The following is a 529,383-nucleotide window of genomic DNA, read 5'->3' as shown; positions in this document are numbered from 1 at the left end:
GAGTTAACCAAGAGAGATTACAGCTATAGAGGAGCTTAGCAAAAAACAGATAGAAAAGCTGGAGGAGGTGAAGCGTATCTGCAGCAATGTACAGCTCAAAAAAACCTCTACAGCAAACTTGCAAGCTTACAGGGATGTGTGGGAGACCTCCTAAAGTTTTCTAATTTAAGAGCACCCAGCTGTACTTCCAGATTTAAATATTGGTTGCTTTTTCTACCCCCCCCCCCCCCCCCCCCAAAAAAAATTGTGTTTTCTCTTTGCATTTCCTAATGGACCTCCTACCAACACTTTGATGTCAACATTTGTTTGGTGACAACATCCCTGGGAGGCTACAGCCGGGATAGTTTGTGCATCCAGTTTAGAAACCAAATACAATAGCACAGGATTTTCTCTTGCTTGATAGATGTGACCCATAAGAGAGGAAAATGGTGTATGTTTTGGTATTTTTTATTTTCTTATGGCATAATGATGGATGATGATCTTTTTTTAAAGGAAAATTTCATTATTTTCTTTTTGGTTTTATTTCCCCCCCCCCATAATCTCTTGCTTTGTTCTTGCTTTTTTTGCCATGTAGGCAATGGAACTGAAGGGATTTCATGCCTCAAAACAGAAAGGAATCCTGAGCTACTGAGGGGAATTAAAATGGAGTGAGGGGGTGGAGATTTAAAAAAGGAGTCAAAAAGATTTTTTATTTAGACTGTATAAAAACTCTTCTGAGATTGTTTGAATCAAAACTCCTGAGAAACACATGGGAGAAAAGCTCAGTTTGTTAAAGATCTGCATTCTCCTGTATCGTCTAAGTGCAACCTGCAAAACTAATTTGATTTTGTTGATCCTCCAAGAAGTCCTCTAGCAAAAGAAGGGTGGGGGTGGGGGGAACCTCTCTTGTTTGATATTTGTGGGATAAAAAGAAAACCAAGCTCTAAGGCCACTTGCATAAGCTTTGTAAAGCATTATGAATTTAAAAAAAAAAAAAAGCCATTTCTTTTGTACTTACCAAGAAATGCTGGTTCCATGTAGTGCACAAGCATTTTTAATTTACACAGGTTTGCTGGCTGGATACTTTTGATCAATAGCGCAACAGTGCTAATGAGAAAATGACAGGTACTTTCCATGTGGACTTTTCCTGGGTAAAACCTTTTGAACTTTTCTAATTTCTTAACAAAAAATGAGAAAAAAATATTGTTCCTGTCTTTTCTCCAGATACTGTTTTTCCTTGCCTTTTCAGAGATAAAATAGGAGAAAGAGTAAAAGGAAAGATAGGACAAAGAAAACAAACATAAAATGGGAAAATAGAGAAGTGAAACTCCTCCTCCCTCCAAGTAACTGTTGGGTTTTTTTCATTAAATATGCCATTACAGTCAAGATTTCCATTTCCAAATGGAAAAAATGTGAGTGGCTTCAAATATAAGAACAATGCTTGAGGGCAGGCCTAAAGAAAGCAATAAATCAGAGCAGAAAATATTTTGCTTGGGGAACACATCCTGATTAGAACATAAATAATGCTCTTTTCTTCTATATGCAACATAAAATAAACACAGCTGTGTGCACAGGCGCACGCACATACACATGCTCGTATGTATACACGTCTTGGCCCCATCTCCCCAGGGCAGTTCTCTGACCGCATGAGAGGTGAAGGGTTATGACAGAGGGTTGGTGACTTGGTGTCTGCTGAAAATCTCAATAGAACAGAGTAGTGAAGCCAAGCATGCAGAGAGCACTCAGGGGTGTCACCAGGAGAAAGCAACCCCTTGGCTGCTGGCCAACAGGAAACTGTGCACCAGCCCCTGCAATACAGTATTACTAATTAGTAATCATGGCAGTCCCAAAATACTTCCTTCTCTGTGGCAAGATCACATAACAGAGGGTGGCCTTAAATTGGGGCTGTGCTGAGGCAGGCTTGCCAGTGTATGGATCTACTCCTAGCTCTACTCCAGAGCTCGTGGTCGCTGCCCAAATCGTGCATAGTTGCCTGTGTAGGTTAGATGCTCATGTGGGGCTGATTTCAAGCACAATACCTGGGGCTCCAGAGCCTTCTACCTGACCTAGGCTTTCAGGATCCTGTTGCTAGTACACAGCAAATTTGAGGCTCCTGCTGCTGAGCCTGGCCTCGCTGCACAGGCTACACACAGACCCATCTCATGGCCGATGGGAGAGAGAGGTTCTCTCTCAGCTAGGCAAATCCAAAGCACTGCAGGCACTGCAGATGTGCTCATGCACATGCACAGCACCTGTGCCTTTCTGGTTCTCAACCGAGTCTCAAGTAGAAGATTTGCTTTCTCCATTTTGGGCCCTGTCGCTGGCCTTCCAGACTTTGCTCTCCTGACAGGCATGGTATTATTCTTCCTTTTTTTTATTATTATTATTATTATTATTCTGCCTGAACATTTCCATAGTTATTTTTAGCACCAGAAATGAAAAGAGAGTTTTTCTTCATTAAAGACCCCTGAAGAAAGGTAGCCTCAGTGTCTTCAGGGACACTTCCAAAATCCAGCACAGGTAGACCTGGGGTGAGCCACGCAAGTAGGAACAATGCTGGGGCAACTGCTCTCCTTAACAGTCCTGAGGAATTTCCAAGATGAAAACAATTAAATTCAAAGTGAGTCTGAGGCATTTAGAGGGATCCTGGGTAGACCAAAGCTCTTTTGCAGGGAGAACCCCAAATTTGTATACCTTGCAGCAGAACTTGCTGGGATCTGTGTGGCAATTTCCTCCCTCTTAGACCTTCCAGTGAATTTTTCCATGACAGGGATAATCCAACCTAATCACTTCCATTTGACCCAGTTTAATCACCACCTTCCTGAAATGGAATTAATAGGTGCTTAACGCTAACCAGCAAGCAAGGAAGATGTTTCATAAAAGATCTTGGAAAATCACTCTACAGTTCCTATCACACTTCTTTTTTTTTTTTTTTTTTTAAATTCATTACCCAGAGTTGGTAACTTCTGAGGCATAAAACACAATACATCTTGAGCTCACTAAGCTAAAAATACTGTCTTACTGATGACAGAATACTAATGAATCCTCTGCAGGAAAACTAATCCATCATTTCCCTTCCCACAGGAACACACAGATTTGGTTAAACATCTAAATATTTTGTACAGCCCCTCTGCCTGTGGCATTGTACACTGAGATCTTGATTCAGGTACTGTAGGCATATATTTTCCGTCTTTCAAGATTTGTTTTTGCCTTATTATTCCACATCTGTTATCCTGCAATAGCACTGATTTTAATTTTGTTTTGCAAGTATGACAGCATTCATAAACAGATTCTCTGCTTTTGAGATGGTCTGGGTTTTATTCTTTTAGATATATGCCAGGAAGGAGCAGGACTGGCATGCTCCACACAGCAGGACGGGCTGGGAGTCCCGGGTAGCCCTGAGGCAGGCAGTGCCCTCAGCGCCATGGCACAGATCCAGGCATAGCGCTACCAGGGCAGCAGGTGCTGGGATGGCGGTCCCAGGTTGGGCTCCTCAGCGTGGTTCAGGACTATTAGTGCACTCAGGGCCCGGATGACCCCACATCAGGACAGCAGTACTGTCCTAATTAGAGCTGAAGACTGCTCCTCGGTTGAGGCTATTCTACATTCTCTTAAATTCACATCTCTCATGTTGTCTTGAAATCTCCTGCAAGCCAGGGAATACAGAGTAATGTTGATAGTCCAAATAGCTCATTTGAGCTGAGGTTGTCAAGTTACAACTACCTCCTCCTCCCTCCAAAAAGGTCATTTTACCAGTATTGCCTTGTTTTCCTTTAAGTGACAACATTTGTAACCATTGGACTGTGTTGATGCGTGCACTCCAGGTGTGTGAGCATGGCTAACGGTATGTATATGGTACCCCACACTTGGTGCTAAGAGCGTGAGCGGGAATGTGCACTAAGCTCATTGCAGTTCACCTCCACTACTTGGCTTGAGATGGAATTTCTTGCTGCAGCATAACAGCTGCTTCTTAGCAACTTTATGCATTTGTCACCTAATTAGACCAAAAGTTGTTTTTCTCCCTTCCCTACCACCTTTTGGCACCCCTTATTTGGCTCATAGATTTTCTTTTCCATTTCATTATGCCTTGTTTTTTATTTAATTGTTTGTTTCTTTGTTTAGGCTTTAAACATGAATCTTTAGTAAAGACCCTTAATGCCTTCACTGCCTGGAAAAATTTCACATCCCAGTGTTGGGGCCCTAGTGCACTTAAGCTGCAACAATCTCAGTTGCCTGTTGTCTTCTCATCTCTCACTGATGATACCATCACCCTCTCTGCCTTCAACACCAAGGTGACCTGCTGTTCTTCTACGGAGAAAAGGACCTTGGCATCATCTGTGGATAAAGTGCATTTACTCTGTTCAACCTTGTCATCAGTATCAGCAGTGGGTGGGATTCAGTGTTCACACAGCTATCTTATCAGTGGGACTTCTCTCATGCCCCAGACAGAGGTGGGTATCACAGAAGAGCTGGCAGTCTTCCTACAGAGTAATTCCTGGCTTCTTGCTACTGGAAACTTAATAATTCGTGGCAATGTGGTAGTTTAAGGCAGAAGCTCAAACAGCAGATGCTTATCTTACTACCCTCAGACCTCTTGTGTAATATTCCTGTCTTCCCCAAAAACAGTGAAATTGAAGATGAGGAAGGATTCAGGGACAGCTTGAGGACTTGTGCCAGCTGTACATTGTCACCGGGGGAACTGTTGCCAAGGAATGGGAGGCCGTGGAGTTGCACAGCCGGGCTCTGATAGATGTTGATCCTGAAAAATGACTATTTAATAAACAAACAAACAAACCAGACATTACATCCCCATAAGCATTGTTAGTAGGGAAGTGGGTTGCTTGCCATCCAGCATGTGAAGGTGGTCTATACGTAATCCTTTGAAACTTTCCAAATAAGAATTCTTTTAACATGAAATGAGACCTCTGACCACCATAAAATACATGGTAAGGTTACATGTCCCTGCTTCCTCCTTCTTGCTGCCATATGGCCTTCATACTTCTGTGTTTGAATCATCAGGTTTCCAATGCTAACACCGAGTCTCCAGCAGTGTTACTACACAGGAGGGAAACAGAACACGTGTCGGACAAAAACTGACAAAGCAACACTTGGATCTAGGTCAGGCGTAGCAAACAGGAGTTACTTGTATGCTATACCTGGCTCCCGTTCAAACATGGAACCTGATGAATTCACACTAGCCCAGACATGCAGAACGGTATCTCCCTCTTTCTTTTCCACAGAGATTTCTTTCCAGACAGTACCTTCAGCCCCTTGTTTCTGTGCCTCTATAACTACCATTCACATAGACTGCCTGCCTGCTGGCCACCTCCATGGCAAGCAGACACACTTGTGTTGCTCCTATTATTAACACAAACTGCAGAATTCACTGCTGACACGGGGTGTGTTTGAACAAACCATCAGGATACACATGTACCTCTCTTCCTACTGCAACTGCGGCTCTGCCAGCATGCTGCTACTCACTCATCTATTTACCATTCAATACTACTACAACTACTGTCATAAAGCAAGCAGGAGACAGTGCTGAAACTCCAACTTGCACATCCTAAACCATCCAGGTTGCCTAGCTTGGCCTCCTGCATAACTCTGACCAAGAAACCCACTGCTGGACCTAATATCTTGTCATGGACTATCAAGACTCACAGGGCATGCATACAGCCTTCATTTGATGACATGATAGCAAATTCATCTTTCATCCTGATGGTCTTTTAGTTTATGTCTCTCACCCCACCGTTTCTTGATCCCTTCCCGTTTTTCCCTGGCTGCTATTGCTTCCCTGTGGTAGAAGCAGACTTTAGTTTTTATTCCAGAGTTGGCAGAGGCTTTTAACTCTGCATTTTAGTCTGGTTTTGCAGAGGCTTCGGTTTGTAATACCTTAATTCCTCATTTGCTGGTTGTTGGAGTTGAATTTTGTCCTTTCTTGTCTTCTGGACTAGCTCAAGGCTCCTTAGTGCAGCTTACTCTGCAGTAGTGAAGCTATGGAAAAATGTTATAAATGTTTTGCTTAATGTAAGTATTATTATTCTGTAATAAATGCATGATGACTTTATGCATTTATAGGGATTATCTTTAGTTATATTTTATATTCAAAATAGAAAAGTTCAAACATCTCAAACACATAAAATAGACTGAATTTAGCCATAAAGTATTTCTCAGCTTTGCCAGTTCCTGGTGGAAAAGAGGTTAAATCAGACTGAGAATATAGAAACCTCACCTGCAAATTTAAGACTGATTTGGTGATAGGAGATTACATAAATACCAGTGGGTTTTATGGGATCACTTTCGATTAGGTAGCATCCTGAGTATTTTGTCAGGTTGTACCAGAAACCAATTTAGCATAGCTCTATTTGTTCTTCAGCTTATACTGGAAGTTTAACATGTATACGCCTCAATCTTGAAATGATTTTCAATGTTTCTATTGAAAACATATGTGAGCTAGGCACAGTCAACCACAGTATGACTTCTCAGAGATGTATCTTAAGTGCTGGGATTCCTGAGAAGCTGTTCTGAAGGAAAACCGACAGCTCCTCTCTACAGCACCTGCATGTGGGTCTGGAAGGCCAAGTTCATGGAATGCAATAACTCGTCTTCCCAATTTCTCTCTGCTCAGTGCTTTAAAACAGTTAACTAGCATGGGGTTTCTTCATATCGCTAATTCTATGCCGGCTCTCATATGCTTGGGCATCCCCTCTGCAGCAGCCAGAGTAACTTCCCAGCCCTGGTATTTTCAGCACATAGCTAGAAGTCTGGAATGGGGCAGTGAATTTGGACCCTAATGTATCATAGAATCATTTAGGCTGGAAAAGACCTTTGAGATCACCAAGTCCAGCCTTAATGGTTCCTACATGCTGTAATTGATTTGGACACACTTGCTTCTTTCCTTTTCTACCTTAATTGTGTATTTGTATAAAAATCAAGAATCCTGGCAGGTATTTTTAGTGCAGGTTCCAGGGACTTTGGCTTTTTCTGAAGGTTTAGCTGAGGGACTCCGAGTTCTTTGTTAGCCGGTGCGTTGTCTGTACTTAAAGGACTGCCATACGTTAAAAGGAGCTTGAATAAAATTGGCACAATATCTAGTTTCACCCAAATGAGGTTGTCAAGCAGGATCCAGAAGATCTGTATCCACAGAGGGCAAACACAGTATTTAAACAAAAACAAAGCCTGTGATTTATTTCATTATTTACTAACTGCTGTCATGGTGCTCAGTACTACATAAACATTCTCTGCCTCAGGTTATTAATACTACCAGGTTCAAGACTCAAAACACCTTACATGAAATATTCCCAGAACAAAAGGCTTAAGGACAAGTTAAAAGGACAAGTTATCCATAGAGAAATTATGTTAATGAAACTTCAGAATCCAAAAATAGCTACGTGTTCCAATAAGAAGAAATCCGCATTTGAGGAACTAACTCTCTACCTAACCCCATGTAACTGCCCCTCACTGACTATTGCTGTAATAGGGTCCTGCCCTGTTGAGTGTGTGAGTGATGCCAGTCTAGTCTTTTTGTTGTATGGTAAGGAACATCCACCCCTCCAAAAATATGGAGAACTAGTAGGAGATCAGATTTGGGGGGTTACATTACATAATGATCTCATATTTCAGAAGATCAAGAAGGTTCAGCTCTGTAGAATTTAGACTCCCTAGATAGATGTCCCTATATAGAACTTCCTAGAATGCAAGGGAGGCACTGCAGGGTCCCCAGCCTATGTCTTGAGTGGATGGATTGGAAGATGGAAAATGTCATGCTGAAGGAAAGACAGTACGAAAGGACTGTTAAAGGGCATGTCTTTAACTCTCACAGAAGGACTAAAAGAAACAAGCTCTTTGGAGGCATACTAACAGCAGAAAAAGGAGTGTTTTGTTTAAAGATCACTTAAACACTTAAACTTAAAATCTTGAGAAAGGCTGGGAAAACTGTACTTTTACCTAAGCATATCAGGTTGAAGTAACTCCAAAGGTATACAATACCTTGATGAAAACATCAGTGAGCGTAAAAAAACGTGTCTGCATGCTTAGGTCAGTGAAGATTATATCTTATGTAAAGCCATTTAAAAGACAGCTCTCATAAGAATCATAACTTATTCTGGGCACATGAAAATCATCCTGGTTTTAATTACAGCATTAAATACAAATCCACAAAGTTCTAAGTTCTGCTAGTATGGCAAGCAATCATTTTAAATCTTGACAAGAGATCACACAGAAATTGTAAATAATGACTGTGAGAGATTTCAGTACTAGCTATTTTTGTCCTTAGAAATGTTTTTCACTTCAAAATGGTCATTAGCACTTCTGCTCAGCCAAAACTTGCTCATAAGACTAACCAAGATTTCTTAACATAAACTGTTCTTAAAAGGATACTCTCCACTCCCAACTAGTCAGTTTTTCAGAAGAATTTTAAAGATGTTTCAGTACATGAATCTCTGGGACAACGCCTGTCCTTTTGTCACAGCACTTTACCTTTTTTTTCAGTGCTTTACCTTGCTCTGTTGCAGCATCAAAGGCTCCAGGCTTAGGGAACCAGAAAATAGGGAGGAAGCAGTGAAACTGAAAGCCTGGGAAGCACTGTCAGAAGCTGAAAATCAGCCAGGGGAGCTAAACAAAGAACTGAAAGCGTATATCTTCTTTTCTTATCCAGGAATTGGTGGGAAAAGAAATAAAAAGTTAAGGTAATGATGTCCCTGTAAGTTAACATTTAATTACAGCAAATATATACTGCAATAAGAAAGAGGAAAGATGGACAAAATTAAAATTCCCTTCTGATATTAAGATGATTTTTAAAAGAGAAAAATACTTTTGAAATGACAAAAATTCAGCCAAAGCAAGAGTGCAGCATTCCTCTGTCTTGGCATTTTAAAACAAGAGTTTGTTGTGAATATTGTGATCCAATACCAGAATGAATTGCTGTTGATATTTTGCATCACTGATATGAGATGATAGTTACACTGACTTCAGTGAGCCAAACTGGGAGAGCAGTCCCTCAGATCATCAGATAAGAGTTATACAAGTCTGTAATGCATTTTATTATATTACATTTGTTTCAGCAACCCTATCCTGCCAGTGGGATTTGTGTAGCTGGGCCTTTCTTCTTGCAGGGACCCTAAATGACAGCAACAAAAGTCTTTCAGTAAGGATGACGTTACAAGGTTGTGGCCTGAGATGGTGGAACAAGGTAGCAGTTGAAGGGGATGGAAAGTCCTTTAAAGCTAAAGCTGCTAGAGTTTAAACTACACTGCTTCTGCCAGGTTTATCTCAGTACTAGTCATCTAATTAGTAGCACACCAGAAAAAAACCTCTGGCTTTCTGATTCCAGCTATATTGTCACTTTGCCTGGAGCGTGACAAGGATAACTGTGTGTTTATCCAACTTCTGGTGATGACTTCCGGGAAAGTTATTTGTGAAGATGGAAAAACCCTAACTCTTCCTGTTTATTGGAACAGAGTCTAGATGCCTGAAAAAATTGTGACTGACTAGACAGAAATTGTACAGCTAGGCCTGTGTAAATAAGGAGCATTAAATATTACCATGTCCTGATAAGTGGGAATTCACACCATTAAAATACTACCCAAGAATCAGTTCCTATGTGAGTGGAAGGCAGAGGTGGGTGAAGAGGTAGAACTGCTGACAGTGGGGTGGATACACCTGCTGTGTAATCTGTTCCCTCCTCCTAGCCCCTTCTTAGCAACTTCCTTGTCAGAATTCAAACACTGCTGCCCCACTTCTGGTGCTAGATTTGCATGAACATGAACCTTTGTCTGGCCTTTTTTTACTTTCTGCATTTACTTGAGAAGGGCTGCAAGGAGAGACCTAAAAAACAGCCACTGCAAACCCCTGCCCAGTCCAACACCAGCTTTACTCCACATGAAGAGGTTTGGATCTGGTAATCTACATCATCCATGCAAGATGAATTTCATGCATAAATGAGCATGCATATGAGCCTATCATTATAGGCTCATACCACATAACTTTAGCTGTCTAACATTAGACAACAAGTAGGCAGAAGTACCCTTTGGAGGTGCTTGTGTCTCCTGTTGACTCAGTAGGATGACTAACCTCCTTACTGGCGCCTACAGTCAGGCTGGGCATGTTCCCCCTCCTACCGTGCCAGACCCTCGCTAGGCAGTTTTTCATATACAGCAGGCAACTCACACGTTACACATACATCGCTCATGGTGTCTGCTGATATCTTAAGCAGATTTATAAAATTATATTTTTATATAATTTTACAATTATAAAATAGTTAATTGGAAATGGCAGAGTTTTGTAAAAAGACAGACTAAGTTAAAGCTTGGGATACAGCTCTTCTCCTCCGCTTTCTTCTTTCCATTTGTCTTCCCAGCTGGTCTCATTGTTGTCTAGCATTTGGCACTGCTCTAAGAGTCGTTGTGCCAAAGTGTTTCAAAAAATAAGATGACCTTCTGCTGTGTTTTATACTGTGTCCATTCACAAAGACCAGAATTTTCTATCCTGCAATGGCAAAGGGTTAATATCCCTGAAATACTCCACAATTCTACAGCTGTAAAAAAGAAGCCAAATCAAACCTAAAAGAATTTAGTATGGAAAACATATTCCAGCTTTAACGACACACTTGGATTTTGTTTAGGTTTCTTTATTACGATGAGTCATAGTATGTAAACTTCACATGCAGTTACTGAAGTCGTGCCTGCCTTATTTTAGCTTTGGAAACAGCAGCAAAGCAAACACCCTTTGCTGCCTTTGAGGGAGGACTTTAGAAGTCCTGAAAGACAACACTGAATTGGTACCCTAATAAGCAATGTGTTGCTTTTCCCCCCTCTGGCTAGAAAATAAAGGGGTAGATTCTCTACATGAGCCCTCTCCACATTAGAGTCTTCCTATAAACACCTAGGCATTGCTAATGCTAACTCAACTCTGCTGGTGTCAGCAACAGTGGGATTCCTGTTTGGGACGGTCTGGCAAAAGGATGTCTCGTTCTGTATTTGTCTGGACTGGAACAGAGCCACGCACAGGTGAAATCAGCAGAGCTCTGTTAGCACTGGTAGCTCCACTGCTACTTTTATTACTGGAACTGTACTGATCAGAAACCCCTTCAGAAGGCTTAGGGTGAACGGAGTCCAAAACCAGCTCCCCACACCCTTCTCCTTACCTTTCAGCTTGGGGGGGTGGGGGGGGAAGGGAGTGGGATTTAAACTAAGCAGAGACATTTCCAGAGTTCTCATTCATCAGGTGGTCTTCCTGCAGTACACCTCTGCAGCCCGACAAACTCACAGAGGGAGAGAGGAGGAAAGGCAGACAGATGACTTCCTTGCTTCAGTAAGTGCAGTGCCCATTCTTGCAGGTATAAAAAGGCAACATGCAGTCATCTATATAAAGAATGTTCTTCAGATGGGTTATGTATAACTCCCTGATGTCAAGGGTATCAAATGAAGGTCGAACATCAGAGACCTTTAGGCTATTACGAAATATGACTCATGGATTAGTTAACTGCCTGTCAGATTTTCCATTATGAAACTTTAACCACAGCCCATATCTGCACAACACCAACACCTGTAGAAGTACAAACAAACAAGTGGTTATGCATGCATTTGCACTGAAGTGGGTCAGGAGATGTGCTATGGTATCAAGAGAACCTTTTACCTTAATTACAAACAATTAACTAAGGGACAAAAAGGGGGGGGTGGGAACGACACAAAATTCTATGGTAGTAAGAAAGATTGTTTTGAAGTACATATTTTCCAAAGACTCTGCAAGATAAATCTTTACAGCTCAACTGTATCAGATGAATCAACCTAAGAATCCACTGTGCAGAATATCATTATTTTAGCCATGAAGAACATCAGTGCTTCCTAATCCAAATATTTTTTTCCAGCTCCGCATGGTGGCGCGAGCAGAAGTGAAAGAGCAACTATTCCTGTTCTGAAAAATGATCATTTAAATACTAAAGCAAAAAAGAAGGAACTATTTTTTTATTATTATTTTGAAAATCAGGGAAAAGATTCAGCCATTTGGTGGAAGACCCTCATACGTCTCTCATCAGACATTACATCTGGCTGTTTTGAGGTGGCTGTAAATTCAAAGGGAGAAGGTGTCCTCTGAAAATTCACCACAGGAAGTGGGGATTTTGACCTGTGCGTCACTAAGTTTGATGGACTCCACAGGTGAGATTCAGCTACCTAATTTTAGGTGTCTACAGTGTCTATCTCTACATCTGAGCCAGTTGCCCCATAGGCACTTTAAAGGTATATCTTATCTGATCTATTTTAAATATCTACCTTAGGATGAGATGATTCATGACCTCAGAGTGTCTTTTTTTCTCCTCTGTGGTTGTAATAGGGGCCTGACGTGGCTAGCTTGGCTGGAGAGCCTTCCACGTAGCCATCTACAGCTGATTAGATGAACCCTACCTGAATGCTCTGCCTCCACAAGGCTGGTAATTTATGTGAAATGAGTTGGTTAACACTGAACGTTGCTATTGCAATGTTTTGTCTGTATCACAAAAACACTACCACATCTGGCACAAATGAATCCCAGCAGGCTGAAACAGCCTAGAGGCTACTGATTAAAGAGGAAATCTGAACCACTTAGATAAATTTCATCACTATATTATCTTCTTGCCTCCAGAGATATTCCAGATCTCAAGTTAGGTATGTAGTTCTCACTCCTCCTACCACTGTGGCATATAATCTGTGAAGACAGAAGTCTCCATTTCCATGCCTGTTAGTCCAGCTCATTTCATAAACACTGTATTCATTTAAATGTTAAACTGCTGCTCTACTGGAAGTTAAAAAGATACAAACTGTAAGGCACACTGAAAAACAACTTAGTCTCAAGAAGCGAAGTCTGAGGAGAGGCAAAATAGCAGTACACAAATATATAAAAAGTAAGCCCAAAGAGGAAGGAAGTAAACTACTCTTCCTGTTTACTATGAATGGGCTAGAAAGTGATGTGCTGATAGTACAAGGAGACTCAAGTTATTCCAAAGTGAGGTGGCATGCAACAACATGCTGTGCAGCCACTTGGAGCTGAACAGCATCATCATGCCATCTTCAGACAAAGGGGAAGTCAACAGGAGCTGCTGTCTCTCCCTGGGAGACAGCAGCAGCTTCCTCTTCCCTGCAGGCACTGAGCCGGCTGCGCTGAAGGAGGTGGGAGGCTTACAGCTGCACCATGCCCGTGGGTGTCTGAAAGGAGGCAGGAGCCCCTGGCTCGCTAAGCAGCTTTTCGGTCTCAGCACAAAGTAGAGGTTCCTGCCTTGCAGCTGAGAAGTGATGGCTGTGGTGACATGATGGCAGCCTGGTGCCCTGCCTCTTAGGAGAAGCCAGTTAGTACCAGGGTTGGGAGCCCTCCCCCAGTGTGGGGATGCAGTTGGTGTTCTGGAGATCCAGTCTGATGAGCATCCATCCAGAGTGGATGGATATATCTAGTCTCAAGGCAGTGTGATGGACTAGATGTCTCAAAACCCTTTTACCTTATATGATCTGTTAAGTGGAAAGGTTGCTATGTGCAAACTGAGGCCTGAGCTAATCCTCTTACAATGGAGTGGGCTGGAGCTCCAGCTGTGTGACCTGCGCTGCTGACCAAAGCCAGCATAAGGGACAGGGTGGTCTTTGAAGAACCCAGCTAGAAAAAAGATTATTTTCTCCTGACATTAAATGTTTTATGGTTCTTTCTCTGCTGACATCACAAGACATATGACTGAAAGATTATGCAGCTGCGCGCCCCTATTTACTACTCCTTGTTCCTCTGTAGGAAATACTGTTCCGATGTTATAACATCAATGTAGAAAACATTGGGGCAGAGGGGAGAAAGTGATTTAATTTAAAATAAAAGCTGAAACAAAGCAGGCTTCACTCAGCCACATTCACAGTCTCACACTCACAAGTGCAGCCAACCAGGCACCAGGTCAGCATGTTCAAGCCCTCCATCCAAAATCCAGGCAACATGAATATTGTGTCCAGCTAATACATCCAGTATCTGCTGTAATTCCATGGACAAAAAGGGATGCCAGCAATCAAGTTGTCATCGTCTCCTCGGTTATTCTTGGGTTGGTGACAATGCACAGGGTTTGGTTATCTTTTTGTATCTTTTTGGAACTATCAGTGTCTCCATCCTGTCCCAACTCTGGCAGTCATCAGGACTAATCACTTTGTCTCCACATTTGAGTGTCTTTTGAAACAGCATGTAGATGCCCTGAGGTCTTGATGACCTGCTAATCTGGGTGTCATTAACAGAGGCCATTCAGAAAGCCTTTATCCTGCTGATGCCTCCAGGTCCAGGCCTTCCCCCTCCTGGCTGACTTCACATCTATGTGAACTTTTATATGACAAGTCTCTATATGCTTTTCATTCCCTTGCAGTTGCTGGAGATCTTTCACTGACCAAGGGGCAGACCTAATCAATAGTCAACAGCAACAGTGAGGGAACTAGGAAGGTGGGCCTTCTTCCCCCTTTCTCTTGAAGACCAGTATTGGGTTTGGTTCATTTGTCCCTCAAGCTTCATGATTTAGGTCTTTTAGTTCCTGGTAGGGCATAGCAAGGGCAGACGCTCTCTTGGGGCTGGAGCTGTGGGGGCTCCCCAGGGCATCAGAGCAGGGCTTGGCAGCCCAGGCATGTCCCACTCCCCAGCCAGGGGCACCTGGGGGTACCAAGGCAGCCTCAGCCTCAGGCACTGGGCACCTCCCCAGCTGGGGGACAGCCAAGGCCAGGCCAGGTCATGGGTCTGTGGGTGGGCCTGGCTCAGTGGGGCCCATGGCCGGGCACGGAGGGCTGTGGGGAGCTGCAGACCGGCCCAGCTGTGGCATCTCTGGGGCAGGGGGTGACAGCCCCAGGGGGTTCATATGGGGTCTTGGGCTGAGAGCTGGTGGGGGGCTGCCAAGGGGCATTCAGGGCTGGTGGTGCCTGCAGGACCATGACAATCCCATATCCATTTTTGAGCTGTCATCACCCCAGTACTTGGCCAGTGACCCTCAAAAGGTTTTTCAAAGAAGACTCTAACTTGACACAGAAGTTACGTTTACATACATTACATCATAGAAATGGTAATTAGAAGAGAAAAGCTTTACAGAAACCAAAGTGAAAAGCATTAGTGCCTTCTTCAAAGTATAATATTAATGCTGCTTAATATGGGAGCCATCTTGATTAGGTGCCTATTTGGATTTAGGCAATTACTAGCTTACCAGTTCAAACCAGTTTGCAATGAGAATGCACAGCATCCAAGATTTACTGAATGGGCTTCTTAAATTTCTTCTTGCTGCTGTAAATCTCTCTTCTTTTGTTTTCACCTTTTGTTACTTTGAGCTTGCCTACAAGAGAAAGGCACACTCATAAAATTACAATCCGCTCATAAAATTACGATCTGATATCTGTAAATCAATACAGTTAACTCCAGGCATTCATGCAGTGTTCAAAGAGGGGCAGTAGATGGATACACACAGCTTTTTCCTATTGAGCAAGATCATACTATAATTTTTTGGCAAAGGACTACATTTTTAATACCTGTAGGAATGTAGTGGAAGCCAATACTTGCACAGAGGCTGCAGTCCCTACTCCTGCTTTCTAAATGTGGCGGACCAGGCTGCCTTGGGTAGGAAAAAGGCAGCTGCTGCAGTGTGAAACAGCCTTCTCCACAGTATGTGCCAGAACTTAATGGCAGCAGAGGATGCTGCTTTGGTGGGACTAGCTGACTGGTGGCTCCTGCTGAGGTCAAGACCATGTCCCCAACCTTTCTTCTCGTTTGGAGGACACAATCTGCACAAGAAGCTGCTGGACTCTCTTTGTTCTGGTATAGGAAACTTTATTGCTTTGCAAGTTCTTCCTGTTCCTAATTGACCCGATCTAACCTGAAATAAGCCATTTGTATTCCTGCAAAGAAATACCAGGGTATCCACATGGCCTTTTGCCCAGGTTTACCATAATTTCTTTAAAGCAAACTGCAAATTAATAGTAGTGCAACTTTCCTGTGCAGGCAAGCCCTCAATCTAATTGTATCATGGAAAACAGCATTCGAGAAGACAAAGCAGCGTGCAAACTTGGGGAATGAGAGAGGGAGGTAATGTAATTTTGAGTCCAGTGGGAATGATGGAGAGATCTGAACGCAGAGAGATAAAAGTGATTAAGGTTTTAAAAATACAAGCTAGCAAGGAATCTAGGGATATGAAAAAATACAGCCCAACTCAGAACTCAGTGTTTATAGAACTGCCATCTTCTTTCAGTTTCTTCTTCCACTCAGGACAACAACCCTTGCCGGTTTAGTCAAAAACCACTCTTCTTTCCATCCCATACAGTTCTGAGCCACAGGAAAAGCCCAACATGGTTCTGACAGTGCACAAGCTGGATCATTCACTTACTGCTGCCTCTCGGTAACAATATTGAATACTTCAGAATATCTCTCTCACTTAATAAGGAGTACTAGCAACCCTGGGAATTCCTCAGATAGCTGAGGCCACTGCTGCTTAACCCAAACACACCTGGCAGCTGCACCATGTTGCACAACCACCATCTGCAAAGGTCAAAGCTTTCCAGGTGTTCACACCTGGCAGGAGAAGTCAAACCCATTCACACAAGAGGGGAGTGCCCTGGCAAGACCCTTCCTTGAAAATGCAGGACATATCTGCCCATTCCTTACATGCAACGTGGCCAGGGAAAGTCCTCCACAGCCAAGAGTGCTGCACAGCAGAGTGAGGGGCTCACTAGCATAGCAGGGATATTTATCTGGGACATGGGCTGGAGGCTGGGAGCGAGGGGCTGGTTATTTCATCAGGTTCTGGTCTGAGCATTAGGAATAGCTGCAATCCCTGCTAGGCTGGGCTGAGCGCAGCTCTGTTCAGGCCACGGGGCAGTGAATTCAGCAGCCTGTCAGCTGTGCAGCCAGGGGCTTGTGGGGAGAGAGGGCGAGTGAGGCAAGCCTCTCCTGCTGCATTACTACACTCACTCTGGACCCAGGCAAGCAAGGCAGCCCTGTAAGACAGCAGGCCTCCTGCCTCGGGTCAGTCATGGAACTTTGTAGGCTCACAGCTAGTCTGTTTACTCTTGCCTTGAAAGGAGATTTACTCCAAGACCCAAGCAAGAGGCACACAGGAAGGGAGTGCTGCTAGGAACTATTCACCTACAGCAGAGAGCTAAATGCCTGCTATCCTTTTGCCCATGTTCTTGTTCCCCACTGCTGCCGTTTCAGTGGCAGGCAGCCTTGGGCAGCGTTCAGGTGGCCAGCGCCTGGGCCCTGACTCCAACTCAGTACCTCCTGTGTGGAATTCATGGACTCATTCTTCACTCTGTCTGATCCTAGTGTTACAGAAGAAATAAGGACAAAACTATGCTTGTACTTCCACAGTTCCTGCAGAAGCCTGTGACTACATGATCTTGTAACCAAACCATTACAAAAAAAAAGAGGACTTAAAGAAAAAAAAAGAAGCCTTGAGTGCTGCCTCAGATAAGGACTAGCATATGTTTGAAATGGCCAAATCCCTCTCCGTGGATGCCTATTCTAGAGTCATAGCTTACAAAACTTTCTGATTCTGCCTCTCCTTTCTGTAAAGAGCCTCTGCTTTCTGTTAACAGTCTTTTGTGGCTTTTCAGGACAAGATGTGAATGTCTTTGAAGTTTTCAAACACGCTCCAGGCACCTTTTCAGAGAATCATCATGAATCTGCTCTTCATCAAGGCCTTCCCAATCAATTATGTGTGTTCTATCAGCCTCTACCAGCATGGAGAGACAAGAGAAGGGGAGCCAGGCTGGAGTGGTAACACACTAGCCAAAGAAAGGAGGAACTCTTAATCAGATTGCTTTTTAATTCTTCATGTAAGTTAAAGACATAATGTGCTCTGTAAGACTTAGAATAGAGGTGTACTCAGCATAGGCAATGACAGAACAAAGTGTTGCAGCATAGTGGAAAATTCTGTAAATATTCCGTCGAATGCTCTCCAGGCACAGTTTAATAATAATATTTTTATTATTACCAACTTCCTTTATTCCTTAGCGTAAGATTTTATATCAAAAGACAGACAAAAGGTCCCAAACCAGGAAACCCAACTCTGCACATTTTGGCTAAAGTACATAATGCAGTTCTACAGGCAACAGAAAACTCTGCCCAGATTTTCCTGAGATTCCCTGCAGAGTCCCATGGTTTGTGTAATGAGCACCCCACTGCATTCCTTCCCTGAGAAAATGTGGGCGCGCATCCTGTGCTCTCCTGTTCTGCCCATGCCTACCCAGAGAAGGAGGCACTGGCTCCATGCAGGCTTCTTCAGCAGCAGTGCTGGCTGCAGGAGCTCCAGGCCTCTGTCTTCTCCACCTGGGGCTAGTTACCCTGCTCTTGTTGGACTGGCATAGATGTTTGTTGACCACCAAACTCAAGGACTGATATGGGTGAAAAGTAACACCCTCTTCCCACTGGTTTATTTGAGAGGCTGAAATGAGCTGGGGGTGAGGAGTGAGGCAGGGACTACATAAGCTGGCAATGCCAGTGAAAGAAATGCTTGGCTGAAGTGTAGCAGCTTTGCCCTGCACACTGAGTTAAGGCACGTATGGCAGGAAATATTCACTACATTGAAGAAACCCACTGACTACAAACCAATCTCCCACAGGCAATTCTCTGGGCAGAGAGTTGACTTAGGCAGGGTTGTTTTTTTTTTCTACCTCTACAAAACAGAGCTATTTTAAACCCAGATCAGCTCCTTCTTTCACTGCACGGACTGGCATCACTAACAGCTATACTGGGACAGCCGAGGGGACACCTTGAGGACAGGAACAAATGGCAAGTGCTGGGAACTGCCTACACCAGTACTGCTGCCGAGAGAAATGTCTGAAGAACGGCAGCCTGCCGAATGTGAGGAACCTGGGACGGCCATTCAGTGCAACAGGCCTGGTTTTGTTTTGAAGTCAGAGGAAGGTGCCATAGCTTTAAAAAGGTTTTGTCTTTTTATTCTGCCACACAAATTGCTTTTACGCACAATTTATCCATTGGTCCAAAGAGTTTTGTAGCCACTGCTGTAGCGAAATGCAGACTTTGTAGTGAAGCCTTCACAAACAGTGTATCAATGGCTGCATGTGGTTCTTCTTTTCATGTTATTCCTCCAAATCAGTAAGACTCTCCCTTTTGATGCCTAAAATGCCTCCAGAAATTTGAGAACTGATCAGATGCAGCATTTAAAAATTATGATGTTAAAGACAGATCTCTGATGTTACTGAGATATATACACCATTGACTAAAGACTCTTTCTCAGTCCCTTTGCTGATTTGCGGCTGAACAATGTAAACTTTTTATTTTTTATTGCCCTGCCAGCTTGCAATATGAAAGACAAAAATATGGCATGTGGTCTTAGTCTCATACCTAGCTCTGTAAAACAAGTTTTCAGAACTGCAGCCTGAGAATTACATCCACTGTAGGATTTATATTTTATCACACTCTGGATTTCAAGGCCTAAGTCTGAGTTGCCTTATCATTACTAAAATACCTCCTTCCCTTAGAAGTAAGCTCATAGTTCAGTAAGATGGGAAATCTTGTTAAGACGGCTAATACCATATGACCTGTTGATAGCTTGAAAATGGATAAGGAAACCCGCGTACACAAGGCCAGTGTCTATCCGCTTTGGGTAAAAATATTCCAAAAGGCTGCTCCAACTTCATAAACAGTGTTGACTTTACAACCCATGCTGCTTGGTGGCAACTGGGGATACTGCTTTCCTAATGCACAGCAACGATCTCCTCAATACTTAGAAAGCTGTCTCTCTAGCCCAGGGGCCCTCAAACTTTTTAAACAGGGGGCTGGCGTGCGGATGCAGTGGCAGGCAGTCATCTGCAGCTGCTTGGCTCCCTGCCCCAACCCCCGGCAGGGGTGTGTGTGGGGGTTCTGTAAATACCAGGGGCCGGACTGAGGACCCTGGGGGGCCGTATCCTGCCCGTGGGCCGTGGTTTGAGGACCCCTGCTCTAGCTACTCTGAGGCCAAGTGTAGCCTTTCAGAACACCTACCAGATAAGGCTCTGCAGGTGAGGGAATAGCAAATCTGGGAATCCTGCTACGATTTAAGAACCGAGTGCCCAAGCACCCAGCAGCATCAGGTTTTAAGCAGTTTTGTTTGAATCCATCAGGAAAAACTTACTGAGTTTAACAGACAGCAAGCAGGATTTGTGAGGACTCTAGTATTCACTTACTGCTTGACACAAGTAAGTACTCATTAGCTGCTCAAGTTCCTCCAGCAAATTGTCTGTGAGTCAGCTGCAGAAGAATAAAAAGTGAAACTGAGAATATATAGTCCTACCTAATGCAGATGGTAACTTAATAACAAAGGGAAAACTGACTTCCCTAAGCAATGGGAGCACTTGAGTGCCTGCAGCTAAGACTCCAACTTTGCAATTTGCTCGGCCTTGGATAGACTACCTTGAAGTAGCTGGTAGTGTGACACAGTATGACACACATGGGTCCCTGTCATGGAGGCAAGTGGGCCCACCTGCTTTCCTGACTGTAGGAACAGGAATTAAATTGCTGTGATAGTTCTAAAACCTGTACAGTGAAGAAGGCTTAATTAATGTTGATTTCAAGTGCATATGAATTACATCAAACAATACTCTTGTTTACAAAAGCATTGCAGACATTGCAGGGATGTAAATATTGCAGAATTGTTTACAATTTAGAATTGTTTGCAAAGTTGTAAGAAGAAAGAGAATTAAAAGATTTATTTGAAATTTGCTTTCAAAAACCAAGATTTGGGCCTAAGTCTAGTAGCAGGTTTGGTTTTTTTTAATATAGAATCTTTTTGGTTTTTTTCTTTTAACTGTCAGACAGCCTTGGTGAGCACACCTGCAAGCTTTTAAATGAAGTAGGTGCACCTGGGGAAGAAATCAAAGTATAAACCTTTACCTCTGGAGCTGTAGCTGGCTAAAGAAGCATTGGGGAAGACCAAAGCAGAAGAATGGTGTTGGTTTTTTTTTTAAGGGCTAGATCCTGTCCAGAATTGGCTGGTTTGTCTGTGAGAAGGAGTATATGTTGATCATTTAAAGATTTGTTTGTGTTTAAATCTTGTAGGGCTTAATTTGTAGAATGGAAGGACATTGGCTTTAGAGAGCCAGCTTTAAGGGCAGCTTTGTGAAAGAACACTGTGCTCAGGAAAAACACTAGGTAAAGAGCTAGGTGTTTTATGTGTGAGTACTGGGGAAAAGTTTTGTCTTGTTTTTAAACCCCACAGTGAATCTAGCCATCCTTCTGGAATATGAATCTTCCCTACACCTTCTTGTTGGAAGAGGCAGGAGCCCAAGGAGTAGGGAAAATGGAGGAGTAATTGCTATGTAGGACTCAAGGACAACCAGACCCCATGTCCTTTTTCTTGTGACTTAATAGCCCCAGAGGTATCCTGATCCTGTAAGCATGTTTGCCAGTACTTTTACTGACCCAAATTTAAGGAAATGGCTCTAGTACTTTCTGTGTCAGTGGGCTGTGATGTAATGGAAGGGTATGTAACAGTTTTCCTTTTTTGAAAAGTGACAGGTAGCTTAATGCTGGTTATGTGACTGGCATTTTACAGGCTAACGCGAAACATGAGCCCTAGTGAGCCCAAGTGGGCATTTTGTGGATATAATGGGATAGGTGGGTAAAACTGCTACAGGGAAGATAGGGGTGACCCTTGACACCTCTGTAAATTTAACGGTTAAAGAGGTTTTGGGAAAAAGTTGAATGTCTGTAATAACCACTACTGACCACCGACATGAATCTGTTGGGGTGAGTGGCTCACAGCGATGTGCAACTGGACAGTGGGTACAGTAGATCATTTTGTAGCCCGGTGGGCAGAACTACAGCCACAAGGTGATGCGTCTGCATCCATGTTGAAAGCAGCCGAGCTGTGATGCTCAGTGGGTGACATGGGCTGCCTGGAAAAGGGTGGGGTGACAGCACCTCTGAAAAAGCATTCAGAAACTAATACCAGGATGCAGAGGGGCCTGTAAAGGGCAGCAGCCCGAGTTCCTGTCCTGCAAAGCCAATGTCCTGGGACCTGGGGGGGATGGGGAGCAGGAGGCTGGTGTATTTGTGGGTGAAGCAGCCCCTACCCCGCTGACCATAGTCCCAGCTCCCGCTCTCGTGGGGCTCGTCAGGCTTGGCTGTCACCAACTAGCGCCCTCCTCCTTCCCTCGCCGCTGGCCCGCTGCGCCTCCATTATTACCTGCGCCACTGTGCAGGGGTAAGCGCACAAGATGGCGGCGGGCGCCGGCCGGGCCGCCCACGTGACCTAAACCCCCACTCCTTCTAGAGACATCTCAGCGGCGCGCGCGGCGACGGCCAGCGCAGCGCTCTCGCGAGCGCGTCGAACAAAAGAAGTGTGTGACGGGGTGTGTGTCGCGATCTCGCGAGACCTCGTGGCCATGTCCCTCACCCCCCCGCCCCCCCTCGCGGGGATCCGGGCCGTGGAGGAGAGCCGGCCGCCGCGGGGAAACCTCGCGGTATCGTCAGCAAAGCCCGGGAGGCCCAGCGGGTGCCCGCGCGGGCCCGGCGCCCCAAGTCTCGCGACACCACCGGAGCGGCCCTCAGCGAGGGCTGAGCGGCAGGGGCTGGCTCAGGTCTCGCGATATCTCGCCCACGCTCCCCCGCCGGCGCAGAGCGGACGGCTTCTCGCGCGATAGCTCTGGGCGGGAGCGGGGGGAAGGGAGCGCCCGGGCAGGGGCGGTAACGTGCGGGCTGAAGTCAGCGCGTGCCGCCGGGCAGGCGGGGGGCGGGGACTATATAAAGGCCGGGGCCGAGGTGGGGGGGGCCTCAGTCAGGAAAGCGATTCGCAGTGGACGAGCAGCAGCAGCGGCGAGTTCCCAGCCCGGCGAATCTGAATTTCTCGAGGCGGAGCGGGACACCCCGAGACGATCTCTCGTTATGAGTCATGTGGCGGTGGAAAATGCCCTCAGTCTAGACCAGCAGGTGAGGGATGGGCCCCGGAATGCGGGCGAGGGGGGGAGGAGTGGGGAGCGGCAGGCCGCTCCGTTAACTCGAGTGCGGTGGCGGACGGGGCAGGAGGAGAGGCTCGGAGGAGGCTCTGAGTGCGGGGGGAAGGGGTGGCGGGAGGGACGGGTGAGATTGCTGGCGTGGGACTTTAATTGCTTCTCGATCCCCGATGGTTGCGTCGTGATTTCTTCTCGCCCCTCCTCCCCCCTCCGGCTCTTTTTGAGCGGTAATCCCCCCCCCCCCCCCCCCATAACGCGGCCTGTTTGTGGCGTATTTGGTTGTTGCGCAGTTTCCGTTGTGTGGCGGCTCCGCTCCGGGTTTCCTCCCGCGGGGGCGGACAGGGGGCTGGGGTTGGGGAGAGGGAGGGAGGCGGGCAACGGGAAAGACGGGACCACCGCTGCGGCCGAGCAGCCGAGCCGGAATCTGCGCCTGCCCCCGCGGCCTTCTCGCCACGCTCCAGGCCCGGCTTTTGTGTGGCGGCGAGCGACGATGGTAACGTTGGCGGCCGGGACCCCTGGCGGCGGCGGCGGGGAACGGCCGCGCGCTTGGGGGGGGGGGTGGCGGGGAGGGGGCAGCCCGGGGAGAGGGGGGCAGGGAGAAAGACACGATAAATGGCGGCCATTGTGCCTCTGACGGGGCGAGGCGGGGGGTAGGGGAGGACGACGCTTTGTGTTGGCGCCCCCATCCCCGGGGAGGGGGCTGGGGGAGGCGGCGCCGGCGGCAGCCTTTGTTCGAGCTGCGTCAGCAGGGCCCGGCAGCAGCCTTTCCCGCTCTTTCCTCCGGTGCCGGTGGGGCCCGGTGACGCAGTTGGGCCTAGACCAGGAGCGCCTCAGCCGGCGTGTGTTCGGGCGGCTCTTGGGCCCGCGATGTTCTTCCTTCCCTCTTCTCTTGGTGGTGGTGTGTGTGGTTGGTTTTTTTTTGTTGTTTTTTTTTTCCCCTCCTTTCCTCCTGATCCCTACGTCTTCCACTGCTCCCCCCCTCGCCTCGCTGGGCGGAGTCAGGCACAGGCCCGTGCCCAGTGTGGAGGGGATAGGTGGTTATCTAATCTCTGGAGAAGGCGGGGGCGGGAAGGGGCCCCTATGGCTGTAGCGGGACCCAGGGCGGGCAGCTGGCCTGGCAGGGCAGTGCTCGACCTCGGCGGCTTGTAGGCTTCGGGCGGCCTCTGCTCTAGAGTCTTAGGCGAAGTAGGTCAGGGAGCCGGTTCTTCCCCCCCCCTTCCCCCCCCCCTCCCCCCCGCGGTGGCACGTGACGGGTGCCGGCTGCCGGATTAGCTGGGCGGCTGCGGCTGCTCCCTGCTGCGCCGAAAATCCCAACCCGCAGTGCCGGCTGCACCGCCGCACTGAGATGGCGGCCGCGCCGGCCTTCGTCGTTGCGCCATCTCCGAGATCAGCTTTTGGCAAGTGTTGCCCCCACGGTGGAGACTGTGGAGGTCCAACGTGAGAAGATATGTGTATCGCTTCTGTTCACAGTCCCCTGAGAGCCACTTTTACCTAGTAGAGAATCTTTGGGTTTGCTTACTGTTCAAATCGGAATTACTCTTCAGCCTGATGTTGATGCTTGGATTAACTAAAGAGATCGGGTTTTAAGTAGTAGCTTTAAAAGAAGATGATATGAGGCCTGGCATTGGAGGATTTTTTGAGAATCTGAATGTCCTAAATGGCAACACACACAGCTGAACATCTACAAGGACAGTGTATGGGGATTGGGATCTTTGCTTTAGCTTGATTCAGGTCATAGTGGAAGACGCTTTCGTGCAATTGGTCTCACATAAAATTTAATTGTATTTAAACATGTCTGTCTTTTCCCAAATAAGTTTCTAATCTTACCATGCAGGCAAACAACTAATGAGCTGTCGCTTAAGCTTTGCAAGTTGCTCAATGTCTTCTGCCAAAATAAGTCCATATTGTGTTTAACTTAAAATATTTATGCTAGTAGTGCTTGAACTGAAAAACCTTTTGGTAGACTTTGGTGTGAGACCAAAGGCTGCAGATGAAGTTTTAGAAAAGCAAACCAAAAATTCTACTTGCTGAAGAAGTCACCTGATGTTATAATCTGCATGTTTGAGGCAGCTACTGTTCACAAAACATCTCAGTAGTGTTAATGCAGTTTAAAGAGGTAACTTGAGTCTCTCTGCAAGTGAAGTGTCCAACTGAATTGGTATTTGGCCTGTAGTCTCTGTAGACCTTAATAATAAAAATTGCTATTGATCTCAAATCAAAATGCATTAGAGTGGACTGAAAGGCTATTTTAATGGTCGTTTAGTCTGCATGTAGTGTGTATCAGAAGTCTGTGGTATGCAGTTTAGTGGGTGCAGGGTACTCTTCTGGCTTTGCTGCCTGTGTGGTTCATGTTTATTGGAATATGAAGATGCTTGAAGGTGGTATGGCCTTGAGTACTAACTATGGTTTTCGGTTCCTCTCTACAGGAGGTGTAACTGACACTATAGACAAATTTCTTTGCAGCAGTAACTTGTCGGAACACTCCTTGCTCTTGATAAGTAAAAGTTTTTTATATCTTTAGCATAAAGTCATGATCCTTGTTTTATTTCTTCCAGTTTTCTGGTCTAGACTTGAACTCCTCAGACTCTCAGAGTGAAGGAAGCTCTTCAAGCAGTAAGTACATGAAAGTTTTCAAGCTTACAAACGGTTTTAGAAATGGGGGTTTTGTAGCTGTGAAAAGTAATTTCTGAAGACAAGGTTTAGAGGCAGATGGGGAAATTGAGGTTGCTAGTTATGCCTGCTTTGAAAATGCTGTATGCTTTAGATGGGAGCACGCACTTTAGCAGTGGTGCAGCATGTAAATTTCCCAAGTGTGTAACTAACGTGAGGGAACTTGCTGTTCCAATTTTGTACCAGACCTTCTGTTGCCTCTAGTCAAACAATGGAGGCTGCTGGTTGTAGCAGTAATATGATGACCAGTTTTCTCAAAACATCCAGCTAGATTTGGAGTGTTTGAAGGTTAGACTTTTAATATTTGACTGGGCTAATTTTAATTCATTAAGTAGAAACTGCATTCTATGATATGCAGGGCTTATGTATGTTAAGAAGGGGGGGGGGAATCTTCCAGGAATTCATATTGAGCTTGTGCCTGGTACTTTCTGATTCAGGTTGCATAGCACACAGACGCTTCTGGATTGTAAATGAAGAGTGCTATTCAGAGGCAGTTACATGTGGCTTCTGGTTTGAGCTGAGCTGATGGTTGAATTTAAGGGGAAGGAAAAATACTGGTAGTAATAATAGTGTGAGTGCCACTACTTGAATGACACAGTGAAAGTCTTAAGCTGCTCAGATATTAAGGCTTAACCTGGTGCCAGATGAGTTCTAGGAAGACAGGCTTTCATCATAAATACTGTAACATCTACGAAGGGCCTGTATGACTTGGTCAAAGAAATAGCAAGACATCTATACCTTAAACAAAGAAATTACCTAAATGAGTATGCAAGAGCTTAATCTTCAGTGTGTTGGCCCTCAGAGAGGGATATTATTGAGTGCTGTAATAAAGGACTCTTGTTTAAAGATACTGTAAGAGGCCTTGAAGCTTCTGAGGCAGACAGTGTTTTTGGTAAGCAAAAGTTGTTGGGAAGACTAGTATCTCAAAAGGTGCTAATGCCGTAGTTTTGTAATGCTACCTTTTTTTTTGTCCTTTAGAAGGCAGATACATTCCTCCTCACCTGCGGAACAGGGAAGCTTCAAAACAGGGTATGTATCAGAAATATAGTGGCAACACTTTTTCCTTGTTCTTGGCCTCTTTCTGAATCTTTAGTCAAAGGCCTTAGCAGACTGTTACAGTACTTAAAGGTGATTATGCAGACTGCTTGACTATTCTGTGCAAAACACTGCAACTTAATCTGCTTTTAGTGTGCTATTCTTCATTCTTTCACCAGTTTATATTCTAAGCTCTGGCAGCACGGTTTTGCTTCATAACTGATTTCATAGTATGGGAGGACTTGGATCTCATCTGTTTCTAAAAGCACAGTGGACTTGCGCAGATTCTGTTAAGTACTGCAAGAGGACCCCTTCTGTTAGAAGTGAGTGGGAGGAGAATATTGAAATAAAAGGTGATACATCTTATAGTTCTGGAGCTGTGTAATTTTATGAAAAGGCCCATTCCAGTTTTTCATGCATTTGAAGAAACGGATCAGTCCTTGTCTTGCCTCTGCCTGTGTCCAAGCCTAGTGGGTTTTTTGTTGTTTGGATTTTGTTGTGTTGCTGCTTTTTTTTTTTTTTTTTACTTAAAAGAAGCATGGTCTAAATTGCCAAATGATGATCAGCATGTTACCAGAGCTAAAACTTCTGGGGAAAGTAGAGAGACTGGTTGGCAGCTCAATGCTCTTGAAGCTTCTGATCGCATTAGCTTAATGTATGCAGTTTTTCAAGAAATTAGCTAGCTAAACCTGAGCAGAACACACAGGTTTCTCAAAAGCAGGAAACAAAGTTGGCTTGCAGACATTTGCTGTTTGTAGAATTCGTTTCCTTACATAGTAATTTGTACCAAACTCTAGCATAATTTTGGGGGATACCTGATAATGGAGGGTTATTTTAATCTTAACCTTGAGTACATATCTGTGACCAACCACAGGACTGTCATCTTTTCAGTGCAAGGTGGAAGTTCAGATATTGAAATGTACATGTGATCACATGTGGCCTTTCTTGGGGCTTCAAGCTTCGCCTGGAAAAAAAGTAAAAAAGTCATGAAACTTAACATAGGCTGCCAACTGCCTGTGAAACTTCACGTTTAAACCTGGTTGAGTATTATATCACTAGACTCCTCATGGCTCCTGTGACCTGTGGTGGCTAAATAGAAAAGCTGCAATTCTAGTTCAGACCCTCTACTGGGAAGCAAAACCTATGTGATCAGTTCAGTGATGTGAAGCTGAGCTATTTCATAGGATGATTTGAAGTCTGTTTCAGTTACAACTTCATAGAAGCAAATGTTACTTTTGTTACAAGTAAATTAATGATTGCTGCTTTGGCTGTGTTGAAGCTATTCTGTGTATTGGCTGCTCCTTGGAATCTTTAGCAACAGATTTAGTTTTTCAAGGTGTAAACATTAGGAAGCAACAGGCAAAAGAGGCCTTGGATAGTAGTGGTATTTGAGCATGTAACAGAACTCCTGATGTAGCCTCACAAGTGTAGTAGCCTGATAAAATTTTTATTGATGCAAAAATAAGTTGAACTAAGTGATATTCTACTGGATTGCTGGAATACAGTTCTGTCTTGCTCATGTACTGTGGACTTCAGTGAAAGTGTTAATTAACTATTACGGCATTGAAAAACTTGAAACTTGTTTCCTCTATGTGGTGTTCCCTTAGACATGCTCTAGAAACAAGTAATGTACAGTTCCTAGCTTGGGGTTCTCACTTTCCTCTAACGGATGATGGTATGTTAGTTCATAGACACTTAAAAGTTGCACAATAGGCTTACGTGCAGCTAAGTAAGAAATTGCTTAAGGCAGTGGACTTCATACTTTAAAAATAGCTGTTCTTTGTCTTCATGAAGGGCTGATCATCTTCATGATTTCAGGTAGGTGTTGATGGGAAGGCATGCTAAGGGATCTAGAGTATTTCTGTTTAAAACTCCTACAGTGCTTTCTTCAGCTTACTCTTACCATGCACCTGTGCCTATTGTAATACTAATCCATTAGCTTTGTATATGGGAACAAGACAGTACAGAACTGCAGGAAATAAGAACATGAATAAAAATAGGTCTTTAGGTTATTTAATGGCAGTTGTTTTTCAGCTGCTGAAGCTACAGTATATGGAGCTCAGTATATAGGGCTACCTGGTCTAGTGTCTTGTTTATTGAGCTTGACTTGATAACACTAAAGCTTGTTGTAATGTAATTTTCTTAAATTTTCTGGAAGCTGCTTTTGGCTATTAAAAGTCTAATTTGATCTATGTAACTCTTTTCCCATCCTCAAAAAACCTCTGAGGATTGCTGCTGCATGTGGCAGCTTTTCAAATAAGCTGACTATGATTGGTGTTAAGGTATTGGAAAATGAATTAAAAATGTTGATTGGGGAGAAACATGTACAATTCCAGCACTCTTCAAAGGTGCAAGAGCTACAAAATTGCTCTGGAAATGCATTAACATGCTGAACTCCAAACAGCCCTCTGAGAACTATGTGCTGGGTAGAACACAGATTTTTACTTTAAAATATAAAGTGCCTTGATATGTTAAGGAATTTCCTGATAATTCTTGCAGTCCCGTGATCATAGGTTTTGCTTTAGGGAAGTCAGTCTATGGTCTGTTCCAGGTTGTCTCAGTGCATTTGCTTTTTATTTGCGATGTGTTCTAAATCACAATGGTGTCTTTTGTTAGGTGGTTACATAGAATGGTTGTATGGCTTGGATCTCTGTTGTTCTGTGCTGATCCACAAGTAAAATCAAACCAGGAATACCAAAATGAAAGTGAAATAAATGGCCCTAATTTTCAAACAGGGGGTGTGTGCGTGCGTATATATATGCATTTGTTCAGACTTGGCCTAGAAGTTTGCTGTGCTATATTATGGAAAAAGTATGGCAAGGTACCAGTTTCAGAAACCAGTGCAATAACAGGCTAGAAGAGTAAGGTATTTGGAGTATAAAACTTTGACTCTTACCAAGTGTGAGAGGTTCCAAAAAGAAGATCTTAATGTGGTGTACAGTCAGCTCGTTTTTTTCACTAATGAGAAACTATATCTATCTTTTTGAAGATTGCTTTGTCAGCACCACTGCTACTTAGTCTCTTGGTAGGATGGCATACCCCAGTATTTTTGGTGTAGTTTCAAAGTTACTCAGAAGAAAACTTGGGTTTAGATGTCTTCTGAACAAGTTACAAATAACTTTCTCATGTGTTAAGGGGTTTATGATATTCCTAATCTTGTGACAGCAGTGTCTCTGTGTGAACTTAATTTATTCTTAAGGAATAAAGTTAGTTCTTAAAGCACTTTGGAGGTCTTGAAGCATTTCATGATCTTGTGTGCTAATAAAATTAATGCATGAGTTATTTTTGGTCTGGCTAACCAAAGCAGAATGCAAATGACTTACAATTACCTTACTAGTTTTTTAAAGTTCTCTTGTGACTAGTGCATGCTTGGATTCTGAGGAGTAGGATTCCTTTCTTGAAATAGAAGTGAGGGGGAAAGGGAGTGACACTCTCCAGAGGACATCTAACAAAGTAGGGTCAGGGTCATTGTTGTAGCAAAACTTCCTCAGAGAGAGGGCCTAGAACACAACTACTTCCTTCAGAATTAATTTGTGGTTGGTTTTTTGTTGTGGATTAACCCCATCTGGCAAATAAGTACCATGCTGCCAATCACTCACTCACTACTCCTCAGGATGGGGAGGAGAGTCGGAGAAAGGTAAGATGGGTTCAGATAAGAACAGTTTAATAACTGAAATAAAATACAATACTTGTAATGAAAAGGAAAGAGGAAAGAACCCAAGTGGTGCACAGGGCAGTTGCTCACTGCCAAATGACTGATGCCCAGCCAGTCCCTGAGCAGCGGTGGGCAGGCCATGGCCAACCCCCCTACTTTATATATTGAGCATGGTGTTTTGTGGCATGGAATATTCCTTTGTGGGTCAGCTGTCCTGGCTCTGTTCCCTCCCAGCTTTTTGTGTACCTGCTCACTGGCAGAGAGCATGGGAAGCTTGAAAAGTCCTTGACTTGGGGTAAGCACTGCTTAGTGACAACTGAAACATCAATGTGTTGCCGACATTACTCTCATACTAAATCCAAAGCAGCATAGTACCAGCTACTGAGAACAAAATTAACTCTTATCTCAGCTGAAACCCGGACACTAATTGTCTGGTGCATAGGTCTTGACTGGTTTTGTGCTGTGGAGCTGGCAAAAGCATGCCTACTAATAAGAGTGACATTATTTGTCTCATTACTTTACCTACTCTCTACCAGAATCCAATGGCTGAGGCTCCGATTGGGTCATTTTCAAACCAAGTGTAGCACAATTTAATGCTCTACATTTTTGCCTATGTTCCAGTCCCTGGTAGCTCAATAGAAACAAAGCCTTTTTTTACTTCATGGTGTTGGCAAGTTGATGTACTTTATATTCTGCTTGGTCCAGTTTCTTTGAGTTAATGTACTGTAGGTGTAAAAGTTCTGTGGAAAAACTCAATACGGTAATTCATTGTGAATAACTCCATATTCCTTATTTCTGCATGGTGCTGTTAATTTGTCTTAGTCCATAGGTCAGATTGCTCTGTGTACTTGCAGCATGACAAAACATTCTAACTTCTGTATGGATTTGTAATGCAAGGGCTAACACTGTTAATTGATCTTTACCAGAGACCTTGTTCACATTACAAAAATTAAATGCATCATCGAAGATTTGTGTTGGAGAGATAATGTAGATGAGTCTTGGGAAGAATTAATGTCTTACTGTTTCTTCTGATACCTAACCATGTTTCCAGACTAGACAACCAAGTATTAGCTTTAAGGCAAGTGCAGTGTTACAAAAAATAACATGCTTGTACATGAGTTGAGTGGTTTTAGCAAATTCTGATAGGTAATGAAAAATGCTTAGTCCCTATTGTAGTAAGGCTCCATTACTTGTACATCATCTGTTCTTGAAGGACTACCTGCCTTTCAGTCCTGTAGCATTTCTAGTAAGGCTTCCTGGACAGAACTTGGCTTTATCTTGTAAAAGCCTAGATCATGTAATGCATGGCAACACTTCTTTCTGTTCTAGGTTTTGATAGTGGTGGCTGGAGTTCTAGCAGAGACAAGGATGCATACAGCAGCTTTGGTGCACGGTCTGACCGTGGAGCAAAATCAAGCTTCTTTGACCGTGGAAATGGATCAAGAGGAGGGAGGCAAGTACTTGCTGTCTGGGTGGTGCTTATGAAGTCTCTGTCAGTTCTAGTAGTGCACCTGTAACATTGACATTAAAATTTTAAGAGTTCTAGGTATGAACAGCAGGATAAAGTAGGAGGAGCCTGGAAGGGGAGGAGAGAGTCAGAGATCTTGCTTTTACAGCTACATGAGCTCAAGGATGAGAAACATGCCTGAAAAACGTGCCCTGTAGTCCACCATCAGCCACTCACTGCAGCTGTAACGACTTGCAGACTTAAGCATTTCACCAAAAATGTTCTAGATGGGTTGCTACTGCTAGAAAAATCATGAAGAGCTGTTGGGAGCAGATAAAATACATAAATGGATTTAATTTTTTTATTTCCTTTTTTTTCTTGTTTAAAAAGTGTAGTTAATAAAACTGGGTGAGACTCTTGCAGGTTCTCTACCTTACTTGATCAGTCTTACACACATCATGCGTTGTATGCACAAGTGTGGTGAGAGTGACCTTTATCAACTAGTAAAGCTGACGCTAGTCCTGTATCCAGACTTTTATCAAACATGATTTACCAGACCAAAAACTTAAGCAGTTGAGGTAAGGACTTCTTCCACCTTCTTTCTGAGTCACTAATACAGGTGAGCTCCCTTTTTATAAAAATAATAATGTGACATGTAATTGAGGTATTTAGTTTGGTCACGTGTGGTGGGGGAATAAAGGAACAAACTACAACACTAAAGGGCTTTGTCTGGATGTGGGAGACATGTAAGAAAGGGAGGAGTACCAAATGTCCCAAGTGTTCTAAGCAGAGTCCCTGACAAAAAATGTCAAAGATTCAGCAACTTGAATTGCAGGTCTACTGGAAGATGACCTATTCTTTTACACTTCTTACGCTTAACCAACTAAAAAACCTTGATTTGAGGTTCAGTGCTAAAGTGAGCTTTGAAATCATGCCAGACTCTTCTGTCTGACAAGAGAATAATGTGATTGATGGCTGAGACTAACTCACTTCAGTTCATAGCTCAAGAAGCAAGTACAGATGTTCTGATGATTTTGATGGTTCTGTAGTTTCATATGTAATACAGAGCATGCATTATGAGATTACTATAGCTTTAATTTTGCATGTAAAAAAAAAAAATCCTGTTGCCCAGGAGCGGTGGTCTGATACTCTTCCTGTATTTAGATATGAAGAGCGTGGAAGAGGCAGTGACTATGATAGGAGTGGCTTTGGTAGATTTGACCGTGGTGGGAATAGCCGCTGGTCTGACAAATCAGATGAAGATGACTGGTCAAAGCCTCTTCCCCCAAGTGAACGCCTGGAACAGTAAGTAACGGAATAATGTAAATTAACCTGACAGGGTCAGTTGATATGGTTAGCAAGTAAAATACCTTCTCTTCTGTTTTTAGAGAGCTTTTTTCAGGAAGCAATACTGGCATTAACTTTGAGAAATATGATGACATTCCTGTGGAAGCAACAGGCAGCAACTGTCCTCCACATATTGAAAGTGTAAGTGTTCTTAAAATCTAGTTTACTGATATATCTTAACAGTGGCTGTTTTGCATGTGAAGCTTTATGTCATGCTGTCATAAGTTTAGGGGAGGAAAAGGAAACGCTTGCTTTCCTGCAGCTAAGCTGTTTTGCAGAGGAGGGTTGCATGAACTAAGACATGAGGGAAGTTGTGTAAGCTTGTTCAGTTACACTTGTAGCTTGCTTTAAACTATGTGACTTGTCTTTAAACAGTAAACATGTAGAGAAGTTGGAGTTGCTGATTTGGAGTAACTGCTTAAGCATAGTATGCTAGCGTAGTCTGGACTTAGGCTTGGCTGGCTTTCTAAGAATTGCTTATGTGACTGGACTAAGTAGCTACCAGGCTCTCGGTAACTAGCTCCTGAGTATCTGTAAATGTTCTATAAGAAAAGCTGAAACAAAATACACTTGATAAATGTGTGTGTTTTGGGTTTTTTTTTTAAGTAAATGACGTGTTCCATGGTGGCTGGAGAGAAGGATCCTTATTTTAATTGTTTTAAATATCTTACAGTTCAGTGATGTTGACATGGGAGAAATTATTATGGGAAACATTGAGCTCACACGCTACACCCGTCCTACTCCAGTCCAAAAACATGCAATACCTATTATTAAAGAAAAGAGAGACTTGATGGCCTGTGCTCAGACAGGTAAGTTAGTAACTCTGTACTACTTAGTTTCTCTGTAGGAGTAGGGTCTTGTATTCCTCAAGCTGCAGATCAGAGGTCTGTAAGGTAGTAGAACTTCCTGTTCAGAGTATACTGAAATACCTGCAGTGTTACAAGTTGCAACTGCTTTAAATGTGGCTTGACTGGATTTACTGTTTGTCCTGAGAGACGCGTTTATGGCTTATATCTCATTCAGTTTGGGGGTTTGAGGTGCTGAGTGATAGGTCTTTTTTTAAATAACCTCTACTGGCAAAGGAGTGCACTCCAGTAGCATAGGTAGTATCAACATAATAGTGCAGATGTTACTAGGAAACGCTAGTGGTACAGGATTAGTATGGTAGTTGACAATGCAGTAGCTTTCAGAAGAACTAATAACACTGAATTGTGTCCTAATAGGATCTGGGAAAACAGCTGCATTTCTTCTACCAATATTGAGCCAGATCTATGCAGATGGTCCTGGTGATGCCTTGAGAGCTATGAAGGCAAGTATTTAAATACCCTGTTCTGGAAAAGCTGTGACCAATGTGTATTTTTGCCCTGTATGCTGATGTCTGCTACTGAACATAATAGATGGGCTTTTAATTTCATCATTATTTTGGGTATGATAGGAAAGGTTCTCAACTTCTAGAATACTTCAGCTGTTGCCCTTAAAATACAGGCTGTGGAACATGCTTGCCCCGCCCGCGCCCCCCCCCAAGAGTAAATAATGTATAACTCTCTAGAGAAAAGATTGTTTACAAGTGGTGGTGGTTGTGTGAGCTTTAAAGACTCTTCCTGTGTCTCAAAAAAGGTACTTGGTCACACGTGGTTATGTTGACTTCAGGATAGGAAGTAACAGGCTTTATGGCAATCATTTCTGTGCTGCTGAAGTTACTGGTCACAGTGTATGTTGTAGAAACCAAGACTGTGTAGCTCTGTCGCTGTTAATATATTAACAGACAGCTGAATCTTGGGTCCTGTAATAAGGATATCTTCAGATGGGCTGCTTAAAACAAGTTTGCTCTTAGCTGTGCTTTTTCTTTCTTTCTTTGGACAAATTTGGTGACCAGTCTTCAGTATAGCCTCTAGTAGCTGTTTTAATTCCCCTCATATTTGGGGTACTCATTCAAAGGTTTTTTGTTCGTTTTTTTTTTTTTTTCTTCAGGAGAACGGAAGATATGGGCGCCGTAAGCAATATCCAATCTCACTGGTCTTGGCTCCCACTAGGGAACTGGCTGTGCAGATCTATGAGGAAGCCAGAAAGGTATATCTAAGAGTATTTAATTATAAAATAGCTTTAGCTTAATTAGTTTTCCTTAGAGCTAATTTACTTTGTTTTGTAGTTTGCATACCGTTCCAGAGTTCGTCCTTGTGTTGTATATGGTGGTGCAGACATTGGTCAGCAGATACGTGACTTGGAACGTGGATGTCACTTGCTTGTAGCAACTCCAGGACGACTGGTTGATATGATGGAGAGGGGAAAGATTGGACTAGATTTCTGCAAGTAAGTGTTCTGTCTGTATGCGAATGACTTGACAACTAGGAACCACATTTTAAAGTGAGATCTAGATTTAATGACACTGAAGTTCTAGCTTTTGGACTGTGTAAACATCCATTTGAGAAGTTGTGGTCCACTGTCTTGTGTTGGGTTACAGCTTAAAGAAAAACTGCTCTGAAGAGTAACCTCTTTAATTACTGTTTAGATATCTAGTGCTTGATGAAGCTGACAGAATGCTTGATATGGGGTTTGAACCTCAAATACGTCGAATTGTTGAGCAAGATACTATGCCACCAAAGGGCGTTCGTCATACCATGATGTTCAGTGCTACTTTCCCCAAGGAAATCCAGGTACTTCACAAATAGCTCATTCATAAGAACAATTTCATCAGTGTAAGGGGGGGGAAAAAAGATACTGGTTTTTATATATATATATATATATTTTTTTTTTACACCTCCCCCCTTTTTTGTATTTTAGATGCTTGCTCGTGACTTCCTTGATGAATACATCTTTCTGGCAGTTGGCAGAGTAGGTTCTACATCTGAGAATATCACACAGAAAGTAGTGTGGGTGGAAGAGTCAGACAAACGATCATTTCTGCTTGACCTGCTAAATGCCACAGGTAAAGATCAGATTCAGATAAGCATACAGGCAAAATTCAGGTGAGGTGAGTCTAATGACTCCGTAGTAGGAACTGCTATTGAGCGGGTGAATGAAAGGGTATTTCCTCAACATGCAATGAATGCCTTGCACTGGCTAAATGTCAGTTTTTAGTTGATGTAGGCTTTTCTGGTAATATAAATGGGGCGGGGGGTGGGGGGTCATTATCTTCATTTTAGAATAGACAGGGTGGTGGAGCCAAGTAATTGTGCAGCTTTTCTTCTGCTAACCTGTGCTTTAATTATTTTTAGGCAAGGATTCTTTGACTCTAGTGTTTGTGGAAACTAAAAAGGGTGCAGATGCTCTTGAAGACTTCTTATACCATGAAGGATATGCCTGTACAAGCATACATGGAGATCGCTCTCAAAGGGACAGAGAGGAAGCACTGCACCAGTTCCGTTCGGGCAAGAGCCCAATTCTTGTTGCCACAGCAGTAAGTAAAATCTGTGAAGTTTGAGCCAGTAAGCCTGTTCCATGGCCTGCAGAACTTTGCTAAGTTTTGATTTAATCCTTTAACCACTAGGTAGCAGCAAGAGGACTGGATATCTCAAATGTAAAGCACGTCATAAACTTTGACTTGCCAAGTGACATTGAAGAGTATGTGCATCGTATTGGTCGTACGGGCCGTGTAGGAAACCTTGGTAAGTATGATGTAGAACTTTAATAGACCGCACATCATACCCAGGTTTATAGGTGTAATAGTATTGGCTAAGTAGCAAATTCCAGCTAAGTACACAGAGAAGCCCATGTGCTACTTTCTGTGACCAGAAGCTGGTCACTGCTGTCTAGCCAGTTTGAAAGTAACCAGTTCCTTTAGCTAGTGCTTTTGTTGCTATTTAAGAGCTCTGATAGCATGTGTAAGCTTGGTATCTTCTGTGTCTGTCAGTAAATAGCCAGGTTTTTTTGTGACTAGCTGTGGTGGAATAACGGTCTTAAACAGCTTTCTCTTCAGGTAATTCTAGTGTTCTCAGGCTTGGCTATAAGGAGTCTGATACTTGCCACAGCTGCACATGGGAGCATGGAATGGGTTTAAAGTGCTGTAGTGTACTTGCATTGTGTGGGGCTAAAACTGATTGTTTACTTTAGGTCTTGCCACCTCATTTTTCAATGAGAGGAACATAAATATCACCAAGGACTTGCTTGATCTTCTTGTTGAGGCTAAGCAAGAAGTACCATCTTGGCTGGAGAACATGGCTTATGAACAGCATCACAAAGGAGGTGGCAGCCGCGGGAGATCTAAGAGGTAATAGCCACAACTTTGGTTAAAGGTATACATAATCTGTTGTGAGAGGCAGTTCTGGGACTTCTTTTCAGTTTAAAAACTAAGTTAGAGGAAGACAAACCAGTGCAGTACAAATTGTGCATTAGGTGCATCAGGAGGTGACAGCTTGATGTCTGGTTTTGTTCTGCCTTATGGTAAGGCAATTATTAAGCAATTAGACTTCCTCTTGCTTAAGCAGACAGCTAGATATGGCTGAGGTAGTGACATATAGCAAAAATTATGTTAGAACTCCATGAAAGCACTTAAAAAACACACTTAACTAGAAATGCATACCTGCATGTACCAGGGAAGTAAACTTAAGCAGCTCTTTTGATGTTTAGGGGAAGGTAATGTCTGCCTCCTGCCAGGAAGGAGGTGTGAGAGTTAAGACTGTGGGCGCGAGGCCACTTGTAAAATAGTTTTGCTGGGGAAACTTAAAATGTTTTATAAGCTGGTAATACAAAGCTATGTTTAATGGCTTAAAAGGAGAAGCAACCCCATTCCTCTGATTGTAGTTGAGATGACCACATGAATTCTAGTTGTTTGGGGTTTGTTTTTTCTTCAGAAGTACACTTGTAAAATGGCTGTCCCTTTCTACAGTACGAAAGGTGGTTATAAGTGCACCACTGAAACAGTAAGATTTGGAAATTCTGTGGAGCAGAGGTTGTGTTGGGTCAACTCTCACGAGGACCTGAGAAAGTAATCCTTAGTGTAACATTGCAAGTTTATGACCCTGTTTGAATAGTAAAAACCTCCTTTGTTACCTTGAAGTATCTTTGCAGATGATGCTTGGATGCTTATAAAGCATGCTGAACACACTTGTACTCGTTCTTGCCCAGCTGTAGTTGGTAACCAGAGCTGAAGAAATTCAGTACTTGAACGTCAACATCCTGCAGTGCTTAAAATACCGTTCCCTTATGTGTTTGTTTTCTTCCTTTATACAGCAGTAGGTTCAGTGGAGGCTTTGGTGCCAGAGACTATCGAACAAGTAGCGGTTCTGGCAGCAGTAGCTTTAGTAGCAGTCGATCAACCAGCAGCCGCAGTGGAGGAAGTGGCAGCAGAGGATTTGGAGGTAAGAAAAACTGGGCAAGCAGTGCTAGCAAATAGAAAACAAGATGTAAATGCTTGCTGTAAGAAAAGTTGTGTAGGTAAGGCTTAAATGTGTCAGGTGGTGCTTGTTACGTAGAGTCTGGCCATCCTTCTGGGATCTAGGCTGGATTGCTGTTGCCTGTCTGATTAGTTTGCTACCTGTCTTACTACCGTTTTGGTTTGTGTGTGTTTTGACAGTACTTCTGGGTGGGTTTCCATTCATAGGCAACAGACATCTTGTCTGTGCCCTTGGTTGTTTTCTTGTTGTGAAGTCTTCGGTGGGTTAATTAAGCATCGCTTTTTCTTGCCTTTCATAGGTGGTGGTTATGGAGGCTTCTACAACAGTGATGGATATGGAGGAAACTATAACTCCCAGGGGGTTGACTGGTGGGGCAACTGAATCTGCTTGCAGCAGATATCCTACCAAACAAGCTAATATGGAAACCACATGTAACTTAGCCAGACTATACCTTGTGTAGCTTCAAGAACTCGCAGTACATTACCAGCTGTGATTCTCCACTGAAATTTTTTTTAAGGGAGCTCAAGGTCACAAGATGGAAATAAAGGAACAAGTAGCCCTATCTTGAAGGTGGTTTTGAAGACTCTATTGCTGTAGTCAGGATTAACTCCCCTCCCACCCATCCCCACCCAGAAACTGCATTTTTGATTTTGTGACTGAGGATCATTTGTTTGTTAATGTACTGTGCCTTTAACTTTAGACAACTTTTATTTTGATGTCCTGTTGGCTCAGTAATGCTCAAGATACAATTGTTTTGACAAAATAAAAATTACTGAACTTGGGCTAAAATCAAACCTTGGCACACAGGTGTGATACAACTTAAACAGGAATCACTGATTCATCCATAATAATACAAAGAAAAACTTATGCGGTAGCCTGCATTAGGGCTTTTGGTATCTGCAGATTTGAAAAATAAAACATCTTGAAGCATATCAATGCAATTAGTTTCTAATGTGGCAAAACTGTACTAAGTTAAAGTTCTGATTTGCTCACTCTATCCTGGATAGGTACTTAGAACCTGATAGCCTTTAATAAGCCATTCCAGTCATGATGAGATGATGTATGGATACATGCATACATTAAAAGCACTGTTTTTGAAGTTAATGCAAGTAAATACAGCAATTCCTTTTTCAATATTTAGGCAGATCATTAATGTGAGCTAGCCAAATGTGGGCAGAACATTACAGGGAATGTTTAAAGGTCTGATAACTTGAAATAGTTTTTAGGAGAATTCATCTATTTAGACTTTTTAAAAATGCCTGCCATATGAAATTGAAATGGTAGAATGGCTGACCACGGCAGTGATAGGTCCTCCTTAAGGGCCTGACTGAATTTTTGGTCTAATAACGCATGCTAGTGTTGATGTTTTTTGGTCAAGAGGGTATGAACAGGAAGAATTATGCAGCAGGCTTTATTTTAATGCAGATTCACATTACTCTGTTCAAGCTGCGTGGAGATGTTAAACTGGCTTACTGTAGACTTTGTAAAATGGCTCCAGAAGAGTAACAAACAAACCTGAGATCACAGAGGTTGGAAATGTACATAAACTGCACAAGGTTTCAATTCTGCTATTAAAGTGCAGTTTTAGTCAGTTTTAGTTGCATAGGTTTCCATTGTATTTATAGTCTGTTTATGCTAAATCTGGCCAAAGATAAGTATTGTCCACCAGAAAAATGCCTTTGCCACCTGGAATTTCTGTGCTAACTTTGTGGCCAGAGCAGTTAACAACTAATCTACAGTGGCAAAGGAAAATGGCAAAAATCTCCTAAAGTGCAATAGATTTTTTCAAGTGTATTGTGCCTTGTTCTAAAACTTTTATTAAGTAGGTGCACTTGACAGTATTGAGGTCATTTGTTATGGTGCTATTTCAAGTCTAGGTTTAGGCCCTTGTACATTTTGCCCATAACTTTTTACAAAATACTTCTTTTATTGCACATTCAGAGAATTTTATATATGTCTTGTGTGCGTGTCCTTAACTTCCAATCTTATTTTGTCTCTTGGAGATTGAACGCAGCTTGTTTAAGGAGAAGGAAATAGATTCTAAAACTTATTTGGGACCATGGGAATGATAGCTGGGAAGAAAACTATTTGCACACGACAGATTTCTAGATACTTTTTGCTGCTAGTTTTGTGTAATATTTATTGAACATTTTTGACAAATATTTATTTTTGTAAGCCTAAAAGTGATTCTTTGAAAGTTTAAAGAAACTTGACCAAAAGACAGTACAAAAACACTGGCACTTGAATGTTGAATGTCACCGTATGCGTGAAATTATATATTTCGGGGTAGTGTGAGCTTTTAATGTTTAAGTCATATTAAACTCTTAAGTCAAATTAAGCAGACCCGGCATTGGCAGTGTAGCCATAACTTTCTGATAGTAAAACAAAAATTGGCAACTTAAAATTAAACATGCCAAGGTTTTGATACACTTGTCTTAAGATATTAATGCAACACTTCTAAACACTGATGTGAAGTGTCCGGATTCTCAGATGTTTGTTGCGTGAGTTTTGTTTAGTTGTGTGTTTTTTTTTTCAGTGAATGTCTGGCACATTGCAATCCTCAAACATGTGGTTATCTTTGTTGTATTGGCATAATCAGTGACTTGTGCATTTTAGCAAGTTTTATCAGCCAGCAATATTTTCAGTTCAGATACAAGGATTTTCAAAACAATATGCAAGAATGGATTTAAACTTGCTGAATGTGAAAATTGAACTTCAAGTCACTGTAGGTTTAGAATTGCTTATTGTATTAGTTTAGATGCTAGCACTGCATGTGCTGTGCATATTCTTGATTTTATTGAAATAAAAAAGTTGAACTGCACAGTCTACTTATTTGTGAAGCGTCACTCTTCTGGTTTACAAGATCTGTAGCCCAAGTGATCTCATTCACGTGCAACTCAAAGCAGGTGAATCTAGTGTGGTACACATCAGTGTGATGGTAAGTGGCAGCCAGGCTTAGGGTTATAGCTGTAGCAACCTTCAAATTACCTGTGCCTGTGCGGTGTTGGGTACTAGTACAGGTTTTCTAGAGAAGCTGACAAGGCAGATGTGGAACAGGTGAGGAGGTAACATTCAGTTTTTTTCCTTTAGTGGGTACAAGGTTTGGCTGTAACAATGTAACTAAAACTTGAACTTCACACTCAGATGTGATTACTCGGCAATTTTGCGTTAAGGACTTCATCTCTTTTGTGCCTTAGAGCTTAGCAAAGCTTTAATTTTGATGCCTGTTAATTGTTGCTGTGCAGCCTCATTGAAAACAAGCAGGTGCAGTTCTGTGGGGGAAAAAGTTCAGTATGTTCCCTCTTCAAAGAAGTGTGCCCCCTCTCCCCCCCCAGTTAGCAAGTGCATACCTGCACTCCAGTTTTTGCGTTAGTTTTCTGAAACTAAGCAATGAGCTTGAGCTTTAATTGGGCTGGAATGAGGTTAAGTACTGGACTATCCAGGGGGATGCAGTGGAAGGAATAGGTTCAGATGTTTCTAGTCTTTGAAGCTAGACAAAATAATCTGGGTTTAAATTAAGTTCTGTGCTAAATAATGGTAGAAACTGGTGAACAAGGGCGGGGACAAAGTAATGCCTGGGGACTTTGCTGCACAAGTGTGGTGCAGGTGCATGGTACGGGTTGAAGACTGGTAGAGGTGTTACGTGGGCTTGCAGTCCTGGATCTATCTAGTACACATCTGTAAAGGGAATCTTCCCTACTTGATACGCCATTGATCAGTAATCTATACGGGCTTTTGAAGAACCATGGAAAGGGAGGAGATGAGCACACTTGCCAGGATAGCTTGCTGGAGGGTCTGGGTTGAGCATGCTGACTGTGGACCACACTAAATTTACCTGCTTTAGACTTGCACTAATGATCAACCTCATCATGCAGGGCTTTGTGTTGTCATGCTATGTCCCTGGTTGTGCAACACACACTTTCGAGTATCTTCCAGAAGCTACAACCTGGCAGTTGTCCTGTTCTGCCCCCTCCCAGCCCCTGTGTATTGTGGAAATACAGAGTCATAGTTAGGAGATACATTTTGCACTGTGGAGGTGGCCTGTGGGACCTGGAAGTCAGGCTTTGAGTGTAAAGGTTTGCACTTGATGCTTGGGTGTGAGGTTTGTTCCTGTGATGGCTCTTGCAGAATGCACAGGTGTGGTGGGTGTCGTTAGGCAGCTGGAACAGGAGCACAGTGCAGCAGTTCTAGGCTAGACCTGTGCGCAGTGCTGTCTGGACCAGGGATCATAAAGACAGCAGAATGGTTAATGTAGAGCAAGGGGAGCTCAGAGTGCAGGGTGAAAACTGCAGGAGTAAGTCTGGTCCCAATGTGTGGCAGAAATTCTGAGGAAGACTTTCTTAGATGGATACTGGAGGAAGCAGTTTGTCTCTGGTGGTATGAGGTTGAAACTGGGCTACTGGGGCAGGTACGAGGAGCGTTGGGATGCTTGAGGTAGTGTGTTAAGTAAGAGAAGCACCGGGCGTGTTCCCGCAGAGGTGAGATTTGTACTTCAGTACCTCTTGGCATACTGGGCAGCATAGTTTCTCCCACAATAAATGGGGAAAGACTTGGGAGTGGGCAGAGAAAACTGATGCTAAATTGTCCTAAATTGTAAGGTAAAGGGCTGTGAAATTAAATGGTGAAAACAACTGCGGATTTGTCTTGGACTGTGAAGCTGTCTTGTATCAGGCCTTCAGAGCCTGCAGTAAAGTCAGCCCTTACTCAATAAACAGCTGCATCTGCCAATAGTAGCAGACGTTACAGCAAAAGGCTGTAGTAAAACCCACCCTTGTTTCTGCCAGTGAGGTTACTGTGAGCTGTGCAGATAAGCAGTGGTTTTGAAACAACATCTGTTTGTCTCCCTTGACAAGGGGTGGGAGATGCTTAGATCTATGTCCTTTTGGGGATTTTCACAAAAGTTGAGGGCAGTGGGGTTACTGGAGGGATTTGGTTACTGTTTTTGTTAGGTGCACGCATGAGATCTAGGCAGTGCTTGAGTACAGGAAAGATTGTGCAATCAGGATACCGCTGAGGTTTTCACCATGGCAGTCAAACAAAAGTTGCACTGTATACCTCGTTAAAACTGTCTGTGTAGCTGCCTGAGTTTGTGAATCCTCATCAAGTGCAGTGTTCACTGTTGCTCATACTGATCAATGTGTTTGTGAAAACAACCTGCAGTTAGGTGCTACAGTCTTCACTGAACTACAGATCTTTCTACTGTTAGCTCTCATTCGTCGGGAGGAGGGGAGCAAAGGAGAGGGGTGTAGTTTTGCTGCTACTTTGAGTCCTTCCACTTCAGTGAAGCTGGCACGTGAGCTAACCTCACAGGACAGTTGTAACTAGATTATTTTTGAGGGGAAGAAGCCAAGGCTATAGAGATGACGTAAAATACTACATGAAACTGCCTTGGTTACACTGTGTTCAGAAAACATGCTGGTAGAGATTCTGTCTGTGGTTCTGCCAGCCTTCTAGCTGGTTGGTTGCTTCATGGAACGATTTGCCTTGTCTATAGCATTGCTCGTATGTCGTGCTTGCTTAGGTAGTTCCTGGAAAGTGATGGTTATCCCCTGTTCATGGAAATAACTACTTTCCAAGTGGAAGTAACTTGCTGATAGTTGACAGAGCGGACCTGGACCAGAGCCAATACCAGGAAAAGCGTAAGTGGTGGTAGGGCCTTTCTCCGCTCATTGATCTACCATGATGTGATCCTCTACTGCTACCCTTAGTTCTTTCTTGGCATTATTTTAGGGAAGGTCTGGAAAGGCTGTCAATGCCATGGATCTCCTTAGGTCTTGGTCGTTGATATAGGATCAGGGTGGAAGGAAATTCTGTTGTATGTTTAGTCATTATGGGCACTGCATGTCTGCAGAGTGTTTTTGGAAGCAACTGAAATCCTGCTTTGAACTGTTTGTATTTTATCAAGGATAGGTTCACTCTTCGTCCTGCCCCTTCAGGGGAAATTTACCATACATATAATGATTTGTTAGCAAAAGGTATGACTGCTAAAGGAATTACATTGTTCAAATAGATGTTTACACAGTGCTAAGTGATTAAGGATCTGTATAGGTTTCAGTAAGGTGGCAATGCCAAATTACTCACATGGTGTGATAAAAACTTTGTTCGCACTGATGTTTTATAAAAAACCTAGATTTCTCAGGTGAAGTGTTTATCATCAAGGGGCATGTTCTGATAGGCTAGGACTGTAGGCTTTGCAGGGAACACTGAAGTGCAATCCTGAGTAAATTAATAGAAATCTTCTGGCATTACGTGCTTAGATACTCAGTTCAGAAAAAGCAGTAGTGGAGGTTCAAGGAGGGACCTGAGCACCAGAGTTTTTTCAGTGGCTGAGGGGTTTATCCTTCAGTTGATGACTCAGTGGGAAAGAAGTAATAGTGATAAATTTGAAGAGAAACAGAATAAAGGGTTGGGCAAAGATACAACGTGTGTTTTCCCAGCTGTGCTGCTGATCTGGGTTACCTGGGGCCAGTCACATCATCATGCTGTTCTTGTCTCTTGGTCATCCTGTCAGTGTAAGATGTCAACTTTTTCAAGCAAGGACTACAGTGCTCTGTCCTCTCTTATCTGTCATCTTATCTGGGACTTCTAGTTTCTACTTAAAAACAATAATGTACAGGTAGCTTCAGCTTAAAAAAAAATCACTGCTGAATAAGAGCATGGGACACCTTATTATTCTACTATAACAAGACAGATAAATGAGATTTCTGATAACATTTCTCAAGTAATTATTGCTGCTGTTGTTTCTAATCCAACTTCCCTTGTTTACTTTGTTTTCTGTCTTTTTTTTGGTAAATACTTTTTTCTTCTTGCAGTTGAAACAAACGTTGCTTCTGATGGTGGCTGAAATCTGAGAGGTTCACGCGATGAACGCATTTCTTGGGAAGCAAGGGAAACAGACGCTTGGGGATATTTACAAAAAAGGAACAGCCAGAAATTAAGTGGACCAGGAGTCATAATTGAAGCTGTTTGTTAAATACCACTTGTGTGCTGAGCTTAGTCAGAGATTAGATTCAGGTTGTGGGAAGTGTTCTCTGGAGGAATGTAAAAACACTTGAAAGCTGAGGATTGACTTATGGAAATGGAGTACGTCATTGTTGGTCTTTTCCAGCTCTCTCCTCTTCATCTGTGTATGGAGAAGATAGGCTAGGGACTCTGGGTGAGAAGACTTTCTACGTGCTTAATTATGCTATTTTAGTTGTGTGGGTCTAAGAATATAATGGGATCGTGTAGTTGAAAGCTTGCCTGAGCTTTCTGACTATATTAGGTGGTCCAGAGAAGGATACATCCTGTTATCACTGCTCCTTGAACAGCTGAGGAATCTGATAATTAGACTGCTGTCAAATCACAATGTATTTTATGCTTAAAATGGATTAATTCCCACAGGGACTAAAAGACTTGCCTATTTTATGTGGATAAATTAAAACGATAGGCCCACTACAACTGCTAGTGCTTTTTTTGTACTTCTCCTGGGTAAGTCTCAGCATGCTTTAAGGAGGTCAGCCTTGCCAGGAAACTGAGACACACAACAGTCAAGCAAGAGGCCAGTGACCAAATTAGAATCCAGCAGCCCAGCTCTCCTCTAAGGGAGTGACCCTGTGTTGCTCTCGCAGTGCAAACACCAGCTTCCTTTCACGATATCCTGGGGAGCCGGGAGCAGTGTGAGGCACTCCGTCTTAGCATGGGAACTAACACTCAGACTGCAGCCATTGCACTTGCCTTGGAAGTCATTACTTTTTTAATAGTAGCTCCCTGGGAATCAAAGTTCCCCATGCAAGGTAAGTCTTCTGGTGGTCATCGGGAGTTTTAGGAGGTGTTTTCTGCTACTGCCGGTCTGGTCTTTAGCACCAGAGGTGATGCACCCTTGCTTCCCTTACAGTAAAACTGAGGTATTCTTAAAAGGAGTTAATCATGACTTTGAAATACAGTTGACAGGAGACACTCACAAAGTGGAGGCAGGTTTCAGTGTATACTGCACAGTACAAGAGAGCATCCCCATAACTAGTAGCAAGTAAGAAGTTGAACCCTGCAGCGTGCTGCTGACTTTTCTGGCATGGGCTGCGCTCTAGGGTGATGAATGTCTTAATGAGATGGAAGCACCAGGGCATCTCTGGCTCCTTAATGACTGCTTGAGCAAGTGTGCTCAAAGAATGTCTACTTGATACCTGTACGAATGGTCACTTTTCTAGGGCTTTTGCTAACTCAGTGGAGACTTCCCCTACGATGCAGTAGAGGTCAAATAGCTTCATGCTTTTTAGTTCCAATACCAGAATCTCACTCCCATGTAAGCAAAGGATGCAAAGGATCGTACTGCTTTGACCAGTTCTTTTAATACTAAGGGTGCAGCTTTGGCTTAGAAATCTGATCATTTTTTTTTATTTCAGTCCCCAGGCTGTAGACGCCACATACGGGTTCACCCCTACCTCAGTTTCAGTTCCTCAACTGAAGGCATCAGATTGGAGCTGGAACTTGCAGCAATGGAAACCTTTAAGAGCAGGTTAGATGAATATCATAGCTCATGCTTAGTGACAAGGAATGAGCTGCCACATGGGTAGTTCAATTGGAAATGCAAATTTTTTTTTGTGGTGCATAGTTTCCTAGTTACTCTGGCTCTTCAGTAGTTTTCCTTCCACAATCGCCAGATGCATTATGATGAGAGATTACTTCTGTGCTAGATTTTGCGTCTGTCAGTGTTTAGGTGGTGTGTTAGATGGCCAGCCAGGAAGCTGGGGACCAGCAGCCATTTATTGCCATGTGATTGTGCCGTTTGTCCCACTGGCTTAAAACCATTTTGTTTTCCTTCTGTCCTCCCTGACTCTTTATTAAGCTCAGAAACCTATACCTTCTTATGAGTCCCAAAGATCTGCCCTCACCTTTCTGAACTGGGTAACCCTTCCTTCTTCCCCAAGCTCTTCATCCACCATCCACAACCTCTACCTTGGTTTGGATGCTTTTCAGAGATCCACCTGCTTTCTCAGAAGTCGGAAACTTCCTGCTGTTGTTTCCCTTGATGTTCCTGCTCCCAGAGGCCTATTTCTGCTGTATCACGTTTTGCCTCAAGTAGACCCTCCACAGTGTGAAGGTCTCCTGTTAGGGGCGGGTGTGACTGCAGCTGTAGTGCTGTTCAGGATGGCGAATCCATGCCTCCAGATGAAGAGTTTGCAGGGCTGCTCAGGCGGGACCTCGTAAGTAAAGTAATAGGTTGTCTGAGTCGCAGGAAGATTTTTCTCGGCAGCATTATTACTGTAGGTTATGTAAGCATAGCTCCTCCAGGTCACTGAATTCTTTTAATCCAGAGCAGTAGCTGGCAGAACTGTAAATGGATATAGCTGTGAAATTTGCATGTCGTCCTCAAAAGCTGATTTTGAACTATTTGGTATCTAAATTCTCATCACTTCAGGCAAGGATACCAGCTGTAGGTTGAGAAGGTTGGTGTTTTTTACTATTATTTTGTCAGTAGTATAAAAATACCAGAATGCAGTGATGATTAACCTCCAAAATGAGGAAGAATCTAGTTTATATTTGCATGCTTTGTTTAATTTTGTTTACTAGAACATGCTGCATTATTAAGATCAGACCTCGATGAGGTGATTTTTCCTTTTCAATGGAATCTTTCAACTTGAAAATTAATTTTTTTTCCTCCCTACCAGTACAAAGCATAGGATTAAAATAGCAGAATCTTTGATGTAACTGCTCACTTTATTAAAAATTACATTAAAATGGCTTTAGTTTCTAAATACAGTTTTTAAAATATACTTTTCTTAAAGAATGGCCAAGATTGACATTTTGACGATTCTGAATGACTTTTCATAATGGCCCCACCTTACAAATATTTTTTTAAGTATCAGCATTTTCTAACAGACACAAAACAGGTTTGTTGAAGGGTTCCTGTCTGACTCTATTGTCCTTTCATATCAGTGTGTGACACCATTTTCTCTGTTGCAGCATGACTCAAAATGTGTACCACGTGTCACCAGTTCAGCCTTGGGTGCTGTAGGGTTGGGGCTCGTGTGTGGGTGCCATCTGACAATAAAAACCTGGGGTGAGCTGCTTCACTCCTGCGAGGGGCAGGGGCACCTGGGCTGCCAGCAGTTTTGCTTCATTATTCACTGTATTATTTTGTATGTTCATTTTACAAAGTTAACACCAATTTACAAAAGTATAGCCTCAGCAGCCTACATGTTCAGTATATGGATTGTGGAGTCTATCTGATTTACAGCCCCATGCTGCTTTCAGGAATGTTGTAGAGAAAATGTCTATTGGATTTGTGAGAACAAAAGTGGATCTTTAAACTCCAGGTTCATTTGTCTTCTTTTTGTGTACTCTACAGGGCTGATTCTGCTGAGGCCTCATTAATGGTCTTGCAAAGCACTTTTCCAAGCTCGGAGGAGACAGCTGAGGCAGTATTTCCAAAGCATCCTGGCTCTTGGTGTACCTTCACTGCAGTTTGCTTGAAAGGAAAGTTTCCTGCTGATGCTAAGTGGGAAGAAAGTTAGTTCAGGAGTTCTCACCTCTTCTGATTCGGTGTTCACTTTGGGCGGTTGAGGATAGTGCTTTGTCTGCTGCTTTGTGGGGCTTAGGTGAAGGATGGGTCTTTTAAGTCTTGAAGGCTCGGTGGCTAGTAGTAGTTCTGTTACTTGCTGCTGTAAATGAGGCTTTTAGTGGGTCTAACACCAGTCAGAGGGAACTATTTTTTATTGAATGAAAAACAGAACAACTCAGCCTTGCTGCGGTAAGCTGTGGCGTAAGCTTTGCGCTGTGATGTCAATAGCAAAGTGGGAATGGGGTTAAAGCTTTGGATCTTCCTGCTTTAAAGATGTGGGAAGAGCGTAACAGATCACAGTCTGCATCCTGATCTGCGAGGCTGTGTGCTGTGGGGGTTAGGAACGGCGGAGACGCTAGCTTGTGGGGGAGGTAGGAGAGAGCAGCTGTGCATGTTGGCACTGGTGCAAGCTGGCCGCTGACGCGCGCAGGCTGGCAGGGAGATATGCTGGATCAGCTTTGTGGGTAGAGAAAATGTCCTGGATTAGTTAGTGCTGGCAAGAGCCGAAGTGAGAAAAACACTGTGAGACTGAAGCGGTGGATGTGAGTCTTTCCTGGGCTTTCCATGCAGTGCTTCCCAGAGTCCCCCCTGCTTACAAGCTACTTACCATGTTTTTACTTTGAAATTCTTTATATATCACTGAATTGATCCTCTCTTGCTACAGAAATATCTTACTTTCCTTCCCAATATGGAGGTTATTTAGCCATTTAACTTGTGGGTGGCTGGTGTTACCCTTCATTCCTGTTGTCCTTCCTGAAAGTCAGATTCACGTTCCCTCGTGCTGGGAGGTGAGGGAAGGCTTGTGGCTGTCGGGTGACACCTTCCCCTCAGCTTGATTTAACTTGTGGTGCTGCCCTCAGAAGTAGGTCTGGAGCAGGTTGTGCTTTTCCCTTTCTCCCAGCGGAAAATTCCCACTATGTCACTGTTCCACTGAGGGGTCCTTGGAGTGCTGACCTCAAATAGTGCTGGGCATGGGAGAGCAAGCAAAGCAGCAGCTAAAATGAAGGTGTTGATGGGTTTGATTTCTGTTCTTGTATTTTGTGTCACCAGTGACTTTCAGAGCACATTTTCAAGCATGTTGGGCAGCTTGCCTGTAGGATAATATTACAGTATTAATAAAGGAGCAGGCAGGAATCAAAAATGTCCAGGTTTTTCCAGCTCAAACTGGAAAAGAAGCAGATAGAGAGTAAGGAAATAGTGATTTCAGTGCAGTAGAGAAGGCTGTCGGGCTTAAAGGGTGATTGATGGTTGGCAAGAGCCATTATGAGCGGATACAGTGTCAGAACATTTCCATCCCTTGAAGTTGCTTCAAGTCTCCACAGCCCAGCTGGTACCAGATGCATGTTTGCGTTGTGAAGTGCCAGTAAACCAGGCTAGAGAAGAGCGAGGCTTGTCCTAGCTGACTTAAATAATGTAAAATTACTATCCTTTAGTGGGAAGCACTAAAAATCCCAGAGATAGTACTCAAGCCCCTTTCATGTGATGAGAAATTCAATTTCTAACCCAGTATAACCAATAGTGAGATTAATTTATGCTTTGAGTTCTAACATTAATCTTTAATTTAGCTCAGTGCCTCTTCATCTAGCTGAGAGATCTCGGTATCTCCTGACTGTGCTGTTTTGATCAAGGATGTTGTTCTTCAAGAGCTGTAAACCCCCTCACCGCCTCACAATACAAGGTCTGTCGTCCTAGACAGAGACCTGTATTTACTTGCATGAACAGGCCTGCTAGTAAAGATACTTGCTGTAAGTAGATCTTCCTTTTAAAGGCAGGGCATGTGTGTGGTAGGATTGGGAAGCATTTTCCTACCCTCCCTTTTAGGCAGTTGTCTCCCACGTGCACTCTGGTGCCTTGGGCAGCAGCTGCTGCTGGTCACATGAAAGCTCCTCTGCAGAGCCCCACGCCATGGCCAGGGCCGCAGACAACCCTCTGGTGTTTCTATTTAGCCCACTGCTCGGAGAACTGAGCCTGTTTGATCGTGATGACTTGCAGATGGCAGAGTGCATGTGCCATTAGTTTTGGAACTGGTAGAAGTCTTTCCTTTTTAACTGGTGATAATTCAGTTTGCCTGGGACAAGGATTTTGGAGCTTCAAATACAACCTTTCTTCTGTTCCGTTCCAGCTTTCGTGTTTTGGTGTATAGTCATGTGTCACGTGCATTACGGCTGCTCATGTGTTCCTGTGTATTTTGATGACTGAGGCAAGCTCAGAGGAAATCCGAGGCCCCTGAGCACACAGGGGTGCAAGGCAGAGGACTGCACAGGCCCTTACCTTGTTCCCAGGTACTTTGATTTTAACACTGCAGGACTCTTGCCTAAACTCTTTCTGGATCGTCTTCTTATACCTTATTGCACCTTGTCAGCTGTGGGATATGTCTCTATTACTTCCTTTACCCAAATGGGATCGTCCCTCTGGAGGGTTTCATGGTGTGGCAGTGCACATGCCAGTCACCTCTAGCAATGGACTCGTGGGATAACGCAAAACCTGTGTGGGAGCACAGATCCCACCTGTGATATCCTGTAGCCTTTTGCCCCATGTTTGTATAACATCTAGCAGAGTAGCCTCTTAGCTGAATTGCTGTGCAAATACTTAAGATTACTCATGAGAGTAGGGAAGACTAACTCCATACAGACTGATGTTAACGAGAACTTCTTGGGGAAGATGCTTCCTAGCGGTCTGCTAGGTCTGCTTTTCTTCTGATCTCTTCAAAGGATCACCTGTGGGCTTTGAGAGTGTGGTTGGGAAACTGTAGTCAGATGTTACAGACCTCATTTGATCAAATTCCTGTCGGGGGGAATAAACAAGCAGTGTTGTATGTTTTGCTTTAGGAAGTTCAGAGATTAGCTAAGTCTGTGTTTTAAACCTCCTTCATAAACAGACTCCAGCTGTGACAGTCCTGGGATCTGTAACCTCTTGCTCCAAGCTGCAGTGCCAAAATAGAAACAGGCTTTTTCCTGGACATGCTTTGTCCTGAGATGATCCCTCAGTTTGTGAATGTGTTCTGACTTGGCAAAAACCAGTCATTTAAAATATTCAGCGTGACAGCTGTGAAACTGTACACACCATGGTCTGGTGACTGACCGGAGGAGTAATAAATGCCCTCTGCAGAATGACACAGAATGACACAGTCAACACTGGCGTCAGTTCTGGCAGCTCCAGCCTTGCTGGTTTGTGAACACATCACCCCTCGTCTTTTCTAGCTGAGCGATGGAGATGCAGCTTTTCCCATGAATTAGAGAAGCAGGAGATGCAAGACAAAAAGCAAAGGCCGTGTAAAATCTATCAGCAGCCTGGGAAGGCGTTGGTGTTTGCATTGCAGCGTTCTATGTGCAAAGTTAAAATAGGATACGTCTACTATGTGTAGCTTTACAGGGGCAGAGTGCTCCAGTGACCTTCCTAAGCTGTAAACTTCAGATTTGATTATGGTGTCCGTTTACAGGTAAAGAGCCAAATATTTGGGCTGCAAGGGCGCTTTTTTTTTTTTTTTTTTTTTTTTTTTCTGTTCATTCCATTTGCATAAATCTCTATATGCGGCATTCCTCTTGATGGAAAAGAAAGGCCAGCACTTACAACAAACCCTGTGATAGTGCGTTTATGACACTACTAGTTAGACAGGTGAATAACAGTATTTGGAGGAAATTTCTGTAAGCTTCTTGTTAGTTACCGTAGATAGTTCTGTGCTGTAGAATTACATGTGTCATTTGTCAAAGTGGAAATCGCTGCTGTGCCCCCAGTTTAAGCTCATATACAGCACTGCAGATATTATGCCAGGCAGGATGGCTGGGTTCTAATGATGCCCCTTTGCTCCTTCTCTTCATTAGAGATGCTTACCTGCAACTTTCACTTATCCTTTCATGTGGAGTAAGTCCCAGGTGGAAACATTGAGTTTTCCAGGCTTATCAGTGGATTAAAGTGGGCAAGAAAGTAAAAAACCCAGTCCTTTCTTTTTAGTTAACTTATTTTATATGAAGGAACTCTGAAGTGTTTCTTTTCCTCCCCAAATGGGGAATGTCAGATAGACTGTTTCGTGCCTTTCCTCTCTTTAAGAATACAGCATGGGAGGTCTCCGAAGTATAAAATTGCTTTTCCTTAATCAAAAAGACAGGTCTTGAAGCTTTAATAGAGATGTGTTTTCTTCTCAATAGTTCTCAAACATTTGCGCTACATTGGATTTAATGATGCAGGAGTTTTAAAGGGGCTGAATAAATGACTGCTTTTGCTTTTCATCAGCTGACATGTTGGTGATATAGCCTCTGTTAGAGACCTTTCAGGAAAAAACAGCATTAAAACCAGACTGAATTTACTGTGTTTAAAAAACAGCAGTGGAAAAACATGCCTCAAATACATAAATGTTACTGTTACAACACAAAAATGTCAAATGTGCATGAGGTCTCTTGTGTTCTTGGAGACCTTGGTTATATTCGGTAAATATATTCAGTTACTAGTGGTAACTTGGAAGACACTTAAGTGTGGGGAAGAGAAGGAGGGATAGCTAAACAGAAGGCTGACAAGGGGTGCAGCTGTGCAAGCATGCGTTGCGTTAGCTGGCTGAAGCTGCGGCGCAGCAGCTGAGGGATGAACTAGAGCTCTGGTATGTCACTGCACAGTTTGTTCTTTCTGATTTATGAATCCCACGCTTTGAGTACCTTTGCTTTGCAGTGTTAATGGCTTCAGTACCCAGGGAGTGTGTGCGGATCTTAATCAGGCACTGGTATATCATCTCTGTCAATCATCAGGCAGCAACAATATGCAAATGTTATCCCAAATCTGGGTTCTTCACCTGGTGTGCGAGAGGTGGCCCATGCACAAGAGTTGAGATACTTGTTTATTGCATGTCTGTGCAGAGGTGGGTGCTAAATCCGTAAAGCTAGCAGCCCTCTTAACACATAGTAAAACTTTTTATACGGTTGGAACAATTATTTATAAATACATTTTGCCGCACGTGATTCTCGTTGGTTCTTAGGAGCCTTGTCTTCATTTAGAGGTAGAGTGTTCTTTCTTTTTGCCTCACCTGTCCTCTGTGGAGGGGGCTTTGTCAGTACGGGGCTTTCTTTGCTCGAGGATGGGTCTTTTAGTGTGCTGATGAGGATAGTTCATACATAGTTCAAGTAATTTTTTGTTTGGTCTCATTAACCACTTGGTTCTCCTTGAGCTTATCTTGTTAATTCTTAGCCTGACCTATTTATGATGTCTGTTCCTTCTCCCAAGGCCATGTCTTGTTAAATATTTGTAAGGGTTGATTAACATCCTCTGTTTTCCAAACTCTTTCTTGTTTTTCGTTACAGATATTTACATATTTCTTTTTTAAAGTGAATAATTCTTATATCACAAACACACTGCCACACTCTCACTCGCTTGCAGAGATTTTTGCTTTGCAAAATGTAAAGCCAGTGCCTTGTCACTTCGTCTTCCAAACTGGACCCTAAGGAGAGTTGTTAATAACTAGTAAGGACACAGATAGCTCATACTTGCTTTACAGTTAGATCAAGCTTATGGTGCATTACCATGCGAATGTTACAACCTGTATTTCCAGCACAGTCACTCAGCTCTCATGCACAGGTGCTGGAGAAGGAAAATCATGCCGAAAATAAATAAAACAATATGCTTACATTAACTGCAAATACATCACATCTTGTTTATTACATACAACTCTTCTTAGGCAGCTCTTCCCACCCCATTAATAAAATGTCCATGAGGTTTCAAAGTATAAAGCTCAGCAGTTGCTGATGCAAAATGACAACAGCAGAAAGATGATGGTTTACACCACTCACAGATCAAGTCTGAAGGCTTTATTTACATGCTGCAAGACTGCACAAGGCTTTCTCTAGTTTGGTACATGGGAAATCTGGCAGTGAAATCAGTTGTCATGAAATTAAAAAGCATTCTAAAGACTTAAGGCATTAAGTGCTCTTCGCGTGCTGCTGTATTACATTCATAAAATACCCAAGCCTCGCCCTAATGGGCTGTAACGAACTCTTGCTGAAAAATATATCAAAATAAAACTACTGATGGTCTGGGAGAATGCCTTTCAGGTTCCTCGTAAAGACTTCATACCAATTAGCAAAGCTAGTCCCAGAGAGCACCTAACAGGCTTTATGCTAGACCTTACAGATGCTGGAACAGGACTTTGTTTTTTACAATACCAGTATTTACACTGACTTATGGGCTCGAGTGATAGGGAACGCGAGATTTGCAGTGAAAGCAAGGCAAATGATATCGTTTAGAAGGGCAGTAACAAAATTATTACTACCAAGAAAGTGGGAAGTCAGAGCTGTGTGGGCTGAGTTCTGTCCTTATTTGGCTTTGGGGAATTATGTGATTTTATTCTATGACTCAGAGTTGTTTTTACAGCATTTGCGTCACCCTGAGAAGTTGAATCTGCCTAAGACCCAGCATGTTCCAGGAGAGAATATTTTGTTCTGTAATGTGAACTCACTAACAGATACTGACAGCCTTCATGTTTTGCTTTTTTTATTATTATTGTCATTCAGGCATAAACTGCAAAATGTCGCAGAGCTATCAGGTTGTGTTACCACAACAACTACATGCAGTATCAGGAAAATCTTAACACTTGGAAAATGATTGTACAAATTGGCAACAGTGAATTCCATTTCTTGTTTGTCTCCTTCGGCCTCTGTTCACATGTGGAAAAAACACAGCCTGTGCATGAAGTAGATAATGTAGCCCCCCTCGGCTGCACCTGGATCTGACCATATTATTTCACTTGCAGAACCTCACTCATTATAGGTACCGCAAATTAGTCACCGCCCTGAAGTGTAAATGCTTGTGTTTTTCCATCCAGGAGGGTTGTTGGAGGATTTGGCACATAATGCTGTAAGGAGATGGCAGAACTGAAAGTAGGTAAGCTCAGTCAGTGTTTGAAGATGCAGCAAATCCAAGCAAATCCAAATTTAAGTCTTTGAAGGCTGGATCACAAATGCTGCAGCCCTGTGATGCAAAGTGCTGATCCAAGATTGGCTCACTCTGCTTGTTCAGATGTGTTCAAGTATTTCTGAGAAGTTATTTTTGTGCTGGCAGGCTTTATGAGAGATCAGGTGGTGTCTGCCCATGTGGCTCTGCATTTCTACAAGGCTGGAGATCATTTCTCTTCCTGCAGCTGGCACAGAGCTGTTCTAAAAGCATGATGCTGACATAAACACTGCTCTGGCTAATTGGATAGAAAAGAGGTTGCATGCCCGCACCCAGTATGGACCATGTTGATGGCACTGTGCAGACTGGCTTTTATTAACGGCCGTGGAAGAGCCTCAACCTCCCATCCATTGTTCAGGATCGAGTAACAGCTCGGACATAACAGAGATCCCAAGAAAAATGAGTCTTTTCTTGTTCCAAGTGCCTTGCATATGTGCGAGGTAGGGACGCTCACCTTTTAGTTCCCGTCTTTGCTGGAGAGCGCTGGCACTGGACTTTGACTGTGGTTCACTGCGTTGCTTGTTTGGCACGGAGCTCAGGCAGGAGGGTGCGTCATGAACCTGTGAGCCATTCTGTAAAGGAAACTTCCTTCTCTCTCACCTACTAATATTTTTTAATTTTTTTTTTTTTTACAATTGCATTTTTCCAGTGGTCTGCTTTTGGCTTTTGCTTTACATTTGCTTAGGTTTTGTCAAGAAAAAATGCTGAAGCTGAGTAAGGTGCAGTCATCTCAGACTGCAGCCTGGGAATGAGAGGCACTGTACTAATCTGCTCTCTGTCTCTCCTCTTATGTCCAGAGGAGAAGAAAATGAAGCCAACACGATTATCAGATAGCTTATTAACTGAATCCCATCAGAACTGGTCACTCTGCAAATTCTTGGTGATTTAATTCTCCCATTTAATTAATTTCTCCCCTAGAAATGATTAGTTCACATTAGAGGTGAATTACCTGTTGATTTTCCATTTGATAATTAGTGCTCTTCTAGGCCCTGGTTAAGCTTTCTTGCCCTATGTCAGATTTGTTCAAAAGCAGACACTTAAAGTCTTTTGATTTGGGCTTCTGTTAATCTTGCCATTTCCCATTATACGTATGGGAAGACATGCTGCCTTGTAGTCAAGGCAGGGGTCTAATAATGCCAAAGGGGCCTCCTGGAGAGGTGCTTCCCTCCCCGTCTCTGCTGTGGACTTCCCATGTACCTGGGAGAGACGAAAGACAAGAAAACCCACCCCAAAATTAATTACAGTGCAAACCTTCGACCTTTGCAGCTTCTGCTCTGCTGGTGCCCAAAGTCTCTGAGCCTTGACTTTTTATCTGCATGTTTGTCAGGCGTGGGGCCAGGGTTTGCAGCAGCAAGGGCTGCCTGCAAGGGCTTTCATGGTAGATGGGGGAATTTTGGGGGGGTCTGGTCTCTCCTCCTGAGGCAGCTTCTGTGTTTTATCTACAAATCGGTTCAATGCAAAATGCAGAAGCTGTCCAGGAAACAGAAGGCAATGCTTCCCCCTACACTGCTCCCCTTCCCCCCTCCCCCAGATATATTTGCAATTCTCAGTCTCCTCTTTCAGTATGTCTCTGCCAGACAGAAGCCTGCTGGCATTATTTATTAATTTTGCTGTACAGTGTCATGGTTTCAACAGGAGGGGGGGATAGTCCCCTTTTGATCCGTGCTGGCCCATAGCTTCTGTTGGCAGAGCACTTCTTTAGGAAAGAGGGTAGTGTGGGTTTGGCTCTCCCCATGTGATGGAAAGCAGAGAACCTGCGGCTGCTATTTGTCAGGCAAATGCTCAAAAATTTGCTGGTTGTACAAATCTGGGTGATGTTGCTCGTGTTAACGATTGCTGCGTGCCGCAGAGCACAGATTGTCCCTGCACACTCCCAGGGGAGTGGTGACAAATGCTCTCTTCAGCCTCTCCAGGGACAGAGGTGGCAGTGCTTGCCGGAAAGGCTGCCCTGCCTCCAGTGGCTGCAGGGCTGGGCTCTGTACGTGAAATAAGGTGGAGTGCAAGGTCAGTGAGCAATGCCCCGGTGACACCCGATAGGGTGTGTTTGGCTGGCTGGTCATGCACAGGCATGATGGAGGAAAGGCTAATGCCTGGCAGAATTTTTTATAGAAATAGGCATGTTTAATGCTTGAATAAATACAATGTTTAGATCTCCCTCAGCTGCTGCCTAAGCCTCAAGTCTCCCAAAACACTTCTGTTCCTTGGTGGATTAGAGACAGAGGCTCAGAGCCTCAAGGGTATTTCAGCATCTGTGCTGCTGACATCCCCTGGCTAACCCTTAATCCTTTTTAGGTCTCTCAAGTGTGAAAGGAGTCACCTAAACACAGGTGCTATTGCCTGGCACAGCCCCAGAGCTGCAGGGGGGTGCCTTGGACAAGTTGTGTTCCAATCTCGACTTTGCTGGCACAAGCCAACCTCACCGTACCGTGTTACTGCCCTGGATGCCCATCCTGTTCCCCTGTGAACGTCACTACCGTTTGAGTCGGGAGGGACCTGTGTGTGCTGCTGTTTTCCACAACCTGTGACGGGGCTCAGTCCTGTAGCCCATCAGTTGGAGACCTTCAGGCAACATGCAGCCAACTGGTGGCACTGGTAGGGTCTCTCAGACCCGATGGAATGCTCTGTCAAAGGCACCTACTGAGCATCTACCCAAAATAGTAGGCTGAGGGTGTTGCACCTTAGTGCTTTCATTCATCGGTTCCACGGTCTGCTCTTTGCAATTTTGAAGTTGCACCACTAAATATCATAGTGGCAGCCCCAAGCAGCGGTTTTCCCTATCCCATTTACGGGGAAGGCAAGCTTTTCTGTTACACTGGTGAGCCCACTGCTCTGGTAGGAGAGAGAGATTGTGGATGGGCTGTCACTTGAGTGCACCAGAGTGGCTGCTGCAAATGCTCAGTGAGTGCCAAGGAGAGAGAGGATGTGTCCTGAATGCCCTGGAGGTGCTGCTGGGCGCTGGCGTAACGGGAGGCACAGCCCCGCACGGCCAGGCACGCTGCCTCTTCCCTGTCCCATGCCCTCATGTGCCAGATGTGTAGCCCCAGCACAACCCGGTAAGTCTTAGAGGAAAATTGTGAAAGTGCTGTCTAAATCAAAGGGAAGTAATAACCATAGTGAGAAATTCTTGGCAGAAGACAGTTTTGTTGAGGGCTGCGGTGTCTTGCAGCGCCCTGGTGTGATTTATTTTTAATGCTGAACGTCTAGCCCTTCGTTGCATTTCCCACAGCTCAGCCTGATCAATGTACTGCAGCCTCTCCTTCCCTCTGCCTTGTACACATGGTGTTTACCACCTCGTTTATTTTCTGTTTACCATATACAAGGAAAGCAGATACTCTCTACTCTCTGTTATAACTCGCATCAGGCATGGTAGCTCAAACAACTTGTAACACACTTGTTGCTAAAGCACAGCTGTTGTAGCACAGCTTTTCTGACAAGTGCAAAGAGGGTTTTCCCCGCCTGTTTGCAGCCTCCCGCAAACCCGATGCAACCTGCACAGCATCCCTCGATGCAACCTAGAAATCGTTACGGGATTTGCAGGCAGCTATCAAGCTAGCAGTAGAGCTTTCTCTTCATGTTGCCAGTTGCTAGGCTTGGGATTCAGCACCGATCCTGTCTGAGAGGGTAGTGTCCACCCTGCTGCAGAGGAGCTATTTCCTCTGTCGCTGTCGATTTGGTGTCTCAGAAAATGCTGTCGCATCCTGTCTCCCTCAGGTACCCGTGTAGCTGGTAGGAAACAAAGCCTTTCGCATGAGCAGAAGTGCTGTACTTCTGCAATGCATAAATACACCGTCAGTGTGGGGGATTTGCTGTGTTTGCCCGTGACGTGGCCACAGGGGCTTTTTTGGTGATGCCCAGGATTGACATGCAGGAAGAGGTGTCAGCAGCCCCTAAAATCACAGGCAGGGAATGAGTGAGAAGCAGAATATGCAGGCTTAAATGTGTGCTTATCTACAGCAGTGGCTGTTCCCCTCCCACCCCCAAGCTCTGCTAGCTTCAATCATCTTAGACCTGTGCAAAAACTATACATACATCAGGTGGTGGATGTTTGAGTAGCTGCATTACTGGAGCTGGAGAATCTGAACACCTTGCAAATGGACTTGGCGGAGGCCTGGAGAAAGCAGTGTGGCAGATGGCTGCTGTGGGCTGCACTGGCTGCTCACAGCGACTGCTCTGTCTCCCCTCTGGTGCGCCCCAGAGTGATGCTGGGTTTCTCACCAGAGTTTCTCATGCTCCAGGTTTGGGCTCCCTGAGTTTCTTTGTCCTTTACCCGTGACACATCCTTTCTTAGTAGTCCAACACATGCTGTTCAAGTGTGCTGTACGATGTGGGGAAGCTTTTACTCACACAGCTGTGGGGAGGAGCCCTGGCGACTTTCTTGTACCCCTTTCCTTTGCTAGGAGGGGGGCATGGGAAGGAGGTCTTGACCATAATGAACAGTTTTTAGTAAGTTCTGTCACTGTGTTTTCAGTCCAGTCCTCGAACTGATCTGGGACTGATTATTTGCTGAATGCACTGCCATTATGTGCTCAGGAGGGCATGATAAGTTCATTTAACACATCTTCCAGATCATCTGTAAGTGTATGCTGCTTTAACCTCCTGTTTAGTGTGCTGGTTTTTATGTTGTTGAAGTTTATTCCTGATCTGCTGATTGGCTGCTTTCCTATCTGTCAGCATCTTTGACAGAAAACAGAATTATCCTTTTAGATCTATTACCAGGTAATTATAGTGGCTTGGCGTGAGGGAGTGCTCCTTGTTACTTGGCATTCAGAAGTGTTAGGCAGGCAGGGGAAAGTACCATGGCAAATAGAGCAAAAATCACATTTCAGCCCAGTTATACCTCCCCCCAGATTCTCCCCGAGTATCTGACCTGGCTAGAGAGAAGGCTCCTGACAGAAATGCCCGAGTTAAGTGGAAACAGGTAAGTGATGAACTGCCCCGAATGTTGACGCTATACAGTGGGGAGAAGGTGGCACTGATCCTGTCGTGGAGGTGGGAGAGATAAATCACCAGGAGGTAAACAAACTGTCTGGTGAGGCCTGGGAGGGCTGTTGGCTTGGATAATGTGTTGCTTGTTGTGTGTTTAGTGCAGAAAGGCTGCTTCAAAAGGTGTTTACGGTGCCGCGTTTAAGTTTATTGTGCATTGCCCATACATGGTTGTGGAGGCAGCTTTAAGATTAATTGGCTCACTAGCCACCGAGGGGGAATTAAGCGGAGCTCACTGCAATGTATCCTTGCCTTCGTGTGTGTACTGTGCAGCCTTCCCATTAGATTACAAAGAACTGCAGGTAGTCACTGCCTTGGGCAGCAGTCTGCAGAGAGCACGGCATGAGGACTTTAAGGAGGAGACAAGCTGCTGTCTTTTTATTACACAGGATAGAAAAGATCCTGCAGATGCCGAAGGGCTGGGGCAGAGCAGCTCCCCAGCTGCTAGCAGCCCGAACCCTCGCGGGGCTCCCCTGCTCTGCATGCCCACACCACTGGTACCCATGCACCGGCTTCAGCAGGGAGGGCAGGCTGGCTGGCGTGGGTGCTGCCAGCCTTGACTTTCCCGGTCTGCCAGTGTGACATGCAAGCAGCAGCTGCCCGCTCGGCCACACACTGGGCACGAGCCGTGATGCAGTGCGGCACACAGCCAAGCACTGCTTGAAGGCAGAAGTGAGGGCAGAGCTTTCCGTACCCTGCAAAGACAGAGGCTTCACCAGCAGCGGTTTGTCCCTGGAATGAGACGCTCGTACATGGCCAGCCAGTTTTTCATTGAGGCCAAGAGTCACAGTGCAGATGGGGGGGATGTAGATTCAAGTTCCACTTCAGCTTTAGTTAATACAGATCTGAGCCCAGCTTCCCTCTCCCTCCCCAAGGCTCCTCTGGGCATTGTGGGGAGTCACCCAGTAACCCCAGTGATGTTGTTTTTCAGCATTGCACCCATACGCATGTGTTGCAATGGGAAGCAGGAGCTCGATGCCATGGCAGGTGCCTGGCCCTTCGCTGCAGAGCAGCCCATGCTGCTCCTTTCTCACTGAAGTGTCACTGTGTGATTAGCATGTGTGAGACATGAAACCACATCCACAGAGTGGGTCAGGAGAGATCTCATGTAAAAGCCAGTGGCCTGGACAGTCTTGGAGAGGCTCTCTGACCTGCCCTTGTCAGGCAGGGGGAGGATTTGACCTTGACAGAGCTACATTCCGTTCCCTGGGCTTCTTGTTCCTTTGCATGGGGTCTACGTGATATCTAACTGGGCCATTGTCAGAGGTTTGGGCTGACAGACAAAAACACTGGCCTGTGGTTTGCTGTGCACGGCATCTGCTTCAGTCTCCCTACCCTAGAGTGTGCTGTTCCCTTTCAGAAGATGCTCCTGCTTGCAGCTGCAGGTTCCTGGGCCTCCGCCCCTGCTGCACAGCTTGGCCATCGTGCAGCAGCTGGGCTGGGGCTTCACATCTGGTGCCCAGCTTGACCCTCTTCTCTTTCTGCCGCTTCACTGGCTTCACTTCCTTACCCTCCCCGTGGGTAAGCGGCGTTTTGGTGGCTATTTCTTGCCGCGTGCTGCCGCTGGCTGCCTTGTCTCATCTCTGCTTCCTCCTGCCATGGACCAGGTGGTGAAGGGTCCCCCAGAGTGACTCCTGCAGGTAGCCTGCAGCCAGCCCAGCCCTGCCGTGAGGAAGCCTTTGGGCTGGGTTTGGCCATCGTGACGTGTCCAGCACTGTCTGTGCTCTCAGTCCGTAGGCAGGTGTTTGTCAGGAAACTGTCCCCACTCGGACCCACTGTATGATGGCAGCCTGCTGCTGGGCAGCGTGTGCCCGCGCCGCCGTGGGGACACAGCTTGTGGGGGGGGGAGCGGGGCAGCTGCCGGTGTGAAGCAGCTGCAGGGCTGCAGTGTTCCACACACAAACCCAGGCCGGCAGGGTGAACATAAAACCAGGCGATGGGCTGTTCTTTGGTCACGTCTTGCCAGGGAAGCTGGTCAAGGCTTGGACAGTTTTACGGACACTGAGCAAACCTGGACCCTTGGCAGAGGCTGCTGATGGGATTGAGGGGACAAAATTGGTCTCTGGGGTGAGGTGGGTTTATTTCTGAAGGGCAGGAGGCATTTTGACAGCCTGAAGGCACTGTCGCTGGCGTCAGTCCTCCTTGCTGAGGGTACACTGGGAGCAGGACACCATGGGGAGCACCACAGCGACTCTGCCTTCCAAGGGGGTTCTCGAGGTGGCGTGGATCTTCTCCAGCTGGAATGGGACCAGCAGAATGCAGCCTGATGAGGGCACAGCACACCAGCCTGAGGGGGCTGGGCAGGCTGAGATGGGGCTACAACACGGGGCAGAGGGCCATCAACAACAGGCAAGCTGCATTGCCCAGGCTGGGCAGAGACCCACAGCCCTGGGCTGGGCTAAAATGGAACCTCCGGGCCCTAGGGCTGGGGTGGGGGAAGGCCCCAGCGGAGACCCCTCATGTAACACCTACAGGTACCCCCAGGACCCTGGAGCTTAATGCCTGAGCAAAGTCCAGGGGTCTCAGCCCAGACAAAAATGAAACCCTTGCCTGCAGAAGAAAGGCTGTCCTCTCTTCTGATCAATGGAAAGGTGCTTAGGTCCTTGCTCTTGAAGTCCTGACGGGCTCCACAGCTGCTTCTAAGTCTCCTGAAAGCAGCAACATCATGCATGTACCAAGCACTGTTTCTGGCGATTACTCAGGCTGTGCCAAGTTGCAAATCCCAGCACAGCCATGCTGGTCCACCCAGTCTGCTCGCAGCACAGCAGTCTCCACCGCAGAGGACACCTCCTCCCTGCCCCAAACCCACGCCATCCGGAGCTGTGCACGCATGGCATGGCTGGCTGGGTGACCACCCTACATGCAACCCCGGTCCCATGGAGCAGAGCCGACAGCAGGAGCCCCATCAAGAAATGCTGAGGCAGCTACTTCAAAGGTCACCCCAGTGGTGATGTGCACAGGAAAGGGTCAGAAGTGCGGCACAGCTGCTGCTGTGAGAAGAGGGGAAGTATGCACTGAGCTGCGGCTGCTATTACAGAAGTTCAGGAAACCAAAGCCTGGGGTGGGCGGAGGGGCTTGGGTGCTCTGCGGCTCAGGGCCCTCCCCCCCCTGCACTAGTCCCATGAATGCAAGCAGCAGTTGGAGATAAATAACAGGAATGAAGCTGCTCAGCCACTGGAATCAGGCAAGCAGCTCTGCCTCCACTGCTCTGGGGAGGGCAGTGTTTGGATGGACACATCTGGATGTGCAATGCCTGGGATCCAGCTAACCCAGCACTGGTTCTAACGGTGTGGGGGTGTCCCCAGAGCTGCATGCCCTCAGCTCTCTTGTCATCCTCTGTCAATGACAATGGGCCCTGCTGAGGCCCATGATGGCACCCACAGGTAGGTGGCCAAAGTGGGTATGATGAGACCTCTCTCACCTTCAGTTAGGTGAGATGGGTCCCACCATCTGTTTTTAGCCAACCTTTGAAAATAAAGGGAATATTTTAAGCTGTAGCTGAACCACTGCAAGAAGTGAGCCCCAGTGGTCAATTTAAATCACATCAATATGTATCAGAGAGAGGAGCTACTTTCAGATCCTTAACCCACCATCACAGGAAATGCCCCTGGCCATGAAGAAGTGGGTTTTTAGAAGCAATCTTAAACTAAATCTGCACAGGCTTGCCCTGTGAGGTGGGCTTGCCCTCGCTGCCAGCTTGTGAAGCTGTGCCAAGGCTTACGTCCCCAGCACATACCCCTGGAGCAGATCAGGCTCCTCCAGTCAGGGCTGAATTCTCCAAATTCTTTTGGTGAAAGATGAGATATAAGTTTTTTTTTTTCCAGTGGTAGTGTAGCTCTGCTGCTTTCTGGGTTTGGCTCCACTGCTAGGTTGACCTCAGGCTTCTCTGAGTTCCCAGAGATTAAAAAGAGCAGGACAGGTCATGAGGAAGAGCCCTTAGTGGCAAAAACATTAACAGCGTAGAACTTCAGTAGCAAGGTCTGTAGCTTCCGAGTCTACTTTCAGCCCAGCAGCCACGAAGCTTCCCAGCACTCAGCCTTAACCAGCTGTGAGTCATGCTCTGAAAAATGTTGAGGTGTGGTTTAAAGCCCAAGTTTGTTTCTTTTAAAGATAAATGCTGGTCTCCTTTATATACCCTCTGGTGTTTTAGTTTTTTCTACCCGAGATGACTAGAAACTTCTCCTTACCAGGCCTCTTTCTCACCTTGGCACGGCCGTTCAAAATCAAAGGTTATCAGGAAATGAATGAGGCTTCGCAAGAGCTGGCAAATGTTCATGGGTGGCACTGTGTGGCCAGCTCGGTGCTCCTGCAGTGCTCTGCTGAAGCTGCTTGCAGGGCGATGCTCCCCGACCACCCGGCTGCCTGCAGAGGGAGACTTTCCTAGAAATTGTGACCTCAGCGTGTCTCCCACCCCCGGTCCCCACAGCCTCCCCCCTTGCAGGGGCTGAGATGCTCATATGTTCTCTGTGCTGTGGTCTGGAGGTGCACGAGGCTCCTGCCCATAAATGATGCACAGAAATAGACCGCCTTGGAGCTCCTGCTGCTGCTGCTGGCCAGGCAGCTGCTCCAGCTGTGCCAGCACAGGTTGGCTGGTAAGGCTGTAGGTGGGAGGGCTTGTGATGGGGCAGGACAAGGGCTATTATCAGGGGTCCTCAAACCACGGCCCACGGGCCAGATACAGCCCCCCAGGGTCCTCAGTCCGGCCCCCGGTATTTACAGAACCCCCACACACACCCCTGCCGGGGGTTGGGGGGGAAACCAAGCAGCCGCAGATGACTGCCTGCCACTGCATCCGCGCGCCGGCCCCCTGGTTAAAAAGTTTGAGGACCCCTGAGCTATTTCAACCTTTCCTACCTCCAGCCACAGTAAGAAAGGCCAGACTGGGGCTGAGCTTCATCACCAGGCCAGCTGTGGCCAGCAAGCTGTACACGTAGGACACGGATGGCAGAGATGCTCTCAGAAGCTCCTGCAGGAGCTAACAATACCTGCATTTCTCCACGGCGAGGTGGCACATTGCAGTAGCTCTCCAAGAGGTGTTCCCTGCCAGCCTTCCTCCAGCTTCTGCCAGAGCCTGCTTTGCAACATTGCTAACGATGTCATGGCTGCTGATTTTGCAATAGGCACCAGCTGCCACTGTCCCCCCACCCCTGAAAACAACTGCTGAGGTGCATACAGCTCTCAGTTTAATAAGCCCCCCCCCATCCCACCCACCTGTTTTACATAGCAGAGGTTCCTTGTGCCATTCTCAGGGGATGTGTTTTGCCAGATCCCACAGTCTGCCCCTCTGGAGGAGGTGGCTCTGCAGATCGTCCCACCCCCACCAGTCCCTTACTGTGCACATGGAAGAAGAGCAACGAGGCACAGGAGAGCCCCAGAGGCTCAGCAGCAGTCTGGTTGGTGCCTTGGTGCGGATCAGCCCCTCCTCATTTCCAATGAGCAGATTTAATATTGCTGTGCAAACCAAGCAGCAGGTCTAGTCCCTGGGGAGCTGCTGACTGATCACACACCAAATTGTCCCTGAGTCCCATGCACCCACCTTGCTCACTGCCTCTGCCCCTTGTCTACAGCATGTGTACACCTGGGGAGAGACAAGATTTCTGCTACCACTGTTAGGGCTCTGGTAAATGTTGGGGAAAAAGGAGCTGGCAATAGCGCTTTCCCATCCTCCCCCCTATTCTTCTTCATGGCCAAAAGGCCAGTGTTCTGGTTTCTGTGATCAGACAGGTTGTGGCTTCCTGGTATTCCCATGGGAACCAGGACCTTCAGGGGAAAAGTCAGCTACCCCGGTGCTGGTGCACACCTGGCCAGTGCCACTTCTGTCCCCACAAGATCTCTATCAGCTTTAGCTCTGGTGGAGGCTGCAACATGCCTGTGTGTGCCTTTGCCAATCTCTTTCCTCCTCTGTGCAAAGCAGTGTGGTGCAAAGCACAGATGTGCAAAGCTGGGGGGTCGGTACCACAAGGTGGTGGGGAAAGGTATTCTTCAGGTAAAATCAGTGCTATGTGGGTCACCCCCTTCCTTCCAGCCTGCCTCCCAGCACCAGGCTGCTTACACGCTGTTTAGACAAATACAAATTCCCTGCGGTGCCAGCCAGATGCCTTAAAACTGGGGGAAAGCCAAAACAAAATAAACCTGATGTAGCTGGGTACTTTAATTTGCACGAAGAGCTGAGCATCAGCAGGCTGTTTCCCAGCTGAATCTTTCCTGCTGTAACAAGCATAAATTCATCAGGTATTCCATTTCCTGAAAAAAATAAACAGCAGAATAATTCACTTAGAAATAAAAAGTAGAGCTATTTTTCCCTCTGACATGGTGAATGCAATTACCTAAGGCATGGGAGGCTGAGATAACTCACTTATTCAGCCCCCACTCTCCAAAGAAACCATCATCATTCTGTCAGAAAAGGCTTTAAAACCCGATTCACATCCTGAATGCTAAAACATCACCACATACAGAACCTGTCCTTATGATTTCCACACAACAGCTGCAGCACCACAGGCAAACCGCTCTCCTAGACAGGGCAGAGTTCAATATAACCAGGGCAATACAGACCATGCAAGCTCCCTCTGCCTGTGGACCCTTCTTCTGGTGCTGTTGGCATCTCCTTGTCTTTCAGGAGCAATCCTCAGCAAAGCAAAGCAAACCACACCGGCGTCCTGTTAGCAGCGTGTGAACCACACTGGGGCTGGGAAAGCATGCATGAAAGAAAAGAGGCCCAAGCTGCGTCTGTTCAGAGAGCTCAGCGAAGGGAAACTGTAAGCCCGTGCTTGCCCCACACTATAATCCTATTTAGGTTGCACCCTGCACTCCCACCTCCTCTGCCATTATATAATGGGGAGTGGAATAATGACTTTCAGCAATGCTGTTCAAGTGGCAGCGGTCCAACTCTGGACTGTATTTTTTTTAATGGAGTGGGGGGAGAGTAGGTTGGCAGAGGGGAGAAAGCATCAGTTTGGTTTGTCTGCAATCCCTGTTTTGCTCTGGGAGCTTTAGAGGACAGACACATTCTTCCATCTCCGCTAATCCTCCTCTGATACAGAGGATTTTCCTGCCATTAAATGATAGCTTGTGAGAAAAAAATGCCAACTTTTCAGAGACTGACTCGTATGGCTAATGGCAGCCCCATGAGCAGGAGGGAAGACACAGCCACTGCCTGGCTAGGTAAGCAATATGTTTAGATGATTTCTGATGGGAATTTTAGTTTTGACTGTTTGATGCTAGGCTGGTTATGCTCCCCTTACCAGTACCTATTTCCTGGGGAGATAGGCAGTCTCTTACTACTGGTGATCTGCTTCCACCTCAGGTGATAGGAGCCTGCTCTTGGCACAGCTGGTGGGAAGGATGCGGGTGAGCTCCTGAAAAGAGTAACACAGAGCTGCAGGATTCCCTGAGAAGGTCAGTGGTAGAAGAAAGATGCTCACCAGGAAGGTGCTGGGGACTTTTTCAGTTTGAAAGTGTGTGGGAGAGGAGCTTTTTCGCTCATCTTCATTTCTAAACATAGAACTTACTGTGGGAAAATGATTCAGGGAAATGACAGAGGATGAAACCTGTCTCTGTTCTTCCTGTGTGCTCTTAGATCTCTCAAATTTGCTTGCCAGACCTGAAATGCCACTAGCGAATAATCAAGGTAATGTTTGCCATCATTTTAAATGGTGAGTATACTCTTATTCTGCATTACCCAGTAATGGATTAGACAGTTTGGAGAGGTGTAGGTTAAATACTCAATTATTGCAGTCATTGTCTCTCTACCCTCCTAAAAACTCAGCAAATATTTTTTCCAGTCTCTCACTTTTCCTTTTAAATACTGAATTACTGTAGTACTTAAAAGAACAAAAGAGATCCTCCCTGGGTGGAATTTTGTTTATTCCTTATTCTCACAAATATTGTTGACTTTACTGGTATATTTCACCCTTTTTCTTGAACACATACCTCATTTGAGCACCCTCTGTGTGAATGAGTTGGAAGCATCTTCCAGCTGCTGCCCTGTCTGCTGCTACAGTGTTAAAAGCAAAGAACATCCTTCTGGGGGAAGGGGAAGGAGTAAGTAGTGAGGAAGGGGAGGTGGGGATGTTTCAGACTATGTTGGTCAGAGGAGATATGGCCAACCGAGGAGATCTGAACAGCAGCTCTCCCGAGGGTTTGGTGGGGTTCACATGGAGGATTTTTTTCTGACTTCCTTTGCAAGAGAAGGAGGGAGAATTGCCACAAAGACTTCGGTGCTGAGGGGCTCCTCTGGGCTCCTGTTGCCAGGGGAATGTTTTCTCATTGGATGGTCCTCAAGTCCTTGCTTTCCATGTACTGCATGATGCGAAGAGATACACTTATAAACAAAGATCTCAGAGGTATGCTGTGAAATGCCACTAGCAGAAGACCCAGATTTGGTAACTGAAAAACCCTTGTGTATAAGGAAAACAGTCTGGATATGGCTTGGGTACAGACGTTTCCTTTATCCAGTGATAAGAGAACAGGCAGGGAGGGGGAGGAGGCGATTTGGTTATCAGTGTTCTCATTCCTCCACTGCACACAGTGTCTGCAGCTGCTGGGGGCAGTCTGCTCTGAAGGCCAGAGATGTGACTGACCTTTGAGTAGCTGTAGCTAAACACTGAACTTGCTTGGGACAGTCTTACATACAGGACAGCCTATGCACATATGCCCCCCTGGATGCCACCCTGAGCCCATGCAAAGCTCTCATTCCAGAAGGAACACTTGCATCCATCATTTTCCAGCCAGCCACCTGTGGTCAGACATTTGGGAACAGGCAAATCCTTAATCTGTCTGGCCCTCAGTTTATGTAACTGCCTAACAAAAACAACATATGCCCCCGTATGCAAGCAACAGTGTGGAGTGGTGCAAATGGTAGCAAATGAGGCAGCTCCCAGGCAGCCTACGCGAAGAAAGAGCAACCTGAGGCAGGCGTGTTGTCCCCCTGTCTTGTCCTTAGGCTCCTCACCTGTTGTCTACCCAGGGCCCTGGCTGAAGGGGAGTTTTCTTTAGCTGTGGCTGTTAGATGAAGGCTCAGGAAAAAAAAAGAACATACAATCAAACAAACAAAATGACAACCTGTCTGAAATACTTTCCACCAGAGTCCTTCACTGTCATTTTTCCTTGAAGGGATGCTGTTTTGCTAATTCTCTGGTCACGATAGTGTGGCCATGCTTGATGGGACCTGCATTTCGATATTGAGGCTACAGCTGAAGTCCTTCTGGGATGCTCTCTGCACATATCTAAATCCCTCTTCTACAAGTGATGATGGGGTTGGTTCAGACAGAACCAGGCTAGGCAGCTCTGGGTTGATGTTCTGTTAATCGGGACCTGTCCAGCAAACCTGAAAGTTTTGCAAGTCTTCTGCTTGAACAAGCCGCAGGCAGCTTAAATTCATAAATACAGTACTGTGCATATTGAGTTTAAAAAGGATGGAGAAAGGGCAGAGCAATTGCAGTGCAAACTGTAGTTTGGTCTGTACACTGAAGCCTTAGGGGCTGAAAAAAATCAAAGCTTGACACTGGCTGAAGATGATGCTTCCTGGCATATCACCTCACAAATCTGTCTTAATAAAAATGTCCATTGGGAATATAGCTGTAGTTAGCAGTTGCTGTACTGCTAACCAGCAGGGAGAGGCAGCCCAGTTGCTGGGATCTCCGCTCTCCAGTCAGTCTGCAGGAGTGTGGGGGAAAGTCTGTTCCTTGGCCTTTGGGGCCAGACATACACACGCAGCAGCAATGTGATCCCAGCAATTCTGTAATAAAGGTGGCTGTTCGTGTGTCTGTTGGTATCTCACATCTTTTTGAAAAAAAATTAGAAGGATTATGCCTGTGTGGGAGCCAATAAACTGCAGCAGAAAACCCAGTCAGTAACAATACCACATTTTCCTGCTAGTGACTGTATGGAGAGTTTGCTGGTGCAGCTGCTCATTTTGTTGAGTGGCAGGTAGGATGTGCCTTTGAGAGCAATTACAAAATGAGCTCTGCCTTCAGTTCTTCCTCTCTAATGAGTTTATTTTGCAGATGTCTGGCTGACTGAATGTTTTTTCCCTGCAAAAATGCCTGTCCATGGAGGCTGATGTCTCCCGTTCCTTTTGTTCTTCTCTGATTTCTCCCCAAGAGCTTTCTCCTTGTCTTCCTTGTTGTACATCCACCTGCATGGGACTACATTGAAAAGAAACCACAATAGCCACATACCTTCCATGTCAGGCTGATAAAAGGACAAAGTGGCTGCTCCCATCAAGCATAAGGCACTATGATGACTGTCTTGAGAACTGGCAAAACAGTAAAAAGTCATGAAGAAAGTAGTTGAACAATATCCCTTAATTTGTTTTTTCCTCATGCATAGTGGGAATATGTTTTTAAACACTGTACTGTACCCTTAGGAGCTGATAATTCCCCTTGTAGTGTTGCACCAGCTCATGGCTCTGGTGGACAAATATTAGGTTGAATGAACAACAAAAAGGAAGAAGCAAAAAGCATGACTTTGACGTGCTCCAGGCAACTAACTAATCTCCCCTGCTGGCTGTTGGACTAGAACATACTGCCCTCCCCTCTTCCCCACCCAGAAATACTGCAATCCACCCAAGCTGGCCTTCAAAACATCTCTGCCTACTCCCTGGTCAAACCGTGTCCCCATCAGCTTGCAGAGAGACCAGTCACAGAGACACTGAGAAATACGTAAGTCTAGGTGAGTTCCCCTCTTGGGGAAAGAAATTAATCAGAGATGACGTTCTAGATGACATTATATATCTATATATCTGTATCTATATCTACACACACGCCTTCTCAGAGGGTTTAAAAACTCCAGCAGATTTTTAGGAATCTTGCATGAGAGCTCCTTGGTCAAAACTGGCAAACAAATAGCAGGTAGTAATTAGCTTGGCTAGAAGCGAGGCAAAGGCAGCGTAATTTCTTTTTCCTGTTGTGGCTAATATATTTGCTAACGATGCATCCCAATTCTCTCCTTGCGTGCCTCCATGGGGATGGCACGTTCCTCTCTGACAGTGATCCTTTGGGTCCCCCACGTCCAGGCGGTGTGGGCCTGCGTGCGGTCCTGCCCTGCCAACTGCGTGTGCACCCAGGAACGGAGCTGCTCCGTCCTCTGCGATCGTGTCGGCCTGGGGCAGATCCCTAGCGAGTTCCCTTGTGAAGCCTCCTCTATCAACCTGGACAAGAACAGCATCAAGTTCCTCTCTGAGAGGGCCTTTGGGACTTTGCCTTCCCTCAAATCCCTGTCGCTCAACCACAACAATATCTCCTTCATCACCCCGGGGGCTTTCAAGGGGCTGCCCAGCTTGACCGAGCTGAAGATGGCCCACAACGAGTACATTCGCTATCTCCACACGCGGACTTTCACTGCCCTGAGACGGCTGGTGAAGCTGGACCTGGCAGACTGCAACCTTTTCAACATCCCAGACAGGATCTTCATCGAGCTGCCTGCTCTGCAGGAGCTCTTCTGCTTCCAGAACAACTTCCGGAGGATCCCAGGGGCCATCAGGGGCATGGAGAACCTGACCCACGTTTACCTGGAGAGAAACAGGATTGAAGCCGTAGCCTACAACTCCCTGCAGGGACTGACAAAGCTGAAATACCTGAATCTGCAGGACAACAGGATAAATGTCGTTCATGAGCGAGCTTTTCAGGGCTGCCAGAAGATGGAGTACCTGTACCTGAATGACAACTTGATTAGTGAGCTTCCAGAAAACTCCTTCGATGGCTTGAGGTGCCTGAAGATGCTCAACCTGGGGGGGAATTTTCTCAGGAACGTTTCCAACACGTGGTTCGGGGACCTGGGGGAGCTGGAGGTCCTCTACCTGGACCGCAACAGGATCAACTACATCGAGGAGGGGGCTTTTGAAAACCTCACCAGCCTTGTCGCATTGCACTTGAACAGCAACAACCTGACGACCTTGCCCTTTTCTGTCTTCCAGCCGGTGTACTTCCTCGGGCAGCTGTACCTCTTCCGCAACCCCTGGGAGTGCGACTGCCGCATCGAGTGGCTGAAGGAGTGGATGGAGAATTACAGGCTTGTCAGGGATATCCCCTGTGCCTCCCCCTCCTCTGTAGCTGGGATTGACCTCATGGATGTGCTCTATGAGAGATCGCCAGAAGGTTACTGTCTTGACCCAGTGGAGGTTAACATCACGTCTGAAGGCCCGACCCCAAGTGGAGAGCCTTGGTCTACCACCGAGAGCAAGTTCAACAGCCTTATCTCCAAACTCTTGCTCCAGATGGGCCTTCCCGAAGAGGTGGCAAACACCACTGAAGGCTACAGTAACACCACACAGCTGGACGGACTAACTGATGGGGTTTCTTCTGGGGTGGGGGAAGACAGTATCGAGGCCATCTCCTTCTCTTTTTACTTCCCAGCACTTTTTACAGTGATTGTTTTGAAATGCAAATAGTCCAAGGGCTGCAAGGAGCATGGGTCCTACTTAAGCATTTAGTCCCTGTACCTACTTAGTCATTAGGGAGAAGTTCGTATCATGGGTCTCCAATACATAACTGGCTCCAGAACCCCCTGCTTGGGTTGGTTGGATCTGGCTCTAGGGAGATGGTGGGATCAGGTTCAAGGCTGCATCCCACTCTGGGTAAGAAACCTGCCCTGCAGGGTCTCAGAGCCTCCTGGACACTCAGAGCTGTGTGGAAGGTGAGCAATGAAGGAATAGCAGTAAAGGCTGAATTTCTCAGAGACATGTGATGTCCCCTGCTGGGAACAGTGGGAAGAAGGATCTGTACGGATGGCGGTGTGGTGCTGTTTATTCCATTGGGCCAACTCCAGCTGAGTCAACCACCCACTTTATGAAAGCAAGACGAGGCAGCAAAACTGGACCCCCTCCTCATATCCTGACAGACACCCGCATCCACGGCAAGTGCTGCTGAACACTGGTGAACTACTTCTCGTTTCCACCAGCGTGTGCTGGGAGAGCGGGGCTGTCCTGGGCAGCATCCAGGGATGCAACACTAGTCCTCATGAACAAGAGAACAGCATCTGGGCCAGCACCTGCCCCAGGCGGGTCTGGGACGGGCACAGTGTTTTGGCCATGACTACAGGCAGGATTTTGATCCTTTCTCTGGCACAGGTACAGAAGAACCAGATGGACCCATGTTTGTCAAAACATTCTCCTCTGAGGCAAAGATATTTAAACTTAACAGCTTACTTATTAACATTGTTTCAATGTATTTTTTTTAATTAATATATTGTTTCAAGGAATATATTGTTTTTATTTGTAGATTATTTCATGGCATGGCAGCAGGGGCAGAACATGGTAATGACAAACGCAACCAGGCCCTACTAAATATTTTGTATTTCCACCACTAATGTGTATCACATAGCCTCTCATATTATGCCATACCAACTTTGCTGTCATTTTCTTTTATATGGCATCTTACATGTTTTATCTTTGAAATCTTCATTGAATGCTGCTAATATGTCCAGACAGAATTACAGAATTATCATGTTTTATGATTCAGAGCATGTTAATAAAATAATTTGATATTTTTCTCACAAAAATAAACTAACTGATGAAAACCAGGTGTTTGGGTTTTTTTTTTTGAGATTCTTGAATTACTCTGGTAAGGTTTTTTGTAGGCTACTCAAATGGGCGCACATGAATGTCCTTTTTACGGTGTAGAGCAAATGGCAAGCTATTTCAGCATAAAGAATAGACACTAACTTAGAATATGATTGTGCTTACATTTGTATTAAGTAGCAATGATTTTAAAAAAATAAGTGACTACATAGAAATACGCTTCTGTGATATTTTAACTATATTAAATAATTACACATGGCTTATCATACTATGATGTACATGTTCATATGAAATGATACAACATATACAATCCTTTATTACTGCTAAAATGTAATTATGTAGGAATAAAAAGGGAAATTAATTAAAAGAAAACTATCAAACATTTTCCTAACCCCTTTAGTTTTCCTCACCCCTGCCTTTTCATGACCATTTCAACATGAATGTGAGCTTCACCCCTGTCGCAGCTCAGTCCCCGCGGGTGCTGGAGTAGCAGCAGCAGAGTGGGAGCCGCTCCAGCTCACGCTTTGCTAAGGTTGTAGTTCAGTATGTACAACATGTTGGCTAAAACCAAGTGAGAGCAGCTGTCCTTGCCTCTGCCCCTTCCTCCAGTCACACCTCGGCGAGCACCCAGAAACACAGGCAAAGGACAGGCCAGCTAAAGATGGACTTTGGGCACAGAACAGCTGAAAAATGGTGGATAAACAAATTCATGCATGAAGACCTTTTCTTAGCAGCTCCTATGCCCTCTTACATCTGTGATTGTCTGGGAGAACCAGGGAAAGAAAGAAAGTTTTTCAAAGAGGGCTCAATGCTTCAGCAAAGGTGCCTTCGGTCGGGTCTGTTCACACCTGGCGGGGCCGGGCCAGCCATGAGCGAGGGTTGATGCCCTCAGCGTCAAGCCGTGCTGGCACCCCAGCGTGTCTGTGAACAACCCTGCCGATGGTCCCAAGCCTGCAGGGTAAACAGCTTCGGTCAAAGGCAGCATCAGCTCACGTGCAAAACAACTGTGCACTCCTGAACTGCTGGGGCAGCTGCTGCACGGAACAGGGAAGCTGCTTGTTTGCCTGCACATTTTGCCAGCAAAAAGGTGGCATCTCGAGCACCTTCAAGACACATGCCTTGGGGCAGTCTGCTTTGGTCTGCAACACGCTGTCCAAAAAGATTCACTGTGGTCTAATCAACAGCAGCAATTTCTAGAGGAAAGCTGAGTATGGGGAAAACAAAACCCTCCCTGTTGCAATAGCTCCACAGCTATCTGTAGCTCGACCACAGTTTCCCCCCAGGGAAGAAAGATGCCAGATGGTTTGATAAATGCCTATTTGACCTGTTCCGTGTACTAAATTCAATGAGTTTGGATTTCCAGGCTATTTATGAATCCATTAATCTTCTTAAGTGCTAAATTCATCTGTGTATTATAAAAGGCTGTTTTTCAAACCTAGTCCAGCCCAATGCTGTAGAGGCGTATTATGTTAAGGATGCCTTTACAGGAGCAGTATTTCATCCTGTCAGGGAAGGTTTATCAATAGGCTTGGCACAGATGGTAGGACATTGGGCACAAATGGTTGTATTTCACTCCCTATAAGTACGGATGCCAGTGAGTTAATTGCTTTTATAACCCACATTTTCATTTTCTACACTGAAATACATTAAAGCCGAAGATTGTCTTACTGTGCAATTGTTGAGTATGGCTTTCAAATTAATTAGTGCTTCAAAGATGCTTCTGCTTTATCTGCGAGAATGGTAGATCTGAATGTGAAGCGTCTTAAACCACAGATTTTAGCAGAGATTGTGCTGCCAGGTGACATTCAGGGGGACTGTATATCATATTTGACTGTGTGACAAGGGGTGTCTGTCGAGCTTTGATTTAAATGTCTCTTGTAGTCAAATACCCTCACTGCTTGCCCCAGAAAACTTTCCCTGTGCTGCTTTAATACAGCTGTGGCTACCTAGAAAGCGTGTGGCTGGCATCGTGCTTCACATAATGGGTTTCCAGCTTCCCTGCAGTAGCAGGGACAGACTTCATGCTCTCCTGTGCCAAAATCCTTCTCTTTCCTCTGAGTCGAGATCAACAATGTGCGTTTCCAGTGGTACAGACCATCTGGCACGTGAACACTCTGAGTCGATTAGGAAAAGTCTGTGAGCCTGTGCATTGCTCTTGCTTTGCTCTTCTCTCCTCTGTGTCACTTCTTCCTTGTAACTCTCTCTGCTCAGCTTGGGCATCATCTTTAGCGTGTGCTTACCTGGAAGAGCAGCAGCCTTCTGGGAAGGACAGCAAAGTATGACTGCTCAGAAGTCCTGACAGGACTTCAAGTGCAGTGAAAGCTTGTATTAGACTAGAAGTGCCCAGCTCATTCATTCATGCTCCTTGTTTCTAAGCTCTTAGCAAAGGGTTTGTTTCACTGTTTACGTGAGTAGGTGCCGACTTATAACTGCATTTTTTTTTGTTTTGAGTCTTTTGATTAGAAAGCAAGTTAAATTAGGGATCTACCTTTTGCATGTTTTTTTATTTTATTTTCTTAGACTAGACTCCTGCTGCAAAATTGTGCTTCAGCTGATAAACCTGAACCAGCTATTGGTTACAAGTCCATGGCTCAGAGTCCCTTCACAGATCAACGCTGTTTTCAAAATCTGCCTCTGGATTGAGACACCTCTGAAGATGTCACAGAACTGCAGGTCAAGCCCAGCTGAGAAAACAGTCTCAATTTAGACTGACTTCATGATGTCCATGTCACTGTGCCACGGGCTGAGGCTCTCATAAAGCAGGTTCTGCTCTAGGAGGGTGCAGTACTGCAGGACCTGAGGCTCTCTTGGGGCAAGAGAGCAGCAGAGGGGAGAAGTCAGGAGTGCAAGGAGTGCTTCATCACTGCTCAGGGCCACATCACCTGTCATGCTTCCTGATGCTGCTCCCACAGGAGCACACGGACATAAAAGCACCATGGCACAGTTGCACTCACATCCTCCAGTGCCTGGCTCTCCACGAGCTGGTGAGGGCAGACCCCTGATTGTAGAGGAATGAAGCTGGGTTAATTAACAATATACAGCTGTGGGCTGGCTTCAGGGGAGGTGGGTTGGCTGATGTGGATAAGGTACAGGTGTGGCTGGTTCCCGCTAAGTAGTTAAATAGCTCTAAGGGGCAGGGAAGAGGAGCAGTTAATGAAGAGAGGCCTGGAGGAAGCAGAAGGAGGAAAGAGAGGGCCCTGGAGGTAGGTGAGACAAGGAGAAAGATGCAGCAGAAGCAAGAAGCGGGGTAGACTGGCCTGAAGAAAGCATGAACAGTAGATGAATTATTGAAACCTTGTGGGGGTTTGGTGACTGTGCTGGGGCAGGGCATGGGAACTACTTATTGAAGTTAATCTAGTATGGGGTGGTAAAAGCCTTATTGCAGCTGGCTAGTTTTGAGAATGCTGTGACCTGATGGCCTGACAGTGATGGGGAGAGCATTAAATTAGTATTCATGTAGGTGTCTTTCAGCTGAAGCACTGTGATTCTGTGCATGGGGGAGGATGTTGTTCTAGCCCTCCCCCATGATATCCTTGCAGTGGGGACCTAGGTTACAAAAACATTGCCCTGCACAGACTCCGCATCCCTGTCCTAGGTCAGACAGATGCTGGGGTAAGAAGCTGGTAAGAAACCTTCAAAGATATTTTTTTGGTAGATCAGTTGGTTTTGATTGCATTGACTGCCTGTAATCTGGAAGGCAGAGGAAATGGTTAAAAACTTATGCCAAACTGGTGTCTGTATGGAGTAACTACAAATGTTTCCAGCAAAGCCCCATCTGGGAGGGTGATGCAGGTGCTCTTCAGCCCTGCCCTCAGCATGAGGTGCCAGGAATTTACTCAAAGCAGTGGGGAGGGATGGTCGTGAGTTGCCTAGTGCCAGGACATACCTCCTGACTGAAGTTTATTCAGAGAGCTGGTGTACCCAGACCAAAGCATCTGAGATCCTGGGGAAGGCAACTTGTTTAATGTATGGTACTTGTTCATACAGCGCTCTTCACTGGTGCAACTGGGTTTTATGCTTTATCACAGTTGCTATGAATTTAAAAGGGAGAAGTGGTCAAAGTAAATAGAAAAAAGAAATTATTTGATTTTATATATCATCTCTTGGCCTCAGAATTCTGTCCCTGTGTTGCATTCCTCAGGGTTGTAATTGGTGTTTAACATGAATGCTGTTATGCTGCTTTTTTCTACCTTAAATTTACAGCTACTGCAGTAACCTCCTGTGAAGTGTAGCTATTGGCTATCTTGCTTATCTTGTGGTGTCTTACATTGTTTTTCTGCTTTGGAAAAGGATGTAAAGTCCAGGGCAAGAGGAAACACTCTAAATAAAGATAACCTTATTTAGAAAGGCAGCAGATGCTGGCCAGCTGAGGCTTGGAAGCTTCATTGCTAATTTTAAAGTGGCTTGTTATGTATTTTAGCTAACTCTTGTCTTTACAACATCTTGCTGTGAGCTCTTAAAAAGATTATATCTTGATTTGTTGAGTTTTCCCCCGATAACTTTTTTGTGGTCACAAATGCAAGAGGAACAAAATCAACTGAGTTGAAGTTTCTTATTCCAGAAAATTGCTGTTCTTCCTTTGGAGTATGCAAAGCCTTGCAAGAAAATAGCTTGTAATTATCACTGCTGCCCCAGTGTGAGCTTTGGAAGACAAGGCTAGGTTGGGTAAGGGTTAAAAAAAAAATGTTAGTACATGAAGCTTTTGTAGAGTCAAAGTATTGGTTTGTTGCACAAACACTAATAATATTGGCCCTTCCTTTCCCCTCACCCAAATCTGTTTGGACTCCACAGGTCTCTACAATCAATCAGCTGCAGTGACCTTTAAAACAGTTTTAAAAGAGCTTTATGGAAAATGCTAACCATGGAATAAAGACCATGAAAAATAATAAAAAAAGCATCACAAGTATTACTTTAAAGAAAAACACATAGCTAATTTTTAAGCATAACAAAATAATATTGAAAATGCATAAGGTCTAAGAAGCAACTGTGTCAGATGCTACCAAGCTGTTGGACATGCTTTAGATTTTACATGATGAGGAAGCATCTACAGGTAAAAACCTAAATATGCACAAGATCAGCACCAAAAGATCTCTTTGTCTTGGGGCAAAGCTGGTCTTTTAAACTCTAATATAAAGATGAATACAAATATGGCAAATAGATATTGCTGGACAGAGGAGATCTCGCCCAAAGCCTGATTTTGTTGACTGTGGTTAGTTGAACCAGTCTGATCTTGTGCTCTGTGGTTAGTTTTAGCCTTGAATGTGAAAAGTTCATTATTTCTGCAGTTTTTCTCACCTTTGACCTTCACCACATCCCTTGATTTTTTTTTTAATTGTGCTTCCCTCTTCATATATCTCTTTCTTCTAAGGACTGATTTAGAATTAACTCTTAACTTGTACAGCATAATTCTTATATTCTCTATGAAGAATCCCAAGGCACTTTACAAAGACCTGAAACTTCTGTTATCTTTACTGTACTCACCCATCCTACAGTTTACTTTACGTGCATATCCTATTTATTTGCTTTTTGGACTAACAGCTAATTACACTTGTGCTTGTTCAGTATCTAAGATGGGGGGGGTTTGATCTGCGACAGGAACTTCTTGATGTAGCTGTAGGTTTACAATGAGACAGGCTTAAGGTGTCCTTCTGCCCTTGTCTTGTTTCCCCCACCCTCCTTTCCTCAATTACAACTTGTTCCTCTTCTGAGCCAAAACTGGCCCGTGCCCTCATTGCACTGCTGCAGCTGGGCTGGCCATGCTTGAAACTGCACCACCGAGATGTCCCAGTTAAAAACAACAGCTGCCCCCTCCCTCTTCTTTTGATGGTTAGGAGCTCAACTAATTTCCCCTAAGTTGTTGTGACCCAGGTTGGGCATAAGTGGGTTAAACTGGGGATAATAAGAAGGAAATTGCTATATCTGAAAGGGGGACAAGCGAAGTTGGAAAGTTGATGCTCAATTGCTGGCTTGCACCATATGATTTGCTCATGCTGGCATGGATCTGGTGCAAAGGTACAGGGAGAAGTGTTGATTTTTTCAGGACCCAAATAAATAAACATTTAAGAGTTTAAGAATCACTTCAGCTGAATAGACCCTATGCTATAGTTTAAGACACCATAAAAATATTCTCAATCTAGGACTTCTGTCATCAGCTGTACTTGGTGCAAACAGCTTTTTTTGAAGTTGATATCATTGCAGCTTGTTTGCCTCCTTCCAAATGCCCCCTGAAACAATATCTGAACAGCCTCTAAGTTGGTTACTTCTGTGCTTTAATTAAAATGATGAGCAACAAGTAAACATCTAACAACTGATACAGTAGTATAGCATTTCAGCAGCCACACGGACACAAACCTCACAAGTCTGAGAACCTTGCCTCTGAGCGTTGTGGAGAGGGCTGTGCCAGTGGGCTGTTAACCCCTGGAGATGGGTGAGCAGTTGTGGAGGAAGCAAAGTGGGGGGCTGGGAGCAGCCATGGCTCCCTCCACACTGTGGGCTGGCTCCTGCACCCTGTCTGGGGAGCTGCCTTGCCTCCCCCGTAATCCCTGCTCCTCACAGCCCTCCTGGAGCAGGGGGTGGGGGGCAGGCAGCGAAATACAGGCAGCAAAGTCTGGGTCCAGCAGGTGTTTGCTCTCACTCTGGATGGGTGAGATGGGATTATGCAGGGAACTGTGTAGGACATGCCTGTAGCCGAGAGGACATGGACTGTGGGCATTAATTTTTGAATAATGGTTTTATTTTTCCAGTTTCTATTTTGCTTAGACTGAGGGCTAACTCCCGGGTACAGGGACACAGTAGGGAGGATAGGTCTACGGAGGCTTGGGTGTTGTGAGAGCAGACAAGGGACCGAGCAAGGCTCCCTCGCTGCAAGCAAGGAGGCACTGAGCACATGGTGGGGTGAGGATCTGCTGGACTCACAGCAAACTGTGTCATGCAGGCAAGTGTAAAAATACATGTAGCTTAGTGGGGTTTTACTTCTGGGTTTTTGATGAAAACGAAGCTGAGTGTACAGTACCAGGAGTAGGCAAATGTGATAAATCAGTAAGAAAGGACAACTAGCTGTGCATATAAATTGAGATGGAGCTGGCAGTAGCAATTCCTCACCATGCTGAATGATTATGTCTCAATGTGCTGTGACAATAAGATATATATCAGACACTATGTGGACAGGCGCATTTTTGAAGTATGAGACTGACAAAGAGTCAGAAGACAAAGTATAGAAATAAATTATAAACTTGCAATCAGACGAAGCTTGTTGTAAATATCTGTGCTGAAAACAGGTGACTGATTATTTTAACAGGCAAAAAGTAGCACTGAAATTTGTGGATGCAGAATTTTTTTAGGCCAGTAAAGCTTAAAGTAGGTTTTGATGAATTCAAATTTACTTGAAAGTCAGGTGATTTGGAGGAATGTGATAGATAAACAGATGTTGACATATGTAAGGTAATACATATCTGAAGGCACAACCTGGACTGCTCACAGGCATGGCTGGGCTCTTGGGGGAAGAAAGACCTGAGAATTGCTGGGAAGGGCTGGTAGATCAACTGACATAAACTAAACAAAATGCTGTAACAGACTGGGACAGGAGGAATAGCAAATATGCAATAGACTATTATGCCTTTTAGTAGGACATTCTGATCTGGAATATGTGCAGCTTATGTTTTGACACCTCAGAAAAAACACAGCAGAAATAAAGCTTGGTGACAGAAGTAAATGAGACAAATCATGGAACTAAGATTTCTCATTAGCCAGGACTGAAAAGATTGGCTTTGTTTAGAAGGAGAAACCTAGAAAGTCTTGTGGGAGCTATGAAACTCCCTTCGTCTCCCTTGAAAGCATCTGAGCAAGCTCGTTAATCAGTGCTGCACAGACAAACTAATGATCACAAATTCTAGGGACGAGTGAGACATCTCTGCTCTGTGCCACAGGGTGCAACGACCTTCACCAGAGGATCCCTAGGGTGTGGAGGTTCACTTTGATTCATGGGGCTTTTCTACTTTCTTCTTCCTAGCTGTCCCTTCTAGGAGTGGAACTGGGTTTCCCTGTTCTTGGCTCGGACCTTGTCTGTGGTGGGTCCTGTAGCAACTTCTGACAACCATTATAACCCAGTTTCAACTGCGGATGCTGTGACACCTGAGGTCCAGCTTAGGACACATCTGGCCCAAGGTTAGAAATGCACAGAAGGTGATCCCACTCCCAAGGCCCTGTGTCAACTGTTTGTCCATCAGGACTGTAAAATTTGCTAATCTAGTCATATTGATGCATCTGAATCTAATTTAATCATTAATTAATATTGTTCAATCCTCACTGAGAAAGTAAACAAGCATAACAGATCACCAACTGGTTTTAGTTAAGTAATGACATATGAAATGTCTGCTGTTACTACACTAGCATAAACAAGTTTGCTTACCCCTCAGTGCGACGGCTGAAACAGTGTTAGGAATACAGGTTTCAAATAGAATTAACTTTGTAGCTCCATTCAAAGACACTGGACCTTTGTAAGAGTGCTGTTTGGGTGAGAAAGGAGGTGACAGAAGAGCAGGGACAACATCCTAGTTAGCTACATGCTGTTCTCACAATGGGTTAAAAATCCCATCTCAGGAGGGATTCAGAAGACAGGCAGCAACCAGAAGCTCTGGCTGAAATTTTGTTTCCAGAGTTCCCCACTGGCCCCCAAGTTCCCTCTTGTAAGGATGGTTGGCCTTAACCCAGGCTCTCCCCACTCCTTCTGAAGCTTTGTATGCAATGCTTGGTGCACCTGCCTTGAGCTGGCTGCTGGCACAGGAATGAATTTCTCTTTACACAACCAGTTCACAGGACAATGATCTGAGTATGTGTGTGGTTTTTTTTTTTTAAAAATGAAACGTACTTTAGTGGATTTCCAGTCACTCTGTTTTCATTCTAATCTTCTCTCACTTTATTTAGTGTGGGTAGGTGTTTTGATCATTTACTTTGCCCTCAATTCCCCCAGACACCTCATCTTCTCTTTCTAAAAGACATATTCCTTTCCCTTAGTTGTCTTCTACTTACTAGGTCCTGACTAAACACAGGAATACAAGATACAAGCCCCTGTGATATTCCAATATAATGGTATAATTCTAATAGACTTTTATTACAAAATTAAACATAAGACAAATTATTTTAATACCATAGATTAAATATAATGTATTTTTATGATAAAAACTATAATAGAAAATTGTTATGTTATATTATGTTAGTGGTGATGCTACAGGTTGAGCAAGTTGAAAGTGATGCTTAGAGAAGGGGATCTGGACTTCCTAGACCGCCCTTTATAAAAAAAAAAAAAAGCTACTGGAATGGGCTAGTAGCCACCAACACAGCAAATACTCTGGGCTAGATACAATGTTTCCAAAATCTCCTTAGGTATCTAAATTGTTGAATTTAGTGAAAAACGACTGAGCTTTTAAAATACTTCATTTCTGTGTCAGCCTGGGATGGATTCTTCAGCATTCAGTACTATGTGCTATAACACTGTTGTAAGCTGTAACATTTACCACCGATGAAGATAAAATATTCTATGAAACTATTAATTGATCTCTTCCCTCCTCCACACCTCCCTATGTTTAATACAGAGATGAATCTTCAAAGACCTTTTGTAAAAAGGATACCAAGTAATACAGAGGGGTAAGACAGGTTTGCCAGCTGCTAGAAAAACACACCTTAAAACCAAGTTTCTGAGTGTGATGCCACTCACTCCTCTTCCCCCCCATCACACAAAGATGGACCCAAGTATAAGAATTCTACTACTTTGCATCTATTTAAGTTTCTTTTCATACATTCAATGAATTAGTCCCATAGCAGATCTGGGCATGGGTTGATGCTATGGAGTTTTCCCTACTGTTCTGTGTCTCTTTTAAAAGCCTGGTCACACTTTTGATATATTCCCTGATTTAACTGTGACATTTGGCACAATCCGTATGTTATCCCTGCTATTTTCAGGACTTGCCCCACCACCATGACCATCTTGCAAAAAACAATGAAGGTGAAGACTCCATCTGGATGGTCCACCATACAGAAAAAGACCCATGTTTCAGTATCAAGATGAGTTACATTTAAAACCAAGCAAATTCCTCCCTTCCCCTTGGGTATTTCCTTTACGCAGATAGAAAAATTAGCTGTTGTGTGGGATATGAAGGCATGGACCCCAAGTGAGATCCCCCATTGCATACATGAGTGCTAGTTAGACACAATTGCTTATCCACCCAAGTTCTGCTCTGGAACATACCTACATGCAGCAAAGCACCTTTGCAACCAGTTCACACTCCACCAAGCTGTTCCTCCATGCTCATCTGAGGAGACATCTTCTTCCCTGATACTTAAGTTGTGGAAGGCTTTGGGCATGCCCCTCATTGCAGAGAGGTGTGCACATAATTAATTTGCAGGTGAGCTCAGAGCCAGATTTAGTGCTAGTTGCTCCTTTGCTACATTTTAAAGGCATAACCACTCTGCAACAGAGCACCCAGGAAATGAACATAAGCCTTTTCTCAGAAAGGGCCCTTACACTATTGCTACTGATAAGGGAAAATTTGCAATTGCTTTGCTAATATGCAACATGAACTCTTTTAAGGATACAGTGTGGATTGTTTAGTTATCTTCCACAACACAAAACCAGGCTCAAATTGCATATTAATTATATGAACATATGGTAGATATGTAGCTAAATTTTAATTTGCTTGTTACTGATCTTCCCATGGAAGTTGTTAAGAAGAAATACAGCAGAATGCACGGACATATATATATATACACACACCCTTCCTTTATTTTTTTTCTTAGAAAGGTTAAGACTACATGAAAAATGATAAAATCTTCTGTCTAAAATCTTAACTGAGATTACAGCTACAGGAAACTTATTTCCAAGGTAAGAATTAATTATTTATGTAAGGTACAGGTCTAGGGAAGAGCCTTTAAAAGCCTTTTAACCCTGAGGCTAAATCGTAAGAGGTCAAAACACTTCTGTACTTGCTTCAGTCCAGCTTTCACAGGATTGAGCAGAAGACTGCTAAAAGACACTTAAGAGGAAAGAAGTAAAAATTACTGTAGGTGCACTGTGTGTATCAGCAAATGAAAAAAACCCCGCATGGTAACCATTCAAAGGGGAACTGGCTTTGTATTTTTTGTGTAGCATTACCAAAAAGAGACACTCTTCTAACTTAAGCTTGTGTACTCATCCTTCATCATATGCACACCATGCACAATCATTCAGAAGTTACTTCTGCCCTGCTTGCCTACGATATATTTCCTGTTGTGCAGATATTTTAATTTATATGCGACAACTTGGCATAATGTGTATCAGTCTCCTTGCTAAGAGTTACGGGTATCTTTTAGCTCATTAAAAGTGGTGAAAAAACTAGTCTGAGACACAGGGTTATTAAGAAAATGAATATGCTTTACATAATGAAACCAGACTTTTGTGGTGTCTGCTTCAGCTCATGTTCTGTCCATTTATCTTCTAAAAACATGACTCTTACTCAAGTCAGTTGAGAAATGTACTTTTCCTGTAGTTTTCACAAATCCTCTTCTACAAAGTATTTTAAAGCCTGAAACTGAGTTCTAACTGCCTTCATTAAAGATGTTGAGAACTAATTGCAGTGGAACAGAATGGGACCACAACTGTTCGCACCAAATATTTCAATCTAGATTTGCAAAAAACAATGTGAGCTGTGGTAGCATTTCCAAGATTTTGTTTAAATAATGCCACTCTGAATAATTTCCTTAGGTAAAAGAATAAAAAATTAAGAAATAATGAAGTTGGTCTACACATTCCTAATGGCTCTAGTATCCAGTTCTTGAAGTACACATACCAGTTCAATGCTGCTCAAGCTGTAACATCTCATCTTCTGCGTTGCCCTTTCAAAATCAACTGAGTAAACTTGCTCATCAAGTTTCTGAAGCAGGTAGCGATATTTTCATTTAGAGCCTAGTGGCACAGCATCTTTTTTGAACCAAATAAAATAAAACCAAAACAAATGCTGAAACACATGGAAAAATTCAGTTTTGTTGATGAGATTAAAAATGTCTGTCTGATTTGCAATAGTGGCATACTGTGGGTTGCATGACAGCGGCTGGGATTGTCTAAACTAGGTTACCATTTCCATGCAATAATCTTACCACTCTGAGACATTGAATAACCTAGTGTACTTTTATTAAGTAAATGGAAGCAGATGTTAATGAACATTTATTGGACCAACTTAACACCTTGAAATCACAGGCATCAGTCAGACTGAGAGGCAGCATACTGGTAAGATCAAGTTTTCTTTACAAATCTATGAGCCCCTGTACAAAAATAAAGTATAAAAGGGGCAAACAGAAATATTTGTTTCTTCCCAATCCCAGGGCTATTTCTGAGGTCACATTCAGCATAAATTTAGAGAAGTCCAAGAGGCACTCTAAATTATGCAGTGATATTTACAGTACTAGCATGACCCTTCTCCAGTTGGAGATTGAAAGAAAAAAAATCATTAATATTAGCTCTGCACCTGCATGAGTCTTCCCTATGCAAGTGAAGCTTCCAGCTGAATTTACGGCAGCCTTTTGCCCTCTACGTACCACACAAATACCAGATGCACCAGAAGGGTTTGGGCAGGGCAGGAGGTGTGGATCGGGCAGACCGAGGAGTCCTGGGCTTGCTCTGTGTTTCCTGGGACTGTGCTGAAACTGCTTCATGGAGCTCACTGGGCTGTGTGGTTCAGCTGTACTTAAAGCCTAAGGGGGGTTTCCAAGTTAATCTTTTGCTACTGAAGGCTCCTACAAGGAAAACAGTCTGTGGTAAAGAGGAGGCAGGACAGTATGCTGACTGATGGGCTTTACAGTTTTTGTCTCTCGATAAAAGGCTATACAGTGAGAATAAAAGAAACAAAACTCTCCAAGTTAGTCTTTCTACTGTGTAGTATTAACTGAATGGTAGGACCATTTAAGAAAAGCCTATTAGTTACATTAAATCACTACTTACTGTCATCTACATAAGGCAGAAGTACCCTCATGGGCCTTGAGTTTTCTTTCCTTACAGGCTGGATACACAGAAACTCCAAGAAATTCACATTGAGTCAAAAGTGTGTAGTCAAAACATTTATGGTGGACTAGACCCAAATTATCAAAATTACTTTACCTGTTTAATGTCATAAACATTTGAGATGAAGAATGTGTCACTGAAGTCAGACACCAATGCTTATCAGAGAAGTAGTTTGTACTTCTAACATCAGAAACACTCCACTGCTTGAGTTTTGGTAGGTCTTCCCATCTTTGTGCTTTACTGGGAAAAGAGGTAGTTCTGAGGGAGAATGAACTTGCCCCTCTGATGTGCTCAGCTGGTGTGTAATACTGCTGCTGCAACAGCTGATCTACACAACACCTGCTAGGGTTCATCTAGAACTAAAATAACACAGCACGGCTACTTGAAAAATCACCTCTTACTCAATAGTTCACACCTATCCCCCTGTTCAGGGACTAAATTCAAAACAAGATGAGCAGCTACTATTACTCTGATAGGTTCCCTCTACTTGCTGGCTTGCTTTCGCGAGGCCCACACAGATAGTTTCTCATCAGTTTGTTTCCAGCACTCCACAAACTACAAACTCAAGGGACTGGGTTGCAGTCACACAACTGTGATTCCAGCTGTAAGTGTAAGTGGGTTCCACAGGTGGATCACTCTCCCTCCTGCACTGCTGGTGCAGGCTGCTCTGCTGTGACTGCTGCACGAAATAAACTCCTTGCCTGACCTGGCTAGCTGGGCCTAGATTTCACCTAAGGATTTTAGAAGAATAGAGATTTGACTGTCCGACTTGCAGTAGGAGTAGGCAGGAGAGAACCAGCAACCTATGTACTTCATCATAGTTACCCCTATGGTAAAGGTTTGCATGTGAGAACCTTTTCTGATTACATGTGCAGTGGTCCCAAACAACTGGAACAGCCCATGGATCAGTCACAGCTGACGGTTCAACTCTGAGGATAAATCCTTTGAGAATACTGTATCATTTTAATCTAAACACTAAACTTCATACTATACAACAGCACAGCCAACCAAGCTTTGAAAATAAAGGGCTTGAAGGAACACTGTATTTCTGACACCTAAAAAGAGGTGGCAATGCTTGCTTCTGTTAACTGTTTTCAGAATGAAATGCAAACCACCTGGGCCAGCGAGACCATGAAGAAGGAAAACAAAACAGCAGATCAGCATGTGGTTAGATTTTCTTACTTGGCTCTGCTCTAATTCTAAATTAGTTGAACGTGTGCTGGTACAGGCGGAGCAGAGCCCTGGAACTGATGACAGGCTGTGCCCCCACAAGGGCCTTCCCTTAACTGGCTTTAAGAAACCTTTTCTCACTGCATGAGTCACTGATTTGTTCTTGAAACTCCCTGCAATGAAATGAAGGACCCAAAAGCATTTAATTGTTGAACACATAAAAGGAAGTATATTTAAAATAAAAAAAATTGGTCAGACTGTAGAGTCAATTACCATTTTTAAAGGAATTTACAGGGCTGTTGTAGATGAGTCTTTTGGAATAGTCAGTTTATCGCAGTGCCTAAACTGGTTTCTTCATTGCACAGTATTTTCTTTTAAAATGTGTGCATTTTTAAACAATTACATACATATTAAAAATCAGCATTTCTTTGCTTAAACTTAATTAAAACGTTAATACTCTCAGACAACACAGATCTGAAATGGTGAAACCAGTAATTGCCCCCTCCCACCTTACAACAAATTAAATTGAGACAAAATTACAAACACATTTCACTACATGATTATTATTAATAAAAATCAGTTTGGTTTTTTTTTTTTTTATAAAGTTGCCCAAAATGCAAGGGATGTGCATAGGTTTACAACTCAGTCAGAATAATATTTTACTTTATTCCCTTGGGTACGTGTTCCCATGAACGGAATGTACTTTGCTGTAAATTACAGGTTTTATCAACACAGATACACCAACGGCATGAACGCTTGCGACTGTCCACATGCATTAAGAGTCAAGACCCAATTTCAAATTTCTAAAAGTTTTACAGAGTTCTTCAAAGAGACAGTATCACATTATCTGGATGTTACACAAAAGTACTTAAAAACACTATCCTAGGAAAAAAAAAGCAAAAAAAGGCCTTTAAAATTAATGAATTTGTTTCGTAACCACTAGACTAATTACTTCAAATAAATAAAGGAAAGCAAAGTATTCCAATCCATAAAATCAGACTCTAAAAAGAATGTAGTGTTCCACCCCCAAGGTAAGGTAACAGAATCATATTATTATTACTATTAAAATAGATTATAGAAAGCAGCATCTATTTTGTGCAGTTTTTAGGGGCCCTTGAAATAAAAAGCTATGATTTCCAAAAATATAACATTCCAAAGGACTGAATAATACATATATTTAAAGATACATTTTATTAAAGTTGAGGAGAAATGATTAAAAAAAGATACTGTCTCTTTAAATTAGCATTTAATTTTTTTCCCCCTCCTCCTATCTATTCGGACATGACAATAATTATATTTTAGGTCACACTACATCTAGGTAGTCTCTAGGGGCCAAGACCTGTTGATACAAGGTCAATAACGAAGAGGTTTTCCATGTATGAGGTGGTTCCCAGTAATGACAGATTTTTAATTTTTAATTTTTTTTCCTCAATTCTCTCGTGATCGGTCTAGTAGACCCAGGAGACCGGGACCCACTGTGAGGCTGTACACACAAGCTCGATGGCTTCCTCCAGGTGCCTGATAGTTTCATCAATTTCATTGTTGATAATTGTTAGGTCAAAGTAGTGTGCATATGTTCTCTGTAAGATTTCAGACTCCTTCTGCAGGCGCTGAAGAGATTCATCCTGTTCAGCAGTCAGAAAAGAAAATGGGAGAGAGAGAGAAGTTGGATCCTTTTGTACTCTTCTACAACGGATTTCTAACCATTGCTTATAGAGAAGGAAAAGGGCAAAAAACAGGCCTTGGGGAGGCCCAGGCAGTTTAGATCCCCCACCTAAATCTATGGAAACCACAGAGGAGAACTGGCACAATTTCTCTCTTGAAGCTGACACTCAAACAGCGCTCAGTTATTGACATTACTTGAGACAAAACACAAGCCTAGCAATAAAAGGCAAGGCAGAGGATGGAAGCTTAGAAAAGCAGTACAGACATGAGCAACAGAGACCATATACGAATAAAACGTACGAAGTGCACAAATACGAGCTATTGGGCCTACGGCCAGGTAAGAACATGAGAAACAGGAGAGGGCATATTGTCAGGGATCAGCTGTTGCTGGATTTGGTAATGATTTCAGTCTTCTGGGTCTACCCATTTACTGACAAGGAAGTTCTCATTCCGCGTTACCCTGTAGTTCCCGTTTCAGAGCATTTCCAGCATCTCCGAGTGTGAGCTCCTGAAGATGAGCCATGCAGCCCACCCTCCAGAAGGGCCAGCCACAGCAGGCTGATGCTCTCCATGGCTTTGTGCCAAATGTCCTTACAGAACCAAGTGCATCCCACTTTGCGGGTGTGCTGCGGGACTCTGCACAGCCAGCAACGCCACAGCGACAGGCTTGGTTAGCGAGGTCTGCCCTTCTGAGAGAGCAGGATTGCAAAAGGCTCTTCTTTCTAGGGCTCTGCAGCAATTACAAGTTTGGATACCCTTCCTGCAAATTCCCGTAGAAATTAAAAAATAGTAACTGGCTGCTTTCAGGAACCTTGAAATAGCCACAGGAAAGTAATCAAGTCCTTCCTGTCCCACAGATTTGGGGTGGAGATGGGGCAAAATTACACATGAACACTATAGACTCCTACTGCTCTGTAGTATCTATCTATAGGGTCACCCTAATTATCAGTCAACTGGGATACACTTTATCATGACAAGAGTTTTAGGCTGCAGGAAATACAGGCACAGTACCGATAGCTGTTTTCACAGGAAATTATTCTGGGAACAGAATTTTATCCAGCTAGTAAGAGACTCCTTTCCTCCCCTTTACCCAGCTAGTAAGAGACTCCTTTCCTCCCCTTTTTTTCTGTTTAAACTTCCCAAGTATTTGTAATGATGGTGACAAGTTGCTGTAGAACAGTGGCTTTCAGGTCCTCTGTAGGGAAGAATCTGTGCTGAGACAGTTCTCCTTCCCTGTAGCAACAAAACCAGCCACTTCTGGAGAAGTTCTGTACCAAAGTTACAGTTCTACTTCTCCCCTGAAGCTGCAGCCTCAAATGAAGGGGGGATGTCGCCTTCACTTGATAATCACTACAAATTTCATTCAAAGTTAGACAAATATTCCTCACGTGCTTCTGCACAAGGGATGCTCCTTGTATGAACCATTATGCATCTAGAACTTCCACAGAAAACACCAGTGCATGCAAATTTAATTTATGCTATTAACAAATTGGGCAATATGGATCAATACTAATATTAAATATTTTTGTGGAGCATTTCAAATGGCTCAGTGTCTTTAAGCCAAAATCTTTGTTAGGTAAACTGTCAACTTCTCATAGATTCCAAAAGAGACATCAATTCATATCAGCAGAGGATATAAACTTTTCTGCTTAAATTAACCTACAAACGAAAAGAATTCATACTTGCCAAGCAGAATATTTTCAGTGATTTAAACATCTCTAGCTAAAGGTTAATTTTATATTTACAGCCAGTCTTACCAAAATCATATCGCACCTTTAAAAGTTTTAATCTCATGTCACAAAGCTAATAGTACCTGAAAAACCCCCGTGAGGCCTTAGAACTGTTAAGTCATATTTAGCTTTTTAAATGCTATTCAGATTTCCCAAGTGTCATCTTTACCTACAAGTATAAGAATAAATTTTTCTCAGTAAAGCATCTATCTTACTGTGACTGACAATAAAAATCTGAAAACCTTAGATCTATCTCATCTTAAAACAAACAATGGTAGGCAGAGAAGTATGAATGCTAATATTTACCTTGTACACATAGATGTCACAAAACTAAGTGTTTCAAAAATTCATTAAATTTTAATGTTTTCCTGACTTAGCTTCTCCTAAAGCCAACTTTACTGGGATCAAAGTGGGTTGTATTTTGGAATATCTAATTTCATAGCCTGTTGGAAATGTAAAACATTATTTCTATCATATAATTTTAGGGGCAGTAATAAGTCTGGGACAGGCCACTGGAGCAGTTTTCAAATACATTCAAACCTTCTCAAGCTCTGCAAAAAGAAAAAAGCTTACAGTTCTTGACTGACCAGATTTCACCTGTTTTTCTGATAAGAGTATCTATTTGTACATTCAAAACCATGCCAGACTTGGCCAAGTGTTTCTTCTGTGTCTATAAGTCTTAAATACCAAAATTCCCACTTCCTCAAAATTTTTGCTGTAGGAAGTTCCTCTCCATTTCTCTAAGATTTCTTAATTAAAGTTTGAATAGTGAACATCCCAGCTCATTCTCGAAGATCTCTCTAGCAGTTGGGCTCTCAATAGTGTCAAGAAAAAGGATATTTATCAAAATGTTCAGGTACCCACAGCTAGACAAATGAATGGGCACAACTTCAGTCATTTCACATTTAGGAGCAGAACATCTGTCTTTCCTTCTTCCCTCAGCTCTCTGCAATATGCATTTTACACAGGTCTAGTTGCAGCGCGTTCACTACGGGAACAGACTTTTTCTTTCCCATCACTAGAATTCAGTTCACTTTCCTAATCTTCTCTCCTTCTCCACCATAGCTGGGACAGGAAGGAGTGAAACATGACTTTTACTCATGAAATCTCTCCCATGTGCATAACAGCTGCCAGTGATACTTTTGGTCTCTGAAGGCTGGGTTTTTTGGCCTTAAAGTAGATAAAGACAATAGCTGCCACTTGTGACAGTCAAAGCACAGCCTAAAAAATTACTAATACTCCCTCCTAAGGCTGTGAACAATGTATACACACCATCCAGGCCTTTGACAATTTTGCTCTGACAGAAATTCTCCTCAGTTTAAACAGCTGTCAGACTGCAAACTTCTGAAGAAAAATTCCTTTTATTGTTTGGCTGTAGGAAGGGAGGAAGCATAGCTAAAATCCAGAAGAATTTGGCTCAGTGACTATTTACACATCTCAATAAAGATCTAGATCAAAAAAGTGGAGCCTGTCAACTCCTCTGCTGCTGTCTGGGCATTGGGAGGTGGAAAACAGCTGGAGGAAAGAGGAACTACTCCCACGTTTCCTGATATGCTCTCTCCTCTCTCTGTTTTAGCACAGCAATAATCTGATTTAAGTTTCCCTTGTGATTAGACAGGTGGGTACGCTCTGGGAGATTTCCTATATGATGTAAATTGGTTTTGCATTTTGCGGAATTGCTCATAGTGCACTGCTATACTCAGTTGGAACGTGTAATATTTTGTCTCCTAACTCTTGCTGTGTGGTCCTCGATTATTGAGATAGTTTGTGTGGTCCACAATAGGCTAAAGTGTCTCAAGAGAGACACTTTTAAGATCAGGCCTCTGCACTGATTTTATCACGAAGTTCAGATGTTCAGCTGTAAGAGTAGAAATTTTGCGCTCTAGTTTCTTTTTACTAGCAGATAATTTTGGTGCAGATATCTGAAGTCATTATTACATTAAATTTTTATTCCAATGGTGAAAGTAATGTTGAACGGGAACGAGCATATCTACATTCTAGAACTACTGAAATAACCAGGACTACCTTGTCAGCCCCTAGCTGGTACTTACAGGCAATTTTCTGCACCATTTTGGCAGCTATGTACAATTAGTACGAATGCAGGAAAATGAAAAGAAAAGCAAAGATGAAATTTAAGAAAACATAAGGGAGGAAAAAAGGAGAGTCATTTACAGAAGTGTCTCAAAAAGCGTTAAGTAAAATATAAAAAGCAGGATACGAGGAGAAACAGAAAGGGATATTCATTACGCAAATGAACTTTTTCAAAAGGAAGAATGAATGGGAAATATGAAACACACACTCCACCCTTTGCTGCCTCGCAGGTTGCTAACACACAGACGATTTGTGTATCTCCCTTCATGCAGCCCAATAAACCTTTGAAAATAGGATCCTGTATTCGAGTAAGGTCTGTTGCTGTTACTATTTCCTGCCCCTCCCTTTCCTTAAGTTTAATTGATTCAGAAATTAGCACACTTTAAAAGTGAAGTTCAGTGATCAAGTGCCTGAGTGAAACCCTCCATGCACAGAGACTTCAGTCACAAGAGCATAAAATAAAGACATAGTCTTACAGCACAAATGCAAGTATTTACAATATGGTACTTCTACTAATATTTCTTTGGCATGAACAAATACTTCCCCACTGCTGCTATAAAAACTACATTTCTGTCCTCATCCCAGCGTACCACGGGAAAACATTTTCTCCCTCATATGAACTGTCCCAGATGTCTCTGCATTATAGCCTACAGCTGGAAGATTAAAAGTTAAATACCACTGGCAGATGAGTGAGGCCAAGGAAGACTATTTGGGAGCTGAGACACAGGTATGGAGGCAACAAACCCATGCAATTACATAATTACACAGGGTACTTGGCTGCCTGAGTGCTGCTGCAAGCACAATGCTTGCTTGCCACATCCTAAGAATGATTCTAATTATTTTTAAGTGATGCCATCCCATTTGCCTGCACAAAGGCAAATTCAGTATAGAATACAAAACACTAGCATTTTCTCAAGATTGTACTGATTTACAGCGTATGCCAACACCAGCAGTTAGACAAACTGTCACTTCACTAACACTGTAAATTGTGATGCTCTGAGAGATCTTCGTCTGTACGCTTGTGACGTTTACCAGTTAGGGTATGGGTCCATAAGACACAGTGAAATGACATCACTTACTGCTGTGAAACTTAAAAGATCTAAAAGATACTTCCTCTCCATCCCATCTCTCTTCCTGGCTATATGGTTTCACTACTTGTTCTGGTTGGCATTGGTGCTTGTCAGAGCCTATGTGAGCTGCTTGAAAACTGACAAAAATCCAATTTAGAGCTAAAGTAGCTTATTAAAAGATCTGGTAAGTGCCATAGTGAGTGCAGACTGGCAGTACATGTCCCAGAAGCAAGTTAATCGCTCCCTTCAGCAACAGCGAACTAGTAGAATGCCTCTGCTGCCAGTATAACTGCAGCTCAAGGCCAGTATGTTTCAGTCTTCACTTGCTATTTCCATAATCATTCAGGGTATTTGCATTTACATATGTTTGTCTTGTTCCTTATTTTCCTGCAAGCCTCTGCAGTAATATCATAGTTTCATACTTTTGATACTGTAATTACATTTCTATAGAAACAGGCTGTAGAGACAGGGCTTCTGACTATTTTTGCGTGACCAAGGAGGCATCTAGGAGATTTGGAACAGATTCATGGTCAAATCCAATTGATTAAATACCTTAATATGGTTTCAAAAAGGCTGAGCAGATAAAGTGTATAAATACTGTCTGCCCTGTTGTGAGCTAAATCCAGAATTGCTTGATACCATCTTTGAAATCAGTAGCAATCTGCAGAGCAGATACTCTATAAAAACTAAGTAGGAAATTCAGAATGTAGACCTGCATGAACACTTAACATTATTCCACAAGCAATTACCCACTTAGCCAAAGCTCCAAATTCTTAGAGAACAGTCTTTGAAATTAATGGGTCTATTTCTGATATAATTTGCTGTATAGAAAAAATACTAAAGATAAAGGTGGAATGACCGCACAGTCACACACACCCATTTCTTCAGTTCAGGCTAGCTGTAACCTAGTGCTAGCATTGCAACTTGTAATTGAGTAATTGTGCTAATGATCTGCTGAGGGTTTGGAAATAGGGAACGAAACAAAAGATGTATTTTTAGAATATATCATATGGATCCTCCAACTTGTAGTTCATAGTTTCAATTAGAAAAATCAGTTAATAACCAATTAATACATCTCGATCAACTTAATGCTACCATACAACTGTCTTTCTGCCTCTCCATTTACAAAGAAACAATTAAAGAGTCTTATCTGCATATCTGAATCTCATCCTTAATGCTGTGTCTGATAAGACATTAGATTGCAACACGTCATACCTCATTAATGCCTGGGGTAATAGTAGGTGCAGCAATAAAAACAACAAAAGGAGCAAACTCTGCAGTTCTCAGGACCTTCAATGCCTAGGTGAAAAAAAATCAGATACTTTAGAAGAATCTCCCAACAATCAACGTGAAATAAGGTAAGTCACACAAGCAAAAGATACAAAATCAAGATTTGCCACCACTGGTATTTGTTTTTAACTGATCTGGAGTCAAGACCTTAGTAATACAGACACTTCACTTTTTGCATTATTTTACATTTTTGGTGGTCAAACTGTGTATCTATCCTTAATTAAAGTGAGTTTTCATGACAATGAAAGCTTTAGCATCTTCAGAGAGGCTCTTCCCATACATTCTCAGAGTGCAGAATTCTGTCTGCATTTAAACTGAATGATTAACACCAGGTAAAAAAATCAGTCATGCCATAAACAGGGGAAGGAGCCAACTGTATTTTAGAATAAATATTGATTAGAGTATCATTTTTGTCTGACTTTTTCTACCTACTAATGGTTTTTTATTACTATTTTCTGAAACAAATGAAAATGTGATGTGAGGAGTTCAAAGTTTTTAAAAAGTAAGCACAGTGAAGTGTTCGTAAAGTGAGCGTAACACTAATTCAGTACATGCAGCACCAATCCCCTGAACCAAGTCTATGCAAAAGAAAAGAGTTTTCATTAAAAAGTTGACTTAGTCATAATTTACTGAGTAACACACAGAACTGCCATACGTGAAACTTTGGTACAGATTCCAGCTCGACTGAATTGCAGAACATCAAGTAAACACACCTCAGCTGAACTCAAATGGATAGACAAGATAAAGCAAGACTATTAAAGGTCAGTCTTTTTTTGCTCCTTCCACTTCCTGTCTTCTCCGAAGTTTTTTATTAAGAAAAAAACCCCAGAAACACCAACCCACAATCCACTCTTATTCCAAGCTAAAGAGGTTTTAATCTCCCCTGCTTCAAACCCACCTATATATATAATCTTTGCTAACCTCCTCCAAATAAGAGATATACCCGATACGTGAAAGTCAAGAAAACTCACATAACTAAGAGTACCCAAGGGAAAACTGGCAAGTGGTATAAGATAACTAGGAATAAGTTCACAAACAGGCTGTCCTTATTGAGCTGAGATGGATGCATAAGGGTACTGGTTAAGAAAGAGGTTCGCTAGACACGTGCTGGAGGAACTGTAGCAAAGGTGGCTGTTATGATATGTAAATATATTCCAGTAAAGATTAAAATGGCTTCTGAGAATTGTAATGCTTCTGAATAATGCAAGTTGAAAAGGTTTATCAAGCGAGTTTGCTTTCAACAGCTGTTCCATTTCCATTTGAACTAACTATAAATACTGCTCTCCCTGAAACCTTTAAGTGTGTTTTTTTATTTTTCAGAACAGCATCACACTGGCATACTATGTGAACTGTCCTAAATAATTTAGTCAGGTATCTTTTTTCTGTTATGAAATTCTGAAAGAATTTGAACTTCTTGAATCCATTCACAAAGAAGAAAGATGGCAGCAAATTTAAACAGATAACACTGTTTCCTCCCATTTCCTTAAATCCGCTAGAATAATATAAACATCATGTTTGCCCATATTCATGTTGTTCCACTTACCAAAACACATCCCTGTGAACTGGAAGTCATGACTACATGGATGTTTCAAAGGAAATGTATTGAGTTTTCCACTGAAGATTTAATATAATGGATGAACAAACTATAATTTTTTCCTTCCTGCCCTCCTCTGTAAAGTGTAACACCGCAACACAGAAAGGAGTTTATAAAGTAACAACACTGATCTGGTCATTGTGCAAATAGGATCAATATCGGTGATTGACCCCAAAAGCTTCTGACCATGCTCAATAGTGTTATGGAGCCAAGAGTCTGTTAGGAACAAGATTACACTCTAATATAGCAGCAAAGAAAAATTTTTGAAAATAGCGAAACATTACTCCTGGCAGGCAATGAAAATAACTTGTTTTGATACATTTCACTGGACATGAAGCTAATACAGTAAAACGTTTCATGGAAAGTAGATTTTTCAAGCTACAGTGGTTGCATACCAAACTAAATGATGAATTTGTTTTTGCTCTATTTCTTCTAACAAGATGATTATTAGAATTCCACTTTACAGACTGATACCTTGGTGTTCCAGGGAGTTTTGTTCCACATTACTGTATGCATTACTTATCTAGTGTGCAATCAATAAAAATAAATATATCTCAATAAAATAAGGTTGAACAATTTGTGATGAGTCCCACTTTCCTATACGTCTAATTAGTTACCTGAGGCTCTACATCAAGTATTGCAATTAGTCCCTGCTCATGGATCTTTCGTATTGTTTCCAGTTTTGTCCCATACATTGCATCCTCATGGCTGCCATATTCCAAATATTCATTGTTTGATATATCCTGCATCATTTGGTCATGAGATACAAAGTAGTAATTTTTCCCATTTTCTTCATCTTTCTTTGGAGGTCGGGTTGTGTCTAAAAATACAAAATACAAAACACTTTTAGTACAAAAGCAATATTAAACTTATATGTGGCTTTTTGTTTGGTTTATCAATACTTATTGACTGAATGACGACCTGTCAAATAACATACAGAACAATGAAGCACAAGCTTGAGGCAGGCAGAATGACAGGGGCTGGGAAAAGCAGGAATCTGGGGGATGCATGTTGGGAAAAGTGGAGATGAAGGGATGTGGAAAAGGTAAAAATCAAAACATAACAGAGGAAGAACTGAAGGTCATAAATAACCTTTACCTGGTCAAGACTATGAGACTCTATCAGCTGCTTTCAACAGCAAAGGCCAGATCTTACGGTTTTTAGAGTTTCTAAACAATTCAGTTAACATCTCCATTCTACCCCAGGGGCCAGTAATGGGCCGAATCCTGTTCAACATCTTCCTTAGTGATCTGGGTGATGGGGCAGAGTGTACACTGAGCAAGGATGCCAATGATACACAACTGGGAGGAGTGGCCAATATACCCGAGGGTCATGCTGCCACGTCCGGACGGACCTTGACAGGCTGGAGAAACAGGTTGACAGGAACCTCATGAAATTCAGCAAGGGGAAGTGCCAAGTACTACGCCTGGGGAGGAACAACCCCATGCACCAGTACATGCTGGGGGCTGACCAGTTGGGAAGCAAGTCTCCAGAAAAGGTCTTGTGGAGGGCCCTGGTTAACACTCAGTTGAACACGAGCCAGCAATGTGCCCTTGTGGTTAAAGAAGGCCTAAAGTATCCTGGGCCGCATTAGACAAAAGTATTGGCAGCAGGTGGAGTGAAGTGATTTTTCCCTCTATTCAGCACTGGTGAGGCCACACCTGGAGTGCTGTGCCCAGTTCTGGGCTCCTCGGTACAAGAGAGACATGGATATACTGGATAGAGTCCAGTGAAGGGGCACTAAGGAACTGAAGCATCTCTCCTATGAGGAAAGGCGGGGAGATCTGACACTGTTCAGCCTGGAGAAGACAAGACTCGGGGGGATCTCATCAATGAGTAAAAATATCTACAGTGAAGGTGTAAAGAAGGAACCAGTCTCTTATCGGTGATACTCAATGACAGGACAAGAGGTAACGGGCACACACTGAAACATGGGAGCTTCCGTCTGAATGCAAGGAAACTTGTTCACTGTGAGGATAACTAAGCACTGGAATAGACTGCTCAGACAGGTGGTGGAGTCTCCATCCTTGGAGATACTCAAAAGCCACATGGACATGGTCCTGGGCAAACTGGCTGTAGGTGGCCCTGCTTGAGCAGGAGGGTTGGACCAGATGATCTCCAGAGGTAGGGATCTCAACCATTCTGTGATTCTGTATGCCATCTGTTCCTCTTTTCCCCACAGGCATGCTGATATCCACTTGCTTCTCTCTCTTCTAATATCCCCTCACAAATTGATTTACTCTCATATTTTTCCACTATCATATTTATGTTGGTGACATATCTGAAACACATCTCTTCCCAATCTGATTCCGTATCTTCCAACAACCCTATCATAACTTCAAAGAAAGTATCAAAAAATTGAACTCATCTTCTATTTTTAATTATACCTATTACTGTTCTGAGGATTAATTAGCAATCTTCTGAGGATTAATTAGCATATTTCAAAGATGAAAAGTTCTATATAAATATTATAGATCATAGTTATTATTTTAAGGAATTCAAGAACAATGGATTATATAAACCATATAATATCACTATGCTACTCACTGATGCCCTAGGCCTACTGAACTTACATACTTTTAGAGTTCCCCAAAATTCTCTTCTTTTGTAAAAAATTTCTGTATTTTCCTATTTTTACTTAAATTCCTATGAGGTTTTCTGCTTCTAAGTTTAAAAAGTGGGTGAGGACCTGATTACTTGTGGTCAAGATTGATGAAAACTAATTAGCAATAACATATTTTTCAAATACATTGCTTCTGCAGTGGTAAAAGATGCATGGCCTACTAATCCTTTTAATTAACCACCACTGTGTGTGACAGGAACTTTATGATCAGGTTTTCAGCAGGAAGATAATTTCTTCATAAAGCATTCCCCAAAAGTCCACATCCAACACAAGGCCTATCTCAAAAGCTACCTACTCCTACCACGGTTTTGTGAAAGAATGCAGAAACAAACATCCCTGAGAGTTGGAGAGAATAGATTTAATTACCTAGAGTCAGCTGAAAGACAGATCAGGTTCCCGTAATACTTGAAGTGTATGTGATAGATTTTATATGATCTGTTTATAACACTAACATAAGAAAGTAATGGGGGTCTCTAAACACCAGTATAAAGTGCTAATTTAAATGCCCTAAATGCCTTCAATCTGAAGCATCCATATAGAACTACCGGATATAACACAGGATTTAAAGAGACCATTGCTATTCTGGAGTGGGGCTGGAGGTCAGGTGATGTCTAAAAGAGGCATCTGGACATCGTACTGATGCTTAAGCACCTGAATTTCATCCTGATTTGCAGTCTAGACTTTTTAGCCTTATATTATCAGTGAAGCAATTTCAGTGCTTCCACAGAGCAGGGATCTACAGGAAGCAATGTAAGGTGTGGTTGGCATGGTATAGGTGAGTCCATTTTAATCAGTATTTGAAGACAAAACAACTAGTTCAGCTTCTACCTCCTCACAGCAATCAATATAGTTAGCACTTGAAAGAGGCTTAGTGAAAAGCACCCTGCAAAACATTTATTACTCTTTGTTTCAGTTCTTTGTAATGGAGAATGTATTTGCTGGGTTACTACTCCCCCTGATATAATCATGTCTGAATTGAGTAACGTAGGTACAATGTATATCACACACTACTGACACTGCACTTTTAAAATGTCTAATCCAGGATTTTAGTCTATAGATATAAACAGCAGTGTGGCAAACAGTGCAGCTTCACATTGCTGCTGGGGTGATGATTTAGTGGCCCATGCTTTCAAAAGGGCCAGGTCTTTCTGTTTTCCTTCTGCTGGTACTGGCCTTTGTCTAACTCCTTAGTCAGCAAGCCTGGGAAACAAAGCAGCAGCCAACTAACCCTTTTCCCCTTCCAAACAGATTTACAGGTAAGTCCTTAAAAATAATACTTTTTAGCAACAACTCCTTATAGATAGAAAACCACCTAAGTCTAATTTTAAAGTAAAGCACTAACAATGTATAAAGAGATTTAAATTAATACATAATGGTCATCAGTGTAACTTCTGACCCCCATATTGTGTTTCTGGGTCAGCCTGAAATACGAGTAGACACAGTTAGCTGATGGATGCTCTTGTTTCAGAATGCCTAGCTTGAGGAAAGAGGGTGCATCTCCAATAGATCATGTAGTAGGATATGCAATTCCTGCCATGGTAGTGATGGAGATTATCATGAAGGGAAAACAGCCCTGTGCTCTTCATAACAACCCACTTGCAAGCAGTGAAGTTAACTGCGTTCTCTTTTTCTTATTGTCATCTCTGGAAACTTGAAGTTATTTTAGTACACCAGTCCTCAAGGCTAGGCTGTGAAAAGTAATTTAAAACGTTCAGATCAGGTACACATTAAAGGTTTCCTCTAAATCCAGTTTACATTTTTTCTCATGGGAATTATACAGTTTTAAATGTCAAGGCTGTTCCAATCATACCTGAACTGTAAATGTAAAATTAGCACAGAAAAAAGAAAAATGTTTTAGCCTTCATTCTAAAGTAACAAACATTTAGGGTAGAAAGAAGTATGCTTAACAAGAAGTTTTGTGACTACTAAGAAACTTTCAATGTAAAAATGGTGCTACTTACTACCCTTCTGCCTGAAAAAAAAAAAGAATAAATATACCCAGTTCTATCACAATCCCCACCTTTAAGATAGGATTCAACTCGGCAGAACTGCACACATGTAGCAGTACAATGGGTGTGTTGTCAAGGATGACACCAACAATTTTGCAGCACATTGAATGTTGCTACTTACGAGGAATGGGGTAAGCAAATCTGTCCGGGTGTTTTGTGATGAGTGTGTTTTTTATGTGTCTTCTTCCAACACCGTGGGCACCTAATCCACAACACAAAAATGAATTATAAATTTTCCACTAAAAGAGATTCAAAACTATGCTGTAATGTTCAGAATAATAACTCAAAATTACCTAGTAAGACTAGTGTTTTCCTTTTGAATGCTGGCAGTTTTACTACTTCTTCATATGTGACGAGATCTAATTGATCAAACACTAAAACACAAAAGAAACCCCAACAGGGATAAGAAAAAAGGCACATTAAGGGTGATAATTAATTGTGCTACAAATTATAATTCTAGCAAGTTTTAGATTTATAATACAAAGTAATATGCTATGGAAAATAAAACTAATTTCATTATGCAACTTTAACAAAAGTGTTCATTTAAAAAATGTTAAAAAAAGCAATAATAAAGCTACTTAGGAAAGTTTGCATGTCCTTTCATGCACTGTTCAGCAGACCACAAAAATTAGCTAAAATGGCATGCCATTCATGTTTGCATTCCTAAAAAATAGCAATATTAAAGAAAAATCTGTAGACAGTGACCAACATGAACACAATATGAGAACATCTATTTACACTAAAGATAGGGCTGCTTTCATAATCATGTTTTAACAAGATCTAAGAGCAATGTACAGAAAAAAGTGTTAATAGCTTGTGGTATTTATTCTTCAAAGCTACCACCATATTAATTGTAATTAGAGTTCTCTTTAAACACACGTGCTAGTTAAATTGACATGCTTTTAAATCTTGTGACAGAATGAAGAATTCTAATGAAAAGTGATGGCATTACATAAAAGAACCTCCACCATATTTAGCGAAAAAATGTAAAAGTATTATTTCAGAAATAATTTCAACTGCAATTGAAACTGGATGAATTCCTTCATGCCTATCAATCTATTGTCAATTGCCAAGGTATACAATGATTGACAAATCAAGTTTTGTTCATTAAAAACAGCTTATTCCTCCTGTGCCCAATAACACAACACCTCTGGTAATTCTTGCAGAATTTTAATAAAAAAAGAAGCCAGGAGGCAGTTAATTATATTTATAAAGATTACAGCAATCAGCAATTGTGAGCAGCACAACTAGCAAGAGTTTTCAGTCCTGTATTTATGCATGCTATAAAAAGAAGGGAGGAGAGACTGCATTTAAAGTATGAGATCTTTGAGTGTTCCCAAGTCCTATGCTGGTGTATTCACCTCAACTATATCTCATCCATCTTTTAAGATGAGTCCAAATATATCCCTCTCCCCCTATCCAAAACCTCTTCTGAAAGTAGGCAGTGGTGGGAGCTTTAGTTTGTTTGCTCCACAAGTCCCCAACCACCAAGATCAGCATTAAGACTGTGAAGCCTACCAAAAAGCAAATGCTCTTTGTAATTAAGTCCCAGTTAAAGCAGCAGAAGATTTAACTTAATGTGTTTTTTTTAATAGGGCAAATTTTTCAATTCAGCAGTCTTTTTACCCTAAAGAAAAAGTACAGCTACTTCAATTTGGTCACACTACAAATGTCTCAATTGCCATACTCAACTCTTTAAAAGATACAAAAGCGAAAACTTCTTAGTCCATTTAAAGCATTTTGAATTTTATCCTAAAGAATCTCTTTCAGCCTTTCCCCAAATACTACAAGCAAGAATTCTGTCATATTTTTCTTCCATTCCACAGACACGGAATTCTTAATACTGTCCTTTTTGCACCTTCACACTATTTAAACTAATTAATAATTCACTTCATATTAGAAAGGGTTAAAGATCTACAATATGTTAAACAGTTTCACCATTCTAACTATCTAGGCCTGCATTTTCCCATTAAAAAATCATAATAATAAAAAAATCAATCCCTTATTTTTTTCTTGAACAAAACCACATTATGTTAGATACAAACAACAGGAACAAACAACATAAATGATACATATTAATGCCTTCATCACAAACTAGCAGCATGGAGAAGATGTGTCTCAGTCTACGTGGATTTAACTAATGATTGTAGGGTTTTCAAATGTGAAAGAAAAATGATTAATTTTTTTAATATACACAAGATATGAGGAATACAGGGCACATTTAAAGACTAAACTTCAATGCTTCTGTGTTACTAGCTAATAAAGAAAAGGAGGTCTTGAAAGGAAACAGTAAGAAGCAAATAAAGAGGCATTGTCACTTGACAGGTTACTTACATGCACAGAGGCCATTGGGAGTAAGACAGCATGAAAAATGTACAGGGGTCATTGAGATATGGCTTGTAATATATTAGTAAAATAAAAAGTATATGCACAAAATAAACTTTACCATGCAATAGTCTAAACACAAGGCAAATAAATCACATTAAGAAATGATAAACGTATTTTATAAAAGCTTGGCAATTTTCTACATTATGCATAATATGAAGCATAGGTCTAGTATGTTCTAAAGAGTGTTCTTTTATGAAGTCCTGCAATAACATTCCAGTAAAATAAATAATATATCTAGATATCAGTATATCTCTATAGCATTTATAAAAATGCCAGTGAACCTAATAATGAAAAACATCTAATTTTTTCCGTGGGCTTTGGTTTAAAACTGACTTTACAATGATAAGATGTATATATGATTGTGAAATTGTCTCTTGAAGGACGCAGTACTCTAATATCAAGTATGGAGGAAAGAAAAATGGGATTATATTTCTCTTGTAAAGGAGAATATATTTGTTTTTAAATATAAAAAGTACCTGAAATATTCTCCTCTTTACTTCACAAACTATGTCTGATTTGCAGAATAATTTCTTTTCTAGTTCCAGTAATATCCCAATAGAGCACACCAAAATCTTAGCTCTCAAATCATCAGCTAGCCACATAAATCTTAGCTGACCATGAAGTATTTTACTAGGTCATTTCTCAGCACCCCAGTTCAGACTCATCCCTAAGACAAAAATAACAGGGAAGTCCAAATAGATTACATACTGCTAAATGATTTATTGAATTTTATGCTAAGATATGAGAGAAATAAACTCCACTTTCTTTGCAAGAGCAACATTTTGACATCTGGATTAGACTTCTCAGTTCCAAATTAATTATGTTTATTTTGGATCCACCAAAAGAAAACATCTGGTTTTTATTCTGAGACAGGTAGACACTGAAAGTTTGCAAAAGCCAGTCCTGCCATATTTGACTAACAATACCAGACATGACAGAGTAGTGCAGAGAAAATAAATTCAGTACCACCTTAGTTAAACTTAAATTCATGTGAGTACCACAGCATTTCAGTGAACCTCTTTATATATTACATTTGGCAGAATTCCCTGGAATATTACTGGCATCACCTTTAATACTGCAAGGATGCCAAGATCAAAAAACATCAACAAACTAAGAGAAACCTTGATTCCAATCTGCGCTTTCATAAACTTTTTGACTTCTTAAGGGAAAGGGGAAGTGTCAGATGGTATTCTGAAAATAACAGTTTCTTTTATGGTCATTATGATAACGTTTAATGCTCATGTTTCTAATTTTTGGCAAACACTGTGCGCCAATGTAAAGTGACTAACAGCACTGACAGTGGCAAGCACTAAGGTGGGCAAACTGTGATTCAAAGTGTCACAGTTTGCCTTCTCCAAAATGTCCCCACTCTATCAAGACAGAAAAGTCTAGATTACCTTCCTTTCAGGGATGTAATTGATACAAAAAATCTTTGAGCTAGTTTTGCTCCTCAAGTATCACCTGCTCCTTCTCCTTCCCTAGCCATCCTTTTTTCCTTCACCTGTTCTTAGTAGCATGCTGTGCTTAGTCACACTGACATTATTAACTACGCAGTTGCACTGTGGGCTGCATTAAAAAAATTATCTGCCCTAAAGAAAAAGAATCTATGCTTTTTGTTGGGTTGCTCTTCAGTTAATACCATTAACAGTGTGGCCACGCAAAGTTATGCTGCCACAAGTGAAGGGAGTAGCGATGCATTGGGAATGTATGCTATGTGCGACTGGTAATACTTTAAACCCAGTATCATCAAAGACTTTATGTCATACAATCCAGTTTATTCTCATAAGGTCATAATTAGTAATAGTCATAAAATCCAGTTTATTCTCATTAAGTTCATAATTAGTAAAACATGGTTTAGTGCTACTGCAACGAAGTGGAAACATTAAAACCCCCAGAATGTTAAACCAGCAAAAGGAAGGAAACAAAGCTTTCAGTCTCTACTTATAAGGGTTTTCAGGGTAACGAGTAATTATATATTTAACTGTGAACATCTTAAATGCGATGCGGAATTAAGGAGTACAAATGACAGTTACTGTTCTTTGACTTTCCTGGAATTTATTTTCAAATGACTTCAAAGGAAACATAAATTCTGAAGTACTGATATATTATGAGCTCTGATACCGCACACAGATTGCACAGGTAAAGAGAAATGTGAAAATACAGATTTATATTGTTTCATTGGTGCATTCAAGAATGCAACTGAAAAAACCCCAGAAATTAATGCAATATATAAAATATTTTCATTACACTGTTTGGACAAATATATCTTTTAATTCTAATAAAAATCTCTGCAAGCCTCTCAAGAGACCACAACATATTTATCATCATGGTATGTGATATCAATACAAAACCAATAGAAACAGTTTCAACACATTAAGTATTTTATATTAAAAGGAGAAATGAACTAAATTCCGTTCATGAATGAATGCGTCTTCCTTCTTTACTACTAAAACTAATGAATTTTGCTCAGCAAGGATGTTTTACTTCACACTTCTACCTAAAACGATTTAATTTTTCAGCAGTCTAAATAGAAACCCAAAACTTAGGATTCAAGCAGAGATCACCTCAAGGAGGAAAAACTTCCACAGTTTGTTCTATTTTGGGTAACTGTAAGTAACACACTGACTATGTCATGGCTCTTATTCCGCTTCCAGCTGATTAGCACTTCAAGAAAAATGCCCTTTCCTGATGTTTTTACATATATAAGCTATAACTATAAACACGTATTAACAAGGATGCTACTGAGAAGTCTTCTGTAGAGCACAGTACAGTTATATAGATTGCAAAATTCATATCCTGATTCTAGTATCTAGTGGTCCTTTAAATATAAACCCCAAAACAATGTAAGCCTATATTAGGATATATCACAATGCTTTTACTTTGTGGCAGCTTGCCTTTCACTGAATAAGCTATATGTTTAAATAGCAAAGAACAAGCAGAGTAATGTTGGCATAATCAGAATTTTGGTTATATTTTCCTAAGTAACTCATTAGGTTTATATAACAGTGCCAGCTGAACAATTAATGGCAAGGTTTAGATTGTAAGAAATTTAACCTGTTAAAGATACTTGCATATTTTTTTTTCATACCTGCATTGTGCTTTGCCAAATATTTGTCTTTGTACTGCTTTTTTTTCTTTCCAAACCAAGTACAGCTGGCCTGTTGCTCCTGTTTGGTCTTCTCCATGGCAATACAAGCAACTCGCCTGGCATATGGAGGAGAAAAATTTTTTTTTTGTTGTGATCAATGATTTTTAAAAAGCCACACAGAATGAATTAGGAAAATAAGACTTTTTAATAGTACAAAAGTACAGATAAAACTTTGCAAACCCCTTTTTTTTTTTTTTTTTTTTTACATTGTCTTAAAAAAGCACTTACATACAGAGGTATTTTGATAATAAAGAATATCTTCTTAGTGGTAGATCACTAAAGCTCCAGATCAAGTGAACGTGGGAGGAAGGGTGGCTACTAAAACGGCTGTAGGCTGCTTTGCACCAGATTAGACTGGAAGACCACTATAGTCTAAATTACTTCAGAGCAAGTTGTGTTGTGTTGAGGAACTGTTTTGAGGTCGATCTTTAGGATGAAGTATTGCAAGTGTTCCTGTATACTGGCAATGTATACCAGTGTCTCCCTTACATCAGGGCTTGCAAGAGAGCTCTTGAGATGGAATGAAATGTCTTGTCTACCTCTGCCTTCTAGCAAAATCTCTTTTAGCTAGTCCAGGTGGCACAGGTGCTGTTAAACCCTTTCCAACACTCTAATTCTTTTACATAACAAATCTTGTATGAAGTATTTTGGGCTAGATTATGTATACTGATAAACCTTCTTCCATTATGGCCATAACTGTAATGGCCCAGGACCTGCTTGCCAGAGCTTGTGCTGATACATTTGAAATATTTACTAAACAGCTTCTGCAAGAGGTTGTTTAAAGGTTCTGCATTGCTTTTGTGGTACTCATTGCCACTGCTGCTCATTGAATCTGTCATTCGGGAATCTTTGCACTGTGACTTCTTTCTACTTTTTGGCTTTCATTCAAAACCCTTCAATGATCTTTGTGCTTTGTGTCTTGGCATATAAGCGGTACTGATGATAACACTGTTTAGAACCTAAAAGACAAATTAATTTGACCCCCTTACATAAACAATTTGTACGTAACCTTCAGTCATAGTTTCCTGTAGTATATCAGAAAGCACGATGTTTACTAACACAGGTGTTTATTTTTCTAATGTAACCACACATATAATATTGCATGCAACCCTTACTACTACGCATATATGAAAAAAAAATCAGTGCCACAAACTGAGGCAATCTATAGACTTTTTTTTTTTGTAAAAAGAAAAAATTATATAAAAACTAGCTATACAACAAAGAAAAGCATGAAAGACGGAAATAAAAGCAAAGCTAAATTAATTTTTATAGAAAATTCAAGTCATACCATTCTTGAAGTTCAGGAGAAGGAATAAGACCTGCAGTACCGTTTTTGGAGTTCTCAAGTTTACCCTGCCACCAGTTGTGATCATCTTTGCTAATGATTTGGATAATATCACCAACTCGGAATCTGATGCCAGCTTCTTTGCAAGGAATGAGGTCATCCTTCGCTGGATCATATTCAAATTGTGCTCTTACATATATCTATAAAAAAGTTTATAAAAGACACTGTGATGTTATTACTGGTACAGTATTAAGAGTACCACGTGAAAATTTGATCTGTGCATGTAGCTACACATACTATTTGCAACAAACAAAGGACGAAACAGAATGGCAAAAGCATGATAGTTGAAAATGAAACAGAACTCCCCACCCCAGCAAACAGTGAAGCTGTATGATGTTATTTTGAAAGCTCATGTCTTCTACCTACTTTAAAACCTGAACAGCAAAAATGAACACATAATAAACTGATAAGAGTCCCACAAATCAATATTAAATATCATGAATCATTACAGACTATAAACCAGTACGTTACAGCTTGAACTGTACTGTATTTTCCAACTGAAGTCCCATGAATTGTTTTAAAAATTTGTATGGCAGGAAATGTTATTGGACAGTATGAAGGACTTAGGTTACATTAATGATCTTTAGTATTTAGACTGAAATTTTGTACCTTGTTTTAGGACTAAATAGGAAGTCCTGTGTTGCACCTATTACATAGAGTTACTTGAGAGGAATCTGGCAATTCTCTGCATAGTTTTTTCAGTAAAAATCTACTCCCATATAAATTAAAACTAATGACTTGAGTAAGTTATCCTCTAAGAAACATTAGCAGAAAGAAGGTCTCAACCCTAGAAAATAAAAATAAAAGTGATCTCCAATTTTGGTTACTAATTAGAGCCCTGATGCACCCAAGGATCTTAAAATCGGAATTAAGTATGTCCAAGATGGGTAATTTCTACAGTTGATGAACTTCAAACATTACCCTATAGCATTTCAAAAAGCCATGTATACTCTACTCTGATTTTCTTACTGAAAATCAACTAGATTTAAAAAAAATAATTTACATTGCAAAGGAATATCTTTCACTTAAACTGCAACAGTTTTCAACTTTGCTCAAATTCTGCTCCAAAAATAGCTGTAACTATGCAGTGTTAGGACTATTAACAGCACTTTAAAAAGTTCATTTCTATAGCAATCCAATCTGCAACCCCACATATGAATAAATTAACTTAAAATGGCTAATTGCTACTATCTTGTACCTGCATTTTTATCTGTTTAAAGTGAGAGGATCAGATGATAATACCAACACCGAACTCAACTTTCAATATACTAAATCTGACCCTTGTTCTGCTGTGCACTGAGTGGGTGAGTTTAGACAAGCAACCAAACCTATTTTAATCACCTGAAAAATAGGATATTTTGAAATTGATTTAATTTATTTAGTAATTGGCTTTCTATGAAGTAATCAGCATTGAACCAATGCCTTATTTCCCCTCACCCTTATCTAATATAGGTCTAGAAATGTAGGTCATATTTTTACCATCTAGAAACTTCCTTGCTTTTCAAGTCCCTGCTCCAGTTTGAGCCATCATCCACCAAATATTGGCAGTTCATGGAAGGTTACAGACTTCCTTACAGATAGCGATGTATCTGTTATCAAAGCCCTCACTGTCCTCGAAGATGACAAGCTACAAGAAAAATATGCTGGTTCAATGGGAAAAGACTCTTGGAAAAAACCAGGTAACTGGGTTTTTAAATGGTGCGAGTATGAGAAACACCATTATTCCAATATTGCCTTAAACAAAGGGTCTCTTCTGGGAAAAATACCTTGTGAGAGGTAAATGTAAACCTAAACACAACAGCTTGGAAGGTCTTTCATGGAGCCTTTCCAGGATTATGTTCAGGCAGCTGGGAACTTCAGAAGACAATAGAAAGTTGAAAGAATCATACATATATAAGCTTTAAAAATGGGAAACAAAGTGAGAGCAATCCATTCTTGTAACAGATGTTCCAACTAACTTAACCAGATAGCAGTATAAAAAGATTTTCAAAGACAACAGATCATGGAGTTAATTGACTCTTTTGAATGGAATTGCAAGAGTTGTTATTAAAACTCTTGGGAGAGAATGAGGTTGAGTCCACTGCTAAAGAATCAGAGGCACATTCTGAAGGGGTTACATATAAATGGAGCAGTTACTGAAGATGAGACACAAATCACTTGATGGTATGTGTTGATTTGGAGGCTGCAGTAAAAAAGAAATCTTAAAATTGCAAGGAGAGTCATAGGCTCTGTGGAGCCCTTAGAGACTTTCTTGGGATTCTCTGGAGAGGGAAGACCTTTCTTTGGTTGATGATGACATGTACTACCATCAGGTCAAGGTAACAAAGTTAAGGGAGGTTACTGAGTCTGGGCCTTAGGACTGAAAATTTAAGAGGCTATCTTCAGATTTCTCAACCCTTAATAGAAACTGTCATTGATGTTTTTTCTTTGAAGAGCTTTGTTAATGTTAATAATTAGTTATAGACCAACTCAAGCTTTAGAATCTTTGTCAGCATAACATTTTAGAGTAGAATACTAGACACTTGCCCTACTAGCCTCCACTTCAGCTAAAATACATGTCTGAGCTTTCCTCTAAGATGAAAATCTGCAGAGGTCACTGCACAACAGTAATTCTATTAATGCGTTCTGAACTAAAACAACAACTAGTTAAATTGACAATGACTTTGTAACTCTCACACATATGGACACATGAAAAAAAATGCTATTTTGAATTAGCCACAAACAAATGAGTTAAAAAGAAAAATGAAAAAAATGGAACAAATTTTCCAAGCTTAAATGTTTTAGTCCAGCACATACAGAATATGAGGGGGAAAAAGATAAGCAGGGATGTTCACTAGCAGCTAAGTTTACAAAAACTCCCATGGAGGATATCTATTCACCTGTCGTCCTTTTGGTTGTGTTGTCGATGGCAAGTCCTGCAGAATAAAGTCAACCCAGGAGAAGAAATTTTCATTTTACTTTTTAAGGGTACACAACACCATCTGTTAGTGATTCATATTACATTACAGTAAAATGGTAAGTCAGACAAAAGTATAAAGCGTTGACCCATGTTTAGAAATATTTTTTTTCTTAAGAAAAATCAAACCCAGGCTGTTTAGCAGCAAGCTGAAGAAAGCAGGTAAAAAGTTTAAGCAGATAGAGAATGTGCTTTTTAATAAAAACTTCAGCATCTTCAACACAAAAGCACTGTCAAGTGAAAGAGGCTCTTTATGTGATGCCTTTTCCACTTAATATTTAGTCCTGTTTTTAAGAGAAGAATGGCTATTATGACTATTAAAAAAAAATTAATGATGTATAATATGATTAATTGTGCCAAGGATTAAGATTATAACTACTCATCATATTACAAATTCGATTTAATTCACAAAAGTTTTAATTTTTTCATTTACACAATTATTTTTCATTATATTAATTAATAAGCACTTTACCTTGTGGCAAATGATTTCTAAGTTGTAATTTTTTTAATAGTTAAAGAAGTAGTTACTCGGTTTTTTTGTTGTGTGCATTTTTTTTTTTTAGCTAGTCCCATGAACTCATGATACTGCAGCACTCTTACTGAAGGAACTTGCATGTGTAGTTACTACATTGGTCCAAACGATGACAAATGATAAACAACACAAATTGCAACATTAATATACTTTAGAAAAACAGGAGATCACCACCGCCTTTCTACCTGAATATATCTGAAACTGAAGTACTTTGTGTTAAAGATGTGATGATAATAGCTTGGTTTGTAGTGCAGTTTAAAGCCACTTCCTTTCGCTTTTCATGTCCAGGCAAGGCTCATATTCCACAAAGTATGTGCACGTACCACAACAGCAGAGGGCACACCAATTCGTTAACTCAGATAGCGGAAACCAGTACACGTTCCAGTGGTCTCTCAAAACACAAAACTTAAAAAGAGTCTAAAATGTCTTGAAATACCAACTGCACAGTTATTCTTTCTTCAAACACTGCTTCCAAAGTTCAGGATGGAAATAAAACTTTCACTTTAAACCTTTGCGTAGTTTTGAGGAAACTGCTAACAATGAGTTATGAATGACTGAAGTGTCACATTACAGTTATTAACATTTAATTCACTATATGGCTTTTAATAAGGATATGTTGGAAAAAAATCTTAAAAAAAAGAAAACGGGGAGTTACATATGTAATAACCTTGGTTCTATCAGCAGGACAGAATTTTCCACTGACCACACAATAAGTAGAACAGTAATGGCAGATGAGCACCAACAAAACTTTCACGCTTTCTCTGTGTGGAACTGGAAATCTTACCGAAACAGAATTGTTAGTGCTGCTATGACCATTAGCTGGGGACTGTCTGGATGTAGAGGGGGAATCTCTCTGAAATAAGACACAAGGTTCATTAACAACACAACACTATCACAGGAACACAGATATTTAAAAGAACAGTTACATCCACAGCCTTATAACCATTTGCTTAGCTGCTTCATCTGTGAAAGTTTCCACACTACAAACTCTGTAAATCTGAGAAGTTTTTCCATAGTTAAAGATGCAGGTTTGACATTTTGATGTATGCTAGGTAATAACTATTTTTATAGTGCCTTAGCAATCAATCAGCTTTTTAATTACTGAGTATCTGCGACCTCTTATATCTCGGGTGGCTGACAATGTTAAAAGCTATTAGTCATACTGGCATCTTTGTTCAAGGTAATTATGTGAAAGTTATATACTGAATAGTCTTTGAATAGAATGAGGCACATATTCCATTTTAAAGATGCTTCTAAATCTTTTTTCAGCTATATGGTGGAAGTCAGTGTTCATCAGTTTCTATTCTATAAGATGCCTCAAAGGCACCAAAGCTAACACCTGAGAAGGAAGCTGGATACTTTCTTCTCCCTCCTCATCCACTTGAAAGCACATTGAGGGTTTTTTCCTTCAACATTCTTATGAGTATAGAAGTATTAAACTCTGCCAAAATATATCACTTTTAAAAAGCCTCCTCTCTAGATCCCGACTACCAGCATGGTCCTACACTTCAGTGGGGAGACAGCAGTTGCGGGGGGCATATGAGGAAATTCTACAGAAAGGATAACAGGAATTCCTCACTGGGTTTTGCAAAGGCAATGAGTCACTTGTAGAGCGATTTTCTTCACATGCCATTTTGATTGTATGGTATTTAATTCCATAAGATCAGATAATTGAGCCACCTCTTCAGGACATAAAATAATTCACTCAAACATCGTGAAAAAAAAATCCCCTTTACCCCCAAAAGAATTTTGGAATATAATAGTCCACATTGAAGGTCAATTTAGGAATGTCTGGTAATTTTGCATATCAAAGATAGCAGAAAAAAAGGGCTAAAACAGTTTTCAAAGAAAACAAAGTTATCCCTGTCACATTTTATCAATACAAGTGCCCTTTGTGAACAAATGAAAAACCAGAATTGGAACTAAACTTTTCATGCAATATTAATCAGGTAAAGGTCCTCTACTAATATTCTCAAACTTAGACTAATTATGTGATAATAGATATATAATAGTTAATTAGATAGCACTCATAGCTATTTTAAAGCATCAAGAAGAGTTAAAATGACAGGCAATACTTTGTCCCTTTGCTGCCTGTACCTTGATGTGCAGGCATGTAGAACTCATGTAGAACTTCTGCACTTTTTTGCAGACTCATTAGATATGATTTCACAGAAAGTTCCATATGAAGCTATCTAGATGCTTGCTTTGATTTTAACACAGTTGAGGACAATATTATGCCTGTAAAATCATTGTGGTTCAAGGTCTGTAGGTCTGTATAGTTCTGCTACATGCATGAGAACAAAACACTCATTTGTCTCCCAAAACTACTGGCAACATCTAACAGACCAGGGGAAAGCAGTTCTAATTCTTTTTACAAAATCACTCCAGCATAACAAGTTTCAAATGTTCAAATGAAACCAAATAAGCCATTCATTATTGAAAAAAAAAAGAAAAAAGAAAAGCCTCAACAAACCATTATTCCTTTTTTTGTGTATGGGATTATCAGCATCATCTTTACCAAATAGCAACTAGGAGATACTTTTTTTGAAAAAAAGCAGTGACTTCCTTCTTTTATGAAGAGATTTTCTGCTTCTTCTGCAATTCTGTCTCTGCCATTGTCTCACTTTCAAGAAGAAGTAAAAAATTAATTATACTTTTTTTTTTTTTAAACCTAGTTTGTTGTGATTTGCTAGTCTGTGATGGTTTAGCATGGGAAAGCCTTGGAAAGTGATGCAAAGTAATTTGGAGAAAAACAAGTTTACAGTAACTTGGAGAATGCCGCTATTTCTGGACTCTCCTGAAAGCTTTTCCCTTTGAAGGAAATTTTCTTGGTTTGAGAATGTTTTGATTTGTATTCCTCCAACAATTCTCAACAGAAAACAGCATACTACTCAAAGCAAATGTTCATCATAACATACTGAGGAAAATACACATTTTCAGTGCTATTGGTGATTTCAGTACTAACTGTAAGAAACTGATCTATTAAGCTCATCAAGAGGCGTATCTACAGTTTTTAAATAATTAGGCAGTTCAGCCATATTTTCAAAGGCATTTAGATTCTTGATTTCCTAGGGACCTGCCTTTCTTTCCAAAAATAGCAGACTTATGTGTGGATTATGAAGGATAAATAAATGCATTTGACACGCAGCCCTATAGCAGAAGTCAATTATGTCTACTAAATGTGGCCTGATCAAATTCAATAGTGACAAAACCAGCCAGATTAATGACAGTCTTGCCAGATCCACAAAAATAAGCCCCATAACAACAAAACCCACGAAAACCCTAGAGACTTTCCAAAAACCTCAAAATACATTTCAATTTCAGTCTTGCTCAACTGCCTTTCTGGCAGTATTTTTAATAGAAATGTAAAAAAGATTTAAGACTATAAAAAGTCACATAGTTTGAGCAGTAATGGAAACACTGCAAGACTAAAGGAATAAATCCATGGCGATTAGCACCAGATTTCAAAAATCTCCTATATAAAGGCTCTTCTTAATGAAACAACTTAAGTGTTTCATGAAGACAATCTGAAACATAAAGGGTGTTTATAAAGAAAGTTTTCCAGTTAAAAAAAAAAAAAGAAAATGTACTTCCCTTACCATTCTCACGTATCCGACACTATAAAAGATTACTTGGGGTGTTTTGTCAGTACAAAGAACGCAAATGTAGCTAGAGCAAAATGCTTACTCAGTTGGATAAAACTGAAATGTATGAACAGCATATGCAGTCATCAGCCTTAAGGAGAATGTATTGCAAAAATTACTTAAGTTCATATTTATGTAAGTCTGTAATTTCCTGGGTATCTGAAGCAGAAAACAACATCTTGGCCACTGTGTCATCTAGATACCTGAGTAACGCAGGCCATTTGCCACACCAACGGCCGAACAAGTCATAAGCAAAGTCTGCTCCATGAAATAGAAGGCCTGGGTGCAGGAAAAGCCACAAATCCCCAAGAAACTTGCAACTATCCAGTTGAGATTTTGGAAACTGCCTAGTGACACTCAAGTACCATCACATACTACAGGGACAAGAACTCCCTAAATATACAGAAGTGGTTTAATATATAGAAAACACCACTATAACGTTTCTCTTAAATGGAGAAAAATATGGCAAGTGAAATGCAAATCTCAAGTTATTTAAAAAAAATAACATCCCGTGCCCCTTCATTTATTTATATAAGGCATACAGATGGATTCTATATGGAAGACAGATCACCTCTGATTCTACTAACATTTAGTTTTTCTTATTCAAGATTAACAAGATGTTTTGCAGTCCAATGATGTGATTGTGGTAGAAACCTCAAGAAAACCCCGTTATTGATTCTGTTTTATATTCCTCTTCTGGTAAAACTATACTATGTGAGATGTGAGCACCGCTCCATGACTGAAGAGAGGGGGGGAAACCAAACATAAATTTGTATTGAAATATTGGCAAAAAATACCTTAACTAGTAACATTATACTAGCGAAGACCCAATATCTCTGAATTTAACCTGCTAGAGGACATGAGAAGCAAGCTCTCTGTGTCTTAGCAATGTTGATTCAACATTCATTTTTAGTCTTTATCAATGGCTAAATATTTGAGTTATCATCTGAATCACAATCCTGAAAAATTACCTGAAAAAAATTCTCTCTGTACCAAAGGACTAGTGATGCTTTAATAGGATGATTTAAAAATGTTGGTTTTTTGTGTACACTTGGTAACAGCTGAAAATCTAGCCAAAGTCATAGTGTGGCTGAGTAGCTGGAACACTCAGCACCCTCTGATTAAATGAATGCTAAATGCCATGAAGTGTGATAAGTAGACATGCTTATTTATTTTGCCTTGTCTTTGACCACATATTTCTAGTTTTGCTGTTTTTTGCAAAGGAAGGTAAAAGCCCATTTTCCCCTCTTCTGTGAAACAGTCATGAAGAACCTAAGGACACAAAGCTAAGGAAAAGAGATGGCCTGCTACAACTAAAATGACACCTAATGGTATTAATCTAAAGCTGTATGCCAAAATATTTTTTCCAAATAATCATCTCCCCAGCAGCTCTGTAGTTTCACCAGTTTCTGTATTTTAATATTGGGAAGTGAGATATCATTTATTATTACTGCTATTACAGCACAGTAGTTAATACATAAATTTGTCAGCACGCTCTAAATTTTCTATTTGAAGTTTTTTTTAAAGCCTTTGCATTTCATGAAAAACTTTTGCTTTTGTACTTATACCTTTTAAGAAAGTCAGCCTCATAGGTGAAAATCTGTCAAACCTTCTACCTCTAAACCCTTTTATTTCTTGTTGACTTCTATTAGAAGTACAAAAGGCAACCCAAAAACTGTATTTTTTTTTCCTGCATACAGATTGTTCTGACAATCACAGCAGCAGTTTCTGTGTGTTCTAGCATCTGCTGAGACACAAGAACAATTAGGGTGAAATCACAGCTCTAATTAAGATAAGGTGCTTGACTTCAACGGGGACTGTGATTTCACTCTCAGAATTCTAATTTGGGAACTGTTTGTGCAGTTAAGCATGTGGCACAGAAAGACTGGCATCCTCTACACAGTGCATATGCCATCTGTATGCTTAAATTGGAACAGTATGTCTCAAGTAGCCATTTTCTAGAATTTAATTCCCTTCGCTTGCAGTCTGGAATATAACTTTGTGAGCAGAAGGGAATTAAACGTTACTGTGCACAAACCACACCACCAAGTTTCTAGTTCAACAAGAACTAACTCCAAATCTGTTTTTCTTCTGTAATGACAAATACCATTTTTTCTCATGGAAACATACTATTAAGCCACATGTAAAAGTTACAGACAACCATCACAAATTTACCTCAACAGGGTTATACAGAAACAGATTATTCAATTAACCCTTAACAGCCCAAAGCAGTAAATAATGTTTGATGCCTAAAAAAAGGAGGATTGTTCCTCAGTTTGGGAACTTTAATAGACTTCCTGGAGAATGAGTTTAAATTGTAATTTTTAAAAGGGGTTCCTAAATGCATGAGTTGAGGATCCCCTTTCCTGTGGTTTTTTTTTTTTTTGATAGGCTGTAAAGAGTTAGTTAAGGTGCTGATGAGATGAATATGAAGGCAGGGCTGAGTAGGTAGGTGGGACCTACTCATGTTCCGTTATCTTTGTTGTAAAATTGGTGTGCGTGATCTAACAGGACAGGCAGAAACAATTTCCCAGAAAGCAGTAACATTCAGCCATCAGCAGGCAGTTAGTTACAGGACTGAGGAAGAAATGGGATGGTTCATTAAATTCATTACCTCACAGGATGAAGACTGTGTGCGATAACTTGGCACAATCTTAAAGGTAATACTTCCACGCATTTCCCTCTGCAAAAAGAGAAGCACTTCTTTAAAGACTAAGATATTGAAGATAAAATGTCCGTAATCATTAATGCTTGAAAGGAAAGCATCATAGTTTGAGAGCAGCAGTATGTTTTCCTAAAGTAAATACTCAGAAAAGCTAAAATGCCATGACTAATTTGTCATTTCACTTATAAACAAACATTTAAGTTGTCTCTCATTAATCTAAAAGATAAACATACATTATTAGTTTGTTCGCCTGACCAGATTTTGAATGCCTAGAACCTAAAACTGTCTTTTAAGGTGAGAGACGAAGAGATGTGTAGGTTTCTTCCATGTCAATCTTTTCTTTGTAGCTATATTCTTGTGATCCATGGAGTCTTATGCAAGAAATAGTCTTCTAGCAAAACAGAATATGGGGTCTGCCAGTTTGCATTTACTACAGTGTATGAATATTCATAACAAGTAGTAACTGCAGGATAGCAGCAGACTGTGGCAACATATTTGCTCAACCATATCTTCTTAAATCACAGTTTGAATATAAGGGACACCACATGGCTGACAACCGCAGGACTTCATCTGGGCAGAAAGGTAAGCAGATCACTCCAAATGATCTCTGAGCTTTCCCCCTTTCACTCTTTGGCTGGCTTATCATGATAAAAAAATTATATTTGCCTGGACTCACTTAAGCTTGTCTATACGGTCCTGGATGCAACAGAAGGATTAGTGATATCATCCAAGATCCCAAGGTTAGGGCTGCATGCAGAAAAATCTGCAAGTGTTATGGAATATCAAACTGACTCTAGTAGCAAGGCCCAAGATGAAATTTTCCTGCAAAAAGACACTGTCTGAGCTCAAAATATCTTTTTTCTTTGTAACATCAATAACCATGAACCACAACAGTTATAAATTGAAAGAATGGGTGTTCCAGCTACATATAAGAAATACATTTTTCCCTATGATGACAATTATTGGAACAGGTTGCCAAAAGAGACACCTGTCCTGCCAAATCTCTGTCCTTGGCTATTTTCAAGGCTTAACAAGACAAAGCCCTGAGCAACCTGGGCTGCATTCAATGCTGACCCTGCCTTGTGCAGCAGATTGGACTGGAGATCTCCTGAGGTTAATTCCAACCTGAATGGTTCTACGATTTATTATATTTGTATTTGTGTAGCAATTACTCCAATAGTCAACAGAAGTTTCTTTTCTCTCATAGTATACTCAGTGACTACACTTGGTGTAGACTGAAGATTTAAAATAAGAATGTGATTTTTATAGACTAGGGATCAGTAACAGGAGGAAAGCAGTATTTTTCTGTTATGCCCACTAGAGACAAGAGAAGAAACTCCTGCATTTCAACAAAGGAAACTCAGACATTAGAAAAAAAATTCTAAAATGTAGAAGAGTTATATACTAAAGTCAGCTACCTGGAGAGTTTAGGGAACCTTCATTACTCAATATCTTTTAAGTGTTGGTCAGACATGCACCTGTCAAGAATGGTTGGGTGTCAATAATCCTGACTATGGGAGTAAACAGAACAAATAAAATGACACCTGGAGGTGCCTTCTACCATTCCTGGGTATAAGGTGCAAAATAGTGACTACTAAAGAACAGGGGAAAGCCTGTAGAACGCTTTTAACAGTTGAACATGGAACTCTGTGTTACATGCACATGTAGGCTATCAAGAATAGAAGCAAAAGGAGAAGTCACAATGCAATTACATAAAAGTTTTGTCAAAACAGGACAGGTGCTTTTATAAAGAACAGGAGAAAGATTTCAGGCACTTACAAGCATTTTTTGTAGTTGTTCTACAGTTTGATTTGCCACACTGATTCCGTTTATTTCTCGGATTTCATCCCCTACATGTAGTGTACCTGTGGAGTTAACAAAACACACACACAATCACCTCAAACACGTTTTTACAATTTGAGATAATTGTAAGACAGTACTAATATTCATACAAGGCATAAATATGAAACAAAATTAAAATAAGTTTTTTGGCTAGATTCAGAAAAGGACTTTGGTAGCTATGTATTAGTTACCAAAGATTATGAATCCATCTTTCAGACTGCAGTCAATGCACCAGCATGAGGTGCCCAGGCTGCCCTTAAGGTACACGGGGCAAACATCAGTCCCTTACAAGAACACTGCAAAAACCCACACATTGAAGAGAAAGTCATCTACAACTAGTCAGCTGAAAACATTCAACAGGAAATATTCAAGCAGCATTTTATCAGATGACTACTTAATGCATTTGGCTTCTAGACATAGTCTTGATTTTATCTGTCAAACCACTGCATTTTTTAATTTCTCTGATTTTGATTTGCCATAGTTAGAACACGCATTTTCTGTATGTACATGTGGGTTCAGCTTGAATCTAAATGATCGGTGTGACCACCTACAATGTCAGATGATGAAACAAATGTCTGCTTAGCTTAGACAAGTCATAAACTGACCTGCTGAAGCTGGGATGGGAATGGCATGCTGCAGCATGCCTCTTAACGTTACTACAAAAGCTCAACAGGGAGGAGGCAGCGAAGGAATTATCTTCCAGATCAGAAGCAACCTAGAAGGCTCTTTTTGGATGATAATTTCTGACTTGAGTAGCTCAAGACTACCTAATTCTCTAGCAGCTCTCAAAAAAGACTTCCATGGTTTATTATTAGTCAGCTGTTTCTCATATATAATGAAATATGACAAGACCATTTACTTCGCATATATTTCTTTTTGCTGTATGATTTACATAATTTGTGCAAGCATCCTTTCCTAAATACTGTCCCTAATAAAATTACTGTACCTAATATAATTAATCTTACTTGGAAAACTAGTAACCAGCAAACATTTCCTAAATTAAACCATACATTTGAAAAATTACCTGAAAAAAAATCAATCAACTAGATCCCTGAAAAATCCTTAAAATTCTTGTCCTGATCCAAAATAGTCAAGTTTTTCCAAAGAACACCACGCAAGCAAAACTTTCAGCTGGACAAACGTATGAAAATCTAACTGTGTGCCTGCTAAACACAAGCACAGCCTGAACCAAGGAGAAGAATCCCCAAAAGTTCTGTTGCTATGATTCCCGTTGGGCTCTCTTCTGTGAAACAGAAGCTCATTTGGCAGTGCTACAGAAGAGAGCCCAATACAATAACTTGCAGTACTCTCAAGAGTAAGTCCTTCAGCCACATTAAATGCTCTGAACAATTCTACAGCTGATCTGCTGATAATGAAATTATAAAAAAGGATTCATCACAATTTTTCTTCTACTTTTCAGTAGAAAATTTATCATAATTTATAGTTTACTGAATGTGAATGCAACAGTCCTACATCTGAGTTTCAAATTAATCTAGTTCACATCTAGAATATTAATGACCAAATCTCTAGTGAAACACGTTGAAAGTTCAGTTTTGGCAGACTTTCGCAGAATGGCATTCAATACCCAGTTCTTAAAAAAATAATCTAATATATAAAAAAAAAAAAAGGCTCTGTGTTGACCGTATCATGCTAAAATTAAATTCTGTTTGAAGTGAGTGTAATTGTTATTAAACAATAATACTGAATCAGAAAAAGCATGTGTCCTGGAATAGTATAAAGATTCTTTGGCATTATTAAAATAAAATTCTGATGGAAATAAATATTAGAAAGAGAATCAGACTCAGTAATATCCCTGTATCAAATCAGTTCAATAGTGCACTTAAATAAAAGCCCCTCTTCTGGAGCACTTCCCATTTCTGTTACTCTGACAGAAGTGACTGTTGTTCTGCTCATGTCTGGAATAGAGCAGTATACATAAAAGTTGGAAATAAAGCATGGACATTTAGCAGTAGACGGTCATTCTGTGAGGGAAGAGGGTTTTATTATTTGCAGAAACTTCTTACTCTTTATAAATATTCTTGTTGGAAGAGTATTCGTGACATCTTTGAGTAACAAATCTTCCATACCATTTGTAGTTCCCATGATACCTAGGCTTAATCATCTAATTTTGGTTGCTTTTGGTTCCTTCTCTATCGACACTGCAGAGTTTATTTAGAACCTAAGCTATTCATGACTTACTGACGTATAACACCTCTGTAATAACAAATAATGGATGTATTTCTGGAGTAAATGACTTCATTCTTTATCTTTGCAAGAGACAGTGAAGACAGTTTTAGGAAGTGTGTGCTCTTGCTCTGCACAGAAGTATGAGAAATCCTACCCTATTAGGAAGAAGACAAATTATTGGAGTCCCTATTTGGAAACATGTCTTGTAGCCAAAGGAAAGTGAAAGCTTATGAATGTATAATCTTATTTTCACCAAGTCATCACATACGTTTTGTTAGAATTGAATAAAACTTATCAGGGGTATCAATGTCTTAAAAATCGGTGTGAGTTTTACATTAAGTCACTTTGAGAATGTAGCATAGAAAATGTGCAACTGCTGTTCTTCTGGTGACATTAAATGGGCAGAGCCAGTAAGTCCTCCCTCTTCTTTGGAAATCTTCTTAAATGTCATACTGGGAACATGTTCTTAAACGCATCTTAAGAATGAATTCACATTAAGCACGTATGCCCCAAAACCAGTCAGCACCAAAAGCCCCATGGGTTAACGTACTGAGAGTTGCTGAGAACTCAGGCTATATGGAGATCTGCTGAAAATGATATTTACAGTACGAGTAGTCTAAACAGAATCCACAGGTAAAAAGTAAACAGACAACTGAGCTAAGTTAAGGCATAGACATAAAGGTGAAAGCTAAGACATAATTAAAAGCCTGAGATCTAAGATACAATTTATTTACTTATCCTAAAAAAGCAGACAAGTCAACAAAAAGACAATTTTTAATGACTGAAACTGGTGTTTAATTTTCATTGAGCTGAATTCTGTGGAAGGTGCATCTTTACAGGCCTATCTTCCCACTTCAGCTCCCCCACCTTTTGAGTAAGGACAACTATAATGAGCAGGATGAGATGTAGCTGGCAGAGTCGGGAGGCAGACTTCGCAGCACTACGGTTTTGTGACCAGGAACTGTGTAGCTTGTACTTAATAGCGCTAGACCTGAAATTACACAGTTCCTGTAACCCTCTCAGTAGAGCTACTATCTAGTCATTGCTGTTATTGCCTGGCAGTTCTCCACATAGCAAGAGGAGACAGCAAAAACAACAACGTAACCCCCCGCCCTGAAACATAAAAACCACAGATCCTGTCAATAGGGTTCAAAGACATGCTGTGCTTGAGATCATTGCCGACTTACATTTGTGTTGTTCTATTCAGTAAAAAAACTCTAAATCTAGATATGTTGAATGAAGCAGTGAAGCTGAGGCACCTAGAGCACTAATAAAACCAGACACATTAAAAAAAAAGATTATAATACTACAGAAACACTTTTCGAACTAAACCTATGTGCAGAAGAGCTACCTTAGTTAGATGAAGCACATATAGGTTAAATTTCCCAAATCTTTAGAAATAAAAGACACTGTATAATTAAAAAGAACAGAGTTTTATAATGGGCATAGCTGGATTTTTTTACCCAGCTTTAACAGGTTTAAAAAGTTTTAGTACCTCCATTATGGAACACAGTCATGTGAAACAACACTCTGCAGAGGATCAGCACTACCTAATTACAGTTGGAAGAAAACCCTCTTCCCAAGAAGTTTAGAGCAATCTCCTTTTAAAATCACTTTTAGAAGCCAAATAAATTTCAATCCAGCGGGTCCTCTAAAGGAATATAAAGGTCTATATGAACTGCATCTTTGCTTGCATGAAAAGTTTTATCTTACCTGCTTCTTGACAGGTTTGACCATATCAAGGAGATAAAATGAATATATCATGGAAAGAATGATGTTCCCTTTCCCTGTTTTATGTTTTGTCTTCCTAAAAGGAACTTTGGTCTGACAAATGATGAAAATTTTTGTGTTCATCAAAAGAAAAAGATGACAAACTGGAAAAATTAAAATAACCCTTTCTAAGGCTGCAATCCAAACTTGCAGCTAAAAACCTACCAGGGAAGTTCATGCTTAAAAGTAGGACAAAGCCCAGCTACTTTTTGACATCTGACCTGGACACACAAAATGGAAAAAAGGAGTAGACTGAAGATGAGAAAACATGCATGTTTGCAGGGCTTGCCACAGTAGTGAAAACTGAAAATAAAGAGTCAAGTTCTAGGCACAAGAAATATTTTTATTTCAAAACCCATTTTTATAAGCCTCAGCATCAGAAGTACACAAAGATCCTTAAGAATTGTGTGAAAATACATGGAGAAATTTAAATATTTTGTGGCACAAAGCTCTTTCATCTTTGCTGTAACTGGTCTAAGGATTTATTTTTTTTTAAACAGAAGATTAAGTAAGTATAGCTCCAGAACTATTGGTACTTCATTCTCTTACTGAGCTATGCTCCTGTTATCCTAATTAAGGCCTAAATGAAACATAGCAGGTCCTCATCTCAAAATGCTGGCAGACATCTGCTCCTGGAAGTTAACAAAGGCAGTTAACAGGACTCCGTCCAGATAGAGAAGTACATTACTATGGAATAGTAGCAATCGAAATGAGGACTACGTGCCATTACACAGTTTGTACAAAATTATCTAAATAATTGTGTTTGAAGACAAAACTATTTGTGACACATAATTACCTTGCCGGTGAATCATTCCTCCGTGCATAATTCTTGCCACAATGCAGTGGTTCAGCTCATTCATTTTTAAAGTGATTCCCTAAAAAAAAAAAGTTTGTACTTTTAAAATAGAACATTAAGCAGTGTGATTCTTTAGCGGTTAAGAAGTCACTTTTCCTAAAAGCTTGAAGGCAGGGTGTAAATTTTAAGGTTAAAAGAAACACTTTGCCACTCACTTAAATATGAGTAATGAAAAGAGATACTATTTATATGTGAAGATGCAATACTTTAATATATAAGCATATAAGATTCTGGTTTGTTGAAAATGCAATTTCGTATTGAAATGCAAAGTGTTCAGTTTGGTTTAAAGCCTAATCTGCTATAACTACTACAAGGCTGTTTTTAAACAAAAACACCTCCAGTGGTACAGCACTAGTATGAATGTACACATGGCATTTTAAGTTAAGCGTATACACAGGAGGATAAGTATTTACAATGGCTGCTGAACTATTCTATTTATACTGGCAACCCTCCTTCCAAGTGCAGAAGCTGTCATTAAAATCATAATACCGGTCTTTACTAGTACAGAGACAAGAAATATACTGAGTTTGCCTCCATACCATTGGTTCATCTGTGTTCTTCTGGAACTGCACCAGTCGAACTCGTGTTACATTCTCCATATCCATGTCGCCGTTGGCGCTTTCGGGAGAATCTCCGTTTAAGTATGGAGAGGTGGGAGGAGGTGTAACTCTCAGCGCTTCATCACTGTAAACTTCATGTGCCACTACATCATGAGTTTGAAGTAAGGCCTAGAGGAGATTACAGCAACAAAATATCAGACTTCCATCATCTCTGATGCTCTCCACTCATTCCTTATAATGATTTTTTAATCTTTTTGGAAATTAAAGGAAGTCCTATAGGAACTTTACCCTTAAAGAAGTCTAAAACTCCAGCAGACTGCAAATGCATACACACATATCTAGCCTTTTAAATCTGCATAAGTTAACCTGATTTTCTACTGTAGATACCTCAGTGAGAATGATGCTGCTTCCCTCTCCCCTATCTTCTCAACACGTGCAACATGTCAGAATGAAACCATCTTCATTTATGTGCCTAGACACAGAATTAGGAAGCTACTTGTCTGAGCTAACTATTTGAAAATAATTACACTAGTAAAATTGAAAGGTATTCAGATCCCATGGTATTTTATTCTAATAAAGACAAACTGTGGATCGGTATTGAGTAAAAGAATGAAATCTTGCTTTTTGTTGTTTACAAGCATAATCACTTCCATATTCTCCCATCCCCCTAGAGCACAGACCCAGCACAGCAACACTGAGTTCAAAATGCCTGATGAAAATTACAATCTAAACAAACAAACTGATTAAATACTACTTCATTAGTTTTACTGTGTTTCTTGATGCAAAGAGTGGTACAACACCTAATTTATTAAATGTATTTAAATAACTTTATCGTAGAATCATTTAGGTTGGAAAAGACCTTTAAGATCATCAAGTCCAACGTTAAGCTAACACTGCCAAGCCCATCACTAAACCATGTCCCTAAGCACCGCATCTACATGACTTTTAAATACCTCCAGGGGTGATGACTCAACCACTTCCCTGGGCAGCCTGTCTGAGCGCTTGACAACCCTTTCAGTGAAGAAGCTTTTCCTAATATCCAATCTAAACCTCCTCTGGTGCAGCTTAGCTTGAGGCCATTTCCTCTTCTCCGGTGCTTGTTACCTGGAGAAGAGACTGACACACACCTTGCTCAAGCCTCCTTACAGGTAGTTGTAGAGAGTGACAAGGTCTCCCCTGAGCCTCCTTGTCTCCAGGCCAAACAACCCCAGTTCCCTCAGCTGCTCCTCTTTACACTTGTGCTCCAGACCCTTCACCAGCTTTGCTGCCCTTCTCTGGACACGCTCCAGCACCTCCGTGTCCCTCTCGCAGTGAGGGGCCCAAACTGAACACAGGGTTCGAGGTGCGGCCTCACCAGTGCCCAGTACAAGGGGACAATCCCTTCCCCAGCCCTGCTGCACTGTTTCTGATACAAGCCAGGATGTTCTTGGCTTTCTTGGCCACCTGGGCACACTGCTGGCTCGTGTTCAGGCACCTGTCGACCAACACTCCCAGGTCCTTTCCCACCAGGCAGCTTTCCAGACACTCGTCCCCAAGCCCGTAGCGCTGTGTGGGGTTGTTGTGACCCAAGTGCAGGACCCAGCACTGAGCCTTGTTGAACCTTGTACAGTTGGCCTTGGCCCATGTGGTAAGTCATGCAACTGACTGTGTAAGAACTCTAAGCTAGGGCAAAGACAAGAAGCCTGTACAACCATAAAAAGTGTAGCATAGTATTACAAGATAAAAGTCTACGAAGTGTAAACATTTGCAAAGCAGTATTCAATAGTACCGGGCTTTTTAATGGTATGAATTCTGCTGTTGTCCTGGGTATCTTTAAAAGCATCATATCATATCCATTTTGCATTTGCATTCAACTCTTAATAATGAGTATATTATAGCTTGCTTGCTTTCTTCCGAAAACTAAATATTATTTATATGTGAACATGCTAGTTCTAGTATACTAAAACTCATCAAGGATCAGAGACAGATCCTGTCTCCATATCCAAATGGCTAGGTTTCTCAGATAAGGATTGATAAATCAAGTCTGGTTCTTAACAATATCTCTACAATAGTAGAGATATCAGCCACCACCACAGCTAGGTCAATCTATTAAAGTTAACATCATGTTAGTTTTTGTTTAAATGCTCATAACTTTTAACTTGCAAAACCCATCAGCCTTGCCAGGCTTGAGGTTGACCATCTAGGTTTTGTTTCGGCAGAGAAATTTAACTCTGCAATGTCTTAGTATTCAAATCAAATGTTTAAGCAGAACCTAAACTGAAAAAAAGTTATAAAAAGACATCCCTACAAGATGTAATTCTCAAGTGGAAACCAAGGCAGAAATGGGATTTTCATGGTCTCTACAAAATCCTAACTTTGTTCCCAAAGTAGGACTTCTAAAGTTATATACCATGTTATAAAAGATAATTTCATAAATACTTTAAGTTCCATTTCCTCAAATCAATTTCAAACTACAGGTGGGAATTCAGCATTGTAACAATAGAATGGAATTTCCTGAACTAGCAATGCTCTGTTCACATTTCCTCCTGTTTTTCCAGTGTTTCAAGTCCACCTACACATATGTTTTTTAGTTAAATACTAACTTATATCTGCATTTTTTGGTTTTCATCTTATTTTGTCAACCACTAAGCTCAAACTTGCCACAATTCCTCTGCATTAGTCTGTACTATGGAAGCAACATTTTATATTAAGAGATATGGACCACATATGCAAGTTAAACCACTTTAATTAAATAAATTCTTATTTTGGTTTATTTAATTGGGTGTAAATTTATGTATGAATACTCCTACATAAGTCTAGGCATTTAGCTTAATTCTTGTTCTAGTATCTGAAAACTGTTTGCACTTGTCCCAAGACAAGAGCAGCCATGGGCAATCATGCCTTAGTTCTGGCTGCTACAAAAAGCATCTATTCTAGGAGTGAGTGTGGTCTTGGCTCTGCATGCAAGCACTCTTTAATAAAAGAGCAGGATGATCTTTGTGCTTCCTTCAGCTCCATCTGCTCAAAGGTCTCACTGAGCTTCATGCACCTGCCTGTACCTGTTAACTCTCCACGCTTCAATACTACATTTCTCATGTAATTCAGGGCCTTACATTTGTTTCACATCAAGTACTTGCCTTGCTTTATGTATGTATTTTAGCAATAAAATATGGTCTGTTTAAACCATTTCAAAAGTTCACAATTATATGAGATGATGTCTGGATGTGTTAACAAAAATACAGAATCACCAGATATTAAAGTACAGCAAGCTCAATTTAAATATTGTAAACATTTAATATAAAGACTGCTACTGGACTTTACTTAAAGGTACTTGTTTTCATGCATTTCTGTCATTTTTGATAATTTAGATTTTTTTTCCTGTCTCATCTTTGCAGACCATGGTAATCCTGCTGAAAGTAAGTTTAGTGAGAACAACTGCTTTCTACTATACTGCAGGATCATTGTCTGCAAAGAACAGTGCAGGAAGGCACTTGATGATGGATAAAACCTTTGTATGTAATTTCCTAGTTTCCTAGAACAGCAAACATTTCAATTGCTGCCATATACTAAACATATACAATGGAAACTTTTACAGATAAAACTGGCACATTTGAAAAACAACTCAAATTTACATAATGGAGTAAAAGCTCCTTGAAATTTGTACACAACAGATGAGGTACCTAATAATCTTTTAAAGAATTCTTAAATTAATTATCTGCTGAAAGACCTTTATGTAAAATTCACATATATTTCTTTAAATTAAAATGTTATGCACGTACAGACCAAATTCGTAATTTATTCCTGTACCCATAAGGTACATGAGTAAAACAAAACTAAATCAACAAAAATCTTTGAACTCTAAGATCTCAGTGCCAATAAGAGTACTTACAAACACATACTTTATTGGCTTTGGTTCTGTAAAGGCCTATACATAGTCTAAACCACTAACACTGTGTCTAAGTAAATGAGACAGACTATACTCCATTGTCTTCTGATTAAGTATATACATTAGAAGATAATATAAATAATAGTAAAATATTATCACACAGGTGTTAACACACATGATCCTACTTATTACACCTTAGTGCTGTAGTCTCTGTGTATCAGAGCTCAGCAACCTACTAACCAGAGTACTGCTCTGTACAGTGCTGGGTAAACACATTGAGCATAGGCTGACGATATTATTTTATACAATTATTTCCTTTCCTAATAGTATCTATTTTAAAGGTTTTGGCTCTGAAGGGAATTTTGGCAGAATGCCACAAATATTAGAATAATTTTGTAAGGTCTGCAATCTGGGAGCAGGAGTGGGAGTAATGGGAGAAGATGGAGTTGCTTCTTTGACATCTGGAGACTCTTTGGTACCTGCACCCTAAAGGTATGGTTCCACAGCAATGTATGTTGATTTAAGTGGTACTTCACATGTTTGTGCTATTCCTCCCTAACCCAGACTGTGTGTTTCTGTCTTCTTGCTCATTCTGGTGCTAGTAATATTCCAGTTGTTCCCAATTCTTTTTGCTAAATGAATCACTGTTTCGTTGGAGCAGTTTTCTACTACTTCAGCACAGTGGAATACCAAAATGCAGTGTCAAGTGAATGGCAGAACAACTGCAAGGGAGAGGATGAAACTTGGGTAGAAAGGATTGGACTCCATCAACTAGCAATTTAGCTCTGGATGCCATAGAGTGACTTACTGAAATCACTCCTCATCATTGTTATGGAGTTGCAGATTATTCCTTATTAAAAAATACTTTTTATAGAATTGCAGCAAAATAATTCTCACAGATGGCTTTAAATTTATGAGGATATCAGGTGGAAATAAAGGTACCTATAAAAGATGATTTCCAACTCAACCTTTCCTGTCGCTTGATTGGATACATGAAATTTTTGTATGCCACAACCATTTTTATTGATGCCTACTCTGAAAGGAATTTATACTTAAAAAAAGCTCTTTCTCCACAGTGCCTAATTTTTTTGCAATATTGTGTAGTAATTACGCAAAAAAAGGTAAACCAAATGAACCTGTCAGATTCCAAAAAAAGTTCAATATCAGAAAGTATTTTTTGTTTGTTCCTCCCCCCTCCCCCCAGTCTTTCTTACAGTTTGGCTGAGTGCCATTTCACCTTATTTTTTGTTCTATTTTAAGCAAGTATTCCTGTTAAACATTGAATCAGATTTGTTACAGACTTCAAGATAGGTGTCATCTCCAGGCGGTGACATACCAGCGTGTTGCTGAGTACAATGTCAAAAGCCAATGTCTGCATTAGCATTTGTGCAATGAAATGGGAATGAATCAACACGGAAACCAATTGGATTAGTGAGGACCTGATGTACATGCTGAATGTATTGTTGGAGTTTTTACTTCTGACCAGCTTCCCACCTTGCCATGTGGACCGAATGCCCATCAGCTGCTGGATTACACACTGGCTTGTGGTGTGCATTTTCAAGTTTAATTTTATCTAAAAGGAGTCTAGTTTGCATGCTCTGCGACCCTCACATGATACAAGCAAAAGCATTGTAAGGGGACAATCAAGAGATTCACTTCAAACATACTCCTGATCTGATTTAAAAGTACTAAAATAAATGCACCCAAAGCTACAGTGGCCATCAAAAGAACACACTGAGACATGCAGCTATCCAGATTTCATCTTATACCTGAATATGAGGCTGGTTTCAGCTCATGCTTTCCTGGAAATCAGGTTTAAAGGAATTCAGCTTTCAGGTGAGCAACTTCCACAAAGCCCCCTGCATATAATCCTTGTGTCAGGGAAATTCAAATTCATGATTTTAAACTGACAATAGTGTATAGCCGATTTAGGCAAACATTTTTATTTCTGAACTTACGAACTTCATCCACGGCATAAACAATAGAAATCCTTTAAGTAGTTTCAAAGGACTGGACTTCAGTAACTTGAACCAAGTTGTTACACGTTCCCAGCCCTGAACTTAGGACAATTACTGCCCCCAAATCAAGTTTGTGAAACAGACACAGTAGGATGTGTAACACAAGCTCACTAGACTGTACAAGTGTCCTGGTTTCAGCTGGGACAGGGTTAATTTTCTTCTTAGTGGCTGGTGTGGTGCTGTTTTGGATTTGGCATGAGAACAATGTTGATAGCACAGGGATGTTTTTAGTTGTTGCTGGGTGATGTTTTATACTAAATCAAGGACTTTTTGGTTTCTTGGGCCCTGCCAGCCAGAGGGCTGGAGAGGCGCAGGGAACCGGGAGGGGACACAGCCAGGACAGGTGACCCAAACTAGCCAAAGGCATGTTCCATACCATGGGACATCATGCTGAGTATATAAACTGGGGGAAGAAGAAGGAAGGGAGGGACAGCTGGCTTTACTGCATTTGTCTTCCCAAGTAACTGTTACACATGATGGAGCCCGGCTTCCCTGGGCATGGCTGAACACCTGCCTGCCCATGGGCAGTGGTGAATGGATTCTTTCCTTTGCTTTGCTAGCATGTGTGGCTTTTTCTTTACCTACTAAACTGTTCTTATCTCAACCCTTGAGTTTTACATTCCTTTCCAATTCTCCTCCCCATCCCTCTGGGTGAGGCGGGGTGAGTGAGTGGCTACGTGGGGCTTGGCTGCTGGCCAGGGTTAAACCACGACAACAAGCTATTGATTTATTGTAAATTAATGTTAAATAAACACTTATTTTGCAATAAATTCACACACCTTATCCTAACAAGATATCCTTGGGAAAAAGAAAAAGGAGGATCCTAGCTCCACCAATGGAGATTTAAAAGGATTCATTCTTCTTTCTATGTGCAACACAGCTCCCCAAAAAGATAGTGAAACTGCTCCATAATTAGATTGCGCCAAACTACTGACAGTTTTCATGACAGTAATGGGGACCAACAGTAGTAGTTATCGTACCTATTTTGTCAGACCAGCTGATTAGAAATATTTATTAATAGGTATATTGTATTGCATACACTTTTATCCCTTGCAGATTTTAGGGAGAACTTCCTGAAATTAAGTTTTCTAATACAAAGAATAGTAAAACAACCCCAAAACTCAAAAGTACCATTTGCTTACCATGAAATGAGGTTGTGTTAAAATACGCTTTAGCTCCTTTGCATCATTGTTCTCTGGGTAACATGAAATTTCTTCCAATACCTGCAAAACAAATAGGAGAAATATCCATAGTAACTTTCTTTTACATAAAGCTATTAATCAAACAAATGAAAACACTCACTGGTCAGTCAGAATATCTCCTAATGACTACACAAAAGAATATTCTTGACAGTAAAGGACTTAGGAGAATGTGTCCGTCCCCCCCCCGAATATCTAATTTCAATTTTCTTTGAGACTGAGAGAGATTAAAGCAGAAATTTGAAGGAAAGAGTTGCTCTTTTTTCAGTTGACAGTATTCCTCCAACAGCTAAATATATGGTGACAGAAATTAAGTGCTAATAGGTGACACTCATCACCACCACCAATTGCTACATTCACGCATGGTCTCAATTTATTAAAACAATCACTTTGAAAACAGTATTAAAAATACTCATAAAATCTTCTCTCCACAAATTAAACTGACATCAAGTGTAGGTGGTCCATCTGCTACCGCACCTCCAAGCTCCAGATTTTATAAAATCTGAGCCATAGTTCAGCTTATTGTTGGGGGAAGGAGTAAATTGGCTTTAATTCATTTGCTTGCAGCCTGACACATGTTTATTTTCACATGCAACTACTTGGACAATGAAAGCAGAGTATTTTGCTTGTGGAAGCACCTCCCAGGATTAACTACCAGAAAATTCTGCAGAATAAGACTTCAGGGGGTCTATCAGGGTCACTTCAGTTATTACAGTGTTTTAAAGTCTTCCTTTTAATTCTGTTTTAATGGCATGATAAAAAGTGTTTTCCTATGACATTACTCCCAACAACTGTACTTATTTTTACTGATAATATGTGATAGAACTCTTTATTTTTTTTTACCACTTGCAAAAAATAAGCAAATAAAAAATAGTATTTGTCATGTATAAGAATTAAGAACATCGCTCTATTTATCTTTGGTCTTTACAGGCCACCTTCATTGCACTTCTAGGTCTGTTCCTCTTAGAACTATCTATGATAAACTTGGTTTTTCTATTTAAAAAGCTGATACCTAGAAATAAATCCTTTTTTGTGACTAAGTCATATAAACATCAAACTTCTGCTGCACATAAATAAAATGAACTTGAAAGATACTGCATTTACCCAACATCAGTATTCCTTTTAATACTGCTATTGTTGCAGCAAAGGTTAAATGATGCAACTGAGTAATATATATAATCCTTACAGACATAATAGAATTCTGCAAGTTTATGCAACTTGTTATGTAAGTTAAGTAAGCAATGGTAGAATTCCAGAAAAAATCAGATTATGAACCAGAATACATATCAGCACTTTATGAAGAAAAAAATTGTTGCACTTCAAATACAATCCGTTTCAAAGTAAAAAAAAAAAAAATAAAATTTAAAGCCATTACCTCTTTGGCTCTCTGTACAGCATCACTTGGAGGATTCCTGATTTGTGGTGAAGATTTTGTGTTTATTTTGTCATAAAGCTGAAATAACAAGAGAACAAACTACTGAAATCATATTCTACTTTATATAAAGTAATGACGAGGACTAACAATAGTCTGCTTATGTTACCACGATTAAGATGACTGTTAAATTGCAAGACCCACAGATGTTTTGTATACAAAATCTAGCAGCTTAGCGTTTTGGCTTTTCATATTTAAACATTTCCTGATTTGAAGAGTGCCATAGATTCAGAGTTCACAGGATGACATGGGAAAGTTCAAGAGGTTAAGGGATTCTGCAAACCTCCCATGCTTTTTCCACAGATTTACAGAAACTATATTCTTCTGCTAGAAGGGATTCGATGAATCTTGAATAAAAGCAGTAAAAAATACATTACGCTATAAAATCAAATTTACCTGCATATCCCACTTTTCTCAATAAATCAAATCATCAAACATTTTAAACAGTAATTTAAATAAACCTCAGAATATGGGAAAGTGCACTTGAAGACAGAGCGCTACAAAAGCCAAAATCTTTGGAGAAAAGAAAAACAAACCTTGCCAACAAAGAGTGCTCACAGAAGACAGTAACCTTATTTTACTAGGATTTTCTGTTGAACAGAATGCCAGTGTGTCTAAATAGGAAATGGTAAACCTTTCACATTATTTTTTTTTTTCAGAAAATTTTAAACCCTTTCAACTATGCAAAACACAATAGGAGATTGTCTAATACCTATCACATTAGAGATAGGTATTACAGACTCTTGTATCAATTAATAGATTGTACTTGTATTAAAAGGAGTAAATGTATACTTAAGAATAAACAGGCACTGCAGTAAGTACTATTTTCAAATTACAGACTTTAGGCTTACATTTCAAACAACATAAAGATGGTCACGCCCATAACTATTCCTTATTTATGTTATACTACTACTTTGAAATACAAGGCAGAAAAGAGATACAAATAACTACGTTTAGGACATTAGAGAGGTTTTTGTCACAGTGAGGGTGGTGAAACAAGCTGCCCAGAGTAGTTGTGGACTCTCTCAACTTTGGAAATACTCAAAATTAAACGGAAATTCAAAATAGCATATGTAACAAACATTCAAAGTACACAAGGGATTCTTAACACCTCCAGCAAATCCTGATGCTGTAAAAGATGAGTTGGTAAGAACCCCCCATTTCAGCTGCTCAGCAAGGAGTTCTCAGGTGCTTCCTCTGAGCAGCTTACAGCTCCACCGGTGGCTGAGGATGGCCTCGGGTGTTTGAAAAAGCAAATCCTGTCAAGCTACAGAAGTACACTCTTCTCTTTCTCACATGAAATACCATTCAGTTTTGTAAGAGATGTAAATCACAATAAATACAATCCAATATCATCATTATTTTCCTTGTTCTCCTTAGCGATCCAATGCACATGTTGAATGTTTCAGGTCCATATGCAAATTAATACAAAAAGAAGAAACAATGTCACTGCCTGCATGACAGTTATACCACTATTTTGGGGAAAAAAAAGTAGAAAAGTCAAGCTAAATCAGTTTCTCCCACACCCAACAACTTCACCTTGTGCTGCCAAAACACTGCTATACTCAATAGCTTAAGCCGCCTTGACCACTGTTGAAGTTTTTAAAATAAAAGCTTTCTGCTAGCTTGCAGTTCAGGAGATACTTTAGTTGTACATACAATTATTTGTTTTTACTTCTTCTTAAGGAAACAAAACTACGTGAACTCCAGCAACTCCACATTATTAAGTATCACATATATTCACCTGTTAAGAAACTGCATCAAGCACTGCATACTGAGGAAGGTGCAGTAGGAGATGGTGAAAATGCATGATACCCAACATGAATATTATTGAATATCTTTTTCTAAGAGAGTCACACACACATCCTGTTTAAGATTAATGAAATTACAGAAAAGGTAGCATGAAAATATTTTTATGAGGTATTTCTAGCAAATGTTTAAAAGCTGCATCGCTGAAGTTGCTGACTTCACTCAAGCTGCTGTGTTACTGTGACCCGAAACAACCAGCAGCTTACAGAAACAACTTTTTGTCACTGTCACAGGACAGTTACCTTTCAAGACTAGCAAGGAGGCAAAAAGGAAAGTAGGAAGCAAAGTGCCTCTAAGGATGTTTAGAAAAAATCAAGGCAAAGTTCAGAATAAACAAGGGCACATTTATTTTTCTGGAGAGCCTTCATGCTGAGGCATGGCACTTAAAATTTCACCTCCCAGGACTGCTACTTACTGAGATTGGCTTCCAAGGCACCAAAGCAGTAGGAGGGGCTCTGACAGTAATTAAACAAAAGAATCTTCACATGTGCATTAAGGCTTTAAGCCTATGTATTACCCAACATGGGATGCATTCACTGTTTCCGGAGGTAGAAGAAGGTCTCAACTAGAGAAAGGATATATTTTCGGTAGCTTCACTAGCACAAGCAGATCTGTTCTAGAGAATCTTCCTGGATACTCTGCACCCAAAGCTCGTTACAGTGGAAGGCACTCATTCCAGAGTCTCATGGAAACACTATGCAAACAGCCTACTCTGCATTACATTTTCACCATGAAATATATGAATACATTGTGCTTTTCTCTAAAGTTCTGTCCAATCTTAACTCTAAAAACCAAGAAGCAAACGTAACCCACAATAAATCTGAAAAGAAATTTGAGCCTCTACAACTTGAAAAGCATTTTTAAAAGGCAAATTACAAATTAAAACCAGGGACATGTCATGGAGGTATACTGATCAAAGTAAAAAAGGAATACATATTCTCATTTGTTTAACTGGGTTACCAGTACTTTAAGCTCTGCATGCAAGGAAAAAGAAAAGCGTATTTTCTGCCCAAATAAAAGACCATACATTTAAGAACAAAGAATACAAACGATACTTAGAAGAGGGGGTACTATCTTGGCAGGGGGAAGGAGGAATCTCAGGCAGTCAGAAAGCATGAAGTTACCAATGTATGAGTTTCTCCCAGGGAAGACTACAGCCAAATGCCATACCGTAACGAGAATATCAGCTAAGAAATAAGACTGTTACATGTGTTTGTGGCATGCCCACAATAGATAACTGTTCAGTTCCACATTCAAAATATAGGAAAGATGTGAAGAGGCAGAGAAGGCTCAGGAAAACCTTTCAAAAAAAATCCAAAATCTCTCCCCATAGCATATTACAAAATGGTTAAAGACGACAGAGGTTTGATAATAAGGGAAGTCAGTTTAAATGACAAAACTATCACATGATCCAAGTAAAAGGAAGTAGAAGAACTTCAGAGTAGAATTAAAGCACAAATGTCAATATTCCAGGTAATTAAGTGTGTAATGGATATACTTTCCTGAAAATTTTTAAAATATCAGAAACAAACATTTTTGAAATGGCATACTCTAATTCAATTAGTTCACGGAGTTTTTAGCTTACAAGGGGACCAGGCTACATAATTAAAATTGCTTCTCATAGCCACCTATTCCCTAAGAAATAGATTAAGCTTTAAAATTTCAGTGTAAATAATTTATTTTGTAATTTATTGAAAAATTATATCTATACCAATAAAACTGGTGTTTTATGAATTATCCTAAAGGGAGTCAACAGCAGTAGTGGAAGGTTTATTTTTGTATGTGAAGTTATTAATGGTCAAAGAAGATTTCCACATGACAAAATTCAAATGACATAAAGAAAACCATAGTTTGTCAATTCCTGCACAATTTTTTAAAGCACACTGTAGATGTTCAGGTAGTTGTTACTATCACTGTGCTCCTAATTACTTTTAAAACAGGAGCTGACCATGGCTTTGATGACATCAAGGTTATTTTGTCTTTTCATAGATGGCCCACAAATTCTTAAGTTTTAGTTGTAGTTACTGAAATGATGGTGAACACTGTCTTGACTAAAAGCTGTTTTAAATTGCTTTTTAACAACAGAACAGCTGTACTTATCACTGACATTTGATGTTAGCAACAGGAAATTTCCTAGTGGAGACAATCAGTATTGTCACCAAACTGTCTCAGTGTCTATTTTCATATCTCATCTGGAAATAACCTTTTGTTCAGGCTATGCAATTTCTCTCTGGTATAATGCATTACAATACTCAATTATTTTGGAGAGTAGTGGCACAAATTACAATACACAAGACAAATGCAATTATTACACATTGAAGACAGTAAAATGACAAAACTGTTTTCAAATCTATAAATACATGTACAGCAATACCCCATGAACCATTTATCTTGCCCAGGTTCACATGTCATTATGTATTTCTAATGGATCCTTAGGAGAAATTAAAATAATATTATGTACAAGATTGTATCAGAAGTACTGTTTCTACATTAACTGTTTATGTAGTCAAAGCAGAAATAGGAACATACAACCAAGATCCATACCTTTAAAAACATATGAAGTGATAAAAAGTAAACCCAGAAACAAAGGAAGTATTAGTACCTTTTAGTAGTTGCTTTATATTTTAATTTCTTCAATATACCATTTCAATAATGCTTTCACAGAATTTTTCTGGATATTAAAAACAAAGGCCTGGTTCTAAACTGTCTCTTGTTTGGTATGCACTCATATAAACACAAGGACAAATCCAGAAGATACTTTGTATTTCTTATTTCCAATTTTAGTAATTGTGTGTTCAGTCCGAACAGAATTTTTTAGCATTATGTTATTAAGCCTATTTAAAAAAACCCACATAACTCCAACAATAATTAGTCTTTACTGAAGATGATTAGAAGCTTTCCAGCAGAACATAGCAGAAGCTGGTAAGAGAAGCAGGAATTTATACAATGCATTAATGTACCAGAACTGGTGAAGCAGTCCTACCTTCTTTGCTGTCTTTGAAAAAAGACTGTTTTGCAATACTTTTCAAATACTTTTGCACTTGAATAGCTATAGCAGAAGCAATTTAGAAGAAGGAATTTACAGCTCTATAGTTCATTTCTGAAAGCATCTGAATTCAGAGGTTTCACTTAGACACACTAAGAACGTTTGTTCCCTTGGACATATGAATCTAACACACATTTACATGAAAATTTTTACAAAATGTTTACGAAAATTCTGAATAAAACATGCTTGCACACATCATAGATTAAAGTAAACATTAATGACAATTACAGCCAGGCTTTATGTACTCCTGCAGTACAGAACACATTACTATGTGCAGTTAGCTACACATTTTTAATCACAGCACACCAGCCTGTTTACAGTGCTGTTGTCTTTAGGCAGCCTTGCAACTCTACCTCCTTCAGGGACCATACCAACGGTGGTTTCTTCTGGAACAGAATGAACTGGTTCATTCTTCACTGTCCTCAACAGAATACTTTTGTATGTAATGCCAACAGACTTTCAGCAGGGCAAAATCTGTATGTGCCCTAATGATGGGGTTTCTTTTTGCTGGGATGCTCTATTTTCCAGCAAATAACTGTGCCCTCACTCCAGTAGCCCAACCTCCAACAATTTAACTCAGCAATAAGCACAAACATAATTAAAATTTTCTAATAATTAAAAAAAATGTTGTAAAATGCCACAGCAATTGTAACCTTTGGAATTTTCAGACTTTGGAATACTTTGCATCTCAGTCTCACTCCTCAGTACCAGTTCTTCTACATTTGCTGCACAGAAGACCAAAATTAAGAGCTTTCTTTAGAAAAACTTAGCAATCATAATTGATATATTAACCAAACTTGATATAGCAAACATAAATTGACATTATAGCTAATTAACAGAATAGTACTGCTTCTTGAAAAGACGAGTTTTGCTTTAAATTTTGCATGCTAGAACATAAGTACTATGAAAAGAATACCCACAAGTCAAGTAGCAGTATCAGTCCACAAGCTTTCCTAGGAGTCAAGACTTTTTGTCTTCTGCCTGTACAAAGGGAACTCCTTTCTTCTGATATTTAAAGCAGACAGCCCAAAGCCTAATCCACAATCAGGCAGGCAGACAAAACAACAAACTCTTCTCTTCTGACTAGTTTTTCAGATGCGCAGAAATTCCTTTTTAACCATTTCCTGTAAGAGGAGTCAGAATACTGTCCAAACACATCCCCCATTCAACGTCAACACTTAAAAGTTTAGATATATCCCGACCGGCAGACATTTAGCCTCACTCTCTAACTAACCTTGAATGTAATCAAAATTAGGTCACACAATGTAATCAGTAAGTTATTTTATCTACCCAAACTCTGGAAGTTTCTGTGATGCAAATGAGAAACTTTTGTTAAAACAAGAGCTACTGACCTGCTAGAGCACAAACCCCCATGATCTTTCAACACAAATACACGTTTTGTGAGGATTCAGTTACTATTTGGGAAGGCAGATACTGGGTTTCCAGCCTCAAATATTAAATCCCTGAATTGAAACATCTAAAAATAATCAATGAAACATGTCCTTCTATATTTGACTTTTGCTTTCTGAAGGACTGTCATGGTTTAACTCCAGCTGGCAACTAAGGAAGAAAATTAACTCTATCCCAGCTGAAAGCAGGATAACAATACAACCACATGCGACACAGTGATATTAGAGGACTGTTTTTCATTGCTTTTTAGGTTTTTGTACCATGTAAAAAGTCTCGGGTGGAGGTGCTGCCCCTTGCACAGCAACAGTTAGTAACAAATAGGCTTGTGGCTCTGTTACCTTTCCCAGCTCCCTGCCGTGGTACTCCATTTACCCCAGAGGTTTCATGTGCTGCAGGTCTGAGGGAAATCCATGACCTACTGAATGAAATATTCACAAGCAGTAATATCAAAGAAGCTTTAAAATGAAAGAGCCAATTAGATAATTGATAGACCAATTAATTCTTTCTTCTGCCAGTTCTGCTTCACATCTCCTTTTCTATGCAAAATGTTACAGCCTTTCCATGGGTGCCTCTTTCCTTGGGATTCTACGCCCTCAAGGAAACACACCCCCGAGGGTAACAATTCCTACTGGAAAACACACTGAATAACAAGGTCAGTCAGCAGGGGCTTTATCTTAGTTTTAAAACAGTTTGTTCTTTTAAACCTTCTGTTTTTCACTGTTAAGGGCTGTGCCTGAAGCTCACTTACTATTTTAGCACCAGTGACCTAAAATTAATTTCCCAGCATAATTTTACAGCGCATGTTACAGTCCTCTCCTGTATGAAAGTCCGAAGCATACTTGAGACTACTTTGTGACTTCTAGAGCATTACAGATTACAGCCCTCCACAGCTTCAAGCTTTGTTCTGCGTGATACACTTATTGTAGAACAGGAGTACGATCAACCTCTGCATTCAAGTTCCTTACACACTGAAATGCTGTGCAATTAAAGAGTGAACAAAACTACCTCAAAAGAAGGTTTCAGGAAGTAGTTTATCAACTAAAACAAAGATTCCGTGCCACAGTATCCACTGAATAAGACAGTCTGAATCAGTACATAAATTCTATTTGAACAGACAAGTGTGTGTTTCTGTCATGCCACAGAACAGTCACCACTGCAGCTTGTTACTTCAGGCACTCAGACTTTCAGTACACCTGACAGAGGTTATGCTAATTTGAAATACTCAATTTCCTTCTACATATTCACATTCATGCAACACATGAATTATCTTTTATGTAAAAAAATCCGTAAAGTAGCAAAAAAACCCCTGAATTTCACTTTAATTTTGATTATTTATGTGATAGAACTGAAATACACATATTCTTCTTTTAATTTTTAGAGGAACTTTTATTTGCAAAACATAGGCCAACTGCAACTTGGTTTTAAGTCATCTGTATTTTTACACACTCATAATGAGCTACTTGCAGAACTGAGTTACACTTACTGCTGTCTGTGTCAGAAATGAACATAAACACAGATTTTCTTACACCTTTACCTACAACAACAGGTAAGACAAAATGTCAGGTAAACTCAATCAACCCTATGGAATTTAAAATTGTACTCCAAGCTGCTTCCTTTTTCTGGGACCATTCTACATTTGGGTTTCTTCACTTGTTTTATTTTAAATCAAGAACTTAACTTTCTGAGGGAAGAAGAGAGGAGAGGACACCTAACCAAACTGGGCAAAACGTTCTTCTCTGTGCATTAGTTCAATTTCCAATGCACTCGATTAGCAAACAGTTGTCTTCTAGAGAGTAAGAATGACAAATTTCATTGTATTGCATACACAAAACCTGAAATTCTGACCATGCAAAACTGACGCACCAATGAAGCTAAATGCCAAATGGAAAATGTCTAATACATGTTAACAGGTTATTAACGACCACATTTCTGATGCATGCAGAGGATACTATGTGTTTCTTAGTGGTCAGTGTCTTTACTGCTGGAGAAGGAGGAAATACATTAACTGATCTACTTCAAAAACTGCTAGAATAAAATTCCTTGACCCTTCAGTGTGTTATACACAACAAACACTGCCTGTCAGATGTGGTCCTACTGAGTTGCCAGAACAGCATCTTAGTAAGGCACAAATGATGAAGGTTAATTCTACTGAGGATGAATATAAATTACAGGAGAGAAGGTGACAGATAATGGTATCTGTTTTACTAAGGTGGAACCCTGAAATGACCATAGGCTTCCTTTCAGATGGAAAATACATCCCCCCAACCCTTAAGAAATGCACAGCCACTACTGCCTTCATAGTAATCCAACAGGCATCCAGAAAGAAAAAGGCATCCTCGCCGCCTTCACAGTGTCTGTCTATTGGTAGCAATTTGGTTACACGGCAGTTGGAAGGAACACGTACAGCCTTTTACCAGTGTTGGCCATAGGCAAAGATGCCAAGTGGCATTACATACATTACCGCTCAATACTTTATCATCTAAATCTTGCATTGACATATTTTGTATGCTTGGCAATGCCAGGGGAACTTGAAGGTTAAGGTATCGAGCACTGAAAAGCTTTTCCATTCTGTTATGTAGCTAAGTGTTGGGATATCTGTTGTATCTATTTTTTGATCAAAATTTCTAAAAGTGAAAATGTATCCAAGCTTAGATTCTCTACATAGGTTACAATCCTGTAGTGAAACTACAGGCAGCTATGAACTGTGGGGAGGTTACACAAAGTGCAAATCTGAAACTAAGACTATACAGATCTGTGCAGATCCATACACTGTGCTTATGCATGTGGGTGTAATAATTTTTTAATTGCAGTTCTTACACTGCTAGATTGGACAGGCAGCAATTTTAGCATTTAAAATGATAAAAGAAATATTTCTACTTACGTGTATTACACAGCATATTGCTTTTTACAGTCTTCATAGAACATCAAATATTTTCACAGTTCTAAATCAACCTTTGATCTAATTTTATTTTTTAAACTGCTACAGTTAAAAGCAGATTCAAAGACATGCTTATGCTTATACTGGTTCAGACCACATGGTCAAATGCCAAGCTGTTCAGTAATATCTGACTTGTATGTTCTATTTGTTTTTACTTTCAGCATACATGAGCTTTGAACAAATTTTAGCTGTATTGTAGAATGTATTCCTTTTTAGTAGAAATTACCATGTGCTATGCACTTAATCTAAATTCAAAGCCTTCACACTCCAGAGGTGAAAGAGCTAAGGAAAGCACTGTATTCTTACAAAATAAACTGCAGCGTGTGCGTTCTTCCCCCCAACCATTCATTTAAATTGTGCCCCTTGATTTGCTTCATATTTACCAATAAGTTTTTAATTGTGTCACAGAAGTACCGATAATGAACAGGTATGCTACTCCTCAAAATCACACAAGACATTATTTTTTTCTATTTAACTTCATGTGCCCCTAAATGCCTCGTTCATGTATAATGAATCCAGACTCCAGTATCTGACAGCATTACATTTCACCATAAATTAGGACTCCAACCTAGTAATTTGTCTCATATTTTGAAAAAAACTCACATTAATACTCCTCATAAATTTTCTTGACTGTAGAAGCTGCACTTCTCAACAAGTGCTAGCTGATGTTAAGATACACCAGACAGTTACACGTACGTATCCTGCCAAAGAGGAAGAGGTTGCAATTAAGGGAAATTCAAGATCATATGTGATACATGTAGGCAAACACATGTTCTCTCAGATTGGAAAGTGGGATGGAATAACTTTAAATAAACACATTCTACACTTTAAAATCATAGTGACAAAACAAAAATGATTTAGATTTCAGTAGACTGACTAAGATGTTTTCCTGCCTACTCAAATGAGCACTCAAATTGCTGCTGCCATAAGCTGACTGCAGATATCCAGGGTACCCTTCAGTCCTCCACTACAAGACATCTTCAGTATGCCATTTAATCCTTTTTTACTTCAGGAATTCTGCCACAAGTCCCTCCAGCCAACTTTTTTTGAGTCTTAACTCCATTCTTGTATCATAAACCAGATTTTTTTCTGTTCACATTGCAAACATTTTAACTTATTTTGGAAAGATGAAAGAAATAAAATCAGGATGAGATAAAGGTACTGCTTTGCACACAGCAGTGCCAAGAAAACTAGCACATCAGTCAGAAAATCAACACAATGAAATTCTAAAAAAACCCACTCTCACTCTGGAATGTACCAGTAGTACTGTTGTGAAAGGCATGGGCTCAGATCATTACTTTACAAGGTACTTTAACATATTTGTAATTTCAAGGACACAAAAATCCCATTATTTAATAATATAGTCACTTTTTTTTCTGCATCAGATATCTAATTGAAACCGATCTTAATAAAAACAAGGCAAACCACCTTTTAAGATGACACCACGCAGCTAATCAGAAAAAAGGAAACATAAAAGACATGGAGGTGCTGAAGTGAGTCCAGGGAAGGGTGATGAAGCTGGTGAAGGGTCTAGAGAACAAGCCTTATGAGGACCAGCTAAGGGAACTGGGGTTGTTTAGCCTGGAGAAAAAGAGGCTCAGGGGAGACCTTCTCACTCGCTACAGGTAGTCCTGAAAAGAGGCTGTAGACAGGTGGGTGTTGGTCTTCTCTCCCAAGTAACAAGTGATACAACAGGAGGAAACAGCCTCAAGTTGTGCCAGGGGAGGTTATGATTGGATACTGGGAAAAATTTCTTCACTGAAAGGGCTGTCAAGCATTGGAAGAAGCTGCCCAGAGACATGGTTGATTCACCATCCCTGGAGGTATTTAAAGACTTGTAGATGTGGTGCTTAGGGACATGGTTTAGTGGTGGACTTGGCAATGTTAGGTTAATGGTTGGACTTGATCTTAAAGGTCTTTTCCAACCTAAATCATCCTATAATTCTATAAGAACCAGGGAAAACTAATCCCTCAACACAGGGCTACAAAATGGGTAATGTTACATGGACAACACCTTGATACACCCCACAGAATAATATTTGCTTCTGTCTTGTGCCCCCCTTCCAATATGGACTAATGACCTATACCACAAACTATAGTCTCAGGTGAAGCCTAAACAGGCATCATTCCCAATTCTGTCAGTTGAATTAATTCTTCAGAGTTAGATCTCCATCTTGAAGAAAAGATGCTAATGACCATGAACCTCATTCCAGCGGGCTATAGAATCCATATAAAACTATAAAAATCCACAATGATTACAGAGGGTTGGCAATGAACACAGCTTCTCACCTGCTTTGTGTTATTGAGCCTATCTTGCAATGTAATGATATACTGAGAATAAAAATGTACTGCAATGAGCTCATTAGTACAAATAATAGTTCAACATGTACCAGCCAGCTACTTGAATCACTGAAGTAGGAGACAGTGAGGCCTGACTGTCTTCAAAGATAGAAGCATGACTTACTGGGCAGTTAGTATATTGCCTTTGGTTATTTTAATGTAAACTAAGTGTGAAATATTATTCTGAAGAAAGCTCCCAGTATCAACAAAGCAGAAGTGTTATTCAAGATTTGTGGAGTGTATCCCACGCACTGTAGCATTTCTTTATTTTTGTAATTTCTCACAGTAAGTCCCAAGCTCCTGGAGAAGTAATAAATCTGAGAATCTTAAGTTTTATATGAAAAAAAACCCACCACCCAGAGAGGTAGCCTTTATGGTTAAAAATGAATTGCAACTAACTTGAACTATATTCAACATAAAAAGAAGTGAAGAAAATACAGAAAGTCGAATATGAAAACGATGCTCTTAAAACAGTATCAGTGAAGTTAATTAAATGTTCTACAAGTGCCAGGAATATAATTCAAGTGTTCTTTGACAGATCAGGGCCCAATAAGATAAAAATACACTGCAATCAAGGGAATTTCTAATTCCACATACTAAAAATAAGTCTATGGGTTTATACTCTTGGCGTAAGATATGTTGGTGCACACAGACACACACACACTTGCACAGACACAATGACACACCACTGACACAGGAAGGATAACATTAGGTCAAGAGGAATAGGCTAAATAGTGTAATTCTCATTTGAAGTACATACTTTACTAAGCTGCATTTCACTTGATGATTCACCACAGCAGTAGTATCCTTATAAATACTCAGAAATGATGGAACGTTAGTTAGAAAGAAAACAGTTTAAGTGTAACAAAGCAACTATCACAGTGTTACGTAATGTGACCCAGAATTTTGCATTGTTGGAAAGTGGTGGATAAACTTCTCAAAAATGAACCTTAAGCAATAAAAAAGTTACTGTTAATTCTTATTTGTATTAGTCTTGTGTTTAAGAGATGCAGTCATATATCAGTATTATATAATATATTATCATGAAACAAAAATGGTTTCTGCTTGGAAGACTAAATTAAATTAAGACTGATTCTCTCTATAAATTTATAAGACAGAGAAACAGGAAGAACAAGAAAACAATGAGATGATGCTGACTAGCACAGTGAACTACATATCCAAAGAACAGAGAAAATGAAATGCAAAGGTATAGAGCAAGTTGAAAATGGAAGGTATTTTAGAAAATGATTATGAAATAATACAGAAGAAATTCTAGAACAGCCTCTGCTTTTAGTGTTCTTTCAGATATGGCCTTGAGGAGAAGTTACCTTTTAGACAAAAAGCATACTGCACTGGCGATGACGATCCAGCCCACCTGCTGAAGGAATTCTTCAGTTCTCCCTAAGGCTTGGTCATTGCTCCTTCTACTCTACTGGGGAAAGGAGCTTCCATTGCAGTGAGACAGTCCCTCCCACTCCCTGGGGCTGAGCACGCTGCCTCTGCTGGACTGGGATAAAAGCCAGATTTGATTCCCCAAATAGCAAGGTGCCTTCCTGCCAACATAGTTTCTTCTTTTTTTTTGTTTTTTTTTTTTTTAAGAAATATTTTCCATTTGCTTTTGTCTTACAAAGATATCAATTAAAGAATAATTAAAAATAGGAAAACAAGGCATTTTAAAAAATGGGAAAAGATTATTTCCCATAAGCATAACATGTTCTGAGGGAGTTTAGCAAGACATCTAGCATACATACACTTTCTGATCTGTTTCTGCAAAAGAAATGTATTCATGTTTCACTAAAACATGTCCCACTTACTAGTTTTAACATAATCAGTATTCAAGACAGTAAGGACCAATCTTGATCCAAAAAACATGAACCACATTATGTGATGCACATAGAAAGCCATTCTTATTCAAATCAAAACTTAGAAAAAATAGATGATTCAGGAAAATATTTGAGCTTTTTATACACAGCTGCTTTTATTTTCTGTATCATATGATATATATTCCACCAGCCTACTTGTGATTTAAAAGAAAAGAAAGGAAGAAGGAAATTAAAACGTCCTGGAAAATAGAAATCAAAATGTCTCTTGCCTTGTTTTTCTCCAAAGTATGTAATAGAACTGTGAAATTAATACACTGCTCAGAAAAAAGCAAATCAGGGATAAATGTATGAAGAGTTTAAAACATTTTCGCATAGAGAACTACCGTATCAGCCATGGCTGGACACTGCTGAGTAACTGTTACTTTTACAAAAATTGTTTGCAATTACTGTGCCAACATCCAACACTTGAGAGAGTAAACAGAACAATCCAAAACAACTCCAGCAGAAAGCTTTAGCCAGCCATCTGAGAGGCTAAGCTGAGGTCCCAACAACATTCATTCTAGCAAGAGAGAAAATAAGTTTCCTTAAAAGTCTGGACTTACTTCAGGACCAAATCTGTTTGGATGACTGAGTACAAAAGAAATACTAAGGGAACTCTGAAGTGTGCACGGATGTGTGCTCCTTTGAAACATTACTATTGGCAGCAGAGGACAGGAGACATAAAAGGAAGATTCTCTTAAATGCACTGTGAATATAATTTAAACTCTAAAGGGAAGAAGTGGCTACACATATAGGTATGATACATATAGCTACTCCAAAATGTATTTAACTCCATTTAGTTAAAATCATATGTGTGTAATATGCTATGCCAGCAAAAGGTAAAATAAACTTCTTTAAAAGTTCATAATGCTTCTATCACAGATAAGACTCACAGAAATAACAAGACTTACCTTAACGATTCCATCTATGAAAATAATGTAATGAACTTCTCAAGCTAACATCCAAAAGATATCAGGCTAGAGAACTATCTGACTCAGGACAGACAGACTCAGACAAAGCCAGTAGCATAGAGAGGCCCCAGACACACAAAAGCTGATATTGTTCTCCTGCTGAGCAAAAATCTCACTTGTAAATCAAACGACATCTGCATTCAGAATCACCCACAGAAAGTGTCCCTGGAGAGGTGACCAAACTACTTGACTCAACAGGAAAATGATTTCTCTTGTCTCCTTCAATGTCAGCAGCTGCAGAAAACAGCAGCTTCTGGTTTTACTTTTTAGCAAACCTTGCTTCCTTTGATGTACCGATAGAGATGAAATACAATATGTGAAGATCTTCCCCATTAGGCACAACCTTGAAGCCCAGTATACTTTTCAAAACAAATAATCATTAAGTAAAAGCTTTTGACATGATGCAGAAAATAGCCAAACACCAATGCCTCCAAAATTAGTAACCCCTTCATATTTATTTCCAACTACTTTATCAGAACTGCTGACATAAGACAGCAATGCCTCCTAGGATCTCTTCCATGAAAATCAATAAAAAAAAATATCTTAATTCATGTATTTGATAAGTGTTCTAAAAATCTGTCAGTGGTAATAAAAAGCTGTTTCACTACTTAAATTTAACTCTGTTTTTCCATAAAGTTATTTATATCCTTTATTTAACTTTATTACATTCTTCACGATCTAAATTGGATACCAGAATGAAACGCTCTGTAAAGCTTTATATAGGCATAAACCCAGACAGTTCTAAGTCACACAGAGGAATGCCCTACAGCATTCACTAAAATTTTGATCATCACATTTCTAACAGAAGCAAGAAAAAAAAATAATCTGTCCAACCCAAAGTTACTCTTTTACTTTACAAGGAAGATCAATTATTAATCAGTAAATTTTTTTTAGGTAGTGGATATTTTTAAATGGTTGCTTCTAGAAGGCCCTTTTCTTTACTCTTTGTAAAGGGAAAATCCACTCAACACAATAGAGGGATTCTTTAAATTGATGAAAAAAATCAGACAATGAAACTATTCAATATGCCCACATGAGGATATGCTGGTGTATTGCAGGATTTGGCCCAGAGTGAATATAAATTACTTTGTAAGTAGTTGGCACCTTTCCCCCACTTTGTTTGAACAGCTTTGGCACCCAAGTAAAGTGGAAGACGGTCTTAAGATAGCTATCTAAACCGACATACATAAATGAATCAATTAAAAACAACTGATGGAATAATAGGAATCCTGCTTTCTATGGCCTTCAGAGGTGCCTGTCCTCACAGCACCTAAGTTAATGAATTACTGAGAAAGAAGACTTCTATTTTGTGATCTATATTACCTGGAAAAACCAACATGTGGGAAACTTGCACTCTTAACACAAAGATTGTCTGTCTTTTTTTTGCTTTCAGAAAGTTAGTTTAGAAGCAAAAGAAGGTATTTCAGCAGCAGCAGTGATTTATCATCATGTGCCTAATCTAAAAATAAGGATGACTCTTGAGAAAGAGTAGGAACATGAAAACAAATTTAACTGTGGAAAAAGGCCAAGGAAGAGGAACAGTAGTTTTAATACAAAGCGACAGCCACAACTTTACAACAAATTAGAAAATTCCTACTTAGTGGAATATAATGCTTTACAGGTGACTTGTTCTAGTGGCCTCATTAATCCCAGATACTGAGAGGAATAAACAGTTTCCCTGACAGAACTTCATCCAAGTACAACTGATGATTTTTCAGAGTTCTGAAAGAAACTGGAATAGTATCAATGCATAAACAGAAACCAGTCTCCGACATTCAAGTTACTCAAATGAAAAAGCTATCCTTTCAAATAATACTGTTTGCAACTTGTTTCAGTCTTTCAAGTATGTATTTCACGGCACTGCAATCTTTTAGAATTGTATTTGGTATTATTCTAATCAAAGTATCTTTGGGAAGATTCTATCATCCCCCTTCCACATAGCATAATAAAACAAAAATGCTTTTTGATAGTGTTTTGTTCTCACAAATATTTTATTATAGTGTGCATTTAAAAGTACCCCTTCTGTCTAAATGTAAGACCATGACTTTAAAGTAAAAGAATGGCAAATGGTATGAATTAATTGCATTTTTTTCTTGTTTAAAAGGCTATAAAAGACCATTACAGAAATAATAGGTCATTAGTGAAGTACTATGAACCAGACAGGTACTGTAAAGAACAGAAAGAAGTAGAAGCATTGCAGAAGCATGAGTTAACATCTGGTAGACCTGTCATACAGCAAAATACACTAAGGCCATCTGGTTTACCAAAGCCCAAGAAGTTATTTCACAACATAATAATGGTTAATATATATCGAAAACCTTTCTGCATGAATGACACAAGTGTTTTGGCTCTTTATTATTACACTCATGTTATTCTCTTCCTGTACAGGTTTTTATTTCTTGTTCACACTATCTGATTAACTTTCTATACTGCAGTATGCAACATAAAAAGACAGAGCGATTTAAGCATCTGGAACATGACTGTTTAATGTAAAATATATAAACAATTATCAAGAACAAAGATTAGAACTGCAGTCTTGTGCCAGAGCAATGCCCTCATCACTTAACAGCTAACTATCTCTGGTTCCTCAAGTCCTGCAGGCAGCTACGTTGTGGAGCAGCTTTGCCCAAACAGGCAAGTTCAGAACCCTGCAGCTGGGTCCTCTTCTGGAAGGACATACGTGCTCACTCAAATTATTTAAAGTTGAAGGATGCACAGAATCCAGGTGGCCCACTAATCACTAAATAAATGGTAAGAAGTGTATGTTTTAAAGAGTTTGGACATCAAAGGAACTATATGGCACCGTTTACATTCAGATCAAAACCCTGCAAAGCTGCATTTAGGAACTAAGGCATTCAACAATTTTTCAGAAACTCTTTAGTTTCTGCAACCATAATCATCTACCTGCAGATCAGATAGCAGAAATGACTCCTACTCCTGCATGTCTTTCACTGGGTAAAAAGCATAGACATCTTTTTGGATTTGTGATATTCACTAGAGGTATCCAAGCTGTTAAATTTAAGACATAGTAGTAAAATGTTCATCATCTATATGGCCACATGAGCATTTTGGTTTAATTCAGGAGTGCATTTTTGAAATTCATCTTCTGATTAGGCCCACGTACCTTTCTTTAGTTTTCATTGCGCAGTGTGGCCAGAGCATATTTACACTCAAATGACACTAAAACAGAAGATGCTGTTCACCTACCAGTGGTTTTTCAGTCCACTGGACTGCAGTATAGCTAGTATAAAGTAAAAAGCCCTCAAAATACACAGAACTGTCAACACTGGGTCCTCAGTCACCTGCTTTGCTCTACAAACCTGCTATTGTTATGTTGTAGTACTTGCTAGTGTGGACATAGCCTATGCCTCTGTGGATTTGGTTCCATTGTGAGTTTCTTCTCAGTGGAACATGTAGATTGCTTTAGAAAAAGTTTGTCTTGGCTGAAAGCAAGTCCTCTGTCTTCAACATGAAGTATCCATATATTCCAGAAAAAAATCAGGGAAAGTTTTTTCTGCTTCTTTTTGACTTTTATTTTAGATCCCAATGCTGTGTAGACAGAGAAACCAATGACAGCATGATATACTTCTGAATTTGACCTTCAATGAGGGTCATGGCACTCAGTGCAAGGGATGGAGTGTAAGACTGCAGTGATGCTGAAGGTCCCTGTTTTTGCAGAGAGTTGAAGTTCAGCAAATACTTCTACCTCAAAACTAAATGTATGTTTTCCCAAACACACAATTTTGGAGAAAACACAATGTATTTGCCTGTTAGGCCTCCTCGGTTAAAGAACTACTGGGAAATATAAACAGGATTTTTTGCATGTGATAACAAGAAACTTTGAAAACAGGAAGTTCTCAAGGCACAGAAAGATAAGTAGCATGCAAGCATTTTTCTCTCAAACTCCAGACTACTTGTTTTTCAAAATTATTTTTGCAAAATAGAGCACTTCAGTTTTCTGGAAGAAAAAAAAAATAAAATATCTATGAACCATCTGATATCACAGTTGATCTGTACGTGTAGCCAGACAGTGAAGAAACAGGAACCAGATCCTTATTATGCCTACTAGGAGGCACCAACCTTTATCTTCTAGCTTTGTAATTTTTGCACGCTTCCTTGTGGAATCCCCATTGCTGCCTTATGGAGTAATAGCTCTCATGAACCACAGAAGATTTAAATGACTGAGCCTATTACATACTGTGTTCAAGCATAGGACAGAAATAAGCATACCTAGGTATTTCACACAAAAAATGTCATACTTGTAAGAATACCCATAGAACGGATCTAAGATTATTACACTACTTAAAAATAATAAAAAAGGAATGAATCTGTTACAGTTCAAAAGTTACAATTCACATTTAAATTAAAAAATTCAGCCCTTATCAAAAGAAAAAAAGCCTATTCTGAGAAATTATTTTATAGCAGTTAGTAATTCAAACTAATCCATTAATCCCTTATATATTCTAAAATATTCTGTATGTATCGTCCTAAACCGTATTTTTGTGTAAAGTGCTAGCTGATTATTACATTCCACACCTAAATAAAACCATTTTGATATGAAACAAAAGGGAATATATTCAGGATAAAGCAAAATATTATCCAATGAACAACACATACAGAAACGGTTTCAAATTGTTTATTACAGAAAACTTACATCTAGTAGTGTGTGAAGATGCTGATCCTGGAAAACACTGTGAAGAAAATCTAAATCTTTTTCACTGCAGTCTGTAAGTGCATGAATTTCTTCCAGGCTGTCCAGCACCTGTGAGACTGCTCCTATGGGGCAATAAACAGGAAAAACAACAAAAAAAAAAATCAATAAAGTAAAGACTCAGGGTAAACTGAACTTTGGAAAAGGAAACTTTCACTTCATCTGGTACAACTGGAACAGGAACTTCAAAGAGCTGGAGTTTTTACAGGAAAACTCACTGAATAAACTTTACACATATCAACAGTGATCATATATAGTGTAATTATATGTAAGAAATGGTTTAACTGAAGACAGGTTAAAACCTGTTTTTATGAAGCTTAGCTTTGTTCTATTTTAGCCTGGTTTCCAACGATGTCTTACAAAATTACTTGGATTATCTGCCTGTCCTCACCATTCTCACCCCAACCTTTTTTTTTTTTTTTCCCTCCACTTTTTGAACTGCTGGCCAATTTCAAATACATACTCCACATCAGTAAAAATTGGAAAGAACCAATGCTCCCATAAATTCTTTTTGAATCAGCATCTGAATAGAGCAGGGAAGAGAGAGAAAGACCCGACTGCTGTGTCCTCTGGAGGAGCCAAAAAGGCTGTAACACGAGCTCTGGTTTTTGTTCTGTTTGTTCTGCTTGCCTGGTTATCTCTGACCCAGTTATAGCATTTGCTGCCTTTTGACCAGATGCGGATGACTTTTATATGGTGTAAGGGTGAAAAGTGAAGCGAGGGTTATGGGAGTGATAAGGAGAAACAGGAGGCACTATGGAAGGTGGAAGTCCATGAGGAGATTTGAACTCACAGCAGGGAGGATACAGAAACACAACATAAATCCACAGTAAACAAGCCCATATTGGTTCCTTGTGGAACATCTTGTTTTAAAAATCAGGCATCAGTAGTGGCTGCCTACGTCTTCAGTTTTTCCACAGTGGCATAAGCATCTGAAAATGCAGAAATATGGCACCATATCCAGCGTTAGTCTGCAAAAATGCTGGTGTCTGACAGTGACTGCTGAATGCCTTTTCATAAATAAATTTTTGATTCCGGATACAGAATCGTACACATTTTCTGTTTCACTGATTTCTCCTTATTATGTTTATTCTGTTTACTTATTCATTTGCCAGTGTCCTTTTGTCAAGATAGATAATATTTTACAAGTTGCTGTATTTCTTGAAATTCTATATTCCACTGTATGAACAATTCTTATGAGCCTTCCTTAACGAACCCTTTTGTAATCCACTGCATTTTCACAATGTAATAAACCCCCCAAAACCCAACCCCCTCTTAACCACACAAGGACACAGATTTAAATTCATGTATTTATCTGAAAACCTTGAAAAATCAGAATAAACAAGATACACAAATACTACAAGACTTATGACCTCATGGCTTAGAAGGACAAGTCTAGAAACTCTTGCACCACATTTAGGACAGATCTCAACCCAGGATTCTCCTCACAGTTCCTTGTACATCAAGGCTAAGAACCACAATATTCCCCTCATTTACAACTCATGGCTCAGGAGCATTAAGACTTCTTAGTCCTCTTCCATCAAATGTGTCTGACTACTTTTTTCCAACTGATGCATTAATTTAAGTTCTTTTAAAAAGTGGTGGCTGGTCAACAAATAAAACTAATGGTTTGCATTATTGTAGTTGCTGTGCATGGGTTCAGGTGCACTGAAGAAGAGAAAAAACAGCTCCATCTTTCATAATGAGTAAGTATGATCAGCTGAAAGAAATCGACCACATTCCTCAGCCAGAGCCACAGCTTCCACACTGGGAGACACAGCAGGAAAACTGAGAAAGTACAGGGACTGGGAATCTGCTGGTAAGAACACGGAGAGATCATAGCTAAGCCTCAAAGGCAAGGAAGAAAAACATTACCTAGGGACCCAAAAGGGACTGTGCTGAGTTTCTTTTAACATTTTCAGTATACTATTTAGAAGTTGATGAACTTGGAGATCTTGAAGCCTGAAGGAAAGTGCTCAACTTCCCAGGATGAAGCTGGCAGAAGGGAATTTGTTAGAACACTCTCCTGTTTCTATTCTTGTCATGCTCAAGAGTTTAAATTAATTATTTTCTTTTCTAGCAAAACTTTGCTTTCTGGGTTCAAAGCCCTTTCTGTGGATTTGGACTGTTTAAGGAAAACTCAAGGGAAGATTCACTTCACAGGCTTGTGTATCTTGAGTCCCTAATGCTGCTCAGTGTTGCCCATAACCACTAGGACTTGAGCCCAAACCAGAACCAGTAAGAAGTATGTTCTAAGTTGTCTGCAGTGCTGTATTATTGTGAAACACTGAATACTCCAGGACCACCACATTATTTATTTCACAGTATTACATACTTTGGGAATTTTATTTTGTGGAACACTTTGAGGTCTTTCAAATAGAAATAAAAGTTATTATTTTTTAGTATTTGCATCTCGACAACCCTTTGAATATCTGGGAATTTCAAAACATTAATCTTTGCTCATTAGGTCTTTTTTCTCCGGTCCATTGGTTGCATTGAATAGATGGCTGTAAAAGACAGTTTCCAAGAATACCCTTAACAAATTTGATGAGAAGTTCTAACAGTGACTCTGCTAATCCCTCAAAATCACAGTTCTACTTTACTTTTTTTTTTTACCTGCAATCCTATGCCATATCAACTGCCATGTCTTTCACGCTTTTACAAATAACATGCACCTTCATGAAAAAATGTATATATTGACAGGATGTTATTGCATAAAGAAGTGCTAGAATAATTCTACAGGCATTTTTGTGAACACATAAACTCACTCTGTTACAGACATTTGGTTAAAAGCCCAAGAGTACGTTTCAGAAGAGTTTTAAATTCAGTTAAAAATATTACATGAAATAAAATTAACTAAGCTTTACAGCACACCTGTCCCTCAAAAGATTCATATTCTATCATATTTAAGCTAGATTTCTAACCTTTGGGGAAAGTGTAAAAGCACTCAATACTTATAATTAAAGCTTGTATTCTCTAGGAACAGGATTTAATCTCTTTTCATCATTGCAAATACACCCATTTTAGCCTCAGCATAGATGATAAAGGAAGGGCTTGAGTGAGTTATTATAGTCATACAATCTAAAAGTTCTGATTTCTCATGATCTGTAGCAGTTACAGACAGAATCTATAAATGAAAAAATTAGAATGATGCATAAATATTAGGAAGCCAGGAAAAAAAAAGGAAGTTGACTGACTTGACTGGCTTGCTTGCTTTTTTTTTTTTTAAGACTCCCTAAAGTAAGCTTTGCTGGAAAATGCTGCTTACTGCCATAGAACTTTCAAGTAGCCCCAATCACTTAGGTGAGATGAGTCTCACCCTGCACCTTAAGTTACTATAAAAATATACACACATACAATTGCACAGGAAAGGTTGTAATTCCAGTGATGGAAGCAGAAGACTTCTCCGCAGTAATAGTAAAAAAATCTGCACCAAACATGGTTCTGTGAGAAGAATGTGTTAACTGTGGATGCTACTGTAATTGCAGATGCAAATGAGCAGTGATATTCGGGGTCATGCACACGACCTTGTCTTTCTTGTATTCCCATAAAACCATCTCAGCAAGCATGGCTGCAACTATTCACAGTTCCCTCAGGGCTGAAAACTTAACTTATAGTGCTCTCACTATATGGGCTGGAGGGAAGGGAAAGAAGGTCAGAATGCTTATAACAGTCTTCTGCAGTCAGTGCTAGTACCTGAAATGTTTTTATAGTTAGTGGAATGACTTCTTAAGGATGACACCAAATTGCTTCTAAGAAGATGGAGATGAACTGAGTAGCTTTCTGCCTACTGAGGCAGATCTATCACTTCTCAGTTAGACATATCTGCCTTATAAGGCAGTGGCTTGGGATTATTTCTTCACCCAGAGTGTAGTCAGAGTTATCACAGGTATTTCCTGAAGGTTCTGTTACCTCATTTATGGTGATGGCCATTCAAAAATAGTTTTCTCTTACAGCAAACTCTATCTCTAGAGTCTTTGAGGTTCCTATACAGTGCCCTCAATTCCACTTGAAGTTGGCATGGACAATGGTTTATCAAGCTGCAAGTAGACAAAGCTTTGGTAAAAGTGAGCGCTGTTACCACATTCTGGCATCTAGCTATTGTAATCTGCAACACGTGCTTTGGCTAGAGAAACTGAACTTTAAAGGTAGTCAGGAGTTGCTTCTCCCCAGAAGAGGAGAGAAAGCAATAAAAGATAATAAAAGAAAAATCTTTAAAGAACCATTCCAAGAATTGCCTACATATTCTCCAACAGTACTGTGTCTCCACCACAAAACACCCCAAAAGTTTGCTTTTCCAAGGCTCAGCAAACCAGACAGGTTCAACTGACTTTCTCTCTCATGCAGCAGGCGGTACAGAGAATTACAAGTTTCTTTTCATGCAGCAGTGATCTGCAACTGTGTATGACTAAAAGTGTTTAGGTAAAAAAGATCTTGCTGCAAAACACAAGCGCTACATTCTGACTACAAACACATTCTGAGAGAGGCTAAGAGAATTCTTAGTTTCATTGTTTTAATATTGAAGATTACAAATGCCCATTTAAATTTTGGTCAGTCATAAACCCTCTTCTGAGCAATGAAAAGTTGTTAGAGGAAGCCTGACCTTGGTTAAACACAGAAATATAAAACCATGACCTTTTTACAACTCTCTTGCAATTAGTATTCCAGGAAATGACTCTGCAGAAGACCTTATAACAACTATTGTAATAATAGCATATTATTATTAAAGAGACACAGACAAAATCTAAACCCCTTAGATTTGTAGAACTGTATAAAATTAAGGTCCTGACACCAACCACTCATTTTAATCCTGTCCATTCTTATGAACTACCTTAATCTGGATTGGTTTTTCAACTATTCTTTATGTTGTAAAAATAGGTAAGTAACTATACCTTGAAGATTTTACAGTGTTTTTAAAAATAACTAATTAAAGCTTAGCTGCTATTTGCAATTTGTCTGTGTATCACAGCTCAGTTGTTATGCCAGTCAATCCACAATCAACATAAGCTGGTTTCTCCCAGCTTCATCTCTTGGCTGCCTTCTTGTGTGCAGCCACTGGAAATGAAATTACAAAACAACCCTGACTCTCAAAGCACAGGCATTTCAGAAGGTAAGATTTACATTTCACTTTGTTTGTGAAGAGGTCTGAGGCTAGCATGTACAGCAAGGATAGCAGAAAAACCCATCAGAAACTGTTAGATTTTAGAGAGATCAAATACTACAATCACTAAATGAAGTCCCTGGATACAATCTCATAAAAAACCAAGCATGGGCATTACTACAAAGTGCAGTTATTTTCAGGAAAAAAAGGTTTTATAAATATTGTAAGATTCTGACAGAGCACATCTGGTGAAGTGACAATGAGATAATTTCTACCAACTCTATAATGTGAGATTCAGGTTTCATGGATTTTATTTTTATTTTTCATGTATGAAAAATAAAACAAAGGTTCTTTGCTTCTGGTTTAAGACTCCAGCAACACTTACACCTTTAAATGGTAGTTTTGCTTTGCTGGCATCTAATTGTGATACCCCAAAACCACAAGGCATAAATGTTTAACACATTAAGCACTATTTCAAAATGCTGTGGAAATGTTGGGGTGTCTGTCAGCTGAGGTTTTCAAATCATGATCACATACACATTTAAAACTGTTCACTTTACTGAAACATGACAATCTAGGCTCAATATCAGCAAAACTATAAAATACTATGTCCACGTTATATACTAGGCCAGGTTTGCCTTAGTAGCACTGGACAGGAATTAAAAAAAGTATAAGAAACAACCCTCTATTTCCTGTTGGTCCTGTAAAAAAACATACTAAACATATGCTGCTTCCATTAAAGGCGGGAAAAGAATATTGGGGTGATGGCTTTAAATTGAAAGAGGGTAGATTTAGATTAGGTATAAAAAAGAGATTCTTCACTGTGAGGGTGGTGAGACAGGGGCACAGGCTGCCCAGAGCAGCTGTGGGTGCCCCATCCCTGGCAGTGCTCAAGGCCAGGCTGGATGGGGCTGTCAGCAACCTGGTGTAGTGGAAGGTGTCCCTCATCATGGTAGGTGGGTTGGAACTAGATGGTTTGGAAGGTCCCTTCCAACCCAAACCATTCTATGATTCTAACCTTTTACAGAGATGGGACCTTTCCACTACTTGTGCTGATTTAACTACCCAGATTAAGAGAAAGCCAAATGAGTACCAGATGCTCTTCACCACTTCAGACCACATCTGCAAGAATCACTGGAGTTGTGATGCCTCTAACCTCACACAGTAACTTGTTGCTCTTTGCTGTCCACTATATTACAAAGCAACTATCTCTGTAAGGACAGAAGACAGCCAAAGCATGTGTATATATATGTCTATAATAGTTTAAGATATGGTGGGAGACACATTTCACATATACACACAACAGTGTAATTCAAATGAAAGGCAAGTAAGGACTCTATCCTCCACAAATTCCAGCTATATAGTGTTTAATGACTTCTTCCTTTTTAGACAGAAACCAAACGGCCAAGTTTAGACACACTCTAAATTTACAAATAAGTGTGCCTACACACACACAGTTCTGCGAATGCTACTGGGAAGCAATTTAAGACAGTAAAAATATATACATAAACACTATATATATATTTTCTTATATATGTATATATAACAATCAGGAAAAGTCTAGGGAGAGAACTAGAAAGGTGGAGATTTATGCAGACTACAGTGAAACTGCAGAAAGAAGGCACTTTGTGTGATGGAAGGGTATTGGGATTTACAACCAAATTAAAGAAGGTAAGAATACCTATGGAATACGAGAAGAGAAAAGCAGGCACGTAAAAAACAGAGCAGAAAACCAAAGGAAATAGGTGCAGAAGAGAAAAACAGGGAGAAAGAAAAAGACTGAACAAAGAAAAAAGAAAACGGGGGCAAAAAAAAAAGAGAAAACAAGAGATAAAAGTGTTCCTAAACAGAAGCAGGAACGCAGAGGAGAGTACTATATACAGAAATACAAAAAAAGAGGGGGACAAACAAGGAGGGGGGAGGGGGAAGGTGGGGGGAAAGGGGGCAGGGAGAAAACTGATGCTTGACTTTGAAGATAGCCTTTGTTTCATTCCGCATGCACAGGGGTGCTGTGTGTATGCATGCCCCCAGCCTTCTCCTATCTCCGTACTTGGGGCCTTTACACAAAGTTTGCCAATTCCTTTTCCCAGTTACCTCCCACTGTAAAACTAGCCACAAACATGACAGAAAGCAGTCTTGTGTGGTGGTAAAGAAATATGTAGTGAGAGGGTGTTGTTTTTCAGACCAGACCTGCAACTTACAGGTAGCACACTCACATGCAACTGAAAAAATAAATATTTTCACAAAGGAATGTCCTTGACTATTACTTCTTCCGATACTTTCTTCCTCATTGCAAAAATATATGGAAACTCTTCTGGCAAGTACAAGGGGAGCACACTCTGTCAATCAGTAAGTTCACTGAAGAAACTCTCTATGCACAAACAAAAACCAAAAATCACTGGCAGAAGCTCTGTATGAAGTTTCTTTTTTCTCTACAGCTGTATAAAAATACTACTGTTTCAAAACTTTTATAGAAAAATCCACTGAATTCTCAATTTTGTATTGTGAGACAGAGAAATAGGACAAGGAACAACATCCCCCCAACCTACAAGATCAAAAGAATGAAGCAAACAACAAAAAAATGCGCAACTTTGATCAGAAACAGAGACATGGAGATATGCCTTGCTGCCCTGACTTAGGATGGAAGAAGAATTGGTAGCCTGCAAATCTTAAAATGCTTCAGGAAAGAAACCACTTTTTATTGCTTGTATTTTGAGATGCTGAATTTGTTGGTTTTGAAATGGTTGCAGTTTCTATCAAAGGGCCTAGAATTTCACACCTTCTCCTCTGTCTAGTACAGTCTGCAGGTTTCAGAAGTGCTTGCACTTTCAATTTCTCACGAAGTGTGCAGCTAATTGCAGCAGAAACTCCTACCTACATGCCAATATTAGTCCTCTTCATTAAGGAGACACATACTAGATTGTTATTTAAATCAAGTGTATGCATATACAAAACGCATATGCATATATCATGTATCACATTAACACAGAATGATCAAGAAAGTTCATGCAAGGGTATAGCAAGAAAATAATATATGACTAATGTTACAGTATATGTTTAGTGTTAGGAAAAAAAAGCCCAGTAGTCCATGAAAACATTGATTTTGGAACTAAAATGCAAAATCAAACCATTTTATCCTTCATTCATTTAAAGAAAATTAACTTTTATTTCAGTTGTCTTGCAAATATTGAAAAGAAAAAAATCAGGTAATTTTAATACTGCCTCTAAACTTCAATCTTCAGAATTCCCTGGAAATCATATTACTTCTGGTTCATTATACTTTCAAAGTTATATACAGATTTAGTCAAAAACATATAGACTATTTTTCTTGAGCAGGCAGTATTAAAACTGAAAATAGCAAAGAGAAGAAAGCTGATTTTTAAACATGCAAAGACATACACCATAGCTGAATGATAGGCCTTAAAGGAAAACAAAGGGATACCTACTTTCTGCTGCTAGAAGTCCTAGTAGGAAGGCAGCATTTGGACAAACAACAAACAGTATGAAGATTTCAGAACAAGCGATTTATCAAGCTGCAACCTAGCACACTAGTTTAGCCACAAAATAGTATGAACAAAGTGACAAGGAACCCCCCGTCATTCTTTTAAAACGGCTTCTATGTGTGAAGCAAACGGGACTTGCGAACTGGGATGGGAGGAAAACAAACACCCGGCATTGGGAAGGAAGGCAGTGCATGTATGCAGTGTTAGGTATCTGTAATACCAGACTTTCTTCAATGTTGGTTAAACTATTGCAAAAAACTCATGGACAAAAAATGATTTCAAGTAAGACTATCGTAAGAGGTCAAATGACAAACTATTTCAACATACTGAAACAAAGTGTAATATCATATTCATTAATACAGCTACTAACTAGAATTTAGGAATATTATACTGAAATAAATTTTTTTACACAAGTTTCAGTGAGAACCACTATGAGAACAATTTAGAAATACAACCACTTTATTGATTTTAATTAACAGTGACTTTATATACTTAGAAGTTTTTGTGTCTAAACATACCAGAACAAAGATTAAACCATAAAGATGAAAAATCATAAAGATAATAATGGAGTACAGAAACACTCAAACTCATGATCTCAAAACTGATAGTCAGTTATACCTGTAATCCTAGATAAGGAATTTATAAGAGTAAATTGTAAGATGAATGTAATTTTCTTCCAAGCACTCATACTTTAAAATGTTACACAAGACTCTCTGCAAGTATTTACAAAATCAGGGGTAATCTTTGTATAACAACAGTATTTCTTTTTCTTCCTCATGTTGATGAGACTGATTGTTATTAAGATATGGGCTTAGCACCTGCTGGTTGATCTCACCCTGAAAGACTATCGTATTTAGCTTTTTTCCTCATTCCTATTACTTTCAAATTTGAAAATCAGGATCTTGTACTGTTAAGAATTTCTCATTTGACAATATAGAGCCTAACAAGATAAAAAAGAACAAAAGTCTCAATTTACATACAGCAATCCTGAAACAAAGTATCAAAGTGGATTTGTAAAAATGCCATATGAAATTTGTGCCTTGCAATTTGAGAAAACAAACTAGGAACACTGTTGTAGACATAAGATGCCTGCTTTCTGTGCAATGCAAAAGCGATCCTTCTGCATTCATCACCCTACACTGTTACCACGGAGCTCAGAAAGCATGTAAATGTTCAGGAAGTACTGCAACAGTGCTACTTGTTAGCCTAGGCTAAATGAGTACATTTGGCCAGTCAGGCTGTTATAAAATATGATGCTGTACTTTCTCTGTGGTTAAGCTGAAGCACAACATTATAAAATATCTCAAGGGGATCTAGAACCGTTTGCAGCAGAAAGCTACTCTGAAACTTGTTAGCTACTTTTCAGAATATGAGCACTGTAAACCGAGTAATTCAAGCAGGCATTATCAAGGAAAGTCCTTTAACCCAAAAGGTAAGGTTCGCTTTAATCTAAAAACCAGTTTTCCTGATTTTTAATTTTTTTTTTTTTTTAAATCAGTTTCACAGAGACTATGGAATATCCACTGGCCTAACTCCAACACTGACTCAGTAGTTTTGAAAATGTGGCTACAAAAAGGTTTTGTAAATACAAGGTTACAAAAAGCCTCTTCAATTTATGGGCTTTCCTAACTGTTGGCCTAAAACTTTCAATGCCCTGAATCTACTTAAAACTCCAAAATAAACTAAACAGTCTTCCTGAATTCAGCTTCCCAAGTCAAAATGTCAAACAATTCCACAGCCTTTCCTTGGGCTACTGCAGAATGGGGGAGCTGAAGAACAAAATGAGGAAAAATGAAAAGCTTTACACTGGTGATGCTCATTCTTCACCCAGAGGCATTATTATGAAAACACTTGAAAATTACACCTCCATGCTCTCCGTTGGGGGACAAATGGTCAACATATGAGAAAATCCTGTCTTGATCTAATGTGCAGTCAGGTGATAGGAGGGCCAGGGAGGGCAGGGGAGAGGGGAGGGAGTTGGATGGGGAAGGGCAGCAGAGAGCAAACTGATTGTGAACTATTCTGGCACCTAATTAATTTCAGGGTCCACTTCAAATACCCTCTAGTGAGCCAATTTTTTTCATGCACCAGATTTAGCCTTTAGGGCTGCTAATTGCTAACTCCTGATTTATGTTTGTTTCAGCATACTAAAACCACCCAAAACATTCACTGCCTTGGGAAATGGACATTTTATAATTTCTTGATGACAGGCAACCTGAAAGTCAGATGTTTTACATTCTAGCAAAAAACATTTGCAAGATGCTTGTCATTTGAGCTGTTCTGTAGCTTTAATAAAGAAGTTATTGAACACAGCCTATCTGCAGTAAAGTAATGTTTTAGTTTAAAAATATTTACCTAATTTTTCAAAATGTTATAAAAGCCTTTGTCATACTCTCTCAAAATTCAGCAAGGCTGACTTCTGTCATGTTACCAAAAGAATGATAGTCGGGTTAAGTTAAGTCCTGCAGAGGATAGTTGCTTGATAAAGGAGGAAACAGATCACCCAGGAAAAGCTGTGGGAACCAAGAATTATTAACACACTCTGTACGATTCGAAGGAAGATGTGTACAGAAAAATACCTGGTTGACTTCAAACAAAATTTATCTGTGCTCATTCCTGTCTAATTTTGCTGAACTTCACTGAAAAGCTCTCTAACAAGAATATCCTTTGTGATTCTGCATCTAAGAAAGTCATCTGACTTGCTACTTATAGTGCCTTCATATCCCAGGCTATTACTCTGGTAGTATAGGAAGATGCTCAAAGGCTCCAGCAATCCCAGGTTCACTGAACTCTGAGGAAGAACACCTCTAGATTAATCTGGGAAAAAGACATAAATGAAATTTTCTGTTTCTGTGTTTAGAAAGACTTGAAGAGGACAGGATATGCAATTTGCATAACATAATAAGCATTTATATTTCTGCATCTTTATCTCAGTAGGAGTTCTGCATTTGCCCATTTCTGACAAATCATTTACTTTCAATGATAAGCTTCATGAAATTTTATGGGAGGATTAAATAGGCAGCAACATTTAAAATATTAAATGCTCTTCATTAGAGTTTATGATCTGGAATAACATTATGAGATGTTAGGAAGGAAACTTAAATAACCTTAAGAGAGTCAAGTTTCTACTGCAATTCAAGAGTTTTATGTCTAATTTCTATAAATTAGTTCAGTTTAGAATCATCACAAGAGCCTGTCTTTACAAGCTAGTAATATCTGAAAATGTTATTAGTGTACTTCTGAAGAGGAAACAATGTATCTAGCAATTTCAGAAGTAGAAAGTTGCAGTATCTTTTCCTGCAAGCCTCAGTGTTTATCCTGTGATATTAAATATTTTATCAACTAATGTATTTGGTCAGGGAAACAGCATGAAAACTACCCACTCAGTATGGTTTCCTGATCGCTGTGATCTCCCATCAGTGAGATCAACAATGTCACTTTAGAGAATAATTATGCTTTCCTGAGAAATCCAGGTTGTTGTTTCAGTTCTTTCAGAGAGAACACAAGATAACAATGGATCCAGCACAGATATACTGTAGCATTTACATGTGTACTGGATTCATCTGTTCTGCAAATGGAAAAAAATAGAACTTGTACCTTTGCTGTACACTGAGATCTGCAATTACATCACTCTATCAGGAAGACACATGTCCTGTTGATGTGAGACTGAAACTGGAAAGAGGAACTGCAGTTTTTAGATTAGGAAAGTTGCCACTGCCAATCATGTTGGTGGCCTATTCATTTTTTTAAATGGGGGAAGTATCTGGAAACAAACATTAAAGCACTGCCAGTAATTCTGGGTGAAGTAAACCCAACTTACTCTTTCTTTAAGAGTATATATGCTTACATGTACATCAGCTGGCTACCTGAAGTTTAGCCATGATGCTGTGATTACCCATTTGCAATAAATGATCTGAGATTCCCATTCACTTCTATGGAAATTATGAACAGTGTGCATCTCTAAGGACAAAGCAATCTTTTAAGTACTCAAACTTGAATTCCAAGAAGTTAAATTTAAGAATTCAACAAAAAAAGCTGCCCCCAATTCCTATATTAATGGCATTAAAATTATAAAAAATTCTTGTTCATATGAAAAAGCAGAAAAGGAACACTTAACATATGCATTCAGTAATTTTCTCACCTGTAAAGATATTGGGAAAGCGAATAATCACACAGCAGTTCAACACATGTAATGAAATTCTTGAAAAGCGTTCTAGTAAAGTAGTGTAAAGCTAAAATATTCTGCCAGTACTATTTAGTTGTTTAGAAAAATGAAGAGAGGGTCCTACTGGCCTTAGATTTTTCTTAAAAGTTCATTTAACTTGCTCCTAAACTGTCATTTTACATCAGACAGACAAACACAGACTTTTGCACTGCAAATGTTCTGAGGAATGCTATATCAAAATTAAGAGGCATAACTATGACAGGGCTGTGTTTGTATAGGGACTGACAGGTTATTTAAATTCCTGAATATGGGCTGAGACAAAAGGACTGCTTGGATTAAGATCACCGTCCTGCCCAAGGCCTAGCTATGTATCGTCTTCCTCTGTGAAGTACATTGGGAGGTCCCTGAAATGTACTGTCCTGCTTTGAAGATTTGAGGGTCTGGATTATAGTATCAGAAATACTGTCCAGCTTACTTTAAAAAGGAAACATCTTAACCATACTGTTCTCTAAAACAGGTGGTCAAGAAACTGGTACACAATGGTTTCTTTTAACCAGTAACTATTAGTAAGGTATTAGAACCTTGCACCTGCCCAAGAATTCACTACAAAATTTCAATAAGCTTTTACATTCAAATAATATAAAGAAAAATATGAGGTTACAGCACTATTTGTAATTAAATGTATATACAACAAATAAAATGAATCAGAATTTCTGTAGAAACTTACAACTCTGCAGAGATCTATTTTCTCCAGTCAATAGCACCATTATCATTGAAAATTATTTATGCTTTCATATTTAAATGTTAACTTAATATGCAACTTTATGAAACCACAAAAAAATTAGTAAATGCTTGGTACTCTAGTCAGAACAGAATTAAGACAGGTTGACTGCAGTAAATACACTTTCTATTAAACTACCTGAGGAGGTGGGGTCTTCAGAGAAATCTGGCAGCTCTTCAGGGGGGTCACCATAGAAGGAGTTGAATTTGTGGCTTGACACAGCTGCTAGTACTGCTCCCTGAATAAAAACACCCACAAAGTTACACAAAGAAGGATAATGAAACAATTCCAGACACCCTGGATCATTCAAACTCCTGAGGTCTCTTGTGTGTTGACATTCTCAGTGAAGACTAAATAGATTTTCTATTTTTAGCTCTGCTTCACTGTTACCAGTGACCATATCCAACAGAAGAGCTGGTCATACATCACTATAATAAACATAAAGTATATTCTTTGTGAGAGGATCCATGAGAACAATTTTACACGGGTAAGCATTTTAAAACTGTAAGTGTTAGGCATAAATTCCCATAGTACAATGCAAACAAAATAACTCACTTGTTTCTCTTTCCTCCCTAGAGTGGGTAGCTTAGCAAATATAAAAATTCACTCCTTAAAGCAAATCAATATGTTGTTACTTGAGAAATTGTCAGAATCTGACACTGACAGCACTAGGATATTTGACACCCATAATGTATCTATATGAAAATGTAATAATCTCAGAATCCCAGAACGAGTGTTACATGCGAAGTTACAAAGGCAGAAAAATGGTTGTCTGCTTCAACATACATTTACTTGTTCAAGTAAATTAGTTTAACCACTCAGGTTTTAATGCCTTACAGCCGTGGCTGTAGTCAAAACAGAACACAAATAATTTCACGAAACATTCTGCAAGGCTGTGCTTTGGATAAAATGGTAGAAAACAAATAGCACAGATACAAAAGCTCTCAGGAGACTAAATACAGTGGCCTCCCCAGGAAGAAGTCTGGGAACTATGCCTAGAGCAGGAAAACAGGTCATATTCTAAAATGTACTTGCTAACATTTTAATGAAAGGATTACCTGGACATACCTGAAACCACCCAAGAGAAAGCGCTGTTTATCATGACCTATGGCAACTGTTGCACCCTAATCATCAGCTGTTTTGCCAGCTACATTAAGCTTGCAAAGCAGCAACTCAACGTGTATACCCAATCCTGTATTTTATGACAAATTATAAAAATACCTTATGAATTGTAACACTGCATGATTCTGTTAAAATTTTCTCAACCTTTCAGTGAATTAAAAAATGTTTCCATTAAACTTTTCAAGATAGGAACTAAAGGGAAACCATGTTGTTTTGGGCTAAAATGTCAACATTCTTTTCAATGCATCTGAGAAATACTTTTGTGTATAGTTCAACATAAAGGGGATAAACTGAAGAATACGTCTTTGCTCTTCTTGAAAAAAAAAACCACCCTAAAACATTATTACATTCCTTTTATTATAAATATAACACAATAACAGAAGACCATTTTACTATTCTCTCCTCTCCAATAACTCATGTTATACAGAATTAATGAATTAATTTGAAGACCTCATACACACCTGGGTTCATACCAGACAATTTGCACTGAAAATTAGTTTGAAAACTACGCACTAAGAAAGGATGAACACTCTTAACGAGACGTCATTGCAACAAACAACTGTGAAGGCCCATTTCAACTCTTTATTTTATTGTCAACTTCAGAGCACAGATTTCTTTTAGCATTTTTAAAATGAATAAAGTATCACACACAATTCAAGTTATGTAATTATATTTTTTTAACACTACATTCATTTTACCTTTAGTTTTCGTCTTGCATTGAATTTTCTCAATTGTTCTACTGTTTCTGGAAGATGAATCTTGTATGCATAGCGATCTCTCTCCTTAAAAACACCCACAAAAAACAAAACAAAGAAACATTAAACACAAGCTCTTAATATTATCTCAACATTAAGAAACTAGACAAGAAATATACCAGCTAACAAGTATCCTAAGGAGAATGAGGATTTGTTGCAACTTAAGAAAAACCTTAGGAAAATGAGAGGGATTAAAATATGTTGAAAACATTCTTGAGCTAGGGATATTTTCTTTTTGTAATTTTGTTTCTCACTTTGTAGTAAGACCCTAGCTTTTTGTTTTACCGTTGCACTGTTAGTCAGTCTGTGCCTAGCATTAAACTTTGAAGCTGGCAAGCACAAAGTAGTTCCGCTTCTTGGGATTCACCAACTCCAGTGAAGTAAGGACTTCAAGTACCCTTTTAAGGGGTGGTTGGTATCAGGTGAGCTTGAGAGATGGGGTACGTGTCCAACAGAGTAGGAAGTGCCAGCTTGATGGCTGGTGACACCAGGCGCTGGCTTACAGAAGGAATTCTCCATTGTACATGCAAAAGAAACATTCACCAATGAACAGTGGACAGTGGGGACAGAACCTGCAGCAGCTGACTACTTTCTTCCCCTGCCCCAAATCATCACAGAAGCTACATACACTTATTAATTTAATGTACATATTTATCACATGCATCTCCTGAATCAGAGTGAAATCGCTGGCAGAAGTAATTCTGTCTCTCTACGGCACTAAAGATGTCCCTGCCTCATGCTGTGTTTGGCGGCTATCTATAAATGGTTTAGAAGAAAATTCTGAGTCAGCAGGGCAGGCAGTTTATCACAGGCAAAAATAAGAGGACTGACTCACAGAATGCTGGCCTAAACTTGGAAACAAAGTTATCTCAAACTAAATCTTCTCTCTCCTGGCTTGTCTTTGAACAAGTAACAGCAATATCAGAAAGAGACCACAGACATCAAAAGTGCTATTCATGCTATATAGGCAGAACTTGCACATTTGCATTACAGAATTACCTTTTTAAAAAGCCTAACCAACTTAGTTGCTGAAACACAAAAACGGCAAAGCTTTCTGCCAAAATAACCCTCAACAAACCCCTTGCTTTAGCATCTAAATGTGGGTAAGCTCATGAAGTGAGAAAAAAGTCAAATTACATGCAGGTTAAACCAGATCACCTGTGTTTACCACAGGTGCAATCACTGGAGTATCATCATTCAGGCTTTCCCAACATGGTGTCCATTCCTATGCTCTTTGAAATATTTTGTGCACTATGTATGCCCCAGATGAACAGACAGAACTTTGGCTCCTTTTGAGTGGAAATGTTTGAACCTGCAGTTTCCCAATATTCAGAAGAGTGCCTTAACCACTTTTATTCCCAAGAGGCGCATACTCCTGTCCTCCTTTTCTAAACTATATCATTCTGCAGCTTGGAATACACGAGTCAGAGCCAGAAAAAGAGCAGAGAAGTGGAGGAATGACTCCATTCACTACTAATTACACCATTTACTTGGAGGAAGAAGAAGAACATATAAGCCTGTGCTTCCCAGGTTCTTCTTTTTTTTTTTTTTTGTGTGTGTGTGTGTGTGTGTCAATATTTGTCTAATGCAGAACATACAAACAGTCCAGTAGCAGACATTAGAAGAGCACCCTTTCCAAGTAAGTGCCCTGTTTTAAGTTAATGATATTATGACTCACTCTACCCTGCATCCACACTATAGGAAAGAAATAGAGGATAACAAAGTAAAATAGTTAATTCATCAGCTTCTGCCAAAGAAGATACAAAGCTCTGAACCAGTACTTGCCAACTTTCAAATCTGCAACACACCTATCATTTTCCAACTCCAATGTCTAGCACAGCCTATTAATAGGACTGCTGAGAAACTAGGTGTATATTCTCCTGCTCCTGTTCCTGATGTTCAGTGTCCAGCAACTACTCTTCACTGGCTCAAAATGTGTTGTAAATTCTGCCACCACTGAAAAATAATTTGATTACCAGATGCCATATAATTTTATGTAGTTAGAGGCCTTTAAGTGACACACCAGTACATACTTCCCTCACTCTGGTGGGGTATTTCAGGAATCTAATGCAAGAAAGCAGCACGGTTAAGTAGCACGATGTACTGCAATAAACTGCGTGGCTACATGCATAAGAGGAAAGAGGTCTAGATAGGACTGAGCAAATACGAGAAAAGAAATTATTCCTCTAGAGTATGAGAGCCACAGAAAGACACATGAATACCTTCATCAAGCTTTATTCTGTGCAGCCCTACTCCCTGTACTCTGGTGCTGCTGAAGGTACCTAAGTGAGCTGGCTCTTGCTGCTAAGCAAGAGTTCAAGCCTGGCAGTTATCAAAATCTCAGGCTCTAATCTTAGAAAGCATTTAAAGCATATCATATCACAGATTTTGTACAATGTCACGGCTACTTTGCAAAGTTCAAAGAAACAAAATAAGTAAATCTTTATCTCCCTTGAAGAGGAAACTGGTATGTAAACAGCTGCTTTTACTACCTTTAACCATGGATGATTCAGTGCTTCATATACTGTTATCCTTTCTGCTGGATCCAGCATAAGCATGCGGCGTACCAGATCTTTGGCACTTTCGGAAATATGGCTCCATTGCCTAGGATTCATCTGATTACAAGCAAGAAAAAAAGAAATTAAATTAGTAATAAGAATATAGAGAAGAACCTACTCATTATGTAAAGTAATTGCAGAGATTTAACACTGTTCGGTACTTGCAAACATTCCGTTACGATATATGTAAAAGGAAGTTTTAAGTTTTTTAATAACTTACACATTTGTACATTATTTGCTATTGAAATGGCATAAAAATTGAAACCAGTGAGCACTGTATCACATAAAAGCTGAGATATCCTTGGTATTATGTAATAAACACTGTTTAATTTTCTACCTATGCTACATTTTGTTCAGGTAAAAGTGACCCTTCACTAGAAAAAGAAAAAGTAATTAGGCTTTGTCTGATAGTTAACTATGCCCGTGATAAATGTAGAAATAAATGCTATTCCTGATACCAATATAAGGAATCGCATGACAGTCTGTCTATATGAACCCACAATTTCATGCCAGTGATGCTGTGTAAGAAGGGAGTAAGTAAGCTAATGCCTGTTGTGAACTACTCTGGTGCTGTCCTGCAGGTATCATGGACAATGGCCCTTCCCAATGAATTCCTTTCAATTTGTAACAGTTAAGCATCTTCAGCTGCTCAGGTAGGAAAGCACACTAACAAACAATTGCAACACTTTTTTGAGCAGAACAGTATCTTTAGGAGACAACAATGTGAAGGATGATTTAGAATATATTTTCATCTTGTGCATATGCAGGTTTATGTTCAACTAGTCAAGATGATGGGCAACTGATAAAACCACAGTAATGTAAGAAAATTCTTTTTGTGGTAAAGGATTCTATCCTTAAGCCATTTCTAGTATTTCTTTAATTGATGAAAAACTTAAGTTTTATTTAGATGGTACACTGATAATTTTACAGGTGCTAAATGAAAATCTAAAATTATAACCAGACTCTTTTCAATGTTATATTCTTTTCATTTAAAGATGTCAATTTTATTTAAAACCAGTCTTTATGAAAAATAGTTGCTTTAAATTGGAGCACTCAGGAATGTTATCTGGCTATGAAATGCACATTTATAGTTGTGATTTGTCATTTCTTTTTCCGCCCTAATGAAATGAAGGTAACTGCAAATTTGCAGCAAGGCTGTTTTATAATATTTTCCTGGAATAAACATATTATTGTGGAAACAGGAACAGAAAAGGAACTGAGAAGACACAATGTGCTGGCCATGACTTTTTTTTTTAAACAAAGAAAAGTTAACTTCTATGCTTCCAGAACGTTTTAGCTGCTTAAGAGATTCTATAAAGAAATCTTCCATAAAACAAACCAGGAACATCTACCAGTCTATGCAACTCAAAACTAGTGTCATTAAGAAATCCTGTTTCTTGGAATGCAAAATTTGAAGACAAAAAATGTGCTCCTAATCAAATGCAGCACAACTGCTGTCATTTACATTTTAGCATACTACCATCAAGTTAATATAATAAAACACTTCCTAAACCCTACTACACACTATCAGACAGTTTTAGGAGTTTCCACTCTTAATTTGTTAATACACAGCTCACGTATGACCTTGGTTGCAAAGTAAAGCAAAACCGATCTTAGACAAAACCGCAGAAATAGTGAAGTTGAAGCTTTAAATTTGTTTCCATTATGGTCCTAGGATGCTTATGTTGTGAAACAAGTTTATCTTGCACGCACACTGATTGCTTTCAGTTGCAAGTGGCTCCTTTTGAACCATCAGCTGCACCTTACTGCACACTGTACTAAAAAGAAAGTGCATAACTACATTTTTACAGTAAGATTTTTTTTTACATCAAGGAAATATGATAACCAGCCTTTATGATAGCTCTTTTATTTGACTAACAAATTTAAATGATCCACAAACATAAAGTAGCATACAGTATGTTGTATTTCACAGCTAAACCTCATGTAATCTCACCAAGCTCAATGTACAGTTAAGGGCTAGCTGTTGCACCCATTTATTATTTCATCTGAGTAAATATTTCTGTATTCTAATTCCTGATACAAAACACAGTAGTAACAAGACAGACTGAAGAGAGAAAATCACCTCTCTTCCTGTGTAACACAGATATCTGTAAGTTTCAAATTTAAATCAGGCTAAATAAAAAAAACCTTCCAGAAATTTTACCAGCAGAGCTCCTCATCTCACTGGAAAAAGATTCAGATATACTGTCATTTACCTTGTATTTTCCTTTAATAATGCCTTCAAATAATCTTTCCTTGGTTCCATAAAAAGGCAAACAACCGCTTAGCAGGATAAAAAGGATCACGCCACAACCCCAAACATCTACAGGCTTCCCGTAAGGTTCCCTTTTTACCACTTCTGGGGCCATAAAATGAGGTGTTCCTACACGTCCTAAATGGAAATAAAAACAAAACTGAGTCAAAGTGACGTATGTCAAACATAGAAATGAAGAACATCACTGCATTAAACAAACAGTTGTAAGTTTTTTTCATGGGTTAAGCTTTTAACACAATTCTTTCTTTTTTCCTTAAGTTTAGTACTTATTAAATACATGCAGCGAGACAAATGAGTAGTTTAGCTTCTTCTTGATTTATACTTGTATAAATTACAGAATATTCTATCCTACCCCGCAGACTGTGAAACAAGACTTATGTAAGAGCACTACGATTTTTCAGTGAAACATGCCATATAGAAGTAAAGATATCAATTTGGACCACCTTTGAAAGAGGAATTATTTATCCAGAGAGCATGTGCAAAGATACTGTAGAGTTCTAATCTACACTGCTTGCTTGAAAAAGCTGCCTCTAATTGGCAAGAGCATAGTTTGGTCTGATGCTCTGCCCAGATCTTAGCCAGTGTACTGAAACTGCCAACAAGAACGCAAAACACCAGCAAATGTGTTGTTCATTTGAAGTAGATAAAAAAGATAATGCAGATAAAAAGATAATGCTAATTTGTTTCACAGAGTGCTTTCAATGAGTGCCACACAGTAATGGTTCTGGGTCAGTACTGATTTTGGTAATGTAGGTACACCCACACAAACAAAACATTTAGTACCAGCTAATCCTTGGAGTGCATAAACTGATTAGAATGACTTAATTCAATCCCTGTGTAGCACATTAAGCCACATAAAAGCAACAAACATTTTACCTCTCCCTATAAATGTTTCCCATTATAAAGGTTTGTTTCCACTGCAAAGGATTTGCAAGAATGAAGCTTTAGACCCTCAGGGCATCAGTGACACTTACAAACACTGTAGTCTTTGAACTATGCTGGTTCCACTCAAGTACCAACAGAAGAAAAAAAACCCCGCAACTAGCAAACTGCTACCACTTGTACCACCACCTCCATAAACTATTCTTGCTCACTGATACTACAGTGGACTTCAGAGGCTCCATTCAGGGCTTGCAGCATCTTTTTGCTGGCTAGCAGAGTTTACAATGCAGCCTAGAGAATCTGAGGTGTTCGCATGGCACATATTTAATTCAGTCTTGTCTTGTAAAGAGACTCTTGCTGGACTAGCCTATCCTGCACAGCATTTGAATATGAGTTAGCTAAGTTGCAGCACGGGTAACAAACACTTTGGAGACTATCTGGCAATAGCTTACACAGTGAAGACCATCCTTCATTCATACCACCTAACGCAGGAATACAATCTGACCATGCTTTGTTAACTAGTCCCTACTCACTCTTCTTTGTATCTACAAGGATTAAAGAATTGACAGAAAGATGGTAGCTTTTTCCACCATACTATTCTTAAGAACAAACACCACCATTGCCAATCTTCTTCACCTGGCTTTGTGTTAAACCTTTTCATTCCCAGTTTATGAGGGAATTCCTCTATCAAACAGATGTCAGGAGCCTGCCTGTGGCAAAGAAACATCACCTCACCACCAAGCTAGGCTGGCATCTTAAAAAGTCCATGCAGTCTAGGCTGACATGATGGCAAAGGGGCAGCTCCTTCCCAGGCTAAAAAAAGAATAAAACAGCAAGATGCTGCAAGTCCAGCTCATCCCTTGTATCACTGAGGGAAGAGGAAAGACATTTACTTTGGACAGAGAAAGACAGAGATCAACATCGGGAAAGATTACTAATTTTTCTTGTTGGTTACACACAATTTACAGGGTAACTGATCACCCTAACTGATAAACCTTAAAGCCAAACCTTCAAGATCACAAATATGAGGTAAAGAATTATCTCCTTAGATGACCCAAAGAATCTCTTTTAAATGCCTGGTGATGGGGAAGGGAAAGAAAACTGCAACTATGTATCTCCAGTACACACAAGTTGCTGAGAACTCTGGGGTTTTTTCCTTTTTTTTTTTTTTCCTTCCATCCCCTCCGTGTGCCTACAAATCTATATCTAGAAGGATGTCCTAACTTTTTTCCCCCTAAGATTCCCTAATTTGTTACAGCAAATGTATCCACATTTCCAGCTCTGTATCATGCTACGCATGTACATAGGCAGCAACACCTGTCTGTTCAAACGGTACTTGTATACCACTTAGACTGCTCATGTGACATTAGTGGTACGCGTACCACAGTCTGGAAATCTTTAGAACAGAAGTCATCATGCGAAACCGCAGAGCAGCCTGGCTTACCCATGTCTTGTTTATCTCAGTGGTAAACTTCCTGGCATTTGGGTGCAGAGGTACCCATTTGCAGTTTTGGAGGAGGTGTACCCTCTCTTACACATAGGAAAAAACACATTTGTGGTTATAAAGGTAATTTGAATCTTTTTTATCAATACAAATGGAAAATCATATATACTCTGAAGATTTTGCCTTCCTACCAGGCTTTCTAATTGCTGTTACAAAATCTGGGAAGTCTAGAGAAAATAGAAATTATTCAAAATTAGAAAAGAGAAAATATTCAAAAGACAAACAGCAGAATTCACTAGAAGACTAGATAGCATAAGGACAAAGCAAGCTGTTTAAAAGAGGTATTAAACTTCAGGGACGTATACAGTTGTCTGGATCAAGTAGCTATTAAAACTAAGAATCCTATGTATCAAATGATATCTAAGTTGATATAATGCGTATTTCCAATAATTTTATGCCATTCCTCTCAGCTCAGGACCTTTGTGTTTGAAGTAAACAATTGCAGAGACAAATGTAGCAAAACATGACTATGTGCTGTGAGACATAGAAGTAAAGCCGTGGGTTTTGGTTTGTTTTTTTTTTTTTTTTTGCCAGCGCATTTAAGTCTGTTGGGCATCTGCTGTACAGTGAAGGCCAACCTACAGAACACCTTGTTCTGAGGATGTGTCCTTGCAAATAATCGCCCATGCTACATTTTCTCCTATGGTGTAAAACAGTGTATTTAGCAGCAACACGCTACATAAGCAATACTATAGTGTTACCAGGTGTAGGCGTTTAGGTGTCAAGGTGCTGGCAGTAGGGGTGCTGCTGGGGTGGTCTCTGTGAGGAGGGGCTGGGGCTGCCCCATGCCAGACACCCCTGGTTCCAACGGACCCACTGCAGAGCACAGGTGAGTCAAGCAGGCAAGATGGTGGTGCCTCAGAGAAACAGTGTAAGAACAGGAAAAACCCTGCCCAGCAGTGCGAAGTACGGGAAGAAGTGAGAAACAGCCCATGAGCACCAGGGTGAGAGGAGGAGGAAGTGGGAAAGGTGCTCCAGGTGCCCCAGCAGACTCCCCAGCGCACCTGGAAAGGCCACGGTGGAGCAGGTACACACAACTTCAGCCCTGTTGATGACCCCCCACCAGAGCAGGTATCCACCCTCCAGCCCATGGAGGACCTCATGCTGGAACGTGTGGATATTCACTGAAGGAACTGCAGCCTGTGGAGGACCCCCCCAGGAGCAGGAGAACAGTGTGAGGAGGACAGTGTGGCAGAGGGGGGCTGTTACGGACTGACCACAGCCCCCCACTTTCCACCCCCCTGCACCACTCGGTGCTGAGCGGTAAGGGAGGCAGGAGCGAGGGAGCGCAGTTGCTCCTGGGAAGGGGAGAAGAGGAGGTGGTGGTTTCATTTTTGTCTTAGTTTCCCACTACCCAAATCTATATGAATTCGCAAGAAATTAAACTGTTTTTCCCCAAGTTAAGTCTGTTTTACCTGTGAGGGTAACTGGTAAGCAGTTTGCATGTATTTACCACAACCCATGAGCTTTTTCGTCCTATTTTCTCCTCCTGCTCTGTTGAGAAGAGGGAGTGAGTGAGCAGCTGGTGGACTCTGGCCCTTAGCTAAGGTCAACACATCGCTATGCTGGTATTAACACACAGAATACTGACTAAATAGGGAAAAATAAGATGAATCTGTAGAAGAATGGCTGCAGAAGCGTGGCCTTAGAATCTCTGAAGATCTGCACAATCCAGGCCTGGTATTAGAATAGGCCTGTAATCAGAATTGTACTGAAGTTGCTGTGCTGAAGATAAGGAGAAAGGTAGCCTTGAGCTATTCTTGAATCCTGAGACCAAGTAATTATGTTGTGCCAACAGGCCGTGGCTGTAACGAGATACAGCTGCTGGGAAAGCAGGTGCAGGGCCAAGAAAGATAGGGACTGGTATGGGAAAACGGGGAGTAACAAACTACAAGGCTGAAGCACAGCAACACAATTAGCTATGTGGATAGAGTGCTTATTTTAGTCATGATAATTAGGGGTGTGAGAACCGCGCGCGTTTAGAGACTACTAACCAATTATATTTCTGCTTTACGAATATGCATGTGTATCGGTTCTATATAAGTAGTGTTAGAAACTTAATAAAGTTGAGCAAGATGCATAACTCATATTGAGCGTCTTCTTGACTCCGGTGACCCCTTCTTCCAACATGAGTCTCCCTCTAAAGATAGTTTGTTTCTTTCATTTTTAGTTTTCAAATATCACCGTAAATGTTTTAATCTGTATAAAATAATATAAACTGTATAAAATAAGTAATCTGACAGTGTCAAGAGAGTATCAAAAGTGCATATTTTTTTGCTTCCTTCTCCCTTTCAGCAAATAATGTTTCAAATTAAAACTACTTTGCAGGAATTGATAAGCAAGAAAAATCCTTCAGTACTTATATGCACTCATAAATATATGCAGAACAGAATAGCTTCTTGAAACTAAGCATTAACCATCTTCACTAAATTTTGCAGAGCTGAGTCTTGATGATGGATAAGAGCACCAGATTTCCTTTCCCCTTCCTCTTCCTGACCACAGGGCAAGGAAACACAAAAATACAGAACTACTGCATATCAACAGATAGCAAACATAACTTGCAACAGTGCACTTAAAAATTGCAGACAAAAGATGCAAGCACTTCTTATGCCGTAGCCACCCACTGCCAGCACTCTGTTCATTATCAGTGACCTTCTTCTTATCACAATTTTTTCCCATACACACATTCTTTTCTAACAGAACAAGCTTCTTGAGGTTTATTCCCTACTTTCTACGTGACAATAGGCAAATTATAGCCTCTTGATATTTCAGGGTTCCTATTTTACTTTACCTGGTGACCTCACATCAAAATGTGAGGCTTAATATTTACTTAGTACTCAAGTGCTCTTACAAACTGGCAGACGTTATGGTTAACAAACACCGTTCTCTGATCATCCCAAACTTTCTTTCTCCTTCCTTGGAAGTTAAAGAACTTACACCACAAGCGGAAGAACTGGATCTTTGTTGCCCTGGTTCAAAACCAGTATACAACAAAAATCCACTTGAGTGAACTGCTTGATATTGAGCAGAAGGAACAGTCCAGTTCAGTAATAGGCAACATTCTACACAGCTGTTTAAGACACCAGCAGACTGCTGCTATAAACTAGGTGAAAAATGGATGCTACTTAATAGAATGCTGAAAAGCCAGTACTACTAAACCTTATTACTCACTTTTAAATTTCAAATGCATAAATACAAATGAAATGTGAAAGAAGGCTAGGTTCACAATAAAATCCTGCCATTTACCACTACTAGATTATAATTTGTGAAAATAATTACAGAATTATTTGGTTTTGTAACCTTTTCAGTGCAGATTACAAGATCAGATCCTGATATTTTAGATGGGGGGTGAGGGTGGTGGAAATCACAGTTTCATCATGAAAAATTAAATCCAGAACAAACAGAAACTTAATAGGTTGAGACTGAACTTTCCAGCTAAACAGGACCCCCCCAAAAAAGCATATATATGTGTATGTATAAGTTAGCACCTTAAAAAGGCTAAAGTAGTTTCTGGGGCAGCTGTCATCCTCATGACAACTAACTACTTCACTGGGTTCATCAAAGAAGCAAATGATGATTCCAAGGTTATTCTAAAAACTGACCTGAGGAAGGACTGCTGAGCTGCACTTCACTCAGCAAAATGAATGGAGTGTACACATGAACTTAGATAGAGATTCTTCCCATGCCGCAACTACAAGAACTGTAAGCTGAATATCAGTAACAGGATAAACAAAATCTATAGACAACAAAGTTTTCTAAACTCACGGATACTCACTGCACTTAAGTCCAAGTATCACTTCTGCTAAAAATTATCAGGTAGAAAATTTGCTTTCTAAACATGTCTGGTGTAAAATTTCAAAATTGTTCTCGACAGTTTAATTTTTTAAAAATATTTTAGAAATGTTTCAATTTCCTTTGGTATTTTGGGAGAGGCTTTGCATCTTTTTGGAGACAGTGTGAGAATGAACAGTAAGCAAAGGCATTTTTCTTTCTGTAATAGATAACTTCTGCCTTCCACAGGTCTTTCATTCTTCAGGATAAGAACACTCATAGATATGTTTGAATGACTGCGCAAGAAAACATTATTGCATTTAAATAAATATTGCATGCATGCATACACACATGATTTTTAGTTGTATCTGTATATGAGAAGAAATCATATGGAAGACTGGAATCAATTTCTGTCTATGTGCTTCTAGGTTCTTCTGATCTGTTCTAGAGCAGCATTAACTGAGTATCATCACTATATGAAGATTCAGCAGCGGTATGTATTCAATGTGATACTTGCCTCCATCCAATTCATTGTAAATAAATGACTACATCAAAGTGTCTGCTGACTTAGGAAGCACTCAATGCCTGAATAGGTACACACATTAGACATCTTATTTCTACAGGTAAGTGTTCTTATCAGCCAGTTTTGAGGCATGTTGGTAGTCTGGAAATTTATAAAACTGCTAATTTTGCTGATTATTCCTGTGGATAAACAGAGAGCTTCAGTCTTCAGGTGTTGTCAATCTGATATCATTTACAAGCACTAAAGATAAATTTTGACTTACCTTTGATAATTTAGTTTCTATGACTCTTTCCATATTATTCCAGACAATAGGGCTATGCTTTCCACAAGAAGAAGAGTATATACAGAGACCCAATCAGATTTTGTCATCCCTAAGGCAGGGGATTGATGACCAAGATATCAGAAGGAGAGTCTTTCAACAGCAGTGGTATCTGAACGATGTATAAGGAAACAACTGGAACAAATAATTTTTAGGAAAAAAATGTGAGGTACTAATAAACATCACCATCTGACCTCTCACAATAGTGTAATAAGAAATATGTTCATAAATTAAGGAGTTTCTAAAAGAGTTGGATGTCCAGAATAATGTGGAAGGAATCAAAGAATCACACACCACAGATCAGATAGGTCAATACTTTACTACTATTAATTCCTTTCCACATTACTCCAGACAATAGAGATGTTTAAAGCAGGTGTACAGAGAAGATGAATGGATTTAAAAAAAAAAAAAACAACAAAGAAAAAAAGAAAAAAAAAAGGTAACTCAGCTTCAGCACAGAAGATTGTCTGAAGAAAATGTATTTTAAAAGATGCATCAGCAGACAACTGGACAACTGGATATTAGTGTCCAGAAAACGAACAAAGCAAAGATCACATGTTAACCAGACAAATTATAATAACTGACTCAATGGCCTTTTCAGCCATAAAACTATGATGGAGGAAGTAAACCTAAATTGACTTTCAAACACATTAGCCTCCTGTAAGCACTTTCAAATCAACCCAGATGTGAAGTGAAATTTCTGAGAGACAGTAAACCACAGTTTTATCTTTTAAATAAAACAAAGTCTATCAGAGGTAAAGCTTTGAAGAAGCTCACATATTTTTTCTCAAGGTGCATGTGTGGGGGGAGCGAAACAGTGCTTTTGCTTTGCAGAGGAAAGAAACACTACCATTTAAGAGAAAAAAGAATACTAGTGTAGGACCTCAGCTTACAAATGTTTAACTCTCCTTGGAAAACAAAGGAAAGATTTGCTGTACCATTCAGACACTAATGATGAAAAGAAGAAAAGTCTATGCAGTGCAAAACCCCAACATTTCAAAACCATGTTTTTTAAACTGGGTTTTATAAAACCACCAAGAAGATCCAGTTTGGTGAAACACACGAGCAGGTTGCCAAGGGAGGTCATAGATACCCCATCACTGGAAATACTCAACGTCAGGTTGGATGGGGCTCTGATAACATGATCTAGTTGAAGATGTCCCTGCTCACTGTAGTGGGGTTGGACTAGATGACCTTTAAATGTCTCTTCCAACCTAAACCATTCTATGATCATTTTTACATTGATAGGAACAACAACAAAAAAAGGAACTTAAAAGATTCCCCCCCTCTGCCCTACCCCCTAATTGCATGGTGTCATTTGCAGGGCAATTTATGATAATGTCTTCCTTCACTATTTTTGTACTAAGTGTAATAGAAGCTAGCTGTGAAGAACCAAGAACACTTGATATTTATTTGGTGTATTTCTATTAAGAACATATAAGATCTTTTCCAGTAAGATGATGGTTTTATTAGGATATCTGAAGGTACTATACGATTCTGAAACAACTTAGGGGAGCTAACTGTTAATACATAAAAATCAATACTGGAATGGATTAGCACCATGGTACCTCTGACATTTTGCTGCTAAAGGTAAAAAGTGAAAATCAGTTAACGATCCATAGATAAGACTTGACAGTTAGTATAGAACCTCATACCATTTAGGTCTATACAGTTATCTTATTTTGCACTAGTTCAAACCAGGAGAAAATAAGTAGATTAAAAGTGGACGAAACAGCACTTGTAGACTCAATGGTTTCTGTTCCTTCAAACTTTTATACCATATACTAGCTGAAACTCCCCAAGATTAAGCATCCAGGATATTTAGTATCTGATAAATCTGATGTCACATTTATTTAAGAAAATATTGTGACAATGCATAACACATTCAGAAAGAAAATTTGTCCAAGGAAGAAGACAGAGATCATAATGTGCGATCGCTCTATTAAATCACTGACTTCCCAGAGGTTCCACTACTCCAGCTGCATCATAATCTTGCAGACACGGATTGTTTCCTATCTACATCCTTTTCCATAGGAGCTGACTTATAAATTATGATGATCTGTAACTATGTTGCACTCTGCTAGAATTCCACCTTAAAGTACCTACTTCAATGCTTCAAATGAATACACTTAGCAAAAATTTTCCACTTATCATAAGAACTGCAAGAAGAGACCTTCAGAGAGTGGTAGCTCATGAAAATGATTTCCTATCAGAAGATGACACATGCTTCTTATTCGTTACCTTGCAGCTTATGGGCACAGTGGAACAAAAAGTATTTCTTTACATTTTCCTTTCTGGTCTTATGAAAAATGAGTTATGGCTATATATATATATTTACTTAATAATAATTTAACTCTATTAAAAATAAACTCAACTGGGTTGTTAGCTGATAAAATAGTCATGTTCCTAAAATCTATTCCACAGACATTTTCATTAATCACATCTAGTATGATGTCGTAGATTGTTATTGTGATTTCCCTTACACTTCTGTTAAATAACCTTCTATCTGCTTGAAAGAACATTGTAGTTATCCTTCTAAACAACACAAGTCTATCTCTGGACTCACATAGCAAGACTGGGACTGGTCTACTTTCAATACCTGGTACCTAGTTTAACTTTATTACAAAAATCCTCTTCCCCTCCCCAAACAATTTAAGCACACTGGAAAAAAGATGTCTTTTGTTAAGTTAAAAAAGTTCTGTAGTCCCAAACAGAGTGAAAGCTATAAACTAGAAGGCAGGTTTAGAAGACGTTAAGGAATAAAATTCCCTTTTATCTGTGTTCTCCTGGGGCTACACAGAATCTGGGCTTGAAAGGCACAGCTGGTCGACGTAAAAGTAAGAAAAGTGGCACAAAATGCAAAGGCATGGAAGCAGGAAAAGAATTTTAGAACATTGATAAGCCCTGAATATTTTATATATAGCCACTTATATTTTAAGAGGAAAAATACTACTACAAAAGAGAGTTATCTTCATAGATATTGAAGAGCTTTCACATAATGGCTGGGTTTTAATGCAAGATTAAGGGAAGAGTACTATCAACTGAACTTTACTACAGTTACACTACTTCCAGTGTTGACATGTTTTTTCTAAAGGAAAGCTGTCCCTTTCTAGTTTAAAAGATAAAACTACTCCAAGCAACGTAAAATAAAGAAAGATACAAGATTTCTGTTCTTGAACACCAGGGTCATCTACATAGGGATTTACACTAATAATCAGTATATTCTGCTAGGGTATTGTGGCAATACACATTACCTAGATACAGAAAGATTAGTAAGTATTGCACTTTCTGTAAGGATAAGGCAGTGTGTTTTCAGTATTGTAAAAATTTTGATGTGTACTGCACACTGAAATGGGTTTGAAGCACAGCAGGGTTTAGGTCAGTAAAGAGTATGTTAATATCATAATAGGTTTTATTTAATAGAGAATTTCTTTTTTGATGTCTTAACTACCAAATATAGGAATTGCCATGCTGAAAGGGAAATAATTGACTATGTTAAGCTGAATCAATGCTTTTCACTAAAAACTAGAAAAAGAATGTGAAAGTGAACAGGTTGGTTATTATACTCCTCAAACGTCTCTATATGGAGAGCTTCTATTCATTTAGGAGTCAATTAAGAAATTAGTATTACCTGTACTTATCCATAAGGCATACAGATAACTTATGGAAACAATTACATAGGTAAACAATTTTTACAAGAAATTTATAGCCCAGTTCAAACAGACAGTATTGTTAACTTCCACATAACAAATATGGAGTGATATTGTAAAGTTGAAGAAATAAAATTTTGCAAGTGCTGTGTAGGGGACTGTCTAGTAATATACCTTCAGGTAAGTATCTGGAAGGGAAAAGAATTGCCAGATAACAGATGTAGTTTGTGGTATAAAGACTGGAATGGACGATGACAAGAAAGAGATAAGGAGTCTGTTAAGGAGAAAGCCTGAAACAAGCAGTAGAACTGAGACCTTCCATGGTATATAAATGAAGTGGAATTACTCTGGGTATCCCTGAAAGCAAGAGGAATTTGAGTCTGAAAGAAAGAAGTGCTAAGAAAAAGGCTACAAATTGGAAATGACAGTTGAGAGAGAGAAAAAAAATACAAAGGCAGACTGGTGTGGCAGAAGCTGAGATGGATGAGGCAAAAGATACAGGTATAGAGGAATATTGCACTGATGAAACTTAAAAAAGAAGCTTCTGTAAGTAATGCAAACAGAACCAGAAAGGAATGAAAATATTTTTACATAGAAAAGGGAAGACCAGGCCAGCACTGAAAACTGCATAGAGGCTGAGCACATGAACGATGAGTGGGATCGCAGAACAGTGAATGATAACAGGAAAGACATGACAAATTTGGGGAAAAATTCAGGATTTTTTCCCCAAGTTGAACTTGAGGTTTCTGGTGAGACAGCTAGTAGTCTGAAAGAAAGTAAACTGTATCTGACTACCTCCAGAAGAATAGCTGAAACAGAAGAAATTAATTTGCTCAGTCAGAATACAAAGAAGAAAAATGAGAGAATCATAAACAAAAGTGTAGGAACTATCACTAAAAAAAGCAGTGGATGATATACAGAAAATTTGAGAAACACAGAAAAAGTACAGGAAGGAGTGACCTTTTTATTAAGGAAACAATAGTAGCTTAACTGAATGAGTATTTTCTTTGAAAAGATGTATCTAGGTCTCTAGATAATAAGAACTTGGATAATTCCAGGGTATTACTGATATCTGGAAGGGAATGGAAGCTGTCGTTGAGTTTATATTGGATTTGCTTTTTATTTTAAAAAGCAAATAAAAGCCAAATTAATGCAGACCTCTAAGTAATTAATCTGAGTTTTTGAAGAAGCATGGTACTGCGAGTAAGTTACTTGTTTTGGAAAAAAAAAAAATTAAAACTAACAATTTTTTTTTAACGTGGTCTCCTACTCTGGCAATGAAAGCATCAGAAAATTGATTGGGTCTTCATCTGTGCAGGCTGATTAAAGCATAAGCCTATTGTCTGGAACAATATGGAAGGCAGCTAGAGGAAATAAAATCCACAGAAAACAGAACACAGTCAAAAATATACATACGTATCAAGATACTGATGTCTTCTGCAGTAATTACAATGAAATATTAAAACACAGAAGAGAGTCACACGTGAAAACTAGTAAGATTTTGCTATTAAACAGCATAGCATTCTGACGGAAATTGCCTAAGAAACAGGGGAGCATTGACGAAGCTGTAGTAAGTCCTTACTCACTTGCTTTGACATACATTTCAATCCTGATAGCATTTTTATTTGATTTGTGTAGTCAAGCATGAAAGAATTATGCCAAAGATTGTATTAAAGTGGGAAACTCTTAGCTTTTTTCAATTTTATTTTGATCAAACTAGCATAATTTCCTGTTGAATATTATTTAGAGGGATTTAATATTCAATATATGTACACAAAACAATGTTACATTCCAGTAAATGTTTAGCTTAACTGTGTGCAATTATAATGTTAAGAAAGCCTTTAGTGAAAGATTATTTTTGAGCTTTTGTTTTGCAGGCCAGGCTGTGTCAGAAGAACAAACTCTGCAGTACAATGTACATAATATTACATAACTTCAAAGGAAAATTTCTTACCTCCAGCAACTAGTCCAGACTCTCCCAACTGAATTGCTACCCCAAAGCCACCAAGCTTTACTGGGGCTGAATTCTCTTTTGAGGCAAGCAGTACACAGTGTGGCTGAAAAGACAAAAATCCAGGCAAATTACTATATTATTTGAGAAATACAATTCGCATTTTAGATCTTATTTTCCTAAATTTGCAAACAGAAGCTAGAGTTTTGGCTTTTTAAAAAAGAATTTCCTAATTTAAAAATATTTTTTTATTTCTGGCATGGACTCCTTGTCTTTCAATTGTCTCAAGCACAGCAAAGTCCTTTCAGGACTTATCAGAACTCACAAGGAACAAGGAAATCATAGTAACATGGAGATAAAAAGTAATGCCTACAATTTCTTACCTGGTATTACTTTTTCTTTTTTGCCTTTAACCCTTAAGCCTTACATTGTTTCAATTCTCCAGCAGAAATATCCTGCCTATAATATACTTTGTGGGATCTTATCCTTTACAAGAGAACAGAAAACACTATTTTGAGCCTTAATCACAGAATTCACTGATCACTTTCCAACTGCAGGAAAGAAAAGGAACATCCGTGTGATGTTTCTAATAAATATTTCAGTGAGAGGGGAAATTGTTTTGGTTTCTAAACTGGATTCCAGACACAGTCATCCATACCTTTGATTTTCCACAGTCTTTCCACTAACAAGAGTGAGGTGTAATGTAGAAAAATGGAATATTATACAACAATTTGGATTGATATGGACTGGTGTAGCAGGAAGTAACATACACACAAAATCTATCGGAACACAATCTAGTATTTAATACACATAGCAAAACTACTGCATTTAATATAGAATGACTTCCTGCATTTACTCAAAGCTACACTTTACAGTCAACCATATTATTTAAAAGGAAGAATGTGAAATTTGTATAGTGCTTCTTGTGCTTAAATTAAAAAAACTAGGAATTCCAAATAGCGCGAAGGAGCTACAACAACCTGTAGCCACCCAAGTTTCCTTTCAACAAGTTTCAGTTGCGTAAGAACAAGTAAGTAAGAATGCATAGCCTGTTTACAATTCTAACTGAAATCTGCAGGAAAAAAAAGCTTGATTCCTAAAACAGATGATATATTAAGAACGTTAACATTGAAATCCTCATTTCAAATGCTAAGGAAAATAGTAAGCCAAGACAATGTTCTTTAAATTTAGGCTATATTATATCAAGACTTCTAGAATATTTTTAAATTAGAAATTTAGAAATGTAATTTTCAATCCCTTACATCCTACCCAAAATAGTATTACCAGGTGGTATTATCTCTGCGTATTGTATTTCACTTCTGCTTTATTGAAAATGTGAAGCTGCATGCTTTGGGCACTTTCACATTCTTTCATCGCTGTCATTTTGAGTAAAAAAGACCAACCTCAAATATCTAGCCTGAGGGAAGGAGGAAAGCAGATGGGAGAACTACACCAACATAAGCAAAATGTACCATTTCACTGTGGTGTTGATCTACCTTTACCCTAACATTTGAAAAAGTTATACTATTTCCACAACAGTATTAAAAAGAAGACAGGCTGAACCAACACAATTGTGATTCACAAGTGAAGCCACCGACACTGCTCACCAGAAGCACAAGTTTCTGACAAACCCCCCCCCCAAATCTCCAATTCAGAGTGAAATTCTGAGAAAATGTCATTAGAGAACCTCTCCCAGCAAAGCCCAAATTAACAGCAATTAATTGATCTTTTCAATAAACTGAGTCTTCCTAGTTAAAAATATCTTTTAAAAAACCCATTGCAACACTAGTTAAACTTCCTCTTGTTGATATTGTACTGCGTCAGCTGATTCTCATCCCTCTCATAGAGAAGCTGGTGCTTTAGCTTTCTAATAAGAGCACTTGCATGTTACTCCTCCCTGTCTTTTACCAGTAGTTTTGGAAATCAGCAGAAGTTCTTAATATATAAATGGTAAGTGGCTTCTTTTATACTTAAGCTACAGTAAAACAATTTTCTATTACAACTTCTCTTAACTGCGAAAGTAATGCTGACCTTCAAACCTTTTCCTAAGTATACCAAGGTTCAAGCATGCCTGCTTGCTTATAGATGATAAAACTTACGGCAGTGAAAAGTTTTCTAATGTATCTGCAGTGTAATGGATTTGTCTGTCTCTCATTGATATAAAACTTGTCGCTACTTATGCAAGTCATGAGCTCAAGCATTTTTATAGAAAAGTAACACAAACAGGAAATTACAGTGGTATATAGGTTACAAGACGTATTTTTTAATCAAACTTTTACATTTACTTCTTGACCTGACAATATGAAATGGCAAATATGAAAACAGACATATTTTTGAAACTGCTAACATACTGAACAAATGTAATGTAACTGTAAGATCAGCCAACATCGGACGTTAAAATATTTTAGACTGTCTTCTCAATAACTCAGATTCTGTAGGTACATTAGGTCTTACTAAGAAATTTCCCTGAAGTGCTGCCATTTTCAGTGCTCTAGCTGTATCACAGTATTAAATGTAAAGTCACATTTTTAAAACCTAGCATGCAAATGAAAAACTATTTTAAAGTTATGTATATGGCAGTGTTTTGTCATTTTTTTTCTTGTTACTGTTGTTGGACAACTAAGTTCAGAGTATCAAAACCAATTCTGAAGTTTTTGGAAGGTTAGGGGAAAAAGCCTTGCCCCTGTAAAAAAAAAACCCAAACCAAACCTCTAAATAAACTAATTTCTGGAATATTTTATCGTTATGACGTACAAATTGAGGACAGAAGTATCATTACTAATCAGTTTTATCCATGTCTCTATAAACAGCTCGTTTTGATTTTGCTTTTCTAACCGCCCACTTTTTTTGGTTTTCTTTCTTTGGTCAAAGCTGACTTTTATCTTCCAGATTGTAACTTCCTGGTCAAACACAAGTTTAGTGAATTTACAAACTTTGAAATGACAACAAGGAAAACAAATAAAACAAGACGTGTTTAAAACAGCATTAATGTGGTTTCCAGCTGATAATAGCTTCTTTGCATAATATTGATTTGTGAACAGTAAAGGAAAAAATACTTAAATTTACATGAAGATATAAATTATTAAAAACAAGCTACTGCAATAGTACTGACTCAGCGTTACATATAACGGATTACATGGCCAAATAAACACTAATTGAAAATTGCTTTTCTAATTGAAATCTAGTGACTTGTATGTGAGAGATCCTGGGCACTTATTTAACTTTAATACTGATGAGTTTGAAATTGTTTTGATATATTTCTATATATTTTGTATCAACACTGAGAATAATTCACCTAGCTATGCTTACCCATTCTTGCATCTTAATTAAAAAGTTTTCTGTGTTAGAAAGACTAATCCTAACTACCTGAACTTAAAAAAAATATGTTTGTACTTATAAATAAAAAAATCCAAATTCCTAAAGTTTGCAGCAAAACATAATAGCTGATTTTTAAAACAACACAAGACAGTAATAAAAATGTAATTACAAAAATATTTATCTGAGTACTCTGTATCACCTGTTCTTGCCTACTTCATCTGAGGAAAAACACGGAACTGATTATTCCAGGCTTATATTGTATCATGATATCTGGCTGAAAATCCTTCTTCTACTCAGCTACAGCAATACTTCGGTGTATTTACTTTTTTGAGTTATTGCCTTTTATGTTTATATCACATAGACTGTATGCAATAAAGCAAGCAAATATGTGAAGATGATCCAATGGCGATTTAATTCTTAAAATTTCTCTTTGCATCCCTACAGAACAGCTAAAAAATCCTCACAAATGATGGCTGCAGCTTCAGCTGATTTACTGACTATTATTCCACACAAGGAAGTTTTCTGGAGTAACCAAACTAACCTACCCATAAATGCCTCGGAAAGTCAAAACAATGCCAGCTGTCCCTTAGATGACAACTCACTGTCACTTGCTTTGATAGTTTTTTACTCTATTATTTTTGTTATAGGATTGGTTGGAAATATTATAGCCCTGTTTGCTTTCCTATGCATTCATCAGAAAAGGAATTCTATCCAAGTGTACTTGCTAAATGTAGCTGTTGCAGACCTTCTGCTCATTTTCTGTCTTCCCTTCCGAATACTCTATCATGTTACCAAAAACACCTGGATGTTTGGACTGATTTTATGCAAGACTGTTGGAACTCTCTTTTATATGAACATGTATATTAGCATAGTACTGTTGGGACTAATTAGTCGAGATCGTTATGTAAAAATAAATAGGTCTGTGAAGCGTCCTAAAATGTTCACTGCTACACGAAGTGTACATATTTGTTGCATAGTGTGGGCAGTTGCACTTACAGGATTTGTAGTAGTAGTTGCACCATCTTTCTTTAAGAGTGAAGACAGCAATTCTACTATGTGCTTTCATTACCGAAATAAACAGAATGCAAAGACAGAAGCAATTTTAAATTATATTATTGTAATGATTTTTTGGATAATTTTTTTCCTTTTGATACTTTCCTATGTTAAAATTGCCAAGAACCTTCTGAAAATTTCAAGGAAAAGAGCAAATTTTCCAAACGCAGGAAAATACACCCAGACAGCAAGGAATTCCTTCATCGTACTCATTATTTTCACCATCTGTTTTGTTCCTTACCACATGTTCCGGTTTGTCTACATTACGTCACAGTTACAAAACCCATCTTGTTATTGGAAGGAAATAATTCACAAATGCAATGAAGTGATGCTCATATTTTCATCTTTTAACAGCTGCTTAGACCCAGTTATGTATTTCCTAATGTCCAGAAGTGTCCGTAAGACTGTATTCCAACTTATTTGCAGAAGGCTTCATAGAGATTCAGGGCTAAACCTGGAAAGCACTTCAGAAATAAAACTTGGACCATGTACACAGGAGCGGTTATCTACTACCACACCCCACTCCAGTTCTTTAAAGAAGAAATCTCTAATTTGATTGTTTACACAAATGGATACCGCTTTCTGTCACTCCAGGACATCAATTTAAGATTACCAAATGCTATACAGTACAGCTACTAATCCCGCCTCTTTCTGCCTGTTAAAAAATGAGAAGTCTTACTTCTATTTGTGAAAATGGGAAGTCACTTTTCAGAAGTATTTCATTCTTGTTTATCCAAGAAAACAAAATAGGAAGTTCTCAGACATGTTCTGTTGGACTAAACTAGAACACTAACTCTTTAAGGAAATTTCCATGAAGTGGTTTGAACCTGTATAAAGAATCTTGTATATAGACATTCATATGACCACCTTGTATATGTAAAGAATAGATTAAACTTGCAAAAAGTAAATTGTGTCCTATTCAAAAGAGCTATATAAACCAGTAGAGATTTTCTGCACTTATCTGTTTAATAGGTTTCAAAGAAATCAGCATTTTAACTACATTTATGGAAGCATTTTTTTCAAGAAAATATTTGAGAATTTAGCAACATACATGGCATAAAAATGAGGTGAAGAAATCAACTGCCATTAATTCAGTTATAATTACAGAAGACACACTTAGTTTCATTAAAGAGCAAAATTAAAATATTCAAGCCTCCTAAGCCCTTCATTATATTTTCAACATTTTAATGAATGTCAAGGTCAAACACCTGAGGAAAAGTGTGCAATGCTTTTGGAAAATCAGAAATAATGAAGGAGAGATGACATATGTGTATTTTCAGTTACCTAAGACTTCCTTCAAACGCTGACAAATCTGGTGACTGCAGCTACACAAAGTAGTTCAACAAGGAAAATAAACTCACAGAATTGAGCATAAAGAGCAGAACAGAAAAATTAGCTCTCATGGACCCCTGACACATCAGCTCTGATCTTTGCTCAGGCTCAGTCACTCGTCTGCTTAACAGACTCCCAAAGCCGTGCGTTGCAGCTGCACGCTTCCTCCCTGGTACTCGCCTTCCCTTTTCACATGATTAAAAATAATCTTGATAATTGCTGATGCTATGTAATAGCAATATGCAGAGCAATGTCCCATAGATACAACTATTTTCTCAGACTGAAACCAATGAGGTTTATGTATTTAGGCACAAATAAAAACTTCATAGGGCAACATTTTTTAAAAAAATGGGGGGCTGAAGGTGGGAGTTGTTTGATCCAAAGACGAGTAAAGAGGCAGTTATACCAAGAACGACTTACATGCCTGGCATGTCAGGCCAGAAAGCTGAACAAGTTAAGATGCTAGATGTTAAGCTCCATAAAATAAGGATTTATTACCCTCAACACATACAAGTAATATTGCTCCAGTAAGCTGGTGTAAAGAAGTTGGTTTTAATATGACTACCAGCCTCTTCTCTGATGGATCATGTAACTTTTTATACCAAATCTGTGTGAAAACTTGTGGATTTTTCCTAATTCTGAACAATATTCTGGTTTTACAGAAGCTATTTATAAAAGAAAGTAAACAAGCATCATAAACCAAAGTAAACATAACATTTCACCACTGCTAGACATAAACTTGGTTTAATTTTTATGTGTTTTTACTTCATTCAGTTTTGGGGAAACTGGGCATAATCATGTTAAAACAAATGGCAGTGACTAGTCAGTGTATATTTGTTTTAAACGAAAAAGGGTGAGGTTTCTTAATCTTCAACAAAGAGATTCCCACAAAGGTAATTTTCATAAAAGTATGATGGTACATTTTTTGTTAAACATTTCAGCATACAATTAAGGTATTTGTACAGCAATTTCTGATTGATTCTCACTACAACTGCGTTATATTTTTTCAGGATCTTTTATTTGTCATCCTGTCATTCTAGTGCATTATGCTGAAGCAAGAAATGTCTTGGTTCTGTATTTGTACAGCACAGGGAATAGCAGTTCCTTGTCCTCTGCAATTCTCCTATGCAGTACAGTAGCTCTACATAGTAACATCAATTCTAGTGAATCTAGTGAAGTTTATAAATTATCATTTCACAAGATGTATATATTATCTCATCATTCTTTCTTTGTCTATATTTCTTCTACCATCAGTGACTGATTGATGACACTGATCACCAGGCCAGGGGTTGTGGGGTTGGGCACACAGAACAGGACGGACATGAACGACACGGTGCGGCTTGAACAAAATTTGAATTCTATAATTCTTTTAAAGAAAGTGTTCTGTTTAAACCAGAATTTTCATTTACAAGGACTGCAATTCAGGGACACTGCATGACTGCAAAAATAGACTTCAGATGTCTTCAGAAAATCACGTCATAGCACAGCTTCAATGCTAAAAATGAAGGTGACTTTCAAAGCCAAAGGCAAATAGAAATGTGTTCCACAGGACAAAAGACCACCTTAGTATTGTGGGCATACTTTTGTAAATCATGTAACATTTACTTGGTTATTATAATGTTATGTTGTAAGCAACTAAATACATGAAAGGACAACAGAAAAATAGTCATGCAGTACAAGTTCAAGATTCTGGTCCATCATGGGAATAGCATTATGTGGGCTTTTTTGTTTTTAGTAATTTGAACAGTGAAATCTACTCAGTATTTTCTTTAAGAGGAAAGCCTTAAACACCTATTTGCATTGATCCAGATGTGTTCTATGTGACAGCCGTTCTTTACATATCATAGGGAAGGAGCACCAAGGAAGCCATGCACAGCATCAGCAGACAAGGTTTCAGAGAAAAATATTTAGAAGAAATATCGACGAGTAAAGCTTTCCCAGGACTACATGTTACACATTAAACATTTCAATATAGGATAATCTTTCGCTTAAACCAATCTCTGTACACAAGCAACAAATATGACCCAAATCTTTTAAAGAGATTTCAGGAGCTAGAGTCTAATGTTCCTATTAGGCAAAACCATCAAACCTATAAAAACAAATAAAACTAGGCAAGCTTCGGCATATAAGGTACCCTAGGGAAAAGAGAATAGATTTGTTTGAGGGAAGCCAATCTACCAGAAAATCAGTATCAGAGGAGCTCTCAGGAAGAGCTGAGAAGCATCAGGATAAAGGTGATATGGTATACTTGGACTTCAGCAAGGTCACTTACTAAAGGCTCTAAGAAACCCTCAGATGTCAGGTGTTAATTCTTGTTTTGCAATTGGTTAAAAACTGGAAAGAAAGCTTAAAAATAAAGTGTCTTCTTTCTTCATGATATTCCTCAAGAATCTGCAAATAGGTAAGTTTACAAACATGTTTAACACTGCAATCTGGAATGAGTGAGAATGAGGAGATGACAAAGTTTTCAGAAAACACACAATTTTTTGGGGTAGTTAAACCTAAACAAAGTTCAAGATACAACTCTCTCCTCAACAGCAACAGAAGTGCAAGTAGACTGTTAGTAGGAAGAAAACTGAGAAGTCATCATTGTGCTGTTGTATAATTTATATGATACAGATTATATTCAGACTACATTAAATAAATAAATAATATATAAAATAAATAAAATAAATAAAATAAAATAAAATTAAATAAAATACATTAAATAAATAACTCTTCAGCTCAGAAATGAAAATCTGAAAGGGAGCAAGCCTAGAATAGCAGATACGGCACAGAAGAGGGGAGCAGGTATGTCTATATGATCCTTGTCAAGAGTGTGACATTAAGGGAGTAGCAGTTAGAAGAAAGAAACAACCCCAAAAAGCAACCAGACAAGTGAAAATACTTATGGATTTTCACAACTATGTAAATCAGTGCTTCAAGATGTTAAAGGTCGGATGTATCAACTGGGTCAGAAAGGGATCTGAAACTAGACAGCACTGTCATGTAGGAAACAATTACTACTGACCAAAACCCAAAAACAGGTAGCATGTTTTAAAATTATTTAATCCTTACACATTTTTTTCTGCAATCAATTTTCCCACATTTGAAGGTAAGATGCCAGGCTCTGCAGAACAATATTGCTGAAGAGCAAACAGTCCTGAAGCATCTTGGGAGGTCTGCTGAAAGTTACACTGTGACATGTCAAATGACCGTATAATTAGTCTCTTTACAGTGTCTCTTACTTTTTCTCTTAGCAGTGCTTCCTATCAGGGCCAATTGCAGCAATTAGTTGAGTCTTCAGCTGAATTTCAACATGAAAATCATGCTATTTATTCTTCTTTCTGTAAGCAGAGCTTAAGTCAACACACATCTTCACATAACCTGCATGAACCTCATTTTCCTTCTTTATTCAAATCCACAGTGGACCCTCAAATTCCAGTTGGTGTACCAAAATATCACTTTACTATGTAAAAAGGAGTGCATATTTCTCATCAGAATACAGACTAGTTATGAAGTGCATATACAATACACGTGCTGGCTAGTCACTTCTATGCCTTTTAGACTTGACAAATACATTGACAGCTACATTGTCATGCATATATTCCTTAAAATGAATGGGAAACATAAGCCAAGAAACAAAACTGTTTGCCAGATAAAAGTTCACAACTTTAATCATAAACATAACAAAGTGTACCTGGTTTGAGTAAAGAGCTGTACTGGTTTTGGCTGGGATAGAGTTAAATTTCTTCACAGTAGCTTGTATGGGGCTATGTTTAGGTTTTTTGATGAAAACAGCATTGACAACACAGAGATGTTTCAGCTATTGCTGAGCAGCTCCTGCAGAGCCAAGGGCTTTTCTGCTTCTCACCCCACCGGGAGCAGGCTGGGGGGGCACAAGCAGCTGGGAGGCGACACAGCTGGAACAGCTGGCCCCAACTGACCACACCACATGACCTCATGCTTATCAATAAAAGCTGAGGAGGAACTTTGCCAGGGCTGACATTTCTCAGAAACTGGCTGGGCATCAGTCAGCTGGGGGTGAGCAGTTAGGTTTTTTTGCATCACTTGTTTTTCCTGGTCTTGTTTTTCTTTTTTTTTTAACTCCCCCCCTTTTCTTTAAACTTATTAAACTCTCTTTATCTCAAACCATGAGTTTTCTCACTTTTACCCTACTAGTTATCCCCCTCAACTCACTGGAAGGGGAGTAAGTGAGCAGCTGCATGAGACTTAGCTGCCTACTGGGATTTAACAACAACCCTTTTTTGATGCCCATTATGGGGCTCAAAGCGTTCAAGACAATGAAAGGTTTGACCAGAGCGTGTTACAGGGAGCAGGAAGGAGCCTCAGAAGCAGCAGCCTGTTCTGCAGCACAGCAGCCACAAGCACAGGAGGGGGAAGAGACAGAAAGCGTAAACAAGTTCTCACACTTTTACCCTTCTGATTCTCTTCCCTGGCCCACTGAGGGGGAGTGAGCGAGCGGCTGTGTGGGGCTTACCTGCCTACCAGGGTTAAACCACACCAACTTTCATCTTCACACTGAAATTAACTGTAATTATGGCTTTAACCTGCAAACTGGTATTTTTCCTGAGGACAGACAAGTATCAATTGTAACGCAACATGGAGAAATTTGATTGAACAACTTCCCCAACATCAGTCAATGAAACCACAGAAGAGGAGTGCAACTTACATCACTGAGAAACAACTGAGAGGCATATTATTCCTGGAACTGGAAAGTTCACAAATGAGTGCTTTAGTACAATGCTCTCTCCAAAAGCACATTCAGAATCAGAGCAGAGAGGAGGGAGTTGTGTTGCACAGTACAAATAAAGTGTACAGACAAAAAGAACCCATTGATCATGTTCCACCAATCCAAAATATATCTTCAACATATTCTCTGTGGCACTGGAAACCTTCTGCCAGCCTTCTTCCCATCCCTTAAACAAAATCCCAACTCCTGAGGGCTCTGTAGAATCCAAGAGAATGGAGAAGGTGCTACAAAGCTATCACCATTTACTGTAGTAGAGTGAAAAAAAAATCCTTGCACAGAAGTTGTTCACGACATTGTGAGATGAGAGTAACTGGGGGGAAGGGATGAAGCTGGAAAAAGCCTTAACATTCAAACTGCACAGTTAGAGAGCTAAGTGTAGAAATAAGAACATGAATGGCAGGGAAATGGCTAATTGTGTGTCGTAGTACTGCAAAGTAAGAAACAAAATGAGGATAAAAAAAGCAAAGAGTTTACTTATAAGCCCATGTCTTAACAAGCTGAATCAATTATTTAAAATATACCACAATAATACATCCTGGTACCTTCAGAAGTTATCTTGTTTTTGTCTGTAAATGGTGAGTCCTGGTTCCTGTAAGTGTGCATACAGAGAGGGGCAGTACACCTTTGCACTTATTACAAAGCTTCTTCATAGAACTCTCAAACCACAGATACAAATGACTGTGCTTTAAAAACAAAAATATGCCTGCAGTTCCTTCCACAAAAACTCTCACTTGGTGAAGATGTTACCATAAGCATGGTTAACAACAAATTAAAAGTCTGATGAAAACGCAGGATCATTTTTGTCAGGGGGTATAGAAATGTTCTTTACCAGCAAGGAATTAATTTTGCAGCCAGAACTTCCCAGCTTGCAGCCAACAGAATCCACCTTTTAAGTATCAGTTTTGCTTTTACTGCCATGTTTTAGTTTTTATTTTTGCTTTATTACTTTTGTGTTTTCACAGAAGCTTAACAAGAACTTGGAAAAGCCAAAAAGCTGTTACACATAAACATACTTAACTTGAAAAAAGACAAATTACAGTACAGTGCAGAAAAATACAGAGAAAGCTTCCTATTTGGCTATGATAATCAATAGTTTTCAAATCAAAACCAATTTCTAAAGTTAAAAGTAAACTACACAGCCACTGCTTTTTTAGAAGCAAATGCAGTTAAAGAGTGCTCTGGGAGCTGCACAAGGAATGTGTGACTTACTATGGAATTCCTTACTATGGAAAAATACAAAGTATTTAGCAACGAAGACCTGAAGCATAAAAATGTTGGAAGATTAATTTTGTTAGCACTGTCAACTTCAAGCTAAGTTGTCCTACCTAAAAGACATTGTCTGGCCTGTGTTTTCATTATGTAAAACAACCCTCTGGAGTCTGTGAAACTATTAACTTTGCGTATTTTATGACAACCAAAGAATTGAAGCAAGAAGTGCAATATATCCCCATTTCTATATCCCTAAGGATGCCGCAGAGTTACACTGCATGCACTTGTAATTCATCAAACAATGTAAGAACTTTCATTCTGGGTCTATTTTGCTGAACCATACAGGCAGGTCTAAAACTGTCAAAAATAAATCATTAGTGAACAGCAAACATAGACTCAGCTCAAACCTGCCAAATATTTTATCTTCACTGATTCAGCACAGTGCTTGACTAACCTACAGTAGATTTAAACATGAGCTTAGATGATTTTGCTTTGATAAGCACTTTTTACAATATTGAATACATACACTGACTACAGCTAAAACCTTCATTAGATCAAGTCAGGAGAAGAGCTGCGCACACACTGGGGCACCCTGCATGGAAAGCTGATAAGCAGGCAGAAAGGAACCATGGCGCTCTGCAACAACTCTCCCGATACAGATGTCCAACTGAAAATGGTTATCGTGTAGTGCATCTGTCTTAAGAGTTTATACAGTCAAAAAAACTTTCAATTTTAATGTTTAAGGAAAAAACACGTCCAACAAAAACTAAGCACCAAAAGTCAAAGCTCTAGACAAGCTACTTGGTAAATGTTTTGGGTTTTTTGGAAAGAAAGTATTGATTGCACTTGTGTAGTAGCCAGTGCATCTTAGAGACTTATCTTGGTATTAAACACCATACCGTAGATTAAATTCAAAGTACTTAAATTAAATCCAAGTTAAAGGCTGCTGCACGCTATGCATCTGATTCATCCTCAGCACCCACAGCAGCCATAGCCAGGGTCACATATTTTCTGTGCCATATCCTCAGCACTTGCCTTCCATCCTTCAAGGTGCAGAGACTGAGTGCATCTCTTGGGCCTTCCCCAGCACAAAGAGAGCCAGGACTGCTACAGAAGCTAGAGGTAACTGAGCTGCTGCCTTCTCCCATCCTACAGAGAGCAACTGCTGTCAACACGTTATGTACCCTGTTGTACAGCAGGAACAGTCCAGTTGTCCATTTGGTCTGTGACAGGCACGAGGAGATACAAGGCTGACTGGGCTGTCTTCTGTCATCTCGAGTAGGCGGAGGGAAGAGGAAATGGCCAAGCAGCCTCTAAGTGGATCACTCTGTCATATATGATTATACTACATAAATGCTAGGTATGGGTTATAAATGGCTAACTGAAATACCTTTCACCACTGGGAATTTTCCTGGTTTTGTGCTTTTGGGCCACAAAATAAGTTGCCTGCCTATAATGGCAAAATTCAACATATGCTGCCTACTGGCATATAAGATCTAGTAACACATATAAATTAGAAAGTGATCATGGTTGAAGAGTACAGGAGATATAAATAATTAAGGTGAAGAATGTACATAAAGGTCATCATGAAGAACTTAAGAATGACTTCTGTAAAAGATGCACTTGTACTATTTGAATATTATCAAATACATTTTAGATAAAATATGCCATTTATACGTTAGGAGAATGGAAAGAGTTCACTAAAAGAATAAGGAAGGTGCTTACTACAGCTTAGAACCAACTGCAACTGTACTTCTGGGGTTGGTTTTTCTGTTGGTTGGTTTTTTTTTTTTTTTTAATCATATTGTCTGATTCCTTTGTTATTCACCTCACTAATCAGTTCAAAAATAAAGTCTGAGACTGTAATTCAGTATAATAATTATTCTCATATAACAATTCAGAAAAAAATGTAGCGTTACCTCTTCCTACAGCAAGTTATGGTCATTGAATTAGAAATACTACAGTCTAAGTTAATAGCAAACTAAATAATAAAAATTAAAAAAACCCCTGCTAACTGGAACTGCTCACACCATTTTTTGGCATGCTTCCTCTTAGCAAATTTTCAGGATACGCATTCTTGTGTCTAAACCTGGATGGAACACCACAGTAACAAGGACTTGTAAAACTACCTAAGAGACTATTAAATATTTAATTAATAAACTATTCTTTCTGTTAGGACAAATTTTAATGTATCTATACATTTAAAAGTGGAAAAAATGAAAACAAGGTATAACTACATCTAGCAGAAACAAGAACTAAAGTACATGCAAACTAATCACAGCATTACAAACTAATCAGTAATACTCCACAGGAAGTTTCCCTCACTTAAATTTACTCTTAAACGAGATCAGCTATGTAGTATAAATAGGAGCCCAGTATATACATCCATAATTTTAGTAATAATAATAATATTACAAAAAAGAAGCTGAACAATAAAACTGATTGTAGATCACCGAGGTGGATTTTTAAACATAAAGTTTACAGTGTACATTTAAACATAAAGCAAAACTAACAAAACCAGAACCTTACCAAAATTGCAGAAGTTTTTATATGGTATCTCCTCTGTTTTCATGAAGTAACTTATTTATAGCTCTTGAAAAGCTGTATCTGACAACCACAGATGTATCAGACAGAAGGAAATTCAAAGGTCTCAAGCTCTGCAGAGCTGAACAAAGGTTGACTAATCTGTGATCAAACCTTTCCTGTGGAGCAAGGAAATTATCCTGTGCCCACTTTTGGATTATTGGTATAAAACACTATATTTCTTGGACACAAAGTCACTTTTCCCCAGCTGATGCCTAGAATGCATCAGCTGTAAATTGCCTCCACATAATCCATCATCTGACGAGACCAGACATGTTCATGTGGTCACTCATACGAGGGACAGCCATCGATACAGTATTATTGTATGTGGGCTTCAGGAATAGGCAGTCAGCTTTGTGATAGCTCTTTGAGCTGAAGAACAGTTAAACGTCATTGAAAATACAAGTTTTCATGCATAAAATAGCATTTTTTTTTTTTCACTCTGGAACGTGGGCAGTCCTAAAGAGAACGACAGTAACAATCACTCCACCCCCAGAAAGAGGAAAGTGCTATACGAAGGACTGTAAGGTGTTTCTGTGCCATACTTACATGACCAAAGGGCTGTTACAATCACTTTTCCACACTATCTTATTCTTTTTACTTACTTCTCTAACGGAGCTGCATCCTGACCTAATTTCAAAGTCTTGTTTGCACAGACATCATCACCTTGTCTGAACTTTAAATGCCTAGTCTTTTTTTGACACTGTAAAAGAAAAGCGAACATTCTGAAAACCTACTTGTGTCAGAGAGATATTGTTCTTAACTGTACTTTCCAGATTCAAGTATCATCCTTTTCATTGCAGCAGTGGAGATAAAAAGGACCTCAGACAGAAAAACTTGCTCTCTGCAAGGGAAGGCACCTACAGCTTGTATAGGTAAGCTTAAAACTACTTTTTTGTTTCACCTGACAGAATTTGGGCACTGACACAAAAAAAGATCATTAGAATTCTAAATGACTAAATTCAACAACTACTTCATGAATTTAACTCACTGTAATAAAATAATTTAATACATTTTGGTTCAACAACCATATGGAACTTAGTGTACACTAAAATGCAACAGCTGTAAAAGTTAGTTTAATTTGCAAGTTGTCAAATATGGCCTACAGCATAATTTTTAAATATGACTTTTACAACTTTTTACTATCTAATCAGCTTGGTGTCTGTGCTTTTTATCATAGCTACACAGAATCCTTTTTGGTATCTGAGTTCATTTGCTTACAGCTGTTTAAAAAAACCTATTATCTGCCTGTAAGTTTCAAATCTGTTAATTTTTTCCACATGATTTTATATGGAACAAAAGTTAACTAGGATACACTTCACCAAACCAGTAAAATCTCTCCTCACTACAGGTTAGTGAGCTGGGATGCCAGGTTTTTATATGCAGCCATTTATAGAGCCTTGATTTCTTATTTTCAGTGTGAAAACTGAGAAAAGATTGAAAACTGAACTTGGAAAAAATATATTGCTGTTTTCAACAACAATTTCATATGTTTAAAACTACAGACTGAATTGTTTGTGCAAAATGTACATCTAAGATTGGAGCTCTGAACAAAGTAATATTAGATACAGACATCAGCACAAAATAAATGCATCTAGCCATATGCCTGCATCATGCAGTTTAACTGGTACTTAAAGGGAGGTACAGAATATCCCTCTGCATTTCTGCAATTAAAGTAATACTTTGCACTTATTTTGCTTATTTAACTTAAAGTAGTCTAGAAGTGGTTTCCAAAGTAGGTTACAGATGTTCCAGAAGATTAAGAAACAAACCAAGACCACGTAAGTTATTGTCAGACCTTAGCTTGAACCTTTTGTTTCCTAATTTATTTTATTAGATTCTATGCATGTAAAATCTTTGGGGTTTAACATCAGCCAACTTTTCCTCACTAAGTGTCAGTGGAAGAGAACACCCAAACAGTAACTTCATGCAAACTCAAGATGATAACCCCAGAGGACAAAAGCCGTTAGTAACACTGAAAAGCAGGGGAGAAATGCAACAGTTAAGATAAGTGCAAAGAATAAAAGAGACATTAAATGCACATTACAGAAGAATACTTCTTTTAATTGTGTTTCAGCTCTGACCATTCATTCAAGAAATACCGGGATAAATGAGAAATTCAACGTGTCTTCTTCAGCCATCCTTAGCTACTACTGTAGCTCTACCAGTCATCTACTCTTTCCTATTTCCTGCTGGAAGTTTTGGAAATATTCTCGCTGCCTGGATATTTTCAAGGCAAGCATCCACAAAAAGAACACAATACATTTACCTGGCAAACCTTCTTGCTGCAAATTTACTCATATGTAGCACAATGCCTTTTCTGGCTGCCTATTTTGCAAAAGGGTACCAATGGACTTATGACTCTGTAGCATGTAGAATAGCATATCGCCTTGGGACTCTCATAATGCATGTCAGTATATATGTTACAATTATAATTTTATGTTCAACTGCTCTAAGTCAGTACGCAACACTGAAGAAAAACAGTGACACACAATACTCTCCAGCAGTTAATGAAAACTTTTACAGACGTGTACTTGAAAAGTTTCGTCAGCCAAAATTTGCTAAATATTTGTGCATCATTATATGGCTTACGGTGCTCTGCATAACGGTAACAGCTATAACATATGATGTCCAGGCACGGGCTGCGGAAGAATTTCACAGATGCTACAATGTCAGGGTAGAAGCTGGTGGATTTACTGTAATGATTGCAGCTTCTCTTGCCACTGCGTGTTTTTTTGTATCTTTTTTGACAGTTTTGTTGTCATACTATTCTCTTACCAGACATCTGAGTAATATACAAAAAAATACCTGCATTGGAGAAAAACATCTAATTTACAGTACAGTGAAAAGAAATATTCTTGTAATCCAGATAACATTAACCGTCTGCTTCCTTCCATATCATATTTTTAGGCCAATTTTTAATGTACTGCTTACAAATAATGACTGCCCAAGGTTAAACTATCTAGTGGAGATTAAAAATTTTCTTACTTGTCTTGCTGCTGCTAAGAGTAGTTTAGATCCAGTTATAATCCTTCTGCTAGATAAAACATTTAAGAAAAGTCTGTATGGCCTGTTTACAAAATCCACACCAGAACACCATAACCGTAAAGCTGGTAAATTCACTGAAAAGGCTCCCAAAATGTGAAGGAGTACAGAAAGATTTCAGTAGAACATAAGTAACAATAAAATCTTTTTAACTACCTATAACCAGCTGTTGATATGAAATGGGAAATATTTAAAAAAATGATAACATATTATTTGTATCTTTTTTCAAATTATCTTGCTTGCTACATCTACATTAGCCATAATAAATCCAATGTGTGTATCTAAATAAATCAAAGTAATTTATGCAGCGAACAGTGTAATACCCCTTTATCTACACAATGCAAAAGACGCTTTATGTTTGACCTATGGAAAGTTTTTTCTACCTAAATAATGAAGGAAGAAGGCAGAAACTAGGCTGAAGCTGAGGACCCAGTTCTCTTTCTAGCATCAATAAAACAGTCCCAGGTTTTGCACATGGGTTTCCTTTATGAAAAAGGCTGAACAAAGCACAGACATTTCCTCTGGAATGGGTGAACCATGTATGAAAGGCTTAAAGAAGCAGGCACAAAGAGCTACAAAACACATTCAGGATTACCATATATTTTTTGTTCATGAGTATTTGGGTAGAAGGTTGGTTCCTTTTTTTTTTTTTTTTTTTTTAAATGGGGAATGCATCATGAGATGCTAAAACTCTTTAGTGCATAAAAAAAAGTTCTTGATGACATCTTATTCTGAAGTCGCTGAAAAATGCCATTATTTACTTTAGCTATGTCCATCATATTAGGGTTTTGCTACAGTAGCTGGTTTTTTAGGAGTAAAAAAATGTATTAAGAAATTATGCACTTTTTCTAGCCTTCACAGAAAACGCCTATCACAAAGAAAAAGCTTCGTATTAAAATAGCAGAAATCTCAGATTTAAGATTTAATTAATTTATCACCCTGCTCTGACATTTTCTACCATGGCCACAGTGTTACTGAAATTACATCTGCAACAGAGTGACTCTGAAGAGAAAGTTTTCATGGTGACAGATAACCTGCTGGGGTGAAGTACCCACAGATGCAGAGAAACTCTGGTGGCCTAGGATTTTACTCAGTGTTTGAGGAGAATGGGTTTTATACATGCTCTGCAGCTTCGTCAGGAATAATTTTTCTTGCAGTCTTATCCATGGCAGTCATGTTCAACAGCTGAGGCACTGGCTTCCTTATCGGTACGCAGTTTTGGTGTACTCAGGATACCATATTCACCCAAAAGTGCTACACACTTATTTCACTTCAAAGTTGGATTAACATACGCTGCTTCAGAAGGCACCTCCTTCTCAATACTTAAATCCAGACCATTTATGGAAGAATACACAAAGCACAAAAGATCAATAAAACTGTAACATATCTGAATGTACAATAATATTCTGTGAAGAAAAAAAGGATGAAATGCATACATGCAGTTATTTCTGACCTCTTGTACTCCTTATGAATAAAAAAAACCCCAGCAAAACAAATCACTGCAATTTCCATACTCCTAGTCTAATCTTGTGAGGTAAATTCTATGGTTTAATTAGGAAGGCATAAATGCTTATTATTTGCTGGTATACAAAATACATTCAATTAGAAACATTTCAAGATCATTAACAGTATGAAAGCAGTGTGAAACAGGAGATTTTGTGGTTGGGTTTTTTGGGTTTTGTTCTTTATTTTACTGTAGAAGTTAGAATATTACGATGAGTTAAGTAGAGATTTCGATTATTTTGAATTACTTCTGTAGAAGACACTTAAGATTACACAATGGTCTTTTCCTTGTACAATCTTCTATGCATCTGAGACCAAGAACAGTTTACTGAGTGTAAAAAGTGCTATAAAATACTAGGCTCTGATAAATCCTAGCACTCACCCAAAAGTTCACAATAAAATGTAGTGAGCAATTCTAACTTCCCAACCTTAATACTGAGTTCCATGACAGGTGCACTGAACTGACGCAAGTGCCAGTGGACACCCTAAGACTTCATATCATCTGACAGCTGCTTTGTGTTCTGCAGAAATTATATAAAGATGCAAATGAAAAAGACCTAAATTCATAGGAATGCAGTATTTTACTTAATACAGTGCTACCCCTGATAGCAGAATTTAGTGACTGTTTCTTTCATAGAATTCCCATGTGATGTTTAGGATATGACTTATGGGAAAACCTGAATTGGGCAGCTTCAGGGTCTAATTCTACAAAGCATTGTATGAAAGCTGCTCTGCGAACACAGTCCTTGAGCGTGGGGAGCCAGTTTGTGGGTGTTCAACTTCACAACACAACCAATGTCCAAGTACCTACAGCAGGACTGAATTGAGCAGTTGAAGCCCTCCAGATGGCACAGTGCTGCTTAAATAATTGGTTTTAGATCAGCAGCTGTATGTCTGACTGAGTGAAGCCGTTTACCACCAATGTGTTCTCATAATTTGCACAGGCCCAATCAAGAACCCAACTGCTTCTGTCCTTCCTTAAATACACTTTATAGGGAATGCATTTGCAATTGTTAGGGTATCTCAGCAGGGTGCCTGCCTGTGGATGTTCTTCTTAATACAGAGTTTTTGATGGTAGCGCAGGCTTAAGTCATTCTTTCTTCACTTTTCTAATCACAACCACTTGTTCGCCAGTGCTGCATTTATCAAAAAGTGAAGAAAATGGAAGAAACTTTGGGAACTAATCAAATATAACTTTGTGATAGACTCTTAGCAAGATCCCATTACGCCATTTCTATGAGGTACCAAAAAATATAATATATCCTTTACTTTTTTCCTATGTGGTCTGTTCAAGATCATGTCTCCTTTACATTTTTGAACTGCAGCAAAGTTTTTCTTGTTTTAAGTAGTGGAAAAGCTTTTGTGCAGTACAGGCAATTTGAGAAACTAAAAATTGAGTAATACATTGGTCTAGCATTTGACAGAATGGTTCACGCGGGAAAAATCCCCCAAAACAGAAAGGCATGAGAGAGAGACAGAGAAATACTTCAGCAAAACACAGCTTGTGCACTAAACTTCTTGCACTGCTTAGACATCCTGGTGCCAAATCAGAAGTTAGCATGTGATTTGTGAATTGTATAATAAAAAATAAAATCATTCATTTCCATAGTCGGGAACACAAAATCCTAAGGCAAATATGCACAACACATGGTTTATAAAGCAGTTTAAAAGGCTGCAATTGTCTGTTTACTTTTTGGTTAACCCGTTCAAATGTGCTGCACAGGTGGCCAGCTCATCGATCAGAAGCTACGTTTTCTGACTGGCTGGGCAAATGACTGGAATATACAAATTCCCTGATCAGAAAGCATGTAGAGGTTGAGCTCTAAGTAGGCCAAGCAGCATAAATATACTCAGCAAAACTGCTCCTGAACAACCAGCAGGCAGCTAAGAGTATACTAGGACAAAATACTAGGGCAGGACAAAACAATAATGGGGACTCTGAGATAGGAAGCATGTATGTACAGAAATGGACATAAACGGGAGGAAAAAGTACCACCTGAAGAAACATTGAGGAAAAAATACTGAAAGCTTTATTCTTGGAGCCTCTTCTGCACTAAATGAGGAAGTGCTCCACAGAAAAACACGGCCAGATAGGACACCTTAATTATACCTCTGCTATTGATTTTGCAGCCTTAATAACCTTTTAACGATTTAATATGTAACAAAATCCTCAACAAAGTAGTTGCTACTGGATCTCAAGGAGCTAATAACTTCTGGAAAATACAGAAAAAGCACCAGTTATTACTGACTATGCCCTGAAAGCATAAAACAGGTTCCATGCCTAAGTGAAAAGAGCAGAAGGAAACTAACATGCAACAGATTCCTTGCTTTGGATATTCAAAGACTGGAAAGTGAAGAAGGTCTTAAAGAACAGCTTCTATTCCAGTTATTCTTAACATAGTTGGATAAACACACAGACGTACATACAAGCCTTATTAATTTTCCAGATACCTAAAAGCAGAAGTGTAAGAGTCTTGAACTCTACTGGCAAAACCTGAAGTGCTTAACTACAAGTACTTCAGGCAATGAAAGACAGAAGTGGTAATTGAGTGCGATCGCAGGGCTCATATGGTTAATTAAGCTCTGTATAGGGCATAAATCAACATACAAATCTATCCGTACATCAAGCCTCAAGTTACCTGGATCAACTGAGATTTGCATATGACATACAACACAGTGCCTAACGCTTAGTCCTATTCTCTGGAAAAGTTTTTTTTAACTTCCAAAAATACTGAACTGAATCTTAACAGCAGAAAAGGCAGAATCCATGCATTTTTGCCTTAGCAGTTATACTGTTCAGACGATCACATGTTGGAAACAAGCATACATACCTACTGAAGTAAACCTATAATAAAAATTTGGGATGTCTGCATTTAGCCAACAAGCTTGCCCTGACTCCATCTGCACACCAATCATTTTACTTATCACAGAAACATATACAAGCACTCAAACTATATGAAAATCACAGAGCAAATCTGGGAGTATTTGGAGTGAACTGAGATAAAACCCCAGCAACTAAAGCTCTTGATGTGATTAAATTACTCTTGTATCAGTTACATTAAAAGGTATTTTTGTAACAAAAATTCTGCAACTATATATAATGCTACATAAGCATCACAATGCAGGTTAACTGAAGACTGTAAAACCTCTTGAGGTTTTCTGGATAAAAAAACATTCCATTGAAGTTACTGCATAAATGAACAAGTGACAAGATCTGCAATAAAGTGAAGAAATGCTCCTCTTATTGAACACTGTCCTGCTTGATAATTTATACAAAGCTTAAACAATGTATTTCTCGAGCTGAATCACATTCTCCTTTCAGTAACCAGCACAAAGGTCTTCTACCAAGATCCATGTTAATCTATCCTTTTACTAATAGGTAACTCGGTGAAACTGTCAAGAAAAGACAATGCAACTTTTCCCACACACTGAGAATGTAACAACTCAAAATACTGAATGCTGACCAAATGTGACTGTGCTAAATGCACAATGCTGCTTTAGACACTCTACACCACATTAACTGCCATAGGGATTGGAAATATTTAAGTTAACCTGCATGTAACAAACAAAAATATCACTTTCAGCTTTTAAAATAATAATTATTAAAATAATTCTATAGCACAGAACTTAAGGAAGTTGAATGATCAGCTGTAACCTTTGCAGCTAGAGTTGCAGAGGCATACTGTTCATTTTTCTTCTTGAAGAAAGACTATAGCTATAGAGCACATTTTGGTTACTCATTTTTAGTTCCATTAAATCTCAAAGTACGCATTATTGTCTGTAATAAATGTGTTATCATATACAAGGGAACTATCTTCAGTTATATTTATGTTAAGAGAAAAACTATTTTAATGCAGAGTTAACCCAGTTTGTTACTTTCTTATTTCTGAAGGTGAAGTAAGAGAAAACACTATTTTTCAGGACAGAATACAGTGAAGTGGAGATTTGGAAGAAAGAGATAAGTCATCTTTCTCCTATTTCTCTGTCCTGTTTTAAAGGTCCTCTCCCACTCATCATTTTCATTACTATATTAAAAAAATACTTTCATTATTGTCAAATACTGACAGCTAAAGAGAAAGTGGCTGACTTCAGTGACAAATGGTACTCAAACTCCAGCAAGGGTTTTATGGAAAAAGACAAGCATCTAGTTTCAGACCCACATTACACCCATTTCCCTTTTTTTGTTCTCTTACATAAAGATAAATCTGTATACAAACTACTGTGTAATAACATTCTATATTGAAAAAGACCCCATTTCATTGTTGCTGCTTTGATAGCCATTTTTTGGGTATTTCTGACACAGCAAGGTTCCGAAAGAATAAAAGGAACGGCTGAGCCCTGTATCACTACGTTGACAGAATAGGAATAAATGCTGTGGTAAGTGGAAAAGTTCTTGACATTCACATTTCTGATATGCAGAATCATATGTCTTGAGTTTCCCACTTCCCCTCATTAGCATTTTTTACTTTCCTTATCACATGATCCAACTTCCAGGCAGTGAAAGAATGCACGATTACTTTAACCAAGGATGAAGCAGGTGTAATTGTCACTGATTACGAAGCAATGTTTAAGCAGTGTTGAAGGGGGTCAAATGGTGTACAGAGGCTCAAGAAACATCTGGTCTCACAGAACGGTGAAGGAAATTAAGACAAATACAGGCCACCTTGTGAAAGCTTTGATGTTTTGGTTCTGTCATTGGAGGTGAATCTGGGGCATACGGGAGTTTATCATAGTCTGCTGTCATTGTGCTCAGAAGCTTTGGTAGATCTTGTCACTTACAGAAGTCAAGTAAAGTTTCTGGTACCACATGACAGCAAACTGAAGTATTCCTGTCTAACCTTTCCTAATTAGTCCAGAGCTAAGAGAGCACAGAAGTGGCTAAAAGGCACCTAATTCTTACAAAGAGTATAAGGAGCAAATTTTCCTGTGCATCAGATAATCAAACATTTTGCAGTTCAAAATAACATCCACAGAAAGCTTAGGCGGGGAGAAAAATGTAGTATGACTATATCGACCTTACAGATTTTTAGTAATTCACTTTTATCCATTCCTGTAATTTGGAAATCGGTCATTTAGCCTACTTCCTTTCAAAACAGTGTCTGCAGTGACCTCTAGAGCCGGGATACTGCAGTTCGCTCAGTGCGTCCTACACCCACACCCGACAGTTCTGCACCGCTTTTGCCAAAATGAAACACTGTACATTGGTTTACACTTATTTAGACTGATACATCACAAACTCTTACTCTAATGTAACTGAACAGGTTTATTTGTAAGGATAGTATTTAATGAAAACAGTGATTTTAAAGTTTTCAGAGTCTGGATAAGCTGCAAAACCAACCCCCATTTTATAGTCAGTAAAATGGGCCTCCCTCAGGGGCCGTTGAAGTTGAAATTTGTTTTCATTCAGGAACACGGCCCAACAAAAACAGGTGCAGCTTTCAGGAAGACACAACAGCATAAAGATGATGTTAATTCTGCAATTCTCATGTGCAATGAACAATTAAAAGGATCTACAACCATCAAGACAGAACAGCAATTAAGAGGTCGTCTTGAATCACTGTAAGAAATGACTTTTAAAATACAAAATAACAAAAAAGCCTATTACATAGAATAATTTTCTTGATTTTAGAAGGGAAGGAAAAAAGAGATTGGGAAAGGTCTTCAATGCCTGTGTATGCAAGACCAAATGACTCCTCAAATGAAAATTATCAGTTCAGTGTCACACTCTCTTCCCTTGCAGATCACCTGTAGGAGTTTGAAGCACAGTTTACCCTCTCTCAATCGTCTCTACTCACTAAAACTCAAGGTTCACTTCTCAAACTGCACCATCAGAGCTAGTTAGAATTTTCATTAATTCCTATAGTACTTGCCTTGCTTTGGATAAAAGCAAACTCTTAGAGAAGTCAAGTGGGAGTAACTATCTTAGACAATGATATTAATGAAGAACATGTATATTAAAGTTGAAGAGAGTCAAACCCACTTAGGTTAAAACTCTCAATTACTTAAATTATGGTACTTTGGGATAAACTAGTTCCATAAATATTCACAGAGATAGTACAACATTCACCAGACCAAAAAGACTATGTACATACACTGTTCTTAAACAGTGTACTTCTCCTCCCTTGTTTGTATTAGAGAAGTTTTCATAATAATAAATGTTTAAGACTGCTTGCAAAAAGTACATAATACTACCAATATTGTAGCATTTAAGCATATGCACTTTCTGAAATCTTAGTTTGGATGAAGACTGTCATTATGCTGTCAAAATGATGCCGTTAATCTACAAATTCCAGTTTAATTAATGCAATTCATTTATATACATGCTTTCCTAACAAGGAAAAAATGCAAGCAGATTTCATATGAATATTCAAAAACTAGAAATTAAACTGACTTTCTAACTAAGTTGCAATCAAATGCATATGTAATTTGTGAATAAAATCCCCTTAAATGTGCTATATTGATGGAATTAGAGATGGGCTTTAATCTTACATGACACGGTAAGAATAAAGAGACTTAACAAATATAGTTTCTTTTTCTACAGCTTCCTCTTTCCTCTAAATTGCAGAAGTTAAAATTCAGTAGTCTGCATTACTGTGGCAAAGAAAAAAACCAAGAATTAAACCACCTTACCTTCACATCCCTATGAATTATATTATTATCATGACAGTAGCGTAGAGCTTCCAATATCTGTCTCATGTAATGACTGAAAAAACAAAGACATTATACATGACAAACCCGCAGGAAAAATTACTCTAGACATATAAACCCCTAAGTTTTAAGAGTCTAACTATATAAAACTGACCAACCAACTTAACCTTAAATAAGCAGAGTTCAGCAGAATGGGGTTTGTGTTTAAAATAATGAATAATAAAATCCAAAGTTTGAGGATTATTCTGATTGAAGCCAAAGAAAATTAGACAAGAAAAATCTGCATATTCCATTTTGCAAAGGTTTCAAATTGTTCAATAATTCTGCTTCATATGATAACGAAGTCAGACCCATCAGGTTTTTTTATAGCAAAACACAGGAAGGAAACACGTGAGTATCAGTGCCTGATTTATCTAGAAAGGGATAGAACCAAGATCTTGGCTTGCTTAATGCAGATTCAAGACTAAATTCTTTCTGCCTTGTGTCCAAAGAATCCCCTAACAGATTACTGACCATACTAGAAAGCCAAGAAAGCCGACAGCATCCTGTGCTGAGCATTACTAGTGGGCTAAGGGAGGCAATCCTTATCCTCTGGAGGTTCCAGCTGGTTATAGGGAAACATAATTAGGCAGTGGATCAGGTTGCCCAGGTAGGCTGTAGAATCTCTGTTTTTGGAGGTTTTCTAGACCCCTCTGGACGATGCCTTCAGCGGCACGATCCAAATGCAATGCTGACCCTGCCTTCAGCAGGAGGTTAAAAGAGAGACAGACCTCTTGATTTCTCTTCCAGTCTGGCTTCTATGATGCTAAAAAATCTACAGTGTCGAGAAAAGCAAGCAGAATCTCGTGGGCTTTGAGCTCAATTATCGTGCCACCAGGATACTGGGCTTTGTTGTTGTTGTGCAATTATACAGACTCTTTAATTTCAGTTTACCTCACAAGTGAAAATTTGAAGTAACCATAAATATAGTGATCTATAAAAAAGAAAAAAAAAAATGACTCCACCTACTAAGACCAATAAGACTCACACCTGTCAGGTAAGTCACCTGATGTCATCGTATGAGAGATCCATAAAAGGCAAAGACAATTAAGTATTGGATGTGAAATACTATTTTATTCAATAACCCCATCCAAATATACAACTAGTAAAAACCAAAATGCTTCAAAATTATACTGTTCTAATGCTAATTAATGTAATAAACATCCAGACTGTGGTAACAGGATTACTTATAGTATTCTAAGTTTTAGCTACCACATTGTACAACAGTATAATTCTATCTTTTCATATGTGCTGTGGGATTATTTAAATATAATACTTACCTGGCTACAGCCTCGCTGTACACAAATCCAGCATCTGCTCTCTTCACAATTTCAAAACACAGATCTGCTCCATCCATACTGCAGAGAAAAAGAGGGAAAAATATTAAGACAAATAATTACTATCAACTACAGGAAAATGCTCCAAAACATATATATTTACTCCATCTATATAAATCTTACATAAAATACTCTGGACACATGTACAATGCATTACTAAATAAACCAGCATTTAATAGGTAATCTAATAGAATATGGCTTGCCATTGGTTAACCGTTTTATGCCCCTCAGGTCACATAACAGTTCTCTCAAAACATTACTAAAACCAAACATTTCTTCTATTGCTTAAACTGCTCATTGAACAAGGTGTGCAAGACAGCAGAAAATCAATGCTCTGTACAAGAAGGCTCTGAAAGTTAACAATTAATGCATGCTATTATGTTAACTGAGTTTAGAAGCATTACAAGTGCAACTCTATAATAAAGACTGTAGTTATACAAAAATTTTACTAAAATCAAATTTTAAATGAAGATTTTAAAAAGAAGTATGTAGAAATGTAGTAATGTAGTCTTGTCTTTCCAGTTAGCATTCTCATAATTAAGGAGCCAAGCAGACACCTTACACCTCACAGCCTCACTGAAGGCACCTGAAAACAGTGAGAGGACTCACACTGTATCACTAGCTCTGATACTTGATACTTTGTTCCTTTCCTCCCTGCCTGTTGTCTTTCTGATAACCTTACTTCCCACAATGAGTAGTACCACACTTTTAGATGCACGTATATTAATAGTCTTTAGGCCAAAATTAGCCTACCATTTCTCTAAAACAAAAGCAGCTCGGTGTGGTTTAACTGTCCTCCTCTTCTTTCTCCTGTAAGTAACCTAAGGCAGATTTGTATCTACAAACGTTCATTGCTTGATGGGTCAAGAAGAGAGTAACAAAGTTAACAGGAACAATAAAAATCGCATATTATAATTAATGCTTAGCAAGGGACTTGCAAAAATATCAATTGTAATATGTCATTTTTAGCTTTCACACCTTTCTTTTTTCCTTTCCACCAAAGACTCATTGGGGGCGGGAAGGCAAATTTGCAAGGTATCCAGAAAGCCAACTTTATCAGGGCCATTTTGGTAAGCTATCCAGAATGTCAGCATACAATCACTTTTGCTTTGTTACACACCTGCAATGCAAAGCTTCTGCTTAGGGAGTCACAAGCAATGTGCAGAAGTGTAAATTCCCAAATAAACCCAAAAGGTGTCCCCACGCAAAATACACTATCATGTGGATAGAGCACTGACAAATATAAGGCAGTCTGGTGACCAAAAGAAATGCACATTCATTTAAGTGCAAGGTGGAAAAAAATTTCCTGGTGAGTTATTTTAGCACCTGGTACCAACTTTGGATTTAACAAGCCCCCATAATTGGAAACCCATACTGCCAAACCATGACTGCTCATCACTACATCAATGTATTCTTCTGTAGGTTTTTTCCCAGTAGTTTTTCCGGTCTTGCTCAATTTTGTGCATCTGTATATATACATAGCTAAATCTCACTCAGACAGAGAATATGCTGTGCTGCACTATACTCATTACTGTATAGCAGCAACAAGGTCATGTTCAGTGAGAACAGCATAAATCTGGATTTTATGGAAAAAAAACCCTCATGTCAATCTGTTGTTTCAAGCATTTCAAAGCTTCCTCCCAACAATTTATTTCAGCTAGACGGGAAACAAAACTCAAACCTGAGCAACAGCAAGCACTGCAGAACATACAAAATGCATGATTAACTACCAAAAATTAGGAGATGTCATTCTCATGAAGCAGTAGAACCCTTTAGAAGACTAATTTTGCTCTGACTTGTTACAAACTGCAGATGAATAAAGATCAGAGGCACTCAGGATTTTTAGCAGTATCAAGAGCTGCTGAGACTCTGAGCCAAAGCGCCATTCCTTTATACAAACTTTTCTATTAAACAAGGTGTTTATAACCAGAATGGTCTTTAATATGTTTTTCTACCTCCCCACTTACACATACCAGCATTTTAAATTCAAATTTGATAACAGTAAGTGGCAGCTTAATTTTTTTTGCCAATATTCTTCAAGTAGTTTAAATTGCTAGACTGCAAGCAGTAACGTTTGAAAGTCTTATTCCATTCAGATGAACTCTTATTACTCTCACAAGCATAAATATGTGGCAGATGTATTTTAACCTCTGACTAGAACTGACTATTTTTTCAAGACAAAATCTTACTTTAAGGGTACATTTTTCTTCATGTATAAACAGGGCTTTCTATCACTCAAATGATGTTGAATTTTATCTGAAAATCTTATGAGACTTTCATCTACCTGAGGCTGCAAAAGCAAGAGTCAGCCTCAGTTATAAGAAATCCCAGAAAATTCAGTGCACTAACAGACTAAAAACTCAGCAACATCAAAACCACTTAAAAGATGACTTTTCAGGAACTGAAAGGCTTATGTGACATAAAAGCCTTGAAGTTTTGAGATACAGGTGAAATGAAAGTTCAGGAAGTCTCAAGGTTTTGTAAGGAGTATCAGCATTAGGCATGTGAAAACCATGAAAATGAGAAAAATAAGGTAAGTTAAAATCCACTGAAGTAAACACACAGAGAGACGCTGAAGACGTACGTTGGAAGATGCAAAAAACAGTTGGTAAAATCACAGAAAACGCGTAATCTGAGAGAGAATCATGAGCTGCCAGTAGAGGGCACCCACGGCAGCGACACAAACCGCCTGGGACAGTTCATGGGAGTCACACCAAGGTGCCAGCTAAAGCAAGGCGAACAGGGAGTTAACAGACATCACCACCACCACAGCTGAATTGCTTTGGGTGTAACTATGAACTATGTCCACCCTTTTCCCATACTCTACTATTGATTCTTCTGTATTTTTAGCAGAACTGTGCCTGGATCTCAGCCCTTGGAACACATTTTCTTTCCATAGCTCTGATCAGTGAGTGCTACTGTGCACCTTGAAAATGTTTCTACTATTCTGCAAAAAGCAGATAAGTTGCAACCTGCCCACAAAGTTTATTCCTGGGCCATATTCAAGGCAGAAATCTGTTCCGAGGCTAGCAGTCACTCTGTAGAATACACAGCGTACTCCAGAAGAGATCTACATTTTAATACTGGGGCATGATAACTGAATTTGCAGATCACCTAGTAAGGTGTGGTCTACAACTTTATTTATTGATGAAGAATAAGAAAGTTTCAGAAGCACTGCGTTAGGGAATTGAATTATTATGTTAAAAAAATGAAGACTTGGCATATTGCTTGTAAATGTTTACTGAGTTTTGTACATTTGTATGTTAAAGGTTTGCGTACAATAGCATTTTTTCCTGTAGTTGGACAGTTTTTATATACTTTCCATCTTCACTTACTACAAACTGCCAAAAATTAACTTAAAAAAAAATACAGTATTTAACTTTTCTTGAAGCCCTATGTGATAATCTCTGAAAATTAAGACTAAAAAGTACAGAAATTCTTATTTCCTCTATATTGCCCATGCATCCAGGGTTTAGCTCATTCCAGACCATTAAATGATGCTCCTGTGTTTACCTTCTCAGCATGTTTAGAGGCTTTTCAGTACTTTAGCTTGAGACATTTTTACAGCTTTGCTGGCAGCCAAGAGATGAATTTCAGTGCTTTTCATAAATGAACTCAATCCATTTACATCCATCCAATCAATCCATACATCAATCCATCACAAACAACAGACAAACTTCACTAAGTAATACTTAATTCGTAAATCTCGGTGTCGAAGATGATCTTAGGAGGAGTAAGTAATTCTAAATAGGTATGCTTGGAAACAATTTTCTACCAGTGTTTTCACAGGAATGGTCTAACCTGATTATTAAACAGCATGTAAGAAAGAACACACGCATCCTTAAAAAGCACTAGTTTTGGTGGTAATATAAAAGTAGTACTGTGCCTAACATGAAATCTTTAATCCATACTCTTGTTTGATGTTAAAACCTCCATACGTCAGCAAGTATCATGAGGCCATACCAAAATACTCACTTCAGAGCAATACTGTGCGAATTAGTTCATGTTTATCAAACTCTTGACAATACAAGTATATGCATTAACATTTTATTGACTTCTACCAGTTAATATTTCTTAAAAGTAGGACTTCCAAAGCTTTGCTAAAATAATGCAACTTAATAGCCTATGACAATTAAAGTTAAATACATAATGAATGCTGAAATTGCAATCCATCAATGTCTCAGTGCTCTGAATCCTCAGTTGCTCTCTCACATTTTGCTACTTATAATAAAAAAAGCCAAAATTTCATCTAAGATAAAAATCCTGATCTTGAAGTCAGGCTTTGAAACAGGAAACCCCCCAAAATTGCTCTTTAAGCATTAAAACTAACCAAGTCTCATTTCCTATTAATTTGTGTCCATCACATGAATGAAATCAACAAATATTAAGGAAACGTAATACGGAAACCTGATTATCTCTTTCCCCAAATATATCTTAGCTTTAAATTCTCTATCACTTCCTTTGACTGTAATCAGTCAATAGTTCACAGGCTACCAGGGTCAAATGAGAAACAGCATGCCCGGATCAGCTAATTACCTAAACTTTGTGTCCAGAAGTAACGAGGCTACAATGTAGGAGTAGTGCAACACATTAAAAAAGACCAAAAAAATCCCCAATACAAATACGATGTAAACATGAGTTTTAACAAGTCAAAAACATTTGTCTTTATGGCAAAACGTTTGATATCAGAATATTTAATACTTGGTAGAATTCGGTTGCCCTAAGGATGTAGCTGAATTTGGCAATGGATGCAAAGAATAATAAGGGCTTCTACAGGTATGTCAGCCAGAAAAGGAAGGTGATAGACAGTATATTCCCCTGCTGGTGAGCAGGACTGGCAACCCCGTAACAACAGAAGGCTGAGGTAGTCAATGATTTTTTTGCCTCAGTCTTCATTGGGAACCTCTCTTCCCACATCTCTTGAGTGGACGGACTGCAAGGCAGGGACTGGGGGAGGCAAAGTCCCTCCCCACTGTAAGAGAAGATCAGGTTTGTGGCCACCTGATGAACCTGAATATACCTAAGTCTATGGGACCTGATGAGACACATCCCAGAGTCCTGAGAAAATTAGCTAATGTAGTTGCCAAGCAACTCTCCACAATATTTGAAAAGTCATGGCAGTCAGGTCAAGTTCCTGGTGAATGGGAAGAGGAAAACATTGCACCCATTTAAAAAAAAAAGAGTAGAAAGGAGGGCCCTGGGAACTACTGACTTGCCAGCCTCACATCTGTGCCTGGGAAGATCATGGAACACATCCTCCTAGAAGCTGAGCTAAGGCACATGGAGGACAGGGAGGTGATTTGAGACAGCCAGCATGGCTTCACCAAGGGCAAATCCTTCCTGACCAGCCTAGTGGCCTTCTATAATGGAGTGACTATGTCAGAGGATGAGGGAAGAGCTACAGATCTGGACTTGTGTAAGGCCTTTGACATGTTCCCCTCAACATCCTTCTTTCTAAATTGGAGAGCTATGGATTTGATGATGACTGTTCAGGTGGGATCTCACGAGAGTGGAGCAGAAGGGGAGAATCCCCTCCCTCGACCTGCTGGCCAGGCTTCTACTGATGCAGCCCAGGAATCCTAACATGATTAAGTAAAATTAGTAGAAAAAAGTTTTCACTCCATAAACTAAGAAGCTGTGCTATTTTACAGTACTGAAGCAAAGCAGAATAAATAGATAGCATCCATATTTTCCCCTTCTTTTTTTCTTAACACAACAAAGCCACATGACTGAATGTACAAACTGTCATTTAAATGCTCACCAGCTTATGCTTAAGTAAACCTAAGTAACTGCAATCACTTTAAGCTACTGCTTTTATGAATTTGAGATTTTTAAAACTAAGGGACTTTTACATGTTAGCTTGGTTAAACAGCAAAGTTATATGTATATAACTACATATATATAGCCTAACTGGTCATTCTAAATAAGGTCAGTTCTTCTAATGTCTCTTCTCTATGAAATAAACCTCTCTTTGAATGCACTAAGAAAAGCAAATCTGCCTATGTATAGAGGTGAGACAATATTCCACAAAAGACCAGATATTAAGGTATCTGCAATTCACTCATCACTCATGTGTTTGAGCTCTCCAGCATGAATCTCTCAGTACACATGCTTTGATTATACTGAGGATAAACTGCATATAATGTACTCTAAGTTTGAAGTATCTATAAACAACATTTTACATGGAATATTTGCTTTGTTTTAGAAATATTGCAAGTAGCTGACCCTTCTCAAAGTATTCTCATAAAGACCAATGGTCATTAGAAAAAAAAGTGCAATAAGCAATAGAATATAAAAGTGTGATAGTTATATACTAAATGGAAAACAGCATTCTATGTGAAACCAGTTTCCCCCACCATGCATAAACTACCAAGCAAACATCATGTGACAGGGACAGCACTGTATAGCATAGAACATTACTGGACAAATACAAAAGAAACTAGACAGCACCCCATTTCATAAATGGGAATTTTTAAACAGCAGGAGAGTTTTCCATATTATTGTGTTCTTTGCAAGGCACATACATAAGAACATATTGCTTTCATCTGTTCTGACACTGTACAATCTATCTGTTTGATGTACTTCTATTGACTACATGCTTGTGTTATGTAAAGGTCACAGTTAACTCCAGACTAATGATGGATCACTTGTGTCTGGAAGGTAACATCCTGACACAGCTGGTGAGCGAGTCAGCTAGGGAAGGTGTCCCGCCGGACCTGTTGTTCAGGAACAGAGAAGGACTTGTGGGTTACATGATAGCTGGAGGCTGTCTTGGACACAGCAATCACAAAATGATAGTTTTCAATTATTGGAGAAGGAGCGGGATCAGCAGAACTGCTACCTTGGACTTCTGGAGGGCAGATTTTGGCCTAAATGCCTGGTTGACAGGGTCCTTTGGGAGGTACTCCTGAAGGGCAAAGGAGTCCAGGAAGGCTGGATGTTCTACAAGGAAATCTTAAAGGTGCAGGAGCAGGCCATCCCCATGTGCTGAAAGATGAGCCAGTGGGGAAGATGACCAGCCTGGCTGAACAGAGAGCTCTGGCTGGAACTCAGAAAAAAAATGGAGAGTTTAAGACCTTTGGAAGAAGAGGCGAGCAACTCGGGAGGACTACAAGAATGTCATGAGATTATGCAGGGAAAAAATTAAAACCAGCAAAGCTTAACTACAACTTAACCTGGCTACTGATAACAAAAGACAATAAATCCCATTTCTATAAATACAAGAGGAACAAAAGGAGGGCTATGGAGAATCTCCACCCTTTAATAGATGCAGGGGGAAACATAAGTGACAAAGGTTGAAGTACTTAATGCCTTCTTTGCTTCAGTCATTAACAGTAAGACCAGTTACCCTCAGGGTACCCAGCCCCCTGAGCTGGAAGACTGGGACTAGAAGCAGAATGAAGTCCCCACAGTCCAGGAGGAAATGGTTAGTGATCTGTTGCTCTACTTTGACACACAGCAAGTCTATGGGGCTGGATGGGATCCACAAAAGGGTACTAAAGGAGCTGACAGAAGTGTTCACTGAGCCACTCAAAATCATTTATCAGCAGTCCCGGCTAACCAAGGGAGATCCCAGCTGACTGGAATTTAGTAAATATGACACCCATCTACAAGAAGGGCTGGAAGAAGGATCCAGGGGACTATAGGCCTGTCAGCCTGACCTTGGTGCCATGGAAGGTTATGAAGCAGGTCATCTTAAATACCACTACGCGGCACATACAAGACAACCAAGTGATCAGGCCAAGCCAGCATGGGTTTATGAAAGGCAGGTCCTCCTTGACTAACCTGATCTCCTTCTATGACAAAGTGGCCCATTTAGTAGACGACGGAAAGACTATGGATGTTGTCTAGCTAGACTTCAAGTAAAGCCTTTGATACCATTTCCCACAATACTCTCCTGGAGGAACTGCCTGCTTATGGCTTGGATGTCATTATGTTCACTTGGTTAAAAACTGTCTGGATGGTTGGCCCCAAAGAGTGATGGTGAACAGAGTTAAATCCAGTTGGTGGCCAGTCACCAAGTGGCAAGTGGTGTTCCCCAGGGCTTGGTATTGGGACCAGTTCTGTTTAATATCTTTATCAATGATCTGGACGAGGGTATCAAGTGCACACAGTAAGTTTGCAGATGACACCAAGTTGTGGGGGTGAGCGTTGATCTGCCTGAAGGCAGGAAGGCTCTTCAGAGGGATCTGGACAGAATGGATTGATAGGCCAAGGCTGAGTGTGTGAGGTTCAAGAAGGCTCAGTGCTGGGTCCTGCATTTGGGTCACAACAACCCCACACAGTGCTACAGGCTTGGGAAGAGTGGCTGGAAAGCTGCCTGGTGGGAAAGGGCCTGGGGGTGGTGGTCACAGCCAGCTGAACACGAGCCAGCAGTGTGCCCAGTTGGCGAAGAAGCCCAACAGCATCCTGGCTTGTACCAGAAACAGTGTGGCCAGCAGGACGAGGGGAGTGATTGTCCCCCCTGTACCCGCACCTTAAATACTGTGTTCAGTTTTGGGCCCCTCACTACAAGAAAGACATTGAGGTGCTGGATGGAGCGTGTCCAGAGAAGGGCAGTGAAGCTGGTGAAGGGTCTGGAGCACAAGTCTTACGAGGAGCAGCTGAGGGAACTGGGGTTGTTCAGCCTGGAGAAAAGAAGGTCAGGCAGGGGACACCTCTCTACAACTACCTGAAAGGAGGTTGTAGTGAGGTGGGTTGTCAGTCTACCAAGTGACAGGACAAGAGGAAATGCCCTCAAGTTGTACCACGGGAGGTTTAGATTGGATAACAGGAAGAATTTCTTCACCAAAATGGTTGTCAGGCACTGGAAGAGGCTGCCCAGGGAAGGGCTTGAGTCATCTGGAGGTATTTAGAAGAGGTGTAGGTGCCATGCTTAGGAACATGGTTTAGTGGTGGACACGACAGTGCTAGGTTAATTGTTGGACTCAACGATCTTAAAGATTTTTTCCAAAATAGTTGATTCTATGATTCTACATACAGCTGCCAGCAAATACCACCACAAAATGGGAAAGAACATTCATTGTGACTGTATGATAAAGACTACAGCTGGCCCTATCTCAGATGCATGGTCTCCCTATAACCTCCAAGGGATCTCTTCTTTTCACTGATGGAAGAGTCCATTAGCCTTCTGGGGAGCAGCTGGGGGGTGTGTGTTTGGGAAATCATTTGGCAGAGGCACATACTCTCTCATTTATGATGTAATAACATCTAAATACTTAAAAAATAATAGTTTTACTTTAAGAGTAAGATTTTTCAGGAACAGGGTCTGCTTCTCACTCTACACATGCACTTAATCTATTACAACCAGCTGCTTTATGCAGTTTATTACAGCAGTACCATACAGCTAATGGCAACCCACTGGCTCCGTTCTAAAGAGTGCTTGAATATGTGTATAAATAGTGATTAAAAACATAGCTATTTTTTTGGTGTTAAACTTCATTACTACTGTTCATGTTCATCAGCGCTTCTATGAATTGTGATTTGATTATTTAAATGTTTACTTCAGCAAAAGTTTTCAAAATTGGGCACAGATTGTACTGTTTCCTGAGTGGTACAACCTCTTGTTATCCCATATATGCCCCATTTGCTTATTTAACTTGTACTTTTTCATAAAAATTAATTTGGCAAGATATTCAGGATTATTTTAGCAGCTGCTCCACATAGCTCACAGCTCATGAAACAGTAGTAAACCTATGTATCACTTATGTGCAACTGATGGGAAAAAGTTTTAGGTTTGGGTATTCTGTGTATTCCTTGTGCTGGACCTGAATTAATTTTCATGCAAAGCATCTGTCGATCCACAAATAGCCCATCACTAGCTGGGCTTATATGTCCTTTGCAGATCTATGTTGTCTTCCACATTTCTGTGATTTCAGAATAACTAGACCCTAAAAAAAAATATATTTTATTACTGTAGACAGAACTTTGTTGCAAAGCATAATGAACAAAAAGCAGTACAAGGGAAAATAAGTTACCTACAAATACATAGATGCTTTTCTACTAACTACAAATTTTTTAGTATGGTCACAATTATATAGTATGCCACTACGCCAATCAAACTCAGACAATTCAGTCCTTCTCCACAGCAAACATCAGTCTTCTGTTGAATCACTTTACCAAAGCATCCCCTCCAGCATAACACATTGCACCCACAACTCTTCCATTTGCTGCTACATTTTGAGTACAGGTATTCCTACTGTCTCATTTTCTGTCACCGTTTGTTGAAAAAGAGTGATGTCTTCTAGTATACAAGGGAGACGAGGACACATGAGATAGTAAAGAATTATTATCCTTCAAATAATTTAGCCTCATATCTCCTTCTTTTATGTGGCCTGAAGTCAGGTACAGTACTTGTGTAGTAATCCTAATGGCTCAAACTTGCTTTTGATGTATACTAACATAAATTATAATAGGCTTGCCATTAAAAAATAATTACTGCTTTTGTCTCATATTTCTGAGCTAACAGCACAGCAAAAATAGAAGCAAAATCTTTTTTCCATTTCAAAATCTTGTTAATTATCACAGTATGTCTCCCCAAGGTGTACGTAATTATTTCATAATAGGATAATTGAAGTCCCTTGGTCCATGCTTTGGGATTTACAAAATAAAAACACAAAGTCAGTACTGAATCAAAAAAATCTTTTCCAAACTAAATGAGAAAGAAAATCATAAAACAATTATTTCACACAACCACAAGCTTATTAACTCCCCCTTCCGCCCCAAACAACAAAAAAACCCAACCAACAACAACAAAAAAAACAACGACCCAAACCCAAAAGACTTTCAAGGAACAATTTTCAGCTTTACATAATGTTTTTTGCTGTTACCACCTAACTTCTTCTCTACCTCAATGGTAAAACATACATGTGAGAATTATTTTTTAAGTCATATCTCAAGTGAAATACTTGGCTTTAGTGGACATGCCAATTTGACCTAACACACTGGCATGGTACCGCTTGCTCTAACATAAGTAGGCCAAATGCATCAGAAAACATAATACAGAAAGATCAGAGAAATTAAAGAGGTATAAATACATATGCCCAGACACACTATGAATGCATATATGAGGAACATAAAAAGAACTGGTAGATGCAGAGAAGGAAAATCAAATATAGAAGATGCACAAATTAGCATTCTGTATGTCTGGTTTTGTGCCTCCCAGTTAACTAAAACACCTAACTCAAGAAGGACTAATAATTTTCCCTCAAAGAAGAAACCTGTCAACTTAGAGACTGTCCCCCGCTTTCGTTTCTCGCTATTATAAATACCTGTCTACTGCTGAAATGCCAATGGTAACTAAACTCTTCAAGCTTCCAAAACACATCTTTTAGACAAGTACCTCTTTCCATATGATGTAAGCAGGTATACCAATTTACAATACTACTTAAATACTCCAATAAGTTTTACTTTCTTATCTAATAAAAGAAAAGCAGTGCTAAAGAAACAAGAGTCTGGAAAAAAAAAACCCAAACAAAACTTCACAACTGGAATAGAATGTCATCAGTTACCCAAAGATGATGACTATCAGCAAATTTTTAACTCATTCTCACATATCCTGTTAGGGATACAGCAGCCATCAATGAACAGCATGTCTGCCCTTAGAAAGCATGCTATGAAGAATCAGCCTGATGTTAGCCACTTAACCACTGTGACAACCTTTTATTATTATTATTTATTTATTTGGGACAACCTCTACTTGCCAGAAATAAATATTTTCATAGCACTGGACTTCGGAGCTACAAAACAAGCAGGTGAAAGCGGACATACAATTAGGTTTTTATTTAGCAAATGACAACAAAGAAAGGTAAAATCAAGAAGAGAAACTTACAACTCAAAGACCATATAAAGCATTCCATCTGAGCTGTACGTCTCCAATAGTTCAACAATATGAGGATGCTTCAGCATGTGACAAATACTGGCTTCTCTCTTCAGATCTGTGGAAGATATTAAGGTAGTACGTAAGCTATATATTAAAGCTGTTGAACAACAACAACAAAAAGTAACACCAAAAAACCAAAACACCCTCAAACCTGAAAAGAATAAGAACACAATGTTTGGAAAAATGTACTTCTGAAATTTCCAATAATCTTTATAAAGAACATTGAGATAAGATTATTTAATTATTATCCTTCAGAACTTAAGTGTGAATTTAAGGGAAAAAACTCACATAGATCTCAAAATATAACTGACACAACATTTAACAGGCTTTCTTGATATGACCCATTAATAAAAAATTCTCCTTGGTCATAATCTGCAGATTATTACTGAAGAACTGTACAGTAGTAAGTTCCTTTAATGCACATATGCAGGCTACACACTATTTTCATCCTAAATATCCAACATCACTGTGAAATTACCTCCAAATAATCCAAGAAGACAGGCTCTTCACCACACTACAGAAGTATTAAAACCTGAATGTCTCTTAAGTCTGAGCCCTCTGCTCAAAGCAAGGTCAACTAAAGCAGGTTGCCCAGGATGACATCCAGTTGGGTTTTGAATGTCTCCAAGAATGGAGACTCTACTACAACCTGTCTAGGAAACCTATACTGGTATCTGACTACCCTCAACACGATATTTTTTTCTTACGTTTAAATTTCTTGCAGTTTACTTCTTTAATAATGACTTTTTTTTTTTAAAAAAAATAAAATAAATCACAACGTAAGAAACAACACTGGCATAAGTTTTAACCGGCATATATTAGCTTGCATCTCTGTTGTAGAGAAGAGGGAGAAAAGCAAAAACAGTTGTGAATAAAGAAAGAGCAGAAACCACTGTGACATCTCTCAAAGCTTGAGAAATTTTGTTGTTAACCAAACCACATACTTTTTCTGATCACAAATCAATCCTTTTGCTAGTATAGAAACACAAAAACCCAAACCATACTGAACTAATTTGCTCCTTTGTTCAAATTATTTGGCATTTTTGTTATTTAATCATCCTTAAACTTGTTTTTTCCCCTTTAACTTACCACTAGTATTCTAGAAAAATGGCAAAATCCTGAATGAATAGCCTTGATGATAATTTGAGAAAAGAGGAAAATACCAGTCTGTATTCTGAAGCAGACATTTCACTTTTCTATTCCCTTTCTATATAATTGTTCACACTAAAGAATGACCTACATAAGTATTTATGGGAAAATATGAATACGATCTCCTGGTTTGAGAATGCTTACCATATTGCTGTGCTACACTAGAAAGAAATTAAAAATGCACTGTTTTCCTATATGCCCTATTACACTTCTAACATGAATCAGTAACGTTCAGAAATACAGGGAGCAAGATGAACATTCTTTCATGTGAAGCAATTAACAGGTTACTCAGATTCATGCTAGACTTTTGATCTTTTACTCATCTATAAATTCAGAAGAAATGCTCAAAATTTGGAAATGACTGAATTTTAATCCAAGGAAAAAAACTGAGAATCACAAAGTGCAAATTTTTTTGCTGGAACTTCCATATTACAATTGTGCTTCCTCCCTCACATCCTTGCAAATGCAATTTAAAAGTAAAATGATCTGAGCAACCCCTTAGAAACCACTATGTAATGTCATCTTAGGAAGTAGAAACAGAGCAGCAAAAAGAAGCAAATAACTGTCTTTCACTGATGCAGATGAAATTTAGATAAAGACTCATGTAAAATCTGTCCTTTATACAGAGATGAAATTCTATCAAGTAAGAAAACAGCAGTATGTCTTTCACTACTGAGAATACTCACATACCAGGTTTTACACCACCTTCATGCAGAGTAACTACTAAAACCAAATTGTAATGTTCCCTTCTATCACGCTTAGGCATTGATTTGACACTAAATGATTATCGTCACTTTTCTAAGCAGTCAGGTTCCCTTTGTTTTTCACTGAAGTACACATCCAGCCTTTCCTAAGTAGGACCACAAGTAAGCATACTGATGAATAGCATAAGAGAACAGAAAATTGTGTGATGCTCTGAATGATTAAGATCTCCAGAAAACACTGCACTTTTATCTCTTACTGTATTAAAACTTTAATGCTACCACATTTCACCATGGTATCAGACACTATTTTAAATGGAAAGCAAAGTGAAAATCCAATAGAAAACTAGAGAAAAGTTCTGCTTTATTTAAAGGTAAAAACTGTGTTCAAAATAGTTTATATTAGTTGCTTACTTTATTAACTTCTTGTGGGCTTTATTTGTATTTTTAAGGGAAGTAAAAACGTGAGGAAGAAAATATATGCTGCCATTTACCTTGTTCCTTTGTGTAATACTCCATATGTGAAACAATTGCTCACAGACTGAGCAACAGAAGCAGAGGAAGGAGAAACAAAGTGGAAAATAAAATCTCCAAACAGGAAAACAAATGCACAGAAGTCACAGAACAAGGTTTTTTATGACTCAGGGGTCTTGGGGCTAAGAGTAGAATAAACTCCTATTTTAAAAAAACAAGAGACTTGCTTAACAGTAGACCTATTAAGGAAGAATAAAACTAGGTATAAAGAGACAGATGAGTACATACCCCATTGATCCAACAAAGCCAAAGGGCAGAAAAGACATGACAGATTCTGATGTCCATTGGGACTGTGACCCAAATGTCAAAGTATGTCATGTTTAAGACCAGTAAAAAAGAAAGGGAAACGAGTAGAAAAGGCAGAGATGGCACATATTTTTCATTGTTTTCACTTTAAAAACTGACATCACAATCTACTCAATCCTTTACCTAATGCTTTTACCAGACTGAATTAAATTGCACCTCCACATGTTCCTCAAGAGGTAAAAAACCCCTCAAGTGCCTACAGATACTGTTCCAGTTCTGAATACAACATAAAACCAAGCAAATTTTGGCTGGAAGCAGGTGACTGAAGGTTTCCTAAGAAAAATCCCATTATTATCTTATGAGCCACCATATTACTTGGAACTTAACAGACTAAATATAACATTGTATGAATTACTGGCTACTTCTGTTAAGTTTTCTAAACCTCTGCTGAGTATTTTACCCATGTCGTGTAGTAATAAGGGTCCCGCACATTGCATATCAAAATAAGCCTTTCACATTCCAAACACCTAAAAGAGCTTCAGGACAACTCTAGAACCTGCCAATAGAGTAAGTTGGCTTTAAGCAGCAAGAGGTGACATGGACCATTTATTAATGGTTATGTATCTCACATTTAGAATCGTCTCCTTCACAAGTGAACAAAACTTCACTAAAAGAACACACCCTAATGCAAGACAAGTTCTTAGAATCTAAAACAAACTGTTATCTTTTAATTGCTGGACTATTTTACTTTATGTTTGAATCCTTTTTGAACACCTCATCTATTCATTTTTCTCTTTTTGATATGGCTGAAGAAGTGACTTTCTGGTCCATTTCTTAAGCTTTCTCTGTCAAATTAATTCTTTCAAAATTAAACATTAATGACAACAACAATAATAAATAGAACAGCAAGGTTTAAAACAAGCTTTAAAAGTTTCTCTGTCAACTACATGAAAGGTATTCTTATACAGCCAGAAACAGGGACAATGATGTGGTGTTTCATTTAAATTGCTTAGCACACAGTCTGATTCTTTACATCATAATTGAAGAGCATTTAAAAGCTGCCATTTTACATTACTGTTACCAATAAACATTCCTGAATTTCAGTCAAATCAAAAAAACCCAAAACTTTGAGGTGTTTTTTTAGCAACTGCAGACATGTTCAAGTTTCCATTTTATACAGGGCTAATTATTTAGAGAGAGTCACTGAAGTTTTTAAAATGGCATGAAAGTTCAAATTTCTGTAACAAATACAAAAGTTCTAAGATGGAAAGAGAATTCCCAGTGATAATCACCACACAGAGAAAACACAACCTTGTGTTTGGATAGCAACACTGAAAATGAATTGCTGGAAGCACTGAAAAGATAACTGCTCTAAATAATCATAAAGAAGGATATGTCAGTCTTTGATAGAAAATATAAAACATGAGCATCACTTAAAATTTCCATGGGAGTTAACTACCTAATATCCTACACATCTTTTGACAATTCTGGCAAACACCTAATTTCCTTTCAGAATCTGATATTGAAGTTTTTAAAACATCTCAAGCATACTGAATATATTTTGAAAGTATGCTTATTGTATCCTACAGCATGGAAGAATTAGATGCTCTCTAGCAGCCTGGATTATAGCACCATTTTAACATCTGAAAAGCAACATGCACAGACTGCAGCAGCCACACCTTTTTTAGGGAAGGACAGCATCGAAGTTTCTTAGCAAGATGGAAAACATATGTCATTTTTAAATATACAGCATTCTGATTTTCCAGGCTCATTCCTTTAAAGGATTAGTTCTCCAGCCACAGCTTGGGTATGACAGTATTTTGAAAGGAAGCATCTACATCAGTAGTAAACTTCTTGCTTAACATGCTTCTGCATATTTTGTATAGTGAGAATATGATCACATACAATTTAAATAGATGTGGTGGTACCAAGTTTTAAAAGGAAATCAGTATGGTTTTTTCATTTGGTTATGTCATTCTCACCCACCATCCTTTGGCGTGCATCATGGAGAAGCTGTTGACCACTCCAACTGGAATTCTTCCAGATACAACTAAACTGAATGGTGTGCTTAGGAAATGTGCCTGATGCACTCCAGTCTCGAACAGGCCACAATGCCAGACTAGTCCTAGTTCAAAGTAACCCCTGAAGCAGGTATAAGGCAGACACTGAGACCTCAGCACCCACTATTTCACTGCAAACACATTGGTTTTTGTCTTGTGGATTAATTAGCCTTGGCTAGCTGCTAAACTCCCACCCAGGCTCTTACCCACTCTCTGCTATCAGCAAGGTGAGGGCTAGAAATACGAAGAACAGGAACAAAAAAATCTCATGGGTTGAGATAAAGACAGGGAGATTGCTTACCAGTCACTATTGTGGGCAAAATAGCCTTACTTGACAAAGTTAATTTATTGCCTATTAAAATAAATACTTACTACTTATTGATTTGGGTAAAGGGAACCAAAAGGATAAACCAACAAATTTCCTCCCCCCCTGCCTTTTCCAGGCTCTATTTCACTCTTTAATTCCAGAGTCCTCTACCCCCCAACTCTGAGTGGTGCAAAGGGTGGGGGTTATGCTCAGTACATGGTGGTTTCTTTCTGCTGCTCCAACCTTCTCACACCTTTCTGCTGCTCCAGCATGGGTCCTCCACAGGCTGCAAGGGATATCTGCTCTGCCATGGTGCACCTTCTCCTTCCCCGATCTTGGTATTCCCTCATTTTGTTCCACACTCCCTATGCCTCACTTCAGCATTTCCTACCTTTCCTTAAATAAATTTTCACAGAAGTAACAATACACATGGCTGAAGGGTTCAGCTTCGGTCCATTGGAGCCATCTGGAACAGGCTGTGTCCAGCACAGGGCAACCCCGAGTCTCTTCCCATAGAAGCCACACCTGCAGCCTCCCATTACCAAAAACTTGCCAATTACATTTAATACAGATTTGCTCCATTTTCTAGTAGCCAACGCCACACTAGACACCACGCTTCAAGGGGCTCCAAAGGAGCTGGTTTCCTTCAAGCTTAGCACACTGCTATATACCTCTGCCTCAAGACAGCATGTAGCAAGCACACAACACATCCTGCACAACAGCAAACTCCAGTTTGACAAATCATATGGCACCTAAGGTCACACTTCCAAGCCCAGGTGAACTTTCAGGGCAATACTAGCTTTCCTATACTAGTTTCCCTATTTCCTAATACTAGTTTCCCTATACCCTCTCTGTTTGTTCATTCTGGCTCTTCTGTGAAAAATTACTTTTAGGCCTTATTATTCTAATAATACAGCCGGAAAGCCATAAAAGCTCTCAGTACAGCCAGCATACTGCAACAAGGACGAGCAGCTGGAGGTGGGAACATCCTAAATTGACACTAGTAATGAAACAGAACCACAGTGATGTTTCTGCCCCAATGATTTCTTTATTTTTTTCTTCCACAACAGAGCATTGTTCTTTCTCTTCATTTCATTAAAACTGCACTGCCTGCCTTGCTGGGATATGTGACCAACTCCTCATCACACAGATACACTTGGCCAGTTAATGACTCCTTGCCTCAACAAGTAGTAAAAGCTTTCCTGCCTCCCCTCCCACACACTCTGGGGTGGCTAACGCTCTGCCCTAGCCAAGCTGATTTAACTGCTGGCTGTTTCTCCCTTCATCCCACACACATTCCTGCCCCCTGGTTCACTGTGCAGCAGCCTGGAGCATGTCACACCACACACCAAACCATTTCAGTGTTAAGGCGGTAAAAAAAACAACATGCATTTTTTTTCCCCTGCTGGCTCGGTGTCATGCAACCTTCACATGTGCAATGTCTCAGTGAGCAACCCCAAGTATAGAAGATAGATTAAAAGAAAGGAATATGGAAGGAGAAAGTAAACAAGACTATGAAAGCCAGCACTTGGAGCTGCTCAGGATGTTGCAAGACGCAAGTACAAACACAAGTAACACACCTTTCTCTGCAAAGCGTCTCCATCATCACCAAATCTTTTATCATATAATCAATATGTACCTTAACAAACATGACTAAAACACATACCAAAAAGAAACAAATGCATATAGCCTGAGTGGCCCTTGATAAAAACACCATGGTAATCAACAATTACAATGACAATGTGAGATAATCCATCTCCAGTCAGTATCTTTTGTTTTAATGCTATTGTAGCATTTGGAAAGGAAACGATGACGCAAAGAAAACAAAATGCTGTTCCAGCTAATACTCAACCACCAGCATCCATTTCTGAGCCCCCCATGCAGAAACCTATGCAAGTCTCCATTTCATGGAATCAGACTTTATAGATGTTTGCTAAATTCTGAATAACTTCTATTGTCTATTCTTTCTCAGTGTTTGGACATGAATATAAACATGTTAATAGCTTTTTTAGCTGGAGCTGGGCGTCTTGGGAGGCATAAAAGGCAATTTTCCTTCCTCAGTTCACACTCCATCAGCTATGAAGAACACTGAAATTGGGTGTGAAAAACCACTTTCATTTTCTCTCATGACTTCTGATACATCCACCAGACTTGTCCAGAATCACATATCTGACAGACGTTGTAAGTTGGCTTGCACGGTTGTGTCCATAAAAGCAAACTCTCCCTCCTTTATTCATTTTCTCATTTTTATTGGCATACAAATAAGCAATGCTTTGTAAATAAGGTGGTGTGAGTGAATTCATGGCAATGAATCAACTTGAACTAATAAAAATGTTTAAGAATGTCTGAAAGAATATTAACAGCTGCCTATTGAAGATAATGAAAACCAAATAATTTCATTTAAATAAATGATAATTCTTAGCAACTTTTTACAAACCGCCCACCACAATGAAAAAAAAAATATCCCTTTCAAGTAGGAACAAAGATTGGATATCTCTCCTCTAAGATTTTCTGCATTCTACGTCCTCTCACTTTATACTCAATAGCAGGTTCAGTGAAGTAGGGGAACAGAGGAAGAACAGGGGGAACACAGAAAAGTGAAAACAACGCTTCCTGGATTATTTTATTTCAGATTTACAGTCTGCATTTTTTCAAAAGAGTAGTTCTCTCTAGCAGTTTCAGAAGTGTTTCATAAACTCAAGTAGGCACACAATAATCAGAAGTAGTGTTATAAACTCCATTAAATTAATTTCAAAAGGAATAAGGAGAATTCTCTGTGTCACAAGTTTGGACTTCCAAACAGAAATTGAGTTGCTGCTGAAGACATTTTGGAACCTCTGCTGTAAAATCTGAAACACTTTTCTTTTCTGCTAAGATTGCTCTGTTTTCAATAATTAATGAAAGGAAACTGAAAACAGTCACTGACTCTCAAGCTGTGATCAATCAAATTATGCAAGTGGGTTCACTACTGATAACCTTATTATATTAAATCCGATGTTTCCACCTGTTATGCAGCCCTGCATAACAGTCTGAAGCCTATACCTTCCCAATCACCACAGACCACACGCTCTTACATTACAAACCATGATTTCAAACACTTTGTGATACAATGAATTCTTTAACAGATGGAAGTGCAAGGGTATGTACAGCTATCTATCAGAATATGCTGTGAAATTTCTTAAAAAAAATAATAAAAGAAACACACTCCCCCCCCCCCCCCATTTGGTAAAAGAACACTACATGCTGGCTGGAGCACTGAACTGGCAAAACACTAATCTGTAAGGTCACAGTGGTCTTTACTGAGATGACTGGAAGGTCATCATTTCATAAAGTTACACAATTGTTTTTTCTTGTAGTAAAAGCTAACTGATGAACACTTAAAACCAGCAGCCCCATTAAAAGCAGCAATTGTTCCCTTTTCAGCCAATTCATTCTCCCTTCCTGCACCATCTCTCTCCTTCATGCTAGTCCAACTGTACAATAAACAGAATCAAGGAATTGATCCTTCTGCAAACAATCTTTTTTCCTCTCAGAGCTACTTTTCAACCAGACTAGTTCTGGCTAGTTCTGGGTATCTGCACAAGCAATTATGAGCACAGTAGCACAGCAATAGAAATAAATGGCCAGATCACAGCAGCATTGCTCATCTCAACAGCAGCGCTGGCTTGAAGTGTTTGACAACATGTCAAATCACAACTGCCTGTAACATTGCTGTCCTCCTCCCAAAAAGTAAAGAAGTCAGAAAGGTAAGAACGTTAGCCTTCACAGGATTCTCAGGAAACGCTTAACGTGCAGTAGCTTTACACTGATCTATTTAACTGAAATTCAAATGAAAATTGAAAAATGAACTTATCAGTGAGGTCCTATTTCTCTTCTCTCTCTGTAATTTCCTATGTTTATGCAACTCCAAGTCAACATGCTTACCTACAGGCTTCTCACTAGATGGCAACAGAGCTCCTACTTTGATCTGGTAGTAATCAGCAACCGACTACAAAAGGTGGCTGCATTTATTCAGCTGCAGAAAGCTGAGCTTTACGTTTAGCCAGTTTTATACCATTGATCTGATTAATGATTATTACAGTTCAGGCCTAAGAAAAAAAGAGAGAAAAAAAGCATGACACCCTAAAATAATTACAGTACATCCAGGGCTAAGGGCCCTTTTATCCAGATTCTGTGGATGACCATTCTCTTCCCTACACCTAACGAGCCATTCTGAGCTGATGACTACACCAATGGTCTACTACACAGCACGCATCGATAATTGTATTGTAAAACTACAGTACATTTAAACACAGTTTTCTCATTAAACCAGAGGTTCTTTAATCCACAAAACTGTAACGGAGCACTGTGTTTATTGTTTTGAAGTCCAGCAAAAAGCTTTAGAAAAAGCTAGGACCTGCAAGTAGTTCAGTTTAAATCACTGGATTTTCTCCCTCTTGAAGGTTAATCCCATAGGGTGGGGTTTTTTGTTTTGGTGTTGGTTTATTTGTTTGTTTCTCAGCATTATTTTTTTTGCTGCAGTGCTCTGTGTGTGCATGTATGTGTTTATGTTTTCTCTGCAGCCTTTGGCCAGGACAATACCTGCAACGTGTATCTCAGAACGTGCCAAGAGCATTATTATCAATGTTAATAAGTTCAGAAAATTTTTACACCAAACTTTAACATCTCTTTAAAATTTTGACCAAAATTCACTTAGGCAGAACAGGTTTACTAAAGGTTAGACTTCACAGTCCTTTACATTTTAGTACGGGGATACTAAAAACTCATTTAATGACATTACACCAAATAATGGACCTCAAAGGCAACTGAATGTGATCAAGAGAAGAATGTTACTTGATCCTGAAAAATTAAAAGTTACTTCTGTTGCTGATCATTCTAATAATTGCAATTTTCTTTTTGTTTGAAATGTCTTTTCTTCTGTGGCTTAGCCTTTACTTGAACATAATGACAGGGAAATTTACTTTCTGGTATCAACAAAGAACCTCAATTTTACAGGAGAAAGTCTGGAATTGGAAAGACACAACGGAAATCCATTCGTAACAGATTCAGCTGGTCTAGACAAACAGTCCCTAGCTTCTATCCTAGGAAGGGTTAAATAATCCCATTACACTGCTGCTGTGGCACACTAACAGGCAGAAACAGAGTGCCCAAAGGCACTCAGAAGAGGAAACTGCTCAAGATGCTTCTCATAGAGACAAAATGTAGTTAGTTGTTTGTTTGCTTTGGTCTTGAACTGCTGGGCTTTGCATAGCCGATATGAAACCAGTTGCTCACTAATGCTAGAAAGGAAAGTCTACTTTGCCCATATCAAGTCTAGACAACCTAGGCAAAACCAGCATCTAAAATACCAATCTACTCTGATGAAATTTATTCTACAATGTCACATAGCTCAGTGAGTGACAGCGTTTTAGTTGCAGTAGCTGTGGCATGCAGCACAGGTTACTTAATTTTTTTCATGTAAAATAGCACAAGCTACATTATATGCTGCTGTACTAAGATGACATGAGTACTGAAAGCTCCCTCCACAGCACACCAAACTCTAGGACAAAAGGTATCTAGAGTGTGCAGTGGAGACGCTCCCTGAGTAACAGAAAACTATCTAGCAATTTTTAAGGGTACCAGTTCAGTCCAACTAGGAAATCCTGCAGCAGTAATGTCAGAATGCTGGAGAACAATGACCTTAACAAAGCTTGTTTTCTGGTTCAGTGAGACCAATGTTGGTTGGCTCCACTTCTGCACATGCGTCTCTTTGCAATTAGTACCAGAAGTCATGGAGCATTTTCTTTTTTTCTGACACATTATAAAGCAAGTTTTGTAAAACAGGTGTGCATGTCCTAGTTCAGGAATGAAACAACCCCGCTACAGAACGTGTTCTTTAACAGCCCTTTCAGGATTTCATGCTAAGAACCAACAAAGTTTTAAACTAAACTTGTTATTTCCACATATTCACAAAATACGTCTGTTAAGGTTGTAATGCTTTAAAAAGCACATTTTCCCTTTTCTGCTTGCGCAGTTGCAATACTCCTGAGCCTGTGAAACTAGTGCCCTTAAAATATATCCCTCCCCCCTTTCATTCCACAAAACTCAGACATTAGCGATAAAACCAGTGCAACTGAGCTCAAACTTGTTTCTAACAACATTGAAGTCACTGCTCTAGGAATAAGGTTTTAACTTGTCTAACTTGTCTCAGATTGTACAATAGGCTGAAAATACTGCAAAATTTTACAAACAGTAACTTACGCCTTTCTCTGTAAAACACCCCAAACTGACAAAGGTAACATATCCCCGTAAAGAACCTATGCAAAGACAGTTTTGCCTACGAAGCAATTTGAATCCTATCACAATGAAAGGTTATCCGAGAAATTTTCTTTCACAATATTCACACACTTGTCATTATATTTAAATGACAATTCCTCTTCACCAAGACAGGTATTTATATATGTTTACTACTTTAACCTCCTCACCCAACTGCTTAGAAAACAGTATTACATTTCCGCTCTTTATTATCTGGTGATGAACAAGGAACAAAAAACACCTAAAATTCATACTTGCCAAAAACTGCATAAGAAATTTGGTCACCTAATCCAGTCTGTGAATTTTGAAATTTTATCAGAAAGCAGGAGATACAGACTTGGAAACAGTACACCTGCATGACTTTCAAATGAAGTTCTGAGGGAGTTTCCCACTCTGAATTTTCTCTGAAAATTCCAGGTGATGCCAACTGCAAGAATCACATAGTAATATACAATTTCCTTTACTGTCGCAGTGTATTTTGAGGGACTGACACCAATCTATAAAGCCTTGCAGTAACCAGCTGGTGGATAATGGATTGCTCCTGCTGCTTGACAGAGCAAAGATTGTTTAAGTACTTACACTCATAGTTACTTGCATGTAAAGCACTCGGATGAACCTTTTCAGGTGTTAAAAGGCTTGACCTCAAATTTGTTCCAACAACTACCCTGTACTATCTCACTCCTGCACACTTAGCATGAGATCTGTTTTCTTTCTTTGGTAACTAACTGTGAAATGATGATCCGCTGGAGTAAGAACAGAACCTTACTGAATTCTGCCCATTTTTCTTGCTCTAAGGTGCAAGAGCAACAATAAGCTTGCATATATATATTAAACAGGTCCACTCCACAGAAGTAGAGGAACTGATAACAATTCGTATCCTCCCTGTAAAACACAGCTTTATAAAAGCACTGGAAGAAACAGTTAAAATAATGAACTATATTTCCTTTCCTCACAAGTTAAAAAAAAAGATTAAATATCTGTCTACATCAAATACTACTAGGATAAAAAATTTCATTGATGTGACAGGGTACTTGGAAATGTAAAACATAATGCTCACACGGGTCAGCTGAATTAGCAGCGCCCTGACCCATTCTGCGGATTCTTTAGAACACCCCTCCTGTCTGCACAACAAAATCAAAACCATGTTTTAACATGACAACACATGACTCTCAGGCTGAATGCACCACTGTCCAGACCCTGAAAATAATCTGAAGCACAGTTAGTTGCACAAGATGTACTACTTGCCACACCTTCCTTGAAGGGGGAAGCAAACATTAGCTCTGAGCCTGACCTCCCTTTGCTCACAGATCTCTTCTGGTCAAACAACCTGTTCAGTGTGTCTCGTGCTGCACAACCATATTCTCATTTTTCCAGAGTACTGCAGTAGGCACAGAAAGACAAGAAACTGAGGCTGGGAGGGGCGTGGACACCACTACAGGAAGGGGATGAGTTATGCATCTGTGACTTTGAGATAACAAGTCAAACTTGCAAATCTGTGGGCTGTTTATGCAGGTTGCATATGCATCTTCAACAATATTGAGTCAGTTCAGGCCTAGCAGAATTTATTAGCTTAAATGCAGTACAGGCAAAACAGCTATGCTGCTTCAGGGTACGATGATACAGTATAGTCTCTCCCAGTCAATACCTGAATTAATAAACCATGATGGACGTGAGCTAGCTCCATGTAAGGTCGCTTGAAAGTCACAGTGACCCTGAGTCTTGAGGATTTATTAGCTCAGTTAAACACAAGCTGTGCATATGCTAATACACACTCCCAGAAACAGAGTGTCAAGAAAACGGGGCTGATACTCTCCAGAGGGTCAGTTCTGGACTCATGCTAAGCTAGAGCTCACAAATCTCGACAGGTACAAGTACACTGTAGGTGTTTTGCACATCCACATGCTTTCTAAGACATCCCACTGTACCTGTATTTTTGTACTTTTTTCTTATTAGCTACAGTACCTTAGTATCCATTTACCATAGAGAAGTAAGATTTAGCTGCTTAAATCACTCTGTTGCATAAATCTTCATTCATAAACAACTAATTAGAGAAATAAAATGGTCTCATAGCACAGAGAAATTCATAGTTTTTATATATCCTATGTTTTGTACCTATTACAGTCAGTTTGGAAAGCCTATTTGTTATTTCCCAGTAAGCAGGTTTTTAAAACAGAATAAACTGCATCATAATATTAAGCTGAAAAAAATTAATAATTAAAGCTCTCAACAGGTTTTTTAAACCTTTGAACCTTTAGCATTGAACTTGAGCCTAAAGCTTTGAACTTTACAGCATTCTTGAGATGTACTTTATTAAATCATCTTTCAAATGCCATAAAAAATCATTATGCTGGAATCCATTTAAATCTTCTGTTACCACAAACAATATTATTCAGGTAATGCTCGTGCTTACTCGAGCACAATCATTGACATGAAAGTGCCATGTGTTGCCAGCAATGAATACTGGAATCAAAGAATGGTGAAAGCAGACAATGACCTATCTGTCATAACGCATTTTTAAGAGTTTTTGCAAAAAATACATATACCAAAAGTCTGAGAAGTTCTATGCCAAATTAAATTTTGAGGATAGTTACAATGGCCCATGGATTTTACTGAAAACATTGATGGAACTTTAACTTACTGTAAGTATACAGTATATGTTAAAGTATAAATGTAAATACTGCACAAACATAACAGCCATTTAATCTGCAGACTATTTTCTTTGTTTTGCTGTCTTTTAACTGCAAATTTATCTTCAAGGTCCTAAAATACTGATGAACTTTACATGATAAAAATGATATAAAACCATTTGCCTGCTAATACCAATGAAATCCGATTTTTGGTCTCCAGTTTGGAAAATGATTTTAATATAAAAATTTATTATTTACACATAATAAAATTAGTAAGCACAAAAAACTTAAGAAAATTTACTAAAGCTTCCATTCTATTTTCTGCTTCTAAAAGTTCAAAAATTTCATTCCACTTCTTGTATACACATATCCCTCATTACTATAACATGTTCTCAGTATCACCCAATACTCTAAGTTACAAGACCTTTGCCAATAACTGATCTTTGAGTTGGACTTTGACCACTCTGAGTGGTTAAAATCTGTGGAAGAATGGACTTGGACACTGAAATATAGCATCAGCATAGTATCAGATGGAAAGGAAAAAAAAAATATATTTGCTTACCTACCCAGACAACAGGCTTAAGAAAGAAAAGCCTAGAACTTGCTTGTTTTCACAAGCAATTTCTTTTAAGTCCTGGACATGAAACATGCCATCCTTTTCAGGAACAGTTCATATGGATAGAATAAATTCCATTACTGTAACAACCCAAGCAAACCACCTGACCTCAGAACACTCTTCCGGGTTAGCCTTTGTGCAAAAGCCTCCAGATCAAATGAAAAACAATCTACATCTCAATAATGGAGGAACAATTTAACACGCTACCTTACACAAACAGAATTGTTCCTTTCTACTCCCAATACCACTTCAGAGAACTGACAGCTACCAAGATCACCATTTACACAAACAAGTAATAACATAACACATCGCCAAAAAATTTAAGTGTTACCCCACTGTAGTCCTTAAAACCTCTGAACTCTGTTGGGAACTGGGCCCTTCTTCAAGAGGTTCAACTTTTCCTATACACAAAGGTCTAAGTGAACATCAATTAACTCCCTATTAACACATGAAAAGACAGATTCCATCCAACTATGAAAGGAACAAAATACCTTAAGCTGTCAAAGCCCCAGACAACTGCAGAGGGAAATTCAATCTGTAGGAATCCTAAACCAGAATCTAGTCCACTTGGCACAGTAAGGACCTCTTACCTTCCCTGTAAGAATGATCCTCATTAATAACAGGAAGGGCAAACCAAAACTATACACAACTGCCACTCAGCATCTACAAAGTGTATGTGTGGCTAATGTGGGGTGGTGCACAACTCAGGAATTCCATACTAATTGATACAGAAGGACAAATCTTCTAAGACAGATGAAGCAAATCCTGAAATCGGCATTATCTCAGTAAAGCCAGTACCCTCAAGTTTAGCAGTTTCTACTCGCTACAAGTAACCTCAGAACTAGACCGATTGTATTAATTTATTTTTTTGGCCAGTGGATCAAGAATACAGCCAACAAACTGTGAAAACAAAGCACATACAGGAACTGCAGGTCCAGCAAAGCACATACAGGAACTGCAGGTCCAGGCTTGTTACTAGGAAGAGTACTCACAATTTCAGAAGGAAAAAAAAAAAAAAAAAAAAAAAAAGGGTAGCAGAATCCTCTTCATCTGACATGAGACTCTTCAGAGGAGCTACTTCTCTTGGGCAAATACAGCACTCAGGTTGCAAGAGGCAAAGGTGATAGTGAAGAACAGTGCTGAGACCAAGGGGAAATCAAGTTGCTGCAATGCCACATGAGGATTACAGATTTGATTCAGGATATGAACCTGCCTTCCTAGCAGCAAAAAAACTGTTACCACAGCATGACCAGCTCTAAAGCTCTACAACATAACATTTCTAAATACTAGCCTAGAAGATACCCAATTTCATAAAAAGACTGCCTCTCCCCATCAGTTTTTATATCACTGAAGAAACCAATTTTTTACAGTAGTTGGTACTATACGGAAGACCTAAAAAGAAAAAGGTTTCCAAATATAAATTATTTTTATAAAACAAAACCAGTACAGATATTAATTTTTTTTTTCTCCAAAGATTGTTGCCTATCTTGGCACATGTGCCCTCAGTCCTCAGGCCAGCATTTGTAACTCAAGATTACCATGCCCTGAAGCTGTGAATAGCTTCAACTCTTGGCAAATACAGCCCATAATTCCTCAAAAGTTGTTACAAACTATACTCTATAGGGGAACTTATTAAATACAACAGAACGAGGGTAGAAGTTTCTTTTATGTTGTAACACACAAAGGGATAAGCAAGGAACAAAACAGTACGCTGCGCTGAACTCCAGCTGTATTTCGCCTGTAATCAATTTACCCCAACATTACCAACAACAGCAAACGGCCAAGTCTTCAAACAGGATAGTGAAAAAGACAGACTGGCAAAGGCCAAAACAAGAAAAAGAGCAAATTCACAAAAGAGTGGTGGGGGTTGTGTGTGTGCACGTGTGGCACCTCTGAACCAGAGGACTTCACAAAACCTCTGTGAATAACAGGGCAGTAAACACCAAAAAAACCCTACAAGAGACAATAAAAGGAACGATGAGTGGGAGGAGTGAGAAGCCAGGAGAAACAAAGAGCGGGCTGAAGCACGAGGAGAGAGCAGGGGTGGGAGCAGAGCAGCAGCCCAGGCTGGGCTGAGGTAGGGCTCCAGAGGGGCTGCGGCCAGGCAGGGACCAGCATGAGCTGACCCCATCCCCCGCCTGCCACTGCTGCGGTGTTCTGCCTAAGCTCCTGTGTGTTTCTCTCAATACCACAGCCAGTAATTAAAAGCTTGTTAACTGACAGTTAATTAAATTGATTGAAATTCCTCCAAATTAGTAAACCCTTCTTCTGTGATGGGGGGGGGAGGGGGATGATGACACGAAACCAGCAAATCCCAAGTGAATGAACACCTTCAGTAAACCAGGCAGTGCCCTTAAGAAAAGCTAATCACAGGGACAGCTCCATACCCACAAACAAAACAGGATGTGACCGAAAATAAGAAACTGGGGTGGGGGCGTGGGGGGAAGCCTGGTAGTCCAGAAAATTTATAGAATGGAACACATACCTTCAAATCCTGAACTAGTATTTAGTTGCTGACCAGTCCTACCACATGCACAGGAACACAGATAAGGATAGCAGCTTTGATAAGATTTGAAGTTTTCCCCCCTCACTCTGTTGTTAATGTTACCTCGTGCATACACCTTCTCCAAGTAGCTTGCTTGCTTTTTTTTTTAAACCAAACAATACCTATGAGCTATTTAGGAAGGAACCCAGGTAGCAACCACAGCTATTTACATGATGTGCTCCTACAGTTCCTACTCAGCCCTAGCTTGCATTCATGTGTCAAACAGTCACTGGTAGCCCTCAGAAGAGCCAAACCTCCCCTCCATTTTCTAAGCATCCCACACCAGTTTATTGTTTCAGATTCTAAACTAACACACAACATACATAAATATTTTCCTCTAAAGACAGTATCAAAATTCCCAGCTGAATAAATTCAACCTATGCTTGCTTACACTTTCCCCTTAACAAGGTAATTCTTCTTTAACCCTAACAGGTTTCTAAATGAGGTCCATTTAAAAAGGAAGCAGGCCAGGTGAGAAGAAAGTAAAGACTAGGAGACTTAGGGTGCAAGTCCTCGGTTCACTTTTTTCCCCAGCTTGGATTAAAATGTATCACTCCAAAGTTCAAAAAAGTACCAAAGCCAATGCAATAAGTGACAGGACTGCACGGTGAGGAACCTGGGTTGAAGAAACTGGGCCTTTGCTCCCCCTTCAGCAGCCAGGATCTGTTAAATCAGTTCAGCCAGTCTTACTGAGGGGGAAAGGGCAGGAGATGCAAAGCAGCGAGACTCCCCACACACTGCACAGATGGTTAAGTGCCATCTAATAATCCTAAATGTTAGCATCCTACATTTCCAGGGCATACTAGTTTCTTTCCTGGTTTTCCCCTCAAACAGGTAAGCTTTAAAGAGACTGTATCTTTTCTAAAGATCACTATATCACTGGCAATGTTAAAAGTGACAGATCTTAAGAAACCTTCAACAACTAGTTCTGTCACAGTAGATAAAACAATATATTTTTTAACCTAACTTTAGTCAGACTTCTGGGTAATCAAGAAGCTTGGGTATTGTATTTCTGACTCTGCTAGTAACTTTCTGTGGAACCTGGAATATATCTTTAAAGTAATTTCTCAGTTCTGTGAAGTATTAAAAATAAATCCTCATTTAAGTGCCTTAACAAATGCTAAGACATTCTGAAAGAATAAAACATTACTTTTTAGCACCAGTCGCATTTGGATGCAGGCTTTTTCTTCTACAGCAACTTCAAAAAAGAAAGAATTTGACCACTGAATATTTTAGGTAAAATAAATACGTAGAACAATCTTCATAAAAAAAAAAAAAAAGAAACACACCATAAATCTTACTCATATATGAAGTGTTCTTAAGAAACAACCTCCAAGAAAAATCTCTGTCACAGATTTTAGGTAAACCAACTATATAGATCACTGTATTTTTATTTACATTGCCAATTTACTTACTGTCACAGCATATATTTCTTGGTTGGATTCATATTAGGAAATCAAATACATACAATACATTCAGTGTGAGTAGTCTATCCAGGTGTCCCTGGTAAGTGTCTTCATTAAAATAAACGACTTGTAGCTGGAAAATGCCATGCCAATAAATGCTGTTTCAGAGTGCTCAGACTGCTGTAACACACAAGAGCTGTTAAAAACAGATTTATCTCCTAAAGCCTTTGGCACTTGAAAAAACCCCAAAATTGCTAGTCTATAACCCTAAGAAAATGCAAGTATCTTCCAGTGCTTAGTTAGATACAATATTCTCATCCTTCTGCCTTCTAGGTAGTTAAGTGATCAAAGGGTTTTAAACCCATACATCTTCTATCCCATTATTCTGCAGCAGGAAGAATGACAGCTGTCTCAGTCAAATTCTTAAAGTTACTGGTTATACGTGTAGTAGTTTTAAAACGTACAATTAGGAGGAGCTTCAACACAGTATTAAAGATAAAATTGAATTCATACAATGTATGTTCATTCAAGTTTTTTTTAAAAGTGGATTTTTATCTTAAATCTAACTGTATAGACAATCACGTATTGTTTGCACCTAACTTCATTCTATTAAAATAATTAATATACTGGAATACAACTGACACAATATTTGACATGGTAGAATTAGAACAGCAGATAAAATGTAGAAAGTCTTTAAGAAATAGAATTAAGTTCATAGGTCTCCTCAGGACTCCAGACCCTTGATTTATTTAAATCAAGATGCCTCTCTTCACTAAAGAAGCTAAAAATCTACATTTTTCTACTCTGTATGTTCCAAGATCTTGTCTTTAAACTGTTCTAGAAGACAGCTTTCAAGCAACCGAACAACAAATATTGCCATCTGCCTTCATATTAGGTAGACTTGTTTCTCTTAATATTTTTTCCCTTTTTTCTGCAAAGATTTTCTTTAATCAGAGATTACCAGATATATATTTTTTTTTCTACTGAAGCAACTCTTATCCTAGAAAACACAGCCACTGTTTGGCAGTGTTCACAACTGGACTAAACCCACTGACTTGCTCTCAAGAAAGGCAGATACCTTTGCATCTGTACAAGTTAATATGCGCTAACACAACCTAAAGATTTTAATACTCACAAGCAACTGACATACTGACAACTTCCTGAACCCCATACTTTCTTCTCCTCAAACAATTTCCATTCTCCCACGTAATGACATATGGAGATCTCTCAGCTTCTACATACTTCGTTTATTAGTCATAAATATTTGCTGATGCAGATGTTAGAATGAAAATTTCCATGAAGATCAGTGTTCAGTTTCTACAATTGCAGCACTGACTGTGATAGTTTGTCACTGATCTTTAACATTTTCTTCCACTTAATTTTTCAGTGTGAAGCCCAGTTAAGGCAGTAGGAGGATTATGCTATGTGTTTTGATATTAGTAAACTGTTCTTATAATCACCAGTGCATATGCAGCAAACTGAAAAAGATAAGAGTTTCTATGTACAAAGATTAATACAACTTACAGCAGTTGCTATCCAACATTAGGTAGCAATTCTGTATTTTCTTAAGCAACTGATGATGAAGCAGTCAAGATCAAAGAACATTTTGATTTAAGGTATGCATTTTGTTTATCCCCTGTCTTTTTACTGATTTATGAAAAAGTACTTTAAGTTTTGAACTATGAAAGACAGTATCTGATAGAGAGGTTTTTACTCCTTACATATATGGATATTATTATGAATATACAGACACTCATATATATATTACATATTTAAAATATGTCTCCTTCTAAAAAGCTATCTCTCATCCCATTTTTTAGAGGGTCCACCATGGTTTGCTAATGTGTCTTTACTCTTGCAAATTTCCATTGCCTATAGCTCCAAACTGTGTTCATCTATAAGCCAGTAAAAATATCAGTACATGCAGAAAAGCTTCAAGGTTTGTAGCTGACTTGCAGGAAGACTACCTGAAATCATGATCTCACATCTAACGTGGCAGAAAACTTAGGAGAGTAAAACAGTATATCAATCTATGGATCACAAACCATGAAATCTTTCTTTTGGAAAAAGAAAGACTTTAGACAAGATTTTCACAGGATGTAAACTATCCCAAGCAAAAATCATACAACCCAAAGACTGAATTTTTACCAATGTCTTACTGCTATGGCAGAATACAGGTTTGGCATTCTAACATGAAAAGCAAGTATCGCTCAATGACTGATATTGCCCAAGGATCATTATTTACCATACCACAGTGACATATATTTATAGATTCACAAAACAACAAAACCCAGCATTTAGGAGTCAAAGAAGGTTCTCTCTGGATCAATGAATTAACAGAAATTGCAGCTCAGCTGCAATTAATCTTGAGTTTTGTTGATTGCACAAACCAGAACAGAATACATGCTCGCATCTAAACAGAAAATATTTGAAAATACAGCTGATGCTTATTATCTTCCCTATGTTTGTAACCAGCCTGAATTATGGCAAGCACAGCGAGAAGCCTATTTCTGGATTATTGGCAAGAATTATGATTCATTAGATGAGTACAGACTGTGTAAAAAGAAGTGTTTTGGAAGCGGTTTCATTTTTCAGAACAGAAGTTGGACATACCTCATGCACTTTGCAGAGATTAAAGCCAATGTTTAAGAATGAAGACTTGAGAGCATTCTCAAAATAAATATTTTAAAAAGCATATTTCCAGATTTCTTTGCATAAATTTAATTATGAATTTGCCTTGCAAAAAGGCTGAAGAAACACACCTTGTCATTTGGCTTATTGTACTGGTAAAAGCTCCAGGCATTGCTAACTACTTAAGGAACACCAAAGCAGGAATATCCTTGCTTCCTCCTCCAACCTAGATTTATTTTTAAAACAAACTTGCCTTTCTCAAACTACTCAGTTTGCTTTCTTCAGCAAGAAGGCAGCTATAATTAACCTAGGGTTTCAGAAAAGAAAAATGTTATGTGATAAAACCTCATCTGCACACCCACAAAGCACAGAGAGACAACGGCATGTGGGGCAGGGGGGAGCCCAAATAATACCTTGCTCAGCTGCTCCCAGGCCCATCACGGGAGAGCCACCCACCCATCAAAGCAGTCACAAAGCTGTCTTTGTAGAATCAAGAATGGTTGAAGTTGGAAGGGTCCTTAGGAAAAATTTTCTTCACCAAAAGCATTGTCAAGCACTGGAACAGGCTGCTCAGGGAAGCAGTCAAGTCACCATCCCTGGAGATATTTAAAATATGTGTAGATGTGGCGCTTAGGAACATGGTATAGTGGTGGACTTGAGAGTGCTGGGTTAACAGGTGGACTTGATGATCTTAAGGGTCTTTTCCAACCTAAATAATACTATGATTCCATAATCTCTGCAGGTCTTCTGGTCCAACCCCCTCAAGCAGGGCCACCTAGAGCCAGTTGCCCAGGATCACATCCAGACAGCTTTTGATTACCTTCAATGATGGTGATGGAGACCCCACAACCTCTCTGGGCAACCTGTGCCAGGGCTTGGTCACCCTCACGGCAGGGGGCGGGGGGGGGGGGGGAAGTGTTTCCTCATGTTCAGATGGAGCCTCCTGTGTTTTGGTTTGTAGCCACTGCTGCTGGTGCTTTCACTGGCCACCACTGGAAAGAGACTGGCTCCACCCTCTTCCCACCCTTCCTTCAGGTATTTGTACACATCCATGAGATTCCTCCTGAGTCTTCCCTTCACTGGGCTAAACAGTCCCAGCCCTCCTGATGCTCCAGTCCCTTCATCATCTTAGTGGCAGGCCTTTGCTGGACCCTCTCCACTACATCCATGTCTCTATTGTACCGGGGAGCCCAGAACTGGACCCAGCACTTCAAGTGTGGCCTCACCAGGGCTGAGTAGAGTGGAAGGATCACCTCCCTCAACCTTCTGGTAACGCTGCTCCTAAGGCAGCCCAGGATACCGTTTAGCCTTTCTTTGTGGCAAGGGCACATTGCTGCCTCGTGTTCAACTTGGTGTCCCACCAGGACCACCACAGGGCCTTTTCTGCAAACATGCTGTCCACCCACATGGCCCCCACCAGGTACCGGTACAAGGGGTTGCTCCTCACCACCCGCAGGACTTTGCACGCTTCCCCTTGTTGAACTGCATGAGGTTCCTGTCAGCCCATGGCCCCAGCCTGATGAGGTCCCTGTGGATGGCAGCACGACCCTCTGGCGCATCAGCTGCTCTTCCCAGGTCGGTGTCATCTGCAAACTTGCTGAGGGTACACTCTGCCCCATGGCCCAGACCATTAATGAAGATGCTGAAGAGGACCGGACCCAGTACTGACCCCTGCGGTACACCAAGAGCTTCTGGCCTCCAACTCGACTCTGTGCCACTGATGAAAGCACCCTCCGGGCCCAGCTGTTCAACTAGTTTTCAATCCACATCATTTTGTACTCGTCCATCCCATACTCCTTCATCTTCTCTGTAAGAATCTTATGAGATACAGCATCAAAGCCCTTCCTAAGTCTAGACAGACAGTATCCCTTGCCCTTCCATCTACCAGGCCAGTTGTTTCATCCTGGAAGTTTCTCAAGTTGGTCAACCATGACTTCCCCTTGGTGAATCCATGCTCACTACTCCTGATGACTTTGCTGTCCTTTATGTACCTGGAAATGGTTTCCAGGATTAGTTGCTCCACCTCCTTCCTCGGTATGAAGGTGAAGCTGACTGACCTGCAGTTCCCTGGGTCCTCCTTCTTGCCCTTCTTGAAGATCAGAGTGACATTTGCTCTCCTTCATCCCTTATGTATCTCTCCCAATCACCACGATCACTCGAAGATTATCCAGCTGGCCTCCTAACGGTATCTCAGCTCCATCAGCACTTTTGGGCCCTGATGGAATGGACTCACATCTGTGTAAATACACTTAGAGGCAATGAACACTTTAACAGTACATTATCCTCTTAGGGTGCTTCAGGCCTCTGATTGAGACAAGGCAGAGAGTTCTTAAGACACCTCCTTTACTGAATACTTCACATATTTAACTACCAAACACAAGTACAGAAGTCATCATACTGTTAAAACTACCATATGCATGCAACTAAATTCTTAGTACAGGGACAGACAAGATTGAAATAGTATGAGATTTTAAAGCCTGTTTTTGAATAATAGTGAATTGTGTCTGTGATATTTTATTTCCTTTGTTTCTCTGGGCTGAGAGAGGATTAGAATAGAAGGCTTTTTATAACCCTGCTCAACTAAGGTCTCTCTTGTTAAAGTTTGGGAGATGTGGTTTGGAAAGCAGTATCAGGTTCAGAGCAACTGACTGAGAATGCAACTGTAGATGACTGGGATGGACATTTCAATGACAGGCTTACCATCAGAAAGACGACCTCACACACACACCACCACCCTACTCACCCCCCCCCCGAAAAATCCCACCACCAAAACCCACAAAACAAATCTAGAACAGTTATTTCCAAGTCTTTTGTAAGGTATTCAGCATACCACAGAATACCCCAATTACCTGGCAGGCACCATTTTTCTACTCTGCTTGGAATAAATAGTATCAACTGCAGCTCACTTCCCTGGTTCTGTGATTTATGTTGAACCACAAGTACCATCTGAAAATGTTTTTCCTAAATTAAAAAAAAAAATTATGAAGAATTTAAAATATTTTCAAGTTTAATTTTCAGTGAAACTTATTAGAAGAAAATTCTAAATAGTTGTGAGCTCCCACGTACAGATGGCATTCAAACAACAGATTTAAAGGACCAACCACTTTGTGTCCAGATTAAGCAGAAGTGATGTATAAGTACAAGTCTGCACAGAAGTTTATATCAATTAGTAAATATACTTTATGACTTGAGATGACTAAGATGTACATAAATTATGCAATTTATTCAGAAAAATGGTTTGATATTATGTATTATTGAACAAGATTCAGCTATTTAGTGATACTAGTTATTTCAGTAAGAATTTTACCAAAATGTTCACTAAGCCCGATTTTATATGTACAAAGAGGAATTAACTTGTGAGAAACACATTCACTGACTTAAATGACAGGAAGTTTAAGAACGTTTTGATAACAAGATTCATTTGCATAGGTCTCATTTTCTTTCACGTATGTGAACATATTTTCTTCTTCCACATACATGGAAGTGGGATGTAAAGAGATAAAAGATTAGAGCAGTGTTACTTCGGAAGCACTTTTCAATCAATTACAATTTTTTAAAAATCCAGGTCAATTGCCTAGTCAGTTATATAACAAAATTAACAGTTAAATTGTATATTATCTGCTGTATAAATAGTGGTTAGTTCTAATTATATAATTATATTATTTGATGTGTTCTAAGACTTTCAAGATACAGAGGTTTTAAATTAATACTCTAATATGTTATTCTTAGAATGAATAATTATCAAAATGACAGTCAAATACACTTCATATTGTTGCACTCTGAAACTTATAAAGGGTACCATTTATACTTATAAAATTGGGAAATGTGTTGACTACTCTTGTTGCTTAGCTGCATGATACCATTCTCAAAATCAGTTTCACAATAACGTTAGGTAAAGACCTACCTAATCTGGCAACGTGCAACTAGTCCGCGGTGGCTTCAGCCACTAAATGTAACAGTCATTTTTACGATATTTGCTCTACAATAAAACTAAGCACAGATGAACAAATGTGTAGCCGAGTGTAAAGATTAAGAAAAGAGGGAAGAGGTGCGCTCCTGCTAAGCTATTGTACGTTCAGCACTACAGTAAATCTAATAAAAACAGATACATATTAAAGGCAAGGGAATGAAGTCACACAGCAAACAAAGCTCTCCTTGTTTGGCAGACTGATTAGGAGGAATAAAGAGCCAATTGCTTGCAATGCATAAAAACGTAACTATTTTCCTTTTGTTTAAGCAACAGTTCATAAAAGAATTGGTAAATATTCTTACATGCTTTAATGTGGGTGTAATAAATTCACAAGCTATGCTTTCCTTTCTGAAGATGGAAAGGGAAAGCATTACATCAACACTGCTGTGACTATGCTTGCATCAAATTTCAAGAAATTCCATGTTCTTGAAATAAAATGATTCCATATAGCTGCTCTTTATTACTCTTGACTTATGATCTGGATGAAAGGCCGTATTTCTTTATAGAACTTCATATTTGCTTCCCTGGACCAATCAAATTCTCATGTAGGACTCCAGAAGGGGTCAAAACAATAATTTGACCAGTGAGACTTAGTATCCCACTCCTGAAGTCTGTCTCTGGGCCCATGCTAGAAACAGCACCAAAAAGGTCCCCTAATATACAACATTGTATTTTACACTTTAAAAAACCAATTGTATTATGTCAAGTGTTGTCCAAGCCTGAATTCTGTATTTCCAACCAAAATACACATGCACCATTTCTGCAGTAAACTCATGTCCAGTAGCAAGAAAAAAAAAGTCCTAAAAATAAATCCTTGTTATGTTTTCATACATTTCTGTGATTCACTGTATCTATTGTGTTGTTAACATGCTTATAACACTTACAGATATCTCTTCTGTTGTCTTTTTACACAAAAGTATTTCATTCTAATGACACCTTGTTTATGAAAGTTATAGCAGAACTATAAAAGTTACACATTTATGAAATTTATAGGTACAAATCAGTCGAACTGAATTTGTAAACAAACCAGCCTATGGCTTCTCCAGAAAATGAAAAGAAGAGAACTCAAATCCTTCATTAAGTTAAAACAAGCTAACCCCTCAAAAAGGCTAAGGTAATATTTTCTGTACCAAAACAGGCACAGTTCTACCCAGTGTGAAAAAAGTACAACTAAGTTAGGAAATACACATTCCACAGTCAGAGAGACTCTTGAAACAGCAAACTTCAAAAGTTGTTTAAAGCATCAGTCTTCAAGCCCTGTTGATAGGCAGAAACTCTAGCAGAGGTCCCTTTCATCATCATGACCTTGACACACACACACACTTTTTTTTTAAACGTAATTTTCCTAGAAAGCATTTTTTTTATACTTGATTTTGTATTACCATAGCTACATGGCAATTTTACACTGACCTGCTTTATCATTTGTACAGCATACACAGAAACTACAGTGGCATTTAGAAGACCAGGAACATAAACTCCATGACAGGCAGCTACCAACGTTTTAAATACCTTTGCTTCAAAATTCCACATTTGCGCATTTTCTTTTTAACAGAGATGTTATTAATACCATGTGACTTTTGCAGGCTATAAACAGACGCCTCAAACTCTTCAGTGCTGAGACGTACACACTCAACGAATTTTCAAGAGAGCTCCGGTGTAACAGAGCTCTATCTGCAACACTACTATCACTAAATACTTTAAGATTTCTCTTAAGGCTAAAATAATAATAAAAGAAAAAGCAAAGTCAAGCTGATGCAGCTTTTCATTCTCTGAAATGTCCTTGTATTTTCTACCTTCAATGAAAGAAAATCTATAATGATGCCTTCCTCATATTTTCAGTAACACACAGAAATGCTGGTGGGAAATAACCTCTGATGGTTATCCGATCTGACCCCAAGTCAAAGTGAAGTAACTGCTAACATTGATCAGGACAGCTGTGCCTTCATCCAGGGACAGAGGTCCTATAACCTCTCTGGGCTACCTATACCTGCTGTACTATCCTCCCAGGAGAAAATTTTTTCCTCATGGTCAACCTGAACCTTCTAAGCAACCATTTCTTGCCATTACTCTTTGTTATAATAGCTGTCACTGTTAAAGACAGCTTGGCTCTGCTGGTTTTGTAACCCTTCAAGTAGTTGTAGACTACTGTTCCATCACTGTCTTAGCCTCCTCTGCATCAGGCTAAACAAACCCAGCTCCCTCAACCTCTGTTAGCCCATCATGTGCTGTAGGGTCCTGACTGTCTTGATAATCCTTTGCTGGGACCTTTCCAGTTCTTTAGCATACCTTTAATTGTGAAGCTCCAAACTGGACACAATAGCTCAGGTGTGGGCCCAATAATGTCACACAAGGAAGTAAATTTCCTTGATCTGTGAAATATGGGACAGAACTGACAACTACTAGAAATTCCAGGTAAGTTGGTACTTCCAAATCAAAGGCAAAGAATCAGTCGCTCTTTCTTCAAATCCAGTCTGCATATGGTACAGTTATCATAAAATTTGATAAAATACAGGTTTGTAATACCTTTTACTCAACGACTTGAGCTCAACACTGACACTGCATTTTTTGCTTAAACCCTTGAAAAAAACCAGGGAGGGAGGTACAGAATCTTACTCACAGACACTTTTGCAAAAAATATTTTTTTCACCACAGCCTTCCAATACCAAAAGCTGAAGGTACTCTGCCATATATCTTTACTCAGAATTAAAGCCTTTCAAATGAACTGCACTCACAAAGTGATTTTAAAAATGCAAGTCTAAACAAAAAACAAACAAACCCCAACCCCACAAATAAGAACAAGAGCAAGGAATCATTCACAACATGAAAATATGTCAGGGAAAAGACCGGTGGGCCCTTTGTAGAAACAAAACCAAAATGATGCCAACTTTCCAATTTTTTTCCCCCTCAATGAAATAATACGGGAATTCTCTAGCTAAAATGGATGATCCATAGCAGTGACCATTCTGATTCAACTATCTTGCCCCTCTCAGTGCTAGAAGTAATCCAAGAACTATATTCAAAACACTTCTTTCTTGGCTGTAAGTTCGCTCTTTGCCACAGCCAAAACTTTTTGCAGACTGCCTTCACAGCTTGCTTGCAGTGGAACCAGTTTGGGTTCTAAAGGAAACGTGAGAATCTTTATCAGTTCATCTATTCAGCTTCAGAGTGGCTTGCATGCATACAAACCTGTACAGGCGCATATACCAACCTAATAAGGTCTAGCCCGTTAAAAGGTTGTGGGAGTAATGATAATCACTTTCTTTGTGAGGACATTTCTATCAGAATGAATTCAGATAACTGAATCTAATATATAATGAATTAAATCTTGAAAAACAGCTTCAAAGAGACATGCACTGTAAGCACAGGGCACTGTCCTTTAAATTGCTTTGAAAAACACTCGGCATGTTAAAAGAAAGCAATCTGACGCTAACAAAAGGTAGACAAATAAGGTATATTGGCTTTTACTAAGTAGTAAAGAACAGATCACCATTCTCTTCCTAAGAAATAGTGTTTGCATTTAAAGATATTTGGTGTTAGAACTGCTAAGTAAAAGCAAGATATGTAAGCCACAAAGAGAAAAATAACGACAAAGACAATGCATGGGATGTGAAGAGAGCTGCAGAAGAAATGGACAGTAAAAGGTAACTATGGTGTGAGCTGTAACAAATTCAGAAATAAGGAACATGCTTTTTATACTTTTCCATCCCAAAAGTTCTAAGTATAGCAACTAAGAGCTGTATTTTGAAATAAAAGTATCAGTGTAAATAAATTTATTAGACTTCAATGAGTAAAGTAGCTTCTGTGAGCATCAAGTACTCTGAACTGAACTGTACAAAACAGTCTCTTTTGTATCTACAAATATTCAAGCTCTGCATTTTCTTATGTATTTTTTTAATTTTTGGTATCCCAGCAGCATGAAAGCATAGTGAACTGTAGTAGAATCTGTCATCATGTAAAATAGCCAGCATTAATCCAGTAGATCACGTGGCCACTTGAACAGTGACAAGGTGTCAATATACTTCATTAATATGGTTGAATTACAACACCACAGAGATTGATGACACAGTATGCAAGACTGTGAATGCTAATACTTAAATCCAATAGAACCTAGCCTAAATTAGATTTGTTAGCTGTCAGGCATTGTAACATAGCATTATTCTTTTTTTTCCTATTATCAAACCACTGCAGAGATGCACACATACATAAAAATCACTTGAGAAGTCCACATCTATACACGGTACATGTACTGAGCAGCCTTGTGGAATGAACACTATACTAGATAAAAGTTTGCCTTGCAAGCTAGTGACTTCTCTACCATCAACCACAAATGCTCACTACAGTACCAATTAATAAACATGCATTAGCCTAGAGAAGTATCAATTTTTCAAGTTTGATTGCTTTTGTTACTGTGGTAAGGCTGATACCATTACTGTAAGAAATCAGTTTATTTTTTAAATGAATTCTGTAGACTAGTAAACAGTCTTTTTATAACATATTTCATGTCTCACCTTTCATAAGTTAAAAAAATTGCAACACTGTATTAGAACCAGGTTTAAATTAAAACTGTATCAAAACCAGTTTTACATTAACTTTTTAAAATTGAAACATTGTATCAAACCTAGTTTTAATTTAACTCTTTTTTTATCACAGTACTGTTAAACCCAAATTTTCTCCCTAAATGGTATTAAAACTATATAGCCCCACTGATTACATGTAGACTGTTGCTAACAATACCACAGAATCACAGAATCACGTAGGTTGGGAAGAACTTTTGGAGGCCATCTAGTCCGAACTCTTCCCCAAAGCAGGTCGAAGCAGATCAGGAAGCCCAGGGCCTCGTGCAGCCCAGTTCTGAGCATCTCCAAGGGTGCTCTCCGCAGTCTCTGCACAACCTCTACCAGAGTTTCACCATTCACAGGATGAATTTTACTTTCTTGTCTCTAATTGGAATTTTCCACGTTGCAACTTGCTTGCATGGCTGCTTGCCTTTTCACCATGCGCCTATACGAAGAGTTTGGCTCCATCTGCTCTATACCCTTCTATTAGGTAGTTAAGACAGCACTAAATCTCACCTTAGCTTCTCTTTCTAAGGCTAGGCAAATCCAGTCCTCTCCATCACTGCTGGACTCATGCCAGTATATCGTTGTTTTTCTTGTACTGGGGAAACCAAGACTGCACAAAGTGCTCCAGATGTGGTCTCACAAGGGATGAACAGAGAAAATAATCACTTCCTTTGATTTGCTGGCCACACTCCTGCAGCAGTCTGCTATGCAGTTGGCTGCCTTTGCCACAAGAGTACACTGCTGACAAATATATAAAGATGAAGTTCTTACCCATAAACACCTGTCATGCCACATGGGTACATATGCAAAAGCACTCAAAATCCGAGACTTTTTAGATTTAATCATAAGTGTGGAGGCATACTGGGCCCTTTACTTTTCAGCACTTTACATGTATGTGAAATTAATGAAAGGAATTGTCATCAGCTCCCTCACAAGCAGAACATCCTGTTCTCCCACTCCTGTGCCTCAAAGAAAGACTGGAGGTGGAAAGTTGTACAAAGATAGGGCAAAACTTTGAGATAAAGAACATTCCTAAGGATTAACCTCCCCATTCCAACTCCAGTTTACACTTTAACACAATTTACAAATACAGCTACCTCCCAGGTAAAACACCTATTTATTTCCTGCAAGTACCACCATCACGGCCCCCCACCAATGTGTTTAAGGAATTCTGTATCAGAAATGAGCCAAACAAATGTTAAAAAATTTAAGAAAAATAAAATCTTTTAACAAAATAAACCTATAACCTGGATAGAGAAGAGGTACACACACACACACACAAAGCACTGAGAAAAACAAAATAAAGAGTACACAAGATGGAAAGAGTTTGTGAAAAACAGGTTCAGATTCTTATGTAGAGTTAAGGACTTGCTCCACATTCACTTACACATTTATGTGTCTTAATATTACAAATCTAATGCATAACAATTCAAAATCTTAAAAAAACCCAAACCAAACAAAAATATCCCAACAACAATCCACAACCAAAAAAACCCAAAACAAAATAAACAAACCACTAAACCATAAAGTGTTTATGGTCTGTTAACTCAATGACCTGCTGGCTTGAATTGTAACTATATCACTATAATACAAGTGGGATCAAAACCCAAAAATTTCTTAGTCTAGTCCCAAGCGTTTTCTTTAGACCCAAGCAGAAAATACAAACTATCAACAGCTATCCTTCATTTTTCCAGTGAATCTATTACACTGTTGGCTCCCCCTTTCCTCCTGATGAGTCCCTACCCTTTTGCCTGCTATTTCTCCCTTTCAGTAAATCCTTCATGGACCCAAAAGATTGAATTTTATTGTCATGAAGCGAGGAAAGCAATACTCCACTAAAGGTAGGAATGTCTCCTACCATCAGCAGTTAAGATGAGCTTAACCAGAAAAGACTAGAATACAGACAGAACCTCCTGTAAAAGATACCAAATAATTTTAGTGAAAATACACTAGCTCAAAATGCAATGGTTTTTAATAAATATTTTAATAAATAACCTGCAAAAACCACAATGCAGCTGTATACAAGCTGTGTATTTTGGAAAACACAGCTTATATTTTGCTGGAGGGCTAGAAAAAAGAAACTAGCAATGGAAATGTAAATGGAAATCCTTGGTAAAGTCCAAAGCAAGATGTGTGATTTACCTTGTAAATCAAACTAGCTATCATTAAGGCTTAAGATTCTGTTTGTTATAATTACTACAAAAAGTCACTAACCCGTTTTTGCTGCTGAACTTGGGTTTATAAGGACTTAGATGGTACAAGCAGAGTCCCCAAAAAAACATTACTTTACAAAAGAATATGATGTCCAGTAAAAATATACTGGACATGAAATACACAGTGATTATCATTCAGTTACCATGCTCTTTTTCATATAGTGTAAAAGGAGCATTTTATGCACACAAGTTGCATACTCAACTTGGAGAAGATGTATTGTTTTACCCTAAAATAGGAAATGTTAAGAAATACAGCATTTTGTTTACACTGTAACAATTCTGCAGCATTGTTTTAAAATCCTGACTATATTAAAAATGTACAGTATTGTATATAATTTCACAAATCTGTATCACAACTTTTCACCTATTTTATAGCAAATTACTTGCTAAATCTAGACTACTAAAACCAAAACTGATGTGTTCTTACTTTAATTCCTTTGTATGCTTTTGGATTCAGAATTAGTTTTTTTAAGAAATTCATTCTTTTTTAAAAAAAATCCTAACAGAAATAGCAATGGTTAACAGTTTGTATAGACCTGCTATTCCTTCTAATATTTATTATCACAGTGGAAGAGCCATAGTAATTACTAAAGATTAGAAATGTATGCAGTAAGTTAAATTTGAGATATAAGACCTTTAAAACTTCCACAAAATGTAAACCAGAAAGGATCTTACAAAGCAAGCAAACAGAAAAGGTTGAGAAACCAAAACCCGTGTTCATTCAGAATTTGCTTAACTTTTGATTCTTACCTTCTGTGCTTAATCCAGGACTTGAAGTGAATTTTGCTACATCGACAATCTTTACAGCAAACTGTTGCCCTGTTTCCCTGTTGATACATCGCCGCACAACACTGAACGGACCCCTGAAACACACACACACAGAAAACAGCAATAAATAATCCATTCCCTTTTATGTGCTGAGCTACAATTCCATTACTTATTAACAAAGTTTAGATTCCACGATTCAAGTGCAGTATTTACACAGAAGCTTATACCTCTCATGCTTGCTGCCCATTAAATGTTAAGATTAGTAATTTTAACTAAAAACTAGTATAAAGAACACCAAATGAGTTTCATGTTTTCCTATATTAAAGACATACTCTCTTACCCTGCCACTTTAGAAAGGCAATATTCTTTGAAACCTTATGTAATATACCGACATTATTATTAAATATTAACTGGACTTTATTTTCATGCATAATCCAAATGGGGAGGGGAAAAAAAAAAAAAGAGGTGAGAAACGCATTCTTGCTTTCAGTCCTAAGCCAGAGTTCAGAACTTACTATTTGAAACAACTAAAAGGATATTCCTTCAAAACAATGATAACCGTAACAGAATAGTTGAGTCATGTTTAGTTTTATTTGTTTATTTGTTTTACACAAGCTAGCCTTATTTTGAGCTTATTTGACATTACTACTTATGAACAACCTCCGTTACAATGATCTGAAATTCCAAAGACTTCCAATTTTCACTCATCTGTGACATTTAAAGAACCCCCGCAAAAGTTACAGATAAAAAATACTTAGTAAAAGTAGTTCCGATAGATGTTAGCATTGCACTCAACCAATAAAAAGTTACTTAATTTTTGGTATTTTTGAATATCAATAATTTTTGAAATTACATTTGTCAAAATACGAGTTAGAACAATGGCAACCTTTTAAAAACCTTCACCACCAATATGCATTTTTGGAAGCTTCTTTTAGTAGACGATTTAAGTTCTTGGTGCCTTGGCTTAAAATATGGAATTTTCCATCCAATATTAACAACAAACAATACAATCAGATATTTATGGTAGGTCAAGCTTTCAAACATAAAAAATCAATAGGTTATGAAAACATAATAGGATTTTTTCATGAGTGCAACAGTTGTGGCAAATTTTTTTATTGCTACTTATTTAACAACTGACATGATAGTTGGAACTAGATCATCTTTAAGGTCCCTTCCAATCCAAACCATTTCATGATTCTGTGATAGCTCTAAAGAAATCCATTCTAAAGTCTTGTCAAAAAGACATAAGGGAAAATCTGAGAACAGAAAGAGCCTTTGTTCAGAAGTTCGTCTACTGAGTGAACATTCACCTGCTGAGTGAAAAAAAATGCTTAGAGCTTAAAAGACAAATTTTTCCATTCAAGCAGCGAACTGGAAGTTAGTTTACAGATTTCTGAGCGATGAGATTGCAAAGCAACACAATTCTCAAAAGATTCCCTGAAAAAGGAGAAATGTCCCTGTAAGGGCACTTACAAAGCTTTCTAACTGGCTTTTGGTATTCTGCATACCAGATGATTCAAAGTATGTATTTCATCACACTACCAAACCTGTACACCCATAACTAAACTGGAATTTTTGTACTGACACATACATACTTAAAGATTTCTTGAAATAGGATAATTTCTGGCACAGAACATGAATACCAAAACCAGTCAATAAATCACAATCTAAACATTTACAAGCAAGAAAAGTATTTATTGACACAACTATATACCTGTGTATTATGCTCATGTGCTCAAACAGAACTAACTATACAAGAAAATGCATGGGCTTTTTTCCTCTTTCTCCTAACATACAATTAAACCCCTCATACTGATGGTTATTTTCTCCTCTGAATCCACACCCCCTATTATTCAGTATCTGGTCTTTTATCAAGTTACCACAGGTATTTTTAAAAAGGTGATCAATTAACACTCTAATACATAGAAATGCACTTAAATCTATAAATGCAAAAGGCTCAACTGACTTCATTTGCCATCAGAAGGACGGCAGCTGACTTGGAATCCTCCCCCCACATTTCAGAAAGTAATCTTTTTAATAAAAAGTCCCATTTTATATAGATCAGCTTCACCTTCTTATCCCAAGTCTCTGCTTACTCTTCTAGCATCAGTCAAAGTAAAATTGCTTCAAAATGGTATAAACACATTTAAATTATGGTAATTTAAAAGCATTTCAAAACCTAACCCACAGCTTTGTAATAACGTTAGCAATACTCATTTTCATTCACAACTGCCACAGATTCTATACTAGAAACTGCATGTGTTTCATTAAAATGATCCTTTTTCTTTTCATTATCATTGTTTTTTCCCCACACAAAGCCTTTCTGGAGACATTAAATAATGCTTTTGACATAATCTGAAACCAAATGGTAGATCACTAGAGCACAGAGATGCCTGACACGACCATATCCTTACTTATAGGTAGATGCCCAATTTCTGCTCGTTCACATAAACTCTATGAATATAAATATTTCTCACTGTTGACTAAGCTACTTCTAGACTTGGTTTCCTCAAGTCTGGGCTGGAGAGCTTCCCAGCCACCTGAATATGGGTATGTACTTGAAGCAAACAAGGAGAGATAGCTGGAGGAATCATAAATCAAAAAGGAGCATACAAACTGCAGCTTCAAGAGGGATCAGAATTGTGGTCACCCCTACCTTTCTCTCTTGTAACCCTGACATTTTTTCTTTTCATTACATATTAAATTTTTAGAACCCTGACTTGAGCAATTTGCTTCCTGCATATATAAGTCTGGCAAAAAAAAATTAAGCATCTTATTCCGTTCTCTAACAGAGGGTAAAAGGGACATCCATACAGTCTAAACCTTTATGGCCATACTGAAACTTAGCTATGCTTTTAACAGAGCCTTCTCTACTTAAAATAAGGAATGCCAAAGACTCCCAAGTAAATCAAAGGTGCTGTAAAGCACAGGAGAAAAGAATTCTGTGATGTACACAGTTAACTCATTCTATTAAAAAAATACACCAATTTAGATTTTCATATAGAAATAAAAAATTTTAAGCATAACCTGAAGATTCAACTATTTACAAGCCTCAGATTTCCAACTTTTTCAAAACTAGCTCATTCATGTTGAAGCCACAGGCAACCTCAAAACAGTATATCCTACGACAATACATTGGATGAATGTTTTCCATGACAAGAGCCACAAAATAAAGGCTTCAATTTTCCAATTTTAAATAATTGTGAAACACTCATGAGAGGTGTACTTATCAATTACAATCACTTCCACATGTGAAGTCACAGAAAGGAACTTTTAAATAAATTAGAGTTGCAGTTATCTTTTTTTGACACAGCTGCAATGACACACAGCAATTTTACAAATAAAGTGATAACAGCCCACAGTGATACAATTTGAATCAGAAAACAAAAATCCGTGTTTCCTAACACAGTAGTTTCAAACCTTATTTGGAAGTTCAGTAACAAATATCTTTCAGGACACCCTCAGCCTCAGCACTAAAATCACACTCTTCTCAGTCAGGAAAAGGACTACAGTATTTCATCTCTGAAATGAGACAAGGAGCTATTCAACAGTTGCGTCTGCCACTGGGGAAACATATATCATATCCTCATGAAATGACAATTTCTATAGCTCATTTTACTAACCCTGCAGCTCAAATTATACAGATCTAAATTGCAGAGGTGATGCAGACAGGGGAAGGAACAACTGTAATGCCAGACAGAAATCATCAAAACTGCTACAGATAGATCAGACTACTTGTTTTTAAACTTGTTTTAAAACAGAAGAACTGAGTTAAAAGATGAAGTCTAATGCAACTTAAGTCACACAAACTAAAATTATAATGTCAAGTTTTTTATATTTCATTCTCTCTAGGCTACCTTTAACACACACACACCTGCCGAGATACGCAAATCTTTGGTTTCAGACCCATCCTCCTGCTTCCCTGGAAGCACACAAAATCTTTCACTGCAGTTAGCTTGCACACAGTAGACTACACTAGCTCGAAGTATGAGAATCATTAAACCACACAAGCCATCAGGACAGATGATTTCTTCACTGATATTTTGTCAACATTGGCAGCAGCACATTCCAACACCTGCAATACTTTGAGTCCCACCTGCAATATATACCAAAAAGCAGAATGTGTTTTCTTAAACTGGCTTTGGGGTGCATGCTGATTTTTGCTGTCTACTGCAGATGGAAATCAAAGTATTACAATACATTATTAAGGAGGTTATTGATTACATGTAGCCCATACAAAACCAGATATGAATACTGAAAAGGTGCCTCACAGCCGGTTCTTTCCATGATTCCAAAATTCCAAGAAAGCACAGCAGGTCCCGATGTAACCTTAACCCCAGTGAAACTGTTTTCTGGTAATTAGCTCTATTGTCTAGCACAGAACAGTTAATTTTATACCAGCTAGACACAAACTTGAAGAAAATCAATTATTAATTACACTCTCCTTCAGGAGTACAACACTGGAATTAGACTAAGATCCTAAAAATTTGAGGCCATCAAAGCCTTTTTTATCATCTCCTTCAATTTAAATCATTTTACGTAGTGTATGTCATTAGGACTTCAAGGATAAAGACCATAAGCTAGTATTCCAGAAACTTTATTTTTTTTATACTAGAATCTTGTTGGTTTATCTATCTGTTCTGCTTCCTTTCTCCTCTGCTCCAATTCATGTTGGTGTGCAAGAATGAGAACTGATAGTGATTAAAATATATCCTGTTGATTCCTAACAAGCACAAATCCTTGCGACCAGTAACCACAGCCTGTTCCCTTCCTACGTCCTAAATGAATTCAGCTGCCCTGTGGGAAAGGAGTTCCTACCAACAGATGCTACAAAGACACTTTCTGAACCACTGCTATGCTTCAGAACCCCAAAACTTGAGATTTTAAGTTATTTACGTATTGGATCACCATGAATTTGCTCAACATCTCTCCCAAGTGAGTCACAAGTTTCTGAGAAACTTAATATAAAACAATGCACTTTGGCTCTCAAAATCACTTTCATCAGTTACAAAAAATCCCCCCAAAACCCACAGGTTGAATATTTTGTCAGTAAATCCAACAACAGTGAACAATATCTCTTCCAATGACCAGAGTACTCCTTTTAAATATGAGCTTCCATTTAGAAATAAAAGGTCTTAAGTTCCTTTTCCTTACTTAACAGGGCTTAACCATTAAGAACTTGAAACATGTAATACAGGTCTTAAAGTTACCTTTATTCAACATTTAAAATGGAAGATCTATGTTTCCTAAAAGGGGTTATGTCAGTTTGTTGCACTAAGATACTATAAATATATATATACAATATATATATAATATATACAGATGAAGTCACATAAAAGACATATAAACCCAGATTGTTTCTTTTTTCACTTAAAGGCTATGTATTTGCTTACCTAAGCAGCAGACAACACTATTTTGTACTAATGTGTTTAATACTTCCAAAAAACCTGTATCTGAATTGATGAAAATTGTTGGAAAGAAAGCAAATTGCAACCACATTTTAAAGAGATAGATTTCTTTTTCCTCTTCACTTATCCATGTCATTTATAATATATACTTGTTCTTTAATTATCCCTTTGATTGAAGTGAACCTCTTTCAAAAATTAAGTATTTCCAAGATTAATTAAACCTGAAACCAGTCACTATACCAGCTCATTTGCACATGAAGCTGGAGCTTAAAACAGTGACTGAATCTCTCTGTGACCTACCACATTTGATTAGAGGGCATCCATACTTTAAAAGCCACCACTGGCAACGTTGCGTAGCCACTTTTTGGTTTATTCTCGAAGAAAAATTTAAAATACTGCATTATTATGACTGTGGCACAGAAGAACATTTGAGTTGAAGATCTGGTACTTCTTTAGAAAATTAGCTATCCCAGTACAAGTCACAGAACTGAGATTTTCAAGCAGCAAGATTTCTATCACAAGTATGCTTCAACAGTTCGAATCTTTGAAATCAAGTCTGTGTTTTAACTCAGCTTTAAGATAAAACATACGAAGAACAAAGCACAAGATAGCAGTTCACTGGATATCAGCCCCATATAAATACATACTTTCTAATATTAACCAACAAAAAAAGTAATATACAGAGTACCAAAGCTGTGGTTGTAAGGCAGGAAAAAACCCCAACAACTCGTAAGTCTTCCTTTGTCTTCACAACTCATTTTTATGAGACATGATCACTTAAACACCTTTGAAAAGACTGGAACATAGTGCTTACATAGTATTTGAGAACAATATCTTTTTTTTTTCCTAATTAAGTTGTAAATAATGAAATAAATGGAGAAAGGCTACTGAATAAAGTGGTAGGATTTGAAACAGGTAATTTAAAAACAGTGAAACTATGATCAAAGATTTGGAAATGGCAGATATTTTTTAAATAACAGCATTTAAAGAATTTAAAAAATATTAGCTAAGGGATGAAACATGATTTATAAGGAATTGTTACCTCTATGTCAATTGCTTAAGCAAGCTTTTATACATAGAACAAAAACTTCAGGGAAAGCACTTATCAAAAAACCTAGAGTAACTTAAACTCTGGTTATTCAACATAGAAATACCTGATGGGGGGTGACAGTAGGGAGACATGGTGGAAAAAGCACAGTCATATCAATGCAGTGCACTATGGGGACTAATTAGACATCCAGAGTGACCTTATCACTCAAGCTTTCCACTGTAGAGATCAGTGCAACGCCAGTCAGAAGCAGTGGTGGCTACTGTGGACCAGAAACCCAGCCATGGTCCTTCTTCCAACCAACTGCCCTCCAAGCACTGCAGTGGACTCCTCATTGCAGTGTTATTAGAACCTGTTTTTTCAGTCATCCTCAAAGCCTTATCAGAAACAGAAAGGAAAGAAATGAAAACTAAAACTGAAAAAAACACCACACAATTATGTTCAATGATCTGCCAAAAAGTTGGCAGATCTACCCTTGAGAAAAAGAGAGAGCAGACAGGAGGAGATTCCAGCCTTTTTCCCCCTTTTTTTTTTTCCTTAACCATTTCTTTCCTTCCACAGGAAACCACAGAAAAAGTAGCCACTCCAGTGCTTGTGAAAGGGAAACACTCCCAAGAAAACCTTAGGGTACGCTTAGATGTTACACAACATACTGAAAAAATATTTACTTCCAATTTAAGATTTTCTCATATAATTCAGAAACTTGTTTACATGGTTTTGTAATTGAAAAAGCAAAATACTGGCAGAAAAGAGTTCTCTCTTGTTATCCTGTCTTTCCTATCTCCAGCCTGCGAGGGGGATAAGCTATCCTTAACTGATCTGTAAGCTCTATCAATGGAAATGGTAAGTTTGTGGCCTGATTTTTCTTCTTATCAAGCAAAAAAGCAAGAATGAATTTATCAGTCATTTTACACTTTAATGTGTGAGATATCTTATCTACTGATTCTCATAGGCATACACATGCTATAAACAGATGCTGATATGTAAAAATATCTTTAATATATCTGTAGTTTGTAAACAACTCTTATTTTACATTGACTGGCTGGGACATTGAGGGGATGGGAAATGAAGAACATCGAGATAAGATGCTCACTAGATCCTCTATTCCGTTTACCATGAAACAAGAATTTCAGCACCAGTCACAAACAACATTCTTCCCATACAAGCTATTCAGAGAATATTTTTATGTTCACGTATACTACAGCACCCTTCATATTCAGAATTCCATAACTATGCGTTAACACCAACCTTACCCTTTTAAATTCTCCCATTTTATTCATAGACTCATAGAAGAACTTAGGCTGGAGGGTACCTCTGAAGGGACACACTTAATAAATTTTGTCAGAACATCTACTTGTTGCCATCAAAAATGATACTATTACTTTTTTTTTTTTTTAAAAAAAAAAGAAAACAGCAGAAACTATCTCATGCTGAAAACAACCACTTAAAAATAATTATTCACCTCAGCATATAGACAAGCAAATTCTGCTTTCAGTAATTATTGCAGCACTTGGTTTTATGGTCTTAAAAGGGTTGGTCTGAAAGCTGTAGCTGTAGCAGGTATAGTAATAGTAAGCGTACTTTGTTAAGACCTTGCTGGAACAAGATCAGACACCACTGTTGGGTGGCTTTCCGAGGGGCATGCTTCCACAAGAAGGGCCACATGATACTATAGAAGATTACACTGCATCATTTCAAGTTCATGTTTGGATGATACTGAAGTATGCTGACTACTTTAAACAGAAGCAATAGCTTATGACATACAACAGCTCTTTCAAGAGACTGTCCTCAAATCTTCCTTGAAGTCCTATTGTTCAACTTATAAAAGGTCATTTGCAAGAGAAGGGTCACGACCTCAAGTTCAAGTGACTCCTAAATAGCCTTCTCAAAGAGTTCAGGCTCTTGGCTCTATGGATTCCATTTTTAGCTCATTACTTTCTTAATAATCTGTTTCCTGTGATTCACCACTAATATGCTTTTGCTGCAAGACTGGACACTGGACACCGTTTTCACTTTCCTACATCAGTACATAGGTCCAGAATGCTATGCTAGCAGCCTCAGTCTTCAAGAAAGTGACTGATTATGTGTCCCACTTCCAGACAGATAAAAGAAGGAATAAAAAAATATTTCTCAGGTATGTATGTACTAACCATACACAGGTAAATTATGAGACAATCTCTTAAGTGAGATATAATTAATAATAGGGCTCTCAGAAAATAGTGATTTTTAATTGTTGGTGAGAAAGAAGAATGAAAATCAGTTTGTTAAGCAGAGATGAAACATCCTGTCCCCTCATCACTAAAGAACTCAAGAAACTGATGACTCTTCTCTCTGGTTCACATTAAGGTAGGTGAGAATCTACATCTCATGCAAGAAGTGATTTCGGGCAGGTGGAGACTGGTAATCAAAGCACAAAACCTACTTCTTCAACAGGAGAAGAGGGAAAGAAGGAGTGCTTTGTTTGCTGATAAATTCCCAATGGCAATACTGCAACAAAAGCATGCAATCAAAATCCACAAATGTTTATCTTCATACTCTAAGATTCTGTAGCACTTCATAGAAAAGTACAACACACCAGTAGCTGAATCAAGAGCATCAGTTCAAAAGTGTTCAGAAAAACAGATGCTGTTCTCCTAACAGACTCCTTTAATATCTGACCAAAACTTTTGTCCCTTTCTCTTCTTTGTGAAGACAGACCTAGTGTGCAAGATCAGGAGGCAGTGAAGAAAATCTGGGAAAAAACTGTAAAACTACATTAGGTATGAAATGATTCAACAGTGAGAAAAAAAGCAGTAAGAATGAATAAATGTGTTAAAAAGAGCACTTCAATCACAGGAACAAAAAGGAGCACATTAAAAATAATAGCTTTACCTCCAAAAGAATACAGGTTGTATAGTATCTTTAGTTTCATCAGCTAGAGACAATGATCATTACTGTTCTCTTTTCCAATTCAGAGCATCTTTTTATCCTATTTAGGTATTAACACAGCCTTGCTCCACATCAGGCTGTGGCTTAACCAATATTTCTTCAGCAGCAGTACTGGCCAAACCAGCAACCCTTCCAGCTATCGTGTCCTCCTGAAACAGGCTGGGCATGGTTGCACAGAACCAAATCAAAGAAGAAACAAAACCCACCCAAATATCCCACACAAACCACTTCTTTTTTTGTGTTACCTTCCATCTGGAGCAGTTGCTTAATCTGACTTAAAGCATGGCTATGCAAAGAACTGTGTCAAGATAGTCAAAACAAGGAACTAATGGCTAGGACACAGCGGGGGCTTAAGCAGCACTGCTGCTAAAAGTGAATCTAGTCTCAGACCACAATGATTTTTCATATGGTCCTACAGGTAGCTGTAGGACCTGCCCTAATATAGCATATCTGCACTCATGCAATGAAGCAAAGGAACTCATCCAACTGAGGAAGTCTTAGTTAAATCCACATATAGCTGGCTCCACTGTGCATAGTTTGTCTTGCAACTACAAGTGCTTTCAGTAACACAAAGTGTACAGGGCAAGATGAGGAAGAAGAATGGGAATATGTCAGCTATCGCTGTTGCCAAAAATTCCTTCATGAGATCACACCCTCAGGTGAACTTACATGCATTAACCGCTCCCTACATCATCTCTGCCTCCTGCACTGTGGTTCTATTTTAAATTTCCACGTTAACATTATTAAGGTCCACTTCGTATCTATTAGTCCTGCTAATACAAATGAGCTCACATACTACTTCCTCTTCTCTCCCTCGCTCACAGATTTTGCCAAGCCTAACAAAACGCACTTTTTTGTGATGGGGTCTCTGCTCTCTCATTTCAGAATCTCTTCCCTGCATCTGTTCCAGTTCTAATTTTTTTAACAAAAGCAACCAGAACTGTAAGTAGTACTCCAGATCAGGTCTTAGCAAAAGTTTGCACAATGTTAACAATGCTTTCTTCTCTGCTGGAAATACGGTATCTGGTACAATCCTGCACCTGCTTTTTCAACACAGACATCACATAGCCACCTAATACAGCTGCATTCTTCTCCTCAGCTGTTTCCAACCAACCAGCCTTAGCTTACCCCAAAGCCTGTTACTAGTCTTTCCATTCTTAAGTCATAGGTCCTGCATTTAGAAGCTCATTTGTCCACTACTAAAGTCCTTGTTTTTTTTCCTTTCTGGATGATGTTCAGATCCTCCTCTGCACAAATTATCCTCAAATGTTGCATTAAGAAAAATATGGTTTAACCAGTACAGTTCAATTCACTGCTTTTTCTTCTAATATACCCAACAGACAACTAATCCAAGACCAACTAGTGACAAGTCTTCACTTTTTTTGCTGTTTCCTCTTTGAATGCCATATTTTAATGTCTTCTTTAGCCCAATGTGCAATACTTCACATTTATCATGTTGTAACGCTTTTCTTTGTTTTAAAGAAACCAGCAATTCAAACTACACACGGGGGAAGTGAGAGAGAAGCACTAGCAGATATGGCTGATAAAAAGGGTTTTCTTGTTGGTTGGAATACACTGCCACAAATCCAGCTGCCTCAACACTACCACACTGCAAAAATCAGAAGTTTCTTACATGCTCATGACAATGGAGAAAGGTACGCTTAACTTGCATAGACCACTACAGAAGTAGAGAAGAAACTTAGTATTTTTTATGGGAATAACTTCATTTAAATATTGTTATTATGTCTGTGATAACATACGTCAGTTCCTCAAAATGGAAAATGTATCACCTTTATATTGTAATGTATGTGAAAGGTTCAGAAATTCTTTGAGGGCCTCTCTCTTCCCCATGTTTAACTAACAACAAAACTCCCATTTAATTTACTACCACTACACAATAGTTAAGTTTCAAACTTGAAAGATAGCAATAGTCAAACAAAACAGTGCTATAAAACGCACTCATATACTAGAAATTGGTATCTCCCACAAAACCATACCTGAATCTAAACAGAGTTTATTCTGGTAATCAGTTCAATCAAAATTGCTCCCCGTATAGCTCAATACTTAAATTTTGTTTCAAAAAGAAACCAAAACAAAAATCTCCGTTCAGTCTGGCTGTCACTTAAAATCATAGTCTCAAGGATATTTCTGTGTACATACCAATTCACAAGACCCTTTTGGACCAATAAACAGGAGTTACCGAAGTCAGCAAAAGTTTTTAAGTGGGACAGCTCTCTGGTGCAGCGCTGATCAGTAAAGCTAAATTATCTGAAGAATCTTGATCCAGACAGACAGCTTCCTGTACTTCCTACAGGAGTCTGGCCTCTGAACTGCCACACACCTTGACGTGTTAGGAAAATGAAAGCATCCTGAAAAGAAAGTCTGTCTTGTGTGTCTCAAAAGTATGCAATTAGTATTAAATTTCCTAAGTTGTCATCAAGATCACGTATGAAGTGAAGGAAAACATAAATACTTGAGGTTTTCTTTTAAAGATGCTGGAAGACTTCCAGTATATCAGAAATCTAACTTATGACTCAAATCATCAGCCTTTAGGGTGATTTGTAACATTTTAAAGTATGGAAGGATTATGGGGTTTATTAAGAACATTCAGCTGAATATTGGGAAAAAACTTTCTGGTTATGATATTTCTAGAAGGTTGTTGAATTCTCTCTCCAGGGGAGAAATAAATGAATTCTGACCTCTTGAAATCCGAAGCTTTCAACAATGTACTGGAATGAAAAATCTGACAGAGAGAAAGTAAGAATATTTAGTTTTTTCCATCTTAATCTGTTGGGTTTCTCATCAGTAGTTCCTTGTATTTTTACATATTTAAAGCATATGAGCAACTGTTCAAAGTCAGGGTGTGTTTTTGGTTTGGAGGGGGGTGTATTTTTTTTTTTTTTAAAGTACAGACTGCATTTCAACAGGCTAGATATGGCCATGAAAAAAACATTAGTCTATACCACTTGTACTAGTTCAGCCTTTTTCTAAACCTTAAACAAGTTACTTTTTAGTAGTTTATTTTAAAAACGTAATCTCTTTTGCTAACTTCAAAAATTAAAGATGTCTTGGAAGAAGCTAATGCAGTTACTAGAAAAACCTTTAAAACTAAGCAGGGCTATTAACCTTCCTAAGTATTTGGAAGGTATATTATTATGTAAGTATATTATGAAAATTAACCATTACTGTTTGTAAAAGTAACAAATACCCTAAGTATTTAAGCATGAGATACCAGCTTCCCCTAAAACAATTGTTCATGAATTTTAAATTCAACTCTTCTCTTCATGTGCTGATTTAAAGTTAAAAGTCTCTCCTTAGCATGATCTCAGAAAGACTCCGCCATACAAAATATATCATATTAACTATAGGACGATTATTCCTACATGAACTATAATCACCTACAAGAGAATTCCTAATACATATACAGCATAATGTATTGTATGATCATTTCACAATGATTATTTCATAATTTCTTTATTGAAAAAAGCCGCATTATTTTTCTAATTGCTAAACATTTAATAGGACTGTTTAACAACCTGAAACTAGATGTGAAGTCTTTACTTAAAAGCCACATTTTATATTTTTCCTTTTTTTTTTTTTTTCCCCAGTCAGCTCTGACAGACAGTTGTACTAAAGTTTATGCCAGTACCAATGTGAAGACAGCACAGGGGTGTTAGCAACCTGCCAGGAGAGAACAAGGTTTTTAGTACTGCTTTTTTAGAAAGACCAACTAAATATTCCTAGAACTATGAAATCAGCAGGAATCTCAGCATTGGCTCCATCTCTGCATGACCACTTAAGGTACACACGCTGAAAGGTCCCACACACCTGCAAGTGATTATTTGGCCTCTGGGACATTGGACCATGAATTCAACTTCATATTTTTGTCAATCAGGAACAGCATCTGACATTTCACCAGTTTCCAGCTTTATTTATTTATTTATTTTATTCAAGCACTGAACAGTGAAATGAGGAAGACAAGCAACACTTCAGATCCAAAAGTAAATCTCAGTTTGTTTCCTTACATAGTCTCACAGCAATAAGCAAAAAGTCAAAGTGTTTTTGTAGTTGCATCACTCTAACTTCAAACTGAAAGTGATTTCAACTGCAGTGATAAATGCTGTGGTCCCTGATTTGGGCCACAGACTCAAAGTCATTCCCTAAATTACTGTCTCAAAGCACCAAACCACCTCTGCACTGATGTTCTTAAAGAAAAGAAAAAATAAAAATCCAGTAGCAGCAGTATAAGTCCTAAACAAGAATTAAGAGACTGTTCAGTAAGAAACTTGCTGCTGCCTAATTGAGGCATTCCCAAGCTTACCTTGCTTGGCTGCCACAAGTAGCTGGTGGCAGCTGCCACTGCTGTCACCAGAAAGGAGCCCAGCAGTAGAAATGCAGCTTTCAGCTTTGTTCTAGGCTACATACACATGAAGGAGTAAGCACATATCCACCAACTTCCCTGTCTTTTTTTAAAGAAAAAGGCAAACCCATAGAATTTAGCCACTATATTTTGAATGATGGCGTATTTATGGAGCTATGAAGAATCCCGAGTATTCAAACAGTGAAGTTACAAATTCGAACAAAACTAGGATTTAAAACTGCCAATTGCTTTTGGACTAAACGTATGAACAAGTGCTATGGAACCCTACCATAGCACCCTCCTACTTTACACTAGAAATTTCATTGTAAATTTAAGTCTAACCATACTTTCAGATGAATTAAGGTTATGCAAAACAGAACCAGAAGTTAACTGCTAAGGCAGGCAACATTTAGGAAAAAAATGAATGAGGAGAAAAGTGCTGGCAGTTGAGGATGGGGGAGAGAGAAATGTGAAGAAGGAAAAAAATAGTATGATAATTTGATTTCATAATGCTTCTCTAGTCAAAATAAAGAAAGAAAAAAGAGAAACAGAAGTGCTACAGATTGCAGAGAATATATTGAGTATTGCTTAACCACAGAAAGCAACTTTCTGTTGGCAGGGTTTTCAAATAACCATACAACTACTTGCAAGGATGTAAAAATATAAATACCTGACACTAAGTATGGTAAGTGAAACATACAACTGAAAACCAAAACCCAACCAAAACCAACCCCCAAAACTTTAATGAAAGCTTATGAAGGTATTTATTCTCTTCAAACACCCACCCAGCAGTTTTTAAGTCACACTGAGCAGCTGAATTTGGCAACAAGGATTTATTTGGCTTTTAGGAGCATGGGATCCTCTCTGAGGATCAAGGACTGTTAGGAAGTGACAGCTTCTGGCCAAGGAGGTCAAAAAACATTTTGCCCTTTACCTCCTGGTAAAGAAGAGCTTTACACTAGGAATGCCAGGGGAGGGAAATGAGGACTAAAGGAGCAGGTTGATATGGGCAGAAGAGACATTGTAATGACAGATTTCATTAATAAATAAGGAAGCACCTAGAGGCCTACACTGGGACAAGCTCTCATACCCCTTCTGGGAAATCACCACAACTGGATGCTTTTCTGAAGTGCCTCTACAATAACTCATGCCATGTGGGGAATTAAAATGAAGTCAGAAGTCTGTGTGCAGGTGCAGGGCTGCGGTCTCATTTGGTTCACAAAAACAGGGTAGGCTGGCTCACGCAACTGGAGTTCTGCACTGGGTGGGTACATGGCTTTAGACAGGACAGGCTGGCACAGTGAGGAGGGGGAGATGCTTTTTTACATAAGAAAGCAGCGTTATGTATGGCTCTGCCTTGGGACTGAAGAGGAGACAGGTGAGATGTTAGGGGTCAGGATTAGCATACAACCAATACGGGAGACATTGTGGTAGGTGTTTGCTACAGACTGCCTAGTCAGGAAAATGCAGAATCATAGAACAGTTTGGGTTAGAAGGGACCTTTAAATGACTATCTAACTCCCCCTCCCTGCCAAGGGCAGGGACATCTTCCACTAGACCAGGTTGCTCAGAGCCCCATCCAACATGGCCTTGAAAACCTCTAGGGATGGGGTATCCACTTTTCTGGGCATCCTGTTCCAGCGTCTCACCACCTTCATTACAAAGAATTTCTTCCTTTTATCTAATCTGAACATACTCTTCAGTTTAAAACCATTGCCTCTTCTCTTGTCACTACAAGCCTTGGTAAAATGTCTCTCTCCGGCTTTCTAATAAGCCCCCTTTATAACTGAAAGGCTGCAGTAAAGTCTCCCCTGAGCTCTCTCTTCTCCAGGCTGAACAACCCCACCTCTCTCAGCCTGTCTTCATAGGAGAGGTGCTGCTGCAGCCCTCTGATCACCTTCCTGGCCCTCCTCTGGACTTGCTCGAACAAGTCCACGTGTTTCTTGTACCAGGGACCCCAGAACTGGATGCAGTACTCCAGGTGGGGTCTCACGAGAGCAGAGCAGAGAGGGAGAAGCCCCTCCCTGGACCTGCTGGCCATGCTTCTTTTGATGGAGCCCAGGATATGGTTGGATTTCTGGGCTGCAAACACACATTGCCGGGTCATGTTGAGCTTCTCATCAAGCAACACCCCAGTCTTTCTCCTCAGGGCTGCTCTCAAACCCTTCCCCACCCAGCCTGTATTTGTGCCTGAAATTGGCCCAACCCACGTGCAGGACCTTGCACTTGGGCCTTGTTGAACTTCATGAGATTTGCACAGGCCTACACCTCAAGCCTGTCAAGGTCTTTCTGGATGGCATCCTGTCCTTCTAGCAAATCAGCTGTACCACTCAGCTTGGTGTTGTCCGCAAACTTGCCAAGGGTACATTCAATCCCACCATCTATGTCACTGATGAAGATATTAACTACTACTGGTCCCAGTATGGACCACTGAGGGACACCACCTGTTACTGGTTTCCACTTAGACATTGAGCCATCAGCTATAACTCTCTGGACACAGCCATCCAGCCAATTCCTCATCCACCTAACAGTCCGTCAGTCAAAACCATCCCTCTCCGATTTAGAGGCAAGAATGTTGTGGGGGACTGCATCAAAGGCCTTACATAAGTCTAGGCAGATGCCAACTGTAGCTCTTTCCTTGGAGTGACTGCATCAGTGGACATCACAGAAGGCCACTAGATTAGTCAGGCAGAACCTGGCCTTGGTAAAGCCATGTTGGCTGTCTCTAATCACCTCCTTGCCTTCCATACATTTTGCCATTTTGCCATGTCCTCTAGGAAGTTCTATTCCATGACGTACATGAGGTCTTTTTCAGAGAACTGGAAGAAGCCTCATGTTTACAGGCCCTGGCCCTCCTGGTGGACTTCAAACACACCAACATCTGCTGGAAGGACAAAGCAACAAGGTGCATGCAAACCAGGATGCTTCTGGAGTACATCGATGATAACTTCCTGACACACATGTTTGAGGAACCAAAGAGGGAACATGGCCTGTTGAAACCTCACACTTACAAACAAGGAAGAACCCAAAGATCGGGAGCAGCTTTTGCTGCAGGACCATGAGATGGTGGAATTGAGGATCCTAAAAGGAAGGAGCAAGGCAAAAAGTGGTATCACAATCCTAGACTTTAGCACAGAAATGGGAGCAGGTGAGACACTTTTTGCAGCTTACTAACACACCTAGCTAGGCATAAAAATCAAAGAATAATGGCAAATACAGAGTAACAAAAGAAAAACCCGATGTCAGAAAGTAGCTTTGACATCTTGCAATGTCAGAATTAAAAGGGAATTTTAGTCAGACTGGTTTGTATTCAGTCATTATAGATACAAAATCTGCTTGTTCAAATGACTGTCAGAATAAGAGATTTGCTTGTAAATCAGCTGTAGTTTCCAACTGACTTTAGGGTCTTTCATCCACAGATAAACTCTTAAATTATGGCTTCATTAGAACCTCAGCAATACTCCTGTGGACGGCAATTTTATTGGTTGATACAGTACTAAACTAAGTTTCACATTAAAATGAACGTGTGGCAACATATTCAGAGCAGTGATTTCTGCATACCATGAGGAATTCCTTCACCCGATTCCCTGGTAAAACTACTATAATATTAAAAAATAATTTGAAATAACAGCAATTTCAAGGAAATTTCCAAGCTGGATCGAGTCTTTCCCTGGAATTTCAGCTGAGCTAGGTGAATGAGTATATCATTAATAATATAAATTGGCATAGATACACATGATGCATACACACACACACACACACACAAACCTCCCCCCATATATGTACTCATACACAGAGTTAAAATGCAGTATGCCAAAGCAATTCTAATGTATGTTCAAGTCAAATCTTTTGCAAACACTTTTGAAATCTAGTTTTCTTCTCTGAAAATTAAATGCATCTGAGATTGCATCATTAAAGAGCTCAGAAAATTCTTTTATAATTAATTCTACTGCAGTTCTTATTATGCAAAGCCCATGTATGCAAGCTAACTCATGGTAGTAGCAGAAAGTTACCAGATAAAGTTATTTCATTCTGGAAAAAAGCCTGATAAAAGCATCAATACAAGTTTTAAGTTCTCAGTTCCACACCTCTTGCATAAAATGCCGATGTCTGAGGTATAAATTTTCAGTACCTTTAAGTTACGTACTTTAATCATTGTAGCACATGAGCACAAAACCAACTTCTGTAACAGGTCAACGAGGCAAACCCCCAATAATTTAAGAGCCAATATTAGATTTAATAGTGTTTAGAAGCATTTATCAACAATGTAGTTGCTGATCAGACAAAAATTCAATCCATCCTGTAAAAGTTATAGCTGAGCCACATTCATCAGTCACAGATCTTAGTTTAATGAAAGACAGAAAAGTGCTTATATCTATGAAGCACCTCAAGATTTAGCTTCACAGAACAGCAAAAAATAATTCAGCAGGATTGACTTTGATACCCCGTCAGCTTTTCAACTGATAAAACCTCTTTCATTAGCTGTCCTATGTTCTTTACACTTTTCACCCATTAGCTAAAATCAGCGCACTAGTACAAATAGTAAAACAAGGACAGAAATTTTCTTGTTTCTTCAGGAAAGTTAGAAAAAATTAAATCCCAAGAAAACTGTAAACTCAGTGCATTACTGAAATTTACCATTCCTCCTGGAAATTACTGCTGTGTAAATCTCAAGAATCACTGCCTTTAGTACATGCAAAACTCCACTTCTACAAATTGAAAGCTAAACAGCAAGACCAGGAGCCAATTCCAGTTTTGTGAAGTCTATATTCATGATTTATTACAAAGACTTTTTTTGCTGTATTTTAGGCAAGCACAGATTCGGATTTTGGTTAGAATGCAATTATGTTGCACCTCCTCTGTTTCCTTATCCATCTTTCCCATCTATTGAAAAAGGTTTAGCTTCAGATCATAATCTTACACAAGACAATTCTACACAAATATTTTAATCAATATTTTTATGTTGTGCATCAGATCTTTATCTAGGAACATCAGGCACTGAATTTAAAAATTTCACCTCTCAAGCCTGTCAAGGTCTTGCTGCATGGCATCCCTTCCCTCAAGCGTGTCGACCGCACCATCCAGCTTGGGGTCATTGGCAAACCTCCTGAGGGTGTACTCAATCCCACTGTCCATGTTACTGACAAAGATGTTAAATAGCGCCAGTCCCAAATACTGACCCCCGAGGAATGCCCTGCGGCACTGGTCTCCACTTGGACATCGAGCCATTGACTGCAGTTCTTTGAGGTGTTTATAATGAAATGCTGGGCATATTGAATTTCTGTCTATACAGCAGGTTTGACTGTGGTGACCCCAGTCCCAACCCATACATATTGCAACAGGACAAGGACACCTCCTTAAGGCAGGAACAAGTTGAGGGATTCAAACTGGCTGTGAAAGTCAGATTCTCTAGCACGGAACTATTCTCCTTCTCGACAAACTGTCTCTTCTATACTTGTAGTCACAGCTCTGCCAGGCAACGAGGGTTAAAAAAAACCAAAAACTCCTTGAGTTGCAAATCTTCACAGTTCAAACAATGGTCAACAAGTTCAATCAAGATTAACATCTTCAGGATAACCAGCTCCTCTCTGGAGGACGTCAATGAGCTCTGTGTTACTTCTGGTGCTTTAAGACACAAGTACAGAACTAGAATACCTGTACAAAATTTGTTTTCACACATAAGAGATTTTTTTTAAAAGAGTTTTTGAAATGTAAGTTCCAGGTTCTGCATGTATCTGCAGCTTTTATCACTACCTTGGCTCTGTAACCATCTCTCTTCTGCTGCTGACAAGTGGCTTTTACAAACACTGTTCAGAATTTTAGCAAAAATAGCTCAAATAGTAATGAAACAATTAAAAAAAGCCAAAGCATATTTAGCCAATTAGCTATCCAGAAATTACAGCAAAAAGGTTATTCCTGGATATATAATTAGCAAAGCTGAAAATGTAATGTTTGTGCATGCATGACTCGGTACTATGGTATTTATCAGTACTAAAAAATACACTCTACAATCTATTATTTAATAATGTGTTGAGTTCAGACTGCTTCTTTGCACCTAAAAGACAGGTAAGTGCTTTCATTTCATTTGAAAGCATATTTCCTGGCCTCAATGCATCAAATAACAAACAGAACAGAAACTTACTAAACAAAACATATAAACAATTTAAATACATGCCTCACTGTAATTTAAATGTAACTTAGGTACCATATTGGGTCCAAAACAAATAGCACCAAGTAAAAAACACTATTATTTGACATGAATTTGCACCACAAGCAGACAGCTTTCCACGCTAGACAAGTGTGCACCTCATTTATACACTAGCAGATTATTTTGGCCAGACTTCAATGACTCTTTCCTGCGCTCTACTGTACCTCTGGAACTTTTTGAAGAGCAGAAAAGTTGGGGAGACACCAAAAGTGACTCCAACTGCCATCTGGACTAGGTCTTGATGATTGCTTTGAGATGAACCATTATACAGGTAGTCGCCAATGAGAAAATTGTCCTTCCAGGCATGCACTTCTGCCAGGTTCTTTGTATTAGCATTGGCAGTTCTGTGTCCCCAGGAGTCAGACAGGTAAAAAATTTACCTAGTGAAAAACAACCCAAAGAACTGGACTTAGACGAATCCCTTTTCAGTTCTCTTCTGCTCACTGGAAGGATCACCTCTTTCAGAAACATGTTACCTCAATCAGTTTGAAACAAATAAATGAAAGCATAACTCAAGCGCTTGTCAATGTTAAAGGACAAAAGATTGTTAGCAGAACCACACAGGTCTTAAAAACATTTGAAGAATCTTATTTACAAAACAGGTTTGGCTTCTCTTCTATACTGATACTCTTCTGTTTTACACAAATTAAAATTACAGCCTCTGCTACCACCAAGATTACTCCAGCCAGAAACTTAATTATGAAACTAAAGTAAGATCTCACTCTATAAAAGCAAAATTGACATTCCATGACTTCTTTTCTGTCAAAAGCTAGATGACTTTTGCTTGAAGTTTAGACACAAAGAGTTAACTTATCATTCAAAACTATTTTTAAAATAGTTGAGAACCCCACAACACAAAACCCTGAAACAAAACCTTTTTGCTGTTCGTACAAATAGCTATTAAATAGTAAGGAACTCTTAATATGCTTTAGTATTCAGATGATCATAAAAAAAGCTCTCCAAAACATGTATTTCATTCTCAGTAAGATCACCCACACTGCACTTAAAAAGCTTCTTTTAAAGCAGAAGAAACTATTTAAAACAAACCAGCGTTATTTTCCACAAATTTCAGACCACCTGCATTTTCTGCATTTGTTTCCACATTTGCTTTTTAACTGTAAAATATTTCTCACAGGTCGGAAGGGACATCTGGAGGTCATCCAGTCCAAGTGCCTCAAGCAGGGCCACCTAGAGTCAGTTGCCCAGGATCACATCCAGACAGCTTTTGATTACCTTCAATGATGGAGACTCCACAGCCTCTCTGGGCAACCTGTGCCAGGGCTTGGGGGTGGTAAAAAGTGTTTCCTCATGTTCAGATGGAGCCTCCTGTGTTTTGGTTTGTAGCCACTGCTGCTGGTGCTTTCACTGGCCACCACTGGAAAGAGACTGGCTCCACCCTCTTCCCACCCTTCCTTCAGGTATTTGTACACATCCATGAGATTCCTCCTGAGTCTTCCCTTCACTGGGCTAAACAGTCCCAGCCCTCCTGATGCTCCAGTCCCTTCATCATCTTAGTGGCAGCCCTTTGCTGGACCCTCTCCACTACATCCATGTCTCTATTGTACCGGGGAGCCCAGAACTGGACCCAGCACTTCAAGTGTGGCCTCACCAGGGCTGAGTAGAGTGGAAGGATCACCTCCCTCAACCTTCTGGTAACGCTGCTCCTAAGGCAGCCCAGGATACCGTTTAGCCTTTCTTTGTGGCAAGGGCACATTGCTGCCTCGTGTTCAACTTGGTGTCCCACCAGGACCACCACAGGGCCTTTTCTGCAAACATGCTGTCCACCCACATGGCCCCCACCAGGTACCGGTACAAGGGGTTGCTCCTCACCACCCGCAGGACTTTGCACGCTTCCCCTTGTTGAACTGCATGAGGTTCCGGTCAGCCCATGGCCCCAGCCTGATGAGGTCCCTGTGGATGGCAGCACGACCCTCTGGCGCATCAGCTGCTCTTCCCAGGTCGGTGTCATCTGCAAACTTGCTGAGGGTACACTCTGCCCCATGGCCCAGACCATTAATGAAGATGCTGAAGAGGACCGGACCCAGTACTGACCCCTGCGGTACACCAAGAGCTTCTGGCCTCCAACTCGACTCTGTGCCACTGATGAAAGCACCCTCCGGGCCCAGCTGTTCAACTAGTTTTCAATCCACATCATTTTGTACTCGTCCATCCCATACTCCTTCATCTTCTCTGTAAGAATCTTATGAGATACAGCATCAAAGCCCTTCCTAAGTCTAGACAGACAGTATCCCTTGCCCTTCCATCTACCAGGCCAGTTGTTTCATCCTGGAAGTTTCTCAAGTTGGTCAACCATGACTTCCCCTTGGTGAATCCACAATGACTACTCATGTAGCATCCTTATTTAATTCAGATCAACTTCCAATCATTGACATAATCCATCACATTATCTTCTCAAAACATGAATGCAAACTGACAAAAGAGAGTAACACTACAATATTTATACTATTCAATGCACTGTACGTTAAAAACTACAGTGTTTTATTTTGCTATTACAGGACAACCCAACTACACACTAACTCGTCTCTTCACATCTCTGTTGATGTCACTCATAATCAGACTTGTGTGCAGTCTTGACACACATCACACCCAACATCTGGAATATCACATATAGAAACCTGTTTGGCAAAAGCCATCTTTCAGCTTGGCACAATTCAGTTGCATGCACACAAAAAAATGCACAAAACAGTGTCCCTGGAGAAATCAGAGTAAGCTACCATTTCCATCCATTCTTCTGTTTGTTAACTGCCCCCCCCCCCCCCCCTCACCCCACACACCCCCAGTAAAAGTTACCACACGTCTGTCAAGATAAAATTTCAAGGTAAGCTAAACAAAATTCTGTAGTCTCATTTCAACACCTAGCCTGGCTAGCATAGAAAGGTACGCTGAGCTATGTGAAATCCATAAGCCCAGGAAAAGGAGAGTCAGTTTGAAAACATTTCCTTAAAACTATAAAAGTAAACAAGAGTAGTTTCAAAGGTTTTTACGTAAGAGGTGACAAATTTATGCATTCTCAGACAGCACTTTAATCCCCAGTTGGGTGTGATAAATGTATCTCAGGTGGTTCCTGATAAACCAAAAGCACAAAACACTGCAGCTGAGCCAATGGCTACCACTAGACCCACCCCTAATCCACCAGCAATATCCCTGACTTTGTGACAAACTGTCCTTTGCCAGTATTTCCCAGGCCAAATAAATCTTTCTTAACTGTCAGATGTGGCCTTCAGCACACCAGTTGGCTATCCTGGTTTACTGTGGCTTAAAAGGTGTCAGTTTGCTGCCCCACATTTCTCCACGCTACATTTCAGGAGTTAGAAAAAGCTAATCCACAGAGCAGCACAGGCTTTCAGCCTGCCCACTGCCACTCAGAGGACCCGGAGCACAGCTGCACTGCCCTTTAGCAAGCCTGTTCTACGCTGAGTGCCACCCGCAAGGCAAACACCTCACACACACAACCCCCACACCCACCAGTTTCACTTCAATAAGAAATCACACTCCAGTAATGCAAGACAGTACACAGGTTTGTCTTTAAGCGAAGGGCAAAGTCTATATGAATAGAACATTAATAATGAAACCTTCACCTTTCTTTATATGATTTCAGATATGACCAAAATGTGATGAGATCAGTCCAAGCTAACCAAGTCAAACTCACATGCTTTCCTTCCTTGCAAAGCAGAGCTACAGCAAAGGTAATACTGGAAGAAGTTGGTCATCTCTGCCCCCTCCCACTCCCTTCAGAGTAGCAAAATCTCCCTATCTTTCAATGGTAAATACCTAAAGCAATTCAACCACTATCCAAACCAACACCCCTCATACTTTATTACTACTGCAATCACCTGCTCCAAAATGTTTCAGCAAATCCATTTGTATCAAAACTTTGGTACCGTATACATCCAAAAAGAAAGACAACCTAGGAGATAGAACCACTGGTCAAATTCACGAGGATGGCTAAAGATTAACATAGAATCATTTAGGTTGGAAAAGACCTTTAAGATCATCAAGTCCAATGATTAACCCAGCACTGCCAAGTCCACCACTAAACCATATCCCTAAGCACCACATCTACACCTCTTTTAAATCCTTCCAGAGATGGTGACTCAATCCCTTCCCTGGGCAGCCTCTTCCAGGGCTTGACAACCCTTTCAGTGAAAGAAATTTTACCTAATATCCCAGCTAAACCTCCCCTGGCACAACTTGAGGCCATTTCCTCTTGTCCTATTGCTTGTTACCTGGAGAAGAGATCGACATGCACCTTGCTACAACCTCCTTTCAGGCAGCTGTAGAGAGAGAGGTGTCCTGTGAGCCTCCTTTTTTCCAGGCTAAACAACCCCAGTTCCTGCAGCTGCTCTTCACAAGACTAGACCCTTCACCAGCTTCGTTGCCCTTCTCTGGACACGCTCCAGCACCTCAATGTCTTTCTCGTAGTGAGGGGCCCAAAACTGAACACAGTATTCAAGGTGCAGCCTCACCAGTGCCCAGTACAAGGGGACAATCACTCCCCTCGTCCTGCTGGACACACTGTTTCTGGTACAAGCCAGGATGCTGTTGGTCTTCTTGGCCACCTGGGCACACTGCTGGCTCATGTTCATCTGGCTGTTGACCAACACCCCCAGGCCCTTTCCCACCAGGCAGCTTTCCAGCCACTCTTCCCCAGCCTGTAGCGCTGTGTGGGGTTGTTGTGACCCAAGTGCAGGACCCAGCACTGAGCCTTGTTGAACCTCACAGAACTGGCCTTGGCCCATTGGTCCAGCCTGTCCAGATCCCTCTTGTAAAGCCTTCCTGCCTTCAGGCAGATCAACACTCCTTGCCAACTTGGTGTCATCTGCAACCATTCTGCAACACCTCTTACAACACCTCTCCTGTCAAAGAAAATTTCAAATTATGTACCAGAGCACAGGTCTACATTAACAAGAGGTGCAGTGCAACAGGAATACATTGCTAGAGTGAAAGAGTATTGTGAATACAAACATTCACACTGAAAGTGTTTTCCGAGGTTTTGCTCTGAACAAGCTCTGGTCTCATCCCATGGATTGAACACCCATTAGTAGTTGGAGATATGTTCACCTTCAGAGCACATTATTCAGTTCAGTTCAATTCAAAAAGAATTCAGTTCACACACTCTGAGATCACTCTACCATATGAAATGCAGTAAAGCATATTAAGGTTGGATGACCAAGAGACTTAATTCAAAAGAGCATTCATGACCTGAAATAAAATGCCAATGGAGACACACCCATATGCCAGGTCCACTGATCTAAAAAAATATTTTTCTGTTACAAAGAAATCTAAAACTCACATTGGAAATACGGAAAAATATTTGACATATTTTAAACAAAACCTACACTGCAAACGGAAAGGGATTTACAGTGTTGTATCTTTCTTGCATGTTTGTACTTGGGGAAATTGTATGCCAATTTTCACATACTAGATTTGTAAATTCTGAAGAGTTTAAAAATGTTTTGGCAAAGTCCAGATAAGTAATACAGCTTACACAGTTCCGATAAAGCTCCATGTTAAAAGTTACCCTTTTCTCTCAAACACCATTAAGAGTTAAACTATGATATATTTTGATGTGACTTGGAAACAAAGATATATTGTGAGGCAGACATCTGGACACCCCCCCCCCCCCCCCCAAAAAAAAATCAAATGTAAATTTTTAACAAATAATAAACATCTAATTGTTTCCCTTTGAAGAATTAATATAAGAAGGGACTAGAGAGTGCTCTATCTCAATTTGTTTACCTTGCCTAATTAATCTCTTGATTTTCCCTTTTTTTCCCCCGAATTCACAAGAGGAACACTAAATTAACATTTAAGCGCTTTTGCGGCAATCTTCTAAAGATACTCTATCAAGAGATGCATCAAGTAATCTATGGACAGAAATGCCAGTACACTATTTTTCACATCTCCACTGTTATTAGACTGCAAGAGAACATACCTGGTTTTCTGTGCTTCAACTTTTGTACATGTACCTAATTTTTACTATTTTATGCTTTAAAAAAAAAAAAATTCCAATTAGCTCTCCACCTCCTCCCCCTGCCCATACTGTACTTGCTATAGATAATCTGCTATACAGTCTGAAACCCTACATTTGTAATTACAAGCAATAATTAAAGTTTATTTCAGCTAATAATTTTGTACATTCAAATATAAGACATTTGAAGTTGGCCTTTGAACTCCTGAACAGCCAAATAAGAGACAACCAAAGACCCATTCCTGGACTCTATCTCAGGCAACACCACCTGGCTCACACCTCCATTGTTCACAGCTAGCCAGCTCTACAGAAGTTTTTTTCTGGAGAGAGGCAGTAGGAGCAATCAAAAACTAATCCATGGAGAAAGTTAACAACTACACAATTTAAACATCTGCATTTCCTATTTGAACTTATTTCCTGGCTATTTTTTAAGGATCACAGGTATATGCCCTAAAGCATAATAGATACAGTTGGACCATCCAGAGGGCATGATGCATGCAAGTTGTATGAAATCTATGTACATTCACTGTGTTAGTGTTAAAAACCCAGATAAATCAGTATCTTTTTTTTTTTTTTACTGGCTCACATTCTCACTGTTAGTTATTAATGGTACTATGTTGGTAACTGTAATGATTTAACCTGGCAGGTAGCTAAACACCACACATCTGCTTGCTCACTCCCACCACCACCACCAGTGGGATAGGGGAGAGAACTGGGAAATCAAAGTAAAATTTGTGGGTTGAGTTAAAGACAGTTTAATAGGACAGAAATGTAAAGGTGGGTGGTGTGTGAATAGAATTAGAATATACAAAAGTAGTGATGCACAATGCCAATTGCTCACCACCTGCTGATTGATGCCTAGCCAGTTCCTGAGCAGCAGGCCCCTGACAGCTTTCCCCCTACTTTATATATTCAGCATGACATTATATGGTACGGCATATCCCTTTGGCTAGTTTGGGTCAGCTGTCTTAGCTGTGTCTCCCCTCAGCTTCCTATGCCCCACAGCCTACTCACTGGTGGGTGGGGTCGGGTGAGAAGCTGAAAAATCTTTTGACTTAGTGTAAACACTGCCTAGCAACAACTAAAATGTCAGTGTGTTATCAACATTATTCCCATCCTAAATCTAAAGCACAGCACAATACCAGCTACTATGGAGAAAATTAACTCTATCCCAGCCAAAACCAGCACAGTAACCAACACAGAAAAGTTTCCAAAATATGACACTTCAAAAATATAGTGGCATTTGTTCAGCTGTACACTACAGAAGTTTGTAAAGTTTGGATCTCAGACATTACTGCTCAAGTTTCCAAGGCCACAGCAGGATCTGCAAGAATCTTCCATCAGCAGAGGACATGCCTCAGATACGATGTAATTTAAATACATCGTGCAAAACCAATGAAATCAGCACACAACTCATTCTGTGCCTCAGTTTGAAAGGTCAGACTTGAAAGCAAACAGCAAGCTTACTGTAACCAGAGCTCAGAACAAAACCAAGGTATTGTACTGAATGCTTGATCAGCTTTGAACTGCACAGGTATGTACAGATACTACTAGTAATACAGCAGTGTTAGAATGTTGGAAAGTTAAAACACAGTTCTGTTTTGTTAATAAAAATGACTAAACCAAGTTTTCTAGATACAATGTTTCTTAACTTATTTGTAAGCACAAGTACCAGCAGGGCCCACTTTTGAGTAAAAACAAGGCAACTAATGGGAAGAATTTTTGATAGTGAAAATATCAGCCCTAAGTTATCTGCAAATAATCTTGAGATACATTATATTTAGTTCTATGTATTTAGAAAAGACAATACAGAATTCTATTTGAACAAGGGGAAAGTCAATTTACCCGAAGTATTTTAACTGCAGGAATAAAGTAAACCATGATCCAGAAATGGTGAAATCTACTAAATGCCTGTATATCTGAATTATAGTTTTACTATTTATCTGAATGATAGCCTTACAGTTTACCAATATTAAAGAAATTAAGCAAATACTTCTAGCAATAGTGTAAAATGCTTAGACCATAACAGTTATAAAAGAACAGTGTTTGTAGAAAGAAGTTATGCAAGCTCTACTCATGCAAGTTTAAGAAAGCATTCAGACAATTCTTCCTCTAATGAGTTTGGACAGTAGAGTTTAATGTAACTGTAATCCTGTAACAACAGGCATTTTACTGGTTGAGTTTGAATTTTCATAGAATATTTTAGCATGAACAAGCAGTTATTCTAACAATGTTAAATTCCCAAAACACACACAAAGTGTTAAGGCCAAAACACTTGTTCCAGGTTAGTGAAAATTCTAGGCAACCAATAGTTTTGTCTCAGAAACAGACTTAAGTAGCTCTCATTAACTCCCAAAATTTCACAGACAGGAGTGATTACATCAGATGACACAAAGTGGGGCACTCTCTCCTCTGGTCCAGTTTTGACCATCTGTCAGTGACATGGACATGCTAGAAAAGCTACAGGAGTTTAGATAACCGTAGCCTGCGTATCTAACACAGAAAATAAGATGCTACTCTTAACAGCCATGACAAAATAAAGCCCCTTGCAGAGCAAAGTAGTTTAATTTGAGACACGTTTAAAACTAAATATATAGAACTAAGTACTGCACATATTCCTTATGGTCACCATATTAATTTAATGTTATTTCATTACTTGAACGACTGCAGAACTTCTGTCACACTGAACGTGGCTCTTCAGCACAAAATGCGCATTAGTTTGGCAGGGACTGTATGTTGTGTGTGTTTGTGGAGTTTTGTTTTGTTGTGGGGTTTGGTTGGTTGGTTGGTTGGTTGGGTTGTTTTTAAACATTTAGGTCAGTTTGTGCACAGGAGTACTATAAAAAGCTCTACTAACCATGCTTTTAAATAAGCATTTCAGTATTACTTTAAGCTTTTTTTAGCTGTTGGAGAAGATGTATGAAGATCAGTTCATAATAACATACAGTGGTAGTACAGCAATTTTTACAGCATGCAATAGTTATCTGGAAAATGCACAGGAATTCCACAGGCATTTTAATGATTGTTAGTTGTTTGATACATTTTCACATCTACTTTTATGTAGTATCTCAAATTATTCTTTGGTTTTGAACAGAAGGACTAACAGATCCATAAGGAATATAAGTAAAGCAGTTACAAGTAGAACTATAAAGAAGAAAAAGTCACAGTTAAGAAAGTTGGCATTGTGTCTAACTTACAGCATTGTGCTTGCAATCAAGAACAGCAGCACTGTTGTTTTGTATTAAAGAATCACTGCCCACTGGTAGCTGAATTGGAAACTACTTCATTTCTGTTTTCACTTAATTGAAAACGATCTGGTCATTCATAAGTAGCATCTGCTCAGGCCACAACCTTGGGTTTAGAGAACCTTAAACAAAAGAAATGAAACCACTAAAATTACTGTTCAAGCTCTGTGCTATAAAGCATTATTGGATGCAGGATAAAGTCACTTAAACAGTGCCCATAAAAATAAGTTACACCATTTCTAAAACAATAGAACCTGATTGATTTTAATACTGGTTTGCCTCTGCTAGTGATACTCCTGTCATTAATATCTCCTGCATGTATATTTCGTACACAGATCACTTCAGTGAAACACTGTATATGGTAAAATACATCAGTTTGGGGAAACATATACAGCAAACACCACAATCCTATGTTGCTTGGAAAAGTCAAAGCCTCACAAAATAGTATGGTTCAACTTCAAGTACACAGAGTTCCCAAGCTAATGCAAGAAAGCAATGACAAACGTTTTTTCTCCATAATATTCTAAGATGAAACTTCTGACAGATGTGTTCCACATTTTTCAGAAAGATAATTTTAGATACCCTATAAATTACATGTACTTGCATACAGAGTGCATACTACAGAACACAACTTTAGAATACTGTGCATGGTGATACCAATGTAGAGTCAAACCTGAGAAATTTGTATCTTTTTTATTTCTCACTTATCTTACACTAAAAGAAAATTAAAGTTCTAAGTAAAGTGCCCAAATAATACTTTCTCCAATTATTAGTGAAGCTAATTTATTTATTTCAGTCTGTATTTTGCAAAAGCAGTACTTTCCAGGATTGGGAGGGGGAACATGCTCATGAAATTAATTGTCTTTATGTACCAATATTAAAAGTATTTGCCACAATTACATTATGAAACAGCTTTGTTATAGAATAATAGTTTTCTATATCACAGCTGGCATTAAGGCAACAGCCATCTTCTAAAACCTAAACAAATTAAGTTCAGAGGAAATGCATGTATGCATTAGTAAGACTCTGCACAAAGGAACACCGATTAAAAAAAAACCCACAACTTTTCTCAAATTGTTACTTGCTGCCATACTGTTTTTCAGTTCACAAACATAAGGAGATACTATTAGTTTACCAGTTGTTAGTTTCAGTAATTTTGTTCTAAAATTAAAGTTCTGTGTGACTGGGTTGGAAATCAGAAACATACTTAATGTCCTAAGTGGTCAATACTTCTAAACAAGTGGCTACTACTACAAATAATTCCAGTATTAGGTACAAAAGCAAAAACATTTTAGCATATAACTGACAGGTTTCAGTACTACTGGCAGTTAAACAGAAGTCTTGGCACTGTTAATGAAGCAGCTGCTTTGTCTCTCATGAAATTCCTGCTTCCATTTGTCACTGTACTGTGCAGAAAAGAAGACATGCTGCTTTGCGTGAAACAGTTACGGTGTATGGTATTTCATCTCAAATATGTAACTTGAGTTGTTGTTTTGTTTGGGTTTATGTTTTTTATACATATATATAATGTATACAGAGAACAATTTTGATGCACTTCAGCCACTTCTACATATGTATTTTTAGGAGATTCAGAAATGAATCTAAGCATACATTGTTTAAAGACCCCGTTATTCATCAAATCCCACAAGATCATTTAAATGAGAGAAACAGCATCATGCTCTCCTGAAAAAGATTTTTAAATTCTATCTCTCTGTAAGAAAATGGTTTCAATCTGATCCTCCATTACCTTAACATTTCTCTAAAAATGTACATTATACATCTAAAACAGTACATGTGATCTCTGGGCTCTCATTCTAGTGTAGAAAATTTTAAGGACATTCTTTCCAGCCACCTTATTTGTGACCTAAACTGGGACACATGCTCAAGTATAATTTAACTATGGGAAAGGTATTTTATGTTTACTCTTCCTGAGTAGCAAGTTGTGGAGCACGTGATCCTTTATGCAGGTGATCCTTTATGCTCTGTTACATATAAAATTTTTACTTATGTCTTTTTTCAACCACTGAGGAAATTATAAATTGCATCAGTTGTGATGTGTTAAGTGGGGTATACTCAGAGAAAAACAGAACACTCCTTGGATATTTGACAATCAATTTATTCATCTAATTACTGAGGTAGCACAGGCATGTGTTAACTCCTGAAAAGCTAAAATCACTAGATGGATCCAGCACACACCCCCTCCCCTGCCTCTTTTCCCATGAGTATAAATTTTACTTCTTATTTACTTTCACCATTGAAAAAAAGGTTCATTTAAAAAGTGAGCTTACTCACCAGGTGGGTCTGCCAGACATACACAGCTCTAGCTGTAAAGCCACACAGAAGCCTGTTAAGCGGCCTGTTGCCAAGGACTGGCTTTAGATCTATTTATAGCATAAACACAGTGAAGGCCAGCTAAGTCTTATTAGCCTATTTAACAGTTATGTGAAGATTTGTTTATTTAAGATGCAATAACTTAAAAATAACTGCATAAGCCTCAGTCTCTTCAAAACATTTTAAAGCTTAAGCAACACCTTATTATGTTAGTTACCACATCACTCTTGAAGGCCCTTCACACCTTTAATAACTACAGAGTATGTTACATGAAAGGATGTCATGAATTCAAATAAACTGAACAATCACAGCAAACAATGCATTCACCTTCAAGTAAAAGCCTGTATATGCATACTAAACCAGCACAACAAATTCAAGAACTAATATCTCTTTGTAACTGAATTTAAATAAGCTAGTTTTGGTCTTTGGCACTGGTTCTCTGTAATAGGAGAGAGGCTTAAAATCACAGACCCATGAGGCTAAAACAGGGAAGAAAAAACATTACTGCTGCACAGGTGTCACTGCAGGCAGATCCAACTCAGAAAAAGATGAATGCGATGAAAAGATTTTAGAAAAGAAATAAAAAGAATCTGAACTTAGTGTATGCAATGGCATGAAAAGGAAGATACTTGAAGAACATGCTAAAAAAAAGCGCAAATCCCTACTAGAATCACTCATGGCCCCATTAGTGTAAATCTAAGTCTTAAGAAACAACTTATGTTCAGGAAACACAAATTCTTGATCATAATTAAGAAAGAAAAGAGAAAAAAAAGAACAAGCAGAACTGACAACTGCAGGCAGCTGGGCACATTTTCTTACAGGAAATAAAACAATAAAAGATGACCTGAGTTTACTACACTACACTTTCAATGGGAGGCGTATCTCACTGCAACATCCCACTGGTTTAACATTTCTGCTTAATTTCTACTGTAATCTGAAGGGGAGAGAAGGAGAAATCAATGTCATAATGTAACAGAATTAAATAATGGTTGTAAGTTAAGTTCATTTTTTCCCCACTCCTATGCAGAAGGATATCAACTTCTGGTTTAGTAAAGTTGGTCCAATGACCTAGTCAAATGTCTACATTAATTTAGTGGACAGTGAAGTGAAAAAAGAACTGCCTTGCACCCTGGTGTTTCACCTACTGTTATTATCTCCCTTCTCTATAGAAGTCCACGTGGAAAACTTATGAGGAACATGCATGTTACTGCACATTCATGTTTCTGTGACAGATGCAGTGGAATAATATCTCTGGAAAACATTCCACTTCTCGCTTTTGTTTGCAATATAAAATGAGAGGAGGCTGTGAAGCCACCAGAACTTGAACAATAATTAGGTTTACATAACCCCATGCGAACCTTGTCCATGTTTACAGTTTCTATGTTAACTAGAATGCGGTGTTCAGAAGGGGGAAAATATTGGAAACCTTCTTAGCTGTAGCTCTGTTGTCTTAAACCCTTTTAAAGAATGATTTATTTCAGTCCTGTTACTAGCTTTACAGAGCTAAACACAATAGCACCACACCGTGGGAGAAAGCATTGTCATACATACATAGTGAATCTGAGGCAGCAACTGGGAATTCAGGCATCATAAGAAGTGTTTCCAAACGTGTTGGAAGTTATGTGTGATCCCCAGGTTTAGAAGAATATGAGGTCTGGTATTCTGTCTGATAACTTTCAGTACTAAATGAAAGATTCAACTTTAGATGATAAACAAAGTTATATTATAGCCAGATTTTCAATGTATTTCTGATCACAGCAAACCTGAGCATGTAGAACATCCCATTCCCGCTATTTTTATAACTGCAAGACACTGAATACAGTATCAGAGGCCACTCCACTCTGAAACATTAAAAGCAGCTGCCACATGCAAACCTGGGTTGGATCCAATTAAAAACTCAAGCCTGCAGCCTACTGCTGAGGAAACTTGCCACAGAACTTCTGAAAAATATGAGGCGCACCACCTACTTCTCTGAATCACGTACACTGAATCAGAGAATGGTTGAGGTTAGAAGGAACCTCCGGAGGTCATCTGGTCCACCTCCTTTGCTCAAGCAAGGCTACCTAAAGCGAGTTGCAGAGGACCATCAGTTTTTAACTGTTTCCAGGGATGGAGGCTCCACAACCTCCCTGAGTAATCTGTGCCAGTGCTCGGTCATCCTTACAGTAAAATCCCCTGTTTAGATGGAGCCTCCTGTGTTTCAGTTTGTGCCCACTGCCTCTCTCACCTCCTTCAACCTTCTGGTAACGCTGCTCCTAAGGCAGCCCAGGATACCGTTTAGCCCTTCTTTGTGGCAAGGGCACATTGCTGCCTCGTGTTCAACTTGGTGTCCCACCAGGACCACCACAGGGCCTTTTCTGCAAACATGCTGTCCACCCACATGGCCCCCACCAGGTACTGGTACAAGGGGTTGCTCCTCACCACCTGCAGGACTTTGCACGCTTCCCCTTGTTGAACTGCATGAGGTTCCTGTCAGCCCATGGCCCCAGCCTGATGAGGTCCCTGTGGATGGCAGCACGACCCTCTGGCGCATCAGCTGCTCTTCCCAGGTCGGTGTCATCTGCAAACTTGCTGAGGGTACACTCTGCCCCATGGCCCAGACCATTAATGAACATGCTGAAGAGGACCGGACCCAGTACTGACCCCTGCGGTACACCAAGAGCTTCTGGCCTCCAACTCGACTCTGTGCCACTGATGAGTGCCCTCTTCAGTCCACCTCACTGTCTGCTCAACAAGCTCATGCTCCTTCAGCTTCTCTATGAGGATCTTATGGGAGACAGTGTCAAAGGCCTTCCAGAAGTCTAGACAGAGAACATCCCTTGCTGTCCCTTCATCTACCATGACTTTTGTCCATAGGGGGAAAACAAAAAAAAAAAGGATGGAGAGGTGCCAACTGCAAGTAGGAAGCAAAGGTCCTTGGAAAAAACTGACAAATCCAGCATCCAATTAAATTTCAAGCATTTGGCCTATGAGGGTAAGCTGAGGAAAATGAGTTTATATAGCCTAGAGAAGAGACAACATAACAGGGTAGCTATCAGTAGTTTTTCAGCACCTAAGAGGTCAACAAGAAGATGGAGCCAATCTCTTTGCTGAGGTATACAGTGGAAAAATACGCCACAACAGTCAGAAAGAGAAATAGTGAAGATTCCATCTGGATATAAGAAAAACATTTTTCCCTAGGAAAACAATTAAACACTGGAACAGACTGCCCAGGGAAATCAAGGCACTCTACCCTTTTCTAGACTGAACTTGACAAAGCCATGAGCAATCCGCTTTTAGCAGATCGGACTGAAGACCTCTCAAGGGCCCTTTAATCTGAGAGATTCTACGAAATCAATTTTACTTTATGTTTGGTGGTCTAACAGTACACGCATACTGAGCATACACAGCATAACTCATTCATTCCTGAAACCTCATTCACTTATGAGTTTTCCAGGGGTTTTTTGTTTGTTTTGCCAAAGGAACAACGCAACACAGATCTTATTTTTCCATCCTGCTGCCTTTGGATTGATGGGTCACCATACAGGAAAGAAAACTGCCACAGCAACAAAGGCTTAAAGGGATATTCTTCATTTTCTCACCACCAAGAGAGTTTGTACTGCATTCATACTATGTAATACATCAAGCATCTCTGGTCTCATTAGTCTGAGGCGGAGTATTGACAGCCACCTGCTTCTTTCCAGCAGCATAAAAGACAGAAAAAATCTGTGGGGAGGAGGGACAGAGAGCCATTTCCTATTGTTGGCTGAATATAAACAACCGCCTGATTGACACAAACCCCCATCCTCTAACCACATCCATACACTGCAATGTTCTTTTTCAGTGACAGATAAGACCATTGCACAATTCTACAGCGATGTGGGAAGCTGAATGGCATCATAGTATCTTGCATATTTTTAGAGAAGGAAAAGTAAAAATCCTAATACTTGACTTCTCCTAAGCCAATATACAAAAATAGTATATGAGAAATGGCTAAATTTTTTAGCCACCTATACGGAAGGTTCTTTTACAGAAAAGAGGCACTTAAGTGGGAGGTAATTTTCAGGTTTATATTTGTAAAATGGGTATCTCTATATGGCAACATCCTTCTAAGAATGTTTAATCAAGCACTCTTTCTTTGTAACGTGCCATCAACAACAGCAGTGCTACAAGATGAATTTTATCTGTTGGTAACCTTAGACAATCCTACCCTTGCTCAAGGATATGATATAGGAAATCATTGACAGTTTCACAACCATATGCTTACTTCTATGCAACTCATTCAAGTGTAGACAGTAAATTTAAAAAGCCAGTCCAGTTATACTGTTCACACTGCAAATCACAGGAAAGGTGGGAAGAATCACACTTGCTAATTTTAAGAGTCACACTTACTAATCAGTCCTGGCTAATTTTAAGTTTGCAATACTAACAGGATTATTTAATTATTTTTTTTCTTAAACCAATGAATTACATGCATTATGCAGAAATGCTAACTAAGAGCAAAATACAATGAACCTCAAGAAGCAGAGAAACCTAATTCTCAGAAGACAGGCAACAGAAGAACCAGTACTAGCTAAAAGAAATTTACAGGACTAAGAATCATAATGTTAGCATGGGATACACTGAGCACTCAGCTTTAGAAGACTAAAAAAGAACCCCACGAAAACCCACTAAAAACAAAACATCAAAAACTCAAAACCAACCAAAAATATCTAAAATGTCTGCTGTGACCTCAACGTTTAAAAAACTCTATCAAAAAGTAAAGTCTTCTACCTTCCGTGCTGTCTGAAAATAATAGGTCTGTCAACTGGGAGCAAGTCACCAAATTTTGTCCAGAAAACATCTTCAAGCTAGGTCGTACCAACAGATAAATATAATAATATTTTTAATATACTAAAAATCTGCATAACCTTAGCATAATGTTATGGAGTTTCTATTAAAAAAAAAACCAACACAACAACCTTTTGCTAAATTGTGAATTTATATGTATTCACAAAACAGCTGCAGTAAGATGCATGCATACAGGATGAGAGAATCCAAAGTGTCAGAGAGCTGTCAAAACCTAGCTATAACCAACTGTTGTTTCCTCTGTCAGGGTGGAAGCATGCTTTCATCCCTCACCTTGGCTGTTTGTGCAATTGTTCCCTAACCTGCTTTAGTCTCAATGAGCTAGGTTAGCAAGGCATAATAATATTTGAAACATTTAAATTAACCCAGCTCATATAAAATGAAAGGCTCTGTGCCATAAGAACTTGGGACAATGGGGAAGAAAGAGCAAGAATGAAGATTCAGGAGGAGTAATTTAATCATTTAAAATATAGGATTAAAACCCAGGGAAATTATAAATAGAGATCGCTGAAAGAGTCTACTGTTACCACCCACGATTATCGCCTGTGATTCAGCGCAATGCAGTTTCTGAGGTCAACATTTTTGTTCATAGCTTACTTTAACATACTAATAACCTCTACTCTGTTTGCTCCTGTGGCTAAATGGCACAGAAATAAAGAAATAAATCACTGCAATTAAAAAAACATTCCCCTTAAAAGCTATTGAATATTGGAGGAAGAATAAATGTCAATAACCTTGTCAAACATTGCATCCCTACTTCCAAATCAATCTTTACATTCTTCTGCCTACTCCACTTTGCTTAAATAGTCTCTCTCATGTCCGATTATTACCTCTGTAATCCTAATCTTGCCTTTCATGATTCTCATCTCACTTCCATTTCTCTTCACCCAGACCTTCTCAGGCACCAGCTGCTTCTCTTCCATAACATTTAGCTCAGCTGTGATGTTCTTCCTCTCACCTTTACAAATATTCTGTTATTAACCTATGGATTAATTTCTACTTGCTGCTCCTTTTCCCTCCCTCAACCCATTTTCTTTGTCCTTGGAAGGCTGGCAATCACAAATCATTCTCCTCTGGCTGATTATTCAATTTCATTTTTCAAACACAGTTCCTTATTCCTTTCTTCTTATTAACGTACTCTGCTCACCCTTTTCCCTCCCTCTTCCTCCCACATTTACCCGTGGTAGGAATCTTTCCCTCAGCAGCTTCCAATTCCAACTTCTGTGCCCCACTTTCCCATCCTGCAGCAACTGCCAACACACTCCTGAGTAGAACTGGGCTGGAACATACTCCACTTAAAAACCAAGCTTCCAAAATGTAAATGATGTAAATTGTAACAATTTAAATGATTCCTGCTCCCTCGCCTTCAGGACCAAAAAAGGTATAATGCTGAGAAATTATACACTGATTTTAAACTAGGACCGTTTTTAAACACAACACATACATCTTAACAGATTGTTACACGACCTAAAATTTGAAGTCCTTCACTTACCAAACACATCAATAATGCATCAGTTTCTATGTGATTCAATTAATGCATTTAAAAGTTTCTATGTGAACTCTTAGAATTGTTTTTCTGATGTATCAATGTTACACGTACCAATGACTGTTTTTTCATACTTCTCCCATAAAATGTTATAACACTATAATTCTTAATGAGAAAATGAGGGTATTTTTACACTTTAAATCACCTTGTATTCTCTAGAACATATTTGCTTGCTCTTTTCTACAGTCTTAATTTCTTTGTATTTATCCACCTTACAGAAGTTTTGTATGTTGAATCTGGAACGAAACTATAACCAACTCCAAGAGTGTAAGAAGTTCCTTTTATTTAAATATTGACATCTATTCTATATCTTCCTTTTCTTAAGGTTTCTTCTGAAGTTGTTAAAGCTGTCTTTAAGACCATTAATGAAATTCTTCAATTTTTACCTTGACTGCATTTATTATGTCTTTTTATGAGCTAAAACAGTTTTTTCTATTACTGCATGTAAGATGATTCACCTGAAAAACTGATTAAACCAATCTGAGTCTCCAAAGGGGAAAAAACCCACAAACCAGAACACGGAACCAAAACCCAGTATTCATGAGCTGAACTGTACACAAACAGCCAGAAGGAGCAGATCATACTTCGATAAACACACTGAAATCCTAGATGGCTGTAACAGCTCTCCCACTGCAAAGATGTAAGCACTCCTCGTTACAGCAGCATTGAACAAGATGCATAACCAACTTTAGAAGCTCCAACCTGTACAGTGCAGTTCCCTTCACAGGCAAGAACACAATCTAAATTCTCCACTACCTGTATCCCTGTAATAGTGTGTTCCTGGGTACAGAGTCACCCAGTTAGAACAACAGGATTGTAGAGATCCACATCCAAGTCTCACTTCTAACATAGTACTCAGGGCACTCAGTCAAACTCAGGTCTCCAGCACCCAGGGCTGGTGTACTAACAATGCACTGGACAAAAAGAAACTGCTTCCTACTGTCCTTCCAGTTTTGATCAAAAGTAACCATACTTGATGAGCTCTGCACCAAGTTCAAGATATTCTAAAATGGCCAGACTTGACCTGAGAAAGCTTATGTCAAAACATCCAAGGGCTGAGGAGAAGTCTTGCACTGTTGCCTTCACTGCTGCAATGTAACAGAGCTCAAACCAACCCCAAGCAACTACCTCAGCAGATGAGACTTGAGCATGAGTTTGTAGACCTTGCTAAAGCACACTGCTAATTTATTGCTCCAAAATGCAAGTATCAATTGTTTTCAGCACTATGTGAAATTAAGGCACATATTAAGCTTTAGATGAATAAATAACAACATAATAATAAAAATAATAAAAAAAAATAATAAAAAAACCCGCAGCCTACACCTGAGGCTCTGCTAGGCTTCTGAAAGTAGAATTTGGGCAAAATCCTTGGTCTAAATGTAGCCCTGACTCAAGTCTGTTTAACACATAGATGTAGCTTTTTCCTGGACAGTTCTATCCAAGCAGTGACTGGAACTGACCAATAATTTTAGAAAGTACATCACAGGACTAAAGCTAATTCTGTGGGAAAAACTAAATGACATTTCAGAAATATTAAGCAGTATTTTTTTTTTTTAATGTAGAACTTCATCCCTAGAAACTGCACATTTACTCTTACTAGGACAAAAAGCCCAATGATGAACTCCATGTCATTAAACCAAAGATAATAATCACTTCAGTTTGTCACAATATAAAAGCTCAAACTTTTAATTTGCTTTTATACATTATAACCCATAAGAGATGTGAATATATTTCAGAAACATCTGCACTGGGAATATTTGGAAAAACATAATAGTTTTGTTCATCCTAAAGCAGCAACAGCAAAATACTAATTACGATAAAACACAGTAGCTCGCTGTAAGTGATAGGTACAGAAAAAGCAAACTACATCTTTTGACTGGACAGAACAGCTTGAAAATTTTTCAGCAAGTAGTTTTCTCTGACTATAGATTATTTTTTCTGATGTAAGATATCTGACAGCCTTCACTTTTTGTTGAGACCTTCAGACAAGCTGGGGTGGGAGAAGTCCCAGAAATGGACTTAAGACAAATTCCCACAAAACTTAACATCCAGTTAACGTTCTGAATTAAAAAAAAAAGGGTTTGCAGATACTACAGCAAGTGCATCTATCTGTCTCAAGTTTGAGTGCAGACAAGGCTCAGTCTTGGCAATAAGTAAGTGGCAAAAGAGGTGACTGGTGACACCATCCTGACTAGTGGCGAAAGCCTTCTTTAGACATGGTAGCAGATGATAAATCTGACATAGACTTCTTCAGAGATGCAACTTCAGTACAGCTACAAGTAGAAAAAAATTCCAAGGCTGTACTGTATGAACCTTCACAGCTGGAGTAAGGTTGAATGCTGAAAGGAAGGATTTACTGTCAAGCAGTTTGTACAAAACTCCCTTCCCCCCTCCCCCCCCCTACTTAAAAGTATGCTATGCATATGCTTTAAAAATAAACAAATGAACAAACCCTTTTTACCCCCACAGACGGTTACCAGCTTACTATAAAACTCTCTTGTGTAAGCTTAGGCCATGTACTAACTAAAATAAGGACTTGCAGCAGCTAAGTAAAGTTTTCTTTAATCAGTTTGTCCAAGTATTCACTTCAAAGCTATTCTGCCTTGCAAAACACAAGTCTCATTTATTTCTACCTGAAGACCCAGTGATATGTTAGTAGGAACTAGGCAGCACAATGGTCACTGCTATCACCTGCCTTTTCTCCCCACATTCAACTAAGAAGCAGCTGAAGGTTTAGGACTGCCACCTTAACTAGTCCCTACTAACGGAGATCCCATTCCTGAGTCTCAATGGAAACACACTACAAAGTGAACCAAAGCCCCCTTCCTCGCTTTTAGGTTAAAGGGCAACTGAAAGAACTAAAGCAACCCCCTGCACACTTCTTGAGATTCAAATCTTACTTCTTTTCTCCCCTGTGGATGCAGATTTGGAATGCAGAATAAACAAGGTCTCCTCTATACCTAGGGTATTTTCCCTCTGAACACAAAGAAAGTGATCCCCCCCATTTGTTACAGAAAACTTACACAACAGCAACTGCTACAGCCAAAAGCAGATCCCACTATGACCAAAACCAGAATATATAATCCATTAAAAGAGTGCTCTAGTTCATGGATGTTACTGTTCAACTGTTTATTTAGGGTAACAGCGTTTTTTTTTTAAATGGTTGAGGCAAACTTTAAAAATTAATTATGTTTCCAGTGATTGCTCATTTCCCATCTTCAGGAGAAAAGACTCCCTTCATAAGGCTAGTAAAATCCATCTTTATAGTTTTGCCCTTTCTACAAGAATATGCCCCGAACAAAGCTTTAAAACCATTACTTTACTACTGAGAGTCTAGTCTGAATGTGGCTTCAAATACAAGCTGGAGGAAGATTATGCAAAACTAAAAAAAGTTTTTTAAAAAACCGTAGATTCAAAATCGTTAATGAACTACTGGTCCTCCTCTTCCTGGGCTTTTTTTGAATATTCAAGGAAGGTGCTGGCCTGGTTTCTCAACAAAATAATTATTACACATGGGATACTCAAAGAATAGATAGATCTGTTTACTGTATGACACACCTATGTGACAAATTAGATCCCAAATATCACATATTCCATGCATCTCTAAGGTACCATCACTGAAAAGGAGCCAACATGGAAAGCCCCTTCCCCTCAGTGTTTTCCAGCATGTGACAGCCACAAGTAAACCACTGAGAAACAGAAAATATTTGCCTGAGAGGCAGAAAAAAATAGGTATCATCTGTGCTTTCCTTCTAAAAGCAAAGACATGTAATCTTTCTGATAAACTGGTGTCCTTGCTTAACTTATTTCATGAAGACACATGGCTGGCCACACAGCAATTTGCCTTCTGGTGTTCCCTGATTCCTATCCAGGAAAACATGAAGGTTTTAAGAGTAACTGCTCTGTAGTTGGAAAACTGGAGAAAATCCCTGAAGAGAATGACTCAGTGGGAAATTTGTGAACGGGGTGGGGGGAAGAGAGAGACACTCTTTTTAATGCTGACTCCACTCCCCACCCCCCATCTACTTCAGGCCCCAAAAGAGTACGAATATGAACAAAAATGACAAAAGAGTACGAATATGAACAAAAATGACAAAAGAGTAAGAATATGAACAAAAATGACAAAAGAGTAAGAATATGAACAAAAATGACGAGGGGAGTAATGCATCTGAAGGAACACCGTTTGACAGATACATTATTTTTGTAGAACTTCATTATATACATTTTATTATGACATGTAAAATCTTTTAAAGTATGTATTTGCACAGAAAGTCTTCTATGAACAAGATGAAGATGAATTTGATCTGCAATATTAATATTGTGAAAATTTTCTGTTTGCTGTCAGCTTCCTCACAAGTAAGTAATTACCATTTTACAGAATTATCTATGTAACTCTGTAAGACTTACATGAGCATTACAAACTGTTTACATAGACCAACATGGGCTATAATTTAAATTTACTGGTTTTATGACAACTGTCTGACTACAGTTAGAATCCTGTACTACTAGACAGCTTTTCTCAATAACGTAAGTTGAGAAACCATTCTAACTCATGAAAGAGCATATACTAATCAATTTTAATTAGCAGGTCACATCCAACATAATAATGTGAAGGCTGAACATGATTTTTTCAGTCCAGTCTGAATGGCACCAAACATTCATAAATACACTGACACTTTTGGACACTGGATCATTTGAACCATGTCAGCATATTTACATAGCCTGCTAATACCAAGCAAGAGCCCTTCCCAACCTACCTGTTAGAAAAGAGGAGGTAACAGATTAAACATGCTTTACTGAGAAACAGGCCTAGGGAGGATATAGAAAACAACTGAAACGACTCAGGGGGGTGGGGAAAGCCCACCAAAGCATGAAGGATACTTTCACATTAGATCAATACTGTCCACTTTCTCATTCCTACTGTATACATGAAACATTCCAGGATCCAAAATTTGCTCTTAAGCAAGATACTGACCATAGCAACTCAGCTCATATCCATTAAAACAGACAAGAATACAGATTTTTTGCATGTTCTGCAGGGTCTTAACTCTAAACCTGAAAAATGCTTAATTAGCACTTGGTCAAATGTGAATTTGGTCTTAGCGTACCTCTGTGCATTTGGGCCACTCCAAAGAACACTGATCAAAAGATTTTTGCATGTCATAGAATAACAGCATACTTGCTGAAGGTTTATAAAAAACACATTTTCAAATAGCATTTAAGCTGACAGAAGATCATATGTTTACTAGAAATGAAGGAGAATGGAGGGGGAAAAAATGAAGACTTACCACCAGCCCATTTACATGTGGGTAGTTAAAAAAACAAAAGGCAACAACAAAACAAGTACAATGTTGATATCTACTTTCATTTACTAAAAGGGCAAGATCACATCCCTTCCAGCCAGCTTACTGGCATAACATTTTCCACAGAACACATATACTCCTGTAGAAGACATGTTACAGTTTCAGACTTGTGAGATACAACTTTCTCCTTTTCCTTGGAGGCATATTATTCTGAAAGTAACAGGGCCTTGAACATGGGCAGCAGGCATGCAAGTTTCCATTTCCTGAATTTCACAAGTTATCCTGTAAAACAGCAGCAGCTTAACAAAAGTAGCAGGGAGAAAAAAAAGCAGCATTTTTTTAATCATTTTTTGAGGACCATCCCGCCCCCCAAATCACAGAGATTAGATAAAGCGGAAAATGTGAAAATTCAAAAAAATAATATTTTCTGCTAGTTACAGTATACAGGAAAGATCAGAATATATTTGCACTTATTAAGTATAAAACATACTTGTGTGCTTAAAAAAACCCCTTATTTTCCCCCAAACTGATTAGGTAGGGAAGCGTGGTTGCTCAAACAAGAAGGCCAAGACCTTATTCCCCTCTGGTGAGAAAAGACTCTGTAAGCTTCCTTCTTCCACACTTGCTCACAGGGACACAACGGGAGTGTGGAGAGCTACCTCTCTGTCCCTTGCATTCTAGGCAGCAGCAGTGAAACCACAAAACTTTACTTTTTTTCCATGCTACAGAGGCAAAGTCAACCTGCTAAAAAAAAAAAGCTCTTTCCCCTACAGTTTTTACAAATATGGGAATATGGATGGGGGTGGGGTGGGGGTTGTGAAGAGAGAAGCATCACATATTAAGTACCTGAACTGTCATCAGGACTTTCCGGAGACAGTAACAGCACAGGTTACTGTGTACCACTCCCTCTAAAGAAAACAATCCAGGCTGCAACCTACAGTCTGCAGCTGGTTGCAGATTCAAAGATTAAGACTGTAATAATGACACTTTTTCAAAGGTTCCTGTAACTATGAGGGCTAGAGAAATTTTTTGTTAATTTAGATTGCAGAAACTGAAACTGTTGTTTGATTCTGCAGCAAACCAGTTCCCATGGGAGCAAAATTCCGATTGACAGACATGCTAGCCTGCTGGGAGGCCAGCGAGTTTGAAGCAAACTACACAGGATCTCAGTGTAGACCAGCACATACAGTGTGAAACAACATAAAAGTACTGATAAGAAAAAGAAACAGAAAGCAAAATGGGGGAAAAAAGCCAGAAAGAAAGAGGGCTACTGAGAAGCTTTATATTATAACAGAAATGCTAGAAGAATGAAAACTGGCAGAGAAATGCTAAAAAAGTATTAAAGATATATACAGTGACACTCAAACTGGAATTAAAATGTCGGTACTGAAGAGACTAGTAAAAATCAAAAACTGTTCTATATTCACTAACCAACCAAGAAGGCAGTCAGATCCAGTATAAACTATTTTTCAAAATACTCTGAAAGCACTCATAGGTGTAGGAAGGAAGAAGATGAACAAAACTACTTACAAACGATATAAATATGCATAAAAGTGGTATAAAACAGCATATTCATCTCTAAAACCAAACTATAATCCTTCTGAAACATCTTTTAAAATTACAGAAACAAAGATTAAGAACGTAAGGTACTGCATCACAGTAAGAACAATAACAGGAGTGTGACTTGCAAATTTTTAACAAAGTGAGAGCAAAAAGTGCCGAAAGTTTGCTTATTAACTACAGCTGCATCTGAAGATGAGGCAAGGAAGAAGACATGATACTTCTCTTTAGAGAAACTCCTAACGTTTTCTAAAGGAAGTAAACACAGGACATAGCTATCTTCTTCACTGATACACTCTTCACAAAACAAACTCTTCTAACAGCAGTGGGTCATAAAATCCAGCCAAAATTTGTCTTTATGAGTACAGATGAAAATGTAGGACCAAACAGCAGCTCAAGACAAATTTCATCAAGAAACTAGAGATGGCAGCAAAGTCTCAAGTTGAGAGTAAGAGAAAAAGTTAAATGAAAAGGAAAGTTCTGAATAATTCTTACAGCTTTGTTCAAACAGTAAACAGTTCAAGTTTTTCTTTTTTTCTTTTTTCTTTTTCCTTTTTTGAACAGTGACAAAAAAATGGAAACCCATTAGAAAGAACAGGTATAAACTACAGCAAATATTTATTCTTAAATACAATGACTTCACAGATCAATTTTAGCACGTATAAAAATAAGCATTTTAAAACAGCTTTTAACAAAATATGCATGTTTAAATCTACCATGCATCAATATTCTCAGAGGTCACCACTGATTTCTGGATGTTCCAGCCACGTATCTGAAACTGTGTCTCAGGAAGGTATTACTCTCATGCTTTTCCTCAGCTTTGCCATTGTAACAAATACTGAAAAGTTCGGTATAGGCTCAGCTTCAGAAAGATAATTTCCAACTCTTAGTTTTTTGCAACACTTTGAATTTTTTTAAAATATACAAATTAGCAATATAGGAAACTAAGCCCTATTCTGAAAAACAACAAACATTCAGGGAAAGCACCACAGAAGTTTCACAGAGTGATCGATCTCACCTTTCTGCCAAACTGCATCCCTGAGACTACTCCAAAATTCTACACTTCTGAGTTTGCTGTTTAATTCTAAAACAAAAGGATCCCAGCATACTGAAAGGCACCATCTCAACAGCAACAAATAGCTCAGTATCTCACACCTGAGGAGAATACCCCAAACCAACAGTTCTGCTGCATATTTTGCCTACCTACTAGCTGAGACACAGAACCAACCTGCTGGCCCAGGCCCAGTGCAGTGGCAGCTGCTACTCACTCATCAGTGCTCGGAACACTCACTCTGGAAGTTGAGAGGCACATATTCAAGTCCTTCCCTAACACCCAGCACGTGGAAAAGCACTCACCAGCCTAGAAGATATGGGAAACTAAACTATTCTCAACACTCCCATATGATGCTTTATGAATTGTTTAATATTCACCAGATCGCTAAGAAAGGAAAAGAAACATCTGTGATGGTCATACTCACTAAACAAAAAGAAGAAATCCAATTCCCAGTCCCTGTTCTAAGAGAATTTTAAGTATTTCATACACACAAAACAAGGAAACCAACTCCACAGCCAGCCACCTATTTGAAAACATCCCTAACCAGCAGATCAAACAGACAATTCAGACTTTTGAAAACTTCAAACAACTAAAAAACTAATAATCCAAGAACGAAGGTGGATCTGCAAGAGTTGAGAAAGTATCCTGTCTCAATGGCCGCTATGAAGTATTGAATACTTTCCATTTGGAAGTGCCTGCAGCTGATAAAAAAACCTGACACACTTGAGATCTAAGATTAGAGAAAGAGCTCCTGATATTTTAAGTACCCTGTTTGTTTTATGCTTTTAAAGATAACTAAATATAAAGGGCTGAACATCCAAGAAACCCAGCCAGCAGGTAACCATTTTTTCCACGGAAGAAAAAGTAAGAAAAACCAAAATCTTAATCTAGTAGGTGTAACTGAGCAAAACAGTTCTGTCAGACCTTCACTTTTGAAAGCCCCTTTTGTTACTTTCATCTCTGTAGTGCTGAAGTTCTGGAATTAAGACACTTGCAGGAACACACTAATGAAGAGATTACCTCTAGTTTGGGGGCTGTAGAAAGGAAAACTTTTTTTCTGTAAGCAGAAGTTGATACTTTTCAATCTAAACTTGATCTAGATATACTAACACAGAACTTTTCCCAAAGAAAAAGCAGCAGCAAATATTTTAATTGAAACAAGTTCTTGATCAATGGAATAAATTTTAAATTTAGGTTTAGAGCAAAACAAAATCTGAAAAAAAGGTAGCTCGGGAAAATTTTAGTTTTGAATTCCTTGAATTTTCCTAAATATGGTATCAGTACTTTTACATATAATCACATCAGAACCAGAAGTCTTTGATTTGGTTTCCATAAAAGTTAGCAGCACTCACAAACATTAAGCATGCTTGCAGTTCAGAGTATATCCAACTACTAATACTTAAAGTCCTGAAGGACCCAACAAAATACACGTACACTTGAAGAACACCACCTCATAAGCCAATATGCTTCAAAAAGTTAATCCAAATATTCAAAAAATAAAAATCCCAGATTTACAGTTGTGTTCCTAACTAAAATTTTATTCTATCGTGTACCAAATGAAAATCCTGAATAAGGTGAGGTGCTGTTAGTGTTTGGTTTTGATTACGGGGAACGTCTATATGCATAGAAAGCAAGCAGCAGCAAATTAAGAACATAAAAGCAACTAAGTGTGATTTTGTGTGTGTGTAACAATTTGTTAATTTGCAACTTTTTTTTCCTTTTAAAAAAATAATCTCTCCCTTTTTTCCTCCCCTTTTCTTACCATTTTCTGGATTATTGCAGAGCCTACCATCCTGCTTATTATGCAGAAAAGCCAAGCACTCTTTAAAAAACAACAAACCATTTTATGACATGGCCTTAGCAGTTCATTGTTGTCAAAGGCGAGGAGAGGGGTCCTGCACACCTTATCTATCTCCATCCCTAAGTCTTCTACCTTAAGCTAGCTCTGGCTGCATTGTAGGTCTAGTCAAGCCAGTGAAAATAGCAGAAGAATAACACATTCAACAAATGAGTATTCTTTGTAGCACACCCGGCTTATATAGATCAGATGAATGCTAAAGCTGGCACAGAGGAAGGGCGGACCACGCAGGGCATGGAAGCACATAAAGAGAGCAAGACCTCCCTCTTCCAGCACCAGCAGATTTAATTCAGTTCACATCACAAAATTGCACTCAGACTCCCACAGTGCCTCACACAGAGGCAAAAAGCGGAGAAAGGCTACTACTACCTTGTTTACAGAATCTACAGACTAGCTACAACTCTCCTTCAGGAATCAAGATATACTTAAAAGAGGCTGCAGGACTATGGAGATGCAGAATTTCACCTCAATTTCTACCCTGCTTGGCTGCCCTGCAGCTAGACCTGTGCTGACCAGACAGGCATTTTCTCTAAACCCACCAGAACCCAACCTATCTGTTCCTGCTGGATTCAGGTTCAACCCTGGCAAACCCAGAGCTCCACAGAGATCTGCGGTTCCACGAAAAGTTACTAGGTCAGATACTATTGATGCAGGAAAGTTCCTATCAGTGAAATATACGATTCCCTAAATTTTTGTAACCTTGCCAAGCTACCCTCACCCCCACCCTCTGTACCATCTTCTCCTAACCAGTAAGAGGGGTGTGGAGCATGTGATTCGTAGAAGGCAGGTAAGACTACCTCACTAGCTTCTTCACTGTCCCTTCCATTTACATGTGTATAGGTCCCTCTAATCGAGCATAAATTAGTGCTTTCCCACTGTTCAGAACTCTTCCCCTCGGTTGAGTATCAGGAACAACATCTGGAGTCAACAAAAAGCAGAAAAGTGGGCAGCTGACAACTCTTTTGCAGCAACAGCTGCAGGATTTTCCCGGAGCAGGGTGGAAGTAAAGTAGTAGGAGACTCCTTTTGGCTGGCTTCTCTGAGCTAGAACATCGGGAATGCAGCCAAAAGTTTTACTCATAGACCCTCTCCCCTCAAAAAAACTGGGAGAATAAAGAAGATAGAGGAACATGCCTGAAGATCTTGTCAGAACAAGTTAAACAGCCCTTTAGGAGAAATACTAAGAACTTTTTTATTTTGGTTTGTGGGTGTTGTTTTTGCCATCGTCATCCTCCTCCTCCCCCGGAAAAAGCAATACAGTACTCCATCAAAAAGGCAGAACACATGAGAAGTTTCAGGGTGCAAAACGATGAACCACGGACCACCTTTGTAAATGCTCTTGTTTGTTAAGACAACGGCACCAATACTAGGAAAGATCATAATGAAACCTGAAGGCACAAAAGAAAAATGGATACTTTATGTACCCACATAAGACAACATCTGAAGACAGATTTCATAAAGTTCTGGATATCTTAAAGGTCACTGTACCTGAAAAACCTCAACCTCACTAAAGCCAAGAATTTTTTTCCTTACCTCTAGAGCTCTTTGGATCAAAAATTTCCAAACATGAACTACCTTCCACACCCTGGTAACAGCGAATTTATATGACGTCACAAGTTACCTAAGAATCATGTGTTCCCTAGAAAAGGCATGCTTTAAAATTGTAAGGGTTTCTCAATCTCAACTACAGCAAAACTGACACTTTGATGAGATAAAACCAGTTTTTCAACTTAGCGGAAAGTGCTTCCTAAATAAACAAAGTGAAACAGAACACATTTTATACCAGTTTAAATGCCCATATAGGACTTATATCCCAGCTTTTACTTCTAAAAATTTTGTTCAGAAGCAAATTCTTTACAGGTTGCTTAATTTATACATCCTAGGAAATTTACTCAATATTAAACACTAGGAGTGACTACTTATGTCCACACTATCCAGAGAAGAAAATGGGGATGTTAGTCAAAAATGAGATCAAACCACATTTAACCAAATGCTGTTTAGAAACATCTGGTGGAAGGAAAATATACAGAACTTCAGGGTAGGCGTGCAACAACTATGCATCAATTATAAGTGTCTTCACATGGTGAAGACGTGTTTCAGCTACTGGTTTCTGAAAAATCTAAGTCGATATAGAACTTGAAAAGTTATTGAGAATACAAGAATCAGGACAAATCCTATGCCTGGAAGGAAAGCAGAGCCCCACTACAACTTGAATATTGCAATAAAAGACAGAAGGCATGTAGCAACTTTCTGGCTACCCCTTCTTACCTCATTCTAGCAAAAAGATATGAAAGTAAAAGAGCAACACACTTGTTAACCAAGGGAGGTTCACTTCTGTTATTTAAGAATACATTAGGAAATAGTTCTTGGTCCTTTTAGTCCTAAATTTATGCTTTAACAGTTCACCAGTTATTTCTCTGAGAAGACACCTTTACTTCTCATATAAACAAAAAGTCTTTTATGGTCAAGCTCCAAAAATTATTCCAAACCTTATTTAGCTGTTTTCATTTCAGAAAAAGGTATCGGTAACAGTAGGGCTTACACACTAATAACACTATTGTAACTGAAATACCAAAGCTTGATGTGCGCTTGTGTTTCCAGCATGGGATACATTCCTTTTACCAACAGACATCTCCCAAGAAACACTGTAACTCACTCTGAATACAGCAGAAGTTTATTAAAAGAAGTTACTAAACTGACACTCTAAAATGCAGTTCAATTTACAGCTAGCTACACTGAAGTGAAGCCTCTCTCTTCCCATGCTTTGGATGCCTTACCTAAGTATCATCTTACATGCCTATCTGATTATATGCAAAGAAAAAGAAAAGGGTTTCTTGGGGTTCTTTTGTTGAACATACTAGCTGATCAGTACACTATCTTAAGAGATCAGTCTAACTTTTTAGACAACTTAGGGATGATAACTCTGGCTATGCATGTATCCTGTATACACATTTTCACACCGTACGTTAAAAAAAAAAGTACTCACTCCTGGAAAAAAGGAGAATTCATAAGAGCTATTATTATTAACTCCATAAAATATGTACTTTTAACAACAACCACTTTCAATTCTGAAGTCCCTGTTTCTTAGATGGCACATTTAATATGACTACGGGTTTCTGAAAAGTCATCTTTGGAAACATATTAGGGTTAATACTGCTTGATTACCTTTCGTTGTAATGACATCTGTATAAGAGATTATAAAAAGGCCACTGTATCCAATAGAGGGCTAAGTAGGTGAGTGGCTGTTGCGAAAAAATGGGGTCTTTTCCTTTCCTAATATTTCTTTATCCTGAAGCATTTTATCTCAGGCATTGTGTTTGAACTGAAATGATTATCAGGGATTACTTGGGTCCTAAAGCTTAGCCCCCACTCTTGGAGGCAACAAAGTTTCATACTATTTTAATAAAAAGATGAAACTCTCTTAATTTAGCAAATTCTTCAAGACAAGGTAGCTTTTTTTGTCCCACAATTTCTCACAGACTGCTGCTCCAGAATCTCAGTAGTAAATTGGTCTAAAATCTTCTAATTTTCAGCCTCAAAATACTTGGGACTAGTCTGCACACATTTGCTCATCTGCTCTTATCTTCAACGGTTTCCTTCTCTTGGGTGTTTAAACACAACAAAGTATTTGCAAAGCCCCTGTACAAACTTTCTCCGTTTGCATTTTCCTAGATCCAAGCTCATTCAAACTCCCCTCTTAGGCACGCCTCTACTTCCCAACCATTACAGCCACCTTATTCACATCATAAAGGATGTATACAAGAACCCAGCTGCTTACCAAAACAACACTAGAAAAAGCCACACAGATGGAAAAGACAGTACTGATTAAAACACCATACTCTGTGTCTAGGTATATGAATCCTACTCTGTGTTCAGCTACAGCTGAACCTCTTAAGTAGAAACAGGTCACTATTACAGTTCAAATCCATAACAGAATACCTTAGCAACAGGATATTCTAGCAACTATACACTTCAAGTAACCTACTGTTGTTTTCTTGAAGCATATTATGACCTTATGCTTAAATCAAATATTCATTATATTCTGTTACTCAAACACTGTGACACAGAAAACGGCTGAGAATGAAATACTAGTGTACAATAAAACAAACTACTAAAAACCTCAAAAGCTAAACTAGACAAATCACTTTCTATATCCCAGAGAAGTTCCCTTCCCTTTCAGCCTTTTCCAAACAGCGAGTACATCATATGGTTGTTTCACATTTTCATTTGGTTCAAAATTATACCCATCAGTTATTTTCATCCATTTCACAGGAAATGCAAAATTTCCGTGGTGTACTAGAGAAAAGGTGTATCTGAGAGTCAATAGTATTCTTATTCCTGTGCAGAGAAAATGGAGGCAATAATGAAAAACAGTATCACTCAAACCATCAAAATACTTCTAAGTAGTTTTGTTATCACAATACTTAAAATGATTAGAACATTTCTTGGACAAAGAACCCACGAGATCTCAAGGTAATAGCTTAGGATAGAACTGCAACCACCATCCTCTTGTCTGAGTTCAATGGGATACAAGCCTTCACACTTTAATGCAAAAAAATATGCCCTGTCCCACTTGCTGCCCCAAGACCTTGCATCCTCCCCTCACTTCTCCTGTGGTGTTCCAGCAGTGAGGGCAGGCTGCAGGAGAGGAACACCTGCAGGCTCTACGCACTTTAATTCCTCTTTGCTAGACGGAAGAGCCCAAGCAGAGAAAATCATCCCATGACAGGGGAAGGAGGGATGAAAACAAACTAAAATCCTCAATATGCAGTGCAGAAAAGGACTAGACTGAATCCAGTCACATTGCAAAGAACATCCTGAAAGCCACAATACTACTAGCACTGATCATCACATTATACATTGGTACTGAAAATACCAACAACTGCACTACTATGCACAATAACTGTACTGATGATGTACAAATGGAAGACAAAGTTACAAAAAGTTTAAGTGACTATTAATATGAAAAATAATGATTCCAATAATGACCAAGACCCTTTTGAACAGAAATAAACTTTTAGCAACTTCATCACATGGTATTTACAACTTAAAAGTTTGGAGACATTTTTAAGCAACCTGCAACTCTACTGTTAAAAAGATTAGACAACCTATGTGGTACTTTAATGCTAACATAAACCGACATGAATCTGAAGAGGTACAGAAACTCAAAACCAGATAATGTAAAATTAAGTCCCTGCAGAACAAGGACTCTTTATGAAGCCATGCTTCAGTCTTCTAGATTCAATACGAACTAAAGACAGGCGTTCTATTCTCTCTTAGGCATAAAGAAAACTACTTCTATGTGTACGTGGAGCTCTTATGATAAACTCAGAACAGTTTTCACCTCAGGTGAATACCCAAGATGTTTCAACTCTAACACCTACTACATCTTCTAAACTAGTCAATGCATTCTGACTGAAAAATTTAATAAAAAAAATAAAGAAGCACACTTAGCACTATTATCTATGAACTGTCAATCAAATGCATGGCCTGATCAACATAACCAAAGGCTTAACTATTTCGGATTGCATACTGCTCAACCAATATACAGAGAGAATCTCTTCAAAGTTACCTGGAAGCAAGTCTGCAAAAAAAAAAAAAAAAAAAAAAAAGTTACACCTGTGTTTTTCATCGCTGCCAATTATGCTGAGATACATTAACAGATTTTTGAAGACTAATATTGAAATTCCCAATTTACTTCTTGCTTGCAGTGTGTTTATGTCAGCCAAGAAGTCAAAACAGTAACAGAGAACATAACACATCTGGTAAAGTAAAACTACATGACTAATGTTAGTACCATAAATGTTGCTTTATGTTGCTTTAAAAATTTCAACAAGAAACTGGGATTATTATTCCAGTTTTTATCTCCACATAGCTTTCAGCGATGGAAAGGCATCCTGGAAATACACGCAAATTAAGATTTCCCCCCCTTTTTTTTTTTCCTAAAGGAAACATCAACTAGGATTTCTCTCTCTCCTGGCCCTTCTTTTCTCCCGCACAATGCATGCTTGCAGAACTTAAAACACATTAAATGTCACATAATTAATAGTTTATCACTGTCGTTCCAATCAACTCATTCATGTACTATTGCACTGTAATTGTTCCACTTCCCAGCACACCAAAAGCTATCATCACTGCGTTTACACAAAGCCAGTCTTATCAGTTTATTGTATTTAGAAGCGTTTAAAGTTTATCCTAAGATGAGAATATGCCTCAACAAAGCTGCATACTGTCAGCTAAGAAACTATCTCCTTATTTATTTCTCTGGTAAATTGTATGGAAACTTTTGACTAAATATTCAGACATTTTACCGGCAAAGATCTCTTTCCCACACCCTTTGTGAAAATACCTTTTACGACCTTAAATGACAGTAAAATAGGTAACTACCTATTTAGGAAAGATAAATTACACATTTTAATATTTCATGTCCAAAACGCAAATCAGGGCCAGATGTGCTATTTGCGAGAGCTAAATTACTGTATCAATCAATAATAAATCACAGGAATGTGCAGACATTTACTGGATGTTTGACTGAAAGATGTTTAGCAAGACGTGCATGTAGCAATTCAAAGCAGATTTACAGCAGCTTTCCTCAAGTTGCTTAAAGATGGGCAAAGTGGTAGCCAAAATCCGGAAGCTAAATAAAGATGCTGCACCCCTGGTTCCCTGGAATTCACTGCACAGTATTGCAAAGGAACAGAATACTATTTACACAACTGTACGTGAAATTGTGTATTTATTTTACATGGTTTTCTAGAGGACTGACATCTGTGGGGAACAGCCTCAGTAATCACAACGAGCTATGAACCCTTCACACCATCACTGTTGCTATTTTCAGTGATCCACCCTGTTTTTGCTACAGTAATCTTGGCATCATTATGCTATTGTGATGCAATATTTATCTGTTAGATCTAGTTACATCCAGACTACCTATCTACCACTATCTATACTACCTAAATCTCATGTGGAACTTCTGTAGCCAACACCTAACCCACCATTTTTGAGCTCTCTTTTGAAAATTCTCCAATCGCAAAACAAAAAGTCATTTGAGATGCGCAAACATCTGGACCCCTGTGAATCATCTGTTCTCTAAAAGGGTGTGTGGCCACGCATAATCACTGCACCTTCTTTCTAACGGTAATCAGGTATGAATAAAAGTGTGCGAACTGCAGTGGTTAGCACAAAAAACACTGATGAAAGCAGTACGCCAAAAATCACCTTCAAAACATGTTTATTAACAGAGTTTTGTTTCTCAGCTAGAGAAGATCCTCACCAACCGCCAGCATTAAGCTACAGCAACTGCTTACTGTTTATGACAGCAAACAAGGCCCTTTAAGCCTAATATTTTTAAAAGTTGTTTGAATTAAGTTAAAGGTACTAATAATACCTTGTGTAATGACAGAACTGAGTACTGAAACTTCTGCTGACAAGTCACCTGCTAAGTCCAAGACTAGCATTTTGGTATAATCCCGAGGAAAGATTAATTCTAGAATATTTTTAGCCCTAGGTTGAAAGTAGACAGCGCTGGCTATAAACTGAAAAGCTGGTGGAGAGTGGGTAAGAGAATACATGCAGAAAAAATTCTTCCTTATAATCAAAACGTGGTGATCAATTATTCTTATCAAATTCACGGTCGGGAAGAAAAAACTCCAGACGCACTGAACAGTGTCACTACTACAGCTTCCACAGCAACCTCAGCTTCGGAATCGGAGGCATACAGAAAATCAGGAAGTCACAATATTGCTACATCTTTCATGCTCGTTTTGCAACACAGACACCACTACGGCAAATATGTGAAAGATGACGAATAAATAAAAAATGGGTTCCGAAACTGGGCAGTCACAAAAATACGGGAGGGGGAAACGGAGTTCAGCTTTAATTCTTGCTCACCATTTAATCTGGGGGACTCTCTGCATTTTCTTGGTGCGATTACACCGACTGAGACTTGAACTGTCATTTTCGTCCACCCTACAACAGCGGTAACCAGAAAGGGGCAGCTGGGGAACGCCAGCAACTACCACCTCAACTCCTAGGCTGGATACAAGCCTCGAACATGGGCTTAATAGCAGTTGCATAATAGGACTCCAAAGGCCAAGCACTCCTGCTGCCCCTCATGCATCTCTATTTCCACAGGAACGAGAGCGGAGGGAAAGATCTGGACAAAAAGCGAGCGCTGCCCCAGCGTCACTGTTCCTGCCACTAACAGGCTGGTTATTATGCAGCAAAGAGGAGGAAAAACCCGACACCTGGCGCGCAAATATGCAGACACCCGGCGAATAGGTGGATCCACAAAGAGATCTCTCGCCTTTCCCGTTCCCTTCCCCGATAGGCAATCCTGGATGGGTGTGCCAGGAATGGGATATAGGGGGGAGGAGAAGAAAAGGGGTGGGAAGTGGTTGCCGCTTGCTGCAGCCAGCCCGAGCGATGGTTAGGTGGTTAATCATGGTGGCTGAGGAAACGTCGGGTCACTTCTCCCCCTTCCGCCTCCCGTGTTAATAGCGAAGGTGGGCAGCGCGGCGCGGCCGTGCCACCGCCACCCGCCGAGGGGGGACCCGGACCCCGCACGGCTCGCGCGGACCCGGCGGCGGCGGCGACTCAGGTGGGTCCCGCGCAGAGCATCCCGCGCCCCCGCGCGCCGCGGGAGGGGCCGGGCGCGGGGCACCGCCGCCCCCTCCCCCGCTCTGCCCGGTGGCGCACACGCCCGCCCTGCACTGCCCGCCGCCCGCTCCCCGCGGGACTCACTTGCCGATCACCTCGCAGAGCTCGTACACGTCCTCGAACAGCACGTCGTCGTCGGCCATGGTCCGGGCGGGGGGGATCTGCCCGAGAGGCGGCGGCCCCGGGGAGGGGGGGCGGGAGGGAGGGCGGAAGGGGGGGCCGCGGGCACGGTCCCCGCCGCGCGGCGCGCTCCCCTGCCGGTCAGCGCCGACCGCCACCACCTCGGTGAATCCCAGCCGCTACGGCAGCTCCCGCCGCCGCCGCTGCCGCCGCCGCCACCACCTTCCTGGGGCGCCGCCGCCGCCGCCCGCCCGCCCGTCCGGGGGCTCCCGCGGCCGCGCCGGGACTCCCCGCTCCTCCTCCCGCGGGCCGCAGCCGCCGCTCCCCGCGCGTGTCACACACTCCGCGACCCCACCTTCCTCCGCCCCCCACCCCCCTCCCGCCCCCTCCCAGCCGGCTACTCCCCGGCGGCACCGGGCGGGCGGGCAGCTCCGGCTAGCGGGGCGGCGCGAGGTCCATGGGGGACCGGCGCGGCGCGGCGGGGAGAGGGGCCGGCGGCAGGCGGCAGCGCCGTCTCGCTCCCTCGCCGAGCGGCGGCCGCGCGCTCCCGGGCGGGCGGGCGGGGGGAGGGCGCGCGCGCCGGGAGGGAGGATAATAGTGGGAGGGGGAGGGGCGGGGAGTCGCAGGCGCGGCCGCCGATTACGCTCCCAGGCGCGAGGAGGAGGCGGCGGCGCGGCGGCCGCGATAGGCGCTCGCTGTACGGGAGGGGCGGGCGGGCGCGCGCCCCCAGCCGCCGTCACGCGAAGCCGTCACGGCGCGCGCGCGCGCGGAGGCAGGCGCCGGGGCCCGCGCGCGCCGGCAGGCCGAGCAGGCGCGGCACGCACGCACGCACGCGGGGGGCTGCGTTCGCTTCCGCTCCCTTTCTCCCCACCTCCTCCCCCCGCCCCGCCAGAATCGCGCGCGGGGCCACGCCCACCGTCCGTTCGGGGGTCGGGGCCTGGGGGGTGGTCGGGCCGGTGTGCGCAGGCGCGGGCTGGGATGACGTCATGGCGCAGGGAGGGGGCTCGGCGGGGCGGCAGTCGGTGCCGGTGGCCGTGGTGCGTGAGGGCCCGTGAGGGGAGCGGCGGCGGCGAGCGGGGCCGGGCGGGGCTCGGGTGCCGGCCCGCGCTCTCCTCCCCGCCGCCGGCCCGCTGAGCGCCAGCGGCCCGCCCGGGGCCGGCGGCAGAAGGAGCGGCGGGCGGCCCGGCCGCGGGGGAGCGCTGGAGGTGCTGGAGGGGGGGTGCTGGAGCGGGGGCCGGGCGGCGCCGGCAGGTGCGGGCCGGGGCGCGGCGCTGCCCGGGGCAGGAGTGCGGCGCTTCGGCGGCGCGCACGGGTGGTCTGCAGCGACGGGCGGCCCCGCTCCGTCCCGCGGACCCGCCTGTAGTAATAAAGATCCGCCGTGCAAAACTGGCCTTGCAGAGCTTCGTCGGGGGCGGTCAAAGTGCTTGCTTTTATTTCGTTTCCTAGAAGCTGTCGGGTTTTTCTGGAGCGCGATTCGAACCCTCTCTTGCCAGGAAAACAGTCATCTTACTAGCCCTGGAACTAGCGGCTTAAAGAACCTTTTGGGAGTACCCTCACGTACACTCCTCCAATTGGCAAGTAACTGGTGGCTGTCGTTTTTCTTAATAGCTACCTAAAACCAGTGATGTCAGGTGAATTTTGTAACACTGAGTATTTACCTGATATGATGTGTTCCATGACTTTTAAGGCGCTGCACAGAAAATTACGTACAAAAGGTACATGTAAGCTGCACGTGCATGCTTCCAAGTTTTGAATTAGGTGGTTTGTAGGAGAAAGCAAGCAAAGCTCTTCTGAAGGATTTAGGAACTGTTGCAGTTTTTGCAAAGCATTTATTTTTGCCAAAGTACTTTAGCACACATGCAGCTTCTTAAAACTCACTAACAAAGGTAATTGTACGGTTGTTCCCCACACAGACAACAAAACTGTTGAAGCAGAATTATCTGATTAAATTGTTTAGAGGTTAGCTTTAAAATGCAGAGCTGGTAACAGTTTACCAAGAGCATCTTGTTCCTGTCCCCAGAAGAATTCAAAAGAAAACAATAAATTGAGAAAAGCAGCAAAAGTAATTACATCTATCTCATGCACAATGGTAGTCTATAAGGTGAGCGACGTTCTGGTGAGGCTGTGCTCTATGCCATACAAACCTTTAAAAATTATTAAGACACCATGTGCTATTTTCAGATTGCAAACAAAAACCCCAGTATATTTAGGTTGTTCACTATATTTCACACAACTAAACATGTGCGCAACCATTTTTTCCTTTTGCGGGGCCAGCAGGCTGAGTACCGCACAGCCCTTACAGTAGTAAGTTTTAGAATATGGGTGAATGTTTGTTTATGTTTTGAGCTGGAATTGCCATCTTGACTATATGCGCAGCCATCATTAGACTTAACAAAACAATACCAAAATGCACAAGGAAGAAGAATACTCATGAAGGATCCTTACTTGAGCTGAGGCAAATGCTTTTGCCATTCTAGCAGCATTACTTGACCAAGGTCTCGCCTTCCTCTGGTTGCCAAGGGCTCAAAGTCACACCAGCCTACATCACCTGGATGTGACAGATGAAACTGAAAACAAGGAATACCAAGCATAATACCTGGGGCGCTTTGGGCCAAAATATTGTAATAGAACAAACCCTTTAAGAACTTTGGAGGGCAGTTAGGTCCATTTTGGGATGACACAGCACATAAATGTGGTTTTCTGCTAATGGATGGGGTCTCGGAAGCACAGGTTGAAGAGCTGGAGTTGTTGTGGCAAGGTAGATTCTTGGAAATCACTGAACAAAAATGGACTTTTACTAGAAGAGGTAGTTTGTTCCCTAGCATCGAAGGAGGGTAGTGGCTACTTTTTTGTCTGGTGGGCTGAGCTTCTAGGTTTATTTTTTTTTTCTCCCCCCCCCCCCCCCCCCCCCCCCCCCATTGTGGAGCAAAGATGACACACTCTTTAGAGCAGCTGTAGCATTCATTGCTTAGGCTGCCAAGAAGCAAGGCAAATCTATCAAAGCCTACAAACATGGCAGTTGTCCACATGGAGTGCAGGAGGGGAGTGAAAACTGGTGCTACCTACGGTTGAGTTGCATGAGAAGAATCTGTCTGAACTAGGATTTGTGTGCAGATCTGTATCGTAAAAAGTTCTGTACTGAACCAGCAAAACCAGTGAGGATACCACTACATCAGCAATTACTAGAACAAATGAGAACTATGCTGTAACTCTTTCAGATTGAATGGGCTGGAGAAAATACGAGCATTAATTTGCCAACATCCAATACCCAAAGAGTATGACCATCCAAGCAATGCATAAACAAACATCCAATACCCAAATAGTATGACCATCCAAGCAATGCATAAACAAACATCCAATACCCAAATAGTATGACCATCCAAGCAATGCATAAACAATTATGTTTGTGATCATGACTTTCAGCCCCCAGTTTGAAAGCAGTCATTCCCTTTCACAGGCAGGCATTCTTGATTTTCACCCTTGTATCCAATGCATCTCCTTATAGATTCTGGGTTTAATTTAAAAGTGTAAGGTTAAATTCTGAAATAGGCACATCCAACAGCTCATTAAAAAGTATGTAACAATAATGTTTGACATACAAGCAGAAGAAACCTTACCCTTGAGACTTGGAATGATTTACTGGCAAAAGTAATGGTCTGAAAACAGTTCAGGGCATCAGTCGTTTCAGGGCTGGGAGGAGGACTTCTTTGTAGGGAAACAGCAAGAAAAGGACACGGATTGTTCACAGGAAGGAAATACTTTACAATCCCTAGTAACCTTCCCCAAACCACTGCACACGTTTGAGCTGCCTGTCTGTGAGATTCTGAATTGCCAGGCCAAGGTGGTCTATTTTTAGGCAAACCACTATTGTTGTTTGATTCAAAAGTTTGTTTTAGAGTCCTAAAAAATAGCTGAGAGTGGGCTTGGGCACTAGAAGAAGCATTTCTTAAAATTTTACAGGGTTATTTGGCAGGGTGTGCATCTACAATCTGCACACTGTTGGTGAGCCACAGGGCATGTCAGCTGTTCAAAGGTTGTTTATAGAACCATAGTTATCAGTTACATCCAAACAGCCTCTGTAGCGTTTTAATTTAAAAGTGAGCTATAAAAGATACATGATGATGAACAAGAAATTCTAACAGCTTGACAGGGTTCTGTAATCCAAAAGATGTAGGAAGCGCCAAATTCTGTGCCTCAGATTCTGAGTATAACAGGGACCCCTGGGTATTAATTCACTCCCTCTTACAAAGTTTGAGGATGATACTGAGACTGAATATGAGTATGATACTGTTAGTACTTCATAGGAGAGAATATGGGAGGCCTACCAGATTTCTGACAAACTGCCATATTTTTAGGTGTGCAAATTCTATGAATTGAAAATAGTTCGCATTTTGGGCAACAGAAGTGTATTTTGGTTGCAATGAAAAGAGACAATGTTTTGATTACGACAGACAGAGACATTGTCAATCCTTGTAAAAAAATGTCGATCAAAAGAACTCCAAAAAGCTATCAGCCAACCCTGAATAAGGCTGTAAAATTACACCAGCTTGGAAATCTGCTGTGTGGCAGGACAGTCTGCAGCTGCAGAGCTCAGGTCTGCACACTGCACAAGTCACGCCACACCATAATTAAGAGGGCAGGTTTTCCATGAATGTGAATGCGTGTCTTAACAGGTGAATGATGTTTCTCTAGGAAGATAAATCCCCAGCTTCATTTTTCCCCTTATTGGAGGTTTTTTTTTAAGTTCCTCTGTGGTGTCTGTTCTCTATTATTCAGTGAGAAGTGGACTTTCACTGCCACCCTTCCTCACTGAAGACACTATCAGGGCTCTTTTCTGCAGACCCCTATCTTCAAAGGACAGTTGGAGTTTATCTCTGGGATCCGTACCTTGCTCCCATCTAATTCTGTTGAAATTGGCCCCCAGGTTCAAAAGTTGCTGGGAAAGATACAGGCTTGTATGTATATGTGAACATGGCAAAGCATAAATATTATTTCCTCAGGCAACCAAGAGCTGCCTCTTTTGAATGAGGAATTCTTTTTTACTGCCCTTCAGACATGGTGACCACATGCCCTTTGCCAGACACTCAGCCCATACTGACCCAGCCACCCAGCTGGAGAAGTGCCAGGTCAAGGAATCAGCCAGGTCTTGGTCAAGGAATGGTAACTGAAAGAGTCATGTTCCTCATCTGTAATTAGACCATAGTCATATTTAAACACAGATTACAGTACCACTACTGAAGATAGGTAGCTTGTCTGATACTGCCAAAGAAGCTCACGGTCGCCTTTCAAAATTGTTTTCCAAATGTGAAGCAGTCCCAGGTAGGAATAGCTGGCAACATCAATAGAAAGGGCAAAACTTAAAAAAGTACACAAACCCGTACTGAATGGAATTGCTTTTTTAGCTATTCCTTGCCATTCTGGTTATTTTTCCTTTCCTTGTGTACTGTGTATTTGTGAACAATCTTGATTGGATTACTGGAGATGCTTATTTCTGTTCTCCCCAGTTGCAGCTTTTCTGTGTTGATGGGTATGGATTAAATAATAGGAACTGTGGAGGAAATCTCTCCATGATGCTTTTATTGAAATTTTTTAAATTAAAAAGATCTTACAAGACGTACAGGGGATAAAACCAGGTAATAAAAACAACTCAAACTTCTGGTTATCTTTCCACCATTATCCTAAACAGAAATTTGCAACCATATGCCACAGTCATGCGCCTATATACAAAAAAAATAATTAAAAATCACAGCATAAGGACAACATAAAAATGTTATGTACTAGCACTGAAACAACAAGAAACGCTCAAAAACCATTTATATTTTCCTTTCATATTTCTTCTTTATTTGGGCATTTCTCACCGTCTTGCTATCTCTTGTAGGAATGTATTAAGTTCTTTTGAGTAGGTAGGTGCCACCCTAATAGGAACTCCAGAAGGGCCCCACAAAGAGGAGTAAGTGCCCAGAGGAGATTTGGTGTAGATGAACGGCAAGGAATACTGCATCTAGAGGAAATCCTCATAGACACCATCCCTGCATGACGCTGAACTTGGAACTCGCAGTTGCGGTTCTGGAAAGAACCTTCAGACTCACCCTGGCAGTTCTTTGAAGCTGTTGCTGCAGGGCGCAGTGACGGTCAAAAGGAGCCAATAAAATGTTGGGCATATCAGGACAGGCATGAAAACAAGATGTCATTTTGCCTCCACATAAAGCTCTGGTGCACACACAGGTGGAGAGCTGGGATGTTTCAGGCCTCCCTGTCTCCAGAATGACACAAAGGAGTTTGCAAAGCAACAGAGACAAGGGCAACAAAAAGAAACCAAGGATGAGCCATCTGCCTTGCCGGGAGAGGGCAAAAGACTGGGACTCATCAATTTGCAGAGGAGACACCTGAGGCAGGATATGGTCAAGGTTTACAAATTCTTGAAGGTGGTTGATAAGGTGAAGGCAGAACCTGCTGTTCACTAAATCCTGCAATGCTAAAACTAAGGGATCCTCAGTAAAACAAGTTGGAAGGTAGTTTGGGACAGGTACATGAAAGTACTTTTTCCAAAAAATTTACACACACACTGGATAGTGAACTTTGAGAACTTGCTGTCACAGGAGGTGGTGGACACCAATAGTATCAGTGGGTTCAAAAAGGAATTAGACCATTTCGGGGATGACACATCATTATAAACCAATACTGGAAGGGGTAGACAGGGGTGTGCCATGGAGCATTCCTAGTACAACTGTAGATGCTGGGGAAGTGGAAGGAGAACTGACTGCAGATAGTGGCTAGGCTTTCATGCACTTTTTATCTCCTGGCACTGCTCTGTTTTCATTTTTGAAGGTGTAAATTCAGTCTTTCACTACAAATTATGCAGTCAGCTTCTCCACACTCAGAGGAATCACAAGAGTCAGCATACCTGGAATGCAAAGAATATCCTTACCCAGGAGGGCCATGTTACTGATCGCAGCCTGTCCTCTGTTAGGTAAGTAGGGCTAGGTGGACTCATTAGGGCATTTGTTATATTCCCAGCCTTTTAGTTTCATCCTGCGTTTCATTTTTCATTCCAACTTTGTCCTTTATTTTGTCCTCATTCTGCCACCAATTTATTTTCCAAACCCTATTTATGAGGTTTGAGATGCCTATTTTTTCTTACTGCATTTCCCAGATCACTATTTCTGTTAATGTGCAGTAACACAATACTCACAAGGTTTACAGCTGAAAACTTCGAAGACACAGCTATGGGTTTACACTTATACTGTAGCCTCAGGGTAAGCCAAGCTTACCACATTTTATAACTTCAGAAGAGAACACTAATTCTGTAAATAATTATTTGCCAAGTATTCAGTCTTCCTCCTTGTCATCCAGCTTTTTTTTCTTTCCTCGTGGTTTTCTCAGCCTACTTTCTTTTCAGATGGGGTATAGCTTCACAGAAGAGAGCAAACACACTCTGCCTGGCTACTTAGTTACTTCCCACTTCCTTCTCCCTCTTTCTTATGCTTTCCCTTTCTGAAGTATTATGCTGACATTGTATGATTATTCATACCCAACTCTGAGGCTCTTTTATCCTTCAAGAGCAAAACCACCTGCAATAGAAGGAGGTGGTATTGACTTCCTGATTTGACCTGGCCAAGTTACCATCGAGAAAGCTTCTTGTAAATCTTTTGCTTGCAGAAATCCAATTCATAGATTGTTTGCAACAGATCACTGAAATTGAGCAGGCAAAAAGTCCTAGAGGGCAAAGATGTATGCTTTTCTGTGTCCCGTGAAATTCTATTCAGTTCTGACAGAGGGAGAAACTGGGAGAAAAATATCCTTTCTTCCTGTGGCTTATGTTGGCAGCAGCACTCTGGCAGCCACCCAAGGGGACCGGCCGTGGGCATTCTTGTCCCAGGAAGCGTCCACTGCAGGCAGCATTGTGCTCCAATCCTGACACTCTGGCTAAGGCTAAAAAGCTGTCATGAAAGTGAAGTTTGGAGACAGCAGAGAAAGAAAAAGCAAAACTATGTTCTGTAATAGCTCTCTCTAAACCCAGCATGTAGCGTATCTTTGATCTCTTCCTTTATGGGCTCAAGAGCACCCTTATTTTTAAGAAATTTGAGCCACACTCCCCTGATGATCACCTCTTCGCTGCACATCGTCCAAATCTCAGCAGAGATTTTTATGAGTAGCTTGGGGCCTTTTCATTTAGGAGGAAAAAAATACCCCCACAAAGGCAAAATCTTTTTTTCTTTGGGAAAAGGCATTTGTGCGCTATGTGTGAAACTATTTAGGACTGCTGCCCTATTTTGCTCTCACTATTGGAATGTCAATAGAGAATGTAACAGATGGTGGGAAGAAGTGGAAGGAGGATCTTGATGCTAGGACAGGAGATTGACACACAGGTGAACAAATTGTTAGTTATCTTCTAGTAAAGTGTGATCCCTGGTGATGCTTTGCTCACTGTTAATACATGAGGCCAATATGTTCAGCTTCGGGTTTTTTTGGCCATCAGTGCTTATCTGGATACAAGACTTCGCCCTCAGTTTTCTCACAGCTCCAGGTGTACAGCAACATCAAATGCATCACTCTGCTCCTTCAGCAATGTAAAATCCATATATTATCATAGAAGCAGAGGAAAACCAAGGATCATGGAAATATATAAACATTTTTTAAAGAACTGTGAATACCTGTTCTAACTTAGTATGTATTTTATGGATGATCACTCCTAGTCAGAAGCTCTGTCTGATGCTGGTGATGTCCTTAGCACAAGTAACACAAAAGCATCTAGCAGAACTAAATTTTGAAGATTATATTTTTACTGTAAATTAAGGAGGATGAAGCTTTAGGAGTAATTATGTCTTCTGTGAGGAAAAGAGACAGACATAACACTTCTTGATGAATTCCAAGTTCTGCTTTAGTTGCTGTAGAGCTGAGCTCTGGATGGATGTATTGGCTTCTTTAGAATGAAGGTAAGAAAATTAGGGCTCTGATGATGATGAGATGGGGATCTACTTTAACATCTCTTGTCTTCCCCAGCCTATGAAACAGATAGCTGTGTTGCCTGTCACTCATACTCTGTAGTACCCAGTGCAGTGGGTTTAGGCTAATTAAAGCCATCCCTTCTGGGATTCTGGGGCAGTTTCTGACTGTCTACTCAAACCTCTGTGCTGTAACAGGCACAGGAACAGAGAAGCATCTCTGAGGACAGCCCAAAGCAGGAATGCACACTGGTGTCCTCAGCATGCTGTCACTACGTGTCATTCAAATCCCTCAGTCTCCCTTGCTGTTGGGGTTCTCTTTGAGGAAGATTGTTACAAATACCATAGTGTCCATGAGATGCTCCACACCCACAGGCTTTGGGTGTGCCTTTGCTCAGTCATTACAGTTTTGGATAAAGGACAGCTCTTAGACTGGAGGCTCAAGTTCAGTCAAAGTAACAGATTCTTTCAAATAAGAGCAAAAAGGGATCAAGCATTTTCTTGTTTCAGAAAAAAGGAGATGCTATCTAAAAAGCTTCTAACATAGCATAGATATCTAACAATTAACTGCTAAGTACTTACTTATAGTCATTGTCAGAACGACAGGTAGATCATACCATGAGTGGAAAAGCTGTGACTCACTACCAGCGCTTACGCCTGATGGGGGTTGTGTTGTCTCTCCTTTGGTGCCTTGGGTTGGAAGGATGAAGATAACCACAAAGCAGATGTGGCCTGTACCTGTACCTGTCCAGAAGCATGTCAACTCAAGAATGTGGAGGGCATGCACACCAGGAATGGAATATATAGAGGGAAACACACTACTACTGCCTCTGCTGCACCGCAGCTACAGCCACTGCCCGGCTAGTCAGGTAAACCAAGATTTTGACACGTGATCATTATTCTGTTTTCTCATCTTGTGAGTTTCTAATATGAATCATCTCACGTAACTTTAGGTAACAGTGGTACAGGTAACTGCATCTGAGCTAGTTGTCTGGCCTTCGTTTACAGCCAGTCAACAGACAGAGGCATTTCTGGGGCAAAATCACTCTGGATATGCTGGGGAGGCAGTGAGTAGCTCCAGCACAGTTCCTAGGTTTCCCTTATAAAAAGTAGGAGGATTTTTCCTTTGATCTTTCAGAGGGGATGCTTTAAATTATTCCATTAATATAGTAATGGGTGCCCTAAAAGAAAAGGAAAAAATTGCTAGCTTTTAAAAAAGGAGTGAGAAATATGTTATTTTTTCCTGGTCTGGCTTTCATCTTCCACAGAAGTTAAAAAGATGTCTCCGCTGTATGTCTGGGTTGTCCTGCGACCAGCTGGCACCATGGAGTTTGATAGGGATCTGCCTTACTCAGACCGTGAGCTCTTAACAAGAGCAATGCACTTTGGAGCTTGTATTTAACAACTGATTCAAGCCAGAACCTCTTAAAGACATGGTTCTCAGCAACTTCCCTCTGCATCCTGAAATTAAACATTAACATAATAAGGAAATTCAGATACTAACTTAATCTAACTTAATGAACAAGCACACGTTCAATTAGTCTCTGAGGTACTGTGCACTGATTCATGGAATTGGAAAAATCTCCCAGAGTATCAATACTCTTGCTGTCAGATGGCAGCAAGTCTGTTAGTTCCAGTTGCGCTGGGTCCTGAAACTAATTCATCTCAACCTGCTGCAGCTGTTGGCTGTCAGAATTTCTCAGGTAAAATGGCTGTGTTGGTACTTGTCCTCTGGAGAAAGTGTCACTTATTTCTCTGCATATGTCCACCTGGTATGTCAAGTTTGTCTCTGACCACAGGATATTTCTTGTGATATTATTGCTGTTTGCAGTCATTGCTTCTCATAGATATTCTCACACTTTTTTACAAAAATGGTGACAGCTCCCAGTACCTCAGATGATGTTTCCCTTTTACCTTCCCCCTACCCTGTCTTTTTTCCCAGATATCTGCTGGTTGCCCTGGCTTTGACGTGAGTTCCTACTAGGTGCTCAAGAGCAGGCACTCTTGTTTTCAGTCTTCTGTTGAATAAAATGTCAGCAGTAACAAGTCACATTACGTTGGTACCACTCTGTTATTTAACAGTACCAAGTGTGAATCAGAACCGGCATCCGTTCCTGTATATTCTTTAACATATTTTCTGCTAACCTTCCAAGGCTGCAGATAATGGAGGGTATGGTTAAATGACTAAACATATATTTCGTAGCAGAATGGCTAAACATGAACCTGATAAATGTCAGACATTACTATAACAGGTATACCAGGCCTAGCATATCGAATCAAATCTGGGATATCATATTTCCAAGCTGTTATGTTTTCTAGCAACACTATCTGAGGAAAATGAGAATACTCTAAATACATATCTAGGAGTAAGGGATTGCTGACTCTGTATTTTCCTTTCCAGCCAGGACATGCAAGTTTGTTTCTCCTTTGCATTGGGAACAAGTACTTGCTGTGCCATGTGACAAGTCTTACCACTTCCTTAATGGGATCGTTTGTTTAGGATCAGGACAAATCTCTTGTCCTCTTAAGAGTTTTCAATCTCTAAATGAGATTCCTCTATCCGTTTTACCATTTTTCAGTAACATCTTAAAAATGACCACACCAGTGTCTTTTAAGTATCCATCTGTCCCTAAGAGCTTCCCCCAACTCTAGTGTGACAAAGATTATCAGTAGACACAGTGTGATGTGCTGGGCATGGTATATAAATAATTTTGATTGCATTTTGTAAGAAACTTGTTTGTAAGAGCAGTTTTGGCAATCAAAGTCTGTATTCTGGTTTTACAGTTGCTTTTTATCTGCCTGATTCATGTAAAATCTGCCTCTGGACTTTGAGCCATGGCCCTACTGTTAAACAGGAGAGCGTGCCACCAACCACCAAAGCTTTCCTAGGTTTACATTCAACTTGCAAATCCTGTATCTGTAGCTGAATATCCCTCTTTAAAGTACTATTTCCCAGGTCATTTTCAGCTAAACCTGAACTCTGGGGAATGAGAACACGAACCTTTGTAGCATTGCTTCCCTCCCCTTCTGAGCGCACTGGCATTTTGTTGACACTTGGGACACGCATGCCACTGCCACGCAGCTCAAAGAGGACTCATGCCACTGCCATTCTCAGACCAGGTGGGAGAAAACTTGGTGTTGTCATTACTTTTACAAGATTCTCTAATGCCTTCGGTTTCTCAGAAGCTTTGTCACTAGTGGTGGCACTCATTTCTCAAGTGCTTAGCCATGTCCTCTGTTTTGTAGAGTGGCAGGCTTGGAGAGCTGGTTCTGGCAGCTCCATCAGGCACAAATTTGCCTACAACATTTTCCTCTCCAAGGAATCTTTAAACCCTTTCTTGTCTGTCAGGCTAGGTATACTAATGATAACATCAACCTCCCTGGTGTGATCATTTCCTAAACCATTCTAGAAAATGAGCTGGATTAATGAAGACTTACTATTTAAATTGCTGAAGCTACCCAGCTCATTTTGACTGAACACATGAACTTCTGCCATGACTGCTACAACTTGAATGGGTGTCTATTGGTCCCTAAGCATCCAGCATGTCCCACCTGCAAGATTATATGCCTTCATTTAAACCTTATAAGCTAAAGCAGCTATGACTAAATTTCTGAGTGTGCTCATATGCTAAACTAGTTGCATAGTTTAGCACACTAGACAGCACAAAGCTCTGCACAGGTTAATTTGCTTTTCTGAAAGCTCACTAATTTAGATTTGGCTCAGATATCTGTGCTGTCCGTTGCAGTCTTCAGTGAAGTTATACCCTAAGTTTGTTTTATTTTTGGTCCCAGGCTTTGTTCTGTAAGCATACAGAGCCAAGGCATTTGAGTGAGGTCTGGTTCATTCCCTGTCTGATATTTCACTGCCCGCCATGGCTTAGCCTGGCTCTCTGCACTAGCTCCTGGCTTTTCCCAGAGCTCTGGAAAGCTGCGGTTCCCCGCACTGGCCAGCCTTGTAGCTGATACTGTCAGCTAACAGCTACTGTGGTGCAGAAAATGTTCTCAGGTCTTGTACTTTGGAGTCTATGGATGGTACTTGTAACTATCACTCATCTCTGAAACATGCTCCCCAATGCCGAAAATGTTTACAGAAATAATTTGCTGTGAGTAGGCAAAAAATGCTGGCCATTTAATTGTAATTAAAAATTACTACAGGGTTTCCATTTTTGATGTGAAAATGTCACAGGTCTCAGCAGTCCTGTTACCCTCGGCAGACCTGTACCCTTGTTTTACTAGAATTACACTTGAAATCAAAAGTTAAGATTTTCAAAAGAACTTCTGCTTTTTGTTTTCTTTTAGGTTTAACCTCTCACTTCAAATAAGAGGCTGGTAACATCATTTGCTCTGTTTCTTGGATACTACATTATGCATTTGCCTGACTTTTCATTTTACCTTTTCCTCCTTATGCTTTGATTTTTCATGTCATACAAATGACACAGTAGCCCTAAATATAGCAGATGATTGCTCATGAGACTCTATTAAATTAATCTTATGAAAAGAATTGATTAAACTTAGTTCTTGACTAAAAATTAAATCTTCTTTTTTCTCTTTGTTTGACTCAAGGTCAATTTTAAGCACCTTTGTCATTCTTCAATAGGTAGGCAAAATGTTTTGGAAAACATTTTTAGAAGGAGAAACAGTATAGAAAAAGCCTTGTTCCCACACATCCCTGAGGTTCAATCCTGCAGCACACTGAAAGATCACGTGTATAATCTGTCCCTTAAACTTGAGATCTCTCATATGTAAGGTTAAGTGCATGTTTAAGTATCTGAAAACTTTGTTTTGTCTGTTTAACTGAATCGGCCTTCTTTATGGTGATACCAAACTTAAGTACTCTCTGAAAGCATGCCTGGCTCTTTTTCAGCCACTGCAGTAAAAAGACCTCCCTCCAAGGGAGAGATAATGCAGGAGAAATAGTAACTGAGGAATCCCCCACTAAATTCAGCACATAGCGTGCCCTGGACAGTTATTTCTTTGCTGCTGCTTCTTGTGGCGGAACACACAGACTTTAGAGTTGATCTTCAGGTCATGTGGGCCGGACATACAACATGAAGAAAAACATTACTCCCAAATGCAGTTCTAGGAATTTTAACTCACGTCATCTTAGTATGCTTATGGGAGAGATGCTAAGTGAAAAGTGACCCAAGCGGGATCTTCTCTGCAGTATGACAGGTTGTTGCCAGGAATTCAGCATGAACTATCAAACAATTTTACTCCTGTCTTTAACACAGCATCCTGAGATAGGAAAAAATCATGTCCTAAACAAATATAGTGCAAAATCAGAATAATATTTTCTGATTCAAGTACCAGCATGTGGAAAAGAAAAGAAAAACTTTACTCTGAAGTCAGCCATATAGGTGTTGCTTTGGCAGAGAGATAGTCAGGAGTTCTGCTGAAATAAGGAAAGAAATATGTGGAACATGGAGATCAAAGCCAGCCTACACTGTAGGAGGACCAACTGGCATTAACTGCTGTCTCTGTGATGTGTTTATTTAAATACACATTTAAATACATATGTATTCAAGTAGTCATAGTTCTACGTTTCTAAAGCTCTCTGTCTTCCATTTGCATATTGGTCTTGCATCATTTTGAATGGGACTAAATTGCTTCACTAATTTTGATGTCAGCTACTAATATTTTACATGAAGCTGCCAAAAAGTTACAACCATAATTTACCCAATAGAATTACTGCTATGAACTTTGCTACAAGCTACTGACTGAGTAAATAAATTCAAAATTCGAGTGGTGTAATTTATCTCAGACTTTCTGCAGTTAGGGTCCTATGCAATACTTCATGAAGATGAAAGCAAATACAGTGTTAAAATGAAAGCACTGGAACAAATTATTCAGATTCTCTAATTATGTTATGTATGTTAAGACCTTGAAACTAATATCTGCAGCACACCAGTGCATTAATACTAAGACTGTATAGACTGGCTTTGAGAAAGAAGATACACATTTGACAAAAAATGTTTATATCCATGTTTACAGTGACCATTTAAAGGACAGGTTAGGGCAGGAAACACTGGCGACCGTTGAGACAGAGGCAAGAAGAATGACCAGTGTAAAATATTTGTTCAGCAAGAATATTTGGGTTGTCATGAAAATTGCCCCCAGCCCAGCATTAGAACAGTTAAACTTGAACCGAAATGTTTGGCAACTGTGCCCTGCTTGGAAATATTTATAAGGCGGCTAATACTTAGCAGGTGGTAAAATTTTCCTACCAAGGATCTCCAAGCATTTTACAAAACATTAATGATCAAGCTTCATAAAAAATTCATGTGTAGCTTTTCCAGATGTGTCTGCTCCCGCAGGCGGGTGGTCCGAGGTCCTGCTGTCTGGCCCTGCGGAGCCAGCTGCCGTTTGGTGCCCACAGTATTCCCTGTCCCATCCAGAAGGGAGGTCCTTGTGGAGCATTCGGAGATGTACAGAGAAGCAGGGCACCCTGCTTGCTCTGTGCTCATGTACCCTGAATTCTAATACTCTGATGGAGTATTAGAATAACAAGCCCCCAGAAATCAGCACTAAGACAAACACAGAGACCTGTCAAATCTAGTCCTGTGATTTTTTAAGCACCATGTGCATTGGAGAAAGGAAGGAGATGCAGAAAGTTCAGAAAACTTACTTAAGGTTACACTGCCAGTAGCTGGCAGAGCCGGAGCAAGAATCCAGTGTTGACTCCGAGCCTTCTGCCTGCATCACCGGGCTGGCTTTTATTCCAGGAAGGTACAGCACAAATGGGAAATGAAACACTGCAAAGGTATTAGACAGCTGAACAGATTGTAAGTGCTCTGGACAATCTTGTGATTACAGCCCTTGTGAGTTTTGCTTAACTGCTGGGTAAATTGGATTAAACAATTATGAATAGGTACAAGACACCTAAGTGGATGTAACGTGGTAGGAAGAAACATTTTTGTGTCAAAGAAAATGCAAGATTGTCTACAGAAATGAATAAAAAGTATTTTATGTCTGAAAAATTCTTTGTAGGAAGCTGTGAAAAAAGCTAATTGTTGTGGGGAAAGAGAAAGTTGTTACAGAAACATGGTGAGGCAGATAGAGAAATGTCAATAGAGGTGGTGGAATGGCCTGAGGCTGAGTACCAGTACTCAGTGATTAATATAATTCATAGTATGTAAAAGAGTGATCAGTGAGGTGGCAACGTTTGCAATATGACAATATTGTTTGGGATAATTAAAACAAGAGAAGACCAAAGAGCACTACGGAGGTAGCTAAGCTAGGTCACCGAGCATCAGATGAAAATTAATGTGTGTATTGCATTTTGGAAGAATTGCCTGAGCTGCTTATACAGATGTCAGAGCTCGGAGTTAATGGCAACCTGTAAAAAAGAAAGTTTTGGGTGAAACATTCAGTACAAAACTCGGAGCAGCATGGAAGAAGGTATGGATTTATATGCTAAATAAATCTGTGGCATGTTTATTTGGAACATTTCGGTTCTGGTTATCACGTAAAGAATGAGCAGCAGAAAGGAAGAATATTGGAAGCAGCTGGAAAGAATGACACAGAAAAATTGTATATAAACTTGAAATCAGGATTATCTAGATAAGTGAATGGGTAACTGTAGAAGTGCACATGAAAAGTAGTTAATGGAAGATATTTCATGGTTTTGTGTTTTTAATTATAATACATGAGCAAGGAGATGTTCAATCAATCCAAATGTCAAATACAAAAGATAAAACTTACCATATTTAAATAAAGACAGAATGGATAATGGATAGCAATGGATGCAATACCAGACTATAATCCTGAGGCCAGGAGCAGAACTAGATGAAGGAAGTTAAAAAATTTTTATGTCCTCAATTAGAACATACTACAGTATGCATAGAACTGAAGCGGAAGGATAGTAAAAATGGTCATAAGTCAGGGACTTAAAAACAAACATTAAAATAAGGGAACAGACTGGCTATTTCATCTTTGCATAAAGAGGAGCATTTTGTCTTCTTCATCTGAAGCATCTGGAACTATCAACAGCTGCTGACTTGATCCTAGATTAGGTGGTGTCATTTAGTCTACCCATTTGGAAGTCAAAGGTGCTAATTAGAGGAATCAATATGAACAACAGAAAAAACCCAGCAGATTGTGTCACTTTCATGTTTTGGACAATCAGATGCTTTGTTTTTTTTAATTAGGAAATTTATTTTCATAGGGGGTATATAAAATTGAACATAATAATTACTTCAGGCAGTATGTTTATCCTTACATTTAGATATTTCAGTTTATAATGAAAGCTTTTATAGTTAGTCTTAGCAGGAGACAGACAATGTATAGGCATGGAGGAGTTCCTTTGTCAGTGTTGAAGAGCACATGATCTATATATCCCTGCCACCTGCCCATCTTTTACACCAAAGTAAATCTGCCTCAGTAAAGTACTTCATAAAAGAAAGGAAATACAGCTTTGACCAATTTACTAATAACCAGAAATCCTCTGCCATATAAACATCAGAACAAAGTGGTTCTGCTGTTGCACCACAGCCATGGCTGTAGCTATCTGAACAAACCAGAGGTCAGAAATATTTCCGTTTAAAATAAACAATAATTTGCAGAATGACAGGTTATCCCACAGAACCACAGAGACTCCTGTCTCCATCTTTGTTTTGTTCACATCCGCTTTAATAGCTGTGTCTTCCATCCTGGAGAAGAAAAAAGAAAATGCCTAAGATGTGTCCAAGCTCATAGTCTTGTCGTCTTACACTGCTGAGTTAATGTCTTTTCCATTTCCCCGATAGTGTGGATGTCCACCGAGTAAGAAGTCTCCCGTGCTGTGTCTTGTCAATTGACAAATTAACAAAAATTGATGGGCTCAATGCAATGTGATATAAAGGCCATAAATCTCCAGCTTTCACTTTTTGATCTAATTGGAGTGGAGGCAAAAATTAAGAAGTCGAGACCATGGGAGGACATCAATTACATAGTTTGGTTTGAAAACCTTTCTTAGCATGTGTTCCCTTCAGAAAGAGATTCACATCATGGGTGCTGGGCAGGCAGAATGCATAACTAAGGGGAACTGTGTGGTGACGTGTGGAGTCCTCTTGGTCATGTGCAGCAGCACCTGCGGTTACACCATCACGCAGAAGTGGCTGCTCCGGCTACAAGCTGGGAACCACCGTTTGCCTGGGCTGCCTCTAGCTTGGTGTAACTGGGTATAAATCACCACGGGTTTCCTAATCTGGGTGTTGTAGAAACCTTCCTCCCATACCCAACCGTATTATTTAAACACTGTGTTAAAAGTAGTGACCTTGCCCCTGTGAAAGGGTTCGGTTTCAGCACAACAGGGTCACACATGGACCACGGAGAGCAAAGCTTGTTAGAGACCTTGCTCTGCGCTGGAGTCTGTTTTTCTCATACTGAGGAATAGTATTGAGTTTTGTGTTTAAAACAGATCACCTAGCATTTGAAGAGTTGGTTTGAGTAGCTTGCTGTAGCTCTTCAGTCCACATTTATATCCATTCTTTTTTCTTCACTGAAAAACAGCTACTGGTTCCTATCTTCTGCTACATTATCCAGTAGGAAGGGGCTTTTGCTGAGGTTGTCCCAGTGTTACAGCTTCCCGGACAGGAGTGCTCAGGTGTAGCAAACAGCTGCACCTCAGCAGCTGAATTGGGATCCCGCTGCTCTCCTGCCAGAGCTGATCATGTTCCACCTCTGCGCTCCAAAGACCAAAAGAGTTTGCTCACACTCCATCAGGGTGAGGAAAGTGAGAGAAGCTGGGCAAAGGAGAAGACATGGGCATGTTTCTGCTCAGCCATTTGCTGCTCTATAGTATGAAGCTGCATTGGGATAGGTGCGCTCTACCTCTGCCAAAAGCCCAGTTAGCTATTTCCACAGCATCTCTAGAGGCATAAAAGTGTCATTCTGAACCTCCTCAGGCATTACAGCTTATTTAGAAACATCTTCATCTTCTATCACAGGTTAATAGTGCTTGCTCTAGATACCTGATGTTGGTTGGGCTTAAGTTGGTGAGAGTCCTTATAGTAGGATGTTCACAGCCTAGCTCCTTAAATATGAAGGGATTCTAATCCAAGAGCTTAGTCTTCTGTTATGGAAACAAGGCTTACATTTATATTGAGCCTTTTTTTAGTTCTGTATTTTAAAACCAATACTTACAGCCTTTCATTTAGTACTCCTAGGCTTTCTTTGTCCTCTCTTTGGTCCAAAAACGTATAGCTTTATTCTGTACTTGAACCTATAAATAAAAATGCTTTTCTCTTAATCTCAGGGTCTATGGCTTTCTGTGCGTATCAGTCCTGATCAAAGGTACACCTTTAAACTTTAAAATCTTTTCTATAGAATATTCACATATTATTCTGCATGGCTGATTCTGATCTTTAACTCATTTCTTACATTCTTCTCATGCCTGCTTCTGATCCCCCCTCTCTCTGTTCAGTTTATCTCGCAGTCTGCATGAACCTCACTCTGCCTGACTGTCTGTCTCACCACACCTGACTTCCACTGCTGGGACCTTCTCTTTAATGGACAGTTTGGCTTTCCAGACTTTCCCAGTTTCCCTTTGAGCAGTCCTTTCTGAGAAATATCACCCCTTTTAACTCAGCCATTACCACCTACCAATAGTAGGGCTTTGGGAGTTTTTTATTTTTTTTTAAGCTGTACCTTTGTTGCATTTAAAGTCTGTAGATTTTAACAGCAGAGTCATTAAAAAGTCACAGAGTGAAAGCTGTAAGAGTAATATACATAATTTTAACTTGGCTATTGGAAGGAGAGTGGTTTCTAAACATAAGAAATATTGTCAGTGAGACACTGCCTGGGGCCCTGGAAACACTCCAGCTTACAGTATATGGGTTTTTTTAGGGTGGCAGCAGGCTGTGTGCAATTACCTCTCTACCTACGGTTTAGCTTAGATGATTGTTGTGGTTCAGTTCAGCTAGCTAGCAGTGCCAGAGACAAATGCCATGAGCAGGAGGTCACAGACCACAATGATTAGACAGTCACTTGGATGTGAGGATGCAGTGAGGACCTTCCAGCCTCTTCAGGGCTGTGGTGCATGTGCCTTACTTCTCCCTTTACCTGTCCTCTCCTCTCACAGAAGAGCTTCTGAAATGGTGCCACAAAGTGTTTTTTATGACAGAGTGATTAGAAGTTGAGTCTCACCTGCTCTGATTAAGTCAGGTTCAGCAAGTTTAAAGGAGCCACTTTAACCCTTCTCTGGTAGACTGGGGGAGGATGTCCTGTTTGTCTGGCTGGGCTGACTTCAGGTGTTCTCCTCCTAGAGATCCAGCTGGTTTGGTAAGGATTCTGGAGGTTCAGGTTCCCAAGTCCACTGTTTCTGGGGGGTTAGCAATCAGTTCCTGGTTCTTGTGGTCTGAACTGGTGGATGCTACCACTTTCCTGTGCATTCAAGAAACTGCTGGCCAAACATTAGGATGCTGCAGCTCTGGACTGAAACAACTGTAAAGTTGGTGACTAGAGGGCTCCAGATGGACTGCCTCTGTCATTCCTATGTCAGATGTATCAGCTTTGTCAGATACCAGCTTAGCAAATGTATCCTGCAAATTAAGATTGTGTTCCTCTATGGCTCATGAATGACCAGTGGCAGGATTTCTGAATTTGAGATGTAGTTAATGGGTTTCATTGCAATTCTTGAAGTATAATGATTCATAAAGACACCCCAGTTTAGGCTCCCAGAGGTGTATGCAGTACTTGCAAAAGGAAAAAGTAGTAAAGACTAACATTTGTCTATAAAGAGTTGTTGACTCAATCTATAAAGGGAACAGACAAATTCAGATGAGAATTGCCATTTCTAAAATAATTTCCTTCCATAACTGTGTTACAGGTTACTTTATTGGGAGATGCTGTTTACACAGAGATAAAAGCATGTAATTTCAAATTTCATATTAGGCTATTTAATTTCATAATGAGCACAGACTAAATTTGAAATATACATAGAATAAGTTGTTTGTATCAGTGTGCAATGGCAAAATACTGAAACCAATAAAGTCCCCTAAATAAAACCCCATGGGTCAAACCCTGTGCTTAAAAAGCCAGTTGCTTTTTGATGAGCCTGAGAAAAATGTTGGGGTTTTTCCTCCAGCCCAAATACTGTCAAAAAGATATTCATATATGTATGCTCTCTGGCTGTTTGGTAGGAAGATTGCTACAAGCCTCGCTTATCTGGGTATTTGTGATGTATGCATTATGACATCATCTAAAAATGTATTGCTGGCAGTAATGGAAGTTTGTAGAAAGTATGGAAGTTTATGTTTAAATTCTTCTGATTTATCCACAAAACTTGGGAATTCTTTTGTCTAGTGTCCTTGATGATGTTTTATGTGTATGCTGTCACCGAAGATACAACGATGGCTGTAGCTAATGGGCAGAGTGAGCAAAGTGCCGGTAGCATTTACAATGTCTTTACAGTATTGGATGACTTGCAGGTTATCTATTCACTATTAACCTACCTAATATTCAAGAGTTAAATCAGAAGAGGGCAGTAAAGGAAAATTACACAGGAGCTAGAACAATGGGGAAAATATCATTCCCTAAGGAAAAATAGCATAGTGAGGAAAAAAAACCCAAAACACATATGCTTGACTTCATCCAGTCTAGGAGCATTTACTCTTCTAAAAGCTTGAAATAAAAGAGAATGCTTAAACCTCACAAATTCTCATCCCAGGAATAAAAAGCAGATTGTCAACAAATAGAAGGTGATAGCCACACACGGAGAGGTGTGGAGGGAGACAAATGCAGTGAGTATAACAGCTTGTTAATTCAGAGGTGGGTGGAAGTGGGTCTCCTGGAGCTAAGGGTGGTAGAAATTAAGACAGGGCAATGCAATGTAAACCTATGGACATCAAGCCACTGTGTAAGTGCACTTTCCCAAGTAGCTTGTACCTTTCAGGGAAATGAATTAACAATTATTTGCTTCATGGCATCAGTTTGGGATGACATTGTTAACTTGGTTGGATACCTTCTGGTACAGTGATTTGATTACTTGGTTTCATATGGATGGGGATGCAAGGAGCCATACCCATCACCTACCAGTGCAGCCCAAGGAGACAAAATAGGCATTGCTTCCCTAGGATATATACCCATATGAAATTAAATCCTGTGTAAAATGATGTACTTAAAGCGCTGCGAATATTTCAATAGCGACTGATTCAAATTCTAAAATGGTTGGTAATTTCTTTTGAAAGATTAAATTGCAGTCTAGACAAGAGACTTATTTACTGAGTTACAAGTCATATTAAGATATACATTTTTTGAAAAGTAAAACAATAATCATGGTTATTATTATTAAATTGGCATCACTGCATCATAAGCCCTCATAAATGCAGTGCTGTTTGATTTAGAAAAACCTGCATGTAGTTCCCTGTATTCCAACTAATAAGCATTGGAAACAGAAAGAGGAAGATTTTAATGAGAGTACTTCTGTTGTTATCAAAGTTCCACTTTGTACCTCTGGAGTGGTATTACAAATGCCAGGTTGGGTTGGGGTTTTTTTGGCTTTCATTACTGTACTCCTTTCAGCAGACTAGTGTTGTTCTAACCTTTGTGCACCTGGGGTTGTCCGGATGTCATTCTTGCTAGATCACAGGGGAGGTTTGTCAGCCCATCAGAAAGGGGAAATTTCTTCTCTATGGAGTCTCAGGCAGGACCTGAGCTTGGGGACTCAGATTTATGGATCCCAGGTTTCTCCTGAAAGGAAAAATGCCTAACAAAGGAGAGCCTAAAACCTTTTGTAAAGATTTTTGTTGAAAGAAGTAGAGGCTTTATTCAGGTAACATCTCATTCACATCATGACTGCCCTGGCTATGTGGCTCCTGAACTTAATTTCTCATCCTTACCACCAGGAGAACAAATTTACTCCTGCATATGAATTAGTAGACCCACACTGGCCTGTTCCATGTTTATGTCTTATCTCTGAGAAGAAACTGAAGGACCAAACCTTCTTTTCCAGCACTGCTTCCCTCCCCATGGCACATCAATCCCTCTGGAAGGGCAGCAGCTACTGCAGTGTTCATAGTTACGACTTGTGTACATTTGGAAATTGCAGCCTGCTCTACAAAGGTTGCTATCATCATGCAAGTGTTATAAAATGGAGTTAAATATTTCAGACCAATTACTGACTTCACTTAACAAGTGCATAGGGTTAGGGAAAGAGCAAGGTTTAGCCAGACCCCTGCACGCTCTCATTGCCATGTAAGCAAGGACGCCAACACCACCATATTTTGGTACCTTTCAAAGATGTGACTCTTGCTATCCCTGAATTTGCTATCTGCTGAACATCGCTAGTGTCACTAGAAGCATCCTGGCAGTTACTACTTTTAGGTACCCTAATTGCCTTTAGGAGTTATGGATTAACTCGCTGCCTTGTTCTTATGCCTCATTATTGGATTGCACACCCCAGTGCGAGGCTACAGTGCATCTCTCTATGTTGAAAAAAGTAATAGAGCAGTTTAAAGTCTAAGGAGAAAACAGTTCACTATTTTTTGCTGCCTAAGCAATTATTTATACCATATAAAGTGGCAATTATATGCTGTTCCTGAGCATAGTTACTCATATTCACTTGTTGGTGCTGCGAGGGCAGTCAGTGATGAACCTGACTATAAAAGACCCATCAAAACCATATTCATTAACACGAGATTACCCCAGACTTCTGACGTAAATTTCACTTTTCTTTTCTGGAAAAAATTTCTTCCATATATTGTTAAATTGAATGCGCTTGAGCTTCTGTTGTGTGGTACTGAATGCTTAAGCTAAACATTGAGTGTAATGCAAATTTGTTTTGGAAGTTGCAGTTTGCTATTTGAAGATGAGGTTGCTGCAGCTCATATGAATAATGGTTTTGTTCTTAAGTGAGCTAACAGCAGTGCTGTCCCAAAGCACCAAATTAAGAAGCAGGAGAGCATGTAGGAGTTTAATTTGTAAGTTTATGAGGGGGCACAAAACCATCTCATCTGTTAGGAACACATAGATGAAACACAAAGCTGATGGATCTAATAATTATGTTCAAGAGTAAAATGTTTGGAGACTGCGATAGTTGGAAAATTAGAGGAATCTCTCTAGGCTTCCATGAAACTGAAGCTGCTTCAGAGAAGGAAAATTTCCATTTGTAGCGTATAGTCTGCAAAAGAGAAAGGATATCACAGTTATGATTAACAGGTAAACTTCTAGAGGGAACAAGCTAGTAAAAGGTTAATTTTCATTTTTCAGATAGTAATGATTATTTCTAGACTCACTAGCTCAGTAGAAACTAGTTACAAAAAATGTCAAAACCCCACATTCCTATGCCTTATTAAGGCAAATAAAGATAATGTATATAACTAAGATCAATTTGGCAAAAAGTACTAACCATGCTAAATGTACTAAATTTTGATTAGCTTCACTTAGGATGTTATAGTGGAAATTCCTCTTTTTCTTTAATTTTTCTATCCCTTATGTAGGAGCATGGCTCTTGTGTATGGCTTCAGCCTTCTGGTCATCTGTTACTGAAGCTGCACGTTTGGTTGCAGTCTGGTTTAATGGTAATACCCTTTGGGGTTATCATGGCCTCCACATGTGTCCCAGCCATCGTCTTGAAAAAAACAAACAAACAACTTTGAAATATTGTGCTGTGTTTTTTTGTTTCTTGGAATGAGGCTGTATTAATTTTTTTCATTATTACATTGTGTGAACAAATCCTTCAGGAGGTAATAGGTGTCCCGTATGTCCTAAGCTTTTCCTCCAGCAGTCCTGGTCTGGAGGTCACCACTGGTCACAGACTGTCCCTCCAGCAGCACGTACAGGGGCATGAGGGAGTTCCTCGTCCACCTGTTGGTAGAGGAGCAGGTGACCTGCATGAGCCCATGCTGCCATCTCCTGCATCCTCTCCCTTTCTTTTCTGTGTTTCTGGCCGCAGGCCTGTAATGCTGGTAAGCCCTAGTTTCTGTCTCCTACTGATTCCTACTCAGGTTAGCTGAGACAAGAGGTGCTCAGCCTGTCAGAAGAACATGCACTTTCTGTCAGTTCTACCACCTGTCATGAACTTTCTGTTTCTCCTTGTTAGAATGATGTGGAATGCTGCTTTTGAAAGGTTTGGTGCAGGTTATCCCCATGTTATTTTGTGGCTAAGTATAACATGTTCTTATATGTTACGAATTTTCCAGATGAGATGAAGAGTTTTTATGTTGTGATGAAGTAGTCAAACATCTCTGAAGTTTGGGAAGCATCAGACCCCCATCTGCCTCCAACCTCCGGCTGGCAGAGTCTCATTGCAATACAAGCACTCCTCTTAAATATAGAGGTAGCTAATTGCTTCCTGTATTTTCAAAGAAACTTTAACACTGGGGAATTCACTTGTGTTGCTTTACAGCCTCTGTCCAGCTGGCAGCACCTTCACTTGAACCCCAACGACAGCAGGTAATTGTAACAGAACAGTCCTTGTCAAAACAAGGAAGATATACTGTGCTGGTAGATAATGAAATGGAACAATTCATGCAAGCAATAAAGAAAAAGCACTGCTGGAAAGATGGAAAGTCATATTCAGACCTTTAAAGACTATAAAAACAATATAATAAAAGAGTGAGCTGCTGAATGTATCATTGCTCAACATCTCAGGACAAAAGGAGAGCTGTGTTCACAAAGCAGCATCTGTAGGCTCACTTCGTGTCTGGGGAATGCTTGCTGAGCAACTGTGATGATGATACCCAGCATCATTAGCACCTCCCATATCAAATCGTGTACTGGGAACTCCTCTGTTCCAGAACTCTGGCAGTTTCTTAGAGCAGCCCACACCAAACAATTTAGAAAATGGTGTAAGAAACAGCTATGAAATATATTGTCTGTAGTCTTCCTAAATCCTAATAGTTAAAAGAGAGTTTTTGCTGTTTGCTTTAGCGTTAGTGTTTTTCAGTGTTTATGTGTGATTTGTCTCTTTTACTCTCTTCTCACAATTTATACAAATCTCTACCCTTTTTTGGAATTCTTCTGACTTGTTGGGTGTAGTAATGTGTGCTAGAGAGAAACTCCATCGGCTAATTATGCCTCATGTGCAAAAGTCTATTTTACTGACACTGTCCTAGTGCTGTTTTATGTGAAAGAGTAAATAAGGAACAGCCATCTATCCACTGTAGACTTATCATTATTCTATGTGTAATACTTTTATACTTTTGTAATACTGCCTAAACAGTACACCGAAGTCAGTGCTATTGCAGCACTGTGCTGGAAGGATGCTCAAGCCGGTCTTTAATTAACTCTCACAGCAGCTGCCTGCAGCTCAGTGGTAGCAGCTTGGAGCACAGCTCAGGCTGCCAAACCCACCCGAGAAGCAGTTAGCACAAAGCCAGATCTGCTCTGCTGCACTTACAGTAGCAATTGCAGCTCTGTCACAGACGGCAGTGTGGGTATACCTTGATCTTTCCAGTCCTCCCCCCTACAGCGGGGTTGTCACCTAATTCAGAGCTCATTTATCAGCAGCTATCTTTCTTTCCGGGAACATGTTTGCCATATATTTGTGCACACCTCTTTTTTCAAGGAACATGCAAAGACTAAGTTCTTGGGTGTTCTAGAAATACTGCAGATAAAGTATAAGAATATATATATATATATGGGTAGAAAGGGCTACCCTTTCACCTAATGACTCTCAGTAACTTTTCCCTCTGGTAAACTGCAGTGTTTTGTTTTTCTTTTAAACCGTGCTATCCCAAGGACCTTCCAGTGGCAATAGACACATCCTTAGGATAACAACAGGAGCAGGTGACTGTGACATTGCAAGAGGGAAGAGGTGAAGGCAGCCCAGTTTCTTACCTTCCGAGCTGTCCTGTCCCTGCTCCCTCTGGAGTTTCTATTTTTATTTCTGCCCCTGGGACTGAGAAGCAAACCCAAAGGTGGCGTCTACCTTTTTGCAGTTCCACAATAACATTTCCAACAGGGTCCTCTTGCGGACTGAATTCTTATCTAAGATTTGGTGTCAGGGGTATTATGTATTGTATTATTTGTTCTGTAATGACAGTAATTTTTAATATTAATTGTTTTTTCTACTTCCTGGCATTCAGGAGTCAGAAAGTACCAGAAGAAGCAAGAAAAAGGATAAAAAAACTCTTATTTTTCTGTGGGCAACAAGCTAACTTTTAAATAAAAGTTCATGCTATATATATATTCTCATGTGTTTAGCTCAGGCAGCCTACATTTATTACGGAGACAGTGTCACCACTAAAATCTTTACAGTTTTGCCTTTGAGAGAAGGTAAGATTACCATACCGTTCCTTAGGTGTTCTCTTTTCTTAACTGAGGGAATGCTTTCCATATATTAATTACCTGCAAAAGCATTGACAGTGACTTTAAATGTTGACAACTATAATGTTTATAAAATTTGCATATGATTAATTGCACTTTGGTGGTGTGTATATAATGGGATGTGAATTATAGTCAATAATATTTCACTATTTGAAGCATGTTTCACAACAATAATTGCCTTCCATATTTATGTGTTGATCTAAGTGAACAATCTCAAAGCATAGGGCAAAGTCAAACAAAGCATCGTCAGCTGTGTCTGGAAGACACCATTGGAGAATAAAATTTGTATTGCTCCATTCTGGTTGGGTAAGAGTAGATATGGAGTCTGTCCTTTGGTCTCTTCATTTTGTAGCCCTGCTCCCTTTCTTCATGCTGTCTCTTGATGCTCCTCTCTTGCTACCATCAGTGTTACGCAACTCTGTTAGGTGCAGTAAGGAAGATGATATATATATTTACGTAGATACATACAAGTTATAAATTGGACAAAGGGTGCTTTTACATGCCATCACTTGGAAACTTTAGCCTGCTCCTGGTAGCTGTTTTCAGATGAGACAAGAAGATGGTTTAAAGGCATAATTTTTCCTCTTTTTTTTCATATAATTCAATAAAGCTAAGAGTTTATTTTATTTAGTGTCAAAAAGTGCTGTATTTTAAAATGAATCTAACTTAGACTTTGGGAAGTCTTCAATGGCAACTCCCTGGTGTGGAAGCAGATGATGGAGAATGTTTGCAGAACGTTCGGCCGGTAGCTGTGTGCCCTCAGCACTCACAGATTAAATGTCTACATGGCCTTTTGGTTGCTGTTGCATTATTGATGTGGAACGTGAGGAAAAAAACCTGCCAGAAACGTGCAGAGCAAAGGCTGCTAGAGAAACACCGCTTTCTTGTCATGCGACTTGCAAAAGCATCTTTAAGTAAATATACAAGTATCTTTTAATGAGAAGAAAGTACAACTATTACATGAACCAGTCACCTGTCAGGCTGGCAGTATGGACAGTTGAAAATTAATATAATTTAGATATGGTCTATAAATGCCTGGCAACAGTGAGTTTAGATTGACAGCATGCATTAATTTGCCTGCAGTCTATTCTGTACAAATTCCTTCTATATCATATCTGAGATTGACACCATGTAACGTTTCTCACAGTTACAACAGTCGATATTCTCCTGTTAAAATCAAGAACTCCTAAATAAAGGAGAAAAGGAAGCCTTGGAGCGCACAGGAGCTTCTACCTGTCAAAAAGACTGCATACAAAGCATTTCATACACAGGAAAATAATTTCACAAATCGGTCCCGTCTTCTGCACTGTTTAAACAGCCAACTCATGGCTGAGCTGTGGCAATGAGGGGAAGAAAGAGAGGACAGCCGCTGTGCACAGGCTGCAGCAGCACTTCCATGTGGGGCTTTGTTTTTCTTGCCTACTTTCATGCACCTCGAGTGAAGAAGTGAAGTTTAGGCCCTTCCAGGGTCTGCAGCCTGGTACATCTTTCTCACGAGTGCAAAAGTGTCTGGCACTACAGGCGCTCTTTCCTGCCACAAGTCACAAACCATGGCGTGTTTGCCCTGCCTTCCACAAGGCACCAGGAACTGAATTTCTGGAACGGGTCTAAATGCAAGAATGCACTTTTCCAGTTGAACTGCTAAACAACTGCTAAACTCCAGCTGATGCACCCTCCAGGTTCACACGGAAAACATGACTAATTATTTCAGACAGGAAAAATAATAATAAAAAAGAGAACGACATCTAAAAATTAAAAAGAAAACTAAGAGATAAATGGGACTAAATGGGTGTCAGGGGAAGTTCAGATTGGACATTAGGAGAAGGTTGTTCACTGTGAGAGTGGTCACTCACTGAAACGGACTCCCCAGGGAAGTGGTCATGACGCCAAGCCTGTCAGAGCTCAAGGCCCATCTGGGCAACACTCTTAGTCATATGGTTTAGTTTTAGGTAGTTCTGCAAGGAGCAGGGAGTTGGGCTCAATGATCCTTATGGGTCCCATCCAACTTGAGATGTTCTGTGATTCTACGAAATCTTAAGCTGTATTACAGAGTCACGGATCCAGCACAGACCAGTATCTTTTCTGAAAACAGAATCACCATTTCCTCTCTAGTTTCACCCATATGATGTAGGAATAGGAATCTTCTCTTTTCAGATTAGCCACTGAAGGTGGAGAAATCCAGCTGTTTGTTTAAATAACCAAAGCAATAATACATGTGAGATATGGATTAGTATACTGGCAGAGGCACGTACGAGTTACACTCTTATTCCCCTGCATGTGGTAATATTTACATTGTCATCCATTTGTACTTTATTACTTCCAATGCTGGAATAGCCGCTTAAGTCCCCTGCCGTTTATTTTGTTCTGTAAATAGATGACTATCTTGTTGTTGTTTATAGAAGTGCCAGCGCCTTCACATGAACTTGCAAACATATTGGTTGTCTTTGTGGTGAAAAAACCCTTTATATGAATATTTACAAGGACCAAAGGTACTGTGAATATCAAAGCAAATTCCTGATTTTCAATTCAGACTTACACTTGGAAGTGCACTTTGGCATTGTTCACCTAAGTCAAGCTAATATTTCTATTAAAATATCTTTGCTAAAGATATGAAAAAGATACATTTGTGAATCACTGGATTGCTAGGCAAGATACAAAGGTGAAGGGAAATAAAGAACTGTTTGATGGAGGGAAATTAAAAAAGAAACAATGAAAGTGGCCAGTTTGTAGCTTCTAGTTGTGTCACAAACAAAGCTGGATTGATGTGGTTGGCTGCTGTTTTAAAAAAGGCAGAGGGCAAAACTGTTTTCAGTTCCACCAGCAACCCCAATCAGCCTGGGCTTGTCTGGGTCAAGTCACAAGAGGGAAAAGGCACTCATTTCAAGGATTTCCCAAGTACTGAGCACCTCTGAGCAGTTAACAGAGACTGTACAGGGGAATCATGTGGTGGATGCTATATTCTATTCAGCTCTTTCTAAAATGAAATGCAAAGCATTTTTTTCTCTGTATTGCATTGATACTTTGCAAATTGTCCCCATTAGTGACATGCCGTCGAGAGAAGTTCACTGCTGACAGCCATTGCCTGGAAGCTGATCAGATGATATGAACAAACAAGAAATTTTGCAATTCTTATAATCTGAAGACACAGAAAGGAGGGCAGATAGCTGTGTGTTTGGTGAGATTTAAAAACCCTAGTTTGCTGAAGACAGAAGCTCTATCAGCAATTAATTTAATTCATTTAATCTCAAGTATTCCGTTTTCCCCGTTTGTGTGTCTGCTGTAACATATCAGTATTCCCTATGAAGATGCTTGATTGGGCTGTCTTCTGCTCCACTGCTGTCACAGACCATTTCCAGAGAGGAAAGGCATGGGCTTTTTCCCCCGTGCTAATCCGAGGTGGGTGTTGGGTTGACACTGGATTCAACTGGGCAGTGCCAAGCAGATTTGGGTGCTCAATGAGACTGAGATGTCCCAGGAGTGGGGTCTAGGAATCTCTGTTAATACCAGAGAAACTGGATGCTGAGAACTCCAGAACCAGGTGACAGTTTTTTCCTGTCTATAAGCAGGACGTATGTTGAAGACAGGGGAACTGAAGGGTTCTCCTGCGTGCTTATAAAGCAAAATCCTAGCTTGGGTAGTTAACTTAGATGCAAAGTTTATAAAGCACTTTGGGTATTTACTATATGGTGAAAAGAAGGGCAAAGAATAAAATGATGAGGAGTTATACACACTCAGATGTAAGAAATGCTTTCCCGAAGAGTGCAGCTAAGCCATTAACACTCCTACACGCTGTTATAAAACGTGCGTGCATTTTTGAATTTGAAGCAGGGCTCATTACAACGCAGATGTTGAGCTCAGAATTGGCAGTACTAACAATTAGCACCTTAAAATACTGTCAATTCCTCCTGATAGAAAACAGACATTGATCCCCTACCCTGTGGGTGTAAGGGATTTGTTGCCTTGTAGGTCCATCTCTCTAATCTGGGCACTGCTCTTGTTCTGACTCAGATAAAGAAATCATGGCATATACCTTCTTCACATTTAAAGTAAATAGTTTAAATGAAGTTGATAAATTAAATAGTAAATAATAAGTAGCAATAGTGCTCTGATGCTAGTTTTAACTATACTTTAGAAATAATAGTCATTATTGCACACAATTTGTGTTGCAATAGCCCACAGAGACCTTTGCCCGGACTAGTCGTGGTTGGGCTTTGTGCAGTATGAACACATGGTGACCGATTGCTCCCGCTCAAGAGAAGGTACCGTCCTGGAAGAAAGAAACCTGGAGGCATGTCTCACTGTGTCCTTGTGTCACTGGTTGGTCATCCTGGAGGTTCACACTTGATTTTCTGAGGCTCTGGCTTCACAGGGATTGCTGGCATGTCAGTATCATAGGTTCTTGGATTGCCTGTGGAAAAATACCCTCCTCCCCCTCCTCCTGGTGAGGTTCAGTATGTGACTTCTCTTGGTTTCTTGCATTTCTTGCTACAGAACAGCCATTGTCCCAAGCAGTGTTGCAAATCCTTTTCACAGCACCTACTTCATGCCGTTTAATAACCTGTCCCCTAATCTGTCTGGTGTTCATTCCTTCAGCTCAGAAAGGGAGATCCTTGCTCCTGAAGTGCAAGACTCGCAGGGACCACACCACTTGTGATCTCTGAGGGGCAGAGAACATCGTTCCAGATTCCTGCCAGGGTTTTGCTGTATTTTCATTAAGACTTATTTCAAACCCTACATCAACTTGAAGATGCTTCTAAGGAGCACAAATTATTGAATAATAATTTAAATAAGGAAAACCTGATTATGTTCTATAAATAGTAATCCCAGAGTATAATTGCTCTACTACTCTATTATATTACAACAAGCCTGCTGGTGTTGCAGCTTTTTAAATAAGTGCTAGATGATTTAGTTTATTCTCATGTTCTTTGTAGCAACAATCTTCAGTTTGAAACAAGATTGCCATTTGCTGATTAAAGAAGTATCACCTAATCAAGTGAGATTGAAGGTTCTTTGTGGGGTTTTTTACACTTTTATTTTTTTATTTGCTCTTACTAAATGTTTCAGGTTTGGAACATCTTATGCCTTTTCTATTCTTGCTGTTTAATTTGCATTCATAAAATGTTCCTAACCCTGTTCACCCTAACCCCATTGTGCATCCAAGGCATGTGATAAAGGTTTGGTTTGGAAGTGCTAGCTCTGAGAATCTACCCAGAGTGGCAGTAGTCTCTCAGGATGTAATCTGTTAACACGAGTTCTGATGTAGTAATGTTTTGTATTTGTTTTACTGGCTGCATATGTGACTAGTTGGGAGGCTTTGGGGAGGGGAGCTGAGACAAGTGGATTATTTTTAGAGCTAATTCTGCATCAAAATGGTCTGGAACAGCATATTGGAACTTTTCTTTGCTAAAAATACTGTGCTATCACTCGACTGACAGGGGGCATCTGGCTCTTCTCCCCATTCATGGAGGAGGAACTATATGTGAGACTTGAAGAGAAGGCAGATTCAATAGGATGAATAAGGCCACAGCAGTTTTTGCTGGAGTAAAATAATTGAGTTGAAGCTGGTATTTGCTTTCCTGAGTCCAAATGGAGCAGTGGTGGAATCCATGCCAAGGGATGTGTTTCCCATCACATCTCATCCAGTTTAGCATCTTGTTAATTGCAGTGAAATATTTTTGTAACTCACGCCTGTGCTCTTAATGATCTTTTCTTCACACTCAGCTGAAGTGAGAAATGTACCTACACATACAATGAAAGTGAGTTTTCACTTTTAAGTAGATGCTCTTATAAACATTCATCCACCATTCTTTGCCCTGTGGCCCGTGCTATTTTTCAGTCCCCACAGCCAAACCCTTCTTGAAAGTTAAAGACATATTATTTGGAAAAGATAAGTGAAACTGGACCTGTGGAACTGACTCATAATGAGTTGGCTTCTTGGCCTGGTGGAGCACCTGATGCTTTTAATCCATCTTTTTGGTGGGCCTTCTCATTATCTTTCCTTTCCCATTTCTCTCTCTTCATATTCACCACACAATATATGCCTTTTTAAATCATCAAATTGAAATGGCTCTAAGTACTGCAGAGCACTTCCCTCATGAGAGATCATATAGCTTTCACAGGTCTTTAACAAATGATGACTACATGTCCACATGCATGTGGACAACCTCACTGGAGGCCCTTACCTTCAAGGTGGAGTTTGACACAAATGGTGGGTGCAAGTGCAGTCTAAGTAAGCAACAGGTAAATACCATAAAGCCATGTGCATAAAACTTAAAATTGTTACCACTGTGGTTGTTTTTAAATTTCTTAGTTTCAAATTTCTTGGGATAAAATGTCTTTACAGGTCTTTGCAAAACACCTGGTCTGACGGAGCCTTGTTTATGATAGCAGCTTAGTATGTGGCACACACCAGTGAAGAATGATCAGCACAAACATTTGTGCAAGCAAAATGAGAGTCACGCAGATACTCACAGGATGTGAAAATGCTGTGGATGGGCTTAGGAATATGTGACAAAGATCATAGTCAGTCTATTTTCTTTCCTTCTTTAAGGGCTTGCTAACCTCTGAGTACCAAAATCTATTTTTTTTCTTATGGAATAGTTTGAATATCTCTTTATTAATCATTGAAACACTAGATTCTTACTTGGTCTGCATTGAAAACGTGGGTATGAATGGAGAGGAGAACAGCAGTACACAGCCTGACTGTCGATTAATAATATGTAGTGGTGTGGCTGTAGCAGTGCCAAACCCAGTCCAATGTAATTGTCTCTGGTGATATGTGCCTTTTAATTTTAACGGACAACCTTTTATCAGCTGAATCATTGTAACTGCAAAAACTTTAAATACGGAAATCGAAAGTATCTTAACTGTTACTTACCACTGGCTTTCCAGCACATCGCTGTGAAAACTAGGTAATTTTAGCTCTGTGATGGCAACCTGGTGGTGACACAGGAAGACAAGATTGCTTTCTTAGGGTCAGTTATGCTTTAAAAAATATTTATAGTTGATGTAACAAGTGGGTGCAACTGCAGTATCACACATATTTATATTACAAAACACCTAGTAAATTAATGTATTTGAAAGCGGTTCTTTTGATCTTTTGCTCAGGGAGACCTAAGTGTCAACTAGCAGATAAATATCCATTTTCTTTTAAGAGCAGTTGTCATTTTCTCTTGGAATGAAAGATTTTCCCAAATTCAAGCACATTTCCTTGCCACAGTTAAAAGCCAAGTCAACAAAACTGCATTTTTCAACTAATACATCCTCTAAAAAGGAAATCTCATTAGTGTAATGAATACATTGAATGGTTGTTTGTTGTAGACAATTAACCTCCATTAATTGGTGGTGTGCTCACAGAAGAGGAATTGTTTATTTGACAGAATGATTTTTTTGTGAGAAGAAGAAGACGTTTCAGATAACTTGCCAAAATAACTTCATCTCTGGCTGATGGCACTAAGTTACTGTGGGCAGCGCAAATGAAAGCTGCCTGGAGAGCTGCAGAAGGATTTTGTGACACTGAATGACCACATAATGAAACAGCAGGTGAAATTCAGTGCTGATGGGTGGAAGGCAGTGTAAATGCTCCAAGCTTTACATGCACAACAATGGGGTCTGACCTAAGTATTAGTGCTCGGGAAAGAGCTTGATCTGTAACAGGCAGTTCCATGAAGACAGCAGTGTTCAGCAGCAGGCAAGAAGTAAAAAGAAGAGTTTTCCTGCAATTGCTGGCAGAGGCAGAAAGAGCAAGATAGAGTTCACCATTAATGCTACAGTGTAAAGCCTCAGCTCGGCTACCTGTTGAATGCCAGCCATCGCCGTGCTCTCCCCAGCTTGCGAAGCGCCTCTGCGCCCTGGCTGCTCGGTGGGACTTGGTGGCACCCAGCCTGCGGGCTGCTGCAGGGCACGTGCCAGGGTGGGCAGGAGTGACGTCGGACACATGCGTGGGCTCTGCTCAGCTGACGGGATTGTGGACGGGTCCAGGTCCAGGTGGACCTGCAGGGTGTGAGATCACTGACGGATACCTTCCTTACTGATTTTATTTTGTGCTTGCAGTCCTGATTACTTGCATGTAAACCAGCATGCCCAGGTGATGCAAATCAGACACAAACCAGCATAAATACCCCTGTGTGAGCCTGAGGCTTAAGTAGTGCAGCAGTTCCAGAGCTGGGGACTGGCTGCTGCTCCCCTCCATGAGACACACTGACCTTGAAGGGGCTGAGCGGGGTACAAAGCCTCCCTCCTGCCTTCCCCAGCCCACTCCCGTCAGTGTACAGGGTCACTGCCAGTTCCATTTCACCCACTGGGGAGGTGTTTTTCAGAGTTTGGGATATTAATATATGGGGATAAGGGGGAAGCAGCGTGTTACTGTTCCATTGAGAACTGTACCAGGGAGATGTCTAATCTTACAGTGTCCTTGGGAAAAAAATGTTACTGTCTCTGTCTCCCCCTATTTAATTTAGTGGCCTTCAGGGATAATTGCTCAGTCATAGGAAGATAGGTTTCAGAGACTGGAGCTCTGATACCACAAGCTTTCCTGCTTTTGCAGGTACTGGAATCTGATATATATGCAGTGGAATGGAGAAAGTACTAATTAATATATTTTTGCTATTTATTTTGCATTTTCCTCTGCTGCTGGAACATTTTACTATCAGCTTTATGATTTTATTAGTAGATCTGCATAGTTTCTTTCTCCCATGTTAATTTCCCCTTGTTTGGGAGATGGAATTGATGCTGCTATTAGGGATCTCTGTTAGCATCACAAGCATAAGGAAGGCATGATTATCTTTTTAAAACTTGCATTATCATTTACTGCTGCAGTTAATTCTTAGGCATTCTGTATCAGTGTCGCTGCCTATTCTTGTGAAGCCAATAAAATGCTAATGAAAAATGGGCCAGTTCTGAAGTGCTGTGATCAATATGCAATACTTCTTACATGTTAACCTTTACCATATGGATTTAATATCACATCTGATTTACACCTAATAAAACAAGAATCTGCCTCTAGAATCATCCTCTCTTATTTTTTTTTTTTTTTAGGACTGAGAATTTTCTGCTTTGGGTGTTACTGTACATCACACTTTGCTCAAGAAGCCATCCTATGGCCTCACCCAGCTCCCCTTACCCAAATAATGTGACTTCAGCAAAAAACTTCCTGACTTCAGTTTGCCAGCCATGGGCAAACCTGGATCTGTTGTTCCAAACTCTGCTTGCTGCCTCAATGGTTTAAACCTGGGGAAAAATGACCTGCCTAAACAGAAGTGTTCTGAGCTTACTGGAGTAACCAGTGTGAACATTTACCACATCATCTTTAGACTCCTCTGTAACATTTTAACCAAAGTCTTGCACATTTCTGGCTGCGATCATCAGATTTAGTTTGCAGCTTCAACAGCTGGTAGTGGGCGTCCCGCTCTCCTGATTTGTAAGCCTGTTCAACCCTACTGCTTTCAGTGGGATCACACAAGAGGTGATTCCAGGGCAGGTCTGCCCAGCTGGCCTCACTGCTAGCCTGCACGCCTCCGTGCTGCAGAAATGTTTCCCTGGATTTTACTATGTAAAGAACATATCTCGTGGCTGCTTCCTTGGAGAGAGAGGTGCACCTAGGTGATGGAATATGTTTACAACCAGCACATCCTATTTCAGACCCTGGGTCTTTTTTAACAGATATTCTGTGGTTTTCCTCTTTGGTGTTTTGATTTGTCCTTTTAGGTTACAATACTTTAAATACTTGACTGCATTAAAAAGATATGTATTGATTTTCTTCTATTCAATTAACAAACAAGCCACCTGTGCTGTGGTAGCAGGTACTCCGAAATGGTGATGACAGGTGTATCACAAGATATATTTCTCCCTGATATGCCAGGGCCCTGTTGCCCAGGTGGAAGATACTCCTGGGCCCTAGCAAAGCACATACCACAAGTCCAGGATACTTGTATTTTTTTTAGAACAGTTTTCCCACCTACAAATCCCTGTCTGTAAATGTGGCACCCACAAAGAAGCAGGTCCCTGTCTTCTCCAGATGCTGATCTCAAACACTGTGCACATGATTTGTAGGCAGAAAATCTAGAAGCAAATAAGAAGGTTGCTTTGCAGCCTGCTGTTACCACGTTCGTGTGTCAAACCACAGTACTTAGAGACACAGTGTGTGGGCATGGGGGACTGCAGCAGGAGGAGAGCCTGGCTGGGGTACTCCTGCAGAACCGGAGCAGGCCAAAGGCATCACATGCAGCATGCACATACTCTGAGGGGTCAGTCCCCACCATCTCCAGTGTCTCATTTGTACTCAAATTTCCCTGTCTTGAGAACTGATTCACTCCACAGCAAAGACTAGATGCAAAGTATAACATGCACAAGCATGTATGTGCTGTGGGCAACTGGGATTTCAGGACCATGGTTGAAAAATGGGGAGTGCTTTGCCTGGACAGCATAGATGTCCCAGTGACTCATATCTCGGCACCTCGTGAGGAATGCTTCTGTCTGAGATCAGGCAGCACCCAGCGAGGTAGCTGGAACAAGATTTGTCTCACACATGCCACAGTTGTGGACTTGCTTGCTGGTCTGCTTGAGACAGGAATCTCCAGGGATTTTACCTATTGTTTTGAGGGCGATGTAATGCTGCTTCAGGAGCTTTTTGTGGGGTTTGACTTACATTTTTTTCATTCATTCACCTTCTTCGCTTGTGTTCTTAGTGGTACCATCTATGATTTTCTCCTCTAGGCCTTACACCCTTCTACAGAGGCAGACAACAAGCGCTAGCTTAATTCCTAGCGTACTCACCTATTCTCTTTTCTTTCAGCTTCCTCTGAGCTCTGTATCACACCTGACCACTCACCCTGCTAGGAGTCAAAAAAATTGTGAAGACTTAGGAAGTACTAAGGCCCAATTATTTCAGTTGTGTTACTGAATAATGGACTGAAAAGCAAGATGCCTGGAGTGCATCAAAGGCCTAGTGAAGGTCTATAGAGACGCCTGTGTTATTTTAGGAAGAAATACGTGCAGCCTAAGTAATGTATAACTACTGCAGTTAAAGATCTATGGCATGAAGAGAACACAGGGTGCTTTTACTGACAGGAGCTTGAGAGCATCCTTGGCAGAGGAATAAAGTGACTAACTACAAAGTATATATTTCCATGATGGAAGATGATAGTCAGTTGGAGAAGCACTATAAAATGGATAACGGGCAGGATAAATGTAGATGGAGAGGAGCTGTGGGACTGAGGTGCTGGGCAGCGAGGTACCTCTGTGAGTTGTGCCAGAGCCTGTACCCCATGCCGTGCCTGGGCTCTGCCCTCGGCAGGGAAACCTGGGGGAAGGTCTTGTGTCAAGCTGGGCAGCTGTGCGAGGTGAAGTGCGCGTTGTCCCTGCAAGAGGGGTTAGAAACAAGCTTGGAGCTACTCACATCAGTGGGCAGCTGCCCCAGGCGTGCCAACAGTCTCAGTGGTGCCCTGGGTGGCAGGGGGAAGAGGGGTCTGTGGGGGAGGCAGCTCCGGGGAGTTGGCTGCTGCTTCAGCTGTGGCTCTGCTGGGTGGCCGGAGGTGGTGGCAGCAGCTCTCCAGAACGTGCGGTACCAGTGCCTGTTGAGCCCGCGCAGTGCGCAAGTGGGTGCTGCTGTGTTTAAGGAGTTCTAAATTCCTCCCTGAAAAAGCAGTATATGGAAAGGCTTCTGCAGGTTTGAATCAGTTCTTGCTTGACAGCCGCAGGTGCTCATGGCGTTCTCCAAGACTGATAAATCCTCTCGCAGACCTGAAGCATGTGGGATATTGCCGTGACCCTGGGGTCTCTGCTATCAAGTGTAGGCTCATAGCGTGAGAGCAGAAACAGGTTTGTGGTGGCCCCTTGTGCCTCTTGTTCCCCCAAAAACTTCTCCGACAGGCGGTGAGGACCAAACTGCACTCGGAGACCAGAGAGGTCAGCGTTACATCAGGCAGTCATATTATTTAAGCGGGCATTAGCAGAGCTCGAGATCCTGACTGTACAATCTCAGTGACAAATTAATTCTTTTTGGCCAGAGATGAACACGAGAGAAGAACACAGGAGGCCAGGCAAGCCCCACACAGCTTTTGTGGTGGGAGGCAGGAGTCATTTCAAAGTGACAAACAGCTGAACGCTGTGCTGGCATTAATGCAGCCGCTGAGAGAGTTTCTCCTATGTTAATCTATGAATTTCATAGCCCAACACTCCATTACTTATTTATAGATTTACAGCTCTCCCCCCTCCCTCCCTCCACAAGCATCTGGCTGCTGTATATGAAACACACAGTTGCAATTACAAAATGTCTTCTGAAAAACTGTCACCACCCCTGTTGTCTGCTGCTGCACTTTGGGGTAGCAAGCGATTACAGATTTTGCATGGTCCTTGTTGGCTTGGCACCTGAAGGCTCAGGAGCACCCGCTGACCACCCAGGGCCACAGCAGTGCCATCCAGAGCTCACCCCTTCCTCTGGCTCAGCTTCTGCCAGAGCTGGCACCAGTGGTGTGCCAGGGTGCAGGATGGGACCCATGGCCAGGAGCGCTTTCCTCTGGCAGCAGTGACAGAGGTCTCTGTTGCACCTCAGAGGGTCACAGGTGTTTTTGGTCCTCCCTACTGTTCCTGGCAGAAATAGATCAGTTAATATATTTTGGGTCTGCTGCGTCACTTTTTCTTGTGTGCAGTTTTCTTGTTATGCACTGGAGCAAATAATCTTACATGTGGCAATCTACAGGGACTGTGCTTTGGGCTGTCTCTGGGCTGGGGCGATATCGCTGCATGTGTTATGTAGGCGTGTCTTTGAAATGTTTTTTTGCATGTATTTTTATAGTTTTTAATTTTTGCTGGGAGTTATATCTGAGCTGTATGTTTCATTGACTGCAGGAGCTGGGATCTTTGGAGCCCTGCAAGGGGAAAGGCAGCTCCTGGACCATGACCCATGCGTGGAGGATATCTGGCTAACCGGCATCCCCAGAGGTAGTCCTAGGACTTCTCAGAAACAGGGAAGCAAAGCATCGCAACTGCTGTGAGAAATTCTATGAGAAAAGTGATATTTTGAAGATAAATGTGTTACATATGCAGTATGAGTTTACGAGCGTAACTGGTACCTCTAATAACAGCCAGAAGCAAACAGATAGCTATGAGCGAGTACAGCACATGCTTATGTGTACCATGGTAGGTCATGCACATTATGTTTTCTGCCAGACAGAATTTCTCTTTATGTTTCAAAGATAGCCCCAAGAAAAGTGTTTCAGCAGTCAAGATGTGAAGCTAAAAATGCAAAGAATAAAAACTGCACAGTCACTGGCAGAAGTCGACATTCACTACCTGTTATCACATTGTGCTTTCTAACGTGTCTATTATTTTCACATGTGCCCTGTGCTGAAGTGCAGAGATCTTGGTTATGGCAGTTACTTTCCGTGCAGTGTTGATGGAGGGTTCAAGGGCCTGACATCCAGCTGATACCTGTTTCCTCAGTGTGAGTGCAAAGGCTTTAGGGGCAGCTGCCTCATATTACTCTATTTTACCTTGCAAGTGCTTCAGTTGGGATGTATTATCCTGCAAAGCTCTTTTTCATTTTAGCACTTCTACCTCATCTGCTTTTGTGTTCTCAGTGAATATATTTGTGGTGTCTAGGTGTTACTGCTGGCATCTTTGTGTTTTTCTGAAGCTGAAGTATATCACTTAGGTCTGTAGAGATACACTTTTTTTGTTTTCCCCAAAATATTTTTAATGGTTAGTTTTAAAACATATCACACTTGTCCTAAAGGTTATTGCAGAACTTCTCTTCTACTGTTGACAAAATTGCTATGTAATATTCTTCTTTGGCTGTGTCAGTACTTCATAATATTTTATAAATATTCTGTTCTACTTTAGTGACTTTGATTTTCTGTAGCCCATTAACATCCATTAACATAGTATTTTCATATGATTGTTTTACTTACAGAATAATCAAAATATTATTAAATACATCTAAAAAAACATCTGTTTCTTGTCCAGGCAGGTTTGCAAGTGTTAGTAGAAAGTTCAACAAGAGCTGAAATCAAATCTAAAATCCTTGATTAGCAGCTTTAATCCTGCTCTAAAAGGAACTACACAGATAGGTAGCTCTCTGCACCTGCCAAAACCTCTATCATAGTCATAATTTTATTTATTATACTACATTATTCAAGTCCATTACATTCAAGTCTTCTGCACAGGAGAGCTGTGTCTCATCATACCATGGACTGAGTAGGTGAGATAAGCCCATTTTCCTCTAAGGAGGTGTTTCAGTAGCAGAAATAAGCTGTGCAGGAAGAGAATAATTTCCTAAGTTTCGATGCTTTTGTACATGACTGTCATCTTTCAAATTCAAGAGTTCCATCTAGAGGAATCCTATTTTATGAGCTTGATTTTGCTGGCCTTTTAATGTGTGTCACATTTGCTGGCTGAAAAGAAATCCTTCTTTTTTCTCAGTTTGTTGAAAACCTAGGAATTCCATTGTTTCTCCCTGTCTCTTTTTAAAACAACGCTTTAACATCAGTACTCCCTGCTTACATTTAAGATATTGTTTCCATGTTTCTGTTTATCGAGTGTGCTGAAATTCTGTTCATGTCTGACTGTCACTTGTGAATTTGTAGCCTGGAAAGTTACAAGGCTCAGATTTTCCCATCAACAGCAATAAAATACATCCTTAAGCAAAAAATAATAATAATAATAATAAAAAAAATTAGAGTAGCTGAACAGACTCTAGGAACAGTGAAACCATGTAATAATATAGAAAATATTGAATGCAGACATACCCACTGAGAACTAATATTTCTGCAAATAGACATCAGTCTTTGTTCAGTTTGTTTTAGGAGTCACTGTTTCCAAGTCTTTTTTTCTTAACCTGTAGGGTAATCTGGAAAAAAATCCACCTGAAATGCCAATACAAGCAATTTGCTATCATCTTTTGGGGTTTGGAATTCATTTTCTGTTGATTTTTTATCTAATGAACTGTTCAGGCCCTTCTGCGGCTCAGATACTCCAGTTTATCTTTCGTAATATTCTTTGTTTTTCAGACAGACATAAAATACCTTGGTAATGTTTAATAAAGAAGTGTCATATGAAAACTATACTAGGATGATCTTTGTATTCAGATGTGTGGAATTTGCCTGAGACAGAAGACAGCTTTCTAGGTGTCAGAGAGAAAAGTTTTAGCTCTCAAAACCATGCTAGCAAAAGGGCAGCATGGTGCAACAGGTGGAAATGAGCTGAAGAAATCCTACCGTTTACGCTGCAAAACTTCGGTTTTGCTGTTGTAGCTTAACTTGATTAAAAGAAAGCAAAGCAAACCAAACAAACCACTCTCAGCTTTCCTGTGGCTACACTTTCCCAAGCAAAATTAACCATACCTTCGCTATTCATACCCATGCTAAGAGTGTAACAGCATTCCCATGCTGTATGGTCCTTACTGGTGTGGCTGTATTAGCAAAGCCTTCACACTTAGCTTCTGACACTTTTTAAAGAAAACCCTTTGATGTTTCCTTAAAAAGTAACTATAGCAGAAGTGTAGTTTCTGTGGGTGCTATACTGGAACACTGAGGGCAGGGCAGCAAGTCTGGGATTGTAACAGCAAGTGATACAGGTGATGCCTGTATCAATAAAATAAAACTAAGGGAGAATTGCAGCTGAGTTATGTGGAACAGCCTGAATTTATAATGCGTAGAGGTAGTCGCTGGGTAGCAGGTTTGTGTTGGAAATAGCCGGTTGAAACAGTCCAAAACAGAGCTTGCAAGGCAATGACCTGAGTTAACTGGTATGAATGATCAGGCGGCCAGTGATTGCACTGGATCATTGGTTATCTTTTACTTAGAAGTAAAGATTTCCCTTTAATGGTTCCCTTTTACGGTTCATGCAAAAAACAGGTAGCTTTGAACATAGAAGCAATGTGAATTCAGCTGAGCACAGCAGGTAAAGTGCATTTCTCCACTTCGTTACTTTTTTTTTTTCTTTCAAGCTCAAGGTAACGTGAATCAATTTTTACCTAATTACCTAATTTTACCCAATTAATTAGAAACCAGATCATGTTTCTGATTTTCAACCTAAGGCTTATTTCAATTTTGATTAACTTGTACAAAAAAATAGAACTTCTTTACAGGCTTGTCTTTAGTTTCTTTTTCTGCCAACATTTTCTAGAATGCTTGGATGTCATTATGAAAAATTAAGGTAAACTTCATAACTTCAGGCTTAAATTTGTTTGTATTTTTGATGGACCCACATTGTGGTATGCAATCACACAATCTGCCACCTCCCACCTTGTTTCTTGACTTAGAGTTTATTGCTGTCCTCAAATTTCTCTTCATTTTGTAAATAGCTTTGCAATTAGGTAATTTTAGGAATTCAGCAGAGGTAAAATGTAAGTTTTCATGATTTTTACTACCTGTTATACTGTGCTTATGAGATGATAACCATGTGGATGCTTCTGAACGATTGGATACAATTAACCATGGTGAGAAGTTTGCTTAGGAGATGTTTCATGTTCTGCTTAAAAAAAGCTTTACAAAGATGCCTAAGGACTGCTGAAGTCTTTTGCCTCTCAGTGTCTAGAACTGGCTAATTATGGAGCAAAGCCAGGACCAAATGCTTAGGTTTAGCCACTGAGGTTGGCTAAGAGTGGACAAAGTCTTCCTCAGTCTTTTTTCATTTACAGACACTTTAGACTTCCCAGTGTAAGGTGGAACCCTTCTATGGTGAATTTCATCCCACAGACGATGGGACTGTTTTTCTCAGTTACCTTTCAGAAGCCTGTCAAGAACTATTTCATAGCTGCCTCTGGGTCTGCAGGTCACAGGTGAAAAACACGCCTCTGCGACCAGTGAGGAGAGCTGGCGACTACAATGAGTTTTGAATGACAGATGATATATCTTGGGTGATGAGATTTCTAAAGTAGACATCTCAATAAGCTATCTCAGGGCAGGTGGAATGGGTACAGGATAAAATACAGAGTTAGAAAGTTGAAGGAAATGTTCTTTTGAGCCAACACTGGTGGAAATAGTATCTCCTTAATATTCCACTTGAGACAGGAGAGACAAACTCTGATAAAAGTAATCATAAAGAAAATCCCAGCATTGACAATCACCGATTTCAAAGAGCAAGACTTGCAGTCTTTGCCATGACCATGATCTGATGCTGTGGCCTTGTAGTTGACTGCTACTCTGTGCAATCTGCACTAAAAGCCAGGGACTATGTTTTTGTTTGCTCTTTATTGTGTTATTGAGGTGGTGAAATTATGGTTCAGTGCCAGAAGAAGGTGAAATTAATGGATATGTCCAAATGTATTCAGAAATAAGTTGCTTAGTGAAGGTCGTCTATTTATTTGCACATATATTTGGTTTACTCGCTAAGCATAATTTCACCTCACAAGTATTAATATTTGCACAGTGTAATTTCAAAAAGACTGTGATCCATAAAGAACTTCCCAAACAAGATGACTGTAAAGCAGATTTAATTGCAAGAATTTATTGTTCTTCAAAACAATGAGTCTGTTTAATAAAGATGAAACAAGTACTAAAAGTCCAGGAAGCTGGCAGTGCAAAGTCTACAACATCCTTAGTTTTACTCCCATGTCTGTACCTGCTCATCATCCATTAGCTGAGGTTCCTTACTAGCTGTCACATGAAATGTCACTCCAGAGGATTTGCATTTTACATGGTGATATTTGCACTGAAACTTAACTGTCCATTGAATGTTAAATTGTGGTCTGAAATGATGAGAACTTCAACCCAGAGAAACATTTAAATAAACTTTAATAATTAAGTGTAATTTAAGTGCCTTTAGTTGGGACCCAGGAACGGATCTTTGAATCTCTCATGTCTGTGACTCACTGTATAGCAGCCCAGGTTTTCTAAGGCAGTAGACAGCTGATCGGTGCAAAGTGCAAACTGCCCTTGCCCGAACTGCAGAGAAACCTCAGGAAGGTGGACTGATGCTTCCATAAATAAGGAGCACAAAATGGATTTTTTTCCCAGTGGAAAGTACGTAATTTAATCAAGGTGGAAACATTGCATGGGAATGTGCTGTTTTCAACATAATATTTCTTTAGAAAATAAAACTAACAATTCAAGTATTTTCACTGCTGAGTCTTGGAGTCTCAGTGCTTAAAGGGAAAGTTTTTTTACATGAACACACATACAGGATCAGGCTATACCTGGTGTTTGAAGGAGAATGAATTAATTAGTAGAGGCTACCAAATAGCACTTATAACAAATTCCCTTCCCGAGAAAGCAGAATTTAAATGACTGCTTGAGTGTATTCATTGCCAACATCTGCCAAGAATATTCATAAAAAGAGATAGGCTAGAGGTCGATTTCAGGATGATTTTTGGAGGCTGAGGACTTCACTTTCCATTAGATAGCTACAAGGGCAGAGGTAGGGGAGTTTTATGTAAATTTGATCAATGTGACTCCCCAGATATATGTAATATATCTCCAGCCATCAAAGTATGATGGAATTAGAAATAGGACAGGTGATGTACTTGTGCCCTTTCCCTAAACTTCTCATGTTGTTATACCAAGTGCAGAGATCACTGCAATAACAAATCTTCCCCAGGGTTCTTGGCAAAAAAAATTTCCATGTCTTCATTGTCAGCATGGCCAGTAAGAAAACTTCTGCTGTATTTTGTCTATTATGAACTATGAATGGGCCAAACTTTCAGTATGATTGTTGATTTCATCTTCTGAAAAAGCAGCTCCTCTTAAAACCTGCAGCTTCCAAATATTTGGCTTTTGATTGGGAACTAACCATGGAGTAGTGCAGAGAAAAATGTGCTGAAGCATTCTAATGAAGTGGACTTGAAAATAAAAATTGTTCTGGAACCTTAAATAATGGCTCACTACTGTTACTGTATTACTATTTACTTACAGATCAGACGACTGCTTATTTTTGCCTTAGGGTAGTATGGCTTTCCTTAGCTACAAAAGCGAAATATTGATGAGTCAGGTAGTTAAAACAAGATGCAGGATGCTTCAAATAATGCCAAACATTTTATGTAAGATCTATCTAATTAAAAATTAGTTCCCTACCTAGCAGCAAACAACAGATGTCTCCAGAAGTAAAGTACCTTTTCTCTCATCAGTTTTATCGACATAGGCTGGATCTGGATCCTGACCATGTAAATTTATTTTCTGTAGTACTAGGTATATTTATATGTGTTGTATAATTATGTATCGTAGATACATGGGTGAATTTCCCTTCTTTTAATTGAACTAATTTTGAACTCCTAGTTATTTTCTTGTCTTTTGGCACTTCAAAATGAAAAATATAATAACAATAGTAATAACAGCAACAATAAGGAGCTTTACCTTAGAGGTCCAGACATGGACAGAAGACAACCATTTTCACTTTTTCTGCATTTGGCTTTTTTTCAGCTTCAGAAATTAGGTGATAGGATTACAGATGAACGTATACCAGCCAGAAAGTTTCATACCACCAACTAAAAACTCACCTGAAGTAACCCTGATGTTGTACAGCAGTGTCTTTCAGAGGGAAAGACTGCCAGAGCAGGAGGACAACGTAGACGAGCTGGAAACTGTGAAACTACTGAGTGAATACCCTCACCTCCAGATCTGAAACCCATGACTGATGCCCATGTTTGCCTGACCTCTGCTAGTGGAGGGATCCTGCATTTACTCTGACACGTTCAATAGCATAGGCAGCTGCAATGGTCTTTTTTTTTTTTTCCCCTCCCGACAGGTCGCTAACCCTTTAACGCTATTGGAAGAGGTTTTGTGCTCAAAGGCAGACGTAGCTACATTCATGAAAATGCCTTCACAGGCCTGAGAAGCTCTTCAGTGTTTATTCTGTTTTGACATTAGGTACTTTACCTCATCTGTTTTGCCAGCTGCATTGGAGAGATGTGTGTCTGTAACTGCTTATCTTGTAAGTTAAACAGTAAGACTTAAAGCAGATTGTTTGTGGTATGAGCTGCTTTGCATCGATACATGTCAGAAGGTCATTAAAATCCAAATGGCACTAGGTGAAAAGCTCACTGGACCAACACATACTGTGTTTTGACATCATTGATTACTCATCAGGAATTTTCAAAGGTGGGCTTTTCAAAGTAGAACCGCCCTTTGAAAAATTAACCAAGCCAGCGGATCTTGGAACACATTGTCACAGTTTTTAGGTTCTTGCCATTGTGTTTGGACAAGTGTGTCAACTTCTCCTAGCGCCACACAAGTCATTCACTGCAGCTGAAATAGCAGAAGCTGATCCCTCTCCTGCTCTTTGAAAATTTGCATGCTCAATGCAAATATTAAAAGTGTAACATGCAGCTTTATTCCTCTCCCAAAACATGTGGGAAAAACATTCTTTTTTCTGGTAGTCTTTTCTACTTTTCTTGTCATCTTCCCTGAGGTATTTAAAAAAGTAATCCCAAGGATATTCAAAGCTAACAACAGTGAGAAAAAGCAGAATGCCTCTAAGAACTTAGAAGTTCCTTGCCAGGTCCTTGTGGCATTAACTAATGAATCCCCAGAGCACTTCCAGAACTGCAGCTTGCACTGAACATTTTGTTATCTGAACCCCATCATTTACCATAGAAATCATCACATAGATGTTCAAAGTAACTGAACAGTTTATGCTATGTACAGGACTTGCCATCTGGTGACTGGACACCGGGATGAAAATGTAAGCGCCAGGCATCCAACTCCAGGTCTGCGTGAGAGCTGTTACGGCTTTTCTGTTTCCTATTGCTTGAAGTGCTTCTGAGTATGGATACATGTCAGAGCAAAACATGTACGTGCACCAACCCCTCATGCATTTCTGTCATTTTTATAAAAGCCTAGGCCTGTCAGGCTGAGCGCAATCATGGTGCGCTGTAGACAAGCAAAGAATGAGGACCACAGGACTCGTACCCTGGTCTATATCAGTAGCACCCAGCTAGTAAGTCTTTACACAGCTAATTACTGGAGGGCAAGTCCTTTTTCCTGTTTTTCTTCCCCTTTTTAATCACCTTGTGTTTTTTTATTGTAATCTCTGGAGGACAGGAAGAGCAGATGTTGGTTAACAGCGTGGACAAAAGTTTAACATGACTTTAGCTGTTGCAAAGCCTGGAGTGGCTTGGTAGAACCAAGGTAGAACTTCCCAAGAAACAATTGCTACAACCTTAAGGCAGGACAGCACTATTCTGTATCCTCTACAAATCTTACCCTGCCACAAGCCTTAGATATTTTAAATATATCTTAGAGATGCTCAAACAGTGTATTAGCACTGTGCTTTTGTTATATACATCAATGTGTAAGGCGATCAAGCAGGTTCCTGAGTTACCATGGAGCTGAACTGCACAAATCTTGGGAGACAGTGAAAACTAATAAAACAGAATGAGAGAATAAGTCCCTTGGAGCCTGATTTCCAAAGTGCAAATAGCTGAACGCTGCAACAAATATACTTTTGCCCCTTTCTTAAAAGATAGCAGATGTGGATGAACTTTGCTGGTCAGATTCCATTGTTGGGCACATCCACGATGTACAGCTGGGCTATTTTTTGCAGACAAAATACAGCCTGGCATTTCCTCTGAGGTGAATTTCTGGAGTCTCTGTGTCTTTGTTGGATGCTGCTAGAACCTCTCAACTTGAACATACGCAGCTTCTTCCTGCTCTTATCCTGGCAATCACTGCTCCCAGTGCTCATCATCAGGGGGACTGCTCTTGCAAAACAAAGTTTGAGCACTCATCCTCCTCTTGGGCAGCTGTGGTGCAAGAGAAAGGAAAGTGTTCCCTCCTGAGCAACTCAGGAAATGCAAGCAGCCTTTAGAAAGGGTGGGAGTCATTTTGCTAAATGTGGATACTTTCATGTGAGCAAGAGGTCCAAGCCACTGGAGAAGAACATCTGCTTTTAAGACTTCTGTTGTTGCCTGAGATGAACAGCATAGATCCCCCAATCATTATATTGATTAGACTTTCATGTGTCTGCTCTGATGGAAACATTGGTGCTGTGGGGGAACCTCACACAGGGTGCTCTTCTCCCGCAGCCTCTGGGCAACCTGTCTGGTTGCGCTGAGTATTTTGTCCTGGATGTTCATGTGGCCAGGGACTTGGTCCTTGATTGACAGTATCCCCCCTTGCCATTATCACCTCTTCTCATAAAACCAGTTAATTTTGCCCCCCAGAATCTGAAGCTGGGAAGGGAAGATAAAACTCAAAGGATGAGAGTGGGGACTGGAAGATCTCCTGAGACAAGAATGTTTCATTCTCTCTTCACAGAAGCAAAATGAAGAAAAGCTTTTATTTTTTTTGTTTCTTGTGGGCATTTTATAAATGACTGGGTGGATTAATTTGTTTTCCAATCCAAGCAGCTTTGTTAGCCAATTTAACATAGATTCCTGTGTGTATTAGGAGAAATCATGGGAGTATTCCCATGGATTTTCTCAAAATGTCTCAAAAAACCTACAGTAAATTCCACAGAAATGTGTCCAAGTTTTTGTGAGGGTAGAAATTACTTAGTAATCTTAAGTAGATACTAGGAATGCTTGTCCCTGTGGGTCAGGTCTTGCTGAATTAACTAGCTGATCAACCTTTAACTATTTTTTTCCTATGAACAATAGAAAAAATCTGAAATACTGAAATCTTCCTGTCCCAGAATAGCTCACATCAAGCTTCTGGTTAAAATACTGTCTGTGTTGGACTCTTTGGTCATATGCAAGAGGGACACCAGAAACAGCTGAAACTCTGCAAGAAAGGTGTTGGTTTAACCAATGCTTGTTTTCTTCAGGCAATTGTCACTTCTTCAGGGATTGTCACTTGAAGAGGGGAATAGGATGCTGCTGCTGTTCAGTTGTGACCTTCTCCCTTCCTTTCAGGAGTTTTTCTGCTGGGGGACTGTAGGTAGGGATGGGGAAGCTGCTTTTTGTGGCTACTTCTCCTCAACTTCTCCAGAAACAGTAACTGCTACTTGCATTGCATGGGGCAAGATTGGGGCATTCCCGTGTTGGAAAATATATTTATCGAGCATTTGGGCAGTTACTGCCCCACCTCCATGACTCATGAGCCACTTCACTGGGACATGTGCCACAGGAGGGAATGACTGGCCAAGGAGTCCATGAAAACAAAGATCCATGAAAGTAGGACTGGCCTGCATATGCATACTGCATAACAGTACCAGAGTCCTCTTACTGTTCAAACAGTAAGGGATGGCAACAGTGTGCCAGGCCACCGGGATGCATGGTTATGCCATACTTGTGAGCTTGTGGGCTATCACTTCTCCACTGTATGAAAAACCCTGCAAATAAAGTGATCTTACCTTGGTATGTTTTGTTGCCCTGGCAATCACAGAGCACATTTGAAAATAGAACAGAAAAGAATTTTAATTTCTTTGTAATAAAGGGAGAAGATGAAGCTATTTGGAAAAAAAACACAAACAAACAAGAGAAACATCTGCACCTCAAGAATTTTTTTCTCTGGGATCTGCATGAGAAACTTGCTCCCAGGAAGGTGGATGTCTCAGACCACCAGGCCTTTTTGTGAGAAAAAGGGAAAATACCAAGGTAAAGGCTGTGGCACTTGGTAACTTTTCATGTACTGGCTCATCTTGAAAACCCATGCAGGCTGTCTAGCCATCTTGGGAAACATCTAACCCCTCATTACTCTGAAAAGTAATCCTTCATGACTCACTTAAACCAGTGAACTGGAGGATTATGTTCAATGTAGTGGGGAAGTTCTGCTTGCGGCAGATTGATCTTCTGATAGCCATCAGGACCCTGCGACAATGAGGTTGAGGAGGGAGGAACACAGTGCTATTTTTGAACTTCATTTAAGCTTCCCCATAATCCATCATGAAAATTGGTAGATCATGAGGGATATCAGTTAATTTAGCTGGAGTTCAGCTGAGTTTGTTTTTCTTACAGAAGAATTTTTGCTGTGTCCATTAGGGATTTTTTAATTATTTTCAGCAATGGAGATCATAGAGGTTCCCATCCCTTTCTCGAGAGCTGGTACTGTGCAAACAAACAGCGAAATTCACTTTGCCTCAAACAATTTGCAAACTATAAACAAGTACAAAAATTAGCAAACAGCTTCAGCAAACAGGCTGGGGAAGCATAAAATAACAGCCCGACAGTTATGACCAGCATGAGATTATTATGATCAACAATCTAAATTATTATTGTACATCCCTAAGTAGCCTATTCTGGCAGCCCCATAATGTATGTAACACGCTGTACCTTCTGCTGCTCCATATCTTTATAATTGGTTGCCAGTAATTTCTATCTTCATCACAGTATTAGACGTTCGGTGCATTCTTGATTGTTTCTTTTGCTGAATGTAGTCAACAGATAAAATTTATATTCACAGCACTTGCAGTTGCCTGGTTTATGCAGAATTTTTAAGTTCCAGTAGTTGGAAAACAGCCTTAAGTTTAACATAAATAAGATACAATTAAAATAATTTAATTGACCATCAAAAAGCTTAACTTCAAAAGAATTAAGACCCTCTCTAAGATATGTTGTCACCTTGTAGTCCATTTGTTATAATTCGAACACTTTTATCAGTGCAAAATCTTACCAAAGGCTTCATGAACACGAGAGATGATTAAAAATAAAAGATCAAAGCATGCAAACAAATCCTGTTAACAAACTCTAGCAAAAGAGGATTGTATTATAATTAAATATGAAGCCAACTCAAACAAGTATTTGGGAACACTGAAGTGGGATCCCTCCGTGGCTTTTGGCAGGGTGTGCTACACATATTGTGAAGATGTCATTGTCCGGTTGCCACTGGTCTGACCAGAAGTCATGTGTGATGAGTGTCGTTGCACCTCTCTTCTCTCCCACCAGCATTTTAATTTTTCAGTGCCGTGCTTCCAGATACCCTCACAAATCAGCAACTAATTCAACAGAGTAAAGAAGCAGGGAGCTTGATAATACTGCATCAAACCCCTCAGCTCAGCATCGATACATGGAGGTGCCTGCTGGGAAGAGGGAGAACTTGATCAACTCCATCTCCCATGATGAAGCACAAGTCATCTGGGGGCTTTAATAAAGTTTCTCGTGCCTTCTGGAGAAGGTTCAAGAAGCAGAATTTGCAATATGGGTTTTTGTAAGTCCTTTTGCCACTAATGGTACTACTGCTAAACAAATCTTTTGAGGTAGCATGTGAAGGCTGTGACTAATTTGCCTTTGCCCATGGTTAAGCAATACGAACTGCTTCCTGGGACTCAGGATAACAGACTGAAATATTTCTATTTCCTGCAGATGAGTGAAAATAAACAGATCTGATCTCAGCTGAAAGAATGTAAGTAGAACAAGACTTCATTTGTAGGGGAAAATAAACTCTGCTGATCCCTTAGATCTGGGAGTATAAACAGCATCTTTTTTCTCCCAGGGCAGTGTATAATGTGAGTGCACGGTTTGAACATCATCAAAATAAACAGCTAATCACCCTTTCTGGCTTAATTAGGTTATGTTCTGGTCCTTGGCTCTAGGCCTCATGCAAACTATTTTCTCCAAAGCAGTACTGAGGGAAGCCCTGCTCCCCTCCCAAGAAAGAGAGCATGTCCAACTCTCTGTTTGTTAGTTAACATTTGCTCCCCGAGGAAATCCAGCTTGGGGATTTTCCTTGCAAGCTTGGCAGATCCGAGGCAAAAATACTCCCATCGCTTCCGGCCGGGAACAAATGTAACCCTTTCTTCCTCTGTCTGCTCATCGCAACAGATGCAATGGGAGATGAGCAAAATCAGGGGGTTTTATTCTCTTTTTTGTGTGTGTGTCTGGAATTGGGCTGCCTGCATGTTCATTGTGTATCAGCAAACTGTAACTTGCTAGGTTTTCTGTATGGGAGTTTATTCACTCTTCCCAAAAAGGTGATTTGTCAGCAGTACAACTGTCAGTGGCCACTGCAAATGCAAATGGTAACTAATTAATCCGTAAGGATTGTATAGGGCCACTGTTATTACTGTGGTATTGCAGAGAGATGACTGAAGTGCATGTGTGCTGCAAGACTTGCTCAAGCTGACGCTTTTCAAGGAAAGACCTGGGAACACAGAAGCTGCTGACTGAAGCTCACGGGCCAGACCCTGCACTGCTGGGTCCTTGATGGGGCTGCTGCGAGTGCTGGGGCGCTTCAGCTGCTACACTGGGTATTAGCAAACAGATTTAATACAGAGAGAAAACAGTGGCAAAGGCCACGTGGACTTTTAAGCTCTGGTTTATCAAGGCTTTCTGGACTGCAGCACAGGGTCTGTAAGAGGAGAGATAGCTGACCAGATTCAGAGCATTTCCAGATTTGCACTTTTCTAGATTTCTATTAAAGTATGTGTAGGTCTCTGAATATGTTCCCATTTTTCATTGCTTTTTTTAAATAGCTGTTCCTCTATATCAAAATCAACCGTCCTAACTTTAATCCCCCTTTCAAAGTTTCTTTTCATCCTAAGAACAGCTAAAGGTGCTCTGAGGACTGTTTAACTGTAATTCCCAGAGGTGCTAATTTTCTCTCTTCTCCATTCTGATCAAGGCTTGCAGTGGGGCTGGGGCAGAGCTGCTGAGGACCCCAGAGGGGCCCATCTTTCCCAAGAAGTTGTCTGTAGGTGGGTACCAGCCTGGTCATGGCAAGTTCAGTTTCTTTGTGGCCTCACTTCTACATCCGTTGGCTGTAGGAAGCAGTTACTGCATCCAGTGCTGGGTCTAAAGGCACAGACCCATTTTTAATGCCCTTTCTCCAGACTGAGGCGTTTGGCCATCCTGTTGACACAAACCCTGGAGCTGAGCCTCAGCTTTTTTGAGCCTCTCAGATATACATCCCCTCAACAGCTTTTCTTGCCTGTGACTGCGTTTTAGTAACAAGAAGACAAGGAAGACAACAAAAGCTGAGCAAAGATATTTCTGAGCCCCAGGCATTTAATTATGTAGGATGTCCTTAGAAGCAAATATTTATATACGCTGCCTGGTTTGGTCACACTTCTTGGTAGTGCCTGGGGGCCAAGGTGAGACACTGCTGCTGTCCCGGCTGCTGCCTCCAAGCACCCAAACCATCCCTGCCCCCTCCCAAAATATAACTCCTTGCTCTCATCCAGGAGCTGCGGCTCCATCTGCAGCTCAAGCCCGCTGCAGAAAATTGTATAGGTCTGGGTCAGCCATGGAAGGGGAGATGGAGCTGTGATAACCCTGTGGAGAGAGCTCCCCCGGGGGAGAGGGTGCGTGTGCTCAGCACAGGATGGGAGGTGTAATGAGACAAGGAGGCAACAGCTCGAAGAGTGTTCACAGTTTAATAGACATGTTTCACACTGTCACAGCATCTTCGCGAGAGCTCGGTTCCCGGTTTAGGTATCTGAACAAGTGACAGACTGCACGGAAGGGCTGTGACAAGGGAGGCGTCTCCCCTCGAGCCGCACTCTCACAAATCTTGATGATGGATGCAAATCATTTAGAGACAAATTAAGAAAAGTATATTTAGGCACCTAGAGAAGTATAGAGGCACTTAATAGGATTTTCAGAAGTGCATAAGCAGATTAGGCATCCAGCTTCCTATTGAAATCAATGCTGACGGAGCATTTAAAAAAAAATAATCTTGAGGTATCTCAGTGTTGTTGCAGTCTGGGTGCGTTTGCAGAGGGTGAGTGGGCTTAAAGCCACGCTTTGTTCAAGATGAGTCTCACAAGTAACACAACTCCCTGGTTGTACCAAGTCTCCAAAACCACAGGAGCAAGTTCTTAAGCTCCCACAAAGGCTAAATTATGCTGGCCTGTGAGAATAAAAGAGCAAGCCCTGAAAGGAGAGGTAATGAGCTCTGTGTGCCTGCCTGTGTGGGAGGAGCAGGACTTCTGAAGAGACAGAGGCAGAAAGTAACGCAAAACTGAGGAGACAGAGCAATCACAGGAGCTTCACTCAAGAAGAGGCCTTGTGACAGCTTCTTTTTGGTTACAGAGCTGGCTGCGAGGGGCTAGGCAAAGAAACTGGTGGTTTGATTTTGACAGCACTTTTGCAGTCCTTGTAAATAAACGGGTTTGACCCAAAGAAACATCTTCTGCCACCAGGTTCTCCCTGTGTGTAGAAAGTACTTGTCAGGACCTGGATTTTGCCTCACTCTGTGATTTGTATTTGTAGTATAATGCTGTAAAGTCAGTTCCCTGCTTTCTCTGAAATGCAGCTCCCAGTCTGTCGAACTGAAATCAGTCCTTATTTGCTTTACTGAGCAGTAGTGAGGATACATACATTAAAGACTGAGGCACTATGGTAACTGGGGCCAATTAGCTGCTACCTGAGGGCAGCGGCTCCCAAATGTGGGATATCAGACAACTGTGAACCTACAGAATTGCTAACAGATCACTCATTATTCTCCTCTTGAGACTTCTAATTGGGGAATTAACACACGATATTTTTAGTGAGTGTCCTCAGATCATTTATCTTCCATGGCATGTCAGTCCCTCAGGGAGCACTATTTGGGAAGCAGCTGCTGCTCGAGGTGACAGAGAGGAGTTATCTCCTCTGAAATCCCGGTTGACATGAGTGGCTGATGCAGACAGTAGGCAAAAGATATGCATGTCATAACTGTGCTCCCTAACATATGAATAATGTGGAATGAATTAAGCAACCTCAGGTATCTTTTGGGCTGGTAACTCCAGCCTTGTACTGGTGGTTTCTAAACTGAACGTCTCTATAAGCCTCTGCTACAAAGAAGAACAAATGAAACGACATGCTGGAGAATTCAGAATGGTTATTACTGTGAAGGGTGCTAGAAGAGTCAGGCAACAGAGGGAGCTGATTTATGGGCCAGCAGACAACATTCAGCTAGGAATGTCCTAACGAGACAAGAAACCTGGAAGTAAGGAAGAAGGCTTCTCTGTGTTACATCTTACTGATCAACGCTATTGAAACCCAGTAGGGACAAGCTTCTAGATGCTGCTAGGAGGAAGGAATTTCTCAGGGCTTATGATCTTTTTGCTTCATAACACTTTTCCTGTAAAATTAGACCCTTCTGACCTGACTGTGGTGGTGAAATATCTGATGCATTGCGGTTCTCTGCCTACCTAGAAGCAAAGCAAGAAGGAACCTTGACAGCCAATGCATGCCTGTATTTAATTATAATATTTTCTCTGGGTTGTAAGAGCTGAATTATTAGTGTTATGCTAATAAAATCCGTTTGAGCTCATGGAACGGTCTCTCTTTAAATGAGAGGTGAATTTGGCAATTTGCCAGCTGGGTAACAGGATATTAATCAGACAATACCTAGGGACCAACACCACTATATTGCTTTTAATCTTTTGACCAGTAAGGAAAACAGGAAGAAATCCATTTCCCTCCTTTCTTCGCTCAATGTGATAACCAGCTGGTACAGACTAGCTGCAGCTCAGCTCAGTTTGGGAGGAAACATTTGGGTTTTATCTGGGTAAATGAGAAAGCAGCAGTACCCTCTTCCCAGCTGCCATGCAGCTGGGTGCAATTCATGCATGCAGTGGGGCTCCTGAAGGTCTTTGGCTCCCAGTCATGTATTAATAGCAGGATGTCACCTTGCATTGGAAGAATGTATAGCTTTTCTCAGATGTGCCTAGAAAGGAAAAAATTGTTTGACTCTTCCAGGCAGTCATTTCAGGTGATGACCGCAGACAGTGTTCAGGACCAGATCTGCAGCCTGCATATGGTCTGTGTAAGTGCAGCCCCAGGGAAGAGAGGAGGGGGCTTCCAGAGCAGTGGGATACCCACCGAGCAGACACCACCCTGTGACTGGGAGCTTGGTAGTGCAACGTGAGGGGTCTGGTTTGTTTTTCTCCAAATATGAATGCATGAAGAAGAGCTAGAAATGTGTTATATTTCTATGTCCTTGCTGGACTACCCTTTAAGGACGGTGGACATGTCTTCCCTGAGCCTGAAGGCATTCCTGCAGTGACTGCAAAGGGTGGGAAAAATGCTGTCTGACCTCATCTCTGTCATCAGCTAGGGAGTCCAAGTCTACCCAGGGAGGCAGACCATGGCTGCCCAGATTTTGTTGTGATTTGCTCCCCTTCTCTGAAGTGTGGGTGTCCTGTAGAAACCTCTGGGGACCTTTTGGTGGGGTTTAGGTCTGGGCTGGTCTTGCCTTGTTTCTGTGAGCTTAGATGAGGAACAAGAATGAATTAACCAGACCTTTAAGGCAGATTATATGTTTTTTTTCACAGACCCTTCTGACCAGCAGTGAAAGAATGAAGAGTAAAAGCGCTTTAATATCCTGGGGCACCTACATGGAGACAAGTGGCTTGGTTCTCCTGCCTCATCACCCTTCTCTGAGACTCCCAATGGGGAAAATACATCCCACAGATGCTCCTGAAAGGACCATTTCTTTCCCACATGGGCATAGCCCATCAAATCAGCACTGTCAGATTGCTGTAGAAAATGGGCCAAGGGCCCAGGCAAACTACTTCTGCAGTAGCCCTGAAAAAGAGCAAGCTATCTGAAAAGAAAACATGTCATTATATTTCCTTTCCACATGGTGAATGAAGAAGCTTTTACCTGGGGAAGAAAGGAAAAGTGTTCTTTTTGTTAGCTTTGTCCAGAGAGAAATAAAATCTTTGAGGTATTTTCTGGCACATAGCTCCTGTTAGGCTTCAGCCAGCTGATCTGTATTCAAAAGCACTAGAATGTAATTTCAGCGATAATCGGTCAAGAGAAATGGAGGTGGTGAAGGTTTTCTGTTGTAGGGAAGTCTTGCATGAAAACCCACACATCATGGCTAAGAAAACATATTTAACAAATTAATGTGAATCTTGGGAACTGAACCCCTGGAATCTGGGGCTCTGCCCTGAACGATGGAAATCTGGAGCCACTGTTGGATAGGGGATGGTGCTTTTCAACTCTAATTTCAGACAATTGGCACAAACTCATCTGATGAACCTTTTGCCCTGCTGATGAAAAACTTTAATTTCCCACCAGTTTTTTAATTTATTATTCAGAATGCGTAAGTACTAAATTAGAGATACAGCTTTTGGTGTAAGCCAACATAATCCTTTTACCACTGAAATGTTCTGTTATATAGCATTTTGACCACTCTGTGTATGTGTGAAATTGCTGTCTAAAATGTAGTGCTTAAAATTTATATTTGCCTCTTTCAGGAAAAATCTGTTAAAAAATTCTAATAGGAAATTGTGCAAAATAAAGCATCTTACTCTTTATTGTCCTGGATGGAAAATGGTTGAGTTCTGCACAGTTTCAAAGCACTTTTGAAGGGACTGAAATGGTTCAGTATCATACTACAGTGGTGTGATGTTTATAGGATAGTTACATTACTTTCATGAGACAAAGAAATCCCTTACACTGACAGTCCTATATTTGCAAAGGAATGAGTAGTGTGCTTGCATTGTACTGAGATCAGGGAAGCACACTGCTCTGGGTGAGCTGAGTTTGGTCCAGGCCAATACACAAGAACAACTGATGTTTTGATAACACTTCAACAGCATCTCTACTGTGGCAATGGGTAGTAGTTGAAGATCTCAGCAGTGAAGCCAAAAAAAAGCAGCATTTTTGGAAGTGTTCTGCTTTTCCCAAACTTTCACTGGGATTGGGAGAGGGGATTTAAACTAAGGGCAAAGGCTGTTAAGTGTTATGGAGCTGGAGGTGCCTACTCTGTTCAAAGTCTGCTCCCAAGTCTGCTGGGAATATTCCCATTGTCTTTCAGTCTTTGGACCAGTCCATATATGAAAGAATTACTTTTTTCCTACTTCTACTATGTAGTCCACTGAGATGTCTGTGTGAGGGAACTTGGAGCCATTCTGTTGGTACTCGTGGGTGTACTTTTCTGGAAAGAGAAGATCCTGTTCTGTTGTCTCCTAAGAACAAAAACCTAAAAAGATCTGGGCCTCCACGCAACATAATTTGCTTATACAATAATTTTCTTCTTCTGAATGAAGCCAGGAAAGAGTTTCCTGTTATATTTCAGGGAAGTCAGGCAATGTGCAGAGTGAATTTGTCAAATACTGCAGTTCTAGTGTGTAGCAACGAAGTCAATCAACACTAATAAAAGTTTGCTGTCTTTCTAAAACAGACTTGTGCACTAGAGTGTCAAATGCTCTAGGACTTATAATGCAGGAAGACAGGTTGTTTCCAAGGCAATGGGATGAGGCTAATTAAAATGTCAGATAACACAAGTTTAGATTGTTTGAAACAGATCTTTATGTAAAATCGTAAGATCTTCATTAGAGGCCATAAACCTAACTTTTTAATGAAAAATAATTCTAACAATTTTTTACGTCAAATCTGACCTCTGCTGCCTACAAATTTGGATTGATATATCAAAATACACATTGCCTTTAATGTTCCTGTCAAACCTGACTGTGATGCATGGAGTTATTCCCTACTTGGAGGGATGCTTCCGTAAAGCTTATCTAATAAAAACGTGGCACAGCTGGTGACTGATGTCTGTTCTTTCAGGGTGTGTTAGTGTGGGACAAACACTGCATGTGCATCCTCTTCTTGACACTGAAAAATGAGATGCATCTAGTAAAACCCACAATATTATGCTCTAATGGTCTTGCAGCCTTTCTCCCTCCTCACACAGCTTTTTCACCTCTTGACTCTCTCCTTTCCTTCCCTCACAGGCTCTGAGCCTACAATTCATCTTGCAAGGAGGTCCCTGCTGCCTCTGAAGGTCCTACACTTGCGCACAGGCCCCTGGCAGGGTCTGGGCTTCCTCTGTGGGAGATCTCAGGCTGCTTTTTTGCCAGCTTGGACCATGAGAGGACAAAGAAAAGAGCTTGTCCTGGTAAAATAAAGATATCCTTTAAAAATCAAAACAAAACTCAGCAACGAATCCAAATCCAGATTCCAGCAACCTGGTAATTTGTCAGTGCCAGGCGTCAGCCCACTATTAGTCTTTTTCTGGATAGAGATGACAGAGTTCTGTTGACAAGCTGTAGGACTTATTTCAGGCGCTGGCACCTGGCTCCTTGGCACGTCCTCCTGACGGCTGTCACGCTCCTTGGAGCTGCCTTTGGTTCTGCAGAGGTTACAGCCAGAGCCAGCTGCCCGGCCTCCCCAGCCCGCTCGCCTGGGGACCTCGCCATTTATCTCTATTTATCTCCATGATGACATGCCCGTGCATCACTGCCCCCAGGCCTGTCTGAGCTGTGCAGAGCCTGCCCCACTGGCAGAATGCGTGTCCCGGCTGAAGGGGAGGCTTCTCACCCATCCCCAGAGAGGCTGGAAGGTGCTTTTGCCTCTGTCTTAGCCTCCCTCTCCACCCGTGCCCCTCTGCCCCTTTTCCCCTGGGCTGTTAGCTCTCATCCTTGCTCAGTGTCACAGGCTGGGTGCCTCCCTGGGGCATGAATCTGCTCCATCCCTGGAAAGGCCACAGCATCTGTTCCGGAGCTTTCCTGCTCCCGCTGCAAGAAAATATTTAGCATTTTAATATCTTCTCACATTTTTAGAAATAATTTATGTATGAACATACACAGTGCTTAGTAATCATTTCTCAGATGAATGTGGAATTTTTCTAAAATTAAACTATCATTCTTTTCTCTTCACACTTGGCTGTCATATCTTTCTTAATGCAAATCAGTCATTGACTAAAGACACCTACTGTAAGAAGCTATTTTAGCTGTCTGATCGGTTATAAATTGATTTTAAAAGTGAAGACCGTTTTAGGGAGATAAGCCTGGATTGGTAGGGAATGGAAAAAATAATTCAAAAGGGAAGCTTTGTATTTGAATATAAGTGACTATTTACTCGATCTCAGAGCAAAGACTGTAATCCAGGGGTCCTATCTCTGTTTCCTCCTGCTTTAACTCTTAGACTACAAATCCCCCACCCACCCCAGCCCTATACAATCAGAGCCCCTGAGGACAAGAGGTGGGTATCACAGAACAGAGCCCAGGGAAAAAATATTTCCCCGTTCAGTCTAGGTGTGATACCAGGCAAAAGGAAAAGGGGAGGTTATCACTGAAGGAGCCTGGCTACTCTTCTTCTCTGAAGCAAGTCCCTTAATGCAGGAATGAAAATGAATCCATTATGGTTATTTTCAGAGAAACCTCGCTCCACTGCAGTATGTCCTCACCACCCACCCCACCACCTCCCCCCCACCCCTGCCCCCGGCCCCCCACTATGCTTCAAGTGCTCTTCAGAGGGAATGTTCACATTTTCCAGGCAAAGAAAATGGCTTTGCTAACACAGTAGTGGTCTGTACAAAGCAAAAGCAAAGCAGAGAAAATTCACAGGATGCAACTTGGGAGGATGGAGAAACAAGAATTGTTTGATTTTTTTCTGCTCTTTATTCTTCAAGGGCCAGCTCTGATATTGTCTGGTGAGGCTTGAACAAGGAGCTTAATTTTTAAGACATGTCTGACTCCTCTCTTTGCATTTTTTTTTCTGTTGCTTGCACTGCCAGTTCTTAGTATGTAAGTAAAAGTATGCAAACAGTGGCTGAGTTTTTAAGTTAATTCAGTTTGAGTGAACATGCTTATAAACTTCAATCTTTGCAGTCTGTGCCTGTATGAACAATAGTTATCATGGCACAAATAGTGGATGAGAGTCAACTTCAAAGCCAAACAGATAAATAAGTACAGAAATCAACTTCTACCTACAGGTACTTTTGTGCTTTGCTGGTGTGTTAAAGCCTTTCTTTTTCCTTAACAAATTACAGCTAAGCAACACTATTCAGATTTTGATTATTTATGATCAATTCACCTTGTCAAAAATTCTGACTACTGTTAATCAAAAGCATTTGAATAAGGAAACGATGTAACAGTTGTAGCATGTTTGTAGATATTCAGAAAGCAGAAAAAGAACCTAATAAATCAATTACAAATTGCATGTTCCTTGCACAGATCTATTGTCCCCTGAACACTTTAGTTGGGAGTTCAAAGCCAAACATCCTTTGTTACTTTCATAAAGTTTAGAGAGGCATGCTTTTTAATGCCTAGACTTGCTGTTTCTCAGATGTGCGCAGGATTTTCTAACATGCTCCATTTAATACAAAATTCAGGGCTGTTATAATCCTCCTCTACGCTTGAGTTAGAAACAGAGCCTTGCGATCAGATTGCAGTTTTGAAGTGAGGCCAGTTGCTAAAGAAAGTGATTCTCCTCGCGTCCCCCTCCTTTCACTTATTAAAAGATACCTCTTGCTTGGCTTCCAACGAAGCTCCCTGGGAACCCAGTGTTGAAGCCTGCATCAGCAGAAAGCTGCGATGCCTTTGGCAAGGCTGTGTGGCATAGCCCAGAGCAACCTTGTCCCACCACACTGTAAAGGGAAAGCACTTCCCAGTTCCTCATGACAGCTCTTCACATAAGCTGTGCTTGAAGCCTTATGCCATCTGTTTGCATCTTTGCTGTAACCTATGAAAGTCTGTTGTATTAAGAATTCGGCACCAGTGCCTGGGCTACAAGTGAATGCAAGTACATGATTTTGGCATGATTGCACAGGAGCAGCTGCAGGGGGGCAGCCTAAGGGCCTATCTTCCCACTGTCCGTTTTGCAGCCACAACCAGTGGGGTGAGAGTGGCTGGCCCTGCTTGTTCCCCTGAATCAGGAGACAGATGTGACAGCTGCAGCTGGAAAGGGAAGGACAGCTCCAGGTCCATAGCTGTGCACTACCCTGTGAGGCAGGGGCCATACCACCACTACACCCCACACCCTCGGGACACAGTATTGTCCACCTGGAAGTCAGTCATGCCACTTCCAGACTTCCAGACCCTGTGTGCACAGGGTGCCTTGAGGCAGTGTAGTACTGCAAAGTGCTTGAGCTCCTACGTGTGTCTTCCACATCGGAGCTGCCCTTGTGTGGCCAGCTGTGCTTCGGGTTCTTGCTCTTTTTCCTTTCTTGGGAGAACAAGACTCGCATAGGCTGAGAACGTGTTCCTTGTGACCTGGGACCTCCAAAAGCTCATGCATGGAGGTCTGCCGAGTCACCTGCCTGCAGCATCCTCTGCCTGGCTCAGCTGGCTGAGGTGCTCCACCCTGATGGCTGGGAACAGATGGATGTGAGGGCTTCTCAGGTCACGCATTGCACTGTCCCACGCTCTGCCCAGCCTCTGCATCTCTGCCGTTGATTTTGTCTTGGCTGCTAACTTGGAGATCAGGATGTTCATGTGGTTGCAATGATGCTCTGCTACTCCAGCTCAGTCGCTAGCAGTCAGACACACATGCCTGTGCACACACACACACATACGTACATGTCTCCAGTTGCTGGCACCCAGACGCACAGGCCCTCTGACCCATGGCGTGACTCCATCTGCTGCACACAGACACACACACACACACGTACGCAGAGTCCCTCACCCAGGAAAGCAGTTAGAAATGCAGTTTAACTAGAAGACTGCGGTGATCAGGCATGGGGCATGACCAGACATGCATACTGATCAGTAGCCTGTTTCCATGCAACTGGCTCCTTTTATCCACTTACCTCTGTATTTTTCCACATTTGTTCCTTCACAAGCAACCTTCACCCTCCTGTTCTTGCTTTTGGTCTTTATCCTTAATATTTCATGTCTCACACATTACCACTGATCCCTTTAAAACACCCTGCAGTAAGTTCTGCGCCATTCCCCAGATGCTCATCCCATAATGAGTCCCATACACCTGCAGGCAGTAACCCTGCTCAGTCTGCAAGGTTGTTGGTGAGCGCATCTCCTGCAGACTCCTCTGACACACAGGCTGTGGCCAGGCTGTCCTCTGCTGAGATTCCTGGGAGTTGCCAAGTCCAGGTGCCATTTGGCTTCCTCTGCCTGCTGCTGTCCCCTGCTCATCTCCAGGCCTTTGTGTTTATGGTGATTAGCCCTTCATCACATGAACTAACAGATCCCACCACTGTAAACTTGAGTGGCTCTCAAAAGAGCAAACCCTGAGTTTATAGCATTAAGTGCCAGCAAACCCACAACTGGATCTTCAGAAGTTGCGTGACTTCTGTGTCTTTCGTGTCCCTTTGACAGACTTCTTCAGTCAACAGTTTTTTACAGTCACATGTGGAACAAATAATCTCCTAAAGCACATTTGCTGCTGTTCTTTAGGAAGTCACGTTATGAGGCTAACAAGGAATGTGAACAGCATCTTAATACTAAGCAGGCTGGGACATCATGTGTCTCGTTCAGTAACTTGGGAGAGGAGGACAACCCATTAGTCTTGGTAGACAACCTACCATCAACTTCTCAGTAAGATGTTGTGCTGCTACTAGATATTTTTCCTTCTCTGCACAGGATGCTGCGTGTGAGCAATGCTGATAGACTTCAGGAAGTGATAGTGGAGGATACCTGCTACTGCATAAATGGAGTTGTTCTGTTTCGATTTGTAATAATATATCCAGAAAACCTAGAATTTATTGCTGTGAGATGTAAGCAGTGAACACTCAACATAGGTGACACCCTGCAGGGTTAGCGATGGGATAGGTCCTCTCAGGTTATGGACCAGCAGAGCTCACCAGGGATGTAGTGCATGCAGGAGAGCACCTAGTAAAGACATTAATTTGTTGTCATATAAAAAAAATCCAGCACTGCAAGGTTCAATACTTCTATCTGGAAAGATGTTTTGGGAAGCCACCGTTGTGCAGACCACCTGCCCTCTGTCATCTCCCCTACAATAGGCAGGGACATTAAGTACCAATGACTCTGGAAATATTAGAGCCGCCAATGTAAATATTTTTGCTTAAACTCTGTGCGAAGCCCATGTGCATAAATGCATAGGGTGCATGGAAACTTCCCTAGGATGGTAACCTCAAAAACCATTTGCAGTCTTCCGTTTACTATTGGCAAACGTTTCCAGGAGACATGTTTTCGAGGAATATGTGTAGAATTTGGCAACATAGCTTGAGGCTCTGCACAGCAACTGCTGAAGGGATGGCATGATACCTGTGTTGTCAGGCTTGACACAGTTAGAGATGAAGCACTTTAGATTAGTATGGAATTAATTCCCTTTTTGGCTACAGAATAGTCATATGTGATGTTGCCCACTTGGAAGAGGTGCTTAAATGGATCAGCGATGTTTCTGATAATATGTGCCAAGAGCATTTTAACTCAATGCTTTACAATTACTCGTTTTTATAAATCTTGCATGAAAGTATAATGCAGACACTGAAAAGGTGTTAAAAATGAAAACCTAATAGCGTTTTGTGTTTCTTACACTCATGTCACAGGGTTCATGTTGGAATGAATAAAGTTGTCCAGAGAAGCAGACCAGAGGTGATATATTTAAATTCCTTCAGTACGATGGACTTTTTTTGTATAATAAACTACTTCACAAGACAGATCAACTTGTTAGCCAGCTAGTTGCCAGAGCCACCTTAAAAATGACTGGTACTTACCAGAAGCACGGAACCTGGTGAGGAATGCCATGGTGCATCCAATAGGAGCATACAGTCTGTGCTTGTAGATACTGGTTGCAAGACGCAGCAGCAGAGAAAAATTGAATGGATTGTTCCTCCTCCAATTCTTGGTCAAAGACTGGGAAAAATGTGGTATGAAGATAAATTATATGACATCATTCTCTAGAGCACAAACACATGTTTCTACTTCAAGCTAACCATTGACCACTGTGAGGAACTCAACTTCTCAAACTTTGCAGTGAGGAGGAAGACGAAAAAATTATTTTGCTTGTCTGTCTTCTAGGCCTCAAATGGTGGATAAACCCAGTCATGACCACTACTGAAAAAAGTGATCTTTTTTGAGTTCAGCAAATTTATTTCTTGCCAGTGCACTGGAAAACTAGCTGTGAAAGATTCACTTAGAATAATAAGGTACACGTTGTCTTGGTACTTGCATACATACAAGCCACTGATTGCCTCCATGCCTTTTAGAGGGGCAATAACGATGTTTTTGAAGACAGAGTAATTCTGGGAATGTACAACCTGTGCAAAGGGAAAGCACTTAACAGAATTTTGCTCAGCTTGGGCAAACATGGGAGCTGTCATCACAGTTTTCAAAAACTGTAAGAATTCGAATCATCTGTGTACCCCTGAAATTGCAACAGCTGACAACAACTGCTGTTAGCAACTCTGTTGTGACAAATGGGGTGAAATAGGTTCTGCTTGGTTGTCTTCTGCCATATGAAGACTATCTACTCCAGCTTGCACTGAGAATACCAAGCACAAGATTGGAAATAAACCTTGCAGCAGGTGTGCTACTGTCGCCTGCCTTAAGATTGAATGGATGGATAACTGGTGCCAAACAGAATGCAGCTGGGGAGTGCCTGCACTACAGCATCCTACCATGACTCAGGGAACACAGCTGCACCCTTTGCTGCCAAAGCAAGGACTCTAGGTTCCTTAATTATGAACCTAAGTAAAAAAAAATACAGAAGCTGCAAACCTGAGGATGCAATTGGAAGACAAATTATGAAGAGCAAGGTGGAGCTCAGAATAATTTTACTGAAGATGGAGAGAGAAAAAATAAGGAGTGGGAATCAAGGCAAATATGTGGGCCTGTTTTTGTATATGTAAGCAATGAAGTCTTTGGGGTACTCATATCTGTTAAGAATTTCTTTTGAGCTATACCTTTGAAAACTTTAAAAAAAAATAATTGCCAAATGAAAGGATGCTGCCATTAGGTATATTATCACCATTAGTAGGCCATCACTTAGAAAAGGTTATATGTAGATGAAATCGATAGAGAAATTTGCCATCAAAACACATCATTATTATTTGACATGTCAGTGACAATGGCTGAAGTTTCTCATCTTAGTTCACAACTAAATAGTCTATCCTTTCTGTCACCAAAGCAGTTGAGTTTGCTGGCCTTTGAGGGAGGCCTGAACAGATGCTCTTTAGTTATTACTTTTTTTTGTGGTGGGTCTATTTGAAGGTTTTCATGTGTATTTTGGTTGTTGCAGCTGTGCTATTTGCCTTATGCTGCTACGCTGGTACATGCTGTTTTTACTACAGTTTTAATATAGTTGCAAATATGCCCATGTTATATATAATTAGTATATATGAAGTAGATGTAGGGTTACTAACGGTAAGAGAAATGTAAATAGCAATAGTATAAAAAGACAGCTACCACTGATTTACACTTCTGAAGAGTAACTGCATTTTCAAAAAAATCAGCCAAATAAAATTATGGTTGTATCTAGAAATATTTTTTGAATACAAACGTTATCTGTAGACCTTCATCTGCTCCTGTTTCCAACTGAAATGGTGCAGCATAGAAGTTGATTAAAATTCTCTAACAGTGAACCTACAGGCTGAATCCTGTTGTTACATTCTTTTTTATTGAACAGTAAAATGATGAACAGTGCATGTAATACGTGATAGAGCAATATTCCTTTATTTAATTTTGCAATTTAAAGTTAAGAACATTTTGTTTAATGGAAGGTGAAGATAGTATTAAGGGGGTTATTATTTATCAGTGATTTATACAGCAATGGGATTGTATTGTAAAGCACTGAGTTAGAAAAATTGACATGTTAAATCTCCTTAACTCTCAGGCATTGGAAAATTGCCCTTGATTCTTTGTGAATAATACACATTGGCTGATATATACAAAGTAAAAACTGTGTATATATTCATTTAGAACTCCCAAGTGGGACAATTTGAGTATGTTTTCAATAAAGAGACTATTATCCCTTGGTAACGGAGAACATTACATATGAAAAATATGGCATCTGAAATGAGCCATCTTAAATCCAGACGGAGCTGGCTGACCATGCCAAATTCACCTTTCTGAGGTAATCATGGCCTTTAATTACCAGATATTTTTTTAATGGTAGCCATTTCTCAGATGCTTTAGTTAGATGTTTGCCTAGTAGTGATGGTAATTTAGGAAGTTCCTATTAGAGATGTGGTGATGTTTTATTGCCAAAAAGTAAGAATTAGAAAAAAAACAACCTTGTTGGTTGCATTATTTCACCATTTGTAAGGTAACTCATCTAGCAGATTGTAAATTCCCCAGGGCAAAGACTTTTATGTTTATATTTGTAATCTGCCATTCAGACCGATGGGACAATGTATTCCATAAACAACAGTAACCAAACAGCAGTTAATTTCAGATTATAGGCTGAATGAGAAATTCAGTCTGCAGATTTGCTTTCTAGGCATGGTTGTGTAAGATTTTATGTGGTGATTAACATTGTAGCAGTAAAAATTTTAATGTGAACCCATGCCAGGAAAATATCCACAATCAGTGTAAACTAAATGCCTCTGAGGACTTTCTAGACCTTTTGTTTGTTAATGTAAGTGCTGTTGTTTTATTCTGACAAACCTAGTCAATGTATTAATCCAATAGCTTAAAAATTATTCTTTTTTCTAAAATCTGATATGAAAGAATAAGTGCTTACTAGACTGCATCGAGCAACACATATTATCTAGCATGGAGGCAGTGCTGTTTTATCAGAAAAAGAAGGCTTATTTCTGTGATAGTAATTATATCTATTTCTAAAACACATAAATATAAAGGATTGTGGAAGTCTGAATATGAAGATAATGAGAGTTGCTGAAGCTCAGAACGCCAGAACTTCAGTGCTGAAAGAAGCAACAGCCTTTTGCTCTTCCAGTGTGCTGCATGAGGCTGACTACCAGACTGAAACCACTGAAAAGTCATATTTTCAGTATTTTATTCTAATTTTTATTATTGCTTCGAATGCTGCTCTCTTTAATTATGGCAACAGATGTTGGCAGTACTGTACAATATGTGTGTGCACAATATGTGTTCTCTCACATTTTGTTCTTGCAGAGAGTGAGACTTGGATTTATTTTTGTTTAAAATTTAAAAAAATAAATTTATAGGATGCTCAATAACTGGAATTCTTAAAGCCTCCTTACAAGGTATGGGGAAAGTTCACAGTTCAAATGCGCTGTGTAATGTCAAGGGAAGTGCAGATTCTTCCTTCCCCTCTTTCTCTCTCCTTGGTGATGTAGGGATATTATTTGAATAAAGAATAAGTGAGAAACACATGTATTTTGTAGCTTGCTCAAAAAATAGTCAAACATCTGCCATACAGTAATACTATGATACGAACTGCTGTAAACTGAGGGTTGTCCCTATCACTAAAATTGATAGATTTATTGAGGAGACCCACAGAATATGCAAGCTTTATTCTGGCCTAGTTTTTTCTTCATCTCTCACTTTGTGCGCGAACGTACATACATACCACGTCCCCCCAGCCAAAAGCTGAAATGAAATTAGAATAATGTTGGGATATGGGGATATGGACTCTGGGCAACATTAAAAAAATCCTGTGTGTCTGTGAAATCCAGATTCCCTTTTCTGAGATCAAGGGAATGCCAAGTGACTTAAAGACAGCACTTAGGCTTTGCTGGCCTGCGTGCCCCCCCCTGCCCCTTCCCCAAGTGCGATGCCATTGACACAGTCTGCACCCTTCTGCTCCCCGCTGACCCCCTTATCTCTTCCCTCCCCTTCACTCTGTCTCGTCGCCAACAAAAATGTCTGATGGTCTGACAAATAATCTGAACTAGTTTTTTCCATCTGGATCTGTTCTCTGATGTGTCTCGCAATGTGACCACACACAGCTGTGCCACCGGGGGGGTTGGGTAGGAGTGGGAATAACTGTAGCAGGGTGAAGTAGATTTGCCACTGCGTGTGAGACCATGGCCTCAGTCATTCCTACCCTTTTTCACCATCATCTCACCCCAACGACTAACTCATCAGCTACTGACGCCATGTCTGCTGTCATTCTTGAGCATGTTTTGACATCCTCAGAGTCTGAACCTCTCTTCGGAGTCAGGACGGCGCTGCCTGATGAGCTCTCCCAGCAGCAGGCCGTCCCTTTCGGCCACAGAAGGGCTGCCACGTCAAGCAGCAGAGTGTCTCTCACGTTGTAAGTCACCAGTGCTGTTGAAGACTGTGAAGGATGTTTGTCGGTCAGGGCACAGGCAGAGACAGTTGTGCAGGACAGTGAATGTCAGCACTGTGCTCTTCCACATTGAAGGCAGCAACATTTTGCTCCTAATGATCTCCTGGGCTGGTGGCTGCCTGCCCCTGGTTATGGGCTGTGATAGCCTGAGCTGCCTCAGCTCTGCCTGAGTGTGTTTTGCCCTATATGCAGTTTAAAGTTTTTATGGGCCCTATCAACATGTCTGACACCATTTCATGGTCTTATACCTTTAGGCAGTTCCTTCTTCTCTCTATGCGATGTGATGACATGGAGGAGCCCTGGTGTGAAGGTGGAGAGCCACACAGTGAGCATAATGACAGATGAGCCAGGTCTCTTCCAGTCAAAATGGATATACAAAGTGATCTAGAAGATATCTGTGTGTCACGCGATGTGATCTTCCAGCTAGCTCTGACCCAAGCTGGTAAAGTGTTGTGTCTATGTTTCACCTTGGCTATGCAGTCCTTCCTCTTCTTCTGCTGTGCAAGACACCCAGTTGTGGACAATCTCCTGAATATAAGTTTCTCATGTGGGACATCTCCAAACCTGGCAAGTTAACATCCCCCTTACCCTGCCATACCTCTCCTGTTCTCCTCTGTCCTGCACATACCCTATGCTGGTGGCTGTTGGTCCGTACCATGGGCAGCAGTGGGGCTGTGACCCTCCTGGGGTGGCAGAAAGCTGGTGTTTGTCATTCTCTGAGCTTGGCTGCTGCGCTGGAGCTGGCTGGTGGGACCAGCCTGCATTTCAGCTCCCAGAAACACCAACCGCAGCAGAAGCCCTGACTGATTTGTCAGTCTTGAGTCATGGCTAAGTGCTGAGGTGACCCAAGAAAACTTCAGCATCCATTTGGGGACTAGCTGACAGCTGAATGGCAGCCTTGAACATGCCATTAGCATATAAATGATAGTCTTAGGTGAGTAAAATGATCAATTGATGTTGAAGAGGCTTTAAGGATATGTTCTCACTTCTTCCTGGTGAAAGCCAAGACTCAAAGGTGAAACTTCTGTCATGGAAGAAAAGACAGGGCCAGAGACTGCCCACAGGGGAAAGCTGTTGGCTCACAGGGGGATGTAAAATATATTTTTCCTACTCGTTCAGTTTCCTCTGAGTCAATGAAATTAAGAATCTGAAATCTTTTGTTCTGATAACCTTTGAAAAGGAGTCAGGCTTACCAAAAACCTCTGCTAATACAGCAAAGGAAAAGGAAGCAAGTCATAAAGCATGTTTTGGATCAAACAGTAACATTCTGTTGCACACATCTAAAATGCAGTGGAGGGAACACAGTGCTGCTTTGGAGTATGACTAGGGACATGAATCACGATATCAGCTCAATATTTTCCCAAAGAATATACACCACTACAATTCAGGCAGCTAAACTTTGTAAGAGCTGCACAAGGAAATGTGTTACCTGCAGCCTTGTTTGTGTTAACTGTCCAATTCCTAGGCTTTCCTTATACTCCAAGTAATTTTTTGTGTTCTTTTCCTTCTTTTTGAACAAGGAAATTGTATAAATAACTCTTCCAATAACGAAAGAAACAATCCACCTCAGAGAGAGCAAAACATTGGCAGCAGAACCAAATTTGACATTTTCATAGATTTGGGTTGCCAACATTGACAATAGTAAGTAACAGATCTTTTAAATGTAAATCTAGCACTAGACATCAAAAAGAAGATGATTGGTGCCTGGTAAAGCAGCCTCAAGAAGAGCTTGGTCAGCGTAGTGAAGATCACGTGGAGCTATGCGAGTCAGTTGACTGACCCTGAAAAGTAGAGTGTGGGCTGCGCTTGGCAAGGGGTTGGTTTTGAGGTGCTGGGAGAAGATGGTGAGGGGTTTATTTTGCCTATCTGATTGCCCTGATAATGTGACACTCTGGGATGCTTCAAACGAAATCTGAGAAGTGGCAGTGTGTCCAGCAGTCCTAATTTATCAGGTTTTGAAAAAAAACTGGCAGCTGGGAAAAGGCCAGAGGTTTTCTTCATTACTTATCTGGACAACTTAGTTCTCTGTGTTGGTTTTGGCATCACCCAGCTGGCCAGGTGGCACGCACCTTCTGGCAAACCAGTTCTCCAATGTGTATTTCCAACCTAGTCCCAGTACCTGTTGTCTCCTGCCCCAGTGACAAGACAGAAAAGGGCAGCAAGGGAATGAAGGAGAAAATAGTGGAGTCACCAGAAAGCCTGAAAGATGTGAAGGCAACTGGAGATACTGCAAGGCAAAATGTTACAGGGACATGGAGGATACTATGGAAAGACTTGGGGAACAGTTAGTGAACTTACGGTACTGGAAGCAGAGGGGGGTTATTTGGGTTGGGGAGGGAATGCTGTGGGACATTGAACTGCAGGAAATCAAGGTTCAGTAGTTCTGCTCCTCAGGGAACAACTTGTCTTCAGAGCTTGACAATATTGCATTGTGGTTATATGTCTCTGGAGGGATTGGTTTATTGCTATCATGATATATGGATCTCTTACAGATACTTATCTCAGAGGTTGTGAAGGGGTTCAGTTAGCAATGGCAGGCTATAAATGGGGAGGAGAAGGATGTCAAGCTTAACAGTAGGGAGGAAGGAAAACTAAAATAATAAATATTGATTTGGAGTATGTCTTTTATTATCTCTGAGTGAACAGGAAAATATTATAATAATGTGATCTTTATGTGAACCATAAATTATCCACATGAAGCTTTTCTGCATTGGTGTTGACTAATCAACGAACCATTCTGGGGAACGATTGGCTATGCTGTTCATTCAACAGCTTGAGTTTGTTATCATATTTCATTGTATTCCTGTAGACTGTACATTTTTATTAGTTTACAGCGATTTGTGGGATGCATGCCCTCGTTTGAAGGAAATCCTTTTTACCAGATGGTTCGAATCAGTAAGAGTCTTGTCCTGAGTTCAGTGATCCTTTGATCTGTTCCCTATTGCACCACGTTGTATAGCTGAAGAGAGCTAAGTAAATCCTGAAAATAGCAGAGGTTTTACTAAGTTAGAAATTTTTTTTGTGGATTCTGGCCATATAATGAAAGTGAGTTGTAAAGCTAAACCAACCATTGGATATGCAAATTTAATGTTGCATTAATCTATCAGTGAGAGGTATTTTTGGAATAATGAATATAATTCTGGCATCTGAAATGGACTTCATCCCTCTCTGACATCACTTTTGTGGGTGCCCAGGGGACTTGTGTTTGGACAAGCCTAATGAATTTGCTGTTACCACGGGTACATGTGAAACACTTCCAAGAGGGACGTCAGCCTGAAAGAGGGGTGGTGTTCATGACCTTTAGCTTCTTCTCAAGAAACCTGAAACAGCATTGGAACCAAAATGAAAGCATGGTCTACACCAGGAGCTCTAGAAGACACAGGTCCTTGGCCACATGGTGCCACATGGTGGGTGGTGGTGGTGGGGTGGGAAGTGTGGGAGGCACTTTGTTTTCCTGTGGATCACACCCCTGTGCCATATGGATTGCCAGCTCAACACCACCTCCTTCCTGGGATGTGTGAGGCCCTTCCCAGTTGGCCTCATCTCCTCATGAATCCCTGTGAGAAGTGGCCCATTGGTGACTAGGATGAGGAGGAGAGAGGGCCGGGGTTGGTCCAGCGCTATGTTAGGTGGGCCAGCACCTCTGCAGCCTTCCCAAGGAGACCTGGGGTTGTGAGGGACCCCAAAAGATCCCCTGCTGTGCAGCACTTACCCCATGGTCTGCCCTGAGCCCATCTCTACTAGGTATGGTCAGCACAACCAGCAGTCTTGCTTGAGGGACCTACACCAGTCTATTGCATACAAAAGCCTTTTCATTTTATTTTAATCCTTCCCCCCCCTTATGAATTAAGTTAAGAAATTGACACCCCCCACTCAAAACCTCCTATAATAGAGATGCAAAATGAGTCCTGACCCAATCTGTCCTTTCCCTCCAGCAAAGGCTCAGTCTGGCAGCTTCCCTTTAACAGGGGGTCTCCACTCTCCTGGACATGCAGCCTGGGGCTGCATTTCTCTGTGTTCAAATTGAGGTGCTAAGGTTTCAAGACCAAGGGATTACATGTGTAGACACCTCATTGCTTCAAATTCATTGACAAAACCACACTATTTTTGTTTAAAAAGTGTTTTTCATATGGAAGAGCATGAAAAGGAAAGTAAGATTTATTGTCCTAAAAACTTTCTCCAAGGAAAAAAATGAGTAATGTGGCAACTGGTAATTCCTTAATACACAGGTCAGATGAAGGAAATGTAAGGGTTGGTATGAATATCAAGTTTTTCCCATTGCAGAGCCAAGAAGGAAAAGTCGTTCGAAGAGCCAGTGCAGATGTTCACCATGTGACCATACGTCTTTTTTTGTGGTCTGGTGAACAAACCATATATCTATTATCAATACTTTGAGACTTCATCAGATGCCAGTGCCTTAGTTGCATACACTGAAGTGAATATACTCAAGTTATTTTTGTCTCTTAGAGCCGTTATTTCATGCAGAAAGGTATAGTGGGTTTACGGTACCTCTGTGCCAGTAGTTACTTATGCGTAAGCCACCCAGTTACATTTTTGTCCTGTTTCCATTTTTTTGGAAAAGCTTTGCTCAAATTCGGCAACTCTAGTGCTGTTCTGAGGTGGTCTAGGTTTAGCAAGGTCTTTTTAAGTCTGGGCTTTTTTCTGATTTCTGTTGGTACCTTTTCTGTCCTACAGGTTTTGGGCAACAGGCTAACTGAAGTGATACACCTTCACCTGCTCACAAGCATTTACATGTGACCTGGAGGAGGATTTTCTTTTACATTTTCCACTTCAGAATTCCACTGTTTTGCTTATTCAGCACAGGCTGTGAGGCTCAGGCTGTCTCTTGACTCTCTGTGGGAAGTTCTCCGTATATGGAAGGTGAGAAAGTGCATTTGCTTCTACCTGAGTTACCTGAATCATGTAAGCAAAGTCCTTCTTGGGCAGGGACTATATGTGACCAGAGGTGAAAGAGAGCAGAGAAGGGATGGACTACGCCAATGCAGTAGAGCAAGCTGGCCGCACAGCGCTTGCAAAGAATCTGGGAACGGATCCATGACCTGGCACCAGCCCAAGCCTGAGAAGCCGTGAATCCCTTCCGTTCGTAGTGGAAAACACTGCTACCACAGCAGAAATCAGCTATTGTATTTGTGTGCACAAGAGGGTAACACAGACAAAGATCAAAGCCGATTTACTGGTGCAAAGTCAAATCACATCATTAGCAATTAAAAAAAGAATGTTTTGTTTTGCTATAGACCACTCTTTTGTACCTATGACTTTCCATTTGTACTATTCTCTCAACTTTGTGAATTCTTGTATTTTTCTCTGTTTATTGGTCTGTGAAATCTGTGTGCATGTGTGACTATCTTATGGTGTAGTCTGCATATGCTATGTTGCATGTGTCAAGAAATATGCTGGTGGAAGACTTTGAACTTGAAACACATTTGAAAGGCCTGAGATTGCACAATGTGTGAAAAACAAGTCCCCATAAGGTCCCAGACGTTAGATACCTAAAGGTGATGGCATGAAGAATCAGCGACCACTTTAAAAGATGTATTTCTCCTTACCAATCTCCTCCATTAACAGGAGACACTTTAAGAGGCAAATTATGGGGTTTGTGTAAGTTATTTTTCTTTAATATTAGAGCATTGCTGCTTCAAGTATTTAGGAAGTGTTGCTTCTACTGATGCTCATTACTGTTGGGTTGTCAATGCAAATAACCAGCGTCTGCCATGGTCAGGATTCTTTCTGAGTGTTGTCCTGTCTGACACTACATAGTTTTTCAAAAGGGATTTTTGTAAACTTTTAAAACACTGAAGTCTGATTGCTTTGAAATTTTAACAGTATCAAATATTTCTTTGCAACTGGGGACAATAAAATGAAAGCTGAACAGGCACCTCTGCCCACACAAGCAAATTTTTTTGCATTTTCAAGTGTTTCTGCTGCAGGTTGCTATTGAAACTTTGAAAAACCTTTCTAGTGCTTGAAGAGTGACACAGAGGAGGGACTGTTCCATTTTTCTTTTTGAAGGTAAGGTAATTTCAAAATTACTGAGGGCAATATAAAGGAAAATGAAAAGCAAAACCAGAACAATTTTTTTATTATTGGTTTTGTAGTGCCAGTGTGAAAAGGAAAGAGGGAAAATATAAGAAAGTCTCTCAGTGTGTATGTATCTTGATTTTGGCAGGTCTCACAATTGAATATTTTTTGTGGAAGATTCTGTCTTGCAATAATAACAAAATTTTTTTAAAGGCCAAATCTTAATTTTGAGATAGTTCTGGGAATAAATCTGGCTTGGTTTTTTTGGAAAAAAGAATCTATTCTAGATATTAAGTGAAATCTCTTTTGCTATCTAAAGAATTATAGATTTGGACAGTTAAATTAGAAATAGCTAATAATATGATAATTGATTATGTGTCTTTTGATTCCAACAATCCCCTCTCCCTGGATTATGAGACAAAATTAACTAAACTTGCTTGTTAGTAATAACTTCCTTGTGCCTATTCCTGTAAGCCAAGTTCTGTCATTTGCAGACATGAATAAAAACTATTAAGGTTATACTTACTGAATTTCAAGGAAATTTCTTGCAATGTGTAAAAGTAATCATGTGCAAATATGTTTGCAGATTGGGACTGTATTCTCACCCAAATATGTAATGCACTTTCCAGGTGGTAGCTATCTGATATTATGTCTATTTTTGTTTTAACACAATGAATACTCAGGAGTAGAGTAACACTACTCACTGCCTTTTCCTTCTAATATTGTTCATGGCAGAAATCCAATTTATACAGTGCAAATAATCATTATTTCCAATGGGCCGAGGATCTTTCCTGGCAAGAGCATAACCAATGTTTTCTCCTACTTGTGTCATTCATGTTATTTCAGTGATGTGAGTTAGCACATAAAATCCATTACCTATAGAAGGGGGGGGGGAGGGAAGAAAAGAAGACTGGGAACATGCCTAATGCTGCAAGGCACAAAGAATTAAAAGCAAATAGCAAAGCAGGTGGAAAAATCTGACAAGGAAGCTGAATACACAGAAGTACTGAGAGCTTGTGGCCCAGGGGAAGCACTGCAGTTGGTGTCTTGATGGCATCGTTCAGTCCCCACACAGCATTGCTGGGGAGTTAACTACTGTTAAACAGCACTTTCATGAGGGGCTTGCCACAGTCCCCAAGCCCTTTCCTGGATCACTTCTGGTGTATAAAGAAAGGATTTTAGTGGCGATCTCTTTCTCACCTGGAAGGCTGTAGCAACTCAGTGCCAAGTGCAGCTCTTCAATTGTCTTTTGTAAAAAGACACCAGCAGGATGCTAAAGCAAGAGTGTGTTTTCATCACCGACTTTGCAAACAGGAGTGACTCATGTGCCATCTGTTTTGTCCCTCCACCAGATCATATGCGCTCGCTGTTTGTGCTGGTTAATATATTTGCCATCTATTAAAGGGAGAGGAAACTTTGGAGCAGTCAAAACAAACATGCCCGAGAAAGGCTGAAGTTTTGAAAGGGGCTGGTTGGAAAGCCGCTGCCACTATCACTTTCCATTGAAAGATGCGATTCTGGGACAAGGACATGCCAAGTGACAAACCTGCTGAAATTTAACAGTGGGTCAGGGATTTCTGAGTGTCTGAGGCACGTCTGTGTTATGTAAAACAGTGACTGCATTAGCTCCAGAGTGTACTAAATGCACCACATCATGCCTGGGCTGGCAAACCCTGCTCCTCTGTGCCTGTTACAGCTCTGTAGCTGGCTTGCTTCAGAGCCTGAGGGGTTCTCATCAGCCTGGAAGGGAGAGGACGGAGTGGGAGTTATGACACAGCGTGGATTTGTGAGTGGTGCAGAAAAGGTGAGCAGAGACTGCTCAAATTTGCCCAGAAGAGACCCTTCCCCCAGTGCAAAAAACTTGGGGTGGGGGTGGGTGGGGGGTGGCACGCAAATGAAAAGCAGCAGTTGGCAGGTTCAGAAAACTCCAGGAGCTAAAAAGTCCCAGGAGCTCTACCCAACACCCAGCTGAATGGTAGAGCTTGCTGCAGGATGCTGAAATCTTATCTGGGGCTTAAAAGGTGCTTGAATAGATGAACGGAAAAAAATTTCCACCAAGAGCACTGAAATACAATGACAGCACTTCTGGCTGCAGCGTAAACTCCGTGTGATGTTGGCATTAAAACTTGGACTCTGAAATCGCTAAGCCTTATAACAGACTCAAAAGACCAATGCCAGAATAAACTGGAAATCTGGATTACTGGTACCTTGGCCATTTATAGGCTGTCATTTTACCAGATTTTTTGCCTCTGAGGTCTTAGTGATCAGTTAAAGGGTCCACCAACAAGATGGTAATAACTCTATCAGTGGAGAAAAGCTATGTGGGGGGTTGTTGCTAGAGCATGGCACGCTCCACCCATTTCCTAGACATTGTCTAAAACCACCATGATATGATGGTGACAGTGCTTATTAACAGGACATTAATAGATGGTATAACTGGAGGAAAATCAGGAACAACTTGGGCTGTTTCTAAGCATTACATTATTACAGTAGGCAAAAAGCATAAACGTGGCCAAGGAATGGGTTACTAGAGCACAACATGCCCAAGGGACAGCCTTTCCTCAACAAACTCTGCCTTTGCCTTGGTGCCTTGATGTCATGTGCTTGTAAATGACCCTTCCCAGGTTTTAAGATTTCTATATACAAGTATAATGTGACAGAAATGCAAGACATGCTGTATAAATGTGTGAAAAACACATCTTGACTTGCCTGTAGTTTCAGGTCTTCCTTAGTGGGCAGCCTGACCCCGTCACACACGCCAGAAAGAGCTCATGGATCTGGTGACATAGTTTCAGGCTCCCAGCTCAAGCCTAGACATGAGCCAAGATGTGTCACAGTCTTGCTCTAACTGGTTTATGTTTCTCCTTAAACAGTGAAAATGCTACCTAGCTAAATGCAAGAGGGGAACAAACTGTACCTATCACCAGAAAATCTCCCTCGGAAACAGTTTCCAAACATAAGCATTAGGTAATGAGCCTGTTTCCCTGAGTATGTGTCACCACACTCAGTGCTATTCTGGTTGTATTTCACAAGCTGGCACTGCTTTTTAATACGCTCGTTCCTGCTCTGCTCTGAATCAGTTGTTCTGCATATTCTCAGGCTGCTTTTGTGAGAAATCGCAGTTATGCGGGGCAGCTTCTCTCAGACCCACACCATGCTTCTTGATGGACCATAATTTTCAGCTTGCTTTAGTTCTTCATTTTCACCTTTCCTATCTCTAGCTATGTCTTTTTGCAGTGCAATGTGAAACGCTTTGTAATGGGAAAAGGTGCAGAAGCCATCCCAGCGGCCCTCCCTGCAATTCCTTGCCAGTGACAACAGCCACAAATGCACAACAGTGTAATTCAGTACAAGGATGAATGCATTCCAAAAATATGTGCAAGGTGCTGTTCCGAAAGCTCAGCCTTTTGCATATGAAACCTCCAAGAGCTTCTTGCGCATTACATCAGCTTTCTCAACAGTTTACAAGTCTTTCCCCTGCCCTGAAACATTTGTTACAGTGGATTATTTTATTTAGTGCTGCCATATGTAAAATGTAGAATGTTAATACTTTATTTGGCTAAACATGCATAATCTGGGAAGACAGGTGAAGTGATGGATTAATCATCAGGCTTTTAACTTTAAGTCTTGTTACCTGCAGTTTTAAATATTATTTATTTGAAATTACAGTGTGGATATGATATCTAAGCGGAAGCTTTTTACATATGTAAGTTAAAGGTGCTTTTGCTATTGGTAATAAGCTACAGGTCTGCTTTAAAATCTGTCATTTTCTTTCATACCTGGGTGTTCAGCTGGATTTATCACAAATAACCCAAGGTACAGCTACCGCAGTGGCAATAACATTTTCCTTCTGCTTTCTATGAATGTCTCTATGCCTTAACTTTCAGGACCTCTCCTGCTTCTTGTGGGAAGGTAATTACAACTGGATTCACATCTCACCTTTGACATCTATTAAAATGTCTAACTCTGGCAGTGTTTGGGATAGTGGATTTGTTCCATGGCTTTCTGTCAGCCGCGAGTTCAAGCAAGGGTCTCATCATCCTGAAAGCCCCCTGGCAGAAGCGATGCCTGGCCACTGTCAGCCCAGGAACAACCTCAGGGGAAGCTCCTATCACCCTCTTGCCATTTTCTTAAGACTTCCAGCCCACCTGACATTCAGATATTTGACACATGAAACTGCACTTTTGGCTCGGGTGAGCGGAACTACATTCCTGGCTTTGTCCTTCTCTGTCACCTTTGGAAGCCCGATCTGCAGACCAACACCCTCAGATTGGGCTGCACAAGAGTTCCCCAAGAAAAAGTCCTTCTTCCCTGCTGAGGGAGGTTTGATAGTTCCTCTTCTGGAAAATTACAGACATCTGGGTACATGGCTATGAGTCTTTGGCATAGAAATAAATTGAATCCAATTCTGCTGCTCTCATTGAGTAGGGAAATCACCTACTTGGTGTCCCAAGTCACCTTCCTCAGTATCTATTTATAGATTTCATGCTCAAGACATCTCAGCTTCAAAAGACATTCTTCTTAGGAAAAAACGCAGCATTGTCTGGGAAGATAGGAGTACTCTGGCTTTGAATTTGTGCTATGGAAGAGGGAGAGGTGAATATTAGTTTTGTCAGAATGGCAATTGAATCGAAAGAATGGAAAAATATTCGCCTGATGCTGAGCCCAAAAGGGTATTTTTAAAAATTCTTTTGTGAAACTCAGATGCTTTATTTAAACTAAATGGAGATTTTTCGACTTCATTTGGGTACTGTTTAATCCTTTTAACCTTTTTCTGCTTTACGTTTTGTTTAGATAAATAGTGTCATTTCAGAGGAATTGTTTATTTCGATGTCAGACAGAACATGTAGGTATTTCTGAAATGAAAAATTTATTAAGCAGCATCAGAACAAAGTGTTTTGATGTAATATTCCCAGTACTTTTCAAGCTCTATTTCACAACAAATTTTTTAGTTCCCAGGGATGTTTTGCCCAATTGAGGCAGGGTCTGGTCTGGGTCAGGTAAAGTCAATAAGCAGAAAATCCTTCCTAAAAGACTTTGAGACAACAGAATGTTTTGAGAAGTAAATCCTCCTTCCTTTGACCAGTGCTGGAGGGAAGCAGTTGATTAAATGGTTTTTAGTGATGCTGGATGATGCTCTTCTGTATTCTACTCTTGGGAACTTGTATTTCTTATCTTTCAGATCTGAAGAGAGATACAAAAAAACCCGTGTTGCTAATTCCTAAAGCAGATTGTCACATAGTTACCATTGCCAGCAATATGCGCTTTTCATTTAAGGGTTCTAACGTTTCAATTTCATTTGTGAGTGCCCTGTTTAAAGGCAAAAGCCGTGATGTCTGTGTTCAAGCCTAACCTGCTCACAACACTGAAGATGCACCTCGCCTGCCAGTGTATAACCATCCTTGGGAAATAGAAGTACCCTGAACAAGAAAAGAAAGTGTGAGGAGATTGTGCTCAGCCTCACTGTGGCTTGGGCTATGGCGCTGCAGCAGCTTTGTCATACCTAGCAGTGTACAGCTTGTCTTTGTGCATCCACCATAGCTCATGTCCACCTCAGTGTGCCTTCGACAGGAGAAACTCTGGAAACAAACATTTTCAGCAGTAAAACAGGAGGAGATGAAGACTTGCCAGCATTTGTCATCTGACAGTAAGTAAGTAAACAGTTTGGCAACATCTAAGATCATCTGCTTTCTGCTTGGGACCGTGTTATATTTCAGTTAAGCTTATGACAGAAGAGAAAAGCTTGCATTTATTTTTTTATCTTCAGCTTTCACATTGTTAGCTGTCTGTGATTCGAGACATTGTGGTGCTTTTTAGCTGGACCAGCCCAGTGTTGGGGTCCAGCAAAGGACTTCTGGGGAGTCAGAGCTATTGAGGCCACACACAGGCCATGCTGCAGTATAAGAGCAACACCTCCAAGGCAGCTCAAATGCTCTTTTTTCCAGAGCATGAGGTCTGATACTGCCATCGATTGCCTTCCTTGGAAGAATTTCTTCTAAACTGCCTTTTGTCTGCTTCTCTCTTCCTAAATCACTGTTGTAATAGCTCATAGTTGTCTGTGTTTAGTTTGTATTTATACAGCTTTTCTGCACTAAATAACCACTGTTTTATATTAATTATTGGAACACAATAAGGAAAAGAATTGGGGAGAAAAGGAATCAGCTGTGAAGTTATCTATCCATAGCATCAGTTTCCGCTATTTACCAAGAAGTTTTTCACTTGACTAGATAAAGGTATTTTATCCTACTTATTCTTGTTTGTTTTCCTGTATCAGAATTCTGTTTTCCTTCCTTCCTTCAACTTTTCTGTTTATGTAATATTACTTTTGTAATTTACTGCATTGGAAGAGGAACTGTTCAAGCTCAGTTTTGCCCTAGCCTGAGCCTCTGTACTTTTTGGAAGAAAGGATTTATTGGGTAAGTGGATTAGTGTTTCTCTTTTTGCTGTCCAGGTCTGCATCAAATTGCTACTAAAATCATAAGAGATAAAATCTTTGGCAGTTAAAACTAAATAATTTTTGGGCTGCTGCCTTTTGCATAACACATATTTGGGACCTCTAGGTGTTATCTGGAGCTTGAGAATTTTATTGGATTTATTTTCAGATTTTTAATAAAGGGATGGATTCCATTTAAGAAGCAAGTTTATTGTCACCTAGCAATGGTCTGTTTGTCACTGTGCACAAGAGGATTTTAAATCTGCACTTTAGGAGATAAGAATGAATAGAAATTCTGATGATTGTCGTCCCTTTGGCTCCAGGATTGTGTCCAGACATCTGAGCTGTAGAAACAGGGAGATAGCAGAAGATTGACCACTTTCTTTTATCAGCCACTTCAATGTGCAACATTTGGAGTAAAACCCTAGCTTCCTGCACCGTTACTCCTGTTCCACATCTGCTTCCCAGCCTCACTTGCATGCTGCTCTTAGCTTTGCTACAGGAAATATGTAGCAGCAGTGTTGATCACAAACACTACTACAGACCCTTTTATTTAGCCAAGAGCGATTGCAAAATGGGACTGTGTCTGCCAGGCACAGTCTGCCACATGGTCCAGGTCAGAAATAGGTTAATTAAAAGGAGATAAGCAAGGCAGGAAGTCCTGAAATAGATAATATTAGTTGGCATGATCTTGACTTTGAAACTTACTTAATAGTTTTCCTTTTCAGACGGTTTATTTCTTTTCTAAACCTTATTCTTTTGGGCAAGGAGGAGAGGAAATGTGATTAAATGAGATTAAGCGGCTTTTAATTCACATTTTCTCTCTTTCCAACTGTATGCCTGCTGCTCTTTGTGTTGAAGTCAGTGCTCTTGAATTCTGGGGGGACAGAACCAGAGCCTGAATAAATAATTGAATGCAATCCAGGGAAAACTGCTCCACGTGAAATTTTGGAATTGTGATGACACTGGATGTAGCAAACTCACCTTTAAAATGGGTAAATGACTGTGTGAGTTAAAGCACAAGCCTGTACATTCACTTAATTAAAGTTCCTAGAGTCAAGACAATGGGGGGAGAGGAGAGAGGGACAGAAACCTGTGGTAGCTTGATACGTTTTGCCTGAGAAGGACAGGAAGCAGCATCAAATCTCTCCCAGGTCCTGCCGCACTTTTTTGATGGGCAGGATCTATGCTTGCAAATTCATAGCCAAACAGTTGCCTCTCGGTTTATGCAGGTACCTACGTACAAGTGTCAACAAGTGTCCACGTTACCTTATGCACACTTAAACTCACTCATTACAGTGGTAACAACTCCTCTTTACTGCTCTCATTGCACAGGGAGAACATTTTTCTTCTTCTACAAGTGGCATATACCCTTATTTTGGTGACACAGCTAACTGCCTGGAGGTGTGGATGGCCTATACAGGTGATTAAAAAAAAATGACAGAAAGCTATTAATGAAAATAACCTCCAAATTGTGTTTTCAAGGGGGTGCAGCATGTGAGCAGCAGCCACCTGTGGTACCAGGGTGGGGATGCAAACAGCAAAGCATGTGGTGCACCCTGCATCAGGGTGTCAGGACACTGAAGAACAACAACTCTCAGTCTTAGCAGACCTGACATAATCTTGTCAGGATAGAGCTATCCTGACTGATAAGTCAATGCTTTCTGAATTGTATAGGCTTAGTTAGTCCCACTGGGACAATGAAGAGATGCTGACGGCCTGATTGCCAAATCCAGCCTTCCTTGCATCATAGATATTTCAGACTTGAAGTTTAGATGGGAAAGCTACAACTCCCTCAGCCACATACAAATAAGAAAAGGATTTATTTTCTCTAGAAATCAGATCCACTATGAGATGAACTTCCCAGGACTTTTTGGCAGTAAGAGGTATGTTTTTCACCAGGTTGTATTCTTCACATATTGACTATGCTTCCCATGAAATTACAAATACATTTAACATGAAATTGTCCAGATTTCGCTATCTGTTTTCTCATTTTCACCTTGGAGAAGGATCTCACAATGCTTAGTGATTGGGCAATAGAATGACAAAAGAAATTCAATGTCAATAGATGCAAAGTGATGCATATGGGAAAAAAGCACCCTAGCTACATACAGAATGACAGTTTCTAAATTAGCTTCTAATGTTCAGGAAAGAGATTTGGGAGTCATTACTGATAAGTCCCTGTGAAAATCAGTTCATTGCTCAGCGGTGGTCCAAAAGATTATTAGGAATTATTAGGGAAAGAATAGAGAGCAAATAGCAAAAAAATAGTTATGCTACCACATAAATTCATGATGCATCTGCATTCTGAATATTATGCAGTGAACTCATCACCACAGCTCAGATTGGAGAGCTGAAAGTGGCCCAGAAAAAGGAAGAAGCAGGCTCGGTGAATGGAGTGACTTTTGTGTGAGGAAAGGCAAAGTATACTGGGTATTTTCAGCTTGGGGAAGAGATGAAGCCTGATAACATCATGAATGGTAATGGGTAGTTGAGGAAAGAGATTAATTATAATTCCTGACAATATAAGAATAAGGGCTGATGAAATAATCAGCTGGGCGTTTAAAAAGGGAGCACTTCATCACCCAGCATGTGGTGAAGTTGTGCAACTCATGGCTACGAGTTATTGTGGAGACTGAAATAATAAATGGCTTCAAAAGCTGATGGGGCAAATTTGCAGAGGATAGGGCCAACAATTTTTGTTCAAAATGGTGTTCAGGATGAAACCCCCAGCTCAGCAATCACTATGTCACTGATGACCAGAAGCTGGGAGGGTCACTCGATGTCTGCATTACTTCTCATGTTTCCTTCTGACCACACTCAGGGTATAGAGCCAGAAGAATCTTTGCTTTTCCATATGATGACAGTATGGCTGTCCTGTTATGCTTTTCTGTAGTTAAAATTTATGATTAAAGTATTTATTTATTTTTATTTATTTCCACATCTTCCATCACCATATCATGTGGGCGACCTAAATGTATCAGTGGATTTGTTCCTCGCAGTTCTTCAAAATGGCACACAGCCCAGTCCCCGTTTACAAGAGGATACTCACCCTGGGAAGAGTTTTCTGGGCTGGGAAGGGCCCTGAGGGACAGACAGCCGCCTTCCTCCTCCTCACACTCTGTGTAGTGCCCTGGAGAAACGCCCATGCAGCACCTTGCGGTGCCAGCCCTCCCAGAACTGGCGGCCTCTGGGCTGCATCCAGTCCTCATGACTAAGGCACAGCGAGGGAGGAAAATAAAACCCCTCAGAATGGCAAAGGCCTCAAGTCCTTAGTCAACACTGAAGTGCAGCCTGCATGGTTTGGTCAAAGTCCAGCAGCACATCTATGGAAGAGGTGGGAGCTGTATCCAGCCCTTTTCTTGTTTAGATGGTAGCCTGTAATTACAGTTGTCAGTGTAAGACACCTAATATATCTTTCTTTGATATTATTTTTTCTCTTGGTGTAACTTTTTCTTGTATTCAGTGTGCTTTAATTCTGGGTTTTTCCCTTTAAAACAGTTAGTTTCGTAGCATAGTCCCTGACCACAAATACTTTCAAATGGAACATCTAGTTCTACTGCGCTCTCTAAAAATGTTACTTTCTGCAGTATTCCAGTTTTCTCCTGAACAATATTTTTCCTCTCATGATTGCCCAGAACAGCTTGTAAGCTGATGAATATGAGAAGCAACAAAGGATCCATTTGAGCAGGACTTCAAAAGCCACATAAGTGATTTCCCAGAACATGGGGTGGTTGCAGGAGAGGTAGTTTGCAGCCCTGCCATCTGCATGGGAACAGTGTGGGGCTGCCTTCTTCCTCTTCTCCATGCTGGCTTGTCCCAGTGCTCCTACCTGTCACCATAACTGCAGAGCCAACCTCAAATTGTTCCCTTGCTGCTGATCCGACCTAGCTATCTTCTCGTTCTTACAGTTCTCCTCCACTTCTAGCCAAACCCATTCAAATGTTCAGAGGAGGAAATATTGCCACCTGGTTCTTTCTGTTGTTCTATTACAGCTGCTTTTTCAGAATTAGTAGTCTAGCAGCCATCCTGTGTTGTGTGAGTAAACAAACCTTCACCTGCTTACAGGGGGAGTACTGCTCTGCGTAAGAGGCTGTGTAGTCAGTGAAGTGGAGATACAGGATGAAGCAGGAAGGTTTAATATACTTTCATCCATGGGAAACATGAAAAGCCAGCTGAACTCCAGAGAAAACTGTAGTGTGCTTCTGCTATGTTTGCAATACAGATTATGTAAATAATATATGGCTCCTGGAAGGATTGCAGGAATATATAAGGTTTTATGTAGGGGAGCGCTGCACACATGTGGGAGATTCAGATGCATCTACAAATCATGGGCTGGATGCCAAACAGTGCAATGGTGCCCACTGTAAATGGGCCTTAGGGACTGCATTACTTAAGTAATTAAAGTCGATTGTGACTCACATGTTGAAAGGGTAAATTGTGCATTGCCACAATCCACCAAGTTATTTAACTTTGGAAAAACAAAGCTCCTCAGTGATGGGGGAGGAGGATTTATTATTCCATTATTTTATCTTTACAAGCCAAACCATAGGCAAATACGATCATGGTTTTTAAATGTTTGCCTGAGCAGGATTGTCTTGCTGTCCAACCATTTCACCATTGCCATAAAGCATGGAGAAATATCGCATGATTCAAACACGTGAAAGAATTTAACTTAACCACCTAAAATCCTTTAGGGCTTTTGCTGTTGAGAGGTGAATAAAGCTATGCATGCTCTGAGGAGCCTGCTGTCCAGCGTGTCTGCGCTGGCAGCTGTGCTGCAGCTGTGCAAGGTGGAGCTTTCTCTGGTGAGGTGCTCCCACACATCTCGGGGTGGGCATGGGAGGAGTGCTGGATGGAGCCTCAAGGAGCTGAGGCTGAAACCTGACTCAGCGCCTGAGAGCCTGCCTCATAAATTTCTGTGTCCTGAAAACCCACTGGTTTACTTTCTGGAGCTGGAGACTTGCTTTTCCAACTCTGCTCTTTGAGGCACACCTGAGCTGCCCTCCCTTTGCACAGCCACTCTCCCAAATCCCTTTTCTTCTTCATTAAAAATCAGAATGTAGAAGAGAAGGTCCCAGCTCAGCCCTTACCTCCCACTCCACATTCAACCTTTTCATAGTTTTCCTCCCTCCTCTCGACCTAGAGAATATGCCAAATACCTTTTTCAGAGTTAGGATCTGCAGCTATTCTTTTTTTGTCTGCTCATCCATCCATTTAATGCTTAGCATGACCATGAATGTTTGCCATATGGGCCTGTCTCTTGATATTTTAATTTGGCCTGAGTTTGGGGTCAGTAATGAGCAATAAGAACAATTATAAAAAAGTCTGTCGCAGTTGAAATAAAACAATTTAATTTTTTTTATTCCTCCGTGGTCATATTCCTAATATAGCTTCTTGGACACATGAGAAAATGCTTACACTGAGATTTTTTTCTGATTGTGTTGAAGTGCACCAATGGGACAGAGAATCCTTCTGTAATCGTTCGCATGCTTTTGATGCTGTTTAGCACATGGTAAATATGATGAAATAGAGAAGAATGATTTGTGTCTGGAGGTCAATAGAAATTTCAGTAATTTTACAAAACATATCTGGAGAAGTAGCTGTCTGGGGTAGTTGCACAGGAGGGACTTTGGTCACCTTGCATAGCAGCTAACAGACTCTTTGAAACCTCCCCAGAAGTATGTCTTAGCTTGAATCTGGGGTTTGGTGGCTGCTGCACAGGTACTGCATACAGCTTCTGGAGCAAAACTGCTGCTGTGCTGAGCCATTACCCTCCCCCAGCAGCTCTAGGAGCACAGTGCCTGCGGGGAATAGCTTTCCTTGTGATGAAGAAAACCAGAAGAATTGGCTGAGAGAGTTCTGAAGGAGCAGCGATGCCACATTTTGGTCTTTTCTGAGGCTGCATGACCTTCTCTTCACTATAAAGAACCCAGCAGACAGGTATGAAGCAGTCACTGATTTCATCTGCTGCTTTCTCAGGCACAGGGATCACAACCCTCTATCACCCACTTAGTGCAGCTGTGTGGTGCTACTGGGATCTGGCCCTGGGGTCCAGGCACAGCAGGGAAACCCTGCGAGGAGCAGGCTGCTGCCAACACCTGACCAGGAAACGCTTTTCAGAAGTCAAAGGGATCAGGTTAGGAAATGAAGCAATTTAATCACTGTCTTTTGTAAGAAATGCTGCGACAGATAATTTTGTCCTCATTTATTAAAGCTATTCTTTGATCTGAAAAGAAAAGTCTCATTTCATAGGAATAGTGTTTTCTGGAAAAGGTATTTTGAACTCATTTAGACATAGCTGGCAAATTTTAATTATAGATTAACACTTACTTTAGCACTTTTTAGTCATATTTTACTCCTCTGAAAGCGTGGCGAGTCTGAGTCAGCAGGATGCACAGCTGACTCCAGCCCGGGGAGGAGGCTGGGCAGAGCAGACTCTGCAGCCTCCAGATGTTGTGCACTATTTTCTTTTCAGTGGCCTTTTGTAACCTACTTGGAGGCTGGGTGATATACAGATTAAGGGGATTTTTTTTTTTTTTTTTTTTAAAGGTAAAACGTAGATAACAGAAATGACTGGGAACAGTATGATTTCTGCTGGTCTGACTCAACAGCATCTGCTTCATTTAAAGCACTGAGAGATTATTGAAATAAGGCAGGTGTCCAGGTTTCATTGAGGAAAATATTTTAAGCTGTTTTCATAAGGAGGAAGGCTGTAAGAACAACGTTGGCTTATTTTGAGGGAAACGGCACAAATCAAAACAAACAAACAAAATGTGAAAGAAGAGGGAGTGTGATTTTGAGATGAGCTTTGAACTGTTGTTTTCTGAGCAGATTAGAAGGTTGGTGTTTTGGACATTTACCTAAAAGACTGACATTTTGGAAGGAAAATAAGTGAAAGACAAGGAAACCTGCACCTGGGTACAGAAACAGGGTTTTGCCGTGCTGCGAGGGAGGATGGCAATGCATTGGAGGGGTGGAAGTGAATTTGTCTCCCTCCAGACTCTCTCCAAAACATAATGTGTACATACTATAACAACATACTCTTAAAACACTAGAGGTGCATATATTTTTGACAAAAGTCTTGTTATTTTACCTGTCATTCTGATTTATGCTTCTTAGAAAAGAGAGCTGCAGTTGGAAGAGAAAAGCCATATGGTAGACTATTGCCAAACAAACAAACATGTACAATATAGATGCCAAACAGCTTTTGCACAAATGAAAGGAGCAGAAAAACATCCTCATCCCCCTTTGATGCCTCTACATGCTTTCATGAAAGGGTACGTACCTGGCTTTTAACCTCCCTTTAATCCTTCTGAAGAGACTTGCTCTATTAGAACGTGTGCTTGAGGTATTTCTTAACACATTCAGGTTTCAGTAAGATCACAATTTACAGAGATAAACATGCCTAACCCTGTGAATAACCCTGGAGCTGGCATTCATTTTGAGTGTTATCATCATATTTTACATAGCTGAAATATTGTGAGATGGAAAGCAGGGCAGGGGCTGTCATACCTCAGGAATGGCCCTTATAAAAGACCCCCGTCAATCAGGACTAAAAACTCGTGTCTTGCTCATGCAGTGCCTGCTGTTCCCTCAGCCTCATGACGGCAGCCTCCAGGGCAACCCTCACTCCGGCAAGCAGGACCTTGCTTATTTTGGGTCTGCCTGGTGGTGCGTGTGGGGATGCTGTGTTACTTATTTAAGGACATAACTGTCATATAATTTTAAAAGCCCTAGAGAAACACCTGTGTACCTTTTTGTAAGAGTAAATGAGAAAAGAATTAAAATCCTCTCTCTAGTTTTAGTTAAAGAGGGAAAACATGTTTTGTCTATTGTAGAGGCATTTAATCTGATGCAGGCCGGTGACCTGCACACCAGATACAACTGCATGCAGTTGGTGCACACACACACACATACACGCTGCTGGGCACTACCAGCAGCACCAAAGCAGCATGCTGAAATGGGACTGGGAGCTCCACAGGGAAGCAGTGGCTGGATGAGGAGACCAGGACAGCTGGGATTGGTCAAAAAGGAACAAAAGTGGCACTGAGAGCAGGGGCAGTAGCAAACCCGGGGTTTGGAAGAACAGTCTAGGAGGAAGGATGAGGCAATTGCACAAGGCACTGGAGAAGTGCAAGGAGCTGGGGACAGACAGCAGCCAGGAAAGTGCCTGGGGCTGCCTCTCATCATTCCTAAATTTTTCTGCTTCCAAGTTCATCTGCTTCCAGAGAAGGTCAGTGAATGCCTTAGCAAACAAAGTGTTTGTTTTTGTCCCCTCTGAAACTGATAAATATTGAAGAAAACAACTTACTGTCCCTGCCGTCCACCCTCAGTTCCCAGAGGCAGAGACCTGGACCAAGGACTGTGCCATGGCTCTGGGTGCTCCACACTCAACTCCCCATGCTGCAGTTTATGTATATTTTAGGTAGGAGATTATATGTTTCTTGCTCCCCATTCCCCTTTTCCACCCCCATGGATTTGCACAAACATGCTTAAGCAGGATGCTCAGCCTGCGCAGAGAGACCTCTCCAGGCCTGGCAATGTGAGTACCTGAACTCAGCCGCTGGCCCTGTCACAGGACACATCAGCCCCCTCACCCGCAGCGCCCCAGCCTTGGCCATGCTGGCCAGGAAGGCACCAGCCTGGCTACACCCGTTTTTACTCCTGCCTGTGTTGCAGACATCGACTACAAAAATCAGCTGTGATGGGTTATCTGTATGTGCATCCATGATAAAATGAGTAACTTAATGAGAATTAAGTTTACCATGGATGTGGTAGGTCTTATTCCACACAGGAGAACTTGCGTTAATTGATTGTGTTAATCACATCCTCCCCTATTCATCTTAATCCCTACATTTAATTTTATTTGGGTTGCGCAGTTCCCTTGGGGAACTGTGCTTGATCTGAGCACAGTCAGGCTCAGTTAAGTTTCTTGACATGCCAAGGGGAGTGGAAGAATGCACTGAGGATACGGCTCCATCAGAAGCAGAAAGGACAGAAGGGAGCAAAAGGAAAAGAAATCTAGATGCAAAACCTAAAGCAATGTCCTGGGGCTTATTGTTATAAAAGTACTAAATAGCTATGCCTGTTTCAGAAGTAAAACAGACAGGAGCAAGCTCTTTCTGACTGAGGGATGTGAGGTAGCACTGCCTCTCCCATACTGCTGCTTTTTTTTTCTCCCAGGGAGCAGATGTCTTTGCCTGCACAGCCGAACAAGGGCAGCCATAGCTCCGTTTCTGGACCATGCACGGACGTTGCATGGTAGAGTGCTGATGGGCATAAACCTAGACCATACCAGGGAGTGTGCTAACATGTAAACACTGTGGACATTCACAGGTGGTGTCTGAGCCCAGGCCGTAGTCCTGTTTTGTTTGCTAGTACTGACATAGGTTATGGGTCTCCAATCTGTAGGCAGTACACTTCCATTTTCTAAGGTCTCTGTGCTAGGAGGATGCACTAGGGAGAAGCTGCTAGATGGGAATATCAGATCCATCTTTGAAATTTGTCACTTTTGCAACTTCAATTCAAATTCTATTATGCTAATAGAGCTTTTTGTGATATAATTTGCTTTAGCCTCAATTTAGAGTTGAGGAACATTAGCCCAGTAACATCCTGGAGGAACAAAAAACCCCACCTAGTCTTTTTCTTCATAATTTTTTGTAAATGAGGTAATTAGCAAGGATTCAGAGTAGATAATTTTACCCTTGACAATAAATCGGCAATCATTTGTGATGAGGCAAATAGACATTCAAGCTGGGCAGAGAACAGCTGAAGTAGAACCTCAAGAGATTATAAAAGAAACCTGCTGATGTGCAGGTTCTGACTTTCTGGTGTCAGCATTAAGTGACACTGTTCAGGTTAAACAAACCTTTTTCTGTGTGGAGTAAAGTTTTGCTTCCAAATGCCTTTTTGTACCCAGTGAGCAAGACACAAGAATTTGTGTGGACAGATATAAAGCCATGTGGCTAATCAGCATGCTTGAATATTAACCACCCTGCAACCCCTTAACTTTAGTTGGTTGCAGTGATCAATCGATTTATAGTACAGTTATAAAAGCACAAAGCATAGGGTATATAGAGAAGGTACACATTGTTGTTGCATATAGAAAGGGGATAAACAAGGGGACAGCCTAATGAAGCACTGATGACAGCTATTCCCTGGGGACCTGGAATCTAAACATGGGTGGTCACAGGTGCTAATGGTGTGTGCTTTGTGGCATGGTCACAAGTGGCGAAGCAGCATCTTTGGGGGCTGCCTTTGTTCTCAGACAGAGAGCAGGGAAGACTTTAAATAATACAATGTAGATAATTTCTTCAGCCATAGAGATCTTGATATCCACACAACTCTGGTGGAAATCCCCTTGAAGGACCTTCACTGAGCAGTCCTGTCTGATTTCTTGCCAGCAAACCCCAGGGACATCCCAGAGATAACCAGACTCTGACACTGCACACCACCTTGGCCTCTCCATTTTCCTTGTTAGGCACAGGCTACCTCCTGGCTACCCATGGAGAGGGGATGCTCCAGCCCAGCTGCCCATGGGCTCAACAGCAGAACATGTTTCCTGCAGATGCTCCGTGCTCTCATCCCATGGCAGAATTTCACTTTGGAAGTCACAGTAGAGTTACACTTTCTCTATTCAGAGGTATGTAATGCTGAGAGCCAATACTTTGCAACAGATTTTAGAAACTCAACAATTTTTAACTTTAGCAAGGTTGTCTTTTTTGCTCAACCTAAATGATTCTATGGTTCTATGATGCATTTACTCTTGTTCTCTCCAGGCAAGTCTATTAACAGTCTGATAATGCTTAATCCTTGACCTGTTCATAGACAGATAAGCAGGCTAGTACCAGGTCTAGTCTCCCTAGCACAGTAGCATAAATTATACAATACAAGAAATTCCCGAGGATCTGACCAGTTCGTATGAATCCAGTGGAATTAATAAATATGTCTCAAGATGTTCCTTGTGTTGTAGCAGATTAATTTATTTTTATTAATGTATCACATCTTTGAATGTTGTAATCATGTCTTAGCTCCAGGAAAACGCTGTGATCCATGCTCCAAAGCTCTTAAAATGTTATGTTAGTTACAAGTCCATTACTGAGATTAAAGAAGTAAGAGAGTGAGGGAGAAAACATGAGTCTGGTGAAGAGGAAGGTTACAGCTACAAGACTGTCTTTTTTACCAGGGGAATCATAGTTTCATCACGAGATTAAAGATTTTTTTTTTCTCCTGCTAACATTAGATTAGAAGACACATGTTGGCATGCAATGTGTGAACTTCAAAGGGAAAGTGTTTTGGGTAAGGAAAGAGTGATGCGAGTTTTCCAAGAGAAGTGCCCGTGAGCACCCTAGGCACTTTTTTTTGAAGTAGATGTCTACATGTTCCAGCTATTTTAGGCAGCACTGGAGGACTTGCCAGCTTCTCTAGGCTATGAATTGGCATGAGAGACAGACAGCAGCATTCCTCAACTTGGTACCTTATGCTCCTCTGCTCCTGCAGGTGCCCTGGGATGGCAAGCCTTGATGCCTTCCCACCCCCAGGCCACACTCACAATCAGCTCTTGCACTGGTGGAAAGCAGGTGACAGGGTCTTTCACCCAAACCTGTTCGGGGCATCTGTGGTGGTGGTGCAGCTTCTTGCACTGGGTCACACCTCTCTCCACTGCACAGTCTTTCTACACAAGACTGTAGATGAGGAACTATACACCATTTTAAATGCTTCATTTACAGGTTTCCTCAGCGTCTCACTTTTGGGCTACAAATTCTGGTTACTGCTCCGTGCTGACATCAGTTCATGGCTAGGTTGTGAAGAGAGCTAGGGATGTTTAGGGCTCTTCATTCATGACCTTTATAAAAATTCAGATGACTGCTTTGCCAAAATGGCTTTGGAAATGGTGGAGTTGGTTTGGGAAGGGTGGGAAAGGGAGGCTATTACTAAAAGTCTATTTAGCAAACTAAACCCAGGGTATTTTGGGAAAGTCAGGAGAAAATAGTTATTAAAACAGATACATTTTTCTGGATCTCCCTATTGAGTTTTTGGTTTCTGAAAAGCAGTCTGTTAATGATGTGAAAGAAATGAAAGAAGAGAAAGAAGTTCTGACTAATCCTAGAGCTGAATGTGGATATGTCACTCTTCTGTAATAAAAAAACTTGTCTCCTTCCATCCCTGCCTCCTTTCTTCCCTCACCTCTCCTTCTTTCCCTCCATGCTGAGTACTGATACTACCATAGTTCTTGTAACTGCAAATTCTTGTCCAGCCACATTTTCAAACTAGACCTAACCAGACAATGACACAATAATATTAAACAGTGGCCTTTGAATTTTGGCTGAGCTGATCAAAAGAAAATAATTTTAAAAGTACTTTCAAAGTATTAGTGGCTTCAGCTTAGTCAACAACACAATGAGTAACATTTTTTTTTACTTAGTTCTTCTCTTTTTTTAATGACTTTTGCATCAAAATGTTTGCTAATTTAAAGGAGGAAAATCACCAGCTATGTCAGTGTAATTTGCATCAATTAGTCACCCAGAAGTTGGTGCAATTCTATTTTGATTATGTAAAGAAGCAGTAGCCTAAGGGTATCTCTAAAGAGGGACTAACACGCGGCCATAATACATTGCTAGAAATACCTCATAGGTGAGCATATCTGCATAGGCCATAAATAACTGTTCCCTGGGGAGAAAGATAAAGAAGATATCTTAATGAGTAAATCTGTGGGGTTTTTTGAAAGTGTTTCATTGGTTCTTTTAGTAGCAACCTAAGAGGCATTTAAATATGAAGATATTCTTGTCTAAATTTTAAAAGGGAGAAGGATAAGAAGAAGATACATAGTAATCAAGTATAAGCAAACATTACACTTACCAGCTTTTTGTGCCTAACATTTCTACAGTTACAGCTGAAGACAGTATTCTGATAAAGACACAATGGTTTCTATTCAAAGCAGATTTCAGGACTGTGAGAGGTAACAGAGCTGGTGCCAGCTTTTTGCCACCCTGGCCACCTTGTTTGTAGACATTGGCTGACCAAGTGCCATGGAAGGGTCAGTCCTTGCCCATTTGGCTCAAGGGAGGACTGACAATTTAGGCTGTTTCTACACATTGCTTTTAAAAAAACCCGTGACAGCCAGTGAGCCAGCAATGACGTATCTGAGGGTAGATGGGGTTCATTCCCTGATACTTGGGCTCTTTACGTCTTTCTCACAAATACCATACAGTCAAGTTTACTCATTTTTTACTTACAGCCCTACAATGGGTGAAAGTCTGCTTACCTTTCCAGTTTGTTGACTTCTGAACATATGAATTCACAGTTATAGATTGGTACTTGCAAAAGCGTGGTGAAGAACAGAGATGCCATTCTGGGAATGTGACTGGTTACTGGCTGTTACCAAGATTTAGCAGGATATTACGTGGCAGTATTAAATCACAATCATGTCATTTCAAACTCTTGCCTTGTCCATGTGGATGCAGATGTGGTGATTGTGGAGTGTGAGTGTCACTATTCCCTGTGGCAAAACCATCAGGCCCTGGAAGGGTCAGGGTATGGTACTTCTTTAAGTTCAGAAATGTTCATCTTCTTCCAAGATGGGGACATGCTTGTAGCTCTTGAGAGGAAAGAGAGTGCTTCTCCTCATTCTTTGGGAATGTTTAGCCCTTGTTTTTGTTATTTACCTTGTAGAGAACTAGCAATTTTTTGGTACAGATATAATTGTAATTTCGGGTTTGATTTGTACTACCTGGAAATCAAACCAGAGCCTCCAAAGGGCAGGGGGCCTATGTGGCAGCTCTCTGGAGTCTCGGTGGCTACAATGTGCCTGTCTATATGGAAAATATTTTTTAAAACATGCTTGCTATGAGGACTAAATGGCAACATGGGCTGTCTGCCAATAACCTCAAATCTGTAGTGGGAAGTAATTCAGTCTGCTTGCAAGCTGAGCTCTAGCCTTCCTTCTTCTGTATAGACTGTCAATTTCTCTGTGATTTACTAAGAGGAGGTACAAAGCATATTTCATTAAGGCAACATCTTCCACTCCAATCATGGTTCTTAAAGTAAAATGCTGACATTTTACTGCCTGGCTCCCCAGCACCTTTCAGGACTACTTTTAAACTTAATATACTGTGGTGAGTACAGGTCTTCATCACCGGTGGTAGCTTTCAGCGTAAGTCATTGCTAGATTTAGCTGTTGCTCTCCATATATCATCAAGTAGCTTGAACTGAATTCATTACCAGAAGGCTGGTCTGTGTCCTTGCTGCATTTTTCCAGCTTATCTAAATCGTTGAAATAGTCAAGCAACAAGCACTTAGAAGTGGAAGGCCAAAAGCATCAAGCTGAGTTTCAGCTGGCTGGTAAGTGAAGATGCAAGTGACACTTACCCCTTGCTTCTTATCAAATCTGGTAACAGGGATGACAGAACATCTTGAGAAAGCCCTTGCTGGTCTCACCAAAAACAAACATGAAACTACTGAAGTCAGGCACGGGAGGCATTTCACGACCTATTGTAACAACTGCCATGTGTGAGTTTACAAACCTGTAGTCTGAAATACGTTTGAGTGTTGTTCCTAACTGCATTTGGAGCAGACTTTTGGCGGCTGCAGTCCTACTGCAGGTTTCAGACGAGATGCTGTGGAGTGGTGACGTGACATCGTGGTGTGATGGAAAGAAGATGAGCCTCAAAGGAGCTGTAGAATTGCTCAACTCAACATTTACTATGGAAAATGAATATGTCTAACCTGTGTGCGTGCTGAAGATTTGAAAGCCTTTACTGCTGGCATGCCACATCTCTGTGGACTCAGCAACAAAGCTGTTAAAGCCTGGCACCAGTATTTTGTCAGTCAAGTTAGGAACTTTCCCCCCACCCTACCAGTGTCTCTAGTCAAATCCTTTGTTTGTACAGTGCATGACAGTAGCTTTATGTGTTTGCATAAAAAGTAGCTTTCATGTTGTACGGATGGAGCATGAAGCAGGTGGTTAAGCTGATCTAACTGTGGGCTGAAATGAGTGGCCCCACTCCCCTTCCTCCTGTTCAAAAAGCAAGACCACTCACACTGGCTGCTTTGTTTGCACCAGCACTGCTGTGTGTTTAACTCCGTGATGTGCTGGTTCAGGGAGTTCAGCAAGCAAAACATATGGTTGAAGAGTTGTTCGGCCTGAGCTGGCTGCTCCTATGTTTCTGTCAACATCGGCTGTAGGGAAGGGGGTGGGGAAGTGTTGCTGGGGAGAGGGAGGGTAGACATACCCCTTTTGGCAGCAGAGATGTTTCATCACCAGGGATTTAGGATTAAATGTCACTCTGCTGAAGTGCAGGCAGCACCTCATCCACAGTGAGTACATAGGCTGCTCACAGGGAAAATGAGCAACCTGGTTGTTATTCTCTCTGTCCATGTTCAGGGAAGCCTGGAGTTCACTGGCCACATGAATGGTGATACCAGGCTGTGTCTGGCTTATGCCCAGGGGAGATCCACATTCCTAAAGACAGGTTATAAGAGATAACAGTCCCACAGGTTGCATGATAAAAACGAATCTTTTGATTAAAAATTGAGCTTACCAGCTGCAGGTAACACTCCATGTGATGTCTGTGCCTGAACAACCTGCAAAGAGAGAAGGGGTCTATAGGAACGAGAGCATCCCCAGGGCAGCATCCTGTTTAGTGCTTTGCCTAAGGAGCTGGAAAGCAATGAAGGTGTTTGAGTTCAACATTAATGCTCAGGCTTTCCAGGCTCTGACTGTGGCTCCTGGAGCTGAGACAGACTCTGACAGCACTTCAGCTGGATGAAATAAAGAGAGCAACTGGAGCCAAGCCAGGATGCAGTTAGCTGAGAACGAGTGCTTCCTTTCCATTTTTATAATTTTGTTTCAAGGCTGTTTTATTAAGCTTATTCTTTCTTTGCAGAATGCTGGTCTAGTTTTCAGAAGGGTTTCAGGCTGTCTGGCAAGCCACTCCACCACTGAGGAAATGTTGATCCCAAATACCTGCCTGGTCCTGTGGAGCAGGCATAAGGCTGGGGTGCTAAGGAGATGGGTGGGGATCTCCCCTTTGAGGTGCACAGGGACTAGCTTCTCTCCTGGAGACAAGCTCTAGTCATCATACCTTGTGATGCAGTGGGGTACTGAGTGGGCTTTACACAGGGTTACACAATATTTGAGAAATATTGAACAGCCAGGAACCGGGAAGGATGTGTAGTGAAAGGCAGACAGTCTTAGAGCTAGGATACTATAACTCTGCAGCATCATTGTGGTTGAGTTCCCTGAAAGGAACTAAAAAAATAAAGGGAGGCTTCCTAGAAACCCTGTTGTGAAACTGTTTTTTTTCTTGTGCTCTTATGGCTGGTACGAACCGCAGAAACACCTCCCTGGCAGGTGAGGGGCACACCTGAATGTGAGGAGTCCTCAGGAAGTTTGGGGCCATCCATCAGTAGAGACAGGCAGAAACTGGGGAGCTGGAGCACACCCGCAGCCTCCCAACAGCCAGACCAAGGGAGAAAGGAATATCCTGGTGGAATAGCAGCAGCTGTTCCTGAAGTGTGCTGTACAGAAAGTAAAGTTTATGTGTTGATAAAATTAGAGACCAGAGTGAGGATGCTAAATAATGCTGATCTCAAACAGCTAGAGACAAAAAAGGGTTTGAACAAAAATGTCAAAGATCAAGCGGAGGGATATTTGAAGTAGGAGTAACAAGACATTCCTGCATGCTGAAACTCAGTGTGCAAGTGAAGCCTTGGTTGTTGGCATAGAGCAAAGGAAAAGTATAACTGTAGGGAAGGAGGTGTTTCATTTTCATTTTCATTGAAAATATGAACTAGCCAAGTGGCTAGTTCTCCTGGCTCCTCTGAGGCCAGGAGAAGCACTGGGCAGCATGGGACTGTGGTGCTGTTGACAGGAGCATGTCTCTCAGTATCCATCATAAACAGGGCTTTGGAGACTGATCCTGCAAGCTGCTTAGTACTCCCACTTAAAACAGACACCACAACCATGGAGCAGAAAGAAATGCACACTAGGATCAGGCCCAATCAAAGCAGAGATAAGGATTTATGGGGGACTCACTAAGGGGCAGAGCATATATATCTTGGTTAACAGGAGGGTACTTAAATCTGCATTGAGATCATGGGCAAAGTACCAGGGCTTAGGATGTGGAGCATGGTAAGAGCAAGGGGACTTAAGTAAATTGCATTGATGCAACTTGAAGCAATTTGTATTTGATTTGGTCAACAAGCCCCAAAGCCTGTATATATATTTGTATTTCAGAAGGATAATGGATTGTTTCAGGTTAGGTCAAACAAGAAAGGAATTGACTCCAGCTGAGATCAGACAGGTGGTCATGTTTGGACCGGGCTTGTTTGTGAAGCTGCTGCCCCTTTGTGCTTAAAGGACTAAGTGTGGGCAGCGGAGTTAATTCCTGCATCTCAGCTGATGGACTGTAACCTCTAGCTGAGGACAAACCTTGTGAACAGGTGTGCAAGCTGTTTGCCTCTTAAGCTAAATCAGTGTGAACGACCCTTAAATCAATCTAAACATTTTCTTGGAAAGAGTTTAAAAAAACAGTTTGAAGTTGCTTGATTGCATGAGCTCAAAATTCACCTTTCAATCAAACCGGTGGAAATTCACCTGCAGTCTACTCTTTAAGCGATATGCTTCTCAAAAACTAATCTGGCCTCAGATTGAAGATGAATGAACAGGAGAGGATAAAGCTTTATCCTAGATGGTAATCTTGAGGGTGACTCTGATCTTCTCCGAGTGTAACCTAATACAGTGCACCTGATATCAAAGCAGATATTCTTCCTTTACATAGAAATAAATTTGATCAGTGGTTAGGCTGTTAATTTGGTGTTATTAAACTAGATGTAAGGGTTTTATAACATTACCAGTTTATTAACAGCTGAAAAATGAAACTTTACATTGGTGTCAGGGATGTGGGGGAGAAGCAGAATAAAGAATGTCAAAAAGTGATAATATTTGCCCAGGGCAGACGATTAAAGAGCAATCTACTTTAACAGTGTTACCTATATGTAATTTCTCCTGTCTACCATTGCAACAGTTTTCCACACCTCAGGGGCAGAGCTGGCATTCTTAGCAGAATGGTTTCTTGTTTCTGTGAGGTGTTCTTCTTAATATATTTTTTTATTTTTATTTTTTCTTTTTTGGGAAAGCAACAACTAAAAGCATCCCCAGACTCTGCAGATCAACACAATGGAGTCAGTCGTGTTGCTGTCAGCAGGGAGTTGAATAGTGTTGCACAGCTTCTGCCTTTCTGCTCTTAGGCAGCAGAGTGGATGCCTGGCTTTGGCAAGATGACAATTCTTACTTTGGTTTTTCATACATGTTAATCTATTACATGGCTTGTCTTAAAGATACCACCAGTTTCTCCTTCCTACTTATTTATTCAGCAGTTTCCAGGAATCTGTATTCTTTAAGTTAAAGTCTGTTAAAATGTTCTCTTTTGTTTAAAAAGCCTAAGGTCCTCACAGTAGTCTGTACAAACACTTCCTATAAAGATGTGTCTGAAATGATATATACTCTTGGGATAACCTGTTTGCAACTTCTTTTGTCTCTCAGTGTTAGCCACTGGTTTCTGAAACTCAAACATGGTTGTACTATCCTGCCAGCCTGCTAAACTTTGTAGCGTGACGAGATCCCCCCACATCATTGCTGTCGTGCTACCACATCAGTGACATTGAATGTATATTTGATGGAGGCTGTTTCTCATGCAATCGGTCAAGACACCTGTTTTGTTTGGCTTGTGTCTTCTGTTCCAGCATTCTTACCAAGGATGCTGGTTCTTGGTGGGGTTTGCTCTTCTTGGAGGCTGATGGCAGAGTTCCCATTGACCTCCATGAGAAGGTAAAGTGTATTTGCAAGAAGCCTCCAGTTAAGAGCAGTTATTCAGAGGAGGTAGAAAACCCTTTGGTGCGGTAGTACAACACAGGAATAAGTATGGAAGCATGGGATTTACCTAAGGACAGAGTTTGAAGAAGGTCATTAGTCTATCAAGTCTGCATGTTTTTCAAGTTTTCTGGTTTGATTTGGCCTTTATTTCTGCTATCACATAAATTACATAATCTGTTATGGAAAATATTTGAAATAGTAATCCTTATAACTGGGAATAAAAATTTAGAAGCAACAATTTACTTAAGGATGGAGTGTCTCTGAGGGTGTGCTTACTTTGTGTCCTTAGTATTTTACGGCCCCAGCCTGTGGCAGATGCCTGTCTTTCAAAGACACTGTGGATCTATGGCTGGATACAGGAAAGAGTTTCAAATATGCTGTACCCATGAAAAAGCATCACCAATGTCTCACTTAAAACACAGAGGGAATAACTTCATGAGCATTTTTAAGAAATGTTGCCTTAATACTGCTGGATTTCATCCTGAACCTTTGTTTTACATTTTGTAACCAGTGAACAGTAACAAGCTTTTCCCTCCTGCTGTCAGTTGTGAATAGGACAAATGATCTCCCAAAGATGCATGTTCACAGATTTCTGTTTTCAGCTTCTGTTTCTTCTGTTTGTCTGCCTGCTTGGAAATTTTACAAAAGTGCCCACTGCCTTGGTATCCAAAAACTTTATTCTTTTAACCGTCCTCTTTTGCCTCTGCTATTAGCGTTTGAGTTACCTCTGTGGATAAATACAAAGCTAGCTTACACAAGGACTACATACCCGTCCATGCCTCCTTTTTCTGAGGCTTAGACAGTGGTGTCAGCTATATGGGATGAACCCATCTGGCAATTCTTTATGCTGATTTGACTATTTCTTGCTTTTTTATTGCACAAAACGTAATTATGTACCATTTATTTGTTCTATAAGAAACTACTTTTAAGAATATCTTTAATACTACTCCTATATCTACTTTATGAAACTTAGACCTGAACTGTAAGGTTAAACACTTATAATGTAAGCTCTATATAAGAAATTCTGAGTTAATAACAACAACACTTTTCATTTTACTTCATTGTTACAAGTATTTTCTTCACTGGCATGACACTACAGATCAGGCTAAATGCTCAAAAGTGAAAATGCGAAGCTACAGTGCTGTTATTTGCCTACCTTTTAGTGCCAATATATTTTCAAACAAGCCTTATGGCTTTGGTAATGGAAAACAGTCTTTCTGTTCTCAAGTCTACCTTAAGGCCTTAAATTCAGCCCAGGCTGATGTGACCAGAAGTCATCGCCTGTTCAACTGCTCTGTGATCAGCTACAAAATTTAGAGCTGTGGAGGTCAACTGTTTGGCTGTCTGTCATAATTGGCATCTGTGCTGAAAGTCTTAACAACAGCTTCAAAGAAGGAGCTACAGGTACTAAATACAAAAGCTCTCTCAACCCAAGGGTCATCACTCATATAGCTGTCTGTTGGTCTCCATAACATATATCAGAATTTTTTACACTGATTGTATGACATCTGTCTGCCTAACCTGGGATTAGGCAGAAGCATTATTCGCTTCTAACAGCTGAGGAGACACAGGTTGGGGAGCGGAGGGTTTGAGAGGGGCTCCTGTGGAGGACACATCTCCCAAGAGGTTGCAGCTGGAGGTAAAGCAGAGCCCATGTCTGCAGGGACACACAAATAAGCAGCACATGATAAAGAGCCTGGGAGGGAGAAACTTCTTGTGGGTCACCTGAAATAGTAAAACAAATGGCCAAAATTTTATAGCAAGACTTTGAATATGATTTCTTAGGAGGTCTTGGGGGAAAACCTAGTCAGTCTCATTTTACTGTTTTTTGTTTGGTTGTTTTGTTTTTTGTTTTTTTTTTAAATGTAGTATGGGATAAAGCCAAATATTTCGATGTCTTCCATTGCAGTAGAAAAGAGAAGGGCCTCTGAGGACATATTCTCTCTTTCTCTGTTTCCGGTATTATTGGTCATAAGCAAATGTTGAAATAAAGTGTGTTGACAGAATGGTCAGGAGCAGATTTTGAACCTGAGTATTGGGAATTTTTTCCTTGAATGTTTCTCTTACAGAAAAAATAAAATTATCAAGTGGCATAACAGTTTTCAAAATCTGATAGATCTGCAAGTTAGTAGATGAACTGTATAAAGATCTTTTCATGCTTTGTAGATCAGGGATTTCTCTTTGACAAAGGAATAAATAATGTGTTTATTTTATATTTTCTTCAAGTTGTTCAGTATGAGACTGCAAAAAATATTCATAGAAAAACTAGAATATTAGAAAAGTGATACTTGAGGTATTTAATTAGCTTTTATCCTGGAGTGCTCTTTTTTTATGCATGGGAGATCTGAACTGATTTTCTTGTATTAAAATACTCCTGGTATCAAAAAAATGCAGCCTGCTGAGTAAAAAGACCCTTTTGACAGGTACGGAAGTTCTGAAGATCTTTTTGCATGTAGTTTGGGCATATTTAGACCTTTTCTCTGAAGATATTGAACAAATAGGTAATTTTGTCAATGATGGGAGGAAAGTGATAATACTTTAAATGAATCACATGGAGCTACCACAGCTACTTCTTAGCCAGGTGTGTGGGCAGTTGTCTTTCTGAAGCCAGTGTTCACCAAGGGAGAGAAAAGTAGCAAGGCTTATAACATTTGATGGCATCACTTAAAAAACGAGACTTGCTTCATTGCTTTTGAATCCCTTCCTACCCTCTCTGTCAATTATCACAGCTCACATTTTCCTTGTGGAAAAAAAAGAAAATCTGTCGAAGGAGGAAGGTGGTCTTTCACTCAAAATATTTCAGGTCATTCGCTGGGCAAGTACCAGATTCTTTTACTGGGTTGATGGGCTGGGATGTAACAGCTGCTAGTTGGAAACAACTGGCTTACTTTTCAGATATCCAAACATAATCAACTGCGAAATACAACCTGTTGCGGTTTCTTTGATGGGATGTCCATGTAGGCTGTCTAGAAGAGCTGGCACCCAAAGCCACATGGCAGGACAGTGTTGTCTCTGTTTTCCTAGGTAGGATGTCACAATTCAGTAACAAAATAATGGCTAATTAAAAAAAACTAATCAGTTCAGCAAAAAATCCTCAGCTCTGAGTTTCTAAGCAAAATCAGTATCCAAGGCGCTGCAGGAGCAAGTCCTTGCCCTGCCTCTGTTTTTTTTTCCCCTGTACCCTCTGGCACTGGTTCCTGGCTTGTGTTAACCTCTGGGTAGCGGAGTTGTTGACAGCTCCTGTTTTCCTAAGACAGATCAGAGACTCTGCAACTTTCTGCTGTCTCAGTTTGGTGTTTTAAGGGCAGGATTGGGCTAACCTCTGCTTCTGTATGAGGTCAGGCTGTGGAAGATTCTAGTATTTCCTCTCATTTTCCCTGGAGTAGATAAAACCCTTGTTCTGCTAGGGACAAAAAAAGGTCTAGCAATTTCACTGCCTGCCTTCTGCTTGCTTGCCTACAGGGAATGCCTTTAATGGTTCATCCAGCAGCCTTCTTCACAGTCTGCACAGCACATGCCCCCACCCAGAGAGAAAGTGCTGCTCAGCCCTGTGCACATGCATCAAGTCCTTGAAAGAAACAAGGTTTTGCTTCCTTCAGCTTGCTGAGGGTTTGCCAGCAAGCAAAACCTGGTGAAATCTCTGCCGATTCAAGTATGAAGTCTGATTTCTCTTAGCTGAAATGGTTGAAACAACATAGCTGTTTTTAACAGGGAAGAGGGGGAGGGAGCAAGATTTTTTTGTTTCTAGAATTGGAGTTTTGATTTTTCCTAATGGAGTCATAAACACATAACTTCTCTTCTGGTGACTGAGATATTCTCCACGCCAAACTCGTAAAACAAAGTACATTTGTGACTAGGACAGGGCAGCAAGTAGTGTTGGCTCTGCTTCTGAGAGCATACCCCATGTAGGTTCTACCCCCTCTTCAAAATGTATATATACCACAGGGGAGAGAGGTCCGTGGGCTGCAGCTGAAGCTCACACTGCTTTCTTATTGTTGCTGTGATGAAGTTAAGAAAAGGCTCAGCTGGTAGTTTGCTAAGCTCAGGAGCAGAAGCAATGGACTAAGTGCTTCTGCATTTAATAAAGAACAGAAGTCAATTATAACACCACTCAGGAGCAGGGGTAATTGGGGCAGGAGGTTCAGTGGCAGGTCTTTGCTAATTCTCCTCTTTGTTCAGCACAGTTATCCATTCAGTTGAATATTATACTTATTCAGTATCCTAAATGTAGGCTGTGCTGTAGAATGAGCTTGATGTTTAAAAGCAAACTCACATTTGAATAACTCAAATACAAAAGAGCTCCTAGTCTTTATTGGAGATGCATTTTTGTTTCTTTCCATGGCTGTACAGCACACACAAATGTGAGGGAGCTCTTTGTTGTCTCTACTGAGGGTGCTGTACATCTGCGCAATGCAGAACTACCTTGGCTCGTTGTACTGACACTAAGAAAACCAAGCTTTGTCTGCAGACTGAGTCTGAGGAGTGCCGTCTGCCAAGAACGAGAGTTAGGTCATGAAGACAGAAAAGTAAAGTTTTAAAGTGGGTTTTTAGTTTGCCTGACTGAATTACTTTTAACTGGGAGAGAAACCACAGTAGCACAGTAGATATCCCAGGCTTATAATGATCAATACTGCAAAGTGATAAAGCAAGTCCAGACGCTGGCAGCTAGAAGCACTCAGGTCTTTGAGCTCTGCTCCTTGCAGGTGACTGGTGTCTTCACTTTGTTAAAATCTGCTATGTCACTATGTATCTCCTTTGGAAATAATGTGCATCCTTAGTATTATCACTATTACCGTGTCAGGTGCTGCAGAAACCTGGAAGAAAAAGATGTCCACTTTCCCAGGGCATGTTTAGTATCAGAATGAGAGGCAGATATCAGAGATAGCCAGGAGATAAGGCAACGCAAAGGAAGAATGAAAACTATTAATCAGCAGAAGAAATGGTGGTCTCAGCATACCAGGAATTTTTGAACCATTGACTTTCATTGCGGGTGATGAAAAAGATGATTTTCTACTGCTAAGTTACAAAATCCCATTGACTTCAAAAGGAGGTAACTTGTGCTTTTAAGCACCAATGCACAGAGATGAGCTGGTGCAATACTACTACGGAGGGTTCCCTAAAGCCTACTTAGGTTGCAACTTGCTTTGGTTCCTGCTTATTTATGTGATGACAACCGGCAGTTTTAGAAATCTTAGACACAGTCACACATCACTGTCATTGGTGTGAAAACTTCTTATTGGTATTAGGCTAATAAAGAAAATTAGTTGAGACTGTGTATGCACTTCCTGGCTGCTGCTGGAACTGCTGAACATTGTGTCAAGCCTAAAGATGGTTGATCTTTCTAATGTGACTCCAAGGCTCTACTAACCTGTGCTCCCACTAGGGTTTTGCAGAAGTCAACATTGTGTACTCCAGACAGGAGCCCAGAGTGTGACTTATTGGTGCAGTAATGCCACATTGTCCATTTGTAGCCAAGCTACTATATACACCTGTGAGAGCTACCCAGGGCAGCTGCAAGGTGCCAGGCATGTACATGACAGCACATTGTCTGAGCAGACATTTGGGTGCCAGCCAAGAGCCTTTATTTTGGATGTTGTGTTAAGTTTCACATCACTTAACTGTGTCATACTGTAGGTGTTGACCCCAACTGCAGTCACCCCTGGGCTCACTGTATGGTAACCTGGAGAAACAGGCAGTTCTTGGGCACGATATCTCTCAGCTGTTTTAGAATTCACTTTTTTTAGATTTTCTTTTTTTTTTTTTTTTTTTTTTTAGAATTCAGAAAGAACTCTGAACAAGACAAAGCAGTTATTTATCTCGGTGGACTATGAAGGAACCTCAACAGCAAGCTCCATTGTGGATATCAGCAGCGTAGATATACATATTTGGTTTGATGATTTCCACATTCGATCTTGCCTGCATGCTCAAAGAGCCTTGGTCAGCAGCCTGAATGGGGATGGCCGGCCAAGGCTGGCCACACGAAGGTGCTGGACTCTATCACAGAGGATACTTGGCTTCGTGACAGGGACATTAACTATTCAGCTTGCTAGGATGGTGGAGGACAGGAAGGAAGAGCCATCTGAGTCTCCTGTGATGACTTCTAGCATGGACAGCATGTATTTCTGTGTCCTGTTTAGTTTTTCTGTTCTAAACATGCACTGCAATTGACAGAGCTTGAAAAGACACTGGACTTTCTGGGGAATACTTAGTTCTACAAATGGACGAAATTTTGTCACATCCAAAGGTCGTAATTCAGGTGTCTCCCCTGGATCCCAGCCAGGACAGTTTTCCCCTTCAGGCACTGCATGAAGGGTCATCACCTGAGGAAGGTGAGGAACTATCTCCTCCAGCCTCCAGGCAGGCTGGGGCCATTTTGCTTTATCCTGCTTCAGCTGGTGAGCAGAGGTTTGCAGAGGAGGTGATCCATGCCCATGTCTCTGCTGGTGGCAACACAACACGAGAAGCAGAAGGGAGAAGTGAACGCTCTTGGGCAGCTCTCTGCTCTCCCTGAAACACGGTGTCCATGAACATGCAGCAGACCTGCTCAGCCCCTGCCCTGAGGAGGATGCCTGCACCCTCCAAGGGCAGGGAATTGCCCTTTAACAAGGCGGTGTGCAAGTATATAGCACTAGAGGGAAAGTAGTAACTTAAGTACTTCCTTAATGGGACCTCCAGTGAGCCCAGGATGGAAGGAAATGGCAGGCTTGCCCTTTTCCCTTCTTGTGGTGGTTTTATGCCACAAAATAACCCAAATGTGCCCTCCACATAATGAGGCCTCACAGGCCTCCACATAAGTAGGCCCCCCCACGAGCAGCAGTCTTGCTTGCCAATGAGGCCCTATGCAAAGGTGCAGCAACAACTGGCTGCTTCTTTGCTGGGCACATAGAGATGCTTAGGAGTGATGGAAAAAAAGAAACCAGAGCAGATATAAATAAATCATAGAATCATGGAATGGTTTGGGTTGGAAGGGACCTTAAAGATTACCTAGTTCCAACCCCGCTGCCAGGGGCAGGGACACCTTCCACCAGACCAGGTTGCTGACAGCCCCATCCAGCCTGGCCTTGAGCACTGCCAGGGATGGGGCACCCACAGCTGCTCTGGGCAGCCTGTGCCAGTGTCATGCCACCCTCATAATGAAGATTTTCTTCCTTACATCTAATCTAAATCTACTCTTTTTCAGTTTCCAGACAGTCCTTAGCAAAAACAATGAAGAGGGGAGCAGGGAGCCTCTGCACATCACCTGTGCCCTGCATCCCTGCCGCCCTGTCTCCTTGAAGCTGCAGGAGGCTTGGCTGGTTTGTGTGCTGCTCTACTGCTCTTTGCTGAAGGGTGGCCTCCTCCTCCAACTGTTATCCCAATGAGCAATCAGTCAACGGTAAATGATAAGGGAAGGCCGCTGAGGCTTCACTAACTGCATTCATTACAAATGTTGTAATTGTAAAGATTTGCTATAATTCAGTTAGCTGCCCTAAAACCCTTGGCAAGCCACATTATTGAAATGATTATTGTTACAAGATTGTTGTAAATTGAAGTCAATCATCCAGACGTGAAATTGTCTTTTTTATATCTGTGTGGTAGGCAACGGTCTTCCTCCTTTTATTTCTTTAAATTAAAATCTCCTGGTTATTGCACCTGGAGTACCGTATTGGACAATGTGATCCTTCCCCCCAAAAAAAGCAATTAAAACTTCTCATCTCCTCAACAGAGGAGCACTGAGTCATTCTAATCTGAGAGCTCACAGTTACTCCTAGCAGGTTTTTTTTATGCTGTAGAAAATCAGCTGTCAGGGGTTGCATAGGTACAGCTGACTCCATTTTGCAGTCTCTCTGGATTAGACCAAAGCTTCTCCACCTGTGTCCCATGGGAATGGCTACAAAGCCAGCAAACTGGCCAAGGGAAAACATAAGTAGACATTTCCGCACACATGCCAAATGAACACATGACAGAAAAGTAATTCATACATGTTTAGTTTCAGCTGATCTTTAGTGGTTATAAATTGATGAGCTGCTGTGACAGCCCTGTGTGAAATGGCCTGCTAATTATTTTCAGAAGAGGATCCCTGGATATGAAGTGATGGAGAGGCACTGGACAGACCCCTCTCTTGAGGCTCTGCAAGTCTTGACTCCTTCGTGGTGTTCAGGCCTGGTGTTTATTGCAGTCTGAAGAAATATGTGATCCTTGCTGCTGCTGGTCCCATTGTGTCCCTCTGATGCTTGAATTGCCTAACTGTCATGCAGGGGAATCTTGTGCATATTTAGGACGTGCCATGTCTCATGGGCATAGGCAGGTGGACAGCAGGAGATTATTCTGGCCATTACAAATGCCAGTTCAAAGGTGGGAGCTGCTGTGCCTCCTAAAGGGATGACGTTTTGTGCGCTACATAAAATGGCTAATAGATACCCCAGTCAGAATTTCTTCTGAGGAGTAGATCACTATGGGAGGAGATCCTGTTACTTGTGTGTTAGGTGTATGTCAGGTAAAATATAGTCCAGGATAGTGTTTGGCATAGCTCTTTTGGTGTTTATATGCCTTCCCTGAGGTGGGCTGCCAGCTCAGTCAAAAAGAGAAGCTGCCTCTGTGCTCTGGCTGAGCTATGCACTCCATAGGAGCAGGAGAGGGAAGTAAACATAACTTTATATCAGTGGGTACCTCTTTAGACTGCATGGCCGTTTTCCTGTCTAAACAAGGATAGGTGTGTTTAATCATGGGTTTGAACCTTCAGAGCAAAAAGTATTGGTCCTTATCCCTCTTGCTGCTCCCTTGGCAAGTGTTGGCACCTGGTGCTGCTGTGTAAACTGTGGAAACAGGTACTTCAGATGTTCCTTGCAAAATTTTAAAAATTATCCCTCTGATAAGCAAAGGTTCATGTTGTTTTGGAGCTGAAAGCATAGCTAAGATCCCAGCAGCTGTGAAGAAGACAATGGGACAAGGGGCAGAACATGGCTGCCTTCTGCTGCCAGAAGCATAAGATGTTCTTGCTGCTTCTGGTCCCCTGTGGGAGCAAAACTCCCCCAGTCTCCTTTTTTTCTCTGCCTGATGTAGAGAAACCATGCAGAATAGGAAAATCTGGAATGGGAGATGGAGAAAACCCCAGTGCTTCTGGTCTGGGTAGGGGTGCGTGCTCTGCCATCCTCTCCTGGTAGCACAGCAAGGTGCCCCACCAGGGATTGCCCCACTGCTCTTTCCAAGTAGAAGACTTTCCCCCTCTAGGTGGAGCGGCACTGAGGAAATATGCTTTTCCTATTTCTCTCTCCTGTGGAGCAAAGGGATCTTATTATGGAGGACACCCCTACACCTCTTCTATTTCTGGCTGGCAGAAAGCACAGATTGCCCCTACAACCTGTATCCACACACCACCAGCTAGAGCATGGGTGACTGTGACAGACACCCCAGCAACTCTTTGTGGAAATTTTTCCTTTTTTTTTTCTTTTTTCTTCCCTTTATTGTCCCGGGATGCACACTGTCACCATGTAGCGTGCTGTGCTGCATTAGAAAACTTTGTTTGGCTTTGACTCTTCCCTGCCCTCGGGGGTCACTCGGAAAAGTTTGTTATATGTGACTCTCAAGGGTCTTTCAAACCACTATGGCTTTCATGAGCATCACTCAAGTACTGCCTACCACACCTCCCTTATCTCACACAGAAAAAGCATGTGGCTTGACTGTGGGGACAATGGAAGATATTGAGAAGAAATTAACTAGAAAATAAATTGTTACCTTTCTAAACAAATAAGGTGTCATAACTTCAGGGAAGAAGTACCAGATCAGATCTACGGATACTACTCCTACCTAAAGCCCAGGAGCCAGTTGTGGAATTTTAATCATAGGAACCCATGCAATAGTAAGTGTGTTTTCTTTTTACTTAAAATCTCTGTATTCAGCTGAAACTGATGCTAGTTGTTTCAATTAGATCAGATATCTTAATTCCAACCCATTACCTCCCCTGGGGAGAAAGAAATATTAAATGTCTTGCAGATGAATTTGGGGTAAAGCTAAAAATGAAAAGTTGCTAATTTCAAAGTGGGCAGTGAGAGTGCTGGTCAGATCAAGAGCCTGATGCATTACTGAGCTGAATGTAAAGTTCTTCTTTTGTTTGTTTTTGTGTTTTCCCTTGGAATCAAAAGGTTTTAAAGGCATTTAAATAAAACCGAAGTGATATAATTAGTACAAGCCCATAAGAAGTGATTGAATTAGTAAGTACAGCCAGTGCTACGGCTACATAATGGAAGCCTTCAGTTTTTATTAATTCCATGTTTGAAAATTTGGATTAAACAACTGAACTAATAAGTCAAAACACCAATGTAAGATCCAAAGGACAATGGCGTTGTCACTCTGTATAGCAGGGCACCAATTCAGTGTTTAATTGATACAAGAGCTGTGATAACATGGAGCGTGTTTAATGAATAAGACTGGTCATGACACTTTTAAGAGGTCTTGGTACTGTGAAATTGTTATAGTTTACCCCCAGTGCACTGCAAAGCCTCAGATCTCTGCAGGCCATGTGTGATGTTGGGTTAGTAACCACACGCAAGCAAAGCCTTCACCGCGTCGCTGTGCAGTGAGGGGCCAGGCTGGCTTCTGTCCCCTGGGGCGGTGAGCCTTCACAGCTTGCAGACAAAGGGCTGGAGCCCAATGAACCTGGTTCATGGAGAGAGACTCACATGCCATGGGGACTCCTTATGTGAGACAGAGAAACCAGGTTGTCCCAAAAAAGAGGCTAAGAAATACTGTGTTAAAACTAAGGTGTGAGCAACCTCTTCTAACACCTATTAGGAAACAGTTCTGAATTTTGGCTGGTGGTTCATGTCTCCTTTAATGTGAGTGTTGCCCTGGGTCCGAGGGATGCTGCATGATGTGTAGTGAAGCACGGGGCTTTCCTCTCCCAGACATTCCACTCTGAAGGGAAAGGTTACTGGCTGGAGGGGAACTTCACTGGATACAGGTAGCACATGTTTATCAGCATAACACAAAAGCAAAACTCGTTTTGAGGAAGTTCTACCATCCATCTAGTTAAAAAGACTGGAATTCATCTTGGGTTTTCCTTTCCCCTAAGCAGAGTAGGGCAAAATGTGGAAAACCCAGGCAGTCAAGGTGAAATGGCTGAAACAGTTGGTGATGTGGCCTTTTGGTCGTTAGCTCCCACTCTTCCTCTTTATTGCTCACTCCAACAAGCACTCACAGACTGATTGTCTTGAGAAGGGGCTCTTTTGGCATTTTATAGACTTTCCAAGCAGAAGCTTTCTATATTAAAGGAACAGTGTTCACCGTAATGTTTTAGCCATATGCCAGAATTTATCATCCTTCCCATTTAAAGCAGTTAATCTAAATTTGATCCCAGTCTTGTGCAATAAAAAATATAATTAAAGGTGAATGTAAAAATTGTTGAACAAATATAATAAAAAGGCAATTAAAATGATCAGAGTGAGAGGTTATAAAAATGCAAGAAACTAATGCTAACAATAGCCTTTTAAACTATTCCTGCAGCAAAGCATTTTATTCATGCAGACACATTCCTTTTTTACCTCTTGCACAGACCCACATGAAATACTGTTAACTCAGGGATACATTCTGCCTATTTTTTCTCTAATACCTATTAAGGGTCATAGGAAGGATAACTGGCTATTAGCATAGGCTTCTCTTCATTTTCTTAAAATTGGCATACTCAGAGTAGCACTTGATGAAGAAAACATCATGTTTGACATTTCTTCATGGATCCCCTCCCCCCAGTTATATCTGTACTTTTTTTTAAAGCTCGGGTAAGTTTTAGGCACCCTCAATGTCCCATAAAAAAGGACTCCAAAGCTTAATTCTGTGAACTACCAGCTCTTGTTTTCTGTATGAACCTGCTACCTGCAAGTTTCACTTGGTGCCCTCTCTGGTGTTAGAGGAGACAGTGGCAATCATTCTCTTTTCCCTTTCTTGTTCGTGTCTATTCACAAAAAACATTTACAGCAGAGCAGTCAAGTCAAATTGAGTACTCTGTGTGAGGTCATCCTTCATACTAAGATGAATGGGAAAAATGTTCTAGGGAAAATGCCTGGCCATCTGTAAGGCTAGCACCAGAGACATGCTGTAGGCAGAGACTCTAACATGGTGACCAGGGGATTTCAGAGAAGGTGGAGTTGGACAGCTGGTTCTTGTAAGACACCTAGCTTCAAACTGCAAAGACACTGACAGGAGATGTGAAGAGAAAGCCTCCATAGCCATGTTAATAAATTTGAAACCATACTGATCAGAAAGTAGTTTAACCACCAAATGACAAATAAAAATTTTTGTTTTCAATACCTTGTGAATCTGAAAATACCAGATCCAGTATGCTGTGTAGCTTGAGAGCAGCATTTAATCTAAGGTACATTTTTCTTTACACCAGACTGTTAATCTGAAATGTAATGCCATTAGCAGGTGTGTTTTAGTGAATTTTCTGAGTCTTGTGGCTGTGATCAAAGGTGGAGCAGGCTGTGAATGGTGATTAATGAAGATACCAACTCTATTTTTTCAGCAAGCTAAAGCTGAGAATTTATTTTTAATCCTTTATGAAAACAAAATCAAGCAGAAGCTAAGCCAGGCAACAAATAAGCAGACACTTCTTTGTGTGTATGAGATACAGCAAATAGGATAAAAGCTATTTGTGGATTTAGTGGTGTCTGTTGTTTAACACCTACATGTTCTCTAATGCAGTTGCTGCTGCTCAGTTAATGCACTTGACTAGTTTGGTTCTCTGGCTCGTGGCTTTGCTTTGTGGAAACATTCAAAAGCTCAGTCATGGAAGGAGTGCATCGGAGTGAAGCTGAAGATGGGCTGGAGGTTTTGAAGATAACCCGGAATCTCCTAGTTGTATGAGGGTGGCTAAAGTCTCTGATTTTCTGGACTGCTTTCTGGCTTACTGTATGAGTGCTTAGTAGTTAAAAGCCCTTGGAGTGGTTTGTGCCATTCAGTGGCTGTGTCCAACACAATAACTTTGATTGTGAGGCAAGGGTCTGTGCCTTCATGGTAGGGGCCATCAAGACTGCCGTGGTTAGGTGCAGTGGCTCCTGGGACATATAGATATTCCCTCCTGCTGTGACCCCCCAGAACCACAGCCATGGGGCCAGGGCTGCCCTGTGAGGAGTGGGGCAGGGAGGGTGTGTGACATCGGTAGGCAGCTGCGAGGGTCAGGGAGGACTGCAATGCTGTGTTTGTCCCAGGCTCTGAAATAGCTCTTGGTGGCCCCACCACAGACCGGCACTGCTAACTCTGCTTTTCTGAGCTGTGTTTCAGTCAGCACTGGGGTCAGGGGCCTCCCTTGATAACAACCTTGGATAAATAGGAATTCCTCTCCTGTCATAGCTGTGTCTTGGCATAGAAATTGTTTGCTTGAGAAGGGACCACTTCTGAGGGAACAGCATCCTCCTCCTTTTGATCCTTCTCAGTAATGTCCATGTTAAAGATGTGAAACAAATGCTGGTTTGGGGGGAAAGCTCTGACTAAAATCCTGCCCCCACTGAAGTCAATGGCAGCAATCCCATGGACTTCAAAGGGTCCAGAGTCTTGTCCTTTATTTTTCTGTTCCCAGCCTCTTCATCCTGGAGAGGGTATTTGCTCAAAACAACAAATGTGAGATATGTATGATCATAATGGGGAAAAAAAGCAATGTCAAGAAGGATTGCAGTGGCTTGGACATGCCTGGAGATGTCAGGGATGGGGGCTTCAGCAGCAGGGCCAGCTGGCTTCCAGACACAAGCTATGGGGGAGGATCAGCTAATAGTGGGATGATAAATGCAGAGAAATAGCAAAGATAAATGTTCCAGAGCTTGGGGGGTATCAGAAAATGCAATAATAAACTCAACTTGTGTCTGCCAGAAATCAAACTGACACTATTTAGAAGGAAATATGCGGACGTTCACCCTCCCCCCCCCTTCCCTTTTTTATCTTCTTTGATTTTCCAGCTGGCTCATCTAGCTGAAATTTGAACTGAGTCTGACTTCAAGATCCTTTCAGGATTTTGTGGAACATTTTACACAGTAATCTGTCTGTCTGACATCACTGCAAGATTGTGAAATCTCTAAACCACAGCCTGTCCTTACTGCTACAATGAAAACATAAATAACAGTGCCTCATTACCCATTACTTGTGGTCTCCATCATTTGGGAGAGAATTATATGCGCTGGCTGATTTTTTTAACAGATATAATAGCAGACCAACTTTGTGAATTTAGGTGGTGGGGACTATAACATGAAAACAAACACGACTAACAGCTAAAAATTGCAGTGTCCTAGCAAACATTAATAAGTCCTTACTAGAGATGGACTTGAGTCAAAACTTTGACTCACCACACCATGAAGTATAGTGGGAGTTGGGTCTCCAAGCCCATATCAGCCGTCATTGTCAACCCCTCTCTCCGTAAAGGGTTGAACCAAACCCACAAACTCAAGATCTGGCAGTTAAGAGGCCCATCAGACATGGAAACCAAAATAGTGCAGCCTGCATGAAAAAAAGACTCCTTTGTTTTGAAGCATGTGAAGACAAAGACAGTCAAGGAAATGTATTGCAGAGGTGTTTTATTGCCTTTTCAGATAATTTCTGTGGGGTGTATTTTATGAGCTTTGGCCACATTACTGGTGAATAAAACTTACTGTTCAAAGGGAGTCATCTGGTGACTCATGAATTTCTTCAAATGCTGCTCAGAAAAATCCTCATGTGATATCAAGAATGCTACTATATATAGCTATAGACCTACAGAAAAACAAGCCACTTCTGAGCTTGATCAGTTACCGGACTGGGGAGCCTCAGACAATTCAAAATGGATAGACACAGGGAAGAAGCCAGAGTATAGCATCATCTCTGCTCATCATGGTAAATAAATCTCCTTGATTTTGTGTCACAAATGCTGATTCTGTATTTCCAACTCAGGACTTCACTCTGGAACTATGAGTTGAATTTAAAGTGAGTCTAAGTTATTTTTTAATGGATGTCTGCTTTCTCCCTCCTTGAGTGAATGCAAGTGCAGACATGCTTTGCACAGAGCTAACTGATAACAGGGAAGTAAAATGGATGCTTACTTGGGCTAACAACTGCTTTACATGATTTACCTAATTTTCTATGTCAATATAGATGAAACGAGTCTTTCAAATCAATCTTCTCTAGCAGCTTCACAGTTGTGTGCCAGGAGGCTCCCGGGTGTGCTGTCTGCCCACAGCCCAAGCAGCATGCTGCTTTTGAGGGAAAGTGCCCTTCCCAGCAGGGTGACGGACTATAGCCCAGAGCTGCAGCTGAGGTTATTTTCAAAAAGTTGATCCTAGAGCAGAAGCACACAAAAACACTTCATAAACCATCTGTGGCTTAATTTCTATTCTTTAAACATTTCCATTGTATTGTTAAACCTATGTATTAGCAAAACATTTGAAAAACTCAGTCTCAACCCTCTTGAGGAGTGTTTGGTCATCTTGTAGATCAGCTTTTGCTGTATCTAACCAAAACTGCCTAGTGCACATGTGGCAGAATTACCTGGATGTCAGCTTTTGGATCTCTGTTTCATCCTCTAACTTGCTGTTTCATCATCTGCTATGTTGTGGGCATTTTAGAAATACAGGACATTATCCTCTGGTAAAAAACAGTTGAAGTAAGTAGGGCATAGATCCATGTCAATGTCTACTAAAATGGTAAAGATAGTTTCATAAAATGTTAACTCTTGAGGAATACCCTTACACTCAGTATCGACAGCTGGGAAATGCACTCTGCCTGTGGAAGTAAAGAATGGACCACTCTGTGGAAATTTGAACCCATGTTTATAAATGAGGGTTTGGAGCTGGGATATTACACCCATGATAACACAGGGGGGACAAAACGCATTGGCTACCGTGACAGACTGTGCGAAGGGAGATGGCCTTTTACTGTGTTTCCCACTACTACACACCTGTGGAGCATCCAGTTGTCCAGGTGCTGTCTTGTTGACTGTAAGTTTGAACCAGGGCTCTTGGGATCTGAGAGGTGTGTGAGAACTGAGGCCAGCGCTCTTCTGTACCTGCTGGGAGACACTTTTCCATTTTGCATAACAGGGCAGAGGAGACCGTGTAAGAGGTACTCACAGCTTGGTTGCGTGCTTTGGCCTGAAATGAAGTCTGGACAGAGCAGGTCCCACAAGGCCATGTCAGGGAACTTGAGAGCTGCATCCCCCTTGCAAGGAGCTTTGCTATTACCACACATCCCACAAAATTCCTTCTCTGGGATTTTGTGCCTTGCTGTATTTCCTATTTGCATTCTACAGGTTTTGCTACTGTAGGGCTGCATTCAGGCAGATGGGTACTGTGCACCTGGAAGCACAAGTGAGGAACTGGAGAGGCAAGCTTATCCCACACCAGAGAAAAAAATGCATCTTCTCTGGCATCAGGGCCTTCAGGAAAACTTGGCGTTGAAGATCTTTTCCCTTTTCTGTGAAACACTGAAATATTAGGAGGAAAGAGGGAGGGCAGGCAATCTCATTGTAATCCCTTCTTGCCTCAGAAATAGGGAGTCAGGAGACATTTGTATGTGGTTCCTCTAGGAGCTGTATAAGTTGGTGTGTGCACTGACCGTAAATCCCTGAATAGCTGATTAAAACGTAGCTACAGACATTCAGGGTGACCAGATTTTCAGAGCTGCTGAGAATTCATAAATGCCTTTGAAGCCAACAGGATTTGTGAGACCAAGGTACCTTTGGAAGCTGAGCATTATAAAACTGAGCCATGCCTTAATCAGATTCAAATACCTGTTAAAATGCCCACCTCATAACCTCAAGTACTGAGCCAGTTTAAATGCAAGATACTAAGGAAAGATAAAAATAAAAACAATGCACAATAACTTCACTTACAATATTTAGTGAAAATATTGATGTTTCTGTCCTGCATGCTGCATCTCTAGTAAGGACACAAAACTATGACCAATTTACAGCCATATCAACGCATTGACTAGACAGTGAATCTCCAAATTACCCAACAACTCAACGTTAGTTTATTTCTCCATGTAACCTTTCATATTATTAGCATCAGAGTCCTAGTTACTCATGCAAATACGGCAACTGACCAGTCAATAGCTAAATATCCCTATAGGTCTGCCCGTGCTCTGTTACAATATGTCTGATCGATAAACCTGGAAAGCTTCCTCAGTTTAAAAGGGCAATACTTGATCGAATCCTTCTCTGTTTAATGCCTGCATGTCAGCTTTTCCAAGTGCTTGCATGCTGTCTGTAGCTCTGTGTCCTGTAAACTGGGGTTCTGGGGGCACCCCCATGCCTGGCTCCAACCCAACACCATATCGCTGCAAGTTCCCAAAACGATCATGGGTCCTTCTCCTTGGAGGTGCTTCCCACTCCACAGCTGGGAGAGCAGGAGCACAGACCAGAAGGGAGTGTGCTTTTTGTTTGCTTGGTGGGTGCTCAGGGTGCCCCAAGGACATCTGCATGCAGGTCATTCATCTCCCATGCATTGCTGGCAAGTCCTATTCTCACTTTCTCTGTGGCCACCACATACCTGTTTTACCTGGTTTAACCCCACATTATGCACCAAGAGGGAAGTCCTCTGAGCTGTACCATCAGCCAGCCAAGCGGCTAAACGGTAAACCATCACATGAAGGAACTGTGCTTGTGCATCCACTTCTTCCACAATTGCCATTGTCAGTGCCCTTCTGATGGTGATTTTGGTACAGGATGGGCACATTTCCAGTGTGAGTTGAGTTGACACAACTAGAAGGAAAACAAATACTTTGTTTTTCCTTCCGCTTCTGCAGGAACAGTTCCAAGCCACTGTTGTCATACAGCGCAGCATGGACCTGACCACAGGGCTGGATCAGTAAGGTCAGTGAGTAATGTATCTGAACACAACCCTAGCATGACCCACTTCGTGCAGGACATTGGAAGGAGAGGATCTGAAAGCTTAGCCTCCTGACTCTAGGCAATGAAGGAAGGGGAACCTGTTAATGGTTCCCAGAATTACCTTTTTAAGACATGAAAATTCAGTTTTCTTCTAAAAATTAACTTTCTTCTGCTCTGAACACTGGAGGTGTCTGAAATACAGCTCTAATCATTTTATTTCATTGAGATCACAGGAAGCATGAGGTGGCAGTGACTTTTCATGACTGATGATCTGAGCTACGTTTTTCATTAATGTAACTCCTGGCCACCAGCCCCAAATGCTGGAGAGGAATCATCAGACCTCAAATCATTCTGCAGAGAGTTACGGGGGATTACACAGTGGTAACATGGGAAAACCAAAGCAAACTGAATCTTTATCCAGCTAAAATCCTGCCACAGTTCAGCTAAAGATTTCACCATTCTGACTAACGGGATTAAAATGCACACCAAGGGGCTCCCATTCTCTACTGTTGCTGCCTTATTCACTTAAGTGCTGGCCAGTTTCAGAGCTAGGGAGATCCCTGAAAGGGTGCAAGTACCAAGCGACAAATATTTTGTGCTTTTGACTAATGACTCTGAAGAAGTCTGACTTGAACACTTATCGTTAAGGAGGTGAAGTAATCTACTATGGAATTCAATGCTCTGGGAAGCTTGTAGATGATCTCCATGCTTGGCAGCATTCCCCTTTTTAGCTCCAGTTTATGGCTTTTTTTCACTCTCCTTAGCTCAAGCTTCTGCTCGACTTCCTTCAACCCCAGAAGCAGTTCTGCTTTTTCTACTCCCTCAGGAAGTACTGGAGCTCTGCTTCAGAAAGTGATGATGTTAGTGCTCAGTAAAGGCCAGCAGCTCCCTGGGAACAGAGAGCAACAGTGGTCTCCATAGGTCCCGCAGGGTCTCACTAGCCAGGGCCATCCTGCCACCCCCAGCAAGGGAGCAGAGGAGACCACAAGATCACAGGCAGGCTCAAACAAGTTTCCAGATCACCATGCAAGCCCATGATGATGGCGCAGGTCCAAGGTCAAGCCAGAAAGTCAATACAAGTCAGATCCAGTGAATGCCAGGCAGGTCCACAAAGACAAGGGACGTTCAAGGTCAACCTGGAAAGTCAGTCCTTTGGGCAGGGTCTGCCAGGAAAAGACATGGTTCTGGCTACATATTAGAGTTTTTATGAAATTGTAGAAGCAAATAGCCAGTACTGTTTGAAAAGTTAATGTTGTATTTCTTCCCCATTAGTGTATCTAGCTTACACCATGACATTGCTTGAGAGTCATGGGCCAAGATTTGCTGTGCTAGTTACAATGATAACATGGGCCAAAAAGATGCTCCTTGCCCCATAGACCTTAGGTAAGGACCAATGATGATATCTGTAGTCTTATGGGGCAGGCACAAGGGTACCAGTGCTCTGATTCCCCTGAGACACTTAGTGGTGCATGGCACTAAAAAGCAGAAAAACATGAGAGAGAAAATTGCCCTATCTAATGTAGCTGGAACACGTACAATCTCTTCAAAGAAGAGATTTAGTCTATTAGATTCATCTGTAGTTTTGCTCCAGCCACTCAGTTGTAAGGGGGTTAAGCTGGAGGCAAACAGTGATTCAATTTTATGACCAGACTAAAAATACAAATAAATCTACTGCTCCCGTGTGCTAACTGTAATGCAGGCCCAAGTGCAGGATCCTTTAATTGGGTATAATAGCTCCAGGTCTGGACTTACGTACATGCACATCAAATCACTCCCTTTAAACCACAAAATGCTATTCAAATAATTATTTTATTAGCATCATCACCTTTCTATATGGAAATGTGCAGCATATGGCAAGCTCAACAGATGCCTATAGCCACCATCCAGATAACTATTAATAACAAAAAAAGAAAAGCCATTAAATTTTTGGCATGTTGGCTAAGAACACTCAGGAGGCTGAACTGAAGACTGCTGTCATATTTGTCATCCTGCTGATTGCCTAATGTGAAACATAGAAGGCCAGTGAAGTGTGAGAAAAGTGAGATGTCATGGAGGACAAAATCCTGAGCACTGGGATTAAGAAATTACAAGCAGTGACCTACAGTAAATATATAACGAAAGTGCAGAAACCCAGCTTCTTTCTGCCAGGGGAGAGGCTCTTCACTGGGAACGAAGCTTCAGATTTTTCTGAGTGATTAGAAACTTGCAGTGTTGTGGATGCCACATCCTAGAAGTCCTGGAGGAAGAATATGGGCAATGCAGCTGCCAGCTGATTCATGGAGAGCAGCTGCAGAGAAAATGCCTCTTCCTGCCCTCCCAGATGGATGAAAACCCTCATGAAAGGGCCCCTACAAAGAAGGGCTGGGCTTCAGCCTCCAAGTAGATTTGTGCAGAGATATTGTAAGTCCCCAGATGGAAAAAAAACAGCTTCCCAAACTTTCTGAATACCCTGTTCAAAGGAAAGGCTGCTTCTCCTCCCTGAGAAGTGTTCAGGGTGTATGTAGGGCACTGGGGAGTGAGGCATTCTGCTCTCCTGGACCGGGAGCATTAAAATCGTTGTGGGGCTATGCTTTTCTGAGAAAGTATCCTCCTGTTCCAACGGTGGGGAGAGAGGAAGGGAAAAGGATCTGCAAAGAGATGCTCAAGATAGGGAATCACATGTGAATAAAGTCCTTGAAAGAGCAGAGCAGATGCTTGAGCTGGGTGCTTATTTCTCTGTGTTTGTGGGGGGTTTTTGGGGTTTTTTTGTGAAGGTGCTAGAATGAGGACATTCTTGATTAGTTTTGCTGCTTTCTAACATCACTAAGCAGTGCTTTCTGACAGACAGAGTAACTATAGGGAAATACCTCTCTTGCTATGGAAACACCATGGTGATTTACATCAGCCTAAGGAGCCCTGCCCCTGAAAGTTCTTCTTTGATTTCTAAGCAGCAATAAGATAATTCTATTTTTTCTGAACAGGGAATGCTTCTGGTACACAACATGGAGCTTCAGACACTGCCCTTTCTTCCCAGGATTTCTGGAAGCCAGCTGGGTATTCAATGGCAACACACAGGTAGCTGAGACTGAGATGAAGCAGCTGGCTTCAGTTTTGAAACACGCATGGAGTTTATATATTTGACTCAATTTTGGTTGCAAACAGTCAAATTAGGGAGAGTTATGAAGGGGGTCTTGATTTCTCTTTCTCAGGGGAGCCACGGGAGAATGAGAGAGGAGTATGTGTGTCTGTGAGAGAGAGAGCATACTCCTCTTCTAGTTCCATCTATTTCTGCCCCAATTCTGTAGACAACTATTATGGGCCTCCTCTGTGACTACTTTCAGGAGGTAAGGAAACAGAACAATTCAGATAATTGATGTTACTGAGCAAGCACTCAGGCATGGTGGTAGAGAGTTTACACAGCTTGTGTGGGGCTTCAGGCAAGTGGGGATGCTGGAGCATGAAGCAGGACTGATCAGGAGCACCATTTCCATCACAGATTCCATCAGGTACACCCATGCTTGCAGATTACCACTGTAACTCATTGGGCCATGCTAAGTGACTGGTGAAAGAGTTTGATTCATTATTAATTTGCCTTTCCTCTGTCTAATAACCTGTATAACATGTTGTTTAAAGATATACACAAGCTAATTAGGGGACATTTTCTGGATGGGAGTCACAGCTGCATGATGTGGAATTCCCCCAATCAGTGGAAAAATGTAAGGGGCTTGTTTACACACTTCAGATGTCCAACTTCACCTACACTGCCATGAATGGCTGAACTTGTGATATTCCTTTCTTCCTTCATAGTGTTTCTCCAGGAACTTGTAATGTCGCCTGTAACACTAGTTGTTAGGCTGATCTTGAAGTATGGTTTGTGTGCACAAAAGCTTGACTGTTTTTTCCAACAGTAGCTGTTGTTTGAATAAAACATGTTGTTACAAATCCCCTGCAAAATTTGTCTCTTGTCCTTAGTATTTTCTCCTGGTGATATTGCTGGAGCTCCTTCAGATTTCCATAGGTTTTCTCACTCTTAGATGAGGAATGACTTATCCTCCACTACCTCAAACCTATCATTGTTTTTGGTGCGTGTTCCCCTCCTCCCTTATAATACTTAAATGATTTGATGATTGTTTCAAGGACATCTCTAGCTTTTTACCTCTATGGCATTCATTATCAGCAATTTATCATCTTACTGTACTTTTTCCTACTTCTAAATATGTACAAACCACAAATAATTAATACTATTTTAAATGTACAATAAATACATATTACAGTGACAAATATGAAATAAAATTACTCACACAGCATATATTCATTATTGCATGCTATATGATGTTAGTCTATGCAATAATATATAGTATATACACTATGCAGTTGACTGTATTCTGTGCAGCATATAGGACTTTTGATCTAACAAAACCAGAAAAGTAGCTTCAATGAACTCTATGAAAACACTAATTTCAACTAAATTTTTTCTTTTTCATGGTTACAAGTTGAGATACTAGAAAGCAATGAAGGAGTCTTTGTCCTGAAAGATGTCTTTTTTTCAGGATACCAGATCCTGTGTGGTATGTGCTTTATCCATGGTTAAATGGCTTATGCATCTATTAGCACCGTTAGATTCAGAGCCTGCCCACTTGGTGCTAGCAGGGGAATATTTTGCCTTGCCTGATGTCAATGTATGCTATAGCACATTCCAGAAAATTCTAGAAAACCTGTGAAGAAAATGTATCATAGGTTTAAGGCTCATGAAACTTAAATGGTTGGAAATCCTTTATGTAAAGTTTGAGAAAGACACAGGCTTACTCATTACAAATATTGACTAGCTCAGGACAAAGCTCAGCAAATAACACTTGATAAAGTCAATTGAACTCTTCCTATTATGTGTAGATTAAGTGCTGCCTTCCCACTTAAAGGGGTTTTATTTTGCACCCGCTGACTTCTGAAAGAAGGTTCCTGCAATCCTCTGGGATACTGAGAGAGGAGTTCAGTTTGCAGCAGGGAGATGGTAATTTTCAGGCTGTCATAGAAAAGAAAACACTGGTTTTAGGACCAAGGGATATACAATGAACCTCCACAAACAGATCAGAAGCTGGCCTGGAAATCTGAAGAGCCATATCAAACTTCTTTATTTGAATTATCAAGTTTATCAGGAAGTAATTACGGGTGTGAGGATGGAGACTCCCCTAAGGCTGGTACAAAAATAAGCTTTGAAACAGAAAAGTTGGAGAGCTGTCTAAGTCCTTAAAGCTATTTAAGAAACAGAAGGTAGACCTTAAGATCCATATTTAAGGATTAATCATCTGCAGTTGGTGCAAAACATTCACAAGTGAGAATAAAAGGAAGCCTTCAGCCCTTCTGGTAGGGAGATAATCAGGCAGTGGCAGCAATGGGTTTTGTGCTCTTCAGGGCCTCACTAGATGGTATGGCCATGCCAGAAGGACAGTCCTGTGCATGTCCTGCAGGTGGTTATGCCATATCCAGGATATGCAGCGTAACTGCTCTTTCACAGGGATGTTTCCGCTGAGACAGTTTCCAAGATAGTAGCCCATTTTTTAACCTAACAACAGGGGTCAAAAGACAATTGCTGCTTTGTAAACAGCAAAATATAATCTAGCTGATTGTCTAAGAAAGAGGAAAAAAAAGTGTAAACAAAACTTGTTAGACCAATGATTGTGCAAAATATGAACGTGGGCAGGAAAATATGTGTTGATACCGCTGTGATCACAAGGAAAGAAGCCATGGTTAGCAGAGAAAAAAGGCAAACAAGATTTATAAGCTTTCTCAGTCCTGGGGCTACTCAGTGGATCTACTGTGATTTACACGTATGAGAACCTGGCCCACACTATATAACTGTGGTTGCTGCTAGTTCTGTGAGTGAAGCTGAAATTCAGTTCAAGATGACCAGGAAAAACTTGTCCATGTCAGTAAAGCAAATTGTTATAGAAATCAATATAACTTTAGAAATAACCAAACTATTGTGCAGAACTAACAATATTCTTCATCTCTTCCCATTACCTTTGTGCTGTGAGGAAATCAGCTCTGGGAATTCTATTTCAGTTCATCTTGACTTTTTCAGCCTGGCCGTTCAGTTATTTTATACCCTGCACCAGAAGTGCATACTGTTCATGGACACATTTGTTCTTCCCAGGGTTATTACATGGTGTGTGGAGAAGAATATAAACATATTTTGGCTTGTGTAGAGGAATGAAGCTGGGTTAATTAACATTGATAATATACAGCTGTGGGCTGGCTTGGGAGGAGAGTTGGCCGATGTAGATAGAGTGCAGCTGTGGCTGGTTCTGTGAAGTGGTTGAGAGCCAATGAAGAGGGAGCAGAGAGGAAGAAGCAGAGAGAGAATGTGCACCCTGGATGAGGAGAGACGAGGAGAAGGCAGCAGAGGGACTGACATGAAGAGTGTGTTGGTATGAGATGGTAAAAGACCTTGTTGCAGCTTGATAGTTTGGAGAGTGCTGTGACAATTGGTGCCCTGTGTGAGGCCCTTCAGATTATGAGACTGAGTGTAATGAGCAGTGATGGTGGTGATGGCTGTGCTGGGGGATGTTTGAAGTTTTGAATAGTGATGGCTGTGCCCAGCGCAGTGGAGTCAGGCGGGGATAGCCTGCAATCCAGATCACCTTGAGATAGGTGGGAAGAGCCTGAGGATCTGGATCAGACACTGGTAAAGGTGAGCCATTGGCATCAAAGAGAAGGAAGCCTGACTGCCGTGGAGTTAAGAGAGGGTAACGAGTGATAGCAGCAGAGTACATGGACAGATGTGGCAGTAGCCCGCAGCGGTGGCAGGTCCAGCTACACAGCGGCGATGGCTGTGCCGGCGGAGGGTGTGGGAGTAGTGTGGTGCCGTGGGTGGCTCCTGCCATTGCTGCTGCTGCTGCTCAGCCTGGTGGTATTCTTGCCGGTGTTGAAGGTGTCTCCACTTGTAGAAGAAATGGGTGACCATAAGGATGTTAAGAAGTTTTTCAGGATGCAGAATGATGTGTTTGTGCTGTATTCTAGATCTGCTGCTGCTGAAAGCTCACTCAGGTTACTGTCCAGTGTGACCCAAAAGGCGAAAGGACAAGGCACTATAAGTTCATCAGAACCCCCCTCTGAAGAAATCAAAATCCCAGATGCTAAGAAAGCAGGTAAGAAGAAAGGTGATCAACTTGCAGGAGATGAAAAGCCCAAGATAAAATTGAAGAAGGAATATGAGTATGAGTTCAGGGACAAGTTGTCTGAATTCTATGAAAAGTTTATTTGTAAAAAGGTTATGATGGTTGTTAAATACCGAAAGTATGAAATGTTGAAAAGAAAAAAGAAAAAAAAAAGGGGGGGGGGGAATTATAGGGGGATGAAGCTGGGTTAATTAGCATTGATAATACACAACTGTGGGTTGGCTTCAGGGGCCAGGGGTTGGCTGATGTAGATAAGGTGCAGCTGTGGCTGGTTCTGTGAAGTGGTTGAGAGCCAATGAAGAGTGAGTAGCTGAGGAAGAAGCAGAGAGAGGAAGTGTGCCCTGGATGAGAAGAGACGAGGAGAAGGCAGTAGAGGGACTGACATGAAGAGTATGTTGGTATGTGATAGTAAAAGGCCTTGTTGCAGCTTGATAGTTTGGAGAGTGCTGCGAGAGGCTTGGATGGGTGTACTGTTCCCTGGGTAAAAAACTGGCTGAATGGCTGGGCCCGAAGAGCGGCGGTCAATGGAGTTACATCTGGCTGGTGAGTGGTCACACGTGGTGTTCCCCAGGGCTCAGTATTTGGCCCAGTTCTGTTTAATAACTTTATCGATGATCTGGATGAGGGCATCAAGTGCACCCTCGGTAAGTTTGCAGACAACACCAAGTTGGTCAGGAGCATTAATCTGCTTGAGGGCAGGAAGGCTCTACAGAGGAATCTGGACAGGGTGGACCAATGGGACAAGGCCAACTGTATGAGGTTCAGCAAGGAGAAGTGCCAGGTCCTGCACTTGGGTCACAACAACCCCGTGCAACGCTACAGGCCTGGGGAAGAGTGGCTGGAAAGCTGCCTGACAGAAAAGGACCTGTGGGTGCTAGTTGGCAGCTGGCTGAATATGAGCCAGCAGCGTGCCCAGGTGGCCAAGAAGGCCAATAGGAATAGTGTGGCCAACAGGGCTAGGGGAGAGGTTGTCCCCCTCCACTCAGCACTGGTGGGACCATACCTCAACCATGGTGTGCAGTTTGAGCCCCTTACTACAAGACAGACCCTGCGGTGCTGGAGCGTGTCCAGAGAAGGGCGATGAAGCCAGTGAAGGGTCTGGAGCACAAGTCTTATGAAGAGCGGCTGAGGGAACTGGGGTTGTTCAGCCTGGAGAAAAGGAGGCTCAGGGGACACCTTCTTGCTCTCTACAGCTACCTGAAGGGAGGCTGTAGTGAGGTGTGTGTCGGTCTCTTCTCCCAAGTAACAAGCAATAGGAACAAAAGGAAATGGCCTCAAGTTGCTGTAGGGAAGGTTTAGCTGGGATATGAGGAAACATTTCTTCACTGGAAGAGGCTGCCCAGGGAAGCAGTTGAATCGCCACCCTGGAAGGATTTTAAGACGTGTAGGTGTGGCACTTAGGGACGTGGTTTAGTGGTAGACTTGGCAGTGCTAGGTTAATGGACTCAATGATTTTAAAGGTCTTTTCCAACTGAAGAAATTCTATTGAGGTTGTGGTGGCAGTGATTCATCTCCTTCCTTTTCCTCACAGCAAATGCAAGAAGTAGGGGAGAACCAGAGATCCCAAACCATGTGTCTGTCCAAGCCCTGTTGCAGTGCCTAGGGAGTGGGGAAAGGGCTACATTACTCTCTACGTTCTTAACCTCCAAGTTCCCAAAGGCTGGCTCCCAACATAAGCAAAAGGAACTCCTGGGTAGTTCACCTATGTCAGCCACTTAGGTTGGCTGAGAGCAGCAGCAGAGAAGAGCAACCTGGCACTGATACCCATTTAGCCTGGGTAACAGAAATACTCAAGTATACCAAAGGGAGACATCAGGCTATTTTAGTTTTGTGGCTGCTGTATGTATAACTTTGTAGCAGGATATACCTAGATGCTGCTAACCTTGGTTTTATTTCAAGATGCGGATGGCCTAAACAAAAAGTGGAGAATCGGATCTGCATTACTAAGAAATAACTCTGCTACCTTTTTCTTAGTCTGGAGCCAAGAGAATATGCTCTCTCCTTTGTTGGTGTTTGCTCTCAGGAGTGTCACTGAAGTAAGGGAGAAGATGTGCAATAAAGGATGATGCTGTCAGGAATAGTAATATAAGAATGTATACATGCTAGACATTGTCAGGTTATATGATAAAAAAAAGCTCATCTCTGCACACACAGAAGAGCACAGAGGAACAATGGCAGGCAGGGGAACCTGAATTATACCCTGAGCTCTGTAGTCCCTGGCCCATCATGGAGAGCCATCAGCTCATAAAAAGCTCATCTCCATGCACACACACTTGTGCACATGGGTAAAGGGGCACAGAGAGGCAAAGGTGGGCAGGGGACCCCCATTCTCCCAGAGGAAAGAGGTCGTAGCACTGCCATCACCCCAGCTGTGCCAGGAGAGCCTCAGCCCCATGGGCTGGGGCACATCCACCCACTGCACCCATGGAGAGACTCTCTGGCATGTCTTGCAGACCAAAGGGGTTGCTGCTTGCATGGATGTGGTACGCATTATGGGATGCAAGGGAAGAATATTTTGGGATTGCCTAAGACAGTAGGGGATGTCTGGGGAGGAACCAGCTGTGGGGAAAGGGAGGGATCAGAGTGCTTTGGGGAGGAACAAATGTGGGAGAATAGAGGGTTAAATGGACAAAAGGTGTCAGCTGTGTGTGAATAGTGTCCCATCAGTATGCCTGTCCATGCCCTGCGCCTGATCAGCAGAGTGTCCTGTCTCCATATGAAGCACCTTTTCAACTCTTGAGTGAGGGGTTCTCTGTTCCCTGTACACATACGTGTGTGTGTATGTATTGGGGACTGGGTGCCAGCAGCTGGGCTGACCCATGTGTCTGTGGTGCCAGCAACAAGAGTGAGGATGGATGTTTACGTGAGGGTGTGATTGCTAGCTCTGCGTGCCTGTGCTGTCTGTCTTCTGTGTGTGTACATGTAGCGTATATGTGCCTCTGTGTGTGCCTGTGCAGAAAACGTGCTCAGCCTTGCTACAGGTTGGACCTGGGGGCATGGAGCTACAGCAGCCTCACCTCTGTTAGTCTGCTGGCTTTGCTAACTCCCTAGCAAAGAGAGGTTTGAATGAACAGGTTATTTATAAATTGCAATAGAGTGGAAGGGTGAACCAGGAAAATGAACTAAATACTGTGATCCTAACAAGTCACAGCGGAGAAAGATCTGCCATTTGCCTTTCTTCAGTCTGAGGGAGACATGGTACCTATGGGGCTAGGAAAGACCTGCGTACTCAGGCACCTCTCTCTGCTCCATTTCCATTCCCTGACAGTGGGCTGACCTTTCTGTTTGTGACTCAAATCTGTGACTAGACCAGAGTGCCTTGAACAACTACTGGGAACCTCTACCTTGTCTTTGCAATTGGTTTGGCACTTTGGAAGGCCCAGGACCACCAGCAGGGAAGACAAGCAGAAAAAGCTACGTGGAATATATGCTTCCTGAATGTGGGCCAGAGACAATGCTAATGACTTAAACATTATTTTTCTTGCTAAGGCAGTCATCACAAAGACAAGCTTATCTTCCTGAATATTGAAGAATCATGCATTTTTTATTATGCATTTTCTGAACATGTATTTCCTGACTGTGCATGTTCACCTGCTTGTATAATAATGTTTATCAGGAATGCCAATGGTGGCTGATTTGACCTTTCTATATAGCTGTCCATATGCTGGAAGAGTAAAGCCACTAGCATGAGTGCATTGGTGAGCAAGCATGTGAATCTCCACCTAAAGCAAGGAAGGTAGGATGCATGTTTATGGGATTTCCTCTGGTTTACTGGAGGTCAAGTGATGAAGAACTTGATGTCAGAGAAAATCATGTTAACACCACAGAGTGTGGTTGAGTCACCATCCCTGGAGGGATTTGACGATGTGTAGATGTGGCACTTAGGGACATGGTTTAGTGGTAGACTTGGCAGTGCTAGGTTAACAGTTGGACTCAATGGGCTTTTCCAACCTAAAGAATTTTATGGTTCTATGATTTTTACTCGTCAAATTGCAACACATTCTTCACCGGAAAAGGAAGTTAACTGAAATACTTCTAAAAACTGCTTCTCTTTGTAAAGACATGCATGTGCATGTAAGTAAGGCTCAGACCTGAGTTACAATGGATTCTCTGATGTCTAATAAGTTGAGTCCATCCTTATCTGGGCCCACCTGTTTTCAAAGCTTGTGGGAACTCTCTGTCAGTGAGATTTGTCCAGTTTTGTCAAATGTGGTGGTGACTATGAAAGAAGGGATTAAAAATTAATTGGGGACAGTGGGGGCAGACACACAGACAGCAAGCATGGTTGCACAAGCTTAAAAATGAAGGCTGAAAATAATTTATTGCCACAACAGTATCACAGACCCATATTCTACACAGTGGAGAGAACCTAGAGAAAGACAAGGATGAGATCCAAAAGGAGTTAAAAAAACTCTCTGAAGTACTAATGAGCTAAGGCAAAAATCATGTAATGGCCAGAGAGCTTCTCTCTTCCTCCCCCTTTCTATCTTGTTTTGGTTTTGCTCTTTCATCTGAGCAGCAGTTTTGAGAAAAATGAGTTTGTAACAAATCATGTTATTTAGAAAAACAATTAATATTGCAGGAACGCTACAAACAGACAGCAGGCTCTAAAACTCAATAAATTATCAAATAGTAAAAGTAGAGTTTTGTTGAAAAGAGCCAGGCACCTGATATGTAGGTGTCTTATACTACAGTATGATAGTTTGTTGGCTCTCCTTGCTTACAAACCATGTGTTCTAAGTAGAAAAAATTGAATGATTTATTTCTGGATGACTTTTGACAGTTGTTCTGACAATGGAGTACTCTGATGACTTGTACCAACCAACTTTGGTAACAAAATACACTGAATATGCCAGGGAAATACAACTTTCTGTGTTACTTGCACACAGTGTTGGTAGAAAAACCATGCAAAAATCTTACTCTCCAACCACACTTAATGTCAGGGCCCTGAGGACACTGATAGGTCTTAATTGCCAGGCCAGCTTCACCTGTGGCATCCACCTACATCACCTGTCCATAAGCCTAGAAGCATATTTAAGACCAGCCCTGGGCCTTTATTACTTGCTTGAGTAAAGCTGTTGGAGTGCTGGTTTGCAGCTCAGCTACAGCAGTGCCTCTTGCCTAGCCGTGACCCCTGTTGATCCACACCAGGACCTACAGGCTGGTTTCCTAGCTGGCCTGCTAGGCAGTCATAAGACCTGATCTGTTCATCTTGAACCTTTCTGATTGCCATGAACTTGGATGATGACCTGGGCCTGGCTGCCATCTCCAGGTTTACCTTGTGGTGGGATGGTCCCTGGCTGGTAAGGCTGCATGGAGATGGATCCTCTGTGTCTTCCTGTCCTGTAGGCTGTCTTGCTGTGCAGGAGACTAGCTCACCATTTGCTTGAGTGGTGAACCAGCCTGACCACAGGATGTATGGTCTCTTCCCCAGGAGTACACCTAGACCTTGCTCTCCTTAAGCAGGTTGCCAGCAGCTGCAGGTACATGTTCTGTGCAGCCCCAGGCAATTCTGCGAGCCACAGTGAAAGAGGATGCGGTGTGTGCTACCTTTCAGTTACCCTTGTGCTGTTGGGTTCACTAGGTTTGTTCTGTGGAACGTTCCCATTCCTCTTCTCCTTCCTTTGGATTCCATGTTGCAGGGTAGTACGCTATGGGAAGCACTTTGACCTTGACTATGTGAGCTGATGTCATCGCTGCAGTTATAAACTTTGAATGAGGCTTTTGCACCTTGGTTAGAGATTTAATATCTAGCTTAGATTGGATCATGGATGTTGGATTGATTAAACTGTTTTTTAATTGGTGTCCTGCAGCTCCATTTATGTTGAGTAGAAATGGGTATCCCATTTGGCAACAGCTATTTTTAGCATAATGTGACCAGTACATGAAATAGTAAATATTTGGGTTTGATTCTGGAGCTAAGGCTGAGGACTGTAAGCTATAGTCAAAAGTATAAGCTCTGGGGGTGGATTAGCTGCTGATCTGCTTCCCAGAGGAAGCTATGACAGCCATTGGACACTGTCTGCCTTTGTCTTCTATCTGGCTGTGTTCTGCAGTTGTTGCTCATCTTCAACTGCAAATTCAGGAGAGGGTTCCTTTTCTTCTTTGAAATGACCAGGGCTCCCACATGGTCTGGAGAGAGAGAGAACCAGGCTTTCTTCCCAGAATTTCATAGCCACATAGTGTATCTAAATAGGCTGTTGAAGTTTGCAGCTTCTTTTGCTGGACAGAAATTACAGTGGGTGTGTTGTTAAAGGAGGAATGTTATGGGTAGGTGTTGCTTTAACACCTGGAGGTGATGGAGCTGTTTCAAAGCTGCTGCTTAGGCTGCCTGTGGAGTCTGGAAGGCATTGTAACATCTACATTTGTTTCCATTGTCATGCTCTACTTAAATATATACAAAAGAACAGCCAAGCTGGGAATGACTCTCAATTCCTGAAGCAGGGCTCTGTAATGGCTGGGTTGGCAATGCTTATGATTACATAGCTTGTCTGTGAGATGGTCCCTTTCCCCTTTTAGTTCACCCCAGGTTTTCAGTTTCCCACTGACTTTAATGGGCTCACTTTCTTAGAATTTCTAAGATCTGGCCTTAAAATGACTTATGTTATTACTATAGCTCACTGACTTGAAAGTTGATGTGGTTGCTATGGTTTTACGCAAAGGGCAGGGTGATCTCATTGCTATCTTTTTTCAAGTGATCAGCAGTACTTGGTCGGTACTGTACTTAGTGTGAATATTTAGGAACGGCTGGAAAGAGACACAAAAGCATAAGCATGCAGAACAAACTGACAAAGCAGTTCCACCATGTCCTTCAATATAACTAAGCAGTGTGCAGATAACTCAAGCCTTTACAGGAGTGTCTCTTGCTTCAAACAAAGTGGTTGCAAGGGGTCATGATGCACAGCAAAGACAAAAGCAGCTGCAAATGGCAATAGCACATCAAGTTATCTCCATGATCTTGGAAATTCCTTCATCAGATCAGCATGTAATGAGGCAGGAGAAGCAGTACCATCGGCAGCTTTCAGAGGCATAGAGAAAAGGAATATTAATGTCACTGTCTTGCACTGGGAAGACACAGATGGACAATCATTGTGACAGGCTAGGGCAACATTGCCAAAACAATGTGAACGTACTGCCTCTAACATTGCTGACAACTGTATGAGGTCCTTTCAAATCTGTACAAGGGACTGACGCACACTGAAGGCTCACCGCAATTGTAAGTCATTGGTAGCTGAGCTGATGGCAGGGTTGCACATTACAATTGGGAGCAATATGCGGCTTCTCGTGTCTTCTTGGGCTAAGAAAGGAACATGCATTGTATGGGATTAAACTTCTAAGAACCTCGGACTTGAACACAGTGGCTGCAGAGGTGCAAGGGACTTATTCTGCACTATGTGCTGTGGCAGATGCTTTTCCTACCTCTCACATGGTTCTTTCACTAAGATGTCACGTGGTCTATATATTGACAGAAGAGCTGTATTGCACACTCAGCACCCAATTTACTCTTCTGGAGTGCTAAGTACAGACCTTTATTTCAAAACAGGCAGGAGTATTTCGGGGCAGAAGACCATATGGTCCACCAAAGCCACTTTTCTATTATTTAAATCTGATTACTGACAGCACTTTTTCAACCTCTTCCTTTAGAAAAGTGTGTCTTGCCATCTTGCAGGCTTTTTACGCATGCAGTGTTGACTCTAAGTATTTGTTTTGTACTACAACTACTTTTTAAAACAGTCTATCTACACAATATAATGTGTTTGCTACCAGGGCAGGGAGTGTCAGGCTATGATCCTTTGTTCACGAATTGGACGCTCTTAAACAGCTTACTGCATCAATCTGTTGCCTTTTTTCTACTAGGGCTTCCTTGACTCTTGCAGTTTCTTTATTCACTAAGCCAGGGGTCACCTTAGGCAAATCTTTTCCCTTGAGTCATGCTCTCTGGATCCAACCCTGGCTGTGGTTTCTACCTACCAATCCTTCCCTAATGAGTAAAGGTGGGGAGCTAAACATCACTTAGCTAAATGCTTTGTGATCTTGTCAAACCTTGTGACAAGATAACGAACATTGTGTTATTTTGCACGTCTATATTATGTAGTACATGTCAAAAATAAAGCTAAAATAGCTTGAAAAGCCTAATCTGAATGTTCCAGCATCCAAAAATTCAGTGTGAAGACTGAGTGCTATCCCTTCAAGAGTATACTAAATTCTACTTATGCATCCCTAGGTTTAAAAATGTTTAGTAACATCTAATAGACCTTATCACGTTGGCAATGAAGATGGGTAAAACGTACGCCATCTGAAGGTGCTAAAGGCTCGGTGGACATAAAATCATACAGTTTTGGCAAGACTGCCTGTAATAATTCCTAGGAATCGGAGAATGAGAACTTATTGGTAAAGGGGTTTTTTGTTGGTTTTTTTAACTTATGTAAATTCAGTGTATTATACAAAAGAGATTTGAGTGCCTTCATGGCATTAATTAAAAATGTTAGTAACTTCACAGAGACTGAACTTCAGAAAGCTCCCCGCTTTGAAAGATTCTATCAGTGTAAAAATAAATTCTTTATACTTAAAATGGAGAGCATAAAAAAAAATCCATAAGGATATTGCCTTGCCTAAGGCAATTGAGAGTGGTAATCTTCTGTTGATTCTGTTGGTGCCAGTATTTCACCTGGGGACTGAATGATAGGGAGTGGGAATGAAATTATTTGTTTTATCCCAGAGGAGGTTTTCAGATATATTTTTTTTTTTTCCCCTTGTGCAGAGTAGGGAAAGAAAACTGATATCCTGAAAGTTTCCAAGGACTGGTAATCTGAAAATTATGGATCATATAAATTTCAAGCACCTTTTTAGAGGAAATTAATAGAAGTTATTGAACAGAAGTGTTGCAAACAGGAAAAACTCCCAGAGTTCACACTGCTAATTTTTGTGTTCTAAAACCTGTGAAAGGGCAATCGCCTATTGAAAAATGGCTCTAGCTGAGCAGTGCCAGCTCCCTCAGCCTTTGCTCACAGAAGATATGCTCCAGTCCCTCCATCATCTTTGTCGTGGCCCTTTGTTGGACTCTATCCAGTATGTCCATGTCTCTCTTGTACTGGGGAGCCTGGAACTGGACCCAGCACTCTGGATGTGGCCTCGCCAGTGCTGAGTAGAGGGAAAGGATCACCTCCCTCCACATATTGGCAACACTCCTCCTAATGTAGCCCAGGATACCATTAGCCCTTTGCGGCAAGGGAACATTGCTGGCTCATGTTCAACTTGGTGTCCATCAGGAGCCCCACAGGGCCTTTTCTGCAAAGATGCTTTCCAGCTGTCAGCACCTGGCATGGAGAGGTGCTTGAGGTTCTTTCTCCCCAGGTGCTTGGCACTTCCCCTTGTTGAACTTTATGAGATTCCTGCCAGCCCATTTGTCCAATCTGCTGAAGTCCTCCTGGATGACAGCATGACCCTTTGGCTTATCAGCTGCTTCTCCCAGCCTGCTGTCATCAGCAAACCTGCTGAGGGTACACTCTGCCCCATCATCCAGACAGTTAACGAAGATGTTGATGAGGACTGGATCCAGTTATGACCCCTGGGTTACACTGCTAGTTACTGACCTCCATCTAGATTTTATGTCACTGATCACCACTCTCCGGCTGTTCAGCCGGTTTTCAATCCACGTCTCTGTCTGCTCATCCATTCCACACTTCATCATCTTCTCTTCAAGGATCTTATGGGAGACAGTGTCAAAAGCGTTATTTAAGTCTAGGCAGGCAATATCCACTGATCTCCTCTCAGCTCCTCCAAGCAGCCATTTTTGCTTTCTAAAAGTAGTCAAGTGCCAACTGTGAAAGGATAACAGAGATTGACATTGCATGTTGAAGACTGAGAGATGTGTGGAGGATATTTCTGAAGTCCAACAGTAGCTTTTAATATGCTTCCATACACATAAGATATATAAACTTGAGGCATATATTTACACAATATACTGATTTAGCAGTCTTGTCTGAACAAAAAACCCAACAACAACCAAATAATACAAATGAAATAGTTTTCAGGCTGACTGGCATAACCAGTTTTCAAGTTGATCTTCACTGGATTTCTATCCCTTCACGCAGATCAGTCAGTCCAGTTACATTGCAGCTGGTCATCTGTAAAGCGGAGGTGATGATTCTTCCTTTGCCTGTCCCTGTTATCCAGATTGCAAGCTGTGTGTAGACCTGCTACTCCAGGTGGAATCCATGTCTTCCTGCTTCATCCTTGAGCAAGCTTGGTGTTTAGTCCAAATGTATCTCCATAAAATGCTGGAGATCTCTCCACTGTGTTCAGAGACAGGTAACTCCAAGTTGTTGAGGAATGGTTGAGGCAGATAGCTAGGCCAACTCTTGCTCTTCATGGGCAGTAGTGCTAGGTCAAAAGCCTAATTTACCATGTTGAGTGGAGTAGAGAGAGGCAGACAACAGTCACAGTGGCTTCCGTCTTTGCTTTGAGATCTTCTAGACCCTCAGGGAGCTGCTTCTGGGATCATGAGGGGGGCTCCCAGAAAATCCCTGAGGGAAGTCAGGGTGGTAGTTGCTGCTGGGTAGGGAAAGCTAAAGAAATCATGGACTCCTGGCAAGCCGTGGCAGCCTCTCATGAGCGTTGTCAGCTGTTCTGATTAAAGGGTGCATTAAGGCTTTGTATTGAGCCGACCCCTGATAAAGCAGAGGAAAGAACCCTCTGGGCAGCTATGAAGGGAAAAGCCTATGTAAAGACCCACCTCAGGGCACATAACTGTTGTCCATCAGCTTGTCAACTTGCTGTCCATCAACTTGCTGTTGTTGGACAGCAAGTTACCCATGAGCCAGCAGTGTGCCCTTGGGGCCAAGGCCAGTGGGATCCTGTGCTGCATTAGCAGGAGCTTGGCCAGTGGGTTGAGGGAGGTTATCTGCCCTGGTGAGGCCCCATCTGGAGTGCTGTGTCCAGTTTTGGCCTCCCCAGTTCAGGAGAGACAGGGAACTGCTGGAGAGGGTCCAGCAGAGGCCTACAAAGATAATCAGGGGAATGGAGCATCTCCCTCAGGAGGAAAGGCTGAGAGAGCTGGGCCTGTTTAGCCTGGAGAAGACTGAGAGGGGATCTTATCAATGTCTGCAAATATCTTTTATATTTGCAGTGTCAAGAGACAAGTGTCAAGAGAATGGGGACAGGTTCTTTTCAGTAGTTCCAAGCAACAGGGAAACACAAGAAGTTTCATCTGAATATGAGGAAGAACTTCTTTACTTTGAGGGTGGCAGAGCACTGGAACAGGCTGCCCAGAGTGGTTGTGGAGTCTCCTCTGGAGACATTCAAAACCCATCTGGACACAACTGTGCAACCTGATCTAGATGAACCTGCTTTAGCAGGGACTAGATGATCTCCAGAGGTCCTTTCCAACCCTGACCATTCTGTGATTGTCTTTCACAGAGGCAATAATGGTCATCTTTCATTACATAGGCTGAATTATTTTTCTCCATTTCTGACCTTCACAATGGCATATGAAAACTAGTTACAAAACATGCCTCGGTATTTCAAACAGATAACTTTGTTCTTCTTTTTGTTAGTAAATATGCTTTGTAGTTGTATTTCATATTAGTAATTCCAAGCTCTGCCATGTAACAGTTCAACAGATTTAGTATGTCTCACAAAAATACTTCAGTGCTGTTCTGCGCTAACCCACTCCAGAGAAGCTGACATGTTTAAAGGTGGGTGTGCTTTTTCCCATAGGGAAACCAAGACTATTTCTTGCCTAAACCTTCCTAATAGATCACCATCCTCCATCCTTCTAGTGGCTAATGCATTTAGTTCTGCTGTTTCCCAGTTGCCTGCATGTGTTGCTCTTCTGAAGGGTTTCAGCAGCTCAGTTAATGAGATCAATCAGCAAGAAGCTCCCAAGGTCACTGAGGAAACCCAAATGTTAATCTTATGCCACATGAAGTTATAGATATTATTGCTCTGTAAGGATGTATTGGTCTTTCTTTTTCTGTTGGTGGTACAGAGGATTTTACAATCAACACTGCCTACCACAGGAACCCCTTTGTCTCTTCAAATGTAGATATGTTTGTTTTCATAGATCTGATCTGATACATCCTTCTAGCTTTCTCTTTAGAAGCAGATCTCAACAGCTGATCAAACCTGGCAGAATGGAAACAACCAAAGAGCTTCCAGCCTGATATCACAGCTGCTGTCATCAGAAGCACTATATAGAAAGGAGTTAATTCCTTTATTTTTCTATAATGAAATTGTATTTAGTGTGGATCTGGTGATATCCAACCATTTGACCTCACGACAAAGCAGCGATCCCTTGCTTCTAACTAACCTTAGCCTCTGTTGTACCCACAGACTTCAGTTTATGCAATATCCAGCAATGTGCCTACTCAGCAAGAAATGTGACTGGGGATCACTGCACCCCAGCCTATATTCTGCACAGACTCCTATTATCAGCTGTCCATTCCTGTTCTAGGTCTTGGTCCCATCTTCTGTAACCCATAGACTGCCTGTGACGGTAATCTTCCAGACAGCTCCACCTGAGCGAGCTGAAACCAAAAGTAAGGGTCTTACTAAATTTCCATGTATAAGATCTTACCTGGAGATAGGGAAAAGTCAACTGTAGAGTGTAAAGTGAATCTGTCAATCACAGTGGCTTGTTTGCCTGAATATAAGCATGTCAGGTCACTTCAGATACCCTCATGTATGGTTTGAAGATGTTTGCAGAGGACTGAGAGACATGACACACAGACTTCGTCCAAGCCATACCTTGTGGGAAGACAGATAGTGGCTGGTCAGGGTATCCAAAAACAAATAAATTCTCAGACACATTTATGCAGCTGAATCCTCCCTTTGCAAGCAAACAGGAACAGGAATAAGAAAAAAACCTCCACCCTGATGTGCTAAGTAACAGTAGCAAATTATTCCAGAGAATGACAGAGGATGGCTTCATCTGACCTGCTGGCATGAGAAAAAGCTGTGATGTTGTACTTTCCCCAATCTTCCTCATTTCAAAGGACAATGAAGTCTAATGTTCACTCCAATTGTCAGTCTGACCAGTAATCCTCACTGTCACAGAAATAATAGTATTGAAAAAAAAAAAAGGGGGATGGTGGTGGTGTCTGGTTTAGGTATATCAGTCATTTTTAATAGGATTTGCCACACACAGGTACTCACCAGTGAGAACAGAGACTGGATTGTATGTTCCTATGTTTGTTCTTGTGCCCATGTGCTGAAATGACTGTGCAAAAAAGATCACATTGGAAATAGTTTCTGGTTTGGGTTTCAGCAACATAAGCCCAATTTTTTCTCACCAAAGTGAGACCCAAGGATGTTGCAAAACTCCCAGATACTAATAAAAGCAGTAACAGACCCCTCGACTTTGCTATGGAAATCCAATAAAGTGAAAATAGAGAGGCAAGGGGGATCAGTCCCTGTCTGAGCAGATGCCACTCTGGAAACCACCAGACATTCTGAAAAATAATATAACTATTGCAGGACTGTGTGAAAGATGAATAGGTTTTATGTAATTACAGGGGTCTTTGCATAGATTTTCTATGTATTTGTTTAACTTTCTGTTTATACAATGTTCTTATTTCAACCCCTAGGTGAACAAGGAAATTTTTTTTTAAATCCACAAGCTTACTAGCTTCACAAAAAGTCAACCCAAAAGGGAAACGGTAGACTTTCAAACCTCCTTTAATAAGCAATGCGAATTTTTGTTTGTGTTTTTTTCCTTTTTATGTTTTTGCTAAATTAAAGATGGATTCTGAGTGTTGACAGCTCTTCTTCCAGAATGAAGCTTTTATGTTTGGTTCTCTTTTAATGTCATTTGATCTTCTGTTGTGTTTTTAACAATGCAAGAGGAACCACTAGTTCATCCGTTATTTATCTCCTTTTTTGCTTTGCTTTGTTTTGTTTTGTTCTTTTTCAGTCACTGTGTTTTAACACATTTTTGCCAGGTGTTTCAAATTTTATTTGTCATGTCTTTGACACTGTAGTAAATGAGGTTCTTATTTATATTTGAACTTCCTTTTTTTGTTTTGCTTTTGTTTTATGTAATACTCAAAAGCCTCAGCATATGTATTAATACCATACATTCTCCGTAATGTATAAAGTCCTGCTGAAGTGACTTGGGAGCTTGGGATCAAACCTCACAAATGTCTCAATTCAAGGAGCTTTACTCATTGAGACAAATGTCTCATTTCAAGGAGCATTACTCATTGTAGTCTTATTGTCAGTTCCATTGCACATGTGTTTGCTCTTTCTGGCATATATTGATCAAAATCATTTACATCAGAAATGCCAGATCATTTAACTGAGCTTGCATAAAGGACCATTGTTATTAAAGAAGTGGTATTGTTGGTTATTTAAATTATTTCCTATGCCTTTCATTCAGGTCCTTGGTGATAAATGCTTTCCTCCATCTGAATCTTTGCAAGCAGAGGACCATGTCTGCAGTGCTTATCCCAGGAATTTCTAGTACTTTTGAATTTTCTGATGCTTTGCCAAAGCCCTAGCCAGATCCTAGAGTTATTAATCTCTATCATTTGACCTAATCCTGTTCTAAGCCTGGCTGTAACATATCAAAGTGTGTAATATCCAAGTTCCATTTTCAAGAAGTATTTAGAAACTTCATTTTAATCAGAGAATTAGGAGCCAAAGCTATGAAGTTGTCTGTAAGAAAGGTATGTTTTTATATATACCTTGATAACAAGTTATATCAACCAGGTTTTAATTTACAAATACAATTCAGTAACTTTATAGTGAAAGATGAAATTACTGTTGGGATTATTCCCCAAATAAATATTCTCATTGCTAAATTAAAAATGTAGAAAACACTAAAGAAAATTGAACATATTCTGGTATGTCTGGTCAGTGTGTCAAATAGACTTAACTCTACCCTGCAGCTTTGCTATAAAAGCAACTTTGCCTTTAAGTATGTATTTACTCCAATTTTTAACTAGAAACACTAGGTTTGTGTACATCACACAACTAGAGTACTATATATTTAACAGAAGGCAATCCAGAAAGCAGATCAGGAAAATGACTTTGATTAATAAGCATAAGACATCTGCTCAGTGTCCACAACAGCAACAGGGCAAACAAGTTTTTGGAAACAACTTTGTTCCAGCAGTTACTGCAAGCTCAGTTCTAGTTTACAGTACACATATTTCAAAGTTTTAAAAGGTTACACTTTCTGAAACGTATTTTGACTAGAATTAATATTTGCAGTCTTGCCTGGTATGAAAAAAGTACTTTAAATGAGCTAATGAGCACTCACACCACATTTTAGATTATTTAAAAATAAATAAATAGGAGAATAACTCCTGCGGTGCTACAGGAACATGAGTTCAGTGTCGCGTGTCTGTCCAGCTGACTGGAGAAATCAATTTACCACTGCATTCACACAGAACTCCATACACTGGTGAATAATATATATTAAGAAAAAGTTTTATCATTGCAAAATGCATATACTTGTCTGGTTTTTGTTTTACTAGAATGTAAGGTTCCCTCTCTGACATGAGCTAAGGTGTCTAAGGAAACAGTCTGGCCATTTTAATTTTAAGTAAGTGCAGAAATGATGCTTTTCAGATGCCAGAAGTGTCTGCCTTCCCCCTGACCAAAGCCCAGGCTCACTGCTGTACAGATACATAGTGAGATGTATCTTCTTTAACTGTAACTCTGCAATCACAGGGCTGCGGAGGCAGGAAAGCACCTTTGGAGATCACCCTTGCTCAGAGCAGGGTCAAAGTAGGCTGCCTGGGGTTGTGTCCAGTCAGATTTTGAGTATCTCCAAGGATGGAGACTCCACAACCTGCCTGGGCAACCTTCTCCAGTGTTTGCCCATGTTCACAGTAAAAAGGTATTTTCTTATGTTTAAATGGAAATTCCGCTATTCTAATTTGTGCCCACTGCCTCTTGTCCTGTATCACTGGGCACCACTGAAAAGAGCCTGTCTCTGTCCTCTTTACATCCTCACTTCCGATATTGGTACGCATTAGTAAGATCCTCACTGAGCCTTTTCTTCTGCAGGCTGAGCAGTCTCAGCTGTCTCAGTGCCGCCTCATGTGTTGCAACACTGTGCTGGACTTGCATTAGTATGTCACTGTCTCCTACTGGGAAGGTCAGCACCAGACCCAGCAGTCCAGATGTTCCTCACCAGGGTTGAGTAGAGAGGAAGGATTACCTCCCTCAGCCAGCTGATGATGCTCTGCCTAATGCAGCCCAGGGTGCTGTCTGCTGCTTTTTGCTGCAAGGACACATTGCTGGCTTGTGTGTCACTTTGTGTTCACCAGGATCCACAGGCCCTTTTCTGTAAAGCTGCTTTCCAGCTGGGTGGCTCCTGCCAGTGCTGGTGCATGGAGTTATTTTGCCTTAGGTGAAGGGCTTGATATTTTCTTTTCTTGAAATCTACAAGGTTTCTGTCAGCCCAGTTCTCCAGTTTGCTGAGGTCCCTCTGAATGGCAGCAAAACCATTTGGTGTGTCAACAATTCCTCTCACTTTTGTGTTGGTTGGAGGAGGGCACACTCTGTCCCATCATCTAGATCATTAATGCAGATTATAAAAAGTATTAGCCCTACTACAGACTCCTGGGGTACACCACTAGTGACTTGCTGGCAGCTGACTTCATGCTGCGGGTTACAACCCTTTGAGCATGACGCTTTGGCCAATTTTCAGTCCACTTCACTGAATCAGTTTGGAAATGGGGATGTTGTGGGTGTCAATGTTGAAAGCCTTATTAAAAACAAAATAAACAGTATCAAGTGTTGTCCCCTTGTCCACCAAGCCAGTCAAGGTTGTCAAGTTGGTCAGTCATGATTTCCTCATCAGAAATCCATGCTGAGTACTTCCAATCACCTTATTTTCCATAATACTTGGAAACAGTTACCAGAATTATTTTTTTCCATCACATTCCCATTGACTGATCCAAGCCTATCACTCCCCAGGTCCTCCTTCCTGAAGTAGCAGTGACATTTTCTTTCTTCTGGTCCTTAAGGAACCTCCTCCAGCTGCCCCAACCTTTCAAAGATAGTTGAGACTGGCCTTGCAATGACATGGGCGGCTCTTTCAGCAGGGTTTCTTCCAGCTGCCTGGACAATGCATCATCTACTACTTCCTGATCAGGCTGTTCGACGATAGTGACGATGTGAAGGTGTAGATGCTGTCTTAGAAGATGAGCTGAGAAACTACTTGGAGCCCCTGTCCAGTATGGGACATCACCCCACCTTCCTCTGAAACCCTACAGTGTAAGTGCAGATACAGCTCACAACTGCAGCTGATAAATATCCCAGATTATTTTAATTAAGTCCCTTTCCTTAATCTTTCAGTAGAGGAATTCTCTGTGTTTTCCCCCTGTTCTTTCATGACTTATTACACCCCTCACACAGGCAGAGCATTTAGAAAGACCTGCTGTTGTACCCTTCAACAGTAACAGTGCCACCCTTGTATTAGAGATGTGATGTCACTTCATCCCTTGTTTCTGCACCTGTTTGTATTTTGTATCTGGGTGATGTACATGGAGGCTCTCCCTGGGGGAGGGACAGCACCACCCTACATGTCATAAAGCTCAGGTAAGATGCTTCTATAGGAAATTAAATCATAAACACAGTGCCTGAGCCTCTGAGCAAGTAACTGAAGAAGTGGAAGGAAACAGCTCCCAGCAAAACCATATTTCCACAGCAGCCAAGACAGTCACCAATTGCTCTGTTTCAGCTTCATTTGGGCTGGGACCATTAAAACGTCTCTACAGCATTTGGAAAGACTATTTTCCATTAAAATAAACATATGTAATTTTTGGCTATTTAGAAGTATCTTAACTTTAGCAACAACATCATCAGCTAGCAGTCCTTCATCCAGGGACAAAAAGGAGGCTTTAGCCCTAATAAATTTGCACATTGTGATTTTTACCAGTCAGCTGACAAACCCTTTGGGTGTTGCTCATTTAAGATACAGATGGACCCCTCAGGTATGTGTACCACCAGTTACCAAATGCTGTATGTTGACCATATAACAACCCATATCAGTTAAGATGCTGTTTGGCATTTAAAAATAAATCTAGCATTACCAATTAGTCAGTCACACCTCTGGTAACCTTATTCAATGTTATGGTGCTAATCACTTCTGGAAGACCTTGACATATTTTATAATTGAACTGCCAAGTTTGCATTTTGCTGCAATTCATTCATATCTAAGTGTGACTTGTTAACCACATTAAGTTGATTTCTTTTGAAGGCTGATGGGAAGCATGGAGTCCTGATTACCATGTTTGTATGCAATTACAGTATTCCAGCAGAGAACTGGGAGGGTAAAGGATTTTGCTATCATTTTGTGAGCTAAATGAATGGCTCGTGTGGATGCACTGCTTACTGACTGACTGGTATTTGCTGCCTGTTACCTTTTGTAGAATCATAGAATGGTTTGAGTTGGAAGGGACCTTTAAAGGTCATCTAGTCCAGCCCCCCTGCAAAAAGCAGGGACATCTTCAACTAGATGAGGTTGCTCAGAGCCCCATCCAGCCTGACCTTGAATGTTTCCAGGGATGAGGCATCTACCACCTCTCTGGGCAACCTGTTCCACAGTTTCACCGCCCTCATCATAAAAAAAAAAATTCTGCCTGCCTGCCTATCATCATGTGTGTCTTCTTGTCTAAAACTCCGGTCTTACCTTTTGGGAGCAGGGGTCCTATTCAATTTTGTTTACACAACCCTTAATGGAATGCCATGACTTTGAGTTCTAAGTCACATAGTGAATAAACTAATGCCTGAGTATCTTCCCCTTCATTTCTTTTTCCTACTCATTAACTTAAAGGACTTGGCAGCTACAAAAGGGACATAACTCCTAGTGTAGATTATTGAGTAGCATTAAGCCTGCTTGAACAAACCTTCTTTGCATCAATAGCATCGTAGTACATATCCCTATGAAGCACAGTCTTCATGTGAAAATGCACGTCATTGGGACAGGCTTATATCAAAACGCAAAGACAAGTATCCACACCTCTGGCAGCTCTCTTCCATGCCTGCCTGGACTTGCCTTCTAAAATGAGATTAAGCTGCTTGAATTGAAATGCATTTGTCAAGTATGGCACTGAATGGGGTTACAAAGAGGGTCTATATGCAGCTGAGACAAAACTGTTTAATGAAATACTGTTTTCATGGGGCCCTATGTCCGGAACTCCTAGGTACTTAAAGCAGCAATGTCCGTAAGCTTTGCAGGGATTAAAAGAGCGGGGGGAAACCCAGTTCATTTCTGTGACCCTTTAAATACTACCATCAGGCTGGGAGGTACCTGTTCTTTATTTATTGCTCTGTACAGTTCCAGCTCTCAGGAGAAACAATCTGTTGTTTATCCTTGCTGGACATACTTGAAATCTGGCAGATGTGGAATTTTAATGCTTTGAATTTTTGAATTTCAAGGAACCAGGTAGTATCAGCTACTTCCATTTCTCTATGCAGGACATGTGAGCTATGAATAAACAGTAACCCTGCAACCAGACAACTGATTCCTGTCACATTAAACCAAATTTTTACTGATCTATGGGCTGCAGAGGAGTGACACTTAGGATGAATTTGACCTGTTGCACTTTGTACCATATAGTATTGGACACTCTACTTTGACCTAGAGGCCTATTTATTTTCAAACTTCTGATGCTTAGTAGTTACTTTAAATGAAGATGGTCACAGCCGTTCTCCACTACAAACAGCCTGTTCTTATTCGAGTCCACTGGAATAAATGTCCACTTCATTAAGTCAAAATTAACTACTCTTGTTGGAGCATCAGAGCATAAAAATGTAGTTAAACCTGAGACAGCTGTTTCTTGACAAAGGTGGTAATTTTTTTGTCCAAAATAAATTCTTGGATTTGATCTTTGGTGGAACAAAATTAATCTCTAGTCTCAATAAAATTCTGGAAAAGATCCATGTTTATCACTGGTCAGCGGTCTGCCTTTGAAAAGAGCCATGACTACAGTAGGGCCAATAATACTTTCTAATCTGTTCAAATGCTATTCATCAAAAGTCACCTAGAAATGTGGGGTTTTTTTCCCATCAGACATCCCAGACAGGTAGCTGTTTGTTAAAACTGTAGTGTTCTTTTTCAGCTTTCAGAACATCTGTCCTGTATATCATTTGCCACTTTTGCAGGGTGCAAATAACAGCAGGCACACAGACAAAGCTATTAAAAATGTAAGAGCTATTCCAGTAAATCAGTTAGTTTGCAGTAAATCAGTTAGTTTACCATTATTGAAGTTCTGTATGAAATGAGTCTCACTGTTGGCAGAACAGGATTTTGTAATAAATAATACAAAATATTCCTTGTTTTTTAAAAAGGATCTTGCAGAAGGACTTCAACAATAAATGATTTAATGGGATATGTGATAATCAATAGAGCTGCCTCTTTGCATCTTAGAACACTGAAAATCCCGGTGTACACAGAATCCTTGGAGGACCTCTGCTTTTTAAAAGATTGTTACTAGCAGCTGAAACTTACTCTTTTCTATTTCTGAAAAGGTGAAAATATGAACTTCTAAAGCTTGTAAAGAGTTCAGGAGCCTGAATTATCTTTCGCTACTGGAGGGTGCAGCAGCAGCAAGTGAGATACATTATGGTCAGCAGAGGCATCTTCCTCAATAGGCAGAGATCCTGTGGAGATTAGTGTGCAGAGGAAATGATTCTCCCCTGGAAAGGGAGATCACTGCAGAGAATTAGATGGCCACACAGGAAAGCACATCTCAGATATAGATCTGAGTGTTATGCCATGCCTGGCCCACCCCTCCATCATAGTCTGTTGCCATTGGCAGACATAGTGATATGCCAAAATTTCATAGATGTGGCTCTGCAGTCCTGTCAGATACTGAAGCTATGTGTGTCCGACAGGCTGGCTCTACCTTAAATCAGTCACAGTAAATTAAAACTTTCAGTCCTGTATCATTCTTGAAGTTCTCAGATTCTCCCAAATTTATCTACTTCCATTATATCATCTAACACAACCAGATTCAACAAGAGCTTCATCAGTGCCAAATAAAAATGTAATGTAAAATCCCTACATTTATTCTGCATATACATCTAAGGACCACACTAATTCCATCAGGTTCTTTCCTCTTTGTTTACTACTCCTTTAGTTTCCTGTCATCTGCATCTTTTGAAGTCAAAGGTATTCTTTCATTCCAGACTGAAAAAATCACTGAAAAGCTAAGGCCAGGGGCCAGTCCCTGCAGAACCTCATTAGAAATAGCTCTGCTTGATCGCAGTCTCCTCTTTACAGAAGTGGAAAAAAAAAAATTGGACCTTGCATGCAAAGCAAGGCCACAAAAAGAGTAGTTCTTGGAGGTTCATGGGTGGATAATCAGTGCAGAAAGACCTGCAGGAAAAAGCCTACATGAATAGACGAAAAGAGCGATCAACAAAGCAAGCCATGTGTCAATGATCGTGAAGTATTGGGATAGATAAACTGCATCTGGGATTCTGAAAACCAATTAAGGCAAAAATGAATGGGGCCATTTTCCCAGAAGGATGTTATGGTCCTACATCTAAATGAATACTTCATCTTTCAGAAAGAAAATGGTTTCCATTTCAGTAAGTCAGGGCACAGACGCTGGTTAGTGGAATGAGTGTAAGGAAATGCAACTTACTGTTCCCAAGGCAGCATTAAAACTCATGGAGGTTAATGCTCCTGGATCAGATGGCCTGGACATTGTTCATCCTATATACTGAATAAACTAGCATGGAAATTGCAAAGCTTTTTTAATGAAAGTAGCAAGCTGAGAGCTTGTGCCATGAGAGCAAATAGTAAATGTACTGTCTGCACTACCAGAAGGTGAAAAAGTGACTTAAGCAACAGCAGGCCCATTAGTCTGAGTTCAGTGACACACAAGATCAGAGAACAAATTTTAAAAGGAAGAACAGAATCATTTAGGTTGGAAAAGACCTTTAAGACTGAGTCCAACCGTTAACCTAGCACTGCCAAGTCTACCACTAAACCAAGTCCCTAAGTGCCACATTTACATGTCTTCATGGTGACTCAACCACTCCCTTGGGCAGCCTCTTCCACTGCTTGATAACCCTTTTGGTGAAGTAATTTTTCCTAATATCCAAACCAAATCTCCCCTGGTGCAACTTGACGCTGTTTCCTCTTGCCCTATCACTTGTTACTTGGGGGAAGAGACCGACCCCGACCTGCCCACAGCCTCCTTTCAGGCAGTTGTAGAGAGCGATAAGGTCTCCCCTGAGCCTCCTTCTCTCCAGAATAAACAACCTCAGTTCCCTCAGCTGCTCCTCATAAGCCTTGTGCTCCAGACCCTTCACCAGCTCCATTGCCCTTCTCTGGACACGCTCCAGCACCTCCATGTCCCTCTTGCAGTGAGGGGCCCTGAACATGGGATTTGAGATGCAGCCTCACCAGTGCCCGGTACAGGGGATGATCACTCCCCTCCTAGTCCCGCTGGCCACACTAGTTCTGATACAAGCCAGGATGCTCTTGGCCTTCTTGCTATCTGGGCAATATTTAAATATGTGAAGATAAACTGATAAAGCACAACTTGGTTTCACTAAAAAAAAATATAATTTGCATCTGACTTGCCTTTTTCTTGATTTTTAGACAAGAAAAAGGTAGGTCTAATTTATCTAGATTTGGTCTGTTAGTTTTTTGGTTGGGTTTTTTTGTATGGTACTACACAAGAAGTTGTTAGTTATGCTGAAGATGTATAAGGGGATATGATGCAGACTGGAAGGTAGGTAACAGTCTTGTAATGAAAGGGGAATCATCCAGTTTAAATAGGATTATTAGTGCATTCTTCAAAGGCTGCTCTTGTGGCTGATACTCATTTTTTTCACTAATGATAGCCAGAATAATTAATCCCATATCTCTTGAATTTTGATGTTTTGTGATAGTCCCAGTGGGAATTTCCTTTAGCTGGTCAAATAAATTCTTGGAAAATTTTGGGCTAAAGTCATCCTCAAGGACTGTTTTGGGAAGCAATGTTCAAGGTCTTTATAAATTAGCTTGGCCCCAAAAAAATGAATATTTATTAAGGAAATTGGGAGGCTTTGTCAGTGCAGAGATAGATAAAGATATGTTATAAATGAATAAGACAACCCTGAAGACCAGAATGGCGGCAATACAGCAAAACGTAGTAACACACAACAAAAAGCCATGACTTTAGGGACTCATATCCAGTCCGCTTCCTTTACAAAGGGGTCTCATCAGTAGGAAATGGATGATGAGGAGAAAAATCCAGCTGACAACCTCAAAATAAATCTTGTTGACTATACATGAATTAGACTGATTTGAGAAAAAGATGTAAATCTTTAACCTGAGTTGGCTGTTTTCTCAGATTATCCTCCTAGGTCAACTCCTTTAAATTATAGCCTGGCCTTTGACGGAGACGTTAATCTCTTATTTTACTGAGATACTCCCACTCTGACCTGAGGTTCTGTCATGACAAGGTCGGCAAACCATCTGCTCTGTTGGAGGGAAGACCCCACACCTGACAACCCGGTGGCAGAAGATTGCAGTGTATGCTGCTGTGGATTACTCGAAGGAGTGATAAACTGCCATTGAATTCTAAAACACAGGAGATTGGGAAAACAGCATCTCTGAGGAGTTTAGTCAGACAGCAGGAAACTGTGCTGGAGGCAAAAAGAAAAATATGAGTATCCAGGAAATATTAGTAAAAATCCCAGGTGCACAGCATGCCTCAGAATGTTCAGAGTATTGGCAAATATTGACTCCAGCTCTAGCTGCTTATTATGGTTGCTTTGCCAAGTGATAATGATGGAGAGTGATTATTTGGTTTTCCTTTTTTTTTTTTTTTTACATCTTTCCTTGTTACAGATGGTTAATTTTACTGTGGAAGAAAAAGCAGCTCTAGAAATACAACTCAGCTATTCAATAGGCTACAGAAAGCAGAGCAAAGAATAATCTGGGGGTAAGTTCTCTCCAGCAAGACTCCAAAAACTGACCCGCCGGTTAGAAATTAACTTTATATCATACTTTCCAGACTATTCACAGGATCAAACCAACTGTGCATACAGTAAGCTCTCTTTACAGATCTGAGAGCAGCAAAGGCACCGAGACCCATTTGTTTTGGATAGTTTTCAAGACACAGCTATTGTTTATATTGTGCAGTGGCCCAGGGCTGCGGAAGAGGAAACTGTAAATTGTAACGAGCAAGCTGGAGTGTGCACAGCACGGTGCTCTAGGAAACATCAGCTCTCCAACTGGAAATGGAGGCCTTGGGAGCAACTGTAACAACAGAGATGTTGATGTTGGAAGCGGGCTTTTACATTATAAAGAATAAAAAAAGAAAGAAAATGCTTCAAGGTGCTATGGTCAGCTAAGCCTGGCATTGACTCTGCTTCCAGGTGTGTTATTGAGCCCAGTTCTGTTGACAATAGTGGTGAAAAGTTTGTGAAAACAAGATAATCAGAAGCAGATTTTGGCAGTAAAGTATCTAAATATTGTTTTTTCTTTCTTTCTTCTTTTTTTTTTTTCTTTTTTTTTTTTTTTAAGGGCTGTGTTTTTATTCAGAAAAATTACATTCTGGGGGCTTGGTAAAATCCAGCATGTTGCAGGATCAATATATAAGTATGAGGGAGGCCTGTTCAGAGATTGTCTGCTGGCTATGGGTGGGTTTGGCGGGGGGAGCCACGAGATTACAAAAGCTGTGGCAAACACTTGCTCTTGCACTCTGCCAGCTAAATGCAGGACAGGTGTATTGGTTGCTTCCTACTTGAGTATCTTAACTCTCTATTGCCGTGAGGTAGCCTAATTATCAAGTGCATAGCAGGATTGACGAGAAGGTTGTGGGAAATAGTACTTCTCCAAAACATTTGAGAAAGGTCAACAGTGAGGAGGAATGAGTGCTGGAGATGGTCTGGCATGTGGCTGGTGTTACTAGAAGGCAGCTGTTCGGTCTCAGCTTAAAAAAAAATCTCTAAATCCAAAAGTGGAGTCACTAAGTGGAGAAACATGAGATTTGTCCAGATGAGTAAAATCCTTAGGAAATGTATAGTGTGCCAAGCAAAAGAAGGCAGCGAATAAAACACAGGTGCCACATCAGCTGTGTCCGGGCACAAAGGCAAAAGCAGAGGCAAAGGTTGGCAGTGTAGGCAGAACCCACTACGGCTGCAGCCCCCTCCCGAGGGGGGCACCGCGGGTGGGTGCCGGGAGGAGGCAGATGCAAGCTTGGGTCTGAGCTTTGCTTGTTCCTCCTGCAGGAGGTAATATCCTTTTCTAAAATGTTTTTATTTTCAATTGTTAACAGAATACAAACAATGAAAAAAGTGGTCAAGTTTCTGTGCGTGTGTTTTGCCAGTCTGGGGTGTCTTTCTCAAGGCAGACATAAAGGTGGGCAATGGTGGGGTCAGCCTGCCCCACCGGCTCAGTCCTTAGCCTCCCACTCTGGCCTCCTGAAACCCCAGCTCTCCCCTCTGCAGGTGCTACCCCTCTGTCAAAATGTGCCAAGCAGTGGGATGGTTTCTTACTAGGAACCATCTTAAACAGAAACTGGTTGTAGGACACTATGATGAGATAGTTGAGCTCTATTTTAATCATATTTGTGTCCTTGCTTGCAGGCAGAGTCATGCTAAGTCTCCCCTCCCCCCAGTCCCTGTTGAACAAGACTCATAACTGAACATCGCTGTGCAGTACTTCAACAGGAAAAAGTACAAAGAAATGTATAAAGGAAAACCAGTGGGGAACCGAGAGTCATGAGCTGTTGCTTAGCTGAGGCACTTGGGAACAGAGAAATTTTAGAGACTTCACCTGATGTTGCCACCTCTATCAAAACCCAGAAGGCTCAATGACTTCAGTTTAGAGGACTGAGAAAGAGGAAACTGAAAAATTAAAGCAGTATGAAGGAGCAATGATGTGATCGGACCCAAACAGGCAGCTGGAGGGATGCCCAGTCTCTCTGCAGCAGAATTTAAGTGGAGAGATTACAGGTCTGCCTGAACACTACTCCTTTCCCCATGTGAAACATCACTGGTTTCAGCAAGCTTAGGCAGTGGGCTTAGCAGACCCCATGTTTCATCTGGCTGTTGGGAAAGACATTTAACAGCACAACTGACCAAGCTTAAATGAAACTTAACAGGGCTGTCCTTACTGCCCTGTGAACAAGGTGTAGGTTTCCCTCCCCTAGGCCTCCAGGGAATAAGACTTAACATATTCTCCTGCAAGAAATAGTGTTCTGGAAATCAAGCAGTGTGAATCAGCACATCTTTGTGGGCGGTAATGGGACAACTGTTCACACAGCTGATGTGTCTGGCCTCTTACGCTCGGAGACTTGGAAGGCAGGGATTGTTTATACCTAAGTCCTGACTTTCACCTCTTCTTATGTAATGTCACCTCTAAAGAAAACAGTTGTAACTACTTGAGTGATTGGTTATTGCACAGGTCTGGCGAGTCTGAGATTTTGAGCATGAGAGTTGCTCTTTTGTGCTCCTATTTCGTGCTCTGCTGCCTTTTCCCTGCTTTGAGATCCCACATCTCCCTCAAGCCCTTTTTCTGGGTCTTCTGCCATACGGAGATGCTCCCCCTGCATGGCCTTGACCCATGAGGACCATTGCCTCCACCATGCAGCTTGGTGCAGGAATTGCATGCACTGGGATCTGAAGCAGCCTGAATGGCTCCCATATGCATTTTGCTAATAGCAAACACAGTGTATCATTACCAAATTCACACATAGACTGCTAATAAACACCCACGCTCTTCTCCTCGAAGAAAAGATGTCATAACTTGTTTCATTTCTTTCACTGTTGTCAGTGAATATTACCTATTTATGGGGAGTAGCTCAGGTTGCCACAGTGAAGGCACCAGTCTGAAGGCTGATTACATTAAGCGTACTGGAATTATTGTCATATCAAATCAGGACTAGTTGAACATCTTCATTTTATAAAACTTTCTGACTGGAAATAGTTGATTTTTTATTTTTTTTTTTGAGAAAACTGATCTTGCCATGAGCATTCCTTTGTGGAGAATTAAGAGAAAAATATGCTTGGAAACTCATATTTCAAAACGGGAATTTCTGCCTGAAAGCAGAAACCAAATTGCTGCAATGACTTTGTGAATTATAGGGTGCTCATCGTACCCTTGGAGCTGTACTGCCATGGCCAGTTTGTCTCTCATCATGTCATTCTCGAATTAGTAATTCTCAGTTTGCTTTGTCTCATCTCCAGAAAGTTGGGATCTGGGAAAACCAGCATGGACCAAGACCCTGACCCACAGAGTTGAATGAGGGCAAACTCCTGGCTGTACAGCTCCTTTGAGACATTGTGGCAACCCGTCTCATCTCAGGTTTGGGTGCTTGAAGAGAAATATTTAGATTTCTGTTTGATGGTTTTTGAAACATGTCTAAAATTTCCATTAATAATAAATAGGATTTGGTAATCTTCAATTACTTCTGAGTTCCTTATGAAAATCAATGGGTTTTGATAGAGTGGAAATCTTCCTGGGTTTGAGCTCGCTCCATAGTACAGGTCAAACCCACAGCTCTTTTTAAGAAAAGACAAATTCAAGTCTGTAGCTTTTGCTGTTTCCTATACAGCAGAGATTCTGCAGTTTCACTTTTCAGCACTCAGCTGTGCCAGAAAAAATGTATGCCTATGAAAACAGGTTTTTTTCCTAAACAATAACTTTAGTTAAAAAACACTGTAGAGAATAAGATTAAGGGTTAGGGGCTAAAATTCTTGAATGCTGCTGGGAGAGCCTCCTGTATAGCTCTGTGCTGGCAGTCACTGAGGCTTTTTCTTAGACTGATTAGGAATTTTCCATTAAATGTTTATCCTTTTGCTGACAGAAAAAAAGATTTTCCAGAAATGTGAAAGTATCCAAAGGGAATTTTCTACTTAGACCAAAACGTTTGTTTTTTCCTTAAGCCATCAAAGTGAAATATTGCATCGCTGTTCAAGCCAAATCACAGTGTTTCACTTTTTTAAATAAAAAAGGAGCCATTTTGTTTTGTGCTTAGCACCAAAGTGCATGATCCTCGAAGGAGGTGTAATTCATGTTCCCAGCTTTGCTTATGGGTGTACTACAACTTCCCTGAAACCCCTGGCTCTCTGCTAATATTACATGGCCTGATATTTCCCAGAAACAATGATTCAGCTGAGCTCTCTGAAATTCTGTTAGAATCTAGAATAATTTTTGTCCTACAGAAAGTTCTGTTAGTTACCCTTTCCTTTGACTAAAAGTATTGGAATTTCCCGAAGAGCAGAAATTGTGATTTTTTTTCTCAGTGCAGTGGCCTCTGACTATTGCTCAGTCACTCACTCCTGTGAAAAAGGAAGAGAAATTGCTCCAAACAGAAGTGCTTTAGCGTGGTCAGTGCTTCAATCTGAATTCAATTGCACTTAAAATATGCCTGGGATAGTGTTTGGCAGATATGTAATGTGTTAAATGACACAAAAATGTAATTATTATGATATGGCATGCATTAAATGAAAATTTCTGATGTAGGTAAAAAAGCAGCAGTCTTTAGAAATGAATATTCCTGAAGAATAAATGGTAGGCAAGTGCCAGGAAAGTAGAGACATATCTTTTAAATTTCTTTTAATGGTTAACTTTGGCTCTAAAAATAAAAATGCTGATTAATTACCTTTTAGAAGCACTTTAATAATGCCACTGTTTAACCTTTACAGCAACCTGATGGAGCAGCTGAGTTTTAGTACTGCCAATTTAGAGATAATTAAGGAGCAGATCTGTTAAAATGTCTTCATATTGGATGCCTTCTATGTTTTTAATGCCCACCTCCAGACACCCAGCGACCGAAGAGCCTGTGCACCTTCTCTTGGCCTCAGGCCAGGTTTTGGTGCCTCAAAACATTTTACCCCTGAGGCCCCACTGTGAGAACCTGCACCCGTGGGTATCCACAGTCATAAACTGCTCCCAAAAACACACCCTTGTGACTGCGTTTCTCCACACAGTCTGGTGGATGGTTGTCGGATCATTGAAGAGATGCAGGGTACAGGCATTTATCTTGGCTCTCCACCCCAAGCACTGTCACAGTGTTTCCAGTGGCATGTTAAAATTAGTCCCAGAGTAAACCAGATTGAAATTTAGGGTTTGATTTTTGGAGCAGGAATCGTTTTCATTTGCACTTGCAGAAGAGCAGCTGCCTTTGGCAGTGTCACAGAGGGGTTGGCATCCCCTCGAGCACCGCCTAACAATTGGCCTCGGGTAGCACCCCTGCAGTCCTACGCTGTAATTGTTAGGGTCCTTTTTACCAGCTGGAGATGTCTGAAAGAACATCAGGGCTGTCCTATAACCCACTGAGTTGGGGAGAGGGTTTTTGCAGGCACCTAGACTTGTGTGTTGCATACACTGGAGTGTGGCATAAGGGGTTTTGAGACTGGAAACCTTTTGGAATAGTGTTGGTCAACTATATAGGGTGGAGATAGTCAGCTGCATCTTCATTTTCTTCTGGGAGCTGCTCCAGCAGTCAGTGCAGCCAGGTTGCTCCCCACCAAGCGCTGGGAAACCAGCAGTGAGGGTCGCTGGAGGTCCAGTGCTCCCGTTCACTCCCTGACCACCTCCTGTTCAGCAGGCTGGGTGCATCCAGCAAAGCTGGCCCATTTGGTTGCCACAGATGTGATCACAACCATACCTCTTTGGACAGATGAGAACAATTTTATTACCTGTGGTGGTTGACGCTCCTAGAAATACTCTAGCATGTGCTTTACTACTGCAGCGCTCCGATGGCTTTCCCATAGCCTAAAGGTCAGTGCTGTTCACCAGAAGGGAGGTCTGAGGTCTTGCTTAGACTTGTCTTGGTGTTTTCACAGCCCAGATAGACTTTGCTGAGGCCAGTGAAGGCCAAGGCCTTGTGTTAGGACATTCCCTCAGCTTGCTTTCAAGGGGTGCAAACTTTATGGCTATCATCAGTAGGAATCTGTGGTGTTCTCTCCTGCAGGTTTTGAGGCAGTTGCTGCTTCCAAAGTAGCAAAAAAAGAAAGGGAAGCTGGGGGAGGAATGGGCCAAAGACGATATTAGTGTTTAAAAATGCTTGACCAGGGCTTCTATTCTTACAGAAAAGGCAGCAGGGATGGAGAAAGCTTGAAAGTGAACAGGCAAAGGAGCAAGTATGGGAAAGTATGTGCACTGCTCCAAATTAATAAGAGAAGGATCATATTTTCAGTCAATAGAAAACACACTTGCTCATCTGAAAAGCAGAAGTTTCGTTCTGGAAGGAAACTAACCATTGTCAAATCTGCACATTTCTTCAATTAATAAATAGAATGAACTGTTGGAACAGGAACACAGAAACTTTCCTGTTTAAGGTCTATGTAATCTGGCTCTGATGATGACCAGCACAAAATGCCTCAAATAAAACTGCAAGAAGCAGCTCAGTACTGGGTTATGAAATAAATTGCAAAGCCAGTTTCTTCCTAAACTTCAGTGGTCAGAAGTTGGCTTATGCCTGGATGTAAAGAGTTTGTTCCCTATTTCTAGTGTTTCCAGCTGTCACAGTATATGGCATCCTTGAAACACTGACTGTGCACTTCTGTTATTAAATCTCAACTTTCTTTAAAACAATTGAACAAATAAACAAAACAAAAAGAAGAAAAAGAAAGAAACTGACAGCCTTCCCATTTGTGAGGCCTAACTTGACAAGAGATTTCAAAGGCTGACTTGGGTTCAAGGCAAGACTGGACAAATACACAAGAAATAAATACACTGTGTGTTACTCATTACACAGAAAACACTTCTAGCACAGCCAGCTATCTGTACTTGAAAACAGCTGGAGACTGGAAGAGTATAAGAAGAGAATATCACATGTTCTTGTCTTGTTTTTATGCTTCCCTTGGGAATAGCAGCTCTTGGAGACAGGACTAAATGGACCTTTGGTCTGATGCAGAATAGCCTTTCATACAGTATATTTACATTTTGAAAAATCCTACCTAAATTCGTAAGGCTAAAGCAAGAATCTCAAATTATTTATGTTTCATTCACAAGCTAGTTTTGATATATTATCTGGAAAAGCTGTGGATTTTTTCCCCGATGTTTAGTGTTGAGTGCATGTCTTAGAATCTCCAGGTGTAATAATAGTCAGTGCTGAAACACTAGATGTTGTCATTTCAGAATGGTAGCATATTATAGTATTTATATTATTTTCTTTAATAACAGTAAGAATGTGCTGCACCTTCACAGAAATTACCATTGAGGGTTCTTGTTAAAAATAAGAACTTTCAAGGACAGTTTTATTTTAGCAACAATTCAAAATAATCTTCTTCTTTTTTCTTTTTTTTTTTTTCCCCCAATAGGGACAAAACTCCCTCCAACTATTGTCAGGCCGTGATTGCTTTTACCGCAAGACTGACACTGCAGCACAAAGTTACATTCTCCCTTGGGAAACTATTTTCCCACACAGATTCAGTGGGATAAGAACTTGCTGGAGCTGAGTGGGTGCTCAGTGCTGTGCTGCGACAAGGTCCTGGCTAAGGGAGCCGTGGTGGGTTAAATAGGCGGCACCGAGCAAGAGCCCCTGGGCTCCCACAGCAATGCAAATTTGGAGGGGGGCAAAAACTGTGAGAGAGGAAATGAGCCCGTTGGCTACTCGCGATAAAAACCAGACAGGCGGAATTTGTGCATGCCAGCACAAATAGTGTTTTTAAGGGCATAAATAGCATCTTCAGGAATGTTTTATTTTTAGCTTGAAAACTTCAATATGGCTAATTAACTTCAAGTGAGATGTACAGTATAAACAGGCAGAAGCCTGCTGGTAAAATTAATTACTCACCCTAGGAAGGGACAAGGTGTATATGAGGATGCTCAAAATGGGAAAGGGGAATTTGCTGTCTGGAAATGGCTAAAAGCAAGGCATAACCCGAGTTCCGCATGGAATGCTAGAGGTTTTTATGTGTGTAACGATTACGTAGGACTAAAGTTAAGAAGGCAGAAAACTGCAGCTTGTGTGGGTTTTGTCGCACAGCATTTCTGTGTGAAGGTACAGAAGCTACAGGACCTGAGAAGGTCTCAGTTCACGGAGTCTGCACTGGATGAGGAAGTTTGTGTGTGGTGTCATCGAGTGTAGCACATTACAGCAGGGACAAAGCCCTGGCTGTGTCATGGTCGAATCAACGGTAAAAAAGTGTTAACTGGAAAGGAGAAGGCGAACTCTTTAAAAACCTCTGATCAGCCTGACCTCTGCAATCCACTGACATGGAGGAGGCATGAGTCAAAATTGAGCCTGGCTCACGCCGGTTGGCACAGACACGCCCCAACCCCTTCAGTGGGGAAGCCTACAGCCTGTTCCCAGCCACACGCTCATTAATTACCTTCAGATGAAACAACAGGAAATCACAAAGGCAAAGATGCTAAATTTTACAGCTTGGTGCACCTTCATTGCCACAACTCTGCCTAATGCAGCCCTGTGGAAAACAGCCTTTGCAGTCCTGCTTGGTGCGGTCCTGCTGCCACACAGCTCCGGGAACCCCACAGGCACTGCAGCAGGGAGAAAGCTGGAGGTGGCCCACTTGAACATTCTCCATCTCTAGAGCTAGCATATCCTTCAGGTCAGGAGGAGTGCTGCAACATTAGTTTTTGGCAGCTAAGGATTCACAAGTCTGTTTGTGTCTGTGCTACCTACATAGGTGTCCATCCCTGCACACCGTGACCCACTGGTACCCTCTACCTGATTTTCTTTGCTTACATCTCAGCATTCAAAGTGTAAGAGATGCAGAGAGATGGGCAGAAGGCAAGCTAAGTTGCTGTGAAAGTATAGTCTCTATGAAACTTATTCAGATGTTATTCTTGAATACACAAAGTGAGGAAGGAAGGCATAGCAGGAACTTACTGCCTCTTCTGCGAGCAGCCAGCAGCCTTCCCTCCCCTGTAGGTGACTCAATTCAGCAGGGGCTGCTTGTACATTCTGGCTGGGTACCTCATCTTAGCAAACACATGATGCACAGCCTGTTCATGTGCTGCTGCTTTGCTTACCATCTGTAAGGATGCTGTTGTCCACAGGCTGATCTCATCTCTTCCTCATTGTAGACTGGATATGACCAGAGGACCCCATTGCTACTGATGATAGAGAAGAGAAAGGCACATAACTGACTTTGTTTTGCATCGTTTTGTTAATAAGCCAGCTGTATGGGGAAAAGTCATTTAGGCCTGCTTTTGAGACAAAAGATTTTTTCCTGTCTAATTTAAAGCATTAAAATCTGCCAAATCTAGCCATTAAAACTCTACATGTAAATTAAAGCCATAAAGTTACCCAAACACTTAAAGCTTAAGTAAATTTACAGTAAGATGTACATAAAATTTATTTCACATATGGCTCCCCTATGGGAGTTTCACAGCTAAATCCCTATGCATCTTATATCTTATTGTAAATACGTACACTAATGATGCATAGAAATGTCTTTCACAACTGTGACTCGCCAGTAATTTTTGTTTGCATTGCTTTTTATATTGTATTATAAAAAATCAGCAATGATTTAATATTGAGGAATTCCTACCACTTTGTTATGGCCCTCTACCGAGGAGAAACTAGCAGAGATCTGCAAATAATGATTTAATTTGCCCAGCCACTGTATCTCACCTACTTGGATATCAGTAATAGTCCATCTGCTACTGTCAGTCTGTTCCAAACATCGTAATATAACAAGCAATAGTACTATAGTAATGTAACACATCACAGCAAACCATCCCATAAAGAACTCAAAGTGTTTGCCAGGGTAGGTTTGAAAATACTTTTGTATTGGTTTGTGTGTTATCTTTTTTTGCCAGTATCATTATGTTAGGAATGAGGTTTATGTGTATAATTGCTTGATGCTTGAACATAAAAGTTAATATTTATTTAGGGGAAGGGTCTGTACAGAGAAAGAATGATGCAACTGGACACAAGTCTATCATCAAAAGTGTTTTTTATTATTTTGGTGGTTGTAAATTTTTCCTGAGTGTTATGGCTGATTTTTCTCCCTTTGTTCTTCTGAAACCAAGAGTAAAAATCAGTTATATATAGCTGGACATAGCAGTGGGTTACCTATTGGTGTGATGAGAAGGGGCATGACTGTGTCTTCCTACTCCATGCTACTGAACTTTTCATTCTGAGAAGCACTGAGAAACTTTAGTTCTCAATCGTGTTTGACATGTGTTTCGTCTAAAGGGAGTGAGCCAGACAGAGCAGTGGCAGATGGGAGGGAGAATAGTACTGGTGCCACCTAAGAGGGAAGGATGGACTGCAGGACCCCTAAAGAAAATACGGAGATCTGCTGAACCCTGTTAAGATCTATATCCTCTCTACAGTTAAGTAATTCATCAGGAACATGAAGCCTTTAGGCAGATGGTTACGTGTCCATATTAGTGCTCAAGCTTTTTTTTTTTTTTTTTTTCTACAAAGGCTTGCATCTGAATAATATGCATATCATATGATTTGTTTAGGGTTTGGGTTTTGTTGTTGGGCTGGCTTTTCTGTTTGTTTGGTTTGCTTTCTGGGGTTTTGGTTGTGGTTGGTTTTGGGTGGGTTTTTTTTTTTGATTGGTGCTAGTGGGTTTATTCCTTCAAGAAATTATGCTAATGACATTCTGGATATAAGACAGTTTTGTTGCTAAAATGAAAGCACTGAACTATGTGCTTGATGGATACTCTTGTTTATGTTTAGCAGTCAAAACTTCTGTGTAAGAGATGAATCTTTAAATATTTGTAAATGCTTTCCAGTTACTATACCATTTCAGTGATCAGTATTACATTATCCTTCTGGTCTATGTTTTAGTCCAAGGGAAGATGATCAGACGCCTCTGATTTTTCTTCTCTTCTTCCTCATGGATGCCCCTCAGACAGTGTGAAAGGTGGTCAGGTAGACAGCAGTCCCACACCATCTCATGGGGAAACCAGGGCTTGTGTTAAATACAGACAAAGAGAGACACAGAATAGAAATTGAGATGAGAGAGAAGAAAGAGGAGGGGAGAGGAGGGGAGAGGAGGGGAAGGGAAAGGGGAAGGGGAAGAAAACCAACATTGCAGATGTCTGTCTCTTGTGATCAAGCTCTTGAGACAGAAGGAATGTGAATGAGCCCCCATGACCTGTAATGCTGTGATGGGACACTGCTGAACCATGCAGTAGTATGAATTTGATGTGGGTTGGGCATGGGCACGACTACATTTCTGCCCAGCTAGTCCATGGACGTGGTATGGAGTCTATGCTGGCTTCCTGCCAGCTCTGGCAGGAGGGATGATACGTGTTAGGAGCACAGCATAGTGCGAATACATGATATGGTATGAAGCCTGCCTTACAAACATAACCTCTTGATATTGTTTCAGCAGATTTGAACTGGCAGAGTGAATTTATATTGGATCAATGCTTTGCATTATGTGGCCACAGCATTTCTGCTCCTATGTTAGCAGCCCTGAAGTCAGATTTGCTATATAGTCAAAGCATGGCTTAAATTGGCATAGGAAAAAAAAGCTATTTAAGGTCATGGTTGTGGTAGACTGCTGGGTCTGTATTGAGCAGCTTGTGTAACTGCTCCACAAGCTCTACTGCTTCCAAGCATTGTGGTGTCTGAGTCTGTCACAGTATTTATTTCTGAAAGGGGGAAAATAGCTAGAGAAGTACAAAAGGAGCATTTTCCACAGGTTGGCCTTGTTATATCAAAACTTGATCCAGCTATAGCATGTGGAGAGGTTGTGGTTCACGCAGGTTCTGCTCTCCAAGACCACATTTTATAAAGCCAAGACCTCTATTGCAGACACACTTCTGTCTTTAAAGAGAAAGCATTATTCATTAAAATCAAACTCTGTGCTGTTGAGATGGAGCTTTCCTGGGACTTAGTTATATCAGGTTTAAAAGGACAACAGCCAAGGATGTTAGGCTTTTCCTCCCATGAGAAGTTCCATTTCCATAATTTTATACTCCCTCTAAAAATAAGGGCTGTGAGAAAGACTTTGGAATAATGCTTTCTGTGGTTGGGAATTAGAAATTAATAGATCTGAATCCTTGCATGTATACCGGTGAAAAATGGATCACGAAGTCTATGAACTATTTCATTGTCTAGCAATGGCAGAGTACACCAAATCCCTAGATTTCATCTAAACGCTTCAGGGCAGAGGTCCTTCAGTCTAGACAGACACTAGTCGTTCTTTGAGACTAGAAAACTTTAGGGTGACTAGGGAGAATAATTACTGAAATATTTGAAGTTAGACTAATGTATTGGACATGTAATCATGGGTATGTTTTTGAGAACATCTTTTCCACACACAGATGGTTTTTTCCCATTAATATCAGTGACTTCATTTTGCCGCCTCTGTCTGGATGTAGCATGACCAAAGATCCAAGGCTCAGACAGAGTGGCATTCCATCCTTTCTGCTCCAGACACAGCATAAAAGCAGGCCCCTATTTTGGAAAGTAGCTTGCACGTATACAACTGTAAAATAGTTGCATCTTTAGTGCAAAAAATATCCTGAAGTATCTAAAAAGTACATATTCTTTATTATTATGGCAGAAAACCACTAAAATAATTTTTCAGAAGTCTAGTGGGACCAGTCTAGCAGATGTCTTCAAGTCATGCACTGGTGTTTTAAGTTCAGACACTTGTAACACGGAAAGAGCACATGGGAGGTGCTGGTGGAAGGAAGCAAAGGCTGGGACAGGAAAATAAGGCAGAACTTCTCCAGGTTTGTGCTGAAGCTGTAATCCAGGCTGGAGATCCTCTGAACAGACTACATGTATTACCTGCAGGAGAATCAAACACCAAGTTCTGCAAGGAGCCATTATCTTACTTTGTTGAAAAGACCATATATATTGGGAATTCTTCCAGGATGGCATAAAACTCATCTTAGAGCTAACAATCAATCAGTCCTATGCCATTTTAAAATGCAGCAAGGTCTTAGGACTAAGAAATTCTCATATAAGAGTTATGAATTATTCCAGCTTCCTTTAATGTGTGCAGGGCCACTTCTAGTACTTTTCTCTGAAAGTCCATCTTAAAATTAACTGACTTAAGAAAAAAATCTGTATACAAAAATGTACAGCCTTGCTTTGTCACTTTATGGTAAAAAAATGACAGAAAAGGCTGAGAATGTTGATTTAAAATGCAAATAAGAAATGTGCTCTGCAGGGCTTACGACCTCCTCTGTGTAGACACAGGTGGAAATCAAGGAGAGACTTTTTCTTCTTTTAAAATTGACACTTAAAGAAAACTACCTTAATTGGTCACTTAATAAAGCACTTTGTCTTGATGACTGTTTTTATACTCAAAGAGGCAGGGAAATAAAATAATAATAATAATAATAATAATAATAATAATAATAATAAAACCAAAACCACCACCAAACACATCTTAAACATTTGCAGTTCCATGATGTCTGGAGATACACATGTATCTCACTCCAACATTTAACAGAGTAATAGCATTCTAGAGTGAGAAACAAAAGCAGTTGTTCTTATGTAGTGTGATGTTATGTCTTGACAGGATCACATTTAAAAAACTATTTCACTTTGGCTGTGGACAGACGCTGTCTTCCATGTCCAAGTCTGCTGGTGGAAAAGGATGCTCACCCCACCCTGTCCTCAGTTTCTTGACACTACCTTGGCAGCTAGAGGTTATCGCTCTGTATCTGTCAGCACAAGCACTCACAGGAACACTCCCTAGCTTGCTTCAGTCCAAAAGGGGCCAGCTAGCCTAAAGAAATCAAGTGGCAGGTGTTTGTTCATAGAGGTCACTTTAACTAAATTGCTTAGGGAGCAATCAGACAAGCAGCTCTGCTAACAGGTAGCAAAAAATTGGACATGAGTGGGGGTGATAACCTTACTACCAGCACAGCTGCTTGAAAACAAATGTTTGTCTGTCCTGTGTGGGGCAGATGGCAAGTTACCTTACGTGACTGCAATATAAATTGGCTGTGAAACTCTGTGAATGGGAAGAGGAAAAAACCTTGTTCTTATAGACTGAGTAATATAAATCATCTACAAATATTCACTCCAGTATTTATTTTGAGAACCTTTCCAGATTTATTTTTTTTTTACAGAATACTTTAAGTAATCAATCATGATAAAATATGTTTCACTGGTTTCAGGTAGGTACTGTTAAGCACATCTTCTCCCCACATTTTAATGGCAAATGCCTTCCTTACAAAGAGTATTGGTGATCAGATACAGTGGGGAAACTTCCTATTTACCAAAATCCCCTTCAATGAAACTTTGTTGAAGTCAGAGGAGATGAAGTATCAAAGAATATGACATTTGCTGTGTTTTCCAGCAAATGTAAGCAATCCCACAGATGAAACCAGAATGTCAGTAGCTACATTTGACTAGGTCAGAGAAAGGTGCAGGAGAAACATAAAGGTGTGTGGAGAATTTAAATGCCTCAGTTTTTGGATCTCAGATTGCCCTTATGGCCACATCTCTGTCTAGGAAGTTTTATGTGCCTGGAGCCATTGATGCCAAGACCAACCAGGCCAGCACAGCTCACATCCATGATGTGATATGCTCTTTTAACCTCTGAAACTGCTGGTTTGGAGTGGTCCCTGGATCTTGCCTGGGGACTGCTTGGGAGAGTGCTGGTTGGTCCAAGCTTGTACTCTACCAGGGCCTGCTCTGCCCCAGCCTGGTAGAAGTGCCTGGGTCTCAGTGTCCAGGGACAGTCCTCAACTGTTTATTAAACTAACACAGATTTAGGCTGTGTGTTTCACTGGGCCAGCCAGCGCTTATGGCAGTGGTTCATTCAGGTTATTCTATGTGACATAACACATGATGCTTGAGATCTTGTCAGTTTGTGTGATACAATTGCGTAAACAAAAGGTAGAATGTATGGATGGTCATAATGTTATATGGAAGTGAGGCAGGGCTGGTTTTCAGAGCTATAGCTACAAATCATATTTATGCGTACTTTATTATTTTCTGTATGGAATCTCAGCACTCCAAAAACTCCTTAATAGAAAGGTTTTGTATGCCTGCTCCTTCTCCTAGACAAGGGTCGGAAAGCCCCTAGGACTGTTACTGTGATACTGACAGTACTTTGCATTGTCCTTTTGTTGTTGGTACTTTGAAGGAACTAGGAACTACAGCCCAACATCAACCTCCTTTTGAAGTAAATAGTAATGATGTGTTTTAGTTATTACTACCCCTAAGAACCTTAGTGTCCCCTTAGTTATTACTACCCCTAAGAACCTCAATGTCCCCTGCAAAGCTTGCTCTGTGCCACAGCAATTCACAATAATCTTGATTCACCAGAACAGAAAGGCAACTAGTAAATGGCAGGGGTGAAGAAGCCTCATATGACGGTAACTGCTGGCAGATGAGCCATGCAGAGTGGACTACAGATTGCAGTCAGGGTTTCCCCTCCTGATAATCCAGAAACACTTAAGGAACTGGCATAGATCAATTCTGTCATTATTTGTCGTATTTTTTGAAGCTGTGATATCTGCTATCTCAAACATGCTAAAGGAGATAGAAAATGCTCAGTTCCATTTTATCCCTCAGCTTGGAAAATCAAAAGACAAAGAAGATGTAGATCTGATGCTTAAATAGGACCAGGCACTTCAAAACCAAAAGTATTTTCCCCCTCTGGTGCTGAAGAAATTTCTCCTCCAAAAAAACCTCTTCTTTGTTCCTGTGTTTTAGAATACAGAAAATACGTGGTGCTAAGGCTTGCCCCCTTTATTCACATATTTTCTATCTTGCTAGAAATCAAAGTACCACAAAGGAGGTAGAAGTTTAAAACTATCTATTCTCCTACTATTAAAAGACATCTTTTCTATTCAATTTCAACGGCTCTGAATGTGAAAAACAAAAGAATCTATTTCTAAAACATTATTCCCTATCAAATGTAATTATAAGCAAATTAAACTCCAGAAGCTTGCTTTTTACTTGTAAGACATAACAACCGACAAAGATCTTCCCCAAAGAAAAACTTTAAAAGTCTTTTTATATATTTATTTATATGTATGCACATATACTTCAAACTTTAAATTATATTGCCCAGTTAACTAATCTGCTAGATGCATTAAGTGTAATTTTGATTGAAGTCACAACTTTAGCAAGGGAATAAAAGTGAACCATTTCACTGAACTGAACAACAAAATCCTAAAACAAGCCTGGGGCAAAAGTAATTTGCTTTATAACAAATTTTAAGTGCACGTGTTAGTGCCAAAGTAACCCATCTGTATTTTTCTATCAGTGTCTTCCTCTTCCTGGGTCCATTTTGAAAACTATTCCTGAGTTAAATATGAATGTAATTATTTTTATTTTTTTTATGAAAACAAACAAAACATCCGTTTTGTAATTAGAAAAAAGTATTTTGGTCAGTAATACTGAAGGAAGTTAACAGAGCATAGGAAAAACATCCTGGGTATAACGTTGAACAGCTCCATGGATCAGTAGGATCTAAACTAAGGAGATGAAGCCCAGAAAGATCTCTGGAATCACAAGCACTTGCCAGGTCCCCTTTTGATTCGGGAAACTTGTCCAGCTGCTTATCTTTTACAGTTAAATGAAATCCGTTTTTCTGGGAGTGGGGGGTGGGGTGGAGGGTGGTAGTGGTGGTGTCATCACTCAGCATACTTATTTACCTGTTTATTTGTGTCTAGCCTCTGCAAAAACGTTTGAGAGGAATTCCCAAGTTCTCTGGATGTTTCCACAGTGCCGATACCAAGTTACTGCTACCACCAGCTGTTTCCAGCTTTCTAACTACTGCTCAAAAAATGGAGGAGTAAAGCCTTTCTCATGGGCACATACAGAGTTTTCCAGCTGATTTTGATAGGACTTGCATGGGCACATAACGATGGCATTTGGATGGCATCTCAGAGATCCAGATCTTCAGTGTCTGTTGAACTTGTAGAGGGGTAAGCACCTTCCTATCTGTTGCTCTGTGAAAATGTAGCAGGTTACAAGTGAGACACTGAAAATAGGTAAAGGATTTTCATGCAGTGGTTAATGTTAATACCTCCCTGCATTTGCGTAACACATCAGATAGGCAATCAAATTAAAGGAGGGCCCTATTAAGGGTGCCAGACGCCCCCAGGTACCATGTGTATTACACAGTTGTGCTACACATGCACATAAGAGGCAGTTTCACTGTGCTTGCTGTGCACGCACCACAAACCCGAGTCAGTTGACACTGAATTTACGTGATTCCTGCCTTAAACCAGTGCTGAATTAAAGCACAGTACAAAGCTGTCAGATTAATGGATTATCATTGACATAAACCACCTATATTGTGGCATCAAAGACACTGACCTGAGGAAAGGATCGTGCTGCGAGTCTGGACCTGACTAGATCCATGCTGTTGCCTGAACGTCAAGTATCCCACAAGGCTGGTGGAGAAGAGAGAGGGGAAGCCCAGAAATTTGGCATATGAAGAACTCTTTCTGTTATTCTGATCCTGACTTTTTTAAAGTGGAGAATGTTCCATATTTGAGGGTAAGTATGGTTCGGCAGGCCTCCCAAAAAACTGCTCTTAAGATCTGCAGCAGGAAATTTACAGGTAGATGAAACATCTGAAGAGCTTTTATCTCAGCTGAAAGTAGTACTGCAAGCAATCACACAGTTAATTGTATATCCGTGTCTACCAGTCACCCCTTCACACTGATATATTGTCTGCACTTTCCATCCAAGGAGATCTGTTGAGAGAACTGTCAGTGGGACACTTGGCATCCTTCTCCTCTCTTCTCCTTTGTTGCCCTATCATGCCAGCTGTCTGCTGCATTGCGTTAAGACATTTTCTACGGGGCTGTCTACAGCAGATGTTATAAGCATTTTGCTTTCACTGGCATTTTTCTCTAGAGGCCAAGGTGCACTGACGAGGGCTGTCTCTTTGTCTAGGGGAGGAAACCCCTTCATACCAAAACCATCACCTGCTTGCCTCCCAGTACTCTGTTTTATGCAATGAGAGAGCTCGTGGATTTAGACTGTTCCCGTTTTCACCCTTGCACTGTCTGTGTAGCAATGGCCGATAGTTACTGCCTCTGTGTTTGTTATTTTTGTTGTTTGCAAAAGTTGTCTTGCCCTGTATGGCTGCATGTGAACCTCATTTCCACCACAATCAACTTCAAAACTAGCTGATGATTCATTTTGTCAAATAAGTTTGAGGTTTTCACCAACTGCCGGCTTTGCCCAGGAGATAATTGGTAAAAAGACCTAGACGAATTTTTAATAGAATTTATCTTTTGGGAATTGTTATTGTTCACGTTTTTCCCTTTCCTGTGCCTGTAGATTATCTGCCTTATTTGGAATATAGTCGGAGGGGCAGCTCAAGACATAATAAAGTTTTCAGGACCACACCTGCTTATTGCCTGTGGTTCTTCCTGAGTAATAGTAGACGGTATGGGAAGTTGTTTGTTACTAACAGGTTTCTTCCTTGTTCTTTGAGTTACTGCTTTTTCTTTCTCTTAGCTTGTTTTTTTCTTTTTATTCCTCTGTGGAATAATATTTGCTTTTCACGCTAGCCTGGATGTGTTTTTGGCAACAGTTTTTCTTTTAGAAGAACCCAAACCAATCCTGCTCCTCCACACTCTCCTCTCCCCTTGGAGAGACACCAGGTGAGATCACACTTACACAGATTCATATTAGGTGCAAGCATTTTCCCAAAGATTATGCACCAGATAAAACTCTCCATTTCAGCACACGGTTTATTACCAAATATATTGTCTGCCTACACATGCAGGAACAGATAACCAGTGATTTATATTTTCATAATGATGACTGCAGTGATTCATTTGCTCTGTGGTATGTTGGTGTCAGGGAAAACTGTTTATATAAAAGGGGGGAGAGATCAAGGAATGCATGGCAATATAAAGTGACAAAAAATCAAAAAGGGGTAAAAAAATAAGCCTGGACAGACATGAATACTTTCAATGACCTAAGGAAAGTTGTGACAAAAAGTTTTGTTGTTCCTGCTACTTTTGGTCACCTTCTTCATGTTTTGCTTTCTGGATTTGCTGCTCTGTAAAAGTATATGTTGCTCATGCCCAGAAAAGCCAAACCTGCCTCCCTTGGGAGGTTAACTGGAGTGTCACAATGGCATAGAATTTGGAGTCTTGTAATGTGCTCACTAATGTTCCCGTTTCAAACCTCACACTGCTCAGGGCAACTCCTGACTCCTGAGCAGAAAGCTAGAGAGGCTTAGGAGAGCAGCTAACTGCAGGTGTGTGGCTTGTCAAATCGACTTAGGTCAGAGCTGTGCTACAGGTCACCATGCATGTGAACAACATGCTTTAAATTTTACCTTTCTGTAAGAATTCTTCCTTGCTGTTGAAAATTTGCTATATATTTTACAAGTGCATTTTGCGTGGCAACAGGTGGTATTCATGTTTGCGCTAGATCAAGTGGCTGATTTTTAAGTTTCCATTCCTGAAGAAACCATGATAAGGTTAGTCTTTTCACATGCCTTACTTGTGGCTAATCCTGTAGTTAGTTATTTTGAAAGACCTTTAAAAAATCTGCCCCAAAAAGGCACTATTAATGGGCTTAGGACATTACACAGAAGAGGCAGGTCACAGTTACCTCTACCAAGAAAATCTTAGCTAAAGTTGGTAAGAACTGCTATAGCCAAATATTGCATAAGTGCTGTTTTACAAGAGTGCCTAATTTGGTGCTGACCATCTGCCGGCTGATAATTACATATATGTGAATCTTTGTTCACAAGTTCATTCACACAAAGAAACAATGTTGTGAATTCTTGTGCAAGGGTGTGCACAGGTGTGTTCATCAGGAATGGGAAGTCCTGTATGGTTTAGTGAGTCAGAAGATACTTACCCAAATAAAGAAAAACACATAGCAAATGCTCAAAATTAAAATGCTATGAATACTTGCTATGCATACTGAATGATCAATTGAAAAGCTCTTGGCAATAACCACATTTGTGAACACTAAATATATTCACCAGTAGTTTGCAAATAAAAAAGGACACTAAGGTTATGAATAAACTTGCCAAGGTTATGAATAAATTGTTCAGTGTTTCTGCTTTTAAGTCTGGAATAATTGCTGACAGCACTGTTGAAATCAGAGACGGAATCTATGTGATAATAGTGAACAGGTTAAAGAAGAGATAAAATCAAGACACAGTATATTCTGAAAGAACCTCCCATCATTAGGAGAAATAGTGATTTTTCTCCCCATAGCTTCTTTCATAACCGCCTTTAGCAGTACCGAGCCAATTAGCTTTTTTTTGTTTGTTACATGTGAGCTGAGATTTACTATATCTGCCGATTCAGAAACATTTAATGGCAGAAAGCATGTCAAAGCCAGACTTCAGCAATTTTTATTTCAAAGAAAAACACAGCTTTTAGTTAATATAAAGCTATTCGTGAATTAATGGGAAAACTTGGCAAGTGATTTCTGGTCAAAATTAGATACTTCTTTAGAACATTTTCATTTTCTTGGGTTTTCTCATGCAATATCACCATTTGAAATAGATTTTCCCACCATCTTATTAACCTTTTTAAAAATAAAATAAAAGAAATAAACGGGGGGCATGTGTGTGTGTGTGTAAGAAAAAAAAATGAAGCGTAATTCCCCCTCAGCTACCTAGCCTCCAATCACGTTGACCAAAGCCAGGTAAATTGTTTTTTGGCTAGCAAGCCATCTTATCAGTTACACGCTTATCTTTAGTTACCTCAGCCATATAGTGAGGAGGCTGCTGTTTGCCTTTCAGATTACCGACCTTGTTTTACACCCACTGCCCAAGTGGTGGTGGGCGACAGGTTTTACGTTTTGCAACTTGCTGCGCTGCACAGCTGCAGATGGGTTCCAGGTGATAGGCTGGTGGAGGCTTTTCACGGGAAGTCAGGCAGGTTCTGCACCACTATCTCGTCCTGGAGGAATTTCTTGAGGAAGAGGTGTGTTTCATTCTGTCATCAAAGCTTCCCCTAATGAAGTCGGCATACTCCCCTGGCTTGCATCAGAAACGCCTCGGGGCAGGGCTGTTCCAGGTCTCTGGCAGGAGAGAGTTTGCTCTTGTCTGCATCCAGCTTTCTCCAGGCTTTCCGTTGCTGACCTCTGACCTTTGTTGCCTACTCAGAGGACAAACTAGATGTTTTACATGAGTTCAGGCAATTATGTGTTCAATGTAGGCAACTGTGAGCTTTTTCTGCTGCACCTGGCCAGCCACTCTTATTTCTTATGCTAAAACCTGAAAGCTTTCCTTGTCTTTGTCCCATCTGATGTGCTACAGGATACAGGTGAGAGATAGGAGGGGTCCCAGTGGAACAGTATGGTATGTATTGTTCGTCAGGAAGCTGTCAGAACTGGAAGGCACGAGAAAGAAGATAGCATTGGCAAGAGCTGAGCAGTGACTTTCAGCTTTCCAGAAAACCAGGGAACAATTGCTCAGCCCAAACTAAAGCACTGGAAATGGTACAGATATTTTGAAAACCTGCAGGTTGTCATCATGACAGATCCCAAATACACCTTCACTTGAGCAGTAAGAATTAAGCATATACTTGTTTCTGTCAGAAAGTGGGTTAAATGTGGTGTAAATGGCTTAATAGACAGACAAGTGCAAATAAAGTAAAGGCCCTCCTGAGGAACCACCAATGCATGGAATTGGAGTCCCTTAAATTACCCTTTGCTCACACTTTTGAAGTAGTGGTAGGAGAATAAAAAAATAACTAAGACTGAACTACTTATTGCCCACCCATGTGAGTTGCCAGGTAAGTGGCAGTAAGACATGTAAGCAAAAGTACTTTCAAGGTCAAATTCACTAATCTGTCACTGTGTTGCTTCCTTCAGTAATGGGAGTATAGGGACAGAAAGGCACAAATGAATCTGGTTCAGTACTGAACCTACATGTGCAAGGAGAAATGAACTGGTGGAACCGGATAATACTGCAAGCAAATCCAAATCCCAAAGCACGAAATGGGACCCCTCTAATATATTTGTTTCTTGAACATTATCTCCTTCCCCCTCCAATCAGCAGCTGACGAGGACCAATAAATGCCAACGTAACAGCTCTTTGGAGAGATGTATTGGCATCATTTTGCCTGTGGGAACTAGATGGAATTGCAGCATATCTGGACTGTTTATTTCCCCTACTTTTAAATATTCATATGAATACTTCTGAAGTTTTCTTTTGCCCATCGCCTTGAATGAAAGATAGCAAAAGTCTTTTGAAGTTAATATTTCTGCCAAGAAAAAATAATTTCATTTTAGCCAGGATGCTGCTTTATAAATTGGCTGGTGGAGGAGAACAACTGCCTCTGAAATTTAGACAACGGCCATCTCCATTCTAAAGGGTATTTTCCCCTCTCTGAAATAAGCATGGTACTGCATGCAGCAAAACGGCAGCTGCAGGCAAACCAAAGAAGATCTAAGTCAAAACGATGCTATCCCTTTCACCTCTCCTGAAACAAAGAGAAGACTCTGTAGGCACTGGTGATTTGGGGGTTTGCTTGTTTGTAATGTTTTCCAGCCTCAGCTTTTAGAGAGCTTTCACTGTTCTCTGCCTTATTTCACTGAATCCTTCTCCCTCCTGCTTCATCTCCCTGTTCTCTCCCCAGTGCCTCCATTTGCTTCCCCTTCATGTCCCTACAATTCATGTACCTGGAGAGTTTCTCATGAGGTCTCTCTGCTCCTTTATCCTCCCAGTCTCTTCCCTTCTTCCACCAGACAAGCCACGATCCATAACCACACCTTTTTAGTGTGTGCCTGGTTTTGCCCACTTCTCCCTCCTTTGGCCTCCTTCCAATGAATCCTTTGCACATCTCCTCTCCATGTCCTTCTACTACTGCATGTCACGCATCTTCCCTTTGCCACCACTCACTTAATCTTACTTCTTCTCCTTATGTCTCCTCCGTCATCCATGCCATCTCTGAAAAGAGTACAGAGTACAGCCAATCAAAAAAATCTGAGTGCTTTGTTTGACTTTTGGTACTTAAAGACCTGTATCCCTTTGCCTAACATTTTCTCACAGAAGTTCTCTCCTTCCTTTACATACCCCATCTTGGTGCTAAGTTAGGTGGCCTGACGCTCCCCTCTCCATTCTTTCTCCTTTTAAAAAAGCACTGGCTTCTCTTCTTCTCTCTCACTATACTGATGTCATATCACTGTCCTTTGACCTGTCTCCTTCAATTTAACCTTATTGCCAAAACGTAACTCCTGGCTCTGTCCTTTGCCCTTGTTATCTTTCATGCTCACCTTACGTAACTTCAGTGGAGAGCTTGAGGACTCTTCTGACCCTTTGCTTGTGTCAATTGACTTCTACTTGGTGTTTAAATCTCTTTTCAAAGAAAGGACTTCACCCACTGCTGTCTGTTTCTGATCACAGACTGTAACTTGTCCTTTTCTCTAACCATGTAAAATTCATGCTAGATTCATTTTGTTGCCTTAAGCTTATGGCAGTTGTCATGGCTTTTACAGTCATGCCTCCAACCAGCCAGCTCTCATTTGGAGTTGTAACGTCAAGTTTGCATGCCAGCCACACTGTTGTGCCAGGTTTTGTTTTCCTCTTGACGATTTGCTTCTGTCTTGTCTGTTTTACCTAGGAGGAGTTCCCGGAAATTTCAGAAACCTTGTTGAAATTCTCCTTGTCCTTGGGTGCCCGTAAGACAGAACACCATTCAGGCTGCACTGTTCATTAGTGTTTCATTACTATTTCATGTTCACCCATCTGTTTGCATCTAACCACTGTCACCCCTATTGAAACAATCTCGCTTTTGTTCAGTCTGTACCGTACTCAGGTGCGTGTCCGTGACAGGTGATACTTGATGTACTGCCAGTGCAGACACTGAGGACAGTAAAAGACAACTAAAAATATTGACAGAAATTGTATGACTCTTTTCTCCTATATTCAGTATTTCTCCCATACTTGCTTTTACATTTCTTGAAATGAGTTTAAGACATTTGAGAACATACCAGGAACAAGATCCATCGTGTTGCTCTTTTTACTTGCAGGGTATGTTAGTTTCTGCTTACTACTTGGTGATACTCAAACTTAATTTGAAGCTTTTAGGTCATCAGTATCACTCAGCCTCCCTACTGTTCAGTTCCCACTGGTCATGAGCAGAAGTCATAAATCCTAAAGTGACATTTATTTTAAACACATTTGAAACATCAAGAATTATCATCAGATATTTCTGCTATCAATATTGCTAAAATCAGATTAAATTCAAGTATGACCAATCAGAAGAAAACTAATTTTAATTGGTTGCTTGATTTAAAAGTAATCTAAAGAATTAAATATTAATCAACACTGTGGAGAGATTTTATAGGTTTTATCTTTAGAGATAGATCTGATAAAATGCATAGTTGCTCAGTTAGTTATTTGGAAAACAAACGCCACCACCCCCATAATAAAATTGAAAATTTCATATTTTTTCTGAAGCATTTATCTACCTCAGATTTTTATTTTCTATTAATCAGAAGAGTTTTCAGTCATTTCTGGATTGATTTTAAAACAGCTGAAAACATTTTTAAGAGTAAATTCTGATTTTGATCGGTTTTTCCACAGAACATTCTTAAAATCTAATTACTTTCACACCTCTTCTATCACTTATTTCCTATGCACAGACATCATGGCTTCATAGGTGGCATTAGCAGAAGGAATGGGAGGACACTTAAAGGAAACGACTTGTCTAAATGGCTCCACAGTACAGAACATTATGCAGAACAACAGAAAATACAGAGATGCGTCATTGTGTCTCTCTAATGCTTCCTTTTAGCTCTAAAGGAACACAGCAGGTCTGGTAGCCTTTGGAAGCCTTATAACTGAGCCCCATCTGCCTTCCAATTGCGAATGCTACATGCCTTGCATGGAAAGCTGCTCTCAGAAGATGGTTCCTGACGCATGTGGAACAAGCACCGCTCATTTCACTTCTGTGCAAGAGTCTCAAATGGTGAAAAAACTGCAATGGTGACAAATATCTCCTCAAGTGCAATCAGTGAGCAGCAGCAGGACTGATTTTTCTGTTCCCTTCCTCACCTCACAAGGACTTAATCCTACCTTGTCTAAAGTTTCAGGGAGATTATGTAGCATAATGATTATTTAGGCAATGTTAATGAATTTACAGAAGGAAACAAACGGAAAGCAGGAATATGCACTCGCTTTCTTTGTTAATCCATATGGTTAACTATGCTTAATTTCCAAATCTATGTTACCATCCAAGGAAATGTCTAGATAATTCATCCAAAATTGAATATTGATGGATGTTTCTTCAGTTTGCAGACCACACTCCCATACGCTGGATAATGCCTTCCTTCCCCCTGTTTAGTGGTGTCTTTTCCTGTAGCTAACAGCAAGCTCAGAAACCTGCCTGCTCACTGTCATGTACTGCTGCCATGTTGTGCTAGTTGTAGCTGGTTGGTGTGAAAGTTTAAAGGATACTCAGGGCTCAGACACAGACTTCAGACAGTCAGGGCTCCCTAGCCAGATCTCCACCTCTGCAGGGAAAGAAGATCTCAGCTCACCTGACCATCACTGGCTATGGTAGTTGAAGGGAGGACCTCAAAACAGCTTAATGGGCTTACAAAATGAGGTAGATGAGGGGACTTGATGATCACCAGTCAGTCTGTGGGTCACATCATGAGTATCTGTAAGTAAAAGACAGAAGAAAGGCTTAGAGAAATCCCATAAGGGCTTCCAGCTGCCTCAGCTCAGTGCCTCTTTGTGCATTAGCTCTGGGTTTGAATTGAGGTTTTGGGCACCAATAGCTTAGTTGGCTGTTCTGTTGAAAGTTGGATGCTGTGATTTGCCAGACACCCCATAGTCATCCATGATGCTAGCTAGACCTTATTGTAAACACAAAATAATCCAGCATAGCACACTTAAGAAAGCAAGTAAGATATATTAGGGACAGCGGTAGAGAAAAAAGTGAAAAGAGAAAATCCATTTTTTTTCCTAGTTACCTATTATTTTTTTAGCTTGAGATAGTCTATATCAATACCATTCAACTGAAAATGTATCTGGTAGTTTCCACATCTGTCAGATGGGAACTGATTCTCTGACAAGGTCTGTTCGCAGAATTGCTTTTCCCCAAAAGAATACTAAGCTGGAGAGTAGTGTCTTCTCCCATACTTTTTTTCTCCTTCAGCTTCCTTTCAGACTCAGATGTCCCCTTGAGGCTTTATTACAATTCATACACTTGATGTTGAATGAAGATATCAGGTGTAATACTTCCCACAGAAGATCATTGATTTCTAAAGATGCTTTGGAAATTCTCATTTGCCTTGGGCATATTGATATGGAATTACTACCTGGGTAGACAGTAAACCATTTACCAAGGTCGAAGCAACACCTAGTGAAAGACCTGACACATGACTGCACTATAAACATGTCCCTTACCCATTATGAGTGAAGTTCTTCTTGAAGCCAAATAAGGAAGATTTTAGACTTCCATAGAAATTTACTCACCTTTATAACATACACAATAAAAATACAGACATACAGAAAAGAACTAGAAACGTGGCTCCTTGCTAAGTCATGGTGGAGACTAGACATGACACTAAATAAGCAAAATCTTGTGCAAAAGCCTGTCTGAGCCAAGTGACTTCTAAATGGCCTTCCAGATAGAAGACAACTAAGCTAAAATGCATTAACGTATCCTGGAGGTTTCTACATAAAAGCAGCAATCTCAAATGATTAAAATTGGTGTAAAATGGAAGAATTAGGAGTCTTTTAAAAATAATAGTATTTTTTCATTTGTTTCGTAGTTCTTCAGAAAATGCATTTTTTTTTTTTAATGGCCAACAGTAGTAACTGTATTGCTTAGAAGTTGCTGAGATCATGAGATCAATCAACAAAACCAGTCTGCAACCTTAGTGCTTATTGATTCAGTTGCTTTTCCCCAGTGAAAACAATTTTGCTGTGTTACAAAAGCCCACAATTCACTGTTTAGTATGTGCACAGTTTTTTACTATTCACAAAGTAATTGATTCAATCAAGAACTTAAATCTTCTTTCATCACTTTGGGTATTAATTTTTAAACTTACATGTGTAGCTATGCTTTCTAATCACTTTTGCACAAATGGTTAAGGATGGTGTTCCTGGGATTAAGTTATGAATGCAAAGATTGCCTTGAAGGAAAGGAATAGGGAACATTAAATGGATGTTGATATTGTATGTCTGTGGAAAAATCTGGAAAATTTAGAGTACGATGATGGTGTAATGCACTGTCAAATGGTCAGAAAGCTCTCTTTGTTAACAGCTGACATGAAACCAGAAATTAAAATACTTACTTATATTGGTATGGCTGGTTTTTTAACTCCTCAGAAATAGGAAAGAAGTAGTAAGGAGATGAGCAGAATAACATATTCTGCATAAACGGAAAAGTATCAGCCCAAAACAGGAGTGCCCAGGCTTCACAATGTGAAACAAATCACTTAAACAGTCAGTTTGCTGTATTACTGGAAAAGACAACTCCAAGGACAAAACCCCTACTGGTTTTAACAGTTTAACTTTCTGTTGTGCATTGGTTCTGCTCCTCAGGTGAGTGTTCCTGACTTCTGCTATGCCATTCAGCTCCATTCAAGTTTATGAAAATCCCTATAGGCTTATTATTCTCAGGAACTGTCAATGGACACAGCACAGTGCACAAGCAGACCTCCCTGAGCTAGGGTGTGTAAGTCTGTTTTGCATGCAGAGCAGCTGGCCACAGCAAAATGACACCTACAATCAGGGCTCACAGCCTGCACTCATACTGGTGGACCACATAGTGCGCTGAAGTGGCATTACTTTGAAGTGTATGTCCTACGGCAGTGTGCATTCCAGCCGGGAAAACCCCAGGGTAAACAGCTAGAAATGTCTTCTTATAGAGATGTCTTCCCTCCTACCTGACCTGACCTGCAGAGGGTATTTCTTGCACTGTATACTGATGTTTTAGTTAGGTTTCATGTACTGCGCATTCAGGGCCTAGAAAGAAAAGGCTTGTTCTTCAGCTTTTTTGATATCATATCTATAAATCAGTATAAGAATCAATTTGAAATTGACTGCATAGATAGACATGAAGATGGAGAGGATTGCTTGTTCTTCAGCTATTAATACAGAAGGACACCATTTCTGTGATAGCCAACTCTGTATTTATATTTGACGTACAGCTTTTTAATATATTATACTTCCAAAAGGCTGCCTGGCAAGTGGTAAATGTGATAGTCCTTCACATGAGACTAATAAAAAGAGATTTTCCAGGCCTCTTAGTTTATTTCAATCCCTCCTAAGAAAAATCTTTTCATAAAGCAGTAAAGTACATCAGCAGTCGGTTCTTTTCTAGGAATGCTAATTCTATTCTCACTGTATGAATTAATTATAATTCCTTTTGACTATGGTGATATTGTTTAGAGAAATTATCTCTTAGGTCAGATGAAAAGGTTTGACTTTGTGTGACATACCGGAGTGATTTGTTCTCCATTGTGACATTAGTATTCCTTAGTGGGAATCTGTGAAGAATTAAAACCAAATTAAACTGAGAAAGGGGCCCCTCTCCACCGACTTCTTAATTTAAAACATTATATAGAGAAGCTCCTCCATGGTGTGTCATGTACAACCAAACAATGAAACAGATGTTTTCTTCTTTACAGAGTACCTTCCGAGCAGCACCGCAGCATGTGTTCCCCGAGTGTACTTTGCCATGATATGGTTACACTGGAGACTGAGATTAGGGTGCGGGTGGGAGCTATCAGCGGAGTTACACCTGCTTAGCTTGGTTCTCAAATTCCCTCTGATGTGTGACAGTCTGAAATGCAGCTTCATATGCATGAGTATTTGTGGAGACCGTGCAATCTGCAGGAAAAAGTGTGGGGCGCAAGCCTCTGCTGAGGTCTTCATTGCTACCTTGGAGAAAAGATTTTTTGGGAGCTGAAGCATGATCTTCAATTTTGCAGAAAGCAATAGAAAAGTCGTAGGATCTCCTAGGTTACACCTGCCTTGTTCCTGAGCTTCCCAGGACGTGGTGCACTTTAAAGCTGAAGAAGCATCTTAAATCTGTTCCCTATGCATTTAGGCGCTCATAAATGTTCTGTGGCTTTGTGGTGGGTGACTTCAAAGCCTTGTAGGAAGGACCTGAGCCACCTGGTATGTGTGATGGTTATATGGCATTATGAAAAAGCAGACAGGATACCTGGAGGAAAGTGGGCCTGACAAAGAGCTCTAGCACCCATTCATAGCAAGCTCATCCACATGAGCTTTTTAAGACTTTGGGGAAGCCAAAGCTACATACTCTGGCCCCAGGGAAGGCCCAAAGAGATGCTCTGGCAGGACATTAATATGAGAGATTAGTGAATTTGACCTTGAAAGTACTTTTGCTTACATGTCTTACTGCTGCTTACCTGGCAACTCACATGGGTGGGCAATAAGTAGTTCAGTCTTAGTTATTTTTTTATTCTCCTACCACTACTTCAAAAAATTAGTAAACAGGAACTAAACTGCAAAGAAAACCTAAGACCTGCTAGCTAAACTCTGGACTAACCCAACATAGTCTATGAATTAGACTCTTTTAGGACACAACACCACACTAGTCCTCATGACACTGGCTCTAGCCACCAACCCCCAACCCCTTCCCCGCCCTTTCTCTGCAGGCTGCTTGCAACAGCTCAGTCACTGATAAGCTGGCAAGAAATGCAAGACTCATGATGAAGCTAGGGGCATGTGAAGCAAATAATTTTTCTGCACATATCCCAGATTTAGGAGTCTTGGGATAACAACGAACTCATCAACTTCAGAAGAAAATGCAAAGCTCATTTGGTCTGATTCAACTTCCCCATGAAAGAGTATTCAAAGCAAAATTAGATGGAAGACAGAAAGAACAACTGAAACCAATGCTAGTGGAAAATAATTGCTTTTCAAGTTGGAAGGTATTACATGTGAACTGGGAAGTTTGGCTGTGTGCATCCCTGTCAGGAGACAGAAACAGAGCCTAAAGCTTTAAGCAAAGTGACCGAGGCTGGGAGATACCATACATAAAATGTAGCCGTGCGTGATTGCAGTACTTGGAGGAATCAGCATGTTTTGCTCATCATTCAGCTATGACATTGTTTAAATCAAAAAATAAGAAAAAGAAGAACTCCACTGCAGTGGCATCCTTTTGCTGTCAGATGAAGGAAACGATGTGTCTGGAGCAGAGATAAATGGATAAACGTCTCCAGTGTCTTCTTTCAGGTACAGCAGCTCAGCAAATGGCAGCACAACCCTTCCCTAGTGACACCCAGAGTTATTTGGTATGTATATTCCCCTCCTTCAGTGGGAGGTGGAGGAGAGCAGTCCATGACACAGCAGTTATTGTACTCTTGATCTTCGCTGAGCAGCGAGCTGAGCGTTGACCCGAACCAAAGGAAGAAGGGGTGAGAGCGTTCATTGTGCCATTGCAGCCATCCTCACAGTCACACAGTGTAGAGCTTCCAGCCTCTTGAAAAGAAAGCAAACAAACATGTGCACATTAAACTCATGTTCTGGTCTTCTCTTTATTTCTTGCCATGTTAAAAGAAGTCTATGTTTTCTCAGTCTGAAACCCAGGGTCTTTTATTTTGAAGATTTCCAGTTTCAATAGTTCAATTCTAGGGCCACCTTCTAATTCATATTCCTAGTATCAGCTGCTAAGAAGCAAGTTAAATGATTAGAATTCACACTGATTTAACATTACTAATTGCACTGCCAGTTGGTTTTCAACCTTGTATTTTTTTTAAGAGACATCAAAACCTGTGATAGGTTTAAGATCCTCAATATTTAAAAGAAGGGAAAGAAGGAAAAAGCAAATAAGCCAATAAACCCAAGCAGAGCAAATTATCTATTAGAATCAGGTAACTGTGTTACCTAACACCATGCCTGCCACAGAGAAGAAAATCAGCCTTTTCATTCTCTGTAGGTGGCTATACATGTATTGCAATAAAAGTATATGATGCTACCTCAACCAGCTCAAAGAATGACATGCTGAACAGTTAAAGGCAAAACCCAGGGGAGAGGGGAAAGCCCTTGTTCCCATAGTAACTAGTGAGCCATTAAGAACATACACACGTCCAAAGGCTGAATTTAAAAAGTCCTTTTAACTCAACACATTTTATTTAATTGCAGTATGTTTTTTTCCTAACTATTATAATGCTGGGTGGGTTCCATTAAATGCTGCTAGAGCTCTGTAGTACTCACCTTCAACAGCTGCCACAAAGCCAAGAACAAACGAGTTAAACCACTACTAAACAGCTCATTGCTAGAACCAAACCTCTATCCAGTGGGTGGGCTGACTATGCCACAACCTTATGATAATTTAAATGATCTCAGAAAAGAAAGAACCTTAAAATAAGGGCAGGGGACAGGGGTGGGGAGCAGAAAGGATAGTGCTGCTCTACATCCAGGTTTTGTACCAGTCTGACTACATGTATGAGGTGTGTAAATGTTTGAATGAAAACAATAATGAGTATCAGGGATGTAAGGTGCATGCAGATCTAATACCATCTCAGCTTTTTCATCTTTCTTTAATAAAATATGTCATGCTCATATAAGCACTGATGTAATTGTATTTAGTGTGTGCATTGGTATGTGTGTATGTGATTTGTGCTTCTGTAATTATATTAGCGTATGTAGCAGTCTGTGTAAAGATAAGTTCTTAAAATTGTTTTCAGGAGTCACATTTTCCCCTTGAAACCTCCTGCCTTTGTTTGCTGTTATATAACCACATTTCACTTTGCTTTGAAATATTTTCTCTTCACTGTTGCTGTTGGAAATACCCACGCAAACCAAGAGGAGAAATGGGCTATAAAGGGAATAAACTAAACTTGAGTATTGACTTAAATTGGTTTTGGTCAGGTTCCAAATGTTGCCAAACACATGAGATAAATACACAGACAGTGGAGGAAAACTGTCCCCCTCTCTCACTTGTTTATGGTGCTAGTAAGTGTAGGTGCCAGTTACAAATTTTGTAAGTAGAAAGAAAAAAGCTTAGCACTGCTCTTCATGATGCTAACACATATAGACTGCTTATGGTTATCACCTGGATTCCCAAAAATATTTAATATAAACATCTTTGAGGACTTGGTGAGAGTCAAAGGTACACGTAGGTGAAAAGAAAGCAGCACTGTCTTCTTTATATTTATCTCAAAGATATTGTCTATTTTTCTATTTTTATCATCTATTTTCTACTTTTTTATTGTTGATGGTCTTATAATTTTCATGTCATTAAGGCCTACAATTTTACAATCATGCTTTATGGATAAACTGAAGCTTGTTTTACAGTATTTTACAGAGGTCTAGCTGAAAACTGGACTCTTACAAAAAGCTGCATGCACATATGCATATACACACATATAAAGTTTGTCTTTCCCCCAGCAAATTTACCACCAGCTACTTAAAACTAAGACAAGCATTAGAAATGGAATATGACTAGCACTTCACAGGTGGGGAGCTGGGAGGAAGAAGTAATGGCATGTCCAAAATCACATGGGAGACCTGTGGCAGAGCTTGAAAACAAACCATTTGACTAAAGCCTTATCCTGTGCCAAAATAACAAGATCCTCCTCCTTTGGGCCATGCCCTCTCCTTGGCACCACAGCTGCATGACAGCATTCCAATTTTCTTGTAGAGTGTTTTCTTTTAGGGCAATTTATTTTATGGCATTTTAGGCATCTCGCCTTTTAATTCCACCCCAAACTCTCATCTAAGCCTTTCTTGCCTCGGTCCTCAAGTAATACAAATTTCCTTGGCTGTGTCTCTTCTCACCCCAAGTTATCCCTTGCAGAAAGCAGCTGCCAACAGCAGCTTTCCTGCTCCTTCCTTTCACAGAGGCATTACCTGCCCACAGGAGCCCCCAACCACTCTTTGTAGCTTAAAGTCACCACCTTCGTCATTAAGACTCTTAAAACTAAAATGTCTTGTTATCCCCTGTGTCAACACATTCTGTCCTGCCTCTTCTGCCTCGCTACCAACACTAGATTTGACTGCAGGTGTGCTTCCTTTATCCAACACTGTCTGTAGCGCAGAGGTAGGCAAAAGGCTTGAGGCACGTCTATCAGGTGTTGCTGCTGTGTAAGTTTAAGAGCGAAAGGAGCAAATCATGGTGCCAACATTGCTGCCAGACTTCATAATCAGTGGAGAGAAGGGGCTACAATGAGTAAATTACACATTTATAGCAGACAATCTAAATAGAGACCTTTATACTTTCTTCAACCTTGACTTTATGGATGGATTGGCTGATAAAAACTGAATCACAATGTCATTTCCTCCTTCGCGATCCTTCTCAGCAACCATTTTTGCTGAGGTATCTGGAGGAAATTAACCATTCTACAATGGAAAGGTAGAAGGGTCACTGGGGCAAGCTCATTCTGAAGGGAGAATTTTCATGTACACTCCCAACATTGTCTCTATAAATTGTGAGATCTCAAGGCAGGGTATGTCCATAGCTCTGTCGGAGGACACTACCCATGAGTGCTACTGGAATACTATCATTAGCAAAAACTAACAGTGGTAATATTAGGACTACATGTAAAAAAATCCATATGAATGACATTTGCTAAATAGGCTATTGGTGCCATCCTGCACCATGAGGGTCAGACTCATAAAGTACTTAGGAGCCTAAGGATGCCTAGGAATACCTAAATGCATTGGTGAGTTTGGACTCAAGTCTACATTTTTGCACTTAATATGCATTCTAGAAATATTTTCCTACTAGGTTTAATGGATCTGGGAGCAAATTAATTTAGAAAAATAAATTCAAATAGACTTTTCTGAATCAATATTGCAGCATTTCACATTCTTGATAACTTGAATCATTCAGCTGCCGTAAATTGCCATAGCTCCACTGAAGCCAATAATGTTACAGTAATTTATTTCATCTGAGAATGTGATTTTTACAGAATAGCCCTGACCTTATTTAATTGTGGGGGGGTTTTGTTTGCTTCTTTTAATAAATGGGGAAAAACGGGCAGGCTCTTGTATTTGTAGACAGAATGAAGGGATTACTTCTGTGAATAAACTGGGGATTCCAGTAACAAAACTAGGCATGTCAAAACCCAGTACATTGTAAGGAAAAGTGCTCAATCACAGAACAGAAACAGGGAAGTCATGTGTCTTTTTTTTTCTTCTCTAAGAGACAGCGCTGAGTTACAGAAATACATTGGACATATTTCAAAACTTTGTATGATGTAACCTCATTCAGGTATACTAAAACTGCAAATACATACATGTCCCAGTGAGGTTTTCCTGTGGCCTCTAGAACTTGTCTTTAATGTTGGTTAGAAAGAAAGTTTCAGAGAAGGGACAAATATGCGGGGATTTTTCTTACACTACAAACTGGCAACTTTGGGGACTGCTCATTGAGGAATTTTCTGACCTGGGTTGGATGTTTCTAGTCCAGAGGTGCCAGTAGCCCTGCAATTCAGCAACTCTCACTGACAGCTGGGAGCAAATTTATGCTGTAGCTTCCACAGCATTCTGCAAGAATTAATTCCCTGACCTTGGGTGAAAAGATTTTTTTTCCTCTGCTTTCAGACTGCTGGTTGATCATTCCATTATCAGTCTACCTGCTGTTGTATTGTGAGAAACAGTGAATGAATCATTTCCTATTCATCATATCTACCACAGCCATATTCCATCTTTGTCATCTATTATCTAGTCTATTATTATCTGTCACCTAGTCTATCCACTCTCCTTGTAACAAAACTGTTCCACAAGTTTGGTCTTTGGTCTTCCCTTCTCTGTCTTAGTTCCAGTATATCCTTTTGAGATGAAGTGCATAATAAGTATGAAATATACAGTAATAATGTATAGTAGCATAATGTTATTTGATTTTTTCTTTTCTCCTTTTTTAATAATCCTTCATATCCTTTGTTTTCTAGATAGATCCTGAGCATTGATGTATCATGTATTCAAAATATTCAAAGAATCTTGAAGGACTCCACCTATTCTTCCTAAATGATGTTAGGCAATTTACCACCTAACTGCCTATAAATGATGGTCTGTACATGCATACATGTATGTACACATGTGTATCTGCTCTGCCTGTCTATATATAAGCAGAATGTTACCCTGCTGCATCACACTGCAGTTACTAACATGGAATTAAATACAAAAATGTATGATCTTTTGAAATACTTCATGGTCAACTTTAGATTAGCCTTTCCTGAATAATTCTGTATCAGCTAATATTATCAATGCCCTTCTTATCTGCTTCCTGCAACATTTATGAATATGTTGAGGAGCACCGGGCCCAGCTCCAATGCATTAGTAGCACCATGAGTGACAGCATTATACTGTGAAGAATCAAATTATTCTCATCTTTTCTTTTTCTTTTAAGTAGCTACTAATTGATCATTGCCATTTATGCTGTGAATATTCAGTTTTCATACAGCCCTTTGATAGAGGGTCTCATTTCCATTTTTTTTGGCAATCCAAGCAGACTGCATCCGCTGTATTATTTTTTTTCCTCACCTCTTCTGAGAATTGTATGATACATGACGCATGACTGTCCTTTGCAAAAGCCATACTGGCTTTTCCCTGATATTTCTTACACATACTTCCACCCCCCCACCCCCACCATTATTATAGTTTCTAATATTTTTTATGGTCCAGAAACCAAGCTTATTGATTGCTAGTACTCATGGTAACTCTTCAAGACTTTAGTAAAAATTTTGCTACCAGGTACCAAAACTAACTTAGCCCTTAGTAGTTCAGTAATTTTATACAGAATTTTTATAGGACTGTCTGATGCAAAGAATTTGATCTTTGTTTTTTACATATGCCCAAATTTATTTTAATTAATTTTAATTGCATGAAAACTGTGTGTGTGTCATCTAGCACCATAGCCAAGGCAACTGACAGGCACTTCCAGTGGCTAAGATCTTATTACCCTTGGGATGCTGTTCTCTGGAAAAAGCACCTTTTCCGAAATGATTGCTTATGTCTTACATTCCCACTTGTCATTCCCTCTCTTGCGTTGTGTATAGAGTACTAATGTTCTAAAGTTAATGATACCACTGCCATGCACTGCTGCAGTTAGCCTATATTGAAGTCACATTACTTTTCTACCTTGCCCTGACTGCAGCAGCACGGTTACCTTCAGATTTTTCTATCGTGTTTCTTACTGTGAATGTTTGTCCATTAGTTCCAGATGATTTTCAGTGTGAAAACAAGTATTCCAGATTCTGCTTCATTTCCCCCTCTCTCTCACAGACACAAGCATGCACATAGCCATGACTCCTTAATGGTGGATAAAATCACTGTTTTCCCTATGAAAGCAAAGAAATAGTGAGATGTCTTGGGCTGGAAGAAATGGACTTCTTCAAGGACTGTCTTGGAAGAGATGTGGTTTATTTCACACAAAAAGTGGGAGTGTACTAATCTGACTTGCTGATGACACTTCCTAGGTACAGACAGGATGTTCAGAATATTTTATAGATACAATTTGAGGACAGAGCATTAGAAACAGCATTAATTTCACAGTACAAAGTGCAAAATCATGCATTGACATATGAGTTATAAGAACACTTGCTGGCATTAGATGCCTGCTATTAAAGGCCCTTCTGCTGGGATGGCAGAGGAAGAGAAAAGACAAGATAAAGGCACGTAACATTGTACGCAGGCTGACAACATGACAGAAGAGGCAAGGACCCTGTAAACCAAAGATGGATTGAGTTATTTCCTGCAGAAAGAGGGGTGTATACATGCACTGCTGGCAGGTGGAGTATAATTTGGTCACCTAGGATCAAAAATGATTGCTTTAAAATAGAATGCATGATTGACAAGGCTATTAAGAAGGTTAGGAAAATGGAGAGCATAATATATGAAGGGATACTAGAAAAGCCTGGCTTGATTAATTTACCAGAATGGGGGTGACAGGAAGCATGTTTTTTGTTGCTAGACACCTCAGCGGGGTGAATGCTAAACAGGTATAAAGCTATTGTGGCTTGGGGGTAATGCTGGCAGCAGAGCAAATGAGGCACCTGTCATGTGGCAGAAAATGGAGTTTGAACCTCTGAAAGAAGTCCCCCTGCTGATGGGCAGGTGAGCTTTCGGGGGCTTCCTCCTGGAGTGCCCTGGCGAAGAAATGAACCCTTTCTGAGAGGATATACAGTGTTGTCACCACCTGCAGATGAAGATTTTTGAGTTCCTCCTGATTTTCCTACTGGCTCACTGAGTATCCTTAAAGACAGCTTGCTGTTTTCTGGGCTCTGGACTCCACATCGGTAAAAATTAGGTAATTATGCTGATGGCTCCTGTAAAGAAGCTTGAGACCTGCCAGCAAACAGGGCTGAACAGCAGCAAAGTGTTGTTATTCTCATTTCCAGTTACTTCAAAGGAAAGCAGAATCTGCCTTTCCACATACCAGGTGAAACGAAGGTGTGTGAGTGGGTGAAAACAAGGGCTGAGAGAATAATGGCTGCGTCACCTGCACAGCTGCAGGCAAAATCCCAAGTATTATTCAGGTTTTTATAGACAGAATATAAGTTAAAGAGAATCTTATTTACTTTTTAATAATTCACCTCTCCATATACCACTGATGATACTTTGAAATGCATAAATTTCCTGACAGCAGGGACTGTAACTCTCTGCATTTTTTGCCAACATTTTCATTTGATCATTGCCTTTTCCACAATAAACATCTGTCCTGAAAGTAGCTGCCTCTTGCTGGTAAATGAATAGCTTCCTTCATGGTCTGTGCCACATTTATTTTAACTTGGTCAGACTGGCTAAAATTAGATGAATACTACTGAAATCTAAAACTCATTCAAAGGAGGTCAAAGTTACACAGATTAGTATGTTGCCAGCTGCATTTTAAAATCTTAACAGATAAAAGAAAGTCCTAAAATATTGTTGTATTCCCCACAAACTAGGGAGCAAATTGTCAGCGAGGCAAAAAAATGCAGCTGATCCCACAGATATTTCCAAAATGGAATTCATGGAACTGCTGGACCCACAAACAGATTCCTTCATTTCTGTTGTCAACAGTACCTTTTGATAGGGATCCTTCAGGTATCTTTCCTCTTTGGTCATACCTCCATAGTCCACAGGCTTTCCAAAGCTGGGAAACAACAGGCTGTCACTGAAATTGGAAGCTGGAGTTTCACCTGGGGCACAAGGCATTCAGACTGGGGTCAATGTGGTTTTCAGCTCCAGTTTGACCGATATGGAAATTTTTGACCACATACTGGTACTTCTATAGCACTGGTAGTGCTGGGACATCTTTCTTTGGTGAAAAATGTTTCATCCTTGCTCTGTCAGAGGGTGTTTAAATAAATGAACAAATAATACTAATGTCATTTTGTAGCAATATTTCTCCTGGACAGAGAGAAATACAGAGTGTAGTGTTTAGTTAGTCTGTCTTTCCAGTGCAAGGGTGTGTTATGTCAGTTTTCTGATAGAAAGACAGAAATTTTTGCATGTGGCAGAAGAAACTCTATATTTAAGGGCAGATGCCTCCAGATGCAACAAGATATGACTCTCCATTACTTGTGCCATTACATTTATCAGGTTATTCAGATGCACACTTGACCACACTGACAAATCCTAATAAAAACAGAGTGCCAAACAGAAAAAGGAAAAAAGTTATACAAGATAAAAAGGCTATAAGGTCAAAAGCTCTTTGAGATAGTTACAGAGCATGGTCAGGTTTATACCCTGAAGTACTAAAAGGTTAGTAAGTGTTTGACAGTGCTAAGTTTGGTCTTTAGCTCTTTTTGCTAGAGGTAGCTTCTCTTGGTAAGCACAAGCATCTGTCTCTATCAGGAGGCTCAGTGAACCAAAGCAACATAAAACTTCTGCCTTCAACGTGACTTTCATGGTTTCCTTCTCAGTTTGCTTCATTTTAAGGTACTTTCTCTCTGGTGTCTTCAGACAAATGCAATGTGAAGCGTGCCATGGACTGTTAATGCTACCACCTCAGCTAAACAGAGACAAGCTTTGCTTTGGGGTAGTGTCAGTTTAGAAGAGTTCCACTTAACAGCATACATTAATACATAACACAAATAACACTATATTCTCAAAATATGCCAGTGGTACTTCACTACTGCTTATTTCCTGAGAACAGCTATGAAAAAAACCAAAACACTAGTAATTTAAGCTTCAAATTGAAGGCAGCACTGTGCATCCATTGATTTTAAAAAATCTAAATGTGGGCTCCTTGTAACAATAGCAAATGCTCGGTGTCTTCTTTTGCAGACACTGAAACTGAAGTTCATCTTATGCAGCTTCATGTAAGTTAGACACTTGACCAAGCCACTGATGTCCCCTCTGTAGCCAAAGGAGAGGGGAAGACACTTCCAGAGGACAAGTCCTTCCAGTTTACATTGTCTGTGTCCACAGTGAGCTAAGATGAAAAGCTTGTATTAGTGACTGAGCCTTTAGAGAACCCCACCTTCTCTGCCAGTTATATTTTAACTGAGCAATAGATGTCCCTGCTTTGTAAGATTTACATTAAGGAACCTATTTATTTTATAGTTCACCAAAAAAATGTCTGTTTGAAGTAATTTTATTATTTTTTTTTGCCAGGCCTTGTCACATATGTTTTCTCTTCCCCAAACCACATACCGTTGCTCACCAGTTACTCCTGTTTCATGCAATAGATAGAACTTTCTTATACACTGAACAACACAGCAAAGGAATTAAGTTACTCGTGGAGGGTAGCATTCCCATCACTGGAGGATGTTAGACACAAGCTGGTCATTAAGGGAGGTTTCAGTGTAGCTGAACTTGGAGAACTGACAGTATGGATGACTTACTGAGGTTCCTTCCAGCCCAATTTCCTATATGTCTCTGGAATCACTAAAACACCAAAAGTATAATTAATCCAAACTGGCCGAAAGATGGGAAAAAGGGTTACTGCATTTAAACAGTGACTGTTTATTGCGGGGGTGGAGGGGTGGGGGGAAGAAAACCATGCATTTTTTATGTTCCTACCATGTTGTGCTGATTCCCCAGTCCTGAAAAGCTTATTTCAAGATGTTAGTACTGTATTACGTGACGGCCTTGCTGCTTCCGAAACTCAGAATTCCTGGGGAGCTGCAGTCTGCAGTTAAGATTTGAGCATGCAGAAAGGACTGTAACTGAATTTAGATGCATGTAACTCTTAAATTACACATTGCTGTCAAGTATTGATGTTTATACTTGATAGCTTTAATATTACTATTTATGTCTCAATAAATTATACTTGCAGAAGTAAAAATGGAAAAGCCAGACTGCATTAATATCTATACTAAGCATAAATCTCAAAACATAATTGATATGGATATTAGCAGTGTAATTTCAATAATATTAAACATGCCTATGGCTTGTGATAAGATCTTCTAAATGCAGTGTACAAGCGATAAAGTGAATCAGGTAAGAAATACTTCTTGCAGAAGACCTGGTTTGAATGAATGATTGAAAGTCAGGTATTGGACACCAAACACTGATTTGAAGTGAGAAACTTAAGACATTTGATGAACCAAAGGAAGCTAAACCACATTGTTTTTAATATCACACTAAAATGTGCCTTGAATTTGAGGTGTGCAGAATATTCATATAATCGTTGTGGGTTTTGCAGTGGAACACACTTGTGTTGTTTTCTCTGGAGAGGAGATAACTTCTTAGTTGCCAGTCATGCTCCACAACAATTGGAGATGGGAAACATCTCCCCAGAGTAAAAATGTATCTCCTAAATATTTAAAAATTAGTGCACTATACCAGAAGATATCTGGCAAGTCAACTGCAAGCTTGCTGATGCCTTGGATTATGTTTCTGAAATGACAGGACACCGCATATCACCCTAAAAGGGGTTCTGTTTTTACAACAATAAATCTGTCTTCAGCTCCTCTTGATGATGTAACTTACAAGAATATTGTTCGCATTATAGATTTGTGCTTAATGTGGGCTAGAGGAAGCCGAGAAGCTCATCAAATGAGCTTATCTTTTGTGTTAGGGTGAGAAGTGCTTTAAATTGTTTCAACCATGAACTCCATAGATAGTGTAGCTACCCATATGTGAAATTACATTCCATAAAACAGCAATTTCACTCAAATCCATTAACGAATTTTCTAGCCTCCATGGGTTCCAGCATGGTTTTAATTTGGGTAGAGCATCTGCAGAGGAGGAGACGATTGTTTTTTGAAAAACGTCCATGTATAGGGACAGACCATCCTGCTCTGTGGAGGCGCCTGAGGTAACACTGTTGAAAAGTTGGCAGGGTTGACCCTTCTGACTCCTTGGTGAACTTTCACATATGAGGGAATGGGGTGGTGGAGGGTGTGGGATGGAGCAGCTGTGGTGCTCTTGCTTCACTGGGTGCAGGGAAAGTAAGACCAGGGAGTGCATATAGATTAATTTCTTTTTGATATTCACCCTACAGATTCCTTTAAAAATTTCATTGCTTTACCCCCGTAATCTTTTAGTGTTAACACAATGAATTGCCTTTTCTCCAGGTTGTTTAAAGATGCTTCAAGGTTTGAATGGTCTTTGTGGCCTTCTGTGAATGCCATGCAGCAAAAATCTATGGCTTTGGAAAAAAATAATTATTAAAGCTCGGTAACAAATGATTGTAGAAATAAAGAGAATAAAACTTCTCTTTTAACTCCTTTTGGTCAGCACTTGAGATGATTACATGAGCTGGTAAACAGAAGTTGCCTCCAATATCTCAGCATCTTCAGCATGTAGAAACTATTCAATTATCTTCTGAAATGAATGGCATATCCTGCTGGCATAGCATCATAGTAAACTTTCACTAGTCAAGACAGGCTTTCCCTTTACAGTAGGGCTACATGACTTACAAAAAATTTATGTATATATCCATAAATCATATTGGGAGACTGAAGAAAGTAGTATTGGTGGAGCTTGATGCTAGCTAGCATCTAGACAAAATTTATAACTTGGGTCATGAAATAGAAGTCCTGGGCCTGTCCATAAGTGGAAAAGTATATTTTGGGCTTGATAAGATAAGTAAATGTTCTTGCTTGGATGGTATGCTTATCCATCACTTGCAGTTTAGACAACTTATATGTTTCATGTGTGTTTATATCCCGGGAGACTTGTTCCGGATGATTCAGCCTATTTACTAGGGTGTTTTAAAATGACATCACATAATATCAGAGTGCTACAGACTGCACAAGCTAGCAGTTGACTTCTGAGTAGAGTTTAATACTGATTTCACATGCATGGAGCCACTCTAGAGCCAGCCAAAATAAACAGGAAGCCACTCGTTGTCTCAGAATTATATTTAAATCCCTAACTGATTTGGATCTACATTACCTAGAGGCAGCTGACCTCTTCCTATCCAATACTCACAACTGAGGTTATCAGCATGACAAAGCTTTTTTAATGTAAAAGACATACAGACATCAAAGAGGGATTTTTTGAGAAATGTTTCTTATTCTGGGCTGGTTTTCCTTCTGCCATGAATGTAAGAGCTCAGGTTAGCTAAACTCTCCATAAATGCTGCAAACACCTTTTTCAGAGTTCAGATATCTGAGGAGAGACTGGAGCAAGGTAGAGATGGGTTGTTGTTTGCAAGCTGTAATGAAGTCATGGGATCAGACCAAGTTGTGACTCTACAGGCTGGCAGTGACCTTACGAGATTCATCTCCTTTAACTATGGATGTACTGAAGCGTAATATTTCACCCAGATTTGTTTCTTTTAAATGAATGTGTGTCTAAGGGAGTTGGGAAGAAATTCCTTGTGCAGCTGCCTTTCCGTCAACTAAATGTGAAGAATAAGAACACCTAGCTCACACTTGACATTTTGGGTAAATTTTGCCTATTTTTATATTTACATTTTTGAAAATGTTTGCCATCTAGTGAATTCCTGTACTTTTATCTGATGACTGAAATACAATAATTAACAATCTGCCATGTATAAGGTAAAAAAAAAAAGCCCCTCATAAAAATCCCATTTGCAGCTTTATCTTCAGCTTCCTTTTCATCTTGCTTTTGGATATCTTAAAGGGGAGAAGTAAAACATGACAGACAGAACTGCTCTGGATCTCAGACCACCATCTGCATCCTCAATTTACCGCTGCTTTTTTCCGTTTTCCTTTTCTCGCCTTCTGCTACCATTACTTGCCAGATCTGAGATCTTATTATTCCTTTCCTCTCCTGGACTCTGAGCAAGAACACAGTGCATGGATCAGTGTCTGAGTATTTCCTTACAGATCAGCAGCCTTGTTGGCTCCCATGCATGGAGAAGTTTGCATTTCCCAGTGGTTTAGTGCTGTGATTTTTCACATTTGTCTTTCAGGCAGTTCTTCATCTCAGGCCTAATGGGCCCAGTCAGGCTTGCAGCTAAGGACATGCACACCAGGAGGTGAGCAGTAAGCCCGTTGCCTTTGAGAGAAAGGCTTCAAGGATTTATTCTCCAGGGCTCCAGGTGTTTAGTGAGGTATTCTAAAAATCCATCGCAAACAACTCTGAAGGTGCTGCCATGTCCCTAAACCCAGCTCCCTGGCACAGAAGTTGGAGGGCAGCAGTGTGACTTGTGAATACAGGGAAACAAAACAACACAGCAATTGCTTTATAACAAGCAAAAACTCACAGGCATTAACTGAGAAACAGAAAGGTCAAGAGAACAGACTCTTGTCACATGCATCTAGCTTGCTTCCTAATTCCTGTTGGTCTTTTTTTTTTCCTTCCACAATGTCATAATTTCTGGCAGACTCTGCAGTCTGATGGTGTTACAATGACTTTTTTTTTTTTTAAGGACATCTCCCTTTGGAATGTTGTTGTGTGTGGTTTCTTTGTTCGGTGAGCAGAATTTGCCTGCCAGCGAGACAGAATCTCATTTAGTTACAAAATACACTGATTCTCTTAATGAAGTTGTGGATCTGTTCTGCAGAGAAAGCACAGATGAGGGTCTCCTCAGCTTCTCTCTGTAAGGTGATTATGGTTCATTTAAAAAGTACAAAAATTCTCTGAGGCACCAACTCCTTCATGTTTTTAGCAGATTTGTTGAATTATACCTAACAAAGGTTTCATAAATTGGCACTGCATTCCATCCTGAAAGAAAGGCTTCAGTTTTTTGGGGGTATTTTTTAGTCTTCATTTATCACATTACTACTCTGCAGGGGGTTGCCTGAGCAAAAAGAATTAAGTTGTGTCACTTGAGCATGCATTTTAAATTAAGATGGGGTCACTCTCTTCTGTGTTTAGTAATTATTGGTTGCTTGAAGCACACAAGAAGATGTTGTCAGACAGGTAGACTTGAGATTTCTGACAATGGAAACTGGACAAATCTTTAAACTTGTTATGTCACACAGTTAAACACTTGTTCTCTTTTTTTGATGCCCCATAGGGGTATTCTTTATGCACTTTGGCTTTTCCTATAAAGATGAATCTGGCAATCATTCACAGAGGCATTTATCCTTGCTTTCTTGTATTAATTCAGCTCCTCTCCCTGACAATTTCAGTTTTAGAAATATTTAAACTACTTAAGTACTGCTGCTCATTCTAGCCACACTGGTGACTTCTTATCATTGTGTGTATTCTATCATTTGCACAGCTCTGGAGTGGCAGAACTTCCTGTCTTGTAACATCCGTGTTACATATTCATCCTGTCTGTTTTAAAATCTACCCCTTTTTGGCCCTTTGAATGTATTCTTTTTCTTATTAGAAATACAGCTGCTGTTGTTTTTATTCTGTTGCAGGAGTGCCTATAGGACCCAGATGAGACCAGCAGAGCACTGAGCTAAGCACAGAGTTTACATAATACGTCAGTCTCTGCCCTCAAAAGCTTATGAGCCAAATAAACAGGACCAAGAACAGGAGGAATGAAGAGAGGTGAAGTGACAGGCCAAGGTCATACAACAGACATTGGTGACACCAGTGGGACCAGAATGGAGGTTTTCTGAGTCCTAGGATAGCACCCTGTTGCACCAAGCATGGGGTATTTTACAGAGAAGATCCCTAGGCTCTCAGGATCCAATTATTTTTTTGTTGCCTTCCCTCTGCTCCCCTTACATGTGATCAGCAGCAGCTGTGGTGCTGGCTATTGCCAAAGTAGTAAATAGAGTCTTCTATCCCCACTGAAAGGAGAGTGAATGATGTAATTTGGCTCCTTTTCACCCCTGCTGGCTGCCAAGACATTATTTCTGTATCAGTGCACATGGCCATTTGGCATCAAACAAGACCCCTCTCTTTGTGTAAGTGGAGGCAGGATGTTAATTCTTTTTGATGTACCAGTAACATATCTGAAGCGGTGCAGCAGCATTTCTTTCAGGAGGCAACTGATTCTCAGTGTTCCCTAACAAAAAAGGAGTGTGAGCTCCTTTCATTGCATGTGGAGCAATGGAGTAGGTAACAACATACCTCCTTCAGTACAGCCCTACTATCCACAAGTGAATTTTCTTGTGTGCTTTTAATTTCAATGGGATAGCAAGGCTGTTTGTCTTCCTTACTGTGGTAGTTCTGCTTCAGAGCACCTCTGCATTGAGTCATTAAACTTTTTTGTTGTACAACTTTTAAATTTGAGCAGTGTCCCTTTTAAAAGCTGGAAAAAGGATCCAGAATCTGTGTAACATATGAAGTCATATGGTACACACAAGGCCGTATTTCTGCCTACTCTGCCTCTGTCTTCTGACCATGTGAAAATATTCTTACTCCAGTGGCTTTACATCAGATCATTAACTTTGGTTTATTGCCTGTGAAGACACTTCTATGAATTTTCCTTCTGGATTTCTGTGAACAGGGACAATCTGGAGGAAAGGGAAGGGAAGGAAAGCAATTGCCTTCTAATGCCAGTCCAGATTTATGTGTTTGCCTGGCTTGTGTAAGGCTTGGAATTACTGTGTTTCTTCCTTGAGACCTCCTGCTCCTCACATTGAATGGGGTGATGGTATCAGAAAATCTTCCCCCACCCCCACCCACCCCACCCCGGGAAAATAAAGGAGAGTCCTGGACAAATGAACAATGCCAGTGGAAGTGTTAGAACCAGCAAGCAGGTGATTGCAAGTACCTTTTGCACTCTGTGTCTGCCTCTATAAGGAAAGAAAGAGGCTGCTTTCATTCAGGTAGGACAGACCTACCAAAGTAACTGGGTCTGCAGTCAGGTTAATAAAAAATATGCACTATTCTGTCTCAGTTGGAATGGGCTAAAGAGTGCTTGCACTTTTGTGTCTACCACAACAGAAAATTCAGAGTGAGAGTACAAGCTGGTTCAGAGCCTCTCCCCAAGGCTGTTCCTCTAACCAGGACCTCAACAAGGCATAATTTTTGAACTGCACATTAATTATCAGCTTGACAGCTCTCTTCCATTTTTACTGTATTTTCAAGTTGGCTTACCTGCGTTACTAGAGGCAGGCTCACATGTCTGTTCACAGGAATGTTGCTAATGAATGGTTGAAGGTTTTCATTGCCTTTGTGAGCTGACACAGAGGCTCTCTCCTTCCTTTGCTGTTTGGCAGTCAAAGCAAAGGAGGCAGGCTGGGCATGCCTGCATCTGTAGCATCCAGACTCTTTAGTAGTTATGTTTATTGCTCCACACTCAAGAGTAAATCCAGTGAGTACTTGAGCATCCATAAGTGTCTCTGGCACTGGAGAGCAGTGATAACTGAGACGGTTCCAGTTTCAGGCCTCACATGCAGATGGGACTGATCAAAAAGTTCTAGGGCTGGTGTCCAGGAGCAGCCCAATCACCAAAACAGACTCTATGGGGCATGACTGCCCTGCACCCTGTCCTGCTAGGGTATGGGATTGCTCCTTATTCCAATACTTCATCCTCACCGTACCAGTGTCATGGGACTGATCTGCAGAGGTGCAGCTCAGCAGCACAAAGAGCAACACAGCAGAGCCTCAACCTCTTCTTATGCTTCAGGATGAAACCTGGTCAGGCAGAAGGCTGGGTTTGTCCCTTCATGCGCAGAGGGAAATTCAATTTCCTACTTCTCTCCCCAATTAAATATCCCCCCTTAAAAAAACACACTTGGTTGCACCATCTATATCCATTTCTCACACTAATCTTTTATTTCCTGAGTAGCTTCTCCTTCCTTCTCTCCCTCCCACTGTGAAAATGTTTTATTAAAGATTTTTTCCCCAAGAGAAGAGGTGTGTGGCTAAGAGATAAGCATGTATGCATAGCTTTCCAGTAACAGGATCGCTGCAGCCAGTCAGAGCTGATCTGTTACAAGAGGACTCAGACTCCTGATCTCATCTTGGAAGAAGCACTTGTCCCAGAGTGAGTATAGAGTTTTGTGACTTAGGGGTGAGGCTGCTCTTTCTGTGGAAAAGGAGCAGAGTTCAGAAGAGAGCCACAGATGATCAGGCTTTTGCTTCTGCTGTTTCTGGGGCAAGGAGAAGGTATGCTACTGATGTGAGGGGTTGTCCCATCATGTTTTGCTGCCACCCTGGACACTAATACCTTGTTTGGAAGTAGGCTGGCCACCAGTGGGGGAAGTTGATGGTAGTCACTGATGCCTTCAGGCAGCGCCTGCTTTGCAGGTGCCTAGACATCAGCACGTGTGGGCAAGCAAAACAGCTTCAGAAAGCGTGTCCCCAAAGCTTGCTCACTGCTTCCATCAGAATTGCTCTTGGCCAGTATGGCACTACCAGTTTGTCAAATGCCCACCTCTGGCTGTGTATGCAGAGACACCAGCAATTCAGCTTGTCACTGCCTCTCATTCCTGACTATCTGCTGCTTCAGCTTTGTGGCTCTGTCTGTACCACTTTCAGAGGGTTGCCTGTGGTAATCACTCAGCCAAAATTTCTGCTGACTTGTCCGAATAAGTTTTCATCCTGTCAAAAAAGTATGGATACTCTGTTCATTTAATAATTCGCTCAGGCAGAATCTTATGTAATAACATTCATAACACCCTTTTTCCTTAACTTCCTTTGCTGCAGTGAGACCTGGGAATGACAGCTGTGGATCTAAATACTGCCTGTCTTAGAAATGAAGGTGAAACTCAACTGACACGTGTTAGATTCAGCAATGGCATTAATGGCAAGAGCCAGAAGCTGTGGAAAAGGTTGTAAAACCAGCTCAAACTTTCATTGAGGAAAAAACTGGATTATGGGTTGGAAGCAAATACAAGTTTTGGAAAAGAAAGGATCATCTGATCCAAACATCACACCTATGGAACTGTCCTCAACATCTGAACTTCATTTGGCACTGCTTAAAATGAAAACTAAACCAGTGACAGGTCTGGAAACTCCTGAGCTACGGATCCGAGGAGGAAGGTTCACATCTACAATCCAGAACTGGAGCCAGATGTAACTTGTGGAGCAGAGCCTTTTCCTGTACAGTAAGGTTTAGATGTACTTCTCTTTGAGCTACCTCTGGGGCTGAGACAGGGAGTAATAGGCAACATGTCTTTTCAGGAGTCAGCTGGCTCTCCCCCTTAATGCTTGTGTGAGAGAGACAGACAGGGACCTGTTCTCAGCCCTGCCTATTTCTGTATTCAGGGCACAACACAAGATGCACAATATCTGCTCTGTCCTCTGTGCCAGAGGTGATGTCCTCAGTCACTTGGCAGTAGGGAAGGCTTTCCTCTCTGGTCTGTGCATGTGTGGGTGTTTGCATGCATGCATGTGTGTGTGGCTAATATCTCAGCTCTAAAACCCTCCACATTTTATACGAAGAATTCAAACCCCCCATCTTCAGGGCTGGCTAATTTGGTGTGTCTTCACTAACAACCTATAAGCAAAGCCCTGCAGCCCCATGAATACTCTAGCTGGAGCTGTGCTTCCTACATCTCTGCCATAGTCAGAGAGGGTCCTAAGTACATCAGTACAGCACTGTAACAAATGCTACAATTATTCTTGCATAAGGCACTGTTTAAAAGACACTTCTTTTATCAGCCAGTGCATTTCAATGGGATTTATTTCCCCTCTCCTACTACTCATTTACTTCTCCCCTTTTCATTGCAATAAAGTTCTGAACAAGGGCTGGGGGGGGGGTGGTGGTGGTGGTGCGGAATCTGGATGTCATTTCCAAATGTTGTAGTAAATAATTCACAGTAATATAAGGAGAAATTGCTTTTTGTTGACTTCAGCTCATGCAGAGCATTGCATGCAGCTCAGCTCTGCTAAACATGGTCAGCTCTGGATATACAAATTTAAAAGTCTGTTTTCTGTTTCAACCCTGGCTGATTTCAAATAGGGTATGATACGACTAGTGTCTGATACCAGCACAGAGTGGGGTAATGTGTGGTACAGCTGGCTGAGGTAAACACAGGACAGTTATTTCTTTGATCTCAGCCCCTTTCCTCCTTCGCTGCTTTTGTCACTGAAAAAAAGAAAACAGAGAAGTGAAATGTGAAGCCTTCCAGTTGCCTACAACTGTTAACCAATTTATCTTTTTTAAGGTAGAGGAAATAGGAGGGTAAAAAAAGGTGAAGGCAGGAGTATGTCTTAATCTACAGAAGATCTAGGTCAGCAAATAAATGTAATCACTCTTAGAGTTACTGCAATCTATGTCAGTCATGTTAACCTGTTGAACCAATGACCCATGGCTCCCACCTCAGGTGTGGCTGGAAACACTAGTTTGAACAATGCCCAGGACTGCAGAATGAGCACAGTCTTCCTAATGCTGTGAACAGTGATTGAAAAACATCTGGATTATGAAAACTAAACCCAGCAAAACAAATGGGAAAACAGCAACCCCTGTCTCTGCAGCTGGTTGACAGAACATTGATTCCGATTCCATTCAAAACATTAATATTTGCTTAGTTTCAAATCTGAGCTGAAGCAGACAGGCTAGAGTTACTGGACTTAGCATCATAACATGTGCTTTTTAAAGTTGCTTTTAATCTTTTTGATCCATGACAGGGTAAAATAGTGGGATCCGACAGAGCCGGCAACTCTGCAATGGATAATCTGTCTTGTAAATGCATTGTCTTGGATTACCAAGTGGCTCAAGGAGAAAAAAGGTATTGGCAAAGGGGGGTTCATACTATTAATTACATTTCATATAATGGTTTGCTGAATACAGTGGTTGCACAATATTGAGAGGAGGAGGAGGAGGGAGGAATCTTTCTGCTTGTATTCCATACTTCTTAAAATGACAGCACAATTTTTTATGTAGCACCACACGTTCTCTGTGTTTATTATTGTTTTGATAGGTAGCTTGCAAAGTAGGGCTCATGAGATGATTTGAAGATAATGATTCTGACATTATATGACCTTTAGGTACATTGACAGCCACTCCAGACTGCATGCTATTTTATCAATAAAAGAATATTTTTTTTGGCTGGGGAAGTCTGTTGATGGAAGAGGTTTAAATGTAATATAGCCAGAATTATAGTCAAATGAAGTGACAGTCCTTGTGGAACTCGCTACAGGGGACATGAGATGATTTCTGTGCATGATAATGCATTTGCTTTTAAATGACATCGCTGGATTGATAATTATAGAATTCTTCATATTGTGCCTGGCAGGGAGTCAAGGCTGAATTTTACCAGTCTTTAAGAGTGTGAGATAGAAGAGTGTGCTGTAAAACAGAAGAGTTTAGTCAGTTTGTGCACGCAGCTGCTACATGTATTTAAGATGTTACAAGAGAGAGTTTAGTCTTGTCTTTTCAGAGTCAGCATAAAGCCTGATGATGTTTTATTAGCACTCAGCATATTAGCAGGAAGGCTTTTAAGACCTCTTTTTTGCAAATGATCCATAAGTGACCACCACACAAAGCCTGTCTTTTCCCAGTTTGGTTAGGTATGTGGTAATTGGTTTAATTCCATGTATCCAGCTTTTATTGCTGCCGTTTTTAGATGCAGAGGAATGTTTGAAAGTCCCTTCATTTCAATTTCAAAATTCAGAGATATACAGTGAGGAGGAGAAAGCATCTGGAGCAGCATGAAGATATTCGGTATCTGTGGCAGGCAGAGGATGGAGAAGAGGAGGGATTCTGCTGGCCATGTTCTACCACCAACTTCCTCAATCAACTTATTCTGAAAAAAATATTAGGTGGAAATTTTAAGAACACCGTGACCTAGGCAGTGAAAAGTGAAACAAAAAAAGACATGAAGACATAATTGTGTTTTCTGTATTGGGTACACTGAAAATCATGGTGCAATTGCCCAGATACAATCAATGTCATCAGCACAGCTCCCTTCACTGATTGCAAATACTCAATGTGTTTGCTTCTGTGTACCACATTCCCCATGTAATATGGGTTAAGTCTTGTGAATTCTGCTGGTGAAGAGTGGGATTTTTTAAGTGCCTTAGTGATTTAAATATGCCAGTGTTGACTCACAGTAGGATATCTGCTTTTAAGCAGGTAAAAAGTAAATTAATCAAAAATGAAAGCCCTTTTTGGGTGGACAAGCTGCCTGTGATCCCTTAGATAAATATGATGAATGGTTCGAGTAAGAAAAAAAAGAGAGAGATTCTCCTAAGGATATAAATATGTTTTATTTGGCCTTTAAAAACACAGTTTTGATATTATTTCATTTCAAGATGGTAACTTTTTTGTTTAAAAATTGTCCTGATTATTTGTTGGGACTCTAAACCGGGGTCCTCAAACTTTTTAAACAGGGGGCTGGCACGCAGATGCAGTGGCAGGCAGTCATCTGCAGCTGCTTGGTTCCCTGCCCCAACCGCCAGTAGGGGTGTGTGTGGGTTCTGTAAATACGGGGCGCTGGACTGAGGACCCTGGAGGGCCGTATCCGGCCCACGGGCCGTAGTTTGAGGACCCCTGCTCTAAACACTAATCACAACACAGCTTTTCCTTTTGTATCAGATAAATTTCCACATTCATCCAAAATTTTCTCTCTCATTCCCCACCCACAGTGTCTCAGTTTGGGAACTAAACCAAAAATGCATTATTCATCCAGCCCTTTTCAAAATCCTGTCTATGATCATCTAAGACTGGGGGTACACTGAGGACCTTCCTAAGTCATTGGCTGCAGGGACAATGAACGCCAGAAAGAGAAGATGGCAACTTCCCTGAGGCTTCTCCAGAGTTGTTGAGAACCAACAACAAAAGAAAGTCTGCACTCATCATTTCTTAGCAGCAAAAGCAATGGCCCAAGAGAAATCAAGGCAGAAGAACCAAAAACTCAGCAGAAAAAGAATGAGAAGAAACAGACAGAGCAAAACCCCCCATCCTTCCACAGAAAGCAGGTGAGGAAGAGGCACACTAAAAGCAGGACAACAGCAAGTCTGGTGACACAGTGTGCCAGCGCAGAAAGCTTAAAACATGAATGGCAGGTAGTTTGGCAGTCGTATCTGCAGCATGAGATGTCACGTGGGCAAAGCAGAACAGCCATGATGGAAAATCTGCCTGCCTAATAAAGATCAGTTCCTTGAAAGAACAGGTTTTTGTGGGACAAAAGATCTTTTAAGCTGCCTGGACATCGTTGCAGTCTTACTCAGAGCCACATTGCAGAAAATGTTTTGGGACACAATGAAGATGGAATACAACATACATACAAGAACATTGTAGTTGCATATGCGCTCTTGTTTCTTTACACTACTATGTTAATGGGCTGTTTGCTGATAAAAAAACCACGCTTACTGTGCACTGAATCCATTTCTAGTTATAAGTTAAAAATTCTTCTCTTAGGAAGATCCCTCTGTATTGTGCAGGTGTGTGTGGAATCCTGAGCATTTTAGTGACTCTACATCTTCTTATTTTAGTTGGAGATGTCTGAAGTAAAATTTCTAAATCAAAATGAATAACTTTAAAAATGTCATGATTTTCAAGAGCTCTGAATTTTAGAGGTATGCAAATAACGTTCTTCAATTCCTTGGCAAATGTAAAACATACCATCTCCAGCTGATGATATTTTTAGCAATTAGTTTTTTTCTAGGCTGAAAATGAAACCAGCAATTTCTACCAGAAAGTTAAAACCATTTAAAAAACTCCAATAAAAATGGGTCTTTCTTTCCAAATGAGAAGCTGTTTATAACATGAAAATTAAAACATTTTGTTTCAAAATATGAAAATGGAATATTTGGACCTTCTTATGGAGTGAGATATTTTATTGAAACTGAGATGAATGGGTAAATATTTCAGTGTCACAGAAACTGAATTTCTTCACTGAAATAAAATTTTATTAAGAAATATTAGCTTTGCCAAGCTCCTTTTAGCTTTCAGTGGACACGACTGATATATGTTTATTAAAGCGAGATAATTGTTTGTGTACATAAATCTGGAATTTGCAATATAATATCAGTTTATGGTGTTGTAGTGATTTTTTTTTAAATGAAAGATAAAAGGTCAGTGGTGTACTGTAGTTTCTTACATAAGCAGCAAGAGTGAAGTCAATAGGTACACCAGATAAGGGAATAGAGCAGAGCGAAGACACTGTGAGGTATTAGTTGCTGTAAGTTTGCTTACTGTCAGCATCACAATTACAACAGTAACTTACTGAACTAGTTCAGCTTACATGGCTCAGTTTTCCTCAAATAAAACAGCTGTTGATCTGACCAGGAACTGCCTGATTCTCTTATTCTGATTAATTATCTACATTCCTATACACTTACTTCGCTTTGCAGACAGTTTTATTTTCATACATCAGTTTCTTTCACAAAGCAAAATGTAATAAAGCTGATACATTTTCCATGGCACTTCTTCCACTTTCACCTTATTTATTTATTTAGTTATTTATTTAGTAAGTTAGTTATTTTAAATTGATATATGTCTTCTAAACTGTTAAATCAGGAGTATAGACGGCCAGCTATCTATGTTGGTAGGATATGTAGAGCTAAGCTGTTGACACCAAGGACAAACTTTATCACCATCAGGCCATGTGGTCTGTGAATGACCAAAGCCTTGTTTCGAAGTCTTTTGTGACTGATGGTTAGATTCTCCAGTGTCTAATTTGTCATAAGATCTGACTGAAGATTATCCCTACAACAGACACTTTCATACCACCTGCTCCTTCTCTCCTTCTTCCCCTGTTTCTCTCAATCTTTGATGTCTAACAAGGTGCTCTAACACGTGCTCATGTTAAACTTATACTTCCGTGGCAACACTATGAGATCTTGACCCTTCACCAGCAATCCTTTCTTCCTAGTTCTAGAAGGACTGGTTGTTTTCAAACCTTCATACCTCTGCAAATCTGGTTGAAATCAGCCAAGATTTTAAAAATTGTTTGGCATAGGAAACAACCTGAGTTCCAGACAAACATTCCTATAGACACTCACATCTAAACATATGCAGCATGAAACAAGGCTAACACACCTCAGAGGCACCACATTCCATGTAAGTCAACACTTCTGGAGCTATTGAACATTTGTGTGAACAGTGACAAATATTAGGTTTCTTGCGGCTTAGGAGTTTCCTTATTATAACTTCATTGTAATGCAGGCAGGCATTAAAATCAATGGAAGTCAATGACTCTGTGATGAACCCATTGGCAAAGCACACTTGAAAGTTCCCTCCCCAAAAATAAATGAAGAAATCAAGCAGTGAGGTGGAAGGGTCAAGTTCTTCTCATGGACCGGTATGTGATTAAAAGACAGGAAATATATCTAAGTATAAATGCTCAGTTATCACAGTGCAAAAAGTGCTGCAAGGGATTGCCACTGAGATCTGTGCTGGAACTTGTCCTCTCCAATGTATTAGTGAATGATCTGGAAAGGAGAACAAAGAGGAAAAGTGAAACCTTTGCTGAGGAGTGGTAAAAACTAAAATTGACGTGGAGACTTGCAGGACAATGTCTTGATGGTGAGTGATGGGCAATAAAACAGCAGGTGAAATTGTCTTTTGATCAGCTGAAAACCTGATGCACATGTAGAAAAATAATCCCACTTATACATGAAGAGTGACAAGTCCCACAACAGATGCTACCATTCAAAGGATAAGATGTTCATATCAGCATAGGTAGCTCTGTGAAAATAGCTCACTGTTCAGGGTCAGTCATACACTGTGCTAGAAATTGTTTGCAAAGAAAGAGGAAAGAAAATAACAGGAAAAAAAAAAAGGAAAGGAAAACAAAGCATGTCTGGAAGTCAGCAAATCAAGCAGCAATGCACCTAAATTTTACAGTTCTGGTCTTGTCTTCTCTGGAATCAGAAAACGACCAACAGAAGTACTAAGAAGGCCAACACAGATGACTGTTGTTGTGGAATAGTTTCTGTACAATAAGAAACTAAATAGAATAGTTACCTTCCATGAGGAAAACAGACAAGATAGAAGTGATTTCCAAAATCATAGGCGATGCTGAAACAGGAGAAATTACTTTTTATACCACAGGAGGAGTGTCTCTCAAATGAAACTGTCAAACTAAGGTTTTAAAAGAAACAGTCAGGGTTTTCCACACAGTGCATAATTAAACAGCAGAGCTTATTGCCACAGGGTGTTGCAGAAGCCAAGAGTATAAATTCATTAAGAAAGCAATTAGACAAGCCCACAAATGAAAACTCCATCCATGGTTACTGAACATCAAGATGCCAATCCACTTCAGGTCTAAAAAGTCCCTGTTTCACATTTGCCCTGATCTGATATTTTGTCCTTAAGCTACTATTACTGTTTGACACCAGACATGGGATACAGGGATAGACAGAATTCTGGTTTGGCCTATTATAACCTCCCTTATGGTCTTAACTGTAATACAGAGAAACAGGAGGTGAGATGATCAAGATTATTTATGGGATAGCCATCAAAAGTAGAATTAGAACTCAAAACCTTTTTCTTTTCTTGACCCATTGACATGCTGCTGGGGGAAACTTCTTCTTTATTTCTATATTCTACTATTCTGCAAGACCTGCTTTCATTTTTTATAAGTTGCAGTTTGCAACTAAGTACCTCCAAGTCAGTCTGAGAGCATTTGGATGGGAGCTTGGCTTTTGGGAAATATGTGTGAATATAAACAGATCAAACAGAATTTACCACAACCTTGTGCATCACTTCTGAATTTTGGCTGAAATCTCAGGAGGCAATTATCTGGTGCAACAGGGAAAAAACCTGCTAGTAGTGCTCCAAGGCCACTGGAAAATGTAAATTCTCTTAATCCTCTAGGGAATTAATTGGAAAATATGCAGTTATAGAAATGTTTTTGGATCTCTGGAAACAATTTTGTCTATACCAGCTTGCTTAAGAACTAAAATGGAGTTGGATGTTTGAAGAGTTTCAAAGACAGAGATAATAACTGACATTTTTCCAGAAAATGATTGTATCATTAGTGCTGTGAGGGGCTTCAGATAAGAAGGTATCTGCAACGGCTGTAGCAAAGAAACTTACTGAAAGTAAGCTGCTTCCTAATAAAGAAAATAAAAGGCACTGGAGGCTCAGACCAAAGCTTCAAATCAATGAATCTGTGATCCAAGTGCACATTTTAGTCAATGGGAGTGGACCTATGTACATGAAAGTGAATGTGGCCTCTGGAGTCCACTCGGGCATTTTTAAATTTAATTATAGCCTAAATACCTCTTTTCATTGGGAAATGAAAAGGTTTTTAGAATGTCAAGCCTCCTTGCTGGTGCTCACTAGTGCCAGGGGATATTGTGACAATAGGGAAAAGAAGATAGCTACTGTGTGTTAATTATTTTATATTCAATTACAAGCATACAGTGCAAATCAGGGAAGAATTATAAAGGAAAAAAATATAGTCAAACAGAATACGTTTGGAGGGGGTTATTCCATTAAAGAGCCAAAGAACAGCTTAATGTAACACACTGCTGAAATTCATCTGCTTTTCATTTCTCAGAGTGCTGCAATTGCCCTCCTCAGAAGGAGAAAAATCAAACAACTGTTTCAGCACAATGGAGGAGCTGAGAGGCAGAAGGGAAGGAAGCAGCAGGCAGGTTTTGTGGGAAAGACACTGGAGACTCCATGGCCACAGATTTCCTCTGTGTCACTTAGGCATGACTGGGAATTGATTTTTAAATGCAGTAGTAAGCAGCATAAATGGGCACTGAGTAATCTGAGAAATCAGGCACTGGAAATGCCCTTGTGCCTTAGCCCTTATATTAAGTATGTCAGTTAGGCTTTTCACTGTCAGTTACGTTGACTGCAATGTACCCAAGACACTCAGGCAAAGGATTCTGAGACAAAGCCACATAAATGAGCAAAGGAGTCACAAGACAACCCCAGCTCTGTGGGACTGAATTAGACCATTCCCTATGGACCAAACAATGTGCAACTGCATAAGTACGGACCATACCTTAAAACATATACACAGAAGTGACAGGACAAATCTAAGCATTTCTTACCTTTTCACTGTGAATTTTGTGATGTTACCAGTGTTCTTTTTAAGGACATGTTTATGTGTAGATTGGATGTCCAGAGAAAGACCTAAACAGTTGCCACTACATTATACACAGCTCGAGTCACATGGAGGTTCAGGATGAATCCCACAAACACAGTTTTAAGATCAGTCTGTCATCTTGTATGGGTTTGCGTTAGTACCACAACAAGCATCAGAAAAAAGATGCCAGAGACAGAAGAGCAGGAGTACCTCATGCACAGCTGCAGGAATGCTCCGACATTGTATTTTGCAAGGGTTCTGTCTATGCAAGACACAATCTTGTGTCCATCTGCATTATTAAAAGTCAGACAGGCCTGCAGCTTCAGCTATGTAATGCAAACATGGTGAAACTGTAGAGTCAGTATAGCCATCAAAGGGGACATATTCCAGGAGCTCAGAGGGGATTTAGCACTTCTCCAACTCCTTTTTTTCCTGCTGACTACTTTTGCAGCATGACTGAATGGAAGGGTCACAACTGGGGCACTCATGACTGCTGGAGACCTCACCCTCTGTGGACAGCTGGCACAGGTTGATCTAACTTCTGCTATGGGACTGGACTAGCACACAGAAAGTTGAGGTCAGGCCTTCTCCTTTTGGGGCTTGACTCTGTGCTGTTGCTCAGCCACAGCTGGAAATCTGGGTCATGGTGCCTTACTTGGGATGCAGTCCAGGACTGTGCTTATTGAGGAGAGATTAATCTCTGTGTATGATTTGATCTGCAAATCATGTCAAAAGTTCATGTCTAATAATAGTGTAGCTCCACCAGGTGTTTCCAGGAATTAATCAGTCCCTGAAGTGTCTGGTTGTGACTTGATTTCTTTGAGTATAAATGAAATGACACACAAGGGTAGCTGGTTTAGACCAGGAAGTGGGTAACCATGGAGCAATGACCTGTATCTACATGATATAAATCAGACATGGAAAACCATCCATCGAATCATCTGTATCTAACATTGAAAAGCTGTCTGCTAAAAAACATTACCTAGAGTTTTGCTTAGTCTGTGCTTTATTTTGCATTTAATGTGATGCATTTTTAAATCTACATTAATCCCAGTCACCCACCTTGACCGCTAGTATCTTTGACAATGGATTACAGGCATTGTTAATTCTAAAAAAAAAAACCAACCCACCAATGAGATCATCTGAGAAAACATAAATGAATTTAGGTTTCTCACTGTCCTAAAACTTGCCTGTCAGCAACATCTCCATTCTCCAAAACTTCCCAGCAGTAATTGATTTTGCAATACACCTCAGAGCACAGCAGTTTTGTGCTATTTGTTGTAAATGCCAAAGTCAATGCATTACCCACATTGGCAAACTCCATGTTTTTAAACCACTCTCAGGAGTTTCCACTGAACTTGGCTCTGGCAACACACACTTGAGGACCTTTTCCCGCTCTCACCAGGGAAAACACACAGTGACCCAGTGGTCTGCAACTGTTTCACCCCAGAAGACCTTGATCAGACTCACTCCACTGTTCAGTGGGGCCAGCAGCTCAGGCAGCCAGAGGCTCGACTAAGCTGAATGAACGTCATGGCAGCCCTGACTGCTCCCCGCACCCTGCCCATGGCCCAGGACCCATGTCAGCCTCGGGGCCATCAGCCCCTGCCCTAGCAATGCTGCAGCAGGACCAGTCTCCAGCTCCCCACAGACCTGACCTGCCCGACCATGGGCCTAGCTGAGCCGGGCCCACCCATGAGCTCACATCCCAGCCTGGCCCTGGCCTGATCCTGACCCAGGGAGGCACCTGATGCTTGGGGCTGTCCCAGTGCCCCTGGCTGCTCCAGGCTGGGGGTGGGATGGGCCTGGGCTGCCAGGGCCTGGCTGGTGCCCCTGTCTTAAGGATCCTGCAGTGCTTGCAGCCCCAGGGAGCCACTGGCCTGGCTGCACCCTCATAATGGTTGGAAATGGCAGAGCCAAGCAAGGCCCTCAGACGAATGCCAGTCCTGGGCTCTAGTGACTAGCCAGCCGTGCCAGCCCCTGCAATAAGAAGATTTAGGCTTCTTCACATGCCAAGAGCTCCAGGAAAGGCATGTTGGCCTGAAAATATGTCTGCAATTCCCTTCCATTATTATTTTCCCGTTAGTCCTTAGCAGACAACTGTGAGCCTTGCCCCGAGCCTCCTTCGTACGGCGGGCCCTGGTGTGTCCCTCTGCCCTCCTGCCCCATGCTTATGCCAGTGCCCACCCTGAGCCCTGCCACCCCTGCCATGGCACCTTGCTGCTGCGTCGGGAAGGGGTGGCGCTGGAGCAGGGGTGGGATGCTGGAGGGATGCTTTGCACTGGCAGGATGGATGGCGGGTCTGCTCCCTCCAAATCCAACCTCAGATAAATCCTCGCTGGGGATGCACAGCCAGGCTCCTCCTTTGCCAGGGTATAATACATTATATTCTTAACGGAAGAAAAAAAAAAGTTAATTACTTTCCAGATGCATTAGGGTAGTAGCTGTGAGTGCTTTCCTGCTCATCTTTTATTTATTATATATTACCTAACTGTTTAAAAATTTATTGTTGTGATGCCTATAATTGTCTGGGTTACAACAGACCATGCTTACTGTATGTTTTATTTTCAGAGCCTTTACCATATACCTTGCAAGACAGGAAACTGGGAGCCTGAATGTCATTTTGTGAGCAAGAAAAATGCTTCCCTCTGCCCAGTGAACATTTAGGACCAGACTCATTCCTTGAGAACTTCATTTTTGTATTGCCGTGTTATGAATTTCTGGCCAGAGCACTTAAGGGCACTGATATGCAAAGCTGGAAGAATCAATATTTTCCTGTTAACAGGCAAACCGTCACATAAACAAATCTGCTGAATATCTGCATGAAGTGGTCCAGCCAGCTACTCACCCCACAGGCACACTGGCATTTTTCTTTACTGTTGATAAAAATGTACCTTCTGTCCTATTTTAGTATTATAGTTATTTCTTATAATTCACTTAAATTATCTGGAGCCAGGTTCTCATTTCCTCGTGTCCATCAGTACCCTCTATGCCATAAAATAATTTATGTGGCAGTGCAAGGAAGAGGAGAGTCTTTACTTACATTCAGAGTAGATCCTTAAAAAACTAAACAAACAAAAAAAACCCCCAACAAACAAAAAACCCCAAACAACAAAAAAACCACAAGTGAAAACGTGACCCACTAACATAAATCCCATTTTTACTGTTTGAGTTTTTTTCAGATATCAGTTTAAGCCCATTTATAACACTGATATACTTTTATTTACTTTATTAATTTTCCCCCTTCTTCATTTTCATGCCTTTTAATAGCACAGTTCTTCCTTGAAGCCTCACAATATCCCCAAATAGAATAAAGTGATTCCTTAAAATAAAACCTGCTTCATCACCATCTTGTCATCCAGCCTACGAGACAGTGTTTCCACTGACTTCTCTAAGCTGTGGATAAGGCCCCATATGTCTTAATTACAGAGCTTAGCATAAGCTCCTTGCACGTAGTGCAGCTTTGTCACTGTATTGTGCTGTACCATGCACCATTATTTGTAGGAGGCTGATGCCTGGAAAAAGGTTTTAACAAGGGCATCACTTGTCATATAGCAACTGACATTCCTGGCCCAAGGAGCCTGGAAGCTATGCAGGGAAGGTAGACAAAGTATGTGTGGGGTGGGGAGAGACCCCTGGAGAAGAAAGGACCTTGCTCAGCGCTGCATTAGAGATTTGGAATAGAGCTACTATGCTCCAAAATATCAATTCACAACCAATGCTATGAGAGCACTGCATTTTGAAAGTAAGCAGAGTCTTTACTGAAATGCTGTGACCATGTAAACTCCTTTCCCAGCATCTTCTCTGAACACTTTGCAAACCACCTCCTGACAAGTTTGACACAGGTTGCTGAACCTTGTCTTTCACCATTTCTATTGGTGTTGCATCTTTTTGCAATCATTTGCTGGCTGCCAGGGACCATTGCCATTGCATGGTTTTTTGTCTTTGGGATGTTCTTATGTTGGCCCTCTGTGTAGCTCACGTACGTTGTTTCTTTCAATCTCAGTACTGAGGACAGCAGGAAGGTTTTTTTGAACCTGGAGTTGTTTTGACCTGCTTCAGGTCAGCCTGATAACATCCCCTGAATACCTTTGGTTATTTCAATGCCAGTATGCACTTGTTGGGCATTAACAGGAGTTTGAATCCTTCCTGTCATACCAGATAAGGCTTTATTACCTTCATGTGTCACAATGACTGTGAAGTAACCATCTTTCTTAAAAGCTAACATTTTATGAGTGCAGGTTGCTGTTTTGTCACTAAACTCACAATCTCTTGAACTGTTTTCTCCCTTATTCTCGTTTTTTGACCAGTGTTCATGACTGCTAGGATTTAACGTTCTCAGAGTCACTAGGCACATTTAATCCCCCACAGCTTCAAAAGGAAATAACTACGGCTGGGGAATCAACCACTGCTGACTTCTCTTGATCCTATCCCCAGGAGTCCCTGGTACGCAGAAGCATTTCTCAGGGCTGAGTCTCCTTTGCTCAGCAATCTACCCAGAAAGCCTGAACCAGATGTTTCACAATAACAATATTGATGCTTTCAGTAAGCAAAACTTTAATAGCTTGTGTAACCTGAGGCTGCCTTAGGCATCATCTCATATCACAGTCTCTCATGGCCTGCTGTCAGGGGGGACGTTACAAAATCTAAACAGGCTTTATTTAGTTCAGTGTCTGTGGGTATGGACTGATGGAGTTCCCTAAACTGACCTTACTTCTAATCCAAACAAAAGAAACAGGGCCGCTCAACCAAAAGAGGACTGATACCCATTCATCTATCCCTCTGCCTATTTCTCCATTCCAGGCCACACCAGACCAGGACTCTAAACAGGTCTTCCTAAATACCCTCCAAAGAAACCCACCCACCAACTAGGTGAAGAACTCCCTCCCTGATTCTTTTGCTGGAAACCATTCATATCTTTCAAGCAGAATGCCTTTGTCTTAGGGGGGCTCATAGCATTCATGTGTAGTTTCTTTTAAAGAGAGAAGCCAGACGCTCTGCCCAGGTCTTTAAAGGTATTAGTTATACAAGTGTGTCAAGGGTTATCAAATACCTTTAAAAGCTGATATGATATTTCAGTTATCCCTGACACCTGTGTCTCATTAATTTCTGATTCCTCAATCCCTTGTGTCCACTCACCATGAGATAGTAAGGACCCTCTGCCCCCAACCTAATTTCTCTAGCTTTTTTCTGTGTACAGTTTTGGTTCTCCTCTGTCATACTTCTGGGTTTGTGGGAATATTTTTGTTTCCCAGGAAAATTAACATTTGCAGCAGTCCAAGACCTGCCGTGTCACCTTTTCACTCTGTTGTTAGGTATCACTTTGTTCACCTATTACTCACCTGCTCTCCTGGTAGTGGGTCTTAAGACAGCACATTGCAAACACCATGTGCTGGGTAACAATTTGAAATCACTCTGGGTTTACAAAACTAAAATGACTTTTTTGTAAGCAAGTTGTTTACAAAGATGCTGCAACTGCAGACTGCCTGGTGAAAACCTCTTCCACACCTCTCCTGTCTTCCATCTTTCAGCTATGTGGCTTGCAAAGGTAGAAGTCCTAAGTATTTGTACAGAGCTCTGAGTTGTTATGCTCTCCAGCAAATCTCAGCTCAAGAGCAAAGCTCATCTGCTGAGACTATTTCTTTCCTTTATTATTCTTTTTCTCCTCCTAATTCTGAAATGATAGCTATTTAAAAAATGTTTACAATTGCTTATTGCTTGTGGTGTTTCTTTCCTGGAATGTAAAGCAGTTAAAAAAGTAGTTTAGGATGCCTTCTGGAAATATCATATATGTTTTCCAGGAAATGTTATGATAGCTTGTGGTGCCATAGTGCTCACTTTCCATTAACTAATACTAATGGCTTGATGATGTGGTAACTCATGCTAAGAGAAAATGCAGTATTTAACTAATGCTAAAATAAGATCTCACTATAGTGTTACAAAGAACTCCTTACTGAACTAGATGCCAGCACAGTTTATGCAAATGTAGTCTGTTCTGGATATGCACACCCCATGTCTCAGCTACCTCTTCCCTCAGAAAATCTGGTTCATCTCCCATGAGGACTGACCTTGGCACTATGACTTCTTGGTTGCATAATTCTCCTGTTATATTAAGGTCAATAATGACAGCACCACATTATTCTCTAGAAAAACAGTGACTTTGGAAATCATGAGCTGATATATCTTCCTGGAACACCGTAGGATCTCAGAGTGATATTTTATTAGCTTGAACCAATGTGATGAAGGTAGTATAACAATTTCCCTCCCACTTCCACAAATCCAGGCCATCCACACTAAAAGGGGCTTCTATAAACTCGGTCTAAAGTCACAGCATTGAGAACTGTGCTCAGCCATATCTTAAGCAGAGAGGTTTGGTGGCTGTGTAACACCATCACTGCAGTTACATTAGTACAAACATAGAGCAAAAAAGCTCACTTTTGCTGAAGAAAGAAGCAGAAATCTACTGCAGCAGCTATTGTTACTTTTCCTAAGAAGTATGATAACATTTTCTGATCTTATGGATCATAATATTCATCTTTCTAATTCACACTTTTTGAAAAGCTAGCCAGTAATTTCTGGAAGCCAACATACGTCCTCCTTTCATTTAGAATAAAAAATAGCTGTGTCAGCTATCGACTGCTACACAGCACATAATTTAGTTATTTGCTAATTTGCATATGCAAAAAGATCAGTCTGGAAGAGCAAGAGTGAGATTTCTTGGACTGTAAGAAAAATTTCAAAAGGAAAATACTTTCTTTAATTTGTCTTCATTGATTTTGGGTAAAATAATTCTAAACAACTTGAGAACTGTTACCCATAGAAACAAAATAAGCTGATGCTTACCATTTGCCTTCCATAAGACTACTCCTCACCTTTCCTACACACACACTTACATAAGTTTATTCAGTAAACTTGTGCCTCCAGCACTGACTTAAAAAGCAGAGAGCTAGATGCAACCACCATTCCATTAAGTGAAGCCATAATTGATTACATAGTGTTTCCTGGTCTTTTCAGCTGCATCCTCCAGACATAAGCTGCAGGTTTATAATGGAAGTTGATGCACCCATTCGAAAAGATGGTGGTTGCAACAGGTTATAATGGGTGTGTTGAGAACCCTTGGATTAGTTCTCATATTTGTTTTGGGGTTTTTTTTTTTCACATTTTGTACCATTCAAAAGATACCTTAAAATGTGTAAGTATTCACGCAGGAGCAGCTGCCAGTTCCATATAAAGGGTGCATCTCTGATGCTGAGGGGATTTTTAAAAAGCTCATGTCTACCTGTATCCAGCTGAGATTCCAGTCTGGAGGAGGAGGAAATGGAGCCAGCTCTGTATATCACTTCACTCTGAGACACAGCAACGCTGGCTGATAGATTTACTTTAGTGTGAGGAAACTTATTCCTCAGGGGGGGTTGGTTAAAAATGATGAAGAGAGAGACTGGGAAAGAATTCAATCAAACTTCCATGTCAGCTTGTGAATCAGGGAGGGCTTTCCAGATGGTGATAAAGTAAAGCAAGGAGCTTTTTTTCTAAGCAGTTCCTCTAGAGGCAAGAGCTGCAG

The 529,383-nt window shown here is 40.5% G+C and overlaps 5 protein-coding genes, 2 long non-coding RNA genes and 1 other non-coding gene across 34 annotated transcripts; 5 read left to right on the top strand and 3 right to left on the bottom strand.

Annotated features, from left to right (window-relative positions):
* The first annotated feature begins 22,232 nt into the window (after window positions 1–22,232).
* DDX3X (DEAD-box helicase 3 X-linked) lies at window positions 22,233–41,204 on the top strand. Of its 2 annotated transcripts, none has more exons than XM_037376874.1 (17): window positions 22,233–22,866; window positions 25,445–25,502; window positions 26,538–26,588; window positions 31,579–31,702; window positions 32,861–33,001; window positions 33,085–33,184; window positions 33,717–33,852; window positions 34,267–34,352; window positions 35,015–35,113; window positions 35,193–35,353; window positions 35,553–35,697; window positions 35,825–35,969; window positions 36,259–36,440; window positions 36,531–36,648; window positions 37,094–37,250; window positions 38,213–38,340; window positions 38,675–41,204. In XM_037376874.1, the coding sequence occupies exons 1-17, from the start codon at window positions 22,822–22,824 to the stop codon at window positions 38,755–38,757; spliced, it is 1,959 nt and encodes a 652-aa protein (XP_037232771.1). In that variant the 5' UTR covers window positions 22,233–22,821; the 3' UTR covers window positions 38,758–41,204. The 2 variants fall into 2 exon arrangements, with proteins under 2 accessions (XP_037232771.1, XP_037232770.1); XM_037376873.1 differs by having other exon boundaries at window positions 22,695–22,866; window positions 38,216–38,340.
* Window positions 41,205–48,716: 7,512 nt separating this feature from the next.
* On the top strand, window positions 48,717–74,349 carry NYX (nyctalopin). 6 transcript variants are annotated; one of them, XM_037376881.1, is made up of 5 exons: window positions 48,717–50,661; window positions 51,039–51,198; window positions 60,694–60,764; window positions 68,406–68,481; window positions 71,818–74,349. In XM_037376881.1, exons 4-5 carry the CDS (start codon window positions 68,460–68,462, stop codon window positions 73,215–73,217), a joined length of 1,422 nt encoding a protein of 473 aa, XP_037232778.1. In that variant the 5' UTR covers window positions 48,717–50,661; window positions 51,039–51,198; window positions 60,694–60,764; window positions 68,406–68,459; the 3' UTR covers window positions 73,218–74,349. The 6 variants fall into 6 exon arrangements, with proteins under 6 accessions (XP_037232778.1, XP_037232774.1, XP_037232772.1 ...); XM_037376880.1 differs by lacking the exons at window positions 48,717–50,661; window positions 51,039–51,198; window positions 60,694–60,764 and adding exons at window positions 67,613–67,990; window positions 68,133–68,224 and having other exon boundaries at window positions 68,406–68,456; XM_037376879.1 differs by lacking the exons at window positions 48,717–50,661; window positions 51,039–51,198; window positions 60,694–60,764 and adding exons at window positions 67,613–67,990; window positions 68,133–68,224.
* LOC119143066 lies at window positions 66,963–67,499 on the bottom strand. Its single transcript, XR_005102569.1, has 2 exons — window positions 67,382–67,499; window positions 66,963–67,072 (listed from the first exon to the last, which is right to left on the bottom strand). It is a non-coding gene; the product is annotated as an uncharacterized LOC119143066 (long non-coding RNA).
* A 14,394-nt stretch (window positions 74,350–88,743) lies between the features above and the next one.
* CASK (calcium/calmodulin dependent serine protein kinase) lies at window positions 88,744–315,121 on the bottom strand. Of its 21 annotated transcripts, none has more exons than XM_037376849.1 (28): window positions 314,708–315,121; window positions 258,281–258,393; window positions 225,619–225,724; window positions 213,732–213,809; window positions 212,395–212,467; window positions 186,972–187,074; window positions 174,310–174,485; window positions 172,028–172,150; window positions 169,479–169,562; window positions 167,797–167,896; window positions 162,656–162,673; window positions 154,052–154,173; window positions 134,965–135,042; window positions 133,533–133,613; window positions 126,487–126,675; window positions 125,888–125,966; window positions 121,072–121,157; window positions 119,242–119,310; window positions 113,768–113,836; window positions 112,375–112,410; window positions 109,439–109,635; window positions 108,091–108,206; window positions 102,908–102,973; window positions 102,736–102,816; window positions 98,600–98,802; window positions 96,314–96,397; window positions 93,989–94,015; window positions 88,744–90,167 (listed from the first exon to the last, which is right to left on the bottom strand). In XM_037376849.1, exons 1-28 carry the CDS (start codon window positions 314,764–314,766, stop codon window positions 89,991–89,993), a joined length of 2,793 nt encoding a protein of 930 aa, XP_037232746.1. In that variant the 5' UTR covers window positions 314,767–315,121; the 3' UTR covers window positions 88,744–89,990. The 21 variants fall into 21 exon arrangements, with proteins under 21 accessions (XP_037232746.1, XP_037232745.1, XP_037232750.1 ...); XM_037376848.1 differs by having other exon boundaries at window positions 102,908–102,988; window positions 314,708–315,120; XM_037376853.1 differs by lacking the exon at window positions 112,375–112,410 and having other exon boundaries at window positions 102,908–102,988; window positions 314,708–315,120.
* On the top strand, window positions 188,814–192,295 carry GPR34 (G protein-coupled receptor 34). Its single transcript, XM_037376871.1, has 2 exons — window positions 188,814–188,918; window positions 190,731–192,295. The coding sequence occupies exon 2, from the start codon at window positions 190,753–190,755 to the stop codon at window positions 191,893–191,895; it is 1,143 nt and encodes a 380-aa protein (XP_037232768.1). The 5' UTR covers window positions 188,814–188,918; window positions 190,731–190,752; the 3' UTR covers window positions 191,896–192,295.
* On the top strand, window positions 201,736–208,357 carry GPR82 (G protein-coupled receptor 82). Its single transcript, XM_037376872.1, has 2 exons — window positions 201,736–202,091; window positions 203,294–208,357. The coding sequence occupies exon 2, from the start codon at window positions 203,327–203,329 to the stop codon at window positions 204,359–204,361; it is 1,035 nt and encodes a 344-aa protein (XP_037232769.1). The 5' UTR covers window positions 201,736–202,091; window positions 203,294–203,326; the 3' UTR covers window positions 204,362–208,357.
* Window positions 314,300–372,998, top strand: LOC119143062. Its single transcript, XR_005102568.1, has 3 exons — window positions 314,300–314,564; window positions 354,781–354,873; window positions 372,001–372,998. It is a non-coding gene; the product is annotated as an uncharacterized LOC119143062 (long non-coding RNA).
* LOC119143913 lies at window positions 321,565–321,721 on the bottom strand. Its single transcript, XR_005102881.1, has one exon. It is a non-coding gene; the product is annotated as a U1 spliceosomal RNA (small nuclear RNA).
* Window positions 372,999–529,383: the final 156,385 nt, after the last annotated feature.

Source organism: Falco rusticolus, chromosome 2, assembly GCF_015220075.1.
Source record: "Falco rusticolus isolate bFalRus1 chromosome 2, bFalRus1.pri, whole genome shotgun sequence".
Taxonomy (NCBI): Eukaryota; Metazoa; Chordata; class Aves; order Falconiformes; family Falconidae; genus Falco; species Falco rusticolus.
This window is presented reverse-complemented; position numbering and strand designations above follow the sequence as displayed.

Coding starts and splice junctions, on each gene's coding strand:
- GPR34 (XM_037376871.1), top strand. CDS start 190,753: ATGATGGCTGCAGCTTCAGCTGATTTACTGACTATTATTCCACACAAG.
- CASK (XM_037376848.1), bottom strand. CDS start 314,766: ATGGCCGACGACGACGTGCTGTTCGAGGACGTGTACGAGCTCTGCGAG. Junction 212,468..213,731: donor TACAGCGAGGCTGTAGCCAG/GTAAGTATTATA, acceptor TTGTTTTTTCAG/TCATTACATGAGACAGATAT. Junction 94,016..96,313: donor TTACCCCAGGCATTAATGAG/GTATGACGTGTT, acceptor AATTGTACATAG/CTGCCAAAATGGTGCAGAAA.
- GPR82 (XM_037376872.1), top strand. CDS start 203,327: ATGAGAAATTCAACGTGTCTTCTTCAGCCATCCTTAGCTACTACTGTA.
- DDX3X (XM_037376874.1), top strand. CDS start 22,822: ATGAGTCATGTGGCGGTGGAAAATGCCCTCAGTCTAGACCAGCAG. Junction 35,114..35,192: donor TCTATGAGGAAGCCAGAAAG/GTATATCTAAGA, acceptor TTTGTTTTGTAG/TTTGCATACCGTTCCAGAGT. Junction 35,698..35,824: donor CTTTCCCCAAGGAAATCCAG/GTACTTCACAAA, acceptor TTTGTATTTTAG/ATGCTTGCTCGTGACTTCCT.
- NYX (XM_037376877.1), top strand. CDS start 68,360: ATGACAGAGGATGAAACCTGTCTCTGTTCTTCCTGTGTGCTCTTAGAT. Junction 68,457..71,817: donor GCCACTAGCGAATAATCAAG/GTAATGTTTGCC, acceptor CCTCTCTGACAG/TGATCCTTTGGGTCCCCCAC.